At 44.5% G+C, this 468663-nt stretch overlaps 2 protein-coding genes across 2 annotated transcripts; one reads left to right on the top strand and one right to left on the bottom strand.

Moving 5' to 3' along the window:
- The first annotated feature begins 21671 nt into the window (after nucleotides 1-21671).
- Nucleotides 21672-80993, top strand: LOC134354614 (SH3KBP1-binding protein 1-like). Its single transcript, XM_063063621.1, has 18 exons — nucleotides 21672-21798; nucleotides 25752-25805; nucleotides 27236-27281; nucleotides 27830-27903; nucleotides 33025-33083; nucleotides 37966-38046; nucleotides 39493-39657; nucleotides 48064-48154; nucleotides 55488-55678; nucleotides 56892-57007; nucleotides 61153-61240; nucleotides 62338-62454; nucleotides 63913-64083; nucleotides 66640-66795; nucleotides 66953-67049; nucleotides 72082-72266; nucleotides 72705-72837; nucleotides 76514-80993. The coding sequence occupies exons 1-18, from the start codon at nucleotides 21743-21745 to the stop codon at nucleotides 77055-77057; spliced, it is 2424 nt and encodes an 807-aa protein (XP_062919691.1). The 5' UTR covers nucleotides 21672-21742; the 3' UTR covers nucleotides 77058-80993.
- Nucleotides 80994-95401: 14408 nt separating this feature from the next.
- On the bottom strand, nucleotides 95402-441833 carry LOC134354613 (latent-transforming growth factor beta-binding protein 4-like). The gene is made up of 40 exons (XM_063063620.1): nucleotides 441640-441833; nucleotides 413225-413295; nucleotides 283984-284239; nucleotides 274533-274696; nucleotides 249577-249798; nucleotides 228229-228485; nucleotides 221241-221343; nucleotides 217907-217957; nucleotides 216097-216219; nucleotides 212649-212813; nucleotides 211584-211745; nucleotides 211194-211274; nucleotides 198508-198639; nucleotides 196579-196704; nucleotides 195647-195766; nucleotides 190568-190693; nucleotides 187948-188073; nucleotides 186944-187063; nucleotides 184237-184362; nucleotides 183247-183366; nucleotides 181181-181306; nucleotides 179189-179314; nucleotides 178192-178311; nucleotides 176192-176317; nucleotides 175213-175332; nucleotides 171242-171367; nucleotides 170765-170890; nucleotides 168481-168603; nucleotides 154739-154867; nucleotides 146402-146527; nucleotides 142198-142323; nucleotides 130736-130879; nucleotides 117165-117329; nucleotides 110509-110586; nucleotides 108358-108486; nucleotides 107263-107406; nucleotides 106451-106603; nucleotides 103559-104011; nucleotides 99249-99398; nucleotides 95402-98767 (listed from the first exon to the last, which is right to left on the bottom strand). The coding sequence occupies exons 1-40, from the start codon at nucleotides 441831-441833 to the stop codon at nucleotides 98598-98600; spliced, it is 5805 nt and encodes a 1934-aa protein (XP_062919690.1). The 3' UTR covers nucleotides 95402-98597.
- Nucleotides 441834-468663: the final 26830 nt, after the last annotated feature.

Raw genomic sequence — 468663 nt, 5'->3', positions numbered from 1 at the left:
CCAGTCTGATGCTCTGCTGCTCCCATACCAGATAGAGATGCAGCTTGTCAGAACGCGCTCAATGGTGATCATGTAAAATTCAGATAGAGTGGAGGGGAGAACGAACCTCGTACACCTCAATTTTCTCAGGAAGTGGAGGTGTTGCTGTGTGTTCTTATTCAGGGAGGTGATATTGAGGAACCAGGTGAGGTCATCCATGATATCAGCTCCTAGGAACTTGGTGCACTTAACTCTACGGAGGAGAAAAGTACGCACAGAGGGGGATGGACCATCTGCACCTTCCTAAAGTCCACCATCATTTTCTTGGTCATCTCCACAGTTAGACAGGTGGTTATCCTCACACCAGTCCACCAACCTCTCCACTTCCTCTCTGTATTCCGACTCATCATCATTGTTCAAGAGGCCAACCACTGTTGTGTCAGCTGCAAACTTGGTGATACAGTTTGAGCAGAATCCTCTGACACAGTCATGCATCAGCAGTGTGAACAGCAGCGGCTTTGGTATACATCCTTGGGGAGCGCCTTTTTTTTCCATTACCACCTCTCCAGTATCATTTTCCAGTGCTCCAATGTCCACTGTTGCCTCTACTTTACTCTTTATAGCTCTGGAGGGGAAAACTAACCTGACATCCTGCTTTGTTTTTGGCAAGCTTACCTTCATATTTCACCTTTTCTCTCATTGCTTTTTTAGTTGGTTTGTAAAGCTTCCTAACCTTTCAGAGTCCTGCTAATTTTTGCTACATTGTATGCCTTTCCTTTTGTTTTTATGCTGTCTTTGACTTCCCTGATCAGTCATGGTTTCCTCACCCTCCCTTTAGAATACTACTACTTTGTGTGATGTATCTATCCTGTGCCTTATGAACTGTTGCACCCATTGCTGCTCGGCTGTCATCCCTGCTAGTATCCTATTCCAATTGACTTTGGCCAGCTTCTCTCCGATGCTTCTGTCATTCCCGTTACTCCATTGTGTTACCTGTCCACAGTATCGATTTCCGTGAGTGTCCCATGACTTTGTTACCTGTGAGCATCACATGATGACATATCCTGCTGGTATAAAAAGGGGGACCACTGATTTTTGGGAGTCACTTTGTTGGGGAGTCGCAGTTGGGGGTTACGCAATCGTAGAAAGAGAGTGAAGATTGCAGGCTTCAAACAAACCCAAAGGATTGGGGTTAACCAGTGGCATTTGGTGCATTTTGGGTGTGACTGACACTGGGTCTAATCCATACGTGGCACGCACTTTTGTTAACCCTTACATGGTTTGGCCACCGGCGAAAAGTCAGTTACTTTGAGAAAACTCACTTTTTGTAGTCTTTTTGGGAAAAGCACTTCTCGGCTCAACGGTCCGAACGCACTGCCCTCCACTCTCTCCACACTAATCCCAACCTCACCATCAAACCTGCTGACAAAGGTGGTGCCGTAGTTGTCTGGCGGATGGACCTCTACCTCACTGAGGCAAAACGGCAGCTCTCTGACACCTCCTCTTACTTACCACTGGAACAGGACCCCACCAAAAAACATCAAACCATTGTCTCCTGCACCATCACCGCCCTAATCAACTCTGGAGACCTTCCATCCTCAGCTGCTAGGCTCATTATTCCCACACCCTGTACCACTCGGTTTTACCTCCTCCCAAAGATACACAAGCCTAACTGTCCCGGTAGACCCATAGTTTCTGCCTGCTCCTGTCCCACCGAACTTGTATCTGCCTACCTGGACTCCATTTTGTCACCCATGGTTCAGTCCCTCCCCACCTACATCCGGGATACATCCTATGCCCTCCATCTCTTCAATAACTTCCAATTCCCCGGTCCCAACCGCTACATTTTAACTATGGATGTCCAATCCTTATACACCTCCATTCTCCATCAAGAAGGCCTCAAAGCCCTCTGCTACTTCCTAGATAATAGACCTCACCAGTTCCCCACCACCACTACCCTCCTCCGGTTGGCGGAACTGGTTCTCACACTTAATATCTTTTCTTTTGGCTCTTCCCACTTTCTTCAGACTAAGGGTGTAGCTATGGGAACTCGCATGGGCCCCAGCTATGCCTGCCTCTTTGTTGGTTATGTGGAACAGTCTGTGCACCAAACCTATTCTGGTACTGCTCCCCAACTTTTCCTTCGGTACATTGAGGACTACATTGGTGCTGCTTCCTGCACCCATGCTGAGCTCGTCAATTTCATCGACTTTACTTCAAACTTCCACCCAGCCCTCAAATTCACTTGGTCCATCTCGGACACTTCTCTCCCCTTTCTCGATGTCTCGGTCTCCATCTCTGGAGACAGACTGTCCACTGACATCTTCTACAAGCCCACTGACTCTCATAACTACCTCGACTATACCTCTTCCCACCCCGCCACATGCAAAAATGCCATTCGCTATTCCAAGTTCCTCCGTCTCCGCCGCATCTGCTCCCAGGATGAGGCTTTCAGTTCTACGACATCTCAAATGTCCTCTTTCTTTAAGGATCGTGGTTTCCCTTCTACCGTCATCAATGATGCCCTCACCCACATCTCCTCCATTTCCCACACTTCGGCCCTCATCCCATCCTCCCGCAACCACAACAGGGACAGAGTTCCCCTTGTCCTTACCTACCACCCCACCAGCCTCCGGATCCAGCACATTATCCTCCGCAACTTCCGCCACCTTCAACAGGACCCCACCACTATGCACATCTTTCCCTCTCCACCCCTCTCTGCTTTCTACAGGGATCGGTCCCTCCGTGACTCCCTTATCCACACGTCCATCCCCACTGATCCCTGTAAGCGTAAGTGCTACACCTGTCCCTACACCTCATCTCTTGCAACTATTCAGGGCCCTAAACAGTCCTTCCAGGTGAGACAACACTTCACTTGTGAGTCTGTTGGGGTCATCTATTGTATCCGGTGCTCCTGGTGCGGCCTCCTCTACATCGGTGAAACCCGACGCAGATTGGGGGACCGCTTCGTCGAGCACCTCCACTCCGTCCGCCACAACAGACAGGATCTCCCGGCAGCCACCCACTTCAACTCTGCTTCCCATTCCGATTCAGATATGTCCATACATGGCCTCCTCTACTGCCATGATGAGGCTAAACTCAGGTTGGAGGAGCAACACTTCATATACCGTCTAGGTAGTCTCCAGCCCCTTGGTATGAACATAGAATTCTCCAACTTCCGGTAATTCCCTACCCCTCCCTTCCTCTATCCCTATTTCACTCTACCCCCTCCCCCAGCTCCATCATGGTTCCACCTCCTCCTCCTACTACCCATTGTTTTCAGGGCTATGACGTCAATGCTTCCCCTCCCCCACCCCTTTGTCTTTCAAATTACTGGTCTTTCAACTGAAGCTACAAGCATTCTTCAAATCCTTCCCCATCTTTCATTCTTCAGTCCTGGTGAAGGGTTCCGGCCTGAAACATCGACTCATCATTTCTAACTGATGCTGCCTGATCTGCTGAGTTCATCCAGCATACTGAAAGTGTTGCTTTGATCACAGCATCTGCAGATTATTTTGTGTTTATGTATCAACGGTTTCTTTGTTTTTTCAAGAATCGCCTCATTGCTTCTTCGTGAAGTCTCTCCTCTCACTTATTTCATGAACCACTTAGACTTCTTTAAACTACTGCTTTAAGACTGTGCTTGAGTAAGATCTGTTAAGAATTGTCTCTAAGTTCGACCGTTTGATAGCTATAGATGCATAACACTGTTAACTTCCGTTTAAGTTAGTCATTTGTTTACTTTTCTATGTTTTTGAGTAGAGGTTAATAAATTTTATTGTTTATCTATAAAACCCCGACTTGATATCATATCTATTGCTGCTGGTACGTAACATAAAAATTGGGGGCTCGTCCAGATGTGAACAAATTTAGAGCTTATTGATTGTTTAATTATCGATCTGATTGGGGAAAGGGACATAACCGATTCCTTTTGTTTGATTGGTTTGTGTGTGGTGATCAGCAGCAATGGATGTTGGGGACTTTCTGGAATCACCAACCACTGCAGCATTAGAGAAAGCAAAAAAAGGCAAGGTGCTGGAAATTGCTAAAGAACTGAAGCTTACAGGGATAACGATGGCTATGACAAAGCCAGTGATTCAGAGGAAAATAGCTGAGCACTGTATAGTTACGAAAGTGTTTGATGAAGAGGTATCCTGTAAGTAAACTTGAGATGCAGCTACAACTAGAACAAATGAAGTTAGAGAGATTTAAAGTAGAAGTGGCAGAAAGGGAAAGAGATAAAGAGAGAGAAGCTGCAGAAAAACAAAAGCAATTTGAACTACCAATAGAGAAGTTAAGGCTCGAGAAGCAAGCTGGTTTGAGGAAACCAGTTGTACCATTTCTTGCTAGCCAGCAAGTTGAATTAGTTCCTCCATTTAATGAGGCAGAAGTTGATGAATACTTCCAGCATTTTGAAAAAGTTGCTCGGAGTTCACAGTGACCGAAAGATGGCTGGCTTGTCCTTTTACAAAGTGTAATTAAAGGTAAAGCACAACAGGTTTATATGGCCTTAACCGGAGAACAGGCAGCTGATTATGATACTGTGAAGATAGGTAGATAGATATACTTTATTAATCCCGAGGGAAATTTGGTAAAGCAGGTACTTAAAGCTTATGAATTGGTTCTGGAAGCTTATAGACAAAGATTTAGGAGTCTGAAGAAATCTGTGAACCAGACTTATGTGGAATTTGCCTATGACAAATCTGTGTGTTTTGAGCGATGGTGCACATCTGAAAATGTGAATGGAAGTTAAGACGACTTGAAAGAGTTGGTTTTATTGGAGGAATTTAAAAGATGTGTCCCTAATGACATAAAAGCATATTTGGATGAGAAGGACGCTGCCACGATGCAAGAGTCTGCTGAGCTTGCTCTAACCCACAAGGGTAAATTTACTCCAAGTAAAACTTTCCAAAAGAGTAGCAGGGATAGTCAGGGTAAGCCAGAAATTAAATCGGAAGCTAGTGATAAAGGTAAGGACGAATGGAAGCAAGTGAAGGAAAAACATTTTGGTCCTATTTGTCACTGTTGTAGGAAATCTGGTCATGTTATGCCTAACTGTTTCTGTCTGAAGAAGAATGAAAAGGAGGCAGTTCCAGATGCCTGTGTGCAACACTTCGGAACACCCATAAACCCGCAGGGTTTGGGACATTCAAAGGAGGGTCTGTCAAGGTCTGAGAGGTCTGACCGAGTTAGGAAAGGATTTGATCATTTTGTGTCAGAGGGATTTGTTTCCATGAATGAAGGGTCCACCCAAGTACCCGTAAAGAAAAACTTCCTTCAGGATACTGGGGCTTCTCAGTCACTTATGTTAGATAGTGTTCTAGAGTTTAGTGTTGAGACTGCCATTGGTGAGGTAAATCTTATACGAGGTATTGGGGGCCACCTTATGTCTGTACCTCTGCACAAAGTAGTTTTAAAGTCAGTGTTAGTTTCAGGACCTGTTAAAATAGGACTACGTCCCAGTTGACCGGTGGATGGTGTTTCTTTATTGTTAGGGAATGACTTAGCAGGTGGAAAAGTTGTTCCTGCAGTGCAGCTGACAACCAAGCCAATCACTGATGATCCAAAGATGGATTCTAACATGTATCCCTCCTGTACAGTAAGCTGAGCTATGGCCAAAAAGTCTGCCAAGGCAGATGGTTCTGTGCAGCATGGGTCTGCTACCCATGACAGTTCAAATCTGGATTCAGATTTTGATGATTTGTCGGTAACTTTTCTACCTTCATTGTTTGATCAAGATCTTTGTAGTAAGTCTGACCATAAAGACTTGTCTCTGTCTAGGAAGGAGATAATAGCAGAGCAGAGACCCTGAGATTGCCACCTTAAAAGGAAAAGCTCTCCCAGATAATGAGATTGAGAAGGTGCCAGTAGGGTATTTTTTCAAGAGTGGAGTGTTAATGAGGCAGTGGAGACCACCTGAGATTCCTGGAAGTGAGGATTGGGCAGTTGTTCACCAGGTAGTAGTCCCTAAAGACTATGGGAATAAGATTTTAACTTTGGCTCATAGTATGCCCTTGGGTGGCCATCTTGGTGTGAATAAAACTGTGAACAAGGTTTTTCAACACTACTCCTGGCCTGGGTTGAGGAAAGCTGTGGTGACATTTTGCTGAACTTGTCACACTTGTCAGGTTGTGGGTAAACCTAATCAAGTCACCCAAGTGCCCCATTGCAACCTATTCCTGCATTTGGTGAACCGTTTTCTAAAGTTATTGTGGATTGTCTTGGCCCATTGCCAAAAACTAAAGCTGGCCATCAATATTTGCTGACCATCATGTGTACAGCATCTAGGTTTCCAGAAGCAATATCTCTCAGGAATATAAAAGCTAAAACTGTGTCGAAGGCTCTCATAAAATTTTCTACTTTATTTGCATTGCCTAAAGAAATCCAGTCTGATCAAGGAAGTAATTTTATGTCTGGATTATTCCAGCAGGTAGTTTATAAACTGGGAGCCAAATAGATTACATCGCCTGCTTACCATCCAGAATCACAAGGGGTCTTGGAAATGTTCCATTCTACCCTCAAAACCAGATTAGGATGCTTTGTGTTGAAAGTGAGAAGGATTGGGATGAGGGAGTTCATTTGCTTTTGTTTGCAGTAAGTGAATCAGTGCAGGAGTCCCTAGACTTTAGCCCCTTGAACTTTTTTTGGGGCACAGAGTCCAAGGACCTTTGGCATTGTTAAAAGAACAGTGGTTAACAAAGAACTACATACTAATTTGCTAGATTATGTCTTAAAATTTAAGGAGAGGTTGCAAAAAGCTTGCAGTTTAGCAAGGGAAATTTTAAAATTTGCTCAGGAAAGAATGAAAACTTGGTATGACAAGGAAGCTAGAATGAGGTCATTCAAGCCGGGAGATAAGGTGTTGGTTCTTTCCCCTGTGCAAACGAACCCTTTGCAAGCTAAATTTCATGGTCCTTACGAGATTATACCTAAAGTTAATAATGTGGACTATGTGGTAAAAACCACAGATTGACAAAGGGCAACGCAGCTTTGTCATGTAAACATGATAAAACCATATTATGAAAAATGGTCCGCCGCTATGACTGTTGTTGTCAATAACAATGAGTCTGACCTCCGTGGGAACTTGGCAGTTGATCCATCTGAGGCTTATTTTAAACTGAACATTATTTCTGCCAGACTAACAAATTTGACAATTTTAGAAAATATTGATGAGAAATTGGCTCATCTACAGCCACAGCAGCGGCAGCAAATGAAACAGTTAATTATGAAATTTAGGGATTTATTTCCAGACGTTCCAAAAAGAACCACAGTAGCCTCACATGATGTAGATTTTGGAAACGCCAAACCCATAAAGCAACATCCATATCGAATGAATGTGGAAAAATGCATACTTGCTGAACAAGAAATTAAGTATATGTTAGAAAATGATATTATTAGACCTTCTACTTCGGATTGGAGTTCACCTTGTGTCATGATGCCAAAACCAGATGGTAGTATTCGGTTTTGTACTGATTACAGGAAGGTGAATGCTGTAACAAAAACTGATGCATATCCAATCCCTAGGGTAGATGATTGCGTGGACAAGGTTGGAAAAGCTAAGATTCTTACAAAGATTGATCTGTTAAAAGGGTATTGGTGTGTTCCATTGACAGATAAAAGTAAAGAAATTTCTGCATTTGTAATGCCATCTGGGTTATATGAACACAATGTTCTGCCATTTGGAATGAAGAATGCTTCAGGAACTTTCCAGGGAATGATTAATTCTGTAATTCAAGGGTTCTGTAATTCATATAGGTGCCTATATTGATGATTTAGTCACAGGGAATGAAACTTGTAGTGGAAAAGCTGTTTGAAAGGCTTTCAGAAGCCAACCTTATAGTTAACTTAGCTAAAAGTGAATTTGGCCATGCCACTGTGACCTATCTTGGTTACGTTGTGGGTCAACACAGGTTGGCTCCTGTTCAGGCAATTTTAGAGGTTCCCACTCCAACTGGTAAAAAGGCTCTCAGAAGATTCTTGGGAATGGTAGGATATTACCTCAAGTTCTGTAAGAACTTTGTTGATATTGTTCTCCCATTGACTAACCTCCTGAAGAAAGGTGAAAAGTTTGTTTGGACAGAACTTTGCCAGGAAGCATTTGATAAATTGAAAGCTGTCTTGTGTCACTAACCTGTACTCAGGTCACCTGATTTTTCCAAGCCATTTTCCTTAGCTGTGGATGCTAGTGACGAGGCTGAAGGAGCAGTGTTACTACAAAGGGATAATTATGATGATATTGACCATCCTGTGGCTTACTTTTCCAAGAAATTTAATGGGCATCAAAGAAATAATTCTACCATAGAGAAGGAATTATTATCCCTTATTTTGGCTCTGCAACATTTTGATGTGTATGTTGCCAAAACTCAGAAACCACTCGTGGTTTACACTGATCATAGTCCATTGGTATTTTTGAGTAAACTGAAAAACAAAAATAGAAGGTTGCTGAATTGGAGTTTAATTTTACAGGAATATGATCTCTTAATAACTCTCATTAAAGGTAAAGATAATGCAATTGCCGACTGTCTGTCCAGATTGGAAATTTTTAAAATTATTAATAGAGTGGAATCTTGATATTTGTACACACTCCTGCCATGTTATATTCGTTTGTAGGGTGCTGTATGATAACTGTATGTGTATTGGGCATTTTGTAGATTTTATTCATTTGTATATTTTGTAAATTGTAGTTAAAATTTTGCTCTTGATAGATCGGAATTTTCTTTTCTTGGGGTTACCTGCCCACAGTATCGATCCCCATGAGTGTCTCGTGATTCCCGTGAGTGTCCCATGACTTTGTTACCTGTGAGGGTCACATGATAGCATATCCCTCTGGTATAAAAAGGGGGACCACCAATTGTTGGAGAGTCACAGTCGGTGGTTACGCAATTGTAGAAGGAGAGAGAGTGAAGATTGCAGGCTTTGAACGAACCCAAAGGATTGGGGTTAATCAGCGACATTCGGTGAATTTCGGGTGTGACTGACACTGGGTCTAATCCATACGTGGCATGCGCTTTTGTTAACCCTTACATGGTTTGGGTGTTGTGTGGTGACCACTTTGACGAAGGTCAGCTACTTAGAGAAAACGCACTCTTTTTAGTCTTTTTGGAAAAGGTACTTCTCGGCTGGGATTGGCGTCAACGGTTTCTTCGTTTCTTCAAGAATGGCCTCGTCACTGCTTCATGAAGTCTCTCCTCTCACTTATTTCATGAACCACTTGGACTTCTTAAACTACCACTTTAAGACTGTGCTTGAGTAAGATCTGTTAAGAATTGTCTCTAAGTTCAACTGTTTGATAGCTATAGATGCATAACACTGTTAACTTCCGTGTGTTAGTTGTTTGTTTACTTTTCTATATTTTTGAGTTAGAGGTTAATAAATTTCATTGTTTATCTATAAAAACCCAACTTGATTTCATATCTATTGCTGCTGGTACGTAACAATTGTAACACTGATACATTGGAGAGGGTGCAGAAGCGATTCACCAGGATGCTACTGTGTAAGGAGAGGACAATGGGGTAGAGGGAGCAGGCGAGGGTCAATGGGGAAGGGGTGTCCAGTAGGTGCGAGGTTTGCAGTGCAAGTGACCATTGTGTTTTATGCGGAGACATTTGCTGTGTACACAGAGGTTGCAGTGTACACAGGACAAGGGGAAGTTTGGGTTGCAGAGTGTGTGGGGTTTGCACTGCCCGAGGGTCATGATGGTTTGTTGTGACTGTGGAGTGGTTGCAGTGTGCATGTGGGATTCTGTTGTATGAGGTGGGGGGGGGGGTTGCAGTGCCATGGCAGTTACGGTGCCTACAGGGGTTGTCATGCATGCGAAGTTTGTGGTGCTTGTGAGGATTGCAGTGAGTGTCTGGGGTTGTGGAACACACAGGGTTGTAGTGTATGTAGAGGGTTACAGAGCCCACAGGAATGACACTTTGTGCATGAGGGCATATGTATTGGGAGAGGGGGCATCGGTGGTGGAAGTGGAGGGAATCTCTCTGTCATGGAGGGTAACGGAGGGGTAAAGTGAGGGGAGGATGGGAGTTAGGAGTGGGGTAGAAGTAGGAAGGAGGGCTCCTTCACAAGGTCTTCGGGTGGGGGAGGGGGAGGAGTATTGGGAGGGTGGAGGGTGAGGAGAGAGGGAATAGGGGAGGAGGAGGGAGGAGTATGAAGCTGTGGGGCTGAAGTCCAATAACATGCCTGCTAATGAGGTCTCCAAGTTGGGATCCTTATATGAACCGATCAGTGGGGTTATTGAGTAGGAGATTTAGCACCGAGATGTGGATGGGACACGGACCGACCCAAGGAGCGTTGGTTTGATGCAGTTGTGATTTTCTGAGTTGGACTAATATTATGTACATGTCATTCACAGCTTCATCACTAACTTGTGCGATGAAAGCCTGTGTTTTCCTGCGCTCACTCACGTGCTATGGTTCCAGTTGTCTTGTCCCTCTGAGAGAAGAAAGAGAAAGTAAATTCACAAGTTTACAACTAGACAATGATGGGACCATTTACACTGACAGTCAGAGACTTACACCGCATAAGAACCCGTCCAAACCACCTTCACCAACCTGTCTACCTCTGTTGCTACTTTCAGAGAACTTGTACCCCTTGGTCTCTCTGTTCTACAACTCTCCCTGGGCCCTCTCATTCACTCTGTATGTTCTGCTCTGGTTTAACTTCCCAAAATCTATTACATTGTACTTGTCCAGTTAAGCTCCACCTGCCCAAAACATCAACTGTACTTTTCTCCGTAGTTGCTGCCTGGCCTGCTGAGTTCCTCCAGCATTTTGTGTGTGTTGCTTTGAGTCTCCAGCATCTGCAAATTTTCTCTTGTTTGTGCCATTCCTTAGCTGACTTTCCCAGCTGTTCTCCATCCCAGTGTAACCTTCGACAACCTTCACTTTCATCACACACCAATTTTGGTGTCATCCACAACCTCACTGATTGTTTAAACTCCAAACCATTAACACATTTGACCACCAACAGATTACTACTACAAGACCGTTCACACTTCTAGATTCGGATGGATTAGGACACTTCCTGAGTATTAAAGGCGGCAAATTATCTGGTCTGCAGTTGGACATTGGGCAGCATCTCCAGACAGGTCCAAGGGAGTGTGTATGACATCACTGAAGGACCTTTGTTAGCATCACCCTGGGAGCAGCTCCTTGGCAATGGCCCAGGATCAATAAAGACAGTGGGCCCCAAACAATAATAACATACCCAGAGTTGACCCCCAAATCCCAATGACTAATCTATCATCCCACCCCCCCCCCCCGAAGACAGCCCTCCTAAACATTGTATCTTGAAGGTATGGAAGGAATTGGTACATCGTCTCAATTGCTGGAGGTCCCTCTCTCAGGGAGTCTTTCTTTCCTTGTGCAGTTTCCTTCCCCTTCAGAAAACTTCACCTATTCTCCATGTCTGTCTCTCTGCTCTTCAGACTTTCGACATGTAAGATTTAATACGTGTCTACACCAGCCTCCAGATGAGGAAACCATCCTCCAGCCGCACTGACAGTGGTCGTTCTGCCTCTGGTCTCCAGGCAACCAAAGTTTACATCCTGTTGTGATGCTGCATCTCATTGTGATGTGAATGACTGGTGTCACAATGGCCTCAAGATGTCAGGGCTTGACCTATCCCTGAGTGGGCACACCTCAACATCTCCATATTTTGTAAAAACCTTTGTCATTGGATGTGTTGTCATGATGTTGAAAGGAATTAACTGGTTTTAATGACTCTGGGTCTATCATTACAGGAGGAAACCACCAGGTGGGAGTGTTGTCCACAGGGGAGCTGTGATTCTGGTAGATCACCGCCAGGGGATCTAACCCTAGCTATACTACTCATAATAATGTATGCCTCTATCAAATTTTTACTTCATTTAGAGATGCAGTGTGGAATAGGCCTTTCCAGCCCTTCAAACACTGCCCACAACCTCTGATTTAACCTAGACTAATCACGGGACAAATTACAATGACCAATTAATCGACTAACAGGTTCATCCGTGGACTGTGGGAGGAAGCTGGAGCACCCGGAGGAAATCCATGCATTCCAGGGGGAGGACGTACAAACTCCTTACAGATGGCATCAGAACTGAATTCTGAACTCTGACACCCCGAGCTGTAATTGCATCGAGATAATCACTATGTTACCGTGGCAACTCATCTCCCCTCATTCTCCTCCACTCGAGAGAATAAAGTCCTGGCGTATTCAACCTTTTCCTGTCACTCAGGTCCTCAAATTCTGGCAACGTCCTTGTCAATTGTCTCTGAAAATTTCAACCACACTTACATCTTTCCTGAAAGTGACCTGATCTGCACACAATACTCCAAATTAGGCCTCACCTACGTCTTATTCAACTTCAACATAACATCCCACCTCCTGTGCTCAATATTTTGAGTCAATGTGCCAAAGGTCAATGTGCCAAAAGCTCTCTTTACAACCCCATCTACAGTGATGTCACTTTCAAGGAAATATGGCTCTCTATTCCCAGATCCCTCTATTTTACTGCTCTCTTTAGGCACCATTCACTGTGTAAGTCCTACCCTGGTTTGTCCTCCCAAAGTGCAACACCTCACACTTGTCTGCATGACTTCCATCTGCCATTTTTGGCTCATTTTTCCATCTGCTCCAGATTCTGCTGCAAGCTTTGACAGCTTTCCTCACTGAATGTGACCACAATTTACATCCCACCATTGGTCGACTATAATCAAGCACTTGAGATACTGCATGATGCCATCTCCAAACATGAAACAGTCCATCGCGATACATTTCAAATCATAGTCGTGGACTTCAACCAGGGAATCCTGAGGCAATCCTTGTCAAATTGCCAGCAGCATATAACCTGTAACAGCAGAGGTCCCAACTCACAAGACCACTGTTACACGAAGATGAGCAATGCCTACTGCTCCATGCCCAGACAGCATTTTGGAAAATCGGATCACTTGGCTGTATCTCTTCTTCCTGTATACAGGCAGAGGCTGAAATGCACGGCTCCAGAGATAAGGACAACAAAGAGGTGGTTGCGGGTGGCAGAGGAGCGGCTACAGGATTGCTTCCAGCTGTGGACTGGGCCGTGTTCAAGGCTTCATCTGTGGCTCGGAATGAATCTGGGGGAAGTACGACCTGTTCAAAAAGGACAGGTTACACCTGAACCCAAAGGGGACCAATATCCTGGCGGGAAAGTTTAATAGAGCTGTTAGGGAGGGTTTAAACTAATTTGGCAGGAGGATGGGAACTGGAATGACAGAGCGGAGGAAGGGGAAAACAGAAATAAATCTAAGATAGTGAGCAGTAAAGATGTCAGGAAAGACAGGCAGGTGATGGGGCAAATTTGTAGCCATTGGGATGAGTTGCAGTGCAATAAAGTTGCAGTGAAATCAAAGTGAAAAGTATCAGATACTGGTCTTAAGGTGTTATACTTAAATTCCCGCAGCATAAGGAATAAGGTGGATGATCGTGTCGTACAGCTACAGATTGGCAGGTATGATATTGTGGCCATCACTGAGACATGGCTAAAGGATGCATGTCTCTGGGAGCTGAACGTCCAAGGATACATGGTGTATCGGAAGGATAGGAAGGTAGGCAGAGGGGGAGGCGTGGCTTTATTGGTAAGAAATGATATTAAATCATTAGAAAGAGGTGATATAGGATCGGAAGGTGCAGAATCTTTCTGGGTTGAACTAAGAAATAGCAGGGGTAAAAGGACCCTGATGGCAGTTATTTATAGGCCTCCAAACAGCTGCAGGGATGTGGACTACAAATTACAACAGGAAATAGAAAAGGCTTGTCAGAAGGGCAGCGTTATGATAATTGTGGGGGATTTTAACTTGCGAGTGGATTGGGAAAATCAGGTCGGCACTGGATCTCAAGAGAGAGAATTTGTAGAATGTCTGCGAGATGGCTTTTTAGAACAGCTTGTTGTTGAGCCCACGAGGGGATCAGCTGTGCTGGATTGGGTATTGTGTAATGAACCGGAGGTGATTAGAGAGATTGAGGTGAAGGAACCCTTAGGAAGCAGTGATCATAACATGATTGAATTCACTGTGAAATTTGAAAAAGAGAAGCCGAAATCTGATGTGTCGGTATTTCAGTGGAGTAAAGGAAATTACAGTGGCATGAGAGAGGAACTGGCCAAAGTTGACTGGAAAGGGACACTGGCGGGAAAGACGGCAGAGCAGCAGTGGCTGGAGTTTATGCGAGAAGTGAGGAAGGAGCAAGACAGGTATATTCCAAAAAAGAAGAAATTTTCGAGTGGGAAAAGGATGCAACCGTGGTTGACAAGAGAAGTCAAAGCCAAAGTTAAAGCAAAGGAGAGGGCATACAAGGGAAGCAAAAATTAGTGGGAAGACAGAGGATTGGGAAGTTTTTAAAACCTTACAAAATGAAACCAAGAAGGTCATTAAGAGGGAGAAGATTAACTATGAAAGGAAGCTAGCAAATAATATCAAAGAGGATACTAAAAGCTTTTTCAAGTATATAAAGAGTAAGAGACAGGTGAGAGTAGATATAGGACCGATAGAAAATAATGCTGGATAAATTGTAATGGGAGATAAGGAGATGGCAGAGGAACTGAACAAGTATTTTGCATCAGTCTTCACTGAGGAAGACATCAGCAATATACTGGACACTCTAGGGTGGCAGGGAAGAGAAGTGTGTGCAGTCACAATTACGATAGAGAAAGTACTCAGGAAGCTGAATAGTCTAAGGGTAGATAAATCTCCCGGACCAGATGGAATGCACCCGCGTGTTCTGAAGGAAGTAGCTGTGGAGATTGCGGAGGCAATAGCGATGATCTTTCAAACGTCGATAGATTCTGGCATGGTTCCGGAGGGTTGGAAGATTGCAAATGTCACTCCGCTATTTAAGAAGGGGGCAAGGAAGCAAAAAGGAAATTATAGACCTGTTAGCTTGACATCAGTGGTTGGGAAGTTGTTGGAGTCGATTGTCAAGGGTGAGGTTACAGAGTACCTGGAGGCATATGACAAGACAGGCAGAACTCAGCATGGATTCCTTAAAGGAAAATCCTGCCTGACAAACCTACTACAATTTTTTGAGGAAATTACCAGTAAAGAGACAAGGGAGATGCAGTGGATGTTGTATATTTGGATTTTCAGAAGGCCTTTGACAAGGTGCCACACATGAGGCTACTTAACAAAATAAGAGCCCATGGAATTAAGGGAAAGTTACATATGTGGATAGAGCGTTGGCTGATTGGCAGGAAACAGAGAGTGGGAATAAAGGGATCCTATTTTGGTTGACTGCTGGTTTCCAGTGGTGTTCCACAGGGGTCCGTGTTGGGGCCACTTCTTTTTACATTGTACATCAACGATTTGGATTATGGAATAGATGGCTTTGTAGCTAAGTTTGCTGATGATACGAAGATAGGTGGAGGGGCCGGTAGTGCTGAGGAAACGGAGAGTCTGCAGAGAGACTTGGATAGATTGGAAGAATGGGCAGAGAAGTGGCAAATGAAGTACAATGTTGGAAAGTGTATGGTTATGCACTTTGGCAGAAAAAATAAATGGGCAGACTATTATTTAAATGGGGAAAGAATTCAAAGTTCTGAGATGCAGCGGGACTTGGGAGCCCTCGTACAGGACACGCTTAAAGTTAACTTCCAGGTTGAGTCAGTAGTGAAGAAGGCGAATGCAATGTTGGCATTCATTTCTAGAGGAATAGAGTATAGGAGCAGGGATGTGATGTTGAGGCTCTATAAGGCGCTGGTGAGACCTCACTTGCAGTACTGTGGGCAGTTTTGGTCTCCTTATTTAAGAAAGGATGTACTGACGTTGGAGAGGGTACAGAGAAGATTCACTAGAATGATTCTGGGAATGAGAGGGTTAACATATGAGGAACGTTTGCCCGCTCTTGGACTGTATTCCTTGGAGTTTAGAAGAATGAGGGGAGATCTCATAGAAACGTTTCGAATGTTGAAAGGCATGGACAGAGTGGATGTGGCAAAGTTGTTTCCCATGATGGGGGAGTCTAGTACGAGAGGGCATGACTTAAGGATTGAAGGGCGCCCATTCAGAACAGAAATGCGAGGAAATTTTTTTAGTCAGAAGGTGGTGAATCTATGGAATTTGTTGCCACGGGCAGCAGTGGAGGCCAAGTCATTGGGTGTATTTAAGGCAGAGATTGATAGGTATCTGAGTAGCCAGGGCATCAAAGGTTATAGTGAGAAGGTGGGGGAGTGGGACTAAATGGGAGAATGGATCAGCTCATGATAAAATGGCGGAGCAGACTTGATGGGCCAAATGGCCGACTTCTGCTCCTTTGTCTTATGGTCTAATACACTACGGTTGTTACAGACTTTATATAAACAGTTGTAGACAAGCATGTCCCACAAAATCATTCAGAGTCTTCCCTAACCAGAAACCCTGGATGAACCATGAGATGCGCAATCTGCTGAGGGCCAAATCCACTCTGGCGACCAAGAAAGTTACCAAAGATTCATGTACAATCTCCAGAAAGTCATCATATGAGTGAAGTGGCAAGTCTGGACTAAACTTCAATTAATGAAGGCCATTCAACAGTTGTGGCCAAAGTGACATACAGTACTGTGCAAAGTCTTGGGTATTAAAAACAATTTTGTAAAGCCAAGCAACACACAGAAAATGCTGGACGAACTCAGCAGGCCAGGCAGCATCTATGGAAGAAAGTACAGTCGACATTTTGGGCTGAGACCCTTCTGCAGGTCTGGAGAAAGAAAGTGATGATTTAAAAGGTGGGGGAGGAAGAGAGAGAAACACAAGGTGATAGGTGAAACTGGGAGGGGGAGGGATGAAATAAAGAGCTGGGAAGTTGATCGGTGAAAGAGATGCAGATTGGAGAAAGGGGAGTTTGATAGGAGAGGACAGAAGGCCATGGAAGAAAGAAAAGTGGGGGGAGAGGAGCACCAGAGGGAGGCGATGGGTGGGCAAGGAGATAAGGTGAGAGAAAGTAAAGGGGATGGGGAATGGTGAAGGAGGAGAGGGGCCATTACCGGAAGTTCAAGAAATCGATGTTCATGCCATCAGGTTGGAGGCTACCCAGATGGAATACAGGTGCTATTCCTCTAACCTGAATGTGGCCTCATTGCAACAGTAGAGGAGGCCATGGATTGACATATCGGAATGGGAAGTGGAATTAAAATGGGTGGCCACTGGGAGATCCCACTTTTTCTTGCAGACGGAGCATTGGTGCTTGGTGAAGGAGTCTCCCAAACTACATCTGGTCTCAATTATACCAATGCCTAAGAAGAATTTGGAAACGTGCCTCAATGACTATAGTCAAGTACATCCACGGTGATGAAGTGCTTTGAGGGGTTGGTGATGAAACATATCAACTCCTGCCTGAGAAGCAACTTAAGCCCACTTCAGTTTACATACCTGCACAACAGGTCCGCAGCAAATGCCATTTCATTGGCCACACTGTCATTGGCTGAATCAGCATATAGGATGGAGCTTTAAACTAGAGGTATAGAAGAGTAGGAACCAAAGTGCTAGCACAGTCAATGAAAAGGTTGTAGAGACAGATGTTGTTAAGTCCCCAAACAAAGTTAGGAATCAAAAGGTTCAGCATGGTGCAAGTACTGTCCTGAGCTGTGTATACTTCAATGCAACCAGAATTGTAGGAAAGGCAGAAGAGCTCAGGTCATGGATCAACTCCTGGAATTATGATATTGCTGCTATTACTGAGACTTGGTTGCAAGAGGGGCAGGACTCAATATTCCTGACTTCTGTGTTTTAAACATGACAGAGTGGGAGGAATTAAAGGAGGAGGGGTGGTGTTACTTGTCAGAGAAAATGTTATGGCAGTGTTCAGTCTGGACAGACTGGAGAACTTGTCTAGTGAGGCTTTATGGGGGCAAATGGGAAAAAAGAAAGGTTAATGGGGCTATATTACAGACCACCCAACAGTCCTAGGGATTTAGTTGTAAGAAACATAAGGTTGTTACAGTAGGTGATTTTAACTTTCCACATATTGACTGGGACTCCCATACTGTAAAAGGACCAGATGGGAGAGGGTTTGTGAAATGTGTTAAGGAAAGTTCTTGATCAGTACGTGGAAGTTCCAATGAGAGAGGGAGATATTTGATCTATTAGTGAATGAGACAGGGCACGTGACAGAAGTGAGTGATCATAATGCCATTAGTTGCAAAGTAAATATGGAAGAAGATAGGTCTGGTCTGTGGGCTGAGACTCTAAATTGGAGAAAAGCCAGTTTTGATGATATCTGAAAGGACAGGGAAGTGTGGATTGGGACAGACTTATTTCCTGGCAAAGATGTACTTGATAAGTGGGAGGCCTTCAAAAGTGAAACACTGAGAGTAGAAAGCTTTTACGTGCCTGTCAGAATAAAATGTAAAGATAACAGGTTTAGTGAACTTTGGTTTTTGAGAGATATTGAGGCCCTTGTAAGAAAAAAAAATGAGGTGCATAGCAGGTATAGGCAAGTAGGAACAGATGAGATGCTTATAGAGTATAAGAAATGCAAGAGAACACTTAAGAAAGAAATCAGAAAAGCTAAACAAAGGCATGAGGTTCCCCTAGCAGACAAGGTAAAGGAGATTCTAAAGATGCGCTAAGAGCAAAAGGGTTGCAAGGGACAAAATTGATCCTCTGGAAGATCAAAGTGTAAATATCTGTGAGGAACCAAAAGCAATGGGGGAGATCTTAACTGGATGTTGTGCATCTTTATTTACTTGGGAGAAGGACATTGACTATCGAAGTGAGGCAAAGTAACAGCGAGGTCATGGACCCTATAGAGATTACAGGAGGTGTTTCTGTCTTGAGGCACCTTTGTGATGGGGGAGGTACCAAAGGATTGGAGGATGGCTAATATTGTTCTGCTTTTTAAAAAGGCTCGAAAAATAAAACAGGAAGTTATAGGCCAGTGAGTCTGACATGTGTGGTATGAGTGTTATTGGAAGGTGTTCTCAGGGATTGGCTATATGAGTATTTAGATGGACAGGGACTGATTAAAGATAGTCAGCATGGCTTTGTGTGTGTTAAGTCGAGTTTTTTTAAGAAAGCTACCAGGAAGGTTGATGAATGCAAGGCAGTGGATGTTGTCTACTTTAGCAAGGCCTTGCACAGGGACCTACATGGTAAAGAAGGTTCAGTTGCTCGGTGTTCAAGATGAGGTAGTAAATTAGATTAGATATTGGCTTTATGGGAGAAGCCAGAACCGTGGTAGCAGATGGTTGCATCTCTGATTTGGAGGCCTGTGACTAGTGGTGTGCCACAGGGATTGGTGATGGGCCCAATGTTGTTTGTCTCTTATACCGATGATCTGGATGATAATGTGGTTAGCTAGATCAACAAGTTTGCAGATGATACCAAGATTGGGGTGTAGTGGACAGCAAGGAAGACTTTTATGCCTTGCAGAGGGATTTGGACCAGCTGGAAAAATTGGGCTGAAACTGGCAGATGGAATTTAATACAGACAAGTGTGAGGTGTTGCATTTCAGTAGGACCAACCAGGGTAGTGTTACACAGTGAATGGCAGGGCACTGAGGAGTGTGGTAGAACAAAGGAATCTGAGAATACAGGTCCATAATTTATTGAAAGTGGTGTCACAGGTAGATAGGGTTGTAAAGAAAACTTTTGGTACATTGGCCTTCATAACTCAAAGTACTGAGTACAGGAGACGAGATGTTATGTTGACATTGGTGAGGCCTAATTTGGAGTATTGTGTGCAGTTTTGGTCACCTACCTACAAGAAAATTGTCATTAAGTTTGAAAGAGCGCATAGGAAATTTAAGTCTTGACTGGAGAACCTGATTTATAAGGAAAGGATTGAAGAGGCTAGGGCTTTATTCCTTGGAACATAGAAGATTGAAGATTGAAGATTGAGGATAGGGTAATGCAAGCTGGCTTTTTCCACTGAGGTTGGGTGGGATTACAACTAGAGGTCATGGCTTAAGGGTGAAAGGTGAAAAGTTTAAGGGACAGTTTCTCCACTAGTCTCATCCCGCAGAGACTAGTGGAGAAACTGTGGCTGCTTGGCCTTAGCACTGCCATGTGTCGCTGGATTCTGGATTTCTTGACAGAGAGACCACAGTCAGTCTGTGTTGGCAGGAACATCTCTGATTCCATCACACTGAGCACTGGATCCCCACAGGGCTGTGTGCTTAGCCCATTGCTGTTTACACTGCTAACACATGACTGTGCAGCCAGATTCAAGGAGAACCTGATCATTAAATTTGCTGATGATACCACAGTGGTGGGGCTCATCAGCAAAAATGATGAAACTATGTACAGGGAGGAGGTCAAACACCTAGAGAGCTGGTGCAGGGATAACAACTTGATGCTAAGTGTCACCAAAACCAAGGAGATGATCGTGGATTTCAGACGGTCTCAGCCTGAGCACACACCCCTCAGCATCAGCGGCTCCACAGTGGAGGGAGTGGAAAATATCAAGTTCCTTGGGGTGCAGATCTCGGACAATCTCACCTGGTCCAGGAACACCACTGGGATTGTGAAACGGGCCCAGCAGAGATTGCAGCTTCTGAGGAAGCTTAAACAAGCATCACTCCCCACTAACATCTTAACTACATTCTACAGAGGGGTGGTTGAGAGTGTGCTGACCTTTTGCATCACAACCTGGTACTCCAGCTGCAGTGCTGTTGACAAAAAAAGCCTTGCAGAGGGTGGTTAGGGGAGCAGAGAAGGTTATTGGGGTCTCCTTACCTTCTGTCCAAGACCTCTTTCAGAGTTGATGCCTCCAGAAGACATGGTACATCATTAAAGACCCCTCACACCCTCTCCATGACTGTTCGTTCTTCTGCCATCAGGCAAACATTACAGGAGCATCAAAACTAAAACCACAAGTCTACTAAACAGCTTCCTCCCACAGGCAGTCAGACTGCTAAATAGCTGCTCCACCTGACTCTACTTTGGACACTTTTAACTTGCACTGGACACTTATAACTGATTTAACCGACATGTGGCTGTTGTGTTTTACTATTTATTGTTATGTTTATTATTTAGTGTTGCGTTTGTTATGTTATGATTGCACTGGCCCTGAGGAACGCTGTCTCATTCTGCCCTGCAGAGCTGATGTATGGTTAGAATGACAATAAAGTTTTTTAAATCTTGAATACTTCTTCACTCAGAGGGTGGTGAGAGTGTGGAATGAGCTGCCAGCACAAGTGGTGCATGCAAGCTCGATTTCACAGTTTGAGTAGTTTGGATAGGTACATGGATGGTAGGGGAATGGGGGGGGGGGAACTAAGACAGTTTAAATAGTTTGGCATGGACAATATGGGCTGAAGGGCCTACTTCTGTTTTGTATTCTTCTGTGACTCTACCGAGAACATGAGATAGAGAATCTTTGAAAGTGAGTCCATTGGTTGTGAAAACAATTCAGTGATGGAGCAAATGAAGTTGAGTGAAGTTACTGCATGCTTCTCCATTAAATCCCATTTGATCCCCCTTCACAAACAAGAAAGAATTAGCAGATGCTGGAAATACCCCTCCCCCCATCCTTTACTTCATCAAGTATTTGGTAATCTCTCGCAAATGTCCATTTCTTGTCGGCCAACTTGAGCTCACTCTTTAAATATACACAGGTATTGCCCCTTTAAAACAAAGTGTCCTGGGAATAAGGAAATAGTTTGATCGGCCATTTGACTGCCCAATCAAGTAAAAGAAATCTGGAGGCCGCGTCATCATTAGGCCAATCAGACGGATGTGGGGGGTTGGCCATAATACACAGTCAAAAGTTGGCTGAGTTGTTTGAAGTAAACTTCCAGGAAGTTGCAGCGCTCGGGCTGCAAGCTGTGACTATGGTCAGCCCAGTCAGACCCGGAGAAATTATTCATCTGAATGTGGGAGGAAAGAGGTGGGTGATTAATTTTAACGCGCGTTTGTCACCGTGGAGAGTGTGGGACACTTTCAGTCTGCACCGCTTCCATTACAGTAACGCTGTTCAGCCTGCTCTAAATATTTATTGTTCAATGTCGTTACTTCCACCCGCAGCGTGTTCCTCCGATACCCTTTTTTATGTTCAGACAGTTAAACGGAGAAAACTTTTCTCTATCCCCGTTCACCTCCTTTGAGTGGATCAAAAGTGACCCTTTTGTTGGGTGGCGTTGTAGCCAACACGGGAAGCGCGGCGTTTTAGCTTGTACTCACCACCGACCATCTCACTGATTTTTATGGTATCGTGGCCAATTATTACCTACAAATGACGCTGTTGGAGTAATTGTGCTGACCAGAGAGAGCCTTGACATCCTTCCTATAACGGGGCGTCAAGAATACTCCCGATGTGGCCTAACCAACCTTTCTAAAGGTGAACACCAACTTCCTGACTTCTCGACAGAGCATAAGACCATAAGGCATAGGAGCGAAATCAGGCCATTCAGCCCTCCGAGCCTGCCCCTCCATGGTTGTCTTATTATCCCTCCCAACCCCATGCTTCTGCCGTCTTCCCATAACCTTTGTTGCCCCGACTGATCAGGAACCTATCAGCCTCTCACTTCCTCAGAGAGAACGGGCGGAACCGTAGCGTAATGAAAGATGACAGGGTGGGGTTCTGTCCGCCCTGATAGAACAGTTACTATTTGGATCGGAACTCTTTAAGCTGAGTAGTATTTTGCTGCAGGTGTGTACTGAATATTTCACAGAGTCGGGAAATGGGCCCTTCGGCCCATCGAGTCCTCACTGAGTATCCCTTTCAGAACGAGTCCCATTAACATCTAACGTACAGTACTGGAACAGTCCCCTCGGCCCACAGTGTTGTGTCGAACCAGCTAAAAAAAAACTCGTCTCTCCTACTTTCACATTATATATATCCCTCCATATTTTTGGATTTCATGTGCCTATCCAAACTCTGTTAAAAGCCTCTAATGTATTTGCCGCCACCGCTGTACCAGGCAGTGCATTCTAGGCATCCACCTCTCTCTGAATTAAAAAAAACTTGCCCCTTACCTCCCCTTGCTCTCGCCTTCCTTGCATGCCCTCTGGTATTAGAAAATTCAGCCTTTGGACTTTCTGTCCACTATACCTATGTCTCTGATAATCCTGTAAAGCTCTATCAGATCTCCCCTCAGAAGAGACAGGTGATGGCCTTATAGGTTTAAGGACCGTGTGAAAGCCATCCTCATGCATGCTGACATCGCAGCTCGAACAGAGAGTTCAGGACCAGGCTGGATGGCGGGCCTAGAATAGTCACCGTAGTATAGATCTGGTTGCTGTTTGTGAGGGGAGTAAATGGCCACACCGGTTGGTCCAACAATGACTGGACGGTTTACCAGCCTTCACTATCAACGCTTATGCCTTCTTAGAATTGGACTGCAAAGTCACCTCAGAACACACAATTGATGAGCTGCACAGACAAACATCATTGTCGGAAACGATGGACAACCAACACTCACTCACTCACAAACACACTCACACAAACACTCACACACACTCACTCTCACTCTCACACACAAACATACTCACACACAAACATACTCACATACTCACACACACACAAAATACACACAACACACACCACACTCTCAGAAACACACTCTCACAAACACTCACACACACAAACACACTCACACGCACATGTGTAAGAAAGGACGGAAGAAAGAAAAGGGGGAGGAGACCAGAGGGAGGTGGGCAAGGAGATGAGGTGAAAGAGGGAAAAGGTCGGGAGGGGGGGTGACATTACTGGAAGTTTGAGAAATCAATGCTCATGCCATCGGATTGGAGGCTACCCAAACAGAACAGAAAGTGTTGTTCCTCCAGCCTACGTGTGGCCTCATCACGACAGTAGAGGAGCCCATACATTGACGTATCAGCACGGGAGGTGGAATTAAAATGGGTGGTCACTGGGAGATCCTACTTTTTCTGGCGGATGAAGCGGTCTCCCAATCTATTTCGGGTCTCACCAATTATAGAGGAGGCCACACTGGGAGAATCATACACAATATATAACCCCAACAGACCCACTGATGAAATGTCGCCTCATCTGGAAGGACCGTTTGGGGCCCTGAATGGTGGGGAGGGAGGAGGTTTCGGGGTAGGTGTAGCATTTGTTCTGCTTTCAAGGATAGGTGCCAGAAGGGAGATCAGTAGGGAGGGATGACTGGACAAGAGAGTTGTGTCGGGAGCAATCCCTATGGAAATCAGAAAGTGGGGGAGAGGGAAAGATGTGCTTGGTGGTGGGATCCCGTTGCAGATGGTGGAAGTTGTGGAGAATTATGTGCTGGACACAGGCTGCTGGGGTGGTAGGTGAGGATAAGAGGAACCCTATCCCTGGTAGGGTGGCGGGAGGATGGAGTGAGAGCAGTTGTGCGTGAAAGGGCAGTATTGATGGAGGAGGAAGGCAAGCCCCTTTCTTTGAAGAAGGAGGACATCTCCTTCATTCTGGAATGAAAAGCCTCATCCTGAGAGTTGGACTCCAAGCCTGGTCCTGCTTGGTGAGTAGTCCCTGATGATAATTTCCTTATAACTCTTATCCTCCAGTCCTGGCAACGTCCTTGTAAATTTTCTCTGTACTCTAAAAATATATTGTCCTGCACTTCTCCCTGAAACTTTCCTCCAATCATATGTCTATTCTGGGAAAGAATGTTGTTGTGTACCTAATGTATACCTCTTCTAATGTTATAAATTTCACCAGGTCTCTGCTTGAAAGGTAATAATTTATTTGTTCCCCAACATCTCCTCAGAGCTAATACACTTTGCACCTTTTTAAAAATATTTCCTTTAATCCATAATCCTGATTATTTCAGTTTATTGTGCACTGTTGAAGTTATGAAAATCCAGCAAGAATCATCAGTTCCATTGAAACCACATGTCCTAGGTTTCCAGTACACAAACAGCTTCCAGCGACCATGACTGACATCTTGCAGGCAGCTTACAAAACTACTGGATGCTTGCCTTCTTCTGGATATACTTCTGAACTGTGATCGATTGCATCCTGTAATTTCCCTTTAAGAACTTTTTTTTGGCCGAGTGAACGATCTGAAGCTTCTGCGACCTCCGGGGATTCAATGTGAAATGGAACTATGGCTGTCACTGGGGACAGCTGCATCGATTCCCAATGGCAGAACAAAAACTCATGATCGGCTCCATTACTCCACGCTGATTGAAGCATCAAGCGAGACTAAAATCAACGAGGACGAGAGCAAAAAATGAATGGGTGTTTGGTACCGTCTGCCAACATCTGATTGATCTCCGGCTAGTTGCTGCTGGTGGAAGGTGCAGGAGCCTTGGTTCCCACGTCCGATTGCCCGGTGGCGCGTGGATGGGGACTCACTTCTGCTTGTAGTTCGATGCCTAATGGCCGCGATGCTGAATGTGGTTTACTGTTTGCACGGTTTGATCGCGGTGCTTCAGAGCAGAACTGGATCTGCAGCTGTGGCTACAGACATCGGCGCAGCGCTGACTCAGTGGCAGCGGCCATGGCCGTCGGCTCCTGGAACGGCTTCACTCACCTCGGTGGTTCCTGGCTGAGACTCACTTGGGGACCCTGCGGTTTGATGTTTAACGTTCTGCCTGCTACCTCGTTAGCTTTTTGTTTGTGTGATTTGTTTTTTTTACATGTTTGATCTTTGTTGTATGGAGTTTTTCTTTAAATGAGTTCCATTGTGTTTCTTTGTTTTGTGGCTGTTTGTAAGGAGATGAATCTCGAGGTTATTTATTGTATACATACTTTGATAATAAATGTACTTTGAATTAATAACCCAAAGCTTGATGGTAATCTTTTGCAGGGTCAGAGAATAAATGCAAATCCTTTGCTAGTCCAGGGTTGGATATAGTGACAGGTGACTGATTGCTGTATTTGAATATCCTCTATAGGTTCAGTTCCTCTCGACAAACCCTCACATGGATCCCAGACTCTTTCTTCTCAAGGTAAGTTGTACTTGCTGGTGCAGTCTGCAAACCATCATCTAGATTGGCATTTGGTTTAAAAATCAAAGCTTGATTCTCCCATTCATGATTTGTTCAACAAGATATCATGCAAATTTTGTGGATTACATGTTAGCATGGAAAAAGAATATCTTGAATAGTCATAGTAGTCAAATTGGTTTTCATTTCCCCCTGGGATCAATAAAGTATGACTATGACTACTATGACTATTCAAAATATTCTTTTTCCATGCTAACATGTAATCCACAAAGTTTACATGATATCTTGTTGAACAAATCATGAATGGGAGAATCAAGCTTTGATTTTTAAACCACCTGCCAGTCTGGATGAGTAGACAGGGTCATTTAGAAAGCTTTGGCACTTTGGCCGTCATGAATGAAAGTATTGAGTACAGGAGATGAGATGTTATGCTGAAATTGTGTAAGACATTGCGGAGGCCTAGGTTGCAGTATCGTATAGTTTTAGCCACTTACCAACAGGAAAGATGTAAGTAAGTTTGAAGAGAGAAATGTTGCTGGGACTGGAGGAACTGAGTTACAAGGAAAGACTGAATAGGTTAGAACTTTATTCCTTGGAACGTAGAAGATTAAGGGCAGATTTGATAGAGAAATACAAAATTATGAGGGATATTGGTAGGGTAAATGCAAGCAAGCTTTTTCCACTGAGATTAGTGTGGACTAACAATTAGAGGTCATGGATTAAGAGTGAAAGATGAAAAGTTTAAAGGGAACATGACGGGAAACTTCTTTGTTCGGAGGGTGGAGAGAGTGTGGAATGAGCTGCCAGTGCAAGTGGTGAATGTGTGCTTGATTTCAACAGTTAGTAGGTATGTGGATGGTCGGGGTATGGGAGGCTTTGGTCCCGGTTGAGATCATTGGGAGTAGACAGTTTAAATGGTTTGGCACGGACTGGATGGGCCTGTTTCTGTGCTGTACTTTGACTGTGAAAGGCAAGAAAAGCAGAGCAAAACAAAGAAGGTAATTTTCAGAGTGGCATTTGATCCTGTGACATGTCAACACTGACGGCCTTGAGGCCACGGTCCATATTCTGACAGACCAACGTGCTGTTGGGGTCAGGGACATGGGGTTAATGCACGGGTGCAAGTGGGCAGGGCAATGAAAGGGTCCTTGAATGGAAATTCAGAGATGGGGCAAAGTGTGGGAGTTTGCGTGAGATGCTCTTGCATGTGGCTTGGGGAATGTGGTGTTGGATGCGGTGAGTGTTGCTGGATTTTGTGTGGGGTGGAGCTTTTGAGTTGCACAGGGAAAGGGGTGGAGTGGGATTGATTCTGTGGATGTGTGATGGATGGGGGATTAGGGGTATGTGGATGAGGGGATGGTTGGATCTGAATGTTAAAGGGCAGGAGATTTTTCTCTGGCCATTGAATCGTTACTCAGATTTCTGCTTCACAGCCTCCTGAGTGGACGGATCTGCAGCATGAGGGATGAAACCGGAGCTGTAAGTAAAGCTGGCATCAGCATCAAACAGTATTGGAATAGGTTCACTGGTTTAGACAAAGGAAAGTGTAAATATTGCAACACACACACAAAATACTGCAGGAACTCAGCAGGTCAGGCAACACCTATGGAAATGAATAGACACTCATGTTTTGGGCCGAGACTGAGAAGGAATGGGGAAGATGTCAGATGAAAAGGTGTGGGGGAGGGTAAGGAGGCTAGCACTGGACACAATAGGTGACCACAGCAGATCTGGAAGTGAAGTGTTGGCTCATCTGGAAGGATTGTTTGGGGTCCTGAATGGAGGTGCGGGTGGTGGAGAATGGGCAGGTGTAGCACTCGGGCTGCTTGCAGGGATAAATGCCGGGAGGGAGATCAGTGGGGAGGGATGAATGGTCAAGGGAATTGTGGAGGGAGTGATCCTTGTGGAAAGCGGAGGTGGGGAGGAGTTCAACAAGTGTTTGTTGGTAGAATCCCTTTGGAGATGGTGGAAGTTGTGGAAGATGCTGATTAAATATTGACGTAGTTTCAATGTTTTTTTTGCTCTAGATTTTTATTGATCGTGATCCAACTATGTTTGGTACAGTGCTGAATTTTCTTCGTACCAGAGAGCTGGATGCCAGGTAATGCCCGTAATGACTGACAGCGAAGAGTTAAGTGGCGTGAGTCAGAGATAACGATTTGTAGCCTGAAAACGCTGTTGCAATCAGATTGTGCTGCTTGCTCGAAAGGAGGCGGGAAGGAGGCTTTGATGTTTCTATCATTCATTCTATGGGTTTTCTTGTTTCGCAGATATCTGCAAAGAGTAAGAATTTCAGGTTGTCTACTGTACACCTTCTCTCATATTTGAACCTAAGCATTTTACACTGTAGTTTTCCCTCTTGAGGTATTTGTTGAAAATAGATGGCACAGTAAGGTATGGTTGCAAACAAGCTGCTGTTCTATTAATAGTCGTTGCTCTCTGGTCACCATTACTGAAATTAACTTTTATTCTATAAGCATGGCCGTTTCCAAGCTGTTGAGGTGGGTGATTGGAGCTCATATTGAACTAAGCTTAGAGCACTCCATAATACCAACCATCATCATTACGTGCCATGTCGTATGAGGTGGGCGATCGTGGTTCCATGATCGTGATTCTTGGCAAATGTTTCTGAAGAACTGGTTTGCCATTGCCGCCTTCCGGGCAGTGTCTTTACAAGACAAGTGACCCTCTCCCCAGCCCCCATAACCATTATCAATACTCTTCAGAGATTGTCTGTCTGGCATCAGTGGTCACATAACCAGAACTTGTGATATACACTGGCTGCTCATATGACCATCCACCAGCTGCTCCCATGGGTTCACGTGACTCTGAACGGGGCGGGGGGGGGGTGTGGTGGGGGAGGCTAAGTAGGAGCTACACCTTGGCCAAGGGTGACCTGCAGGTTAGTGGAGGGAAAGAGTAGCTTACACCTCCTTTAGTAGAGACATATCTGCACCCCACCACCTGTATATTACTAATCATCCACTTCATATGGCAGGAAACTGATGGAGTAACTGACTTGGGTTTTAAATTCTGTTAAGTTAATCTTGACTAAAAGGATGGTTTCAGTAGAGACCTAAAGGTGATTCAAGGTCCACAAACACCAAACTCTTAATTTTCTATGTGAACTGTCCCACTGGTATTCGGTCTTAAGAGGTCAGGATGTCAAGGCCTTGTATACTGTACATCAGTGTTAAAGAGAAAACTGAATTCTTGCAACCATATTCTTCCAGGAGTGACAAGTACAGGACTTATTTTGTCTTATTTTGAGATCTGTATAATAGAATTTACACTATATGACCATAAATTGTAGGAGCAGATGCCATTGGGAAGAATAGATACTATATGAAGGATATATTTTCCATTATAGATATAACCTCCAGATTCTTGCCTTGTCCCAAAATCCCTTCATGCTCTGACTAATCAAGAATCTATTAACCTCTGCCTTAAATATACCCAATGACTTGGCCTCCACAGCTGCTTGTGGCAACGAATTCTGCAGATTCACCACACTCTGGCTAAAGAAATTCCACCTCGTCTCCGTTCTAAATGGATATCCTTCTATAATGAGTCTCTGGTCTTAGACTCTCCCACCATAGTAAACATCCACTCCACATCCTCTCTATTGAGGCCTTTCAACATTCAATAGGCTTCAATGAGGCTACCCCTCGTTCTTCTGAGTTCCAAAGAGTACAGGCCCAGAGCCATCAAACTCTCCTCATGTGACAGGCCTTTGAATCCTGGAATCATTTTCATGAACCTCCTTTTAACCCTCTCCAACGTCAGCACATCCTTTATTCTCCAAATACAATCACAGTGACTGTGTGTACTAAATACAGTAAGTGGTGTTGGGATCAGACAATATCCCAGTTTATAGTACTGAAGGACTGTGCTTCCAAACTAGGCAAGTGCTCTAGCAGAATTTCAACACTGGCATCTACCCAACAGTGTGCAAAGTTTCCTGGGGCTGTCCGTTCACAAAAAGGCAGGACCGATCCAACCAGCTAGTTGTTAGCCACACACTCACTCATCAGCAAAGTTCTTGGCAGTCGGTGTTGGTAGTGCTATCAACTGGTAGTACCTAAATTACTCACTGATGCCCAGTTTGGGGTTTTGTATCTGGATTGCTTGGCTCCAGACCTCGTTTCAGCCTTGGTCCAAACACAACTAGGGAGCTGAATTCCAGAGGTGCGATGCAAGTGACCATTTTGATGTCAAGCTGCCATTGGAAGGAGAAGGTGGCATAGGGTGTTGTTTCAGGCTGTCGGGGTCATTATTCCCAACCCATGACATTGCTGCAGGAACCCCAAGTCTCCAGAAGACCTAGGAGTAGAATTAGGCCATTTGGCCCATTGAGCCATGGCTGATTATTATCCCTCTCAACCCATTCTACTGCCTTCTCCCCTTTGAAGACCTGACTAATCAAGTACCTGATAACCTCCGTCTCCAATCAGCTTTAATCACCATATTGGTGACATGACCACCTCCACCTTTTCACCATGAGGTCTGAAGTGCGAATGGCTGTTTCTTTGACAGCTCCTCAACAGATGTAGCAATCTGTGCTGGGACATTGACGCAAAATTCATTCATGGAAAGTAACATTTAATGTCACAGCAGTGTCAGGTAACAATTCTCTCCAGCAAGACATTCCAATTACTTCCCCTTGATTTTCAGCTTCATTGCCTTCGTCTGCTCCAGGCTTTCTGGAGGCCCACATTGACCAGAAATTGCACTAGACCTGCTCACGGTCTGGGTATCCTGTACTGAATGTATTGCCTTATGACACCCAAAGTGTTTCCAGTATCTGTATTATACAAGACAACAGTATGAACTCATTCTTGCCTGCCAGCCCATGAACCTCCACATCCAACACATCATCCTCCAGATCCAACACATCATCTCCCACAACTTCCACCATCTCCAAAGGGATCCCCCCACTAAACATACCTCCCTCCCCCACTTTCCGCAGGAATCACTCCCTCCGTGATCCCCTTGTCCTTGCATCCCTCCTCACTAATCTCCCTGCAACTGGCCCAAGTGCTACACCTGCTGATACACTTCCTCCCTCCCCTCCATTCAGGGCCCCAAGCAGTCATTCCGGGTAAGGCAACACTTCACCTGTGAATCTATTGGGGTCATCTGTTGTGTCTGGTGCTCCCAGTGCAGCCTCCTCTACATTGGTGAAACCTGTGGTGAATTGGGGACTGCTTCGTCAAACACCTCTGCTCCATCCACCTCAAGCAGGACTTCCCGGTGGCCAAACGTTTCAATTCACGTTCCCATTCCCATTCCAATACGTCTCTCCGTGGCCTCCTCCACTGTTCTGATGAGGCCACCCTCAGTGGAGGAGCAGCACCTTGTATTCCGTCTGAGTAGCCTCCAATCAGATGACATAAATACTGGAACACACATCAAAGTTGCTGGTGTACGCAGCAGGCCAGGCAGCATCTCTAGGAAGAGGTTCAGTCGACGTTTCAGGCCGAGACCCTTCGTCAGGACTAACTGAAGGAAGGGTGAGTAAGGGATTTGAAAGTTGGAGGGGGAGGGGGAGATCCAAAATGATAGGAGAAGACAGGAGGGGGAGGGATGGAGCCAAGAGCTGGACAGGTGATAGGCAAAAGGGATATGAGAGGATCATGGGACAGGAGGCCCATCCTCTGGGTTTCCCCCCTCCTTATCTTTCTTCCCGGACCTCCTGTCCCATGATCCTCTCGTATCCCCTTTTGCCTATCACCTGTCCAGCTCTTGGCTCCATCCCTCCCCCTCCTGTCTTCTCCTATCATTTTGGATCTCCCCCTCCCCCTCCAACTTTCAAATCCCTTACTCACTCTTCCTTCAGTTAGTCTTGACGAAGGGTCTCGGCCTGAAACGTCGACTGCACCTCTTCCTACAGATGCTGCCTGGCCTGCTGCGTACACCAGCAACTTTGATGTGTGTTGGTTGAATTTCCAGCATCTGCAGAATTCCTGTTGTTTGCACATAAATACTGGATTTTTTTTTTCCCCTCCTCTTCTGGTTTAAAAAGAGAATCTCTCCTCCCCTCCTCTTCTATTCCCCATTCTTGCTTCTTACTACTTCTCACCTCCCCCTGGTGAACCTCCTCTTTCCCTTTTGCCTGTGGTTCACTCTCCTCTCCTGTCAGATTCCTTCTTCTCCAGCCCTTGGACCTTTCCCACTCATCTGGTTTCACCTATCACCTTTGAGCTAACCTCCTCTCCCCACCTTTTCATCTGACATCTTCCCCCTTCACTTTCAGTTTGGAGTATGGGCCTTGGTCTGAAACGCCAACTGTTCAGTCATCCCCTGACCTGCTGAGTTCCTCCAGCATTTTGTGTTGTGTTGCTCTGAAATGTGTGATAGTATATTCTCCACCTGCCTGGGTCTGCACAGTGCCGGTAGCTCTCAGGAAGCGGCCCATTTGATGACAGTGGTTGGAGCATGTTCTACCTTCATAATACCCTGCAGTTACATAGAAACATAGAAACATAGAAAATAGGTGCAGGAGTAGGCCATTCGGCCCTTCGAGCCTGCACCGCCATTTATTATGATCATGGCTGATCATCCAACTCAGAACCCCGCCCCAGCCTTCCCTCCATATCCCCTGACCCCCGTAGCCACAAGGGCCATATCTAACTCCCTCTTAAATATAGCCAATGAACTGGCCTCAACTGTTTCCTGTGGCAGAGAATTCCACAGATTCACCACTCTCTGCTCATGACGTTCTGATTGCACCTCCTAAACCCAGGAGCTCTACCACCCAGAAAGTAAATAAGAACACCACCACCTCCAGATTCCCCTCCAAGTTATCCACCATCCTGCTGTGAACATACAGCACCAGTCCTTGATTGTCCCTTGGTCTAAATTCTGGAAGTCCCCCTTCAGGAGGAATTCAGTACTTTCACAGAAAGAAAACAGTGTTTCACAAGTCTAACTCAACATCACCTTCCTGGGGGCATTCATGACTGTACATAAGTTGGTTTGCCAGCAATTCCCGAATTCAAGAGTATAACTCAGTCACCTTCCTGAGGGTGCTTAGACATGTACGTAAATGACCACTTTGCCAGCAATTCCCAAATCCTGAAAATAAATACGTGCTGGACCTTGTATGTGATGTCCACATCAAGCAAAGTAGAATTAAACCAATGCCACAATTATTAATTGTTACATTTATGTCTTTTGTTTAATAATCTGGAATTGAAGAATTGAATTTATTTGTTTGCAGAGATATCAATATTGGATTGCTTCGTCACGAGGCTGAATTCTATGGAATTTCACCACTAGGTGAGAAAAATATTATATCAATGTTTCTGAAAGTATAGGCAGAGTCCAAATCAAAAATGACCTTGGCATTCAGCCGGTACTGTGTGCCTTGGATCCAACTCAGAGTATGTCTGTGTTGGTTGGTGGTTCCCCCTTCAGTTCAGATGTAACCTTGTGTAGACTCATAAACACAAAATAATCTGCAGATGCTGGGATCAAAGCAACACTCACAACACGCTGGAGGAACTCAGCAGGTCGGGCAGCATCTGTGGAAACAATGAGTCGACGTTTTGGGCCGGAACCCTTCATCAGGACTGAAGAGGGAATGGGTAGAGGCCCTATAAAGAAGGTGGGGGGAGGGTGGGAAGGAGAAGGCTGGTAGGTACCAGGTGAAAAACCAGTAAGGGGAAAGATAAAGGGGTGGGGAAGCAGGGAGGTGATAGGCAGGAAAGGTGAATAAGGAATAGGGGAAAGCACAATGGGTGGTAGAAGGAGTCAGAACCATGAGGGAGGTGATAGCAGCTGGGGGAGGGGGCAGAGTGAAATAGGGTTAGGGGAAGGGAGGGGGAGGGAATTACCGGAAGTTGGAGAATTCTATGTTCATGCCAAGGGGCTGGAGACTACCCAGACGATATATGAGGTGTTGCTCCTCCAACCTGAGTTTAGCCTCATGGCAGTAGAGGAGGCCATGTATGGACATATCCAAATGGGAATGTGTAGCAGAGTTGAAGTGGGTGGCAACCGGGAGTTCCTGTCTGTTGTGGCGGACGGAGCAGAGGTGCTCGACGAAGTGGTCCCCCAATCTGTGTCAGGTTTCACCGATGTAGGGGAAGCTGCACCGGGAGCACCGGATGCAATAGATGACCCCAACAGACTCACAAGTGAAGTGTTGCCTCACCTGGAAGGACTGTTTGTGGCCCTGAATGGTGGCAAGAGAAGGGGTGTAGGGACAGGTGTAGCACTTGCACTTACAGGGGTAAGTGCCAGGTGGGAGATCTGTGGGGAGGGACGTGTGGACCAGGGAGTTGCGAAGGGACCGATCCCTCCAGAAAGCGGAGAGGGGTAGAGAGGGAAAGATGTGCTTAGTGGTGGGGTCCTGTTGAAGGTGGCGGAAGTTGCGGAGGATAATGTGCTGGATCCGGAGGCTGGTGGGGTGGTAGGTGAGGACAAGGGGAACTCTGTCCTTGTTGTGGTTGCGGGAGGATGGGGTGAGGGCTGAAGTGCGGGAAATGGAGGAGATGTGGGTGAGGGCATCATTGATGACGGCAGAAGGGAAACCACGATCCTTAAAGAAAGAGGACATTTGAGATGTCCTAGAACTGAAAGCCTCATCCTGGGAGCAGATGCGGCGGAGACGGAGGAACTGGGAATAGGGAATGGCATTTTTGCATGTTGCAGGGTGGGAAGAGGTATAGTCGAGGTAGTTATGAGAGTCAGTGGGCTTATAGAAGATGTCAGTGGACAGTCTGTCTCCAGAGATGGAGACTGAGAGATCGAGAAAGGGGAGAGAAGTGTCCGAGATGGACCAAGTGAATTTGAGGGCTGGGTGGAAGTTTGAAGTAAAGTCGATGAAATTGACGAGCTCAGCATGGGTGCAGGAAGCAGCACCAATGTAGTCGTGAATATAGAGAAAGAAAAGTTGGGGAGCTGTACCAGTATAGGTTTGGAACACAGACTGCTCCACATAACTAACGAAGAGGCAGGCATAGCTGGGGCCCATGCGAGTACCCATAGCTACACCCTTAGTCTGGAGAAAGTGGGAAGAGCCAGAAGAGAAGTTATTAAGTGCGAGTACCGGTTCCGCCAACCAGAGGAGGGTAGTGGTGGTGGGGAACTTGTGAGGTCTATTATCCAGAAAGTAGCAGAGTGCTTTGAGGCCTTCTTGATGGGGAATGGAAGAGTATAAGGATTGGACATCAATAGTAAAAATGAAGCGGTCGGGACCGGGGAACTGGAACCTCCACCCTTCCCCCACCTTCTTTATAGGGCCTCTGACCCTTCCCTCTTCAGTACTGACGAAGGGTTCCACTCTGAAATATTGACTGATCGTTTCCATGGATGCTGCCGAATCTGCTGAGCTCCTCCAGCTTGTTGTGAGTGTTGCCTGTGTAGACTTACTTGCTTTGCAAGAGAACCCAAAGCTCCGTAAATATGATGGCCTCCTTCTAGCACCTGCTCCTTAGTCTTGCTTTTTGTCTCACTAGCTCAAGGCACAGAATCAGAATCAGGTTTAATATCACCACCATATGTCATGAAATTTGCTGTCTTTGTGGCAAAATAATATATAATAATAGAAAACAATGTGAACATATAAAATTTAAGTAAGTAGTGCAAAAAATAGAAATAAAAAAGGAGTGAGGTGGTGTTCATGGGTTCAACGTCCATCAGATGGCAGGGGGGAAGAAGCTGTTCCTGAATCACTGAGTGTGTGCCTTAAGGCTTCTGTACCTCCTTCCTGATGGTTGCGATGAGAAGCGGGCAGTTTTGGGTGATGTGTGTCCTTAATGATGACACCACCTTTTTGTTTTGAGGCATCACTCCTTGAAGATGTCCTGGATAATGAATAAATTCTTCTCGGGCTTCCAGCCGGGTACAGATATCGATTATAACCGATGTTTCGATGACACACGCTGCCATCTTCATCAGGGATGAAGATCAGATGAAGCCCGAGAAGAGTTTGTCATATACGCCAGGAAAGTTGCAGAATGGAATTGATTGGCTGGTAGAGTGGTCAGAGCAATGGAAATTTAAGACATTGAAGCAGGCAGAATTAGGCCATTCGGCCCATCGGATCTGCTCCACCATTGGCTGATTTATTATCCCTCCCAACCTCAGTTTCCTGCCTTTTCCCCAGAATCTTCAACTCCCTGAATAATCAAAAATCTATCAACCTCTACCTTAATTATACCCAATGACTTGACCTGCACAACCATCTGTGGCAACGAATTCCACAAATTCACCACCATCTAGCTAAAGAAATTCCTCCTCATCTCTGTTCTAAATGGACATCCCTCAATTCTGAGACTGTGCCCTCTGGTTCAAGACTGTCCCACCATAAGAAACATCCTCTCCACATCCACTCTACCTCCGCCTTTCAGTGTTTGATCGGTTTCAATGGGATCCCCCCCTTCAATGATCCTAAACTCCAGTGAGTACATGCTCCAAGCCAACAAACTCTCCTCATGTGTTAACCCTTTAATTCCAGGGATCATTCTCACGGCACTCTTCTGGACTCTCTCCAATGCCAGAACATCTAGATAAGGGGCCCAAAACTGCTCGCATTACTCCAAGTGCAGTCTGACTAATGTCTTATAAAGCCCTAGAATTACGTCCTTGCTTTTATATTCTAATCCTCTCAAAATTAATGCTAACATTGCATTTGTCTTCCTCACCACCAACCTGCAAGTTAACCTTAGGGAACCCTGCTCACAAGACGCTTTGTACCTCATTTTTGAATTTTCTCCCCATTTAGAAAATAGCCCACATCTTTATTTCTTCTGGCCAAAGTGCACTTCCCTGCACTGTATTCCATCTGCCACTTCTTTGCCTATTTCCCCGATCAGTTTGAGTCCTTCTGCAGACACCTCAACACCCTCCACCTAACTTTGTATCATCCACACACTTGGCCACAGACCCATCAATTCCTTCATTCAAATCATTGACATAATAACGTTCTTAAAGAGTGGAGTAACCTTGACACTTTTCCAGTTCTCAGGAACCATTCCCGAATCTAGTGATTCTTAAAAGATCATTACTAATGCCTCCACAATCTGTTCAGCTACCTTTTTCAGAACCCTGGGGTGCAGTTCACCTGGTTCAGGTGACTTATCTGCCCTCGATTTCCCTTAATAATTACAAGCTGATGGACTTTAGGAGGCACATACGTAGTGGTGGGGCCCTCGAGGTCAAAGGGACCTTGGAGGAGTGGGAGTATGATGAGTAAACTTACAACTGGCGCTGAAATTGGCGATCTTGTTGACTGAGGATGAAAGGTTGGGTTACGGAGTACCACTGATAGTCTAGAAAGTTAAGCAGAGCGACGGTAAATCTAACTTGATTCTGACAAGTATGAGGTGATATTTTCTGAGAGGCCTAATACAAGTAGGACATAACCCATGAAAGGGATAGGGCCTGAGGGAGCAACAAGGGGGCATATACCATGAAAAGGATAGGGCCGGAGGGAGCAACAAGGGGACATATACCATGAAAAGGATAGGGCCTGAGGGAGCAACAAGGGGGCATATACCATGAAAAGGATAGGGCCTGAGGGAGCAACAAGGGGGCATATACCATGAAAAGGATAGGGCCTGAGGGAGCAACAAGGGGGCATATACCATGAAAAGGATAGGGCCTGAGGGAGCAACAAGGGGGCATATACCATGAAAAGGATGGGGCCGGAGGGAGCAACAAGGGGACATATACCATGAAAAGGATAGGGCCTGAGGGAGCAACAAGGGGGCATATACCATGAAAAGGATAGGGCCTGAGGGAGCAACAAGGGGGCATATACCATGAAAAGGATAGGGCCTGAGGGAGCAACAAGGGGGCATATACCATGAAAAGGATAGGGCCTGAGGGAGCAACAAGGGGGCATATACCATGAAAAGGATAGGGCCAGAGGGAGCATTGAAAAGGCATTGAGGCACGCAAGCCTCCAAAACCACAGCAAGGTTCTGGTCCTCTTGGAGGAAATTTCCCCCTTACATACTGTAAAATCTCTCACCATCCACATCTATGTTTCTTGCAAGTTAACAATCCTATTTTGTCTGTCTTTTTACAGTAATTTTATTTGTTCTGTTCTCAGTTTTGGTTTATTCCATATGTATACATTCAGTTCCCATACCAACCACACTCTCTCCTCTGCCCTGTGCCTGAATCTGACCTTCATTTCTCCTTCCTACAGTCCGTCGCCTGGAATTGTGTGCAGATTTGGAGCGCTCTTCCTGTGGAAGCGTCCTGTTTCATGGATATCTCCCACCTCCAGGTACGGCTGCTTGTCTTCACCCCTGCTTCATTAGTTTTCATAGGGTACTCCAGTAACTGTTTGACCGAACAAGTGAAGATCTGATCAACACAGAGAATGTCCAGGAATTTTAAAGAGTTAAAGACTGTTTTGGTTTCTTGATTTCAGAGGTTCTGGGATTGCCTGAGTTGAGGGCTCAGAGAACTTGGGAATTAGTTTTAGCATTCTTCTAGGTGGAAAGGGTGTGGAAATTGGACTTTCTTGATGGGAAGGATCTGGAAATCTCAATGTGAGTGCTCCAGTTTCTCAATTGGGGAGGTGGTTTGGTTGGGTAGTAGCTGTTACTTAGGAGACCTTAGTTTTCCGGAAGGGTAGGTCTTACACACTGAATGGGAGGGCACTGAGGAGTGCGGGAGGACAAAGGGAGCTGGGAATACAGGTTCACAATTCATTGAAAGTGCCTTACAGGTAAATGGGGTCATAAATAAACCTATTGGCAATTTGGCCTTCGTAAATCAAAGTATTGAGTACAGGAGATGGGATGTTATGTTGAAGTTGTGTCAGATGCTGGTGAGGCCTTACTTGGAGTAAAGTGTGCTGTTTTGGTCACCTACCTACAGGAAAGATGTAAATAAGGTTGGAAGAGTGGAGAAAATTTACAAGGATGTTGCTGGGACTAGAGGACCTGAGTTGTATGGAAAGATTGAATAAGTTAGGACTGTATTCTTCAGAACCTAGAAGACTGAGAGGAGATTTGATAAAAGTATGCAAAATTATGAAGGATATAGATAGGGTAAATGCAGGCAGGCTTTTTCCACTGAGGTTGGGTGGGACTACAACCAGAGGTCATGTGATAAGGGTGAAAGGTGAAAAGTTTAAGGAGAACAGGATGAGAAACTTCTTTGCTCACAGGGTGGTGAGAGCGTGGAGCGTGGAACGAGCTACCAGCACAAGTGGTGCATGTGAGTTTGATTTCAACATTTAAGAGAAGTTTGGAAAGGTATATGGATGGTAGGGATAATGGAGGGCTATAGACCCGGTGCCGGTCAATGGGAGCAGGCATTTTAAATGGTCCGGCACAGACTAAATTGGCCAAAGGGCCTGTTTCTGTACTGTACTTTTCTGTGACTCTAAAGGGTCTGATTCTGTACCATTATAACAAGGGAAGATGATCAATAAATACTCATGGCTCACATCAATACCATTCATTACAAATGTGTGGAGGAAGTGATTTGATACATTCTCTGACAAGGTTAAAACTGACTTGTGGAAAATACCTAGCAACAGCCTTATTTCCATTTCATTCCGGTTTTTGTTAAACCCTTGGACTCCTGGCTTCTCTGGCAGTTTTGTGTCATTGCCTTCCCAAAGTTGGGACCATTCTGGTTTCTCAAAGGGAGGGTTATGAAATTTCGGACCACTCTGGATCATGGCTTCTTGACTCACTAGCTTTGTCTCTCTCTGTAGTGATCCCAGCCATGAGAAGGAACCGGTACAGCCTGGCTAGCCCGCAGATAGTGGGGCCTCGGCTTGAGGGCACTGACCGAGTACCCGTGCGGAGGAGCAACACCATGCCACCCAATCTGGGCAACGCTGGCACTGTTGGGAAATTCCTGGAGCAGCGCGGAAGCGGTTTGTATGCAGCGTAAAGTCCCTGTGGGCTCGTGGTCAGAGTGACTGGTGCGTTCGCTCCCTTCCTTGGGCACTGCAGCACGTTGGTCAGCGAGTCGAGTTCTCGGTCCTCGAACTTGTAAACAGATGATGCTGTGTGTTGGCACTTCTAAGAGCTGTGACCATTATCTGACAAGGCATTTAGTGAAGAACAAAGGAGGCAGTCATATGGGAGTCAGGAAGTGTCAGGGCCTAGATTTTAATAGAATTGAGTGCAGTCTTAAAAGATATTTGAATAAAATACTTGAAATGCAAGGCAAGTTAGACTTCATCTATATGAGAACCATATGTTTTTCAGCATAAAAAGCCAGTTTAATCACATCCTGCTTATAGCATGGTAACCAGAGCTGGGCACACTATACCAAGTGAAGTTTCATTAGCTACTTGTATGGTTGCAACATGACCATAAGATAGAGGAGCAGAATTCGGTTATTTGGACCATCAAGTTTGCTGCACCACTTCACCACAGCTGATCCAATTTTCTCTCTCAGCCCCAGTCTCCTGCCTTCTCACCATATCCCTTCATGCCCTGACTAATCAAGAATCTATCAACCTCTGCCTTGAATATACCCAGTCACCTAGACTCCACATCACCTGTGGCGATGAATTCCATCATTTCACCACTCTCTAGCTAAAGAACTTCTTCCTCACCTCTGTTCCAAAAGGCTGCCTGTAAGATTGAAGCACTTTGATGAGTTTGGTGAGTGAGACAGAAAACTACAAAATTAAATATCGAACAAACAGATGCTTAGTTAAAATTACACGTGGAGCATACTTTCCAGAAGGTTCTATGCAGCGTGCGTCAGACAAAAGGGAGAGGAAAAGAAACTGCGGCTGCCGATGCCCCAACGGATTTGTTATACTTGCGTGATGCACCCTCAACTCCAGTAATGATTGTTCCAAAGTGGAATCGTTTGTTCAACTCTTTATTAGCAAATAGCAAACATACAATATTGAAGCGATGAAACTTGGGCATACCCAAGTGTAAGCTAAGCGTAATTGAGTGTTTTTGAGTGCTCAGCAAGAGATATGATATCTGCCAGACTCAGATACAAACTACCCTGAACATAGCATGAATACGGAACTTATTCCCTTTGCTTTTACCATGTCCCACTCATGTAACTAGTTACCATAATAAACCCCGCAATGCAGAATAGAGATAGATGCAGATAAATGACCTTCACCATCCAATCCACCCTGTGTTCTCATTTTCTGGGGAGACACAAGTCAAGCATCTGGATGACGTGGTCTTTCCATCAGAGTTGGCTCATGTCTCCCCAGACAGATCCTTTACTCCCAGTTGAAGGAAGGTTAGCAGTCCCCTAGTGGACAAAGGAAAGGCTTCAAAGATAACATCAAAATCAGCCTGAATAAGTTCAGCATGACATCTAAAAACTGGGAAGCCATTACACTCAACAGATACGCCTGGAGGAAATCTGTTCAAGAGGGAGCTGGGCTACCTGAGATCGATCTGTTGTGCCGCAGAGAACAAACGGCAAAAACAAACGGAGAGACTGAACAACCAAAACACCCAGGCACTAGCCACAACCACCACTTACTCTTGCCCGCACCACATCAGAATATGTGGATCCTCGATCCTGAGGACTCACCAATAGACCACCTCAGAGAACATCATACGCAAATCAAATGATCGCACTGACGAGCAGTGCTATGTACCTGTAGCCATGGGTTTCTTTGATCGACTGTTTACTATGCAAGTCCTCCATGGTTTAACTTGCCAAATGCAACCAGTCTGAGATAAATTCCACCTCTCATTGGCCCATTTCCCCAGTTTGTCACTATCCAGTACACCACCAATTTTGGGTTAATGCTTTCGTTTCGTTTCTGCAAGCTGAATAATTCCGGCTTTTTCTTCATGAATCTTGACTTCTTCCTCGGCAGAGGTGAAGGACTTGGCCGGTGGTGTCAGAGTAGTCCAGTTAAGTAGTTGTTGTGCACTTTGTTAGTGGTACACGTCATAGCCACTGTTGTGGTGGTGAGCATGAATTTACATTCCTGAATCTGTTAGAGAAGGATCACCCATGGTTATTTGAGACCAACGTTCCCTTTAATTTTATTTCTTACAGCTGTGAAGACCAACCATTGCTCTGAGCAGGAAATTTTTGCACGGCCTGAAAAGTGTGTGGCGCTGTAATATTTTAAATAATATGCATGCTATGAATTGTTCATTTTTGCACCTTGTGGCACATCGGCGGCATTTTTGCTGTTTCCTTAGCATTTGACTTTTTTACGAGACCGAGTTGTTACCTCGATGCTCAACCCAGCACGGATAGAAAGTGTGCAAGGAGCTGGCCAGGTTCAGACTCGGGACACTTCGCCTCGAAGTCTGGTGTTGATGTCACTCACCACCGGCCAGCTGATGAATACTTAGACTAAACATTGAAAAACCACCTACTTTTTAAAAATTAATTGAAGGGTATAATGAAAAACAGTATAACAAAGAAAATCTTTCGCGTTTCGTTAACTTTTTCTTGTCCTTCTTTATTACAAATCCATTGTCTGTAAACACTCTCCAGAATAATTTTGCATCCAGATGAAAGATTCATCTTAGTGGTCATTAGCTCATCCAAATGTTCCTTTTTTAGTCTGTTTCAGGATTTACGTTTGATTCAATTCATAAGACTGAATCCACGTTTGCAGTCAGCATCAGAAGCTTGATATGTCCCAACGATGTAAACAAGAATTGATAGTTACTCAAATTTTTTGTTTCTAAGTATGTAGTTCCAACATATCAGTGAGCGCCTTAGTTGAACTAGTCCTAACTTTCTCAAATGACAAATTTGCCATCACGGTATTGCTTTGTTATTTTTGAGGCAATAATAGCTGAGTTTTTTTTTGTCAGTCATACAACAATTGATAGCTTAGTCCCAGGCTGGGAGTGAGGCCTCTGCCCGGCTGTTCGTGCTCTCTACTGTTGGGTGCCATATTGACAACTAAGGGCTACAGTGATTATTTGATCTGTAAAACAAAGGGCAGTCAATGTGTGTTGTGAATAGACATAGACATAGAAAATAGGTGCAGGAGTAGGCCATTCGGCCCTTCGAGCCTGCACCGCCATTTATTATGATCATGGCTGATCATCCAACTCAGAACCCCGCCCCAGCCTTCCCTCCATACCCCCTGATCCCCGTAGCCACAAGGGCCATATCTAACTCCCTCTTAAATATAGCCAATGAACTGGCCTCAACTGTTTCCTGTGGCAGAGAATTCCACAGATTCACCACTCTCTGTGTGAAGAAGTTTTTCCTAATCTCGGTCCTGAAAGGCTTCCCCTTTATCCTCAAACTGTGGCCCCTTGTTCTGGACTTCCCCAACATCGGGAACAATCTTCCTGCATTTAGCCTGTCCAATCCCTTTAGGATTTTATACATTTCAATCAGATCCCCCCTCAATCTTCTAAATTCCAACGAGTACAAGCCCAGTTCATCCAGTCTTTCTTCATATGAAAGTCCTGCCATCCCAGGAATCAATCTGGTGAACCTTCTTTGTACTCCCTCTATGGCAAGGATGTCTTTCCTCAGATTAGGGGACCAAAACTGCACACAATACTCCAGGTGTGGTCTCACCAAGGCCTTGTACAACTGCAGTAGTACCTCCCTGCTCCTGTACTCGAATCCTCTCGCTATAAATGCCAGCATACCATTCGCCTTTTTCACCGCCTGCTGTACCTGCATGCCCACTTTCAATGACTGGTGTATAATGACACCCAGGTCTCGTTGCACCTCCCCTTTTCCTAATCGGCCACCATTCAGATAATAATCTGTTTTCCTATTTTTGCCACCAAAGTGGATAACTTCACATTTATCCACATTAAATTGCATCTGCCATGAATTTGCCCACTCACCCAACCTATCCAAGTCACTCTGCATCCTCTTAGCATCCTCCTCACAGCTAACACTGCCACCCAGCTTCGTGTCATCCGCAAACTTGGAGATGCTGCATTTAATTCCCTCATCCAAGTCATTAATATATATTGTAAACAACTGGGGTCCCAGCACTGAGCCTTGCGGTACCCCACTAGTCACCGCCTGCCATTCTGAAAAGGTCCCATTTATTCTCACTCTTTGCTTCCTGTCTGCTAACCAATTCTCCACCCACACCAATACCTTACCCCCAATACCGTGTGCTTTAAGTTTGCACACTAATCTCCTGTGTGGGACCTTGTTAAAAGCCTTTTGAAAATCCAAATATACCACATCCACTGGTTCACCCCTATCCACTCTACTAGTTACATCCTCAAAAAATTCTATGAGATTCGTCAGACATGATTTTCCTTTCACAAATCCATGCTGACTTTGTCCGATGATTTCACCGCTTTCCAAATGTGCTGTTATCACATCTTTGATAACTGACTCCAGCAGTTTCCCCACCACCGACGTTAGGCTAACCGGTCTATAATTCCCCGGTTTCTCTCTCCCTCCTTTTTTAAAAAGTGGGGTTACATTAACCACCCTCCAATCCTCAGGAACTAGTCCAGAATCTAACGAGTTTTGAAAAATTATCACTAATGCATCCACTATTTCTTGGGCTACTTCCTTAAGCACTTCTAGAATGCAGACCATCTGGCCCTGGGGATTTATCTGCCTTCAATCCCTTCAATTTACCCAATGCCACTTCCCTACTAACATGTATTTCGCTCAGTTCCTCCATCTCACTGGACCCTCTGTCCCCCTCTATTTCTGGAAGATTATTTATGTCCTCTTTAGTGAAGACAGAACCAAAGTAATTATTCAATTGGTCTGCCATGTCCTTGCTCCCCATAATCAATTCACCTGTTTCTGTCTGTAGGGGACCTACATTTGTCTTTACCAGTCTTTTCCTTTTTACATATCCATAAAAGCTTTTACAGTCAGTTTTTATGTTCCCTGCCAGTTTTCTCTCATAATCTTTTTTCCCCTTCTTAATTAAGCCCTTTGTCCTCCTCTGCTGAGCTCTGAATTTCTCCCAGTCCTCAGGTGAGCCACTTTCTCTGGCTAATTTGTATGCTTCTTCTTTGGAATTGATACTATCCCTAATTTCTCTTGTCAGCCACGGGTGCCCTACCTTCCTTGATTTATTCCTTTGCCAAACTGGGATGAACAATTGTTGTAGTTCATCCATGCAACCTTTAAATGCTTGCCATTGCATATCCACCGTCAATCCTTTAAGTGTCATTTGCCAGTCTATCTTAGCTAATTCACGTCTCATACCTTCAAAGTTACCCCTCTTTAAGTTCAGAACCTTTGTTTCTGAATTAACTATGTCACTCTCCATCTTAATGAAGAATTCCACCATATTATGGTCACTCTTACCCAAGGGGCCTCTCACGACAAGATTGCTAATTAACCCTTCCTCATTGCTCAAAACCCAGTCCAGAATAGCCTGCTCTCTAGTTGGGTCCTCGACATGTTGGTTGAAAAAACCATCCCGCATACATTCCAAGAAATCCTCTTCCTCAGCACCTTTACCAATTTGGTTCACCCAATCTACATGTAGATTGAAGTCACCCATATAACTGCTGTTCCTTTATTCCACACATTTCTAATTTCCTGTTTAATACCATCTCCGACCTCACTACTACTGTTAGGTGGCCTGTACACAACTCCCACCAGCGTCTTCTGCCCCTTAGTGTTACGCAGCTCTACCCATATCGATTCCACATCTTCCAGGCTTATGTCCTTCCTTTCTATTGCGTTAATCTCTTCTTTAACCAGCAACGCCACCCCACCTCCCCACCTCCCAATAGCAACACACATTAAAATTGCTGGTGAATGCAGCAGGCCAGGCAGCATCTCTAGGAAGAGGTACAGTCGACGCTTCAGGCTGAGACCCTTCGTCAGGACTAACTGAAGAAAGAGTTAGTAAGAGATTTGAAAGTGGGAGGTGGAGGGGGTGATCCAAAATGATAGGAGAAGACAGGAGGGGGAGGGATGGAGCCAAGAGCTGGACGGGTGATAGGCAAAAGGGATATGAGAGGATCATGGGACAGGAGGTCCGGGGAGAAAGACGGGGCGGGGGGAACCCAGAGGATGGGTAAGGGGTATAGTCAGAGGGACAGAGGGAGAAAAAGGAGAGTGAGAGAAAGAATGTGTGTATAAAAATAAATAACGGATGGGGTACGAGGGGGAGCTATGCCTGCCTTTTTGTTGGCTTTGTGGAACAATCTATGGTCCGTGCCTATTCTGGTATCTGTCCCCCACTTTTCCTTCGCTACATCGACGACTGCATTGGCGCTGCTTCCTGCACGCATGCTGAGCTCGTTGACTTTATTAACTTTGCCTCCAACTTTCACCCTGGTCCATTTCCGACACGGCCCTCCGCTTTCTAGATCTTTCTGTCTCTGTCTCTGGAGACAGCTTATCCACTGATGTCTACTATAAGCCTCTCACAGCTATCTGGACTATTCCTCTTCTCACCCTGTCTCTTGCAAAAATGCCATCCCCTTCTCGCAATTCCTCCGTCTCCGCCGCATCTGCTCTCAGGATGAGGCTTTTCATTCCAGGACGAGGGAGATGTCCTTTTTTAAAGAAAGGGGCTTCCCTTCCTCCACTATCAACTATCAAACGCATCTCCCCCATTTCACGCACATCTGCTCTCACTCCATCCTCCCGCCACCCCACTAGGAATAGGGTTCCCCTGGTCCTCACCTACCACCCCACCAGCCTCCGGGTCCAACATATTATTCTCCGTAACTTCCGCCACCTGCAACGGGATCCCACCACTAAGCACATCTTTCCCTCCCCCTGCTCTCTGTTTTCCGCAGGTATCACTCCCTACGCAACTCCCTTGTCCATTCGTCCCCCCCATCCCTCCCCACTGATCTCCCTCCTGGCACTTATCCGTGTAAGCGGAACAAGTGCTACACATGCCCTTACACTTCCTCCCTTACCACCATTCAGGGCCCCAAACAGTCCTTCCAGGTGAGGCATCACTTCACCTGTGAGTCGACTGGGGTGATATACTGCGTCCGGTGCTCCCGATGTGGCCTTTTATATATTGGTGAGACCCGACGCAGACTGGGAGACCGCTTTGCTGAACATCTACGCTCTGTCCACCAGAGAAAGCAGGATCTCCCAGTGGCCACACATTTTAATTCCACGTCCCATTCCCATTCTGACATGTCTATCCACGGCCTCCTCTACTGTAAAGATGAAGCTACACTCAGGTTGGAGGAACAACACCTTGGTAGCCTCCAACCTGATGGCATGAACATCGACTTCTCTAACTTCTGCTGATGCCCCACCTCCCCCTCGTACCCCATCTGTTATTTATTTTTATACACACATTCTTTCTCTCACTCTCCTTTTTCTCCCTCTATCCCTCTGAATATACCCCTTGCACATCCTCTGGTTCCCCCCCCCCTTTTCCTTCACCCTGGACCTCCTGTCCCATGATCCTCTCATATCCCCTTTGCCAATCACCTGTCCAGCTCTTGGCTCCATCCCTCCCCTTCCTGTCTTCTATCATTTTGGATCTCCCCCTCCCCCTCCCACTTTCAAATCTCTTACTAACTCTTCCTTCAGTTAGTCCTGACGAAGGGTCTCGGCCCGAAACGTCGATTGTACCTCTTCCTAGAGATGCTGCCTGGCCTGCTGCGTTCACCAGCAACTTTGATGTGTGTTGCTTGAATTTCCAGCATCTGCAGAATTCCTGTCATTATGTGTGTTGTGAATAGATGTTGTCTGGTGAGCATGCTGTCAGATGTTAGTAATTTTTCATTCTCCAGGTTCTTAGAAGTCCAAGACAAGTGAAAACTTGTTGCTTCAATGATCATTTATTTTAAAGTTTAAGCAAAGGAACAAAAACAGAGCACCTGGAACTGAAGCAGACAAAAGGAAAGATGATACAAAAAAGATGGTGCTTTTGGAAAAACTTGGCACTCTTATAGTTCAGATAAGACAAATTCCTTAGATAAGAGGAATCAGTCACAGCTTATCATGTGTTATCACTTAGCAAATTAAAAATTAAAAGGTGACAAACTATTATGTAACTGCTGTACCACATTTCTGCCAGTAGGTGGAGACAAAACCCCACACATCTTAAGCAATATGTGACTGCTAAAAATGCAAATTGTATCAGTTTAAAAAAACGGCAATTTCAGTCTTGCATTAATTCAACTAATATAATTGAAAGCATTAAAAACAATGGACTCCAACAATGCAATATTTCACTCAGGTAGTGAATGTTTAGACTTTTCTTCTAGAGGACCGTGGAGCTCAGTGGCTAATTGCATTCAAAGGGGGGCAGAAAAGTGGAGTTGAGGGTGAAATCTGACCACAGTCTTGTACTGGAGTGGATTAGAGTAGGATCAAAAGGCCGGATGTCCCACATTAGCTCCTGTTCATGTTCGTTTCTCATCTCTCTCAGGGTCACCGTCTCATCCTGGCATGGTGCGGATAGTGAGAGGGCATCACAACTGGATCGCGGTGGCCTATGCGCAGTTTGTGGTGTGTTACAGGTAGGTGTGGGTAAAATCCAAAGTTAATGTTGCTTCCCAAAGCTGTCTTGCCTCCTCAGTAGGGGAAAGATGTTTCTTGTACTCATTGAGAAACAATGCTGACTAGGTCCTTCCATCTCTTCGAACTGCACCTCCCAGCAGCCCCTGGTTTAATCCTAGCCTAATCACCGGACAATTTACAATGACCAATTAACCTACTAACCGGAACTTGCTTGGACTGCGGGAGGAAACCCCCGCGGTCAGGGGAGAACATGCAGACTCCTTACGGACAGTGACGGAAATTGAACACCGGTGGCTGGTGTTGTCAAGCGTTATGCTAACCACTACACTACCATGCCGCCCCAAATCTCTCTCAGAATAGGGGTGAATCTTTGGAACGGTCTTCCCAAGAGGCCCTGAGTATATTCATGACAGGCATGAGTTTTTTGTGGCATCAGAGAACATAGGTTAAATGCAGGGAAGTGGTGCAGAGGTTGCAGATCCACTGTGATCTTGTTGAAAATCAGCAACAACTCAAGGGGACAAATGGCCTTCTCCTGTTTCTGTATCTTATGGTTCCAGGATTGAAAGGCTTGTCACCTGAGGACCTTTTGATGGCTCTGGTCCTGTACTCACTGAAATTCAGAAGAATGAGGGATGACTTCATTGAAACCTATTGAATGTTGAGTGGATATGGAGAGGATATTTCCTATAGTGGTGGGGTTTAAGACCTGAAGAATAGAGGGGTGTCCTGTTAGAACGAAGATGAGTTCCTTTAGCCAGAGAGTGGTGAATCCATGGAAATCATTGCCATGGATGGCTGTGGAGGTCAAGTCATTGGGTATATTTAAGGCAGAGGTTGATAGATTCTTGATTAGTCAGGCCATGAAGGGATATGGGGAGAAGGCAGGAGATTGGGGATGAGAGGGAAACGGACCAGCTATGATGAAATGGCAGAGCAGACTCGATAAGCCAAATGGCCTAATTCTGCTCCTCCATATATAACTTATATTCCTTCCTTTGTGCTGAGGTCTGGCTCCAGGGACTGACCAGTTCTCATAGTCTGGTTTCTGAAAAATACCAGGACCCATTTTAGATCATTGATGGATATGAGGAAGTATATTGCAGAGGACCTGGCCTTAACCTCATCAACTCAAGTTTATTGTCATTTAAATATGTCCATGTATACTGTCAAGTGAGACGTTTCACCAGACCAGGGTATAAACCACAGTAGTACACATAAAACACAATAACTTAGGAAAGAGAAAATTAAATCTAGAAATGAATTATGCATAGATAAATTAAAGTGCATAAATTAAATATTATAGGGTCCAGTACAAGTTATTTAGAAACATTTCAAATGTGATGTGGCAGGGAGTTCAGAAGACTAATGGCCTGAGGGAAGAAACTGTTTCCCATCCTGACCGTTCTTGTTTTTATGCATCAGAGTCTCCTGTCTGATGGTAGGAATCAAAGAGGATGCTGGATGGATGGGTGGGATCCCTGATAATACTAAGGGCCTCCCAGGTGCTAGGGTCTAGGATATATCAGAGTAGCTGCAGAAGATTCTCGAGGGAAGGTGAGTAGCCAGAGGTCATGGTGCACATTCTACCCATGACATGGGTAGAAAGGAGGAAGAGGTCCTGTGCTGTGAGTGTAGAGAGTTAGTGACAAGGCTGATGAGCAGGACCCCCAAGGTAATAATCTCCGGATTACTCCCTGTACCTCATGCTGGTCAGGGCAGGAATAGGATGATAGTACAGATGAATGAGTGGCTGAGCAACTGGAACAGGCAGCGGGGTTTCAAGTTGTTGGATAATTGGAACCAGTTCTGGGGTAAGGGTGACCTGAACATGGGAACAGGTTGCACCTGAAATGGAGAGGAGCCAATATTATGGCCGAGAGGATCAATAGCGCTACTTGGGAGGGTTTAAACTAGTTTAGCAAGGAACTGGGAACCGGAGCACCGGGATGAAGAGAAAGGTAGATGTCAGGGCCAGTAAAAACAAGCTGGAGCAAAGAAATAGATATGATGGGACTGATACTTTGAAGTGAGTGTAATTTAATGCTAGGAGTATTATGAGTAAAGGTAATGAGCTTAGACCATGGATCAGTGCATGGGACTACGATGTTGTAGCCATGACAGGGACTTCGTTGAGAGAGGGATAGGAAATGGTGCTTAATATCCCAGGTTTCAATATTTTAGTAAAAAGTAGAGAGAGGTAAAAGTGGGGTTGTTGAACTGCTGGAAGCCTGTGACTCGTGGAGTGCTGCAGGGATCGGTGCTGGCTCTATTGTTGTTTGTCATCTATATCAGTGATCTGGATGATAACATGGTTAACTCGATCAGCACATTTGCGGATGACACCAAGATTTGGGGTGTGGTGGATAGTGAGGAAGGCTATCATGACTTGCAGAGGGTTCTGGACCAACTGGGAAAATGGGATGAAAAATGGCAGATGGAATTTAATGCAGACAAGTGCGAGGTTTTCCACTTTGGTAGGACCAACTCCTTTGCTATGAGTTATAGAGTGAGCAGTAGGGCATTGAGGATAGAATAGAATTTATTTAAATCTTACGTCCATCCCTCAAAGTGAGGGAGTGAAGATCTTTGCGTTATGACTCCGTTACAATGTACAGACGTGTGAATTTATAAGTCTAATGGTTTGTAGGAAGGAGTGTGGTAGAACAAAGGGATCTGGGAATACTGGTCGATAATTCATCGAAAGTAGCGTCACTGGTGGGGAGAGTCATAAAGTGAGCTTTTGGCATATTGGCCTTTATAAATCAAAGTACTGAGTTCTGGAGCTGGGATGTTATGTTGAATTTGTGCAGGACGTTGATGAGCCCTAATTTGGAGTATCATGTGCAGTTTTGGTCACTCACCTACAGAAAAGGTTGAAAGAGTACAGGGAAAATTTACAAGGATGTTGCCGGGTCTGGAGGACCTGAGTTATAAGGAAAGATTGAATAAGTTAGGTCTTTATTCTTTGGAACATAGAAGATTGAGGGGAGATTTGATAGAGGTATACAAAATTGAGGGGTATAGATGAGGTAAATGCAAGCAGGCTTTTTCCACTGAGCTTGAGTGGGACTACAGCCAGATCATGGGTTAAGAGTGAAAGATGAAAAGTTTAAGGGGAACATGAGGGGAACCTTCTTCACTCAGAGGGTGGTGAGTGTGTGGAGTGAACTGCCAGCACAAGTGGTGCATGTGAGCTCAATTTCAATGTTTTAAGAGAAGTTTGGATAGGTACATGGATGGTAATGGTATGAAGGCCTAAGGTCCTGGTGCAGGTAGATGGGAGTAAGCAGTGTAAATTGGTCAGCATGGACTAAATGGGCCGAAGGACCTTTTTCTGTGCTGTACTTCTCAATAACTCTACTAATCAGAGGCAACATTGCAGCTGCACTCAAAGGGGAGATGCTGGCGGACTCGTCCTCTGAGTCTATATGAGTAGCACTCAGGAATAGGAAGGGTGAAATCACTCTGATGGGAATGTACTGCAGAACTCCCAGTAGCCACCGGGACAGATATGCAGGCAGGGTAAGGAAAGGTGTAAAAACAGTAAGGTTGTTGTCGTGGGGAACCTCAACTTCTTATAATATAAACTGGAACCCTCTTAGTGCAAGGGGTTTAGATGGGGCAGAATTTGTTGGGTGCATCCAGGAGGGTTTTTTAAAAATCAATATGTAGATAGTCTAACAAGAGGAGGGGCTATACTGGATCTGGTGTTGGGTAACGTGCCTGGCTGGGTGAGCGAGCTTTCAGTGGGTGAGCAGTGACTGCCATTCCTTAAATTTTAAGACAGCTATAGTTAAGGGTAAATATGGATGTTATGGGCGAGTACTAAATTAGAGCAGGGTAAATTACGAGGGCATTAGGCAAGAACTAGAGAGAGTTAATTGGAAATAACTTTTTGGGCAAGTCCGCATCTAACATGTGGAGGGTGTTTAAAGGCCAACTGCAGAATTCAGGGCAGGTATGTTCCAGTCAGATCGAAGGACAGAGATGCAGGGTGAAATAACCTTGGATGTTGAGAGAGTCAAGAAGCAAAACAAAAAGTATGTAAAGCTTAGGAAGCTGCAATCCAATAGAGCACTGGACGATTATAAAGAAGCCGAGAAAAAACTCAAGGGGGGAAACTAGGAAAGCCAGGAGGGAGCATTAAAAGCTTTTGGTAAGTGCAAGAATCCAAGGCATTGTATACATAGATGAAGAGCAAGAGGACAACTAGGGAGAGGGGGAGAGGGTAAAACCACTCAACAATAAAGGTGGAAACATTTGTTTGGATGCGGAGGATGTGGGTGAGATCCTTAATGAGTAATGTATATCATAATTTATCAAGGAGAAGGATGTGGCAGTTAAGGAGATGAATGCTGATCATACTGATATGCTAGGGCATTTTGAGGTAAAAAAGGAGGTAGTGTTGAGTCTCTCAAAGAGTATTAGTGATGAGGTATTATCCAGGTTACTGAGAGGAGCAAGAGAAGAGATTGCTAGAGCCTTGATCAATATCTTCGTGTACTCTAGCCACAGATTGGGTCCCACAAAACTGGCAAGTAGCAAATGTTCTGTTATTCAAGAAAGGAACCAGGGATAATCCTGAAAACTATAGACCAGTGGATCTCAAGTCAGTGATGGGGAAGTTACTGGAGACAATTCTTAGGAATAGGATTTATGTGCATTTGGAAAACCAAAACTAATTAGAGAGAGCCAGCATGGCTTTGTGTTGGGCACGTTGCGTCTTACCAACTTGACTTTGACAGGGTTGATTGATGAAGGTAGAGCTGTAGTTGTCTATATGGATTTTAGATGAGCTCATAGGAGCCTCACCTTGAACGTTGAGATGCATGGGATCCATGGTGAACTGGCCATTTGGATTCAGAAGTGGTTTGCCCATAGAAGATGGAGGGTACCAGTCAAAGGGACTTACCTGAGCTGGAGGTCTGTGATTAGTGGTGTTCTGCAGGGATCTGTACTGGGACCGCTGCTGTTTCTGATGTATGTAAATGACCTGGATGAAAATGTAGATGGATGGTTGGCAAGTTTGCAGATGATGTTGATGGGCCAAATGGCCTAATTCTGCTCCTGTATCTTGATGTGAAGATTGGTGATGTTGTGGAGACCGGAGAAGACTGGCGAATATTACAATGGGATACAGATCAGTTGCAGATATGGGATGAGAAATGACAGATGGAGTTTAACCCGGACAGTTATGAAGTGTTACACCTTGATAGGTGAAAGGAAAGGGGACAGTTAAAAGTAAGGCCCTCAACAGTGTTGATGAGCAGAGGGATCGTGGGATCCAAGTTAATAGCTCCCTGAAGTGGTTAGAGACTAGAGGGCATGAGAGCTTGGACAAACCCGAGTTGTTTTCTCTGGAGCGGTGGAAGCCGTGGAAAGATCATACTGAGGTTTAAGATTATGAGAGGCATAGTTGGAGCAGACAGACAGTATCTTCTTCCCAGGGTTGAAATGCCTCATACCAGAGAGCATACATTTAAGGTGAGGGGGGGTAATTTCAAAGAAGTTATGAGGGGCAATATTTTTACACAGAGAGTTGTGGGATAGTAACTGTTCTTGAACTTGGTAGGGTGAGTTCTGAGGCTCATATTCCTTCTACCTGATGGCAGCAGCCAGGGAAGTGCATGATTTGGGTGGTGGGGATCTCTGACGATGGATGCTGTTTTCCTACAACAGTGTTTCATGTAGACGTGCTTGGGATGTACTGGGCCAAATCCACTTCTTTCTGTAGGATTTTATGTACCAGGTCATGACACAGTCTGTTAATACCCTCCATTACACATCTATAGAAGTTTAAAGCTGCTAACCTTCACCTCTGATCTTCCAATGAGGACTGGCTCATGGACCTCTGTTTTCCCTTTATTTTTGGAGATCTGATGAAGGTAGAATATAGAATGTGAATGAAATGCTAGGGAATATTGAGGAACAGAGGAACCTCCATCTCTGAAAGTGGCAGCACGTCTAGATAAGGTGGCGAAGCAGGCGAATGAGAATCTGGCCTTCGTTAGCCAAGGCATAGAATACAGGAGTGGTACAATTTAACGGAACATTGGTATGGCCACATCTGGAGTGTTCGGTGCCTTTCTACTTGTTCACATTATAGGAAGGATGTGAGGTGTTGCCCGGAACGTTTCAGTTATGAGGAGATAAGTGAATAGACTGTGTTTGATTTTGTAGCTATTGAACTGAAGAGCTGAGACATCATGCTGCAGCTGAACAGGTCCTTGGTTAGGCCAGACTTAGAATGCTGCATGCACTTTTATTCAGCACTCTTGTAGAAGGGTTATGGTAGTGCTCGAAAAAGTGCAGAAAGATGCACGAGGCTTTTAGCTGCAAGGAGAGATTGTTTCGGCTATGATTGTTCTCACTCTTCTGCACCCTCGCCAGCTGAACAATGATTTCCCACTAACATGGCGACCAAATCTCCAAGTGTGGTGTCACTAATGATTTATGTGACTGCAACATACTCTCCCTACTCATAAACATAATGTCCTGACTGATGAAAGACAGCATGCTACATGTCCTCTTCACCACCCTGAAACTTACATGGGCCACTTTCAGTGATCTGTGCACCTGTACTTCCAGGTCCCTCTGTTCCACAGCACTTACCAATGCACTGCCATTCACTGTAGAGGTTTTACCCTGGTTTGATTGTCCAAAATGCATCACCTCACACTTGTCTAAATTGAAAGCCATTTGCCGCCCCTCAACCTATTGCCCTAACTGGTAAAGTTCTCCTTGTAATTCATTGTAATTTGTTTCACTGCTAACAAGACCCTTAATTTAGTGTCGTCAGCAAACTTGCTAATGGTGCCGTGTACAGTATGGCCCGGGGGCCGCATTTTGGCTTGCTGAAGAGACCTGTCAAACTGTTTAAGGATGACGGAGTTTAATTATAAGCTCTAAGTAAGATAGACAGAAAAAAACAGAGTGATTCTCATTCTCGTTGGTGGTGGAGCCAAGCACTAGGGGACATGGAATAAATGTGATTGGCAGAAGAACTGAATCTGACTTTGGGAAAGTCGTTTTTTTTTAAACACGGTGAGTAATGACTATCTTGAAGGGACTGGTGAAGGAGGTTTAATCAAGTGGTTTGCTGGATAATTATCTGAAAGTGTATTCAGGGCTAATGAGAGAGGATACAGGAAGGGGATCAGCTGTATTATTCATACATAGAGCCAATCCATCCTTGTGGTATTGAGCTTTTTTAGACTGATTCTCTCAAAGTGGGAACGAATCTGCATTCTGTGTGAAGAAGCTTTTAGTTCCTCATGTGATACCGTCCCCTGGACATTTTGATCTTTTTCTGAACTTTCTCTTTCATAGATTGAAGGAATCGTCAGGCTGGCAGCAGGTTTTCTCCAGCCCACGTCTGGACTGGGTCATCGAGCACGTGGCTCTCAATGCCAAGGTGATGGGCGGATCCCTCGGCGATAATGACAAAATGGTTGCCGTGGCTTCCTGCAATGAGATTATCCTGTGGGCCATCCATGAGGGCGGCAGTGGCAGTGAGATTGGTAATGGAGATTTCAGTTCATGCTTCATGAGGGCCATGGATAAGGGGTTATCATTGTGTTAGTGGGGTCACTGACATCCCTGTCCTTACCCACTCTTTCCTGATGAATTGGATGAGGAGGGTCAGGTGACTGTAATATTTGGGAAGCAATAGGACATCTAATAATGGGAGCTAGATGTCATGGTAATTGATTGTCCATACATGATGGGCATCAGTGGGTGGGAGCTGGGTCATGTCTGATCTGAGAGATCAGGATCAAACAAAGGGGATATAAAATTCTTGCATCCTGCTCTGAACTCTATACGGAAGAAGGAAGAAGATGGCGCCAGCGAACAACGAGTGGCATCCTCCAGATGGGACACAAAACTACCATTTACTTTCGCATCTTCTTTTTCTGTCAAATGTGGTTTTGCTACCGTTGGAGCCTATGATCTACATTTTGATGGTGTGATTTTGGGCCAATTGAGCGATCTGGCCCTTTGCTATCTCAGGGTGCTCAGTGAGGCTTGTAACCTTGAGGTCAGGAAGCCTGGAGATGGGGTGCAGCCCATGATCCACTCGATGTCTTGCCGATTAAAGTGCCACGGAAGATTGAAATCATTGAGGTGAGTGTGCAGAAGATGAGAAGGTTTTCAGAGCCATCTACCAGCCTGTCGCTCGCTGCTGCCCGAGGAAGGTGTCGGTGTGCGACAGTCGCCCTCTCCTACTCCCAGGCCCTCGCCCTCGCTCGCTGTTCCTGAAGGAAGATCCCTGCATTCAGATGGTCTCTCTTTCCCCCTCGATGCTTTCGGAAGATGGTGCCGGAGTTCTGGGTCTTGGGCAAAGTTTAATTGACACTGTTTTTGGATTTGACTCTGTAGTTCACATTATGATGTGTTTCTGGTTTATGGTTGCTCCTTTTTTTTTAATTACTAATCTGGGCAATTTTGAATCAAGGTGGCCTGCAGTTAACGAACACTGAGCTGAACCGAATACGCCTGGACTCTTTTAATTTTGTGTTTAGTATTCTGTGTTTTTCACTGGTTTTTTATTGTCCTAAGCGCAATTATTTTTTGCATGTGGGGTGGCGGGGTTTGATAATTTTCTATGAATGGGTTCCATGATTTTTCTTTGTTTCATGGCTACTTATGGGAAGACGAATCTCAGGGTTGTATACTACATACATAGTTTGATAATAAATGTACTTTGAATCTTGAATCCTTCTGTCTCTGCAGGAACCTTTGCACTGGGACCTCCACTTGAAGGGTTATTCTTTGTGGGGAATCAGCTAATTGCAACAAGTCACACAGGGCGGGTTGGAGTGTGGAATGCAGTCACCAAACACTGGCAGGTAATGTATATTTATATATTAGAGGAAAGATAAAGCAGTGGCTGATTGGCAGGAGGGAAAGAATGGGGAATGAAGAGAGCCTTTTCAGGTTGGCTGCCAGTGACTAGTGGTGTTACACTATGTTTATGGTCTATGTTGGGACCAATTGTATTGCATTTTATGCCAATGATTTGCATGATGGAATTGATGGTTTTGTTGCAAAGTCTGCAGATGATATGAAGATAGGTGGAGGGGCAGGTAGTTCTGAAGAAGTATAAAGGCTACAGAAGGACTTCGATTAGGAGAATGGACAAAGAAGTGTCAGGTGGAATACAGTGTTAGGAAGTGTATGGTCATGCACTTTAGTGGAAGAAAATAAAAGGGTTGACTATTTTCTAAATGGACAGAAAATACAAAATACTGAGATGCAAAGGGACTTGGGAGTCCTTGTGCAGGATTCCTTAAAGGTTAATTTGCAGGTTGAGTCTGTGGTGAGGAAGGCAAATGCACTGTTAGCATTAATTTCAAGAGGACTAGAATGTAAAAGCAAAGATGTAATGTTGAGACTTTATAAAACACTGGTGAGGCCTCACTTAAGTATAGTGAACAGTTTTGGGCCTTATCCTTAGAAAGGATTTGCTGAAACTGGAAAGGGTTCAAGGCTGGTTCACGAAAATGAATCCAGGATTGAATTGAATTGAATATATTTTGTACATTATTCACATACATGAGGAGTAAAAATCTTTACGTTACGTCTCCATCTAAATGTGCAATGTGCAATCATAGTAATTTATAATAAATAGAACAGTCAATATAATATAGAATACACTCAAATCAGTGTGAGTTCATCAGCCTGATAGCCTGGTGGAAGAAGCTGTCCCAGAGCCTGTTGGCCCTGGCTTTTATGCTGCAGTACCGCTTCCTGGATGGCAGCAGCTAGAATAGTGACTTGGGTCCCCAATGATCCTACTGGCCCTTTTTACACACCTGTCCTTATAAATTTCCTGAATCATGGGAAGTTCACAACTGCAGATGCGCTGGGCTGTCTACACCACTCTCTGCAGAGTCCTGCGATTAAGGGAGGTACAGTTTCCATACCAGGCAGTGATGCAGCCAGTCAGGATGCTCTCAATTGTGCCCCTGTAGAAAGTTCTTAGGATTTGGGGGCCCATCCCAAACTTCCTCAACAGTCTGAGGTGAAAGTGGCGTTGTTGTGCCTTTTTCACCACACAGCTGGTATGTACAGACCACGTGAGGTCCTCAGTGATGTGCATGCCGAGGAACTTAAAGCTGTTCACCCTCTCAACCCCAGATCAATTGATGTCAATAGGGGTTAGCCTGTCTCCATTCCTCCTGTAATCAACAACCAGCTCCTTTGTTTTGCGACATTGAGGGAGAGGTTGTTTTCTTGACACCATTGTGTCAGAGAGATGACTTCTTCTCTTCATCAGTCCTGACGAAGGGTCTCGGCCTGAAACGTTGATGTACCCCTTCCTAGAGATGCTGCCTGGCCTGCTGCGTTCACCAGCAACTTTGATGTGTGTTGCTTGATTTTCCAGCATCTGCAGAATTCCTGTTGTTTGACTTCTTCCCTGTAGGCTACCTTGTTATTGTTTGAGATAAGGCCAATCAATGTCGTGTCGTCAGCAAATTTAATTAGCAGATTGGAGCTGTGGGTGACGATACAGTCATGGGTATACAGGGAGTAATGGCTTGTCATATGAAAAGCGTTTGATAGCTCTGGACTTATATTCACTAAAATTCAGAAAAATGAGGGGTGACCTTGTTTAAACCTATTGAATGTTGAAATGCCTTGATAGAGTGGATGTGGAGAGGATGGTTCCTATGGTGGGAGAGTCTAAGACAGCCTCAGAATAAAGTAGTGTCCTTTTAGAGCAGAGATGAGGAGGAATTTCTTTAGGCAGAGAGTGGTGAATCTGTGAAATTCTTTGCCACAGGCAGTTGTGGAGGCCAAGTCATCGGGTATATTTAAGGCAGAGGCTGATAAATTCTTGATTGGTCAGAGTATGGAGGGATATGGGAAGAAGGCAGGTGATCAGGGCTGAGAGAAAAATTGGATCAGCCATGATGAAATGGTGGAGTAGACTTGATGGGCCAAATGGCCTAATTTGCTCCAATATATGGCCTTGTATACGTTGGTAACTTGGGTTGAAGTGTCCGATGTTGCCATGTTCGCCATGTTTGGCCATTAGCTTGTAGATGTTTCGTCACCAGTTGAGGTGTGTGAGTGTGTGATGGGATCTGAAGTTTCATTCGTTATGGACTATGCCTTTAAAGAGAGAGAGAGACTGAGTACAGCATTACGAAAAGCAGCTGTCTTCTACTGCTAACTGCGTTGCTAGAGAGAGAGAGAGGGCAGAGCCATTCTTCGCTGGCAGCTTGTTTACATTTCTCTGCAGCATGTTTGGACTTTTACAAGGACACTCTCGTTTTCACAGTCAGAGTCTGAGGTGGCATTGGTCATGGAAGGACACCTGTGACGGGGGTGGGGGAGTCGCTGGTTAAAACTTTCAGTAGCCCACAAGGGGTGAGTTGAGTATCGATCCAGATTATTGATAAGTGACTCTCATAAGTTGCTGCATCTGGAAGCACTTGCAGAGAGGAGGGGAGAGAAAGGCTTGAAACAGAAGAAAGCTAGTGACAAAGGGGTCACTGTTTAGACTCTCTCCTAGTAGCCCGTAAGGGTAAGTTTGATTCCAGCGAATATGAATGTGTGATTGTCACATAGTTTGATCTATAGGAGTGGGTCTTCTGGTTAGGGAATATCACGTGTGTGTTAACCCTTGCCTGGGTGTGGTAGTTCACTGTGGCAAATCACTGTTGGAGTTACTTTGTATGTCGTGGGACTGGATAAGTGGCTATCACGTTGTGTGATTGGGGTAACCTTGTGGAGGCTACCGGTGTGTTTACCCTTGCCTGGCTGGTAGTTTTCCCTTGAAGTCGGTACCCTTTGTGATAAGCTACGTTTGGCTAACTTGAAAGTGGATTCAGAGCTGACAGCTGGAAGATTGACGACACCTGTTTATCTGGATTGCAAAACTTCTCTCTCACCTCAATTCCGTGGGTTGAACTGAACTTTCTTACGTACCATCGTAAGACTGAACTCTTGCCACCTGAGCTTGAATAAGTTTGGGAACTTTTATTTTTTTACACCTATATATGCATAACACTACTAACTCTTGGTTTACCTGGTTTAAGTTACTATATTACGTAGTTACTAATAAAATTGTGATAGTTAACAGCAAAACCAGACTCCAGGTGTGTTCTATTGCTGCTGATACTTTCACAGGGTTGCGTGTACGTAACAGATGACATCCGCAATGTGCAGTTGTTGGTGTTTCTGTCTGGGAGTGCTCGCATTTATATAGTGTCCCCCGCCCCCCCCCCCCCATTCGCTTGCCATGGTCAAAGAGCTGATTGTGGACTTCAGAAAGGGTAAGATGAGGGAACACACACCGATCCTTAGAGAGGAGGCAGAGGTGGAGAAAGTGAGCAGTTTCAAGTTCCTGGGTGTCAATGTCTCTGAGGATCTCAACATATTGATTCAACGATAAAGAAAGCAAGACAGTGGTTATATTTCATTAGGAGTTTGGGGAGATTTGGTTTGTCACCAAAACACTCAAACTTCTACAGATGTACTGTGGAGGGCATTCTAACTGGCTGCATCTCCATCTGGTATTGTGGGGGGGAGTAGTACTACACTGGATTGAAGTTGTAAAATTAATCGGCTCCATCATGGGTATCAGTCTCCGTAGCATCCAGGACACTTTCAAGGAGTGGTGCCTCAAAGGAAGGCTCCCATCATTAGGGAGCCCCATCACCCAGGACATGCCCTCTTCTCACTGTTACCATCAGGAAGGAGGTACAGGAGCCTGAAGGCCGCACTCAATGATTCAGGAACAGCTTCTTCCCCTCTGCCATCCGGTTTCTGAATGGGCAATGAACCCATGAGTACTACCTCACTACTTTTTTATTTCTGTTTTTGCACAACAAATTTAATTACTATATATATATAATTTTTTAAAAATTGGTTTTCAATATTTATCATGTATTGTATTGCATTGCACTGCTGCAACAAATACAACAAATTTCACAGCCTACTCTGGTGATGTTAAAGCTCATTCTGAATCATTTTTCTCCCACAGATTCAGGATGTGGTGCCAATAAACAGTTATGATACTGCTGGCTCCCTGCTAATCCTCGGCTGTAATAACGGATCGATATACTATATTGGTAGGTGTAACACAGGATGCGCCCTGAGTTATGACCCCGCGTACAGAAACAATTCTACTCAAGCTTTCTCAGAAATTAGTAGAAAATTTGTGAAGAAACTAACCATAAAAAAATCAAATTTGATGCAGTATATGCTCCATTAGTTTCATTCTGGGTGGTGTTAAGGTGAAGAAAAGATATTCCATGTAACGGAAGAACAATAGGAAATGTACCTAGAGTTATATGGTATGAGTAGCTCTCCAAAATGACAGTTCTCCAGCTGCCCGCTTCCCCTCCCCCACTGTTCCACGGCTCCCCGACCCCCCCCCCACTGTTCCACGGCTCCCTGACCCCCCCCCACTGTCCCACGGCTCCCCGACCCCCCCCCCACTGTCCCACGGCTCCCCGACCCCCCCCACTGTCCCACGGCTCCCCGACCGCCCCACTGTCCCCACAGCTCCTCGACCCCGCCCCCCACTGTCCCACGGCTCCCCGATCACCCCCCCAACTGTCCCACGGCTCCCCGACCCCCCTCAACTGTCCCAAGGCTCCCCAACCCCTCCCCGCAACTGTCCCACAGCTCCCCAACCCCCCCCCCACAGTCCTTTTAGCTGGCAACACAGTATTTTTCATCAGCCCAGCCCACCCCACCCCCAATGCTTTACATTCCCTGTTCTGATCTCCTGTGGTGCTGGGTGTTTCAGGATGTTGTGAGCCTGGGCTCCAAAGATTTCTCTCATTGTTAGCTTATTTTTACAGCACAAGTGTGGGATGGGTGAAATCAGGGGTGTTTGGGGTTGTGTGTCAGGTGGAGCAGCTTATCTGTACAGAAAGTTTGGAGAATGAGGCAGGATTCTTCCGTCAACTGCCCGTGTTTCCTGGAACAAATGGCATTTCTGGATAATTGTGATGAGGGTAAGGTTTGTCTAGTGAAATAGTCATATCCCTCATTGCCAGTGTTCTGATTGACTACCTGGTTGTAATGCGTTACCTTGCAAAACGACACAGAACCAATATTTTTAGCAGAGGAAATAGGAGACGCTAAGGTGAACTGGTGAAGCCTCTGTGGCGACTTTTTCTAATCTTTGGAATTCTGTTTATGTTGCTTGATTTTCCAGATGTCCAGAAGTTTCCTCTGCGGATTAAAGACAACGATTTGCTTGTTACAGAACTTTACTGTGATCCATCTGAAGATGCCATTACTGCACTGAGCGTCTATCTCACCCCAAAGACCAGTAAGTCCAGATCCGTGCTGCTGCTACTTAAAGTCATTAAAGTCCAGTTCAACTCCAATTTTAATTGGATCAAAGTACTTTTATGATCAAAGTATGTTTACATTACACAGCCTTGAGATTTGTCTACTTATAGGCAGCCACAAAACGAGAAACACAGAAGAACCTATTTTAAAAAAATCTGACAAACGCCCAATGTGCAGAGAGAAAAAAAGACCGCAAATCGTGCAAACAGTAAAAGTAAGCAAATAGCATTTAGAACGTTAAAGTGAGTCCATAGACATGTAGGCCGAAGCAGGCCCCCAGCCTCAGTCTCAGTTCAGCACAGGTGTGGTAATCGTCCTGGAGCCTTCAGCACCGCCCTAAACTAGCATTCTACTCCCGTTCTGATGAAGAGCCTCGGCCCAGAACATTGTCTGTTTATTCCTCTCCACAGCTACTGTCTGACCTGCTGAGTTCGTCCAGCATCTTTTGTGTGTTATTCAGCGAACTGGATCCTAATTACTGTAGTTTACTGCTACATTTCGTGTAGGCGTTCCTGGACTCTAGTTGCTCTTTTTTTCCTTTCTCGCTCTTTTTGAGCGGTTTGATCGGGGCGATTGATGCGGACTGGATCGCTTTGGCGAAGAGTGGTCTTGGTGCCTGCATTGGCCAGTGGAGCAGCGCCGAACTGAACGAAACTTAATACTATCGGTTTGATATTCTATCTGTTGTTTGCTAGCTTTTGCTGTCTGTGCAATTTTATCCTTTTTTTCACGGGTTAGATGTTTGAGGTTTTCCTTGAACTGGTTCCATGATGTTTATGTGATGGTGAGTCAGGTTCTGCGGGTCTTCGAGGCGGGGGCTCGGGCAAACGATAGGGCAGATTGTAACATCGAAACAGCGAGCTGTTGCTCTCCCCTCTCGCTGTGGGGCAGGGGTGATATCTCTCCCTCGCTAGTGAGAGAGAGGGCCTGTTTGAGATGTCAAAGTGTTGGGGTGGACAGTAGGTTTAGATGGTCTCGAGGGGGCTTTGCTATTGCTTGCATGGTGGGTGGGGGGGATAATTTTGCTGGAGCAAGCAGGGGGAGGGCTGATATTTTTTCTGCTGCTTGTGTGTGGGGTGACCGTGGGGTTCTAACATTTTCTGTCATTCATTCTTTGGGTTTTTATCTCTCTGTTTCATTGGTGTCTGTGAAGAGTAAGGAATTCAGGTTGTATACTGCATACATTCTCTGATATTCAATTGAACGGTTGTGATTTTGATAATAAAAGCACTTTGTCTTGCCTTAGGTAGTATCTGCTCCTTGGATCCAGCTTTTGCTTTTTTGATATCTCACTTTGAGGACTGATAGTTTCTGGTAGCAGCTCTGTAAAGTTCCACGGGACACTTTGCTGCTTCAAGTATTTGTTATGTAAATAATACTTCAGGTTATTTATACATTAGGGCTGAATGCCTCTTTGCTGTGGTCTCTGTGACAGGCGACAGTGGGAACTGGATTGAGATTGCGTACGGGACCAGCTCTGGCATGGTGCGAGTGATTGTTCAGCATCCCGAGACGGTGGGATCAGGACCTCAGCTCTTTCAGACATTCAGTGTCCACCGAAGCCCCATCACCAAGATTCGACTGTCCGAACGTAATCTCATTTCAGGTAGGGAGTTTGTCTCTCCTTGTTAGATCTTCTTCTCGTGCTTTGATTCCTGAATTGACGTATCATGGCAGTGTGGGTGCTTTGGGTTTGTATTGCTGTGAGTTTAGAAGAACTGAGGGTTACTTCATTCAGATAGACAAGATTTTAAGAACGTAAGTAAGATACAGGAGCAGAATTAGGCCATTTGGCCTATCAAGTCCGCTCTGCCATTTCATCATTGTTAATCCATTTTCCCTCTCAACCCCAATCTACTTTCTTCTCGCCATATCCCTTCATGCCCTGATCTAACAACCTCTTCCTTAAATATACATAGTGACTTGACCTCCATAACCATCTATGGCAACTGATTCCACAGATTCACCACTCTCTGGCTAAAGAAATTCCTCTTCATCTCTGTTCTAAATGGATATCCCTCGATTCTGGTCTTAGGCTCCCCCACTGTAGGAAACATCCTCTCCACATCCACTCTATCGAGGCCTTTCAACATTCAGTAGGTTTCAATGAGGTCACCCCTCATTCATAAGTACAAGCCCAGAACCATCGAACACTCTTCATATGACAAGCCATTCAATCCTGGAATCATTTTTGTGAACCTTCTTTGAACCTTCTCCAGTTTCAGCATATCCTTTCTAAGATAAGGGGCCCAAAACTGCTCACAATACTCCAAGTGAGGCCTCACCAGTGTTTTAGAAAGCCTCAATGTTATATCCTTGCTTTTATATTTTGAGTCTTCAGCAAACGAATGCTAACATTGCATTTGCCTTCCTCACCACTGACTCAACCTAAGCTCTTAAGGGGCTTCACAGGGTAGTTGTATTTAGTTAAGTTATATATTTAGTTATGTTAAGTAAGTAGTGCACAATTAGAAAGAAAAAAAGTAGTGTGGTAATGTTCATAGGTTCAATGTTCATTCAGAAATCAGATGGCAGAGTGGAAGAAGCTGTTCCTGAATCATTGAGTGTGTGCCTTCAGGTTCCTGTACCTCCTTCCTGATGGTAGCAATGACGACAAGGCATGACCTGGGTGATGGGGATCCTTAATGATGGACGCCGTCTTTTTGAAGCATCACCCCTTGAAGACAAAATAAGGAGCCAATCATTTAAAACTGAGATGTGTAAAGATTTCTCAAAGTGGTGGATCTTTGGAATTCTCTGTCCCTGAGTCTGGTGGAGGCCAGATCACTGGTGAAGATGGACAAATATGTGGAGGATGAAGGAATGGAGGGTTATGGTGAACTGGCACATGAAGAGAATAGTGGCACAAGTGGCCTACTGTTTTTGTGTACCATTTGGTTATTCTCATTTATTTTCGGAAACACATCATTGCAGCTTCCGTAGAGTGAGGGCTGGAAAAAGAGTGAGGCGATCCCAAGGTCCACGCAGCTGGTTGGACTTTAATCCTAAACTGGAGCAGTTGCCTGGTCTCTCAAGGTCCACTGTCCCTCATCTCCTTCTCTGCTGCCAGAGAAGGAATTAGCCCTGAGGAGCCTAGTGCCTGGCTGGGGTGGAAGAGAACTGATTGGTTTAACGTTCAGTGGTCATCTTTGACCATCTGCATGTGGTTCTTGCCTAGTTGAAAGGCATTGACAGAGTGTGTGTGTGGAGAGGATGTTTCTGATGGTGGGGGAGTCTTGGACCAATGCATTGTTCCAAGATGCACTGATGCTTGGGGAAGCATGTCAGCCTAAAAGCTCATCAAACTCGGCCTGATACACAAGGGTGCCTCGAGCAAGAAAGCACCCAGCCAGGTTTGTGGAGGGATATGTGAAGTGACCCAGGATTAGTAGTTATTGCTTTTCCTGTTGGATGAAGAAATCAATTTTCGAAGTTCAAAATAAATTTATTATCAAAGTACGTATATGTTACAAGGATATAAAGTTGAGGCTTTATGAAGCACTGGTGAGGCCTCATTTGGAATAATGTGAGCAGTTTTGGGCTCCATATCTAAGAGAAGGTGTGCTGACATCAGAGAGGGTTCAAAGGAGGTTCATGAAAATGATTCTGGGATTGAAAGGCTTGTCATTTGAGGGGGATTTGATGGCTCTAGGCCTGTACTCACTGGAATTCAGAAGAATGAGGGGGGATCTCATTGAAATCTATCAGTGGTTGAAAGGTCTTGATAGAGGGGATGTGGAGAGCATGTTTCCTATAGAGGGGAGTCTAAGGTCAGAGGACACAGCTTCGGAATAGAGGGGTGTCCATTTAGAATGGAGATGAGGAGGAATTTCTTTAGCCAGAGAGTGGTGAATCTGTGGAATTTGTTGCCACAGGCAGCTGTGTTGGCCAAGTCATTAGGTACATTTAAGGCAGAGGTTGATAGATTCTTGTTTAGTCAGGGCATGAAAGGATACGGGTAGAAGGTAGAAGATTGGAGCTGAGAGGGAGAATGGATCAGCCATTATGACATGGCAGAGTAGACTCGATGGGCCAAATGGCCTAATCCTGCTCCTGTATCTTATGGTCTAAATGCTGGAGCGGAAGCCTTACAGGAGTGGAGAGAGGGGGAATTCACCAAGCGAATTAGTAGAATCAGCTCCCAATTGTGTCTTTTACACAGTGTGTGCTGATAACAATCATGTCCGAACGTGGACTGTGACCAGGTTCCGGGGAATGATCTCCACCCAGCCAGGATCTACTCCACTTGCTTCCTTCAAAATACTCTCCCTGGAAGACTTGGATGGCCATGGAGGATGCTCGGCAGGACTGGACATTGGTGAGATCCCTGATGATGAATGGTGCATTCCATCCCTACCCCCTCACTTGTCCGTCCACCATCCATTTCCGTTCCGCCTCTTCCTCCACTCCATCCATCCTCACTCCCACTTCACTTCTGGTCCACTCCACTTCCTCTTGATTTTACTCTTTTCTAGGCCCATTTGGAGATCGGGATGAGGAGCAGGTTTTTATTCAGAAGGTTGTCCCAGACACCAATCAGCTCTTCGTGCGTTTGTCCTCAACTGGTAGGAGGTGAGTCCTGGATTGGCCAGTCATCCAGATTCAAGGTGTCTGGCTTTGTTTTGACTGTGTGCCTGTCCCCCACCCCACAGCATTTGGCATGACATATAAAACTTTGACAAGCTTCTATAGTTGTGTAGTGGAGAGTGTATTGACTGGTTGCATCACGGTCTGGTATGGAAACACCAAAGCCTTTGATTGGAAAATCCTACAAAAAGGTAGTGGATTTGACCCAGTACATCACAAGTAAACCCCTCCCAACCACTGAGCATATCTACATGAAACACTGTCGTAGGAAAGCAGCATCCATCATCAGAAACCCACCACACAGACTATGCTCTTTTCTCACTGCTGCCATCAGGTGGAAGGTACAAGAACCTCAAGGCTCTCACCACCAGGTTAAAGAACAGTTACTACCCCTCAACTATAAGGCTCTTGAACAAAAGGGGTAACCACACTCACATCCCCATCCATTGAGATGTTTCCCAAACCAATGATCTCACGCTAAGGACCCTGTATCTCATTATCTCATGTTCTCATTATTTATTGCTATTTATTTATCTTTGTATTTGCACGTTTTGTTGTCTTCTGCACTCTGGTTGATCTTTCATTGATCCTGTTATAGTTACTATTCTATAGATTATGCTGGAGGAAAGTGAATCTCGGGGTTGTATATGGTGACACACGTACTTTGAACTTCCTGAAACCTTCAGAAGTTTTGAAGTTGAATGAGAGGTGCTTAGATTTGGAATCTCCCAGGAAAGGCAGCTAATGATAGAAGGATTATATTTGGAGATGTGTTAGGGGGTGCTGAGAAGGTGAAAGGATAGGAAGCTTGTGAGAGAAGGAGCTGATATAGGCTGGAGGATGATTACAAAATGGAACTTGATGTGACAGGTACAAAAGAAACTGCGTTTTGGATGATTTGTGCGAGTTTGAATGAGTCGGGCCACCCAGCAGGATATTGAAATAGCCGAATCTGGAGATGAAGCGAGGTGTAAGCGTGGGTTTTAGTGACGATTGAGCTGAGGCAGAGTGGCACCGCACTTCAGGGGAGCTGATGGTAACAGGAGTTGGTGGGTTTGTGGATGATACGAAGATAAGTGAAAGGGCAGGTGGTGCTGAGGAAGGCCACAGAGGACTTGGATTAGGGGAATGGGCAAACAAATGGCAGATGGAATAGAGTTGGGAAGTGTAGTTTATGGTCATGCACTTTGGTAGAAGGATTGGAGAGAGAATTCAAAAATATGAGGTGCAAAGGTACTTGGGAGTCATTGTGCAGGATTTCCTCAAGGTTAATTTGCAGGTTGAGTCAGTGGTGGTGAAGGCAAATGCAATGTTAGCATTCATTTTGAGAAGATTAGAATATAAAAGCAAGGATCTAATGCTGAGGCTTTATGAGTCACTGGTGAGGCATCACTTGGAGAACTGTGAGCAGTTTTGGGCTCCTTATTTAAGAAAAGCAACACTCACAACACGCTGGAGGAACTCAGCAGGTCGGGCAGCATCCGTGGAAACGATCAGTCAACGTTTCGGGCCGGAACCCTTTGTCAGGACTGAAAAGGGAAGGGGCAGAGGCCCTATAAAGAAGGTGGGGGGAGCGTGGGGAGGAGAAGGCTGGTAGGTTCCAGGTGAAAAACCAGTAAGGGGAAAGATAAAGGGATGGGGGAGGGGGAGCAGGGAGGTGACAGGCAGGAAAGGTGAAGGAGGAACCTTTCTTCACTTTTCCTGCCTATCACCTCCCTGCTTCCCCTCCCCATACTGGTTTTTCACCTGGAACCTACCAGCCTTCTCCTTCCCACCCTCCCCGCACCTCTGCCCCTTCCCTCTTCAGTCCTGACGAAGGGTTCCGGCCCGAAACGTTGATTGATCGTTTCCATGGATGCTGCCCGACCTGCTGAGTTCCTCCAGCGTGTTGTGAGTGTCGTTTTGACCTCAGCACCTGCAGATTACTTTGCGTTTATTTAAGAAAAGGCTTGCTAACATTGAAGAGGGTTTAAAGGAGGTTCACAAAAATGATTCCAGGATTGAGAGACTTATCGCATGAGGAGCATTTGATGGTTCTGGGCTGATACTCACTGGAATTCAGAAAAATTAGTTGACGATCTCATTGAAACCTATCGAATGTTGAAGTACCTCAAAAGAGTGGATGTGGAGAGGATGCTTCATTTCTTATAGTGGGGGAGTCTCAGACCAGAGGACACAACCTCAGATAGAGGCACATCTATTTAAAACAGAGATGAGGAGGAATTTCTTCAGCCAGAGGGCAATGAATTTCTGGAATTTGTTTCCACAAATGGCTGTGGAGGCCAAGTCATTGAATGTACTTAAGGTGGAGATTGCTGGATTCGTGATTAGTCAGGGTGTGATGGGTTAGGGGAGAAAGCAGGAGATTGGGGCTGAGAGGGAAATGGATCAACCATGGAGAAATGGTGGAGCAGACTCAATGGGCTGAATAGCCTAATTTTGCTCCAGTGTCTTGTGATCCCAGTTTGATTGTGGGATGGTGGGATCATTGAAGCGTTGGATGTGTGAGGAATACTAGTGTTTGAGTGGATGAGTGACACCACCAATTGTTTTGGGTTAGATGAGAGAGATCCATTGCGTTTTGCTCTTGGTGTTGGCAAAAGAGCAGCTGACATTGGTCCAGGGCCTAGGACCTGGGTTCTGAAATGGTGCTGGATCTGGAGTTCAATTCATCTGACTGTCCTATTTTCCTTCTGTCATGTCATATTTCCATTGCCTCAACAGAGGGGAAGTGTCTGTCCTCCACTGAGCAACTTGCTGCATTCTGCCCCCAACTATAGACTCATCTTTACCATAGACCAGGGATTTGCGACCTGGGGTCCATGGACCCCTTGCTTCATGGTATTGGTCCATGGCACTAAACCCCTGTAAAACAGAAGACACTGGAAACACTTGGGTCAGACAGAATCTGTAGAAGCAGTTAACATTGCTGTTGGAGAATTCTTCATCAGAACAGACAATAAGGCTGATGGGTCTGTTTATTTTCTGATCCTTGGGGATCTTAGTCATAGGGTAATAGTCATGGAGAAGTACAGCACAGAAACAGGCCCTTCAGCCCATCTAGTCCAAGATGAAACCTTTGAAACTGCTTACTCCCATCGACCTGCACCACGACCATGGCCCTCCATATCCCTATTATCCGTGTACCTTTCCAAACTTCCCTTAAACGTTGAAATCAAGGTCGCGTGCACCACTTGCACTGGCAGCTCGTTCCACACTCTCACCGCTCTCTTGTGAAGAAGTTTCCCCTCATGTTCCTCTTAAACTTTTCACCTTTCACCTTTAACCCATGATGCCTGGCTGCAGTCCCACCCAATCCCAGTGGAAAAAGCTTGCTTGCATTTGCCCTAATTATACCCCTCATAACTTTGTATACCTCTATCAAATCTCCTGTCAATCTTCTACACTCCAAGGGATATAGTCCTGACTTACTCAATCTTTCCTTTTCATTCAGGTTCTCTAGTCCTGGCAAACATCCTTGTAAATGTTCTCTGTACTCTTTCAACCTTATTTACATCTTCCCTGTAGGTAGGTGACCAAAACTGCACACCAAATTAGTCCTCACCAATATCTTGTACAACTTCAACATAACATCCCATCTCCTGTACACAATAAATTGATGTATGAAGGCCAATCTGCCAAAAGCTTTCTTTACAACCCTATCTACCTGGGACTCTACTTTCAACAAATTGAGTACCTGTGTTTCCAGATCCCTTTGTTCTACCACACTCCTCAGTTCATTCTGTAAGACCTACCCTGGTTGGTCCTACTGAAGTGCAAAACATCGCACTTGTCTGCATTAAATTCCTTCTGCCATTTCTCAGCCCATTTTTCCAGCTGATGCAGATCCCTCTGCAAACCATGATAGCTTTCCTCACCGTTCACTAAACCCCCCCCCCCCCCCAGTCTTGGTGTCATCTACAAATTTGTTGATCCAGTTAACCACATTATCATCCAGATCATTGATATATGGATAGCAAACGACAAAGGGCCCAGCACTGTTCTCTGTGGCACACCACTAGTCACAGGCCTCTAGGGGTTAAGTACGTTCATTTGCCCAATCATTAAAATGTTCCCAAAACCAATTATCTCACTTTAAGGACCCTTTATCTCATTATCTCGGTTCTCGTGATTTATTGCTATTTATTTATATTTGTATTTGCACAGTTTGTTGTCTTCTGCACTCTGGTTGATCTTTCATTGCACCCACTCTAGTTACTATTCTATAGATTTGTTGAGTATCCCCACAAGAAAATAACTCTCAGGTTGACATAAATGTACTTTGATAGTAAATTTGACTTTGAACTTTGAAGTGTTGACTTTTTCAGTCCACTAAGTAGAGTACCAGATATAATTTCAACTATTGTATTGTAATTTGGCCCCAGCCTATCAGAGAAATTCCTTTCATTTTACCCATATCTTTCCTCGTCCAGTCTCTAACTTAAAACAAACTTATTTCCTCTCTTTCTCTTTCCCAATTTTAAGACCATAAGATATAGGAGCAGAATTAGGCCATTTGGCCCATCGAGTCTGCTCTGCCATTTCATCATTGCTGATCCATTTCCCTCTCAGCCCCAATCTCCTGTCTACTCCCAGTAACCTTTCATGCCCTGACTAATCAAGAATCTATCAATCTCTGCCTTAAATATACCCAATGACTTGGCCTTACATCCTCATGTGGCAACGAATTCCACAGATTCACCACTCTGTGTCTAAAGAAATTCCTCATCACATCCGTAGTATATGGACGTCCATTTATTTGAATGCTGTGTCCTCTCTGTTTACTGTTCTCTCCACACAGATGCTGGTTTCTTGTCAGTTATTTCCACCATTTTGTTTTTATGTTTGATTTTACTGAAAATGGGTATGGGCACAATTTTGGCGAACGTGTTTGTGGAATTGCAGCCTTTCTGACAAACAGAGAGGGATTCGGAAAGTCCTGGGGAGATTCGTGGGGAAAAAAATCCTTGCAATGTCATTCAATGGACAAGCCTTATACTTTCCCAACTTCCCACAGGGTCTGTGAGATCCGTTCAGTGGATGGACTTGGCATCACAGCTTTCACTGTCCACGAATGTGAGGGTTCGAGCCGCATCAGCTCACGGACCAGACGATACCTGTTCACGGGGCACTCCAATGGCAGCATTCAGATGTGGGACCTCACAACTGCAATAGAGGCCGTCGGCAAAGCAGCAAGTGCAGGTAAAGTGGCTCTCGGGAGGAGGAAGGGGGGTAAACGGGCAAAGCGGTTTGGTTTAAAGACCCTGGTTGCACACCTCTCCTCGCCTCACTCCCTGTGCTGCCTGAACTCGCCACCTCTTTCTTGTGTCCCCTCTTACTTTCTCAGTCCTGTTGTGCCCAGTCATCACGGTAGTGGCTGAGGTTGCACTGGTGCGGTGTGCCTTCTGTGCAGTACCATACAACACTAGGGTTGCAATGGTGTGACATGCATTTGTTCAGAGACATATGACACTGGGGTTGCATTGGTGTGACATGCATTTGTTCAGAGACATATGACACTGGGGTTGCATTGGTGTGGTGTGCCTTCTGTGCAGAGATGTATGACACTGGGTTTACAGTGTTAGTGTTGGCAGGATGTGCATGGGAGAACATTAAACTCTGAATTATTTCCCAACGCAGAGTCCGGGGGCCCCACGCAACAGGAGCTCCTGGAGCAACTTGAACAGTGTGACTTGACGCTGGCCCGAACTCCTGATGTCAGCCCTGCGCAGTCGGTCACCCAGCCCTCTACCCTCCACCTGTCGTCATCCAGGTAATTGGTCTAAACCTAAGTTCTAATCTGACACCAACTGTGCATGAATTGGTAGAGCTGATCTTCAGTAGTCACTTCAAAATGCTACTTCTGAAACTGTGAAAGATTACATGATCTGTTGTGAATGTAGAAGGTAAAATTAATTTTTTGGATCGTGGAAAAACTGACGATGTGATCGATTGTCCGAGGCTACAGTGGGATACAGATCAGCTAAAAATTTGAGAATCTGAATCAGGTTTAACATATCACCTCCAAACCTGGCAACGTCCTTATAAATTTTCTCCGTGCTGTGTTTATTTTTTTTCCAGAACAAAGGAGGCTTTATAATATATAAAATTATTTTAGGCATAGATGGGGTAGACAGTCCAAATGTTTTTCCCATGGTTAGGATATCAACAGCAAAGGTGAGGGGTAGGAAATTTATCTTTGGAATAAGTTTTTTTACACAGAGCATGGTTGAAAACTGAAACATCTTGCCAGAGGAGGTGGTGCAGGCAGAAGCAATCATTACATTGAAGAGGTCTTTAGACGAGCACTTGAATAGGCAAAGTATATGTGGACTTAGTGTACGCAAACATGATGTGCATAGATAGACCATAAATCATACGAGCAGAATTAGGCCTGTTGACCCATGGAGGCTGCTCTGCCATTTCATCATGGCTGATCCATTTTCCCTCTCAGCCCCAATCTCCTGCCAGAGCGTGGTGAGTGCGTGGAATGGGCTGCCGGCGATGGTAGTGGAGGTGGATACAATAGAGTCTTTTAAGAGACTCCTGGATAGGTACATGGAGCTTAGAAAAATAGAGGACTATGGGCAACCTTAGGTAATTTCTAAAGTAAGTACATGTTGGGCACAGCATTGTGGGCTGAAGGGCCTGTATTGTGGCTGTAGGTTTTCTATGTTTCTATAACAAAATATGTAAATAAGGTTGAAAGAATACAGAGAAAAATTTACAAGAATGTTGCCAGATCTGGAGGACCCGAGATATAAGGAAAGACCTTAAATAGGTTAGGACCTCAGTGGTTGGTAAGTTGATGGAGAAGATCCTGAGAGGCAGGATTTATGAGCATTTGGAAAGGTATAATGCGATTAGGAATAGTCAGAATGTCTTTGTCAAGGGCAGGTCGTGCCTTACGAGCCTGATCGAATTTTTTGAGGATGTGGCCAAACACATTGATGAAGGTAGAGCCATAGATGTAGTGTATATGGATTTTAGCAAGGCATTTGATAAGGTACCCTATGCAAGGCTTATTGAGAAAGTAAGGAGAGTGGGATCCAAGGGGACAGTGCTTTGTGGATCCAGAACTGGCTTGCCCACAGAAGGCAAAGAGTGGTTGTAGATGGGTCATATTCTGCATGGAGGTTGGTCACCAGTGGAGGGCCTCAGGGATCTGTTCTGGGACCCTTCCTCTTCGTGATTTTTATAAGTGACCTGGATGAGGAAGTGGAGGGATGGGTTAGTAAGTTTGCTGATGACGCAAAGATTGGAGGTGTTGTGGATAGTGTGGAGGGCTGTCAGAGATTACAGCGGGATATTGATAGGATGCAAAACTGGGCTGAGAAGTGGCAGATGGAGTTCAACCGAGATAAGTGTGAAGTGGTTCATTTTGGTAGGTCAAATATGGTGGCAGAATATAGTATTAATGGTAAAACACTTAGCAGTGTGGAGGATCAGAGGGACTTTGGGGTCCGAGACCATAGGATGCTCAAAGCAGCTGTGCAGGTTGACTCTGTGGTTAAGAAGGCGTACGGTGTATTGGCCTTCATCAATCATGGAATTGAATTTAGGAGCCGAGAGGTAATGTTGCAGCTATATAGGACCATGGTCAGACCCCACTTGGAGTACTGTGCTCAGTTCTGGTCGCCTCACTACAGGAAGGATAGAAAGGGTGCAGAGGAGATTTACAAGGATGTTACCTGGATTGGGGAGCATGCCTTATGAGAATAGGTTGAGTGAACTCAGCCTTCTCTCCTTGGAGCGACGGAGGATGAGAGGTGACCTGATAGAGGTGTATGAGATGATGAGAGACATTGATCGTGTGGGTAGTCAGAGGCTTTTTCCCAGGGCTGAAATGGTTGCCACAAGAGGACACAGGTTTAAGGTGCTGGGGAGTAGGTACAGAGGAGATGACAGGGGTAAGTTTTTTTACTCAGAGTGGTGAGTGCGGTGAATGGGCTGCTGGCAACGGTGGTGGAGGCGGATATGATAGGGATGAGAGACTTTCGGATAGGTACATGGAGCTTAGAAAACTAGAGGGCTATAGGTAAGCCTAGTAATTTCTATGGCAGGGACATGTTCAGCACAACTTTGTGGGTTGAAGGGCCTGTGTTGTGCTGTAAGTTTTCTATGTTTCTATGTTTCATTCCTTGGAATGTAGAATGAGAGGTGATTTGATAACGATATACAGAATTATGAGGGGTATAGATAGGGTAAATGTAAATGGGCTTTTTCTGCTGAGGTTGGGTGTGGCTACAACCAGATCATGGGTTAACAGTGAAAGGTGAAAAGTTGAAAGGGAACATGAGAGTGGTGAGAGTGTGGAACGAGCTGCCAGTGCAAATGATGCATGCAAGCTCAATTTCAACTTTTAAGAGAAGTTTGGATAGGTACGTGGATGGTAAGGGTATGGAGGGCTATGGTCCTGACGCATGTTGATGAGATACTGGTATGGTTGGGGCAAAGGGCCCATTTCTGTACCCTACCACTCTGAGTCTTTATAAGCTGCTTTTAAGGATAGCAAATTCACAAGGAAAGTGCAAAGGAGATGATGAAAACCATTGGATTGGTCTAGACCTGATGCTGGTTGGGATGCCTGTTCCTTTGAGCCGTGGAAGGCCACAACCCTGACACAGATGGACAGTCATACAGGACAATACATTGGACAATAAACCAACTGACACAGCCTTAGAGATAGAACATAGAACAGTTCGTTCGGCCTCAAAGTTGTATTGATCCGGCTAAAAAGTAAGTCTAAAAACCCCCAAAAACTAATCCCTCCTTACTACATCATGTCCATATCCCTCCATCTTCCTCATATTCATGTGTCCATCTAAATGTCTCTTAAATGCCTCTAATATATTTGCCTCTACCACTGTACAACGCAGTGCATTCCAGGCATCCACCACTCTCTGAGTAAAAAAAACTTTCCCCTCACATCCCCTTTGACCCTACTCCCTCTCACCTTCAATGTATGCACTCTGGTATTAGCCATTTCATCCCTGGAGAAAAAAAGAAACTCCCACAATCTTACAAATCTCCAGTCGGTCTTCCCTCAGCCTCTTCCACTCCAAAGAGAACAACCCAAGCTTGCACGTGTTATCTTGTGATAGCACTCGCCCCCTAAGCCAGGCAGCATCCTGGTAAACCTCTCTGCACCCTCTCCAACGCCTCAACATCCTTCCTATAGTGGGGCGACCATTATTGTTTGCAATATTCCAGACGTGGCCTAACCAGAGTTTATAAAGTTGCCTTGGCTTGACCTGAAGAGAGCTGATTTATTCTGAAGGAGCCACTGTTGCAGCACAGGTGACCTTGTGACTCCACCATGTTTTGTTGAATTTCAGCCAACGTTAGTGAGACTGTTTGCTGGTCGTGTTTTGTGCTCGCTTGATGTTTTCATGACAGATGAAGGCTTTTCCTGCAGATTATTTTTCCTTTTTTCTCTCTTGAAACAGCCAATTTCTGACGTCCGATGGGTTCCGGGAGAGGCTGCTGCGGAGTGGGACAGGAGGACCGCGAGTGGATAGTCCCAGCCTGACCAGACAGCGCGAGGGATCTCCCAGTTTGAATAGCCTGCAGTCGTCCATTGCTACTCGAACGTCACTGGAGAAAAGTGACCTCGTTAGCTCGGGAAATGCTCAAATGCTGAAACCTGTTGGTGAAGCGAGGCTACGGCGTTTTCAGCACCAGGCAGACAATTTGACCACATCTGAGGGTGAGAGCAAGTTGGGGCAGAGGGGCAGCTTTGTGGAGCGTTGCCAGGAGTTGGCACGTTCCAACGAATTTAGTGCTGTGGATCTGCGCCGGCTCAGCTGTGAGTCGGACAGAAGAACTTCGGTGATAAATAGAACCCTGTCTGAATCCAACTCAATACCGGGATCAAGACCCATGCAAGCCAGTCCCGCCGGACAGGAAGCCCAGCCAGTAGCAAATTCCCTCAGCTCACCTGCCGAATTACCAGCTGCCTCGAGACCCAGAATGAATGAGACTTCATTCTAACGCTGACTGCCTCGCAACATTTCATGTGAATCCAGACCGCCAGACTTTTCCAGCTGGGAGTTCCAAGGAAGGGTGTGGAAAGATTTTTGGGTTGGGTGATTTGAAGCAGGTACTGACCCCTGACCTTTGGATGAGTTGTTACTGATCTCCAAGTGTTTCTCTTTCAAATTGGAGATGAAATGAGCTGCAGGTCCGCATAAAATTCCAGTTGAACTGGCTGCCACGTGAGGGTGCTGCAGATCCACGGAAAATTCCAGTTGAACTGGCTCCTGCATCAGGGAGCTGCAGATCCACGGAAAATTCTGGTTGAACTGGCTCCCACATCAGGGAGCTGCAGATCCACAGAAAATAACTGCTGAACTGGCCCCACATCAGAGAGCTGTATGTCCATAGAAAATTCTGGTTGAATTCGCTCCCATGTCAGGGAACTGCGGGTACATAGAAAATTCTAGTTGAACGTGTCCTCACATCGGAGATCTATGGGTCTGGGGAAGTCCAGCTGAACAGGCCCCCACATCAGGGCTCTATGGGTCTGGGAGAGTCTGGTTAAACTGGCCCCCACATCAGGGATCTGTGGATCTGGGGAAGTCCAACTGAACTCGCCCCCACATCAGGAATCTGTGGGTCTGGGAGAGTGCGGATAAACTGGCCCCCACGTCAGTGATCTGTGGATCAAAGGAAGTCCAACTGAACTGGCCCCCAGATCGGGGATGTGTGGGTCTGGGGAAGTCCAACCGAACTGGCCCCCAGATCAGGGCTCTGCGGGTCTGGGAGAGTCCGGATGAACTGGCCTCCACATCAGGGATTTGTGGGTCTGGGGAAGTCCAACTGAACCGGCCCCCAGATCGGGGATGTGTGGGTTTGGGAGAGGCCGGATGAATTGGCCCCTACATCAGTGATCTGAGGATCCATGGAAAACTCCAGCTGGTTCTGGACCTGCTTGCAGTGACTTTGTGAGAGTCTGTGTTGCCAGTAATTTATATGGCTGAGAACTCCATCTGCTTTTGGTTAAAGTTCACATGAATCCAGGTCCAGAGTGCAACATGAGTTGCTTCATTTCTGTGTTACAATTTCTGGAGTAAACTCCACCTGCTTTTAATGTTACATTTCCATTTACATGTTGGTTCCTCAAGGATTAAAAGATAAGAATCGAGGTCCAACCCAAAGGTGCAACCCATGCATTGCTTCATTTCTGTGATGTGGTTCCTAGTGCTGATGTTCTTCGGTTTACTTCTTCTGTTACAAATGTTGATGCACATCTGGTGATGGCGATCTCTGTTACACTGGATCACATTTTATCTTGCTAACTTCGAATGTATATGCACTCTCCCTCCCCTCCTCTCTTGTGTAAAGTCCCGTGGACTCGGCTTGTTAGTACTGAATCAAAATTTGGTTTAATATGCCAGCATATGTCATGAAATGTGCTGTTTTTGCAGCAGCAGTGCAATGCAATACATCATGAGAGAAACTGTGAATTGTGAGCAGGGTATGTCCTGAGTGATGGGGGTCCTTGATGGATGCTGCCTTTTTGAGGCATTGCTCCTGGAAGATGTCCTGGATGCTGCGGAGGCTAGTGCCCATGATGGAACAGACTAAGTTTACAACTCTCTGTAGCTTCTTTTGATCTTGTGAAGTGCCCCCCCCCACCCCACCACGCCCATACAAGACTGTGATGTAGCCACTTTGAATGCTCTGCACGGTACACCTGTAGAAATTTGTCAGTGTATACGGTGTCATACCAAATCTCCTAAAACTCCTCATGAAATAAAGCTGTGCTTTCTTTGTAGCTGCATCAATATATTTGGTCCAGGATAGGTCCGCAGAGATTTGATACCCAGGAACTTCAAATTGATTGCTCTTTCCACTTCTGACCCCCCTGAGGCCTGATGTGTGTTGCAACTCATTGCTGAATACCACTGATACACCTCGCTCCTGCATGCCTTCTTGCCGTCTCATCACCATCTGAAATTCTGCCAACAATATTGGCATATGGTATGGATAGGGGGAAAAAAAAGTAGTTGGCAGAAAAAAACGCCTCATTTGTTTTGTGTTACTTTTTAAATGTAGCATATCTTCATTCTAGATTTAAGGCGAAACATCCCTTCCACCTTCACCCTAATTGAGAACCTTCAGGATCTTCAGTCATTATTTCCTACTCTTCTACTCTGGTCGCCCCACTATAGGAAGGATGTTGAGGCTTTTCAAAGGGTGAAGAAGAGGTTTACCAGGATGCTGCCTGGTTAGAAGGCAGTATAAGCTTGGGTTGTTCTTTCTAGAGCAGCAGAAGCTGGGGGAAGAGCTGATAGGTTATCAGATTACGAGAGGCATAGATAGAGTAGACAGGGAGTATTTTTTCCAACGATAGAAATGCAAGAAATTCAATGCAAGAAGTATCGTAGGAAAAGCGGATGAGCTCAGGGCATGAGTCAGCACCTGGAATTATGATATTGTGGCCATTAGTGAGACTTGGCTGCTGGAGGGGCAGAACTGGCAGCTCAGTATTCTGAGTTTCCATTGTTTCAGATGCGACAGAACAGGAGGGATTCAAGGTGGTGTTACTAGTCAGGGAAAATGTCACAGCAGTGTTCTGTCTGGACAGACTGGAGAACTCGACTAGTGATGCATTATGGGTGGAACTGAGAAATAAGAAAGGTATGACCATGTTACTGGGGCTATATTACAGACTGCCCATACCGAGCTTCCTCAACCATCTGAGGTGAAGGAGGTGCTATTGTGCCTTTTTCACCACACAGCTGGTGTGTACAGACCACGTGAGGTCCTCAGAGATGTGGATGCCGAGGAACTTAAAGCTGTTTACCCTCTCAACCCCAGGTCCACTGATGTCGATAGAGGTTAGCCCGCCTCCATTCCTCCTGTAATCCACAACTAGCTCCTTTGTTTTTACGACATTGAGGGAGAAGTTGTTTTCTTGACACCATTGCGTCAGAGAGATGATGTCTTCCCTGTAGGTCTCCTCGTTATTGTTTGAGATAAGGCCAATGTAGTGTCTTCGGCAAATTTAATTAGCAGATTAGAGCTATGGGTGGCGACACAGTCATGGGTATATAGGGAGTAAAGGAGGGGACTCAGTACACAGCTCTGAGGGGCTCCTGTTCTGAGAGTCAGAGGGGTGGAGGGAGCGCACTCTTACCACCTGCTGGCGATCTGGCAGGAAGTCCAGGATCCAGCTGTACAAGGCAAGGTCAAGGCCGAGGTTCTTGTAGAGTCTGGATGGAACTATTGTGTTGAATGCTGCACTGTAGTCCAAGAACAGAATTCTCACTTAAGCATCCTTCTTCTGCAAATGTGTAAGGACAGTATATAGAGCAGTGGCTATTGTGTCGTCTGTCGATCGGTTGTATTGGTAGGCAAATTGTAGAACATCCAGTTTACGTGGTAGCAAGCTGCAGATGTAATCCTTGACCAGCCTCTCAATGCATTTGCTTATTTTTGAGATGAGTGTGACAGGATGCCAGTCGTTCAGGCATGTTGCCTTGGTCTTTTTTGGTACAGGGACAATGGTGGATAACTTGAAGCAGGAGGGCACTCTACACTGGAAGAGGGAGAGATTAAAAACTGTCAGTAAACACACCTGCCAGTTGTGCTGTGCACATCCTGAGTACTCGTCCGGTCCCGCAGCCTTGCGACTGTCCACTCGTTGGAAACACCTGCGTGCTTCAGCCTCAGAGATGACCAGGTTGCAGGTTGTAGCGGTGGCTTTCCTCGGAGGCTCAGAGTTAGCGACATTGAACCGAGCATAAGAGTGATTGAGCTCAGCTGGGAGAGAGGCCGCAATGTTAGCGGCACCACAATGTTTGGGAGTAATTCAAATAGAGGTTGTTACATACAGGGATCATTAATGGTTTGTGAAGTTCTTGTAGAATCAACAAGGTGATTGATAATGATTTGCTTGATGAAATAAATCTCTAGGATTAGTTGGCAGTGGATTCCGAATCAGCAATTTTTTTTGTAAAACCATAAATGTCAATTAAGACACTGTGAAGTGTGTTCTTCAAGTTGGAATCAGATCAACATGAGGTAAGGGGCATCACACTAATTTGGTAATATCTTACCCATAAGTAGCATCCTTGAACCAAAGTCTTGGTGGCCTAATAAATTGATATAAGACAGTGCACACCTGTTATAAGGCAAAAAGAGACAATCCCTTACACACTTCCAATGGTAATCAGTACAGATGGTACTGACCATGATAATTCAAGTTAACTGGAGGCATAGGATTCTATGGAAAAAAAATACCTGAGTGATAAGCCTTAGTTATCAAATCCCTGTGATGAGTACAGTCCCCATATGAACTATCAACAACAATCAATTCCATTTTCCTCTTTTTGCTGATTGGCACAGTCGTAATCATTTAAGGTGCAATTGTTAAATTGAAAAAAAAATCAGGGTGATACTGTGGCTATCAATAATCCACCTGCGATGGATGAAGATGGACCCTGGACTGGAGAACAGAAGGAATAAGAGGGAGGTTGGCTTGGAAATGGGATATAAATCCTTACCAAACCCTGGAAAAGCACATTAATCCAGAATCGCAGAGTGACCCTAGGATCAACTATGGCAAGGAGAGCAGCTCAGGCTGAAACTCAGAGATAATGACCAGACACAGGTTGGACTAAAACTGGGTATGTTGAGTTGTTCTCCAATTTTGGCAATTTACTTGCAAACATTTTGTTACCATGCGAGGAGACATCATCAATGCACTGCTGATTGTCCACAAACTGATGATGCATGGTGACATAAATTGACGAGATCAGTAACTCAACTCAACCATCAACCACCCTAGCTACACACCTTCTGAATTACTGACCAGAAATGTTCTCGTGTTTTAATAGGAAGTGCACTGTGGAGGTTCGTTTGGTCTTTGCACATGTGAGTATGAATTAAGTTAAAATCTGACTTCCGCCAGCCATCTGTGAATTCAACATATTAGAATACTGATAGTAGTGGAGCCAGCAGCTGTGTTCAAGGGAGATATGGTAGGCACAATGAAGTACTGTTTGTAGATTTCTCATGGCATTCACTCTCGTGGTGGCAGGGCTTTGTGATCACTCTGCCCAGCCGGGGGAAGTAGTTAGCACCCTGTGAACACTACTCCGCCTCCCTCTTCATCACAGAGGAGATGAGTAAGCCTTGCAAACCCTCAAAGGTAAGATGATGAGTCTTAAGGGTGGTGAAGGACTCAATTTTAGTGGTCGTGTGAGAATGGGCAAGTGGAAGTTGTGGATAGTGTTTAGTTGTGAAACATTCGTAGCTGTGATCAATTCTGCCTTCCCTGTTGAAAACTGCAAGCCCCACTTTATCATTTGTGTCTGGTTATATGTAAACTATCCTGTTGTTATTCAAAATCTCTTCAGGATAATATGCAATTGTTATTCTGGTAAGATGGCACATATACAAGCAGCAGCCTCTCGGGGTGCAAACAGAAGTGCTTTTTACTTTGTAAAATCTATTTTATATACAAAGTAAGACTGTTCTTGACTCCAATAACTTCATGCGCAGTGTGTATTGCATCAGTGAGCTGCTTAGTGTTCAGAGTAGCCGGCTGGGTGTCGTACGAACCAGCCAGTGGTTCAGAGAAGGCGAGTCAGCCTGTCAGACCAGGAGAGTTGTATCGGGCTGTCGGGCCATGGCAGGTGAGTCACGCCAGCGGGCTGAGGGATTCAAGTTGGAACAAGGGGCCACAGGAGCAACCGGACTGGGTTCAGAGGAGCTGAGCTGAGTGCAGACCTGCTGTCTGATACTCAGAGGCACTGGGGTTGGTTACTTCATGTTGGCGCAAAAGTGCTCTGTGGTGAAACCATGAGCGACTGTCCTGGACATTTCTCTTGTTGGACATTGGCAGCCGCAGGCCTCCTTCCCTTGGTAGTGGGACAGGCAATGAGGCAGCAGCGAGGACTGGGCCTCAAGCTGCAGGTTCAGTTGGGGATGGCATAAAATCTCTTACTAGCTCTTTCTTCAGTTAGTCCTGACAAAGGGTCTCGGCCTGAAACGTGGACTGTACCTCTTCCGAGAGATGCTGCCTGGCCTGCTGCGTTCACCAGCAACTTTGATGTGTGTTGCTTAAAAGAACTGTTTATTGTCTTTAATCAACTTTGCCTTCAACTTCCATCCTGCCCTTAAATTTGTTTGGTTCATTTGTCATCAGTAGTGAGGAAGTTTTTGGAACGTAGTCTAAGGGACTGGATATACGAATAATTGGATAGATATGGACTGATTTGGGATAGACAGCGTTGCTTCATGCATGGTTGGTTGTGTCTAACTAATCTTATCACTTTATTCAACTTAATTACTGTTCTTCATCTATATCAACTATCTGGATGATAATGCAGTCAACTGGATCAGCAAATTTGCAAATGACACCAAGATTGAGGTGTAGTGGACAGTGAGGAGGACTTTAAGAACTTAAGAATGGGATCCAGACCAGCTGGAAAATTGTGAGAAAAATGGCAGATGCAATTAAGTGCGAGATGTTCTCTTGGATGATAGATAGGACACACAGAGAGGTAGTTACACCCAAAGTGCAGGACACAAGAAACTGGGTGACAGTCAGGAGGGGAAACAGGGTTAAGGAGCCAGTGCAGAGAACTCCTGTGGCTATCCCTCTCAACAATATCACTTAGGATATTGTTGGGGAGGGAGTCGACCTAAGAGAGGAAAGTCACAGTGGTCCGGTCACTGGCACTGAGTCTGGTTTTGTGACTCTGAAGGGAAGGGGGAGGAAGAGGCACCCTGTGGTGATAAGGGATTCAATAGGTAGGGGAATGGACAGGAGGTTCTGTGGATGAGGACGAGATTCCCAGGTGCCAGGATCCGGGATACCTTGGATTGACTCCTCAGCATTCTTATGTGGGAGAGTGATCAGCCAGAGGTCATGGTCCATGTAGGTACCAACAACATGGGTAAGACAAGTGGTGAGGTTCTGTATAGGGAGTTAGATGCCAAGTTAAAGAGCAGGACTGCCAGGTTTGTGATTTCAGGATTGTTAGTCGTAGTCATAGTCATACTTTATTGATCCCGGGGGAAATTGGTTTTTGTTACAGTTGCACCATAAATAATAGTAATAAAACCATAAATAGTTAAATAGTAATATGTAAATTATGCCAGGAAATAAGTCTAGGACCAGCCTATTGGCTCAGGGTGTCTGACCCTCCAAGGGAGGAGTTGTAAAGTTTGATGGCCACAGGCAGGAATGACTTCCTATGACGCTCTGTGTTGCTTCTCGGTGAGTCTCTGGCTGAGTGTACTCCTGTGCCCAACCAATACATTATGTAGTGGATGGGAGACATTGTCCAAGATGGCATGCAACTTGGACAGCATCCTCTTTTCAGACACCACCGTGAGAGAGTCCAGTTCCATCCCCACAACATCCCTGGCCTTACGAATGAGTTTGTTGATTCTGTTGGTGTCTGCTACCCTCAGCCTGCTACCCCAGCACACAACAGCAAACATGATAGCACTGGCCACCACAGACTCGTAGAACATCCTCAGCATCGTCCGGCAGATGTTAAAGGACCTCAGTCTCCTCAGGAAATGGAGACAGCTCTGACCCTTCTTGTAGACAGCCTCAGTGTTCTTTGACCAGTCCAGTTTATTGTCAATTCGTAACCCCAGGTATTTGTAATCCTCCACCATGTCCACACTGACCCCCTGGATGGAAACAGGGGTCACCGGTACCTTAGCTCTCCTCAGGTCTACCACCAGCTCCTAAGTCTCCTTAGTTACCCATGCCATGTGCTGGTGAAGCTGGAAATAGAAAGATTATACAGTTTAATACCTGGCTAAGAAGTTGGGGTAGGAAGGAGGGCATAAAATTTTTGAATCATTGACCTCTCTTCCAGGGAAGAGAGAACCTGTACGGAAGGGATGGCTTGAACCTGAACTAGAAGGGGACTAATATTCTAGTGGGAAGATTTATTAATACTGCACGGTGGGGTTTAAACTGGAATTGCAGGGGGATGGGAACCAGAGTGCCAGAACAGGTAGTGGGGAGGTTGTGGAGGCAGATGTTGGTTAGACCTCAGATAAAGTTAGGAATCATCAGGTTGAGCATGGTGTGACTAGTGCCCTGAGCTGCGTATATTTCAATGCAAGAAGTGTTGTAGAAAAGGCGGATGATAGTGCTGAAGATGAGGTACTGGCTTACAAACAAAGACAATGTGCAGTGAGGAGAGGATGTTGAAAGGGCAACATTGCAGTCAACAGGATGAGTCGTAACGTAAAAATCAGACAAAATCGAAAAGGGTCAATACAGGACTGAAGGCGTGCAGTATTGGAATAAGCGCAGTTGCAGATTGGCAGGTATGGTGTTGTAGGCATTACTGAATCATGGCTGAAAGAAGATAATTGCTGAGAACTTAATATCCACGGATATACATTATAAGGAAAGGACAGGCAGGAAGGCAGAGCGAATGGCGTTGCTCTGTTAGTTTAAAAAAATGGAATCAAATAATTTGAAAGAGGTGACATAGGATCTGACGGTGTATAATCATTACAGATAAACCTAAGGAGCTCCAAGGGTGTAGGGAATTGTATTCAGAACAAATACTTTCAGAAGGTTTTTGTCTAGGTACCCCACAAGAAGGTAATAATCAAATTACAGCAGGTAGGGATTCAGGGTAAGGTGTGCGAATGGGTGCAGAATTGGCTCAAAAACGGAAAACATCAAGTTATGGTAAGAGGATCATTTTCACACCTAGAAGATGTTAAAAGTGGGGTTCCACAGGGATCAGGGGCCACTGCTGTTTTTAATTTACATTAATGATTTGGATAAGCACATAACAAATAAACTAGTAAAGTTTGCCGATGTCACAATATTAGGGGACGAACTGAGAACAGTCAGGCAGCAGAATCTATACAGTTATATCTAAACAAAATCCAGATGTGAGCAGATAAATGGCAGATGAAATTTAATGTCAGTAAAAGTATTATATATAGGAAGTAGAAATATTAGATATAAGTATACAATGGGGGGGGGGACCTTAAGTTAGAAAGTGCACTGTATGAGAAGGATTTGGGCATCATAGTAGACCCATCACTATCAACAACTAGGCAATGCACAGAAGTGATTAGGAAGGTTAATAGAATGTTGGGCTATGTAATGCGCTCAGTGGAGTTCAAGTCAAGAGGCGTTCTCCTTAATCTGTAACATGAGCTTGTGAGGCCACACCTTGAGTGCTGTGTACAGTCTTGGTCTCCTTATTTTGTGAGAGATGTGAAGACACTGGAGGGAGTTCAGAGAAGGGTGACTAGACTTATTCCAGGTCTGCAGGGTATAAGCTATGAAGAAAGGATGAAAGAATTAAATCTTTTTACCTTAAGCAGATGTAGAATGAGAGGAGACATGACAGAATCCTTAAGGGTATAAGTAATGTGGATGCCAGCTGCTACTTCAAAATCAATCCATCAATGAGGACACAGGTGAAGACTGGTTAAAGGGAGATTTCAGACTAACATCAGGAAGCATTTCTTTACACAGTGAGTTGTGGACACGTGGAACAAACTACCCAGTTGTGTATTTGAGAGTAGTACCTTAGAGACTTTCAGACTGAAACTGAAGAGTTATTTCAGCACACTATATGAGTAGGAATTTCACAAACTTTGTTGAGCTGAATAGCCTATTCTTGTTAGAAAAACTCGAATGTTCCAATAGATCCCCAAACAGTAGTAAGGATGTGGTCATCAAATTACAATGAGAGATAGAAAATATATGCCAAAAGGGCAATGTAACAATAGTCATGGGGGATTTCAACATGCAGGTAGATTGGGAAAATCAGGTTGATGCTGGATTCCAAGGAGGGGAATTTCTAGAGTGCCTACAAGATGGCTTTTTAGAGCAGCTCCTAGTTGAGCCCACTAGGGTATCAGCTATTCTGGATTGGGTGTTGAGCAATGAACCAGAATTGATTAGAGAGTTTAGCTTAAAAAAATACCCTTTGGGACAAGAAATCATAATATGATCAAATTCACCCTGAAATTTGAGAAACATAGAAACATAGAAACATAGAAAATAGGTGCAGGAGTAGGCCATTCGGCCCTTCGAGCCTGCACCGCCATTTATTATGATCATGGCTGATCATCCAACTCAGAACCCAGCCTTCCCTCCATACCCCCTGACCCCTGTAGCCACAAGGGCCATATCTAACTTCCTTTTAAACATAGCTAATGAACTGGCCTCAACAGTTTGCTGTGGCAGAGAATTCCACAGATTCACCACTCTCTGTGTGAAGAAGTTTTTCCTAACCTCGGTCCTAAAAGGCTTCCCCTCTATCCTCAAACTGTGACCCCTCGTTCTAGACCTCCCCAACATCGGGAACAATCTTCCTGCATCTAGCCTGTCCAATCCCTTTAGGATCTTATACGTTTCAATCAGATCCCCCCTCAATCTTCTAAATTCCAACGAGTACAAGCCCAGTTCATCCAGTCTTTCTTCATATGAAAGACCTGCCATCCCACGAATCAATCTGGTGAACCTTCTTTGTACTCCCTCTATGGCAAAGATGTCTTTCCTCAGATTAGGGGACCAAAACTGCACACAATACTCCAGGTGTGGTCTCACCAAGGCCTTGTACAACTGCAGTAGTACCTCCCTGCTCCTGTACTCGAATCCTCTCGCTATAAATGCCAGCTAGAAGAAGAAGCTAGTCAGAATATATCAGTATTACAGTGGGGTAAAGGGAATTACAGAGGCATGAGAAGAGGTGGTCAAAATTGGTTGGAAAAGAACACTGGCAGGGATGATGGCAGAGCAGCCAAGGCTAGAATTTCTAGAAGAAATTGGGAAGGCACACAGCCAGCATAAAAGTCAAAGAGAGGGCATAGAATAGAGCAAAAGTTAGTGGAAAGTTAGAGGATTGGGAAGCTTTTAAAAACCAGTAGAAGCAACTGAAGAAGTCATTAAGGTAAAAATGGAATACAAAAGTAATCTAGCCAATAATATCAAAGAGGATATCAAAAATTTCTTCAGATACATGAAGTATAAAAGTGAGGTGACAGTGGATATTTTTATTGCTGGAAAATGATGCTGGAGAGCTAGTAATAGGGGACAAGGAAATCATGGACGAACTGAATAAGTAGTTTGCATTAGTCTTCACTGTGGAAGACACTAGCAGTGTGTTGGATGTTTAAGGTGTCAGTGGTCATGAAGTGTGTGAAATTACCATTACTAGAGAGAAGGTTCTTGGGAAACTGAAAGGTCTGAAGGTAGATAAGTCACCTGAACAAGATGCTGTACACCCCAAGGTTCTGAATGAGGTGGCTGAAGAGATCATGAAGGCATTAGTAATGATCTTTCAAAAATCACTAAATTCTGGAATGTTTCTGGAAGACTGGAATATTGCAAATGTCACTCCACTCTTTAAGAAGGGAGAAAGGCAGAAGACTGATGTCAGAGTCGATTATTAGGATGAAGTCTTAGGGTACTATGAGGCTCATTAAAAAAAATAGGCCGCAGTCTGCATGGTTTCCTCAGGGGAAAATATTATCAGACAACTTTTCTGGAATACTTTGGAACAAAATAACAAGCAAGATAGACAAAGGAGATTCGATTAACGTTGTGTATTTGGAGTTTCAGAAGGCCTTTGATGTCATGCTGCATGTCTCTGCTTAACAAGCTATGAGCCCATTGTATTACAGGAAAGATTCTAGCATGGATAAAGCAGTGGCTGATTAGCAGGAGGCAAAGGGTGGGAATAAAGGGAGCCTTTTCTGGCTGGCTGCCAGTGACTAGTGGTGTTCCACAGGAGTCTCTGTTGAGACTGATTTAAAAATAAATAAAAATATATGTTATGTGTTAATGATTTGGATGATGAAATTGGTGGCTTTGTTGCAAAGTTTGAAACAATATGAAGATGTGGAGAGGCAGGTAGTTTTTGAGGAGGTAGGCTACTGAGGACATGGACAGATTAGGAGAATGGGCAAAGAACTATTAGGTGGAATACAGTGTTGGGAGTAGTTTGGTCATGCACATTGGTAGAAGAAATGAAAGTGTTGACTATTTTCTAAATGGAGAGAAAATACAAAAAACTGAGGCACAAGGAGATCTTTGAGTCCTTGTGCAGGATTCTCTGAAGGTTAATTTGCAGGGTGAGTCTGTGGTTAGGAAGGCAAATGCGATGTTAGCATTCATTTAAAGAGGACTAGAATATAAAATTAAGGATGTAATGTTGAGACTTTATAAAGCACTGGTGAAAACTCTCTTGGAGTATTGTGAACAGTTTTGGGCCCCTTAGGAAGGATATGCTGAAACTGGAGAGGATTAAAAGAAGGTTCACAAAAATGATCCATGATTGAATGGCTTTTCACGTGAAGAGCATTTGATGGCTCTAGGCCTGTATTCACTAGATTTCAGAAGAATGAGGGGTGACCTCATTGAAACCTATTGAATGGTGAAAGGTCTTGATAGAGTGGATATGGAGAGGATGTTTCCTATGGTGGAAGAGACTAAGATCAGAGAACAGAGCCTCAGAATGGAGGGGCATCCTTTTAGAATGGAGATGAGGAGGAATTTCTTTAGCCAGAGAGTCATGAATCTGGAATTATTTGCCACAGGAAGCTGTGGAGGCCAAGTCATTTGATATATTTAAGGCAGCCGTTGATAGTTTCTTGATTGGTCAGGGCATGAATAGATATGGGGAGAAGGCAGGTGATTGAGGCTGAGAGAAAAATTAGATCAGCCATGATGAAATGGTGGATCAGACTAGATGGAATAAATAGTCTAATTCTGCTCCTATATCTTATGGTTGTGTGGTGTTAAACTTTGGGAGGAGAAATCATGCTAGATCTTACACAGTGTACGGTAGGGCAGTAGAAAAAAAGGATCTGGGAATGTAGGCCCATAATTGATTGAAAATTGCATCACAGGTAGATGGGGTCGTAAAGAAAGCTTTTGGCACATTGGTCTTCATAAATCAAAGTACTGAGTGCAGGAGATGAGATATAATATTGAAGTTATATAAGACATTGGTGAGGCCTAATTTCGAATATTGTGTGCAGTTTGGTCATCTCCTACAGGAAATGAGTCAATAAGTTTGAAAGAGTACAGAGAAAATTTACAAGGATGTTGCCGGGTCGGGTGGACCTGAGTTATATTGAAAGATCAAATAGGTTGGGACTTCATTCCTTGGAACATAGAAGATTGATGGGAGATTTGATAGAGGTATACAAAATTATGAGGGGGTATCAAGGGTAAATGCAAGCAGTCTTTTCTCAACGAGTTTGGTTGGGACTACAACTGGAAGTAATGGGTTAAAGGTGATAGGTGAAAAGTTTAAGAGGAACATGAGGGGAGACTTCTTCGCTCAAGGTCATGAGCTTGGAATAAGCTGCTAGCACAAGTGGTGCATGCAAGCTTGATTACAACACACAGTGCTCTGATACTGTTACACTAAGTGTGATGTTACTATTGTCACGTACCCCGTGACAGGTTAAAGAACCAGCAGAAGTGGAAAACACTTTGGAGTCCGGTATTGCTATTAACGAATATCATTTATTAGTAACTACACAATACAGTAATATAAATGCAGATATATCAAACAGGTTAGCAATGATTTTTTAATATATATGGAAACAGATAAACCAAGCTTCTTCAAGTCTAGGGGTAAATAGATAGTCTTACAATGATGAGTAACATTCAGTTCAGTTCATGGTATTGAGTTGAGTAGTGATGGAGAGAGAGAGAGAGGTTTAAGTCTTCAGGTGAGTTGATACCGTCAATCTTCCTGTTGTCCTCCGAAATCCTTTAGAAGTCACTGACAGTGACCACAACAAAGGGGACCATTCTTCTGTGGTGGAATTATCAACCCAGGCGAGGGTTGGGCACACGAATAACTCCCCACCAGTCACACCTTTTCCACACTGTGAGAGCCACTGATCGATTCTCCTGTTTGATCCTCCAAAACCCACCTTTTCTGTGGGCACAACAAAGCTCATTCAGTGTCCAAAACCATGTGTCTGTAGGTCTAACAGCTGACCTTCTATTTATCTCACCGTGCTGAACACCAGCTGTCCATCAAGCAGCTCCTCCTTTCTCTCTCTGTAAGAACTTGGAAGCTGCCAGTGTCCTTGCAAAGTGTAAACATGCTGCAGAGAAAGCACAACACCATCTTCAAGCAGTCTTTGCCTCTCTCTCTCTTAATAACAAGGTGTCTGGTGTTGAACAACTCTCTCTCTCTCTCTTTTCAAAAATACAGTTCATAGGGGTAATTTAGGACCTCATCACACTATGCATACTCTTTTAATGCAGCTCCTAAATAAGATCTATACTGTAGCCTTCGTAGCCCCCACCCAACCCTTCGAAGCCCCTGCCCAACCCTTTGACTTAATGTTCTTGTATTAGAGTTCTGATCATGGGTACAACACTGTTAGTGCAGCACTGGTGGTGGGATGAAGCAGTTTGTCAAACCAAAAATCTTGTCATTGGTAGCTGGCATTGGGAAAAGTTTAGTGGGGAAACTTTCAACATAATTCTCTCAACATAAACCTCTGGAGTAAAATCTTCAACTATACGAATCTTTGCTCCGTCATAAATTAGCTTATCCCTTTTCCTTGCATCCCGAAGAATAGCTTCTTTGGTTGTAAAATAATGCAGACATACTATAATAGGACAAGGTTTCATTTCGGCTGAAGGCTTGGGACGTCGAATTCGGTAAGCTCTGTCCAGTAGCGGACAGGCTTCAAAATCTCACTAAAAAGTGAATATAACGTATGTTCGAAAAGAACTTTAATGGCTCACCGGTTTCCGTATTTTCAGGCAAACCCAGTATGCGTAAATTCATCCTGCGACTTCTGCTTTCCAGATCGATCGTTTTCTTCTTAATTCTTGATAACTCCGAAGTAACCTCACTAATTTTCTTTTCCATAGAAGATAATTTCAATTCTTGTTCTTTAATAGTTTGACTCGTTGACTCTTGTTCTCTTTCAATTCTAGGAGTGCTCTGTTTAAGCATCTGATATTGATCTTCCAGATTCTTCAAAGATTCCTGAACAGCAAAAATAGTTTTTTCAAGCTTTTCATTAGTGTTTGTCAGCTTATCAATTTTGGTGTTTACCGTACCGCTCTTGGCATCTATAACTTCTATTACAGAGAGCATTCTTTCTGAAGTAGAGACTTCCCCTGATTTCTTTGTTTGTTCAGCTTCGGGAAGAGTTTTGCCACCTCTTAATTCAATTCGAGATCAGGTATCAGCCAACGTAATTGAGTCGTAAATCCTTCTGCAAAAGTAATAAATCTAATACACTTAATTTGATATTACTCTTACAACTTTTTTTCCAAAGTTTTAGATTTGATCAGAAAGTCTTTTTTTTTTGGTCGTATCCTCAGAATGGTCTGCCCAGTCCCGTTTTTCTCCTTTTTTTGTATAGTGTAGTGGGGTTTTTTCCTTCATTTAAAATTCAAAGTTTTTTCTTTCCTCTTCATGAACTGATAAGAGGAGAATTGCTGTTTTCTTTTTTATTATATATTATATACTAGCTTAACACTATGTATGATTTTGATAATGTCTATTTCAATCTGTTTGTATTGTTATTGATATTGATATATATATATTTGAGAGTAATTCTCCTCTTGTTTGTATTTATGTTCCTTTTAAATCAATAAAAAGATTAATAAAGAAAGAAAGACAACATAAAAAGAAGTGGTCCCAACACCATACCTTGCTGAACACCACTAGTCACTGGCAGCCAACCAGAAAAGGCCCCCTTTATTCATACTCTTTATCCCCTGCCAATCAGGCAATGCTCTAGCCATGGACTTAGCTACATCTACCTGCCTTTTCTCTGAAACCCTTATTTCCCCTGCCATGCAATAATCAGTATCTTCAATAATATATCTAATAAGCTAGCCTCTGCTGCTTCCTTCTGGCTTACAGGTGATCTTACTGCCAGATAGGATCCACCAATCCAGCCAAATTTGTACAGATTGATTGGAAGTCTGTTCACAGGGTTCTATCCCTTTTGTCTTGCACACTGAGTGTGGATTTGTATATCCAGTGGTTAAATTTTTAAACGTATGGCAGCAAGGCTCCACTTTAGTCTTAGTTGTAGGTTGAGGTAAACTATCATCCCCAATGACAGTGCAATGGATCTCTGTGCAGGGAATGTAGCATTAATCAATATTAAACACACATATTGTATTTATATTAGTAATGTGCATGGTATACTCCCAAAGGATTGTTACCTTAATGGAGAATGCCTGAGTGTGATTGTAATGTGGGGAGGCTGACGCACAGGCAGCCACCATATGGTCTTTGACAGATTGGGGTCAGGGTCCAGTGACATGGAGTGCAACTCAACTAGGGACCCTTCAGTGATGTGTCATCATCTTCCGCCAGCTCCACCGTTGACGTCTTGGTTGGATCACTCTTTGTCTGGAACCTCCCCCTTGACCTTACTGCGATGAGTGACCCTACCAGAAGCTTAACTCCAGAAGGCATTGTTCTCAGCATCTTGGAGTTTCACAAGCCTCTCCACCACGGCAAGGTGGCAATCCTTGGAGATGATTTATACTAATATGAAGCTAGTCAGATTTTCTATACTGCTAGGATTTGGCTGAAGCAAGTTCTCACAAGGGTGCTGGTGGGTTGGGTATTGTTCAGAGATAAAATGTTAAGTCAATCAGATTTCTCCCCAATAGTGTTTTGATCAATTGTGACAGCCCAGTTCAGACAAAGTCATTTACATCAACCAATTATTGTTAGGAGTTAAGATGTAGGACATGGTCCCTATCCCAAACTCGTTTCCCTGACAGCTAACTCCAACCCTTCACGAACAACTACCCAAAGTTGAACTGTGAACCAGAGTTGCAGGCAAGACCTCATAATTACTTCTAATTACCTGTTTTTCCTAGCTCTGTAACATTGCCTGGCCCTGTCCCTTGCCTCAACACTCCAGGCACAACTTTTCCCGCACTTCTCTTGTCAGCTCCCTCTACCCAGTTTCGGTAAATTCATGTTCCAGCCTGCATTCTGACTCACACCAGACTCCATTTCTATGTACTCCCTGACCTTAGTTGGTTCCAAGGATGAAGAAGATGACGCTAGCTAGGGTCTGCGTATAAACAGTCTGTCTCTCGCTCTCTCTCCTCCGCCCCCCCCCCACCCCCGTTGCTCGATGCTGCTGGAGGATAGTGCTAGAGTCTTGGGTCTTGAACAAGGTTTAATTGGTGCAGTTTGTAGATTGCATTCTGTAGTTTATGTTACGATGTGTTTCTGATTCCTGGTTGCTCCTTCCTTGTTGTTGTTTGTGCGATTTTGATCAGGGCAGACTGGTTCTGCGGCCTGAAGTCAACAAACACAACAGTGCTAGATTGAACTGAACTGAATATTCTCGGACTGTTTTGATGACTTTGTGGTCTGATGTTTTATATTCTGTGTTTTCGCTTTGTTCTGTTGATGTTTGTGCAATATTTTGTTATGAGGGTAGAAGGGGAGGTTTATGTTTTTTCTTTGAATAGGTTCCATGGTTGGTCTTTGTATCATGGCTGTCTGTAGGAAGACGAATCTCAGGGTTATATACTGCATATATATTTTGATAATGAATGTACTTTGAATCTTTGTGTAAGCAACACTTTAACTTTGAACTTCTCAGGCCTGTATTCTCAGGCTTAATCCCTCCTACCTCTGAAACCCCTTCCAGCATTGTGGAAAGCTGCATTCCTCTATTTCTGACTTTCAAATGCATTCTCATAGTGACTGTAGCTTTAGCTACTGATGCTGCAGTCCCTGGAAATCCCTCCCTCAGCTTCTCTGCTTTTTGCTCCAAGACAGTTAGCATGTGTTTTCATGTCTTCTCGTGGTCAAATGTCAGATTTTAAAGTTCCAAGTTCATTATCAAAGTATGTATACATTATACAAGCTTGAGATTCATCTCCTTGTAGGCAGCCACAGAACAAAGAAACCCAAAATGAACCTATTTTAAAAAAAAGATTTTCAAACACCCAATACACAGAGAGGAAGAAAAATTGAGCAACCAATAAAAGTAAGCAAATAGCATTCACAACTGAAGTTTTATGAAAGATGCGAAGCCAGGCATCATTGCAGTTGGAGCAGGCCGCTGCCTCAGTTCGGTGCTGAGCTGAATAAACGGCGCAGAGCGGCAAGCAGAACCAGCCCAGTTTTTAGTTGATAACATAGCAAAACACCTAGAATGTACAGGTCTAAATTTCTGTAAGAAATGGTTTAAAAACCACCTGTGACGCTATGGTGGCAAAAACTTCAAACTCTGTCTCAGATAAGAATTTACAATACAGCAATATTTAGGGCACATCTTAATTTGTCTTTTAATTTGAGATGATTAACAAAGTATAGAAAGACAGTACATCAGGCTAAAAAGATGCGCTCATTCTTTTTAAAGTTATACAAAAGATGCAGTATTTCGAGTGAAAGTACAATGATATTCATAGGTACTAGTTAAGGTGATAACATTTGGGAATATTCTGAGATTTCCATTGGTCCTGCTCTGTTCTAAATCTGAGATATTGAGGCAAGGTATGGCGGGGGGGGTGATGGGGCGGGTGGAGATGTGACACTGCCAAAGGAGGGGTAGGGGACAATGTGTAGCACCTACTTCCCCTCTCTCCCCCCCCCCCACTGATCAGGGTCACGTGAGGCCACGGGAGCAAGTGGTGGAATGTTGTTTGAGCAGCTGGTGCAGATCACAAGTCCTGGTGATGCGACCACTGATACCAGGCAATTTCTGGTGAGCATTATGATGGCTGGGGAGGCATGTCCAGAAGAAGGCAATGGCAAACAGCTTCAGTCGAAACAGTTGCCGAGAACAGTCACGTTTATGGAAAGACCATGAACGCCCACCTCATAGGACTCGGCACACGATGAACGAACAAATGAATGAACAGTGTGAAACATGGGCTTGCTCAATTGAGACTGCATGGATGATATTGCAGTAGTTACCAACACTGCAGCAATTTCATTCATGTTCCAGGGCAGCTTCTTCCCCTCTGCCATCAGATTTCTGAATGGACCCATCAACACTACCTCACTACTTTTTTATTTCTATTTTTGCACTACTTATTTTACTATTTTATATATGTGTTAAAATGCAATACGTAAGAGACAAAATGTGAATTACCATAAGTATATATATTCACTGTAATTCACGTTTTTGTCTGCATTATGTATTGCGATGTACTGCCACTGAAAAGACAACAAATCTCACGACACATGCTGGTGGGTGATATTAAACCCGACTCTGACTCTAATTCTAATTATTCTTTCTGGATATTTTGGGATTGCCCATTGGTAAACATTGCCTTTCACAGAATCTGATCCCAGTCTTTCGCTCTCTCTACAGACACATTGCAAGGAGATGGAGGTGTTCCTTCCAGGACTGTAACGGAAGAACTAAGCACAGAAGCAGCGATCTCAGAGAGTGAACTCTGGAAGAGATACCGTAGTGCCCGGGTGGGGAATATGGACGAACCGATGCCTCGTTATCAATCTGATGTTTGACTCTCCAGTATTACCTGAATGGATGGAAATCGAATTCACAGAGTTGGAAGCCACTTTATGGCCAAAGTGTTTAGGGCAGAACCAATGCACTGTTGATGAGGAGTGGGTAGTTGGTGGCAGGATGAATGCTCGCCAGTGCAGTCCCTCCCTCGCTCTGCTCTTTTAAGGCTAAAAGAAGAATTGATGGCTCTACACCCCTTCCCCGTTGGCTCTGAATTCTGGAGCTCCTTATCCAACAGCTTTATGGCAGAATCTTCACCAGAAGAACTGCACCACTTCAGGAAGGCAGGGCACGCCAGCTTCTCAAAGGAAATGAGGAATAGACAACAGTGCTGACTGCACCACGCGCTCTCTGAATCCCTGAAACTCACCTTTGAGAAACAGCCTGAAAACTCTTACAGAATTATGACAGGCTTTTTCCACTGAGGTTAGGTGGGACTACAACCAGAGGTCATGGGTTAAGGGTGAAAGGAGGAAAAGTTGAAGGGCAACATGAGGGGAAACTTTTTCACTCAGACGGTGGTGAGAGCGTGGAATGAGCTGTCACCATGAGTGGTGCATGTCAGCTCAATTTCAACGTTTAAGAGAAGCTTATCGATGGTAGGGATACGGAGGTGCAGGTCAATGGGAGTAGACAGTCTAAATCGTTCAGCATGGACTAGATGGGCTGAAGGACCTGTTTCTGTGCTGTACTCTCCTACAACTCTATGACCCTGGGTCCAGCACTATTGCAAGATAAACAATAGCCCCAATTCCTTCAAAGAAGTGACAAGCCACTTAAATGAGCCAAAGGAGGAACTTAATGGACCACTTACACTCTGACTGCGGAGACAGATTGTATGTTCCTTGTGGTGGAGTGGGTAACATCCATTTCAGATCAGAGTCCATAGCGATTGTAGCCCAAATTTCTGGCAAATCCCAGCTGAATTCCAGCTTTATTTACTACATCCCTTAGTGTTGCTTGCTGCCCAGTAACAGAGTTCAGGATTGCAAGATGTACAGTTGATACCCTGATTCAAAAGGGTCCTCTGATAATCCTGAAGAAGATGTAAGCTGCCCCACTGCTTGACTGGCTCATGTGAGCTATTGGCGATAGATCATCATACTTGCATTAGTTGCTTAGTCGATCAGCCTCAATGAGACAATGCAATCTCATTGTCTTGAGCAATGACAATAAAGTCCTATTCTGCGCCACGGCAGCGTAAAGGAGTTTCTCTGAGGGTGGAAGGAGGGATAGAAGCCTGAAAGATGGTAGTGAAATATATTACCCATTCAATAAATAGTCACCTCCAAGAGGACCACAACCTCGTCGTAGGGATTGGAGGCTTGTGTGCCTCAATGACCCAGAGAGCTCTGCTGGCTGCAGTCAGGGCTTGGTAGGGTCACCCATGCCAAATGGTCAAAGGGTAGAGGGCAGACTAAGAGTGGTCCAGCCCTCCAGCTCAGGGCTGACAACCCTGACTGATAAAACAAAACTCTTCTGGAGACAGCAATGAAGAATCCTTCAACATCTGAGTGCAACGATACTCCTGAGTCTCCACCCGGGACCTGCGTGACTGCCAGTGAAGACAGAGAGGAAGCTACTGACATGATGAACAATACCAGAGATAAAGGACTCTCATTGCTGCTCTAAATGCCAGCGGTGTAATGGTCAGTGAGCAAAATTAATAGTGAGTCATCTGTAGGTGGCTCAGCGAAACTGAGACAGCTATCAGCATGGACTCTGAGTACAATAGATTCAACAACAACATTGCATGATATTAATTCATTGTATGCAGACCAGATTGTTTTTAATGATACTGGACCGTTATATACAAGGAACAGTTGCTGCCAGCAGGTCAGGTTCTGATGGAATGCAGAGCTGCTGGATTGAAGACCAGTACAATCCCAGTTAAAAACTCGAAGTCCAAGTGCTCTCATATGATAAGTTGTGCTTCTCCCCGCCTCTCCCCAATATCAATTAAATAGCAGTGAAATAAATACCTCCCACCCTGATTATTCAACAATGCTCCACTCGTCTCTTAAACGTGGAACTGGTTGCTATTCTTAATCTTTGGTTTCACAAGCCTGCCCCCCTCATGCTCCCCTGCACGGTTGTGCAGTAATTGGGCTGGCGTGACAGCACGTAACCGCGTAAGCAGATGCATCGATACGAGCCGTCCGTGTTAACGCATTTGGCATTTCTGCAGAGAACTTTGGGATCTTCAACTTCGTCACACTCGTTTATATCTGAAACCAAAGGAAATGTGTTAGCGGCTGTGTTCAGCTCATCATTCTCACTAACTTCACAACCCACTTAGTTCCCACTCCTCAACAAATAGCTTGTCACACTCATTCCCCACAGACTCACACCCACGTGCACCCTCTCCCCTGCAGATCCATTAATGGACTCACCCCTCTGCACACTCATTTCCCCCCCCCCACATCCCCTGTGCACCCCAGACACACACACACACACACACAGACACACCTCTTGTAGCATCCACTCACAGCCAGCTCGCACACCGCAGGAGTACACTTGAGTTATCACACTCTGTGGACGTGCAGTTTTTCGATAAAATAAATCTCTGAGCTGGGTGTGTGAGAGGAGCCATTATCCTGGCCTGAAGCAGCTGTTGGGCCAACCTGCCTCACTGTGGCCTAAAGCCGAGCTTCCAAACCCCCAGCGCCTCCCTTCCCCCTGCACCAGCACCCCCTTCCAACTCCGTACCAATGCAAGTCATCTTGGTCATGTCGAGTCTGTAGCCGGCATCACAGTGACAGGTGAAGCCTTCAGGCACACGGACACACCTGCCATTCTCACAGCCGTTCAGAATTCCACATTCCTCCACCCGCAGGCTGTTGTATTGCTGGAACCGGGCTGGATCAAAGCGGCACAATGTCAGGTTCTGCGATTGCTGTGTATTTAATATTTCCGTTTTATTACGTCTTTGGACTGTGGGAGGAAACCGTCTCATCCTGGCAGGGTGAGGATAGTGCGAGGGCATCACAAATGGGCCGTGGCGGCTATGCGCAGTTTGTGGTGTGTTACAGGTAAGTGTGGGTAAAATCCAAAGTTAATGTCACTAATGGAGTTAATGGAGGAAAGATGTTACTTGTACTCATTGAGAAACAATGCTGAATAGGTCCTTTCATCCCTTCGAACTGCACCTCCCAGCAACCCCTGGTTCAATGCCAGTCTAATCACAGGACAATTTACAATGACCAATTGACCTACCAACCGGAGCATCTTTGGATTGTGGGAGGGCACTGGAGCACCTGGAGGAAACCTACTTGGTCATGGAGAGGATATACAAACTCCTTACAGACAGCATTGGGAACTGAATCTGGGTTGCTGGTACTGTACTGTGTTGTATTAACCACTACTCTACCATGGTGCATAATCCTGTCTATAGACTGGTTGACCAAATGTTCTTGTTCATTCAAATTATCGATCATGGGTTATATGTACAAATACGTGAATTCCATATGTCATCACGCTACCATGTGATACCTGTGCACCTTGCTTAAAATAAGCACGAAGTTAGACGTACATTTTGGACTCCTGTGCCTTCATTTGAATTAATTTAATGTTTTGAAGTTACAAAACATTACAGGGATTATAACAGGCACAGGGCTCTGACAATAGAGAGGGGGCAGAGGGGGACAGCAGGGAGAGAGGAAAAGGATGGAGGTGACAGGAGGAAGAATAAGGTGTCATGGGGTGGATGAGAGCATGCAGGGGATCTTTTTCGCCATTTCTGTCATACCCACCCTGTCACTTGTAAAAATGCCATTCCCTTCTCTCAGTTCCTCTGTCTCTGCTGCATCTGCTCTCAGGATGAGGCTTTTCATTCCAGAACTAAAGAGATGTCCTCCTTCTTCAAAGAAATGGGCTTCCCTTCCTCCACACCAACACTGCCCTCAACTGCATCTTCCATTTCACGCATGTCCGCTCGCACCCCATCCACTCATCACCCCTCCAAGGATAGGGTTCCTCTTGTCCTCGCCTATCGTGTCCAACACATTATTCTCCATAACTTCTGCCATCTCTGATGGGATCCCACCACCAAGCATATCTTTCCCTCCTCCCGAATTTCTGCTTTCCACAGGGATCGTTCCCTAAGCGCCTCCCTTGTCCATTTGCCCCTCCCCACTGATCTCCCTCCCGGTACTTATCTTTGCAAGCAGGACAAGTGCCACACCAACCCTTACACCTCCTCCTTCACTACTATTCAGGGCACCAAACAGCCATTCCAGGTGAGGCGACACTTCACCTGTCAGTCCGTTGGGGTCATCTACTGTATCCAGTGCTCCTGGTGTGGTTTCCTGTATATTGGTGAGACCCGACGAAGATTGGGAGTCTGCTTCACCAAGCACCTGTACTCTGTCTGTCAGAAAAGGCAGAATCTCCTGGTGGCCATCCATTTCAAATCTACTTCCATTGCCATTCTGACATGTCTGTTCATCGCCTCCTCTACTGTTGTGATGAGGCCACACTCAGGTTGGAGGAACAACACCCCATACTCTGTCTGGGTAGCCTCCTTCCTGATAGCATGAACATCGATTTCTTGAATTTCCAATAGTTGCTTCCCACTTTCACTATTCCCTATCCTTGTTTCCCTCTCTCACCTCATCTTCTATCACCAATCACCTCCCTCTGACGCTCCTCCCCCTACCCTTTCTTCCACGGCCTTCAGCCCTCTCCTATCAGATTCTCCCTTCTCCAGCCCTTTATCCCTTTCACCAATTGACTTCCCAGCTCTTTCCTTCTCCCCTCCCCTTCTCCCAGTTTCACACATCACCGACTACCTTGTACTTCTTCTACCCCTCCTCCACTTTCTTACTCTCACTTCTCATTTCCTTTTTTCAGTCCTGATAAAGATTCTTGGCCCAAAACGTCAACTGTTAACACTTTTTCATAGTTGCTACTTGGTCTGCTGAGTTCCTCCAGCATTTTGTATGTCGCTCTGCCTTAAATATACCCAATAACTTGGCCTCTGCAGCCGACTGTGGCAACAAATTCCACAGGTTCACCACTCTCTGGCTAAAGAAATTCCTCCTCATCTCCATTCTTAAAGGACACCCCTCTATTCCGTGTCCTCTGGTCTGAAATCACACCCCCCCATCTATAGGAAACATCCTCCACACATCCACTTTACTGAGGCCTTTCGACATTCGATATGTTTCAAAGAGATTCTCCCCCATTCTTCGAAATTCCAGTGAGTAGAGGCCCAGAACCATCAAACGTTCCTCAGGTGATAATCTTTTCATTTCCGGAATCATTGTCGTGAACCCTCTCCACTGTCCGCACACTTTTTCTTAGCTAAAGGGCTCAAAACTGTTCACAATACTCCAAGTGAGTCTTCACCAGCACTTTATAAAGTCTCAACATTACATCCTTGCATTTATATTCTAGTCCTCTGGAAAAGGAGAGCACAGAAGCACGCCTTTTGGCTCATCTAATCCATGTCGAACCAGTTAAGCCACCTACTCCCATTGACCTGCACTGGGACCATTGCCCTCTATACCCTTACCATCCACGTACATAGCGAAACATCTTAAATGCTGAAATCGAGCTTGCATGCATCACTGTGTCAGTAGATCATTCCAAACTCTCACCACCTTCTGAGCAGAGAAGCTTCCCTCATGTTCCCCTTCACCGTTTCACCTTTTACCCTTAACCCATGACCACTAGTTGTAGTCTCACTCAACTGTAGTGGAAGAAGCCTGCTTACATTTACCCCGTCTATACCCCTTGTAACTTTGTATACCTCTGTTAATCTTCTACATTCCAAGGAATAAAGTCCTAACCTATTCAATCTTTCCTTATAACTCAGGTCCTCCAGACCCGGCAACATCCTTATAAATTTACTCTGTACTCTTTCAACCTTATTTTCATCTTCTCTATAGGTAGGTGACCAAAACTGCACACCAAATTAGGCCTCACCAATGCCTTATACAGCTTCAACATATCATCCCATCTCCTGTACCCGATACTTTGGTTTATGAAGGCCAATGTATCAAAAGCTTTCTTTACAACCCTATCTCCTATGACACCGCTTCTAATAAACTATGTACCTGTATTCCCAGATCCCTGTGTTCTACCACACTCCTCAGTGCCCTACTGTTCACTGTGTAAGGCCTACCCTGGTTGGTCCTACTGAAGTGCAAAACATCACACTCGTCCACATTAAATTCCATCTGCCGTTCTTCAGCCCATATTTCCAGCTGGATAAGATTCCACTGCAAGCTATGATCATCTTCCTCGTTGTCCACTACACCCTCAATCTTAGTGTCATCTGTAAATTTGCTGATCCAGTTAACCATATTATCATCCAGATCGTTGATGTAGATGACAAACAAGAAAGGTCCCAACACCGATCCCTGCACCACACCACTAGTCACAGGCCTCCAGTCAGAGGCAACGATCTACTGTTACTCTCTGGCTTCTACCAAAAAGTCAATGCCTAATCCAATTTACTACCTCATCTTGAATACCGAGCGACTGAACCTTCTTGAGCACCGCCCCATGTGGGAACTTTGATAACCTCTTCTAAAAAAGAGAATATGGGGATGACGCAGGGAGAGGATGAGAAGGGAGCGAGAGGAATGGAGAGGACGAGAGAGGGACAGGGTCTGCAGTGACACGATTTCCCTCACTCTCATCTTCCCCATTGCTACTGATGAAATGTGTGTGCGTGGGAGGGAGAGAGACCAGGTCCGCAGTGACATGATAATACTCACTGTGATATTGCCCATTGTTACTGATGAGGTGAGGGTGGAGGGAGGAGAGGGAAAGGGCTGGGAGTGGAGGGAGGAGAGGGAAAGGGGTGGGAGTGGAGGGGGGAGAGAGGGAGGCAGAGAGACCAGGTCCGCAGTGACATGATAATACTCACTGTGATATTGCCCATTGTTACTGATGAGGTGAGGGTGGAGGGAGGAGAGGGAAAGGGCTGGGAGTGGAGGGAGGAGAGGGAAAGGGGTGGGAGTGGAGGGGAGGGAGAGAGACCAGGTCCGTAGTGACATGATAATACTCACTGTGATATTGCCCATTGTTACTGATGAGGTGAGGGTGGGGGTCTGGTGCAGCGTCTGGCTGACGATTCTGCTGCTCGGGCAAGCTGACCCGGGTGCTCCTGGTGCTGAAGCCTCGGCCGGTGTGCCTGGCTCGAGGCCGGTAGCGGGATCGAGAGGGCGAGCTCTGCTCACTGTGGCCTGGCCCCGAGCGCTGTCGGCGAGACTCGTAGAGCGTACGGCCACCCAGAGGGTCTGCAGCTGGGAACGGCTCGAACTCCGGGGGACTGGCCCCTCGTCCGTCACTGAGGGGAGATGGGCCAGCATCGTACTCTTGGGGATCGTAGGTCCGGAAGGTATCTGGAGGGAACTCGGGTTCAAACTGCGGACCATAGTTTTCATATTCCAACCCATAAGGGTAACCATCGTCTTCCTCAGTGGGTGAACTCAGGTAGCTGCACAACGCATTGTGATACTCTGCAGGAAAAAAGAGGGCTTCAATATCAAGTATTCCTCATTCTTCACTTCACCTCTCCCTTCTACCCCTTTGGCCTCAAAAAAATCATCCTTTGGCCATTGACCATCTCCCACAGGCACTGGACTGTCACTGGTGGAGAGGGCAGAGACCCAGATACAGTGCCCACCTCTGGTGCTGTTGTGTGGAGTTTGCACGCTCCCGTCTTCTCCCATGTCCCAAAGGCATGCTGTAAATCATCCCTAATGTGTTGGCGAGTGGTGGAATTGGCAATGCGTCGGTTGATGGGACTTACTACTGCCTGTTACACTGCTGGTGTTTAGGGCAGCAATGAAGTTCCTCCAACTCTGGTGATGTTCAGGGCTTCCTTCGTCATGTCAGTAGCTTCCTGTTGTCAGTCATACAAGTCCTGGGTGGAGACTCAGGAATATTGTCGTACTCAGATGTAGGATTCTTCATTGCTCTTTCTGTAACAGTTTTGTTGACCAGACAGGGTTGTTAGCCCTGAGCTGAACCCCCGAACCTAGAGGACCGGTGGACCACTCTTAGTCTGGCCTCTACCTGTTTGGCATGGGTGACTCTATCAAAAGCCAAAGCATAAAGCCCTGACCCCAGCCAACATCACTCTCCAGGTCACTGAGGCACGCAAGCCTCCAAATCTATGACAAGGTTTTGTGGTCCTCTTGGATGAGTGCATGGGACCATTGGGAGAATGTAAGTGATATTTCCATAGGATGAGTATAAATGCATCAAAGAACCATCGAGTCTTGGAGGTGTGCAGCACAGAAACAGGTCCTTCTGCCCATCTCCTCCATGCTAACTGTGATACCAGTCTGTACGAATTCCATTCACTCGCAATAGGCCTGTACGTTTATTACCAAAGAACGTATGCAGTATAGAACCTGGGATTCATCTTCCCCACAGGCAGCCACGGAACAAAGAAAACCATGGAACCTACTCAAAGAGAAAATATCAAATCCCGAACGTGCAAAAAAAAACCAACTCTCGCAAATGGTGAGAAAAAACGTGAGCAAGGAACACAGAATTCAAAAGTCTCAGTAACAAAGCCTTTGAAAGATTCCAGGTATACTCAGTTCAGTTCAATCGAGCACCAAGTCTCTCGCTATCCGTAGGCTACAGCGCTAGGCCACTCTGATCAAACTCCCACAAAACAGAAACAAAAAAACGAGTGACCAGAAACCAGAAACACATCATAACGTGAACTACAGAGTCCAATCCACAAAATGTGTCAATTAAACCTTGCCCAAGACCCATGGACTCTGGCACCATCCAGCGAGAAGGGGGAGGGAGAACATTTGTACATAGGCACCTTCCTCCGGGAGCAGCGAGTGAGAAGAGAGAGAGACCGGTCAAGTGCTTCCTCCGGGTGCAGCGAGTGAGAAGAGAGAGACCGGTCAAGTGCTTCCTCCGGGAGCAGCGAGTGAGGAGAGAGAGAGAGACCGGTCAAGTGCTTCCTCCGGGAGCAGCGAGTGAGGAGAGAGAGAGACCGGTCAAGCGCTTCCTCCGGGAGCAGCGAGTGAGGAGAGAGAGACTGGTTACATGCAGGTAGACGGCACAGAACATCCGCCCCTCTTCTGTTCTCATCCTCGTTGATTTCAATCTTCCTCAATGCTTTAGTCGGTGAGGTCAGCGAGAATGGAGCCGATCATGGGCTTGCGTCCCATCTCCAGGCTTCACGGCCTCCAGGCCGCACAAAACCTCACTGAACTCTGTAGGAGACAGCAAGGCACCAGTTTGCTCAATCAGCCCAAAGATGCACTAGCAAAATGTAGATCACAGGCTCCAACAGCAGGAGAACAGAAAGAAAAGGAGGGCGGAAATGAAGTGAAATCAGTAGTTTTGTGAACCAAGTTTGTCACCCTTCGTCGCATTGCTTGCTAATGCCAGCTTCTTCCTATTCAAGTATCTGTATTTTATCTGTCTTTACAACCTCCACTGGCAGCTCATCTATGTACCCACCATTCTCTACGTTGAAAGCTTACCATCAGGCTTATCCCTTCTCAACTTGCTAACTCCCCCTAATCAGTCTCGCCTTTCTAAGTGAGTAGATCTCCTGACCTTTGATATTCTTCCAATTAATTCCTCAGCTTTGATGTAAGACTCACTGCCTGTAAGAGAACAACATTCAGTCTTCTGGTACGTTTCCCAAAGCCGAAGTAGCTGCAAAAATCCCCAGCACAGCCAAAGCAATCTCCACTCTCGCTTTCTGAAATAGATTTAATCAGGGCCTAGGGATCCATCTACCTGAACTGTGACAATATCTTTAACATTTCCTACTCCCTTTACACAAACACATCTCAGAGAACACAGGACTACAAATGTTTTCTAAAGTATTGCTTCCTGTAGATATGGTAGTGTTGGAGTCAGTTTAGTGGTTGGTCAGGAACTGGAGATGGGTGGAGGTGAGAGGGTGACGTTACCTGTATTTCTGGTTGGGCACAGGGCACAGTCCATTCCCCATGCCTCACCATACTGACAGCAGCATTCCGTGTAGGTTGTAAGTCGCTCCAGAAAAGGCCTTTTACACAGGTAATTGCGACCTACCTCCTGCCAACAGAGAGCCATGTGGACATCTGTGAGGGGAGAGGAGTAGAGAGAGTGAGATGAGGGAAGGAAGAGGGGAGATGGGGGAAGGGAAGAGTGTTACAGGAGGAGGGAAGGAGAGTAGGACGAGAGACGAGATGGTGGAAATGCAGAGTTAAAAAGTGACAAAACCATGTTTGTTATCCACCTGTGACACCAGCTCATAGGCCTTAGCCCAGGATCAGACACCACCAGACGCTAAGGTGAATTCAAGGAACTCAGAACTTCATCCATAACCTGACTGAATCACTTTGCAACAGGAAATATGCCATGCAGTCTGTCAGATCAAATCTTACAAATGAATGCCATGGGAGGAGATTTTCCAGCCATTCTGAGATTATGGCACCAAAAAATTAACATAATTTCCCAAATATCTGTTTGTGGGCTTTCAACCTACAGCATTGCAAAAATTCATTCTGGTACCTTTAGGGGATCTCTGTCTCCAGGATTGAAAGGCTGGGATAGGGCCTGGACCAGGGCTGGGATACAGGTCAAGGGCCACATTGTGGGCTGATCAAGGGGCGGGATGGGAACCATACAAGAGCTGGTTCGAGGACTGGGCAAGGGCCGCTATGGGGACCGGACTAGGGCCGGGATGGGGACTGGACGAGAGAATTCCACTTGCCCTGGACAATACTCTGCCACTTACCAAACTGCTCGGTATCGTTGGAGGTGCATCTGCGAAGAGTGACATCAAGGATGAGGGGAGGCTGACACGAACAGTAATAGGAACCCACTGTGTTCACACAATCTCCATTGTCACAAACATCTGCGTCCTCACACTCATCGTTATCTGACAAGACAGAACAGATTAACTTTAAAGCCAATAATCCTGAATTCTGATCCCAACGTGGGTGAGTAAGAGGAGCTGTCGAGTCTGTGCCCAAACCACCTATGAATAGGCCATTCGGCCCTGGGGCCCTGCTTTTTGGGGACAGCAACCTGACAGAAGGGAAAAACCTACTGGGTGACAATAAGTTCCCTACAGTTCAGTGGACAAAAAAATCATTCTGAATTTGTGGCACACTAATTCTGGCCTAGGCAAACATATCTCCATCCCTCATTCTGAATTTGTGACACTCTAATTCTGGACTGGTGAACTTCCCTCCAACCCTCTCAGTATTTCATGAATGAATTTCTCATTCTCTGAAATTCAACAAAATAAAATACTTCAATTTCTCCTCAAAGGGTATCCCCATCATTTCAGGAGATGTTTGATGCAATATCAAATCACTCACCAGCTCCATTCAAGTGCATTGCAACCTGATATGGAAAGACCAATATCCAAGAGTGGAAAAGCCTACAAGAAGTAGTGGATACGGACCAGTCCATCGCAAGTAATGCCTTTCCTGCCATTGAGTGCATCTACAAGGATCTGCCCCCTAGAAAGCAGCATCCATCATCCAGGACCCCCACCATTCAGGTCATGAACTTGAGTCAGATTCACTGTGTAGATCCTTGTGTCAGTTTGTCTTCCCCAGTTTCACCCCATCTCTCACCACTTCTTACTCCTTTTCATCTCAGCCCATCTCTCCATCCATCTGCCGTTTTTGCCTCCATATTTCCAGTCTTTCCCCAGTTTCAAAATGTCAGCCTCATCTCTAACTCCATTCCTCCATCCCTTTCTCTCTGATCTTCTGTGTCTTGCTGTGGCCTGTACTTCAGTCAAACACCATTCGGAATGTTTGACATTGTTCCTTCCAGCTCCCCCTCCCACCCATTCCCTACGTCCACTGACACTCACCAATGCACTCGAGGAGGGTGGAATGATAATAGTATCCGAATGGACAATAACAGGAGTATCCTGGAATCGTGTTGACGCACACGCCATTCTTGCAGACTTCCGACCCAAACAGCGTACACTCATCGGCATCTGTGACCCAGAGAATCAAATTAAGCTCTTATCCAAAGATTTAAGGTTTGGATAATTTAAGCGCTGGGCCAGATTGAAAACGGCAGGGTGTTGGTGCTGTTACGCGAGGTTTATTCGTCTCTGTGCTGAACTGAGGCTGTGGCCTGAACCTCACAGGCTTCTGATCAGCTGCAGTAATGACTGGCTTTATGGCTACTAACTCAATTTCGTGAACTTCAGTTTAATGCTTATTTTTATTGTTTGCATTATTTGTTTTTTTTTCTTTGCACATTGAGTGTTTGACGGTCTTCTTTTGCTTTAATGGGTTCTTTGATTTCTTTGATTTGTGGCTGCCTGCTAGAAGACGGATCTCGAGGTTGTATAATGTATACGTAGTTTGATAATCAATGTACTTTGAACTTTGAAGAACCTGAGTTACTGTTCAGCCAGGGGAAGGAACATTCCCTTGTGTACTGTACTGAGTAATAGTTTATTCAGGGAAAGGGCCAAAGTTACTATTTAGCTAGGGTAAGGACCATTCCTTGGTGTCCTGTACTGAGTAATAGGTTAATAGGGACTTCTGCTAACATGGTGGCACATCTGGATGCAGCAGCCTCTCGGGGGCCAACCTAAGGTTTTTTTCTTTGTTAAATGTGTTTTTTATGATTGCAAGACAATACTGGACTCCAAGAACTGGGTACTAAAGGCCCATGCCATCAGTGAGCTGTTCGTTGATCTGAGTAGCTGGCTGCGGTGTCAAAGGAGCTGGCCGGCATGTTGGAGGGGCCAGAATGGGTTTGGAGAGGCTCTATTGGAGACAATGGAGCTGGTGCGCAAAGGCGGCATGCAGTGTAGACACAGTTGAATGTCCTGGATGTAGCTCTTGTGGCTGCAAGACCCTGTTGGACATTGTTAATGTAAGATACTGCAGGCCTGTCCGGTGAAATGACGGATGATGTGGGAGCTGCGTAGACTCGGTTGTAGTGAGGACTAGGCCTCAAGCTGGAGGCTTGCACACTGCTGCAGTCTGGGAGAGGAGATGCCAGAGGCGGTGCAGCGTGGCGTCTACGCTCGGCTAGGGATGGCCTCTCCTGTCAGTGTGGCCCTCCAGTGTTCGATCGGTGCAATGTCAGGCTGGACTGCCAGGAACTGTACCATCCATTTGTGGGACATGTCACTCAGAGTCTTGGGCTATATAAGTGTGTTTTTTTTTGCATGACTATGGTGTTTTTTTTTTGCTTGCTTATTTGAATGTGCTGTGTATGTTTTGCACCTTATATGGTTAAATGATAATTAAACTTGATTTGATTTTATTCGGGTAAAGAGTCAGCGTTACTGTTCAGCCTGGGTAAGGAAGTTTGTGTACTGTACTGAGTATTAGTTTATTCAGGGAAAAAGTTTCCCCCTGTGAACATACACACCACACTTCGGACTTTGGTGATTATGGACTAGCAGATTTCTGTACAGTTATATAATTAATACTACAACACACTTACAATTTACTTATTTAAACATATCTTGCAGTATTGTTCCTGTGAATCGTATGATTTGAAATGGAGTTCATGAAGCAAACCCCTGATGGATTAAAAGCCAAATGTGAGAACCAGGGCCCCAGTGGTGGGCGGGGAAGGTGACAATCATCACCTGGTGAGCTCGATGCTGAGCCATTTTGGAGTAGTTTTATTGCAGATTTTGCTATCTCTCTTCTTAAAGCATTTCCAATCCCTGGAGATGAGCGTGGTGTTGTCATCACCAAGTGTAGACAATGAGAGGGAGGCCTGGGCTCTCTCTGTGGATGTGTCTGGAGGGTGAAATCAAAGTTGCTCTCATCGATATTTCAATCGATGCAAAAGTGCATCTCACACTGACCGTGGGCACAGCAGCACTGTGCAGCCAGCAAGAGCAGGGACTACACTGAGTGATGGATGAGAAACTAATGCAGGGGATGAAAGTCAGAGCAGTTCAGCTTCCAAGAAGTTCAAAAAGATCCTTACATACTCTCTAAGACCCTCAGTCTCCAAGGCCCACTGGCAGTTTACTCACCTGTGTAACTCCTTTCACGTGTTGGGTGTGGAAGGGAAATAAACCCTCGCCCTTGAGGGCACAGAGACCGATATTCATCTGGAACAGAATCAATTCACAGATAAAGTTAATTAAATAAGGCCCCTGCATTCAAACGGCCTCTCTCTCCCTCCACGCCGTTACAGTCCTGGGTCTTAGGCAAGGTTTAGTCAATGTGGTTTAAAGATTGGACGCTGTGGGTCACTTTATGATGTGATCTGCTTTCTGATCCCTCCTTTTTATTGTTGCTGTTTTGTGCGACTTTGATTGGGGCGGTCTGCAGATAATAACACTGCTGGACTGAACTAGAACTGAGCTGAGCTGAATATGCCTGGACTCTTTCAATTTTGTGTTTTTTTTCCCTCGATGAAGGGTCTTGACCCAAAACATCAACTGTTCACACTTTTCCATTGATGCTGCCTGGCCTGCTGAGTTCCTCCAGGATTTTGTGTGTCCCCATAACTGAAATATTCCCACAACCAATTATCTCACTTTAAGGACTCTTTATCTCAGTATTTCATGTTCTTGTCATTTATTGCCATTTATTTATATTTCGTTTTGTGTCTTCCATTGATCCTGTTATAGTTACTATTCTGTAGATTGCTGAAAATGAAACTCAGGTTTGTATTATGATGACATACATGTACTTTGATAATAAAATTTACTTTGAACTTTGAATTTAGTTCTCTGATGTAGGAATCAGTGACAAGGCCAGATTTATTGCCTACCCCTACTTTCCTTAAAAGTTTGGGATGATTGACTGTCTTCAAAAGCTGGAGTCCTGCTGAAGGTAATCTCATGGTGGTTGTTGAGGAGAGGACCCTAGACATACACAACAGTCTCTAGAGTTTACAGAGAACGGTGTGAGAAGCAGAAAAAAAAATCCAGTGAGTGGCAGTTCTGTGGGTAAAAAACCCCTGGTTCATGAGAGAGGTCAGAGTGGCCACACTGGTTCAAGCTGAGAGGAAGCTGAAAGTAACTAAAATAACCACGCGTTACAACAGTGGTGTGCGGAAGGGCATCTCTGAAAGCACAACATGTCAAACTCCGAAGTGGATGGGCTACAGCAGCAGACTTGGTGCCTCAAGGAAGTGGCCTCCATCATTAGGGACCTTCACCATCTGGAACATGACTTCTCAATAATACATTCAACGAGGAGGTACAGCTCCTTCCTCTCCATCGTCCAATTTCTGAATGGACCATGAACCCATGAACACTACCTCACTATTCCTCCTTAGTACTATTTATTTATTAATTTTGGGTGGCGGGGTGGGGATGTGTCTCTACCAAAGGAGCTATAAGGCACTCCTTCCCTCCGCTAAGCCCCCCCTCCCCGATCAGGGTCACGTGGAGCCACTGGAGCAGGTGGCGGACGGTCGTATGAGCAGCTGGTACGTATCTCAAGTCCTGGTTATGCGAACACTGACACCAGGCAGACAATCTCGGAAGAGATTGGGTCACCAGTCTTGTAAAGACACTGCCCAGGAGAAGGTAATGGCAAACCGGTTCTGTAGAAGAATTTGCCAAGAACAATCATATTCATGGAAAGACTATGATTGCCTACGTCCTACGACATGGCACACTATGATGATGATGACGATTTATTTATTTATCCTTGCAGCTTATAGTATTTTTTAAGTCTTGCACTATTCCGCGGTAATAAAATAACAACTTTCCTGACATATGTCTATGATAATAAAGCTGACTCTGATTCGGAGAGAGTAGTTTCCTGGGCTGAAGGCCCATAACGAGTCGTGTGCCTCAGGGCTGGTATTAGGTCCTCTTGTTTGCAATCTATGTCAATGATTTGGATAAGAATGTGCAAGGTGTGGTGTGTAAGTCTGCAAATGAGATCAAAATCAGGTTTAATATCACCAGCATTTGACATGAAATTTGTTGTTATGTGGCAGCAGAACAATGCAATACATAATAATAGAGAAAAACTGTGAATTAGGGTGAGTGTATGTACTTAGATCTTTGAAACTGGAGCACCCGGAGGAAACCCACACGGTCATGGAGAGAACGTACAGACTCCTTACAGGCAGTGATGGGAAGAGAACCTGGCTCGCTGATACTGTAAAGTATTGTGCTAACTATTACACTACCATGCCACATATATTAAACTGAATAAGTAGTGCAAAAGAAGTAGTGATGTAGTGTTCATGGGTTCGATGCCCATTCAGAAATCTGATAGTGGATGGGTGAGGAAAAAGCTGTTCCGTAATCATTGAGTGTGGGCCTTTAGTAAATAGTTCCCTGTTTATTGCTGAGGATCTCTGTTGCTCTGGACAATACATCTACCAGGTATGGCACAGAGATCAGCACAGAGAAAACCAAGCCTTTGAGCAACAGTGAACAGCCAATGATGACAAAAATCACTGTCAGTGGACAAGGACTAGAGACTGTCAAATGGTTCAAGTATCTTGGTGCCATCATCAACCAGGAAGGATCAAAACCTAAAGTCTTTGCAAGGCCAGCTCGAGAAACAGCAACGCTGGCTAAACTAAAACCAAACTGGAGAGGCAATAACATCGCTCTCAGATCCAAGCTGAAACTCCTATATGCACTTGTGCTCTCTGTCTTCTTGTATGCATGTGAATCATGGACTTTGACAACAGAACTGCAAAAGAAGATCCAGGCAGTAGAAATGAGATGCTACAGAGGCTCCTTGGCATCTCCTATACAGACCATGTCTCAAACGACAAAGCATGAAGGACCATCACCCAGCACATGAGACACTACAAAGATCTACTGTCCACAGTAAAGAAGAGGAAGCTGAGATGGTATGGCCACATAACAAGTTCAAGTGGACCCTGCCGGCACTGTAAAGCCTTGTGCTAACTATGCTAGCTACCTCAAGATGGACCTGAGGAGCAACTTTGTTTATACAAAGGGAGGTATAACGTGTAGAATGAGCCGACCGAGCAAGTGTTTTGAGGAAGATACAAAATACACTTTTAAAGGACAGCTGAACGGGTACATGGATGGTAAAGGCTTCGAAGGTTATGGGCCAAACATTGGCGGATTGGGACAAGCTTGGTTAGCATAGACTAGATAGGCCAAATGGCCTTTTTCCGAGCTGTATTAGTCTATGACTTAAGGCTGTAAGGTTTTTGCTTCATTACACTTGGACTTCTTCCCTCAAATCATTATTGAATACTCCGACAACTAGACTGGGGCTGCTTTGTGAACTTGTATGGAAATCACAAATTTCACACATATTGCTGCCAATCTTTACCCTGCTCTGACTTTCAAATATCTCCTCTTCTTCCTTCTTCTCTCAGACAAAACAAGGATAATCTCTGGTGCTCACACTCCAGCCTGTCAGCACCCATATACAATGGCCACGTTTGCCACCAGACTATCTTCCCCTTCCCCCCTTTTCCACGGTCTTCAAATCTCCAAGCACCTTTTCCATTTCCATGGCCCACATTCTTTCTCATGGTGTTTTCCTACGTGATTGCAGAGATGTAACACCACTCTTCTACCTCAACTGTTCACACTATTCAGGGACTCAAACAGTCCTACCAAGTGAGTTGTCATTTCCTTTAGATATCTTCCAAATTAGTGCATTGTCATATCCTCTACACTGGAGAAGTTAAACATAGATGGTCCGGTGGTTTTGGAAAACATCTCTATTCAGTATGCAGGATTTCAGTTTAATCTTCATTGTAACTTCTGTTGTTTGCCCTTTCTAGTTTTTCCCTTCATTTGTACCTGCTGGAACTCAATGTAGCTGTGTACTTGCAAATTTCTACAGGAGGAGAATATTCTAACTGGCTGCATCACTGATTGGTACGTGGGGGGGGGGGCGCATGGCTCAGGATCAAAATAAGCTGCAGAGAGTTGTAAATTTAATCAGCTCCAACATGGGCACTAGCCGCCAGGTATCCAGGGCATCTTCAATGAGCAATGCCTTAAAAAAGGCAGTGTCCATCATTAAGGACCACCAATCATCCAGGACATGTCCTCTTCTCATTGTTGCCATCAGGAAGGAGGTACAGAAGCCTGAAGACATACAATCTATGATTCAGAAGCAGCTTTTTCCCCTCTGCCATCAGATTTCTGAATGGATATTGAACCCATGAACACTACCTCACTACTTTAAAAAATTGTCCTACTTATTTAATTGAACTATTTAATATACATATACTTATATAGAACATAGAAATCTACAACACATTACAGGCCCTGCGGCACACAATGTTGTACCGACCATGCAAACTACTCTAGAAACTGCATAGAATTTCCCTAGCGCATAGCCCTCTATTTTTCTAAGCTCCATGTACCTATCTAAGAGGATCTTAAAAGACCCTATTGTATCCGCTTCCACCACCGCTGCCGGCACTGCATTCCACGCACCCACCACCCTCTGTGTGAAAAACCTACCACTGACATCCCCTCAGTACCTCTTTCCAAGCACCTTAAAACTATGCCCCCTCGTGTCAGCCATTTCAGCCCTGGGAAAAAGCCTCTGGCTATCCACATGATCAATGCCCCTCTATCAGGTCACCTCTCATCCTCCATTGCTCCAAGGAGAAAAGGCCAATTTCACTCGACCTGTTCTCATAAGGTACACCGTCCAATCCAGGCAACATCCTTGTAAATCTCCTCTGCACTCTCTCTATAATATCCACATCCTTCCTGTAGTGAGGTGACCAGAATGGAACACAGTACTCCAAGTGGGGACTGACCAAGATCTTGTATAGCTGTAAGATTACGTCATGGCTCTTGAACTCAATCCCATGGTTGATGTACGCCAACACACCATATGCCTTCTTACCAACACTGTCAACCTGCGCAGCAGCTTTGAGTGTCCTACGGACACGAACCCCAAGATCTCTTAGATCCTCCACACTGCATTTGACCTACCAAATTGAATCACTTCACACTCGTCTGGGTTGAAGTCCATCTGCCACTTCTCAGCCCAGTTCTGCATTCTCTCGAGGTCCCACTGTAACCTCTGACAACCCTCCAGACTATCCACAACACCCCCAACCTTTGTGTCATCACCAAACCTACTCACCCACCCTTCTACTTCTTCACCCAGGTCACTTATAAAAATCACAAAGAGGAGGGGTCCTAGAACAGATTCCTGTGGAACACCACTGGGTCACCGCCTTCCATGCAGAATATGAACCATCTACAACTACCCTTTGCAAGCCAATTCTGGATCCACAAAGCAAAGTCTCCTTGGATCCCATGCCTCCTTACTTTTTGAAGGAGCCTTGTATGGGGAACCTTATCAAATGCCTTACTGAAATCCATATACACTACGTCCACTGCTCAACCTTCATCAATATGTTTTGTTACATCCTCAAAGAATTCAATCTGGCTCATAAGGCACAACCTGCCCTTGACAAAACCATGTTGACTATCCCTAATCAGATTATGTCTCTTGCTGCAATTCAGTTTTTTTCTCTATTATTATGTATTACATTGTACAGCTACAAATTTCACAACATATGCCGGTGATATTAAACCTGATTCAGATCCTGATTCAGTTCTATCATATCAATTTCATGTTCCACTCCTGATTTCTAAAATGATCTTCAGTCAACGCCTTCTGCCATTTCTAAAACTCTTCCTTTGATTTAATATTACCTTGAATTTCTCCTGTCGCTATGGGTGTTTGTGCTTGAAAACTATTTACCATTTGCTAAAACATGAGAAAATCTGCGGATGTTAGAAATGTCTCGGCCTGAAATGTTGACTGTTTACTCTTTTCCACAGATGCTGCCTGGCCTGCTGAGTTCCTCCAGCATTTCGTGTGTGTGTTGTTTACTATTTGCAAACACACCTGTGTATGCACTGCTGATAACTGTCTGGAGCATTTTGTTACGTCCCAAATGCACTGACTTCTTTCTGCAAGTCTCTTTATTATAACCAGGCACTGCTACTAAACAAATTGTTTTAATGATCCATTTTCCTTCCTGAGAATCTCTTCTTCCTCTTCCTAATAAAATAGCCAAGGGAGCTGTGGTCATTTCTGACTTTGTGACACTTATATTAGTGAAGAACAACCTTCCCCAGACCGGGTGATGGACAGATTGTCAAACCCCTTCCCATACAACTTACTGCATCTCACTTCCTCCACCCTTCCTCCATCCCCTCTCCTCACAACTCCAAATGCAGGACAACGCACACAAGCTCAGCAGGTCAGGCTGTACCTAAGGATATGAACAGACAGTCAAAACGCTCTGGGCCGAGGCCCTTCTCTGGGACTGCGGGGGCGGGGGGGGGGGTTGGTGTGGAGATGCCAGAATAAAAAGGTGGGGGGAGGAGAAGGAGGCAAGCAAGAAGGTGATTGATGAAGCCTGGTGGGTGGGAACAGTCAAGAGCTGGAGAAGGAGAATATGATAGGAAACTGGACAATAGGAGGAAAGCAAAGAGGAGGACACCCAGGGGAAGATGATAGACAGGTGAGAAGAGGTAAAATGTCAGAATGAGGTGGGAAAATTTGTCTTCCAGGAGGAGAAATCAATGTTCGTCCATCAGGTTGGAGGCTACACAGACAGAATACAAGGTGTTGCTCCTCCACGCTGAGGGTGGCTTCATCTTGGGACAAGAGGCGGCCATGTCCAACTCCATAAACCGGTTTATGCTGGAGACCTGTACTGAGTGTAACGGGCTCTTACCGGAGTCGTACACAGGACACTGGTAGATTCTGCAGTCTTTGCCCCATCCCTCTCCGACAGTACAGCAGCACTCTTGCCGTGAAACATTGCTTGCCAGGATATTCTGGCACAGCTGCACATCATTCAGGTTGTAGTAGCATTCATTCTCCTCCCTTGCAGGCGTCGCTGGAAGAAAGAAGATTGGTAAGCAATGGTGGCTCAGCCATCATCTTCATGGATCACAGACACTGGACATCTGCTTATTGACAGAAATCACAAGACAGAAACAGATTTGTCAGCCGTGACCAGTATAGGTTACCCTGCACTCTCCATACAATCAATTGCATTAACTTGTCCCATTAACCATCTTACATTTTAGAGGGGGTGGCCAAGTTTGCAGAAGTTTTGAACATAAGTGGAGAGCAAGTAGTTTTCAGGAAGCAGAGAGGCCACAGAAGGACTTGGGCAGATTGGGGGAATGCAATACAGTTTTGGGAAGAGTATGGTCAAGCACTTTGGTAGCAGAAATAAAAGTGTAGACTGTTTTCTAAATGGAGAAAAAAATTTTAAAAACTGAGGTGCAAAGGGACTTGGGAGTCCTTGTGCAAGATTCCTTAAAGGTTAATTTGCAGGTAGAGTCTGTGGTGAGGAAGGCAATTGTGATGTTAGCATTCATTTCAAGAGGACTAGAATATAAAAGCAAGGATGTAAAGTTGAGACATTATAAAGTACTGGCGAGTAGTGTGAACAGTTTTGGGCCCCCTATCTTAGAAAGAATGTGCTTAAACCAGAGAAGCTTCAAATGAGGTTCATGAAAATGATTCCACAATTGGATGGCTTGTCACATGAAGAGCATTTGATGGCTCTGGGCCTGTATTCACTAGAATTCAGAAGAATGAACGGTGACCTCATTGAAACCTATTATATGGTGAAAGGTCCTGGGAGAGTGGATGTGGAGAGGACGATTCTTGTGGTGGGAGAGTCTCAGACCAGAGGGGCATCCTTTAGAACTGAGTTGAGGAGGAATTTCTTTAGCCAGAGGGTGGAGAATCTGTGGAATTCTTTGCCACAGGCAGCCGTGGAGGCCAAGTCATTATGTAGATTTAAGGCAAAGATTGATAGATTCTTGATTGGTCGGCACAGGAAGGGATACGGGGAGAAGGCAGGAGATTGGGGCTGAGAGGGAAAATTGGATCAGCCATGATGAAATGGCGGAGCAGTCGATGGGCCAAATGGCCTAATTCTGCTCCTATATTTTATGGCCTAAAACTTAGTTTTTTTCTTCAGTTTATGCATAGATAGAAAGATGAACAAGATCTGCCATGATCTTGCCCATTCTCCTGATCTGTCTTAGTCCTTTTGTAGCATCTCTGCTTCCTCAAAACTACCTGCCCCGCATACATATCTTCACGTAACAATTCCATCATCCAAATCATTGCAATATAATGTAAAAAGAATCTGTCACAACACAGACCCCTGTGGAACACCACTAGTCACCAGCAACCAACCAGAAAAGGCTCCCTTTTTTCCCACTCTTTGCCTCCTGCCAATCAGCCATTGCTTTATCCATGCTAGAATCTTGCATATAATTCCATTGGCTCATAGCTTGTTAAGCAGCCTCGTGTGATATCTTATCAAAGGCCTTCTGAAAATCCAAGTACACAACATCAACCAATTCTCTTTTGTCTATCCTGCTTGTTATTTCTTCAGATTTCCAATAGGTATGTCAGGCAGATTTTCCCTTGAGGAAACCATGCTGACTATGGCCTATTTTATCATGTACTCTAAGACCTCCTCCTTAACAATCGATTCCAACATCTTCCTAACCACTGAGGTCAGAATATCTGGCCTATAGTTTCCTTTCTTCTGCTTCTCTTCCTTCTTGAAGAGTTGAGTGACATTTGCAATTTTCCAGTCTTCAGGAACCATTACAGAATCTAATGATTCTTAAAGGATCATATTTTAACGTCTCCTCAATTTCATCAGCCACCTCTTTCAGAACCCTGGGGTTTCACACCACCTGATTCAGGTGATTTATCTACCATCACACCTTTCAGTTTCACAAGAACCTTCTCTCTCAGGACTCACACCACCAGGTTCAGGAACAGTTACTACCCCTCAACCATCAGGCTCTTGAACAAAAGGGGATAACTTCACTCATTTAAGGACTCTTTTATCTTATTATTTCATGCTTGTTATTTATTGCTATTTATTTATATCTGCATTTTCAGTTTGTTTACAGCTTACAGTTCCTGATGTTTATAGTTTACAGTTATTGTTCTAGAGATTTGCAAAGTATGCCTACAGAAAAAAGAATCTCAAAATTATAAGGGGAGCAGGAAGGAGTTTAAGAATGAAATTAGGAAAGCCAAAAGGGGCCATAAAAAGGCCTTGGCGGACAGGATTAAGGAAAACCCCAAGGCATTCTACAAGTATGTGAAGAGCAAGAGGATAAGATACAAGAGAATAGGACCAATCAAGTGTGATAGTGGAAAAGTGTGTATGGAACTGGAGGAGATAGCAGAGGTACTTAACGAATACTTTGCTGCAGTATTCACTATGGAAAAGGATCTTGGTGATTGTAGGGATGACTTGCAGCAGACTGAAAAGCTTGAGCATTTAGATATTAAGGAAGAGGATATCCTCTTGACTGGACAGGATGTACCCCAGGCTACTGTGGGAAGTGAGGGAAGAGATTGCTGAGCCTCTGGCGATGATCTTTGCATCATCAATGAGGATGGGAGAGGTTCCGGAGGATTGGAGGGTTGTGGATGTTGTTCCCTTATTCAAGAAAGGGAGTAGAGATAGCTCAGGAAATTATAGGCCAGTGAGTCTTACTTCAGTGATTGGTAAGTTGATGGAGAAGATCCTGAGAGGCAGGAATTATGAGCATTTGGAGAGGCAAAATATGATTAGGAATAGTCAGCATGGCTTTGTCAAAGGCAGGTCGTGCCTTATGAGCCTGATTGAATTTTTTGAGGATGTGACTAAACACATTGATGAAGGTAGAGCCATAGATGTAGTGTATATGGATTTCAGCAAGGCATTTGATAAGGTACCCCATGCAAGGCTTATTGAGAAAGTTAGGAGGCATGGGATCCAAGGGGACATTTCTTTGTTGATCCTGAACTGGCTTGCAAACAGAAGGCAAAGTGTGGTTGTAGATGGGTCATATTCTGCATGGAGGTCGGTGACCAGTGGTGAGCCTCAGTGATCTGTTCTGGGACCTCTACTGTTCATGATTTTCATAAGTGGCCTGGATGAGGAAGTGGAGGGATGGGTTAGTAGGTTTGCTGATGTCACAAAGGTTGGGGGTGTTGTGGATAGTGTGGAGGGCTGTCAGAGGTTACAGCGGGACATTCATAGGATGCAAAACCGAGCTGAGAAGTGGCAGATGGAGTTCAACCCTGATAAGTGTGAGGTGGTTCATTTTGGTAGGTCAGATATGATGGCAGAATATAGTATTAATGGTAAGACTCTTGGCAGTGCAGAGGATCAGAGGGATCTTGGGGTCAGAGTCCATAGGACACTCAAAGCTGTACGCAGGTTGACTCTGTGATTAAGAAGACATATGGTGCATTGGCCTTCATCAATTGTGGGATTGAGTTTAAGAGCTGAGAGGTAATGTTGCAGCTATATAGGACCCTGGTCAGACCTCACTTGGTGTACTGTGCTCAATTCTGGTTGCCTCATTACAGGAAAGACGTGAAAACTATAGAAAGGGTGCAGAGGGAATTTACAAGGATGTTGCCTGGATTGGGGAGCATGCCTTATGAGAATAGGTTGAATGAACTCGGCTTTTTTCCCTTGGAGTGATGGAGGATGAGAGGTGATCTGATAGAGGTGTATAAGATGATGAGAGGCATTGATCGTGTGGATAGTCAGAGGCTTTTTCCCAGGAAGGCATAGTTTTAAGGTGCTTGGAAGTAGGTACAGAGGAGATGTCAGGGGTAAGTTTTTTATGCAGAGAGTGGTGAGTGTGTGGAGTGGGCTGCTGGCGGCGGTGGTGGAGGCAGAAACAATAGGGTCTTTTAAGAGACTCCTGGATAGATACATGGAGCTTAGAAAGATAGAGCGCTATGGGTAAGCCTAGGTCATTCTAAGGTAAGGACATGTTCAGCACAGCTTTGTGGGCTGAAGGGCCTGTATTGTGCTGTAGATTTTTCTATGTTTCTGTGATAGTATGTGGTGACATGTATGTACTCTGATACTAAATTTTACTTTGAACTTTACACACCTGTTTTTGAGGGGGATGGCCACAGAGATCCTCTGCACTGGCTCCTTAACCCCTTTCCCTTTCTGACACTCAACCAGTCTCATGTGTCCTGCGCCTTGGGTGTAACTACCTCTCTGCACGTCCTGTCTATCACCCCCTCAGCCTCCTGAATGATCTGGAGTTCGTTCATTTCCAGCTCCAGCTCCTTAATGTGGATTGTTAGAAGCTGCAGTTGGATGCACTTCTCACAGCTGTAGTCGTCCGAGAAACTGGAGGTGTCCCTGGCTTCCCACATCCCGCAAGAGGAGATTGCAATACCCTGCTGGCATCTCTACTGTCCTAACTTAGCAGATACAAAGAAGGGAAGGAAGAAAAAAACTTAACCCAGTGCTTTTCGATTTTTTTTCCTGCTTTCTCTGACTGAAGCCTCCCTTTGTTGAATCCTCAAGATCACCACACTGACTCTGTTTACTCAGACTATGGCCACTGCACTTGACCCTGCCTTCCTTTAATTTGCTCTTGCTAATCAATCCCAAATGGCGATTGGTTGCTAGTCAAAGCAAATTTTTTACCGCCGCGACTTACTGCTGCTTTTCTACTCGGGCCTCAGTTCACATCTATTCTCGGGATGAGGATTTCCATTCCAGAGCACCTGAGATGTCCTCCTCACCTGGTTTCACCTATCACCTGCCAGCTTGTTTGGCTTCCACACAACCCACAACCCCCTCTCCCACCTTCCTATTCTGGTTTCTTCCCCCTTCCTTTCCAGTACTGATGAAGGGTGTCGGACTGAATCATTGACTGTTCATTCCCCTCCTTTGGTCTGACTCGCTGAATTCTGTAAGGCCATAAGATATAGGAGCCAAATTAGACTATTTATCCCATTGAGTCTGCTCCACCATTTCATCATGGCTGATCCAATTTTCCTCTCAGCTCCACTTTCCTGCCCTTCATGCCTCAACCAGTCAAGAACCTATCAACCTCTGCCTTAAATATACATAAAGACTTGGCCTCCACAGCTGCCTGTAGCAAAGAATTCCACAGATTCACCACCCTCTGGCTAAAGAAATTCCTCCACATCTCCGTTCTAGAAGGACGTCCCTCTATTCTGAAGCTGTGTCTTCTGGTCTTAGACTCTCCCATCATAGGAAACATCCTCTCCACATCCACTCATTTGAGGCTTTTCACCATTCAATAGGTTTCAAAGAGGTCACCCCTCATTATTCTGAATTCTGGTGAATACAGACCCAGAGCCATCAAGTGCTTTTCATATGATAAACCATTCAGTTCTGGAATCATTTTTGTGAATTCCCCAGCATTCTGTATGTGTTGCTCTTATAAATCACCCATCATGAAATGGCAGAGCAGATTTGATTAGCCTAATGGCCTAATTTTGTTTCTATTTTATGGTCTAAAATCCATGTAGCAACATTCATAGCTCTATCAATTACTTTTGTCGTCTCCTTAAAAAACTCACTTTGGTAAGACAATAGAACAACATTAGCCATTACCCAGACCTCTCCAGTGGCTAGAGATGACACAAATATATTGTCAAGGCCATAGCAATTACATCATCTGCCTTTTTCAGAATTCTGGGATATATCCCATCGGGGTCTGAGGACTTATCCATCTTAATGATCTTTAAGAGAGGCAACACTACCTCCTTCTTTATCCCAAAATATCCTCACAAATTAGCACTTTCTATACTGACCTTCAAATCTCCCACATCCTTTTCCTTTGTAAATACTAATGTAAAGTACTCATTTGTGATCCTCAGCCTTCAACACCCCAAGTGATTCTACTCTCTCCCTAGTTATCTTCTTACTCTTGTTGTATAGAATGCTTTGGGATTCTATTTACTTCTACTGTTCAATTAATTTTCAGGGCCCTTCCTTACTCTTTTTAATACATGCTTGAGTATTTTTCTAGTTTATTTATAATCCTCAATGTTTGACTTTAGCTTCCTAAACTTTACCGAGTACAAAAGGCAACAGCAGGCCGGTACAGCGAGTGAGAGCTTTGACCGGTGGCCAATCCGGACACTGGAAGTTTTGAGAGGAAGGGACTTCAATCAGGTCCACTGTCTGAGTACAAAAGGCAACAGTGGGTCTGTACAGTGAGTAAGAGCTTTGACCACCAGCTAATTGGCTTTGCAAGTGATTACCAAGAGCAAATGAAAGGAAGGCGGGGGCAAGCCCATTGGCCATAGTGGACAGAGTCAAAGTGGTAATCTTGAGGCTTTAACTCTTCAAGGCTTCAGAGAAGAGAGGTTTCGCTCAGAGAAGGCAAGCAAATAAAAAGACAGTGGATATATACATCCTGAAGAGGAAGAAGTATTCTAAAGTCAAGATGACACAACCATGGCTAACAGAGAAGTCAAAGCCAACATAAAAGCCAAAGGGAGGGCATATAATACAGCAAAGATTAGTGGGAAGTTAGGGTATTGGGAAGCTTTTAAAAACCAACAGAAGGTAACTAAAAAGCCTTTAAGAAGGTAAAGATGGAATACGAAAGTAAGTTAGCCAATAACATTAAAGAGGATATTGGAGCACTGGAAAATGACAGTGGAGAGGTAGTAATGGCGGACAAAACAAGTAAGTATTTTGAGTCAGTCTTCACTGTGGAAGACACAAGCAGTATGGTGGAAGTTCCAAGTGTCAGGGGTCACCAAGTGTGTCAAGTTACCATTACTAGAGAGAAGGTTCTTGGGAAACTGAAAGGTCTGAAAGTAGATAAGTCACCTGAACAAGATGGTGTACATCCCAGGGTTCTAAAAGAGGTGGCTGAAGAGATTATGGTGTCATTAGTAATGAACTTTCAAGAATCACTAGAATGGTTCCAGAAGACCGGAAAATTGCAAACGCACTCCACTCTTCAAGAAGGGAGAGAGACAGAAGAAAGGAAACTGTAGGCAGTTAGTCTGACCTCAGTGATTGGAAAGATGCTGGAGTTGATTATTAAGGATGAGTTCTCAGGGTACTTGGAGGCACATGATAAAATAGGCCATAGTCAGCATGGCTTCCTCACAGGAAAATCTTGTCTGACAAATCTGTTGGAATTCTTTGTAAAAATAACAAGCAGGATAGCACAGAAGAATAGGTTATGTTGTGTGCTTGGATTTTCAGAAGGCCTTTGACGAGGTGACACACGTGAGGCTGCTTAGCAAGCTACGAGCCCATGGTATTGCAGGATGGATAAAGCAGTGGCTGACTGGCAGGAGTAAAGAGTGGGAATAAAGGGAGCCTTTTCTGGTTGGCTGCCAGTAACTAATGGTGTTCCACAGGGATCACAGGGACCAATTCTTTTTACATTACATGTCAATGATTTGGATGATGGTATTGATATTTTTGTTGCAAAGTTTGTAGATGATATAGAGACAGGTGAAGGAGCAGCAAGTTTTGAGGAAGTAGAGAGGTTACAGAAGGACTTAGACAGATTAGGAGAATAGGCAAAGAAGTGGCAGATGGAATACAGTGTCAGGAAGTGTATGGTTATGTACTTTGGTAGAAGAAATGAAACTATTTTCTAAATGGAGAGAAAATACAAAAACTGAGGTGCAAAGGGACTTGGGAGTGAGTTCCTGTGCAGAGTTCCCTAATATACATATTGAGTCTGTGGTGAAGGCGGCAAATGCACTGTCAGCAATCCTTTCAAGAGGACTAGAACATAAAAGCAAAGATGTAATGTTGAGACTTTATAAAGCACTAGTGAGGCCTCACTTGGAGTATTGTGGCAGATTGGGGCATCTTATCTTAGAAAGGATGTGCTGAAACAGGAGAGAGTTCAAAGGTGGTTCACGAAGATGTCTCCAGGATTGAATGGCTCTGGGCCTGTATTCACTTGAATTCAGAAGAATGATAGGTGACCTCATTGAAACCCATCGAATGGTGAAAGGCCTTGATAGAGTGGATGTGGAGGGGATGTTCCTATGGTGGGAGAGTCTAAGAATTGAGGATACAGTCTCAGAATAGAGGGTCGTCCTTTTAGAATGGAGATGTGGAGGAATTTCTTCAGCTAGAGAATGATCAATCTGTAAAACTCTTTGTCATAGGCAGCTATGGAGGCCAACTCTTTATGTATATTTAAGGCAGAAGTTGATAGATTCTTGATTGGTCAGGGCATGAAGGGAAGTGGAGAAGGCAGGAGAGTGGGGCTGAGAGGAAAATTCGATTAGCCATGATGAACTGGCATAGCAGACACGATGGACAAAATGGCCTAATTAGAAACATAGAAAACCTACAGCACAATTCAGGCTCACGATGCTGTACTGAACATGTACTTACTTTCGAAATTACCTAGGTTACTCATAGCCCTCTATTTTTCTACGCTCCATGTACCTATCCAGGAGTCTCTTAAAAGACCCTATTGTATCCACCTCCACCACTGACGCCAGCAGCCCATCCCACACACTCACCACACTCTGTGTTAAAAAAAATATCCCTGACATCTCCTCTTTACCTACTTCCAAGCACCTTAAAACTGTGCTCTCTAAACTAATTCTGCTCCTATATCTTATAGTCTTTGCTCTGAGGTGTGCAAGGTTGAAGAGCTTGCCGTCGGACCTAGTGTGTAGGTACACTCCGTCATCAGATGTCCTGAAAGCGTACAACAGTACGAGGGAGAAGAAGATCCCGAAGAGCATTGGGGCAGGACGTAATCCTGCTTCACTCTGCTTTGGATGGGGAAGGGCTCTGAGGATGATCTAACGAATTGTACTGTCCCCTGCATGCCGTCGTAGAAAGAGGCGATGAGATTCAGCAGCTTTGAAGGGCATCTGATCTTCTTCAGGAGTGCGAAGTGGCCTTTTCTGCTAACCAGGTCGAAAGCCTTGGTCAGATCGATGAAGGCAATATACAAAGGCTGTCTCTGTTCCCGGCTCTTCTCCTGTAGCTGTCTGAGTGAGAAGGTCATGTCGATGGTGAACCTCTCTGCTCTGAAGCCACACTGGGACTCAGGGTAGATGCGTTCTGCCAGTGTCTGCAGTTGCTTCAGAATCACTCAGGAAAATGTCCTGCCGATGGTGTTGAGCCGGAATATGCCTCTGTAATTGTTACAGTCGTTGCTGTCTCCCTTATTCTTCAACAATCTGATGATGTTTGCGTCTCGCATGTCTTGGGGAACTGATTCCTCCTGCCAGCACTGGCAGAGCAGCTCGTGAAGATGGCTTAGGAGCACTGGTTTCCCGCACTGGATCACTTCTGCAGGGATGCCATCTTTGCCTGGTGCCCTGCTGTGAGCATGCGAGTCGATGGCCTTGCTGAGTTCTTCCTCTTTTTGGGGTAGGTCCAGCTCTTTCATGACAGGTAGGGCAGGGATACTGGCAAGGGCTGACTCAGTGACCATGTTCTCAGTGGAGTACAGGTCCTGGTAGTGCCTGGCCCACCTCTCCATCTGCTTGGCACAGTCTTTGATGACTTCACCATCCTTGGACTTCAACGGAGCGACCTTGCTAGCGGTGGGCCCGAAGGCTTTCTTCACCCCCTCATACATGCCTTGCACGTTGGCACTGTTGGCACAGGTCTGGATGTTCTGGCACAGGTTCTGCCAGTAGTCAATTGCGCAGCGTCTAGTTGTCCTTTGAGCGTTGTTTCTTGCTATTCTCAGTGCAGTGAGATTCTTTTCTGATGAGTCTCTTTTGTAGTGGATCAGAGCTTCTCTCTTGGCATCAATGACAGGTTCCATCTCAGGCAGGTGAGGTTCAAACCAGTCTTGGTTTTTCCTCTCCTTCTTCCGAGGGATGACATGGCGGTGTTGTAGATGGTATCACGAATGAATTGCCACCTCTCCTCCATGGTTGTGGCTGTATTTGACCTGTTGCGGGAGATACTCTTCGCTGATGATGCTGCCCTGACATCACACACACAGTCTGGTCTCCAGAGGCTAGTCAGTTCCCTGGCACATGCTTGCCAAGAGTTTGGCCTCACCATCAGTCTGAAGAAGACAGAGATCATGGGCCAGGGCGTCAGCGAAGCCCCCAGCATCAGCATCGGTGACTGCACCCTGCAAGCGGTAGATGAATTCACCTCCCTAGGATCGACAGTCTCCAGCAACCTGTCCCTCGACCCAGAGCTCAACAGGCGAATAGGGGAAGCCGCCGCTGCTATGGCCAAGCTGTCAAAGAGAGTGTGGAAAAACAACAAGCTCACCACAGCCATCAGGATTGCAGTGTACAGAGCCTGCGTACTGAGTACCCTTCTCTATGGCAGCGAGAGTTGGACAACCTACACACGCCAAGAGCACCACCTGAACAGCTTCCACCTACGGTGCTTGTGTCGGATCATGGGTATTTCCTGGAAAGACCGCATGTCAAATACGGACGTCCTGGACCAGGCCAGCATGCCAAGCATGTATGTCCTTCTCACACAGTGACGACTGCGCTGGCTTGGCCATGTCCGCTACATGCAGGATGGCCGCATCCCCAAGGACATCCTATACGGAGAATTCGCTGCAGGATCCCAGCCCACAGGGCGCCCACTGCTGCGTTACAGGGACGTTTGTAAACGTGACCTGCAGTCTGCTGATATCAGGGTGGACACTTGGGAAGAGACGGCTGCAAATCGCCACACCCGGCGACAGGCTGTACGTACAGGCATTACCGATGCAGAGGAAAAACGAACTCGACTGTGGTCGGACAGAAGAGAGAGAAGGGAAGCTGTGGCAGTGACTACCCAGCCGCAGCCATCAGCCATCAGCCTTCGTGTGCAGCAACCGTGCCAAGGACTGCCGCGCAAGGATCGGCTTATTCAGCCACAGCCAACGCTGTTCCACACCCAATTGAGTCCTAAACCGGGCGCACCCATTGTCTACTTAGACTGACGGAGCTATTAATTAATTAATTAATTAATCTTATAGTCTTAGGGTCTTGTATGTTTCCTTTTACTTCTTGGCAAAATTCATCAGATTTCTCAACATCCAAGTTTACCTGACCTTGTCCTTCCTTCCGCCACCTGTACTCTGTGCAGCTGGTTTACGAACACCCTCTGCTTGTGGATTTGACTAAAAACAGCTGTCCTGGTCAACCCTCCCCTAGTTTCTGCCTAATATTTTGGAATTTGCATGCTCCAATTAGTCCAAGATCCTTATCTGGAGTTCTCTTAACATTTAAGGAGTTGAGGCCACTAGAACATAGAACAGGAACAAGCCCTTCGGCCCACAATATTGTGCTGAATCAGCTAAAAAGTAAGTTAAAAACACCCAACAACTAATCCCTCATACCTACACAATGTCCATATCCCTGCATCTTCCTCATATTCATGTGCCTATCTAAACATCTCTTAAAAGCCTCTAACGTATTTGCCTCTACCACCTTACCAGGCAGCACATTCCAGGCATCCACCACTCTCTGAGTAAAACACTTACTCTCGCATCCCCTTTGAACCCACCCCCCTCATCTTCAAAGGGGAAAAATACTCCCCATCTTCTCTACCTATGCCTCTCATAATCTTGTAAACCTCAATCAGATCTCTTCTCAGCCTCTGCTGTTCCAAAGAAAGCAACCCAAGGTTGTCTAGCTTCTCATGATAGCACATGCTTCTCAACCTGGCAACATCTGCACACCTCTTCTGCATGCCTTAACATCCCTCCTGTACCAGAACTATATGCAATATTCCAGATGTGGCCAAACCAATGTTCTATAAAGTTGCAATAATGTTGCCTATTCACTGTTCGCTAACTGCTTTTCTACTGACAGTTAGGTCACCTGTCCAGGCACCAACAAGGGAAGCAAGTGACAAGGCAGACAGAGTGGGAGCTGCATAACCTCAGCTGTAGCGAGGACTAGGCCTCAAGCCATGGGCTTGCCTGCTGCTGCAGTCCAGGTGAGGAGATGCCTGAGGCGGTGTAGCGTGGCGTCCGTGCTTGGTTGGGGGCTGGCCTCTCCCATTGGTGCTGTCTTCGGGTGTTCTATGACAGGCACATTTGCTGGAAACTGTACTATCAATTTCTGGGATATTTTGTTCTATGTCTTCGACTATATATATATTTGTATGAATAGGTCTTTTTTGCTTGCTTTTTGAATCTGCAGTGTATATTTTGCATCTTGAGGAACGCTGTTTCGCTCAGCTGCATCCATGTATGGCTGAATAGTAATTAAATTTGATTTGATTTGACATTTCCCAGCAATCAGATCCAGCATGGCCTCTCCTCTCATGAGACTATCTACATTCTGATTTTTCTTATTTAAGAAACACACCTGACAAAATTCTGTCCCATCTAAACCTAGGGAGGTCCCCATCTGCACAGGGGAAGTTGAAGTTATGTAATACAACAGGGGTTCCATCCTTTTTTATGCCGTGGACCAACACTTTTAAGTAAGGGTTTGGAAAGCCCTGCACTACAACAACCTAGTTTTTTTAATCTTTCCATAATCTCTCTGATATTTCCTGCATTTGTTCAGTGCTTTGATACTACAGCAGAACTTTCTAATTTTCCCAGTGCTCTGTTAGAAGCCCATACGATATAGGAGCAGAATTAGGCCACTTGACCCATCGAGTCTGCTCCACCATTTCAGTGGCTTATCTATTTCTCTCTCGGACCCAGTCTCCTGCCTTCTCTCCATATCCTTTCATGCCCTGACTAACTAAGATTCTATCAATCCCTGCCTTAAATGTATCCAATAACTTGGCCTCCACAGCCACCTGTACCAATGAGTTCCACAGATTCACTACAACTTCCTCCTCACTGTTCTAAAGGACGCCCCTCTATTCTGAAGCTCTCTTAGACTCCTCCACCAGAGAAAACATCCCCTCCACATGCACTCTATCAAGGCCTTTCAACATTCAACACACATCAAAGTTGCTGGTGAACGCAGCAGGCCAGGCAGCATCTCTAGGAAGAGGTGCAGTCGACGTTTCAGGCCGAGACCCTTCGTCAGGACTAACTGAAGGGATCCCTTACTCACTCTTCCTTCAGTCAGTCCTGACGAAGGGTCTCGGCCTGAAACGTCGACTGCACCTCTTCCTAGAGATGCTGCCTGGCCTGCTGCGTTCACCAGCAACTTTTATGTGTGTTGCTTGAATTTCCAGCATCTGCAGAATTCCTGTTGTTTGTTCCTTTCAACATTCAACAGGTTTTAATGAGGTCCCCCCTCATTCTTCTGAATTCCAGTGAGTACAGGCCCAGAGCCATCAAACGCTGCTCATATGATAAGCCTTTCGATCCCGGAATAATGTGAATCAATTATATCATCGGGAAATGCCTCTGTGCACAGAATGCTGCCTGAAATCCACAAACTAATGGCCGCTTTACTGTAACAATGCTCTTTGTCATTGAATAAATCTGACAGCACCTATCACCAAAGTGTGAAAGTGTGGCTGTGAAGAGCCTTGCAGGGGCTTAATACTGTCCAGGCCTTTAGCAGGTAGAGAGTGGAATGTACCGTGCGCAGCTCGACGATTGCATCGTCCTGTTATGGGGTCAAACTCTTCCTTCTCATCCAGGCAGATGCACAAGAATGAACCAGGGACATTTTCGCAAGATGCTGCACCACAAACACCTTGCATGATCTGACACTCGTTCACATCTGCAAAGAGAGAAAATGTGTTAATTGAAGTCAGAGCAGTAAACGTGGCTGCCACAATGAGCCCACTGCCATGATTGTTTCATGAAGAACTGCCTCCAACTCAACTCCAGATTCAAAGTATACTCATTATCGAAGTATGTATGCGGTATGCAACCCTGAGATTTGTCTTCCCCAAAGGCAGCCATGAAATAACCATGGAACCGTTCAAAAAAAAACATGAACCACCTCCATGCACAAAATAAATCAGATCTCACAAACAACAAAAAAAAGTGGAAAAAAGAACATAAAACACAAAAGCAGAAGAGTCCAGGTAATCAACAATCCTCAGGGTACGTGAATGATTATTGTGGGAAATAGAAGCACCGAGTGGGAGGTGGTGTTGCCTGGCTGGCTCACAAGAAACAGACATAAATGGGCAATTTTTGGTTGGGAAGAAGCAGTGAGTGGTATGCCATGGGCCTCAACTCTTTACAATTAAGTGACTTGGAGGAAGACACCAAAGCTGTGTTGCTAATTTCCCAAATACACAACCAAGGAGAGTACATTGCAGAGAGGATATATGAAGTGTCAAAAAGACGTAGAAAAGTTAACCAAATGGCCAAAGATCAGCAGATGACATGAAGGTTGGTGGTACTGTAGATAGTGTAGAAGGTTGCCATGGGTAACAATGGGACATTGATGAAATGCAGAGCTGTAAAGAGAAGTGGCAGACAGAATTCAATCTGGAAAGTTAGGCAGTGATAAACTTTGTGCGAGTTCAAACTTGAAGGCAGAGAACAAGGTTCACGGCACGATTCTTAGCAGTGTGGGGGAAAAGGGGGAACTTGGTGTCCAAGTCCACTGATTCCCTCAAAGTTGCCACACAAATTGATAGGGAGGTTAAGAGGCATTCGGTGTGTTATCCTTCATTAGTCAGGGGTTTGAATTCAGGAGCTCTGAGGTAATGTTGTAGCTCTATAAGACTCTGGTTCGACCACGCTTGGAGTATTGTGTTCAGTTCTGGTCACCTCATTATAGGAAGGATACTGAAGCTTTAGAGAGGCTGCAGAGGAGATGTACCAGGATGCTGCCTGGATTAGTGAGCGTGCATGATGAGGATCGGTTGAACGAGTTAGGGCTTTTCTCTTCAGAGTAAAGGAGGGCGAGAGACGACTTGTGAAATCAATAAGATGATTAGAAATACAGTCCTGGCCCGAAACTTACTGGATAAGTGAGAGACACAGAGAGAACTGGAGATCTTCGTACATGATTCACTAAAAGTTAATGGGCATGTACAACGCATAATTCAGAAAACTAACAGAACGTTATGGTTCATCACAATGAGAATTGATTACAAAAGTCACAAAGTTTTCCTTCTGTTATAAAAATCAGTTTATTCTTATCTAAGGAATTCCAGTTATCTGGATTATAAAAGGTGATGGACTTTCTAGAGGCTTCATCTTTTATTCCTTATTCTTTTTTGTCTTTGCATTCATTGCCGTTCATTTACTTCTTACCACTGTTTCTCAGCTCTTTATTGAGTTTGCTTAGTATTTGTATGTTTGTTTTTTTAGTTTAAAATAAATAATTGTAAGAATTAAGACTGCTTGTCATTCCTGACTCTCTGAGAACCCCAAGGATTGGAAAACAAACAAAGATCGAACAGTATGTATACTATCAGCAAGAGACAACAGTTAGTGGCACTTGGTTCCTTCATCATCATAACTGACAATTAGCGCAGGTTTGTTAGAGGGAAACCATACAGGAGATCGGTGTCTTCGCAAAGCTGAAGCCTGAGTGATTCAGAGGTTGTCTGGGAATGGAAGCAGAGAAGTGAGCAATGGTTGCCAGGCAGGAGCCCCTGGAGTTGGGGATTGGGATCTCTGCTCCTTTCGATACACACTAATAGTGGGGACTTGAGTGGAAGCGTCATTTCCTGGAGATCTAGAGTGTGAAAGAAGGAGGACGGCAGTGAGAGACTTCAGGGGGGCAGAGGAGGGAAGGTGGGTGTGTGAGGATGGAATTTAACAGTGATCCACTGCTGATACATTTTGTGGGAGGTTAAGTTAAAACTGCTGTACATTAACCAGACGATACAGGACATAGAAGAGACTGCAGATGCTGGGATCTGAAACAACTAATACAATTTTGTAAGGTAAAGGAACAGAGAGACATGGAAGGAAGGAAATTTAAACCTTTGAGGATCTCTGAGACACAACATATTGATGCAGCTACAAAGAAGGTATTGCAGTGGCTATATTTCATTTGGAGTTTGAGAAGATTTGGTATGTCACCAAAGACAAAACAAATTTCTACAGATGTACCCTGGAGAGCATTCTAACTGGCTGCATCACCGTCTGGTATGGGGGGAGGGTGGCTACTCCACAGGATTGAAATAAGCTGCAGAGAGTTGTGAACTTAGTCAGCTCCATTGTGGGCACTAGCCTCCGCCTCAAAAAGGAGGCATCCATTATTAAGGACCCCCATCACCCAGGACATATCCTCGTCTCATTGCTACCATCAAAAAAGAGATACAGAAGCCTGAAGGCACACACCCAATGATTCAGGAACAGCTTCTTCCCCTCTGTGACGAGAATACACATAAAATTAAGATGTTTGCTGGCCTGGGTTAGCATCAGTGGCATCAGCAAGTGGTCTGCCACCTTTCCTCAGGGGAAGGAGAGATAAGGAACAATGGAGCAGCGCCTGGAGATGTGTAATGAAGGGACGGGAGAGAGAGCTGTCTGGAGCGGCTCCCCCTTTGAACCCTGAACTGTTTGAAGTGATGGACAGGCGATACCCCAGCAGGGGGATAAAAAGGGACAGGTTCGCTAAGGCAGAACACACCCGACACCCGAGGTAACGAGACCCTGGAAGCGGTGCGCCTGTCACGAGTCGGTGTGAAGTACTGGACCTTAAACGCACAGGGTGGAAAGGTACGATCAGCGGGAACCCGGTGTGTGTCCGCCCTCGCTTGGGTGCCGGGTTCACTGCAGAGGATCGACCGCATCTGGAGGAGGGGTCACAGTCGGTGACATCAGGTGACATCACAAAGGACCTGCCCGAAAGCTGCTTGTGAGCAATATCGCCGGTCTGTGAGTGGAAGCCGTGTCTGAATGATCAGTCGTTCTCGTTCTCTCTCTCCTTCCCCCCACATTGTCCATCGCCATGGCAACGATTACTGTGAACTGAACTAAATTGGACTGAACTTTTGTGTCACTTTGAAATTTGGTCATTTACCCCTAGACAACGATAGAGCTTGATTGATGCTGTTATCTTAATTCTGTGCACATGTATGTTTATCATTGCTGAACTGTTGCATTTATTATCCTTTCGATTACTGTGTTGCTTGTTTCTTTAATAAAACTTTCTTAGTTCTAGTAATCCAGACTCCAACTGAGTGATCCATTTCTGCTGGTTTGGCAACCCAGTTACGGGGTACATAACATAAGTGGGGTTCTCGTCTGCGATTTTGAACACTAAATTTGGGACGGAGTAAATTGATTGGGTTAAAATTCCCGAAAGAAAGAAAAGACAAACAGCAGAAATGGAGGCTGAGGAATTTATAAAGGCGCCGACCTTGGAGGCATTAGAGGATGCCAGGAAGTCGGAATTGGTAGCTGTGGCCAAACGGTTGAATCTTGTTAAGGGGAAGTCGACAATGAGGAGAGAGGAGATACACAGAGCTATCATAGAGCACTATGTATCTAAGGGTGTGTTTCCCCAAGGCGAGCTGGGGGTGGTGTCTATTGAAAAACCTGCTGGAGACGCGGTACAGGTACAGCTTGAAAAACTGAGACTCGAGCACGAGTTCTGGGTACGGCAGTTAGAACACGAAGAGAAGCAGTTAGAAAGGCAGGAGAGAGAGTTAGAAAGGCGGGAGAAAGAGAAAGAGGTAGAAAGGCGAGAGAGAGAGACAGTTGGAGAGAGAAGAGAAAGAGAGAGAGAGACGGTTGGAGAGAGAGGAGAAAGAGAGGCAATGGGAGTGAGAAGAGAGAGGTAAACAGAGGGAAAGGGAATTTGAGCTGGAGAAGTTAAAGATAAGGGCCGAGCAGGGGCTCGTGCCGAACCAAGGTGGAGGGTTCCGGGCGACCCAGGAGGTTAGGCTGGTTCCCCCATTTGACGATACCGACGTGGATTGGTACCTTCTCCATTTCGAAAAAGTGGCTAAAGTCAGGAATGGCCGAGGGATAAGTGGGCTGTGTTACTTCAGAGTGTGCTGAAAGGGAAAGCCCAAGAAGCTTACTCCGCTTTGTCCGCAGAAGATGCCCAGAGGTATGAGGTGGTAAAAGAGGCCATCCTCAGGATTTATGAGTTGGTCCCGGAGGCATACCGGCAGAGGTTCCGGAATGCGAGGAAGCAGTGGGACCGCACGTATTTGGAGTCTGCTCGTGAGATGCAGACATATTGTGATTGTTGGTGCGCCTCAAAGGGGGTAGAGGGGGATTATGACAGACTGCTACAGCTGATCCTGATTGAGCAGTTTAAAGGTGTGTCCCTGAGGGTATGAGACCCTACCTCGATGAGAAAGAGGCAGCCACGTTAGCCGCAACTGCTAAGTTAGCGGATGAGTATGTGTTGACGCATAAAATGAAGGTTGCCTCGAGTAAAGGCTACCAGAAGGGTAGTCAGGACGGCGGGGAGAGTCCGCCGGAAAAGTCAGAAAGTAAGCCAGGGACTAGTGAAAAGGATAAGGTAGACCGGGAGCAGTCTGGCAGGAAGTCTCCTGGGGTCGTCTGTTATAATTGTGGGAAAGCCGGACACTTTGCGTCCAAAGAAGGAGACGGGAAAAGGAAAAACAGCGATTTTGAATGGCTGTATCGAGCTGTTAAGCGAACCGCTAGGGAAGGGCAGGTCTGCCAAGGTTCAGGAAGGGTGCGAGAGGTTTATCTCGGCCGGATTGGTGTCAGTGAAGGAAGGGTTAAAACCAGTTCCAGTGCGGATCTGGAGAGACATGGGAGCGTGTCAGTCACTAATACTGAAGAGTGTATTAGAGTTTAGCTCAGAGACCCAGACTGGGGAGGTAGAGGTCAAAGGTGTTGGGGAAGGGACAGAGTCAGTCCCTTTGCGCCAGATACACTTACAAAGCAACCTGGTCTCTGAACTAGTCACGATTGGGGTGAGGTCCGAATTACCGATGAAAGGCGTGGAAGTCTTGCTCGGTAATGACATCGCCAGGGGAATCGTGTTCCCAGTCGTGAGATTGACAGGTCAGCCTGCCAGCATTGAGGCCCCGCCCATGGACTCACAGGTTCATCACGGGACCGCGGTAGTGAATTTAGCTGAAACGTTTCTGCCAGCCTTGTACGAGAAGGGGGTAGAAAGTGAAAAGAAGGAGTGTAGTGAGACAAGAGGTAGTGAGGGAGCTGGGACAGACGTAGCAGTAGCCAGGAAAGAATTTGTGCAGACGCAGGAGTGAGACGAGGGGCTGATGGTTTTGGCAGAGACATAGAAACATAGAAACATAGAAAATAGGTGCAGGAGTAGGCCATTCGGCCCTTCGAGCCTGCACCGCCATTTATTATGATCATGGCTGATCATCCAACTCAGAACCCCGCCCCAGCCTTCTCTCCATACCCCCTGACCCCTGTAGCCACAAGGGCCATATCTAACTCCCTCTTAAACATAGCCAATGAACTGGCCTCAACAGTTTGCTGTGGCAGAGAATTCCACAGATTCACCACTCTCTGTGTGAAGAAGTTTTTCCTAATCTCTGTCCTAAAAGGCTTCCCTTCTATCCTCAAACTGTGACCCCTCGTTCTGGACTTCCCCAACATCGGGAACAATCTTCCTGCATCTAGCCTGTCCAATCCCTTTAGGATCTTATACGTTTCAATCAGATCCCCCCTCAATCTTCTAAATTCCAACGAGTACAAGCCCAGTTCATCCAGTCTTTCTTCATATGAAAGTCCTGCCATCCCAGGAATCAATCTGGTGAACCTTCTTTGTACTCCCTCTATGGCAAAGATGTCTTTCCTCAGATTAGGGGACCAAAACTGCACACAATACTCCAGGTGTGGTCTCACCAAGGCCTTGTACAACTGCAGTAGTACCTCCCTGCTCCTGTACTCGAATCCTCTCGCTATAAATGCCAGCATACCATTCGCCTTTTTCACCGCCTGCTGTACCTGCATGCCCACTTTCAATGACTGGTGTATAATGACACCCAGGTCTCGTTGCACCTCCCCTTTTCCTAATCGGCCACCATTCAGATAATAATCTGTTTTCCTATTTTTGCCACCAAAGTGGATAACTTCACATTTATCCACATTAAATTGCATCTGCCATGAGTTTGCCCACTCACCCAACCTATCCAAGTCACCCTGCATCCTCTTAGCATCCTCCTCACTGCTAACACTGCCACCCGGCTTCGTGTCATCCGCAAACTTGGAGATGCTGCATTTAATTCCCTCATCCAAGTCATTAATATATATTGTAAACAACTGGGGTCCCAGCACTGAGCCTTGCGGTACCCCACTAGTCACCGCCTGCCATTCTGAAAAGGTCCCGTTTATTCCCACTCTTTGCTTCCTGTCTGCTAACCAATTCTCCACCCACACCAATACCTTACCCCCAATACCATGTGCTTTAAGTTTGCATACTAATCTCCTGTGTGGGACCTTGTCAAAAGCCTTTTGAAAATCCAAATATACCACATCCACTGGTTCTCCCCTATCCACTCTACTAGTTACATCCTCAAAAAATTCTATGAGATTCGTCAGACATGATTTTCCTTTCACAAATCCATGCTGACTTTGTCCGATCATTTCACCGCTTTCCAAATGTGCTGTTATCACATCCTTGATAACTGACTCCAGCAGTTTCCCCACCACCGACGTTAGGCTAACCGGTCTATAATTCCCCGGTTTCTCTCTCCCTCCTTTTTTAAAAAGTGGGGTTACATTAGCCACCCTCCAATCCTCAGGAACTAGTCCAGAATCTAACGAGTTTTGAAAAATTATCACTAATGCATCCACTATTTCTTGGGCTACTTCCTTAAGCACTCTGGGATGCAGACCATCTGGCCCTGGGGATTTATCTGCCTTCAATCCCTTCAATTTACCTAACACCACATCCCTACTAACATGTATTTCACTCAGTTCCTCCATCTCATTGGACCCTCTGTCCCTTACTATTTCTGGAAGATTATTTATGTCCTCCTTAGTGAATGGGGAGATTTTCCAAAGAACCTTTGAAATACTACAATTATGACATTTTAAAGGAAGTATACAAATCTAAATATGATAACTGAAGAAGAGTCTCCTGATGGCTGTTACAGGGAAGTGCTTACTAGGGTCCTTTTCAACTGCCTGGCAAAGAGTTCTTCTCTGACAGATACTTAATTTGTTCCAGTGGAGGCAGAATATACAGGAATATCATAACACAACAACCCCAAAATGAAATAAGGGAGAAGCATTTGACCCTTTTAAATCCTTCATTCAGTTTATCCTTCTCAAAAGTGGCTGTCTGTAGAAATTTTGCACCACTTAATGTTTATTTCATTATAACATGCAAACCGTAGTGGGCCCTCTACAGAGCTAAACTTAATACACATTGGTGCCAAAGCTGCATTATTGCTCCAACAGATATTTCAATCTTTCTCATTGATTTGCTGCAACTTGTCTTTAACAAGCTTCTATTGGAATTGAGCTAATCTACAGGATTAATGGAAAACTATTCAACCTGCATCACCCTCTGAGAGTATGGTCCTTGATTCCAGACTCTATTCAAGGGAACAGCTGTTGTTGAGCTTGGAATGCCCCCAATGACTAATCTTTCACTTAGGTAACTTGTTAGCTAGAAGCAGATTTCATAAACTCTTGTGCCTCAGAACTGTCATTAGCAGTTGATATTTGTGCTGGAGACAGCTCTCTCTGACACAGCTTTAACAAGGGAACTAGTAGGCTATTGTGTGGAGGAGGAAGTGCTAAGGAAAAAAGGGAAATCAAGTACAGTACTGGCAGATGAGGAGTGGGGGGTGGTGCAAAAGAGTTATGGGGATGAGGTTTTTAACATGGCCCACGAGGTACCCCCCGGTGGACATTTTGCGGTGCTGGAGGAAACAGTTGGTGGAATCATGAAAGAGATTTACTGGCTGCCCAGGGGGGAAAATGTTATTGATCATGACCGACGCGAACTGAGACGGTCACCGGCTTTTGATATGCTAACAAACCTAGTCGGGGTTAGCGTGGAAATCAATGAAGCTAGGGGCCCCCTGATAAGAGAAAAAAAACATTTTGAAAAAATTAGTATGGGATCGATCAGATGGGAGAAGGCTATTGTTTTGGCCAGGTCTACTGATAAGGTCTCTCCCTTAATCCCCGAACAAAGCGAATCTTTAGCAGAAGTAATTAAACGACTCGCACCCGTGTGCTTGATTGTCCCAAGGCGATGCAAAAAACTGGGACGTTGGGTGATGTCTGTTACAATAGGCTAGCCTAGTAAACAACATTCATATATAATGAGTAATTCAGTGACTAAAGGGCTGACGAACACAGAGGTGTGTATTGGCAATTTAATACGGCTGTCTGAAGCCAGCTAGATCGTGAACCTTGAAGAAAATGAATTCGGCCACACGAGGGTCACTTACCTGGGAATTGTGGTGACACAGGGGCAGCTGGCAGCGATGCAAGCTACAGTGCAGGCTATCGCTGACCTCCCAACCCCGACAGACAAGAGGGCCCTCAGAAGGCTCTTGGAGAAGGTGGGGTACTGTAGGAAGTTTTGCAATAACTCTGCGGTCACTAACCCTCCCCCTCCTACTAAGCCCTTGCGAGAGAAAACTGAGTCGGAATGGGACGACCCTTGTTATTGTGGTCCGGGACAAAACCAAATGAGAGGTTACATTGATCGCAATTCATCAGTGTTTTTGGCCACTATGAAGTTTGCTGAGTTGGAGCCTGGTCTAAGGGATTATTGATAACACATATAAAAGGGACAGAAAATGTGATGACTGTCTGTCAAGGTGTTGACAACTTCAAATTCTCTGTATTAGCCAAATAGCAGATAAAGATGTATATTTGTGTGTGTATCAAATAATGTATTCATGTTTGTAATTTTTACCTCCCGGTAAAAATCCTTAAAGGGGGGAAGTGTGACGAGAATACACATAAAATTAAGATGTTTGCTGGCCTGGGTTAGCATCAGTGGCATCAGCAAGTGGTCTGCCACCTGTCCTCAGGGGAAGGAGAGATAAGGAACAATGGAGCAGCGTCTGGAGATGTGTAATGAAGGGACGGGAGAGAGAGCTGTCTAGAGCGGCTCCCCCTTTGAACCCTGAACTGTTTGAAGTGATGGACAGGCGATACCCCAGCAGGGGGATAAAAAGGGACAGGTTCGCTAAGGCAGGACACACACGACACCCGAGGTAACGAGACCCTGGAAGCGGTGCGCCTGTCATGAGTCGGTGGGAAGTACCGGACCTTAAACGCACAGGGTGGAATGGTACGATCAGCAGGAACCCGGTGTGTGTCCGCCCTCGCTTGGGTGCCGGGTTCACTGCAGAGGATCGACCGCATCTGGAGGAGGGGTCACAGTCGGTGACCTCAGGTGACATCACCAAGGACCCGCCCGGAAGCTGCTTGTGAGCCATATCGCCGGTCTGTGAGTGGAAGCCGTTCTGAATGATCAGTCGTTCTCGTTCTCTCTCTCTCCCTCCCCCCATGTTGTCCATCGCCATGGCAACGATTACTGTGAACTGAACTGAATTGGATTGAACTTTTGTGTCACTTTGAAATTTGGTCATTTACCCCTAGACAATGATAGAGCTTGATTGATGCTGTTATCTTAATTCTGTGCACATGTGTGTTTATCATTGCTGAACTGTTGCATGTATTATCCTTTCGATTACTGTGTTGCTTGTTTCTTTAATAAAATTTTCTTAGTTCTAGTAATCCAGACTCCAACTGAGTGATCCATTTCTGCTGGTTTGGCAACCCAGTTACGGGGTACGTAACACCCTCTGCCATCCGATTTCTGAATGGGCAATGAACCCATGAACACTGCCTCACTACTTGTTTATTTCTGTTTTTGTACTACCTATTTAACTATTTTATATATAAATATAATCTTCTGTAATTCATGTTTTTCTCTCTCTACTATCATGTATTGCATTGTACTGCTGCTGAAAAGATAACAAATTTCATGACATATGTTGGTGATATTAAATCTGCTTCTGAATTTGGCTGTACTAAGGCAGACAGGATCATGGGTTTTGATGTTTTGGCAAAGAGTAATGAAGCGAGAAAATGAAGTGAAATCTTTATAAATCACTGGGTCGTGTTCGTGATGAAGAAGCTCTTCACCCTCTGGAGCCCAGACATTTGGAAGATACTGCAGTCTGGAGATTTATGAGGGAGCAAGCAGGAAGAAGCAGGGACTTAGAGTGATTTGCAAGAGATGCTACAGGTCATGAAACGTGTAACGGATAGACGACTTGGAAAGGTCAGGTACGGGCTGAAAAGTGGCTGCGGGGTCCAGGATCAGAGTGTATCAATGAGTCAGAGCCCAGGCCTTACAGCGAGGATGAGTTAAGTGCAGAGGCAGATGGATTGAAAAGGAAGGGTGTCGGGACCAGAAGCAAGAGTGGGGCTGGTTCCGCTCAGTGCCCTGTGACCTTCACTTGGCTCTCCACTGCACTGAGCATGAAGCTGTCAGCCTGCTCGGCTGCTCGGGGCTCTGCGACATTGACTCCACCATGTTCTGGGCTGAGGCTGTGGGCCGGTTCTGGCTGCTCTGGGCTTTGTGTCTGAGGACTCACTTTTGTTCTGAATGCTGTTTGTTTACTTTTATTGTTGGCACAATTTGTTTTTCTCTCTCTGCTCATTGGGTGTTCAACGGTCTTTTTTTATATGGGTTCTTTTTGGTTTCTTTGTTTTGTGGCTGCCTGTAAGGCGACAAATCTAATACATACATACTTTGGTAATAAATGTACTTTGAACTTTGAAGCAAAGGGAGATAGAAGCATGTCTTGTTCCATGATGCATGAAAGAAATCAGGTTGAAAAATATTGAAAAAAATTGGAAAAATATTCAAAGGACAAAGATTTGCGGGCTGTGGGAAAAAAATGCAATGGCAAGACTACTTAGAGGGTTACTGAGTGCTACCATAGACAAGGACAGCTGAACAGCCTCATCGACGGCTGTCTGATTCTATAATTCAATGTGTGATGCCAATGGTTCCAGTTACTACTGAGATTCCCATTGCATTACGACACCAGGACCAGGACCACAGGAGTCACCCAGTGTTTCACCGGTGGTCACCACCTGGCACTGAGTGATCTCAACCAACGTGGTCGATCCTTGATAGATACTCTCAGTCCCTCCCACCGCGGGTCTTACCCACACACTGTGAGCCATCTGATGCCATCTGGTAACCCTGGTCACAGTGACACCGGAACGACGCTGCCACGTTCTGACAGTAGGCGTTGGGTCCACAGATGGTGGCATTGCTGCACTCATCTACATCTGTGGAGCAAGAAATCCACCGTTAGCACCGATCCTCCTTGTCACAGTGGACATTTCACCATCACAGTTAAACCTCCTCTCCTTATCACACTTCTTCTATCACGCTGTCAGGTTGTCGCTGTCACTCCATCACACCTTCACCACGGCTATCTCACACACCTAGCAATGGCAAACTCAGATGCCCCATCACACTCTCAGACAGACTCCCTGCGATGGGTTGATTCTTTCCTTGGCCAGTTCACCAACCAGTGACAAATGATTGCAATGAGTTCCTTCAGCTTCAGCCAGAGGTTGAAGGTGATTCTCAAAGTCTTGAATTACGCTGCATTGAGAGTCCATAAAGCAGGAGAAGATGTTCCAGCGAAATGAAGACATAGTCTCCTTGTTAACGTCCTTGTGTTCCAACGTTGTGCCCTTTTCGCTCTGTAAAAGTGCTCTTGGTTTAACAAACTGGGTAAGGACACAGATGGAGCTGAGGGCTGGGAACTGATCATCAGGCAGAGCTCTGTGACCAGGTTCAGAGAGATGAGGAGCGACTCACCGACGCACCCCTGGGCAGGGCTCAGCTGGAATCCCACTCCACACTCGGTGATGCGCTGGAAGGAGCTGGGGCTGTTCTTACAACAGTTGGAGCCACAGATCGTCGGGTATTCCACACACTCGTCAAAATCTGTTTCATAGAAACAGGTCAGCCACCGAGATTTGGTCAAGCAATGGAATGTTGAAAGAACTCAGCTGTGTTTACAGAGGCACAAAGGTTTATGTCACTGTTTCGGGAAGGGTGGGGGGTGGGGTGGGGGGACGGACCCATACATGACGACCTAGTCTGGCTTGAATCTGCCACAGATGTCTACATGTTTCTGGAGTGACAATGAACCACCCCCTCACTATCTTCTTGTTCCCTTTTTGCTCTACTCTTTTAGTTTTCTTAAGAGTGGGCTATTTCAAGTTCCTGGGTGTCAGCTTCTCTGAGGATCTATCCTGGTCTCAACATATTGATACAGTTACAAAGAAGGCACATCAGTGGCTATATTTCATCTGGAGTTTGAGGTGATTTGGTACGTCACTAAACTCTCGCAAATTTCTACAGATGCACCATGGAGAGCATCCTGACTGGTAGCATTGGTGTCCGGTATGGAAACTCCTCTGCACAGGTTCGGGAAAAAGCTGCAGAAAGTTGCAAATACAGCCAGCTCCGTCATGGGCACTAGCCTCCCCAGCATCTTCAAAAGGTGATGCCTCAGGAAGGTCACATCCATCATTAAGGACCCCCATTGCCCAGGACATGCCCTCTTCTCATTGTTACCATCAAAGGGGAAGGTATAGGAGCCTGAAGACCCACACTGGGCAGTTTCTACCCCTTGGCCATCGGATTTCTAAATGGACATGTAAGCATCCTTACTGTTTTCTTTCCTTTCTCTTCCACCAGTGCATTCTGGTTAATTGGGACACACATCCATTTTGGCCCAGCTAAGTGTCGTCCCCAGTTAGCTGAAGTTTCATGCAAATAGTTAAGAAGGTATTATAAAGTTAAACTACCATTTAACTGTGATGAATTATGTATTTAAATGAAATACAGAACAAATTAGAACACTACTAATTCTATGAAGCTTTGTATTAGTTTCTACTGCAGACACCTAGTGCAGAAAATGGACTGCCTTCATATAATGCTTTAGATGATAGTATCTTCCAAATCTTCATTTTCATTAGAACATTCAAGATAATTGTTGATACCTTCAATTTCTTCATTGTCCTAACTTGTTGAAGTAGCGAAACGTTTCATGTTCACTCTCAGTTGTTTCTGGCATCTCTAGGCCTGAATGCTTGAAACCGCGGTGAGCAAAACAGTTCAGAATTGTCTTACTGCTTATTTCTCACCAACTATCAGTGATGTTTTGAACACAAACACACACAACAGACGCTATTTAAAATCTGTTCACTCTGAGCATGGTGTAGCGACTAACGGTCATACTAGTTAGAAACTGTTCAGCAACTGTTTCCTGCAGATTAATGTCCCAAATAAATACAGGGAATCCCGGCTACTTTCTCAATTTGTTTTTGCTCTTTAAGAGCCTGTCTCAAATACGCGGCTGTCCCACTGAACCAATGGCCCAATTAACTGAAATTCAGATATATTTCTTATTGTAATTTATAGTTTTTTTATGTATTGTACTGTACTGCTGCTGCAAAAACAACAAATTTCATGACATAAATCAGTGATAATAAACCTGATTCGAATTCAGTTTTCAGAATTGCTAGTTTTCAGGTCAATACAGGTGAACAATCCTTCATCTACATTGGGTCCTGGTGAAGGAACCTGGCCATGTTGTGCCACAGGTGAACAATCGGACCTCTCATGAAAACAGCATTCAGGTGTGATAACAAGTCCAAGGTAACATTGATCATGCAATTCTTCTGCACATTGGATCCGAGTGAATACAGAGTCTTAACTAGTGTAGGGTCCTAATGAATGCAAGGTTCAGCTACACTTATTATCAATTTATGTGGTATACAACTCTGAGTTTCGTCTTCTCCAGACAGCAACAAAACAAAGAAAACCATGAAACCAGTTCAAAGAAAAACATTAACCCCACCCCCATGTGGAAAAATAACAAGGCGTGCAAACAGCCACAAGCACATCAACCCCACGCCCCATGCGTAAAAAAAACAAACTGCACAAAACGGAACAAGAAAAACAACCCCCTAACCCCACTGCTTCCGAGTACCATGTCCGAGTAAAGAAGTGTCCTAGGAAGTGTGAGGTGCGGGGTTAGTACAGAATGTTAATGAGATCAGGGTCCCGTCAGCGCAGGCTGCAGTGACGGTAGGGCCTGAATGGCTCAGGGATCTTAATAGGCAGTGACTCCATCTCAGAGCATGACAGAGAGGGTCAGGACAGAAACAGGCCCTTCAGTCACCCAGTATGTGCTGACTCTAAAACAACTATTCACATAAATCATACACTATTCCATTTCTATAGATGTGTAGTGCACCATGGCCTGGTATGGAAATACCAATGCTTTTGAACAGAAAAGCCTACAAAAAGTAATGAATTTGGCCCACCATATCACTGCTTATCCCTGGGATCGGGGTCACCTGAAGCCATGGCAGCAGGTGGTGGATGGTCGTGGATGGAAGACTTGCATATCACAAGTCTTGGGTGTATGACCATTATCACTGGCAGACAATCTCTGAAGAGCATTGATAATGGCTGAGGTCATCCGTCTTGTAAAAGCACTGCCCAGAAGAAAGCAAAGACAAACTACTTCTGTAGGAAAACTTGCCAAAAACAATCTAGGTAATGGGAAGATCACCCACGTCAAATGACATGGCACATAATGATGATGGTGAGCATATGAGGGGTATCTGATGTCTCTGGGCCTGTACTTGCTGGAGTTTAGAAGAATGATGAGGATCTTATTGAAATCTATGGAATATTGAAGGACTTAGATAGAGAAGACGTGGAGAGGATGTTTCTCAAATTGGGGGAGTCTACAAACAGAGGACACAGCCTCAGAATAGAGGGATGTCCCTTTAGAACAGAGCTGAGGAGAAATTTCTCTGGCCAAAGGGTGATGGAATTCACAGTGGAGGTTGAGAAGTTCTTGATTAGTAAGGGCATTAAAGGTTACAGGGAAAAGGCAGGAGAATGGGGTTGAGAGGAATAATAAATCAGCCATGATGGAAAGGTGGAGCACACTGGATGAACCAAATGGTCTTATGATCTCATGGAATGATGAAGGGAAGGGGTGGGAGATTGAGAGAGGGGAAAGAGTATGAGAAATAGGAGGGTGAAAGAGATCAATAGAGATGGGGACAGAGAGATACGGAAGGGATAGAGGGGGAGAGAGAGGACAGAAAAAGGTAGTAGGAAGTGAGTGACAGGCAGAAGACTGAGATATAGGGAGAATGGTGAGGGAGGGAAATATGGAGAGGGGTGGGAAGCATCAGAGATTCATAACATTTTTCGACACCAGGACCAGAACCATAGGTGTCACCCAGTGTTTCACTGGTGGTCACCGCCTGCCACACTCGAGTGACCTTGAGCATGGTAGTTCCCTCCCACCACGGGTCTTACCCACACACTGTGAGCCATCTGATGCCATCTGGTAACCCTGGTCACAGTGACACCGGAACGACGCTGCCACGTTCTGACAGTAGGCGTTGGGTCCACAGATGGTGGCATTGCTGCACTCATCTACGTCTGTGGAGCAAGAAATCCACCATTAGCACCGATCCTCCTTGTCACAGTGGACATTTCACCATCACAGTTAGACCTCCTCTCCTTGTCACAGAACCACACTTTCTCTACCACTTTCAGTTACCGTAACACACACTGACACATTCTCTCCATTGCACTTTCAGCCCTTGACCATCCCTCACAGAGTCATAGACCACTATAGCACTGAAACAGGCGCTTCTACCCATCTAGTCTAAGCCAATCCATTAAACTGCCTTCTCCCATCGTCCCGCACCCAGATCATAGCTCTTCATACCAAGTACATATCCAAAATATTGAAATCAAACTTGCTGGCAGCTTGTCCCACACTCTCGCCACCCTCTGAGTGAAGAAGTTTCCCCTCAAGTTCCCCTTAAACTTTTCACCTTTCACCCATAACCCAGGACATCTGGCTCTAGCCTCACCCAACCGCAATGGAAAAAACCTGCTTGCATTTGCCCTATCTATACCCCTCATATTTTGTATACCTCTATCAAATCTACCCTCAAATGTTTAAACTCTCGGAAATAATGTCCTAACATGTTCAATAGGTCCTCAAGTCCCAGCAACATCTTTGTAAATTTTCTCTGCACTCTTTCAATCTTATTTGAGAGGTGACCAAAACTGCACACAATACTCCAAATTAGGCCTCACCAACAGCTTGGTCCTCAAAAAGGGCAAAACTTCGCACTTGTCTTCATTACATTCCATCTGCCATTTTTCAGCCCATTCTTCCAGCTGGTCTAGATCCCGTTGCAAGCTCTGATAGTCTTCCTCATTGTCCATTGCACCACCAATCTTAGTGTCTTATGCAAATTTACTGATCCAGTTAACCTTGCTAAAATCCATGTAGATAACATCCACTGCCTCGCTTTCATTAACTTCCCTGGTAAGTTACATGAAAGACTCTATAAGATTATTTAGACATGACTTACCACGCACAAAACCATATTGACTATGACTAATCTGTCCCCCTCTATCCAAATACCTATATATCTGGTCACTTAGAACACCCTTCCAATAATGTTCCCACTATTGATGTCAGGCTCACCAGCCTATAACTTCCTAGCTTTCTTAACAGCAGAACAACGTTAGCTATCTTCCAACTCTCTGGCATCATGCCTGTGGTTAAGGTTGTTTTAATTATCCTTGCAATTTCCACACTAGCCTCACACAGGGTCTGAGGGAACACCTTGTCAGGCCCTGGGGATTTATTCACCCTAATTTGCCTCAAGACAGCAAATGCCTCCTCCTCTGTAATCTCTTATAGGGTCTATGACCTGCTGCTGCTTTTCTTCACATCTATAGACTCTGTATTCTTCTCCTCATTAAGTGCAGATGAAAAAAAATACATTTAAGATCTCCCGCATCTCTTTGATCTCCACGCGTAGATTACCAGACAACCAATTTTGCCCCATGCTAGGGCATCTTAGGATTCTCCTTCAACTTGTCTTCTGGAGAAACATTTTGCCTTATTTTAGCCCTCCTGATTCCCTTCTCAAGTGTTCTCTTGAATTTCTTATACTCAAGTACCTAATTTGTTCCTGCCTGCCTATACCTGCTATGTACCTCCTTTTTTCTTAACCAGGGCCACAATATCTCTTGGAAAAATAAGGCTCCCTGAACCTGTTATCCTCGCCTTTTATTCTGACAGTAACATACTCTGTACTCTCAAAATTTCATTGTTGAAGGCCTCCCATTTACCAAGTACACTTTTGCTAAAACCTACATATCCTAATCCACATTTGTCAGATCTATCTTGATACCATCAAAATTGACCTCCAATTTAGAATACTTTCCAATAATTACTTTGAAACTAAAGGTATTATGGTCCCTTTCACAAACCCCTGTCACCTGCCCTGTCTCATTTCCTCATACGAGTTAAAATTACCTATCACAACCTTATGTTTCTCGCAACCGTCTGCGATCTCTCTACAAACTTCTCCGAAACCCATAGACTGTTCGGTAGTCTATAATATAATCCCATTAACCTGGTCATATTCCTCAGTTCCACCCAAAAAGCTTCACTAGACGTGCTCTCCAGTCTGTCCACTGCCGTGCCACCTCCCTGACTAGTAACGTCATCGATCCTCTCTTAATCCCTCCCACTCTGTCGCAACTAAAACAATGGAGTCCGGGAACACTGAGCTGCCAGTCAGGACCCTCCTGCAAGCAGTTCTCATTAATGGCTACAATATCGTAATTCCACATGCTGATCCATGCCCTAAGCTCGTCTGCCTTTCCTCCGCCATGAGATACAGGAGTACAGTTAGACCATTTGGCCCATTGAGTCTGCTCCACCATTACATAATGGCTGATCCATTTCCCTCTCAGCCCCAATTTTCTGCCTTCTCCCCATAACCCTTCATACCCTGACCATTCAAGGACCTATCAACCTCAGCCTTAAATATACCCAATAACTTGGCCTCCACAACCGCCTGTGGCAACGAATTCCACAGATTCACCATTTTGGCGAAAGAAATTCCTTCTCAACTCCATTCTAAATGAATACCTCTCTATAGTGAGGCTGTGTCATCTGGTCTTAAACTCCCCCACCATAGGAAACATCCTCTCCACATCCACTCTACAGAGGTCTTTTAATGCTTGCTAGGTATCAATGAGATCCTCTCTCATTCTTCTGAATTCCAGTGAGTACAGGCCCAGAGCCATCAAATGCTCCTTTCAATCCCGGAATCATTTTCATGTCAGCACATCATTTCTTAGATAAAGGGCCCAAAACTGCTCATAATACTCCAAGTGTAGCATTACCAGTGCTTTTTAAAACCTCAACATTACATCCTTGTTTTTATATTCTAGTGCTCTTCAAATGAGTGCTAACATTGCATTTGCCTTCCTCACCACCAGTTCAACCTGCAAATTGAGGCGGAGCGGAGTGATAATGGTGCTAAACAGCGACTCCTTTGTTGCATCTTCAGAAACAGCTCTATTTCCATCTCTAATATCTTTATTTTTCCCTTTCAGGGTTCTTTTGAAGACCCGGACTTGGAGTTACATGCTGACTATGGTTCTTTGCGGGAATGGGACCCGCTCTCAGGGTTTCATAACTGACCGTTGTTCGGCACGCTAAAGGCTCAGCCTAAGAGTCTGGCTCAGATTTGGTAGCTTAGGATCTCGGGGCTCTGGAGACGGGAGGATCAATGGTCGGTGTCATGGCAGAAGATCCGTGTGTCGTCAGGGGAGTCGGACAATCTGCGGCTGTGTGCCCAGAGACTCGTGATCTTTGGGCACAGAGCTTGAAAAAAAGCAACATAATGGACTTTTAACACCATAAAGCAGCGAGTTTTTTGTTACGTCTCCCTGCTCGCTGTGAAAATGGAGACATAAGAACATAAGAAATAGGAGCAGGAGTAGGCCATCCGGCCTATTGAGCCTGCCCCGCCATTCAATAAGATCATGGCTGTTCTGTCCATTAACTCAGCTCTATCTACCTGCCTTTTCCCCATAACCCCTAGTATGTAAAAATCTATCTAACTGTATCTTAAATATATTTAGTGAAGAAGTATCAACTGCTTTCCTGGGCGGAGAATTCCACAGATTCACCACTCTCTGGGAAAAACAGTTTCTCCTCATCTCCATTCTAAATCTTCTCCCCTGAATCTTGAGGCAATGTCCCCGAGTTCTAGTCTCATCTACCAATGGAAACAACTTTCCTACTTCTATCTTATCTATCCCTTTTAAAATTTTGTATGTTTCTGTAAGATCCCATCTCATTCTTCTGAATTCCAGAGAGTATAGTCCCAGGTGACTCAATCTCTCCTCATAGGTTAACCCCTTTATTTCTGGAATCAACCTGGTGAACCTCTTCTGCACTGCCTCCAAAGCCAGTATAGTATCCTTCCTCAAGTATGGAGACCGGAACTGCATACAGTACTCCAGGTGCGGCCTCACCAGTACACTGTATAGTTGCAGCATGACCTCCCTGCTCTTGAATTCAATCCCGCTAGTAATGAAGGCCAACATTACATTTGCCTTCTTAATAACCTGTTGTACCTGCAAGCCAACTTTCTGCGATTCATGCACAAGCACTCCCAAGTCCCTCTGCACAACAGCATGCTGCAATCTTTCACCATTTAAATAATAATCTGCTCTTCTATTATTCCTTCCAACGTGAATAATCTCACATTTACCAACGTTGTATTCCATCTTCCAGACCTTGGCCCATTCACTTAACCTATCTATATCCCTCTGCAGACTCTCCACATCCTCTGTACAATTTGCTTTTCCACTCAGTTTAGTGGAGAGAGAGAGGGCCTGTGGTACTTCGAATACCAGGTGAAACATGAAGTCTTTGGGGTATCTGCAAGTCTGTGTCTTTGTTGTTGCTTTGCTCACACTTGGGTGCTCAGTGGCGGGTGTTGATTTTTTTTTTACTGGTGGGGGAGGAGGGATTGTTGCTTGCTACCGCTCACGCTTGGGAGGGGGGAGCTGGGGGAGGACTTTGGAGTTCTAACATTTAACGGTCGTTCATTCTTTGGGGCACTCCTCTGTTTTTGTGGATGGTTGTGAAGAAAAAGCATTTCAGGATGTATATTGTGTACATTCTGACATTAAATGTACCTTTGAAACCTTTGAAATTAACCTTTAGGGACTCCTACACAAGGACTCCCAAGTCCTTTTTTCACCTCAGATTTTTGAATTCTCTCTCCATTTAGAAAATGAACTATGCTCTTATTTCTTCTACCAAGACCATACACTTCCCGACACTTCTTGCATTGAGATATATGCAGCTCCGAACATTCGTCCCAACATGCTCAACCTTTTGATTCCTGACCTTGCATGTGGGTTTAACAACATTTTCGCCATAAGCACACCACTATCTGTTGTGACACTCTGGTTGCCGTCCACCTGCAACGCTAGGTTAAACATCCCCCTGCCCCCGTGTAACACTAGCAAATCTTCCCACTAGGATATTAGTCCCCCTCCAGTTCAGGTGCAAACCAGCCCTTCGCTTACCATGAGAGAATCACGCTCCCTACCACACTGTCCGTGTCATGAAGAGCCTCAGATCCTTAATGCTTCTCTTTTCAAATGGACACTGACACATTTTGGCTCCCACATGCAGAAATTGCATTCTCACCGTCACATCTGTCCTCCAGTGATTCCCACGTGGATGTCCGCAGCCTTTTACTGGAGCTCTTCTTGGTGAGGCTGTGAGTTCCCCACACTCATCCCTCCCAGCTGGGATTTCTCACTTCAGTCTCCTCAGGTTTGGTCTGTTGATTGATATCCCAGACTCTCATATGTTCCTGGGAACATTGGGAATAATTCCAACATAGATAGGAGCCTCTACTCCACCCACACTTTTAGATGTCCTGCAGTGAACGGGAGATGTGTGGTTGGAGAATCCGCTGTGTCTTAAGTCACAGTAAGGTGCAGGGGATGCTCAGTGCTGACAGATGCTCGACAGTTGTTCCATCAGTAAGTGTTAAACTTCAGGCCAAGTTCAGGAGGTGGGAGGCTTAGGGAGGGATGTCTGTGGTCCTGTCAGATGGATGTGGTTGATAGTATTCACAACTCGTGTGCACATTCACTATTGTTCACTTGGCTTTGTTCTCACTTTGGAGGAATATCTTTTTGGCATTGACTCTTCCATTTAGACCACGTCTGACAAGGCTTCTCTGGACTGTAGAGGAGGGTACTTGGGTTCCAGTGGTCTCTGGGAGTTCAGAGCGGACTTCTTCCAATCTAGAGGGGACATCAGTTTGATGTGTCTCTTGTCTGCTGCACTCAGTTTCCATAGCTGACCACTGCATTCCTGGTCCTCAACCTTGCCCATTTCTTTATGCTACTTCAGTAGAGCCTGAACATGGCTGAGACCAATCAGCTTACCAACCGGTACGTCTTTGGCGTGTGGGAGGAAACCAGAGCACGCAGAGGAAACTCCCATGGGAACGTACAATTCATGGGAATTGAACCTGGATCACCTGTACTGTAAAGTGTTGTGCTAACCACCACGCTAGCAGGCTGCCCTTCCTGGCTGTTTGAAATTAGCCCAACTGATATGGATATCTAAGGTGTGCTCCATGGTGAAGCCTAATGCAAACACTGAAAAAAATGTCATTTTTGTATTTCTCATTATCCACCAGCTTTATTCACTAGAGGCTCCATACTTACCTTAATTGTTTTCTTCCGTTTTATATATTCACTCCCTATTTTCAAATTGATCACAAGATCATAAGACATAGTAGGCCATTTGGCCCATTGTTTATGGTTAGCACGAGAGGGCACAGTTTTAAGGTGCTTGGAAGTAGGTGCAGAGGAGATGTCAAGGGTAAGGTTTTTTTACGCAGAGTGGTGAGTGCCTGGAACGGGCTGCCGGCGGTGGCGGTGGAGGTGGATACGATAGTGTCTCTTAAGAGATTCCCGGATAGGTACATGGAGCTTAGACATATAGAGAGCTATGGGTAAGCCCAGGTAATTTCTAAAGTAAGTACATGTCAGCACAGCATTGTGGGTCGAAGGGCCTGTACGTGCTGTAGGTTTTCTATGTTTCTTCTACGAGTCTGCTCCACCATTACATCATGGCTGATCCATTTCCCTTTCAGCCCTTCATGCCCTGACTAATCAACCTCTGCCTTAAATATACCCTCTGGACGTGACCTCCACAGTCACATGTGGCAACCAATTCCACAGATTCACCACTCTCTGGATAAAGAAATTTCTCCTCATCTCTGATCTAAAAAGATACCCTTCTATTCTGAGGCTGTGTCCTCTGATCCTAGACTCCCCCACCATAGGAAATATTTTTTCCACACCCACTCTACCAAGACCTTTCACCACTTGATTTGCTTCAATTAAGTCGCCTCTCATTCTTCTGAATTCTAGTGAATACAGGCCCAAAGCCAAAACATGCTCTTCATATGACAAGCCGTTTAATCCTGGAATCAATTTTGTGACCCTCCTTTGAACCCTCTCTGGCGTCAGTACATCCTTTCTAAGATAAGGGGCCCAAAACTGTTCTCAGTACTCCAAGCGAGGTCCCACCAGTGCCTTAACATTACATCCTTGCTCATATATTCTAGTCCTCTAGAAATGAATGCTAACATCACATTTGCCTTTCTCATCATTGACTTATCTTGCAAATTAACCTTTAGGGAATCCTGCACTAGGATTCCCAATTCCCTTTGCACATCTGATTTTTGAATTTTCTCTCCATTTACAAAATAGACTACCCTTTTATTTCTTCTACCAAAGTGCATGACCATACATTTCCCAGCACTGCATTCCATCTGTCACCACTTTTCTTACTTGTTACTGTGCCCTCCCCCCCAACTACCAGCATAAGTTTGGCAGAAGACAAGCTGTATTTTGGTTGACTGCAGATTTCTGTGGCGTTCATTGTCTCAGGGTCGAAACGATTTCTTTTGCCTGGCAGTATCCTACTGATATCGTAATGTGCTTGTTATCTTGGTATCTTGTATGTGATATGTGTGCTTTGTGCTGTGTGTGACTGTTGGTATTGTGTTTTGTACCTTGGCCCTGGAAGAATGCGGGTTCATTTGTCAGTAATCATGGGTATTCATGTATGGTTGAATGACAATTAAACTTGAATTGAATTGAATTCTTCATCTTCTTTGTTATCCACAGATCGTGCCCCTTTCTCATAGAATCCCTTTCTCGGTATCTGCTTTTGGAATATTTCCCAGTCCACCTTAGACATCTTCAACACATTATCATTGCCCCTATTTAAGTTGAAGACAGTAGTTTAGATCTTATGGTGTTTACTCTCCAACTGCATCAAGAATTCTATTATATTGTGGTTACTACCCTGAAAAGATGTTTGAAAACAAGACCTTTCCTCATTAGGTTTGACTCTATCCACAATAACCTAGCCCCAGGTAGGTTCATGAAGGGATATGGGGAGAAGGCAGGAGACTGGGGCTGAGAGGAAAATGGATCAGTCATGATGAAATAGTGGAGCAGACTCGATGGGACAAATAACCCAATTCTGCTCCTATATCTTATGGTCTTACTTACATGATTGTTGAAGATCCACAAACCAGCGAGGGACATTAGGACAGGGTCACAATAAAGGATAACAACCCAGCATGTCAACGATCCGTCTGCATCCACAGACTCAGCAACCCCATTCCTTAATCCCCAGCACTGAAGGTTGGGAACTGATCATCAGGCAGAGCTCTGTGACCAGGTTCAGAGAGATGAGGAGCGACTCACCGACACACTCCTGGGCAGGGCTCAGCTGGAATCCCACTCCACACTCGGTGATGCACTGGAAGGAGCCGGGGCTGTTCTTACAACGGTTGGAGCCACAGATCATCGGGTATTCCACACACTCGTCAAGATCTGTTTATCAGAACAGGGAACCCATGAGAATCAGTCTAGCTGGAACCTACCACAGTTTTCACAAATACCAGTACTGTTTTTCATCCTGTACAGGCTCCAGAATGGTCCTGACACTCTCAAAAGCTTCCCACTTGCTCTTCGCTCCTTTTCCTTCACCCAAATGACCTCTGATAGGTCATGGAGTCATAGAAAATTACAGTACAGAAACAGGCCCTTCAGCCCATCTAGTCCATGGCGAACCATTTAAACTGCCGACTCCCATCAACCTGCACCGGGACCATAGCCCTCCATACCCCTACAGTCCATATCCCAATCCAAATTTCTCTTAAACATTGAAATTGAGCTCGCATGCACCATGTGCTGGCAGCTCATTCCACACTCTCATCACCTTCTGAGTGAAAAAGTTTTCCTTCATGTTCCCCTTAAATTCTTCACCTTTCATCCTTAACCCATGAACTCTGGTTGTCATCCCACTCAGTGGAAAAAGCCTGCTTGCATTAACCATATCTATAAACCTCATAATTTTGTATACCTCTATCAAATCTCTTCTCAATCGTCTACGTAGCAATGAATAAAGTCCTAACTTATTCAATCTTACCATACAACTCAGTTCTGGCAACATCTTTGTAAATTTTCTCTGTACTCTCTCAACCTTATTTATGAGGGGTGATTGATAAGTTCATGGCCTAAAGTTCAAGAAGTCAATTTTAGAAAACCTAGCACATTTATTTTTCCTACATTTACACACTTAGTCCAGTGATCATGGAGCATACGGATCCCTTCTTTGTAGAAGTCAGCGTCTTGGACCTCCAGGAAGTGGTCCACAGCAGGAGTGATTGATAAGTTTGCGGCCTAAGGTAGAAGGACATGAGTTATTAACTTCAAACTTTCTGCATTTTCACTTAAAGAGTTGAACTGCAAGTGCATGTAACAAGAGCTGTAAAACTCATCACTTTAGGCCACGAACTTATCAAACACCCCTGCTGTGGACCACTTCTACAAAGAAGGGATCCGTGTGCTCCACGACCGCTGGACTAAGTGTGTACATGTAGGAGGGGACTATGTTGAAAAATAAATGTGCTAGGTTTTCTAAAATTGACTCCTTCTACCAGGCCACGAACTTATCAATCAGCCCTCGCACATCTTCCCTGTAGGTAGGTGACCAAAATTGCTCACAATATTCCAAATTAGGCCTCTCCACGTCTTAAAGAACTTCAACATAACATCCTCTCTCCTGTACTCAGTACTTCGATCTATGGAGTATGTTTCACATACTGGCAATAAGTGATTCTGATTCTCACGTTCAACTTCAGGATGCTCTTTGTCGACTCCAACTTAGCATTCAATCAATACAATCATCCCCTCAAAACTAATCAGTAAACTTCAATACCTCCTTGTGCAATGGGTTCCTCAATTTCAGGTAGGCAACAACATCCCCTCCACAATCTCCCTCAGCACAGGGGCACCACAAGTCTGTGTGCTTAGCCCCCTACTCTACTCACTTTACACTTGTGTCTGTGAGGCTACGCACAGCTTTATACTTTATACTTTATTGTCACCAAACAATTGGTACTAGAACGTACAATCATCACAGCGATATTTGATTCTGCGCTTCTTGCTCCCTGGATTACAAATCGATAGTAAATATTAAAAATATTAAAATAGTAAACATTAGTAAATATTAAAAATTTAAATTGTAAATCATAAATAGAAAATAGAAAAATGGAAAGTGAGGTACAAAACAACCGAGATGCAGGTCCGGATATCTGGAAGGTCCGGCCCAGATCCGGGTCAGGATCCGTTCAGCAGTCTTATCACAGTTGGAAAGAAGCTGTTCCCAAATCTGGCCGTATGAGTCTTCAAGCTCCTGAGCCTTCTCCCGGAGGGAAGAGGGACGAAAAGTGTGTTGGCTGGGTGGGTCATGTCCTTGATTATCCTGGCGGCACTGCTCCGACAGCGTGCGGTGTAAATGCCATATTTATGTTCTTTGACACCACTGTCGTTGGCCAAATCAGATGGTGATGAATCAGCTGATAGGACAGAGATTCAAAATCTGGCTGAGGGCTGCTACAACAACAACTTCCTTCTCAATGCCAGCGAGACCAAGGAACTGATTATTGACTTCAGGAGGAGGAAGCTAGAGGGAGGTTCACTGGAAGCAGAGGGTGGTGATCGAAGTATGTTCCTCAGAATGGAGACCAGTGACTGGTGGTGTTGCCACAGGGCCGATGTTGGATAGTTACATAAATGATTGAAAAGGATGCAATTGCATAAGGCTTGATTAGTAAACTTGTGGATGACACAAAATTAGGAGATGTTGAAAATGAAGAAGGTTATTGTACAATGTTTGACCAGTTCAGAAAGTGAGCTGAGGAGTGGCAAATGGAAATCAATACAGATAAATATGAAGTAACACATTTTGGAAAGACAAACCATTGTAGGACTTATATCAAGAATAAGAAGGAATTGGGGATTGCAGTGGAACAGGAGGACCTGGTACTTAGTCAGGTTCACTATACACCGTCAGGATAGAACTGTCAAATCTTTCAAAAGCAGAGGCGGAGGCCTATGCCTCATGATCAACTCCTCTTGGTGCACAAATGTGTCAGTGATGTCTCAAATCTGTTCACCAGACCTGGAATATCTTGAAATAAAGTGCTGTCCATTGTGCCTGCTGAGGGAGATTTCAATGATCATTTTGGTAGCAGTGTACATTCCACTTCAGGCCAATGTCAAACAAGCTCTCGGTGATCTGCACCACATGCATGAAACAGCACACCCTGACAGCATCACCATCATTTTGGTGGATTTTAATCAGGCCAGATTGAAAAAGTCACCTATTAATTATCATCAGCAAATCACTTGCAGTAGCAGCGGAAACAACCCACTAGACCACCATCAAGAGTGCTTACTGTGCTGTTCCACAGCCACATTTCAGAAAGTCTGATCACCTATGAAAACTTGCTGTGCCTTCCCAAACCAAAAGCCATGGATGAACCAGGAGGTTCGTTGTCTGCTGAGGTCTAAGTCTGTGGCATTTAAGTCTGGAGACCCAGGTTTGTACAGGAAAGCCAGAAATGACTTGCAGAGGGCTATTTCAAGAGCAAAAAAAACAACACCAAGCCAAATAAAGGCAGCAAGATTTTCGATGGCAGTCGTTGATTGGAGTACTGTGTAGTCGCAACAGGAGCATTCCTGAGCAAGTCTGACAAAGATCTTCAATGGAAAACCCAATCTCTATAAAACAGAGGTACCGCCTAGTGGAGCAATCATTGGAGTAGTCTAGAGTCGGAGTAGTAAGGCTTTGGCTCAACAGAGCTTCGGTGAGAACAGGCAGAGGCAAGGCAAGTAGGTAAGCTCGGTCCTTATTTCTTATTTAAATCTTGAAATCTTGAGAGAATGGGGGGAGGGGGGGCCGGTGTCTCTCTACAGAGCCAGTATTCTGTTCCGGGTGTCAGATGTGGGATTTCCAGGAGACTCCCAGCCTCCACGATGGCCATATCTGTCCCAATGCACTGAGATGCAGCTCCTTAGAGACCGTGTTAAGGAACTGGAGCTGCAGCTCGATGACGTTTGGCTTGTTAGGGAAAGAGAAGCAATGATAATCAGGAGCTACAGGGAGGAAGTCACCCCAAGGCTACAGGAGACAGATAAATGGGTGACTGTCAGGAGAGGGAAGGGAGAATGTCAGATAGTGGCAAGCACCCCGTGGCCATCCTCCTCAACAATAAGTACTCCATTTTGAGTACTATTGGAGGGGTGGGACCTACCTGGGGGAAGCAACAGTGGCCATACCTCTGGCACTGAATCTGTTCCTGGGGCTCAGAAGGGTAGGAAACTGAAGAGGATGGCAGCAGTAATAGGGGACTCTATAATCAGGGGGACAGGTAGGCGGTTCTGTGAACATGAAAAGGAAACATGGATGGTAGTTTGCCTCCCAGGTGTCAAGGTCCGAGATGCTTCTGGACATGTCCACAATAACCTGAAAAGGGAGGGTGAGCAGCCAGAAGTAGTGATATATATTGGTACCAATGACATTGAAAGAAAAAGGGAGGAGGTCCTGAAAAAACAATATCAGGAGTTAGGAAGGAGCTGAGAAACAGGACCTCAAATGGTAGTAATCTCGGGATTGCTGTCTGTGCCATGTGACGGTGAGGACAGGGATAGAATGAGGTGGCAGATAAATGCGTGGCTGATGAATTGGAGAGGGGTAGAGATTCCAATTTCTGGATAATTGGGACCTCTTCTGGGGCAGGTGGAACCTGTACAAAAGGTACAGGTTGCACTTGAATTCAAGGGGGACCAATATTCTTGCGGGCAGGTTTGCTAGAGCTGTTGGGAGTGGTTTAAACTAATATGGCAGGGGAATGGGAACCCGTATGATAGAGCTGCGGATGAGCCAGCAAGTTTACCAGTAGATGATGGGTGTAACATGAATGTAACGAAGGACAAGCCAATGATTGGATTCGAATGCAGGCAGAGCAAAGAGTTAAGTTGTACCAGAGAAGCAAAATTCAAAAGGGCGAAGAATGCAGGACTGAAAGTGCTGTATTTAACTACACATAGGATTCAGAATAAGGTGGACAAACTCATGGCACAATTAGAGAGTGGTCGGTATGACGTTGTGGGGCATCACTGAGTTGTGGCTAAAAGAAGGCCGTAGGGAGCTTAACATCAAAGGATATACTGTGTATTGAAAGGACAGGAAGGAAGGCATAGGCGGTGGTGAGGCTCTGTTGGTAAGAGTTGGAATTATATCCTTAGAAAGAGGCGACATAGCATCAGAGAATGTTCAATCTTTGTGGGTGGAGTTAAGAAATTGCAAGGGTAAAAAACCATTGTGGGAATCATATATATAGGCCCCCAAATAGTAGTCAAGATGTGGGGTTGAGATTGCAAAGGGACACTGAAAAGGCAAGTAATAAGGGTAATGACACAATTATAATGGGGGACTTCAATGTGCAAGGGAATTGGGAAAATCAGGTTGGTGTCGGATTGCACGAGAAAGCATTTATTGAATGCTTACAGATGGCTTTTTAGAGCAGCTTGTGCTTGAGCCTACTCAGGGAAAGGCCATCTTAGATTAGGTGTTGTGTAATAACCCAGATCTTATCAGGAGCTTAATGTAAAGGAACCATTAGGAGACAGTGATCTTGATATAATTGACTTCATACTGCAATTTGAGAAGGAAAAGCACAAGTCAAATGTATCAGTATCACAATGGAATAAAGTGGATTACAGAGGTATGAGAGAGGAGCTTACCCAGGTGGATTGGAGGAGGATACTGGTGGGGATGACAGCAGAGCAGAGCAGAGATGGCTGAAGTTTCTGGAAGTAGTTCATAAAGCACAGGACAGCTATGTCCCACAGAAGAAGTCCTCAAATGGCAGGGCTAGGCAACTATGGCTGACAAAGAAAGTTAAGGACTGCATAAAAGCCAAGGAAAGGGCATGTAAGATAGCAAAAGTGAGTAGAAAGTTGGATGATTGGGAAGCTTTTAAAATCCAACAAAAGGTAACTAAAAAAAGCTAGGGAAGAGACAAAATACATAGGCAGCCTAGCCAATAATATAAAGCAGGATACCAAAAGTTTTTTCAGTTATATAAAGAGTAAAAGGGAGGTGAGAGTTGATATTGAACCACTGGAAAATGATGCTGGTGAGGTAGTAACGGGAGAACAAACAAATGGCAGATGAACTTAATGAGTACTTTGCATCTGTCTTCACTGTGGAAGACACTAGCAGTGTGCCAGAGGTCCATGAGTATCAGGGAGCAGCAGCGAGTGCCATTGTTATTACAAAAGAAAAAGTGCTAGGCAAACTTAAAAGTCTTAAAATGAATAAGTCACCTGGGCCAGATGGACTACATCCCAGAGTCCTGAGAGAGGTTGCTGAAGAGATAACGGATGCATTGGTCATGATCTTTCAAGAGTCACTTGATTCTGGCATGGTCCCAGAGGACTGGGAGATTGTAAATGTCACTCCACTCTTTAAAAAGGGAGGAAGGCAAAAGAAAGGAAGTTATAGTCCAGTTAGTCTAACCTGAGTGGTTGGGAAAGTTTTGGGGTCTATTATTAAGGATGAGGTTTTGAGGTACTTGTAGACTAATGATAACATAAGTCAAAGTCAGCATGGTGTCTGTAAAGGGAAATCTTGCCTGACAAATCTGTTAAGAGTTCTTTGAGGAAATAACAAGTAGGGAGGATTAAGGAGATGTCATTTACTTGAATTTTCAGAAGGCATTTGATTAGGTGCCTCATGATGCTGTTTAACAAGATATAATCTTATGGCATGACAGGAAAGATACTGGCATGGATAGCAGAATGGCTGACAGGCAAGAGACAGCAAGTGGGAATAAAAGGGGCCTTTTCTTGGTTGGCTGCCGGTAACTAGTGGTGTTCCTCAGGGGTCGGTATTGGGATCACTGATTTTCAAATTGTTTGTCAGTGATTTAGATAATGGAATTGATGGCGTTGTGGCAAAGTTTGTGGATGATATGAAGATAGGTGGAGCGGTAGATAGTGCTGAGGAAGCAATGTGATTACAGCAGGACTTAGACAAATTGGAAGAATGGGCAAAAATATGGCAGATGGAATACAATGTTGGGAAATGTATGATAATGCATTTTTGGTAATAGGAACAATAGTGCAGACCATTTCCAAATGGGGAGAAGGTTCAAACATCAGAGGTGCAGAGGGACTTAGGAGTCCTTGTGCAAGACTCCCAGAAGGTTAATTTATAGATTGAGTCTGTGGTAAAGAAGGCAAATGCAATGTTGGCATTTATTTCAAGGGGAATGTAATCTTTTATAAGACACTAGTCAGGCCGCATTTGGAGTATTGTCAACAGATTTGGGCCCTGTATCTCAGAAAGGATGTGTTGTCATTGGAGAGAGTCCAGAGGAGTTTCACGAAGATGATTCCGGGAATGAAGGGGTTAACATATGAAGAGCATTTGGCAGCTTTGGGCTTGTACTCACTGGAATTTAGAAGAATGCATGGGGATCTCATTGAAACCGCTCCCTATGCGACTCCCTTGTCCATTCGTCCCCCCCCCCCATCCCTCCCTACTGATTTCCCTCCTGGCACTTATCCTTGTAAGTGGAACAAGTGCTACACATGCCCTTACACTTCCTCCCTTACCACCATTCAGGGCCCCAGACAGTCCTTCCAGGTGAGGCGACACTTCACCTGTGAGTCGACTGAGGTGATATACTGCGTCCGGTGCTCCTGATGTGGCCTATATATTGGTGAGACCCGACGCAGACTGGGAGACCGCTTTGCTGAACATCTACGCTCTGTCTGCCAGAGAAAGCAGGATCTCCCAGTGGCCACACATTTTAATTCCACATCCCATTCCCATTCTGACATGTCTATCCACGGCCTCCTCTACTGTAAAGATGAAGCCACACTCAGGTTGGAGGAACAACACCTTATATTCCATCTGGGTAGCCTCCAACCTGATGCATGAACATCGACTTCTCTAACTTCCACTAGTGCCCCACCTCCCCCTCGTACCCCATCTGTTATTTATTTTTATACACACATTCTTTCTCTCACTCTCCTTTTTCTCCCTCTGTCCCTCTGACTATACCCCCTGCCCATCCTCTGGGCTCCCCCCCCCCGGTCTTTCTACCCGGGCCTCCTGTCCCATGATCCTCTCATATCCCCTTTGCCAATCACCTGTCCAGCTCTTGGCTCCATCCCTCCCCCTCCTGTCTTCTCCTATCATTTTGGATATCCCCCTCCCCCTCCCACTTTCAAATCTCTTACTAATTTCCTTCAGTTAGTCCTGACGAAGGGTCTCGGCCTGAAACGTCGACTGTACCTCTTCCTAGAGATGCTGCCTGGCCTGCTGCGTTCACCAGCAACTTTGAAGTGTGTTGCTTAAATGTTCAAAGGACTTGTGATGGGATCCTGAATTACCCCATGAACTGTGCTCGTTTACCCCTGTTAACTGTGCTTTTGAAAAGAGAGAGAGAGAGTTCTTTAACACCAATAGCTTGTTTTTAAAAGAGAGAGAGAGACGAAGACTGCTCACAGGTTGTTTATACTTTCCTCAAGGATACTTCCTGCTGGCATTTCTTACACAGAGAGAGGAAGGAGGAGTTATTTGAATGACAGCTGGTATTCAGTACGGTGAGATAAATAGGAGGTCAGATGATATAGACACTAGACACATGTTTTGGACACTGAATGAGCTTTGTTGTGCCCGCAGAAAAAGTGGGTTTTTGGAGGATCGGTCGCTCTTACAGTGAAAAGGAAAGGGGTTGACCGGTGGGGAGTTGTCCATGTGTCTACCCTCGCCTGGGTGATAGCTCCACCACAGAAAACTGGTCCCCTTTGTTGTGGTCACAGTCGGTGACTTTAAAAGGATTTCGAAGGACAACGAGAAATCGATGGCGTCAGCTCACTTGAAGACTCAAATCTTTCTCTCTTTCTCTCTCTCTCTCCATCACTACTCAACTCAATACCACGAACTGTACTGAACTGAACTGAACTTTACTCATCATCGTAAGACTGTATCTTTTTACCCCTAGACTTAAAGAAGCTTGGTTTTTCATACATATATTTCCACACTTACTGATATACTTACTTATATATATAATCATTGCTAACCTGTTTGATTTATCTACATTTATATTACCATATTGTGTAGTTACTAATAAATATTATTAGTTAATAACAATACTGGACTCCAAAGTGTTTTCCATCTCTGCTGGTTCTTTATTCCTGTCACGGGGTAGGGTGGGTATGGAGAGGATGTTTTAAATGGTGGGGGTATCCAGACCTAGAGGGCACGGCCTCAATATTGAGGAACGACCCTTGAGAACAGAGGTAAGGAAGAATTTATCTAGCCAGAGAGTAGTAAATCTGTGGAATGCTCTGCCACAGACTGCAGTGGAGGCCAAGTCCATGGGTATATTTAAAGTGAAAGTTGATCGTTTCCTGATCGGTCAGGGCATCAAAGGATATGGTGAGAAAGCAGGTGTATGGGGTTGACTGGGATCCAGGATCAGCCATGATGGAATGGTGGAGCAGACTCGGGCTGAATGGCCCACTTCTGCTCCTATGTTTTATGATTGGAGGTGACATTGAATGCATGACAATTCTGGGAGGGTTTGCAAGACATTACTTCCTACAAAGCAAAATCCAATCGCATGAATAGCAGCGATGCTTCACTACCAGATGAACTCAATGCCTTCTACATCCGCTTTGAAAGGGAGAACATAACTAAATCTGTGAAGATCCCTGCTGCACCTGATGACCCTGTGATCTCTGTCTCGAAGGCCGATGTCAGGCTGTCTTTAAAGAGGGTGAACCCTTGCAAAGCAGCAATCCCTGATGAAGTACCTGGTAAGGGTTACATGCATATACTTGCTGTTATTGATTGGTTTATTTATTTTTTCCTTTCTACGTGATCATGTATTGCATTTTACTGCTGCTGTTAAGTTAACAAATTTCACAACACATGCTGGTGATAATAAACCTGATTCTGATGTGGTGATTTGTCTCCACTTACTGGCAGAAGGTGGTATAGCAGTTACATATATCTTCATTCACGTGTTTTAATTGTGTACACTCTTAATTGGTTTATCTCTATGTAAGGAATTTCTGTCATCTTGAGTATAAAGGTGATAGATTTTTTTTCAAAAGCGCCATCTTTTTATATCAACATACATCAAAGTTGCTGGTGAACGCAGCAGGCCAAGCAGCATCTATAGGAAGAGGCGCAGTCGACATTTCTGACTTCCTGACGAAGGGTCTCGGCCTGAAACGTCGACTGCGCCTCTTCCTATAGATGCTGCTTGGCCTGCTGCGTTCACCAGCAACTTTGATGTATGTTGCTTGAATTTCCAGCATCTGCAGAATTCCTGTTGTTTGCGTTTATCTTTTTATATCAAATATCTTTAATATCTGAAATCTCACTTGTCTTTGTCTATACCTTTTTTTAAACTTTAAGATAAATGATCATGAAGAATCAATGAATCAAAGTCTGTCACTCATTCCTCAACTCCTAAAAGAATCCAGGGATCGAAAATTACCGAGAACTGACAGGGCACAGCCTCAGAATAGATGGATGCTCCTTTAGAACAGAGATGAGAGTGGTGAATCTGTGGAATTTGTTGCCACAGGCAGCTGTGGAGGCCAAATCATTGGGTATATTTAAAGTGGAGGTTGATAAGTTCTTGATTAGTAAGAGCATCAATGCTTATGGGAAGAAGGCAGGGTTGAGAGGAATAATAAATCAGCCATATTGGAATGGTGGAGCAGATGTAATGGGTTTCATGCACTAATTCTGCTCCTGTGTCTTATGGTATAAAGTGCACAAAAGATTTACGAGGGTTTTGCACAGACTTGAGACAGTTATAGGGAGAGATTGGCCTTTACTGCTTGAAATATTGAAGAATCAGGGGCAACTTTATAGAAACATTTAAAATTATGAGAGGCACATATAAGGTGAATGGAGACAGTCTTTTCCCCAGGGTAGGGACAATCAAAGCTACAGGGCATAGGTTCAGAGATGGGAAAGATTTAAAAGGGTCCCGTGGGGCAATTTTTCCACCCCGAGTGTGGCGAGTCTAGGACACGAGCTGCCAAATGGAGTGGTTCAGGCAAGTGAAATGGCGTCATTTAAGAAACATAAACATGAGAAAATCTGCAGAAACTGGAAATCCAGAATAATGCACAAAAAATGCTGGGGGAACTCAGCAGGTCAGTCAGCATCAATGGAGATAAATAAACAGTCAAAGTTTCAAACCAAGACGATTCTTCAGGACTGAGAAGGAAGGGGAAGACTCCAGAATAAGAAGGTGGGGGGGGGGAGGGGAAAGAGGAAAGCTAGAATGTGATAGGTGAAGCCAGGAGGGTAGGAAAGGTAAAGAACTGGAGAAGAAGGGATCTGATAGGACAGGAGAGTGGACAATAGGAAAAAGGGAAGGAGAAGGGGACCTGGGGGAACTGATAGGTAGAGGTAAGAGGCCAGAGTGGGGAAAGGGGGGAACAGAAAACATTTTTTTTACCGGAAGGAGAAATTGTTATTCATGCCATCAGGTTGGAGGCTACTCAGGTGAAATTTAAAGGTATTGCTCCTCCACCCTGAGGGTGGCCTCATCGTGGCTCAAGAGGAGGCCATAGACTGACACATCGGAGAGGGAATGGGAATTAAAAGTCTTGGCCACCTGCAAGCTCTGCTTGTGACGGATGGACAGAGGAGCTCGACGAAGTAGTCCCCCAACTTATGACAAGTCTCACCAACGTAGAAGAGGGCGCAGTGGGAGCACTGGAAGCTGGACGCCAGACATAGCACTGTGGGTGTACTATGTTGGTGCTGTAATGTATGGAAAACCTGCGAACTTCCCCCAGCACATCCCCTAGGTTCATTGCTTGTTAACGCAAATGATACATCACACGGTATGTTTCATTGTACACATGGTAAATAAATCCAAATCTGAATCTGATCTGAACTACTTGAATAGGTCCATGGAGGGGGAGGGCTGAGAGCTGGGGTTCCTGTGGTAAACCATATATATGTTGTAACTGGGTTACCTGTCTGGACACGCCCCTCTGCTGACTGCCCCTGTGGCTCCTCCCACAGACCCCTGAATAGAGGACATTTCGCCAGTGCTCCTCCTCCTCCTCAGTCCAGGGGCAGACGCTCAGCATGGAGGTCACATTTTACTGCGAATAAAAGCCTTTCAGTATTTACCCTGCTTCCAGTCTTTTGGAGTTAAGTGATGGTGCATGTGTTCCCAACCTTTTTTATGCCATGGACCAATACCATTAAGCAAGAGGTTCATGGACTCCAGGTTGGGAACCCCTGATTTATAGAGATGATTTATATGGTGACTACAGGGTGTATAGAGGAGAGATATACCAGCTAATTGAGTGGTGTCACAGTAACAGGCTTGAACTGAATGGCAGTAAGGCCAAAGAGCTGATTGTGGACTTCAGAAAGGATAAGGCGAGGGAACATGAATCAATCCTCATAGAGGGATCAGAAGTGGAGAGAGTGAACGGTTTCAAGGTCCTGGGTGTCAATATCTCTGCGGATCTAACCTGGTCCCATCATATTGATGCAGCTATAAAGAAAGCAAGATAATGTCTATATTTCATTAGGAGTTTGAGGAGATTTGGTTTGTCACCAAAAGCACTCAATACCTCTATAATGCACCATGGAGAGCATTCTGACTGGCTGTATCACCGGCTGGTATGGTGGTGGGTGCTACTCCAGAGAGTTGTAAAATTTGCCAGCTCCATCATGGGCACTGGCCTCCGCAGCATCCAGGACATCTTCAAGGAACGATGCCTCAGAAAAGCAGCTTCCATCATTAAGGACCCCCACCACCCAGGACATGCCTTCTTACTATCATTAATGTCAAGAAGGAGGTATAGACGCCCGAAGGCACACACTCAGTGATTCAGGAACGGCTTTTTCCCCTCTGATTCCTAAATGGACATTGAATGCATGAACACTACCTCACTACTTGTTTTTATTTCTATTTTTGCATTACGTATTTAACTATTTAATATACATATATATACTTACTATAATTCAGCTTTTCTTTTTACATGTATTACATTGTGCTGCTGCCACAAAGTGAACAAATTTCACGACACATTAAACCTGATTCTGATATGAGCCACACACTGGCAGATGGGACTAGCTGAAGTGGGAATCTCGGTTGCTATGAAGCTGTTGGTCTGACGAGCCATTTCCATGCTGTAAGACTCTGAGTGGATCTGGACAGCGTGTCATAGGGTTATGGCCCTACAGCACGTTAACAGACACTTTGGCCCACTAAATTATGCGCCCGCTACAGGAGACCCACTTGATCAGAATCGGGTTTAATATCACTGGCATATGTCGTGAAATCTGCTGTCTTGCGGTGGCAGTACAGTGCACCTTCTGATCACTGTCCCATCAATTCCCCGCGCCCCCCACCCAGAAGCAGGTATCCAGTTATACCTACTTCTGACATGGACAGAGGTTTCCTGCTGCCCACTGTTTCGAAACCTCACTGCGTTCTGTTAACCTCAATGATGACTTTTCGTCCTCTGCTCCAGGGGAAGCGAGCCTGATCTGTCCTTGTATCTAAAATGCTCCAACCTAGGGTTAGGGTTGGGATCCAAGTGCCTTTATTGGGATCTTCCTCCTCCTTACACCCACTTTAAAGTTTAGAATTATAAATGAGCCAAGGTGGGTGGGGTTATTACTTATGCTTGGAGCTGCAAGGTGTCTTATTGTAGGGAATGGGCGCTATGATTTGTGGGATGTCGGCCAAAGTTTCTGGGGATGTGGAGGGAAGAGTTAGGAATAGAAGTAGGGGTGGGGGATGGGGATCTTATTGGGATCCATCCATCAATGCTCCATCCCAGGGTTTAGGGTTACCCGCTTGGGACAATTTGCAACAGCCAGTTAAACAACTAATGAGCATGTCTTTATGAAGCTGGATCACAGGTAAGAGAACTGCAAAAACTTACAAACTCCATTCACAGCACAGGGGGTGGGCAGGGGGTGGGTGGTGGGGAACAGCATCGAACTAAGTCACTGGAGCTATGATCAGTTCCAAGACAGAAACCAGTGACAGCGGAGAAGATGTCCAACATCCTACCTAGACACTGAGATCGATCCGCATCGACTCGGAATCCAGGTTCACATGAGCACTCAAATGAGCCGACAGTGTTGGTGCAGTGTCCTTTGCCACAGCGGCCAGCGGTACTACACTCGTCAACATCTGGGAAAGATGGGAGTGACAGACAGAATTTAAAGTCAGCATGGAGCCACTACATCGACATTGACCAGTGGGCACACGTCCCTATTAATTCCACCCAACAGCACTTGGCCTCTTAGGTCCAGATGATACACGTGCTCGTCTCTCGTTCATTATGTGTCGTGTTGTATGATGTGGGCCATCATGGTGACCGTGATTGTTCTTGATAAATTTTTCTACCAAAGCCATTTGTCTCTGCCTTCATCTGGGCAGTGCCTTCACAAGAAAGGTGATCCCAGTCAGTATCAATACTCTTCAGAGATTGTCTGCCTGACGTCAGTGGTCACATAACCAGGACTTGTGATGTGCACCAGGGGCTCATACGACCATCCACACCTGCTCCCATGGCTTCACGTGACCCTGATTGGGTGGGGGGGGTGTTGCTAAGCAGGTGTGACACCTTGCCCAAGGGTGACCTGCAGGGTAGCGGAGGGAAAGAGCACCTTAGGAGACGTATCTCCACCCGTGGGGAATAAGGAGAAGCAGGAATAAGAGATGCAGAAAGTGACAGGGAGATAGAGGGGAACACAGAGAGTAGAGAATGAATGGGGAAATGGAAGGTAGGTCGAGGTAGTGAACGAGTGCAGAGAGACAAAAGGGTATTAATTCAGATGTCAAAATGATTGAATGCTGAAGAGCAAGATGCATAAAAGAAAAATGTCAGAATGTGGGAGTGTGTGACGAAGAGAAAGGGAGACTGGAAGAAATTAACATTGAGGAAAAGAGAGAGAGACAATGTGTCTGCTAAATTCGCTTTATCATGAATACTTACACTCAGACATGTAATATGAAGAGTGTTTGATGGCTTCGGGCCTCTACTCACTGGAATTCAGGAGAATGAGGGATGACCTCATTGAAATCTATTGAATGGTGAAAGGCCTTGATAGAGTGGATGTGGAGAGGATGTTTCCTATGGTGGGAGAGACTAAGACCAGAGGACACAATGTCAGAATAGAGGGACGTTCTTTTACAATGGAGATGAGGAGGAATTTCTTTAGCCAGAGTTGTGTGGAATTTGTTGCCATAGGTAGCTGTGCAAGCCAAGTCACTGAGTACATTTAAGGCAGAGGTTGATAAATTCCTGATTGGTCGGGGCATGAAGGGATACAGGAAGAAGGTGCAGGAGATTGGGGCTGAGAGGAAAATGGATCAGCCGTGATGAAATGGTGGAGCAGATTTGATGGGCCAAATGGCCTAATTCTGCTCCTATCTCTTATGGTCTTAGGATCTCATTTACAATAAAACATATTATACAGACGTAGTCTCTCTCTCTTCCCTTTCTTTGAAGTGGGAAATAATTGGTAAGCTTCAGATAAAATTGCAGGTAAAGATTGGACAGCTGAGGAAATGCAGAGCAAAGCTGGAAATCTAATGCAGGTTGCTGGGGCTGGGGAAGAGGTATTCAGCAGTGTGATCACGGTCTGCCTGAAACACCAATGCCTTTGAATGGAAAATCCTTCAAAAGGTCATGAATTCAGCCCAGCACATCATGAGTAAAGCCCTCTCAACCATCGAGCACGTCTACATGAAACACTGTTGTAGGAAAGCAACATCCATTGTCAAAGATCCCCACCACCCAGGACGTGCTCTTTTCTCACTGCTGTCATCAGATAGAAGGTTCAACAACCTCAGGACTCACACGACCAGGCTCAGGTACATTTACTACGCCTCAGCCATCAGGCTCTTGAATAGAGGGGGATAACTACACTCACTTGCTCACCCACTGAGATATTCCCACAACCAATGATCTCACTTTAAGGACTCTTTATCTCATTATCTCATGTTCTCATTATTTATTACTATTTATTTATATTTGCATTTGCACAGTTTGCTGTCTTCTGCACTCTGGTTGATCTTTCATTGATCCTGTTATGGTTACTATTCGATAGATTTGCTGAGTATGCCCACAAGAAAATGAATCTCAGGGTTGTATATGGAGACATATATGCACTTTGATAATAACATTTACCTTAAACTTTGCTTGGAGAGAGGCACAGGGAGGAAGGAGAGATGGGAAGGGATATGGTGGAGTTTTCAGAAGGAAGAGAGAACTGGAAGTGAGAAAGGAAGAGGGAAATTCAAATCACATTGACGTATCACTGATGTGTAATCGAGGAAACCTCACCTAAGCAAGTGGAGAGGTCAGGAGAGGTGGTGAATCCCTCAGCACAGAGACAGGTGTAGGATCCTGCACTGTTCAGACACTCTCCATATGGGGCGCAATAATCTCCTTCAAAACATTCATTGATATCTGAAAAGACAAGAATAAATGTCACATGAGCATTTGAAAATCTTCTCCCCATGCCCAAGGCCAATTTCCAAGTTTAGCCAAAAAGGAAGACATTGCTGCAGAAACAGGAAATGGTCCAGACTGATAGTTCTGGGTCGAGCACTGGGGCACAAATGCAGGACACTAGCGCTGGACATAATAACTGGATACAAATGCATGGCACAAACACAGGACAACATTCCCAGAGTTGTGTGTTCCAGCCAGGAAAGGCCAAACTTTTCAGCACTCTGGAAAAGACTGATTTGTATACAAGTGAACTATGAGAACCAGTGGGTGAGCCTGTTGCACTGTGGGTAGAGCCGATGGTCAGACCTGCACACTGGTTGCCATCAGCACGGAGCCGGTATCCAGGGTTACATCTGCACCGATAGGAGCCTTCAGTGTTGATGCACATTCCAGCCTCTCCACAGGCTGCACCTCTTGCACACTCATCAATGTCTGGAAAAACAAGGGGAAATATGTCACCCAGTACAGCAAAACCACTACAACATAGCCCATTATCCAGTGCTCCAAATCCCGCAACTCAGCTTGATATCTGCACTATCTATCCACTCTCTTAATATTCAAAAAATTATCTACCTCTTTATTGAATATACATTGAACCTCTTGGGTAGAGAATTCCAAAGATTCACCACCTACTGAGTGAGAGATTTCTTCTCATCTAAATCCTCTGAACATTCTTCAGCTACCACATTAAAAATGTGTCTTTAAACAGATTATAAACTTAGGAGATTCTGCAGATGCTGGAAATCCAGACCATTAAGTTTTGTAACTTCAAAACATTGAACTAATTCAAAGGGTGACACGGGAATCCAAAATGCGGATCTAACTTTGAGTTTTACTTTTAGTGAGGCGCACATGTATCATGTGGTGACATGATGATGATTCACACATTTTTACATGTAACCCGCAATGAATTATTAAAACAAACAAGAATGCTTAATCAAAATATATATACGAGGGCTGATTGATATGTTTGTAGCTAGGGTAGAAGGAGATGAGTTATTAACTTTAAAATTTCTGCATAATCACTCAAAGAGTTGAACTGCACGTGCATGTAACGAGAGCTGTATAACTCATCTTCTTCTACCTTAGGCCACGAACTTATCAATCACCCCTGCTGTGGACCATTTTCTGGAGGTCCAAGACGCCGACTTCTACAAAGAAGGGATCCGTATGCTCCACGACTGCTGGACTAAGTGTGTACATGTAGGAGGGGACAATGTTTAAAAATAAATGTGCTAGGTTTTCTAAAATGGACTCTTCTATCTTAGGCCACAAACTTATCAATCACCCCTGATGCGTTATTAACTGATGAGTTATTAACTTCAAAACTTTCTGCATAATCACTCAAAGAGTTGAACTGCATGTGCATGTAAAGAGAGCTGTATATATCATCTCCTTCTACTTTAGGCCACACATATACACACACACACACACACACACACACACACACACACACACACACACAAGATTACTCAAGTATTGCTGAAGTAATAAATGAACAGCACAGAGTAACACACTCAAAACGCTGGAGGAACCCAGCAGGTCAGGCAGCATCTATGGAAAAGAATAATTAGTCGATGTTTTGGGAGGAGACCCTTCATGAGAACTAGGAAGGAAGGGGGAAGACGCCAGTATTTCTCCCGTAGATGATCTCTTTAATGAGATTCTTATTTTGAACTTATTGACATTGCTTACCATGCGATGGATAGTTAAAAAAAGATTTCCTCCACACGCCTTGTTTGGCGTGTCGGGCGGCAACCTTGCTGTTTCTTTAGCGTTTGTTTGTTTTAACGAGGCCAAGTTGCAAGCTCGGTGCTCAACCCAGCACGGATGAAAAATGTGTTGGAGCCAGCCACATTTGAACCCGGGACCTCTTGTCAGAAGTCCGGGGGCAGATACCACAACACCACTGGCGCAGACGAATGGATAGTTAGCGGATTCCAAATTAACCATACCTATATTAGCACAGAATTTATATACTTCCTTTATGTACGGAAAGCAAATAAAATCCATTTTTTCTCTCAATGTGGATTGTTCTTGGACTTACTTGCAATGGAATTCTACAATGAAAGAGTTCAGAGCAGAGGTTCCCAACTGGCGTCCATGAATACTTTGGTCCATGGCATAAAAAAGGTTGGGAGCCCCTGGTATAGATTTACTCTTATCTACTCTACACTATCACTACCATAAAGGGTGTGGCAACATGGTTAGATGGAGATTTACCCTGCAGTTAATTTATACTGTTCCTGCTATGTGAAGTTCAATGAGATATTAGTATATGCTGTATATCTAACTCATGTTGTCCCTCTTGTGACAGTATGTGACAAAGGGAGATTTACTCCATCATTAATCCAGCTTCTGAACCACTTGAAGGGATTGTGAAGAAAAATATTTAATCCCTGACTCATTTTGTTCCTCGTGATGGGAGAGTGTAGAGGGAGATTTCCTCTCTGTCTGCTCTGTGCTATCCCTGTCATGGGAGTGTTTGATGGGTCAGCACAGAGGAGGTTTATTTTAGAGCAAGTCTGTGTTGTCCCTGCCAAGCAAATGTCTAATGGGATAGTGTAGAAGGAGATTCACTCTATATCGAATCTGCATTGTCTGTGTTGGAAGTTTTTGATGAGACATCAAAGCAGTGAGCTGCTGGTCACCCATTCTCATTTGATGCAGAAGATTCAAAGATTCAAAGTACATTTATTATCAAAGAATGTATAAATGATACAACCTTGGGATTTGTTTGCTTACAGGCAGTCGCAAAGCAAGGAACCTGAAAGAAGGCTATTAAAAAAAGACCAACCCCCTCAGAGAAAGAGAGAGAAAAAAATCATGTAAATGATAGAAGGGAGCACCAACAAGAGCATTCTGAACCAAAATGATCCAAATCCCCGGAACAGCCTAGAGTAGGTCCAAAGCCTTGGTATTCAGTTATTCAGTTCATCATATTAGCGGGAAAGTTTGCAGGCACAAAGCACAGCAGTTGGGGCCAGTCTCAGAGTCTTAGTGTCATGAAGAAAGGGATGCCCAGTCTATCCAGGCTGGTGTTTACATTGTCTAAAGAGCGGATCGCACCTCACATTAGGACCCAGGCTCTGCTGCATCGAACTGCTCCAGGCCTGGAACTCACTGCTGAAGAAGCCGTTCTTGACCTCCCCAAATCAGCTCAATGCCCAGAGCAATCCAACCTTTCCAGACACTCGGCACCCAGTCTTTCCACAGTGGATCGCACCTCACATTAGCACTTGGGTTCTACTGTGACAAATCACTTCGGGCCTAGAAAATACCACCCAGCTCATTCACTTCAGGCCAAGATTTCACTGCTAAAGAAGCTGTTCTTAACCTCTCCAACTCTGCTCGGCACTTAAAGTGATCCATCCTCACCCACCTCTTGACTATCTGCCTTTCCAGTCTATGTGGCAGGCATTTAAATCATCCAAAGGCAGATTGTATTAGGACCCAGGCTTCGCTGCGCAAATTGCTCCAGGCCTAGCACATGCCGCCCAGCAATTTGCTTTGTGCCCAGATGACACTGCCGAAAAATCCATTCTCAACCTCTCCAAATCAGCTTGGTGTCTACAGCAAGCCACCCTTGCACCCAAGTTAGTTGGAAGGGCATCGGAACTCCACAACCTCGACTTCTCCTCTCCGAATTGTTCACTCCAACCGGCATGGCTCCAGCTCCGCTGCATCGATTTTGCAGCATACCAGCAAGGCCCATTTCTCGAATCCACCACCTTTAATTGCTTCTTCACTGCTTGCAGTGATATTTTACCAGAATTTATTTCAAAGAAGTGTTAGCAGTAATGGTTTAATCGAATTAGTAATGTTTTTAAGTGATTTCTCTCCCACTTGCTAGAAAGAGAGAGGGAGTCTGTCTGGTCTGTCTGAGATACTGAAGCGTTGGGACAGACCGAAGTTTTAGATGGACTCTTGACCAAGATCCCTTTAGGGACATTGCTATTCCTTGCATGGTGCAGGGAGGGTGGGTCGATGCTTTTGCTGGAGCAAGCAGGGGAGGGGAAGAGTTGACGCCACTACTGCTACTTCTGTGTGTGAGGAGGAATGGGGGGTGGTTTGGGGTTCTGATGTTCTCTGTCATTCATTCTTTGGGGAGTTTTCTCTTTTGTGGATGTCTGCAAAGAGTAAGAATTTCAGGTCGTATACATTCTATGATATTAAATTCAAATATTGACAGTTAGAGGAAGCTTTTCGTTCTATTTGATGACTCCCACGTGCACAAGGCTCAAAGTTCTACAGGTTAGAGGCGCTAACTGTTTTACCTGTACACTTTCGATCCCGGATCTGGTATCCTGTGGGGCAGGGGAGGCAGTGGAAAGATCCAATGGAATTCACACACTCAGAGTTTGGACAAGTGAGCTCGTCCAAGCACTCATCAATATCTGAAAGAAAGCAGAATCCATGGAGTGTTAGGCGATCACTGTCCTTGGATGACTGATAATTCCCTCACCTCTGCTCTTGGTTTTAACCTTTAATTTCATGGTGACCATCTTCTCCCTCTTTAACTCCAACAATTCTGCCGCAGCTCCCAGCACATTCCAATTAATTCTGTCATTACACCCTGTCTTCAACTTAAAATTAATACTCTTTATCTGTCCTGTCACCTTACAGACTCTATGAAACTTCCTCCACAGGTTTGCTCCCACGTTCCCTGTGTTCCTCTGGATGTGAGAAGAGCTGGGAATATGGGGGCAGATGCCTGTTTCCTCATTTGTAAGGGGTCAGAGTGGTGTACATGTGGGTCAGATGTTAGATAGATACTGGGCCCCACTGTTCTGGCTAGAGTGACAACAATTGCCTGGAGACTCGGTTAAGACCAAAAGACGATAAGGTACAGGAACAGATTTAAGCTATTTCATCATGGCTGATTCATTTTCCCTCTCAGCTGCAATATTCTGCCTTCTTTCCATATCCCTTCATGCCCTGACTAATTACAAATCTAAACATTGGCCTTAAATATACCCAATGATTTGGCCTCCTCAACTGCTTGTGACAATGTATTACACAGATTTACCATTCTCTGGTTTAAAAAATTCCTCCTGATCTCCATTCTAAGTAGATGTCCCTCTCTTCTGAGGCTGAGCTTTCTGACTTTAGATTCCACCATCACAGGAAACAGCCTCTCCACATCCACTCTGTGGAGACATTTCAACATTCAAATAGATTCTCCCATCCCACCCTCAGTCCATCCCCACCCATCCCATCGAGAGAGGCCGAGGTGTAAGAAACTGCTGACATTACCAGTACAATCTGTGCCTTGAGAATTGGCCACAAATCCTCTGGAGCACACACAACGGTAACTGCCAACCACGTTCTCGCATCGACCATTGGGGCAGGGTGAAGGCCTTTGTCCACATTCATCCATATCTGTGGAAAACACAAAACTCTCCAATCTTGGGAACATTAGATACCTGACCCAAGTCTGATTGCAACTGCACTCTGACATTGGTTATGAACCCATATTAAACTGCTCTTTAGGCAGTTGGTCATTGTGGCTCATCTGATGGTATGCACATTGTAGTTACTCCAAAGAAGCTACTAGATGGCAATAATCCTCTTCATCTTAACTCAGTAACATTCCCCCAGCAATTTGTTGTATCCTTTGTTTGGTGGCATGACAGACGACAGGGGAGCAGCGCAATCTCGGTTTTAGCGACGACTAAGCCTCATGGCGAAGTGGTTGAGGCGTTGGACTAGTGATCTGAAGGTCGTGAGTTCAAGCTGCAGCTGAGGAGAGAATTGCATTTGGAGACAGCGTGTTGTGTCCTTGAGCAAGGTACTTAACCACACATTGCTCCTGCACGTTTATAGCCCAGCGGCTGCGGTTGGTGCAGTATGGACAAGACAAGACAACTGTGGGGTTCCCTGCTGCTGCAGTCCAGGAGAGGAGACACTGGAGGTGGTGTAGTGAGTCCTTGCTTGGTTGGGGGCTGCCCTCCAGTTGGTGGTCTTGAAGCACATAATAGTGCATAAATCCCTGGGCATGACCAGTATGATGGGTTGGTGGTAAGAGGCAGAGGGTGAGGGTGACGGTTGGTTTACAGATTGGAGACCTGTGACCAACAAAGTACAGCAGGATTTGGTGCTGGGTTCATGGTGTCTCATTGTATAAATTAACAATTTGGTTGAGATTGCAGATAACCTGATTAGTATGTTTGTAGATGACACCAAACTGGTGTCACCCAGCGCATGCTCTCTTCTTACTGCTGTCATCAGGAAGAAAGTACAGGAGCCTCAGGACTTACACCACCAGGTTCAGGAACAGAAACTACCCCTCAACCATCAGGCTCTTAAACCAGAGGTGATAACTTCACTAGCCCTGTCATTGAAATGTTCCCGCAGGCAATGGACTCACTTTTGAACACGCTTCATCTCATGTTGCCGATATTTATTGCTTATTTATTTATTATTATTGTTTCTTCTTTTTGTATTTGCACAGTTTGTTGTTTTCTGCACACTGGTTGAACACCCTAGTTGGGGGGTTTTTCACTGAGTCCCTTGTAGTTATTATTCCATAGATTTCTTGAGTATGCCCACTACAAAATGATTCTCAGGGTGACATATATGAGGTTTGATAATAAAATTTACTTTGAACTTCCAAAGAGTATGGAGCAAGATTTTCTCTGTACCTACTCGACAATATCACTACCAAAGTGGGTGTAACAAAACAGTTTAGATGGAGATTTGCACCACAACTAATCTACACTGTTCCTGCTGTGGGATGTTCAATGGAACATGAAGACATACTCTATACCCAACTCACGTTGTCCCTGTGATAGTAGATGACAAAGGGAGATTTATTCCATAATTCATCTGGCTTCTGGACCACTTGAAATGATAGTGAAGAAAAATATTTAATCCCTAACTCATGTTGTCCCTACAGTGATGGGAGATTGCAGAGAGAGCTTTCCTCTCTGTCTACTCTGTGCTAGGTCAGAAAGTTCGAGGTCACTTTGGGGGACTCTGAATTGGGGGTTCAGAGAGGAGGATCTTGGAGCAAGTGGGGGAGGGGAGAGGGGGCTTTGGAGTTCTAAAGTTTTCTGTCATTCATTCTTTGGGTTTTCTTTCTGTTTTGGGGATGTCTGTGAAGAGTTCTGATTCAGATTGTATGCATTGTCCGCCATTAAATTGAACCATTGACAGTTAGAGAAAGCTTTTCTCTGTATTTGCTGAGTAGGTTTGATGATTCCCATGTGCACAAGACTCTAAATGCTACAGGTTAGAGGCACTAACTGTTTTACCTGTACACTTTCCATCCCGGATCTGGTATCCTGTGGAGCAGGGGAGGCAGTGATAAGATCCAATGGAATTCACACACTCAGAGTTTGGACAAGTGAGCTCATTCAAGCACTCATCAATATCTGAAAGAAAGCAGAATCCATGGAGTGTTAGGAGATCACTGTCCCTGGATGGCTGATAATTCCCTCACCTCTGCTCTTGGTTTTAAACTTTAATTTCATGGTGACCATCTTCTCCCTCTTTAACTCCAACAATTCTGTCCCAGCTCCATGCACATTCTAATTAATTCTGCCATTACAGCCTGTCTTCAATTTAAAACTAAACCTCTTTATCTGTCCTGTCACCTTACAGACTCCATGAATCTTTCTCCATGGGGTCTGCTCCCACATTCCGTGTGATTAATTTGGATGGAGGAGGAGCAGCTGGGAACATGGGAGCAGATGGCTGTTCACTCATTTGTAGAGGGTCAGGGTGATGAACCTGTGGGTCAGATGTTGGATAGATACTGGGGCGGTGTACTGGCTAGAATGACTACAATTGCCTGGAGACTCAGCTAAGACCATAAGACCATATGATATAGGAGCAGAATTAGGCCATTTAGCCCATCGAGTCCGATCTGCCATTTTCTTGTGGCTGATCCATTTTTTCTTCTCAGCCCCAGTCTCCTGCTTTCTATCAGTATCTCTTCATGCCCTGACTAATCACAATTCTATCAACTTCTGCCTTGAATATATCGAATGACTTGGCCTCCACAGCCACTTGTGGCAACTAATTCTACAGACTTAACTCTCTCTGGCTAAAGAAATTCCTCTTCATCTCTGTTATAAATAGATGTCCCTCTATTCTGAGGCTTAGATTCCACCATCATAGGAAACATCCTCTCCACATCCACCCTGTCGAGGCCTTTCAACATTCAAATGGATTCCCCCATCCCACCCTCAATCCATCCCCACCCATCCCATCGAGAGAGACCGAGGTGTAAGAAACTGCTGACATTACCAATGCAATCTGTGCCTTGAGAATTAGCCACAAATCCTCTGGAGCACACACAACGGTAACTGCCAACCACGTTCTCGCATCGACCATTGGGGCAGGGTGAAGGCCTTTGTTCACATTCATCCATATCTGTGGAAAACACAAAACTCTCCAATCCTGGGAACATTAGATACCCGACCCAAGTCTGATTGCAACTGCACTCTGACATTGGTTATGAACCCACATTAAACTTCTCTTTAGGCAGATGGACATTGTGGCTCATCTGATGGTACACATATTGCAGTTAATCCAGAGTAGTTAGTGAGTGGCAAGAATTCCCTTCATCTCAACTCAGTAACATCTCCCCCAGCAATCTGTTATATCATTTGTTTGGTGGCACGACAGACGGCGTGGGAGTTGTGTGGCCTTGATTGTAGTGAGGACTAGGCCACAGATCTGTAGAATTAGTTGCCACAGGTGACTGTAGCGGCCAAGTAATTGGGTAAATTAAGGCAGATGTTGATAGATTCTTGATTAGTCAGGGAACGATGAGATACAGGGACAAGTCAGGAGATTAGGGCTGCTGCAGTCCAGGGGAGGAGACACTGGAAGTGGTGTAGCATTGCGTTCATGCACAGTTGGGGACTGCCCTCCCATTAGTGGTTTTGAAGCAGATAATAGTGGATTAATCCCTAGGGCATGACCAGGTGTATTCTAGGTCATTTTCGTAGGGAAGGAAGAAAACTGCTGGGGTCATGGTAGTGAATTCTGTATCTTCATTTGCCACAGGTGAGTTACTGGAAGATTGCTGATGTCGGGACTGTATTTAAGAAGGGCTACATGGACCAGTCAAGGAAGCACAGGCCAGTGAACACTGAACCCACTGGAGGATAAGTTTCTGTAAGGAATTCTGAGGGCTAGTTGCATTTGGAAAGGCAAGGACCGATCATGGATAGTCAGCATGGTTAATGGGAGATCATGCTTCAGAAGTCTGATAGATTTTCATGAGGAAGTGACCAACATGTTGTACTTGAGCAGTGTGGTGGATGTTGTCTACATAGACTTTAGCAAGGCCTTTTACAAGGTCCTGTCTGTAGGCTGGTGAAGAAGGTTAGAATACAAGGTGAGTTAGAAAATTGGGTACAAAATGGGTTTAGTGTTAGGAGGCAGAGGGTGAGCATGAGAATTGGTTTACAGATTGGAGACCTGTGACCAACAATGTACAGCAGGGACTGGTGCTGGGTTGATGCTGGCTCATTATATAAATTAACAATTTGGTTGAGATTGTAGGTGAGCTGATTACTATGTTTGTAGATAACACCAAACTGGTGTCATCCAGTACATGAAGTTACTGGAACCTCAGGACTTACACCACCAGGTTCAGGAACAGTTACCATCAGGCTCTTAAACCAGAAGTGATAACTTCACTGAACTTCACTAGCCCTGTCATTGAAATGTTCCTGCAGGCAATGTACTCACTTTCTAGCACGCTTCATCTCATGTTTTCGATATTTAGTGCTTATTTATTTATTATTATTGTTTTTTTCTTTCTGTAATTGCACAGTTTGTTGTCTTTTGCACACTGGTTGAACACCCTAGTTGGGTGGTTTTCATTGATTCCCTTGTAGTTTTATTATGGCTGATCCATTTTTTCCTCTCAGCCCCAGTCTTCTACCTTCTGTCCGTATCCCTTCATGCCCTGACTGATTACAAAGCTAAAGATCTGCCTTAAGTATATCCAACGATTTGGCCTCCTCAGCTGCTTGTGACAACGTATTCCACAGATTTACCATTCTCTAGCTTACAGAATTCCTCTTCATCTCCATTCTAAGTGGATGTCCCTCTATTCTGAGGCTGTGCCCTCTGACTTTAGAATCCACTACCATAGGAAATATCCTCTCCACATGCATTTTACAGAAGCCTTCAACATTCAAATAGATTCCTCCATCCCACCCTCAATCCATCCCCACCCATCCCATCAAGAGAGGCCGAGGCATAAGATGCAGTCAGCATTACCAATACAATCTGTGTCTTGAGAATTGGCCACAAATCCTCTGGAGCACACACAACGGTAACTGCCAACCACGTTCTCGCATCGACCATTGGGACAGGGTGAAGGTCTTTGTCCACATTCATCCATATCTGTGGAAAACACAAAACTCTCCAATCCTGGGAACATTAGATACCTGACCCAAGTCTGATTGCAACTGCACTCTGACATTGGTTATGAACCCATATTAAACTGCTCTTTAGGCAGTTGGTCATTGTGGCTCATCTGATGGTATGCACATTGTAGTTAGTTCAAATTAGTTAGTGGGTGGCATGAACTCCCTTCATCTCAACTCAGTAACATCTCCCCCAGAAATATATTATATCACTTGTTTGGTGGCATGACAGACAGCGGGGGAGTTGTGTAGCCTTGGCTGTAGTGAGGACTAGGCCACAGATCTGTAGAATTTGTTTCCACAGGTGACTGTGGAGGTCAAGTCATTGGGTATATTTAAGGCAGATGTTGATAGATTCTTGATTAGTCAGGGAATGATGAGATACAGGGAGAAGTCAGGAGATTGGGGCTGCTGCAGTCCAGGAGAGGAGACACTGGAGGTGGTGTAGCATTGCAGCCATGCTCGGTTGGGGGTTTTGAAGCAGATAATAGTTGCATTCTAGGTTATTTTGGTAGGGAAGGAAGAAAACTATTGGGATTATGGTAGTGATTTCTGTACCTTCATTAGCCACGGGTGAGGTCCTGGAAGATTGCTGATGTTGTGACTTTATTTAAGAAAGTCTACATGGACCAGCCAAGGAAGCACATGCCAGTGAACAGAAACTTCACTGGAGGGAAAGTTACTGTAAGGGATTCTGAGGGCTAAGAGCTAGCTGCATTTGGAAAGGCAAGGACCAATTAGGGATAGTCAGCAGGGTTCATGGGAGATCACGCTTTAGAAGTTTGATAGGTTTTTCATGAGGAAGTGACCAACAGGATTGACTTGAGCAGTGTGTTGGATGTTGTCTACATAGACTTTAGCAAGGCCTTTTATAAGGCCCTATATGATAGCAAAGCCTTTTATAAGGCTGCGGAGGAAGTTTAGAATACAAGGTGAGTTAGAAAATTGGATACAAAAGGGATCTGGTGGTACGAGGCAGAGGGGTGACTGTGAGAGTTGCTTTACAGACTGGAGACCTGTGACCAACAATGTACAGCAGGGACTGGTTCTTGGTTCATGGTGGCTCATTATATAAATTAATAATTTGGTTGCGATTGTACGTGACCTGATTAGTATGCTTGTAGATGACACCAAACTGATGTCACCAAGTACATGCTCTCTTCTTACTGCTATCATCAGGAAGATGTTACAGATGCCTCAGGACTTACACAACCAGGTTTAGGAACAGTTACTACTCCTCAACCATCAGGCTCTTAAACCAGAGGTGATACCTTCACTCATCTTCACTTGCCCTATCATTGAAATGTTCCCGCAGGCAATGAACTCACTTTCGAATATGCTTCATCTCATGTTCTTGATATTATGTGTTTATTTATTCCTGCTGTGGGATGTTCAATGGAACATGAAGACATACTCTATATCCAACTCACATTGTCCCTGTGATAGTTGATGACAAAGGGAGATTTATTCCATAATTCATCTGGCTTCTGGACCACTTGAAACGATAGTGAAGAGAAAGATTTAATCCCTAACTCATGTTGTCCCTACAGTGATGGGAGAGTGAAGAGAGAGCTTTCCTCTCTGTCTATTCTGTGCTAGGTCACAAAGTTTGAGGTCACCTTGGGGGACTCTGAATTGGGGGTTCAGAGAGGAGGATCAATGTTGTTGTTGGAACAAGTGGGGGAGGGGAGAGGGGGCTTTGGAGTTCCAATGTTTTCTGTCATTCATTCTTTGGGTTTATTTCTGTTTCGTGGATGCCTGTGACGAGTACTGATTCAGATTGTATGCATTGTCCGACATTAAATTGAACCATTGACAGTTAGAGGAAGCTTTTCTCTGTATTTGCTGAGTAGGTTTGATGATTCCCATGTGCACAAGACTCTAAATGCTACAGGTTAGAGACGCTAACAGTTTTACCTGTACACTTTCCATCCCGGATCTGGTATCCTGTGGAGCAGGGGAGGCAGTGGAAAGATCCAATGGAATTCACACACTCAGAGTTTGGACAAGTGAGCTCATTCAAGCACTCATCAATATCTGAAAGAAAGCAGAATCCATGGAGTGTTAGGCGATCACTGTCCCTGGATGGCTGATAATTCCCTCACCTCTGCTCTTGGTCCTTTACTTTCATGGTGACCATCTCCTCCATTTTCAACTCCAACAATTCTGTCCCAGCTCCCAGCACATTCTATTTAATTCTGCCATTACAGCCTGTTTTCAATTTAAAGTTAAACCTCTTTATCTGCCCTGTCACCTTGCAGACTCCATGAATCTTTCTCCATGGGGCCTGCTCCCACAATCCCTCTCATTCTTTGTATGGAGGAGGAGCTGGGAACATGGGGGAAGGTGGCAGTTTACCCATTTGTAAAGGGTCAGGGTGATGAACCTGTGGGTCAGATGCTGTATAGATACTGGGGTGGTGTACTGGCTGGAGTGACTGCAATTGGGAGACTCAGTTAAGACCATAAGATATAGGAGCAGAATTAGGCCATTTAGCCCATCCAGTCTGCTCCGCCATTTTATTACAGCTGATCCATTTTTTCTTCTCAGTCCCAATCTCCTGCCTTCTGTCCATATCTCTTCATGCTTAACTAATCACAATTCTATCTATGTCTGCCTTAAATATATCCAATGATTTGGCCTCCATAGCCACCTGTGGCAACTAATTCTACAGATTTACCTCTCTCTGGCTAAAGTAATTCTTCTTCATCTCTGTTATAAATGGATGTCCCTCTATTCTGAGGCTGTGCTCTCTGGTTTTAGATTCCACCATCACAGGAAACATCCTCTCCACATCCACTCTGTCGAGGCCTTTCAACATTCAAATGGATTCCTCCATCCCACCCTCAGTCCATCCCCACCCATCCCATCGAGAGATGCCGAGGTGTAAGAAACCACTGACATTACCAATACAATCTGTGCCTTCAGAATTAGCCACAAATCCTCTGGAGCACACACAACGGTAACTGCCAACCACGTTCTCGCATCGACCATTGGGGCAGGGTGAAGGTCTTTGTCCACATTCATCCATATCTGTGGAAAACACAAAACTCTCCAATCCTGGGAACATTAGATACCTGACCCAAGTCTGATTACAACTGCACTCTGACATTGGTTATGAATCCACACTAATCTACTCTTTAGGCAGTTGGACATTGTGGCTCACCTGATGGTACACATATTGCAGTTAATCTACAGTAGGTAGTGGATGGCATGAATTCCTTTCATCTCAACTCAGTAACATCTCCCCGAGCAATCTGTTATATCATTTGTTTGGTGGCACGACAGATGGCGGGGGAGTTGTGTAGCCTTGGCTGTAGTGAGGACTAGGCCACAGATCTGTAGAATTTGTTTCCACAGGTGACAGTGGAGGCCAAGTCATTGGGTATATTTAAGGCAGATGTTGATAGATTCTTGATTAGTCAGGGGATGATGAGATACAGGGAGAAGTCAGGAGATTAGGGCTGCTGCAGTCCAGGGAAGGAGACACTGGAGGTGGTGTAGCGTTGCGTCCATGCACGGTTGGGGGCTGTCCTCCCATTGGTGGTTTTGAAGCAGATAATAGTGGATAAATCCCTAGGGCATGACCAGGTGTATTCTAGGTCATTTTGGTAGGAAAGAATGAAAACTACTGGGATCGCAGTAGTGATTTCTGTATCTTCTTTAGCCACAGGTGAGGTACTGGAAGATTGCTGATGTTGTGACCGTATTTAAGAAGGTCTACATGAACTAGTCAAGGAAGCACAGCCCAGTGAACACTGAACTCACTGGAGGGCAAGTTACTGGAATGGATTTTGAGGACTAGGAGCTAGTTGCATTTGTAAATGCAAGGACTGATTAGGGATAGTCAGCATGGTTCATGGGAGATCATGGTTCAGAAGTTTGATAGATTTTTCATGAGGAAGTAACCAACAGGATTGACTTGAGCAGCGTGGTGGATGTTGTCTACATGGAGTTCAGCAAGGCCTTTTACAAGGTCCTGTATGATAGGCTGGTGAAGAAGATTATAATACAAGGTGAGTTAGAAAATTGGATCCAAATAGGGTTTGGTGGTAGGAGGCAGAGATTGAGGGTGAGGGCGAGTGTGAGAGCTGGTTTACAGATTGGAGACCTGTGACCAACAATGTACAACAGGGATTGGTGCTGGGTTGATGGTGGCTCATTATATAAATTAACAATTTGGTTGAGATTGTAGGTGAGCTGATTAGTATGTTTGTAGATGACATCAAACTGGTGTCACCCAGTACATGCTCTCTTCTTACTGCTGTCATCAGAAAGAAGTTACTGGAACCTCAGGACTTACACCACCAGGTTCGGGAACAGAAACTACCCCTCAACCATCAGTCTCTTAAACTAGAGGTGATAACTTCACTCAGCTGCACTAGCCCTGTCATTGAAATGTTCCCGAAGGCAATGGACTCATTTTCGAACATGCTTCATCTCATGTTTTCGATATTTAGTGCTTATTCATTTACTATTATTGTTTCTTCTTTTTGTATTTGCACAGTTTGTTGTTTTCTGCACACTGGTTGAACACCCTAGTTGGGGGGTTTTTCACTGAGTCCCTTGTAGTTATTATTCCATAGATTTCTTGAGTATGCCAACTACAAAATCATTCTCACGGTTATCTATGGTGGCATATACGTCTGTGGTTTGATAGTAAAATTTACTTTGAACTTCGAAACAGCATAGAGAAAGATTTACTCTGTACCTACTGTACACTATCACCACCATAGAGGGTGTGACAAAGCAGTTTAGATGGAGATTTGCCCCACAACTAATCTACACTGTTCCTGCTGTGGGATATTAAATGGAACATGAAGACATACTCTATACCCAACTCACGTTGTCGCTCTGTGACAGTATATGACAAGGGGAGATTTATTCCTAATTAATCTGGCTTCTCGACCACTTGAAATGATAGTGAAGGAAAATATTTAATCCCTAACTCATTTTGTCCCTCCTGTGATGGGAGAGTGCAGAGGGAGCTTTTCTCTCTGTCTGCTCTGTGCTATCCCTGTCATGGGAACGTTTGATGGGTCAGCGCAGTGGAGGTTCATTTTAGATCTAGTCTGTGTTGACCGTGCTGTGGGAATGTCTAATGGGATAGTGTAGAAGGAGATTCACTCCATATCTAATCTGCATTGTCTGTCTTGGAAGTTTTTGATGAGACATCAAAACTGAGCTGCTGGTCTCCCTCACTCATTTGTTTCAGGAGCGATTTCTCTTTAACCCCGCTTGAGAGAGAGCCTATCTGAGATACTGAAGGAATGGGAAGGACTGTCGTTTTTGATGGACTTTACCTTAAAGTCACTTTGGGGGACTTTGAATTGGGTGGTTCAGGGCGCAGGGTCAATGTTTTTGCTGGAGCAAGTGGGGGAGGGGGAGAGGGGGCTTTGGAGTTCTAATGTTTTCTGTCATTCATTCTTTGAGTTTATTTCTGTTTCGTGGATGCCTGTGACGAGTACTGATTCAGATTGTATGCATTGTCTGACATTAAATTGAACCATTGACAGTTAGAGGAAGCTTCTCTCTCTATTTGCTGAGTAGGTTTGATGACTCCCACGTGCACAAGGCTCAAAGTTCTACTGGTTAGAGACGCTAACTGTTTTACCTGTACACTTTCGATCCCGGATCTGGTATCCTGTGCGGCAGGGGAGACAATGGAAAGATCCAATGGAATTCACACACTCAGAGTTTGGACAAGTGAGCTCATTCAAGCACTCATCAATATCTGAAAGAAAGCAGAATCCATGGAGAGTTAGGCGATCACTGTCCCTGGATGGCTGATAATTCCCTCACCCCTGCTCTTGCTTTTAACCTTCATTTTCATGGTGACCATCTCCTCCCTCTTTAACTCTAACAATTCTGTCCCAGCTCCCAGCACATTCCAATTAATTCTGTCATTACACCCATTTTTCAATTTAAAATTAAACCTCTTTATCCGTCCTGTCACCTTACAGACTCCATGAATCTTTCTCCATGGGGTCTGCTCCCACATTCCATGTGATTAATTTGGATGGAGGAGGAGCTGGGAACATGGGAGCAGATGGCTGTTCACTCATTTGTAAAGGGTCAGGGTGATGAACCTGTGGGTCAGATGTTGAATAGATACTAGTGCGGTGTACTGGCTAGAATGACAATTGCCTGGAAACTCAGTTAAGACCATAAGACCATATGATATAGGAGCAGAATTAGGCCATTTAGCCCATCAAGTCTGATCTGCCATTTTATTGTGGCTGATCCATATTTCCTTCTCAGCCCCAATCTCCTGCCTTCTGTCTGTATCGCTTCATGCCCTGACTAATCATGATTCTATCAAGGTCTGCCTTAAATATATGCAATGACTTGGCCTCCACAGCCACTTGTGGCAACTAATTCTACAGATTTACCTCTCTCTGGCTAAAGAAATTCCTCTACATCTCTGTTATAAATAGATGTCCTTCTATTCTGAGGCTGTGCTCTCTGGTCTTAGATTCCACCCTCACAGGAACATCCTCTCCACATCCACTCTGTCGAGGTCTTTCAACATTCAAATGGATTCCTCCATCCCACCCTCAATCCATCCCCACCCATCCCATCGAGAGAGGCCGAGGCGTAAGAAACTGCTGACATTACCAATACAATCTGTGCCTTGAGAATTAGCCACAAATCCTCTGGAGCACACACAACGGTAACTGCCAATTACGTTCTCGCATCGACCATTGGGGCAGGGTGGAGGCCTTTGTCCACATTCATCCATATCTGTGGAAAACACAAAACTCTCCAATCCTGGGAACATTAGATACCTGACCCAAGTCTGATTGCAACTGCACTCTGACATTGGTTATGAACCCACATTAAACTTCTCTTTAGGTAGTTGGACGTTGTGGTTCCTCTGATGGTACACATATTGCAGTTAATCTAAAGTAGTTAGTGGGTGGTATGAATTCCCTTCATCTCAACTCAGTAGCATCTCCCCCAGCAATCTGTTATATAATTTGTTTGGTGGCATGACAGACAGCGGGGGAGTTGTGTAGCCTTGGTTGTAGGGAGGACTAGGCCACAGATCTGTAGAATTTGTTTCCACAGGTGACTGTGGAGGTCAAGTCATTGGGTATATTTAAGGCAGATGTTGATAGATTCTTGATTAGTCAGGGAACGATGAGATACAGGGACAAGTCAGGAGATTAGGGCTGCTGCAGTCCAGGGCAGGAGACACTGGAAGTGGTGTAGCATTGCGTTCATGCACAGTTGGGGACTGCCCTCCCATTAGTGGTTTTGAAGCAGATAATAGTGGATTAATCCCTAGGGCATGACCAGGTGTATTCTAGGTTATTTTGGTAGGGAAGGAAGAAAACTGCTGGGGTCATGGTAGTGAATTCTGTATCTTCATTTGCCACAGGTGAGTTACTGGAAGATTGCTGATGTCGGGACTGTATTTAAAAAGGGCTACATGGACCAGTCAAGGAAGCACAGGCCAGTGAACACTGAACCCACTGGAGGATAAGTTTCTGTAAGGGATTCTGAGGGCTAGCTGCATTTGGAAAGGCAAGGACCGATCATGGATAGTCAGCATGGTTAATGGGAGATCATGCTTCAGAAGTCTGATAGATTTTCATGAGGAAGTGACCAACATGTTGTACTTGAGCAGTGTGGTGGATGTTGTCTACATAGACTTTAGCAAGGCCTTTTACGAGGTCCTGTCTGTAGGCTGGTGAAGAAGGTTAGAATACAAGACGCGTTAGAAAATTGGATTCAAATGGGGTTTTGTCGTAACAGGCAGAGCTTGAGGGTGAGGGTTGGTTTGCAGATTGGAGACCCGTGACCAACAATGTACAACGATTGGAGCTGGGTTGATGGTGGCTCATTATATAAATTAACAATTTGGTTGAGATTGTAGGTGAGCTGATTAGTACGTTTGTAGATGACACCAAACTGGTGCCACCCAGTGCATGCTCTCTTCTTACTACTGTCATCAGGAAGGTGGTACAGGAGCCTCAGGACTTACACAACCAGGTTCAGGAACAGTTACTACCCCTTAACCATCAGGCTCTTAAACCAGAGGTGATAACTTCACTCAACTTCACTAGCCCTGTCATTGAAATGTTCCTGAAGGCAATGGACTCACTTTCTAGCACACTTCATCTCATGTTTTCAATATTTAGTGCTTATCTATTATTATTATTTCTTCTTTTTGTATTTGCAGTTTGTTGTCTACTGCACACTGGTTGAACACCCTAGTTGGGTGGTTTTCATTGATTCCCTTGTAGTTTTATAATGGCTGATCCATTTTTTCCTCTCAGACCCAATCTCCTACCTTCGATCCATATCCCTTCATGCCCTGACTGATTACAAAGCGAAAGATCTGCCTTAAATATATCCAATGATTTGGCCTCCTCAGCTGCTTGTGACAACGTATTCCACAGATTTACCATTCTCTGGATTACAGAATTCCTCTTCATCTCCATTCTAAGTGGATATCCCTCTGTTCTGAGGCTGTGCCCTCTGACTTTAGACTCCACTACCATAATACAGAACTTTTGCTTCTTAGGAAGTTGGGTGACATCAGACGTCAGGTGCGACTTGGACATCAAAAGAAGAATAGGGATGGCAAAAGACATCTTTACAAGAATGAAGTGTATACTGACCAATACTAAACTAGGCATGACAACCCGCCTCAGAGTACTGAAATGTTACATTTATCCAGTTATGTTATATGGCTCAGAATGTTGGACAATATCTAGTAACATGAGGAAACGAATTATAGCAGCAGAGATGTGGTTTTTGAGGAGGGTGCAAAGAATATCATGGATGAAATGAATATCTAACAAGGATTTCATGAACAGAGTAAACACAAAAAGAGAAATAATGTATGAGATCATGAAAATGCAACGTAACTTCACTGGACTTGTGATTAGGAAAGAGGAGTTGGAATGCACAGTAATTATGGGAAAGATTGAAGGAAAGAAAGCAAGAGGAAGACAAAGACAAATTATGATGGAGATAGCAGCCAGAGAATTGGAAGTGAATACCAGTGAATTGATCCACTTGACCCGAAACAGGAGTGTGTGGGCCATGGCAGTCAAAGCTCAAACTGGGCACGGCATCAGATGATGATGATGATCATAGGAAACATCCTCTCCACATCCACTCTACAGAAGCCTTCAACATTCAAATGGATTCCCCATCCCACCCTCAGTCCATCCCTACCCATTCCATCGAGAGAGGCCGAGGCGTAAGACGCAGCCAACATTACCAATACAATCTGTGCCTTGAGAATTGGCCACAAATCCTCTGGAGCACACACAACGGTAACTGCCAACCACATTCTCACATCGACCATTGGGGCAGGGTGAAGGCCTTTGTCCACATTCATCCATGTCTGTGGAAAAAACAAAACACAACACATAATCCCATAATCCTGGGAATATTAGATACCTCACCCAAGTCTGATTGCATCTGCACTCTGACATTGGTTATGAATCAACACTAAACCACTCTTCAGGCAGTTGGACATTAGACCATAAAATACAGGAGGCCATTCAGCCCACCAATTCTGCTCCGCCATTCAATCATGGGCTGTTCCAATTCTTTCAGTCATCCCCACTTCCCTGCCTTCTTCCCATACCCTTTGTCGTCCTGGCTAATCAAGAACCTATCTATCTCTGCCTTAAATGCACCCAATGACTTGGTCTCCACAGCCGATTGTAGCAACAAAGTCCATGGATTTACCACCTTCTGACTAAAGTAATTTCTCCGCACCTCTGTTTTCAAAGGGTATCCTTCAATCCTGAAATTGTGTCCTCTTATCCTAGACTCCCCTACCATGGGAAATAATTTTGCCATATCTAGTCTGTTCAGGCTTTTTAACATTTGGAATGTTTCTGTGAGATCACCCCTCATTCTCCTGAACTTCAGGGAATATAGCCCAAGAGCTGCCACACATTCCTTATACAGTAACCCTTTTATTCCTGGAATCTTCTCTGAACCCTCTCCAATGTCATTATATCATTTCTAAAATAAAGAGCCTAAACCTGCACACAATACTCCAAGTGTGGTCTCACGAGTGCCTCAACTACACATTCCTGCTCTTATATTCTATACTTCTAGAAATGAATGCCAACATTTCATTTGCCTTCTTCACTACCAACTCAACCTGGAGGTTAACCTTTCGGGTATCTTGCACAAGTTCTCCCAAGTCCCTTTGCATCTCAGCATTTTGAATTCTCTCCCCATCTAAATAATAGTCTGCCTATTTATTTCTTCCACCATACACTTTCCAACATTGTATTTTATTTGCCACCTCTTTGCCCATTTCCCTAAACTATTTAAGTCTCTCTGCAGACTCTCTGTTTCCTCTACACCACCTGCACCTCCACCTATCTTTGTATCATCAGTATGGCTCATCAGATGGTACCCACATTGTGTTACTCCAAAGCAGCTACTAGATGGCATGAATTCCCTTCATCTCAACTCAGTAACAACTCCCTCAGCAATTCGTTATATCACTTGTTTGAACTGAATTGAATTGACTTTATTACTTACATCCTTCATATACATGAGGAGTAAAAATCTTTACATTTTGTCTCTGTCTAAATGTGCAATGTGCAATTTATAATAACTTGCAATAAATGGTATGTACAACAGGACAATCAATATATCATAGAAATATAATTGTATCAGTGTGAATTAATCAATCTGATGGCCTGGTGGACAAAGCTGTTCTAGAGCCTGTTGGTCCTGGATTTTATGCTGCAGTACCGTTTCCCGGATGGTAGCAGCTGCAATAGATTGTTGCTGGGATAGTTTAGGTCACCAATGATCCTTCGGGTCCATTTTACACACCTGTATTTGTAAACGTCCTGAATATTGGGAAGTTCACATCTATAGACGCGCTGGGCTGTCCGCACCACTCTCTGCAGAGTCCTGTGATTAAGAGAGGTACAGTTCCCATACCAGGCAGTGATGCAGCCAGTCAGGATGCTCTCAGTTGTGCCCCTATAGAAATTTCTTAGGATTTGGGGCCCATACTAAACCTCTTCATCCGTCTGAGGTGAAAGAGGCACTGCTGTGCTTTTTTCACCACACAGCTGGTACGTACAGACCACATGAGATCTTCGGTGCTGTATATGCCAAGGAACTTAAAGCTGTTCATCTTCTCAACCCCAGATCCATTGAGGTTAATATCTCTATTCCCGTCTCTATTCCTTCTGTAGTCCACAACCAGATCCTTTGTTTTTTGCGACATTGAGGGAGAGGTTGTTTCCTTGACACCACTGTGTCAGGGTGATGACTGTTGGCTGCCTCGTTATTATTTGAGATTAGGCCAATCAATGTAGTATCCTCAGCAAATTTAATCAGCAGATTGGAGCTGTGGATGGCAACACAGTCGTAAGTATATAGAGAGTAAAGGAGGGGTCTTAGGACACAGCCCTGAGGGGCACCTGTGTTGAGGGTCAGAGGGGCAGAGGTGAGGGAGCCCACTCTTACCACCTGCCGGCGATCTGACAGGAAGTCCAGGATCCAGCTGCACAAGGCAGGGTGAAGGCCGAGGTCTCTGAGCTTCTTGTCAAGTCTGGAGGAAATTATTGTGTTGAATATTGAACTGTAGTCCAAGAACAGCATTCTCACAGAAGTATCCTTCTTCTCCAGATGTGTAAGGATGGTATGTAGAGCTGTGGCTATTGTGCCATCTGTTGATCGGTTGTGTCGGTAGGCAAATCGTAGGGGGTCCAGTGTGGGTGGCAGCATGCTACAGATGTAGTACTTGACCAGCCTCTCATAGCATTTGGTTATTATTGAGGTTAGTGCAACAGGACACCAGTCATTCAGACATGTTACTTTGGTATTTTTTGGTACAGGGACAATGGTGGATGTTTTGAAGCAGGAGGGCACTCTACACTGGGAGAGGGAGAAATTAAAAATGTCTGTAAACACACCTGCCAGTTGCGCCACACACATCCCGAGTACCCGCCCTGGGATGCCGACCGGTCCTGCAGCCTTGCAACTGTCCACTCATTGGAAACACCTGCGTCCTTCAGCCTCAGAGATGACCAAGGAGCAGGTCGTTTCGTGGTTCTCCTGGGGACTCAGTGATGGCAACATCGAACCGAGAGTAAAGAAGATTTAGCTCACTGAGAGAGAGGTAGTGAACTTGGAAAACACCACTGTGTTTAGCTTTGAAGTCTGTGATGATGTGCAGACCTTACCATAAACTGTGTGTGTTGTCGGTGGAGAGTTGTGTCTGGATCTTGTCCCTGTAATGTCATTTCGCCGCCTTGATGATCGTAGCTGCACTTCTTGAGTTCCTGTTGGTCACATGCAATGTAAGCTCTGTGCTGTGCAGTAAGTGCAGCTCGCATGCAATTGTTGATCCAGGGTTTCTGGTTTTCATAGACCCTGACAATGTCCTCGATGCACTTGTGGATGAAGCTCGTGACCCTTTGCGTGAACTTGGAGACATCCTCATCATGAACAATTTGGAGGGACGAGAGACGGCAGGGGAATGTATGGCCTTGGTTGCGTTGAGGACCAGGCCTCAAGCCGAGGGTTGACCGCTTCTGCAGTCCAGGAGAGGTAACACTGGAGGTGGTGTAGCGTTGCATCCTTGCTTGATTGGGGGCCGCCCTCCAGCTGTTGGTCTTGTAACACATAATGGTAGATAAATCCCTCAGGCATGACCAGATATATTTTAGGGCTGTTTGAGAGCGAAGGAAGGAGATTACTGGGGTTGTGGTAGCGCTTTCTGTATCTTCATTAGCCACAGGTGAGGTACTGGAAGACTGCTGACGTTGTGACTGTATTTAAGAAGGTCTACGCTCACCAGTCAAGGAAGCATGGGCCAGTGAACACTGAACTCACTGGAGGGAAAGTTACTGTAAGGAATCGGAGGGCTAAGAGCTAGTTGCATTTGGAAAGGTAAGGACTGATTAGGGATAGTCAGCATGGCTCATGGGAGATCACACTTCAGAAGTTCAATAGATTTTTCATGAGAAACTGACGAACAGGATTGACTAGAGACTGTGGTGGATGTTGTCTACATAGACTTTAGCAAGGCCTTTTATAAGGCCCTATATGATAGCAAAGCCTTTTATAAGGCTGTGGAGGAAGTTTAGAATACAAGGTGAGTTAGAAAATTGGAAACAAAATGGTTTTGGAGGTAGGAGGCAGAGGGTGAGTGTGAGAGCTGGTTTACAGATAGGAGACCTGTGACCAACAATGTACAACAGGGATTGGAGCTGGGTTGATGGTGGCTCATTATATAGATTAACAATTTGGTTGAGATTGTAGGTGAGCTGATTAGTATGTTTGTAGATGACACCAAACTGGTGTCACCCAGTACATGCTCTCTTCTTACTGCTGACAGCAGGAAGAAGATACAGGATGAACTCCACCAGGTTCTGGAACAGTTACTACACCTCAACCATCAGGCTCTTAAACCAGAGGTGATAACTTCACTCAACTTCACTTGCCCTGTCATTGAAAAGTTTACAGCACCAATGGAGTCAGTATCAAGGACTCTTCATCTCATGTTCTGGATGTTTATTGTTTGTTTATTTCTTCTTTTTGCATTTGCACAGTTTGTTGTCTCCTGTACTCTGGTTAAATGCTGTAGTTGGGCAGTCTTTCATTGATTCTATATTGGTTTGTTGAGCATGCCCACAAGGAAATGAATCTCAGAGTGGTATACGGTGACATACTTTTTGTTCGATAATAAAATTTACTTTGACCTTTGAACTTCGAAACAGTATAGAGGAAGATTTTTTCTGTACTTACTATACAATATCACTACCATAGAGGGTGTGACAAAACAGTTTAGAAGGAGATTTACCCTGCAACTAATCTACACTGTTCCTGCTGTGGGATGTTCAATGGAACATTAAGATGTATTCTATATCCAACTCATGTTGTCCCTCTGTGACATTATGTGACAAAGGGAGATTTATTTCATCATTAATCCAGCTTCTGAACCATTGGAAAAAGATTTAATGTCTAATTCATTTTGCCCCTCCAATGATGGCAGAGTGTAGAGGGAGCTTTCCTCTCCATCTAATCAGTGCTATCCCTGTCATGGGTGTGTTTTGTGAGCAACACCAAGGAGGTTTCCTTTATGTCTCGCCTACATTGTCTCTACAGTGGGAATGTCTAATGGGATATTGTAGAAGGAGATTCACTCTATATCTAATTTGCACTGTCTGTTTTGGAGGTGTTTGGTGTGACAGTTACAGGGAGATTTTCTCTGTATTTGCTGAGTATGTTTGATGATTCTAAGAGCTGTCTCTCCTGTGCACACAGTGCTCTCGGTACTATAGTTTAGAGACACTAACAGTTTTACCTGTACACTTTCCATCCCGGATCTGGTATCCTGTGGAGCAGGGGAGGCAGTGGAAAGATCCAATGGAATTCACACACTCAGAGTTTGGACAAGTGAGCTCATTCAAGCACTCATCAATATCTGAAAGAAGGCAGAATCCATGGAGTGTTAGGAGATCACTGTCCTGGGATGGCTGATAATTCCCTCACCTCTGCTCTTGGTTTTAACCTTTAATTTCACGGTGACCATCTCCTCCCTCCTTAACTCCAACAATTCTGTCCCAGCTCCCGGCACATTCTAATTATTTAATTCTCTCATTACACCCAGTCTTCGATTTAAAGTTAAACCTCTTTGTCCATCCTGTCACCTAACAGACTCCATAAATCCCTCCACAGAGTCTGCTTCCACTTTCCTTGTGGTCCTCTGGATGTGGGAAGAGTTGGGAACATGGGGGGATGATGCCTGTTTCCCCATTTGTATAGGGTCAGGGAGATGCACCTGTGGATCAGATGGTGGATAGATATTGGGTCCTACTGTTTGGGCCCGAGTGACAACAATTGCCTGGAGTTTCAGTTAAAACCATAAGACCATAAGATAAAGGAGCCATTTCATCATGGCTGATCCATTTTCCCTCTCAGCCCCAATCTCCTGCCTTCTTCCCATATCCCTTCGTGTCATGACTAATCAAGAATCAGCTGCCTGTGGCTACAAATTCCAGAGATTTACCACCATCTGTCTAAAGAAATGCCTCCTCATCTATGACCTAAATGGAAGTCCCTCTATTCTGAGGCTGTGCCCTATGGCAGTAGACTCCCCTACCATAGGAAACACCCTCTCCACATCCACTCAATCGAAGGGTTTCAACATTCAAATGGAATGCCCCATCCCACCCTCAATCCATCCCCACCCATCCCATCGAGAGAGGCCGAGGTGTAAGAAACTGCTGACATTACCAATACAATCTGTGCCTTGAGAATTGGCCACAAATCCTCTGGAGCACACACAACGGTAACTGCCAACCACATTCTCGCATCGACCATTGGGGCAGGGTGAAGGCCTTTGTCCACATTCATCCATGTCTGTGAAAAACACAAAACTCTCCAATCCAGGAACATTAGATACCTGACACAAGTCTGATTGCAACTGCACTCTGACATTGGTTATGAACCAACACTAAACTACTCTTCAGGCAGTTAGTCATTGTGGCTCATCTCTTGGTACCCACATTGTAGTTAATCCAAAGTAGCTACTAGGTGGCATGAATTCCCTTCACCTCAACTCAGTAACATCTCCCTCAGCAATCTGTAACATCCCGTGTTTGGTGGAGTGACAGGTGGACAGGGAGCTGTGTGCCCTCAGTGGTAATGATGACTGGGCCTCAAGCTGCGGGCTTGCCTGCTGCTGCAGTCCGGGAAAGGACACACCAGAGGCAGTGTAGCATGGCGCCTACGCTTGGTTGGGGCTGCCCTCTAGTTTTTGATCAGTGAAATTGCATGCGTGTGTTATCTTTGGACTGCTGAGAACTGAACCATCAATTTGCGGGACATGTCATTTAGGGATTTGGGGCTAAATATATTTTATTTTGTGTGACTCTGTGCTTGCTCATTATCTTTCTTATTGTATGTTCAGCATCTAGGCCCCAGAGGAACACTGTTTCATTTCTCTGTATTCATCTATGGTTGATTTAAACTTGGATTAGATTTAATTTGATATTGATCCCACACCCATCCTCTCTTCTCTCTGTCAATCTGATCCCAACTTAACCTACTTTGTCCTCAATGCTACTGCACGGTATATCCGCTCAGGCAGACACTTCGCCACAGTGGATGAATTTCAAAGGGAGGCTGTTAGAATCGAGAGATTATTTCTCATTATATTGAGCAAACAGTGGATTAAAGCCCTCTTGAGCTTCCCTGGAAGTACACTAATAAGGAAATTAGAAGAATATATAAGATATCACTGCAGATAAGGTAAAGAAAAACACTAATAGATTTCATTTGTGGGAGGATAACTAATAACAGTCTTTTTACATGAGCACGGCAGTCTAATACTAGAGAGTGTAGGTTTAAAAGGGTAAGGACTCAAAAGTGTAGTAGAGGCATCCACACTTCCACTGTTTTAAAATCACTTGGACAGGTACATGGATAGCCAAGGTCCAGAGCAGAAAATTCCAGCCCTTTTTAAGCTATGGACCCATACCATGACCTGAGGGATATGTGGACCACAGATTGGGAACCCTTGGTTTTTAGGGTTATGGGTCAAACGCAGGCAATGGGAACTAGTTGTGGATTCAGCCCAGTACATCGCGGGCAAAGCTCTCCCACCCATTGAGCACATCTACATGGAACGCTGAGTAGGAAAGCAGGATCCATCATCAGAGACCCTCACCACCCAGGCCATGCTCTTTTCTCCCTGCTGCCATCAGTAGAAGATACAAGAGCCTCAGGACTCGTACCACTAGGTTCAAAAACAGTTACTACTCCAAAACCTTAAATAAAGTGGGAAAATTCCAGTCACTTGCCCCATCATTGAAATGGTCCCACAACCAATAATTTCACTTTAAGGACTCTTTATCTCATTATCTCACGCTCTCATTATTTATTACTATTTATTGATATTTGCATTTGCACAGTTTGTTGTTCTGCACTCTGGTTGATCTTTCAATGATCCTGTTACAGTTACTATTCCATAGAATTGCTGTGTATACCCACAGGAAAATAAATCTCAGTGTTGTATATGGTGATATATATGTACTTTGACAATAAAGTTTACTTTGAACTTTGGAGAGCCTGATCCCTAGCTATGTACCACATGAAACTATAAATGTCCTTCTCACCCCCAAACAGTCCCGGCAACATTGCACGCAGCAGTCACTTACTCACCGATACAGCGCGATCGCTCAGCATTCAGCCGGAAGCCCGTGTTGCACACACACGTGTACCCCTGCTGTCGCATCATGCAGCGTCCTGGACCACACACCTGCGGGACTCGGAGGCAGATGTGAAGCTGAGGAGCTATGGGTGGAGAGTGAGATCTCAAGAGTTAGTGAGATTGTACAAAAGGGGAAGAGACTGAGAGGGGGAGATGGGGTGGGGGAGAGAGAAGGTGACGAGAGGGGAAGTGGAGAGAAGAGGAGAGGGGGAGTGAAGGAGGGGAAGAGGAGAAAGGAAAGAGTGGGGGAAAGAGGAGGGGAGAGTGGGAGAAAAGAGAGGGAGAATTGGGGAGAGGGAAAGAGTATAAGTGGAGCAGAGTGATTGGGAGTGAGGGGGAGAGACCATAAGATCACAAGACATCAGAACAGAATTAGGCCATCCAACCCATTGAGTCTGATCCGCCATTCCATCGTGGCAGATCCTGAATCCCACTCAACCCTATACACCTGCCTTCTCAGGGAACGATCATCTTTCACCTTGAGTATACGCATGGACTTGGCCTCTTCCGCAGTCTGTGGCAGAGCATTCCACAGATTCACTACTCTCAGGCAAAAAAAAATCCCCCTTACCTCTGTTCTAAAGGGTCTGTCCTCAATTTTGTGGTTGTGCCCTCTAGTTTTAGATACACCTACCCCCCTCAATATGAAACATCCTCTCCACATCCACCCAATCCAACCCTTTCAACATCTGGTGGGTTTCAATGAGATACCTACGCATTCTTCTAAATTCCAGTGAGTATAGGCCCAAAGCTGCCAAACGCCCCTCTTCATTCCCAGAATCATCCTCGTGAACCTCCTCTGGACACCCTAATGACAACATATCCTTTCTGAGATGTGGGGCCCAAAATTGTTGACAATACTCCAAGTGCAGCCTGACTGGTGTCTTTTAAAGGCTCAGTTTTATTTCGTTGCTCTTATATTCTATTCCCCTTGAAATAAATGCCAACATTGCATTTGACTTCTTGTCCACAGATTCAACCTGTAAATTAACCTTCTGGGAGTCTTGCACGAGGACTCCCAAGTCCCTCTGCATCTCTGATGTTTGAACCTTCTCCCCATTTAGATAATAGTCCACACTATTGTTCCTTTTACCAAAATGTATTATCATACATTTTCCAACACTGTATTCCATCTACCACTTTTTTGCCCATCCTTCCAATTTGTCTAAGTTCCGCTACAATCGCATTGCTTCCTCAGCACTACCCACCCCTCCACCTATCTTCGTAGAGAGGGAGAGGAGAAGAAGTGGGGAGGAGGGGGAGAGGAGAGGGTTGGTGGGAAGAAGAGAGGAGGAGTGGGGGAGAGGGGAGGGGAAGAGGTGAGGGGGAGAGTGGGGGAGAGGGATGGGGGAGATTGGGGAAGAGAGGGAGAAGTGGAGATTGGGGAGGGGAGATTGAGGAGAGGGAGAAGGAGAGAGTCGGGGAGAGGGGGAAGGGGAGATTGAGGAGAGGGAGAGGATGGGGGAGAGGATGGGGGAGAGGGAGAAGGGGAGAGTGGGGGAGAGGGAAAGGATAGGGGAGGAGAGAGAAGATGGGAAGAGTAAGGGAGAGGGGAGAGGAGAAGAGATGAGACGGAGAAGGGAAGCGTGGTGGAGGGAGAGGACAAGGGGTGAGAGGAGATGGGGAGAGGGGAGGGGGAGAAGGTGGGAGGTGGGGAAAGTGGGGTAGATGGGGAGAGGGGGAGAAGGAGAGTGGAGATGAAAGGGGGAAAGTAGTGAAGACAATGGGAGAGGAGATGAGGAGAGTGGGGTAGAAGGGGAGGGGAGAAGGGAAAAGTGGGGAAGAGGGAGGGGAGAGTGGGAGAAAAGGGGAGAGGATGAGAGGAGGACAGTTGAGGGAGAGGAGAAAGTGTGGGAGGGGAGGGGAGAGAAGAGGGGAGAGTGGGGGAGGTAGAAAGAGAGGGGGAGGGAGAGAGTAGGGGAGGGAGAGTGGGGGAGGGAGAGAGTAGGGGAGGGAGAGTGGGGAGAGGGAGAGAGTGTGGGAGAGAGAGTGGGGAGAGGGAGAGGGTGGGGAGGGAGAGTGGGGGAGGGAGAGTGGGGAGAGGGAGAGACTGGGGGAGGTGGAAAGAGAGTGGGGAGGGAGAGAGAGGGGGAGGTTGGGGGGAGAGTGTGGGAGGGAGAGTGGGGAGAGAGAGAGGGTGAGGAGGGAGAGTGGGGGAGGGAGAGTGTGGGGGAGGGAGAGAGTTGGGGAGGGAGAGAGTGGGGGAGGGAGAGAGTGGGGAGAGGGAGAGTGGGGAGAGGGAGAGTGGGGGAGGGAGAGAGTGGGGAGGGAGAGTGGAGCAGGGAGAGAGGGAGAGTGTGGGGGAGGGAGAGTGGGGAGAGGGAGAGTGTGGGGGAGGGAGAGAGTGGGGAGAGGGAGAGTGTGGGGAGAGGGAGAGTGGGGGAGGGAGAGAGTGGGGGAGGGAGAGTGGGGAGAGGGAGAGTGGGGAGAGGGAGAGAGTGGGGGAGGGAGAGTGGGAGAGGGAGAGAGTGGGGGAGGGAGAGAGTGGGAGAGGGAGAGTGGGGGAGGGAGAAGGGGAGGGGGAAGGGGAGGGGGAAGGGGAGTGGGAGGGGAGAAGTTGAGAGGAGAGGGTGAGAGGAGAGTCGGAGAATAGGGGACAGAGGGTTTTTGAGAGTGAAGAGGAGAGTGTAATGATTGGGGAAAGAAGCGGAGAGGAGAGATGGGATGATGAGTAGAGGAAAGAGGAAGAATGGGGGGTAGGGGAGGGGAGTGATTTGGGGTGGAGGGGTAAGGGAGAGGGGAGAGATTAAAAAGAAGACAATGAGAAAAACAGAAATGCATAGAGAGAGAAAACAGAAACTAAAACAGCGAGGAGAAAGGGATTGACAGCAGGAGGTGAATTATAAGGAGGGAGATGGGAACATAAAGAGCAATGAGAAATGAGGGAGTGCTGATAGAGAGGAAAGGATATTCAGACAGAGAATAAAAAAAAGCTTACAGTAAAAGAGAAATTTGCAGATGCTCAAAAAGAACAGTTATATTCAAAGTACAGAACAGTTAATCTTCTCAATTTGCAGTGTAAAAGATAAATACTTTCTGATGTTTCAGGGATCATATATACATTTTAAGACCTCAAGACATATATGCAGAATTAGGTCATTCAGCCCATTGAGTCTGATCTGCCATTTCATCACAGCTGATCCATTTCCCTCTCAGTTCCATTCTCCTGTCATAAGAAAAGATGTAAATAATGTGGAAAAAGTACAGAGAAAATTTACAAGGATCTTGCCGGGTCTGGAGAACCTGAGTTATAAAGAAGGTCTGTATTTATTCCTTAGAACATAGAAGATGGAGGGGAGATTTGTTGGAGGTATACAAAATTATTATGATGGGTATAGGTAGTGTAAATGTAAGCAGGCTTTTTCCACCGAGGTTGGGTGGGACTACAACCAGATGTCAAGCGTTAAGGGTGAAAGGTGAAAAGTTAAGGGGGAACATGAGGGGAAACTTCTTCACTCAGAGGGTGGTGAGAGTGTGGAATGAGCTGCCAGTGCAACTGATGTATGTGAGCTCAATTTGAACATTTAAGAGAAATTTGGATAGGTGCATGGATGGTAGGGATATGATCCCAGTGTAGGTCACTGGAAGTAGGCAGTTTAAATGGTTTTGGCATGGAGTAGGTGGGCCAGATGGCCAGTTTCTGTGTTGTATTTTTCTGTGACTGTGACTTTAAGACCATAAGACATAGATATTTCGAGAAAGATCTGGGCCAGGCCATGAACTAAAACTGTGACTGATGCTGAGCAGGTGAGGCAGCATCTGTAGACGAGTTTTTCACCATAACTGTCTGAATTCAAACATGGTTTAAGCTGTGGAGGAGGTAGAGGAGGACTGGTATCAGCTGAGAAAGAAAGTGAATGCTTGTAAATCACAGCTGCTCAGTCTGGAGGAGCTGCATGTTAGGAGGAGAAAGAAAGGAATTGCTGTAACTTAGATGCAGAACACCAGAGTTTTTGGAAATCTGCAATACAACACTGGAAATAGTGAAATTCTGGGAATACCCAAAAGATCAAGGAGCATCTGTAGAGAAAGAAAAACAATTTCAAGTCCAAAGTAAATGGCCTTACTCCATAAATGTCTGTGAAGAACTCGAAGGGTTAAAAATCAAGCCATGCAGTAGGTTAATTTCTGTTTCACGTATGGGCTCCACAGCCAAATTCCACCTACAGGACGGCTCTGTACGGTGAAATACTTCCAAAGGCTCTTCTGCTGATGGGGAGGATGGTGTAGGGGGGGTCATGGAGCAAGGAGGGTCGGAGCTCCAGCTGAAGTGAAGGACATCAGCACCCTGTGTTGATGCATGGACAGCGGTTGTCTGTTGTGGGGATGGGGGGGGAGGCAATGAAATGAAAAGTGGGGCTGGCTGGGAGAAAAAGGGGTAAGAGGTGAACTCAAAAGGGTGCTACCAGCGGGAGAAAGCCTGTGCTAAGACCCTAAGACCATAACATATAGGAGCAGAATTAGGCCATCAAGTCTGCTCCACCGTTTCATCACGGTTGATCCATTTCCCTCTCAGCCCCAGTCTCCTGCCTTCTTCCTGTATCCCTTCATGCCCTGACTAATCAAGAATCTATCAACCTCCGACTGAAATATACCCAATGACTTGGCCTCCAAAGCCGCCTGTGGCAGCGAATTCCACAGATTCACTACTCTCTGGCTAAGAAAATTCCTCTGCATCTCCATTCTAAATGGACGTCCCTCTATTCTGAAGCTGTGTCCTCTAGTCTTAGACTCTCCCACTAGAGGAAACATTCTCTCCACATCCACTCTATTGAGACCCTTCAATGTTCAATAGGTTGCTAAAAAAAAAGAGCTTTGACCAGCGACTGATCTGGACATGGGAAGGAGGTGTTTTCACTCAGGTCTAATGCCTGAATAGAAAAGCCTGCAGCTGGTCACTACAGCAAAAAAGAGCTTTGAATAGCAACCAATCTGCATTTGTGATTGATTAACAAGAGCAAATTAAAGAAAGGCAGCGATAAGCACAGTAGTCATTGTCGCAGTGGCTGCCAGCTGACTGGACAGAGTCAGTGTGGTGATCTTGAGGCTTCAGCAAGGAGACACTTCAGTTAGAGAAAGAAATGCTCAAGATTTTTTTTCTCCTTCCCTTCAGTCCTAGCTGAGCAGAAGTAGAGATGCCAGGCAGGATAGTTGAACGCTCCTCTTGCAGGATGTGGGAAGGCAGGGAGACCTCCAGTGTCCCTAATGACTACAACTATGAGAAATGCATCCAGCTGCAGCTTCTAACAATCTGCGTTAACGAGTTGAAGCTAGAACTGGGTGAGCTTCAGATCATCTGTGACGCTGAGGAGGTGATAGATAGGACATACAGAGAGGTAGTTACACCCAAGGAGCAGGACACAGGAGACTGGGTGACAGTCAGGAAAGGGAAAGGGGTTAAGGAGCCAGTGCAGAGTACCCCTGTGGCCATCCCCCTCAACCACAGGGATATCAGTTTGGATACTGTTGTGGTGTAGGGGAGGGGTCGACTTAACCACACGCAGTGATGAAAGAGGATTTGTTGGTTAGGGGAATGGACAGAAGGTTCTGTGGGAGAGAACGAGATTCCCAGATTGTATGGAGCCTCCAAGGTGCCAGGGTCTGGGATATCTCTGATAGAGTCCTCTGCCTTCTTAAGTGGGAAGGTGAACAGCCAGAAATCATGGTTCATGTAGGTACCAATGACATGGGTAGGACAAGTGATGAGGTTCTGTTTAGGGAGTTCAGGGAGTTAGGTGTTAGGTTAAAGGACAGGACCTCCAGGGTTGTAATCTCAGGATTGTTACCCGTGCCACGTGTTAGTGAGGCCAGAACTAGGAAGGTTATACAGTTTAATACATAGCTAAGGAGTTGGTATAGGAGGAAGGGCATAAGACTTTTGGATCATTGGGTTCTCTTCCAGGGAAGCTGGACCTATACAGAAGGGTTAGTTTGCACCTGAACTGGAGGGGGACTAATATCCCAGCAGGAAGGTTTGTTTATGCTGCACAGTGGGGTTTAAACTATAGAAAGGGTGCAGAGGAGATTTACAAGGATGTTGCCTGGATTGGGGAGCATGCCTTATGAGAATAGGTTGAGTGAACTCGGCCTTTGATGAGAAATGATCTGATAGAGGTGTATAAGATGATGAGAGGCATTGATCATGTGGATAGTCAGAGGCTTTTTCCCAGGGCTGAAATGGCTAACACGAGAGGGCACAGTTTTAAGGTGCTCGGAAGCAGGTACAGAGGAGATATCAGGGGTAAGTTTTTTTACACTGAGTGGTGAGTGTATGGAATGGGCTGCCGATGATGGTGGTGGAAGTGGATATGATAGGATCTTTTAAGAGACTCCTGGATAGGTACAGGGAGCTTAGAAAAATGGAGGGCTATGGGTAACCCTAGGTAACTTCTAAAGTAAGTACATGTTCGCACGGCATTGTGGGCCAAAGGGCCTGTGTTGTGCTGTAGATTTTTTTTATGTTTCTATGTTTTCTATGTTTAAACTAGAGTTATATTTGAATGCGCACAGTATACGGAATAAGGTAGATGGACTTGTTGCACGGTTGCAGATTGGCAGGTATGATGTTGAAGGAATCATGGCTGAGAGAAGATTATAGTTGGGATCTTAATGTCCAAGGAAGGTCAGACAACAAGTCAGAGGGGGTGGCATTGCTCTGTTGGTAAAAAAAATGAAAGGGTGACAGAAGGACAAATGGTGTTGAATTATTGTGCACAGAGTTAAGGAACTGCAAGCATATAGGACCCTGAGGGGAGTTTTAAACAGACCCCCAAAACAGTGGTAAAGATGTGGTCTACAAATTTCAAAGGGAGATCGAAAATGCATGCCAAAAGGGCAATGTTACAACAGTCATGAGGAATTTCAATATGCAGGTAGATTGGGAAAATCAGGTTGGTGCTGGAATCCAGGAGGGAGAATTTTAGACTGCGTGTGATATGGCTTTTCAGAGCAGCTCATGGTTGACCCCACTAGGGGATAAGCTATTCTGGATTGGGTGCTGTGCAATGAACTGGAATTGATTAGAGAGTTTAGGGTAAAAAGAACCCAAAGGGACAAGTGATCGTAACATGATTGAATTCACCCTGAAATTTAGGAAGGAGAAGCTAAAGTCAGGAGTAAAAGGAATTAGAGGCATGAGAGAGGAATTGCCAGAATCAATTGGAAAAGAACATTGGCAGGGATAGCGACAGAGCAGCAAAGGCTGGAATTTCTGGAAGCAATTCAGAAGGCACTGGATATATACATCCCCAAAGAGGAAAAGTATTCTAAAGGCAAGGTGACACAACTATGGCTAACAAGAGAAATCAAAGCCAACATAAAAGCCAAAGAGAGGGCATATAATAGAGCAAAATTAGTGGAAAGTTAGAGGAATGGAAAGCTTTTAAAAACCAGCAGAAAACAACTAAAAAGTTCATTAAGAAAGTAAAGATGGAGTTATGAGAGTAGGCCAGTCAATAATATTAAAGAGGATACCAAAAGTTTCTTCAGATACAACAAGTGTAAAAGAGAGGTGAGAGTGGATATCGGACTTTTGGAAAACGATGCTGGAGAGGTAGTAATGGGGGACAAGGAAATAGAAGACAAACTGAACAATTATTTTGCATCAGTCTTCACTGTGGAAGACACTAGCAGTATGGTGGAAGTTCCAGGTGTCAGGGGTCATGAAGTGTGTGAATTTACTTTTACTAGAGAGAAAGTTCATGTGAAACTGAAAGGTCTGAGAGTAGATAAGTCATCTGGACCAGATGGACTAAACTCCAGGGTTCTGAAAGAGGCCTGCAGAAATCATAAATAGATTAGGAAAGATGTTTAAAGAATTATTAGATTCTGAAATGGTTCAGCAGAACTGGAAAATTGCATGTGTCACTCTTCAAGAAGGGAGAAAGGCTGAAGAAAGGAATTATAGGCCAGTTAGTCTGACCACAGTGATTGGGAATTTGTTGGAGTTGATTATTAAATATGGGGTCTCAGGTTACTTGCAAGTATATGATAAAATAAGCTGTAGTCATCATGGTTTCCTCAAAGGAAAATCTCACTGAATCAATTTCTTGGAATTCTTTTGAAAAAATAACAAGCAGGATTGACAGAGGAGAATCAGTTGATGTTGTGTACTTGGATTTTCAGAAGGCCTTTGACAAGATGCCACACATGAGCCTGCTTAACAAGCTACGAGCCCATGGTATTACAGGAAAGCTTCCAGCATGGATAAAGCAGTGACTGATTGGCAGAAGGCAAATGGCGGGAATAAAGGGAGCCTTTTCTGGTTGGCTGCTGGTGACTAGTGGTGTTCCACAGGGGTCTGAGTTGGGACGATTCTTTTTATGTTAAATGTCAATGATTTGGATGATGGAACTGATGGCTTTGTTGCAAAGTTTGTAGATGATACGAAGATAGGTAGGAGGGGCAAGTCGTTTTGAGGAAGTAGAGGCTACAGAAGCATCTAGACGGATTAGGAGAATGGGCAAAGAAATGGCAGATGGAGTACAGTGTCGGGAAGTGTATGGTTACACACCTTAGTAGAAAAATGAAAAGGTAGATTATTTTCTAAATGGGGGGGAAATACAGAAAACTGAGGTGCAAAGGGACTTGGGAGTCCTTATGCAGGATTCCCTAAAGGTTAATTTTCAGGTTGAGACTATGGTGAGGAAGGCAAACGTAATATTAGAATTCATTTCAAAAGGCTAGAGTATCAAAGCAAAGATGGTAGTGTCGAGACTTTATAAAGCACTGTTGAGGCCTCACTTGGAGTACTGTGAGCAGTTTTGGGCTCCATATCTCAGAAAACATGTGCTGAAACTGGAGAAAGTTCAAAGGAGGTTCAACAGAAATGATTCTGGCATTGAATAGCTTGTCATATAGGGAGTATTTGACGGCTCTGGGCCTGTATTCATGAGAATTCAGAAGAATGAGGGGTGATATCATTGAAACCTATCAAATGGTGAAAGGCAAGCATGAGAAATCTGCAGATGCTGGAATTTCAAGCAACACACATAAAAGTTGCTGGTGAACGCAGCAGGCCTTGATAGAGTGGATGTGGAGGATGTTTCCTATGGTGGGTAAGTCTAAGACCAGAGGACACAGCCTCAGAATAGAGGGGTGTCCTTTTCGAACGGGGATTAGGAAGAATTTCTTTAGCCAGAGAGTGGTGTATCTGTGGAATTCTTAGCCACAGGCAGCAGGGGAGGCCAAGTCATTGGGTATATTTATGGCAGATGTTGACAGATTCTTGATTGCTCACTGTATGAGGGGAAACGGGAAGAAGGCAGGAGACTGGGGCTGAGAGGAAAATTGGATCAGCCATGATGAAATGGTGGAGCAGACTCAATGGGCCATATTGCACAATTCTGCTCCTATATCTTAGGAGCAGAATTGTGCAATATGGCCCATTGAGTCTGCTCCACCATTCTTCTGAGTTCCAGGGAGTAGAGGCCCAGAGCCATCAAACACTCCACTTATGACAAGCCTTTCAATCCCAGAATCATTTTTATGAACCTCCTTTAAACCCTTCCGAGTGGCAGCACATCCTTTCTTAGCTGATCTCCACATGGACAGGTGGGTTAGGTTAATCCCCTTTAAACTGAACTAGGCCTTACATCATTTCATCATTGCCACAGCTCAGGCAGACCTGCTGCTCACATCGAATGGAGGTTCAAATGAATTTTAACCATCTGACCACAATGTGGATATAATCAGATTTTAAATTAAACGTAGTACTACACAGAAACATTTCCAGATGTGCCGACACTGGGCAACTACTGAACAGCTCCAGAAATTGAGGTCATCCAAGAAGTTCAAAAGCAAAATTCTTCAAGTGTTTGACAGTCCAGGATGTTCCACTTGACGAGGGAAAATAGAGCCAAAAGGAGAGTTTCAGATTAGGAGATGAGACAGTAAGAGGCGGAGTCATGATGGCTCTAATTTGCGACTCCTTCGTGTTCATCTACGAAAACTGTTTAATTTCTACCATTGATGTCCCTCCTTTTCCTTTTCAGTGTGGATGGGGTTTGTTGTAGATGCTGACCTGGAGTTACAGTCAGACTTCGGTTCTTTGTGGTGGTGGGATCCGATCCTGGAGGCTCATGGCCAGCCATTTTTTGATATACCAAGGATGCGGACTAGAAGATGAGCGGGCCTTCGGCGTACCGAGGTTTCATGGCCCTGTGGACAGGCTGATTCTAAGCCAATGCTGCGGAGTGAAGTGCTGTGGGGGAGAACGGAACACCGGGAGCAGTGGTTCAGCTGCCGGAGGCTCTGTACTCAATGAATTGTGCGCTCTCTCTCTCTCTCTCTCTCTCATTGGTTTGTGAGAGATTGCGGCCGATTCTCGGATCACAGGACTCGGGTGGGGGGGGGCCGCGGGACAAACTTTTCACACCATAAAATCAGCGAGTTGCTTTGTTGTGTCTTCCCTCTCAGTGTGAAAGGGGACACCTTTTTCTCTCTCTCCCTAATAAAGGGAAAGAGTCTGTGGTGTGCTGAATTTTCAGGTAAACAACTAATTTTTGTTGTACTGCAGATCATGGTCTCTATTGGGGGCTTTGATATTGCTTGCCTAGTGGGTTGAGGGTGCTGATGAATTTTTTGCGGAAGAGGGTGGGATGGGGGAGGGTCGCTGCTTTGCTACCGCTTGTGCGTGGGAGAGACGGAGCGGGGGGCCTTTAGGGCTCTAACGTTTTAACCATCGTTCATTCTTTGGGACATTCTCCTGTTTTTGTGGCTGTCTGGGAAGAAAAGGAATTTCAGAATATAGATTGCATACATTCTCTGATATGAAGTGGAACTATAAGATAAAGGAACAGAATTAGGCCACTTGGCCCATCGAGTCTGCTCTGCCATTTCATCACGGCCGATCCATTTTCCTCTGAGCCCCATTCTCTCCTTATCCCTTCAGGCCCTGACTAATCAAGAACCTATCAACCTCTGTCTTAAGTATACTCAATGACCTGGCCTCCAACACAGCCTATGGCAACAAATTCCACAGATTCACCACTCTCTGGCTGAAGAAATTCCCCCTCATCTCCATTTTAAAGCTGGTTAAGAGTGAGAGGAGGAGAAATTTCCTCAGCTAGAGGGTGGTGAACTCTACCCAGAATGTCTCCGTCATTGTGTTAATTTTAGATTAGATTAGATTCAACTTTATTGTCATTGTGCCGAGTACAGATACAAAGCCAATGAAATGCAGTTAGCATCTAACCAGAAATGCAAAGAATAGTGTTACTTACAAAATAACTGTGAATAAAAGGTAAGTGCTACAGCACACAAATATAGAAGTACTGAGACAGTACAATATGGGTGCAATACTGCTTAGTGCTGTGATGTGAGGTTTAGCAGGTTCACAGCCTCAGGAAGGAAGCTCTTCCTGTGCCTGCTGGTGCGGGAGCGGAGGCTCCTGTAGCACCTACCAGATGGGAGGAGAGTAAAAAGTCCATGGTTAGGGTGAGATGCATCCTTGATAATGCTTTTTGCCCTGCCCAGACAGCATTTATGGTAGATGTTCTCAGTGGTGGGCTACTGGGTGCCGATAATCCGCTGGGCAGTTTTCACCACATGCTGGAGTGCTTTGCGGTCCGATACGGGACAATTGCCATACCACACTGAGATGCAGTTGGTGAGTATGCTCTCAGTGGTACAGTGGTAAAAGTCCGTCAGTATCCTGGGACAGAGGTGAGCTTTCTTTTTTTTCTCTGCAGGAAATAAAGGTGCTGTTGCGAATGCAGAAACAAATCAACAGATTTCTAAAAATTAAGCGACGCAGAGGTTAAGGGGTCGGTGGAGGTACATGCTAGCATAGATGGTCGGCTATGATCTCCGTGTATGGTGGAGTAGACTCAAGGACAGAATGGCCTGTTCCAGTTCCTATCTCTACCTTCGGTTACGTGTGCCACAGGACTCACACCACCAGGTTCAAGAACAGATACCACCTCTCAACCATCAGGCTCTTGAACAAAAGGGGATAACTACACTCACTTGCCCCATCATTGAAATGCTCCCAATTATCTCAATTTCAAGGACTCTTTATCTCATTATCTCATGTTCTCATTATTTATCGTTATTTACTGATATTTGCATTTGCACAGTTTGTTGTCTTCTGCACTCTGGTTGATCTTTCATTGATCCAGTTATTGCTACCATACTATAGATTTGCTGAGTATGTCTACAAGAAAATGAATCTCAGGGTTGTATATTGGGATGTATATGAAATTGATAATAAATTTTTTTATGGTCTTATGGAACAGGGATAACAGAGGACACTGCCAACAGTTGCTAATAACTTGGTCAACAGCAATCTCTGCCATTTGGTGTTTCTGTGGCTTCAGTGATCAGGGGTTCCCATTGACCCCTACGATTAACTGAGGGATCAATGGACCCCAGGTTGGGAACCCCTGGTCTAGGTCCTGATTCGGTGAGAAGCTTCAGTCTATCGAGGTATTACAAAAGAGCCTTGCAGGTAAACAAAGGTGTTTGGCCCTTGCTGGCCATTCAAGTGCATCAAGGACTGCCGGAGACTGAGGCTAGGATGCTTCTCCTAACAGAAGGTTAGATCCTTATTGTACTGATTATGATGCTTGATTGCAAGAATTCCCTGTGCTTTCAAACCAGATCATTTCATGAGATTTTTGGCTATGAATTCACGCACCTGGGGTTGTTCTCCGAGGCAGGGCCGTGGTGGTAGTTGTAGGCGAACTGGTGACATTTGTCATCTCTCTCAACCTGGGAGCTTTACCAGCAATGGCGAGAAAATGAGAAAGATTACTACTGCCCTTTTCTGGGTTCTAATGACCTGTTTACTACCTTGAATCAGCATTGTGACAGATCCCCAACACTGATCTCCCACCCAACCCTGAAACGCTGCCCGCAATTCACCCTCCAACCATCCCCCAGGCTCTTGAACCTCAACATCTCATCATTGCCTGAACATCCCAAAGACTTTTCCCTTCCCTGCAGCCCTACAATGCCCTAGCCCACCCACTGCCACACCATTCTGCACAGCCCTGCCTTTTCTTCAACATGCCCACTACAAGCGTACCCACAGTGTGTCTGCCACGAGGTGCCAGGGTGGTGGTTTGCCGCACCAGATTCACCCGCTCTCTGTTCTGGTTACGCTCTTCGTTCACCCGGTTGATGTATCGGAGGTCTGACCTGGTGTAGTGGTAGCCAGGTCCAGCAGGGCAGACTTCCCGGAATGCACCTGCAGAGGCAAAGGTGGAGATACAGCACCCTTCAATTATGTAGCTCCTGCAGTTCCCCCACCCCCCCGTCCTTACCACTCCCTCTGCTTTCCTCTGTTCGATCTCCCCTTCCTTCTCTTCCTCCTGTCCACACCACTCACTCACTTTCACGTATCTCCTCTTTCCCCCCTTCCGAAACGCGATGCGTTCCTGCTCACCTCCCTCCCTCCACCCCGACACTTCCACTGCTTCTCCTTCTCTCCCAGACTTGCACGTTCTTTTCCCTAACCCTCTCCACCTCTCTTTCCCCTCGACATAAATACTCTCCGTCTGTCCACTCGACAACTGAGGGACAGCTTTCTTTCCCTCTGCCAAGTGATTTCCGAATGGACACTGAACCCATGAACACTACCTCACTACTTTTTTTTTATTTCTAATTTTGCACTACTTATTTAGTTTAACTATTTTTTATATATATATATATACACCTACTGTAATTGACATTTTTTCTATCATTATGCATTTCATACTTCATACTTTATACCTTATTGTCGCCAGACAATTGATACTAGAACTTACAATCATCACAGTGATATTTGATTCTGCGCTTCTTGCTCCCTGGATTACAAATCGATAGTAAATATTAAAAATTTAAATTATAAATCATAAATAGAAAATAGAGAAATGGAAAGTAAGATAATGCAAAAAAACCGAGATGCAGGTCCGGATATTTGGAGGATTGTACTGCTGGCGTAAAGACAACAAATTTCACGACATACACCGGTGATATTAAACCTGCTTCTGATTCTGATTTCTCATCACTCATCCCCTTTCCCCATCGCTTCTCTCACCTGTACTCTCTGCCACTCTTTCCCTCTCTTCCTTTTCTCTCCTGCACCTGGGTCCCCCACCCTCCAGCTTACCTGTGCCCAGAGAAGGACACCTCTGGCAGTTGGGACCCCAAGCTTTCCCCACACGACTGCAGCAGCAGATCTGTTTGGTGATGTTCTGGACAACAGGCAGGGAACAGAACCCACTCCTCCAAATGCGGTAACAGGGTCCTCGGGTCAGTGAGATAACCTGCTGTGCTGGAACATTGAGATCCCAGTGAGCCATTCAGTAAATGCAAGCAGTACTCACAAAATCACACTTAAAAATCTCCCACATTTTACTATGCAACACCTACTGCAAGTAACAACGTGCTGGAGTAACTCAGCAGGTTGAACTCAGCTGGTTTAAGATGGTGCTGGTGAATCTCAGCCACTTCTGGCTGGTGGCCAACGATCTAAGGAAAACAGCTAAATACTTCGTTAATCACTCTTTTTCTGGCGAGCGACCATTGCAAGCAATAGTCTGTAACTTCCCTTTGGACTTGAAGGCAATCCAATGTGGCAGGACAGAGGCAAAGCGAGGCAGTTGCCAAGAGCGAGGAAGACCTGTAGGTCAATCAATTTAAGTTCTGGGTCGAATTGAGACGGTAGATTCCAGGCCCCAGAGTATATCGAAGAGATTGAACCCGATATTTGGATGAGGATTTAAACGCTGGGCCAGATGGAAAAGGTCAGGGTGTTGGGGTTGGAGGTGAGGGACAGGCCACTTCAGCTTGCTGCTCCACAAGGATTACCCTGCTCTGTACTGAACTATGGGTCTCGGACTTGAAATTTCCCAGGGTAGCCCCCTCTCCCATCCGGAGGGATCGAGGATCTATTCACCCTTACCACAGGGAGAGGGCAGTAGAACCTGTGTTAGACCATAAGACATAGGAGCAGAATGAGGCCATTCCATCGTGGCTAGTTAATATCATGCTCAACCCCAATCTCCTGCCTCCTCCCCATAACCTTTCACGCCATGACTCATCAATTACCTGTCTACCTCAGCTTTAAATATACCCAATGACTTGGCATCCACAGGTATCTGTGGCAACGAATTATACAGATCCACCACCCTAAATGGATGTTCCTCTATTCTGCTATACCCTCTCGTCTTAGAATCCCCCACCAAAGGAAACATCCTCTCCACATCCACTCTATTTAACCCTTCCAATATTTAATAGGTTTCATTGAGAATCCTCCTCATTTTTCTAAATTCCATCGAATATAGGCCCAGTACCACCAAACACCCTTCATACAATAACCTCTTCATTCTTAGAATCATTCTCATGAACCTCCTCTAAACCCTCTCCAATGCCAGCACATCATTTCTTAGATAAGGGGCCCAAAACTGCTCACAATACTTCACGTGAGGCCTCACCAGTGCTTTATAAATTCTCAGTGTTATATCCTTGCTTTTATATTCTAGTCCTCTTCAAATGAATGTAAACATTGCATTTGCCTTCCTCACCACAGACTCAACCTGCAAAGTAATCTTTAGGGAATCCTGCACAAGGACTCCCAAGTCCCTTTGCATCTCATAAACACAAAATAATCTGTGGATGCTGGGGTCAAAGCAACACTCACAACACGCTGGAGGAACTCAGCAGGTCGGGCAGCATCCGTGGAAAAGATCGGTTGACGTTTCGGGCTGAAACCCTTCGTCAGGACTGTAGAGGGAAGGGGCAGAGGCCCTATAAAGAAGGTGGGGGGGGGTGGGAAGGAGAAGGCTGGTAGGTTCCAGGTGAAAAACCAGTAAGGGGAAAGATAAAGTGGTGGGGGAGGGGAGGCAGGGAGGTGATAGGCAGGAAACGTGAAGAAGTAATAGGGGAAAACACAATGGGTAGTAGAAGGAGGCGGAACCATGAGGGAGGTGATAGGCAGCTGGGGGAGGGGGCAGAGTGACATAGGGATAGGGGAAGGGAGGGGGAGGGAATTACTGGAAGTTGGGGGGAGAATTCTATGTTCATACCAAGGGGCTGGAGACTACCTAGACGGTATATGAGGTATTGCTCCTCCAACCTGAGTTTAGCCTCATCATGGCAGTAGAGGAGGCCATGTATGGACATATCTGAATGGGAGTGGGAAGCAGAGTTGAAGTGGGTGGCAACCGGGAGATCCTGTCTGTTGTGGCGGACGGAGCGGAGGTGCTCAATGAAGCGGTCCCCCAATCTGCGTCGGGTTTCACCGATGTAGAGGAGGCTGCACCAGGAGCACCGGATGCAATAGATGACCCCAACAGACTCACAAGTGAAGTGTTGCCTCACCTGGAAGGACTGTTTGGGGCCCTGAATGGAGGCAAGAGAGGAGGTGTAGGGACAGGTGTAGCACTTGCGCTTACAGGGATAAGTGCTAGGTGGGAGATCCGTGGGGAGGGACGTGTGGACCAGGGAGTCGCGGAGGGACCGATCCCTGCGGAAAGCGGAGGGGGGCTGGAGAGGGAAAGATGTGCTTAGTGGTGGGGTCCTGTTGAAGGTGGCGGAAGTCGCATGGGACAGTCAGGCTTGCGGCTCTTGGGGAGGAGGTAAAACCCAGCGGTACGGGGTGTGGGAATTATGAGTTTAGTGGCTGAGGATGTGCATCCCTTTGCATCACAGAGTTCTGAATTTTCTCTCCATTTAGAAAATAATGTAGGCCTTTATTCCTTCTACCAAAGTGCATGACCACACACTTCCCTTCACTATATTCCATCTGCCACTTATTTTCCCATTCTCCCAATCTGCCCAAGTCCTTCTATAGCCTCTCTGCTTCCTCAATACTGCCTGCCCCTCCATTTATCTTTGTATCATCCCCAGACTCGGCCACGAACCATTAATTCCATCATTTAAGTCATGGACATAAAACCTAAAAGGAATCATCCCAATACAGACTCTGTGAAACAACTCTAGTCACTGATAGCCAACCAGAAAAGGCTCCCTTTATTCTCACTCTTTGCTTCCTGCCAATTAGCCACTACTTTATCCATGCTGGAATCTTTTGTAATATCATGGGCTTATAGCTTGTTAAGTAGCCTCGTGTGCAGCACATTGTCAAAAGCCTTCTGAAAATCCAGGTCCACAACATCCACTGGCTCTCCTTTGCTTATCCTGCCCGCTATTTCTTCAAAGAATTCCCAAAAATTTGTCAGGCAAGACTTGCCCTGAAGGAAACCAAATTTAACTTAGCCGATTTTATCAGGTCTGCTACAGGACCAAAGGGAGGGGACTGTAGAACCTACATAGTCTGACACACAGGATCATGGGGTTAGTTAGTGTGGTGATATTTAAAATAGTGTTCTCCACTGAGTATACTCGTCTAAATATTCTCCTTCTGGGCGCTCATGAGTTTCATCTGTCATAGATGAATCTATGGGTACAGCTTGCCAGGAGGAGAGTGGTGGAAGGTATTTAGCAGCTCTACAAGGAAGTCTTTACAACTGTGTGCAAGGTTATGGATGTGCTGGAGTTGCCCATGCTTCCTGGAGAAAGCTGTGTGAACTCGTCCTGTCAGTTTGATCACTTACAGATGCATCGGCTCTTGGAAGTATCTTGGACGTAGCCAGGGTTGCAGACGCAGCTGTAACTGCCTCTCATGTTCATGCACTTGCCGTTCTGACAGATTCTTGGCCAGCTGCACTCATTGATGTCTGCAAGAAGCAGGACAAAAGATTTAGGCTCTGCAGACTGGGGGCGGGGTGGCGGGGTGGTGGGGGTGGGCAGCACAGGGTTAAAAGCATACTTCTACTTTCATGTTTTACGAGAACTACAATAACCATGGTTGGGATTTCTGAACAATTATTTTGTACTTACATTTTATGCCCAGATCATTTTCAGAAGAAGAGGAAAGATCCTTAAGGAAGAGCCTGGATTTGCCATCTGTTTTAACCATCTACGCTATAATCCTCACTTGTTTGTTGTTACCGGAACGGTCCTTTCCAGTAGCAGCATTATCATGTAGTACATGCGCTCAGAGAACAGCGGCAGGATTATTCTACACACTTCCCTTGGGATTACTGCCCATCATGAACCCGAAACTACCCTCTCTAGTGGGGGAGGAGGAGATGGTACCAGAAAAGGTCAGGATGGAGTTGTGATAAAGAGCAGGTTACAGAAGATGGGGCCACTGTCTAACTTGGTAGGAGAGGTGGGAGTTGTTGCCCATGACTACCTAATGTAACACTCTGATTGGAATTGGCAGTAGGATCACATCTTCAGAAAGACTTGTGCCGAAGAACGGCCAAATATGGGAGGAAACGGGAAGGTTTTGTTGGATGAAGTAATGAGTTATGGCCTTTGTGGCTAGACTCTACCTCTCCCGTCTGATATTTCAGTTTGGCTCCGAATGGCTCTTATAAGTATAACATGGCAAGTGTGGAATTTTGTCCATAAATAACAGGATACAAATTAGTTGGGAGGAATGTGCAGAATGCACAGGACGTGTAGAAAATGACATAAATCAGTGAAGGCAAATACCTGCTCTCCTTGCACTTGTCACTGAGAACGAGGGAATGGGATTTTCCAAATACCACTATTAATCTATGAGCCCAGATGCTGCTGGACTTTCTCCAGTGGCCTTACTACTGTAGGTGCTTCTATCCTCCCGACTTTTACAAAGACTCATTTACCCTGCAAACTGCATTGTACCAGTAGGATTCCAGTTCCTGCTGTATCGGCCAGTTAATGAAACCATGACTTATTCTCTCTTGCCAAACTCTGCCTACCCATCGAAACGCCGCTGTTGATTTGGGAAGTGTTGGACAGCAGTGATACCCGCAGCAAGTCAGGGCAAAGAAAACCGCATCCAATCAAACTGCTCCTCCTGCCCGCACCCAGACTGTGAGCGCTTACAATATCCCCACCGCTGCTGTAATGAGTTTGCACATTTTCCTCGTGACAGCCTGGGCTTCCTCCTGGTGCTCTGGTTTCCTCCTACTATCCAAAAATGTACCTGTTGGTAGTTTAATTGGTCATTGCAAATTGTCCCATGATTAAGCTAGGATTAAATTGGGGGAATGCTCAGCAGTGTGGTTCGAAGGGGTGGAAGGGTCTATTCCACACTGTATTGCAATGAATATTCACATATAAGGTTTATCACACAGTGTATGTCCTGCCCAGGGCACTAATGGGCAGATGGATCAACACTCACGACAGAGACTAGCAGGTGTCCCACCACATCCCCGCATGAAATCATTTCTCATGAGGTGTGGCTTTGACATGGGGTTTTCCTTGGTTGCTGACGTTACTGCCACCCAGCACCATACCGTAATGGGTTACCCAGGGCATTAAGTGGCAGAGGAACAGGCTCCAGAACCTCTGGTATGCTGACTACATTACCTTGACATTCACCGTCAGCTGCTTTCCGAAATCCTTGCGGGCAGTCATTTTCTGCAGAATAAAGGACCAGATTATTAATGAACAAAGAGGAAACATTGAATTTATTAATGACCGAACCCAAGACACAATGAAGCCTCAATCTAAGGCCCAAAGCCATTGGCCTTGGTGCGGCGGCGGGGGAGGGGGTGGTGGCCACAGGGTGACTTTTTGTCCCTGGATATCTCAGTGCTGCAGAAGTCTGGTTACAGAGCTCAGGACCACAGTAACTGAAGTTCAAGAGGCTACGTCCTGAGGTGGCTGCTTCCAAACAACAAAGCCTTTGACAAGGTTCCGCATGGGAGGCTGCTCAAGTTGCTCGGCATTCAAGATGAGGTAGTAAATTAGATTAGACTTTGGCCTTATGGGAGAAACCAGAGAGTAGTGGTCGATGGTTTCCCCTCTGACTGGAGGCCTGTGACTAGTGGTGTGCTGCAGGGATGAGTGCTGGGTCTATTCTTGTTTGTCATCTATATCAATGATCTGAAAACTGGATCAACAAATTTGCACATGACATCAAAATTGGGGGTGCAGTGGACAACGCAGAAGGCTATCAAAGCTTGCAGCAGGATCTGGACCAGCTGGGAAAATGGGCTGAGAAAGGACAGATGTAGATGTGTGAGGTGTTGCACTTTGGGATGACAAACCAGGGTAGGACTTATACAGTGAGCCATAGGGCACTGAGGGGACAGGTCTGGGAATACCATTCCATTATTCATTGCAACTAATGTCATAAGTAGATGGTGTCATAAAGAGAGCTTTAGCCCTTCATAAATCAAAATATTGAGTACAGGAGATGGGATGTTATGTTGAAGTTGTATAAAATGTTGGTGAGGCCTAATTTGGAGTGTTGTGTACAGTTCTGGTCACCTAGCTACAGGAAAAATATCAATCAGATTGAAAGAGTGCAGAGAAAATTTACGAGGATGTTGCCAGGTCTGGAAGACCTGAGTTATAGGGAACAGTTGAATAGGTTAGGACTTTATTTCTTGGAACGTAGAAATTGAGGGGAGATTTGATGGAGGTATACAAAATTATGACGGACATAGATAGGGTAAATGCAAGCTGGCTTTTTCCACTGAGGTTGGGTGAGATTAGCAATAGAGGTTATGAGTTAAGGATAAAAGGTGAAATGTTTAAGGGGAACATAAGGGGAAACTTCTTCACTCAGAGGGTGACAAGAGTGTGAAATGAGCTGCCAGCGGAAGTGGTAGATGTGGTTCTATTTTAACATTTAAGAGAAATTTGGAAAGGTACACGGATAGGAGGGGTAGAGGGCTCTGATACAGGTGCAGGTCAATGGGACTAGGCAGACTAATAGTTCAGCACAGACTAGATAGGCGAAGGGTCTGTTTCTGTGATGTAGTGTTCCGTGACTCTATGACTCTACATAATCCTCTAGGGTCAATAACTTCACTTTTGGAACTGTTCACAACAAACTGGTCAGAGCAAGAGGGAAGTGGAGGATGTGATGAGAGACACAGAGGCTGGAAGAATGGGAGATGGTTTAATGTCAATGGTGAGAAGGAGGGAGAGGGTGAGCATAGGGTGTGAGAGATTAGGACAGAGGATTGATATAGAGGTGAGAAATTGGAGTGGGTAGGTAAGAGAGGCCATGAAGGGTGGGAAGGGTAAGTGAATGATGGAGGGGAGGTGAGGATTTCATTGAAACATTTTCCAGAGAGCCACTGCCATGTAGAAATCAGAGTATTGCCCTGGACTCTCTAATTTCTCTGGTCTCTGTTGAATAGGTGGGACCCTGTAACAAGTTCCATGGAAGTATCAATCTGCTCATGATCGACACACCTCACATACTGTATGAGAACTATGAATTTTTGAACGAATGATCTCTACGGATTACAGGTCAAATAGCTGTGGTCCTTCATCCTTGGGTACGACGTCCTTGAACATTTGCATGCTGTACTGGAGGTCAGAATTCTTTCTTTCTTTTTCAATATTTTTATTAAGTTCTACATAGAAGAATACAGAGTACACAAAGATATATATTATAAATCAAAAAAAGATAAAATAATACCAAATATATTTGAGTCACACTTGCAATCTCTTTACCCTATATTCATGTAAATTAAATTAAATCGTAATATTGAAATGTGATCATTTTATTATATAAAAAAAATCTAAACCCACTACCAAGATTGAAGCTGTTTGGTAAAGAAAGAAAAAAGGGAAAAAAGTCCTGATCATATAGTGAAATATGTTATTAGCCAACATCTGTACTTTAACAGCAAATTCTTAAACCTCCATTTTTGGGGACTCCGCTTTTCAAGCCAAGCTTCAGTGCTTTGGGGAGAGGAGAAATGAGATAAACGTTCATTCATGAGAAGAACAGTTGGATACTTAGGCCTCTTCTAGTCCACGTGTCCTTCAACCAGGTCAAGATCAGCTGTGCATTTATGTGCTATCCTTTGTTCATCATGTAATACCGATGACCAAACTCTTTATGGCAACAAGCTACTTCAGCAGGCAGGACCTTCCTATGCCACCTGTCTCCCCCGTCCCAAACCCGTGGAAGATACTAGCAGAAAGTTAGAAATTCAGGAGTGTCAGGGAGCAGAAGTGAGTGCTGTTGCTGTTACTAAGGAGAAGGTGCTTGGTAAGCTGGAAGGTCTGAGTGTAGATAAGTCACCTGGATCAGATGGACTACACCCCAGGGTTCTAAAGGAGATAGCTGAAAAGATTGTAGAAGCGTTAGTGCATTATCGGTGACCTTTCAACAATCTGGTGCTGGAGTGACTCTAGAGGACTGGAAAATTGCAAATGTCACTCCACTCTTTAAGAAGGGTGGGCAGAAAAAGGAAGAAAATTATAGGCCGGGTAACCTGACTGCAGTGATTGGTAAGGCATTGGACTCAATATTAAGAATGAGGTTTCCGGGTACTGGGAGGCACATGATTAAATAGGCCACAGTAGGCATGATTTTCTAAAGGGGAATGCTTCCCTGACAGATGTATTGGAATTCCATGAGGAAATAACAGGCAGGATGGACAAAGGAGAGTCTGTGGATGTTGTTTGCTTGGATTTTCAGATGGTCTTTGACAAGATGCTTCAGGTGAGATTGCTAAACAAAATGAAAGTCCCTGGAATGACAGGAAATAAACTAGCATGGATAGAAGATTGGATGACCGGCAGTGGCTCTACTTGTAGCTGCACCACTGCGCTGCCAACACAGTGTTGGGAAAGACACACAGAAATTACAAATATCTTGAGTATGAGGAAGATACGTGAGCTCACACAGTTTCGAAGATAACTTACACGGAAGTTGGAGATCCATGCTTACCTGGAGACACCGGGCACTCGCTACACTCGGTCACTCCCCAGCCCACTCCTCCTCCTCGGCAGCAGTGCTCCAGTGTCCGCAGCCCAGTCAGAGGGGAGGTGCACTGACATCAGAGGGAAAGAAAACATCATTATGGGGCCAGCTACATCTTCCAGGGTGCTGTACTCAGCAATTCAATTACTCACCATTTCTTTATAGAAAAGGAGGAGATTGAAAGTCTGGTCGAACGGTGTCACAACAACAACCTCTCACTCACGCAAAGGGCTGATTATTGACCACAGGAGGAAGAAGTCAGAGGTCCATGAGCCAGTCCTCATTAGGGGTTTGGAGGTAGAGAGGGCCGGTAACTTTAACTTCCCTGGCAGTACCACATCAGAAGGTGTGCTCTGGGCCCGGCATGTATGTGCCATCACAAAGGCGGCACGAACAGTTATGACTCTACAGCCACCGAACTCCTGAAGCAGGGTGGATACCTCTACTCACCTCTCTGCTGAAATGGTTCCACAACGTATGGACTCGTGCTCAAGGACTCGACATTTCATGTCTCAGTATTATTTATTCATTTTATTATTATTTGCACAATTTATTCTATCTTGCATATTGGTTGTTGTTAGTTTTTCATAATTCTATCATATTTCTTTATTTTTCCTGTAAATGCCTGAAACAAAATGAATCTCAAGGTACTATATGCAGACATATCAGACCATAAGAACATAAAATACAGCAGCAGAATTAGGCCATTTGGCCCGTCGAGTCTGTTCCACCATTTCATCACGGCTGATCCATTTCCTTCTCAGCCCCAATCTCCTGCCTTCTCCCCAGTTCTCTTCATGCCCTGATTAATCAAGAATTTATCAACCTCTTCCTTAAATATACTCAATGGTTTGGCCTCCGCAGCCAACTGTGGCAACAAGTTCCACAGATTCATGACTCTTTGATTAAAGGAATTCATCTTCTCCATTCTAAATGGACCTCCCTCTATGCTGAGGCTGTGTTCTTTGGTCTTGGACTCTCTCACCGTAAGAAGCATCCTCTCCAAATCCACTCTATCAAGGCCTTTCAACATTTGATAAGTTTCAGTGAGATCCCCCTCATTCTTCAGAATTCCGGCAAGTACAAGCCCAGAGCCATCAAACACTCCTCATATTTTAAGTCTTTTAATGCCAGAACCAATTTTGTGAAACTCCTTTAAACACTCTCCAGTGTCAACACATGTTTTCTTCAATAAAAGCCAAAAACTGTTCACAATACTTCAAGTGAAGCATCACTGGTGCCTTATTAAGCCTCAACATCTCATCCTTGTAACATATACATATTTAGGTAATAAATTTATTTTGAAATTTGAAGTTTAAGCACTATGAGGATTAAAACTGATCTCCTCATCCAACAGGAAATGCAATAACTACTAATTCTGGGTTGTTTCACATATCCCTCCACAAACCTGGCTGGGTAGTTTCACGCTCGAGGCACCCTTGCGTATCAGGCCGAGTTTGATGAGCTTTTGGGCTGACGTGCTTCCCCGAACATCACTGCATTTTGGATCAATGCAATGGATATCGGACCAGGGCCTCCTAGAGCGACCAGTGGGAAAACATGGAGTTCCCAGTGCGTTACTGGACAGGAACCTCAAATTACAACAGCTTTCCTCCTTCGCTGCCCCATCCCAGCACTGCACTTCCGTCAACACCAAATCTCCATGTTGCATCACTTCTTTTGAGGGCCCAAGCTTAAGCTCCACCTCTCTAACCACCACCACCTCCACAATCCATCCAAACCAGTTTCCACTCCAGTCATCTGTATGCCCCTGTCGGTATCCTCATCTCCAATCACATCCCACTGCACAGCTAAAGTGAACCTATTGCTCTGAGCTGACATGCCCAGAAGCTCACCTTCTCTCTTCAGAAGCTCCAATCATTACACCCATTTATAATTGCTACAGACAGTCGCTATTTCCACTGGGGAATGTTGGCCAGAACACAAGATTATCTTAATGCTTTCCTCAGCCTGAAGACACACACAATGGTTCAGGAACAGCTTCTTTCCCTCTGCCATCCCATTTGTTTTTTTCATTATTTATTGAGACACTGTGAAGAACAGGCCCTTCCGGTCTTTGAGCCACACCACCCAGCAATCCCTCGATTTAATCCTAGCCTAATCACGATGACCAATTAGCCTACCAACCAGTACGTCACCCGGCAATCCCTCGATTTAATCCTAGCCTAATCTTGATGACCAATTAGCCTACCAACCAGTATGTCTTTGGACTGTGGGAGGAAACTGGAGCACCTGGAGGAAACCCATGAGGTCACGGTGAGAATGTACAAACGCCTTACAGGCAGCAGGGGGGTGGGGAATGGAACGTAGGTCGCTGGTACTGTGTGTTGTGCGAACCATTACACTACTGTACTGCCCTGAAAGGACACTGAACCCTCACTACTTTTCAATTTTGATTTTAGCATTACTTATTTAATATATATACTTAACGTAACACAGTTTTTTCTCTATTATTAAAAGACCATAAGATATAGGAGCAGAATTAGGCCATTTAGCCCAGTGAGTCTGCTCCGCCATTTCATCATGGTTGATCCATTTTCATCTCAGACCCGAACACTTGCCATCTTCCCATATCTCTTCATGCCTTGACCAATCAAGAATCTATCAACCTTTGCCTTAAATATACACAGCTGCCTGTGGCACAGAATTCCACAGATTCTCCGCTCGCTGGCGGAAGAAATTCCTCCTCATCTCCACTCTAAAAAGATGACCTTCCATTCTGAGGCTGTGTCCTCTGGTCTTATACTCTCCCACCAGAGGAACATCCTCTCCACATCCACTCTATCAAGACCTTTCACCATTTGATAGATTTCAATGAGGTCACCCTTTATTCTTCTGAATTCCAGTGAATACAGGCCCAGAGCCATCAAACACTCTTCATATGACAAGCCATTCAATCCTGGAATCATTTTTGTGAACATCCTTTGAACCTTTTCCAGTTTTAGCACATCCTTTCTAAGATAAGGGGCCCAAATGAAGTGAGGCCTCGCCAGTGCTTTAAAAAGTTTCAACATTACATCCTTGCTTTTATAACCTAGTCCTCTTGAAATGAATGCTGACATTGCCATTGCCTTTCTCACTACAGTCTCAACCTACAAATTAACCTTTAGGGATTTCTGCACAAGAACTCCCAAGCCCTTTGCACCTAGGTTTTTTGTATTTCTCTCCTTTTAGAAAATAATCACCCCTTATATTTTTTCCACCAAAGTGCATAACCATACAGTTCCTGACACTGTATGCTATCTACCACTTCCTCGCCCATTCTCCTAATCTGTTTAAGTCCTTCTGTAGCCTTTCTGCTGCCACAAAATTATCCGCCCCTCCACCTCTCTACATAATGTCTGCAAACTTTGCAACGAAGTTGCCTCCCGCCAATCAGTCACCGCTTTATCCATGCTGGAATCTTTCCTGTAATACAATAGGCTTGTAAAGCAGTCTCATGGGTGGCACCTTGTCAAAGGCCTTCTGAAAATCCAAGTACCCAATATCAACTGATTCTCCGTTGTCTACCCTGCTTGTTACTTCTTCAAAGAATTCCAACTGATTCGTCAGGCAAGATTTTCCCTTGAGGAAACCATGCTGACTACAGCCTATTTTATCATGTGCCTCCAAGTACCCTGAGATCTCATCCTTCACAATCGACTCCAACATCTTCCCTACCCCTGAGGTCAGACTAACTGGCCTATAGTTTCCTTTCTTCTGCCTCGCTTCTTGAAGAGTGGAGTGATATTTGTAATTTTCCAGTCTTCCAGAACCATTTCAGAATCTAGTGATTCTTCAAAGATCATCACTAATGCCTCTACAATCTCTTCAGCCACCGCTTTCAGAACCCTGTGGTGCAGTCCATTTGGTCCAGGTGACTTGTCGACCTTCAGACCTTTCAGTTTCCAAAGAACCTTCTCTTTAGTTATGGTAACTTCATGATATCCGACAGCTGGAACTTCCACCATACGGCTAGTGTCATCCACAGTGAAGACTGATGCAAAATGCTTATTCAGTTCATCTGCCATTTCCTTGCCCCCCATTACTACCTCCCCAGAATCATTTTCCAGTGGTCCGATATCCACTCTCACCTCTATTTTACACTTCATGTATCTAAAGAAACTTTTGATATCCTTTTTAATGTTACTGGCTAGCTAACTTTTGTATTCCATCTTTAGCTTCTTTAAGACTTCTGTTGGTTTTTAAATAGCTTCCCAATCCTCTAATTGCCCGCTTTTCTTTTTGCTCTATTATGCCCTCTCTTTGGCTTTTATATTGGCTTTGACTTCTCTTGTTAGCCATGGTTGTGTCATCTTGCCTTTCTCTTTGGGATGTATATACCTTATTCTATGGCTCCTGAATTGCGTCCAGAAATTCCAGCCCTTGCTACTCTGCTGTCACCCCTGCCAGTGTTCTTTTCCAATCAATTTTGGCCAGCTCCTCTCTCATGCCTCTGTAATTCTCTTTACTCCACTGTAATACTGATACATCTGACTTTAGCTTCTCATGTATTGCATTGTGCTGCTGCTGCAAAGACAACAAATTTCACAACCTGTGCCAGTGATAATAACTTGATTCTGATTCTGAGAATCCTAGCAGTCGAATTTACATTCATGTGAACGGGTATGCAGGAGCTCATCTGAAAAACCTTTTCAATGCCGCTGTTCCTGTCCTGTACATGTTCCACTTTCCAATCACAAGCCTGTTTCCAGCAGGCGTGGGACCAACAATTTGTGGCTACTAACGTGTTGTGAATTTATTGGTGTCACAGCTCAGTGGCTAATGCCTTTAGCACTCCCATTACAGTTTACCTGGCATTCAGTATCTGTTAGAGAAGACGGAGGACGCAGAGGGCGCATTGTCGATTTACAAATTTCCGATAGAAGCAAGACCCAGCCTTCAAAATGCTGCCTTTGTATTAACAGATTTTTAAAAAAACACATCGACCAGCTGTGTATCAAATTAGAAAAAATGCATGATATAGAATAGTAGTTAGCGCAACGCTTTACAGTACAAGTAACCCCAGTTCACTCCCTGCCACTGTCTGTAAGGAATTTGTATGTTCTCCCCGTGACCGCGTGGGTTTCCTCTTGTTGCTCTGGTTTCCTCCCACAGTCCAAAGACATACAGGTTGGTAGGTTAGTGGTCATTGTAAACTCTCCCGTGATTAGGCTAGGGTTAAATCAGGGTTTGCTAGGCGTATGACTCAAAGGACTGCTGTATCTCAATAAAATGAAATAAAATAGAAATGAAAACCAAACTAAAAATACTGTGATTGCTGAAAAAACACATAACATGGAACATCGAGCATTACAGTACAGCATATGCAAAGATTAAACTAATCCTTTCCTCCACATAGTCCTCTATTTTTCGATCATCCATATGCCTATCTAAGAGTTTCTTAAATGCCCCTGCCACCACACCTGGCAGGACGTTTCATGCAACCACCACACTCTGTGTAAAAAAAATTACCTCTGACATTCTCCCCTACACTTATCTCCATTCATCTTCAAGTTTTGCCTTCTCATATTAGCCATTTCCATCCTGGAAAAATGCTTCTGGCTGTCCACTTGATACATGCCTCTTACCCTCTTGAACACCTCTATCAAGTTACTCCTCATTATTTAGAGAGGGCAAATTTAATCTGTTCTGGAATGGTAGGGGAAAATGTAACAACCCATGTGAAGACAACTGAATTAGAATTTGGTTGTTAATTGGATTCCAGTGAATTCATGGAGTCATAGAAAAGTATGGCACAGAAACAGGCCCTTTGACCCATCTAGTCTGTGCTGAGCCATTTAAACTGCCTATTCCCATAGACCTGCACTGGGACCATGGCTCCCCATACCCCTACCATCCATGTGCCTATCCAAATTCTCTTAAATGTTGAAATCAAGCTCTCATGCACCACTTGCTCTGGCAGCTTGTTCCACACGCTGACCACCCTCTGAGTGAAGAAGCTTCACCTCATGTTCCCCTTAAACTTTTCACTTTTCACTCTTAGCCAATGACCTCTGGTGGTGGTCCTTCCAAACCTCAGTGGGAGAAAAGTCTGTTTATGTTTACCCTATCTATACACTTAATCTCTTGAAATAAACATCAAAACTCCAAGCCATGACATAGTGATGGGATTAGGAGAATGGAGATGAATGTATGGGAAAGAGGAGTGCAATGTGAAACGGTCACTGATCAGGAAAACAGTAGTGGCATTAGAACCACTGGACATGTTACATTTCAAATCTTTGACACAATTGAAATACAAATGCTTACTGTCTCAAATATGGGAGACAAATATGGGAGGTCACAGATAGTTGTCGCTCCAAAAAGTCATCTTTCATATATTACCATTGCATCATAAATATTAAACTCACCATATACTACACTTTTTGCTTTCTTTTATTGTTTGCATGACTTGATTTTTTTTCTCTGCATATTGGATGTTTGATGGTCTTCTTTTGTTTTAATGGTTTCTATTGTTTCTTTTTGTTTTGTAAGGAGATGAATCTCAAAGTTGTATAAAGTATATGTATATTGATAATAAATGTAGTTTGAACTTTGATTTGAATTTAGTAAGACAGAGTGGACAACCAGGGTGGAAATGGCCAATATCTGAGGACATCCGTTTAAGGGGAGTGGAGTGAAGCTAAGGAGATGTCAGAGGTAGGTCTTTTATTTTTACACAGAGGGAGGTGCATGCCTGGAATGGATTTCCAAGGCTGGTGCGAGAGGCTGACATAATGTGTCCAATGGAAAAGTGGTCATGAGGTCTAGAATTATGTAGCACCAAACTGGGCCCATTGACCCACAATTGACATTTCTCCCCGTCCACATTAGTTTTACTTACTTGGGTCATTTCCATCTATACTTCCCCTGCTTATGTAATTAAAATGACTGTTCCACTATCTCCTCTGGCTAACATGAGAAAGGTTGTTTGTAAAATCATTTTTCCTACCTGTCCATTTGTTATCTCGGTGAAGCAGTAGCCGAACGGGTAGTCAGCACCAGACTGCGGAATGACCGTGAGAGATCCCAGCTGATCTTCCATTGCCTGATCACGCAGTGCCCTCTGATGGGTTCCCTGTTCGATGGGTTGCAGAGCAGAACTGCTGTTCCTTCCTCCATTTACCCGTGAGACCTGGTGGACCTTCACAGACACTTCAGGAGGGTGGTCAACTTGTAGGTTAACAACTGATGGTATCTGTTGATCTGCTGGCATCAGCACAATGTTTGCAATAAGAATTCATTGTCCACTGAGATAATGGAAATAGCTACATATGTCCAATGGGAGAATAGAGCTGCGTGTATCTGTACAATGGGAGAACAGAACTGGGTGTACCTGTCCAATGGGAGAATAGAGCTGGGTGTATCTGTACAATGGAAGAACAGAACTGGGTGTACCTGTCCAATGGGAGAATAGAGCTGGGTGCATCTGTACAATGGGAGCATGGAACTGGGTGTATCCATCCAATGGGAGAACGGAACTGGGTGTATCTGCCCAATGGGAGAATGGAACTGGGTATGTCTGTCCAATGGGAGAAGGGAACTGGGTATATCTTTCCGATGGGAGAACGGAACTGGGTGTGTCTGTCCAATGGGAGAATGGAACTGGGTATATCTCTCCAGTAGGAGACTGGAACTGGGTATATCTGTCCAATGGGAGAATGGAACTAGGTGTATCTGTCCAATGGGAGAATGGAACTGGGTGTATCTGTCCAATGGGAGCATGGAACTGGGTGTATCCATCCAATGGGAGAACGGAACTGGGTGTATCTGTCCAATGGGAGAACGGAACTGGGTGTATCTGCCCAATGGGAGAATGGAACTGGGTATGTCTGTCCAATGGGAGAAGGGAACTGGGTATATCTTTCCGATGGGAGAACGGAACTGGGTGTGTCTGTCCAATGGGAGAATGGAACTGGGTACATTTGTCCAATAGGAGAATGCGGTTGGGTATATCTCTCCAGTAGGAGAATGGAATTTTCAGATCACTGTTCAATTGGTAATAAATTGCAAATCAAGTGTCAAATCAGAAAATGGATGGATCCTTGTCCAATGGAAGAGTGGGTCACTGAGTCTAGAGTTACGCAGAACCAAATTGGGGCTTTGACCCAAATGCCCGAACTGATATTGTTCCCCTTCTGCATTAGTTTCATTTACTTGCATTTGTATCTTCTCCACCTATACCATCCCCAATTATATAATTGAAAATATCTCTTATCTGCTTCCACCAGTTCTTCTGGTGGTGCATACCAGGTATCAACCACTTTGGTAAAAACTTAACCCTCAGATCCTCTTTAAAACTCCTTGCTCTAACCCTAAATCTATTTTGATTCCTCTACCTTGGGAAAAACCTTGATTATCTAAGCCTTTCAGAATTTTATATCTGTGCAATGGGAAATAAAGTTCACTCTTCAGCTCGTTCACTCCAAGGAACACAACCCCAGCCAATCCGATCTCTGCCGACAGTAGAACCCCTGCACTTCAGGCAACATTCTGTTGGATCTCTAATCAGTCACACTGAGGACCACAGAGTTTACTTGTGGGGTTGAGGATCTTTGTCCAAATAAGAGGGTAGCATTGGAGATCATAATCCAATGGGATTTAAAGCAAATGAATTGTTTGATCCTTGCAAGAGAACCTTCTGACATTCTCTACCCAGGACTTGACCTTCAAGGGGTCCACAGTCACATAGATAAATTAAAAACAAGCTAGGAGGGTTGATGTAGGAAGGATTGAGAAAGTGGGTAAAGCATAAAGGTGTGGAGGAAAGAATGTTGATTAAATTAATATACACTGTAAAACAGCGGTCCCCAACCACCGGGCCGCAGAGCATGCGCCACCGGGCCGCGAGGAAGCGATATGATTTGGTCAGCTGCACCTTTCCTCATTCCCTGTCACGGCCACTGATCAGCCATTACGCACGCGAGGTCATGACCCGCGCGTCATCCGTGTCAGGGCGGGAAGGCGATCAACTCCTTGAGCTTGCAAATGACAACGGGCTGAAAAGTATGTTTGACAGAACATCTCTGCCGGCATTCCGGATCAAAGTCAAGGCTAAATATCCTGAGATAGCCACGGAAGCACTGAAAGCGTTGCTTTCATTTCCAACATTTTTCTGCAATGAATGCAACGAAAACTAAATTGCGGAATAGACTGGACATGAGGAACCCCCTTCGAGTATCGCTGTCTCCCATCACTCCTCGATGGGACCGTCTTGTTGCAGGAAAACAAGCCCAGGGCTCCCACTGATTCAGCGATATTGGTGTGTTGCAATGATTTTATATATTCATACTGGGAAAATATGTGCTGTGTGTTTAATATCCAAATATTACTTAAAATGTTATGATGCTATTGACTTATAAGTGACTTATATAACCATGTAACAATTACGGCACAGAAACAGGCGATCTCGGCCCTTCTAGTCCGTGCCGAACGCTACTCTCACCTAGTCCCACCAACCTGCACTCAGCCCATAACCCTCCATTCCTTTCCTGTCCATATACCTATCCAATTTTTCTTTAAATGATCATATCGAACCTGACTCTGCCACTTCTACTGGAAGTTCGTTCAACACTTCAAGCTGTGTGTTTAATATTAAATTCGTTAGATAAACCCTTTTAGAAACAAAATTGAGTGTATTACCCACTTATCACCTATATTCCGGTAGTGATTAATACCCACCCCCACGAACAGAATCGCCAAAAAGAATTTGCTTTGGGGGGGGGGGGGGGAAATCGGCAGGTCACGACGCGCATGCGCATTGGTGCCAGCGCAAGGCTTCATGGTCATTGTAGTCTTGGGTAAACGCATTTGACTGCTACTCTTGTTCGTTGGCAACCCTACCGCGCCCCCCACCCCCCCCCCGGTCGGCCGGTCCGCAAGAATATTGTCAATATTAAACCGGTCCGCAGTGCAGAAAAGGTTGGGGACCCCTGCTGTAAAATGTATAGGAAGTTACCGAGGCCATGGCGAGGAAGTGATGAATATGGGTCAGTCATATTCAAGTGACCTCCACTTGGATTTATGAAATATGACATAATAAATCATTTTATTTTTCAGAGGGCCATAAAACTGAGACTAATTTCCTCAGATGATGGAAGAGGCAGAGTCTTGGAACATTAAGGTAATGGTAGATACGTTTTTGCAGGTACGACAGGAATATTGAACTGAGGACACAATCAGATGAGCTATGGTCTTAATTAGTGAAGAAGCAGAATCAGTGTGGCCTATCGTGTGAATGTTCATAAATCTTCCAACATTAAAACTTGCCCAAACACTATAAAGGATAGTGACTGGCAACTATGAATCTTTTTTCAGAATATCTTGTGATACGTGCGCACCTCGCTTAAACTCGAAGTTAGTTTTGGATGACTTTGAGTTAGTTTAATGTTTTGAAGTCACATAGCACAACAACAAGTTCAATAAATTTACCTATCTATTATTCTATGTACTTATTTATTCAGTCATTTATCTATCTATCTATTCATTTACTTGTTTATTTATTATTTATTGGTTGATTGATTGAGATACTGTGCAGAATAGGCCCTTCCAGCCCTTTGAACCATACCGCCCAGCAATCCTCTTGATTTAATCTTTGCCTAATAATGGGACAATTTACAATGACCAATTAACCTACCAACTGGCACGTCTTTGGACTGTGGAAGGAAACCGGAGCACTCGAAGGAAACACACGCGGTCACAGGGAGAACGTACAAACTCCCTTATGGGCAGCGCGGAAATTGAACCTGCATTTACCCTATCTATATGTCTCACAATTTTGTGTACCTCTATCAAATCTCCTCTCAATCTTCTACATTCCAAGGAATAAAGTCCCAACTTATTCAATCTTTCCTTATAACTCAGCCATTCCATGACCTTCTGTTCTCTCCTATCAGATTTCCCTTCTCCAGCCCTGTATCTCTTTCACCAATCTACTTTCCAGCTCTTTACTTTACCCTTCCCCTCCCTCCCGGTTTCACCTATCACCCTCTATTTCTTCCTCCGCTCCCCGCACCTTCTTACTTTGACTCCTCATTTTTTTTTGCTCCGGTCCTGATGTAGGATTTTGACCTGAAGTAACTCTTTTCCATAAATGCTGCCTGGCTAAGTTCCTTCAGCATTCTGTGTGTGTTGCTTGGATGTCCAGCATCTGCAGACTTTCTCTAGTTTGTGATTAGTAATTTAAAATCAATTTCTCTGAGTAATAACTCTGTAGCTCATCGTATTGACGAAATGAATGAAGTAATTGAGTATTAACTATGCACAGAATTACAAAACACAGAATTTGGGATACAATTGGATAAGTCAACTGTGTGAGACAACGAAGCACTGCTAATGGCATATGTACGGTTCAAAAGTTAAGAACAACTATCAGTGAAGAATCAATCTACGTCGAGCTCAAAATGTATATTGAGGATAAAAGTATTCCAATTAGGAACATAACAGGTCACTGTACTGGTTTAGTGGCATTTATGAAAACAGAAATTCCAAGTCTGTTTGCAATCCATTGCGTAATTCACCCATCAGCCAAAACCCTCAGCTAGCAGCTTTGTTCAAGCATGACTCTTGTAATATGTGCTATCAACAAAATTAAAGCTCATACATTAAATAGCAGGATATTTCGCCAGCTATGCCAAGGTAACAGTGAAGAGCTTGAATACTTGCTTCTTCACAGTGAAATGCATTGTCTGTTAAAAGGCTGCTGCTTAAAACGTTTCTTTGATCTTTTTGACACTGGTTGAAATTTAGCTCAAAGTCAACTAGAGCTTGGGAAACAAGATTGAACTTCTACGTGGAGATGTGGCATACCTAGCCAATCTGAATGACAAAATGAACATTCTAAATATGACAGTGCATGGTGAGAATTTCAATTTAATCCAGGCAAAAAGTACAGTGTTCACTTTTATTGGAAAATTGGAAATATACAAGCAAAATATTGGGAGACGAATGTTCTCACAGTTTCCCTGCATGGAAAGTATGGCACTCTCTTTCACTGATGATGATTTGCAAGAGTACTGCATATACCTGCTGTCATTGAAGAAGGGTTTTCAGAATCTAGAAATTCCAGAATGGGTAATTGACCCATTTCTTTGCAAGATGGAAGAACAGGAAAAGAGCTTTGCAGGAAGAAATTATCGAAATTTAGAATGATGAACAAGCAAAAATGCTTTTCAAAAATGTCGGCTTTTGTGGTGTGTGGCTACACAGTCATACAAAGTTCCCTGGTCTTTGAAAAAGAACCAATCTGCACTTCATTGCATTTCTATCCTCTTACCTTGTTGAAAGAGGCTAGTGCAATGAATCACATACTCACAAAAAACAGAAACTGCTTGGACATTTTTACACATGGGGACTTAAGGCTTTTGCTGTCACAACTTGAATCGGATATTTGAATTCTCGCTAAAAACCATCAAGCTCAAGGATCACATTGATATCGAAGCTGCTGTATAGCACACAGGTACTGTGTAAGCTAGGCTTAAAGACAAATAAAAATTTAAAGCAGAATCATTTTTCTTGTGTAAACATATGGTAGACATGATTTTTCACTATGGGGACGCCAAAAAGTATATTGTGCCTAAGAAGGGCGTTGGCAAGTATGAAGGTGCTTTAGGAGGGGCGTCGTACGTATGAAGGTACTTTGGGGGGGGCGTTAGGCTATAAGAGATTGGGAACACTGAGTTTGCAAAACGTAGTTTGATTTAGGAGTCTATAAATAGCAGGATTCTCAGAGCAGCTTTGTTAGACTTCCTTATAAAACACAAAGCTATTCTTTTCATCTGTTCAAGTTTTCACAGATGTGACCTCGAAGCACAGTTTTAAAAGTGCCCAACAAAGGCAAAATAAGAAAAGGAAAGCAGAATGTAAAGTAATCTAAAAGCACAATAAAAACAGACCGTTCTATAGACTTGTTAAAAGTAAGAGATTAGCTGAAGTGTTTTCACAACCAATGGACTCACTTTCAAGGAGTCTTCATCTCATGTTCTTATTATTTATTGCTATTTACTTATATTTGCATTTGCAGAGTTTGGAGTCTTCTGCACTCGGGCTGAACGCTGTAGTTGGGTGGTCTTTCATTGATCCTGGTATAGTTACTATTCTATAGTTATAAGGAAAGATTGAATAGGTTAGGAATTTATTTTTTATTTTTTTTTACTGAGATATAGTGTAGATCCAGCAATCCCCTGTTAATTCTAGCCTAATCACGGGATATAACCATATATAACCATATGACAATTACAGCACGGAAACAGGCCATCTCGGCCATTCTAGTCTGTGCCAAACTCTTACTCTCACCTAGTCCCACTGATCTGCACTCACCCCATAACTCTCCATTCCTTTCCTGTCCATATACTTGTCCAATTTAACTTTAAACAGCAACATCGAACCTGCCTCAACCACTTCTGCTGGAAGCTCGTTCCACACAGCTACCACTCTCTGAGTAAAGAAGTTTCCCCTCATGTCACCCCTAAACTTTTGCCCTTTAACTCTCAACTCATGTCCTCTTGTTTGAATCTCACCCACTCTCAATGGAAAAAGCCTATCCACGTCAACTCTATCTATCCCCTTCATAATTTTAAATCAAGTCCCCCTCAACCTTCTACATTTCCAAAGAATAAAGACCCAACTTGTTCAACCTTTTTCTGTAACTTAGGTGATGAAACCCAGGTAACATTCCAGTAAATCTTCTCTGTACTCTCTCTATTTTGTTGACATCTTTCCTATAATTCGGTGACCAAAACTGTACACAATCCTTCAAGTTTGGCCTCACCAATGCCTTGTACAATTTCAACATTACATCCCTACTCCTATACTCAATGCTCTGATTTATAAAGGCCAGCATACCAAAAACTTTCTTCACCACCCTATCCACATGAGATTCCACCTTCAGGGAAATATGCACCATTATTCCTAGATCCCTCTGTTCTACTGCATTCTTCAGTGCCCTACCACTTACCATGTATGTCCTATTTTGATTAGTCCTACCAAAATGTAACACCTCACATTTATCAGCATTAAACTCCATCTGCCATCTTTCAGCCCACTCTTCTAACTGGCCTAAATCTCTCTGCAAGCTTTGAAGACCTGCTTCATTAGCCACAATTCAACCTATCTTAGTATCATCTGCATACTTACTCATCCAATTTACCACCCCATCATCCAGATCATTAATATATATGACAAATAACATTGGACCCCGTACAGATCTCTGAGGCACTCCACTAGTCACCAGCCTCCAATCTGACAAACAGTTATCCACCACTACTCTCTGGCATCTCCCATCCAGCCACTGCTGAATCCATTTTACTACTGCAATATTAATACCTAACGATTGAACCTTCCTAACCAACCTTCCATGTGGGACCTTGTCAAAGGCTTTACTTAAGTCCATATAGACAACATCCACTGGTTTACCCTCGTCAACTTTTCTAGTAACCTCTTCAAAAAATTCAATAAGATTTGTCAAACATGACCTTCCACACACAAATCCATGTTGATTGTTCCTAATCAGACCCTATCTATCCTGATAATTATAAATACCATCCCTAAGAATACTTTACATCAATTTACCCACCACTGATGTCAAACTCACAGGCCGATAATTGCTAGGTTTACTCTTAGAACCCTTTTTAAACAATGGAACAGCATAAGCAATACGCCAATCCTCCGGCACCATGCCTGTTTCTAATGACATTTGAAATATTTCTGTCAGAGCCCCTGCTATTTCCACAAACTTCCCTCAAGGTCTGAGGGAATATCCTGTCAGGACCTGGAGACTTATCCACTTTTATATTCCTTAAAAGCTCCAGTAATTCCTCTTCTTTAATCATTGTAGTTTCCATAACTTCCCTACCTGTTTCTCTTATCTTACCCAATTCAATATCCTTCTCCTTAGTGAATACCAAAGAAAAGAAATTGTTCAGAATCTCCCCCATCTCTTTTGGCTCCACTCATAGCTGTCCACTCTGCTTCTCCAAAGGACCAATTTTAACCCTCACTATCCTTTTGCTATTCATATAACGGCAGAAACCCTTGGGATTTATTTTCACCTTACTTGCCAAAGCAACCTCATATCTTCTTTTAGCTTTTCTAATTTCTTTCTTAAGATTCTTTTTACATTCTTTATATTCCTCAAGCACCACATATTCTCCATGCTGCCTATATTTATTGTAGAATTCTCTCTTTCTCCGAACCAAGTTTCCAATATCCCTTGAAAACCATGGCTCTCTCAAACTTTTAACCTTTTCTTTCATCCAAACAGGAACATAAAGATTCCGTACTCTCAAAATTTCACCTTTAAATGACCTTCATTTCTCTATTACATTCTTCCCATAAAACAAATTGTCCCAATCCACTCCTTCTAAATCCTTTCGCATCTCCTCAAAGTTAGCCTTTCTCCAATCAAAAATTTCAACCCTGGGTCCAGACCTATCCTTCTCCATAATTATATTGAAACTAATAGCATTGAGATCACTGGACCTGAAGTGCTCCCCAGCACAAACCTCCATTACATGACCTATCTCATTCCCTAACAGGAGATCCAACACTGCCCCTTCTCTGATTGGTACCTCTATGTATTGCTGCAAAAAACTATCCTGCAAACATTTTACAAACTCCAAACCATCCAGCACTTTTACAGTATGGGCTTCCCAATCTATGTGTGGAAAATTAAAATCTCCCACAATCATAACCTTGTGCTTACTACAAATATCTGCTATCTTCTTAGAAATTTGCTCCTCCAATTCTCGCTCCCCATTTGGTGGTCTATAATACACCCCCATAAGAGTTACTGCATCTTTCCCATTCCTCCATACCACCCAAATAGCTTCCCTAGACGGGCCCTCTAATCTATCCTGCCAGAGCACCGCTGTAATATTTTCTCTGACAAGCAATGCAACACCTCCCCCTCTTGTCCCTCCCATTCTATCACACCTGAAGCAATTAAATCCAGGAATATTTAGTTGCCAATCACACCCCTCCTATAACCATGATAACAACGACCAATTAACATACCAACTGGTACATCTTTGGACTGTGGGAGGAAACCAGAACGCCGGAGGAAACCCAATCAGTCATGAGGAGAATGTAAAAACTTTTTGCGCACCCTGGTCATGACAAATTAGAGGGATCATTGTCTACCACCTAGGGCATGCTCTCTTCTTGCTGCTGCCGTCAGGAAGAAAGTACAAGAGCCTCAGGACTCTCACTACAAGATCCAGGAATAGTTACTACCCCTCAGCCATCAGGCTCCTACAGAGGGGATAATTTCAGTCAACTTCACTCGCCCATTGCTGAACTGTTCCCACAGCCAATGGGCTCACTACAAGGACTCTTCATCTCATGTTCTTCATATTTATGACTTATTTATTTATTTTTGTAATTTCTTTCTTTTTGCATTTGTACAGTCTGTTGTCTTCTGCACTCTGGTTGTACACCCTAGTTAGGTAGTCTTGCATTAATTCTGTTATGGTTGTTGTTCTATAGATTTGTTGAGCATCCCTCAAGAAAATGAATTTCAGGATTATATATGGTGACATTTATATATAGTTTGATAATAATGGAAACATATGACAGGTGGAAGTGGAATCAAGGTTGTCGCTTGCAGAATGTAAACTGAGCAAGAAAAACAGGGAAAACAAGAAGGGACCATGAAATATCCCTGGCATATAAGATTAATAAGAATCCCAAAATATATTATATCAGGGAAGAGGTAGTGGCCAGAAGAAAAATGGGGCTGCTTAGGGACCTCTCACTGCTATTGTCCACCACTAGCTATACCTTCTCCTCTCCAACACATTTCACTTTCCTTAGGGACACCTCTCTCCGTGACTCCCTGGTCCGCACATCCCTCCCTGACACCTGGCACTTTCCCCTCCACCTGTCCCTCGACCTCCTCCATCACCACCACGCAGAAGCTGAAGAAGCTCTTCCTGATAAGGCCAAGATTCACATGCACCTCCTTTAATCTCATCTATTGCATTTTGTGCTGCTGATAGGTTCTCATCTACGCTGGCGAAATGAGGTGACTGGTTTGCTGAGCTTCTGATGTCTGACTGCAATGGTCATCCTGTTTCTTTCAAGTCCCACATTGACAACCATCTCCATTGACAGGGTACGGTCCAGAACACTGAATTTTCCAATTTCTGATAATCTCATTCTATTGTTTCTCAACTCTCCTCGATCCTCCTCCAGTCCTCCAATTTGTTGTCCCCTTTCTTATACACCCTCTCCAACCCCCTTACACTTTTTCATACCACTCCTGGTTCCGCCAATGACTGACATATTTCTGCTTCCAAAAATGGTTCTGGTTCCATCTACTTTTTAACCTCTCTGATATAGCTTCCATTATCATCTTGCCTGTCAGATTCCACCACTGGTAGTTCCTGCTTATCACCCACTAGCTCTCTCCACCTTCACCCTTCTCTCTCCTGACCCAGCTCACACCAATCTCTGTATCCTAACTCCACCACACACCCTCCCCTACCTGATTGCACCAATCACCTACTAGCCCCTATCTCACTACTCCCCCTCCTCCTTATCCTCTTTATACTGACTCATTCCTTCTCCACTTGTGGTCCTGACCCACCGAGCTTTTGCATCATGGCAAGCCATGCCAACACCCATGAAAACACCCATGCCTTTGAACAGAAAATCCTACAAAAGTTAGTGAATTTGGCCCAGTACATCACAGGTAAAGCTCTCCCAACCATTGAGCACATCTACATGAAACACTGGCATAGGTAAGCAACACACATTATTAGGGACCCCCACCACCCAGGCCATGCTCTCTTCTCGCTGCTGCCACCAGGTAGAAGGTACAAAAGCCTCAGGACTCACATCTCCAGGTTCATGAATAGTTACTACCCCTCAACCATCAGGCTCTTGAACAACGGGGGATAATTACACTCACTTACCCATCATTGAGATGTTCCCACAACCAATGATCTCACTTTAAGGACTCTTTATCTCATTATCTCATGTTCTCCATATTTATTGCTATTTATTTATATTTGCATTTGCACAGTTTGTTTTCTGTACCCCGGTTGATGTTTCCTTGATCCTGTTGTAGTCACTATTCCATAGATTTGCTGAGTATCCCCCAGGAAAATGAATTTCAGGGTTGTATATGGTGACATATATGTGCTTTGATAATTAATTTACTTTGAAATTTGAAATTGTTTCTTTTCTCTGATTCTTTGATCCTGTGAGTTCCCAAAAAAGAAGCAATGCAGGTGGACAGGATGGTGAAAGCAGCGTATGACATGCTGGCCTTCATATGGCAGAACTTAGCAAAGTTGGGACGGTATGGTACGCCACGGTAGCGCAGTGGTTCGTGCAACACGATCACAGCTCAGGCGCCCTGGAGTTCAGAGTTCAATTCCGGCACCGTTCTGTAAGAATACTCTGTACAACCTCCCCGTGGAATGTGTGGGTTTTCTCCAGGTCCTCCTGTTTCCTGCCACAGTCCAAAGACACACTGGGTAGGTTAACTGGTCATTGTAAATTGTCCCATGATTAGGTTAGGGTTAATTGGGTTTGTCAAGGGTTGTTGGGGCAGCGCGGCTCAAAGGGCTACTCTGTGCTGTATTGCTAAATAAAAAAATTACAGTGTCTATAAAAAGTATTCCCTTGGAAGTTTTCATATTTTGTTTTACAATTTAGTGTGGAGGGCTGTCAGAGGTTACAGCAGGACATTGATAGGATGCAAAACTGGGCTGAGATGTGGCAGATGGAGTTCAACCCAGATAAGTGTGAGGTGGTTCATTTTGGTAGGTCAGATATGATGGCAGAATATAGTATTAATGGTAAGACTCTTGACAGTGTGGAGGATCGGAGGGATCTTGGGGTCCGAGTCCATAGGACATTCAAACTCCTACGCAGGTTGACTCTGTGGTTAAGAAGGCATATAGTACATTTTTCTTCATCAATCATGGGATTGAGTTTAAGAGCTGAGAGGTAATGCTGCAGCTATATAGGACCCAGGACTACTTGGAGTACTGTGCTCAGTTCTGGTCACCTCACTACAGGAAGGATGTGGAAACTATAGAAAGTGTGTAGAGGAGATTTACAAGGATGTTGCCTGGATTGGGCAGAATGCCTTATGAGAATAGGCTGAGTGAACTAGGCCTTTTCTCCTTGGAGTGACGGAGGATGAGAGGTGACCTGATAGAGGTGTATAAGATAACGAGAAGCATTGATCATGTGGCTAATCAGAGGCTTTTTCCCAGGGCTGAAATGGCTAATACGAAAGGGCACAGTTTTAAGGTGCTTGGAAGGAGGTACAGAGGGGATCTCAGGGGGAAGTTTTTTTATGCAGAGAGTGGTGTACATGGAATGGGCTGCTGGTGATGGTGGTGGAGGCGGATATGATAGGGTATTTTAAGAGACTTCTGGACAGGTACATGGAGCTTAGAAAAATAGAGGGCTATGGGTAACCCTAGGTAATTTCTAAAGTAAGTACATGTTCAGCAAAGCATTGTGGGCCAAAAGGCCTGTATTGTGCTGTAGGTCTTCTATGTTTCTATGTTAACATTGAATCACAGTGGATTTAATTTGTTTTTTTTTTACACTGAGCAACAGGAAAAGACTCATGTCAAAGTGAAAACAGATCTCTACAAAATGATCTAAATTAATTACAAATATAAAATACAAAATAATGATTGCATAAGTATTCACCGTCTTCAAGTCAGTATTTAGTAGATGAACCTTTGGCAGCAATTACAGCCTTGAGTCTGTGTGGATAGGTCTCTATCAGCTTTGCACATCTGGACACTGCAACTTTTCCCCATTCTTCTTTACAAAACTGCTCAAGCTCTGTCAAATTTCATGGGGATCATGAGGGAACAGCCCTTTTCAAGCCCAGTCACAAATTCTCAGTTGGATTGAGGTCTGGACTCTGACTTGGCCACTCCAGGACATTAACTTTGTTGTTTTTAAGCCATTCCTGTGTAGCTTTGGCTTTATGCTTGGGGCATTGTCTTGCTGGAAAACAGATCTTCTCCTAAGTCGCCTGCAACAGGTTTTCCTCCCGGATTTCCCTGAATTTTGCCGCATTAAATTTTACCCTCTACCTTCGCAAGCCTTCCAGGGCCTGCTGCAGTGAAGCATCCCCACAGCATGACGCAGCCATCACCATGCTTCACAGTAGGGATGGTGTGCTTCTGATGATATGCGATGTTTGGCTTATGCAGAGAGCATACAGAGAGGCTTTGAGGAAAGAGAAGCAGAATAAACGGTGTAAAGACAGTAAGGTAGAAGGGCTGAAATGTGTGTACCTCAATGCAGGAAGCATCAGGAACAAAGGTGATGAACTGAGAGCTTGGATACATACATGGAATTATGATGTAGCGGCCATTACAGAGAATGCACCAGGGCAGGAATGGATTCTCAATATTCCTGGATTTCAGTGCTTTAAAAGGGATAGAGAGGGTGGAAAAAGGGGAGGAGGGGTGGCATTACTGGTCAGGGATACTATTACAGCTACAGAAAGGGTGGGTAATGTAGCAGGATCCTCTTTTGAGTCAATATGGGTGGAAGTCAGGAACAGGAAGGGAGCAGTTACTCAACTGGGGGTATTCTATAGGCCCCCTGGTAGCAGCAGAGATACAGAGGAGCAGATTGGGAGGCAGATTTTGGAAAGGTGCAAAAATAACAGGGTTGTTATCATGGGTGGCTTTAACTTCCCTAATATTGATTGGCACCTGATTAGTTCCAAGGGTTTAGACGGGGCAGAATTTGTTAAGTGTGTCCAGGATGGATTCCTGTCACAGTATGTGGACAGGCCGACCAGGGGGAATGCCATACTAGATCTAGTACTAGGTAATGAACCGGGTCAGGTCACAGATCTCTCAGTGGGTGAGCATCTGGGGGACAGTGACCACTGCTCCCTGGCCTTTAGCATTATCATGGAAAAGGATAGAATCAGAGAGGACAGGAAAATTTTTAATTGGAGAAAGGCAAATTATGAGGCTATAAGGCTAGAACTTGCGGGTGTGAATTGGGATGATGTTTTTTCAGGGAAATGTACTATGGACATGTGGTCGATGTTTAGAGATCTCTTGCGGGATGTAAGGGATAAATTTGTCCCGGTGAAGAAGATAAAGAATGGTAGAGTGAAGGAACCATAGGTGACAAGTGAGGTAGAAAATCTAGTCAGGAGGAAGAAGGCAGCATACATGAGGTTTAGGAAGCAAGGATCAGATGGGTCTATTGAGGAATATAGGGAAGCAAGAAAGGAGCTTAAGAAGGGGCTGAGAAGAGCAAGAAGGGGGCATGAGAAGGCCTTGGCAAGTAGGGTAAAGGAAAACCCCAAGGCATTCTTCAATTATGTGAAGAAAAAAAGGATGACAGGAGTGAAGGTAGGACCGATTAGAGATAAAGGTGGGAAGATGTGCTTGGAGGCTGTGGAAGTGAGCGAGGCCCTCAATGAATACTTCTGTTCGGTATTCACCAATGAGAGGGAACTTGATGATGGTGAGGACAATATGAGTGAGGTTGATGTTCTGGAGCATGCTGATATTAAGGGAGAGGAGGTGTTGGAGTTGTTAAAATACATTAGGACAGATAAGTCCCCGGGGCCTGACGGAATATTCCCCAGGCTGCTCCACGAGGCGAGGGAAGAGATTGCTGAGCCTCTGGCTAGGATCTTTATGTCCTCGTTGTCCATGGGAATGGTACCGGAGGATTGGAGGGAGGCGAATGTTGTTCCCTTGTTCAAAAAAGGTAGTAGGGATGGTCCGGGTAATTATAGACCAGTGAGCCTTACGTCTGTGGTGGGAAAGCTGTTGGAAAAGATTCTTAGAGATAGGATCTATAGGCATTTAGAGAATCATGGTCTGATCAGGGACAGTCAGCATGGCTTTGTGAAGGGCAGATTGTGTCTCACAAGCCTGGTAGAGTTCTTTGAGGAGGTGACCAGGCATATAGATGAGGGTAGTGCAGTGGATGTGATCTATATGGATTTTAGTAAGGCATTTGACAAGGTTCCACACGGTAGGCTTATTCAGAAAGTCAGAAGGCATGGGATCCAGGGAAGTTTGGCCAGGTGGATTCAGAATTGGCTTGCCTGCAGAAGGCAGAGGGTGGTGGTGGAGGGAGTACAATCAGATTGGAGGATTGTGACTAGTGGTGTCCCACAAGGATCTGTTCTGGGACTTCTACTGTTCGTGATTTTTATTAACGACCTGGATGTGGGGGTAGAAGGATGGGTTGGCAAGTTTGCAGACGACACAAAGGTTGGTGGTGTTGTAGATAGTGTAGAGGATTGTCAAAGATTGCAGAGAGACATTGATAGGATGCAGAAGTGGGCTGAGAAGTGGCAGATGGAGTTCAACCCGGAGAAGTGTGAGGTGGTACACTTTGGAAGGACAAACTCCGAGGCAGAGTACAAAGTAAATGGCAGGATACTTGGTAGTGTGGAGGAGCAGAGGGATCTCGGGGTACATGTCCACAGATCCCTGAAAGTTGCCTCACAGGTGGATAGGGTAGCTAAGAAAGCTTATGGGGGTGTTAGCTTTCATAAGTCGAGGGATAGAGTTTAAGAGTCGCGATGTAATGATGCAGCTCTATAAAACTCTGGTTAGGCCACACTTGGAGTATTGTGTCCAGTTCTGGTCACCTCACTATAGGAAGGATGTGGAAGTATTGGAAAGGGTACAGAGGAGATTTACCATGATGCTGCCTGTTTTAGAAAGTATGCATTATGATCAGAGATTAAGGGAGCTAGGGCTTTACTCTTTGGAGAGAAGGAGGATGAGAGGAGACATGATAGAGGTGTACAAGATAATAAGAGGAATAGATAGAGTGGATAGCCAGCGCCTCTTCCCCAGGGCACCACTGCTCAACACAAGAGGACATGGCTTTAAGGTAAGGTGTGGGAAGTTCAAGGGGGATATTAGAGGAAGGTTTTTTACTCAAAGAGTGGTTGGTGCGTGGAATGCACTGCCTGAGTCAGTGGTGGAGGCAGATACACTAGTGAAGTTTAAGAGACGACTAGACAGGTATATGGAGGAATCTAAGGTGGGGGCTTATATGGGAGGCAGGGTTTGAGGGTCGGCACAACATTGTGAGCCGAAGGGCCTGTACTGTGCTGTACTATTCTATATCTATATCTATAACGTTTAGTCTGATAGCCAAAAAGCTCAATTTTGATTTCATCAGACCATAGAACTCCCTTCTCGCTGACTCAGATTCTCCCACATGCCTTCTGGCAAACTCTAGCCGAGATTTTATGTGAGTCTTTTCCAACAGTGACTTTCTCTTTCCTACTTTCCCATGAAACTGTGACTGGTGAAGCACCGGGCAACAGTTGTTGTATGCACCGTCTCTCCCATTTCAGTCACTGAAGCTTGTAACTCCTCCAGCCTTGTCATAGGTCTCTTGGTGGCCTCCCTCACTAGTCCCCTTCTTGCATGGTCACTTAGGTTTTGAGGACTGCCTGCTCTAGGCAGATTTACGGCTGTGTCATTTTATTTCCATTTCTTAATGATTGACTTAACTGTACTCAAGGGGATATTCAGTGACCTGGAAATTTTCTTGTATCCTTCTTCTGACTTGTGCTTTTCACGGACTTGTTTGGAGTGTTCTTTTGGCTTCATGGTGTTGCTTTTGCCAAGATACTGACTCACCAGCAGTTGGACTTTCCAGATAGAGATGTATTTTTACTTAGAGGAGCTTAGAAAAATAAAAGGCTATGGGTAACCTTAGGTAATTTCTAAGTAAGTACATGTTTGGCACAACATCGTAGGCCAAAGGGCCTGTATTGTGCTGTAGATTTTCTATGTTATTATGTTTTTACTACAATCAATTGAAACCCCTTGACTTCACAAGGTGATCATTTAACTAATTATATGACTTTTGAAAGCAATTGGCTGCACCAGTGATTATTTGATGTGTCATATTAAAGGGGATGAACACTTATGTAATCAATTATTTTGTGTTTTATATTTGTAATTAATTTAGATCACCTTGTAGAGATCTGTTTTCACTTTGACATGATAGAGTCTTTTTCTGTTGGTCAGTGTCAAAAAATCCCAAATTAAATACACTGTGATTCAATGTTGTAAAGTAACAAAACATGAAAACTTTTGAGGGGGGAGACAAGTTTTTATAGGCACTGTAAATAAACCTTATAAAACATATACTGGAGATTTGTGTGGAATTCTGGTCATCACTTTATAGGAAGGATTACTATTTTTGAGAATTATGAAGTATTTCCTTAGCTATCTGTCTCTGCTAATTTACAATTGTTCTCATTAATCTAATTTTCTCATCCATTTTAAGACTTTGTGATAACTTTTTAAGCTTAAAATACTCAGGCTTCTCATTCTCAAACAGAATGCCACACTTCCCCCAGGATCTTAACCTATGAGACCAAGCCTATCTTCTTTCCACCTGTTGTAATTTAAAATAGCACGTCTAAAATTCACATTCCTTCTGGTTGTACAATGTACTTTTCTAGTAAACTGCTCCAAATACACATGATCTCATTCCCATGACTACATTTGGCAATTTGCTTTGGTAAAAGTTGCCCACAATTATTACAGTACTTTTCTTACAAACATTCATTATTTTAAAACATAAGACCAGAAGATCTGTGAGCAGAATTAGGCCATCATGTTTTCTCCACCATTACATCATGGCTGATCCATTTTCCTCTCAGCACCAATGTCCTACCTTCACCCTTTATCCGTTCATGCCCTGACCAATCAAGAATCTATCAACCTCTGTCTTAAATATACAAATGAATTGGCCTCCACAGCTACTTGTGGCAACAAATTCCACAGATTCACCACTCTCTGGCGAAAGAAATTACTCTTAATCTCCATTCTAAAAGGATGCCCCTCTATTCTGAGGCTGTGTCCTCTGGTCATAGACTCTCCCACCATAGGAAACATCCTCTCCACATCCACTCTATCGAGGCTTTTCAGCATTCGATAGGTTTCAATGAGGTCACCCCCCATTCTTCTGAATTCCAGTGAATACATGCTAAGAGCCATCAAATGCTCCTCAAACGACAAGTCCTTCAATCCCAGAATCATTTTCGTGAACCCTCTCCAATGTCAGCACATACTGTCTTAGATAAGGGGCCCAAAAGTGCTCACAACACTGCAAGTGAAGCCTCAACATTACACCATTGCTTTTACATTCTAGTCCTCTCAAAATGAATGCTACCATTTCATGCTGTCTTCCTCACCACCGATTCAATCTGCAAATTAACCTTTAGGGAATCCTGCATGAGGACTCTCAAGTCCCTTTGAACCTCAGTTTTTGTATTTTCTCTCCATTTAGAAAATAGTCAACCCTCTCATTTCTTCTGCCGAAGTGCATGACCATACACTTCCCGACACTGTATTCCATCTGCCACTTCTTTATCCAGGAACAAGGGGAAGCATCTGTATTTACTTGTGAGAACAACACAGACTATAGAACCGAGGCAAAAGAGTAGTTAAGTCATGTGGAGGAGGAGGAGGTTGTTGATGTCTTTGAGGCACATTTGGGTGGATAAATCCCCAGAGCCTGACAGTGTTTCCTTGGATCTTTTGAGGGAGTGCTCGTGAAGAAGAAGCACAGAGATCCTGGCAGAGATATTTACAATACTCTTAGCCATGGGGGAGGTGCTAGACGACTGGAGGATAGCTACAGTGGTTCTGTTCAAGAAAGGCTCTAAGGATATTGTAGCTCGTGAACCTGAAGTCTGTCATGAGTAAATTTTCAACGGTATTCAAGGGACAGAATATAAAACTTTTCGGACAGACAGGGTCTGATACAGACTAGTCAACATGGCTTTGTGCATGAGGTGAAGTTTAAACAATCTTATAGACATTTTCAAGGATGTTACCAAGAAGGTCTTTGAAGAAAAGACAATGGATATTGTCAACATAGACTTTAGCAAGGCATTTTTGCAAAGTCCTGCATGAAAGCCTAGTTCAGAAGGTTTAGTCACTTGGCATCTGATATGAAGTAGTCAACTGGATCCAACGTTGGCCTAGTGGGGAAAGCAGAGAATGGTAGTAAAGTGGTGTCACTCTGACATGGAGCCTGTAACTAGTGTTGTGCCACCGAGTTCAGTGCTGGATCTATTGTTTTTTGTCATCTACATTAATGACCTCGATGATAACGTACCATGACGAGGCACAGAAATATCATGGTCATCCACTGTAACCAGGGAAGATCCCAGTTTGTGACGCGTGATCGTACCACTGGACCCGGACTTCTGAGATCGCGAGAGTAGAACTGTCCCAGTGCAACGACTTTGCCACTTTAAAAACTCTCTTGCACGTTTCCTGTCATCATTGGACACGAAGGACAACTACCAATCAAACCATTATATAGATGGTACACATCACAGCCACCATGCATCCTGGCAGAAGGAATGTATGTTTGTCCAAGATGATGTTGAGAACTATTGAGTTGCTGACAGGCTTCTTGTAGATGGGCGAAAGGCTTGAGAAGATCAGATTAAATTATGAGGACACGCAGTCCTCTTTTATTGTTATTTAGTAATGCATACATTAAGAAATGATACAATGTTCCTCCAGAATGATATCACAGAAACACAAGACAAACCAAGACTGAAAAACTAACAAAAACCACATAATTATAACATATAGTTACAACAGTGCAAAGCAATACCATAATTTGATAAAGAACAGACCATGGGCACGGTAAAAAAAAAAGTCTCAAAGTCTCTCGAAAGTCCCATCACCTCACGCAGACGGTAGAAGGAAGAAAAACTCTCCCTGCCATGAGCTTCCAGCGCAGCAAACTTGCCGATGCAGCACCCTGGAAGCACCCAATTACAGCCAACTCTTTGAGTCCGTCCGAAAACTTCGAGACTCCGACCAGCCCTCCGACACCAAGCACCGAGCATCATCTCTGCCGAGCGCAAAGCCGAGGATTTGGGGCCTTCCCCTCCGGAGATCCTTGATCGCACAGTAGCAGCAGCAGTGAAGCAGGAATTTCAGAAGTTTCTCCAGATGTTCCTCCAGATGTTCCTCCGTGCTTCTCACGTCTGTCTTCATCAAATCAGGATTGTGCATGGTACCTACTTACAAATACGATAGCATTTTGGAGCGGCCGCGCATGCTGCATCACGCCGCCATCTTCTCCTCCTCACTTTGACCTGTTCTTGCAGCCAGAGTATTTATGAAACTGAGCAGCTGGAAAGGTTACTGGAGGTAGGTGGGAATGTGGTGTGAAGTTACGATCTGTACACCCATCATCCTATTGAATACAGAGCAGGCACAGAGGAGCCAAGTGATCTAACCCTGCTCTGAATTCGTATGTTCTGGTTGATGGGGGCTCTCAGGATGTTAATAGTGGGGGATTCTGTGATGTCAAGGGCACATTGGTGGGACACGAGCGATGCCTGACATGTCTGTAAAAGGAAGATGAAGGAGCACACACTAGTCCTCGTACAGTGATAGAAGTGAAGAGATTAGCAATTTCAAGTTCCTGGGTGTCAATATCTCTGAGGATCTAATGTGGACCCAACATATTGACCCAGCTACAAAGAAGGTACAACAGCAGCTATATTTCATTAGAAGTTTGAGGAGATTTGGTACGTCACCAAAATCACTTGCAAATTTCTACAGAGGTACTGTGGAGAGCATTTTAACTGGCTGCATCATCAGCTGGTATGGGGATTGGGTGGGGGGGGGCTACTACTGCACAGCATCAAAATAAGCTGCAGAGAGTTGTAAAATTAGTCAGCTCTGTCATGGGCACTAGACTCCATAGTATCCAGAACATCTTCAAGGAGCGATGCCTCAAAAAGGTGGCACCTATCATTAAGGACCCCCACCACTCAGGTCATGGCCTCTTCTCATTGCTACCTTCAGGAAGTATGTACAGGAGCCTGAAGGCACACGCTCAATGATTCAGAAACAGCTTCTTCCCCTCTGCCACCTGATTTCTGAATGGACATTGAACCCATGAACACTCCCTCACTACATTTTTATTTCTATTTTTGCACTACTTATTTAATTTAACTATTAACTATTTTATACATATATACACACTATAATTCACATTTATTCTATTATTCTGTATTGCAATATAATGCTACTGCAAAGACAACAAATTTCATGACATATTCCAGTGAAATTAAACCTGATTCTTATTCTGACGGTGTGCCTGTTATGTTAATCATTTGACATCTGTACTCTGTTCACTTATACAGCAATGGTGCAGCAGTCACGAATAAATCTCAAGCTCATTTTCCCATTATTGTTTTGTTGAAGTGGACATGTGTTTCAAAATGTTGGTGTAATAATAATTATCAGATAGAAACCCTCCTTACTTGAGTATCGGAGCCGTTGGTTGGAGAGTGGCAGGGTGTATGTGCTTCGTATCCGAGGTTTGGATATTGTGACTGGCTCCTCAGTTGGGAAACTGATCGGAACTTGGCTGCTGCGGGATGAAGCGGGAATCTGGCAGGCTCTTCCCGTGAAGCCAGGTGTGCAACGACACCGATCCCTTCCCACACATACTCCTCCATTCTGGCATCGAAATGTACAGAGAACTGGGGAAAGAAAGAAATTACATCAGAGGCAAGTGAGGATTCTGTCCTGAGAACAGCTTTATCACATACTTTCCTGTCGTCATTCCTGCTTTTCCAGAAATTCCAAACCTAGATACAATAGCAGAGGAACTGACCTTATTCAAGTGCAGTCTCAGAGCATAGCAACCGAAGAAGGCTATTTAATCTGACTCTTCCAATGCTCCGTGACATCTGGGGACCAGCTAACCGTCTACCTGACCTGGCCCTTCTCCCTTAAGATTTGTAATAAAAAATGTCAGGTTCAACTTAATAGTCCAACAGGAACCATCTGCCATTTGTGGAAAGGAATTTCAAACTTTCCAACTGTTTACATGTAGACGTGTTACCCAAATACACCACTGCACAACCTGGTTATAAATTTGTAGTCTGCTCTCAGGAATAGAATCTGCAACCTTCATAAATCAAAGTATTGACTACAGGAGAAACAAGTGGGATTAAAGTCAGGTTAACGTCAATAGGTGTCTGATGTCAATACAGAGTCAGTGAGTAATTTATGATTTTCTTGTGAATTATCTGATGCTATGCATCTGAATCGGTAGGGTTTTCACTGCACCTGTGCACACATATACATCTGTATAGGACAATGTTTGTTATATGTGCTGTGTGTGACTGTTGGTACTGTGTGTGTTTCACCTTGGCCCTGGAGAAACGCTGCTTCGTTTGGCTGTATTCATGGGTATACATGTGTGGTTGAATGACCATTAAACCTGAATTATTGAACTACTGAAGAAACTCAACTTTGATCTTGACTTTACGAATTGGTTCTCAGGGCACGTACAGCATGAAAAACGAACAAGACCTTACTTCCGGCTGTTTGATCAAAGATCTTGATTGGTCACCGTGCCCTGATATCTTGGTCTGCAATTTACCGTTCAATTCATAATGAGGTTTGTTGAAACTCTTTTGTCCATACTATCCGAGGCATCTTCAAGGAGCAGTGCATCAGAAAGGTAGTGTACATCATTAAGGACCTCCATCACCCAGGACATGCCCTCTTCTCACTGCTACCATCAGGAAGGAGGTACAGGAGCCTGAACACACACACTCTGCGATTCAGGAACAGCTTCTTCCCCTCTGCCATCAGATTTCTGAATGGACGTTGAACCCATGAACACTACCTCACTTTCTGTTTCTTCACTACTTATTTTAACTATTTTTCAGGCAGATAGGGCTCGTCAGCCATGGCTGTCTGCTTATCTAGGAGAAGGAAGACTCTGATCTCAAACCTCTGCTACCTTGTGGCTGTACCCACTCATGGGGAAGGCTTCTGGAGTAAAACCTGAGGGAAAAAATTGGAGCTGGGGTCCCTAAAGCAGTCCTACATTGAGTTCAACACTGACTGGCAACTCCTGCGATGCTGCTGGTGTCAAACAGTATTGGTGTCTGCCGTTCCTTTGGGTTCAGCTGTGTGAAGAGTGAGAGCTTGTTGCATGGACAACAGCCTGCTCTCCATATTGTACTGCCCTGGCTTGTGTACCGACAGCTAGGACGTAACATCTATTGTCGACCCCGACCAGTGGAGGCCCCAACCATCAGAACAAGTCAAAACCTGGACGGTTACCGAGAATAATTTTAGCGATAGGAAATTATAAGTGAGATAGCAAGATTAAAAGGCGATTAGTCAAAGTTTCCTGAATGACAAAAAAAGTCCTTCAGGGAACAATGGTCTGATTCTGTGCTGTAGAGAGGGTGGGAACTGCTTGACCATCAGCATGGATGGGGCCACAATATACTAGGTCTGAACACTTTCGCAATACGTGTCGTAGACTTCAGAACATGCAGTTTATTGGGTGAGGGTTGCAAGGTTGCCTTTTTCGGATGCCTACTGACGTTTGAATGTGGAGAAATGTAATTTGGGAAGAATGCGTTAAATTATTATTAATTACAGGAAGTTGAATCAGCACCGCATACTACAAGCAGACCTTCTAAACGCAAGAAAATATTCATGTATAACCCTTGCACAACCACAAATCTTTAGACTTAAGAATAAACTGTTGAGTGAAAAATACCTTAGAGGACTCTTAGACTAATTTTAAAATGCTTTCTGATTATCTTAAAATAACTTGCAGTTGTGAAGTGCCAGAATCCTCCTGCTAAAGGATGGAAACAGGAAGTAGTGGGAATGGCAGATCAGGCGTCGTCTACAGAGAAAGAACCATAGTGAACATTTTAGATTGGTGACATTCCAGAATGGAGCTTTATCCGAGGAAAGCAGCATCCATCATCAGAGATCCTCACCACCCAGGCCATGCTCTCTTCTCACTGCTCCCATCAGGAAAAAGGTACAGGGGCCTCAGGACAAGCACCACCCCAAGTTGTTACCCCTCTACCATCAGGTCCTTTAACCAAAGCGGATAAATTCACTCGGCCTTTCACTAAACAGCTCCCATAACTTATGGACACGCTTTCAAGGACTCTTCATCTCATGTTCTCGATATTTAGTGTTATTCCTTTATTATTATTATTTCTTTCTTATTGCACTGTTTGTTGTCTTCTGCACACTGTTTGAATGTCCTAGTTGGTGCATTTCAATGAATCTATTATGATTATTATTATTTTATTGTGGATTTATTGAGTATGCCCACAGGAAAATGAATTTCAAGGTTGTGTATGGTGACATATATGTACTTTGATAATAAATTTACTTGGAACTTTGGTTAGAAGTAAGAACACAAGTATCAGAAAAAGAAACGTGTGACAGGGTGGAGACCAAGACGATGACCAGGGGTGGCTTTGTTAACTGATACAGGGTGGAGATCAAGAGAATGAATGACCGAGGGGTAGCTGTGTGAACTGTGACAGGGTGGTGTTCAAGAGAATGACTCAAGGGAGCTGTGTGAACTGAGGGAGGGTGGAGACCAAGGCAATGACCAGGAGTGGCTGTGTGAACTGACACAGGGTGGAGACCAAGAGAATGAATGACCCAGGGGAGCTGTGTGAACTGTGACAGAGTGAAGACCAAGAGACTGAATCATCAGGGGTGGCTGTGTGATCTGAGGCAGGGTGGAGGCGAAGACAGTGAATGGCCCAGGGTCGCTGTGTGAACTGACGTAGAGTGGAGACGAAGAGAACGACCAGGGGTGGCTGTGCTAACTGTGATAGGATGCATACCACGAGACTGAATGGCTGTGGATATTAGTGGACTCTCGCTTGAAGTGGTCGAACTTTATTCTTGGTCCTGTGCCTTGAATGCCTGTTATTGTCATTCAGCCAGAGTCATTTCCAGCATTCAATCTCTCCTTGGTTCCTATCATGAGCCTTTCCTCTTTGTCCTTTCCACCCCTTCCTGCTTTCCCAGCATTCACCTATGTCTGGCTTAGATGAGACCCAAAGCATTAACTCTGCTCTCTCTGCAGATACTCCCTGCCCTGTGAGTATTTACGACACGTTCCGCTTTGATTTCAGGAAAATACTTGTTAACAGTTTAATGATGTTTTTGCATATTAAATACATAACTGACCTACCTCGACCTGTACAATACTAACATAATGTCCTGAGTCTCACCGTTGATCAGTATTAGATTCTAATGGTGCTTCAGATCAATCTCATCCCACGACAATTTCCCTGTTGCATCAAGTCCCTTAACTTAATAGAATATAAGACTGGATTAGAATATAAAAGTAAGGATGTAATGCTGAGGATTTATGAGACACTGGTGAGGCCTCACTTGGAGTATTGTGAACAGTTTTGAGCCTCTCATTTAAGAAAGGATACACTGACATTGGAGAGGGTTCAAAAGAAGTTCATGAAAATGATTCCTGGATTGAAAGGTTTGTCATACGAGGAGCGTTTGATGGTTCTGGGCTTCTACTCTCAGGAATTTAGAGGAATGAGAAGTGACCTCATTGAAACCTTTCAAATGTTGAAAGGCGTTGATAGAGGTGATGTAGAAAGGATGTTTCCTACGATGGGGGAGTCTAAGACCAGAGGACACTGCCTTAGACCTGAGGGGCATCCTTTTAGAACATAAATCAGGAGGAATTTCTTTAGCCAGAGTGGTGAACCTGTGGAATTTGCTGCCACAGGCGGCTGTGGAGGCCACTTCCCTGGGGATATTTAAGGCAGAGGTTGACAGGTTCTTGATTAGTCATGACATGGATGGATATGGGGAGAAGGCAAGAAACTGGGGCTGAGAGGACAACTGGATCAGTCATAATGAAATGCCAGAGCAAATCTGATGGGCCAAATGGCCTAATTCTGTTCCTATATCTTAAGGTTGTTATAACTGAGGGTGGTGATGGGGATAAACTCCCGCTTGCTATTAAATGCTCCCAGTGGTATGCACCACAAATAGCCTCGGACAACGAAGTCCAGCTCCTGGCCTCCACATGTGACTTAGCTACTAAGCCCAGCAAAACTGCTTCTACTGACAGGAGAAGGGGCAAAGGCGGGTTACAGGCACCTTAAAACCAGTCACCTCGGGCAGATGGGGCTTGTCAGCCATGATTGGCAGCTCATCTAGGAGAAAGAAAACTTTGACCTCAAACATCCGCTGCCTTGTGGCTGTGCCCACTCATGGGGAAGGCTTCGGAAGTAAGCGTCTGAGGGAAAAATCTGGAGCTGGAGTTACCAAGGCAGTGCTATGTGGAGTTCAACGCTGACTGGCAACTCCTACGGCACTGATGGTGCCAACCTATTTCAGTCTCTGCCATTCCTTTGAGTTCATCAGCTGTACGTAGATGGCGAGCTTGCTACATGGGCAACAGATTTCCCACCATATTGTACTGCCCTGGCTTGCATATCTGGACAGCTAGGACACAACATGGTCGACACTAGAAATCCTGCTCCATCAGAGTGCGTAGCTGGTTTCCTGATTTGCTGATATGGATGGGAAGCTTGCAGGGTATGTGTTTCATGGCAGGGGGTGTTTTGGCATTACATGATCTTGCTGGATACGGAGCAGGCAAGAGGAGTTGAGCTTGAAGTCAGGAGCAGAAGGGCAGTGACTTGGCCACCACTGCTGACCCGCCAACTGGAGAGTGTAGTGGTTAAGTGTTGAAACATTTTATGAAGGTTGGGAACCTCCCAACAACATCTGCTCCTGGCCAAAGGCTATGGTTTCCTCATCAGGTAACTGTGGAGAGCACCCATCAAAAATTGAAAGCAGAGAAAAACAGAACACAGCCTTTGATGATGAATTACTGGACTCTGCAATTGTATAAAACTGATTTGTTTTGAGCTGTATGATTGAAGCTACTTGTTGATGAGGTAGCATACAGATGTGGACGTTCCCTTGCAGGTAATAAACGTACTTATAATTTGATCTACTCTGTATTTGTTGTGCTCTGTTACTGTACATTTAGAAGGCTTAGTTGAATGGTGCACAACACATGCTGAAGGGATTGGATATTTAGAATGGTGAATGAGGTACCAGTCGTGGAGATGACTTCATCCTCGATGGGCTGAGCTTCTCACATGTTCTTAGAAATATGCTCACCAGCCAAACAGAGAACATTTTGTTCTATCTGGGACAATCGGGACACATATAACAGAGAAACCTCTTTCTCCAGTGGTTAGTGGAATTGTTTCACATCATATACGCCAATGATTCTGATCCTGAGTTTTGGAGGCTTGATTACTGAATATTTTCAAGACAGAGATGGCAAAGTGGGAGGAGCTAAAGATGGTGCCAGAGGTTATTGTGGGCCTAGGTGACCTCTTCCAGTTTGTCCATGGAGCAGCTTGCTTTCTTTTCTCTTTTCATGTCTCTTTTTTTCAGGTTGGCTGGGATCCTGTCAGAGTTAGTGATCTACAGCAGTGCTTGAACTATGGTTCTTTATGGTTTCAGGCTCTCGGACTCGTTGAGCAACTTGGCATTTTGATATCTCCACGTGCACCTTGGAAGACATGCGCCTCTGTGGAAGACCTGATTCCTTGCTGAGGATATCTCCCTCTCCCTCTCCCCCTCCCTCTCCCCCTCCCTCTCCCCCTCCCTCTCCCCCTCCCTCTCCCCCTCCCTCTCCCCCTCCCTCTCCCCCTCCCCCTCCCTCTCCCCCTCCCCCTCCCCCTCCCCCCCTCTCCCTCCCCCCCTCTCCCTCCCCCTAGAGAGAGAGAGTCTGCCAGTCCTTGAGTTGGGGGACTTGGGAGAATGTTGCAGTACATTGTAAAATCGAAACAGTGAACTGTTAGTCTCCCCTCTCATTGTTACCGGAGTGATATCCCTCTCTCACGAGTGAGAGAGAGGCTGTCTGAGATGTCGAAGTGTTGGGATGGACAGTGGTTTTTGACAGACTCCAGATCTGCATGGTGAGTAGTGGGGGAGGGATGATGCTTTTGCTGGATCAAGTGGGGGGGGGGGTTGATGTTTTTGCTGTTGCTTGTGTGTGGGAGGGGGAAGGGTGCTTTGAGGGTTCTAATGTTTTTCTGTCATTTTTTTTTCTATTTCATGGATGTCTGTGAAGAGTAAGGATTTCAGGTTGTATATTGTATATATTCTCTGATATTAAATTGAACTGTTTGAACCATTGATAGTACTTTAGACATGAAGGGAATAGAGGGATAAAGCTTGGTGTAGGACAGTGTTGCTGAGGTGAAAGTTCGGCTATAATCTTTTGGGTGGTAATGATGGCAAAAGAGGCCTGCACTGCATTCATCTTCTCTGGTGCACAGGTATTGTGCAGGAAGAATGTAGAATGCTGGCTGAGACGTACCATTCTGTGCTTTCAAATATCGCCAGATTAGGTCCCCCGTGCAAGTCAGATGGGGAGTCTGGTTTATTCGCATTGCTCCTACATAGGTTAAGGATGCTATCCAACAGCCCTTTTAGAGGAAAGGTTGAATCTGGAGTCACAGTTGGACAGGCTGAAGGGTGATACAGTTCCTTCCTTATTGAGGATCCAGACAGGGGGGTTCATTGTTTCAGCCAAACATGCAGCAGAATCACACTGGCGGTAGAGAGGTGCAGTCAAAGTTCAAAGGAAACTTTATTATCAGAGTACATACATATCTCCACATACAACCCTGAGATTCATTTTCTTGTGGGTATACTCAGCAAATCTATAGAACAGTAACTGTAAAGTTCAACCAGAGTGCAGAAAACAAACTGTGCAAATGCAAATATAAATAAACAGCAATAAGCAATGAGAACATGAGGTAATGAAATAATGAGTCCTTAAAGTGAGATCATTGGTTTTGGGAACATCTCAATGGATGGGCAAGTGAGTGTAATTATCCCCTTTTATTCAAGAGCCTGATGGTTGAGGGGTAGTAACTGTTCTTGAACATGGTGGTGTATCCTGTCGCTCTAGTATCTTGTACCTGATGGCAGAAGCAAGGAGAAAGCAGGGCCTGGGAGGTGAGGATCTCTGATGATGGATGCTGCGTTCCTAGGACAGTGTTTCATGTAGATATGGGAGGGCTTTAGCTGTGATAGACGGGGCCGAATCCACCACCTTTTGTAGGGTTTTCCATTCAAAGGGATTGCTGTTTCCATACCAGCCGTAATGCAGCTAGTCAATGCAGTCTCTGCCACACACCTATTGACATTTGTCAAAGTTTTATATGCTATGCCAATATCTCAGTGCTCCTCCATCGCAGTAATCATTTCAATTTGACAAAGCAAAAACACTTAATAAAACCATTAAAAGGACATAATCTCGCACATGCACAGTGTTAACCCTAAGCTCCCTACAGAAGATGATACCACAGCCAGTGTAACACTGGAATCAGTGATGTGGATCTGACATACAGCAGTATCACTGCACAGCAACTACCCTGTGACTCGCTGTCGGCCAGGGAAGAAACACGCCCGCCGTCAACAACGGGAGCCAACATGGAGGCTCCAGCAGCTAACCCTTCCTTCCCTCTCACCAAGTTGTACATTTTCCTAAAAACAATGTCAACAGGAGGCCAAACAAATCAAGTCAGCACAGCTGGGGACGAGAGTGCGCCACGCACCTCCTGCTGGCAACACCGACGGCCAAAATGAGATGTACACAGTCCCAGTCTACTCGTGCTCAATGCGAGAAGTTGAAAAGTATAACTTGCACTTCTCACAGGAACAAAACACTGATTATTTCAGCAGCTTGGTAAACGCTGAGCTCACTGTCATCTTGTGTTTCAATGAGCGTACGTGTCGGCTATTGACTCCCACCCCCCCCACCCTTGCTCTGACCTTTCACGAGCTTGAGTAAGTTTTAAATTACAGCTCCGTTTAAAAGTGAGAATGGGGTAGACAGGATTAGAATGAGAGAGAGAGAGAAAAAAAAATCCTCCTTCCACCAAAACCACAGTGGAAGAATTTCTGACTCTCATCTGCAAAATAAATCAAATTTCAGAGTTGCATCTGCTTGGCCACATGGAGTAAATTACATGGTGGAGCCTGCTGAACTCAGGAAAGCTTTGCAAAGCTCCCTCTCCCCACTCCTGCTTCAGACGGCCTGCAGTTACTCACATGCTCGGAATCCAGCTGTGGCTCTGTCCGCAGGGCTACTGTCACTGTAGACTGTGGTGACGTTACCCTTCTCGCAGCGCTTCTCGCATTGTCCAGCCTCGCACTTCTGCTGACAGACGGTGGGGGTAAAGAGAATCTTGATCTTCCGCACCTCAGTGATCTGATTAACCGCAAGCGGCATGAGCAGAGCGCTCCACCACAGCGCACACAGCCTGAAATCCATCGGAGTCCCCGAAGGTTCAGGCCCCCAACCAGCTGAGGGAGGAAACCGAAGCTGAAGCTAATGCGAAGAATATCTTAGAATCTCCACAGAGTTTGTGATCCTTCGTATGGGAGTTTAATTAAATACAGCATAGTGAGTATAATCTGGGCAGGAGTCCAAGCAGGCACTTCATGAGGGGTAACAGACATTTCAGCCTGAGAGTTAACCCAGTAAAGGTCTGTCCAAATTGCTCCGTACAACATCAGACTTCACTACAGCTATGCACTGACAGGACACATGCGGTGGAAAATTAAAATCACCCTTTATTAGGAAAATAAATTGGGTTTTACAAAGTGAGACTGAAGTCAGATTTAGTCAGTAAGAGTGAGCCTCAAATCTAAAAACATTACATAGAACTGTGTGCACAGTGGTTGGAAGGAATGGGGGAGGGGGAGGGAGAGAGGGGGAAGGAATGGGGGAGGGGGAGGGAGAGAGGGGGGAGGAATGGAGGGAAGAGAGAGGGGAAGAGAAAGGGAAGGGGAAGCATGAAAGAATCTGCAGATGCTGGAAATCTAGAGCAACACACACACAATGCTGGAGGAAGTCAAAGGGTCAGGCAGCATCTTTGGAGATGAGTAAACAGTTAACGTTTCGGGCTGAGACCCTTCTTCAGGAGTGGAAAGAAGGGGGAAGATGCCAAAATAAAAAGTTTGGGGGGAGGCGAAGGAGGCTAGCTGGAAGGTGATAGGTGAAGCCAGGTGGATGGGAAAGGTCAAGAGCTGGAAAGGGAAGGATCTGATAGGAGAGTGGACAAAAGGAGAAAGGGAAGGAGGAGGGAACCCAAGGGAGGTAATTGGCAGGTAAAAAGAGGTAATTGATCAGAGGGAATGGGGGTGGGGGAGTTTGTTTTCTGGAAGGAGAAATCGATATTCATGCCTTTTGGTTGGAGGCTACCCCAATGGAACATCAGGTGGTACTTCTCCACTCTGGGGGTGGTCTCATAGTGGCACACGAGAAGGGCATGGGCCGACATGTCGGAATAGTAATGGGAATTGGAATTTAAATATTTGGCCACTGGAAATTCCTGCTTGAGGTGCTCAACAAAGAACCCCCCCAATTTATGATGGGTTTCACCAATGTAGCAGAGGCCACGTCGTGAACACCGGACACAACAGACAACCCCAGCAGGTGAAGAAAGGAAAGCGGAAGAGAGAAGACCACAAGATCATAAGACCATAAGATATAGGAGCAGAATTAGGCCATTTGGCCCATCGAGTCTGCTCCGTCATTTCAACATGGCTGATCCAATTTTCCTCTCAGCTCTATCCTCCTGCCTTCACCCTGTATCCCTTCATGCCCTGACCAATCAAGAACCTATCAACCTCTGCCTTAAATATACATAAAGACTTGGCCTACACAGCTGCCTGTAGCAAATAATTTCACTGATTCACCACTCTCTGGCTAAAGAAATTTCTCCTCATCTCCATTCTAAACGGATGCCTGTCTATTCCAAGGCTGTGTCCTCTGGTCTTGGACTCTCCCACCTCAGGAATCATCCTCTCCACATCCACTCTTATCAAGGCCTTTCACGATCTGATAGGTTTCATTGAGGTCATACCTTGTTCTTTCAAAATGGTTAATGTTGTGTATTTGGATTTTCAGAAGGCCTTTGACAAGGTGCCACACACGAGGCTGCTTTACAAGCTACGAGCCCATGTATTCCAGGAAAGATTCGAGCATGGATAAAACAGTGTCTGATTGGCTGCAGGGAAAGAGTGGGAATAAAGGGAGCCTTTTCTGGTTGGTTGCTGGTGACTAGTGGTGTTCCACAGGGGTACATGTTGGGAACAATTCTTTTTACATTATATGCTCAGTGATTTCGATAATGGAATCGATGGCTTTGTTAGCTTTTAAAAGCTTCCCAATCCTCTAACTTCTCACTAATTTTTATTCTATTATATGCTCTTTCTTTGGCTTTTATGTTGGCTTTGCTGCCTCTTGTTAACTATGGTTGTGTCATCTTTCCCTCAGAATACTTCTTCCTGGTTGGGATGTATGTATCCTGTGCTTTCCGAATTGCTTCCAGAAATTCCAGTCATTGCTGCTCTACCTTCATCACTGCCAGTGTTCTTTTCCAATTAATTCTGGCCATTTCCTCTTTCATGTCTCTGTAATTCCCTTTACTCCACTGTAATAGTGATATATCTGACTTCAGCTTTCAAATTTTGCGTGATTTCGATCAAATTATGATCACATGGGTTCTTTTAACTTAAGCTCTTTAATCAATTCTGTTTCATTGCACAACACCCAATCCAGAATCCCTGAGTGGACTCAACCACGAGTTGCTCTAAAAAGCCATCTCGTAGGCACTCCATAAATTCCCCTTCCTGTAATCCAGAATTTAGCTGATTTTGCCTAACCTACCTGCATATTAAAGTCCCCCATGACTGTTGTAACATTGCCCTTTCGGCATGCATTTTCTATCTCCTGTGGTAATTTGTGGGCCACATCCTTAATACTGTTTGGGGGTTTATCTAAAACTATCATCAGGTTCTTTTCACCCTTGCAGTTCCTTAGCTCTATCCACAATGATTCAACACCTTCCAACCCCCTGTCACCTCTTTCTAATGACTTGATTTCATTTTTTACCAACAGAGAAACACTGCCCCCTCTGTCTTCCTGTCCTTTCAATACAACGTGTATTCTTGGATGTTATCCTCCCAGCCATAATCTTCTTTTAGTGATGCCTACAACATCATACCTGCCAGTCTGCGACTGTGTTGCAAGTTCATCGACCTTATCCCATATACTGTACACATTCAGATACACCTTCAGACCTGTATTCATACTTCTCAATTTTGTCTGTCTTTTATGCTGCAAGTCATCCTGTTGACTGCAATTTTGTCCTTTCAACAGCCTCTCTTCACCACACATTGCCTCTGTTTGTAAACCAGTTACCTCATCTTCAGCACCATCATCCCCCTTTCCTACGATACTTTTGCATTGAAATAAATGCAGCTCAGGGCACTAGTTACACTATGCTCAACTTTATGATTTTTAACTTTGTCTGAGGTCTTACTTGCTTCCACAACTAATTGTTCTGGTACTCTGGTTCCCATCACCCTGCAACTCTAGTTTGAACCCCACAATACAACCCCACAATATAACAGTAACAAAACCCCGCTAGGATATTCATACCCCTTTAGTCCAGATGCAAATTCTCCCTCTGTACAGGTCCCACCTTCCCTGGAAGAGAGCCCAATGATCCAAAAATCTTATGCCCTCCCTCCAGCACAAACTCTTTAGCCACATATTCAACAGCATAATCTTCCTAGGTCTGGCCTCACTATCATGTGGCACGGGTAGCAATCCTGAGATCGCAACCCTGGAGGTCTTACCCTTTAACTTAGCTCCTAATTCCCTGAACCCCCTATGCAGAACCTCTTCACTTGTCCTACCCAGGCCATGGATCATGGCCTCTGGCTGTTCACCTTCCCACTTAGGAATGCTGAGGACTTGATCCGAGATATCCCAGACCTTGACACCCAAGAGGCAACATACCATCTGGGAATCTCATTCTCGCCCACAGAACCTCCTGTCCATTCCCCCAATTAATGAATCCCCTATTTTCACAGTGTGCCTCTTCTCCCCACTTCCCTTCTGAGTCACAGAGGAAAACTCAGTGCCAGGGACCAGACCACTGTTACTTCCCTCTGTAAGGTAATCACCCCAACAATATCCAATGTGATATGCCTGTTGTTGAAGGGATGGCCACAGGGGTACTCTGCACTGGCTCCTTAACCCCTTTCCCCTTCCTAACTGTCACCCAGTTTCCTGTGTCCTGCACCTTGGGTGTTACCACCTCTCTACATGTCCTATCTATCATCCCCTTATCCTCCAGAATGATCCAGAGTTCATCCATTTCCAGCTCCAACTCCTAACACGGATTGGTAGAAGCTGCAGCTGGATGCAAGGACACTGGAGGGCTCCCTGCCTTCCCACATCCTGCGAGAGGAGCCAGGCATCTCTAATGTCCTAGCTGAAGAGATATAAAGAAGGGAAGGAGAAATAAAAATTAGCCTCGTGCTTTTCGTTTCTTTTGCTATCTCTGACCGAACCCTCGAGATCACCACTCTGATTCTGTCCACTGCACTTGCCTCTGGCTTCCTTTAGTTTGTCCTCGCTAATCAATCTCAAATGCCGATTGGTCTCTGGTCAAAACTCTTTTTCACTATTGCCTTTTGTACTCGGGCAATGGACTTGATTGAAGTCCCCTCCTCTCAAAACTTCTGATATCTGGATTGGCTGCTGATCAAAGCTCTTTTTCAGAAGAGGAAAGAGCGAGGGAAAGAGAAATAGAGAATAAAAGAGAGGAATAAGGGGGGGGGAGGAAAGAAAGAATGGGAGAAGAAAACAAAGTGCAGTCTTTTAGTTGTATGGCACAGAAACCAGCCCTTGGCTACCGCATCCACATCCCACGGTGCCTTGTTCTTCAAGCACCTGTCCAGGTTTCTTGTAGATGTCATTACTGTTCCTGCATCTATCTCCTTCTCAAGCAGCACATTCCAAATACCAACTGAACGTTCCATGAACATTTACCCCCCCCCCACACTCACCCATCCGCTTTAACCCTCCTCCCTCCCACCATAAACCTATGCCCTCTACTTTTAGGCACACCACCATGGGTGGCGGAGTGGAGATGCATCTCTACCAAAGGAAGTGCAGGGTGCTCCATCCCTCCACTAGCCCTGCAGGTCACCTTGGGAAAGGTGTAGCACCTGCTTAGCCCCTCCCGATCAGGGTCACGTGAAGCCACTGGAGCAGGTGGTGGATGGTGGTATGAGCAGCCGGTGCAGATCACAAGTCCTGGTTATGCAACCACTGATGTCAGGCAGACAGTCTCTGAGGAGTACTGATAATGGCTGGGGTCACCCGTGTGGTAAAGACACTGCCCAGAAGAAGGCAATGGCAAACCACTTCTGTAGAAAAATTTGCCAAGAACAACCGTGGTCATCGTAGACCATGATCGCCCACGTCATATGACATGACGTGACACATAATGATGATGAATGTGGGAAATAGGCTTGGGCTAGCTACTTTATCTGTGTCTCTCACGGTTATGTATACTATCTCACATCTCAGCCTTCTTTTCCTCTTGGATAAACAGACCCGTTCCCCTTGGGTTATTCAATATCATTGATGCAGATGAGTGAAAGCAAGGGGAGAGAAGGAGATGGAGACAAAGAAATCTAAAGCAACACACTAAATGCTTGAGGAACACAGCAGGTCAGACAGCATCTATGGAGGTGAATAAACATCAAGGTTTCAGGCCGAGACCGTTCTTCAGGACTGAAGAAAGAAGGGGGAAGACACCAGAATAAAAAGGTGGGAGGAGGAGAAGGAGGATAGCTAGAAGGTGATAGGTTAAGCCAGGTGGGTCGGAAAGATAAAGGCTATGAAGGAAGGAATCTGGTGGGAGAAGAGGGTGGATCACAGAAGAAAGGGAAGGAGAGGGAGACCTGGGAGGAGAGATAGGCAGGTGAAATGAGTTAAAAAGTCAGAGTGGGGAAGAGAGGGAGGGGATTTTTTTTTACCAGAAAGAGAAATCAATGTTAATGCCATCAGGTTGGAGGCTACCCAGATGGAATATAATGTGTTGCTCCTCTACCCTGAGAGTGGCCTCATCATGGCACAAGAGGAGGCCATGGGCTGACATGTCGGAATGAGAATGGAATCAGAATTAAAATGTTTGGCCATTGGGAAATCCCACTTGTGGTAGGACTCTCTGAGCTTCCTTTCTCATGCCTATCACCTCCCCCGACGCCCCTCCTATTTCCCTTTCTCCCATGGCCCACTCTCCTCTCCTACTGGATTCCCTCTTCTCCAGCCACCTTTCCCAGCCAGCTGGCTTCACCCATCACCTTCCACTTTGGCCAGCTTCTCCCTCTTGCCTCTGTAATTCCCTTTACTCTACTGTAGTGTGATACTTCTCACTTTATCTTCTCCTTCTCAAACTGCAGTGTGAATTCTATCATATTATGATCACTGTCTCCTAAGGATTCCTTTACCGTAAGCTCCTTAACCCATCTGGGTAGCCTCCAACCTGATGGCATGAATTTCAATTTCTCCTTTCAGTAAAACGAGTTTCCTTGCCCCTCCCTTCCTCCTCTATTCTCTACTCTGGCCTCTTATCTCTTCTCAACTGCCTCTCACTTCCCCCTGGGTCCTCTCCTCCTTCCCTTTCTCCTGTGATCTCTCTCCTCTTGTATCAGATTCCTTCCTCGCCAGCCTTTTACCTTTCCCACCCACCCGACTTCATCCATCACCTTCTAGCTACCCTCCTTCCCCTTCCCCCACCTTTTTATTCCGGCAAGTTCCCCCTTCCATTTTAGTCCCGACGAAGGGTCTCTGCCCGAAATGTCATTTCCTGACCTGCTGAGTTCCTCCAGCATTTCATGTGTGTTGCCAAGAAAAAAAATCCAGTTATTTTACCATGAGAATGCCATTGCTTGATCTCCTACTATCAATTCCTTGGTGAAAAATGGACGATACCAGCCATACAATACTGTGGCCACAAGAGCAAGTCAGAGGCTGAGTTTTCTGCAGTGATGACTCACCTCCTGGCACCCCAAAGCTTTTCCACCATCTATAACTCACAAGTTAGGAATTTGATGGATCACCGACTTGGACAAGGGCAGCTCTGTTGGAAATGCTTCCTCCATTCAAAGTCAAAACTGAGTTTACTAACAGATACACAAGTGCATGTACGCACAGGTGCAGTGCAAAACCTACTTGCAGCAGCATCACAGGCGGAATTCACAAGGAAAGCACAATCTTTACAACAAATAACACAATTGTAACAAGAAAATCAAAATCTATTTCAGTGAAAAGCAGCGTTGCTACACTCCCGTGAATTGGGTTGTGGGGTTGGTTCAAGGATCAAATGGTTGAAGGGAAGTAGCTGGTCGTGAACCTGCTGATGTGGGACTTGATGCTTCTGTACCTCCTGCCGGATGGTAGCGACAAGAAAATTGCCTGGACTGAATGGTGAGGATCTTTGAAGCTCCCAGTCTGTCCGCACATCAGCTCCTGATCTTTTCTTCGTTAATGAAGACAAGAGGGTGGAGGTGTGATTTTCTGACTAGGGGAGAATGAGCAGTTCTGTTCCACAGGAGCCTCTGCTCAAGTCTGTTATTTCTCTGAAATATATATATATATATCAGAATCAGGTTTATTATCACCGGCATATGTTGTGAAATTTGTTAACTTAGCAGCAGCAGTTCAATGCAATACATAACCTAGAATAATAATAATAAATAAGTTATAGTATATGTATATTGAATAGATTAAATATCGTGCAAACACAGAAATAATATATATTAAAAAGGTGAGGTAGTGTTCATGGGTTCAATGTCCATTTGGGAATCGAATGGCAGAGGGGAAGAAGCTGTTCCTGAATTAATTTAGATGAAAACGTAGGTGGACATAAGCAAGTTTGCAGATGAGAAAAAGAAAATTGACAGAATTGTAGGTAGTGAGGAATTTTGCGGAAGAGTACAGCAGGGTATGATCGATTGTGAACATGTTTGGAGAAATGGCAGTATTTAATCTGGATACATGTGAGGTATTACACTTTGTGAGAGAAAATGCCAGAAAATGTCAGAAAAAGATTTCAAGAGGACGAGAATATAAAAGCAAGGATGTAATGCTGAGGCTTTATAAAGCACTGGTGAGGCCTCATCAGGACTATTGTGAGCAGTTTTAGGCCCCTTATCTAAGAAAGGATATGCTGACATTGGAGAGGGGGCAAAGGAGGTTCACGAAAAGTGATTCTGGAATTGAAAGGCTTGTCATATGAAGAGTGTTTGATGGCTCTTAGCCTGTAGTCACTGGAATTCAGAAGAATGAGGGGTGACCTCCTTGTATCCTATTGAATGTAGATAGAGTGGATGTGAAGAGGATGTTTCCTATACTGGGGGAGTCTAAGACCATGGACGCAGCCTCAGAATAGAGGGGTGTCTTTTTAGAATGGAGATGAGAAGGGATTTCTTTAGCTAGAGAGTGGTGATTCTGTGGAATTCGTTGCCACAGGCTGCTATGGTGATTAAGTCATTGGGTATATTTAAGGCAGAGGTTGATAGATTCTTGATTGGTCAGGGCATGAAGGGATACGGGGAGATGGCTGAGAGGGAAATGGATCAGCCATGATGAAATGGTGGAGCAGACACGATTGGCTAAATGGCCTAATTCTGCTCTTATATCTTATGGTCTTATGGTTACAGACTATCGAAGTCATTTGTTGCATGTAAATCTGGGAGTTTTTAAAGAATTAAGCCATACTGCATGCGTTGTAAATATCTGTTTTTCACGGACTAGAGTAGCACCGAAATCTTGTTGTCTTGAACAATGACAACAAAGCTCTATTCTGTCAGCTCAACCCTCAGCCCCCAGCATTACAGAGGAAACAGTCCAAGTGTGTCAAACCTCAAGTGAAACTAATACACTCCACTCCAAGTATTATCCTGGTGAATCCCTTCTGTGCTCTCTCCAAAACCTTCACATATTTTCTATACTCGGGTAACTAGGACAACATCATATATTCCAAATGTGGATTAACCAAAGTTTTAAGGAGCTCCAACATGATTCAGCAACTTTTATACTCAATGCCTAAAAGGATGAGGGCAACTATGCTGTTTACCTTCTTTATAATCACATCTACTTTGATTGCCATTTTCAGGGAACTATGGACTTGCACCTCAAGGTCACTCAATACCTCAGTGCTCCTCAGGGAGCTGCTATTGAATGATTCCTCTATTCTGAGGCTGTGTCCTCTGGTCTTAGACTTCCCCACCATAGGAAACATCCTCTCCATATTCACTCTATCGAGGCCTTTCAACTTTCGACGGGTTTCAATGAGGTCACTCCCGATTCTTCTGAATTCCAGTGAGAGCTGGTCTAGAGCCATCAAACTCTGTTCACGTGACAAACCTTTCAATCCCGGAATCATTTCTGTGAAACCTCTCCAATTTCAGCACGTCCTTTCTTAGACAAGGGGCCCAAGGCTACTCACAATACTCCAAGTGAGGGCTCACCAGTGCTTTATAAAGTTTCAACATTCTGTGCTTTTATCTTCTAGTCCTCTCGAAATGAATGCCAGCATTGCATTTGCTTTCCTCACCACCAACTCAACCTGCAAATCTCTTCAGCTAAAGAGTGGTGAATCTGTGGAATTCATTGCCACCGGTGGCTGTGGAGGTCATGTCATTGGGTGTATTTAAGGCAGAGGTTGATAGGTTCTTCATTAGTGAGGGCATGAAGGGATATGGGATAAGGTGCAGGAGATTGGGGCTGAGAGGGGAAATGGATCAGCCATGATGAAATGGCAGAGCGGACTTGATGGGCCAAATGGCCTAATTCTGCTCCTGTATCTTACGGAAGTTATTCAGACACATGAAGCAAGGTGAATGGAGGAATATAGACCCTGTGCAGGCAAATTTGATAAGCATCCTAGCTGAGTATGTTGGGGGAAATTGGGAGAGGTACAAAGGGTATTGGACAGCAAGTATTGAACTGCAGGATGAATAAACGGGGAGGAAGGGATTGTCCGGAAAGGCAAAACGGAAATGGAGACTTGGGAATGGAGGCTGTTACGGGGATGTAGATGTTACGGAAGGCTGAATGATACAGATTTCTTGCAGGAGGGAATTCTGATGGTCAGTGCTAGGCTCCAGTTTGAGCACAACTGTTCACATTAGGAAGGGTGGCTGCAAGCCAGCTGCTAAGAGGATGGATTACGTCTCCGTTGGCAAAGATCGAAGCAGCTATTTTAGTTGGCTGGGCTCCGCAGAATGTGAAGGCATTTAAACCCAGAGATTCCTGCTGGAGTTTGCCTGTGTAATATCAGCCATGGAACTGTACAAGCAGTTGCTGACACTGACACTGAGGCTTGCACTTGTGAACTCACAATGAGGCAGGTTCCTACTGACCCTCGTTCCATTTTTTTCCACAAAACTACAAAAGTCTATTCATACAAAAATACTCAAAATACAAACATCAAGTATTTACAAAGCAGTGGATAAGTCCAAATTAAAATATGATTATTACTGTCTATAAAACAGTCCCACCGCTCCCAGAAATCCCCTACTGTACCCATTATGACCGCATGCTCCCTCTTCAAGGGCATCCGGGCAGGAATGTATCCCCGGTAGAGGGGCAGGTGATTGGCACAGCCCTCGACTGTCCACCACTCGGACTCATGAATGGTCAGCTTGGCCAACACTCCCATAGACTGACCCTTACTCACTCAGAATCAGAATCAGGTTTATTATCGCTGACCAGTGTCGTGAAATTTGTTAGCTTAGCAGCAGTTCAATACAATACATAATATAGAAGAAAAAAAAGGTAAAAATAAATAAATAAATCAATCAATTACAGTATATGTAGACTGAATAGATTAAAAATCACACAAAAACAGAAATAATATATATTAAAAAAGTGAGATAGTGTTTATGGGTTCAATGGCCATTTAGGATTCAAATGGCAGAGGGGAAGAAGCGGTTCCTGAATAACTGAGTGTGTGCCTTCAGGCTTCTGTACCTCCTGCCTGATGGTAACAGTGAGAAAAGGACATGTCCTGGGTGCTGGAGGCCCTTAATAATGGACGCTGCCTTTCTGAGACACCGCTCCCTGAAGATGTCCTGGGTACTTTGTAGGCTGATACCCAAGATGGAGCCATCTTTATTTACGACCCTCTGCAACTTCTTTCAGTCCTGTGTAGTAGCCCACCCCCACCCCCCACCGCAATACCAGAGAGAGAGGAGCCTGTCAGAATGCTCTCCACGGTACATCTAAATCCTGGGCTTTAGTCAAACCATTTTGAGACCTGTGGATGATCAGGATTACTGTTCCATTTTAATATGCACAAGCAACAAAACTGCACCGCTCAAAATTTAGTTCAAATATTCCCTTGACTATTATTTTAAAAATATTGACCGTCATTCAGTATATTTACTGCACCTCAGTATGAATGTCATTGCCAAACAATGACAGTGATGTAATAGTATCAGCGACAGAAAGCTTTCAAAGCATCAGTAAGACCAAAGAACTGATTGTGGACTATTATTTTAAAAATATTGACCGTCATTCAGTATATTTACTGCACCTCAGTATGAATGTCATTGCCAAACAATGACGGTGATGTAATAGTATCAGCGACAGAAAGCTTTCAAAGCATCAGTAAGACCAAAGAACTGATTGTGGACTTCAGAAAGGGTAGGCCGGGGGAACACACACCAGTCCTCAGAGAGGGATCAGAAATGGAAAGAGTGAGCGATTTCAGCTTCCTGGGTGTCAATGTCTCTGAGGATCTATCCTGAGCCCAGCAGCCACAAAGAACGCATGGCAGCGGCTATACCTCATTAAGGGCTTGAAGAGATTTGATATGTCATCAAAGACACTCACATATTTCTACAAATGTACCATGGAAAGTATTGCCGTCTGGTATGGTGGGGGGGTGGGGGAGCTACTGCACAGGATCAAAGTAAGCTGCAGAGAGTTGTAAACTTAGTCAGCTCCATCATGGGCACTACTTCTGTAGTATCCGGGACATCTTCAAGTAGCGGTGTCTCGATAGGTGGTATCCATCACTAAGGACCCCTATCACCCGGGACATTTGTTATCATCAGGGGGGAGGTACAGGAGCCTGAACACACACACTCAGCAATTCAGGAACAGCTTCTTCCCCTCTGACATCCAGTTTCTGAATGGACATTGGACACTACCTCACTACTTTATTTCTATTTTTTGCACTATTGATTTAATTTAACTATTATATATGTATATTTACTGTAATTCACAGTTTTTTCTTTATTATCATGTGTTGCATTGTACCATTGCTGCGAAATTGACAGATTTCATGACCTATCAACATCTGCCGGTGATTTTAAACCTGATTCTGATTGAAGCTTTGAAGAATCTCCTTCTGGGACAGCAAAGGTTATCTACAGAACAAAATTCCATCACACATTCCCAGGGCAATGGCAGTGTGGGTTAGAGAAAGAGTAATGTTCCCTCTAATCTTCCCGACCAAATTGTCCCAGTATAAGGACAGTGATAGAAGAAAGCTACGTCTACACCATCTCCTCCTGCTCTCCCAGGACACGGACAGCTCTGGGTCATGGGCCGGAGTTCCTGCCATAGTCATGCGATGCCGATGGACCTAGAGCAGTGAGGTCTCCAGGGCCGAGAGCAAATGCAGAGAGAGAGAGAGAGAGAGAGAGAGAGAGAGCGCTAATATTTTCCATCCCTGCTGGCTGGGAAATACAGGCAGCTACAGCAACAACTGGAAGCTACTTTGTGAGGCGAGTGTCCATGACAGGTAATGACCTCCCCACCATTAAGCATATAGAACATAGAACAGTACAATACAGAAACTGTTCTATATAATTCACAAATGCTGGCATTGAGTTGTATTCACTTTAAGAGACTGTCTTGACATAATAACGTCAGTATAAGGCGACAGCTTTTGGTTTGTTCGCAACAGAAGTAAGGGGCTGCGGCTTTTGTTGAGCACATGAAACAACTCTTGTATGTTTTATTCACAAAATCCTATTTTGGTCACCTCAATGCTCTTGGACGATTCCAAAGCTACTTAACAACAAGTCAACTAATACAGTCAGAGTTTTGGGAGCAGCTCACTACATCTCGGTTAAATATACGTTTTTTATTATTTTTTTTTCTTTCTATATTGTCATGTATTGCATCGTACTACTGCTGCTGCTAAGTTGACAGGTTTCACAACGTATGCCGGTGATAATAAATCCGATTCTGATTTTCACAGGCGGAAGCCCAGTTCGCACTGCAAGTTATCACCACAGACAACACCAAATTTGACTATGTTGTAGCATTGCTAAGTAGTTTCAGTGCAGCCTGAGTGGCGAGTCTACTAGAAGACAGGACTGCACATGATAAGCATGTCACTCTGAAATCTCACCTGTTGCAGACTTTTGGACTGTCTGAGTCCGAGCATACCAAGCCGTTGCTCTCCTTATCCGGCCTGGGTGATGTTAGGCCTTCAGAACTAATGGACCACGTGCTGTCTCTCTTGGGCAATCGCCACCCTTGTTTTATTTTTAAAGACCTCTTTATGCAGCAAATGCCTGATCAAGTTTGCACAGCCCTTGTTAATGCACCTGTGAAGCTTGCTAAAATGCCAACACGTTGGAGGTCTATGAACACCGTGGGTTCCAGTCGCCAGGGTCATCTACTGTTCATTATGGACACCCTTTCAGGGCGACATTTCCTGTGTGACACGGGTGCTCAATCGAGTGTGCTGCCAGCATCACCTATTGACTATAAGACGAGATCCATGGATCCTTGCAGGGGGCTGCCAATAGACTTATGGGACATGATGCGTGACGCTCTGCCTCATTGGACAATGCTACACTTGGGACTTTGTCTTGCTAGACTTCTGCTTGGCACAGATTTCCTGCGCACCAAAGGGCTGTTAGATCTTAAGAACTGCTGGCCTGTGGATGCAAAAGACTTTGGGTCGTTACCCTGTGCCCACAGTAATTCCCCTTGATGACCCTGTCTAGCACGTGCACCAACACGTGAATTCACTTGTCTGCTGGGAAAATTCCCAAACTTCATCAAGCCCACATTTTCCACTACAGTCACAAAGCATGGGATCAAGCACCACATTTCCACACCCAGTTCAATGGTCCACGCCCGTGCACGTGGCCTGAATTCAGAAAAGCTGGCCAGCGTGAAGGCTGAGTTTGATTACACAGAATTGCTTGGCATTGTAAGCCCGTGGGCTTCGCCCATCCACGTGGTTCCTTAGCCCGATGGTGGTTGCTGTCCATGTGGTAATTACCGCTACCTTAACAAGGCCACCACGCTGATTGCTACCCAGTTACACATATTCAAGACTGTTTGGCACGTTTAGTTGGAAAGATAATTTTTTTCTACAGTGGACTTAGCCAGGGGCTACCATCAGGTCCTCTGTGTGTTGACAATGTTCCCAAAACACTGTTGCAACTCTTATTTGGCCTATTTGAGTTTCTGTGCATGCCATTTGGCCTGAAAATGCAGCAAAGATTTTCCAGCGACTAATGGACTCTGTTAAAAGACTTAGATTTTCTTTTTGTTCACCTGGACGACATACTTGTCACTAGCACATCCAAAACCAAACACTTATCACATCTCTGCACATTTTTCAAGTGCTTAAGCCAACATGGGCTGATTACTAACCCCGCTAAACACCAGTATGGGTTGTCTGCTATTGACTGTCTGTCACTGTATCTCTGCAGAAGGTGCAACACCCCTGCTAAGAAAAGTCCCTACTGTTACGGACTTTACAGTGCCCCGTACTACCAAAGCACTGCAAGAGTTTTTAGGTATGGTGAAATTCTATTACAGTTTTGTTCCAACAGCTGCTGAACTTATGTGCCCCTTGTATAGTGCCCTTAAAGGCAGTGCACCTAATCGCATGCTGGAGTGGTCAGCAGACATAACTAGAGCATTTGACAACAGCAAACGAGCTCTTTCAAATGTGACCCTACTGGAATACCTGCTCTCCAATGCACCTATAGATATCACTACCAATGCCTCAGACTATCCTGTGGATGCTGTGCATGAAGGAGGCCTTCTTCAACCAGCAGCTCCGCTTCCCCAACAGGAAATACATGCTGTTTGACTGCGAGCTTCTTGGTCTCTATCCGCCATTTTGGTTTTCTGCTGGAGTGTCGGAATTTACACTGTTTGTTGACCAGAAACCCCTCGTGGATGCGATGGCCAAAGTGTCAGACTCTTGGTGTGTGTGGCAGCAATGCTACCTGGCTTACATTTTGGAATTCACGGTTGACATATGGAACATTGAAGGGAAGGATAATGCTGTGGCTGACTGTCCCTCACAGCCTGCATTCAATCCTGTACACAATGGGATTGACTACACGGGCGTAGCAGTCGGCCAAGCTACCGATGATTCCAGGCTTACAGAACAACAGTCACGGGCCTGCGGTTGGCTGACTGAGTTCTGTGCTGTCAAAGTCAATCCTATGGCCACTGCAAATGCAATGTTCTGCTACTGCTGATTTCTCTGGTAACCCAAACAGATACACCTCCTGTGCTCCTTGATGTGAGTTCCCACCGTGTGCCCCGTCTGGCCGATACACACCTCTCCGTGTTCACAGGGAGTCCTGGAAACACCAGCCGTCCTGAGTTACCTTTGACCTGCATAAGCTGTGATTCACACTTCCTTATAGGTTTGTGGATAGTATTAATCCGGTATTTCTTCAGGATCCTGCCGATCTTTCCAGAAACTGTGGAAAAATAGGGAAGACAGATGGTAGCGACGGATACATCCTCATTGTTAGGTTTCCTGGTTTTACTGTAGGCCCTTTTAAAGACCTGACTGATTTCCTTCACCTTGTAGCCTTTCTGTAGGAATCCCATGTGTAATTGCCTTCTTTCCTTGGGGAGACTATCCAGGTCTGAAATAGTTTTCACATGGTCATTCAAAATAGAAAGAACCACTCCATATTGGGAGGTGTGATGGTGGCTGTTATTATTGAAGTATAAATCCATGTGAGTGGGTTTCCGATGGAAGCCATGTCCGGTTTCCATTGTACTAGAATGATAAAAGAACAGGAGGCAACTGTTCTTCTCCACCTCCATCGTAATTTAAAGGCACTACCACCTGTCTTCCTTATATTTCCACGGCTTCTGGAAGGATTGCCAGGATCCTGAAGAAATACTGGATTAATACCATCCACGGTTTCACTGGACCTTAAAAACTGCTCTGAGGGCCTCCCTGCCAGACAAGTGTCGGATTTTGTGAATAAAGCAAGCGAGAGTCGTTTTATGTGCTTAACAAAAGCCACAGCCCTTTACTTCCATTACCAACAAACTAAAAGCAGTTGCCTTAAGCTGACAACATTATGTCAGCCACTGTAATGATGACATTCAGACTCCTCCACTACTGTCCTTACAATGGCAGCTCAGGCTGATCACTGGACAGATCCTGGTAGTTCAGTCACCCACAGATCCTGAAGCTGTGCTTCAAAGAGTTCGATTTACAAAGACTTTCCTCACTGTTACCTTTCAGCTTAGATTGTTTGACAGCAGAATGTCCGTGCCCGGCCATCTTCGGGATTGCCTTGTTGCCCAGGCGCTCGGCGATGTGCATCGGTGAGTGACTCTTGGCAGCCACAGGGAGCTTGCTGGAGAGTTTCCGCAGTAATATGGCCTGGGAGTGCTTCACTCTGCAAAGGTACAGGAACAGCAATTCAATCACAAACTAGGAACAAGGAGCAATGCCTTGGTCTCGAGATTAACACACAACATTAGACCATAAGATATAGCAGCAGAATTAGGCCATTCAGCCCATCAAGTCTGCTCCGCCATCTCATCATGGCTGATCCACTTCCCTCTCAACCCCATTCTCCTGACTGCTCCCCGTAAGCTTTCAAGAACCTATCAACTTCTGCCTTAGATGAAACCAATGATGGGATCCACAGCTGCCTGTGGCACGAATTCCACAGATTCATCACTCTCTGGCTAAAGAAATTCCTCCTCATCACTGTTCTATATGGATGTCCATCTTTTCTGAGGCCGTGCCCTCTGATCCGAGACTCCCCCACTGTAGGAAACATCCTCTCCTCATCCACTCTATTTAGGCCTTTCAATATTCAGTAGTTTTCAATGAGATCCCCCCAAATTCTTCCAAACTTAGTGAGTACAGGCCCAGAGCCATCAGATGCTCCTCAGACATTAACCCTTTCATTCCTGGAATCAGTCTTGTGAACCTTCCCTCCAATGTGAGCCCACCTTTTCATAGCTAATGGATCTAAAACTGCTCATAATACTCCAACTGTGGTCTGACTAATGCCTTATAAAGCCTCAGCATTACATCTTTGATTTTATATTCTAGTCCTCTTGAAATGAATGGTAACATTGCACTTGCCTTCCTCATCACTGACTCAACCTGCAAATTAACCTTTAGGGAATCCTGCACAAGGACTTCCAAGTCCCTTTGCACCTCTGGTTTTTGAATTTTCTTCCTGTTTAGAAAATAGTCTGCACCTTTATTGCTTCTACCAAAGTGCATAGCTGTACACTTCCTGACACAGTATTCCAGCTGACACTTCTCCTAATCTGTATGTCCTTTTGCAAATGCCCTGCTTCCTCAATGCTACCTGCCCATCTATGCTGATCTTTGTATCATCTGTAAACTTGGCCACCAAGCCATCAATTCTGTCATCCAGAAAAATGACATGATTGTGACATGACTGTGGTAAGATCACATGATAATGACATGGGTCAAATAACGCTGAAAACAGGAACCAGAGGCAGAAAATGGCCCTGCCTTCCTTAGCCAGCGCTGTCATTTAATAAGATAAGTCAGGGCAGCGGCTAGGAGAGTGAGGAAACTTGTTGTGACCATAAGACATAGGAGCAGAATTAGGCCACCTGGCCTATCGAGTCTGCTCCACCATTCAAACATGGCTGATCCTTTTCTCTATCTCCTCCACAACCCCAGTTCCCAGCCTTCTCCCTGTAACCTTTGATGCCATGTCCAATCAAGAACCTATCAATCTCAGCCTTAAATACACCCAATGACCTGGCTTCCATACCTGCATGTGGTAACAAATTCCACAAATGCATCACCCTTTGGCTAAAGAAATTTCTCCGCATCTCTGTTTTGAAAGGGCACCCCTCTATCCTGAGGCTGTGCCCTCTTGTCCTAGACTCTCCCACCATGGGAAACATCCTTTCCACATCTACTCTGTCTAGGCCTTTCAACATTCAAAAGGTTTCAATGAGATCCCCCCTCATCCTTCTGAATTCCAGTGAGTGCAAACCCAGAGCCATCAAACCTTCCTCGTATGATAACCCTTTCCTTCCTGGAATCATCCTTGTGAACCTCCTGTGGACCCTCTCCAATGCCAGCACACCTTTTCTAAGCTGAGGGCCCCAAAACTGTTCACAATACTCAAGGTGAGGCCTCACCAGTGCCTTATAAAGCTTCAGCATCACATCCTTGCTTTTGTATTCTAAACCTCTTGAATGAATGCTAACATGGCATTTGCCATCCTCACCACCAACTCAACCTGCAAGTTAACCTTTAGGGTGTTCTGCACAAGGACTCCCAAGTCCCTCTGCATCTCAGATTCCTGGATTTTCTCCCTGTTGAGAAAATAGTCCACACATTTATTTCTACTACCAAAGTGCACGATTATGCATTTTCCAACGCTGTATTTAATTTGCCACTTTCTTGCCCATTCTCCTAATCTGTGTAAGTCACCAAAGACACTTGCAAATTTCAGCTCTATCGTGGGTACTAGCCTCCTTAGGACATCTTCAAGAAGTGACGCCTCAAAAAGGCGGCATCGATTATTAAAGTCCCCCATGACCCAGGTCAGGCCATGTTCTTATTGCTACCATCAGGGAGGAGGTACAGAAGCCTGAAGGCACACATTCAATGATTCAGGAACAGCTTCTTCCCCTCTGCCATCTGGTTTCTGAATGGACATTGAACCCATGAACACTACCTCACTACCTTTTTCCCTTTTTGCAATACTTATATAATTTAGCTTTATATACACATTTTTTACTATAAGCACAATTTTTATTACCATGTATTGCATTGTACTGATGCCCTATAACAACAAATTTGACGACATATGCCGGTGATATTAAACCTGATTCTGACGCTGAGATTATATTCTCGACTCCACATTGCCATCAAGCATAGCAACCTTTCTCCCCTTGCCTGCGCATCATCATTCTCTTCTACGTTAAAGTACTCATGGACTCTGCTCTGACTACTCCTTGGACGGCAAAGCTCCACAGGTTCACAATGATCAGGAAGACACCTCCGTGTACAATGGATAGTGACTTCTTTTTGAATAGAGTATCACAGCTCGAGACGCTGTAGCAGAGCAAATCCTCTCACATCCGCTCTGTCCGGATCTTATAACATTGAACAGTGCAGTACAGGAACAAGCTCTTTGACCTGTAGCATACGTGCCAAACATCACTGGCACAGTGGCATGGTGGTTAGCACAACGCTTTACAGTACCAGTAACCTGAGTTCAATTCCCGCTGCTGTTTGTAAGGAGTTTGTGCGTTCGTCCTGTGACTGCATGGGTTTCCTCTGGGTGCTCCAGTTTTCTCCCACAGTCCAAAAACGTACCAGTTAATTGGTTAATTGGTCATTGTAAATTGTCCTATGATTAGGCTTGGATTCAGTCAGGGGATTGCTGGGCAGAGCAGCTCAAAGAATTGGAAGGGCCTACTTTGTGCTACATCAATAAATAAATAATAAAGAATGCTAATTTAAAAAGCATGTCTAATTACACATGTTGAATTCCTTCCTCTCCAGCCCTTGACCTTTCCCACCCACCTGGCTTCACCTTTCACCTTCCAGTTAGCCTCTTCCCCTCCCCGCACCTTTTTATTCTGGCATCTTCTCACTCCTGAAGAAGGGTCTCAGTCTGAAACGTTGACTGTTTATCCATTTCCATAGATGCTGCCTGACCTTAGTTCCTCCAACATTTCGTGTGTATTGACATGGTCCATATCTTCCATTCCTTGCCTGTCTAAATGGCTCTTAAATACCACTGTATTATATATGCTTCTACCACGAACCCTGGAAGCCCATTCCAGAAACCTGCCACACCTTACCTCTCTTACCTTCGACCCTGGGTAAAGGAATCTGTCTGTCCTATCTTTGCCCCTCATAACCTGATAAACTTCTACCAATATGAATTCAGCCTCTAATGCTCTTGCTGATCCTCTCCAATCCAGCCCACATCCTGTTCTGCATTCCCCACCCTTTCTGAAATGAGGCAAACAGAACTGCACACATTATTTCAAATATGGCCTCACCAAACTTTTATACAGTTACAACATGACTTCCTGACTTTTCTGGTTAACAAGGGCCTCCAACAGTCTGGGTCGACCATGGGTGCTGCATCCTAGCTGACTAGATACATAAGCCCCAGCAAGCTGTTGCCCATGTAACAAGATCCCTTCTCCACGCTTCAGATGAATGATGGCTCTCAGTAGTGACTCCTTCAACTTCATCTGTGGGAGCAGCTTCATTTCTACCTTTGATGTCTGTTTTTTGCTTTTCAGTGTGGATGGGATTCTGTTGAAGACTCTGACCCAGAGTTACACTCAGACTTCGGTTCTTTGTGGTGGTGAGACCGGCTCCCGGGGGCTCGCGACTGGCCATTTTTCGAAAACCTAAGGACGCAGCTTAAAAGACGAGCGTGCCTTCAGGGTTCCGAGGTTCTGCGTCCCTGTGGACAGGCTGACGCTAAGCCGGTGCCAACTACTGAAGCATTGCAGGAGAAAGCGGTACATTGGGAAGAGAGGATCAGCTGTCAGAGGCTCTGCACTCGGTGAATCGCGCGCTCTCTCTCATCGGTAGGTGAGAGATTGTTGCCATTTCTCCGGTCGAAGAACTCGGGTAAGAAAAAGCAGTGCGACAGACTTTTAACCATAAATCAGTGAGTTGTTTTGTTATGTCTCCCCTCTCGCTGTCTAAGGGGAGACCTCTTTTTCTATTTTTTTATTGGACACGCTAAAGGCAGGAAACATGTTCCCGATGTTGGGGGAGTCCAGAACCAGAGGCCACAGTTTAAGAATAAAGGGTAGACAATTTAGAACGGAGTTGAGGGAAAATCTTTTTCACACAGAGGGTTGTGGTTCTGTGGAATGCTCTGCCTCAGAAGGCAGTGGAGGCCAATTCTCTGGATTCTTTCAAGAAAGAGATAGAGCTCTTAAAGATAGCGAAGTGAAGGGATATGGGGAGAAGCCAGGAAAAGGGTACTGATTGTGGATGATCAGCCATGATCACAGTGAATGGTGGTGATGGCAAGAAGGGCTGAATGGCCTACTCCTGAACCTATTGTCTATTTATTAGGGAGAGAGAGAGACAGACAGACTCTGAGGCCGAGGCCGTGGCCTGTGGTCTCAAATTGTCGGGTGAACGACTAGTTTTTGTTGTACTGCAGATCATGATCTTTATTAGGGGCTTTACTATTGCTTGCTTTGTGGGTGGAGGGTGCTAATGCTTTTTTGCAGAAGGGGGTGGGGGAGGGGCGTTGCTTCGCTGCTGCTTGTGTGTGGGAGGGTTGGAGGCGGGGCTTTGGGGTTGTAACATTTTAACTGTCACTCATTCTTTGGGGCACTCAAAGAATTTTTGTGGATACCTGTGAAAAACAGGAGCTTCAGGATGGATATTGCAGATATTTCTCTGATATTGAATGGAACTCTTGAGCTATTAAATTACTGAACCCAAAGGAACGGCAGAGACTGACGTCACTTTGGCATCAGCAGTGTCGCAGGAGTTGGCAGTCAGCATTTAACTCAATGTTGGACTGCCTTAGGGACTCCAGCTCCAGACTTTTCCATAGGGGCTTACTCCCAAAGCCTTCCCTATGGAATATATCCACAAGACAGCAAAGGTTTGAGATCAGAATTCTCCTTCTCCCAAATGAGCTGACAATCGTGGCTGAGAAGCTCCATCTGTCCGAAGGGTTTTCTACTCAGCACCCTAACCAATTAATGCAATATGCTATATGCCATCTTTGCAACCTTCAGAGAGCTATAGACTTGCAACTGAAGATCCCTCTGCACATCTGTTCTCAAAGGACCTGCATTTTACTGAATGCATTCCTTTCAAATTTAACTTTCCAAAATACAATCCTCACATTTGCCTTTTCCCTGCCCATATTTTGGACTTTCTTCCTTGAAACATAGGAGATTGAGAGGAGATTTGATAGAGGTATACAAAATTATGCCAGCTGACTTTTTGCACTGAGGTTGGGTGGAACTACAACCAGAGGTCGTAGGTTAAGAGTGAAAGGTGAGAAGTTTAAGGGGAACATGAGGGAAACATTTTCTCTCAGAGGGTGGTGAAAGTGTGGAACGAGCTGCCAGCACGTGGTGCATGCGAGCACGGTTTCAGCATTTAAGAGAAGTTTGGATAAGTACATGGATGGTAGGAGTACGGAGGGCTATGGTCCTGGTGCAGGTTGATGGGAGTAGGAGATTTACATGGTTTGCCATGAACTAGATGGGCCAAAAGGAAAGGCCCAAGGTTTGATCGATACGAGTGGTATTGGAAAGGTTGGATACGGGCCAAATCAAGCGAAGGAACCCAAGCCCATGGGCGAGGTCTGAACATTTGAAATGGCCTGGGTGTTGGAGTCAAAGGTGTGAGACGGGCCAGTTCGGCTATCTGCTCCATGGGGTTCACTCGCCCCTGTGCTGGACTGAGGCTGTGTCCTGCAACGAGTGAACATCTGGATCAGCTGCACTGATGCCCGGCTTTGTGAACTTCAGTTCCAAACGCTGTTTCCTTGCTTTTATTGTTTGCACGATTTGTTTTATTCCTCTCTCTTTGCACACTGGGTGTTCGATGGTCTTCTTTCGTTTCTTTTGGGTTTCTTTGTTTTGTGGCTGTCTGTAAGGAGATGAATCTCAGGTCGTATAATGTATACATACTTTGAACTTTGAAATACTGGATTGATCTGAGGCCCTGAGGTTGGTTTGGCTCAGCAAGTGGAAGAAAACAAAGATAAGATGCACATTTTTTAACCATCCATTTCAACACTGAGCTTTAAAAGTAAACCCAGAAAAATATTGCTTTAAAAATTAAAGTTGACTTTGCTGACTTCAAATGCTATAAGTTAATGTGGCTCAATATGAAGTATGTTTAAATACTGGCTAATCACAGGTTTCAAAGCCATCAGGTTACAAAGACAGGGGATAAGTTACTGAAGCCTCATAATCCAAAAGTGAGAGTTCAAATCACACTATGGTAACTAAAGAATTCTGGAAACTCAATATCTTGCTTTCAAGTATCTTCTGTGTCATTAACTGTGTGAAAAACCACGTTGTTGTAAAAATTCACTGGTTCAGTGATATTCTTCCTGGAAAGAAATCTATCTTGAGTAAGCCTGGCTGTGTAGGAGACCAGACCTGCTCGTAACAGGCTGGAAAACCACAAGATTGGACACCAGCCTGGCCTGTGTAAGAGACCAGACCTGTTCTGGATAAGGGCTGGTAAACCACAAGATTGGTCACCAGCCTGGCCCATATAGGAGTCCAGACCTGCTCTGTAACAGGCTGGAAAACCACAACTTTGGACACCAGCCCAGCCTGTGTAAGAGTCCAAACCTGCTCTATATCAGGGCTGGAAAACCTTGCTGTTGGAGCACCACCCTGGTCTGTATAACAGACCAGACCTGCTCTGCAACAGGGCTGGAAAACCACTACATTAGATACCAGCCTGGCCTGTGTAAGAGACCAGACACGTGCTGTAACAGGGATGGAAAAGCACACCATTGGACACCCAGCACTGAATTCACAACTCACAGATCTTCCACAGATTGTCTCCTGTGCTGGGACCCAATAACATTGAATTCACAACTCACAGACCTTCCCCCCGAGCATCTCCTGTCCTAGGATACCAGAACACTGAAATCACAACTCACAGAGCTTCCACAGATTGTCTCCTGTGCTGGGACTCAATAGCACTGAATTCACAACTCACAGACCTTCCCCCAGATTATCCCATCCCAAGATACCAGAACACTAAATTCACAGTTCACTGAACTTCCCCTCGATCATCTCCTGTCCTAGGATACCAGAGCACTAAATTCACAACTCACAGACCTTCCCCCAGATCATATAGAACATACATAGAATAGTACAGCACAGTACAGGCCCTTCGGCTCACAATGTTGTGCCGACCCTCAAACCCTGCCTCCCGTATAACCCCCCATCTTAAATTCCTCCATATACCTGTCTAGTAGTCTCTTAAACTTCACTAGTGTATCTGCCTCCACCACTGACTCAGGCAGTGCATTCCACGCACCAACCACTCTCTGAGTAAAATACCTTCCTCTAATATCCCCCTTGAACTTCCCACCCCCTTACCTTAAAGCCATGTCCTCTTGTATTGAGCAGTGGTGCCCTGGGGAAGAGGCCCTGGCTATCCACTCTACCTATTCCTCTTATTATCTTGTACACCTTTATCATGTCTCCTCTCATTCTCCTTCTCTCCAAAGAGTAAAGCCCTAGCTCCCTTAATCTCTGATCATAATCTCTAAACCAGGCAGCATCCTGGTAAATCTCCTCTGTACCCTTTCCAATGCTTCCATATCCTTCCTATAGTGAGGCAACCAGAACTGAACACAGTACTTCAAGTGTGGCCTAACCAGAGTTTTATAGAGCTGCATCATTACATCGCGTCCCGTCCCAGGATACCAGAACACGGAATTCACAACTCACAGACCTTCCCCCCAATCACCTCCTGTTCTAGGATACCAGAGCACTAAATTCACAACTCACAGACCTTCCCCCAGATCATCCCGTCCCAGGATACCAGAACATGGAATTCCCATCTCACAGATCTTCTCCAGATCGCTTCCTGTACCAGGACCCAATAGCATGGAATTCACAACTCACAGTCCCTCCCCAGTTCGTCTCCTGCAGCAGGACCCAAAGGCACTGAATTCAGAACTCGCAGACCCTTCCCCCAGATCATCTCCTATGCCAGGATCCCAAAGCACTGAATTCACTCCTCACAGATCTTCTGCCAGATCTTATCGTGTGCCAGTACCCCAAGCACTGAGTTCACAAATCAGAGCCCAATAACGGCGGTGTCATCAGCAAATTTGTATATGGCATTGTAGCTGCACTCGGCCTCTCAGTGAGAGGCGTAAAGCAAGTAGAACAGGGGGCTAAGTACACAGCCTTGTAGTGTGTCTGTATTGAGGGAGACTGGAGGAGATCTTGTTTCCAATTTGACCTGACTGGGGTCTGCAAGTGAGAAAATCGAGGAGCCAGTTGCAAAAGGAGGTACTGAGGCCAAGGTCTTCGAGCTGTGATGAATTTTGAGCAGATGCTAGTATTGAATGCTGAGCTATAGTCAGTGGCGAGCATCCTGATGAATTCGTCGTCATTGTCTCGTTGTTGCAGAGCTGAGAGAAGGTCCAGTGAAATAGCATCTGCTGTTGACCTGTTGTAACCTCAACTCCTGGGCTGCACATCCCAGGCTCCCACCATCTCTGTGTAAAAAAAAAACTGACCCTACCTATGTCCTTTAATCTCCCTCCTCCCACCAACTAAAGCTCTCTTCTCCAGTATTTGACATCTCTGCCCTGGGAAAAGGATTCTCCACTGATGCCTCTTGTAATTTTATAAAGCTCTGATACTGCAGATCTTTGCTAACACACACCAAATGCTCGAGGAACTCAACAGGTCAGGCAGTATCTATGGAAATAAATAAGCAATTACCTTTGGGCTGAGACCCTTCATCAGGACTTCTAAGCCTCTGACGTTCTAGGGATTACAACCTAAACTTGTCCAACCTCTCCTTACAGCCAAGAGTGCAAGGGATGTTGCATTGTCACTAGGATCATCAGCTGCCACTCTGCATTGCATTGTGAACCCACTGTCCCTACAAGGTACAATGTCCAGCGTGCTTCAGGCACGGCTCCCCCTTAGTTCCAGCAGCCCCGGTACTCACGATAGTGGCTGCCGTCGAACTGTGGCTTTCTTCCGGCTAACGTAACGGGAGATGACTGCTTTTCTTCCCCCTCGCCCTCTTTCTCCCTTCATACTGCTGCTGGTGGACACGATTTCCAGAGGCCGAACTGTGATGTTCGACCGGTGCTGCAGGGATACCTCAGTCTCACAGCGTCTGCCCTCAAAGCCGGGCTTGCAGGCGCAGGTCTGCGGCCGCTGACAAAACCCACCGTTACGGCAGCGTGGGATGCAGAGTGCTGTAACGAAGCAGGCAGCAACAGTTGGAGATTAAAGAGATTAGTTTCATTTGTCATAAATACATTGAAACATATACAATGAAACGCATTGTTTGTGTCAGTTCGAGGATGCGCTGGGAGGGGGCAGCCTGCAAGCTTTGCCATCTTTCTGACGTCAACATAGTTATGCCCACAACCTATTAACTCTAACTCGTACATCTCTGGAATATGGGAGCACCCAGAGGAAATCTACGCAGTCGCCAGGAGAACGTACAAACTGCTTACAGACAGTGATGGGTCAGCAGCATCTCGCAAGTATAAACTCCAGCCGACCCTTCCCCTCAGTCTGAGGAGAAGGGTAACTGCCACATTCTGCCCATGAACCACGTGGGACAGTATGCACTGACATCTGAGATTTCTGAAATTTCAAAGGTATGAGATGCAAAGAGACTTGGGAGACCTCATGCAGGATTCCCTAAAGGTCAATTTGCAGGTTGAGTCTATGGTGAGGAACGCCAATATGATGTTAGCGATCATTTCAAGAGGATTAGAATAAACAGTAAAAGCAAGGAGGTAATATTGAGGCTTTATAAAACACTGGTGAGGCCTCACTTGGAACATTGTGAGCAGTTTGGGGTCCCTCTCCTTAGAAAGGAAGTGCTGACAATGGAGAGGGTCCAAAGGAGGTTCACGAGAATGATTCTGGGATTGAACGGCTTCTCATCTGAGGAGCGTTTGATGGCTCTGGGCCTGTACTCATTGGAATTCAGAAGAATAAGAGGTGACCTCATTGAAACCTATTGAATGTTGAAAGGCCTCAATAGAGTGGATGTGTGGAGGTTGTTTCCTCTGGTGGCGGGGTCTAAGACCAGAGAGCATAGCCTCAGAATAGAAGGGCATCCTTTTAGAATGGAAATGAGGAGGAATTTCTTTACAAACAGGAGAAAATCCTGCTGAAAGGTCTCGACCCGAAACATCATCTATTCTTTTCCAATGGAAGCTGCCTGGCCTGCTGAGTTCCTCCAGCATTTTGTGTGTGTTGCCAGGGATTTCTTTAGCCAGCGAGTGGTGAGTCTGTGGAATTCATTGCCACAGGTGGCTGTGGAGGCCAAGTCATTAGGTATATTTAAGCAGAGGTTGATAGGGCATGAAGGGATACGGGGAGAAGGCAGGAGATGGAGCAGAGAGGAAAATTGGACCAGCCATGATGGAATGGTGGGGCAGACTCAATGGGCCAAATGGTTTCCTGTATGTCACCAAGAGGTATCACAGAGGAGCCATGAAAGTCACACAACTTCATCCTATGGCAGTGAGCCACGGCCACAAAATGGAGGGAGGAATTTGCGAAAGTTGCCATTACTGGGACAACAGTACTGTAAAATCAAAACCTCTAAATATTGGAGATGGAAACTCAGACAGAAAGCTCTGAAAATCCTCATCAGATTGGGACACAGAACTGACGGTCATCGACCTGAGATGATGACAGTTTCACTTCCCACAGAAGCAGCCTGACAGGGTGAAGTTTTCCAACATTTGGTATTTATTTCTTAGTACTGACTGACAAATTGTTGGAACCGTAAGAAAGTCCCCAGACCCTGATGGATTCCATCTGGGGGTTCTGAAAGTGACAGAGAGATAGTTGTGTTTGTTACAGCTTTCCAAAATTCCCTAGATTCTGGGAAGGTTCCAGATGACTCAAAATGTTATTTGTATTCAGATGATCTATGAATATGATTCATCGAATGAACTATGAGGAGTAAACCAGTCAGTGCACTTGGTTGGTAAATAAGATTGTGGCTAATCCTTTACTTCAGCATACTGTTCCTGATCTAATCATTAACCCAACTCCCATCTAACTACAGGAACATTTCAGCCCCTTGCAACACACTCAGCAGGCCAGGCAGCATCGATGGAAAAGAGTAAACAGTCAACGTTTCAGGCCAAGACCCTTCTTCAGGACTGGAAAGCAAAGGGGAAGGTGGCAGGAAGTGCCCTCCCCCAGAGTGGTCACACCTGCTACTGTGGCAGGCGTATGGGACAGTGTGTATAGAGAGTACCGCCAATCAAGGGCCCCACTACTCCAAGGGAAAGCCTAATAAATTGGCCTCTGTTTCTTCTTGCATTTTGTCTCTGAAGGGTTGGGGAGATGATTTGTTTTCACAATAAGTGTGGGTGAACTTGAGTGTTGCCAACCCCAGCTCTTCTGGCTGGAGGAGGTGTCTCAGTAGATTCAATAGGTACATTTAATATCGGAAAAATGTATACAATATATATCCTTATATTCTTTTTTTCACAAATATCCACAAATCCACAAAAGCAGAGGAGTGCCCCAAAGAATGAAGGACAGTTAAAAGTTAGAATCCCAAAGCACCCCCCCCCAGCTCCCCCTCTCACGCACAAGCAGCAGCAAAGCAAAACACTCCCCCCCCACACCCCCACCAGCAAAAAAGCATCGGCGCCCTCCACCGAGTACGCCAGCGCGCAGTAAACCATCAATAAAGACACAGACTTGCAGTACCCCAAAGACCCGGTAATTCGACCACAGGCTCCCTCTCTCTCTAATAAGGGGAAAAAGGGTGTCCCCAATTCACAGTGAGAGGGGAGACATAACAAACACCTCACTGATTTATGATGTTAAAAGTCTGTTGCATCGCTTTTTCCGAGGTCTGCGCCCAGAGAATCGGCCCCAGAAAGGCTCAGGTCTCTGGACACACAACCCCCGGCAGCTAACCCGCTGCTCCCGATGTTCTGTGTTCTCCCGCGATGCCTCAGAGGCACCAGCCTTGAATCAGCACTTCCCCAGAGCCGCGAAAATCCGGCATCCCGAAGGCACGCTAGTCTTTCTGACTGCGTCCTTGGGATATCAAAAAGTGGCTGGTCACGAGGCCCTGAGAGTGGGTCCCATTCCCGCAAGGAACTGGTCAGAGTGCAACTCCAAGTCAGGGTCTTCCAATGAACCTTGAAAAGGGAAAGAAGAGATATTAAAGGTAGAAATAGAGCTGTTTCCAAAGATGCAAGCAAAGAAATCGCCGTTTAGCGCCATCTTGACTTTGCTCCGCTCTCTGGGTCTTTACCCATGCTAGCGAGAATTACTCCACTCTGTATAGCCGAAGGTGTGTGACGGTCCTGGGCCAGTCACTGGGGCGTGAAGGGACATTCACTGTGTGTGTGTGAGGTCCATGGGGAATTAACCAGCCACATCCTGGGTCTCTCAGCCTCCCCTGAAAGGGCCCAGAAATAGCCTCCAGTTTCTGTAATGGCATTCCTGTCTCCGCCACCGGCCGTCAGCTCGACAGGATGCCTCACACGGCTGCTGTTGCAGATGCGTCCACTCCAGGGTCTCCGATTCAGTGTTTTTCTCAGCAATCAACTCAAAAAAACAACCTCCGGCTTACGATGGCCCTGCTGAATCGCAGCAATTTCTGGCTGGTGGTCGAGCAAACAGAGGAAACAAATAAATACTTTGTAATCACTCTTTTTCTGCCAAATGAGCATCGCAAACAGTCGCCTGCAACTTCCCTTTGGACTTGGAGGTAATTGGATGTGGCAGAACCGAGGCAGTGGGCCTGTTGTCGAGAGCAAGGAAGACCCAAGGTTCAATTGATTTAAGTGCTGGGCCGAATCAGAAAGGTCCGTTACTGATTAGCAGGGTCCAGGCCCCAAAAGTGTACTGAAATTACTGATCCCGACGTACGGGCGACAATTTAAACGCCGGAGCAGACTGAAAAGGTCATGGTGTCGAGACCAGAGACAAGGGATGGGCCAGTTCAGCTTGCTGCTTCACTCTGAGCCAAGCTAAAGGTCCATGGACTACAGCTCTCAATGCTATTTGCTTGCGTTTATTGCTTCCACAAATTGTCTTTTTTTCTGCACACTGGATGTTTGATGGTCTTTTTTTTAATGGATTCTTTTGGGTTTCTTTGTTTCATGGCTTCTTGTAAGAAGATAAATCTCAAGGTTGTATAATGTATGCATAAATGTACTTTTTTTTAGATTATGAAGACACGTAGTCCTCTTTTATTGTCATTTAGTAATGCATGCATTAAGAAATGATACATTATTTCCTCTGGTGTGATATCACAAAACACAGGACAGACCAAGACTGAAAAAACTGACAAAACCACATTATTATAACATATAATTACAAACAGTGTAATAATACCATAACTTGATGAAGAAGTCCATGAGCACAGTAAAGTTCAAAGTTTCTCAAATGTCCCACATCTCACGCAGACAGGAGAAGGAAGAAAAACTCTCCCTGCCATGCCGACCACAATCCGACTCTGAGTCATCCGAAAACTTTGAGCTCTGATCAGCTCTCCGACACTGAGTACCGAGCGCTATCTCTGTCCGGACGATTCGACCTCCTTCTAGGTCACCAACAGCAGGCAAAGCTGGGGATTTTGTGACCTACCCTCCGAAAGATTCCCGACCACACAGTAACGACAGCAGCGGCCGAGCGTTTCAGAAATTTCTCCAGATGTTCCTCTGTGCTTTCACGTCCATTCTCCATCAAATCAGAATTGTCCATGGCCCCTATTTAACAGATACGATATCATTTTTCACCGGAGGGCTGCGCACACGCAGGCGCGCCGCCATCTTCTCCTCCCACTTTGAAAACCATCCCTGCTTTGTGAAATGTAGCACAGGACACCATAGAAGCCTGTCTAATGTACTGTCCCTACCTTAGGAATGTAATAGAGCAGGGGGTTCCAAACTGGGTCCATGGACACCTTGGTTAATGGAAGGGGTCTGTAGCATAGATAAGGTTGAGAACCCTTGGTATTAGAGAAAGCTTCACTCCATACCTAACCTGTCATGAAAAACTAGTTTCTAATTTTGTTTTACTTTATCCAGTAAGAAATGTAAATTCAAACAATCTACCCAATAACTTTCAATGGTATTCACTATAGAAGATACCCCAGGATATATTGGAGAAAATTTGGCCCCAGCTGCCTTGAAACATTACAGCAGGAGATGTCTTTGATGTGTTGGTTTGGGGAAGGAATTTCAGATCCCAGGAATGGCCTCTGACATTCCTGTGTACACTGCCACCCACAGGGCAAACACAGGCTGACACAGGGGAGTAAATCAGAGAAATACATCAATTACTCGGTCCCAAAACAACGTCGGGGAAGAAGGTGATGGGCTGCAGGTCCTGTTCCTGCATCTGGACTGTGCCAGGACACAAAACTCTGCCATTGTGTGGCTGGTTAAGCAGACTCTGACTGGAATTTGTCAGTGAGACCAAAGAATTGATTGTGGACTTCAGGAAGGGAGCACACACCAGTCCTCATAGAGGGATCAGAAATGGAAAAAGTTCCTGTTTGTCAGTATCATTGAGGATCTATCCTGGGCCCAATATATTGATTCAGCTACAAAGAAGGCACGTCAGTGGCTATTTTTCATTAGGAGATTGAGGAGATTTGGTATATCACCAAAGACGCTCACAAATTTCTACAGGTGTACCATGAAGAACATTCTCACTGGCTGCTTCAACATCTGGTATGGTGGGGACAGGGGTGCATTGCACAGGATTGAAATAAGTTGCAGAGACTTGTTAACTTACTCAGCTCCATCACGGGCACTAGCCTCTGTATTATCTAGGACATTTTCAAGGAGCAGTGCCTCAGAAAGTTGGCATCCATCATTAAGCATCCCCACCACCTAGGATATGCCTTGTTCCCACTGTTACCATCAGGGAGGGGATACAGAAGCCTGAAGGTGCACACTCAATTATTCAGGAACAGCTTCCTCCCCTCCGACATCCAATTTCTGAATGGACATTGAACACGATCTCACTATGTTTTTAACTTTTTTATTTTTGCAATACTTATTTAATTTAACTATTTAATATATATACTTAATGTAATTCACAGTATTTTATCTATTATTATGTATTGAATTGTACTGCTGCTCCAAAAACAACACATTTCACAACCTATGTCGGTGATATTAAACCTGATTCTGATTTGTGTGATATGCCCACTCTAAAGGCTTGGGAAAGGAAAGGAGCTGGCAAGATGCAGATTAACTATAACCTGTGATATACTGATCATATTGTTCTGGTCTTTGTGCTAAACTGTATGAGGTCGTTTCAGTCACTGCCATGAGTAGTTCTACCCCTGGAATTTTTTCATTAACCTCACTTGAAAATTCATCTGATTCAAGTCTGACTCTCTCAGAAGTTTGTCTTTTCCTGTTGGACACCTTGTTGGGCTGTAAAATAGACCAGGTGTTGCTACACCAACGCCATCAATCATTGTGCTTACTGCAACACACTGCTGGCTCGCTCTCTGCTGGGATGGGTTCACCTTAAGTTCTGATGAAGCCCTGCCGTCAGCCGATTGTAACTGAAGCTGACAGCAACAGTGCAATAGGGAGCCACACTACGTGGCTCTACAGATGAGGACAGATAGGCCAAGGGCCAGGATCTGCGGCAGTAGTTGGAGCCCTGGGTTATTAGGACTCAGTACAGGGGCTACAGTGAGCAGTTCAGCAGATGAGTGAGGAACATCGTGCAGCCGTTCTGCACCTGCAGGTTCCTGTCAGCATTCAGTGTCTGGTCAGAAGTGACCATCGATATGAAGTGGAAACATCAGACACTGCAACCTTACTGGTACAGAACAGCTCAAGCGTTTCGTCTGGAAAATGTAGATATCCGATCTCTCTCTCTTGCTGTCTTCAAAGAACCTGCTCCCTCCAGGGAATGAGGCATATACACACTTCCTGGTGATTCAGCAGGGATCAAGGTTCAAGATTCAAAGTTCAAGGTACATTAATTAACAATGTATAAATGCAGAATACAACTCTGAGAATTGTCTTCTCCAGACAACCACAAAACAAAGAAACACTATATAACCAGATCAAAGTAAAGCATTAATACCACTGCCCCACCCCCCCACGCAAACAAAATGCGCAGATGGACTGAAACCAGTGCCAACAATAAGCAAGCTTAGACAATCAGTCTCCATTATGTCACAGGGACAATTGAGTATGGCCAGAACGACAGGTACGTTCATGTCCTAAAGACGTCTAAAAACATCCAGGCATTGTCTCCGCACAACATCCTAGATTCCATCAGGGTTAGTGACTCCAACTAACTTCAACCTCTCTTTCTTTTGAACCTGGCTGATTGGACTTGTGGGCTAATCCGACAAAGGATCAAAGCTATGTTGAGGAGGGAGCCCACAGACAGGATCATATAGTAATTGTGTGCCTACGATCAGAGCAGGTGGAGAATTAGAAATGAGAGCTCAGACTGGTGTTCCTTGCTCAACTCCATTTACACTGAAGAGCTGCAGTTGGAAATGCCATTCAGAATGTTGGGAATAGAACAATACTGGGAGCATGATTAATGCACAAGATGATTCATAATGACACCTAATCCAACATTCCCAGGAAGGGGATTTATTTACTCAGATACAGCGTGGAGCAGACTCTTCCAGCCCTTCGAGGTACACCGCCCTGCAAACCCCCCATTTAATCCCAGCCTAATCACGGGACAATTCACAATAACCAATTAACCCTCCTCCCACTGTCTTTGGACAGTGGGAGGAAACCAGAGCACCTGGAGGAAACCCACACGGTCACAGGGAGAACTTACAAACTCTGTGCTGCCTTCAGGGCTTCCAGTTGATCTTCTTGATTCAGTCACCGGTATGAACCCCCAGATTAACTGACAATGGGACCCGAAGTCTGCAGTCATCAATTCACCGGCCCTTGTGCCTCCTGCTCGCACGGATCTGTGATCCAGGGACAGCCCGGTGTCCACAGAAGTCCCTCATCACCCACCCACATCACTGGCCTGGACTCTGGCCTACCACGAACTCCTTCACATCCCTGTCGCTAAGCCCCAACCTGACCCCTAACTCCCCTCTCTCTGTCACATCTATAGGGGTGGAGGTGAGAGATGGGCTAGCTCGGCTCGCTGCTCAATGGGGTCTGCGTGTCTCTGTGCTGGCCTGAGGCTGTGACCAGAACCTAGTGAACACAAGAGCACAAAGGGAACTAGGCTGCTATCGTCACAGTCATCAGTACCTGCAGACCAGTGCACACAATCATCATATAGTGGCTACAAGGACATCAACAATCCCTCTATGGTTCAACACGAGTTGATAGGGTGCTTAACAAGGCGTCTGGTGTGTTGACCTTCATTAGCTGGGGGATTGAACTCAAGAGCTGCGAGATAATGTTGCAGCTCTATAAAACCCTGGTTAGACCACACTTGAAGTATTGTGTTCAGTTCTGGTCGCCTCACTATAGGAAGGATGTGGAAGCTTTAGAGAGCCTGCAGAGGAGATTGACCAGGATGCTGCCTGGATTTATTTTTTGTTAATTAGAGATACACCACAGTAACAGGCTCTTCTGACCCAATGAGCCTGTGCAGCCCAAGTACACCCATGGGACCTATTGATTACTAACCTGTACATATTTGGAGTGGGGTGGGGGAGGCCGGAACTCCTGGAGGAAATCCACACGGACCGCGTCAGAGTTGAACCGTGCTTGCTGTGCTGTGATAATGTTACGTTAACTGCTACACTATCGTGCCATTTCCGAGAGCATAGTCTATTGAGAAAAGGTTGAGTCAGCTGGGGCTTTCCTTTCTGGAACGAAGAGGTGACGTGACAGAATGTACAAGATGATAAGAGGCATAGATCAAGTTGACTGCCAGTGATGTTTCCTGGGGTGGAATTGGCTAATACAAGAGGGCATAATTATAAGGTGATTGGAGGATGTATGAAGAAGATGTCAGAGGTAGATTTTAAAGGGTAGAGAGTAAAAGGACACGGAACATGCTTTTTGGGGTGGTGGTAGAGACAGATGCATTAGGGACATTTAGCAGCCTCTTAGATAGGCGCATGGATACACAAGGTGGAGGGTTATGCGGGAAGGAAGGGGTAGATTGATCTCAGAGTAGGTTAAAGTGATAGCACAGCATGGTGGGCTGAAGGACCTGTACTGTGCGGGCACTGTTCTGTGTTCTGCGAAGTGTCAGGGTGACCACACGGGTCTGCAACAGATGATCATGAGTTACAGGGAGGGGCTGGCCAGGCTGGGAGAGAGCTCAAACATAGGAGACTGAGAGCCTACCACACTGGCTCCGTGTTGATAAGGGAACTTCTGTAAACTAGGTGATGGTGTTGTTCAATGTGGCATCATTTATTTCCAGGTACATTGCGAAACAGGCCCCTCCAGCCCAATGAGCCACGCCACCCAGCAACCCACCTATCTCAACATCATTACATGCAACAGTGCAGAAATGGACCCTATTTGTGATTGGTCAAGGCCTGTAGGGATACAGAGAGAAGGCAGGAGATTGGGGCTGAGAGGGAAAATGGATCGGCCATGATGAAATGCCAGAGCAGACTCGATAGGGCAAATGGCCTAATTCTGCTCCAAATCTTATCTGGATCAGCTGCATTGATGCCCGGCTTTGTGAACTTCAGTTCAGAGTGCTGTTGTCTTGCTTTTATCGTTTGCACAATTTGTTTTCTTCTTCTCTCTCTGCACACTGGGTGTTTGATGGTCTTCTTTAATTTCTATTGGATTCTTTCGGGTTTCTTTGTTTTATGGCTGCCTGTAAGGAGATGAATCTCAAGGTTGTATAATTTATATATACTTTGATAATAAATGTACTTTGAGATTTGAACTTTAAAAATAACACAAAGCCTGAACCATGACCTTGACGGAGAGCAAAGTTCAGTGCCAGCTTGCCTAGAAGTTAAGATAGGAAGGCTCGCTCTTCCTAATGTGCATGTGTACTTAACACCACACACAGAGTGGGGCCGGGTGAAATCTGTACAAAGTTTTCAGTTGTTAATTAAAATTAACCTTTCTTTTTACTGCTCTGGGCATTAGATTTACCATAGTGCTCTGTTTGTCGCAGACTCTCCAAGGTTCAATGCAAGATTCATACTTTCCGGTCTTGGCGCAGCACAGAAGCGTCACGGTTCACACAATAATTTGCAGTACCAGGAACCCCGGTTCAGTTCCCACCGCTGCCTGTAAAGAGTTTGTATCTTCTCCCCGTGGCTGCATGGGTTTCCTCCAGGTGCTCCAGTTTCCCCCCACAGTCCAAAGGCATACGGGTTGGTAGGTTAATTGGTCATTGTAAATTGCCTCAGGATTAGAATAGGATTAAATCGGGGTATTGCCAGGCAGTGCAGCTGAAGGGCTGGAAGAGAGATAGAGAGAGATGTAGAGAAATAGAAATAGAGAGAGAAAGAGTTATAGAGAAATAAAAAGAGAGAGAAAAAAAGGCAAAGATGAAGATCAATGGACAAGGCCTGGGGTTAACGACAGTCCATGTGTGAGGGAAAGTGAGTAGGGGACAGGGATTATTTTGCTGTTGTTGTGTTCTGTGTTGCTCTGCTGAGCATTGTGAGCAAGCTACACTGGCACCAGAATGTGTGGTGACACTTGCGGGCTGCGCTCAGCACATTGTTAGTTGTGTTGGCTGTTAATGCAAATGACACATTCCACTGTATGTGATAAACAAGTGAATCTCAATCTGAATCCCATGCTTGTGATCCCTGAGGTGAGTACAGAGATTTCTCCTCAGGGGATCATCAGCAATAATGTACATGTTGTTGTCCAGCATCAGAAGAGAAGAGGAACACTGATGTTGTCCACCAACTAATTTATATGTTGGTTCGAATCAAATTTATTATCACTGAAATATCCTATGAAATTTATTGTTCTGAAGCAGCAGTACAGTGCAATACTTATAAATCACTATGAGTCACAATAAGAAATAAATGAAAAATAAATAAATAATGAAAAAAAGCCAAATAGTTTATGGACACAAAATATTCTGCAGATGCTGGGGTCAAAGCAACACGCACAAAACGCTGGAGGAATTCAGCAGGTCGGGTAGCATCCATGGAAACGAACAGTCAACATTTACGGAAGTGTTCAGAGATCTGATGGTGCAGGGGAAGAAGCTATTCAGAAAAAGTTGAGTTGGTTCATGACACCTGTGTTATTATGTGTGTACATCATAAAGAATTTCATTGCCCAGTATGCAATTCACCTGGAATGGGAAGTGACATTGGTGAACAGGAGACACGCGCATGCACACACGTACTGTACGCTCTTGCTGGGCTGAAGGTCTTCAGTAAGATATGGTCAAGCTGAAGCCATTCTGTAAATTGGTAAGTAATATATGTTCTAGCGTTTGAAAACCCAAGCAAGGTTGTCTTTGTTAAAGAAGAAACATAACATTGTGGCAGGAGTCGGCATGAGGTCTAAATGTGAAGCCTAGTTGAATACCGCGAGCAAGTAAGAATGAGTCTCTAGGTTCTGACGAAGAGGAGAGAGGCTGCCTGCGAGAGAGGATACTGTCTCGAAGTTCAACAAGGGATTCAGTGAGAGAAGCACGGACAAACTCTTATGGATAATCTAAGCAGTTTTCTGGCAAACTAACTGATAATTGGAAATGCTTCAAACAGCAGTTCAATATATATTTAGCAGCAACAGAGGTGCAGAGGAAAAACTGAAAGCATCTATCTTTGTACACGTAATTGGTGAAGATGCTTTGGACATCTACAGGAGCTTTCAAATTGATGACACTGACTTTAAATTGGACACTCTGATGACAAAATTTGAGGAGTATTTTGTCCCATAAAAATATCACACTTGAGAGATACAAGTTCTTTTCCTGTGAACAGAAACAAAGTGTTAGCTTTGACTAATACTTAGCTGAGCTTCACACACTGAGTAAGTCCTATGAGTTTGCAGATTTGAGGTACTCACAAGTTAAAGACAGAATAGTCTGCAAAATCTCAGATAATGGACTCAGAGAATGTGAAAAAGATTTGACGCTGGAAAAGGCAGTATCGGGCAGCAGAGACCACACAAGCACAAGCTAAGGAGCTGCACAGAGTGGAAACAACAGTGCATGCTGTGAAAACAGAGGGCCAGAGCATAAGGTATTTCCTAAAGCAACAACATAGCAAAGAGATAGGCTCAATCTGTAAGTGCAGCAAACGTGGCACGTCTCAAAGATGTGTCCTGCTTATGGGAAGTCCCGCAATAATTGTGGAGAGAAAAATCATTTTGCCAAGTGCTATGAAGCTGGGGCTACCAAGAGGAAGGTGCACACTGTTGCTGAGGAAATTGAGGAAGCTTTTGTAGATTCTCTGCAGACTGCTGGTGCTGGTAAAACTGAATGAATTGTTCCAGTGACCCTGATTAAGACAGTAATTCCATTCAAGCTTGACACCAGAGCCCAGGTAAATCTGTTATCCATGGATGATATTTCAAATCTCCAAACTTATGGGACTCTCAAAGTAAAGATCAAGATTTACTCAGTGAAATTAAAAGTGACGGGCTATACTGCAGAGAATTTTCCAATAAAAGGAGGCTGTATAGTGACCTTCAAGCACAAAGGACAGCACCAAAAGGCACAGCTACTGGTTGTAGATAAGAGAGTTGCCAATATTAGGTCTGACTGCATGCAAAAGGCTTCTGGTAGAAAGAGTTTTCATTGTGGCTTCACAGACCAAAGACGACCAGGCAACACTCAAAAAAGAGAACGCAGATGTTTTTGAGGGGCTCGGATGCTTGCCTGAGATGCTTGCCTGAGATAACTTGAGAAACTCATAACAGTATCCTTGAGAGGTACAGAGAAGTTATGCAAGAAAAGCACAAGAACTTCAACTTCCATAGACATCCATACCAACTACCCCAGCATGACAGTCAGGATGCCAGTGCTGAACAGAGAGATCATGATGAGTGGTCACCAGTCTTGTTTCCACATCATGCAGCTTTGGTTCGAAATCTGTCTCTCATTGACTTGCAGTTAAAGACTGGAGATCAGAAATATCTCCAAAATTCTCTCCAAAGTTGAAGAGGAAAAATAAAAAGGAAGATGGGGAGAATGCGCAATCCCCAAGGTTAGAACAAATGCACTAGTTCAACATAAACCAACAGGAGGAGTTGCGATCTCAGATACACAGCCAACAGAATGAGCCCTCTGAATTCAGACAGACTCAGTTGGAACTTGTGCAGAGACACACTGATCACGTGTATGTAGTCCAGGGCTCCATTGTGAGGCAAGTGAGGTGAATTATGGTCACACAGCAAGAACAAAAACAGAGATGGAACAGATAGGATTTTGCAAAAGTATGTGAAAGAAATTAACACGTAGATCAGAGTTCTCAAATGGACATTGGTATTAATGCAACAAGTGAAAGCAAGATATCTGTGGAAACAAAAAGCAGTTCAAAAGGGATCATTAAGCCACGCCAGAGACAGATTGAGAGTGGTTGGGTGAATCAGGGACTGTATTTGCTCATTACAATTTAAGTTAATGTAAATATCTTTGTTGGAAAATATTATTGTGTCTTACAGGTTTATGAGGACATACTATTGTGTTTGTTTTCTTTAATTGAGGAAGATGTGTTATTATGGGTGTACATACTAAAGAACTTCAGTTCCCAGTGGACATTGCAGGTGGTTCACCTGGAACAGGAAGTCACATTGGTGAATGGGACACCCATGCTCTTGGTGGGGCGAAGGTGAAGGTCCCGAGTAAAATGTGGTTGAACAGAAGCTATCCTGTAAATCTGTAAATCAAATATCTTCCAGCATTTGAAAACGCACACAAGTTTGCCTTTGTTAAATAAAAAATATAACAACAACAAAGAATTTTGTGGCTTCAAATGACAGAGGTAACAACACATCAGGGAACTAGAAGGCAAGGCCAACACAGGAGTTCACCACAGGACTCTACCCAGTGATAAAGGGGAGAAATCAGTTCACCATGAAGGGTGATAGGCCAGAGCATGCCCTGACAGTAATTCATATTTCTATTAGATTACATTCTGCATTATAGAGCTGCAATGAAGTGCTGCATGCCAGTGACTACATAATTAGACATTTGAGCAGATTTCGGATGTCACCAAAAATCTTACCAAATTTCTACAGATATGCAGAGTGGTTCCTTAATGTTGTCATAGCCAGGGGTGATAGTAGCGATTAATGTTGGCAAAACCAATGGTGCTAGTGGGCATTAATGTTGTCATAGCCAATGGTGATATTGAGGACAAATGTTGCCAAAGCCAAAGGTGATAGTGGGGATTAACGTTGTCATAGCGGGGGTGATAGTGGGGATAAATGTTGTCATAGCCAGGGGTGATAGTGGGGATTAATGTTGTCACAGCCAGGGGTGATAGTGGGGATTAATGTTCTCATAGCGGGGGTGATAGTGAGGGTTAATATTGTCATAGCCAATGGTGATAATAGGGATTAATGTTGTCATAGCCAGGGTGATAGTGGGGATTAATGTTGTTACAGCCGGGGTGATAGTGGGGATTAATGTTGTCAAAGCAGGAGTGATAGTGGGAATGAATGTTATCATAGCCAGGTGTGGTAGTGGGGATTGATGTTGCCAGAGCCAATGGCGAAAGTGGGGATTAATGTTGTCATAGCCAATGGCGAAAGTGGGAATTAATGTTGTCATAGCCAGGGGTGATTAAGGGATTAATGTTGTCATAGCCAGGGTTGATAGTGGGGATTAATGTTCTCATGGTCAGGGGTGATAGTAGGGATTACTGTTGTCATAGCCAATGGTGATAGTGGGGATTAATGTTGTTATAGCCAGAGGATAGTGGGGATAAATGTTGCCATAGCCAGGGCTGATTGTGGGGATTAATGTTCTCATGGCCAGGGTTGATAGTGAGAATTAATGTTGTCATAGCCAGGGGTGATAGTGGGGATTAATGTTGTCATAGCAGGAGTGACAGTGGGGATTAATGTTGTCATAACCAGGGGTGACGGTAGGGATTAATGTTGTCATAGCCAATGGTAATAGTGGGGAATAATGTTGTCATACCCAGGGGTGATAGTGGGGATTAATGTTTGTCATTACCAGGGGTGATAGTGGGGATTAATGTTGTCATAGCAGGGTAGATAGTGGGGATTAATGTTGCCATAGCAGGGGTGATGGTGGGGATTAATCAAGTCATAGCCAGTGCTGATAGTGAGGATTAATGTTGTCATAGCGAATGGTGATAGTGGGGATTAAAGTTGTCATACCCAGGGGTGATAGTGAGGATTAATGTCTGTCATTACCAGGAGTGATAATGGGGATTAATATTGTCATAGCCAGGGGTGATTGTGTGGATTAATTTGTCATTGCCAGGGGTGATAATGGGGATTAATGTTGTCATAGCAGGGGTGACAGTGTCAATGAATGTTGCCATAGCCCGGGCTGATTGTGGTGATTAATGTTCTCAAGGCCAGGGGTGATAGTGAGAATTAATGTTATAATAGCCAGGGGTGATAGTGGGGATTAATGTTGTCATAGCCAGGGGTGATAGTGGGGATTAATGATGTTATTACCAGGGGTGATAGTGGGGATTAATCTTGTCATAGCCAATGCTGATAGTTGGGATTAATGTTGTCATAGCGAATGGTGATAGTGGGGATTAAAGTTGTCATACCCAGGGAAGATAGTGGGGATTTATGTCTGTCATTACCAGGGGTGATAATGGGGATTAATGTTGCCATAGCAGGGGTGATGGTGGGGATTAATCTTGCCATAGCCAATGCTGATAGTGAGGATTAATGTTGTCATAGCGAATGGTGATAGTGGGGATTAAAGTTGTCATACCCAGGGAAGATAGTGGGGATTTATGTCTGTCATTACCAGGGGTGATAATGGGGATTAATGTTGCCATAGCAGGGGTGATGGTGGGGATTAATCTTGCCATAGCCAATGCTGATAGTGAGGATTAATGTTGTCATAGCGAATGGTGATAGTGGGGATTAATGTTTTCATAGCCAGGGGTGACGGTAGGGATTAATGTTGTCATTGCCAGGGGTGATGGTGGGGATTAATGTTGTCATAGCCAATGTTGATAGTGAGGATTAATATCATAGTCCGGGGTGATAGTGGGGATTAATGTTGTCATTGCCAGTGGTGATGGTAGGGATTAATGTTGTGATAGCCAGGGTGATAGTGGGGATTAACGGTCTCATAGCCAGGGGTGATAGTGGGGATTAATATTATCATAGCAGGGGTGATTGTGGGGATTAATGTTGTGATTGCCAGGGGTGATGGTGGGGATTACTCTTGTCATAGCCAATGCTAATAGTGACGATTAATGTTGTCATAGCGAATGGTGATAGTGGGGATTAATGTTGTCATGGCCAGGGGTGCTAGTGGCGATTACTTTTGTCATAGCCAATGGTGATAGTTGGGATTAATGTTGTCATAACCAGGGGTGGTAGTGGGGATTAATGTTGTCATAGCAGGTGTGACAGTGGGGATAAATGTTGTCATAGCCAGGGGTGACGATAGGGATTAATGTTGTCATAGCCAATGGTGATAGTGAGGATTAATGTTGTCATAGCCAGGAGTGATAGTGGGGATTAATTTTGCCATAGCCAGGGTTATAGTGGGAATTACTGTTGTCATAGCGAATGGTGATAATGGGCATTAATGTTGTCATAGCCAGGAGTGATTGTGGGGATTAATGTTGTAATAGCAAGGGTGATAGTGGGGATTAATGTTGTCAAAACCAATGGTGATAGTGAGGATTAATGTCATAGCCAGGGGTGATAGTGGGGTTTAATATTGTCATAGACTGGGGTGATAATGCAGTTTAAAGTTGTCATAGCAAGGGTGATAGTTGGGATTAACGTTGTTATAGCCAGGGGTGAAGTTGGGGATTAATGTTGTCAAAGCCAGGGGTGATGGTGTGTATTAATATTGTCAGAGCCAGCGGTGATAGTGGGGATTAATGTTGTTATAGCCAGAGGTGATAGTGGTGATTAATGTTGTCATAGCAGGGGTGAAGTTGGGGTTTAATCTTGTCATAGCAATTGCTGATAGTGAGGATTAATGTTGTCATCGCGAATGGTGATGCTGGGGATTAAAGTTGTCATAGCCAGGGGTGATAGTGGGGATTAATGTTGTCATTGCCAGGGCTGAGAGTGGGGAGTAATGTTGTCATAGCGCGGGTGATAGTCAGGATTAATGCTGTCATAGCCTATGGTGATAGTTGGGATTAATGTTGTCATAGCAGGGGTGATAGTGGGGATTACTGTTGTAATTGCCAGGGGTGATGGTGGGGATCATTGTCGTCATTGCCAATGGTTATGGTGATGATTAATGTTGTCATAGCCAAGGATGATAGTGGGGTTTAACATTGTCAAAGCAGGGGTGATATTGGGGATTAATGTGGTCACAGCCAATGGTGACAGTGGGCATTAATGTTGCCTTAGCCAGGGTGATACTGGGGATCGCTGTTGTCATAGCCAATGGTGATAATAGGGATTAATGTTGTCATAGCCAGGTGTGATAGTGGGGATTAATGTTGTCACAGCCAGGGGTCATACTGGGGATTACTGTTCTCATAGCAGGCGTGAAAGTGTGGATTAATGTTTGTCATAGCCAGTGGTGATAGTGTGGATTAATGTTGTCATAGCCAGGGGTGATAGTGGGTATTAATGTTGCCATAGCCAGGTTGATACTGGGGATTACTGTTGTCATAGCGAGGGGTGATTGAGGGATTAATGTTGTCATAGTCAGTGATGATACTGAGTATTAATATTGTCATAGCGAATGGTGATAGTGGGGATTAGTTTTGTCATAGCCAGGGGTGATTGTGGGGATTAATGTTGTCATAGCCATGGGATAGTGGGAATAAATGTTGCCACAGCCAGGTCTGAAGGTGGGGAGTAATGTTCTCATGCCCTGGGGTGATAGAGAGCATTAATGTTCTCATAGCCAGGGGTGATAGTGGGGATTAATGTTGTCATAGCAGGGGTGACACTGGGGATTAATGTTGTCATACGCAGAGTTGATGCTGGGGATTAATGTTGTAATAGCAGGGGTGATAGTGGGGATTAATGTTGTCATAACCAATGGTGATAGTGAGGATTAAGTTCATAGCCAGGGGTGATAGTGGGGTTTAATGTTGTCATAGCCAGGGGTGATATTGGGGATTAATGTCATAGCAGGGGTGACACTGGGGATTAATGTTGTCATAGCCTATGGTGATAGTGGGGATTAATGTTGTCATATCCAGGGGTGATAGTGGGGGTTAATATTGTCAAAGCAGGGATGATATGGGGGATTAATGTGGTCACAGCCAATGGTGACAGTGGGGATTAATGTTGTCATATCCAGGGGTCACAGTGGGCATTAATGTTGTCATAACCAAGGGTGAGAGTGGGGTTTAATATTGTCAAAGCAGGGGTGATATAGGGGTTTAATGTGGTCACAGCCAATGGTGACAGTGGGGATTAATGCATTCATAGCCAGGGGTGACAGTGGGCATTAATATTGCAATAGCCAGGGTGATAGTGGGGAATACTATTGTCATAGCCAATGGTGAAAGTGGGGATTAATTTTGTCATAGCCAGGGGTGATAGTGGGGATTAATGTTGTCATTGCAGGGGTGATATTGGGGATTAATGTTGTCATAGCCAGGGGTGATAGTGGGGATTAATATTGTCATAGCCTATGGTGATAGTGGGGATTAATGTTGTCATGGACACGGGTCATATGAGTATTAATGTCATAGCCAAAGGTGAAAGTGATGATTAACATTGACATATCCAGGGGTGAGAGTGGGGATTAACGTTGTCATACCAGGGGTGATGGTGGGGATTAATGTTGTCATAGCCAATGGTGATAGTAGGGATTAATGTTGTCATAGCAGGATTGAGAGTGGTGTTTAATGTTGTCATAGCAGGGGTGATAGTGCGGATTAACGTTGTCACAGCCAGCGGTGATAGTGGGGATTAATGTTTTCATGGCCAGTGGTGACAGTGGGGATTAATGTTGTTATAGCCAGGGGATATAGTGGGGATTAATGTTGTCATAGCCAATATCGACAGTGGGGATTAATGTTGTCACAGCAGGATTGAGAGTCGTGTTTATTGTTATCATAGCGGGGGTGATGGTGGGGATTAATGTTGTCATAGCCGACGGTGATAACGGGGATTAATGCTGTTATAGCCAGGGTGATAGTGGGGATTAATGTTGTCATATCCAAGGGAGATGGTGGGGTTTAATATTGTCAATTGAGGGGTGATATAGGGGATTAATGTGGTCACAGCCAATGGTGACAGTGGGGATTAATGTTGTCATAGCCAGGGATGACAGTGGGCATTACTGTTGTCATAGCCAGGCTGATAGTGGGGATTACTGTTGTCATAGCCAATGGTGAAAGTGGGGATTAATGTTGTCATAGCAGGGGTGATATTGGGGATTAATATTGACATAGCCAGCAGTGATAGTGGGATTAATATTGTCATAGCCAGGGGTGATGGTGGGGATTAATGTTGTAATAGAAGGGGTGATAGTGGGGATTAATGTTGTAATAGCAGGGATGATAGTGGGGATTAACGTTGTCATAGCAGTGTGATAATGGGGATTAATGTTGTCACAGCTGTTGGTGATAGTGAGGATTAATGTCATAGGCAAGGGTGATAGTGGCGATTAATATTGTCATAGCCAGGGGTGATGGTGGGGATTAATGATGTAATAGAAGGGGTGATAGTGGGGATTAATGTTGTCATAGCAGGCGTGATAATGGGGATTAATGTTCTCATAGATATTGGTGATAGTGAGGATTAATGTCATAGCCAAGGGTGATAGTGGGGATTAATGTTGTCATAGCCTATGGTGATAGTGGGGATTAATGTTGTCATAGCCAGGGGCGATGCTGTGCATTGAAGTTGTCATAGCCAGGGGTGATTGTGGGGTTTAAAGTTGTCATAGCCAGGCATGATAGAGGGGATTAATGTTGCCATAGTCATGGGATAGTGGGGATAAATTTTGCCATAGGCAGGTCTGATAGTGGGGATTAATGTTCTCATACCCAGGGGTGATAGTGGGGAATAATGTTGTCATAGCCTGGGGTGATGGTGGGGATTAATGTTGTCATAGCCTGGGGTGATGGTGGGGATTAATGTTGTCATAGCAGGGGTGATAGTGAGGATAAATGTTGTCATAGCCAATGGTGATAGTGAGGATTAATGTTATAGCCAGGGGTGATGGTAGGGATTAATGTTTTCATAGCCAATGGTGATAGTGGTGATTAATGTTGTCATTGCTAGGGGTGATGGTGCGGATTAATTTGTCATAGCCAGGGGTGATGGTGGGGATTAATGTTGTAATAGCAGGGGTGATAGTGAGGATTAATGTTGTCATAGCCAGGGGTGATAGTGGGGATTAATTTTGCCATAGCCAGGGTGATAGTGGGAATTACTGTTGTCATAGCGAATGGTGATAATGGGTATTAATGTTGTCATAGCCAGGAGTGATTGTGGAGATTAATGTTGTCGTAGCCTGGTCTGATAGTGGGGATTAATGTTCTCATGCCTAGGGGTGATAGAGAGCGTTAATGTTGTCATAGCCAGTGGTGATATTGGGGATTAATGTTGTAATAGCAGGGGTGATAGTGGGGATTAATGTTGGCAAAACCAATGGTGATAGTGAGGATTAATGTCATAGCCAGGGGTGATAGTGGGGTTTAATATTGTCATAGACTGGGGTGATAATGCAGTTTAAAGTTGTCATAGCAATTGCTGATAGTGAGGATTAATGTTGTCATCGCGAATGGTGATGGTGGGGATTAAAGTTGTCATAGCCAGGGGTGATAGTGGGGATTAATGTGGTCATTGCCAGGGGTGAGAGTGGGGAGTATTGTTGTCATAGCGCGGGTGATAGTCAGGATTAATGCTGTCATAGCCTATGGTGATAGTGGGGATTAACGTTGTCGTAGCAGGGGTGATAGTGGGGTTTAATGTTGTCACAGCCAGGGGTCATACTGGGGACTACTGTTCTCATAGCAGGGGTGATAGTGGGGATTACTGTTGTCATTGCCAGGGGTGATGGTGGGAATCATTGTCGTCATTGCCAAAGATTTATGGTGATGATTAATGTTCTCATAGCCAAGGATGATGGTGGGGTTTAACATTGTCAAAGCAGGGGTGATATTGGGGATTAATGTGGTCACAGCCAATGGTGCCAGTGGGGATTAATGTTGTCATAGCCAGGGGTGACAGTGGGCATTAATGTTGCCTTAGCCAGGGTGATACTGAGGATCGCTGTTGTCATAGCCAATGGTGATAATAGGGATTAATGTTGTCATAGCCAGGTGTGATAGTGGGGATTAATGTTGTCACAGCCGGGGGTCATACTGGGGATTACTGTTCTCATAGCAGGCGTGATAGTGTGGATTAATGTTTGTCATAGCCAGTGGTGATAGTGTGGATTAATGTTATCATAGATATGGGTGATAGTGGGGATTAATGTTGTGATAGCCAATGGTGATAGTGGGGATTAATGTTGTCATAGACAGGGGTGATAGTGTGCATTAATGTTGTCATCCTAAGGGGTGATTGTGGGGATTAATGTCGCCATAGCCAGGTTGATACTGGGGATTACTGTTGTCATAGCGAGGGGTGATTGAGGGATTAATGTTGTCATAGTCAGTGATGATACTGAGTATTAATATTGTCATAGCGAATGGTGATAGTGGGGATTAGTTTTGTCATAGCCAGGGGTGATTGTGGGGATTAATGTTGTCATACCCATGGGATAGTGGGGATAAATGTTGCCACAGCCAGGTCTGAAGATGGGGAGTAATGTTCTCATGCCCTGGGGTGATAGAGAGCATTAATGTTCTCATAGCCAGGGGTGATAGTGGGGATTAATGTTGTCATAGCAGGGGTGACACTGGGGATTAATGTTGTCATACCCAGAGTTGATGCTGGGGATTAATGCTGTCATAGCAGGGGTGATAGTGGGGATTAATGTTGTCATAACCAATGGTGATAGTGAGGATTAAGTTCGTAGCCAGGGATGATAGTGGGGTTTAATGTTGTCATAGACTGGGTTTATAGTGGAGATTAATAGTGTCATAGCAGGGGTGATAGTGGGGATTAATGTTGTCATAGCAGGGGTGATGGTGGGGATTAATCTTGTCATAGCCAATGCTGATAGTCAGGATTAATGTTGTCATAGCGAATGGTGATAGTGGAGATTAAAGTTGTCATACCCAGGGGTGATGATAGGGATTACTTTTGTCATAGCCAATGGTGATAGTGGGGATTAATGTTGTCATAACCAGGGGTGGAAGAGGGGATTAATGTTGTCATAGCAGGGGTGACAGTGGGGATTAATGTGGTCATAGCCAGGGGTGACGGTATGGATTAATGTTGTAATAGCCAATGGTGATAGTGGGGATTAATGTTGTCATAACCAGGGGTGATAGTGGGGCTTAATGTTGTCATTGCCAGGAGTGATAGTGGGGATTAATGTTGTCATAGCAGGGTTGATAGTGGTGTTTAATGTTGTCATAGCAGGGGTGATATTGGGGATTACTGTGGTCACAACCAATGGTGATGGTGGGGATTAATGTTGTCATAGCCAGGGGTGATCGTGGGGATTAATGTTGTAATAGCAGGGGTGATAGTGGGGATTAACATTGTCATAGCAGGCGTGATAATGGGGATTAATGTTGTCACAGCTATTGGTGATAGTGAGGATTAATGTGATAGGCAATGGTGATAGTGGCAATTTATGTTGTCATAGCCAGGGGTGATGGTGGGGATTAATTTTTTAATAGCAGGGGTGATAGTGGGGATTAATGTTGTCATAGCAGGCGTGATAATGGGGATTAATGTTCTCATAGCTATTGGTGATAGTGAGGATTAATGTCATAGCCAAGGGTGATAGTGGGGATTAATGTTGTCATAGCCAGGGGTGATAGTGGGGATTAACGATCTCATAGCCAGGGGTGATAGTGGGGGTTAATATTGTCAAAGCAGAAATGATATAGGGGATTAATGTGGTCACAGCCAATGGTGACAGTGGGGATTAATGTTGTCATATCCAGGGGTGACAGTGGGCATTAATGATGTAATAGCCAAGGGTGATAGTGGCGTTTAATATTGTCAAAGCAGGGGTGTTATAGGGGATTAATGTGGTCACAGCCAACGGTGACAGTGGGGATTAATGTTGTCACAGCAGGATTGAGAGTGGTGTTTAATGTTGTCATAGCGGGGGTGATGGTGGGGATTAATGTTGTCATAGCCGATGGTGATAGTGGGGATTAATGTTGTCATAGCCAAGGGTGAGAGTGGGGTTTAATATTGTCAAAGCAGGGGTGATATAGGGGATTAATGTGGTCACAGCCAATGGTGACAGTGGGGATTAATGTATTCATAGCCAGGGGTGACAGTGGGCATTAATGTTGCAATAGCCAGGGTGATAGTGGGGATTACTATTGTCATAGCCAATGGTGAAAGTGGGGATTAATGTTGTCATAGCCAGGGGTGATAGTGGGGATTAATGTTGTCATAGCAGGGCTGATAGTGGGGATTAATATTGCAATAGCCAGGTGTGGTAGTGGGGATTAATGTTGTCATTGCAGGGGTGATATTGGGGATTAATGTTGTCATAGCCAGGGGTGATAGTGGGGATTAATGTTGTCATAGCCTATGGTGATAGTGGGGATTAATGTTGTCATAGCAGGGCTGATGGTGGGGATTAATATTGCAATAGCCAGGCGTGATACTGGGGATTAATGTTGTCATAGCCAATGGTGATAGTGGGGATTAATATTGTCATGGACAGGGGTCATATGAGTATTAATGTCATAGCCAAAGGTGAAAGTGATGATTAACGTTGACATATCCAGGGGTGAGAGTGGGGATTAATGTTGTTATAGCCGGGGAGATAGTGGTGTTTAATGTTGTCATAGCGGGGGTGATGGTGGGGATTAATGTTGTCATAGCCGATGGTGATAACGGGGAATAATGCTGTCATAGCCAGGGTGATAGTGGGGATTAATGTTGTCATAGCCAAGGGAGATAGTGGGGTTTAATATTGTCAATGCAGGGGTGATATAGGGGATTAATGTGGTGACAGCCAATGGTGACAGTGGGATTAAGTTTGTCATAGCCAGGGCTGATGGTGGGGATTAATATTGTCATAGCTGGGGTGATAGTGATGATTAATGTTGTTATAGCCAATGGTGATAGTGGGTATTAATGATGTCATAGCCAGTGGTGATGGTGGAGAGTAATGTTGTAATAACAGGAGTGATAGTGGGGATTAACGTTGTCATAGCAGTGGTGATGGTGGGGAATAACGTTGCCATAGCCAATGGTGATAGTGGAGATTATTGTTTTCATAGCCAGCGGGCATAATGAGGATTAGTGTTGTCAAACCCTGGGGTGATAGGGCGGATTAATGCTATTATAGTCAGGGTGATAGTTGGGATTAATGTTGTCATAACCAGTGGTGATAGTGCGGTTTAATGTTGTTATAGCTAGGGGTGATAGTGGGGATTAATGTTGTCATCGCCAAAGGTGATAGTGGGTATTAATGTTGTCATATCCAGTGGTGATGGTGGGGATTAATGTTGTTATAGCCAACAGTGATAGTGGGAATTAATGTTGTCACAGCCAGGAGTGAGAGTGGGTATTAATGTTGTCATAGCCAGGGGTGACAGTGGGCATTAATGTTGCCATAACCAGGGTGATAGTGGGGATTAATGTTGTAATAGCAGGGGTGATAGTGGGGATTAACGTTGTCATAGCAGGCGCGATAATGGGGATTACTTTTGTCATAGCTATTGGTGATAGTGAGTATTAATGTTATAGGCAAGGGTGATAGTGGGGATTAATGTTGTCATAGCGGGGTTGATGGTGGGGATTAATGTTGTCATAGCCAAAGGTGATTGTGGGGTTTAATATTGTCAAAGCAGGGATGATTTAGGGGATTAATGTGGTCACAGCCAACGGTGATAGTGGGGATTAATGTGGTCACAGCCTATGGTGACAGTGGTGTTCAATGTTGTCATAGCAGGATTGAGAGTGGTGTTTAATGTTGTAATAGCGGATGGTGATAGTCACAGCCAGGAGTGATAGTGGGCATTAATGTTGTCATAGCCAGGGGTGACAGTGGGCATTAATGTTGCCATAGCCAGGGTGATATTGGGGATTAATATTGTCATAGCCAATGGTGATAGTGGGTATTAATGATGTCATAGCCAGTGGGGATGGTGGAGAGTAATGTTGTAATAACAGTAGTGAGGTGAGGATTAATGTTGTCATAGCATGTATGATAGTGGGTATTAGCGTTGTCATAGCAGGGGTGATGGTGGGGAATAACGTTACCATAGCCAATGGCGATAGTGGGGATTACTGTTGTCATAGCCAGCGGGCATAATGGGGATTAGTGTTGTCAAACCCAGGGGTGATAGTGGGGATTAATGTTGTTATAACCAGTGGTGATAGTGCGGTTTAATGTTGTCATAGCTAGGGATGATAGTGGGGATTAATGTTGTCATCGCCAAAGGTGATAGTGGGTATTAATGTTGTCTTATCCAGTGGTGATGGTGGGGATTACTGTTGTCATAGCCAATGGTGAAAGTGGGGATTAATGTTTTCGTAGCCAGGTGTGATAGTGGGGATTAATGTTGTAATAGCAGGGGTGATAATGGGGATTAATGTTGTCATAGCTATTGGTGACAGTGAGGATTAATGTCATAGGCAAGGGAGATAGTGGGGATTAATGTTGTCATAGCCAGGGGTGATGGTGGGGATTAATGTTGTCATAGCAGGGGTGATAGTGAGGATTAAAGTAGTCATCGCGAATGGTGATAGTAGGGATTAATGTTGTCATAGCCAGTAGTGATAGTGGGGATTAATGTTGTCGTAGCCAATGGTGATTGCAGGGATTAATGTTGTCGTAGCCAGGGGCGATAGTGGGGATTAATGTTGTCATAGCCAATGGTGAAAGTGGGAATGAATGTTGTAATAGCAGGGGTGACAGTGGGGATTAACCTTGTCATAGCCAAAGGTGATACTGGGGTTTAATGTTGTCATAGCCAGGGGTGATAATGGTGATTAATGCTGTCATAGCCAATGTTGATAGTGGGAATTTATGTTGTCATAGCCAGGGGTGATGGTGGTGATTAATGTTCTCATTGCCAGGGGTGATAGTGGGGATTAATGTTGTTATAGCCAGGGGTGATGGTGGGGATTAATATTGTCATAGCAGGGGTGATAGTGATGATTAATTTTGTCATAGCCAATGGTGATAGTGGGTATTAATGATGTCATAGCCAGTGGTGATGGTGGAGAGTAATGTTGTAATAACAGGAGTGATAGTGGGGATTAACGTTGTTATAGCATGGATGATAGTGGGTATTAACGTTGTTATAGCAGGGGTGATGGTGGGGAATAACGTTGCCATAGCTAATGGTGATAGTGGGGATTATTGTTGTCATAGCCAGCGGGCATAATGGGGATTAGTGTTGTCAAACCCAGGGGAGATAGTTGGGATTAATGTTGTCCTAGCAGTGGTGATATTGGGGATTAATGCTGTCATAGCCAATGGTGATAGTGAGAATTAATGTTGTCATAACCAGTGGTGATAGTGCGGTTTAATGTTGTCATAGCTAGGGGTGATAGTGGGGATTAATGTTGTCATCGCCAAAGGTGATAGTGGGTATTAATGTTGTCATAGCCAACATTGATAGTGGGGATTAAAGTTGTCATCGCCAAAGGTGATGGTGGGGATTAATGTTGTTATAGCCAACAGTGATAGTGGGGATTACTGTTGTCACAGCCAGGAGTGATAGTGGGCATTAATGTTGTCATAGCCAGGGGTGACAGTGGGCATTAATGTTGCCATAGCCAGGGTGATAGTGGGGTTTACTGTTGTGATAGCCAATGGTGAAAGTGGGGATTTATGTTGTGATAGCCAGGGGTGAAAGTGGGGATTAATGTTGTCATAGCCAATGGTGAAAGTGGGGATTAATGTTGTCATAGACAGGGGAGATAGTGGGGATTAATGTTGTCATAGCCAGGGCTGATAGTGGGGATTAATATTGTCATTGCCAGGGGTGATAGTGGGGATTACTGTTGTCATAGCCAATAGTGAAAGTGGGGATTAATGTTGTCATAGCCAATGGTGAAATTGAGGATTAATATTGTCATACCGAATGGTGATAGTGGGATTAATGTTGTCATAGCCAGGGGTAATAGTGGGGATTAATGTTGTCATGGTCACGATTGATAGTGGGGATTAATGTTGTCATATTAGGGGTGACAGTGGGGATTAATATTGTCATAGCCAGGGGTGATAGTGTTGATTAATGTTGTCATAGCCAATGGTGATAGTGAGTATTAATGATGTCATTGCCTGTGGTGATAGTGGGGATTAATGTTGTCATAGCCGATGGTGATTGTGGGGATTAATGCTGTCATAGCCAGTGGTGATAGTGGGGATTAATGTTGTCATAGATATGGGTGATAGTGGGGATTAATGTTGTGATAGCCAATGGTGATATTGGGGATTAATGTTGTCATAGACAGGGGTGATAGTGTGGATTAATGTTGTCATAGCCAGGGGTGATTGTGGGGATTAATGTTGTCATAGCCAGGGGTGATAGTGGGATTAATATTGTCATTGCCAATGGTGAAAGTGGGGATTAATGTTGACATAGCCAGAGGTGATAATGGGCAGTAATGTTGCCATAGCCAGGGTGATAGTGGACATTACAGTTGTCATAGCCAGGGGTGATAGTGGGGATTAATATTCTCATAGCCAGGAATGATAGTGACAATTAATGTTGACGTAGCCAGGAGTGTTAGTGGGGATTAATGTTATCATAGCAAATGGTGATAGTGGAGATTAATGTTGTCATAGCCAGTGGTGATAGTGGGGATTAATGTTGGCATATCAGGGGTCAGAGTGAGGATTAATGTTGTCATAGCCAGTGGTGATAGGGGGGATTAATGTTGTCATAGATATGGGTGATAGTGGGGATTAATGTTGTGATAGCCAATGGTGATAGTGGGGATTAATGTTGTCATAGACAGGGGTGATAGTGTGGATTAATGTTGTCATCCCAAGGGGTGATGGTGGGGATGACTGTTGTGATAGCCAATAGTGATAGTTGGGATTAATGTTGTCAATGCAGGGGTGATATTGGGGATTAATGTTGTCATAGCCAGGCGTGATAGTGGGGATTAATGTTGTTATAGCCTATGGTGATAGTGGGGATTAATGTTGTCATAGCAGGGCTGATAGTGGGGATTAATATTGCAATAGCCAGGCGTGATAGTGGGGATTAATGTTGTCATAGCCAATGGTGATAGTGGGGATTAATATTGTCATGGACAGGGGTCATATGAGTATTAATGTCATAGCCAAAAGTGATAGTGGTGATTAATGTTGACATATCGAATGGGTGAGAGTGGGGATTAATGTTGTCATAGCCAATGGTGAAAGTGGGGATTAATGTTGTCGTAGCCAGGCGTGATAGTGGGGATTAATGTTGTAATAGCAGGGGTGATAGTGGGGATTAACGTTGTCATAGCAGGCGTGATAATGGGGATTAATGTTGTCATAGCTATTGGTGATAGTGAGGATTAAAGTCATAGGCAAGGGTGATAGTGGGGATTAATGGTGTCATAGCCAGGGGTGATGGTGGGGATTAATGTTGTCATAGCCAGGGGTGATAGTGAGGAGTAATGTAGTCATCGCGAATGGTGATAGTAGGGATTACAGTTGTCAGAGCCAGTAGTGATAGTGGGCATTAACGTTGTCGTAGCCAATGGTGATTGTAGGGATTAATGTTGTCGTCGCCAGGGGTGATGGTGGGTATTAATGTTGCCATAGCTAATGGTGAAAGTGGGAATGAATGTTGTAATAGCAGGGGTGACAGTGGGGATTAACCTTGTCATAGCCAAAGGTGATAGTGGGGTTTAATGTTGTCAAAGCCGAGATGATATAGTGGATTAATGTGGTCACACCCAATGGTGACAGTGGGGATTAATGTTGTAATAACGGGATTGATAGTGGTGTTTAATGTTGTCATAGCTGGGGTGATGGTGGGGATTAATGTTGTCATAGCCAGGGTTAATAGTGGGGATTAATGTTATCATAGCAGGGGTGATATTGGGGATTAATGTTGTCATAGCTAGCAGTGATAGTGGAAATTAATGTTGTCATAGACAGGGGTGATAGTGGGGAATAATGTTGTCATATCCCGGGGTGATGGTGGGGATTAATGTTGTCATAGCATAGGGGATAGTGAGGTTTAATGTAGTCATCGCCAATGGTGATAGTAGGGATTAATGTTGTCGTAGCCAGCGGTGATAGTGGGGATTAATGTTGCCATAGCTAATGGTGAAAGTGGGAATGAATGTTGTAATAGGAGGGGTGACAGTGGGGATTAACCTTGTCATAGCCAAAAGTGATAGTGGGGTTTAATGTTGTCATAGCAGGGGTGATATTGGGGATTAATGTTGTCATAGCCAGGGGTGATAGTGGGGATTAATGTTGTCATAGCCAGGGGTGATAATGGTTATTAATGTTGTCATAGCCAATGGTGATAGTGGGAATTTATGTTGTCATAGCCAGGGGTGATGGTGGGGATTAATGATCCCATTGCCAGGGGTGATAGTAGGGATTAATGTTGTCATAGCAGGGGTGATAGTGATGATTAATATTGTCATAGCCAATGGTGATAGTGGGTATTAATGATGTCATAGCCAGTGGTGATGGTGGAGAGTAATGTTGTAATAACAGGAGTGATAGTGGGGATTAACGTTGTCATAGCCGGAACGTTGCCATAGCTAATGGTGATAGTGGGGATTATTGTTGTCATAGCCAGCGGGCATAATGGGGATTAGTGTTGTCAAACCCAGGGGTGATAGTTAGGATTAATGTTGTCCTAGCAGTGGTGATGTTGGGGATTAATGCTGTCATAGCCAATGGTGATAGTGGGGATTAATGTTGTCATAACCAGTGGTGATAGTGCGGTTTAATGTTGTCATAGCTAGGGATGATAGTGGGGATTAATGTTGTCATAGCCAGGAGTGATAGTGGGCATTAATGTTGCCATAGCCAGGGTGATAGTGGGGTTTACTGTTGTGATAGCCAATGGTGATATTGGGGATTAATGTTGTCATAGACAGGGGTGATAGTGTGGATTAATATTGTCATAGCCAATGGTGATAGTGGGTATTAATGATGTCATAGCCAGTGGTGATGGTGGAGAATAATGTTTTAATAACAGGAGTGATAGTGGGGATTAACGTTGTCATAGCCGGGGTGATGGTGGGCAATAACGTTGCCATAGCTAATGGTGATAGTGGGGATTATTGTTGTCATAGCCAGCGGGCATAATGGGGATTAGTGTTGTCAAACCCAGGGGTGATAGTGGGGATTAATGCTGTCATAGCCAGGGTGATAGTTGGGATTAATGTTGTCCTAGCAGTGGTGATATTGGGGATTAATGCTGTCATAGCCAATGGTGATAGTGGGGATTAATGTTGTCATAACCAGTGGTGATAGTGCGGTTTAATGTTGTCATAGCTAGGGGTGATAGTGGGGATTAATGTTGTCATCGCCAAAGGTGATAGTGGGTATTAATGTTGTCATACCCAACATTGATAGTGGGGATTAATGTTGTCATAGCCAGGGGTGACAGTGGGGATTAATGTTGTCATAGTCAGCGGTGATAGTGGGGATTAATGTTGTCATAGACTGGGGTGATAGTGGGGATTAATGTTGTCATTGCCAGGGGTGATAGTGGGGATTACTGTTGTCATAGCCAATGGTGAAAGTGGGGATTAATGTTGTCATAGCCAATGGTGAAATTGAGGATTAATATTGTCATACCGAATGGTGATAGTGGGATTAATGTTGTCATAGCCAGGGGTAATAGTGGGGATTAATGTTGTCATGGCCAGGAGTGATAGTGGGGATTAATGTTGTCATAGCCAGGAGTGATAGTGGGCATTAATGTTGCCATAGCCAGGGTGATAGTGGGGTTTACTGTTGTGATAGCCAATGGTGATATTGGGGATTAATGTTGTCATAGACAGGGGTGATAGTGTGGATTAATGTTGTCATCCCAAGGGGTGATGGTGGGGATTACTGTTGTGATAGCCAATAGTGATAGTTGGGATTAATGTTGTCAATGCAGGGGTGATATTGGGGATTAATGTTGTCATAGCCAGGGGTGATTGTGGGGATTAATGTTGTCATAGCTGTGGTGAGAGTGGAGATTAATGTTGTTATAGCAGGGGTGATATTGGGGGTTAATGTTGTCATAGCCAGTGGTGATAGTGGGGATTAATGTTGTCATAGCCAGGGGTGATAGTGGGCATTAATGTTGCCATAGCCAGGGTGATAGTGGGGTTTACTGTTGTGATAGCCAATGGTGAAAGTGGGGATTAATGTTGTGATAGCCAATGGTGATATTGGGGATTAATGTTATCATAGCAGGGGTGATATTGGGGATTAATGTTGTCATAGCTAGCAGTGATAGTGGGGATTAATGTTGTCATTGCCAATGGTGATAGTGGGGAATAATGTTGTCATATCCCAGGGTGATGGTGGGGATTAATGTTGTCATAGCAGGAGTGATAGTGGGGTTCAATGTTGTCATAGCCAGGGTTGATAGTGGGGATTAATGTTGTGATAGCCAGGGGTGATGGTGGGGATTAATGTTCTCATTGCCAGGGGTGATAGTGGGGATTAATGTTGTCATAGCCAGGGTTGATAGTGGGGATTAATATTGTCATAGCAGGAGTGATAGTGATGATTAATTTTGTCATAGCCAATGGTGATAGTGGTAATTAATGTTGTCATAGCCAGGGGTGATGGTGGGGATTAATGTTGTCATAGCAGGGGTGATAGTGAGGAGTAATGTAGTCATCGCGAATGGTGATAGTAGGGATTACTGTTGTCAGAGCCAGTAGTGATAGTGGGCATTAACGTTGTCGTAGCCAATGGTGATTTTAGGGATTAATGTTGTCGTCGCCAGGGGTGATGGTGGGTATTAATGTTGCCATAGCCAATGGTGAAAGTGGGAATGAATGTTGTAATAGCAGGGGTGACAGTGGGGATTAAACTTGTCATAGCCAAAGGTGATAGTGGGGTTTAATGTTGTCAAAGCCGAGATGATATAGTGGATTAATGTGGTCACACCCAATGGTGACAGTGGGGATTAATGTTGTAATAGCAGGATTGATAGTGGTGTTTAATGTTGTCATAGCTGGGGTGATGGTGGGGATTAATGTTGTCATAGCCAGGGTTAATAGTGGGGATTAATGTTATCATAGCAGGGGTGATATTGGAGATTAATGTTGTCATAGCTAGCAGTGATAGTGGAAATTAATGTTGTCATAGACAGGGGTGATAGTGGGGAATAATGTTGTCATATCCCGGGGTGATGGTGGGGATTAATGTTGTCATAGCATAGGGGATAGTGAGGATTAATGTAGTCATCGCCAATAGTGATAGTAGGGATTAATGTTGTTGTTGTTGCCAGCGGTGATAGTGGGGATTAATGTTGCCATAGCTAATGGTGAAAGTGGGAATGAATGTTGTAATAGGAGGGGTGACAGTGGGGATTAACCTTGTCGTAGCCAAAGGTGATAGTGGGGTTTAATGTTGTCAAAGCAGAGATGATATAGGGGATTAATGTGGTCACAGCCAATGGTGACAGTGGGAATTAATGTTGTCATAGCAGGGGTGATATTGGGGATTAATGTTGTCATAGCCAGGGGTGATAGTGGGGATTAATGTTGTCATAGCCAGGGGTGATAATGGTTATTAATGTTGTCATAGCCAATGGTGATAGTGGGAATTTATGTTGTCATAGCCAGGGGTGATGGTGGGGATTAATGTTCCCATTGCCAGGGGTGATAGTAGGGATTAATGTTGTCATAGCAGGGGTGATAGTGATGATTAATATTGTCATAGCCAATGGTGATAGTGGGTATTAATGATGTCATAGCCAGTGGTGATGGTGGAGAGTAATGTTGTAATAACAGGAGTGATAGTGGGGATTAACGTTGTCATAGACAGGGGTGATTGTGGGTATTACTGTTGTCATAGCCAAAGGTGATAGTGGGGATTAATGTTGTCATAGACAGGGGTGATTGTGGGGAATAATGTTGTCATATCCCGGGGTGATGGTGGGGATTAAGTTGTCATAGCAGGGGTGATAATGGTGATTAATGTTGTCATAGCCAATGGTGATAGTGGGAATTAATGTTGTCATAACCAGGCGTGATAGTGCGGTTAATGTTGTCATAGCTAGGGGTGATAGTGGGGATTAATGTTGTCATCGCCAAAGGTGATAATAGATATTAATGTTGTCATAGCCAGGGTTAATAGTGGGGATTAATGTTATCATAGCAGGGGTGATATTGGGAATTAATGTTGTCATAGCTAGCAGTGATAGTGGGGTTCAATGTTGTCATAGCCAGGGGTGATGGTGGGGATTAATGTTCTCATTGCCAGGGGTGATAGTGGGGATTAATGTTGTCATAGCCAGGGTTGATAGTGGGGATTAATATTGTCATAGCAGGGGTGATAGTGATGATTAATTTTGTCATAGCCAATGGTGATAGTGGGAATTAATGTTGTCATAGCCAGGGGTGATGGTGGGGATTAATGTTCTCATTGCCAGGGGTGAGAGTGGGGATTAATGTTGTTATAGCCAATGGTGATAGTGGGTATTAATGATGTCATAGCCAGTGGTGATGGTGGAGAGCAATGTTCTTATAACAGGAGTTATGGTGGGTATTAACTTTGTCATAGCAGGGGTGATGGTGGGGAATAACGTTGCCATAGCTAATGGTGATAGTGGGGATTATTGTTGTCATAGCCAGCGGGCATAATGGAGATTAGTGTTGTCAAACCCAGGGGTGATAGTTGGGATTAATGTTGTCCTAGCAGTGGTGATATTGGGGATTAATGCTGTCATAGCCAATGGTGATAGTGGGGATTAATGTCATAACCAGTGGTGATAGTGCGGTTTAATGTTGTCATAGCTAGGGATGATAGTGGGGATTAATGTTGTCATAGCCAGGAGTGATAGTGGGCATTAATGTTGCCATAGCCAGGGTGATAGTGGGGTTTACTGTTGTGATAACCAATGGTGAAAGTGGGGATTAATGTTGTGATAGCCAATGGTGATATTGGGGATTAATGTTGTCATAGACAGGGGTGATAGTGTGGATTAATGTTGTCATCCCAAGGGGTGATGGTGGGGATTACTGTTGTGATAGCCAATAGTGATAGTTGGGATTAATGTTGTCAATGCAGGGGTGATATTGGGGATTAATGTTGTCATAGCCAGGGGTGATTGTGTGGATTAATGTTGTCATAGCTGTTGTGAGAGTGGAGATTAATGTTGTTATAGCAGGGGTGATATTGGGGGTTAATGTTGTCATAGCCAGTGGTGATAGTGGGGATTAATGTTGTCAATGCAGGGGTGATAGTGGGGATTAATGTTATCATAGCAGGGGAGATATTGGGGATTAATGTTGTCATAGCTAGCAGTGATAGTGGGGATTAATTTTGTCATAGACAGTGGTGATAGTGGGGATTAATGTTGACAATGCAGGGGTGATAGTGGGGATTAATGTTATCATAGCAGGGGTGATATTGGGGATTAATGTTGTCATATCCCAGGGTGATGGTGGGGATTAATGTTGTCATAACCAGGCGTGATAGTGCGGTTAATGTTGTCATAGCTAGGGGTGATAGTGGGGATTAATGTTGTCATTGCCAATGGTGATAGTGGGGATTAATGTTGTCATAGACAGGGGTGATAGTGGGGAATAATGTTGTCATATCCCAGGGTGATGGTGGGGATTAATGTTGTCATAACCAGGCGTGATAGTGCGGTTAATGTTGTCATAGCTAGGGGTGATAGTGGGGATTAATGTTGTCATCGCCAAAGGTGATAATAGGTATTAATGTTGTCATAGCCAGGGTTAATAGTGGGGATTAATGTTATCATAGCAGGGGTGATATTGGGAATTAATGTTGTCATAGCTAGCAGTGATAGTGGGGATTAATGTTGTCATTGCCAATGGTGATAGTGGGGATTAATGTTGTCATAGACAGGGGTGATAGTGGGGAATAATGTTGTCATATCCCAGGGTGATGGTGGGGATTAATGTTGTCATAACCAGGCGTGATAGTGCGGTTAATGTTGTCATAGCTAGGGGTGATAGTGGGGATTAATGTTGTCATCGCCAAAGGTGATAATAGGTATTAATGTTGTCATAGCCAGGGTTAATAGTGGGGATTAATGTTATCATAGCAGGGGTGATATTGGGAATTAATGTTGTCATAGCTAGCAGTGATAGTGGGGTTCAATGTTGTCATAGCCAGGGGTGATGGTGGGGATTAATGTTCTCATTGCCAGGGGTGATAGTGGGGATTAATGTTGTCATAGCCAGGGTTGATAGTGGGGATTAATATTGTCATAGCAGGGGTGATAGTGATGATTAATTTTGTCATAGCCAATGGTGATAGTGGGAATTAATGTTGTCATAGCCAGGGGTGATGGTGGGGATTAATGTTCTCATTGCCAGGGGTGAGAGTGGGGATTAATGTTGTCATAGCCAGGGTTGATAGTGGGGATTAATATTGTCATAGCAGGGGTGATAGTGATGATTAATTTTGTTATAGCCAATGGTGATAGTGGGTATTAATGATGTCATAGCCAGTGGTGATGGTGGAGAGCAATGTTCTTATAACAGGAGTTATAGTGGGTATTAACGTTGTCATAGCAGGGGTGATGGTGGGGAATAACGTTGCCATAGCTAATGGTGATGGTGGGGATTATTGTTGTCATAGTCAGCGGGCATAATGGGGATTAGTGTTGTCAAACCCAGGGTTGATATTGGGGATTAATGCTGTCATAGCAGGGGTGATAGTGAGGATTAATGTAGTCATCGCGAATGGTGATAGTAGGGATTAATGTTGTCATAGCCAGTAGTGATAGTGGGGATTAACGTTGTCGTAGCCAATGCTGATTGTAGGGATTAATGTTGTCGTACCCAGGGCTGATAGTGGGGATTAATGTTGCCATAGCCAATGGTGAAAGTGGGAATGAATGTTGTAATAGCAGGGGTGACAGTGGGGATTAACCTTGTCATAGCCAAAGGTGTTAGTGGGGTTTAATGTTGTCAAAGCCGAGATGATATAGTGGATTAATGTGGTCACAGCCAATGGTGACAGTGGGGATTAATGTTGTCATAGCGGGATTGATAGTGGTGTTTAATGTTGTCATAGCTGGGGTGATCGTGGGGATTAATGTTGTCATAGCCGATGGTGAAAGTGGGGATTAATGTTGTCATAGCCAATGGTGATAGTGGGGATTAATGTTGTCATAGACAGGGGTGATTGTGGGTATTACTGTTGTCATAGCCAAAGGTGATAGTGGGGATTAATGTTGTCATAGACAGGGGTGATTGTGGGGAATAATGTTGTCATATCCCGGGGTGATGGTGGGGATTAATGTTGTCATAGCAGGGGTGATAATGGTGATTAATGTTGTCATAGCCAATGGTGATAGTGGGAATTAATGTTGTCATAACCAGGCGTGATAGTGCGGTTAATGTTGTCATAGCTACGGGTGATAGTGGGGATTAATGTTGTCATCGCCAAAGGTGATAATAGGTATTAATGTTGTCATAGCCAGGGTTAATAGTGGGGATTAATGTTATCATAGCAGGGGTGATATTGGGAATTAATGTTGTCATAGCTAGCAGTGATAGTGGGGTTCAATGTTGTCATAGCCAGGGGTGATGGTGGGGATTAATGTTCTCATTGCCAGGGGTGATAGTGGGGATTAATGTTGTCATAGCCAGGGTTGATAGTGGGGATTAATATTGTCATAGCAGGGGTGATAGTGATGATTAATTTTGTCATAGCCAATGGTGATAGTGGGAATTAATGTTGTCATAGCCAGGGGTGATGGTGGGGATTAATGTTCTCATTGCCAGGGGTGAGAGTGGGGATTAATGTTGTTATAGCCAATGGTGGTAGTGGGTATTAATGATGTCATAGCCAGTGGTGATGGTGGAGAGCAATGTTCTTATAACAGGAGTTATGTTGGGTATTAACTTTGTCATAGCAGTGGTGATGGTGGGGAATAACGTTGCCATAGCTAATGGTGATGGTGGGGATTATTGTTGTCATAGTCAGCGGGCATAATGGGGATTAGTGTTGTCAAACCCAGGGGTGATAGTGGGGATTAATAATGTCATAGCCAGGGTGATAGTGGGGATTAATGTTATCATAGCAGGGGTGATATTGTGGATTAATGTTGTCATAGCCAGGGGTGATAGTGGTGACTAATGTTATCATAGCAGGGGTGATATTGTGGATTAATTTTGTCATAGACAGGGGTGATAGTGGGGATTAATGTTGTCATCGCCAAAGGTGATACTAGGTATTAATGTTGTCATAGCCAGTGGTGATGGTGGGGATTAATGTTGTCACAGCCAGGCGTGATAGTGGGGATTAACGTTGTCATAGCAGGCGTGATAATGGGGATTAATGTTGTCATAGCTATTGGTGATAGTGAGGATTAAAGTCATAGGCAAGGGTGATAGTGGGGATTAATGTTGTCATACAGGGGTGATAGTGAGGATTAATGTAGTCATCGCGAATGGTGATAGTAGGGATTAATGTTGTCATAGCCAGTAGTGATAGTGGGGATTAACGTTGTCGTAGCCAATGGTGATTGTAGGGATTAATGTTGTCGTACCCAGGGCTGATAGTGGGGATTAATGTTGCCATAGCCAATGGTGAAAGTGGGAATGAATGTTGTAATAGCAGATGTGACAGTGGGGATTAACCTTGTCATAGCCAAAGGTGTTAGTGGGGTTTAATGTTGTCAAAGCCGAGATGATATAGTGGATTAATGTGGTCACAGCCAATGGTGACAGTGGGGATTAATGTTGTCATAGCGGGATTGATAGTGGTGTTTAATGTTGTCATAGCTGGGGTGATGGTGGGGATTAATGTTGTGATAGCCGATGGTGATAGTGGGGATTAATATTGTCATAGCCAGGGTTAATAGTGGGGATTAATGTTATCATAGCAGGGGTGATATTGGGGATTAATGTTGTCATAGCTAGCAGTGATAGTGGGGATTAATGTTGTCATTGCCAATGGTGATAGTGGGGATTAATGTTGTCACAGACAGGGGTGATTGTGGGGAATAATGTTGTCATATCCCGGGGTGATGGTGGGGATTAATGTTGTCATAGCAGGGGGGATAGTGAGGATTAATGTTGTCATAGCAGGGGTGATAATGGTGATTAATGTTGTCATAGCCAATGGTGATAGTGGGAAATAATGTTGTCATAACCAGGCGTGATAGTGCGGTTAATGTTGTCATAGCTACGGGTGATAGTTGGGATTAATGTTGTCATCGCCAAAGGCGATAGTGGGGATTAATGTTGTCATCGCCAAAGGTGATACTAGGTATTAATGTTGTCATAGCCAGTGGTGATGGTGGGGATTAATGTTGTCACAGCCAGGCGTGATAGTGGGGATTAACGTTGTCATAGCAGGCGTGATAATGGGGATTAATGTTGTCATAGCTATTGGTGATAGTGAGGATTAAAGTCATAGGCAAGGGTGATAGTGGGGATTAATGTTGTCATAGCCAGGGGTGATGGTGGGGATTAATGTTGTCATACAGGGGTGATAGTGAGGATTAATGTAGTCATCGCGAATGGTGATAGTAGGGATTAATGTTGTCATAGCCAGTAGTGATAGTGGGGATTAATGTTGTCGTAGCCAATGGTGATTGTAGGGATTAATGTTGTCGTACCCAGGGCTGATAGTGGGAATTAATGTTGCCATAGCCAATGGTGAAAGTGGGAATGAATGTTGTAATAGCAGGGGTGACAGTGGGGAGTAACCTTGTCATAGCCAAAGGTGTTAGTGGGGTTTAATGTTGTCAAAGCCGAGATGATATAGTGGATTAATGTGGTCACAGCCAATGGTGACAGTGGGGATTAATGTTGTCATAGCGGGATTGATAGTGGTGTTTAATGTTGTCATAGCTGGGGTGATGGTGGGGATTAATGTTGTGATAGCCGATGGTGATAGTGGGGATTAATGTTGTCATAGCCAGGGGTGATATTGGGGATTAATGTTGTCATAGCTAGCAGTGATAGTGGGGATTAATGTTGTCATTGCCAATGGTGATAGTGGGGATTAATGTTGTCATAGACAGGGGTGATTGTGGGGAATAACGTTGTCATATACCGGGGTGATGGTGGGGATTAATGTTGTCATAGCAGGGGGGATAGTGAGGATTAATGTTGTCATAGCAGGGGTGATAATGGTGATTAATGTTGTCATAGCCAATGGTGATAGTGGGAATTAATGTTGTCATAACCAGGCGTGATAGTGCGGTTAATGTTGTCAGAGCTACGGGTGATAGTGGGGATTAATGTTGTCATCGCCAAAGGTGATAGTGGGGATTAATATTGTCATAGCCGGGGGTGATGGTGGGGATTAATGTTGTCACAGCCAGGGGTGATGGTGGGGAGTAATGTTGTCACAGCCAGGCGTGATAGTGGGGATTAACGTTGTCATAGCAGGCGTGATAATGGGGAGTAATGTTGTCATAGCTATTGGTGATAGTGAGGATTAAAGTCATAGGCAAGGGTGATAGTGGGGATTAATGTTGTCATAGCCAGGGGTGATGGTGGGGATTAATGTTGTCATACAGGGGTGATAGTGAGGATTAATGTAGTCATCGCGAATGGTGATAGTAGGGATTAATGTTGTCATAGCCAGGGGTGATGGTGGGGATTAATGTTGTCATAGCAGGGGGGATAGTGAGGATTAATGTTGTCATAGCAGGTGTGATAATGGTGATTAATGTTGTCATAGCCAATGGTGATAGTGGGAAATAATGTTGTCATAACCAGGCGTGATAGTGCGGTTAATGTTGTCATAGCTACGGGTGATAGTTGGGATTAATGTTGTCATCGCCAAAGGCGATAGTGGGGATTAATGTTGTCATCGCCAAAGGTGATACTAGGTATTAATGTTGTCATAGCCAGTGGTGATGGTGGGGATTAATGTTGTCACAGCCAGGCGTGATAGTGGGGATTAACGTTGTCATAGCAGGCGTGATAATGGGGATTAATGTTGTCATAGCTATTGGTGATAGTGAGGATTAAAGTCATAGGCAAGGGTGATAGTGGGGATTAATGTTGTCATAGCCAGGGGTGATGGTGGGGATTAATGTTGTCATACAGGGGTGATAGTGAGGATTAATGTAGTCATCGCGAATGGTGATAGTAGGGATTAATGTTGTCATAGCCAGTAGTGATAGTGGGGATTAATGTTGTCGTAGCCAATGGTGATTGTAGGGATTAATGTTGTCGTACCCAGGGCTGATAGTGGGAATTAATGTTGCCATAGCCAATGGTGAAAGTGGGAATGAATGTTGTAATAGCAGGGGTGACAGTGGGGATTAACCTTGTCATAGCCAAAGGTGTTAGTGGGGTTTAATGTTGTCAAAGCCGAGATGATATAGTGGATTAATGTGGTCACAGCCAATGGTGACAGTGGGGATTAATGTTGTCATAGCGGGATTGATAGTGGTGTTTAATGTTGTCATAGCTGGGGTGATGGTGGGGATTAATGTTGTGATAGCCGATGGTGATAGTGGGGATTAATGTTGTCATAGCCAGGGGTGATATTGGGGATTAATGTTGTCATAGCTAGCAGTGATAGTGGGGATTAATGTTGTCATTGCCAATGGTGATAGTGGGGATTAATGTTGTCATAGACAGGGGTGATTGTGGGGAATAACGTTGTCATATACCGGGGTGATGGTGGGGATTAATGTTGTCATAGCAGGGGGGATAGTGAGGATTAATGTTGTCATAGCAGGGGTGATAATGGTGATTAATGTTGTCATAGCCAATGGTGATAGTGGGAATTAATGTTGTCATAACCAGGCGTGATAGTGCGGTTAATGTTGTCAGAGCTACGGGTGATAGTGGGGATTAATGTTGTCATCGCCAAAGGTGATAGTGGGGATTAATATTGTCATAGCCGGGGGTGATGGTGGGGATTAATGTTGTCACAGCCAGGGGTGATGGTGGGGAGTAATGTTGTCACAGCCAGGCGTGATAGTGGGGATTAACGTTGTCATAGCAGGCGTGATAATGGGGAGTAATGTTGTCATAGCTATTGGTGATAGTGAGGATTAAAGTCATAGGCAAGGGTGATAGTGGGGATTAATGTTGTCATAGCCAGGGGTGATGGTGGGGATTAATGTTGTCATACAGGGGTGATAGTGAGGATTAATGTAGTCATCGCGAATGGTGATAGTAGGGATTAATGTTGTCATAGCCAGTAGTGACAGTGGGGATTAACGTTGTCGTAGCTAACGGTGATTGTAGGGATTAATGTTGTCGTAGCCAGGGCTGATAGTGGGGATTAATGTTGCCATAGCCAATGGTGAAAGTGGGAATGAATGTTGTAATAGCATGGGTGACAGTGGGGATTAACCTTGTCATAGCCAAAGGTGATAGTGGGGTTTAATGTTGTCAAAGCCGAGATGATATAGTGGATTAATGTGGTCACAGCCAATGGTGACAGTGGGGATTAATGTTGTCATAGCGGGATTGATAGTGGTGTTTAATGTTGTCATAGCTGGGGTGATGGTGGGGATTAATGTTGTCATAGCCGATGGTGATAGTGGGAATTAATGTTGTCATAGCCAGGGTTAATAGTGGGGATTAATGTTATCATAGCAGGGGTGAAAGTGGGAATTAATGTTGTCATAGCCAGGTGTGATAGTGAGAATTATTGTTGTAATAGCAAAGGGAGATAGTGGGGATTAAAGTTGTCATAGCCATGGGTGACGGTAGGGATTAATGTTGTCATAGCCCATGGTGAGAGTGGGGATTAATGTTATCATAGCCAGGGGTGACGGCGAGGATTGAAGTTCTCTTAGCCAGGGGTGGTAGTGAGGATTAATGTTGTCACAGCCAATGGTGATAGTAGGGATTAATGTTGTCATAGCCAGGGGTGATGGTGGGGATTAATGTTGTAATAGCAGGCGTGATAGTGGGGATTAATGTTGTCATAGCAGGCGTGATAATGGGGATTAATGTTGTCATTGCCAAGGGTGATAGTGGGGATTAATGTTGTCATTGCAGGGGTGATAGTGGGGATTATAGTTGTCATAGCGGGGGTGATGGTGGGGATTAATGTTGTCATTGCAGGGGTGATAGTGGGGATTATAGTTGTCATAGCGGGGGTGATGGTGGGGATTAATGTTGTCATAGCAAATGGTGATAGTGGAGATTAATGTTGTCATAGCCAGGGGTGTTAGTGGGGATTAATGTTGTCATAGCAAATGGTGATAGTGGAGATTAATGTTGTCATAGCCAGGGGTGATAATGGGGATTAATGTTGTCATAGATATGGGTGATAGTGGGGATTAATGTTGTGATAGCCAATGGTGATAGTGGGGATTAATGTTGTCATAGACAGGGGTGATAGTGGGGATTAATGTTGTCATTGCAGAGGTGATAGTGGGGATTTTAGTTGTGATAGCGGGGGTGATGGTGGGGATTAATGTTGTCATAGCCAAAGCTGATAGTGAGGATTAATGTTGTCATAGCCAGGGGTGATTGTGGGGATTAATGTTGTCAAAGGTGTGGTGAGAGTGGAGATTAATGTTGTTATAGCAGGGGTGATATTGGGGGTTAATGTTGTCATAGCCAGGGGTGATGGTGGGGATTAATGTTGTCATACAGGGGTGATAGTGAGGATTAATGTAGTCATCGCGAATGGTGATAGTAGGGATTAATGTTGTCATAGCCAGTAGTGATAGTGGGGATTAACGTTGTCGTAGCCAATGGTGATTGTAGGGATTAATGTTGTCGTACCCAGGGCTGATAGTGGGGATTAATGTTGCCATAGCCAATGGTGAAAGTGGGAATGAATGTTGTAATAGCAGATGTGACAGTGGGGATTAACCTTGTCATAGCCAAAGGTGTTAGTGGGGTTTAATGTTGTCAAAGCCGAGATGATATAGTGGATTAATGTGGTCACAGCCAATGGTGACAGTGGGGATTAATGTTGTCATAGCGGGATTGATAGTGGTGTTTAATGTTGTCATAGCTGGGGTGATGGTGGGGATTAATGTGATAACCGATGGTGATAGTGGGGATTAATGTTGTCATAGCCAGGGGTGATAGTGGAGATTAATGTTGTCACAGCAGGGGTGATAGTGGGGAATAATGTTGTCATAGACAGGGGTGATACTGGGGATTAATGTTGCCATAGCCGGGGTGATAGTGGGGATTACTGTTGTTATAGCCAATGGTGAAAGTGGGGATTATTGTTGTCATAGCCAAGGGTGATAGTGGGGATTAATGTTGTCATAACAGGAGTGATAGTGGTGATTAATGTTGTCATAGCCAATCGTGATAGTCAGGATTAATGCCATAGCCAGGGATGGTAGTGGGGATTAACGGTGTCATAGCCAGGGGTGATAGTGGGGATGAATATTGTCATAGCAGGGGTGATACTGGGGATTAATATTGTCATAGCAGGGTTGATAGTGGGGATTAATGTAGTCATAGCCAGGGGTGATAGTGGGGATTAAAGTTGTCATAACAGGAGTGATAGTGGTGATTAATGTTGTCATAGCCAATCGTGATAGTCAGGATTAATGCCATAGCCAGGGATGGTAGTGGGGATTAACGGTGTCATAGCCAGGGGTGATAGTGGGGATGAATATTGTCATAGCAGGGGTGATACTGGGGATGAATATTGTCATAGCAGGGGTGATACTGGGGATTAATATTGTCATAGCCAGGGGTGATAGTGGGGATTAAAGTTGTCATTCCCAGGGGTGATAGTGGGGATTAATGTTGTCATAGCCAGGGGTGATAGTGAGGATTAATGTTGTCATAGCCAGTGGTGATATTGGGGATTAATTTTCAAATAGCCAAGGGTGATAGTGGGGATGAATGTTGTCATAGCCAGGTGTGATGTTGGGGATTGATGTTGTCTTAGCCAGGGGTAATAGTGGGGATTAATGTTGTCATAGCCAATGGTGATAGTGAGGATAAATTTTGTCATATCCAGGGGTGATTGTGGGGGATTAATGTTGTCATAGCAGTGGTGATTGTGGGGATTAACGTTGTCATAGCAGGGGTGATATTGCGGATTAATGTTGTCATAGCCAGTGGTGATAATGGGAATTAATTTTGTCAAAGTCAGGGTGATAGTGGGGATTAATGTTGTCAAAGCGAAGTGTGATAGTGGGGTTTAATGTTGTCATCGCACGGGTGATATTGGAGATTAATGTGGTCACAGCAATGATGAGAGTGGGGATTAATGTTGTCATAGCAACAGGTGATGATGGGGAGTAATATTGTCATAGCCAGGCGTGGTAGTGCGGATTAATGTTCTCATCGCAGGGGTGATCGTGGGATGATTGTTGTTATAGCCAATGGTGAAAATGTAGATTATTGTTGTCATAGCCACTGGTGATAGTGGGGAATAATGTTGTTTTAGCAGGGGTGATAGTGGGGATTAATATTGTCATAGCAGGGGTGATAGGGGTGATTATTGTTGTTATAGCCAATGGTGTTAGCGGGGATTAATGTTGTCATTGTCAGGGGTGATGGTAGGGATTAATGTTGTCCTAGCCAGGAGTGATAGTGAAGATTAATGTTGTCATAGCCAATGTTGATAGCGGGGATTAATGTTGTCATTGCCAGGGGTTATAGTGCGGATTAATGTTTTCATAGCAGGGGTGATAGTGATCATTAATGTTGGCATAGACATTGGTGATCGTGGGGATTAATGTTGTATAGCCAGGGTGATAGTGGGGATCAATGTTGTCATAACCAAGGGTGATAGTGGGGTTTATGTCATACGCGGGGTGATATTGGGGATTAATGTGGTCACAGCCAATGGTGACAATGGGTATTCATGTTGTCATAGCAACCGGTGATGGTGGGGATTAATATTGTCATAGAAAGGCGTTATAGTGCGGGGAAATGTTGTCATCGCAGGGGTGATCGTGGGATTATTGTTGTCATAGCCACTGGTGATAGTGAGGATTAATGTTGTCATAGCCAATGGTGATAGCGGGGATTAATGTTGTCATAGTCAATGGTGATACTGGGGATTAATATTGTCATAGCAGGGGTGATAGTGCGGATTAATGTTGTCATAGCAGTGGTGATATTGGGGATTAATGTTGTTTTAGCCAGGGGTAATAGTGGGGATTAATGTTGTCATAGCCAATGGTGATAGTGAGGATAAATTTTGTCATATACAGGGGTGATTGTGGGAATTAATGTTGTCATAGCAGTGGTGATTGTGGGGATTAATATTGTCATAGCAGGGGTGATATTGCGGATTAATGTTGTCATAGCCAGTGGTGATAGTGGGGATTAATGTTGTCAAAGCCAGGATATTAGTGGGGATAAATGTGGTCATAGCCAAGTGTGATAGTGGGGTTTAATGCTGTCATAGCAGGGGTGGTATTGGGGATTAATGTGGTCACAGCCAATGGTGACAGTAGGGATTAATGTTGTCATAGCAGTGGGTGATGGTGGGGATTAATATTGTCATAGCCAGGCGTGATAGTGCGGATTAATGCTGTCATAGCAGGGGTAATCGTGGGATTAATGCTCTCACAGCCAATTTTGATAGTGGGGATTAATGTTGACATAGAGGTGATAGTGGGGATTAACGTTGCCATAGCCAGGGTGATAGTGGGGATTACTGTTGTCATAGCCAATGGTGAAAATGGGGATTATTGTTGTCATAGCCACTGGTGATAGTGTGGATTAATATTGTCATAGCAGGGGCGATAGTGGGGATTAATGTTGTCATAGCCAGGGGTGATAGTGGGGATTAATGTTGTCATAGCAGGGGTGATGGTGGAGATTAGTATTGTCAGAGGCAAGGGTGATGGTGGGTTTTTATGATGTCATATCAGTGGTGATATTGGGGATTAATGTGGTCATAGACAATGGTTATAGTGCAGATAAATTTTGTCATACCCAGGTGTAATGTTGGGGATTAATATTGTCACAGCCAGGCGTGATAGTGGGGATTGATGTTGTCATAGCCAATGGTGATAGTGAGGATGAATGTTGTCGTAGCTAGTGGTGATAATGAGGATTAATTTTCAAATATCCAAGGGTGATAGTGCGAATTAATGTTGTCATAGCCAGGTGTGATGGTGGGGATTAATGTTGTCATAGTAACCGGTGATGGTGGGGATTAATATTGTCATAGCCAGGTGTTATAGTGCGGGGAAATGTTGTTATCGCAGGGGTGATCGTGGGATTATTGTTGTCATAACCAATGGTGAAAATGGGGATTATTGTTGTCCTAGCCACTGGTGATAGTGGGGATTAATGTTGTCATATTCAGGGGTGATAGTGGGGATTAATATTGTCATAGCCAATGGTGATATTGAGGATTAATGTTGTCATTGCCCGGGGTGATAGTGGGGATTAATGTGCTCACAGCCAATGGTGACTGTGGGGATTAATGTTTTCATAGCAGCGGGTAATGGTGGGGATTAATATTGTCACAGCCAGGGGTGATAGTGGGGATTGATGTTGTCATAGCCAGTCGTGACAGTGGGGATTAATATTGTTATAGCCCGGTGTGATAGTGGGGATTAATGTTGTTATAGACAAGTGTGAGAGTGGGGTTTTATGTTGTCATAGCAGGGTTGATATTGGGGATTAATGTGGTCATAGCCAATATTGATAGTGGGGAATAATGTTGTCATACCCAGGGGTGATGGTGGGGATTAATAATGTCATAGCCAATGGTGATCGTGAGGATGAATGTTGTCAAAGCAGGGGAGATAGTGGGGATTAATGTTATCATAGCCTGGGGTGATAGTGGGGACTAATGTAGTCACAGCCAATGATGATAGTGGGGATTAATGTTGTCATAGCCAGGTGTGATGTTGGGGATTAATGTTGTTTTAGCCAGGGGTAATATTGGGGATTAATGTTGTCATAGCCAATGGTGATAGTGAGGATAAATGTTGTCATAGCCAGGGGTGATTGTGGGGATTAATGTTGTCATAGCAGGGGTGATCGTGGGATTAATGCTCTCACAGCCAATTTTGATAGTGGGGATTAATGTTGACATAGTCAGAGGTGATAGTGGGGATTAACGTTGCCATAGCCAGGGTGATAGTGGGGATTACTGTTGTCATAGCCAATGGTGAAAATGGGGATTATTGTTGTCATAGCCACTGGTGATAGTGTGGATTAATATTGTCATAGCAGGGGCGATAGTGGGGATTAATGTTGTCATAGCCAGGGGTGATAGTGGGGATTAATGTTGTCATAGCAGGGGTGATGGTGGAGATTAGTATTGTCAGAGGCAAGGGTGATGGTGGGTTTTTATGATGTCATATCAGTGGTGATATTGGGGATTAATGTGGTCATAGACAATGGTTATAGTGCAGATAAATTTTGTCATACCCAGGTGTAATGTTGGGGATTAATATTGTCACAGCCAGGGGTGATAGTGGGGATTAATGTTGTCATAGCCACAGGTGATAGTGGGGATTAATGTAGTCACAGCAGGGGTGATGGTGTGGACTAATGTTGTCATAGCCAATGGTGATAGTGAGGATTAATGTTGTCATAGTCAGTGGTGATATTGGGTATTAATTTTGTCATAGCCAGGGGTGAAATTGGGGATTAATGTGGTCCCAGCCAATGGTGACAGTGGGGATTAATGTTGTCATATCAACTGGTTATAGTGGGGATAGATATTGTCATAGCCAGGCGTGATAGTGCAAATTAATGTTCTCATCGCAGGGGTGATCGTGGGATTAATGTTGTCATAGCCAATGGTGAAAATGGGGATTAATATTGTCACAGCCAGGGGTGATAGTAGGGATTAATGTTGTCATAGCCACTGGTGATAGTGGGGATTAATGTAGTCACAGCAGGGGTGATGGTGTGGACTAATGTTGTCATAGCCAATGGTGATAGTGAGGATTAATGTTGTCATAGTCAGTGGTGATATTGGGTATTAATTTTGTCATAGCCAGGGGTGAAATTGGGGATTAATGTGGTCCCAGCCAATGGTGACAGTGGGGATTAATGTTGTCATATCAACTGGTTATAGTGGGGATAGATATTGTCATAGCCAGGCGTGATAGTGCGAATTAATGTTCTCATCGCAGGGGTGATCGTGGGATTAATGTTGTCATAGCCAATGGTGAAAATGGGGATTAATGTTGTCATAGCCAGGGGTGATAGTGGAGATTAATGTTGTCACAGCAGGGGTGATAGTGGGGAATAATGTTGTCATAGACAGGGGTGATACTGGGGATTAATGTTGCCATAGCCAGGGTGATAGTGGGGATTACTGTTGTTATAGCCAATGGTGAAAGTGGGGATTATTGTTGTCATAGCCAAGGGTGATAGTGGGGATTAATGTTGTCATAACAGGAGTGATAGTGGTGATTAATGTTGTCATAGCCAATCGTGATAGTCAGGATTAATGCCATAGCCAGGGATGGTAGTGGGGATTAACGGTGTCATAGCCAGGGGTGATAGTGGGGATGAATATTGTCATAGCAGGGGTGATACTGGGGATTAATATTGTCATAGCAGGGTTGATAGTGGGGATTAATGTAGTCATAGCAGGGGTGATGGTGGGGATTAATGTTGTCATAGCCAATGTTGATAGCGGGGATTAATGTTGTCATAGCCAGGGGTGATAGTGGGAATTAATGTTGTCATAGCCACAGGTGATAGTGGGGATTAATGTAGTCACAGCAGGGGTGATGGTGTGGACTAATGTTGTCATAGCCAATGGTGATAGTGAGGATTAATGTTGTCATAGTCAGTGGTGATATTGGGTATTAATGTTGTCATAGCCAGGGGTGAAATTGGGGATTAATGTGGTCCCAGCCAATGGTGACAGTGGGGATTAATGTTGTCATATCAACTGGTTATAGTGGGGATATATATTGTCATAGCCAGGCGTGATAGGCGAATTAATGTTCTCATCGCAGGGGTGATCGTGGGATTAATGTTGTCATAGCCAATGGTGAAAATGGGGATTAATGTTGTCATAGCCAGGGGTGATAGTGGGGATTAATGTTGTCATAGCCAATCGTGATAGTCAGGATTAATGCCATAGCCAGGTATGGTAGTGGGGATTAACGGTGTCATAGCCAGGGGTGATAGTGGGGATGAATATTGTCATAGCAGGGGTGATACTGGGGATTAATATTGTCATAGCAGGGTTGATAGTGGGGCTTAATGTAGTCATAGCAGGGGTGATGGTGGGGATTAATGTTGTCATAGCCAATGGTAATAGTGAGGATTAATGTTGTCAAAGCCAGGCGTGATATTGGGGATTAATGTTGTCATAGCCAGGGGTGATAGTGGGGATTAATGTTGTCATAGCAGGGGTGAAATTGTGGATTAATGTTGTCATAGCCAGGGGTGATACTGGGGATTAATATTGTCATAGCAGGGTTGATATTGGGGATTAATGTTGTCATAGCCAGGGGTGATAGTGGGGATTAATGTTGTCATAGCCACAGGTGATAGTGGGGATTAATGTAGTCACAGCAGGGGTGATGGTGTGGACTAATGTTGTCATAGCCAATGGTGATAGTGAGGATTAATGTTGTCATAGTCAATGGTGATATTGGGTATTAATGTTTTCATAGCCAGGGGTGAAATTGGGGATTAATGTGGTCCCAGCCAATGGTGACAGTGGGGATTAATGTTGTCATATCAACTGGTTATAGTGGGGATATATATTGTCATAGCCAGGCGTGATAGGCGAATTAATGTTCTCATCGCAGGGGTGATCGTGGGATTAATGTTGTCATAGCCAATGGTGAAAATGGGGATTAATGTTGTCATAGCCAGGGGTGATAGTGGGGATTAATGTTGTCATAGCAGGGGTGATAGTGGGGAATAATGTTATCATAGACAGGGGTGGTACTGGGGATTAATGTTGCCATAGCCAGGGTGATAGTGGGGATTACTGTTGTTATAGCCAATGGTGAAAGTGGGCATTATTGTTGTCATAGCCAAGGGTGATAGTGGGGATTAATGTTGTCATAACAGGAGTGATAGTGGTGATTAATGTTGTCATAGCCAATCGTGATAGTCAGGATTAATGCCATAGCCAGGGATGGTAGTGGGGATTAACGGTGTCATAGCCAGGGGTGATAGTGGGGATGAATATTGTCATAGCAGGGTTGATAGTGGGGCTTAATGTAGTCATAGCAGGGGTGATGGTGGGGATTAATGTTGTCATAGCCAATGGTAATAGTGAGGATTAATGTTGTCAAAGCCAGGCGTGATATTGGGGATTAATGTTGTCATAGCCAGGGGTGATAGTGGGGATTAATGTTGTCATAGCAGGGGTGAAATTGTGGATTAATGTTGTCATAGCCAGTGGTGATAATGTGAATTAATTTTGTCAAAGTAAGGGTGATAGTGGGTATTAATGTTGTCAAAGCGAAGTGTGATAGTGGGGTTTAATGTTGTCATCGCACGGGTGATATTGGAGATTAATGTGGTCACAGCAATGATGAGAGTGGGGATTAATGTTGTCATAGCAACAGGTGATGATGGGGAGTAATATTGTCATAGCCAGGCGTGGTAGTGCGGATTAATGTTCTCATCGCAGGGGTGATCGTGGGATGATTGTTGTTATAGCCAATGGTGAAAATGTAGATTATTGTTGTCATAGCCACTGGTGATAGTGGGGAATAATGTTGTTTTAGCAGGGGTGATAGTGGGGATTAATATTGTCATAGCAGGGGTGATAGGGGTGATTATTGTTGTCATAGCCAATGGTGTTAGCGGGGATTAATGTTGTCATTGTCAGGGGTGATGGTAGGGATTAATGTTGTCCTAGCCAGGAGTGATAGTGAAGATTAATGTTGTCATAGCCAATGTTGATAGCGGGGATTAATGTTGTCATTGCCAGGGGTTATAGTGCGGATTAATGTTTTCATAGCAGGGGTGATAGTGATCATTAATGTTGGCATAGACATTGGTGATCGTGGGGATTAATGTTGTATAGCCAGGGTGATAGTGGGGATCAATGTTGTCATAACCAAGGGTGATAGTGGGTTTTATGTCATACGCGGGGTGATATTGGGGATTAATGTGGTCACAGCCAATGGTGACAATGGGTATTCATGTTGTCATAGCAACCGGTGATGGTGGGGATTAATATTGTCATAGCCAGGTGTTATAGTGCGGGGAAATGTTGTCATCGCAGGGGTGATCGTGGGATTATTGTTGTCATAGCCAATGGTGAAAAATGGGGATTATTGTTGTCATAGCCACTGGTGATAGTGGGGATTAATGTTGTCATAGCAGGGGTGATAGTGGGGATTAATATTGTCATAGCTGGTGTTATAGTGGGGATTAATGTTGTCATAGCCAGGGGTGATAGTGAGGATTAATGTTGTCATAGCTAATGGTGATAGTGGGGATTAATGTTGTCATAGCCAGGGGTGATAGTGGGGATTAATGTTGTCATAGCCAGGGGTGATCGCGGGGATTAATGTTGTCATAGTCAATTGTGATCGTGGGGATTAATGTTGTCATAGTCATTGGTGATACTGGGGATTAATATTGTCATAGCAAGGGTGATAGTGGGGATTAATGTTGTCATAGCAGTGGTGATATTGGGGATTAATGTTGTTTTAGCCAGGGGTAATAGTGGGGATTAATGTTGTCATAGCCAATGGTGATAGTGAGGATAAATTTTGTCATATACAGGGGTGATTGTGGGAATTAATGTTGTCATAGCAGTGGTGATTGTGGGGATTAATGTTGTCATAGCAGGGGTGATATTGCGGATTAATGTTGTCATAGCCAGTGGTGATAGTGGGGATTAATGTTGTCAAAGCCAGGATAATAGTGGGGATTAATGTGGTCATAGCCAAGTGTGATAGTGGGGTTTAATGCTGTCATAGCAGGGGTGGTATTGGGGATTAATGTGGTCACAGCCAATGGTGACAGTAGGGATTAATGTTGTCATAGCAGTGGGTGATGGTGGGGATTAATATTGTCATAGCCAGGCGTGATAGTGCGGATTAATGTTGTCATAGCAGGGGTGATCGTGGGATTAATGCTCTCACAGCCAATTTTGATAGTGGGGATTAATGGTGACATAGTCAGAGGTGATAGTGGGGATTAACGTTGCCATAGCCAGGGTGATAGTGGGGATTACTGTTGTCATAGCCAATGGTGAAAATGGGGATTATTGTTGTCATAGCCACTGGTGATAGTGTGGATTAATATTGTCATAGCAGGGGCAATAGTGGGGATTAATGTTGTCATAGCCAGGGGTGATAGTGGGGATTAATGTTGTCATAGCAGGGGTGATGGTGGAGATTAGTATTGTCAGAGGCAAGGGTGATGGTGGGTTTTTATGATGTCATATCAGTGGTGATATTGGGGATTAATGTGGTCATAGACAATGGTTATAGTGCAGATAAATTTTGTCATACCCAGGTGTAATGTTGGGGATTAATATTGTCACAGCCAGGGGTGATAGTAGGGATTGATGTTGTCATAGCCAATGGTGATAGTGAGGATGAATGTTGTCATAGCTAGTGGTGATAATGAGGATTAATTTTCAAATATCCAAGGGTGATAGTGGGAATTAATGTTGTCATAGCCAGGTGTGATGGTGGGGATTAATGTTGTCATAGTAACCAGTGATGGTGGGGATTAATATTGTCATAGCCAGGTGTTATAGTGCGGGGAAATGTTGTTATCGCAGGGGTGATCGTGGGATTATTGTTGTCATAACCAATGGTGAAAATGGGGATTATTGTTGTCCTAGCCACTGGTGATAGTGGGGATTAATGTTGTCATTGCCCGGGGTGATAGTGGGGATTAATGTGCTCACAGCCAATGGTGACTGTGGGGATTAATGTTTTCATAGCAGCGGGTAATGGTGGGGATTAATATTGTCACAGCCAGGGGTGATAGTGGGGATTGATGTTGTCATAGCCAGTCGTGACAGTGGGGATTAATATTGTTATAGCCCGGTGTGATAGTGGGGATTAATGTTGTCATAGACAAGTGTGACAGTGGGGTTTTATGTTGTCATAGCAGGGTTGATATTGGGGATTAATGTGGTCATAGCCAATATTGATAGTGGGGAATAATGTTGTCATACCCAGGGGTGATGGTGAGGATTAATAATGTCATAGCCAATGGTGATCGTGAGGATGAATGTTGTCAAAGCAGGGGAGATAGTGGGGATTAATGTTATCATAGCCTGGGGTGATAGTGGGGACTAATGTAGTCATAGCCAATGATGATAGTGGGGATTAATGTTGTCATAGCCAGGTGTGATGTTGGGGATTAATGTTGTTTTAGCCAGGGGTAATAGTGGGGATTAATGTTGTCATAGCCAATGGTGATAGTGAGGATAAATGTTGTCATAGCCAGGAGAGATAGTGGGGATTAATGTTGTCATTGCCAATGGTGACAGTGGGGATTAATGTTGTGATAGCAGCGGGTGATGGTGGGGATTTATATTGTCATAGCCAGGCGTGATAGTGCGGATTAATGTTGTCATAGCAGGGGTGATCGTGGGATTAATGCTCTCACAGCCAATTTTGATAGTGGGGATTAATGTTGACATAGTCAGAGGTGATAGTGGGGATTAACGTTGCCATAGCCAGGGTGATAGTGGGGATTACTGTTGTCATAGCCAATGGTGAAAATGGGGATTATTGTTGTCATAGCCACTGGTGATAGTGTGGATTAATATTGTCATAGCAGGGGCAATAGTGGGGATTAATGTTGTCATAGCCAGGGGTGATAGTGGGGATTAATGTTGTCATAGCAGGGGTGATGGTGGAGATTAGTATTGTCAGAGGCAAGGGTGATGGTGGGTTTTTATGATGTCATATCAGTGGTGATATTGGGGATTAATGTGGTCATAGACAATGGTTATAGTGCAGATAAATTTTGTCATACCCAGGTGTAATGTTGGGGATTAATATTGTCACAGCCAGGCGTGATAGTGGGGATTGATGTTGTCATAGCCAATGGTGATAGTGAGGATGAATGTTGTCGTAGCTAGTGGTGATAATGAGGATTAATTTTCAAATATCCAAGGGTGATAGTGCGAATTAATGTTGTCATAGCCAGGTGTGATGGTGGGGATTAATGTTGTCATAGTAACCGGTGATGGTGGGGATTAATATTGTCATAGCCAGGTGTTATAGTGCGGGGAAATGTTGTTATCGCAGGGGTGATCGTGGGATTATTGTTGTCATAACCAATGGTGAAAATGGGGATTATTGTTGTCCTAGCCACTGGTGATAGTGGGGATTAATGTTGTCATTGCCCAGGGTGATAGTGGGGATTAATGTGCTCATAGCCAATGGTGACTGTGGGGATTAATGTTTTCATAGCAGCGGGTAATGGTGGGGATTAATATTGTCACAGCCAGGGGTGATAGTGGGGATTGATGTTGTCATAGCCAGTCGTGACAGTGGGGATTAATATTGTTATAGCCCGGTGTGATAGTGGGGATTAATGTTGTCATAGACAAGTGTGACAGTGGGGTTTTATGTTGTCATAGCAGGGTTGATATTGGGGATTAATGTGGTCATAGCCAATATTGATAGTGGGGAATAATGTTGTCATACCCAGGGGTGATGGTGGGGATTAATAATGTCATAGCCAATGGTGATCGTGAGTATGAATGTTGTCAAAGCAGGGGAGATAGTGGGGATTAATGTTATCATAGCCTGGGGTGATAGTGGGGACTAATGTAGTCATAGCCAATGATGATAGTGGGGATTAATGTTGTCATAGCCAGGTGTGATGTTGGGGATTAATGTTGTTTTAGCCAGGGGTAATAGTGGGGATTAATGTTGTCATAGCCAATGGTGATAGTGAGGATAAATGTTGTCATAGCCAGGGGTGATTGTGGGGATTAATGTTGTCATAGCCAATGGTGACAGTGGGGATTAATGTTGTGATAGCAGCGGGTGATGGTGGGGATTTATATTGTCATAGCCAGGCGTGATAGTGCGGATTAATGTTCTCATCGCAGGGGCGATCGTGGGATTAATGCTATCATATCCAATTTTGATAGTGGGGATTAATGTTGACATAGCCAGAGGTGACAGTGGGGATTAACATTGCCATAGTCAGGGTGATAGTGGGGATTACTGTTGTCATAGCCAGGGGTGATTGTGGGGATTAATGTTCTCATAGCCAAGAGTGATAGTGGGGTTTAATGTTGTCATGGCAGGGGTGATTTTGGGATTAATGTTGTCATAGCCAATGGTGATAGTTGGGATTAATGTTGACATAGCCAGAGGTGATAGTGGGGATTAACGTTGCCATACCCAGGGTGATAGTGGGGATTGCTGTTGTCATAGCCAATGGTGAAAATGGGGATTAATGTTGTCATAGCCAGGGGTGATTGTGGGGATTAATGTTGTCATAGCAGTGGTGATGGTGGAGATTAGTATTTTCATAGGCAAGGGTGATAGTGGGTTTTTATGATGTCATATCAGGGCTGATATTGGGGATTAATGTGGTTCTAGACAATGGTTATAGTGCGAGTAAATGTTGCAATACACAGGTGTAATGTTGGGGATTAATATTGTCACAGCCAGGGGTGATAGTGGGGATTGATGTTGTCATAGCCAATGGTGATAGTGAGGATTGATGTTGTGATAGCAGCAGGTGATGGTGGGGTTTTATATTGTCATAGCCAGGCGTGATAGTGCGGATTAATGTTCTCATCGCAGGGGTGATCGTGGGATTAATGCTCTCATATCCAATTTTGATAGTGGGAATTAATATTGACATAGCAGCGGTGATAGTGGGGATTAATGTTGTCATAGCCAGGGGTGATAGTGGGGATTAATGTTGTCATAGCAGGGGTTATGGTGGAGATTAGTATTGTCATAGGCAAGGGTGATAGTGGCTTTTTATGATGTCATATCAGGGGTGATATTGGGGATTAATGTGGTCATAGCCAGGTGTGATGGTGGGGATTAATATTGTCATAGCCAGGCGTTATAGTGCGGGGAAATGTTGTCATCGCAGGGGTGATCGTGGGATTATTGTTGTCATAGCCAATGGTGAAAATGGGGATTATCGTTGTCATAGCCACTGGTGATAGTGGAGATTAATGTTGTCATAGCAGGGGTGATAGTAGGGGTTAATATTGTCATAGCAGGGGTTATTGTGGGGATTAATGTTGTTATAGCCAATGGTGATAGCGGGGATTAATGTTGTCATTGCCAGGGGTGATAGTGGGGATTAATGTTGTCATAGCCAGGTGTGATAGTGGGGATGAATTCTGTGATATCCAGGGGTGTTGGTGGGGATTAATGTTGTCATAGCCAATGGTGATAGTGAGGATTAATGGTGTCATTGCCAGAGTGATAATGGGAATTAATGTTGCCATTGCAGGCGTGATAGTGGGTATGAATGTTGTCATAGCAGGCGTGATATTGGGGATTAATGTTGTCATAGCCAGTGGTGATAGTGGGGATTAATGTTGTTATAGCCCAGTGTGATAGTGGGGATTAATGTTGTCATAGACAAGTGTGATAGTGGGGTTTCATGTTGTCATAGCAGGGGTGATATTGGGGATTAATGTGGTCATAGCCAATGGTGATAGTGGGGAATAATATTGTCGTACCCAGGGGTGATGGTGGGGATTAATATTGTCATAGCCAATGGTGATCGTGAGGATGAATGTTGTCAAAGCAGGGGTGAGAGTGGGGATTAATGTTGTTTTACCAGGAGTGGTAGTGGGGATTAAAATTGTCATAGCAGGGGTGATAGTGGGGATTAATGTTATCATAGCCTGGGGTGATAGTGGGGACTAATGTAGTCATAGCCAATGCTGATCGTGGGGAATAATGTTGTCATAGCCAGGGGTGATGGTGGGGATTAATGTTGTCATAGCCAGTGGTGATAGTGGGGGTTAATGTTGTCATAGCCAGGTGTGATGGTCGGGACTAATGTTGGCATCGTAAAGTGTGATAGAGGGGTTTCATGTTGACATAGCAGGGGTGATATTAGGGATTAGTGTTATCATAGCCAATGGTGATAGTGGGGAGTAATGTTGTCATAGCCAGGGGTGATAGCGGGATGAATGTTATCATAGCCACAGGTGATAGTGGGAATTAATGTTGTCATAGCAGGGGTGATAGTGGGGAGTAATGTTGTCATAGCCAATTGTGATAGTGGAGATTAATGTTGTCAAAGCCAGGGGTGATAGTGGGGATTAATGTTGTCATAGCCACAGGCGATGGTGGGTATGAATGTTGTCATAGCCAATGGTGATAGTGGGATTAATGTTGTCATAGACAGGGGTGATAGTGGGGATTAATGTTGTGATAGCCAAGGCTGATAGTGCAGTTTAATGTTGTCATAGCTAGGGGTGATAATGGGGATTAATGTTGTCACAGCCTGTGGTGATGGTGGGGAATAATGTTGTCATAGCAAACAGTGACAGTGTGGATTAATGTTGTAATAGCCAGGGGTGATAGTGGGGATTAATATTGTCATATCAGGGGTGATAGTGCAGATTAATGTTGTCACAGCCAGCGGTGATATTGGGGATAAATGTTGTCATAGCCACAGGCGATGGTGGGTATGAATGTTGTCATAGCCAATGGTGATAGTGGGGATTAATGTCGTCATAACCAGGGGGGATAGTGGGGATTAATGTTGTGATAGCCAGGGCTGACAGTGCGGTTTAATATTGTCATAGCTAGGGGTGATAGTGGGGATTAATGTCGTCACAGCCTGTGGTGATGGTGGGGATTAATGTTGTCATAGCCAGGGGTGATAGTGAGGACTAATGGTGTCATTGCCAGAGTGATAATGGGGGTTAATGTTGTCATTGCAGGCGTGAGAGTGGAATTAATGTTGTCATTGCAGGCGTGATAGTGGGTATGAATGTTGTCATAGCATGCGTGATATTGGGGATTAATGTTGTCATAGCCAGTGGTGATAGTGGGGATTAATGTTGTTATAGCCCAGTGTGATAGTGGGGATTAATGTTGTCATAGACAAGTGTGATAGTGGGGTTTCATGTTGTCATAGCAGAGGTGATATTGGGGATTAATGTGGTCATAGCCAATGGTGATATTGGGGAATAATGTTGTCATACCCAGGGGTGATGGTGGGGATTAATATTGTCATAGCCAATGGTGATCGTGAGGATGAATGTTGTCAAAGCAGGGGTGAGAGTGGGGATTAATGTTGTTCTACCGGGAGTGGTAGTGGGGATTAAAATTGTCATAGCAGGGGTGATAGTGGGGATTAATGTTATCATAGCCTGGGGTGATAGTGGGGACTAATGTAGTCATAGCCAATGCTGATCGTGGGGAATAATGTTGTCATAGCCAGGGGTGATGGTGGGGATTAAAGTTGTCATAGCCAGGGGTGATATTGGGGATTAATGTTGTCATCGCTAATGGTGATAGTGGGGATCAATGTTGTCATATCCAGGGGGAAATTGCAGTTTAATGTTTTCATAGCTTGGGGTGATAGTGGGGATTAATGTTGTCACAGCCTGTGGTGATGGTGGGGATAAATGTTGTCATAGCCAACATTGATAGGGTGGATTAATGTTCTCATAGCTAGGGGTGATAGTGGGGATTAATATTGTCATATCAGGGGTGATAGTGGGGATTAATGTTGCCATAGACAGGGTGATAGTGGGGATTACTGTTGTTATAGCCAATGGTGAAAGTGGGGATTATTGTTTTCATAGCCAAGTGTGATAGTGGGGATTAATGTTGTCATAGCAGGGATGATATTGGGGATTAATGTTGTCATACCCAGGGGTGATGGTGGGGATTAATATTGTCATAGCCAATGGTGATCGTGAGGATGAATGTTGTCAAAGCAGGGGAGATAGTGGGGATTAATGTTGTCATAGCCTGGGGTGATAGTGGGGACTAATGTAGTCATAGCCAAAGCTGATAGTGGGGAATAATGTTGTCATAGCCAGGGGTGATGGTGGGGATTAATGTTGTCATAGCCAGTGATGATAGTGGGGATTAATGTTGTCATAGCCAGGTGTGATGGTCGGGATTAATGTTGGCATCGCAAAGTGTGATAGAGGGGTTTCATGTTGACATAGCAAGCGTGATATTAGAGATTAGTGTTGTCATAGCCAATGGTGATGGTGGGGATTAATGTTGTCATAGCCAGTGGTAATAGCGGGATGAATGTTATCATAGCCACAGGTGATAGTGGGAATTAATGTTGTCATAGCAGGGTGATAGTGGGGAGTAATGTTGTCAAAGCCAATTTTGATAGTGGGGATTAATGTTGTCAAAGCCAGGGGTGATATTGGGGATTAATGTGGTCACAGCCAATGGTGACAGTGGGGATTAATGTTGTCATAGCAACCGGTGATGGTGGAGATTAATATTGTCCTAGACAGGCGTGATAGTGGGGATTAATGTTCTCATCGCAGGGGTGATCGTGGGATTACTGTTGTCATAGCCAATGGTGAAAATGGGGATTAATATTGCCATAGCCAGGGGTGATACTGGGGATTAATGTTGTCATATCAGGGGTGATAATGGGGATTAATATTGTCATAGCAGGGGTGATAGTGGGGATTAATGTTGTCATAGCCTGGGGTGATAGTGGGGATTAATATTGTCATAGCCAATGGTGATCGTGCGGATTAATGTTGTCACAGCCAGCGGTGATATTGGGGATTAATTTTCAAATAGTCAAGGGTGATAGTGGGGATTAATGTTGTCATAGCAGGGGTGATCATGGGAATTAATGTTGTCATAGCCAAGTGTGATGGTGGGGATTAATGTTGTCATTGCCAGTGGTGATAGTGGGGTTTAATGTTGTCATAGCAGGGGTAATTTTGGGATTAATGTTGTCATAGCCAATGGTGATAGTGGGGATTAATGTTGACATAGCCAGAGGTGATAGCGGGGATTAACATTGCCATAGCCAGGGTGATAGTGGGGATTACAGTTGTCATAGCCAATGGAGAAAATGGGGATTAATGTTGTCATAGCCACTGGTGATAGTGGGGAATAATGTTGTCATAGCAGCAGTGATCGTGGGGATTAATGTTGTCATAGTCAGGGGTGATAGTGGGGATTAATGTTGTCATAGCAGGAGTGATAGTGAGCATTAATATTGTCATAGCCAGTGGTGATACTGGGGATTAACGTTGTCGTAGCCAATGGTGATAGTAGGGTATAATGTTGCCATAGCCAGGGGTGATGGTGGAGATTAATATTGTCATAGGCAAGTGTGATAGTGGGGTTTTATGATGTCATATCAGGGGTGATATTGGGGATGAATGTGGTCATAGACCATGGTTATATTACGGATAAATGTTGTCATACCCAGGTGTAATGGTGGGGATTAATATTGACACAGCCAGGGGTGCTAGTGGGGTTTAATGTTGTCATAGCCAATGCTGATAGTCGGGATTCATGTTGTCATAGCCAATGGTGATAGTGGGGATTAATGTTGTCATTCCCAGGAAAGATATAGTGCGGATTAATATTGTCATAGCCAGGGGTCATAGTAGGGATTATTGTTGTCATAGCTGTGGTGATAGTGGGGATTAATATTGTGATAGCCAGGGGTGATAGTGGAGATTAATATTGTCATAGCCAGGGGTGATGGTGGGGATTAATGTTGTAATAGCCAGGTGTGATGGTGGGGATTAATGTTGTCATAGCCAGTGATGATAGTGGGGATTAATATTGTCATAGCATGGGTGATAGTGAGCATTAATGTTGTCACTGCCAATGGTAATCGTGCGGTTTAATGTTGTCATAGCCAGTGGTGATAATGGGGATTAATATTGTCATAGCAGGGGTGATAGTGCGGATTAATGTTGTCACAACCAGCGGTGATATTGGGGATTAATTTTCAAATAGCCAGGGGTGATAGTGGGCATTAATGTTGTCATGGCAGTGGTGATCATGGGGATTAATGTTGTCATCGCAGGGGTGATCTTGTGGATTAATATTGTCATAGCCAGTGGTGATAGTGGGGATTAATGTTGTCAAAGTCATGGTGATAGCGGGATTAATGTTGTCATAGGCACAGGTGATAGAGGGGAGTAATGTTGTCATATCAGGGGTGAGATTGCAGATTAATGTTCTCATAGCAGGGGTGATAGTGAGTATTAATGTTGTCATAGCAGTGGTAATAGTGGGGATTACTGTTGTCACAGACAGGTGTGATATTGGGGTTTAATGTGGTCACAGCCAATGGTGACAGTGGGGATTAATGTTGTCATAGCACCGGTGATGGTGGAGATTAATATTGTCCTAGACAGGCGTGATAGTGCGGATTAATGATCTCATCGCAGGAGTGATCATGGCATTAATGTTGTCATAGCCAATGGTGAAAATGGGGATTAATGTTGTCATAGCCAGGGGTGATAGTGGGGATTAATGTTGTCATTATCAGGGGTGATCGTGCTGAATAATGTTGTCATAGCCACTGGTGATATGGGGATTAATATTGTCATAGCCAGGGGTGATAGTGGGGACTAATGTTGTCACTGCCAATGGTGATCGTGCGGATTAATGTTGTCACTGCCAGCGGTGATATTGGGGATTAATTTTCAAATAGCCAAGGGTGATACTGGGGATTAATGTTGTCATAGCAGGGGTGATCATGGGAATTAATGTTGTCATAGCCAAGTGTGATGGTGGGGATTAATGTTGTCATTGCCAGTGGTGATAGTGGGGTTTAATGTTGTCATAGCAGGGGTGATTTTGGGATTAATGTTGTCATAGCCAATGGTGATAGTGGGGATTAATGTTGACATAGCCAGAGGTGATAGTGGGGATTAACGTTGCCATAGCCAGGGTGATAGTGGGGATTACAGTTGTCATAGCCAATGGAGAAAATGGGGATTAATGTTGTCATAGCCACTGGTGATAGTGGGGAATAATGTTGTCATAGCAGCAGTGATCGTGGGGATTAATGTTGTCATAGTCAGGGGTGATAGTGGGGATTAATGTTGTCATAGCAGGAGTGATAGTGAGCATTAATATTGTCATAGCCAGTGGTGATACTGGGGATTAACGTTGTCGTAGCCAATGGTGATAGTAGGGTATAATGTTGCCATAGCCAGGGGTGATGGTGGAGATTAATATTGTCATAGGCAAGTGTGATAGTGGGGTTTCATGATGTCATATCAGTGGTGATATTGGGGATGAATGTGGTCATAGACCATGGTTATATTACGGATAAATGTTGTCATACCCAGGTGTAATGGTGGGGATTAATATTGACACAGCCAGGGGTGCTAGTGGGGTTTAATGTTGTCATAGCCAATGCTGATAGTCGGGATTCATGTTGTCATAGCCAATGGTGATAGTGGGGATTAATGTTGTCATTCCCAGGAAAGATATAGTGCGGAGTAATATTGTCATAGCCAGGGGTCATAGTAGGGATTATTGTTGTCATAGCTGTGGTGATAGTGGGGATTAATATTGTGATAGCCAGGGGTGATAGTGGAGACTAGTGTTGTCATAGCCAGGGGTGATGGTGGGGATTAATGTTGTAATAGCCAGGTGTGATGGTGGGGATTAATGTTGTCATAGCCAGTGATGATAGTGGGGATTAATATTGTCATAGCATGGGTGATAGTGAGCATTAATGTTGTCACTGCCAATGGTAATCGTGCGGTTTAATGTTGTCATAGCCAGTGGTGATAATGGGGATTAATATTGTCATAGCAGGGGTGATAGTGCGGATTAATGTTGTCACAACCAGCGGTGATATTGGGGATTAATTTTCAAATAGCCAGGGGTGATAGTGGGCATTAATGTTGTCATGGCCGTGGTGATCATGGGGATTAATGTTGTCATCGCAGGGGTGATCTTGTGGATTAATATTGTCATAGCCAGTGGTGATAGTGGGGATTAATGTTGTCAAAGTCATGGTGATAGCGGGATTAATGTTGTCATAGGCACAGGTGATAGAGGGGAGTAATGTTGTCATATCAGGGGTGAGATTGCAGATTAATGTTCTCATAGCAGGGGTGATAGTGAGGATTAATGTCATAGCAGTGGTGATAGTGGGGATTACTGTTGTCACAGACAGGTGTGATATTGGGGATTAATGTGGTCACAGCCAATGGTGACAGTGGGGATTAATGTTGTCATAGCACCGGTGATGGTGGAGATTAATATTGTCCTAGACAGGCGTGATAGTGCGGATTAATGATCTCATCGCAGGAGTGATCATGGCATTAATGTTGTCATAGCCAATGGTGAAAATGGGGATTAATGTTGTCATAGCCAGGGGTGATAGTGGGGATTAATGTTGTCATTATCAGGGGTGATCGTGCTGAATAATGTTGTCATAGCCACTGGTGATATGGGGAATAATATTGTCATAGCCAGGGGTGATAGTGGGGACTAATGTTGTCACTGCCAATGGTGATCGTGCGGATTAATGTTGTCACTGCCAGCGGTGATATTGGGGATTAATTTTCAAATAGCCAAGGGTGATAGTGGGGATTACTGTTGTCATAGACAGATGTGATATTGGGGATTAATGTGGTCACAGCCAATGGTGACAGTGGGGATTAATGTTGTCATAGCAACCGGCGATGGTGGAGATTAATATTGTCCTAGACAGGCGTGATAGTGCGGATTAATGTTCTCATCGCAGGGGTGATCGTGGGATTAATGTTGTCATAGCCAATGGTGAAAATGGGGATTAATGTTGCCATAGCCAGGGGTGATACTGGGGATTAACATTGTCATAGCATAGGTGATAGTGGGGACAAATGTTCTCATCACAGGAGTGATCATGGCATTAATGTTGTCATAGCCAGTGGTGAAAATGGGGATTAATGTTGTCAAAGCCATGGGTGATAGTGGGGAGTAATGTTGTCATATCAGGGGTGATAGTGCGGAATAATGTTGTCATAGCCAGGGGTGATAGTGGGGATTAATGTTGTCATAGCAGGGGTGATAATGGGGATTAATGTTGTCATAGCCAATGGTGATAGTGAGGATTAATGCCATAGCCAGGGGTGGTAGTGGATATTAATGTTGTCATAGCCAGGTGTGATGGTGGGGATTAATGTTGTTTTAGCCAGGGGTGATAGTGGGGATTAATGTTGTCGTAGCCAATGGTGATAGTGGGGATTACTGTTGTCATCCCCATGAGTGATAGTGGGGATTAATGTTGTCATAGCCTGGGGTGATCATGGGGATTAAAATTGTCATAGCCAGGGGTGATAATGGGGATTAATGTTGTCACTGCCAATGGTGATCGTGCGGATTAATGTTGTCACAGCCAGCGGTGATGCTGGGGATTAATTTTCAAATAGCCAAGGGTGATAGTGGGGATTAATGTTGTCATAGCAGAGATGATAATGGAGATTAATGTTGTCATAGCAGAGGTGATAATGGAGATTAATGTTGTCATAGCCAATGGTGATAGTGAGGATTAATGCCATAGCCAGGGGTGGTAGAGGGTATTAATGTTGTCATAGCCAGGGGTGGTAGTGGGTGTTAATGTTGTCATAGCCAGGTGTGATGGTGGGGATTAATGTTGTTTTAGCCAGGGGTGATAGTGGGGATTAATGTTGTCGTAGCCAATGGTGATAGTGGGGATTAATGTTGTCATAGACAGGGGTGATAGTGCGGAATAATGTTGTCATAGCGAAGGGTGATAGTAGGGATTAATGTTGTCATCCCCATGAGTGATAGTGGGGATTACTGTTGTCATAGCCAATGGTGATAGTGAGGATTAATGTTGTCATAGCCAGGGGTGATTGTTGGGATTAATGTTGTCATAGCAGTGGTGATCGTGGGGAATAATGTTGTCATCGCAGGGGTGATAGTGAGGATTAATGTTGTCATAGCCAGTGGTGATAGTGGGTATTAATGTTGTCAAAGCCAGGGTAATAGTGGGGATTAATGTTGTCATTGCCAGTGGTGATAGTGGGGTTTAATGATGTCAAAGCCAGGGTGATAGTGGAGATTAATGTTCTCATAGCCAAGAGTGATAGTGGGGTTTAATGTTGTGATAGCAGGGGTGATTTTGGGATTAATGTTGTCATAGCCAATGGTGATAGTGGGGATTAATGTTGACATAGCCAGAGGTGATAGTGGGGATTAACGTTGCCATAGCCAGGGTGATAGTGGGGATTACAGTTGTCATAGCCAATGGTGAAAATGGGGATTAATGTTGTCATAGCCACTGGTGATAGTGGGGAATAATGTTGTCATAGCAGCAGTGATCGTGGGGATTAATGTGGTCATAGTCAGGGGTGATAGTGGGGATTAATGTTGTCATAGCAGGGGTGATAGTGAGCATTAATGTTGTCATAGCCAGTGGTGATACTGGCGATTAACGTTGTCGTAGCCAATGGTGATGGTTGGGTATAATGTTGTCATAGCCAGGGGTGATGGTGGAGATTAGGATTGTCATAGGCAAGTGTGATAGTGGGGTTTTATGATGTCATATCAGGGGTGATATTGGGAATGAATGTGGTTATAGATCGTGGTTATAGATCGTGGTTATATTACGGATAAATGTTGTCATACCCAGGTGTAATAGTGGGGATTAATATTGACACAGCCAGGGGTGCTGGTAGGGTTTAATGTTGTCATTGCCAATGCTGATAGTCGGGATTCATGTCGTCATAGCCAATGGTGATAGTGGGGATTAATGTTGTCATTCCCAGGAGAGATATAGTGCGGATTAATATTGTCATAACCAGGGGTCATAGTGGGGATTATTGTTGTCATAGCCAGGTGTGATAGTAAGCATTAATGCTGTCATAGCCAGGTGTGATGGTGGGGATTAATGTTGTCATAGCCAGTGATGATAGTGGGGATTAATGTTGTCATAGCAGGGGTGATAGTGAGCATTAATGTTGTCACTGCCAATGGTAATCGTGCGGTTTAATGTTGTCATAGCCAGTGGTGATAATGGGGATTAATATTGTCATAGCAGGGGTGATAGTGCGGATTAATGTTGTCACAACCAGTGGTGATATTGGGGATTAATTTTCAAATAGCCAAGGGTGATAGTGGGGATTAATGTTGTCATCGCAGGGGTGATCTTGTGGATTAATATTGTCATAGCCAGTGGTGATAGTGGGGATTAATGTTGTCAAAGTCAGGGTGATATCCGGATTAATGTTGTCATAGGCACAGGTGATAGAGGGGAGTAATGTTGTCATATCAGGGGTGAGATTGCAGATTAATGTTCTCATAGCAGGGGTGATATTGCGGATTAATGTTGTCACAACCAGTGGTGATATTGGGGATTAATTTTCAAATAGCCAAGGGTGATAGTGTGGGATTAATGTTGTCATGGCAGTGGTGATCAGGGGATTAATGTTGTCATCGCAGGGGTGATCTTGTGGATTAATATTGTCATAGCCAGTGGTGATAGTGGGGATTAATGTTGTCAAAGTCAGTGTGATATCCGGATTAATGTTGTCATAGGCACAGGTGATAGAGGGGAGTAATGTTGTCATATCAGGGGTGAGATTGCAGATTAATGTTCTCACAGCAGGGGTGATAGTGAGGATTAATGTTGTCATAGCAGTGGTGATAGTGGGGATTGATGTTGTCATAGCAGTGGTCATTTTGGGGATTAATGTTGTCATGGCAGGGGTGATAGTGGGGATTAATGTTTTCAACGCCAGGGGTGATAGTGGGGATTAATGTTGTCATAGCCAGGGGTGATAGAGCAGTTTAATGTTGTCATAGCTTGGCGTGATGGTGAGGATTAATGTTATCATCGCCAATGGTCACAGTGGGGATTAATGTTGTCATAGCAGGGGTGATAGTGGGGATTAATGTTCTCATGGCCAATGGTGATAGTCGGGATTCATGTTGTCATAGCCAGGGATGATAGTGGGTATTGATGTTGTCATAGCCAATGGTGATAGTAGGGATTAATGTTTTTATACCAGGGGTGATAGTGGGGTTTAATGTTGTCATAACCATAGTGATAGTGGGAATTAATGTTGTCATAGCAGGGATGATAGTGGGGTTAATGTTGTCATAGCCAGGGTGATGGTAGGGATTAATGTTGTCATACCCAGGGGTGATAGTGGGGATTAATGTTGTCATAGCCAGGGGTGATAGTGGGGACGAGTGTTGTCATTGTCAATTGTGATACTTAGGATTAATGTTGTCATAGCAGGGGTATTAATTAAAATTAATTTTGTTATAGCATGGGTGATAGAGGGGATTAATGTTGTCATAGCAGTGGTGATAGTGGGGATTAATGTTTTCATAGCCAGGGGTGATAGTCCCATTTAATTTTGTCATAGCTAGACGTGATTGAGGGGTTTAATGTCGTCATAGCCAATGGTGATAGAGGGATAAATGTTGTCATAGCAGGGGTGATAATGGGGAGTAATGTTGTCATAACAGGGGTCGTAGTGGTGATTAATGTTGTCATAGCCATGGGTAATAGTGGGGATTGATGTTGTCATAGCAGTGGTGATAGTGGGGATTAACGATGTCATGGCAGGGGTGATAGTAGAGTTTAATGTTGTCATAGCCAATGGTGATGGTGGGGATTAATGTTGTCATAACCAGGGGTGATAGTGGGGTTTAATGTTGTCATAGGAGGGGTTATAGTGGGGATTAATGTTGTCATAACAGGGGTCACAGTGGGGATTAATGTTGTCATAGCAGGGGTGATAGTGGGGATTAATGTTGTCATGGCCAATGGTGATAGTGGGGATTCATGTTGTCATAGCAGGGATGATAGTGGGTATTGATGTTGTCATAGCCAATGGTGATAGTAGGGATTAATGTTTTCATAGCAGGTGTGATAGTGGGGTTTAATATTGTCATAACAATGGTGATAGTGGGGATTAATGTTGTCATAGCAGGGATGATAGTGGGGTTAATGTTGTCATAGCCAGGGGTGATGGTGGGGATTAATGTTGTCATACCTAGGGGTGATTGTGGGTTTAATGTTGTCATAGTAGGGGTTATAGTGGGGATTAATGTTGTGACTTCCAGGGGTGACAGTGGGAACGAGTGTTGTCATTGTCAATTGTGATATTTAGGATTAATGTTATCATAGCAGGGGTATTAATGGGGATTAATGTTGTCATAACAGTGGTCATAGTGAGGATTAATGTTGTCATAGCCATCGGTGATAGTGGGGATTGATGTTGTCATAGCAGTGGTCATATTGGGGATTAATGTTGTCATGGCAGGAGTGATAGTGGGGATTAATGTTGTCATGGCCAGGGGTGATAGAGCGGTTTAATGTTGTCATAGCTAGGCGTGATAGTGGGGATTAATGTTATCATCGCCAATGGTCACAGTGGGGATTAATGTTGTCATAGCAGGGGTGATAGTGGGGATTAACGTTCTCATGGCCAACGGTGATAGTTGGGATTCATGTTGTCATAGCCAGGGATGATAGTGGGTTTTGATGTTGTCATAGCCAATGGTGATAGTAGGGATTAATGTTTTTATAGCGGGGGTGATAGTGGGGATTAATGTTGTCATAGCCAGGTGTGATAGTGGGAATTAATGTTATCATCGCCAATGGTCACAGTGGGGATTAATGTTGTCATAGCAGGGGTGAGAGTGGGGATTAATGTTGTCATAGCCAGGGGTGATAGAGGGGTTAAATGTCGTCATAGCTCGGCGTGATAGTGGGGATTAATGTTATCATCGCCAATGGTCACAGTGGGGATTAATGTTGTCATAGTATGGGTGATATTGGGGATTAATGTTGTCATGGCCAATGGTGATAGTGGGGATTCATGTAGTCATAGCCAGGGATGATAGTGGGTATTGATGTTGTCATAGCCAATGGTGATAGTAGGGATTAATGTTTTCATAGCAGGTGTGATAGTGGGGTTTAATATTGTCATAACAATGGTGATAGTGGGGATTAATGTTGTCATAGCAGGGATGATAGTGGGGTTAATGTTGTCATAGCCAGGGGTGATGGTGGGGATTAATGTTGTCATACCTAGGGGTGATTGTGGGTTTAATGTTGTCATAGGAGGGGTGATAGTGGGGATTAGTGTTGTGACATCCAGGGGTGACAGTGGGGACGAGTGTTGTCATTGTCAATTGTGATACTTAGGATTAATGTTGTCATAGCAGGGGTATTAATGGGGATTAATGTTGTCATAACAGTGGTCATAGTGAGGATTAATGTTGTCATAGCCATCGGTGATAGTGGGGATTGATGTTGTCATAGCAGTAGTCATATTGGGGATTAATGTTGCATGGCAGGAGTGATAGTGGGGATTAATGTTGTCATGGCCAGGGGTGATAGAGCGGTTTAATGTTGTCATAGCTAGGCGTGATAGTGGGGATTAATGTTATCATCGCCAATGGTCACAGTGGGGATTAATGTTGTCATAGCAGGGGTGATAGTGGGGACGAGTGTTGTCATTGTCAATTGTGATACTTAGGATTAATGTTGTCATTAGCAGGGGTATTAATTAAAATTAATTTTGTTATAGCATGGGTGATAGAGGGGATTAATGTTGTCATAGCAGTGGTGATAGTGGGGATTAATGTTTTCATAGCCAGGGGTGATAGTCCCATTTAATTTTGTCATAGCTAGACTTGATTGAGGGGTTTAATGTCGTCATAGCCAATGGTGATAGAGGGATAAATGTTGTCATAGCAGGGGTGATAATGGGGAGTAATGTTGTCATAACAGGGGTCGTAGTGGTGATTAATGTTGTCATAGCCATGGGTACTAGTGGGGATTGATGTTGTCATAGCAGTGGTGATAGTGGGGATTCATGTTGTCATAGCCAGGGATGATAGTGGGGATTGATGTTGTCATAGCCAATGGTGGTAGAGGGATAAATGTTGTCATAGCAGGGGTGATAGTGGGGATTAATGTTGTCATAACAGGGGTCACAGTGGGGATTAATGTTGTCATAGCAGGGGTGATAGTGGGGATTAATGTTGTCATGGCCAATGGTGATAGTAGGGATTCATGTTGTCATAGCCAGGGATGATAGTGGGTATTGATGTTGTCATAGCCAATGGTGATAGTAGGGATTAATGTTTTCATAGCAGGTGTGATAGTGGGGTTTAATATTGTCATAACAATGGTGATAGTGGGGATTAATGTTGTCATAGCAGGGATGATACTGGGGTTAATGTTGTCATAGCCAGGGGTGATGGTGGGGATTAATGTTGTCATACCCAGGGGTGATTGTGGGTTTAATGTCATAGGAGGGGTTATAGTGGGGATTAATGTTGTGACATCCAGGGGTGATAGTGGGGACGAGTGTTGTCATTGTCAATTGTGATACTTAGGATTAATGTTGTCATAGCAGGGGTGTTAATGGGGATTAATGTTGTCATAGCCATGGGTGATAGTGGGGATTGATGTTGTCATAGCAGTGGTCATATTGGGGATTAATGTTGTCATGGCAGGGGTGATGGTGGGGATTAATGTTGTCATGGCCAGGGGTGATAGAGCGGTTTAATGTTGTCATAGTTAGGCGTGATAGTGGGGATTAATGTTATCATCGCCAATGGTCAGAGTGGGGATTAATGTTGTCATAGCAGGGGTGATAGTAGGGATTAATGTTCTCATGGCCAATGGTGATAGTCGGGATTCATGTTGTCATAGCCAGGGATGATAGTGGGTATTGATGTTGTCATAGCCAATGGTGATAGTAGGGATTAATGTTTTTATAGCAGGAGTGATAGTGGGGTTTAATGTTGTCATAACAATAGAGATAGTGGGGATTAATGTTGTCATAGCAGGGATGATAGTGGGGTTAATGTTGTCATAGCCAGAGTGATGGTAGGGATTAATGTTGTCATACCCAGGGGTGATAGTGGGGTCGAGTGTTGTCATTGTCAATTGTGATACTTAGGATTAATGTTGTCATAGCAGGGGTATTAATTAAAATTAATTTTGTTATAGCATGGGTGATAGAGTGGATTAATGTTGTCATAGCAGTGGTGATAGTGGGGATTAATGTTTTCATAGCCAGGGGTGATAGTCCCGTATAATTTTGTCATAGCTGGACGTAATTGAGGGGTTTAATGTCGTCATAGCCAATGACGATAGAGGGATAAATGTTGTCATAGCAGGGGTGATAATGGGGAGTAATGTTGTCATAACAGGGGTCGTAGTGGTGATTTGTGTTGTCATAGCCATGGGTTAGAGTGGGGATTGATGTTGTCATAGCAGTGGTGATAGTGGGGATTGACGTTGTCATGGCAGGGGTGATAGTAGAGTTTAATGTTGTCATAGCCAATGGTGATAGTGGGGATTAATGATGTCATAACCAGGGGTGACAGTTGGGATTAATGTTGTCATAGCCATGGGTGATAGTTGGGATTGATGTTGTCATAGCGGTGGTCATATTGGGGATTAATGTTGTCATGGCAGGGGTGATAGTGGGGATTAATGTTTTCATAGCCAGGGGTGATAGTGGGGATTAATGTTGTCATAGCAGGGGTGATAGTGGGGTTTAATGTTGACATAACAATGGTGATAGTGGGGATTAATGTTGTCATAGCAGGGATGATCGTGGGGATTAATGTTGTCATAGCCAGGGGTGATGGTGGGGATTAATGTTGTCATACCCAAGGGTAATATTGGTGATTAATGTTGTTATAGGAGGGGTGATAGTGGGGATTAATGTTGTTATAGCCAGGGGTGATGTTGGAGTTTAGTATTGTCATAGGCAAGTGTGATAGTGGGGTTTTATGATGTCATATCAGGGGTGATGTTGGGGATGAATGTGGTCATAGACCATGGTTATATTACGGATAAATGTTGTCATACCCAGGTGTAATGGTGGGGATTAATATTGACACAGCCAGGGGTGCTAGTGGGGTTTAATGTTGTCATGGCCAATGCTGATAGTCGGGATTCATGTTGTCATAGCCAATGGTGATAGTGGGGATTAATGTTGTCATTCCCAGGAGAGATATAGTGCGGATCAATATTGTCATAGCCAGGGGTCATAGTGGGGATTATTGTTGTCATAGCAGTCGTGATAGTAAGGATTAATGCTGTCATAGCCAGGTGTGATGGTGGGGATTAATGTTGTCATAGCCAGTGGTGATAGTGGGGATTAATGTTGTCATAGCATGGGTGATAGTGAGCATTAATGTTGTCACTGCCAATGGTAGTCGTGCAGATTAATGTTGTCATAGCCAGTGGTGATAATGGGGATTAATATTGTCATAGCAGGGGTGATAGTGCGGATTAATGTTGTCACAACCAGTGGTGATATTGGGGATTAATTTTCAAATAGCCAAGGGTGATAGTGGGGATTAATGTTGTCACAGCAGGAGTGATAATGGGGATTAATGCTGTTTTAGCCAGGGGTGATAGTGGGGATTAATGTTGTCGTAGCCAATGGTGATAGTGAGGATTAATGTTGCCATAGCCAGGGGTGATTGTGGGGATTAATGTTGTCATCGCAGGGGTGATATTGTGGATTAATATTGTCATAGACAGTGGTGATAGTGGGGATTAATGTTGTCATAACCACAGGTGATAGAGGGGAGTAATGTTGTGATATCGGGGTGAGATTGCAGATTAATGTTCTCATAGCAGGGGTGATAGTGAGGATTAATGTTGTCATAGCAGTGGTGATAGTGGGGATTAATGTTGTCATAGACAGGTGTGATAGTGGGGATTAATGTTGTCATCCCCATGGGTGATAGTGGGGATTACTGTTGTCATAGCAACTGGTGATGGTGGACATTAATATTGTCCTAGACAGGCGTGATAGTGCGGATTAATGTTCTCATCACAGGGGTGATCGTGGGATTAATGTTGTCATAGCCAATGGTGAAAATGGGGATTAATGTTGTCATAGCCAGGGGTGATAGTGGGAATTAATGTTGTCATATCAGGGGTGATAGTGCGGAATAATGTTGTCATAGCCAGGGGTGATATTGGGGATTAATGTTGTCATATCAGGGGTGATAGTGCTGAATAATGTTGTCATAGCCAATGGTGATAGTGGGTATTAATATTGTCATAGCCAGGGGTGATAGTGCGGAATAATGTTGTCATAGCCAGGGGTGACAGTGTGGATTAATGTTGTCATCCCCATGAGTGATAGTGGGGATTACTGTTGTCATAGCCAATGGTGATAGTGGGGATTAATGTTGTCATAGCCTGGGGTGATAGTGGGGATTAACGTTCTCATGGCCAATGGTGATAATCGGGATTCATGTTGTCATAGCCAGGGATGATAGTGGGTATTGATGTTGTCATAGCCAATGGTGATAGTAGGGATTAATCTTTTATAGCAGGGGTGATAGTGGGGTTTAATGTTCTCATAGCCAATGGTGATAGTGAAGATTAATGCCATAGCCAGTGGTGGTAGTGGGTATTAATGTTGTCATCGCCAGGGGTGGTAGTGGGTATTAATGTTGTCGTAGCCAATGGTGATTGTGGGGATTAATGTTGTCATAGACAGGGGTGATAGTGGGGATTAATGTTGTCAAAGTCAGGGTGATAGCCGGATTAATGTTGTCATAACCACAGGTGATAGAGGGGAGTAATGTTGTTATATCAGGGGTGAGATTGCAGATTAATGTTCTCATAGCAGGGGTGATAGTGAGGATTAACATTGTCACAGCATAGGTGATATGGGGACTCATGTTCTCATCACAGGAGTGATCATGGCATTAATGTTGTCATAGCCAATGGTGAAAATGGGGATTAATGTTGTCATAGCCAGGGGTGATATGGGGATTAATGTTGTCATATCAGGGCTGACAGTGCGGAATAATGTTGTCATAGCCGGGGTGATGGTGGGGATTAATGTTGTCACTGCCAATGGTGATCGTGTGGATTAATGTTGTCACAGCCAGCGGTGATATTAGGGATTAATTTTCAAATAGCCAGGGGTGATAGCGGGGATTAATGTTGTCATAGCAGGGGTGATAATGGGGATTAATTTTGTCATAGCCAATGGTGATAGTGGGTATTAATGTTGTCATAGCCAGGGGTGGTAGTGGGTATTAATGTTGTTTTAGCCAGGGGTGATAGTGGGGATTAATGTTGTCGTAGCCAATGGTGATAGTGGGGATTAATGTTGTCATAGACAGGGTTGATAGTGCGGAATAATGTTGTCATAGCCAGGGGTGATAGTGGGGATTAATGTTGTCATCCCCATGAGTGATAGTGGGGATTACTGTTGTCATAGCCAATGGTGATAGTCGGGATTCATGTTGTCATAGCCAGGGATGATAGTGGGTATTGATGTTGTCATAGCCAATGGTGATAGAGGGATAAATGTTGTCATAGCAGGGTGATAGTGGGGATTAATGTTGTCATAACAGGGGTCACAGTGGGGATTAATGTTGTCATAGCAGGGGTGATATTGGGGATTAATGTTGTCATAGCAGGGGTGATAGTGGGGATTAATGTTGTCATGGCCAATGGTGATAGTGGGGATTCATGTTGTCATAGCCAGGGATGATAGTGGGTATTGATGTTGTCATAGCCAATGGTGATAGTAGGGATTAATGTTTTCATAGCAGGTGTGATAGTGGGGTTTAATATTGTCATAACAATGGTGATAGTGGGGATTAATGTTGTCATAGCAGGGATGATAGTGGGGTTAATGTTGTCATAGCCAGGGGTTATAGTGGGGATTAATGCTGTGACATCCAGGGGTGATAGTGGGGACGAGTGTTGTCATTGTCAATTGTGATACTTAGGATTAATGTTGTCATAGCAGGGGTATTAATGGGGATTAATGTTGTTATAGCCATCGGTGATAGTGGGGATTGATGTTGTCATAGCCAAAGGTGATAGCAGGGATTAATGTTTTTATAGCAGGAGTGATAGTGGGGTTTAATGTTGTCATAACAGTAGTGATAGTGGTGATTAATGTTGTCATAGCCATGGGTGATAGTGGGGATTGGTGTTGTCATATCAGTGGTGATAGTGGGTATTAACGTTGTCATGGCAGGGGTGATAGTAGAGTTTAATGTTGTCATAGCCAATGGTGATATTGGGGATTAATGATGTCATAACCAGGGGTGATAGTTGGGATTAATGTTGTCATAGTCATGGGTGATAGTGGGGATTGATGTTGTCATAGCAGTGGTCATATTGGGGATTAATGTTGTCATGGCAGGGGTGATAGTGGGGATTAATGTTTTCATAGCCAGGGGTGGTAGTGGGGATTAATGTTGTCATAGCCAGGGGTGATAGAGTGGTTTAATGTTGTCACAGCTCGGCGTGATAGTGGGGATTAATGTTTTCATAGCAGGGGTGATAGTGCTGTTTAATGTTGTCATAACAATGGTGATAGTGGGGATTAATGTTGTCATAGCAGGGATGATAGTGGGGATTAATGTTGTCATAGCCAGGGGTGATGGTGGGGATTAATGTTGTCATACCCAGGGGTTATAGTGGTGATTAATGTTGTCATAGGAGGGGTGATAGTGGGGATTAATGTTGTCACAGCCAGGGGTGATAGTGGGGACGAGTGTTGTCATTGTCAATTGTGATACTTAGGATTAATGTTGTCATAGCAGGGGTATTAATGGGGATTAATTTTGTCATAGCATGGGTAATAGAGGGGATTAATGTTGTCATAGTGGTGGTGATAGTGGGGATTAATGTTTTCATAGTCGGGGTGATAGTCCTGTTTAATTTTGTCATAGCTTGATGTGGTTGTGGGGTTTAATGTTGTCATAGCCAATGGTGATAGAGGGATAAATGTTGTCATAACAGGGGTCGTAGTGGTGATTAATGTTGTCGTAGCCATGGGTGATAGTGGGGATTGATGTTGTCATAACAGGGGTGATAGTGGGGATTAATGTTGTCATGGCAGTGGTGATAGTGGGGATTAATGTTTTCATAGCCAGAGGTGATGGTGGGGACTAATGTTGTCATAGCCAGGGGTGATAGAGCGGTTTAATGTTGTCATAGCTGGACGTGATTGTGGGATTTAATGTTGTCATCACCAATGGTGATCGTGGGGATTAATGTTTTCACAGGTGGGGTGATAGTGGGGATTAATGTTGTCACCGCCAGGGCTGGTAGTGGGGATGAGTGTTTTCATTGCCAATTGTGATAGTGAGGATTAATGTTGTTATAGCCAATGGTGATAGTGGGGATTGATGTTGTCATAGCCAATGGTGCTGGAGGGATAAATGTTGTCATTGCAGGGGTGATAGTGGGGATTAATGTTGTCATAACAGGGGTCGTAGTGGGGATTAATGTTCTCATAGCCGGGGTGATAGTGGGGATTAATGTTGTCATAGCCAATGGTGATAGTAGGAATTAATGTTGTCATAGCCAGGGGTGATAGTGGGGATTAATGTTGTCATTGCCAATTGTGACAGTGGGGATTAATGTCGTCATAGCCAGGTGTGATAGTGGGGATTAATGTTGTTATAGCCAATGGTGATAGTGGGGTTTAATGTTGTCATCGTAGGGATGATAGTGGGGATTAATGTTGTCATAGCCAGGGTGATGGTGGGGATTAATGTTGTCATACCCAGGGGTTATTGTGGTGATTAATGTTGTCATCGTAGGGATGATAGTGGGGTTAATGTTGTCATAGCCAGGCGTGATGTTGGGGATTAATGTAGTCATACCCAGGGGTGATAGTGGGGATTAATGTTGTCATAGGAGGGGTGATAGTGGGGATTAATGTTGTCACAGCCAGGGGTGATGGTGGGGACGAGTGTTGTCATTGTCAATTGTGATATTTAGGATTAATGTTGTCATAGCAGTGGTGATAGTGGGGATTAATGTTTTCATAGCCAGGGGTGATAGGGGGGACTAATGTTGTCATAGCCAGTGGTGATAGAGCGGTTTAATGTTGTCATAGCTCGATGTGATTGTGGGGTTTAATGTTGTCATCACCAATGGTGATCGTGGGGATTAATGTTGTCACAGGAGGGGTGATAGTGAGGATTAATGTTGTCATAGCAGGGGTATTAATGGGGATTAATGTTGTCATAGCCGGGGTGATAGTAGAATTTAATCTTGTCATAGCCAATGGTGATAGTGGGGATTAATGTTGTCATAGCGAGGGTTGATATTGGTCATTAATGTTGTCATAGCCAGGGATTATAGTGGGGATTAATGATGTCATACCCAGGGGTGATAGTGGGGATTAATGTTGTTACAGCCAATGGTGATAGTGGGGATTGATGTTGTCATAGCCAATCGTGCTAGAGGGCTAAATGTTGTCATAGCAGGGGTTATAGTGGGGATTAATGTTTTCATAACAGTAGTCGTAGTGGGGATTAATGTTCTCATAGCTAGGGGTGATAGTGGGGACTGATGTTGTCATAGCAGGGGTATTAATGGGGATTAATGTTGTCATAGCCGGGGTGATAGTAGAATTTAATCTTGTCATAGCCAATGGTGATAGTGGGAATATAGCGGTGGTCATATTGGGGATTAATGTTGTCATGGCAGGGGTGATAGTGGGGATTAATGTTTTCATAGCCAGGGGTGGTAGTGGGGATTAATGTTGTCATAGCCAGGGGTGATAGAGCGGTTTAATGCTGTCACAGCTCGGCGTGATAGTGGGGATTAATGTTTTCATAGCAGGGGTGATAGTGGGGTTTAATGTTGTCATAACAATGGTGATAGTGGGGATTAATGTTGTCATAGCAGGGATGATAGTGGGGATTAATGTTGTCATAGCCAGGGGTGATGGTGGGGATTAATGTTGTCATACCCAGGGGTTATAGTGGTGATTAATGTTGTCATAGGAGGGTTGATAGTGGGGATTAATGTTGTCACAGCCAGGGGTGATGGTGGGGATTAATGTTGTCATACCCAGGGGTTATAGTGGTGATTAATGTTGTCATAGGAGGGGTGATAGTGGGGATTAATGTTGTCACAGCCAGGGGTGATAGTGGGGACGAGTGTTGTCATTGTCAATTGTGATACTTAGGATTAATGTTGTCATAACAGGGGTCGTAGTGGTGATTAATGTTGTCGTAGCCATGGGTGATAGTGGGGATTGATGTTGTCATAACAGGGGTGATAGTGGGGATTAATGTTGTCATGGCAGGGGTGATACTGGGGATTGATGTTGTCATAGCAGTGGTGATAGTGGGGATTAATGTTTTCATAGCCAGAGGTGATGGTGGGGACTAATGTTGTCATAGCCAGGGGTGATAGAGCGGTTTAATGTTGTCAAAACTGGACGTGATTGTGGGATTTAATGTTGTCATCACCAATGGTGATCGTGGGGATTAATGTTTTCACAGGTGGGGTGATAGTGGGGATTAATGTTGTCACCGCCAGGGCTGGTAGTGGGGATGAGTGTTTTCATTGCCAATTGTGATAGTGAGGATTAATGTTGTCATAGCGAGGGTTGATATTGGTCATTAATGTTGTCATAGCCAGGGATGATAGTGGGGATTAATGATGTCATACCCAGGGGTGATAGTGGGGATTAATGTTGTCATAACAGGGGTCGTAGTGGGGATTAATGTTCTCATAGCCGGGGTGATAGTGGGGATTGATGTTGTCATAGCCAATGGTGATAGTGGGGATTAATGTTCTCATAGCCAATGGTGATAGTAGGGATTAATGTTGTCATAGCCAGGGGTGATAGTGGGGATTAATGTTGTCATTGCCAATTGTGACAGTGGGGATTAATGTCATCATAGCCAGGTGTGATAGTGGGGATTAATGTTGTTATAGCCAATGGTGATAGTCGGGATTCATGTTGTCATTGCCAGGGATGATAGTGGGTATTGATGTTGTCATAGCCAATGGTGATAGTAGGGATTAATGTTTTCATAGCAGGGGTGATAGTGGGGTTTAATGTTGTCATCGTAGGGATGATAGTGGGGATTAATGTTGTCATAGCCAGGGTGATGGTGGGGATTAATGTTGTAATACCCAGGGGTTATAGTGGTGATTAATGTTGTCATAGGAGGGGGTGATAGTGGGGATTAATGTTGTCACAGCCAGGGGTGATAGTGGGGATTAATGTTGTCATAGCAGTGGTGATAGTGGGGATTAATGTTGTCACAGCAGGGGCGATATCGTGGATTAATGCTGTCATAGCAGTGGTGATAGTGGGGATTAATGTTTTCATAGCCAGGGGTGATAGGGGGGACTAATGTTGTCATAGCCAGTGGTGATAGAGCGGTTTAATGCTGTCATAGCTCGACGTGATTGTGGGGTTTAATGTTGTCATCACCAATGGTGATCGTGGGGATTAATGTTGTCACAGGAGGGGTGATAGTGAGGATTAATGTTGTCATAGCAGGGGTATTAATGGGGATTAATGTTGTCATAGCCGGGGTGATAGTAGAATTTAATCTTGTCATAGCCAATGGTGATAGTGGGGATTAATGTTGTCATAGCGAGGGTTGATATTGGTCATTAATGTTGTCATAGCCAGGGATTATAGTGGGGATTAATGATGTCATACCCAGGGGTGATAGTGGGGATTAATGTTGTTACAGCCAATGGTGATAGTGGGGATTGATGTTGTCATAGCCAATCGTGCTAGAGGGATAAATGTTGTCATAGCAGGGGTTATATTGGGGATTAATGTTTTCATAACAGTGGTCGTAGTGGTGATTAATGTTGTCGTAGCCATGGGTGATAGTGGGGATTGATGTTGTCATAACAGGGGTGATAGTGGGGATTAATGTTGTCATGGCAGGGGTGATACTGGGGATTGATGTTGTCATAGCAGTGGTGATAGTGGGGATTAATGTTTTCATAGCCAGAGGTGATGGTGGGGACTAATGTTGTCATAGCCAGGGGTGATAGAGCGGTTTAATGTTGTCATAGCTGGACGTGATTGTGGGATTTAATGTTGTCATCACCAATGGTGATCGTGGGGATTAATGTTTTCACAGGTGGGGTGATAGTGGGGATTAATGTTGTCACCGCCAGGGCTGGTAGTGGGGATGAGTGTTTTCATTGCCAATTGTGATAGTGAGGATTAATGTTGTCATAGCGAGGGTTGATATTGGTCATTAATGTTGTCATAGCCAGGGATGATAGTGGGGATTAATGATGTCATACCCAGGGGTGATAGTGGGGATTAATGTTGTCATAACAGGGGTCGTAGTGGGGATTAATGTTCTCATAGCCGGGGTGATAGTGGGGATTGATGTTGTCATAGCCAATGGTGATAGTGGGGATTAATGTTCTCATAGCCAATGGTGATAGTAGGGATTAATGTTGTCATAGCCAGGGGTGATAGTGGGGATTAATGTTGTCATTGCCAATTGTGACAGTGGGGATTAATGTCATCATAGCCAGGTGTGATAGTGGGGATTAATGTTGTTATAGCCAATGGTGATAGTCGGGATTCATGTTGTCATTGCCAGGGATGATAGTGGGTATTGATGTTGTCATAGCCAATGGTGATAGTAGGGATTAATGTTTTCATAGCAGGGGTGATAGTGGGGTTTAATGTTGTCATCGTAGGGATGATAGTGGGGATTAATGTTGTCATACCCAGGGGTTATAGTGGTGATTAATGTTGTCATAGGAGGGGTGATAGTGGGGATTAATGTTGTCACAGCCAGGGGTGATGGTGGGGACGAGTGTTGTCATTGTCAATTGTGATATTTAGGATTAATGTTGTCATAGCAGTGGTGATAGTGGGGATTAATGTTGTCACAGCAGGGGCGATATCGTGGATTAATGCTGTCATAGCAGTGGTGATAGTGGGGATTAATGTTGTCATTGCCAGGGATGATAGTGGGTATTGATGTTGTCATAGCCAGGGGTGATAGTGGGGACTAATGTTGTCATAGCCAGTGGTGATAGAGCGGTTTAATGTTGTCATGGCTAGACGTGATTGTGGGGTTTAATGTTGTCATCACCAATGGTGATCGTGGGGATTAATGTTGTCACAGGAGGGGTGATAGTGAGGATTAATGTTGTCATAGCAGGGGTATTAATGGGGATTAATGTTGTCATAGCCGGGGTGATAGAAGAATTTAATCTTGTCATAGCCAATGGTGATAGTGGGGATTAATGTTGTCATAGCGAGGGTTGATATTGGTCATTAATGTTGTCATAGCCAGGGATTATAGTGGGGATTAATGATGTCATACCCAGGGGTGATAGTGGGGATTAATGTTGTTACAGCCAATGGTGATAGTGGGGATTGATGTTGTCATAGCCAATCGTGCTAGAGGGATAAATGTTGTCATAGCAGGGGTTATAGTGGGGATTAATGTTTTCATAACAGTGGTCGTAGTGGGGATTAATGTTCTCATAGCTAGGGGTGATAGTGGGGACTGATGTTGTCATAGCAGTGGTGATAGTGGGGATTAATGTTGTCATAGCAGGGGTGATATTGGGGATTAATGTTATCATCGCCAATGGTCACAATGGGGATTAATGTTGTCATAGCAGGGGTGATATTGGGGATTAATGTTGTCATTGCCAATGGTGATAGTAGGGATTAATGTTGTCATAAGCAGGGGTGATCGTGGGGATTAATGTTGTCGTGGCCAATGGTCATAGTGGGGATTCATGTTGTCATAGCCAGGGGTGATGGTGGGGATTAATGTTGTCATACCCAGGGGTGATGGTGGGGATTAATGTTGTCATACCCAGGGGTGATAGTGGGGATTAATGTTGTGACATCCAGGGGTGATAATGGGGACGAGTGTTGTCATTGTCAATTGTGATACTTGGGATTAATGTTGTCATAGCAGGGATATTAATGGGGATTACTTTTGTCATAGCATGGCTGATAGTAGGGAGTTAAGTTTTCATAGCAGGGGTGAGAGTGGGGATTAATGTTGTCATAGCAGGGGTGATAGTGGGGATTAATGTTGTTTTAGCCAAGTGTGATAGTACAGTTTAATGTTGTCATAGCTGGAGGTGATAGTGGGGATTAATGTTGTCGTAGGCAGTAGTGATAGTCGGAATTAATGTTGTCATAGCAGTTGTGATATTGGGGATTTATGTTGTCACAGCCAATAGTGATAGTGGGGATTAATGTTTTCATAGCCACGGATGATAGTGCAGTTTAATTTTGTCATAGTTTGACGTGATTGTGCAGATTAATGTTGTCATTGCCAATTGTGATACTGAAGATTAATGTTGTTATAGCAGGTGTATTAATGGGGATTAATTTTGTCATAGCATGGGTGATAGTGGGGATTAATGTTGTTACAGCGAGGGGTGATAGTGGGGATTAATGTTGTCACAGCAGTGGTGATATCGGGGATTAATGTTGTCACAGCAGTGGTGATAGTGGGGATTAATGTTTTCATAGCCAGGGGTGATAGTGCCGTTCAATTTTGTCATAGCTAGACGTGATTGTGGGGTTTAATGTTGTCATCACCAATGGTGATCGTGGGGATTAATGTTGTCACAGGAGGGGTGATAGTGGGGATTACTGTTGTCACCGCCAGGGGTGGTAGTGGGGATGAGTGTTGTCATTGCCAATTGTGATAGTGAGGATTAATGTTGTCATAGCTGGGGTATTAATGGGGATTAATGTTGCAATGGCCGGGGTGATAGTAGAGTTTAATCTTGTCATAGCCAATGGCGATAGTGGGGATTAATGTTGTCATAGCCAATGGCGATAGTGGGGATTAATGTTGTCATAGCGAGGGTTGATATTGGTTATTAATGTTGTCATATCCAGGGATGATAGTGGGGATTTATGATGTTATACCCAGGGGTGATAGTGGGGATTAATGTTGTTATAGCCAATGGTGATAGTGGGGATTGATGTTGTCATAGCCAATGGTGCTGGAGGGATAAATGTTGTCATAGCAGGGGTGATAGTGGGGATTAATGTTGCCATAACAGGGGTCGTAGTGGGGATTAATGTTCTCATAGCCAGGGGTGATAGTGGGGATTGATGTTGTCATAGCAGTGGTGATAGTGGGGATTAATGTTGTCATAGCAGGGGTGATATTGGGGATTAATGTTATTATCGCCAATGGTCACAATGGGGATTAATGTTGTCATAGCAGGGGTGATATTGGGGATTAATGTTGTCATAGCCAATGGTGATAGTGGGGATTAATGTTCTCATGGCCAATGGTGATAGTAGGGATTAATGTTGTCATAAGCAGGGGTGTTAGTGGGGATTAATGTTGTCATTGCCAATTGTTACAGTGGGGATTAATGTCGTCATAGCCTGGTGTGATAGTGGGGATTAATGTTGTTATAGCCAATGGTGATAGTCGGGATTCATGTTGTTATAGCCAGGGATGATAGTGGGTATTGATGTTGTCATAGCCAATGGTGATAGTAGGGATTAATGTTTTCATAGCAGGGATGATAGTGGGGTTTAATGTTGTCATAACTGGCAAATGACACTTAAAGGATTGACGGTGGATATGCAATGGCAAGCATTTAAAGGTTGCATGGATGAACTACAACAATTGTTCATCCCAGTTTGGCAAAAGAATAAATCAAGGAAGGTAGTGCACCCGTGGCTGACAAGAGAAATTAGGGATAGTATCAATTCCAAAGAAATAGCACACAAATTAGCCAGAGAAAGTGGCTCACCTGAGGACTGGGAGAAATTCAGAGTTCAGCAGAGGAGGACAAAGGGCTTAATTAGGAAGGGGAAAAAAGATTATGAGAGAAAACTGGCGGGGAACATAAAAACGGACTGCAAAAGCTTTTATAGATATGTAAAAAGGAAAAGACTGGTAAAGACAAATGTAGGTCCCCTGCAGACAGAAACAGGTGAATTGATTATGGGGAGCAAGGACATGGCAGACCAATTGAATAATTACTTTGGTTCTGTCTTCACTAAGGAGGACATAAATAATCTTCCAGAAATAGTAAGGGACAGAGGGTCCAGTGAGATGGAGGAACTGAGTGAAATACATGTTAGTAGGGAAGTGGTGTTAGGTAAATTGAAGGGATTGAAGGCAGATAAATCCCCAGGGCCAGATGGTCTGCATCCTAGAGTGCTTAAGGAAGTAGCCCAAGAAATAGTGGATGCATTAGTGATAATTTTTCAAAACTCGTTAGATTCTGGACTAGTTCCTGAGGATTGGAGGGTGGCTGTTGTAACCCCACTTTTTAAAAAAGGAGGGAGAGAGAAACCGGAGAATTATAGACCGGTTAGCCTAACGTCGGTGGTGGGGAAACTGCTGGAGTCAGTTATCAAGGATGTGATAACAGCACATTTGGAAAGCGGTAAAATGATCGGACAAAGTCAGCATGGATTTGTGAAAGGAAAATCATGTCTGACGAATCTCATAGAATTTTTTGAGGATGTAACTAGTAGAGTGGATAGGGGAGAACCAGTGGATGTGGTATATTTGGATTTTCAAAAGGCTTTTGACAAGCTCCCACACAGGAGATTAGTGTGCAAACTTAAAGCACACGGTATTGGGGGTAAGGCATTGGTGTGGGTGGAGAATTGGTTAGCAGACAGGAAGCAAAGAGTGGGAATTAACGGGACCTTTTCAGAATGGCAGGCGGTGACTAGTGGGGTACCGCAAGGCTCAGTGCTGGGACCCCAGTTGTTTACAATATATATTAATGACTTGGATGAGGGAATTAAATGCAGCATCTCCAAGTTTGCGGATGACACGAAGCTGGGTGGCAGTGCTAGCAGTGAGGAGGATGCGAAGAGGATGCAGGGTGACTTGGATAGGTTGGGTGAGTGGGCAAACTCATGGCAGATGCAATTTAATGTGGATAAATGTGAAGTTATCCACTTTGGTGGCAAAAACAGGAAAACAGATTATTATCTGAATGGTGGCCGATTAGGAAAAGGGGAGGTGCAACGAGACCTGGGTGTCATTATACACCAGTCATTGAAAGTGGGCATGCAGGTACAGCAGGCGGTGAAAAAGGCAAATGGTATGCTGGCATTTATAGCGAGAGGATTCGAGTACAGGAGCAGGGAGGTACTACTGCAGTTGTACAAGGCCTTGGTGAGACCACACCTGGAGTATTGTGTGCAGTTTTGGTCCCCTAATCTGAGGAAAGACATCTTTGCCATAGAGGGAGTACAAAGAAGGTTCACCAGATTGATTCCTGGGATGGCAGGACTTTCATATGAAGAAAGACTGGATGAACTGTGCTTGTACTCGTTGGAATTTAGAAGATTGAGGGGGGATCTGATTGAAACGTATAAGATCCTAAAGGGATTGGACAGGCTAGATGCAGGAAGATTGTTCCCGATGTTGGGGAAGTCCAGAACGAGGGGTCACAGTTTGAGGATAGAGGGGAAGCCTTTTAGGACCGAGATTAGGAAAAACTTCTTCACACAGAGAGTGGTGAATCTGTGGAATTCTCTGCCACAGGAAACTGTTGAGGCCAGTTCTTTGGCTATGTTTAAGAGGGAGTTAGATATGGCCCTTGTGGTTACAGGGGTCAGGGGGTATGGAAGGAAGGCTGGGGCGGGGTTCTGAGTTGGATGATCAGTCATGATCATAATAAATTGCGGTACAACTCGAAGGGCCGAATGGCCTACTCCTGCACCTATTTTCTATGTTTCTATGTTTCTATAACAATGGTGATAGTGGGGATTAATGTTGTCATAGCCAGGGGTGATGGTGGGGATTAATGTTGTCATACCCAGGGGTTATAGTGGTGATTAATGTTGTCATAGCAGGGGTGATAGTGGGGATTAATGTTGTCATAACAGGGGTCGTAGTGGTGATTAATGTTGTCATAGCCATGGGTGATAGTGGGGATTGATGTTGTCATAACAAAGGTGATAGTGGGGATTAATGTTGTCATGGCAGGGGTGATACTGGGGATTGATGTTGTCATAGCAGTGGTGATAGTGGGGATTAATGTTTTCATAGCCAGGGGTGATAGTGGGGACTAATGTTGACATAGCCAGGGGTGATAGAGCGGTTTAATGTTGTCATAGCTAGACGTGATTGTGGGGTTTAATGTTGTCATCACCAACGGTGATCGTGGGGATTAATGTTGTCACAGGAGGGGTGATAGTGGGGATTAATGTTGTCATAGCAGGGGTATTAATGGGGATTAATGTTGTCATAGCCGGGGTGATAGTAGAGTTTAATCTTGTCATAGCCAATGGTGATAGTGGGGATGAATGTTGTCATAGCAGGGGTGATAGTGGGGATTAATGTTGTTATAGCCAATGGTGATAGTGGGGATTGATGTTGTCATAGCCAATGGTGCTAGAGGGATAAATGTTGTCATAGCAGGGGTGATAGTGGGGATTAATGTTGTCATTGCCAATTGTGACAGTGGGGATTAATGTCGTCATAGCCAGGTGTGATAGTGGGGATTTATGTTGTTATAGCCAATGGTGATAGTCGGGATTCATGTTGTCATTGCCAGGGATGATAGTGGGTATTGATATTGTCATAGCCAATGGTGATAGTAGGGATTAATGTTTTCATAGCAGGGGTGATAGTGGGGTTTAATGTTGTCATAGTAGGGATGATAGTGGGGATTAATGTTGTCATAGCCAGGGTGATGGTGGGGATTAATGTTGTCATACCCAGGGGTTATAGTGGTGATTAATGTTGTCACAGCCAGGGGTGATCGTAGGGACGAGTGTTGTCCTTGTCAATTGTGATACTTAGAATTAATGTTGTCATAGCAGGGGTATTAATGGGGATTAATTTTGTCACAGCATGGGTGATAGAGGGGATTAATGTTGTCATAGCAGTGGTGATAGTGGAGATTAATGTTGTCACAGCAGGGGTGATATCGGGGATTAATGTTTTCATAGCCCGGGGTGATAGTCCCGTTTAATTTTGTCATAGCTAGTCGTGATTGTGGGGTTTAATGTTGTCATAGCAAATGGTGGTAGAGAGATAAACGTTGTCATAGGAGGGGTGATAACGGGGATTAATGTTGTCATAACAGGGGTCGTAGTGGCGATTAATGTTGTCATAGCCATGGGTGATAGTGGGGATTAATGTTGTTATAGCCAATGGTGATAGTAGGGATTAATGTTTTTATAGCAGGGCTGATAGTGGGGTTTAATGTTGTCATAACAATGCTGATAGTGGGGATTAATGTTGTCATAGCGAGGGTTGATATTGGTCATTAATGTTGTCATAGCCAGGGATGATAGTGGGGATTAATGATGTCATACCCAGGGGTGATAGTGGGGATTAATGTTGTAATAGGAGGGGTGATAGTGGGGATTAATGTTGTTATAGCCAATGGTGATAGTGGGGATTAATGTTGTCATAACAGGGGTCGTAGTGGGGATTAATGTTCTCATAGCCAGGGGAGATAGTGGGGATTAATGTTTTCAAAACAGGGGTCGTAGTGGGGATTAATGTTCTCATAGCCAGGGGTGATAGTGGGGATTGATGTTGTCATAGCCAGGGGTGATAGTGGGGATTGATGTTGTCATAACAGTGGTGATATTGGGGATTAATGTTATCATCGCCTCTGGTCACAGTGGTGATTAATGTTGTCATAGCAGGGGTGATATTGGGGATTAATGTTGTCATGGCCAATGGTGATAGTGGGGATTCATGTAGTCATAGCCAGGGATGATGGTGGGTATTGATGTTGTCATAGCCAATGGTGATAGTAGGGATTAGTGTTTTCATAGCAGGGGTGATAGTGGGGTTTAATGTTGTCATAACAATGCTGATAGTGGGGATTACTGTTGTTATAGCAGGGATGTTAGTGGGTAGTAATGTTGTCATAGCCAGGGGTGATGGTGGGAATTAATGTTGTCATAGGAGGGGTGATAGTGGGGATTAATGTTGTCACAGCCATGGGTGATCGTGGGGACGAGTGTTGTCATTGTCAATTGTGATACTTAGGATTAATGTTGTCATAGCAGGGGTATTAATGGGGATTAATTTTGTCATAGCATGGGTGATAGAGGGGATGAATGTTGTCATAGCCAGGGGTGATAGTGGGGATTAATGTTGTCATAGCCAATGGTGGTAGAGGGATGAATGTTGTCATAGCAGGGGTGATAGTGGGGATTGATGTTGTCATCACCATTGGTCACAGTGGGATTAATGTTGTCAGAGCCATGGGTGATATTGGGGATTAATGTTATCATCGCCAATGGTCACAGTGGTGATTAATGTTGTCATAGCAGGGGTGATAGTGGGGATTAATGTCGTCATAGCCAAGTGTGATAGTGGGGATTAATGTTATCATTGCCAATGGTTAAAGTGGGGATTAATGTTGTCAAAGCCAGGGGTGATCGTAGGGACGAGTGTTGTCCTTGTCAATTGTGATATTTAGGATTAATGTTGTCATAGCAGGGGTATTAATGGGGATTAATTTTGTCATAGCATCGGTGATAGAGGGGATTAATGTTGTCATAGCAGTGGTGATAGTGGGGATTAATGTTGTCACAGCAGGGGTGATAGCTTGGATTAATGCTGTCATAGCGAATGGTGATAGTGGGGATTAATGTTTTCATAGCCGGGGTGATAGTCCCGTTTAATTTTGTCATAGCTGGACGTGATTGTGGGGTTTAATGTCGTCATAGCCAATGGTGATAGAGGGATAAATGTTGTCATAGCAGGGGTGATAATGGGGATTAATGTTGTCATAACAGGGGTCGTAGTGGGGATTAATGTTGTCATAGCCATGGGTGATAGTGGGGATTGATGTTGTCATAGCAGTGGTGATAGTGGGGATTAATGTTATCATCGCCTCTGGTCAAAGTGGGGATTAATGTTGTCATAGCAGGGGTGATATTGGGGATTAATGTTGTCATGGCCAATGGTGTTAGTGGGGATTATTGTTCTCATGGCCAATGGTGATAGTCTGGATTCATGTAGTCATAGCCAGGGATGATAGTGGGTATTGATGTTGTCATAGCCAATGGTGATAGTAGGGATTAGTGTTTTCATAGCAGGGGTGATAGTGGGGTTTAATGTTGTCATAACAATGCTGATAGTGGGGATTAATGTTGTTATAGCAGGGATGTTAGTGGGTATTAATGTTGTCATAGCCAGGGGTGATGGTGGGGATTAATGTTGTCATACCCAGGGGTGATAGTGGGGATTAATGTTGTCATAGGAGGGGTGATGGTGGGGATTAATGTTGTCACAGCCAGGGGTGATCGTGGGGATGAGTGTTGTTATTGTCAATTGTGATACTTAGGATTAATGTTGTCATAGCAGGGCTATTAATGGGGATTAATTTTGTCATAGTATGGGTGATAGTGGGGATGAATGTTGTCATAGCCAGGGGTGATAGAGCGGTTTAATGTTGTCATAGCAGGGGTGATAATGGGGATTAATGTTATCATTGCCAATGGTTAAAGTGGGGATTAATGTTGTCAAAGCCAGGGGTGATCGTAGGGACGAGTGTTGTCCTTGTCAATTGTGATATTTAGGATTAATGTTGTCATAGCAGGGGTATTAATGGGGATTAATTTTGTCATAGCATCGGTGATAGAGGGGATTAATGTTGTCATAGCAGTGGTGATAGTGGGGATTAATGTTGTCACAGCAGGGGTGATAGCTTGGATTAATGCTGTCATAGCGAATGGTGATAGTGGGGATTAATGTTTTCATAGCCGGGGTGATAGTCCCGTTTAATTTTGTCATAGCTGGACGTGATTGTGGGGTTTAATGTCGTCATAGCCAATGGTGATAGAGGGATAAATGTTGTCATAGCAGGGGTGATAATGGGGATTAATGTTGTCATAACAGGGGTCGTAGTGGGGATTAATGTTGTCATAGCCATGGGTGATAGTGGGGATTGATGTTGTCATAGCAGTGGTGATAGTGGGGATTAATGTTATCATCGCCTCTGGTCAAAGTGGGGATTAATGTTGTCATAGCAGGGGTGATATTGGGGATTAATGTTGTCATGGCCAATGGTGTTAGTGGGGATTATTGTTCTCATGGCCAATGGTGATAGTCTGGATTCATGTAGTCATAGCCAGGGATGATAGTGGGTATTGATGTTGTCATAGCCAATGGTGATAGTAGGGATTAGTGTTTTCATAGCAGGGGTGATAGTGGGGTTTAATGTTGTCATAACAATGCTGATAGTGGGGATTAATGTTGTTATAGCAGGGATGTTAGTGGGTATTAATGTTGTCATAGCCAGGGGTGATGGTGGGGATTAATGTTGTCATACCCAGGGGTGATAGTGGGGATTAATGTTGTCATAGGAGGGGTGATGGTGGGGATTAATGTTGTCACAGCCAGGGGTGATCGTGGGGATGAGTGTTGTTATTGTCAATTGTGATACTTAGGATTAATGTTGTCATAGCAGGGCTATTAATGGGGATTAATTTTGTCATAGTATGGGTGATAGTGGGGATGAATGTTGTCATAGCCAGGGGTGATAGAGCGGTTTAATGTTGTCATAGCAGGGGTGATAATGGGGATTAATGTTATCATCACCATTGGTCACAGTGGGATTAATGTTGTCAGAGCCATGGGTGATAGTGGGGATTGATGTTGTCATAGCAGTGGTGATAGTGGGGATCAATGTTGTCATGGCAGGGGTGATAGTAGAGTTTAATCTTGTCATAGCCAACAGTGATGGTGGGGATTAATGATGTCATACCCAGGGGTGATAATGGGGATTAATGTTGTCGTAACAGGGGTCGTAGTGGGGATTAATGTTGTCATAGCCATGGGTGATAGTGGGGATTGATGTTGTCATAGCAGTAGTGATAGTGGGGATTAATGTTATCATCGCCTCTCGTCAAAGTGGGGATTAATGTTGTCATAGCAGGGGTGATATTGGGGATTAATGTTGTCATGGCCAATGGTGTTAGTGGGGATTAATGTTCTCATGGCCAATGGTGATAGTCTGGATTCATGTAGTCATAGCCAGGGATGATAGTGGGTATTGATGTTGTCATAGCCAATGGTGATAGTAGGGATTAGTGTTTTCATAGCAGGGGTGATAGTGGGGTTTAATGTTGTCATAACAATGCTGATAGTGGGGATTAATGTTGTTATAGCAGGGATGTTAGTGGGTATTAATGTTGTCATAGCCAGGGGTGATGGTGGGGATTAATGTTGTCATACCCAGGGGTGATAGTGGGGATTAATGTTGTCATAGGAGGGGTGATAGTGGGGATTAATGTTGTTATAGCCAATGGTGATAGTGGGGATTGATGTTATCATCGCCAATGGTCACAGTGGTGATTAATGTTGTCATAGCAGGGGTGATATTGGGGATTAATGTTGTCATAGCCAATGTTGATAGTGGGGATTAATGTCGTCATAGCCAAGTGTGATAGTGGGGATTAATGTTATCATTGCCAATGGTTAAAGTGGGGATTAATGTTGTCAAAGCCAGGGGTGATCGTAGGGACGAGTGTTGTCCTTGTCAATTGTGATATTTAGGATTAATGTTGTCATAGCAGGGGTATTAATGGGGATTAATTTTGTCATAGCATCGGTGATAGAGGGGATTAATGTTGTCATAGCAGTGGTGATAGTGGGGATTAATGTTGTCACAGCAAGGGTGATAGCTTGGATTAATGCTGTCATAGCGAATGGTGATAGTGGGGATTAATGTTTTCATAGCCGGGGTGATAGTCCCGTTTAATTTTGTCATAGCTGGACGTGATTGTGGGGTTTAATGTCGTCATAGCCAATGGCGATAGAGGGATAAATGTTGTCATAGCAGGGGTGATAATGGGGATTAATGTTGTCATACCAGGGGTCGTAGTGGGGATTAATGTTGTCATAGCCATGGGTGATAGTGGGGATTGATGTTGTCATAGCAGTGGTGATAGTGGGGATTAATGTTATCATCGCCTCTGGTCAAAGTGGGGATTAATGTTGTCATAGCAGGGGTGATATTGGGGATTAATGTTGTCATGGCCAATGGTGTTAGTGGGGATTATTGTTCTCATGGCCAATGGTGATAGTCTGGATTCATGCAGTCATAGCCAGGGATGATAGTGGGTATTGATGTTGTCATAGCCAATGGTGATAGTAGGGATTAGTGTTTTCATAGCAGGGGTGATAGTGGGGTTTAATGTTGTCAGTACAATGCTGATAGTGGGGATTAATGTTGTTATAGCAGGGATGTTAGTGGGGTTAATGTTGTCATAGCCAGGGGTGATGGTGGGGATTAATGTTGTCATACCCAGGGGTGATAGTGGGGATAATGTTGTCATAGGAGGGGTGATAGTGGGGATTAATGTTGTCACAGCCAGGGGTGATCATAGGGACGAGTGTTGTCCTTGTCAATTGTGATACTTAGGATTAATGTTGTCATAGCAGGGGTATTAATGGGGATTAATTTTGTCATAGCATCGGTGATAGAGGGGATTAATGTTGTCATAGCAGTGGTGATAGTGGGGATTAATGTTGTCACAGCAGGGGTGATATCTTGGATTAATGCTGTCATAGCGAATGGTGATAGTGGGGATTAATGTTTTCATAGCCGGGGTGATAGTCCCGTTTAATTTTGTCATAGCTGGACGTGATTGTGGGGTTTAATGTCGTCATAGCCAATGGTGATAGAGGGATAAATGTTGTCATAGCAGGGGTGATAATGGGGATTAATGTTGTCATAACAGGGGTCGTAGTGGGGATTAATGTTGTCATAGCCATGGGTGATAGTGGGGATTGATGTTGTCATAGCAGTGGTGATAGTGGGGATTAATGTTGACATGGCTGGGTTGATAGTGGGGATTAATGTTTTCATAGCCAGGGGTGATAGTGGGGATTAATGTTGTCATAGCCAGGGGTGATAGAGCGGTTTAATGTTGTCATAGCTAGGCGTGATAGTGGGAATTAATGTTATCATCGCCATTGGTCACAGTGGGATTAATGTTGTCATAGCCATGGGTGATAGTGGGGATTGATGTTGTCATAGCAGTGGTGATAGTGGGGATTAATGTAGTCATGGCAGGGGTGATAGTAGAGTTTAATCTTGTCATAGCCAATAGTGATAGTGGGGATTAATGATGTCATACCCAGGCGTGATAGTGGGGATTAATGTTGTCATAGCAGTGGTGATAGTGGGGATTAATGTAGTCATGGCAGGGGTGATAGTAGAGTTTAATCTTGTCATAGCCAATAGTGATAGTGGGGATTAATGATGTCATACCCAGGCGTGATAGTGGGGATTAATGTTGTCATAGCAGTGGTGATAGTGGGGATTAATGTAGTCATGGCAGGGGTGATAGTAGAGTTTAATCTTGTCATAGCCAATAGTGATAGTGGGGATTAATGATGTCATAACCAGGGGTGATAGTGGGGTTTAATGTTGTCATAGGAGGGGTGATATTGGGGATTAATGTTGTTATAGCCAATGGTGATAGTGGGGATTGATGTTGTCATAGCCAATGGTGGTAGAGGGATAAATGTTGTCATAGCAGGGGTGAGAGTGGGGATTAATGTTGTCATAGCCAGGGGTGATAGAGGGGTTAAATGTCGTCATAGCTCGGCGTGATAGTGGGGATTAATGTTATCATCGCCAATGGTCACAGTGGGGATTAATGTTGTCATAGTATGGGTGATATTGGGGATTAATGTTGTCATGGCAAATGGTGATAGTGGAGATTAATGTTCTCATGGCCAATGGTGATAGTTGAGATTCATGTTGTCATAGCCAGGGATGATAGTAGGTATTGATGTTGTCATAGCCAATGGTGATAGTAGGGATTAATGTTTTTATAGCAGGGCGGATAGTGGAGTTTAATGTTGTCATAACAATGCTGATAGTGGGGATTAATGTTGTCATAGCAGGGATGATAGTGGGGTCGAATGTTGTCATTGTCAATTGTGATACTTAGGATTAATGTTGTCATAGCAGGAGTATTAATGGGGATTAATTTTGTCATAGCATGGGTGATAGAGGGGATTAATGTTGCCATAGCAGTGTTGATAGTGGGGATTAGTGTTTTCATATCCAGGGGTGATAGTCCTGTTTAATTTTGTCATAGCAAGACGTGATTGTGGGGTATAATGTCGTCATAGCCAATGGTGATAAAGGGATAAATGTTGTCATAGCAGGGGTGATAGTGGGGGTTGATGTTGTCATAGCAGTGGTGATAGTAGAGTTTAATGTTGTCATAGCCAATGGTGATAGTGGTGATTAATGATGTTATACCCAGGGGTGATAGTGGGGATTAATGTTGTCATAGGAGTGGTGATAGTGGGGATTAATGTTGTTATAGCCATTGGTGATAGTGGGGATTGATGTTGTCATAGCCAGTGCTGGTAGAGGGATAAAAGTTGTCATAGCAGGCGTGAGAGTGGGGATTAATGTTGTCATAACAGGGGTCGTAGTGGGGATTAATGTTCTCATAGCCAGGGGTGATCGTGGGTATTAATGTTGTCATAGCCAGGGGTGATAGCGGGGATTAATGTCGTCATAGCCAGGTGTGATAGTGGGAATTAATGTTATCATTGCCAATGGTCAAAGTGGGGATTAATGTTGTTTTAGCAGGGGTGATATTGGGGATTAATGTTGTCATGGCCAATGGTGTTAGTGGGGATTAATGTTCTCATGGCCAATGGTGATAGTCTGGATTCATGTAGTCATAGCCAGGGATGATAGTGGGTATTGATGTTGTCATAGCCAATGGTGATAGTAGGGATAATGTTTTTATACCAGGGGTGATAATGGGGTTTAATGTTGTCATAACTATAGTGATAGTGGGGATTAATGTTGTCATAGCAGGGGTGATATTGGGGATTAATGTTGTCATAGCCAATGTTGATAGTGGGGATTAATGTTCTCATGGCCAATGGTGATAGTAGGGATTAATGTTGTCATAACCAGGGGTGATCGAGGGTATTAATGTTGTCATAGCCAGGGGTGATAGTGGGGATTAATGTCGTCATAGCCAGGTGTGATAGTGGGAATTAATGTTATCATTGCCAATGGTCAAAGTGGGGATTAATGTTGTCATAGCAGGGGTGATATTGGGGATTAATGTTGTCATGGCCAATGGTGTTAGTGGGGATTAATGTTCTCATGGCCAATGGTGATAGTCTGGATTCATGTAGTCATAGCCAGGGATGATAGTGGGTATTGATGTTGTCATAGCCAATGGTGATAGTAGGGATAATGTTTTTATACCAGGGGTGATAGTGGGGTTTAATGTTGTCATAACTATAGTGATAGTGGGGATTAATGTTGTCATAGCAGGGGTGATATTGGGGATTAATGTTGCCATAGCCAATGTTGATAGTGGGGATTAATGTTCTCATGGCCAATGGTGATAGTAGGGATTAATGTTGTCATAACCAGGGGTGATCGTGGGTATTAATGTCGTCATAGCCAGGTGTGATAGTGGGAATTAATGTTGTCATAGCAGGGGTGATATTGGGGATTAATGTTGTCATGGCCAATGGTGTTAGTGGGGATTAATGTTCTCATGGCCAATGGTGATAGTCTGGATTCATGTAGTCATGGCCAGGGATGATAGTGGGTATTGATGTTGTCATAGCCAATGGTGATAGTAGCGATTAGTGTTTCTATAGCAGTGGTGATAGTGGGGATTAATGATGTCATACCCAGGGGTGATAATGGGGATTAATGTTGTTATAGCCAATGGTGATAGTGGGGATTGATGTTGTCATAGCCAATGCTGGTAGAGGGATAAAAGTTGTCATAGCAGGCGTGAGAGTGGGGATTAATGTTGTCATAACAGGGGTCGTAGTGGGGATTAATGTTCTCATAGCCAGGGGTGATAGTGGGGATTGATGTTGTCATAGCAGTGGTGATAGTGGGGTTTAATGTTGTCATAACAATGGTGATAGTGGGGATTAATGTTTTCATACCCAGGGGTGATAGTGGGGATTAATGTTGTCACAGCCAGGGGTGATCGTGGGGACGAGTGTTGTCATTGTCAATTGTGATATTTAGGATTAATGTTGTCATAGCCAGGGGTGATAGAGCGGTTTAATGTTGTCATAGCTAGGTGTGATAGTGGGGATTAATGTTATCATCGCCATTGGTCACAGTGGGGATTAATGTTGTGATAGCCATGGGTGACAGTGGGGATTGATGTTGTCATAGCAGTGGTGATAGTGGGGATTAATGTTGTCATGGCAGGGGTGATAGTAGAGTTTAATCTTCTCATATCCAATGGTGATAGTGGGGATTAATGATTGCATACCCAGGGGTGAGAGTGGGGATTAATGTTGTCATAGTAGGGGTGATATTGGGGATTAATGTTGTCATAGCAGTGGTGATAGTGGGGATTAATGTCGTCATGGCAGGGGTGATAGCAGAGTTTAATCTTGTCATAGCCAATAGTGATAGTGGGAATTAATGTTATCATTGCCAATGGACAAAGTGGGGATTAATGTTGTCATAGCAGGGGGGATATTGTGGATTAATGTTGTCATGGCCAATGGTGTTAGTGGGGATTAATGTTCTCATGGCCAATGGTGATAGTCTGGATTCATGTAGTCATAGCCAGGGATGATAGTGGGTATTGATGTTGTCATACCCAATGGTGATAGTAGGGATTAGTGTTTTCATAGCAGTGGTGATAGTGGGGATTAATGATGTCATACCCAGGGGTGATCGTGGGGATTAATGTTGTTATAGCCAATGGTGATAGTGGGGGTTCATGTTGTCATAGCCAATGCTGGTAGAGGGATAAAAGTTGTCATAGCAGGGGTGAGAGTGGGGATTAATGTTGTCATAGCAGGGGTTGTAGTGGGGATTAATGTTCTCATAGCCAGGGGTGATAGTGGGGATTGATGTTGTCATAGCAGTGGTGATAGTGGGGATTAATGTTGTCATAGCAGGGGTGATATTGGGGATTAATGTTATCATAGCCAATGGTGATAGTGGGTATTAATGTTCTCATGGCCAATGGTGATAGTCTGGATTCATGTTGTCATAGCCAGGGATAATAGTGGGTGTTGATGTTGTCATAGCCAATGGTGATAGTAGGGATTAATGTTTTCATAGCAGGGGTGATAGTGGGGTTTAATGTTGTCATAACAATGGTGATAGTGGGGATTAATGTTGTCATAGCAGGGATGATAGTGGGGTTAATGTTGTCATAGCCAGGGGTGCTGGTGGGGATTAATGTTTTCATACCCAGGGGTGATAGTGGGGATTAATGTTGTCACAGCCAGGGGTGATCGTGGGGACGAGTTTTGTCATTGTCAATTGTGATACTTAGGATTAATGTTGTCATAGCCAGGGGTGATAGAGCAGTTTAATGTAGTCATAGCTAGGTGTGATAGTGGGGATTAATGTTATCATCGCCATTGGTCACAGTGGGGATTAATGTTCTCATAGCCAGGGGTGATCGTGGGGACGAGTGTTGTCATAGCAGTGGTGATAGTGGGGATTAATGTTGTCATGGCAGGGGTGATAGTAGAGTTTAATCGTCTCATATCCAATGGTGATAGTGGGGATTAATGATTGCATACCCAGGGGTGAGAGTGGGGATTAATGTTGTCATAGTAGGGGTGATATTGGGGATTAATGTTGTCATAGCAGTGGTGATAGTGGGGATTAATGTCGTCATGGCAGGGGTGATAGTAGAGTTTAATCTTGTCATAGCCAATAGTGATAGTGGGGATAAATGATGTCATATCCAGGGGTGATAGTGGGGATTAATGTTGTTATAGCCAATGGTGATAGTGGGGATTGATGTTGTCATAGCCAATGGTGGTGGAGGGATAAATGTTGTCATAGCAGGGGTGAGAGTGGGGATTAATGTTCTCATCGCCAGTGGTGATAGTGGGGATTGATGTTGTGATAGCAGTGGTGATAGTGGGGATTAATGTTGTCATAGTAGGGGTGATATTGGGGCTTAATGTTATCATCGCCAAGGGTCCCAGTGGGGATTAATGTTGTCATAGCAGGGGTGATATTGGGGATTAATGTTGTCATAGCCAATGGTGATAGTGGGGATTAATGTTCTCATGGCCAATGGTGATAGTAGGGATTTATGTTGTCATAACCAGGGTGATTGTGGGTATTAATGTTGTCATAGCCAGGGGTGATAGTGGGGATTAATGTCGTCATAGCCAGGTGTGATAGTGGGGATTAATGTTATCATTGCCAATGGTCAAAGTGGGGATTAATGTTGTCATAGCAGGGGTGATATTGGGGATTAATGTTGTGTTGGCCAATGGTGATAGTGGGGATTGGGTGTTGTCAAAGCAGTTGTGATAGTGGGGATTAATGTTGTCATAGCCAGGGGTGATAGTGGGGTTTAATATTGTCATAACAATGGTGATAGTGGGGATTAATGTTGTCATAGCAGTGGTGATAGTGGGGATTAATGTTGACATGGCAGGGGTGATAGTGGGGATTAATGTTGTCATAGCCAGGGGTGATAGTGGGGATTAATGTTTTCATAGGAGGGGTGATAGTGGGGATTAATGTTGTCACAGCCAGGGGTGATCGTGGGGACGAGTGTTGTCATTGTCAGTTGTGATACTTAGGATTAATGTTGTCATAGCAGGGGTATTAATGGGGATTAATTTTGTCATAGCATGGGTGATAGAGGGGTTTAATGTTCTCATAGCAGGGGTGATAATGGGGATTAATGTTATCATCGCCATTGGTCACAGTGGGATTAATGTTGTCAGAGCCATGGGTGATAGTGGGGATTGATGTTGTCATAGCAGTGGTGATAGTGGGGATTAATGTTGTCATGGCAGGGGTGATACTAGAGTTTAATCTTGTCATAGCCAACAGTAATGGTGGGGATTAATGATGTCATACCCAGGGATAATAGTGGGTGTTGATGTTGTCATAGCCAATGGTGATAGTAGGGATTAATGTTTTCATAGCAGGGGTGATAGTGGGGTTTAATGTTGTCATAACAATGGTGATAGTGGGGATTAATGTTGTCATAGCAGGGATGATAGTGGGGTTAATGTTGTCATAGCCAGGGGTGCTGGTGGGGATTAATGTTTTCATACCCAGGGGTGATAGTGGGGATTAATGTTGTCACAGCCAGGGGTGATCGTGGGGACGAGTTTTGTCATTGTCAATTGTGATACTTAGGATTAATGTTGTCATAGCCAGGGGTGATAGAGCAGTTTAATGTAGTCATAGCTAGGTGTGATAGTGGGGATTAATGTTATCATCGCCATTGGTCACAGTGGGGATTAATGTTCTCATAGCCAGGGGTGATCGTGGGGACGAGTGTTGTCATAGCAGTGGTGATAGTGGGGATTAATGTTGTCATGGCAGGGGTGATAGTAGAGTTTAATCGTCTCATATCCAATGGTGATAGTGGGGATTAATGATTGCATACCCAGGGGTGAGAGTGGGGATTAATGTTGTCATAGTAGGGGTGATATTGGGGATTAATGTTGTCATAGCAGTGGTGATAGTGGGGATTAATGTCGTCATGGCAGGGGTGATAGTAGAGTTTAATCTTGTCATAGCCAATAGTGATAGTGGGGATAAATGATGTCATATCCAGGGGTGATAGTGGGGATTAATGTTGTTATAGCCAATGGTGATAGTGGGGATTGATGTTGTCATAGCCAATGGTGGTGGAGGGATAAATGTTGTCATAGCAGGGGTGAGAGTGGGGATTAATGTTCTCATCGCCAGTGGTGATAGTGGGGATTGATGTTGTGATAGCAGTGGTGATAGTGGGGATTAATGTTGTCATAGTAGGGGTGATATTGGGGCTTAATGTTATCATCGCCAAGGGTCCCAGTGGGGATTAATGTTGTCATAGCAGGGGTGATATTGGGGATTAATGTTGTCATAGCCAATGGTGATAGTGGGGATTAATGTTCTCATGGCCAATGGTGATAGTAGGGATTTATGTTGTCATAACCAGGGTGATTGTGGGTATTAATGTTGTCATAGCCAGGGGTGATAGTGGGGATTAATGTCGTCATAGCCAGGTGTGATAGTGGGGATTAATGTTATCATTGCCAATGGTCAAAGTGGGGATTAATGTTGTCATAGCAGGGGTGATATTGGGGATTAATGTTGTGTTGGCCAATGGTGATAGTGGGGATTGGGTGTTGTCAAAGCAGTTGTGATAGTGGGGATTAATGTTGTCATAGCCAGGGGTGATAGTGGGGTTTAATATTGTCATAACAATGGTGATAGTGGGGATTAATGTTGTCATAGCAGTGGTGATAGTGGGGATTAATGTTGACATGGCAGGGGTGATAGTGGGGATTAATGTTGTCATAGCCAGGGGTGATAGTGGGGATTAATGTTTTCATAGGAGGGGTGATAGTGGGGATTAATGTTGTCACAGCCAGGGGTGATCGTGGGGACGAGTGTTGTCATTGTCAGTTGTGATACTTAGGATTAATGTTGTCATAGCAGGGGTATTAATGGGGATTAATTTTGTCATAGCATGGGTGATAGAGGGGTTTAATGTTCTCATAGCAGGGGTGATAATGGGGATTAATGTTATCATCGCCATTGGTCACAGTGGGATTAATGTTGTCAGAGCCATGGGTGATAGTGGGGATTGATGTTGTCATAGCAGTGGTGATAGTGGGGATTAATGTTGTCATGGCAGGGGTGATACTAGAGTTTAATCTTGTCATAGCCAACAGTGATGGTGGGGATTAATGATGTCATACCCAGGGGTGATAGTGGGGATTAATGTTGTTATAGCCAATGGTGATAGTGGGGATTGATGTTGTCATAGCCAATGCTGGTAGAGGGATAATAGTTGTCATAGCAGGCGTGAGAGTGGGGATTAATGTTGTCAAAACAGGGGTCGTAGTGGGGATTAATGTTCTCATAGCCAGGGGTGATAGTGGGGATTGATGTTGTCATAGCAGTGGTGATAGTGGGGATTGATGTTGTCATGGCAGGGGTGATAGTAGAGTTTAATCTTCTCATATCCAATGGTGATAGTGGGGATTAATGATTGCATACCCAGGGGTGAGAGTGGGAATTAATGTTGTCATAGGAGGGGTGAAAGTGGGGATTAATGTCGTCATAGCCAGGTCTGATAGTGGGGATTAATGTTATCATTGCCAATGGTCAAAGTAGGGATTAATGTTGTCATAGTAGGGGTGATATTGGGGATTAATGTTATCATCGCCAATGGTCACAGTGGTGATTAATGTTGTCATAGCAGGGGTGATATTGGGGATTAATGTTGTCATAGCCAATGGTGATAGTGGGGATTGATGTTGTCAAAGCAGTGGTGATAGTGGGGATTAATGTTGTCATAGCCAGGGGTGATAGTGGGGATTAATGTTATCATCGCCATTGGTCACAGTGGCATTCATGTTGTCTTAGCCATGGGTGATAGTGGGGAGTGATTTTGTAATAGCAGTGGAGACAGTGGGGATTAATGTTGCCATGGCAGGGGTGATAGTAGAGTTTAATCTTGTCATAACGAATAGTGATAGTGGGGATGAACGATGTCATACCCAGGGGTGATAGTGGGGATTAATGTTGTCATAGGAGGGGTGATAGTGGGGATTACTGTTGTTATAGCCAATGGTGATAGTGGGGATTGATGTTGTCATAGCCAATGCTGGTAGAGAGATAAATATTGTCATAGCAGGGGTGAGAGTGGGGATTAATGTTGTCATAACAGGGGTCGTAGTGGGGATTAATGTTCTCATAGCCAGGGGTGATAGTGGGGATTGATGTTGTCATAGCAGTGGTGATAGTGGGGATTAATGTTGTCATAGCAGGGGTGATAGTGGGGATTAATGTTATCATAGCCAATGGTGATAGTGGGCATTAATGTTCTCATGGCCAATGGTGATAGTTGGGATTAATGTTGTCATAACCAGGGGTGATCATGGGATTAATGTTGTCATAGCCAGGGATGATAGTAGAGTTTAATCTTCTCATAGCCAATGGTGATAGTTTGGATTAATGATGTCATACCCAGGGGTGATAGTGGGGATTGCTGTTGTCATAGCCAATGGTGGTAGAGGGATAAATGTTGTCATAGTAGGGGTGATATTGGGGATTAATGTTATCATCGCCAATGGTCCCAGTGGGGATTAATGTTGTCATAGCAAGGGTGATATTGGGGATTAATGTTGTCATAGCCAATGGTGATAGTGGGGATTAATGTTCTCATGGCCAATGGTCAAAGTGGGGATTAATGTTGTCATAGCAGGGGTGATAGTGGGGATTAATGTTGTCACAGCCAGGGGTGATCGTGGGGACGAGTGTTGTCATTGTCAATTGTGATACTTAGGATTAATGTTGTCATAGCAGGGGTATTAATGGGGATTAATTTTGTCATAGCATGGGTGATAGAGGGGATTAATGTTGTCATAGCCAGGGGTGATAGAGCGGTTTAATGTTGTCATAGCAGGGGTGATAATGGGGATTAATGTTATCATCGCCAATGGTCCCAGTGGGGATTAATGTTGTCATAGCAGGGTGATATTGGGGATTAATGTTGTCATAGCCAATGGTGATAGTGGGGATTAATGTTCTCATGGCCAATGGTAATAGTAGGGATTAATGTTGTCATAGCCAGGTGTGATAGTGGGGATTAATGTTATCATTGCCAATGGTCAAAGTGGGGATTAATGTTGTCATATCAGGGGTGATAGTGGGGATTAATGTTGTCACAGCAGGGGTGATATCAGGGATTAATGCTGTCATAGCCAATGGTGATAGTGGGGATTAATGTTCTCATGGCCAATGGTAATAGTAGGGATTAATGTTGTCATAGCCAGGTGTGATAGTGGGGATTAATGTTATCATTGCCAATGGTCAAAGTGGGGATTAATGTTGTCATAGCAGGGGTGATAGTGGGGATTAATGTTGTCACAGCAGGGGTGATATCAGGGATTAATGCTGTCATAGCGAATAGTGATAGTGGGGATTAATGTTTTCATAGCCGGAGTGATAGTCCCGTTTAATTTTGTCATAGCTGGACGTTATTGTGGGGTTTAATGTCGTCATAGCCAATGGTGATAGAGGGATAAATGTTTGTCATAGCAGGGGTGATAATGGGGATTAATGTTGTCATAACAGGAGTCGTAGTGGGGATTAATGTTGTCATAGCCATGGGTGATAGAGCGGTTTAATGTTGTCATAGCTCGGCGTGATAGTGGGGATTAATGTTATCATCGCCATTGGTCACAGTGGGGATTAATGTTGTCATAGCCAGGGGTGATAGTGGGGATTAATGTTGTCATGGCAGTGGTGATAGTGGGGATTAATGTTGACATGGCAGGGGTGATAGTGGGGATTAATGGTGTCATAGCGAGGGGTGATAGAGCGGTTTAATGTTGTCATAGCTAGGCGTGATAGTGGGGATTAATGTCACAGGAGGGGTGATAGTGGTGTTTAATGTTGTCATAACAATGGTGATAGTGGGGATTAATGGTGTCATAGCGAGGGGTGATAGTGGTGTTTAATGTTGTCATAACAATGGTGATAGTGGGGATTAATGTTGTCATAGCAGCAATGATAGTGGGGTTAATGTTGTCATAGCCAGGCGTGATGGTGGGGATTAATGTTGTCATACCCAGGGGTGATAGTGGGGATTAATGTTGTCACAGCCAGGGGTGATCGTGGGGACGAGTGTTGTCACTGTCAATTGTGATATTTAGGATTAATGTTCTCATAGCAGGGGTATTAATGGGGATTAATGTTGTCATAGCATGGGTGATAGAGGGGATTAATGTTGTCATAGCAGTGGTGATAGTGAGGATTAATGTTGTCACAGCAGGGGTGATAGTGGTGATTAATGTTGTTATAGCCAATGGTGATAGTGGGGATTGTTGTTGTCATAGCCAATGGTGGTAGAGGGATAAAAATTGTTATAGCAGGGGTGAGAGTGGGGATTAATGATATCATAACAGGGGTCGTAGTGGGGATTAATGTTCTCATAGCCAGGGGTGATTGTGGGGATTGATGTTGTCATAGCAGTGGTGATAGTGGGGATTAATGTTGTCATAGCAGCGGTGATATTGGGGATTAATGTTATCATCGCCAATGGTCACAGTGGGGATTAATGTTGTCATAGCAGGGGTGATATTGGGGATTAATGTTGTCATAGCCAATGGTGATAGTAGGGATTAATGTTTTCATAGCAGGGGTGATACTAGGGTTTAATGTTGTCATAACAATGGTGATAGTGGGGATTAATGTTGTCATACCCAGGGGTGATAGTGGGGATAATGTTTTCATAGGAGGGGTGATAGTGGGGATTAATGTTGTCACAGCCAGGGGTGATCGTAGGGATGAGTGTTGTCCTTGTCAGTTGTGACACTTAGGATTAATGTTGTCATAGCAGGGGTATTAATGGGGAATAATTTTGTCATAGCATCGGTGATAGAGGGGATTAATGTTGTCATAGCAGTCGTGATAGTGGGGATTAATGTTGTCACAGCAGGGGTGATATCGGGGATTAATGCTGTCATAGCGAATGGTGATAGTGGGGAATAATGTTTTCATAGCCGGAGTGATAGTCCTGTTTAATTTTGTCATAGCTAGACGTGATTGTGGGGTTTAATGTCGTCATAGCCAATGGTGATAGAGGAATAAATGTTGTCATAGCAGGGGTGATAATGGGGATTAATGTTGTCATAGCCATGGGTGATAGTGGGGATTGATGTTGTCATAGCCAGGGGTGATAGAGCGGTTTAATGTTGTCATAGCTAGGCGTGATAGTGGGGATTAATGTTATCATCGCCATTGGTCATCGTGGGATTAATGTTGTCATAGCCAGGGGTGATATTGGGAATTAATGTTGTCATAGCCAATGGTGATAGTGGGGATTGTTGTTGTCATAGCCAATGGTGGTAGAGGGATAAATGTTGTCATAGCAGGGGTGAGAGTGGGCATTAATGTTATCATAACAGGGGTCGTAGTGGGGATTAATGTTATCATCGCCAATGGTCACAGTGGGGATTAATGTTGTCATAGCAGGGGTGATATTGGGGATTAATATTGTCATAGCCAATGCTGATAGTGGGGATTAATGTTCTCATGGCCAATGGTGATAGTCTGGATTCATGTTGGCATAGCCAGGGATGATAGTGGGTATTGATGTTGTCATAGCCAATGGTGATAGTAGGGATTAATGTTTTCATAGCAGGGGTGATAGTAGGGTTTAATGTTGTCATAACAATGGTGATAGTGGGGATTAATGTTGTCATACCCAGGGGTGATAGTGGGGATTAATGTTGTCACAGCCAGGGGTGATAGTGGGGACGAGTGTTGTCCTTGTCAATTGTGATACTTAGGATTAATGTTGTCATAGCAGGGGTATTAATGGGGATTAATTTTGTCATAGCATGGGTGATAGAGGGGATTAATGTTGTCATAGCAGTGGTGATAGTAGGGATTAATGTTGTCACAGCAGGGGTGATATCTTGGATTAATGCTGTCATAGCGAATGGTGATAGTGGGGATTAATGTTTTCATAGCCGGAGTGATAGTCCCGTTTAATTTTCTCATAGCTGGACGTGATTGTGGGGTTTAATGTCGAAATAGCCAATGGTGATAGAGGGATAAATGTTGTCATAACAGGGATCGTAGTGGGGATTAATGTTGTCATAGCCATGGGTGATAGTGGGGATTGATGTTGTCATAGCAGTGGTGATAGTGGGGATTAATGTTGACATGGCAGGGGTGATAGTGGGGATTAATGTTGTCATAGCCAAGGGTGATAGAGCGGTTTAATGTTGTCATAGCAGGGGTGATAATGGGGATTAATGTTATCATCACCATTGGTCACAGTGGGATTAATGTTGTCAGAGCCATAGGTGATAGTGGGGATTGATGTTGTCATATCAGTGGTGATAGTGGGGATTAATGTTGTCATGGCAGGGGTGATAGTAGAGTTTAATCTTCTCATAGCCAATGGTGGTAGAGGGATAAATGTTGTCATAGTAGGGGTGATATTGGGGATGAATGTTATCATCACCAATGGTCCCAGTGGGGATTAATGTTGTCATAGCAGGGGTGATATTGGGGATTAATGTTGTCATAGCCAGGTGTGATAGTGGGGATTAATGTTATCATTGCCAATGGTCAAAGTGGGGATTAATGTTGTCATAGCAGGGGTGATAATGGGGATTAATGTTGTCATAACAGGAGTCGTAGTGGGGATTAATGTTGTCATAGCCATGGGTGATAGAGCGGTTTAATGTTGTCATAGCTAGGCGTGATAGTGGGGATTAATGTTATCATCGCCATTGGTCACCGTGGGATTAATGTTGTCATAGCCAGGGGTGATAGTGGGGATTGTTGTTGTCATAGCCAATGGTGGTAGAGGGATAAATGTTGTCATAGCAGGGGTGAGAGTGGGGATTAATATTATCTTAACAGGGTTTGTAGTGGGGATTAATGTTCTCATAGCCAGGGGTGATAGTGGGGATTGATGTTGTCATAGCAGTTGTGATAGTGGGGATTAATGTTGTCATAGCAGCGGTGATATTGGGGATTAATGTTATCATCGCCAATGGTCACAGTTGGGATTAATGTTGTCATAGCAGGGGTGATATTGGGGATTAATGTTGTCATAGCCAATGCTGATAGTGGGGATTAATGTTCTCATGGCCAATGGTGATAGTCTGGATTCATGTTGGCATAGCCAGGGATGATAGTGGGTATTGATGTTGTCATAGCCAATGGTGATAGTAGGGATTAATGTTTTCATAGCAGGGGTGATAGTAGGGTTTAATGTTGTCATAACAATGCTGATAGTGGGGATTAATGTTGTCATAGCCAGGGGTGATAGTGGGAATTAATATTGTCATTGCCAATGGTGACAGTGGGGATTAATGTCCTCATAGCCAGGGGTGATAGTGGGGATTAATGTTGTTATAGCCAATGGTGATAGTCGGGATTCATGTTGTCATAGCCGGGGATGATGGTGGGTATTGATGTTGTCATAGCCAATAGTGATAGTAGGGATTTATGGTTTCATAGCAGGGGTGATAGTGAGGATTAATGTTGTCATAGCCAGGGGTGATAGTGGGGATTAAAATTTTCATACCGGGGGTGATACTGGGGATTGATGTTGTCATAGACCAATGGTAATATTGGGGATTAATGTTGAAATAGCCAGGGATGATAGTGAGGATTAATGTTGTCATAGCCAATAGTGATAGTGGGAATTAATGTTGTCATAGCCAGGGGTGACAGTGGGGATTAAAATTTGCATAGCGGGGGTGATACTGGGGATTGATGTTGTCATAGACCAATGGTAATATTGGGGATTAATTTTGAAATAGCCAGGGATGATAGTGAGGATTAATGTTGTCATAGCCAATAGTGATAGTGGGAATTAATGTTGTCATAGCCAGGGGTGATAGTGGGGATTAAAATTTGCATAGCGGGGGTGATACTGGGGATTGATGTTGTCATAGACCAATGGTAATATTGGGGATTAATGTTGAAATAGCCAGGGATGATAGTGAGGATTAATGTTGTCATCGCGAGGGGTGATATTGGTGATTAATGTTGTCATAGCCAGGGATGATATTGGCGATTAATGTTGTCATAGCAGGGGTTTGAGTGGGGATTAATGTTGTAATAGTAGGGGTGGTAGTGGGGATTAAAATTGTTATAGCCAGGGTGATAGTGCGGATTGATGTTGTCATAGCCAATGATGATAGTGAGGATTAAAGTTGTTTTAGCAAGTGTGATAATGGGGATTAATGTTGTGATAGCAGGCGTGAGAGTGGGGATTAATGTTGTCATCGCCAATGGTGATAGTGGAGATTAATGTTGTCATAGCCAGGGGTAATGGTGGGGATTAATGTTGTCATACCCAGGGGTGATAGTGGGGATTAATGTTGTCATAGGAGGGGTGATAGTGGGGATTAATTTTGTCACAGCCAGGGCTGATAGTGGGGACGAGTGTTGTCGTTGTCAATTCTGATACTTAGGATTAATGTTGTCATAGCAGGGGTATCAATGGGGATTAATGTTGTCATAGCAGTGGTGATAATGGGGTTTAATGTTGTCACAGCTGGGGTGATATCGGGGATTAATGTTGTCATAGCCAATGGTGATAGTGGGGATTAATGTTTTTATAGCTCGGGGTGATAGTCCCGTTTAATTTTGTCATAGCTGGACGTGATTGTGGGGTTTAATGTTGTCATAGACAATGGTGATAGAGGGATAAATGTTGTCATAGCAGGGGTGATAATGGGGATTAATGTTGTCATAACATGGGTCGTAGTGGGGATTAATGTTGTCATAGCCATGGTTGATAGTGGGGATTGATGTTGTCATAGCAGTGGTGATAGTGGGGATTAATGTTGTCATTGGAGGGGTGATAGTGGGGATTAATGTTGTTATAGCCAATGGTGATAGTCTGGATTCATGTTGTCACAGCCAGGGATGATAATGGGTATTGATGTTGTCATAGGAAATGGTTATAGTAGGGATTAATGTTTTCATAGCAGGGGTGATAGTGGGGATTAATGTTGTCATAGCCAGGGGTGATAGTGGGAATTAATATTGTCATTGCCAATGGTGACAGTGGGGATTAATGTCCTCATAGCCAGGGGTGATAGTGGGGATTAATGTTGTTATAGCCAATGGTGATAGTCGGGATTCATGTTGTCATAGCCGGGGATGATGGTGGGTATCGATGTTGTCATAGCCAATGGTGATAGTAGGGATTTATGGTTTCATAGCAGGGGTGATAGAGAGGATTAATGTTGTCATAGCCAGGGATGATAGTGAGGATTAATGTTGTCATAGCCAATAGTGATAGTGGGAATTAATGTTGTCATAGCCAGGGGTGACAGTGGGGATTAAAATTTGCATAGCGGGGGTGATACTGGGGATTGATGTTGTCATAGACCAATGGTAATATTGGGGATTAATGTTCAAATAGCCAGGGATGATAGTGAGGATTAATGTTGTCATCGCGAGGGGTGATATTGGTGATTAATGTTGTCATAGCCAGGGATGATATTGGCGATTAATGTTGTCATAGCAGGTGTTTGAGTGGGGATTAATGTTGTAATAGTAGTGGTGGTAGTGGGGATTAAAATTGTTATAGCCAGGGTGATAGTGCGGATTGATGTTGTCATAGCCAATGATGATAGTGAGGATTAAAGTTGTTTTAGCAAGTGTGATAATGGGGATTAATGTTGTGATAGCAGGCGTGAGAGTGGGGATTAATGTTGTCATCGCCAATGGTGATAGTGGAGATTAATGTTGTTATAGCCAGGGGTAATGGTGGGGATTAATGTTGTCATACCCAGGGGTGATAGTGGGGATTAATGTTGTCATAGGAGGGGTGATAGTGGGGATTAATTTTGTCACAGCCAGGGCTGATAGTGGGGACGAGTGTTGTCGTTGTCAATTCTGATACTTAGGATTAATGTTGTCATAGCAGGGGTATCAATGGGGATTAATTTTTTTCATAGCATGGGTGATAGAGGGGATTAATGTTGTCATAGCAGTGGTGATAATGGGGATTAATGTTGTCACAGCTGGGGTGATATCGGGGATTAATGTTGTCATAGCCAATGGTGATAGTGGGGATTAATGTTTTCATAGCTCGGGGTGATAGTCCCGTTTAAATTTGTCATAGCTGGACGTGATTGTGGGGTTTAATGTTGTCATAGCCAATGGTGATAGAGGGATAAATGTTGTCATAGCAGGGGTGATAATGGGGATTAATGTTGTCATAACATGGGTCGTAGTGGGGATTAATGTTGTCATAGCCATGGTTGATAGTGGGGATTGATGTTGTCATGGCAGGGGTGATACTGGGGATTAATGTTGTCATAGTAGGGATGATATCGGTGATTAATGTTGTCATAGCCAATGGTGATAGTGGGGATTAATGTTTTCATAGCCAGGGGTGATAGAGCGGTTTAATGTTGTCATAGCAGGGGTGATATTGGGGATCAATGCTGTCATAGCCAATGGTGATATTGGGGATTAATTTTGTTATAGCCAGGGGTGATAGTGTCATTGCCAATGATGACAGTGGGGATTAATGTCCTCATAGCCAGTTGTGATAGTGGGGATTAATGTTGTTATAGCCAATGGTGATAGTCGGGATTCATTTTGTCACAGCCAGGGATGATAGTGGGTATTGATGTTGTCATAGCAAATGGTTATAGTAGGGATTAATGTTTTCATAGCAGGGGTGATGGTGGGGATTAATGTTGTCATAGCCAGGGGTGATAGTGGGGATTAATATTGTCATTGCCAATGGTGACAGTGGGGATTAATGTCGTCATAGCCAGGGGTGATAGTGGGGATTAATGTTGTTAGAGCCAATGGTGATAGTCGGGATTCATTTTGTCATAGCCGGGGATGATGGTGGGTATTGATGTTGTCATAGCCAATGGTGATAGTAGGGATTTATGTTTTCATAGCAGGGGTGATAGTGGGCATTAATGTTGTCATAGCCAATAGTGATGGTGGGAATTAATGTTGTCATAGCCAGGGGTGATAGTGGGGATTAAAATTTGCATAGCGGGGGTGATACTGGGGATTGATGTTGTCATAGACCAATGGTAATATTGGGTATTAATGTTGAAATAGCCAGGGATGATAGTGAGGATTAATGTTGTCATCGCGAGGGTTGATATTGGTGATTAATGTTGTCATGGCCAGGGATGATATTGGCGATTAGTGTTGTCATAGCCAATGGTGAAAGTGGGGATTAATGTTCTCATAGCAGAGGTTATAGTGGGGATTGAAGTTGTCACAGCCAATGGTGATAGTAAGGAATAATGTTGTCATAGCAGGGGTTTGAGTGGGGATTAATGTTGTAATAGTAGGGGTGGTAGTGGGGATTAAAATTGTCATAGCCAGGGTGATAGTGCGGATTGATGTTGTCATAGCCAATGGTGATTGTGAGGATTAAAGTTGTTTTAGTAAGTGTGATAATGGGGATTAATGTTGTCATAGCAGGCGTGAGAATGGGGATTAATGTTGTCATCGCCAATGGTGATAGCGGAGATTAATGTTGTCATAGCCAGGGGTGATAGTGGGGATTAATGTTGTCATAGCCAGGGGTGATAGTGGGGATTAATTTTGTTATAGCCAATGGTGATAGTGGGGATTGAAGTTGTCATAACCAATGGTGGTAGAGGGATAAATGTTGTCATAGCAGGGGTGAGAGTGGGGATTAATGTTGTCATAACAGGGGTCGTAGTGGGGATTAATGTTCTCATAGCCAGGGATGATAGTGGGGATTGATGTTGTCATAGCAGTGGTGATAGTGGGGTTAATGTTGTCATAACCAGGGGTGATAGTGGGGATTAATGTTGTCATAGCAGGGATGTTAGTGGGTATTAATGTTGTCATAGCCAGGGGTGATAGTGGGGATTAATGTTGTCATAGGAGGGGTGATAGTGGGGATTAATGTTGTCACAGCCAGGGATGATAGTGGGGACGAGTGTCGTCATTGTCAATTGTGATACTTAGGATTAATGTTGTCATAGCAGGGGTATTAATGGGGATTAATTTTGTCATAGCATGGGTGATAGAGGGGATTAATGTTGTCATAGCAGTGGTGATAGTGGGGATTAATGTTGTCACAGCAGGGGTGATATCGGGGATTAATGTTGTCATAGCCAATGGTGATAGTGGGGATTAATGTTTTCATAGCCCGGGGTGATAGTGGGGATTAATGTTGTCATGGCAGGGGTGATGTTGGGGATTAATGTTTTCATAGCCAGGGGTGATAGTGGGAATTAATGTTGTCATAGCCAGGGGTGATAGAGCGGTTTAATGTTGTCATAGCTAGGCGTGATAGTGGGGATTAATGTTGTCATCGCCATTGGTCACAGTGGGGATTAATGTTGTCATAGCAGGGGTGATAGTGGGGATTAATGTTGTCCTTGCAGGGGTGATAGTAGAGTTTAATCTTGTCATAGACAATATTGATAGTGGGGATTAATGATGTCATACCCAGGGGTGATAGTGGGGATTAATTTTGTTATAGCCAATGGTGATAGTGGGGATTGAAGTTGTCATAACCAATGGTGGTAGAGGGATAAATGTTGTCATAGCAGGGGTGAGAGTGGGGATTAATGTTGTCATAACAGGGGTCGTAGTGGGGATTAATGTTCTCATAGCCAGGGATGATAGTGGGGATTGATGTTGTCATAGCAGTGGTGATAGTGGGGTTAATGTTGTCATAACCAGGGGTGATAGTGGGGATTAATGTTGTCATAGCAGGGATGTTAGTGGGTATTAATGTTGTCATAGCCAGGGGTGATAGTGGGGATTAATGTTGTCATAGGAGGGGTGATAGTGGGGATTAATGTTGTCACAGCCAGGGATGATAGTGGGGACGAGTGTCGTCATTGTCAATTGTGATACTTAGGATTAATGTTGTCATAGCAGGGGTATTAATGGGGATTAATTTTGTCATAGCATGGGTGATAGAGGGGATTAATGTTGTCATAGCAGTGGTGATAGTGGGGATTAATGTTGTCACAGCAGGGGTGATATCGGGGATTAATGTTGTCATAGCCAATGGTGATAGTGGGGATTAATGTTTTCATAGCCCGGGATGATAGTCCCGTTTATTTTTGTCATAGCCAGACGTGATTGTGGGGTTTAATGTTGTCATAGCCAATGGTGATAGAGGGATAAATGTTGTCATAGCAGGGGTGATAATGGGGATTAATGTTGTCACAGCCAGGGATGATAGTGGGTATTGATGTTGTCATAGCAAATGGTTATAGTAGGGATTAATGTTTTCATAGCAGGGGTGATAGTGGGGATTAATGTTCTCATGGCCAATGGTGATAGCAGGGATCAATGTTGTCATAACCAGGGGTGGTCGTGGGGATTAATGTTGTCATAGCCAGGGATGATAGTGGGTATTGATGTTGTCATAGCCAATGGTGATAGTAGGGATTAATGTTTTCATAGCAGGGGTGATAGTGGGGTTTAATGTTGTCATAACAATGGTGATAGTAGGGATTAATGTTTTCATAGCAGGGATGAAAGTGGGGATTAATGTTGTCATACCCAGGGGTGATAGTGGGGACGAGTGTCGTCATTGTCAATTGTGATACTTAGGATTAATGTTGTCATAGCAGGGGTATTAATGGGGATTAATTTTGTCATAGCATGGGTGATAGAGGGGATTAATGTTGTCATAGCAGTGGTGATAGTGGGGATTAATGTTGTCACAGCAGGGGTGATATCGGGGATTAATGTTGTCATAGCCAATGGTGATAGTGGGGATTAATGTTTTCATAGCCCAGGGTGATAGTCCCGTTTATTTTTGTCATAGCCAGACGTGATTGTGGGTTTTAATGTTGTCATAGCCAATGGTGATAGAGGGATAAATGTTGTCATAGCAGGGGTGATAATGGGGATTAATGTTGTCATAACAGGGGTCGTAGTGGGGATTAATGTTGTCATAGCCATGGTTGATAGCGGGGATTAATGTTGTTATAGCCAATGGTGATAGTCGGGATTCATGTTGTCTCAGCCAGGGATGATAGTGGGGACGAGTGTCGTCATTGTCAATTGTGATACTTAGGATTAATGTTGTCATAGCAGGGGTATTAATGGGGATTAATTTTGTCATAGCATGGGTGATAGAGGGGATTAATGTTGTCATAGCAGTGGTGATAGTGGGGATTAATGTTGTCACAGCAGGGGTGATATCGGGGATTAATGTTGTCATAGCCAATGGTGATAGTGGGGATTAATGTTTTCATAGCCCAGGGTGATAGTCCCGTTTATTTTTGTCATAGCCAGACGTGATTGTGGGGTTTAATGTTGTCATAGCCAATGGTGATAGAGGGATAAATGTTGTCATAGCAGGGGTGATAATGGGGATTAATGTTGTCATAACAGGGGTCGTAGTGGGGATTAATGTTGTCATAGCCATGGTTGATAGCGGGGATTAATGTTGTTATAGCCAATGGTGATAGTCGGGATTCATGTTGTCTCAGCCAGGGATGATAGTGGGTATTGATGTTGTCATAGCAAATGGTTATAGTAGGGATTAATGTTTTCATAGCAGGGGTGATAGTGGGGATTAATGTTCTCATGGCCAATGGTGATAGCAGGGATCAATGTTGTCATAACCAGGGGTGGTCGTGGGGATTAATGTTGTCATAGCCAGGGATGATAGTGGGTATTGATGTTGTCATAGCCAATGGTGATAGTAGGGATTAATGTTTTCATAGCAGGGGTGATAGTGGGGTTTAATGTTGTCATAACAATGGTGATAGTAGGGATTAATGTTTTCATAGCAGGGATGAAAGTGGGGATTAATGTTGTCATACCCAGGGGTGATAGTGGGGATTAATGTTGTCATACCCAGGGGTGATAGTGGGGATTAATGTTGTCATAGGAGGGGTGATAGTGGGGATTAATGTTGTCACAGCCAGGGATGATAGTGGGGACGAGTGTTGTCATTGTCAATTGTGATACTTAGGATTAATGTTGTCATAGCAGGGGTATTAATGGGGATTAATTTTGTCATAGCATGGGTGATAGTGGGGATTAATGTTGTCACAGCAGGGGTGATATCAGGGATTAATGTTGTCATAGCCAATGGTGATAGTGGGGATTAATGTTTTCATAACCCGGGGTGATAGTCCTGTTTATTTTTGTCATAGCCAGACGTGATTGTGGGGTTTAATGTTGTCATAGCCAATGGTGATAGAGGGATAAATGTTGTCATAGCAGGGGTGATAATGGGGATTAATGTTGTCATAACAGGGTTCGTAGTGGGGATTAATGTTGTCATAGCCATGGTTGATAGCGGGGATTAATGTTGTCATAGCCAATAGTGATAGTGGGAATTAATGTTGTCATAGCCAGGGGTGATAGTGGGGATTAAAATTTTCATAGCGGGGGTGATACTGGGGATTGATGTTGTCATAGACCAATGGTAATATTGGGTATTAATGTTGAAATAGCCAGGGATGATAGTGAGGATTAATGTTGTCATCGCGAGGGTTGATATTGGTGATTAATGTTGTCATAGCCAATGGTGAAAGTGGGGATTAATGTTGTCATAGCAGAGGTGATAGTGGGGATTGATGTTGTCACAGCCAATGGTGATAGTGAGGATTAATATTGTCATAGCAGGGGTTTGAGTGGGGATTAATGTTGTAATAGTAGGGGTGGTAGTGGGGATTAAAATTGTCATAGCCAATGGTGATAGTGAGGATTAAAGTTGTTTTAGCAAGTGTGATAATGGGGATTAATGTTGTCATAGCAGGCGTGAGAGTGGGGATTAATGTTGTCATTGCCAATGGTGATAGTGAGGATTGATGTTGTCATAACAGGGGTCATATTGGGGATTAATGTTGTCATAGCCATGTGTGATAGTGGGGATTGATGTTGTCATAGCAGTGGTGATAGTGGGGATTAATGTTGTCATGGCAGGGGTGATGTTGGGGATTAATGTTTTCATAGCCAGGGGTGATAGTGGGAATTAATGTTGTCATAGCCAGGGGTGATAGAGCGGTTTAATGTTGTCATAGCTAGGCGTGATAGTGGGGATTAATGTTGTCATCGCCATTGGTCACAGTGGGGATTAATGTTGTCATAGCAGTGGTGATAGTGGGGATTAATGTTGTCCTTGCAGGGGTGATAGTAGAGTTTAATCTTGTCATAGCCAATAGTGATAGTGGGGATTAATTTTGTTATAGCCAATGGTGATAGTGGGGATTGATGTTGTCATAGCAGGGGTGAAAGTGGGGATTAATGTTGTCATAAAAGGGGTCGTAGTGGGGATTAATGTTGTCATAACAATGGTGATAGTGGGGATTAATGTTGTCATAGCAGGGCTGATAGTGGGGTTAATGTTGTCATAGCCAGGGGTGATGGTTGGGATTAATTTTGTCATACCCAGGGGTGATAGTGGGGATTAATGTTGTCATTGGAGGGGTGATATTGGGGATTAATGTTGTCACAGCCAGGAGTGATCGTGGGGACGAGTGTTGTCATTGTCAATTGTGATATTTAGGATTAATGTTATCATTACAGGGATATTAATGGGGATTAATTTTTTCATAGCATGGGTGATAGAGGGGATTAATGTTGTCATGGCAGTGGTGATAGTGGGGATTAATGTTGTCACAGCAGGGGTGATATCGGGGATTAATGCTGTCGTAGCCAATGGTGATAGTGGGGATTAATGTTTTCATAGCCAGGGGTGATAGTCCCATTTAATTTATTCATAGCTAGACGTGATTGTGGGGTTTAATGTCGTCATAGCCAATGGTGATAGAGGGATAAATGTTGTCATAGCAGGGGTGATAATGGGGATTAATGTTGTCATAACAGGGTTCGTAGTGGGGATTAATGTTGTCATAGCCATGGTTGATAGCGGGGATTAATGTTGTCATAGCCAATAGTGATAGTGGGAATTAATGTTGTCATAGCCAGGGGTGATAGTGGGGATTAAAATTTTCATAGCGGGGGTGATACTGGGGATTGATGTTGTCATAGACCAATGGTAATATTGGGTATTAATGTTGAAATAGCCAGGGATGATAGTGAGGATTAATGTTGTCATCGCGAGGGTTGATATTGGTGATTAATGTTGTCATAGCCAATGGTGAAAGTGGGGATTAATGTTGTCATAGCAGAGGTGATAGTGGGGATTGATGTTGTCACAGCCAATGGTGATAGTGAGGATTAATATTGTCATAGCAGGGGTTTGAGTGGGGATTAATGTTGTAATAGTAGGGGTGGTAGTGGGGATTAAAATTGTCATAGCCAATGGTGATAGTGAGGATTAAAGTTGTTTTAGCAAGTGTGATAATGGGGATTAATGTTGTCATAGCAGGCGTGAGAGTGGGGATTAATGTTGTCATTGCCAATGGTGATAGTGAGGATTGATGTTGTCATAACAGGGGTCATATTGGGGATTAATGTTGTCATAGCCATGTGTGATAGTGGGGATTGATGTTGTCATAGCAGTGGTGATAGTGGGGATTAATGTTGTCATGGCAGGGGTGATGTTGGGGATTAATGTTTTCATAGCCAGGGGTGATAGTGGGAATTAATGTTGTCATAGCCAGGGGTGATAGAGCGGTTTAATGTTGTCATAGCTAGGCGTGATAGTGGGGATTAATGTTGTCATCGCCATTGGTCACAGTGGGGATTAATGTTGTCATAGCAGTGGTGATAGTGGGGATTAATGTTGTCCTTGCAGGGGTGATAGTAGAGTTTAATCTTGTCATAGCCAATAGTGATAGTGGGGATTAATTTTGTTATAGCCAATGGTGATAGTGGGGATTGATGTTGTCATAGCAGGGGTGAAAGTGGGGATTAATGTTGTCATAAAAGGGGTCGTAGTGGGGATTAATGTTGTCATAACAATGGTGATAGTGGGGATTAATGTTGTCATAGCAGGGCTGATAGTGGGGTTAATGTTGTCATAGCCAGGGGTGATGGTTGGGATTAATTTTGTCATACCCAGGGGTGATAGTGGGGATTAATGTTGTCATTGGAGGGGTGATATTGGGGATTAATGTTGTCACAGCCAGGAGTGATCGTGGGGACGAGTGTTGTCATTGTCAATTGTGATATTTAGGATTAATGTTATCATTACAGGGATATTAATGGGGATTAATTTTTTCATAGCATGGGTGATAGAGGGGATTAATGTTGTCATGGCAGTGGTGATAGTGGGGATTAATGTTGTCACAGCAGGGGTGATATCGGGGATTAATGCTGTCGTAGCCAATGGTGATAGTGGGGATTAATGTTTTCATAGCCAGGGGTGATAGTCCCATTTAATTTATTCATAGCTAGACGTGATTGTGGGGTTTAATGTCGTCATAGCCAATGGTGATAGAGGGATAAATGTTGTCATAGCAGGGGTGATAATGGGGATTAATGTTGTCATAACAGGGTTCGTAGTGGGGATTAATGTTGTCATAGCCATGGGCGATAGTGGGGATTGATGTTGTCATAGCAGTGGTGATAGTGGGGATTAATGTTGTCATGGCAGGGGTGATAGTGGGGATTAATGTTTTCATAGCCAGGGGTGATAGTGGGGATTAATGTTGTTATAGCCAGGGGTGAAAGTGCGGTTTAATGTTGTCATAGCTAGGTGTGATAGTGGGGATTAATGTTATCATATCCATAGGTAATAGTGGGGATTAATGTTGTCATAGGAGGGGTGATAGTGGGGATTAATTTTGTCTTGGCGAATGGTGATAGTGGGGATTAATGTTTTCATAGCAGGGGTGATAGTGGGGTTTAATGTTGTCATAGCCAGGGGTGATGCTGGGGATTAATGTTGTCATACCCATAGGTGATAGTGGGGATTAATGTTTTCATAGCCCGGGGTGATAGTCCCGTTTAATTTTGTCATAGCTAGACGTGATTGTGGGGTTTAATGTTGTCATAGCCAATGGTGATAGTGGGGATTAATGTTGTCATAGCCAGGGGTGATAATGGGGTTTAATGTTGTTTTTGCCAGGCGTGATAGTGGGGATTAAAATTTGCATAGCGGGGGTGATACTGGGGATTGATGTTGTCATAGACCAATGGTAATATTGGGGATTAATGTTGAAATAGCCAGGGATGATAGTGAGGATTAATGTTGTCATCGCGAGGGTTGATATTGGTGATTAATGTTGTCATAGCCAGGGATGATATTGGCGATTAGTGTTGTCATAGCCAATGGTGAAAGTGGGGATTAATGTTGTCATAGCAGAGGTGATAGTGGGGATTGATGTTGTCACAGCCAATGGTGATAGTAAGGATTAATGTTGTCATAGCAGGGGTTTGACTGGGGATTAATGTTGTAATAGTAGGGGTGGTAGTGGGGATTAAAATTGTCACAGCCAGGGTGATAGTGCGGATTGATGTTGTCATAGCCAATGGTGATAGTGAGGATTAAAGTTGTTTTAGCAAGTGTGATAATGGGGATTAATGTTGTCATAGCAGGCGTGAGAGTGGGGATTAATGTTGTCATCGCCAATGGTGATAGTGGAGATTAATGTTGTCATAGCCAGGGGTGATAGTGGGGATTAATGTTGTTCTAGCCAGGGGTGATCGTGGGGATTAATGTTGTCATCGCCAATGGTGATAGTGGAGATTAATGTTGTCATAGCCAGGGGTGATAGTGGGGATTAATGTTGTCATAGCCAGGGGTGATCGTGGGGATTAATGTTGTTCTAGCCAGGGGTGATCGTGGGGATTAATGTTGTCATCGCCAATGGTGATAGTGGAGATTAATGTTGTCATAGCCAGGGGTGATAGTGGGGATTAATGTTGTTCTAGCCAGGGGTGATCGTGGGGATTAATGTTGTCATCGCCAATGGTGATAGTGGAGATTAATGTTGTCATAGCCAGGGGTGATAGTGGGGATTAATATTTTCATAGCAGGGGTGATAGTGGGGATTAATGTTGTTCTAGCCAGGGGTGATCGTGGGGATTAATGTTGTCATCGCCAATGGTGATAGTGGAGATTAATGTTGTCATAGCCAGGGGTGATAGTGGGGATTAATATTTTCATAGCAGGGGTGATACTGGGGATTAATATTGTCATAGACTACTGGTAATTGTGGGGATGAATGCTGAAATAGCCAGGGGTGATTGTGTTGATTAATGTTTTCATAGACCAATGTTGATAGTGGGGATTAATGTCGAAACAGCCAGGGATGATAGTGGGGATTATTGTTGTCATAGCCAGGCGTTTCTTTGGGGATTAATGTTGTCACAGCAGTGGTGATAGTGGGGATTAATATTGTCATAGCAGGTGTGATATTGGGATTAATGTTGTCATCGCCAGTGGTGCTAGTCAGGATTCATGTTGTCATAGTCAGGGGTGATAGTGGGGATGAATGTGGTCATAGCGAGGGGTGATAATGGGTATTGTTGTTGTCATAGCCAATGCTGATAGTAAGGATTAATGTTTTTATAGCAGGGGTGATAGTGGGGTTTAATGTTGTCATAACAATGGTGATAGTGGGGATTAATGTTGTCATAGCAGGGATGATAGTGGGGATTAATGTTGTCATAGCCAGGGGTGATGGTTGGGATTAATGTTGTCATACCCAGGGGTGATAGTGGGGATTAATGTTGTCATAGCAGGGGGGATAGTGGGGATTAATTTTGTCACAGCCAGGGGTGATAGTGGGGACGAGTGTTGTCATTGTCAATTGTGATATTTAGGATTAATGTTGTCATAGCAGGGGTATTAATGGGGTTTAATTTTGTCATAGCATGGGTGATAGAGGGGATTAATGTTGTCATAGCAGTGGTGATAGTGGGGATTAATGTTGTCACAGCAGGGGTGATATCGGGGATTAATGTTGTCATAGCCAATGGTGATAGTGGGGATTAATGTTTTCATAGCCAGGGGTGATAGTCCCGTTTAATTTTGTCATAGCTGGACGTGATTGTGGAGTTTAATATTGTCATAGCCAATGGTGATAGAGGAATAAATGTTGTCATAGCAGGGGTGATAATGGGGATTAATGTTGTCATAACAGGGGTCATAGTGGGGATTAATGTTTTCATAACCATGGTTGATAGTGGTGATTGATGTTGTCATAGCCAGGGGTGATGGTCCCGTTTAATTTTGTCATAGCTAGTCGTGATTCTGGGGTTTAATGTCGTCATAGCCAGTGGTGATAGAGGGATAAATGTTGTCATAGCAGGGGTGATAATGGGGATTAATGTTGTCATAACAGGGGTCGTAGTGGGGATTAATGTTGTCATAGCCATGGGTGATAGTGGGGATTGATGTTCTCATAACAATGGTGATAAAGGGGATTAATGTTGTCATAGCAGGCGTGAGAGTGGGGATTAATGTTGTCATTGCCAATGGTGATAGTGAGGATTAATTTTGACATAGCAGGCATGATAATGAGTATTAATGTTGTCATAGTCAGGGGTGATAGTGGGGATTAATTTTGTCATTGCTAGGGGTGATCGTGAGGATTCATGTTATCATAGCCAACAGTGATAGAGAGAATCAATGTTGTCATAGCAAGTGATTATAGTGGGGATTAATATTTTCATAGCAAGGGTGATACTGGGGATTAATATTGTCATAGACCACTGGCAATTGTGGGGATGAATGCTGAAATAGCCAGGGGTGATTGTGTTGATTAATGTTGTCATAGACCAATGGTGATAGTGGGGATTAATGTCGAAACAGCCAGGGATGATAGTGGGGATTATTGTTGTCATAGCCAGGGGTTTTTTTGTGGATTAATGTTGTCACAGCAGTGGTGATAGTGGGGAATAATGTTGTCATAGCAAGTGTGATATTGGGGATTAATGTTGTCACAGCCAATGGTGATAGTGGGGTTTAATATTGTCATAGCCAAGGGTGATAGTGGGTATTAATGTTGTCATCGCCAGTGGTGATAGTCGGGATTCATGTTGTCATAGCCAGGGGTGATAGTGGGGATTAACGTTGTTATAGCCAGGGGTGATAGTGGGGATTAGTGTTGTCATTGCCAATTGTGATACTGAGGATTAATGTTGTCATAGCAGGGATATTAATGGGGATTAATTTTGTCATAGCATGGGTGATAGTCGGGATTCATTTTGTCATAGCCAGGGGTGATAGTGGGGATTAATGTTGTAACAGCAGGGGTGATAGTGGGGATTAATGATGTCATAGCAGTTGTGATATTGGGGATTAATGTTGTCATAACCAATAGTTATAGTGGGGATTAATGTTTTCATAGCCAGGGGTGATAGTGCGGTTTAATTTTGTCATATTTAGACGTTATAGTGGGGATTAATGTTGTCATAGCCAGGGGTGATGGTGGGGATTAATGTTGTCATAGCCAGGGGTGATAGTGGGGATTAGTGTTGTCATTGCCAATTGTGATACTGAGGATTAATGTTGTCATAGCTGGGGTATTAATGGGGATTAATTTTGTCATAGCATGGGTGATAGTGGGGATTAATGTTGTTACAGCGAGGGGTGATAGTGGGGTTTAATGTTGTCACAGCAGGGGTGATATCGGGGATTAATGTTGTTATAGCCAATGGTGATAGTGGGGAGTAATGTTTTGATAGCCAGGGGTGATAGTGCCGTTTAATGTTGTCATAGCTAGACGTGATAGTGGGGTTTAATGTTGTCATCACCAATGGTGAGAGTGGGGATTAATGTTGTCACAGGAGGGGTGATAGTGGGGATTAATGTTGTCAGCGCCAGGGGTGGTGGTGGGGATGAGTGTTGTCATTGCCAATTGTGATAGTGAGGATTAATTTTGTCATAGCAGGGGTATTAATGGGGATTAATGTTGTCATAGCCGGGGTGATAGTAGAGTTTAATTTTGTCATAGCCAATGGTGATAGTAGGGATTAATGTTGTCATAACCAGGGGTGATATTGGGGATTAATGTTGTCATTGCCAATGGTGACAGTGGGGATTAATGTCATCATAGCCAGGGGTGATCGTGGTGATTAATGTTGTTATACCCAATGGTTATTGTCGGGTTTCATGTTGTCATAGCCAGGGATGATAGTGGGTATTGATGTTGTCACAGCCAATGGTGATAGTAGGGATTAATGTTTTCATCGCAGGGGTGATAGTGGGGTTTAATGTTGTCATAACAATGGTGATAGTGGGGATTAATGTTGTCATAGCAGGGATGATAGTGGGGATTAATGTTGTCTTAGCCAGGGGTGATAGTCCAGTTTAATGTTGTCATAGCTATGGGTGATATTAGGGATTAATGTTGTCATAGCCAATAGTGATAGTGGGAACTATTGTTGTCATAAACAGGGGTGAGAGTGTGGATTAAAATTTTCATAGCAGGGGTGATACTGGGGATTAATGTTGTCATAGACCAATGGTAATAGTGGGGATTAATGTTGAAATAGCCAGGGGTGATAGTGAGGATTAATATTGTCTTCGCGAGGGTTGATATTGGTGATTAATTTTGTCATAGGCAGGGATGATATTGGCGATAAGTGTTGTCATAGCCAATGGTGATAGTGGGAATTAATGTTGTCATAGCAGAGGTGATAGTGGGGATTGATGTTGTCACAGCCAATGGTGATAGTGAGGATTAATATTGTCATAGCAGGGGTTTGAGTGGGGATTAATGTTGTAATAGTAGGGGTGGTAGTGGGGATTAAAATTGTCATACCCAGGGTGATAGTGCAGTTTATGTTGTCATACCCAATGGTGATAGTAAGGATTAAAGTTGTTTTAGCAGGGGTTTGAGTGGGGATTAATGTTGTCATAGTCAGGGGTGATAGTGGGGATTCATGTTGTCATCGCCATTGGTGGTAGTGGGGATTAATGTTGTCATAGCCAGGGGTGATAGTGGGGATTCATGTTGTCTTCGCCAATGGTGGTAGTGGGGTTTAATGTTGTCATAGCTAGTGGTGATTTTGGGGATTTATATTGTCATAGCCAATAGTGATAGTGGGAATAATGTTGTCATAGCCAGGGGTGATAGTGGGGATTAATGTTGCCATAGCAGGGGTGATATTGGGGATTAATGTTGTCATAGCTAGGGTTGATAATGGGGATTAACGTTGTCATACCTAGGGGTGTTAGTGGGGATTAATGTTGTCATAGCAGGGGTGATAATGGGAATTAATGTTGTCATAGCCAGGGTGACAGTGGGGATTAATGTTGTCATTGCCAATGGTGATACTGTGGATTAATGTTGTCATAGCCAGTGGTGATAGTGGGGATTAATGTTGTCATAGCCAATTTGGCCCATCAAGTCTGCTGCTCCATTCCATCATGGTTGTATCATTCTCCTGCCTTCTCCGCATATCCTTTCACAAGACTAATCACAAACCTATCAACCTCCACCTTAAGTGCATCCAGTGACTGGTCCTTCACTGCCAACTGGCAACGAACCCTACAGATGCACTACTCTCTGGCTAATGGAATAGAGACGTGGGAAAATGGGAGGAGGGGTGGTATTGCTGGTCAGGGATACTATTACAGCTACAGAAAGCGTAGGTAATGTAGCAGGATCCTCTTTTGAGTCAGTATGGGTGTTAGTCAGGAACAGGAAGAGCCGTCGAAGCGCAGTTACTCTATTGGGAGTATTCTTTAGGCCCCCTGGTAGCTGTATAGATACCGAGGAGCAGATTGGGAGGCAGATTTTGGAAAGGTGCAAAAATAACAGAGTTGTTATCATGCGTGACTTTATCTTCCGTAATATTGATTGGCACCTGATTAGTTCCAATGGTTTAGACAGGGCAGAGTTTGTTAAGTGTGTCCAGGACGGATTCCTGTCACAGTATGTGGACATGCCGACTAGGGGGATTGCCATACTAGATCTAGTACTAGGTAATGAACCGGGTCAGGTCACAGATCTCTCGGTGGGTGAGCATCTGGGGGACAGTGACCACCGCTCCCTGGCCTTTAGCATTATCATGGAAAAGGATAGGATCAGAGAGGACTGGAAAATTTTTAATTGGGGAAGGGCAAATTATGAGGCTATGAGGCTAGAACTTGCAGGTGTGAATTGGGATGATGTTTTTGCAGGGAAAAGTACTATGGACATGTGGTCGATGTTTAGAGATCTTTGCAGGATGTTAGGGATAAATTTGTCCTGGTGAGGAAGATAAAGAATGGTAGGGGGAAGGAACCATGGGTGACAAGTGAGGTGGAAAATCTAGTCAGGTGGAAGACGGCAGCATACATGAGTTTTAGGAAGCAAGGATCAGATGGGTCTATTAAGGAATATAGGGAAGCAAGAATGGAGCTTAAGAAGGGGCTGAGAAGAGCAAGAAGGGCGCATGAGAAGGCCTTGGCGAGCAGGGTAAAGGAAAACCCCAAGACATTCTTCAATTATGTGAAGAACAAAAGGATGACAGGAGTGAAGGTAGGACCAATTAGAGATAAAGGTGGGAAGATGTGCCTGGAAGCTGTGGAAGTGAGCGAAGTCCTCAATGAATACTTCTCTTCAATATTCACCAATGAGAGGGATCTTGATGACGGTGAGGACAATATGAGTGAGGTTGATGTTCTGGAGCATGTTGATATTGAGGGAGAGGAGGTGTTGGAGTTGTTAAAATACATTAGGACGGGTAAGTCCCCAGGGCCTGACGAGGCGAGGGAAGAGATTGCTGAGCCTCTGGCTAGGATCTTTATGTCCTCATTTTCCACGGGAATGGTACTGGAGGATTGGATGGAGGCAAATGTTGTCCTCTTGTTCAAAAAATGTAGTAGGGATATTCCGGGTAATTATAGACCAGTGAGCCTTACGTCTGTTGTGGGAACAATGCTGGAAAAGATTCTTACAGATAGGATCTGTGGGCATTTAGAGAAACATGGTCTGATCAGGGACCATCAGGATGGCTTTGTGAAGGGCAAATCGTGTCTAACAAGCCTGATAGAGTTCTTTGAGGAGGTGACCAGGCATATAGATGAGAGTAGTGTAGTGGATGTGATCTACATGGATTTTAGTAAGGATGCATGGGATCCAGGGAGGTATGGCCGGGTGGATCCAGAATTGGCTTGCCTGCAGAAGGCAGAGGGTTGTGGTGGAGGGAATACATTCAGATTGGAGGGTTGTGACTAGTGGTGTCCCACAAGGATCGGTTCTGGGACTTCTACTTTTCGTGATTTTTATTAACAACCTGGATGTGGGGGTAGAAGCGTAGCTTGGCAAGTTTGCAGATGACACAAAAGTTGGTGGTGTTGTAGATAGTGTAGAGGATTGTTGAAGGTTGCAGAGAGACATTGATAGGATGCAGAAGTGGGCTGAGAAGTGGCAGATGGAGTTCAACCCAGAGAAGTGTGAGGTGGTACACTTTGGAAGGACAAACTCCAAGGCAGAGTCCAAAGTAAATGGCAGGACACTTGGTAGTGTGGAGGAGCAGAGGGATCTCGGGTTACTTGGCCATAGATCCCTGAAAGTTGCCTCATAGGTAGATAAGGTTGTTAAGAAAGCTTATGGGGTGTTAGCTTTCATAAGTCGAGGGATAGAGTTTAAGAGTCGTGAGGTAATGATGCAGCTCTATAAAACTCTGGTTAGGCCACACTTGGAGTACTGTGTCCAGTTCTGGTCCCCTCACTGTAGGAAGGATGTGGAAGCATTGGAAAGGGTACAGAGGAGATTTACCAGGATGCTGACTGGTTTAGAGAGTATGGATTATGATCAGTGATTAAGGGAGCTAGGGCTTTACTCTTTGGAGAGAAGGAGGATGGGAGGAGACATGATAGAGGTACATAAGATATTCAGAGGAATAGATAGAGTGGACAGCCAATGCCTCTTCCCCAGGGCACCATTGCTCAACACAAGAGGACAAGGCTTTAAGGTAAGGGGTGGGAAGTTCAAGGGGGATATTAGAGGAAGGTTTTTTACTCAGAGAATGGTTGGTGCGTGGAATGCACTGCCTGAGTCAATGGTGGAGGCAGATACACTAGTGAAGTTTAAGAGAATAGTAGACAGGTATTTAAAGTGGGAGGTTATATGGGAGGCAGGGTTTGAGGGTTGGCACAACATTGTGGGCCAAATGGCCTGTAATGTGCTGTACTATTCTATGTTCTATGTTCCTTCTCACCTCTGTTCTAAATGGACGCCCCTTTATTCTGAGGCTGTGTCCTCTGGTCCTAGACTCCCCCACAATAAGAACAATTCTCTCCACATCCACTCTATTGAGGCTTTCCAAGATTTGATAGGTTTCAATGAGGTCACCCCTCATTGTTCTGAACTCCAGTGAATACAGGCCCAGAGTCATCAAATGCTCCTAATGTGACAAGCCTTTCAACTCTGGAATTTTTTTCATGAATCCTGTTTGCACCCTCTCAAATGCCAAGCTATTTCTAACCTGTAATACATTTGATGTATTTCACTATCCTGCTGCCACAAAACAACACGTTTAATGACAGACATCACTGCCAGTAAACCTGATTCTGATTCAAAGATTTAATGTTACTTCAGTATTACCAGGGGCAAAGCTGTAAGGCTGGAGCGGAAAATTCTGAATGTCTCGATGTGGCTGTGAATCGGAAACTCAAACCATGTGCAGATTGACAATTATGATCGTTAGGTGGTGCAGAATCAGCGAGAGGTTATTGCACAGACAGAGGGTGATGGGACCTGACTGTTAAAACAATTGTACTCATTCCACTCCCTACCTTCTCCCCTGTGAACAATGTGAATAATCCATCTCGACTCCCCACCATCCCCTCCTGGCCAGTGCATTCCAAATCCCACTCACGCTCTGCACTGAAAATATTTTCCCATGTAACCATCTGGTTCCACTGCTGGTCACTTTGATTCTGTGATTCTCAACTCTTCCAACGAGACACCTCATTATTTTGATCACCTGGCAAACTCCTCTGCAATCTCAGAGAAATCAACGAGGACAAGAGCAGAGGGCAACTGGGTGTTCAATGCCCTCTACCTGCGTTTGACCGGTCTCTCTGACCCTTTTGCTCGATGCTGTTGGAGGAAGGCGTCTGCGTTTGACCCATCTGTCTGATCCCTTTGCTTGATGCTGTCAGGGGAAGGTGTCTGCGTTTGATCGGTCTGTCTGACCCTTTCGCTCGATGCTGTCGGAGGAAGGTGTCTGCGTTTAACCGGTATCTCTGATCCCTTCGCTCGATGCTGTCAGGGGAAGGTGTCTGCGTTTGACCGGTCTGTCTGACCCTTTCGCTCGATGCTGTCGGAGGAAGGTGTCTGAGTTTGACTGGTCTCTCACTCCCTCTTGCTCGCTGCTCCTGGGGGAAGGGTCCTGTATTTGACCGGTCTCTCCCTCTCACCCGTTGCTGTCTGAGGATGGTGTTGCAGTCTTGGGTAAGGTTCAATGAATACAGTTTGTGGATTAGGCTCCACAGTCATGTTATATGTGTCTCTGGTTTATGATAACTTCTTCTATTGTTGCTGTTTTATGCGATTTTGATCAGGACAGACTGGCTCTGCGGTCTGCAGTCAAAGAATGACAGAGCGCTAGATTGAACTGAACTGAACATTGCTGGGCTGTTTCAATGATGGTTTGATGCTCTGCATTCTATGTTTTTTGTTTGCATTTTTGTTGTTTGTGTGATTTGTTCTCTGTATTGTGCGTTGGGGATTTGATGTTTTTCTTTGAGCGGACTCCAGGGTGTTTCTTTGTTTCGTGGCTGTCTGTGGGAAGATGAATCTCAGGGTTGTATATTGCATACATACTTTGATAATAAACGTATTTTGATTCATGGAATCTTTTTCAATCTGTAGTCTCGCCACCCAACTGATATCCCTCATTGCTGGAACCATTACAAAAAAAATCCCTTCTTCTTTCAGTTGAAGTGTGGAATCCACAACTGGGCACAAAACTCCATTGATTACTACATTCACAAGTCATGACTGAGAACTGAGCAACTGAAATGTTTGAATATTATGAAAGACTTCAACAGGGTGAATGTAGAGAAGGTTTTTCTTTTCTGGGGAGATTGGAACAGGAGCCATAAATTTCAAACAATACCATATGAGTAATCTTGGAAGTTCAGGACGCTATGTGAATTTGTTCCCTTTGGGAGTTGTTGATGGGAACAGCAGAGATGTGTTCAAGGGGAAGCTGCACAAACACGCAAGGCAGAAAGGATGAGAGCAAACTGCTGATAGAGGATGAAGCAGGAAGGGAACTGGTGTAGAACACAGAAATGAAGGAGAGAGTCTGAATGTCTAAACAGGTGTTGTTATTTTGGAAGACCTGTTCTGGGCCCAGCACGTGTGCAATTGCAAAGAAAGCACGGTATTCCATCTACTTCCTTAGGAGTTAGTAGACATTTGCATAACATCTACAACTTTGACAAACTTCCATAGATGTAGTGGAGAGGGTTTTGACTGGTTGCATCACAGCCTGGTATGGAAACACCAATGCCTTTGAATGGAAAATCCTTCAAAAAGTAATGGATACAGCCCAGTCCATCATGTGTATAGCTCTCCCAACCATTGAGCATGTCTACATGTAATGATATCGCAGGAAAGCATCATCCATTATCAGGGACCTCCATTACCCTGGTCACGCTTTCTTCTTGCTGTTGCCATTGGGAAGAAGGTACAGGAGCCTCAGGACCCATACCACCAGGTTCAGGAGCAATTATTGCCCCTCAACCATCAGGCTCTTGAACCAAATGGGATAATTTCACTAAACTTCACCTGCCCCATTATTGAAATGTTCCAACAACCAATGAACTCACTTTCAAGGACTCTTCATCTCATGTTCCTGACATTCATTGCTTATTAATTAATTATTATTATTTCATACTTTTGTATTTACACAATCTGTTGTCTTTTGCATTCTGATTGAATGCCGTAATTGAGCAGTCTTTCATTGATTCTGTTATGGTTCGTATTCTATATATTTGCTGAATCCCACAGTTGTACATGGTGGCATATACTGTATGTACTTGGATAATAAATTTACATTGAACTTTGGACGGCCTGAGCAGCCTACCGGACTGGTTGCAGTGCATTGATCCTACCCCAGCCAACACTCAACACTTCAAAGGGTACTTACGTTTCATGCACCTTCCGGCCTGCGGTCCGGATGCCCATCCTCTGCAGCACGAAGCACCACACACCTTCATCCTGTCAAAACATACAAGCACAGTATCAGAAACCCAGAGCAAACTAGAGCCTCGAAAGGGGTCAGGGGTGTGTGGGGAAGGGGGGAGGGGGAAGGAAGGGGAAAGACAGAAAGAGAGATAAAACAGAGAAAAAGATATTGCGTTCAAAAGAAAGAGGGGTTTGTGAGAAGAGGGAGGAGAAGGGAGGGAAAGGAGGGGGAGGGGAGGAGCGAGAGAGAAGGGGAGGGGAGATAGGGAGATGGGGAGAAAGAGCGGTGTGGAAGGTGGAAGAGGGAGGGGGAGGAGCAGGAAGGAGAGGCGGAGGGGAAAGATAGGGAAGGAAGGGACAGAGAGGTGTCGAGGGAGAGGACAGGCAGGTGTAGGGGAGAGGCAGGGCAGATGGAGGCAGCGGAGCAAAGGGAAATGGCACATGGGATGCCGCAGAGATGAATGTGAAGCACTGACCAATTGCTAAAAATCTTGATCAGGCTACCTTGCTAGTGTTCCTCACACAGGGAGTGCTTGTAAACAACTGGACAGAGACCCAGCTTATTTATTTCTTTATTATTGTGATATGGTGTTCAACAGGCTCTTCTGGCCCTTCGAGCTGCGTCACGCAGCAATCCTCTGATTCAATCCTAGCCCAATCAGAGGACAATTTACAATGACCAACTGATACGTCCTTGGACTGTGCAAGGACACTGGAGCCTCTGGAGGAACCCCACATGGTCATAGGCAGAAAGTACAAACTCCACTACGGAAAACGGCCAGAATTGAATCTGGTCACTGGTACTATAAAATGTTATGCTCTGAGCATATAGACCAGGTTTAATGTCACTTCTCCACAGTTCACAGACAGAAAATAGACATCCACAAAATGAAATATAGCACCATAAATTATGCAAACCATGAGAAACACAGAGCCAGACTATGCACAATTGAATAATGAACTCCCAAGCATTGAAACTAAGGGAGCACGCGACAGAAACCACAGTCCCACCGAATGTTGGCACACAGAATAAGGATACCTATCAGGCTGCTTGACCCTGTGAACCTCCCAGGTCATGCTCTATTTTCACTGCTGCCACCTGAGAAGGTGGTCTAAGAGCCTCAGGACTCACACCACCAGGATTAGGAACGGTAATTATCCCTCAAACATCAAGGTCTTAAACCAAAGGGGATAATTTCACTTGCCGCATCATTGAAAAGTTTCCACCATCAGTTAACTTACTGTCAAGGACTCTTCATCTCATGTTTTTGATATTTATTAGTCATTTATTATTATTAGTTCTTTCCTTTTGTATTTGCACAATTTGTTGTCTTCTGCACTCTGGTTGAACGCCAAAGCTGGGCGATCTTTCATTGATTCTATTAAAGTTATTAGTCTATGATGGATTTATTAATATTGCCTGCAAGAAAGTGAATATCAGAGTTATATATGGTGACATATATGTACTTCGATAATAAATTTACTTTGAACTTTGGCTTCCATGGACCAGGACAATGCAGGCCGAATTGTTACTGCCTGGACTTACAGACCAAGATAATGTAGGCCGAATTGTTACTGCCTGGACAATACAGACCAAGATAGTGTAGGCTGAATTGTTACTGCCTGGACTATACAGACCAAGATAATGTAGGCCGAATTGTTACTGCCTGGACTATACAGACCAGGACAATGTAGGCCGAATTGTTACTGCCTGGACTATACAGACCAAGATAATGTAGGCTGAATTGTTACTGCCTGGACTATACAGACCAAGATAATGTAGGCCGAATTGTTACTGCCTGGACTATACAGACCAAGATAATGTAGGCCGAATTGTTACTGCCTGGACTATACAGACTAGGACAATGCAGCCCAGAATTGTTACTGCCTGGACTATACAGACTAGGACAATGTAGGCCGAATTGTTACTGCCTGGACTATACAGACCAGGACAATGCAAGCCGAATTGTTACTGCCTGGACTATACAGACCATGACAATGCAAGCCGAATTGTTACTGCCTGGACTATACAGACTAGGACAATGCAGCCCAGAATTGTTACTGCCTGGACTATACAGACCAGGACAATGTAGGCTGAATTGTTACTGCCTGGACTATACAGACCATGATAATGCAGCCCTGAATTATTACTGCCTGGACTATACAGACCAGGACAATGTAGGCTGAATTGTTACTGCCTGGACTATACAGACCATGATAATGCAGCCCTGAATTATTACTGCCTGGACTATACAGACCATGACAATGCAAGCCGAATTGTTACTGCCTGGACTATACAGACCAAGATAATGTAGGCCGAATTGTTACTGCCTGGACTATACAGACCAGGACAATGTAGGCTGAATTGTTACTGCCTGGACTATACAGACCAAGATAATGTAGGCCGAATTGTTACTGCCTGGACTATACAGACCAGGACAATGTAGGCCGAATTGTTACTGCCTGGACTATACAGACCAAGATAATGTAGGCTGAGTTGTTACTGCCTGGACTATACAGACCAAGATAATGTAGGCTGAATTGTTACTGCCTGGACTATACAGACCAAGATAATGTAGGCCGAATTGTTACTGCCTGGACTATACAGACCAAGATAATGTAGGCCGAATTGTTACTGCCTGGACTATACAGACTAGGACAATGCAGCCCAGAATTGTTACTGCCTGGACTATACAGTCTAGGACAATGTAGGCCGAATTGTTACTGCCTGGACTATACAGACCATGACAATGCAAGCCGAATTGTTACTGCCTGGACTATACAGACTAGGACAATGCAGCCCAGAATTGTTACTGCCTGGACTATACAGACTAGGACAATGTAGGCTGAATTGTTACTGCCTGGACTATACAGACCATGATAATGCAGCCCTGAATTATTACTGCCTGGACTATACAGACCAGGACAATGTAGGCTGAATTGTTACTGCCTGGACTATACAGACCATGACAATTCAAGCCGAATTGTTACTGCCTGGACTATACAGACCAGGACAATGTAGGCTGAATTGTTACTGCCTGGACTATACAGACCAAGATAATGTAGGCCGAATTGTTACTGCCTGGACTATACAGACCATGACAATGCAAGCCGAATTGTTACTGCCTGGACTATACAGACCAAGATAATGTAGGCCGAATTGTTACTGCCTGGACTATACAGACCAGGACAATGTAGGCTGAATTGTTACTGCCTGGACTATACAGACCAAGATAATGTAGGCCGAATTGTTACTGCCTGGACTATACAGACTAGGACAATGCAGCCCAGAATTGTTACTGCCTGGACTATACAGACTAGGACAATGTAGGCCGAATTGTTACTGCCTGGACTATACAGACCATGACAATGCAAGCCGAATTGTTACTGCCTGGACTATACAGACTAGGACAATGCAGCCCAGAATTGTTACTGCCTGGACTATACAAACCATGACAATGCAAGCCGAATTGTTACTGCCTGGACTATACAGACCAGGACAATGTAGGCTGAATTGTTACTGCCTGGACTATACAGACCATGATAATGCAGCCCTGAATTATTACTGCCTGGACTATACAGACCAGGACAATGTAGGCTGAATTGTTACTGCCTGGACTATACAGACCATGACAATTCAAGCCGAATTGTTACTGCCTGGACTATACAGACCAAGATAATGTAGGCCGAATTGTTACTGCCTGGACTATACAGACCAGGATAATGTAGGCTGAATTATTACTGCCTGGACTATACAGACCAAGATAATGTAGGCCGAATTGTTACTGCCTGGACTATACAGACCAGGACAATGTAGGCCGAATTGTTACTGCCTGGACTATACAGACCAGGACAATGTAGGCCGAATTGTTACTGCCTGGACTATACAGACCAGGACAATGTAGGCTGAATTGTTACTGCCTGGACTATACAGACCAAGATAATGTAGGCCGAATTGTTACTGCCTGGACTATACAGACCATGACAATGCAAGCCGAATTGTTACTGCCTGGACTATACAGACCAAGATAATGTAGGCTGAATTGTTACTGCCTGGACTATACAGACCAAGATAATGTAGGCCAAATTGTTACTGCCTGGACTATACAGACCATGACAATGCAAGCCGAATTGTTACTGCCTGGACTATACAGACCAGGACAATGTAGGCTGAATTGTTACTGCCTGGACTATACAGACCATGATAATGCAGCCCTGAATTGTTACTGCCTGGACTATACAGACCAGGACAATGTAGGCTGAATTGTTACTGCCTGGATTATACAGACTAGGACAATGTAGGCTGAATGGTTACTGCCTGGAGTATACAGACCAGGATAATGCAGGCTGAATTGTTAATGCCTGGACTATACAGACTAGGACAATGTAGGCCGAATTGTTACTGCCTGGACTATACAGACCAGGACAATGTAGGCCGAATTGTTACTGCCTGGACTATACAGACTAGGACAATGCAGCCCAGAATTGTTACTGCCTGGAGTAAACAGACCAGGATAATGCAGGCTGAATTGTTAATGCCTGGACTATAGAGACTAGGACAATGTAGGCCGAATTGTTACTGCCTGGACTATACAGACCAGGACAATGTAGGCCAAATTGTTACTGCCTGGACTATACAGACCAGGATAATGCAGGCTGAATTGTTACTGCCTGGAGTATTCAGACCAGGACAATCCAGTTACTAATTGTTACTGCCTGGATTATACAGACCCACGACAAGTCAGTCCCAAATTGTTACTGCCTGTATTATACAGACCAGGGCAATACTGTCCCTAACAGTTACTGCCCAGTTTACACAGACCAGGACAATGCATCCCTGAAGTTTCACTGCCGTGATTATATAGTCAAGGACAATGCAGCCCTGAATTGTTACTGCCTGGATTAGACAGACCATGAAAATACTGGCCCGAATTGTTACTGCCCTGTTGACACAGACAAGGACAATATAGTCTCAAATTGTTACTGCCCCAATTATGCAGACTAGGACAATGTAGTCCCGAATTTTTACTGCGTGGACTACACAGACCTAGACAAGACAGTCTTGAATTGCTAATGCTTGGATCATTCAACCCAGCACAATGCAGCCTCAAATTGTTACAGATCAGGATAATGCAGTCACGAATTGTTAATGTCCAGATTACACAGACAATATAAAGCAGTCCCGAATTGTTACATTCCCAGATTATGCACCTTGGACAATGCAGCCCCTAATTGTTACTGCTTGGATTATACAGTCCAGGAAAACACAGTCTCAAATTGTATACAGACAAGGGCAATGCAGTCTGGAATTGTTACTGCCTGTATTATGCAGACAAGAACAAATCAGCCCCAAATTGGTACTGACTGGATTATATAGAGCAGAGTACTGCAGCCCTGCGTTGGTTCTAACAGGATTGTACTGGCCAGGACAATGCGGTCCCGAATTGTTACTGACCTGATTATACAGACCAGGACAATGCAGCACCAAATCAGTTCTGCCTGGATTATACAGACAAGGACAGTGCAGTCTCAATTTGTTACTGCCTGAATTGATGACACAGACAGGACAATTCAGACTCGAATTGTTATTGCCCCTATTATACAGACCTGGACAGTGCAGCCCCGAATGATCATTGCAGGTATTGCACAGACCTAGATAAGGCAGCCCCAAATTGTTATTGTGGGGACTACATTGACCAGGACACTATAGACGCGATTTGTTACTACCAGAATTATACGGACCAGGACAATGCAGTCCGAAAATTTTACTGCCCCAATTATACAGACCAGCACAATGCAATCTCAAATTGCTGCTGCCTGGGTTATACAGGCCATGAAAATGCAGCCCTGAATTATTACTGCTTGGATTGTACAGAGCAGGGCTTTGAAGCCTCGCATTGTTGCTGCCCAGACTACACAATCCAGGACGAACTGTTACTTACTGGTTTATACAGATCGGGACAATGCAGCCCCAAATGGTTATTGCTGGTATTATGCAGACCAGGACATTTCTGTCCCAAACTGTTTCTGCCCCCGATTATACAGACCAGGACAATGCAACCCCAAATTGTTATCACTATGACGATACAGCCCAGGATAATTCAGTGCCAAATTGTTATTTGTCAGGGCGCTGGAGCAGGGACCCAATCGCAGATCAAGTACTGAGCACACTGTGATATTTCCTGAGTAACAAATCCAGAGGGGCAACAAAGCCGGCGTCAAAGTTCAGGTGGAGATCAAAAAATCCAGAGAAATCCAAAAATCAGAATTAGGAAACAGGCAGAGTCAAAAACCAGAACAACCAAGATAAGCAGGTGAAATGAGGGTCAGCAAATAGGCAGGTTCGATACTCAGAAGGACAGAGTTTATATATGAATGCTGGAAAGGCTGAGAAAAACTCACTGGCACAATCTGACAAAACACAGGACTGAAATACACCGAGCAATAAGCAGGGAGGCAGATGATAGGTGGAGCACAATGAGACACAGGTGGCAGCAAAACAGGTAATAATGAGAAACAGGTGAGAGATGGAGTACTCAGTAATACAGGGGCTGGAGTAGAGCAGGGACAGGGACAGGAGCACATGGGCATGAAAACAAACAAGAGCACATGGCAATACAAAAACACAGAATGATGGCGGGGGGAAACACACAAAAAGACAGAGTTCAACTCAAGGTACTGACAGTTATTACTGGTTTATACAGAATAGGATAATGCAGCCATAAATTGTTACTGATGGGATTATACAGACCAGTACAACGCAGCCCAGTAGTGTGATTGTCCAGATTATACAGACGTTACAATGCAGTTCTGAATTGTTACTGCCTGGTTTATATAGGACAATACAGCCCTGAATGCTTATTGCTGGTATTATACAGACCTAGATAAGGCAAACCTGAATTGTTACTGCCAAGCTTATTTAGACCAGGACAATACAGACACAATTTGCAACTGCCTTGATTATAGAGACCTGAACAATGCAGTCCCAAATTGTTACTGCCCCGATTATACAGGTGAGGAAAATGGTGTTCCGAATTGTGACTGTCCAGATTGTACAGACCAGGACAATGCAGTCCCGAATTGTGACTGTCCAGATTGTACAGACCAGGACAATTCATCCCTGAATTGTTACCGCCATGATGATACAGACCAGACAATTCAGACACGAATTGTTATTACCTTGATTATACACACCAGGACAATGCAGTCCTGAATTGTTTCTGTCAGGATTATACAGACTTGGACAATGATACATGAATTGTTACTGCCATGATGATACAGACCAGGATAACTCAGACCAAATTGTTACTGCCTGGTTTATGTGGACCAGGACAAAGCAGCTCCGGATTATTACTGACCAATTATAAAAACCAGGACAATATAGTCTTGAATTGTTACTGCTGAACTATACAGCCCAGGACAATTTAGCACCAAATTGTAACTGCCTGGTTTATACAGACCAGAATGCAGCCAAAAATGGTTATCGCTCAGATTAAACAGACCAGGGCAATGCAGCCCTTACTACCCAGGGTTGAACAGACTAGGAGGACAATATAGCAACAAATGGTTACTGCCCCAATTATAAAGTCCAGGACAATGCAGCACCGAATTGTTACTGCTTGGTTTATACAGACTGGGCAATGCAGTCACTAATTGTTATTGTCCCGATATATACAGACCAGGACTAGTTACTGACTAGTTGATACGGAACAGACAATGCAGTCCCAAATAACTACTACCTGGATTATGCAGTCCAAGAAAATGCAGTCCTGGATTGCTACTACGTGGATTGTACAGACCAGGATAATGCAGCCCTGAATTGTTACTGAGCAGATTATACAGGTGAGGAAAATGCAGTCCCAAACTTTACTACCTGAACTATGCAGAGCAGGACAATTCAGCCCTGAATTGTTACTGCCAAGTTTATTCGGACCTGGAAAATGCAGCACTGAATTGTTACTATGTGAATTGTAAAGAACTGGAGGACAACGCAGCACTGAATTGTTTCTGCCCTGATTATACATGCCCTGACAATGTAGCCCTGAATAGTTACTGACTAGTTGATACAATAGACAATAGGTGAAGGCCATTCAGTCCTTCGAGCCAGCACCACCACTCACTGTGATCATGGCTGATCATCCACAATCAGTACCCTGTTCCTGCCTTCTCCCCATATCCCTTGACTTTGCTATCTTTAAGGGCTCTATCTAACTCTTTCTTGAAAGAATCCAGAGAATTGGCCTCTACTGCCTTCTTTGGCAGAGCATTCCACAGATCCACAACCCCCCTGTGTGAAAAAGTTTTTCCTCAACTCCATTCTAAATGCTCTACCCCTTATTCTTAAACTGTGGCCTCTGATTCTGGACTGGTACAGTGCAATCCCGAATTGTTACTGCCTGGATTATGCAGGCCAAGATGATGCAGTCCCAGATTGTTACTCCGCGGATTGTACAGACCAGGACAATGCAGTCTCGAATTTTTACTGACTGGATTATATACAGCAGAGCAATTCAGACCAGAATTGATATTGCCTGGATTATACAGCCCAGGACAATGCAGCCCAGAATTTTTACTGCCCTGATTATACAGGTGAGGAAAATGCAGTCCTGAATTTTTACTGGCCTGATTATACACACCCTGACAATACAGCCCCAGGTTGATACTGACTAGTTGATACAGATCAGGACAATGCAGTCCTAAATTGCTACTTCCAGGATTATGCAGATCAAGGTAATGGAGTCTGGGATTGTTACTGTGCATATTGTATAGCCCCGAATTGTTACTGCCCAGCTAAAACAGACCAGGAAAACGTACTCTTGAATTGTTACTGCCTGGAGTACACAGATTGGGATAATGCAGCTCTGAATTGTTACTGCACACCTTATTCAGAACAGGATAATGTAGCCTTGAGTTTTTATACCCTGGATTGTACAGAGTTGGGGGAAAATGTTTCCCTTATTGTTACTGTCCTGATTATACAGAGTTGGACAATGCAGCCCCGAATTGTTATTGCCCAGCTAAAACAGAACAGGACAACACACTCTTGAATTGTTACTGCCTGGAGTACACAGACCATGGAAACGCAGTCCCAAATTGCTACTGCCCAATTATACAGACCAATGCAATGCCATCCCGAATTGTTACAGGCTTGATTATGAAGACCAATACAATGTAATCCTGAATTGTTACTACCCCGATTATATAGGCAAGGAAAATTGCTGCCCTGAAATGCTACTATCAGGATCCTGCAGACCAGGACAATGAAATCCAAAAAATTTACTGCACCAATTATACACGGAGAAGGACAATGTGGCCATGAATTGTTACTGCCAATCTTATGTAGACATGGACAATGCAATCTTGAATTGTTACTGCCCTGATTGAACAGAACAAGGCAATGCAGTCCCTAATTGTTACAGCTTGTATTACATAGACCTGGACAAATTAGTCTCAAATTTTTGCTGCCCTGATTATACAGTCCAGGACAATGCAGTACCGAATTCTTACAGCTCCAATTATGCAGACTAGAACAATGCAGTCCCAAATTGTTACTGCCTGGATTATAAAATCAGAACAATGCAGCCCTGAATTCTTACTGCCTGTATTACATCCACCAGGATAATGCAGCACCAAATTATTACTGCCTGGTTTATACAGAACTGGAGAGTGCAGTCCTGAATTGTTACTGCTTGGCCAATGCAGACCCACATTGCTATGACCGGGGTTGTACACTCCAGGACAATGCAGCTCTGAATTGTTATTCCTGGATTTATACTGATCATGACAACATATCCTTGAATTGTTGCTGACAGGATTATATGGACCAAAACAATGCAGCATGGAATTGCTACTCGTTGGCTGATATAAACCAGGTCAATGCAATTCCATATTGTTACTGCCCGGATTTTACGGACCAGGGAAATACAGCCTCGTATTGTTTCTGTGCAGATTATACAGACCAGTACAATGCAGTGCTGAATAGCTATTGCCTGGATTATACACATCAGCACAATACAGCCTGAATTGATACTGCCTGGATTATGCAGACCAAGAGAATGGAGCCCTTGATTGTTTCTGGTTGGATTACAAAAACCAGGAAAATGCAGTCCCGAACTGTGACTGCCCTCATTAAACAGACCAAGACAATGCAGTTGGCTATTATTTCTGCCTGGATTATACAGACCAGGACAACACTGTCTCAAATTGTTGCCTCTGGATTATACAGACCATGAGATTACAGCACTGAATCATTGCTGCTGGGTTGATACAGACCAGTGCAATGCAGTTCTGAATTGTTACTGCCCTGCTGACATGCCAGGACAATATAGTCTGAAATTGGTACATTCCCGGTTATGTAGACCATGACAATCCAGCGCCGAATTAAAACTGCCTGATTTATACAGACCTGGAGAATGCAGCCCTAAATTGTTACTGCCTGGATTGCTGGATTATGCAGACCAAGTCAATGCAGACACATATTGTTACGACCAGGACAATGCAGTTCCGAATTGTTACTGCCTGGATTATACAGATTAGGACAACATATCCTCGAATGGTTGCTGTCTGAATTATATGGGCCAGGACAATACTGCCCAGATTATACTGACCAGTACAATGTAATCCCGAATAAACTACTGCTAGGATTACAACAACAAGGCAATGCAGACCCGAATTGTTTATGTCCGAATTATGCAGAGCAGGACAATGCAGTCCCTAATTATTAGTGTCTGGATTATGCAGAATAAGACAATTTAATCATGGGTTGTTTCTGCATGGATTAAAGAGTCCAGTACAATGCACCCCCACCGTGTTACTACCCTGATTACACAGGGCGAGGAAAATGCTGCCTTGAAGTGCTCCTATCAGGATTTTGAAGATCAGGACAATGAACCCCCAAAATTTTACTGCCCCAATTATACAGACAAGGAGGACAATGCAGCTGCGAATTGCTACTGCCAATCTTATATGGACCCAGACGATGCAATCTCGAATTGTTACTGCCTGGATTATACAGATCAGAGCAATGTAGCCCTGAAATTTTACTGCTTGGATTATACACACTAGGACAATGCAGTCCCAAATTGTTACTGCCCAGATTATACTAACCAGGACAACACAGTCCTGATTTGTTACTGCTTGGGCTATGCAGACCAGGACAACACAGTCCTGATTTGTTATTGCCTGTGTTATGCAGACCAGGACAATGCAACTGGGAATTGTTACTGCCTGGTTGATACAGACCAGGAAAATAGAGTCCCGAATTCTTACTTCCTGGTTTATACAGATCAGGACAACATATCCTCAAATTGTTGCTGGCTGGATTATATGGACCAGGACAATGTAGTCCTGAATAGCTACTGCTGGGGTTACACAGATGAAGACAATGCAGCCCTGTATTGTTACAGCCTGTATTATACAGACCAGGAAAATGTAGTCCATAATTGTTACAGCCTGGATTACACAGACCACAACAATGCAGATTCAAATTGATACTGCCAGGATCGCACAGACCAGGAAAATGCATTCCCAAATTGTTACTGCCCTGATTATACAGACTAGGACATTGCAGCCCCTAATTGTTACTGTCTGGATTATGCAGAGCCAGACAATTCAGTCATGGATTGTTTCTTTATAGTTTATAACGGACCAGTACAATGCAGTCCCGAATTGTAACAGCCAAACTTATGTAGACCAGAACAATGATATCTTGAAATGTTACTGCCTGTATTTTACAGACCAGGATAACATGGTCTCGAATTATTGATACCTGGATTATACAGACCAGGACAATGCAGTCCCGAATTGTTAACACCATGATGATACAGACCAGGACTATGAGGTTCCACATTATTAACGCCATGATGATACAGACCAGGACAATGCGGTTCTGCATTGTTAACGCCATGATGATACAGACCAGGACAATGCGACCCCGCATTGTTTTAGCCCCAATTATGCAGAGCATGACACTGCAGTCCTGAATTATTAACGCTATGATGATACACACCAGGAAAATTCAGACCCAAATTTTTATCATCCAGATTACACTACCCAGTATAATACAGTCCTGCATTTTTACCATCCTTATTATGCAGACTGGGACAGTGCAAATCCTAATTGCTACTGCCTGGATTATGCAGACCAAGACAAGACAGTCGCAGATTGATTCTGCGTGGATTTGAGAGACCAATACAATGCACCCTGAATTGTAACAGGCGAGGAAAATGCTGCCCTGAATTGTTACCACCAAGGGTGGAACAGAGTAGGACAATGCAACCTCAAATTTTTACTATCCCAATTATACAGACCGGGGGTCATCACAGCACCAAATTGTTTCTGTCCCAGTTATAGGGATCATGAAAGTGCAGTCCCGAGTTGTTGCTGCCCCGGTTATACAGACCAGGGCAATGCAGTGCCCAATTGTTACTGCCCTGACTATGCTGAATAGGAAATGCAGCTCGTAATTCTTACTGCCTGGATTATGCAGACCAAGACAAGGCAGTCACGGGTTGTTTCAGCGTGGAATTAACAGCCTAGTACAATTCATCCCAAATTGTTACTGCCCCATTATACAGGCAAGGAAAATGCTGTTGAAGTGTTTCTACCAGGATCGTACAGACCCAGACAATGCAACCCCGAATTTTTACTGCCCCAATTACACAGACCAGGAGGACAATATAGCCCCAAATTGTCACTGCCAATCACATGTAGACTTGGACAATGCAGTCTTGAATAATTGCTGCCCCGATTAAACTGACCAAGACAATGCAGTCCAGAATTGTTACTGCTGTATTATAAAGACCTGGACAACACAGTCTCGAGTTGTTGCTGCCCCAATTATACAGACCTGGACACTGTAACCCTGAGTAGTTACTGCCAGGTTATACAGACCAGGACAATTCAGTCCCCACTTGTTACTGCCACGATTATACAGACCAGGAGAATGCAGTCTCCAAAATTTACTGCCCCGATTACACAGACCAGGACAATGCAGTTGCACGATGTACCTACCTCGATTATACCGACCTGGAGGAGATGCATCTCTGAATTTTTGCTGCCCGTGTTATACATACAAGCACAATGCAGCACCAAATCATTACTGCCTGGATTATACAACCATGAGAATGCAGCCCTGAGTAATCACTGTCTCATTGATACAGACCAGGACAATGCAGCCACAGATTCTGCTTGTGTGGATTTAACAGACCAATAGAATATAGTCCTGGATTGTTACTACCCTGATTATACAGGTGGGGGAAAATGCTGCCCCAAATTGTTACTACCAGGATTCTGGAGACCAGGACAATGTAACCCCAAATTTTTCTGCCTCAATAATACAGACCAGGAGGACAATATAGCCCCGAACTGCCCATCTTATGTAGACCTGAACAATACAGCCTCAAATTTTTGCTGCCCTGACTAAACAGACCAAGACAATACATGCCCTGATTGTTACTGCCTGCATTATACAGCCTTGGACAACACAGTCTCGAATTGTTGCTGCTCCAATTATACAGACTTTGACAATGCAGCCTCAAATTGTTATGACCAAGGTTATGTAGACCAGGACAATGGAGTCTCGAATTGTTACGGCCTGGATTATACAGATCAGGACAATGCAGTCCTGACTTGTTACTGTCAAGATTATACAGAGCAGGATAATGCAGTCCCAAAAATTTACTGCCCCAATTCGCGGACTAGAACAATGCAGCCCTATGTTGCTACTGCCCCGATTGAACTGACTGGGGTAGAATGCAACCCCAAATTGTTACTGCCCGGATTATATAGACCAGAACGATGCAGCTGCTAATTGCTACCACCCTGTTGATACTGACCAGGACAATGCAATTGTTACTGCCTGGATTATGCAGACCAAGAGAATATAGTCCAGAATTGTTGCTACCTGGATTATGAAAATCAGCACAATTCAGCCTCCAATTGTTACTGACCTGTTGATACAGACCAGGAAAATGCAGTCCTGAATTGTTAATGCCCAAATTATAGTGACCTGGAGTAGAATGCAGCTCCTAATTGTTACTGCCTGGATTATGCAGACCAAGACAATGCAATCACGGATTGTGTCTGTATGGATTTAACAGACCAGTACAATGCAGTACAAATTGTTACTACCCCAATTATACAGGCAAGGAAAATGCCACCGTGATATGTTACTACGAGAATTGTACAGACCAGGACAATGCAACTCCGATTTTTTTCCACCCCAATTATACACCGGGAGGACAATTTAGACCCAAATGTTTACTGTGGATCGCATGTAGATCTGGATAATGCAGTGTCAAATTATTGCTGCCCCGATTAAACAGACTAAGACAATGCATGCCGAAGTTGTTACTGCCATTATTATACAGACTTGAACAACGCAGTCCCAATTTGTTGCTGTCTGGATTATACAGACCATGGCATTGTAGCCCTGAATTGTTATTACTCTAATTATGCAGACCAAGAGGAGAATGCAACCTCGAATTGTTACTGCCCAGATAATACAGACCAGGACAATGCAGCGCCAAATAGGTACTGCCCTGTTGACACACATCAGGACAATGCAGTCTGAAATTCTTACTGCTGGATAATACAGACCAGATCAATGCACTTCTGAATTATTTCAGCCCCAATTATAAAGACCAGGACACTGCCATCCCAAATTATTAACGCCATGATGATACAGACTGGGACAACACAGACTCAAATTGTTAATACCTGGAGTATATTGACCAGGAAAATGCAGCACCGAATTATTACTGCTCGGATTGTACAGAGTAGGACAATGCAGCACCAAATTGTTACTCCCCTGATTATACAGACCAGGATAATGCAGTGCCGTATTGTTACTGTCTGGTTTATAGACTTGGACAATACAGCCCCGAATTGTTACTGCCAAGCTTATGCAGACCAGGCCAATGCAGTCCCGAATTGTCACTGCCTCTATTATACAAACAAGGACCAAAAGACCGTAAGAACTTAAGACATAGAAGCAGAATTAGGCCATTCAGCCCATCGTGTCTGCTCCTCCATTCCATCATGGCTGATCCAAGATCCCACTCAACCCCTTGCACCTGCTTTCTCACCATTACCTTTCATGCCCTGACCAATCAGGAAACTATCAATTCTTGCTTTAAATATACCCAAGGACTTGGCCTCCATAGTTGTCTGTGGCAGAGCATGCCACAAATCCACTATTCTCTCGTTAAAGAAATTCCTTCTTAGCTCTGTTCTAAAGGATCATCCGTCAATTCTGAGGCTGTGCTCTCTAGTTCTGGACACCCCCCCACCATTGAAAACAACCTCTTCATCTCCACCTTATCTCCAGTGAATACAGGCCTAAAGCTCCTAATATGTTAAACCCTTCATTCCTGGAATCATCCTCTTGAACCTCCTCTGGACTCTCTCCAATGACAAACACATCCTTTCTGAGATATGCGGCCCAAAACTGTCGACAGTACTCCAAGTGTAGCCGGGTTAGTGTCTTGTAAAGCCTCAGCATTATTTCCTTGCTTTTATTTTCTAACGAATCAAGTGATTCTTGAAAGATCATGACCAATATATCCGTTATCTTTTCAGCAACCTCTCGCAGGACTCTCGGATGAGGTTCATCTGGTCCAGGTGACTTATCCACTTTAAGACCTTTCAGTATGCCTAGCATGTTTTCCTTTGTAATAACAATTGCACTCACTCCTGCTCCCTGACTCTCACGGACCTCTGGCACACTGCTAATGTCTTCCACAGTGAAGACTGAATAAAAATACTTATTAAATTCATCAACCATTTCTTTGTCCCCCATTACTGCCTCACCAGCATTATTTTCCGGAGGTCCAATATCAACTCTTACCTTACTTTCACTCTTCATATAACTGAAAAAAACGTTTAGTATCCTGCTTTATATTATTGGCTAGTTTGCTCTCCTGTTTCATCTTCTCCCTTCTTATAGTTTTTTAATGGATTTTTGTTGGATTTTAAAAACTTCCCAATCATCCAACTTCCCAGTCACTTTTGCTACATTATATGCCCTTTCTTTGGCTTTTATGCAGTCCTTAACTTCCCCTTTCAGCCACGGTTGCCTGCCCCTAAAATTTGAGAATTTCATCGTCTGTGGGATATATCTATCCTGCACCTTGTGAACTTTTCCCAGAAACTTCAGTCATCTCTGCTCAGCAGTCATTCCCTTCAGTGTCCCCCTCTAATCCGTCTGGACAAGCTCCTCTCTCATGCCTCTGTAATTCCCTTTATTCCGTTGTGATAATAATGCATCTGACTTATGCTTCTCCCTTTCAAATTGCAATATGAAATCAATCATATTATGATCACTGTTTCCTAAGGGTTCCTTTACCTTAAGCTCCCTAATAAAATCTGGATTATTACTCAACACCCAATATAAGATAGCCTTTCCACCAGAGGGCTCAAGCCCAACCTGCTCTAAAAAGCCATCTTGTAGGCATTCAATAAATTCCCTCTCTTGCGATCCAACACCAATGTGATTTTTCCCTTGAATATTGAAGTCCCCCATTACAATTGTGTCATTACTCTTATTACATGCCTTTTCCAGCTCCCTTTGCAACTTTGACTAATATTTGGAGGGTTGTATGATTCCCATAATGGTTTTTATAATCCTTACAGTTTCTTAACTCCACCCACAAAGATTAAACATTCTCCGATCCTATATAACCTCTTTCTAAACATGTAATTCCATCTCTTACCAACACCACTACCTATGCCTTCCTGCCTGTTCTTTTGATGCAAAGTATACCATTTGATATTAAGCTCTCAACTTTGACCTTCTTTCAACTATGACTCAGTGATGCCCGTGTCATATTGACTAATTTCTAATTGCACCATGATTCCATCCACGTTATTCCCAATACTACATGCATTTAAATACAATTCCTTCAGTCCTGCATTCTTCGCCTTTTGAATTTTGACCCTGTGGTACCATTTAACTCTTTGCTCTGTCTGTATTTGTACCCAATCAATGGCTTCTCTTTCCTTACATTCATGTTACACCCATCATCTACTTGTAAACCTGCTGGCACATCTATAGCTCTATCGTACTGGTTCCCACCCCCTATCATATTAGTTTAAAACACTCCCAACAGCTTTAGTAAACTTGCCCGCAAGGATATTGGTCCCACTCGGATTCAAGTGCAACCCGTCCCTTTTGTACAGGTCCCACCTGCCCCAGAAGAGACCCCAATTATCCAGAAATCTGAATCCTTGTCTCCTGCTCCAATTCTTCAGCCATATATTTATCTGCCAGCTCATTCCATTCCCATCCTCACTGTCACATGGCACAGGCAGCAATTCCGAGATTACTACCCTTGAGGTCCTGCTTCTCAACTTCCTTCCTAACTCCTTCTTTTCTGTTTTCAGGACCTCCTCCCTTTTTCTAACTAACTCATTCAGGCTGCTCACTCTCCTTCTTCAGGATATTGTGGATGCATTCAGAAACATCACAGACACTGTACCTGGGAGACAAACTACCATCTGTGTTTCTTTTTGGCGTCCACAGAATTGCTCAACTGTCTCCCTAACTATAGAGTCCCCTATTACTGCTGCCATTCTGTTCAGTTCCCTACCCTTCTGAGCCACAGGGTGAGACTCAGTCCCAGAGGCATGACCACTGTTGCTTCCCTCAGGTAGGTCATTCCCCCCAACAGGACTCAAAATGGAGCAGTTGCTGTTGAGGGGCTGGCCACAGGGTGCTCTCCACTGTCTTGACATTTTCCCTTCTTTTTCTTGACAGTCTTCTGTAGCCTTGGGATGACTGCCTCTCTGTGCTTCCTGTCTATCACCTTGTCACTTTCCCTAACAAGCCGAAGGTCATTGAGGTGCAGCTCCAGTTCCCTAACGCGATCTCTAAGGAGCTGCAACTCGATTCACCTGGTGCAGATGCAGCCATTGGGGAGGCTGCAAGTCTCCTGAAAATCCCACATCTGACACCCACAGCAGAAAACTAGCACTGCAACATATGACCTATACTTTCAAGAGTTAAATAAGAATAACAAAATAAACTTACTTACATGCCTTGCCGAAACCTGTTGAGTCAAAGCCTTACCACTCTGACTCAGACTGCTCCCACAATGACCGGTCTGCTAGACGGAACCTCTCTTTTATGGAGACAGGATTTCTCAAGCTCTGCTCAGGACCTGTGCAGGATCACTTCAATTGCATCTCCAACACTGTCCAACACAGGCTCAAATTGTTGATGCTTGAATGATAAAGACCAGGACAATGCAGTCCCGAAATGTCTCTGCTAGATTATACAGACCAGGACAATACAGACTGGAATTTTTACTGACTGGTTGATACAGACAAGGACAATGCAGTCCTGAATTATTACATCTTGGATGAGGAAGACCAGGACCATGCGGCCTCCAATTGTTACTGCCTGGACTATACAGGCCAAGACAATGTAGGGCCGAATTGTTACTGTCAGGATTATACAGACCAGGAAAATGCAGTCCCAAATTATTAGTATCTGGTTACTGTAGACCACAACAATGCAGACCCGAAGTGTTAATGTCCAGATCTATAGGCATCCGTTAGTCTCATTAGACTATGGATTTGCCCTTGGAAGGTTTCCAGGGCGCAGGCCTGGGCAAGGTTGTATGGAAGACCAGCAGTTGCCCATGCTGCAATTCTCCCCTCTCCACGCCACCGATGTTGTCCAAAGGAAGGGCATTAGGACCCACAGAGCTTGGCACTGGTGTCGTTGCAGAGCAATGTGTGGTTACATGCCTTGCTCAAGGACACACACGTTGCCTCAGCCGAGGTTCGAACTAGTGACCTTCAAATCACTAGACGAATGCCTTAACCACTTGGCCACGTGCCAACACAGATTGCACAGACCAGTACAATGCAGTTCAGAATTGTTACTGCCTGGATTATGCAGACCAGGACAACATAGCCTTGATCTGTTACTACAAGGGTGATACAGACCAGAACAATGCAGTCCAGAATTTTTATTGCCCCAATTAAACATCCTAGGAAAACAATACAATACAAAATAAATACAGAATAGCAATGGTGAAAGAAGCTTTCTAAAAAATGAAGAAATATTAACAGACAGAAAGATGAGCACGTAGACTAAAAACAGAATATTGCAGTGCTACATTTATTCTACCCTGACTTATGGAAGTGAATGTTGGACCATTTCTCCAGCAATGGAAAAGAGACTAGAAGCAGCTGAGTTATAGTTCTACAGAAGAATGTTAAAAATATCATGGACCACACACACATCAAATGAAGAAGTTCTCAGAAGAGCCCAAGCAGTTCGATCACTCATACCAACAATAAGAGAAAGACAACTCAGATTCCTAGGACACATCATGTGGAAAGATAAACTAGAAAAACTCATACTCTCCGGAAAGATTGAGGGGAGCAAACCTAGAGGAAGACCTCAGCTTATGTACATCAATAACATAGTCAGGTGGCTACACATCGAGGAAATGGAAGTCATCCAAAAAATGAAGGATAGGTCTATATGGAAAACCATGGTCACCAAAGTCCGCATCGGATATGGTACCTAGACAGAGAGACAGGAAAACAATGCAGCCCTGAATTGTTTCTGGCCGGAATATACAGACCACAACAATGCAGCAGCAAATTGTTACTGTCTGGTTTATACAGACCTGGACAATGCAGTCCCAAATTGTTGCAGACCAGGCCGATGCAGTCCCGAATTATTACGGCCTGGATTATACAGATCAGGAGAAACCATTCTCTAACTGTTACTGCCTGGATTATATGGACCAGGACAATACAGCCCCGAATTATTACTGTCCAGATTATACAGACTAGTACAATGCAGTCCCCAAATTGTTACTGCCCGGATTATACAGACTAGAACAATGCAGCCCTGAATGCTTACTGCCTGGATATGCACAGACCAGGACAATGCAGCCTCGAATTTTTACTGCCAGAATTATACAGACCAGGAGGACAATGCAGCCCTGAAATATTTCTGCCCGGAATATACAGACCACTATAATGCAGCTGTGAGTTATTTCTGCTAGCTTTACGGAGGCCTGGATAATAGAGCCTGGAATTTTTACTGCCCATCTTATACAGACCAGAACAATACAATTTCAAATTGTTACTACCTGGCAGACATAGATCAGTACAATGCACTCCTGAATTATTACTGCCCCGATTATGCAGACAAGGACAATGCAGTCCTGAATTTTCACTGTCTCGATTAAACAGACCAGGAGGATGCAGTCTCAAATTGTTGCTGTCTGGATTATACAGACATGAACAATGCAGCCCTGAATTGTTACTACCTAGATTAGGAAGGCCAGAACAATGTTGTCTCAAATCGTTGCTGCTTGGATTATACAGACCAGGAGAATGCAGGGCCAAATTTTTACTGCAGAAATTATACAGGCCAATGCAATGCAGTCTTGAATTGTTACTGTCTGGACGACACAGACCGGGACTACGCACACCCGAATTGTTACTGACAGGTTAATACTTCCCAGGACAATTCAGTCCCGAATTATTAATGTCCGGTTTATACAGATCAGTACAATATTATCCCGAGTTGCTACTGCCTGGATTATACAGAGCAGTACAATGCAGCAGCAAATTGCTCCTGCCAGGTTTATGTAGCTTGGACAATGCAGCCCCAAATTAATACTGTCCAGATTATACAGACCCGAACAATATAGTCCCAAATTCTTACCGTCCTGACTTTATAGATCAGAACAAAGCAGCCAAGAACTGTTGCTGCTAGTTTATACAGACCTTGACAATGCAGTCCCAACTTATTACTGCCCGGATTATACAGACCAAGGCAATGCAATTCCCAGTTATTACTGTACCAATTACGCAGACCAGGACAAAGCAGTACCGAATTGTTACTGACCGGATTATACAGACCAGGAGAATTCAGCCACAAATTGTCTCTGCCTGGGTTATGCAGACCAAGACAATACTGTGTAGAATTGTTGCTGCCAGGATCGTTTCGAACTATTCAGCCACGACTTGTTACTGTCTTGTTGCTACAGACCAGGAGAATGCAGTCCCGAATTGTTACTGTATGGATTATGCAAACCCAGACAATACTTTTGCTGATTGTTACTGCCTTGTTGCTACAGACCAGGAGAATACAGTCTCGAATTGTTACTGTATGGATTACGCAGACCCAGACAATGTAACCCTAGTTGTTACTGTCCGTGTTGTAAAGACCAGGGCAATGCAGCCCCGAATTGTTACTGCCTCAATGAGACAGGTTAGGACAATTCAGCCCTGAATTATTGCAGCTTGGATTATTCAGACCGAGGAAATGCTGTCTTGAATTGTTGCTACCTGGATTATACAGACCAGGACAAAACAGCCAGGAATTGTTACTGCCTGGTTGATACAGACCAGGACAATACAGTTCTGGTTTGTTACTGCCTGAATTATACAGGCTAATACAATGTAGCTCAGAATTGTTACGACCTGGAAGATGAAGACCAGGAGCATGCAGCCCCAAATTATTATAGTCCAGATTATGCAGACCAGAACAATATAGTTCCTAAATGTTACTAAACAACAGGAATTCTGCAGATGCTTTAAAGAAAGGGGCTTCCCTTCCTCCACTATCAACTCTGCTCTTAAACGCATCTCCTCCATTTCACATACATCTGCTCTCACTCCATCCTCCCACCACCCCACTAGGAATAGGGTTCCCCTGGTCCTCACCTACCACCCCACCAGCCTCCGGGTCCAACATATTATTCTCCGTAACTTCCGCCACCTCCAACGGGATCCCACCACTAAGCACATCTTTCCCTCCCCCCCTCTCTCTGCATTCCGCAGGGATCGCTCCCTACACAACTCCCTTGTCCATTCGTCCCCCCCATCCCTCCCCACTGATCTCCCTCCTGGCACTTATCCGTGTAAGCGGAACAAGTGCTACACATGTCCTTACACTTCCTCCCTTACCACCATTCAGGGCCCCAAACAGTCCTTCCAGGTGAGGCATCACTTCACCTGTGAGTCGACTGGGGTGATATACTGCATCCGGTGCTCCCGATGTGGCCTTTTATATATTGGTGAGACCCGACGCAGACTGGGAGACCGCTTTGCTGAACATCTACGCTCTGTCCGCCAGAGAAAGCAGGATCTCCCAGTGGCCACACATTTTAATTCCACATCCCATTCCCATTCTGACATGTCTATCCACGGCCTCCTCTACTGTAAAGATGAGGCCACACTCAGGTTGGAGGAACAACACCTTATATTCCGTCTGGGTAGCCTCCAACCTGATGGCATGAACATTGACTTCTCTAACTTCCGCTAGGCCCCACCTCCCCCTCGTACCCCAGCTGTTACTCATTTTTATGCACACATTCTTTCTCTCACTCTCCTTTTTCTCCCTCTGTCCCTCTGAATATACCTCTTGCCCATCCTCTGGGTCGCCCCCCCCCCGTCTTTCTCCCTAGGCCTCCTGTCCCATGATCCTCTCGTATCCCCTTTTGCCTATCACCTGTCCAGCTCTCGGCTCTATCCCTCCCCCTCCTGTCTTCTCCTATCATTTTGCATCTCCCCCTCCCCCTCCAGCTTTCAAATCCCTTACTCACTCTTCCTTCAGTTAGTCCTGACGAAGGGTCTCGGCCTGAAACGTCGACTGCGCCTCTTCCTATAGATGCTGCTTGGCCTGCTGCGTTCACCAGCAACTTTGATGTATGTTTCCTAAATGTTACTGTTAGATTATACAGAACAGTACAATGGAGCCCCGAATTGTTACTGCCCGGATTATACAGACCAGAAAAACGCAGGCCCAAATTGCTACTGCCAAGAATATAGAGACCAGTACAATGCAAACTCGAATTGTTATTGCTTCAATTATGTATTCCAAGACAACGCAGTCTTAGATTGTTACTGCCTAATATTGTATAGACCAGGACAATGGAGTCCTGAACTGGTACTTCCCGGATTATACAGACCAGTACAATGCCGTCCTGAATTGTTACTGTCCAGATGATACAGACCAGGACAATGCACACCTGTATTGTTACTGACGAGTTGATAGAGACCAAGACAATTCACTCTCAATTATTATAGGCTGGATTATAACAGATCAGTACAATGTTGCCCTGAATTGTTACTGCCTGCATTATGCAAACCCGAATTATTACTGTCCAGATTATATAGGCCAGTACAATGTAGTCCCGAATTGTTACTGACCAGATTTTGAAGACCAGGACAATGTAACCAAAAATTATTGTTGCTTGGATTGTACAGACCAGGACAATGCAGCAGCAAATTGTTGCTATCAGATTCATAGAGACCTCAGGAGAATGCAGTTTCAAATTGTTACTGCCTGGATGATACAGATCAGGACAAAGCAGTCCTGAATTGTTACCTCTCCAATTATACAGACCAGGGCAATGCTGTCCTGAATTGTTACGTCCCGGATTTTCCAGACCAGGATTATTCAGACCCAAGTTGTTACTGCCTTGATTACACAGCAGTACAATGCAGTACCCAATTGTTACTGCCCAGATTATACAGGTGAGGTAAATGCTACTAGGTTTGTTACTTCCTGGATTATACAAAACTGGACAAAGCAGCCTAGACTTGTTACTGCCTGGAGTATTCAGACCAGTACAATATAGTCCCAAATTGTTACTACCCAATTACTCAGACCAGGCCAATACAGTTCCAAATTGTTACTGCAAGGATTACAGAGACCAGGACAAAACAGTTTCTAATTGATACGGCCTGGATTATACAGACCAGAACAATGCAGCCCCAAATTGTTACTGACTATCCAATTGTTTCAGGCTGCATTATACAGCATAGGACAATACAGCAGTGAAATGTTACTGCCTGGAATATGCAGACCAAAACAATGCAGTCCCGAATTGTTACTGCCCAGATTAGACAGACCAATGCAATGTAGTCTCGAATATTTACAGCTTAGATTATCTGGAGCAGAACACTGCAGTCTGAATTGTTACTGCCCCGATTGTGCTGAGCAGGAGGATGCAGTCCTGGATTATACAGCTCAAGACAACACATTCTTGAATTGTTGCAGGTCCTTCCAGGTGAGGCGACACTTCACCTGTGAGTCGGCTGGGGTGATATACTGCATCCGGTGCTCCCGATGTGGCCTTCTACATATTGGCGAGACTCAACGCAGACTGGGAGATCGTTTCGCTGAACGCCTACGCTCTGTCCGCCAGAGAAAGCAGGATCTCCCAGTGGCCACATATTTTAATTCAACGTCCCATTCCCATTCTGATATGTCTATCCACGGCCTCCTCTACTGTAAAGATGAAGCCACACTCAGGTTGGAGGAACAACACCTTACCATCTGGGTAGCCTCCAACCTGATGGCATGAACATTGACTTCTCTAACTTCCGCTAATGCCCCACCTCCCCCTCGTACCCCATCCGTTATTTATTTTTATACACACATTCTCTCTCACTCTCCTTTTTCTCCCTCTGTCCCTCTGACTATACCCCTTGCCCATCCTCTGGGTTTCCCCCCCCCTTGTCTTTCTCCCCAGACCTCCTGTCCCATGATCCTCTCACATCCCTTTTGCCAATCACCTGTCCAGCTCTTGGCTCCATCCCTCCCCTTCCTGTCTTCTGCTATCATTTTGGATCTCCCCCTCCCCCTCCCACTTTCAAATCTCTTACTAGCTCTTCTTTCAGTTAGTACTGACAAAGGGTCTCGGCCCGAAACGTCGACTGTACCTCTTCCTAGAGATGCTGCCTGGCCTGCTGCGTTCACCAGCAACTTTGATGTGTGTTGCTTGAATTGTTGCTTTCTGGATTACATGGAGGAGAACAATGCAGCACAGAATTGTTACTGTCCAGGTTATACAGACCAGAACAATGCAGTTCCTAATTGTTATTGCTATATTATAGACAACAGCACAAGGACGCCCCTATTTGTCACTGTCTCAGTTATGCATGAGGGAATTAAATGCAGCATCTCCAAGTTTGCGGATGACACGAAGCTGGGTGGCAGTGTTAGCAGTGAGGAGGATGCTAAGAGGATGCAGGGTGACTTGGATAGGTTGGGTGAGTGGGCAAACTCATGGCAGATGCAATTTAATGTGGATAAATGTGAAGTTATCCACTTTGGTGGCAAAAATAGGAAAACAGATTATTATCTGAATGGTGGCCGATTAGGAAAAGGGGAGGTGCAACGAGACCTGGGTGTCATTATACACCAGTCATTGAAAGTGGGCATGCAGGTACAGCAGGCGGTGAAAAAGGCGAATGGTATGCTGGCATTTATAGCGAGAGGATTCGAGTACAGGAGCAGGGAGGTACTACTGCAGTTGTACAAGGCCTTGGTGAGACCACACCTGGAGTATTGTGTGCAGTTTTGGTCCCCTAATCTGAGGAAAGACATCTTTGCCATAGAGGGAGTACAAAGAAGGTTCACCAGATTGATTCCTGGGATGGCAGGTCTTTCATATGAAGAAAGACTGGATGAACTGGGCTTGTACTCGTTGGAATTTAGAAGATTGAGGGGGGATCTGATTGAAACGTATAAGATCCTAAAGGGATTGGACAGGCTAGATGCGGGAAGATTGTTCCCGATGTTGGGGAGGTCTAGAACGAGGGGTCACAGTTTGAGGATAGAGGGGAAGCCTTTTAGGACCGAGGTTAGGAAAAACTTCTTCACACAGAGAGTGGTGAATCTGTGGAATTCTCTGCCACAGCAAACTGTTGAGGCCAGTTCATTAGCTATGTTTAAAAGGAAGTTAGATATGGCCCTTGTGGCTACAGGGGTCAGGGGGTATGGAGGGAAGGCTGGGTTCTGAGTTGGATGATCAGCCATGATCATAATAAATGGCGGTGCAGGCTCGAAGGGCCGAATGGCCTACTCCTGCACCTATTTTCTATGTTTCTATGTTTCTATAATAAAGGTCAGAACAATGCAGTCCTGAATTGCTCATGCCCCAGTTATACAGATCAGGGCAATGCAGGTCCAAATCGTTATTGTCTCAATTATGTCGATCAAGAAAATACAGTTCCAGATTGATACTGACCAGATTCTACTGACCAGGACAATACAGCCGCGAATTGTTTTTCCTTGTGTTATGCAGATCAAGGCAATGCTGTGTCGAATTGTTGTGGCCTGGAAACTACAGACCAGAACAATTCAGCAACGAATTGTTGCTGCCTTGTTGATACAGACCAGGACAATGCAGTCCAGAATAGTTACTGCCCGGATTTTACAGACCAATTCAACGTAGTCTCAAATATTTACTGCTGAGATTATACCAGGACGATGCATTGCCTGGATTATGCAGAACAGGAGCCCTGAACTGCTACTCTCTAGATTATACAGACCAGTACAATGCAGTCCTGAATTGTTACTGCCTGGATTATACAGACCAAAACAATGCAATCACTGATTGTTACTGCCCAGATTATACAGTCCAGGAAAATGCAGTCCCAAATTGTTAATGTACAGGATACAGTCCTGTTGAAGGGTCTCAGTCTGAAACGTTGACTGTACTCTTTTCCACAGATGCTGCCTGGCCTGCTGAGTTCCTCCAGCATTTTCTGTGTGCTACTTGGATTTGCAACATCTGCAGATTTTCTCATTTGTGAACAGATTATTATGGCCCGGATTATACAGACCAAGACAATTAATCCCTGAACTGTTACTGTCCAGATTATACAGACCAGGACACAGCAGCCCCAAAAATTTACTTCCTGGATTATACAGACAGGGACAACCCAATTCTGAATTGTTACTGCCCGTACTGTACAGTCAAGGACAATGCAGCCCCATATTGTTACTGCTGGATTATACAGTTCAGGACAAAGCAAACCCCAAATTGTTACTGACCAGATTATAGAGACTAGTTCAAAGGTTCAATTTAATGTCAGAGAAATGTATACAATATACATCTGGAAATGCTTTTTCTTCGCAAAACATCCACGAAAACAGAGAAGTGCCCCAAAGAATGAATGACAGTTAATCATGAGAACCCCAAGTACCCCCCCCCCAGCTCCCCTCTCCCCCCCACCGGCAAAACAAAATGCTCACCAGCTACCGAGCACAAACGTGAGCTAAACAATAGCAAAGGCACAGACCTTGCAGTTATCCCGAAGACTACTGCAATTCATCCAGCATTTGGCAACCCACAGGTTCTCTCTCTCCCTAATAAGACCTGAGTGCAGACCTGAATTGTTACTGTCTAGATTATACAGACCTCGATAATGTAGCTCTGAATTGATACTACCTGGTTCATACAGACCAGGACAATGCAGTTCCTAATTGTTACATTCTGGATTATAGAGACCAGGACATTGGAGTTCCTAAATGTTACGGTCCGGATTATATAGACTAGGACAATGCTGCCCCGATTTGATACTGGCCAGATCATAACGACAAGACAACACAGGCCCGAACTGTTATTGCCCTAATTATACTTACCAGTATAACACAGTCCCAATTTGTTACTCCCAGATTAAAGAAACCAGGACAATACAGATCTGAATTGTTAATGCCCGATATATACAGACCAGGAAAATGTACTCCAAATTGCTACTGCTCAGATTATAGAGACCACGAAAATGCTGCACGGAATCATTGCTGCCCGGATTATACATTCTGGACAATGCAGCCTCGAATTGTAATTTCCTGGATTAGACAGACCAGGGCACTGCAGCCTCCAATTCTTTCTGCTTGCATTATAAGAACCAGACAATGCAGGCCAAATTGTATACAGACCCGGAGGACAATCGTCTCCTTAATAGTTCCTGCCCAGATGATACAGACCAGGACAACCAGTTCCAAATTGTTACTGCACAGATTATACAAACCAGGACAACGCAGTCCCTATAGTTACTGTATTCTCCTGGATGGTGATTACTGATTCACCCTCATCTAGTATTCCCGAAACCACACACCGAGAACTGAGGGATAGGAGAGGAATTGTGGGTTTAAATCTCACAGTTTTTCCACCAGGCGTAAGGTTTTGCTGAAATTACTGTTTTAAAGAAAATCGTGAAAGAGCGGTTTAAAGTCGTCCTGTCGATGTAAAGAGCTAAAAGCCAAATCTCAAAATAACATTTTAACTACAATGCAGGAATTCTGCGATTCATGTCCAGATGTGAAATCTTTCCATAGATTGCATTCCAAGTACTGTCACGATAAAGAAAACCAACCTTCCAAACAACACGATTAAAAAAAACTTATTTAAATAAGAATATTGAACTGAGTATTGGTAAATTGTGCTTAACAACCAACTAACAGTTTTAAATTGTAGACAGGGAACAAATGGCACTTAGGACCCACACATAAATTACAGATAGACGGATGGACCGCGCCGGCAAGATTGCACAGACAAACAGGTTACTGTCAGACAGATGCGCAGACTGTCCTAATCCGCTCACCTCGCCGCCCGTACCAGCCCTCTTCCCGGAGCAGATCGGGGGGTTCCGGGGACTCCGGGCTTCGCCTGCCGGGGAAGGAGCGCGAGGATCAGGCAGCAGCCCAGAGCCACAACCTCTGAGCAACGGATCTGCCGCATCTTCTCCGGAGAGATACAGCGAGCAGAACCGAGCCCTGACCTCCGATCCGCAGACATTCACCCCCGGCTCCGGCCGGGATCGCACTCCCTTCACTGTGTCTGTGTGTCTATCTGTCCCGCAGTCCCCTCTCTGTGACCGTGTGTCTGTCTGTCCCGCACTCCCCTCTCTGTGTCTGTGTGTCTGTCTGTCCCGCACTTCCCACTCTGTATCTGTATGTCTGTTTGTCCCGCACTCCCCTCTCTGTCTGTCTGTCTGTCCGTCCCGACTTCTCCCGCCCCCCGCCCACTTCATCTCCCGCACTTTTCCTTTGATTCTTTTTTTTTGTGAATGAATGAGCCTCCTTTTGCGAAATTAAACTTCTGACCAATCAGCTGAATCCTGACGTAAGGCTCTGACTCCACTCCAATCAGAGGACAAGAATGGTGAAGCGTTGGAGAGAGGGGGAAGAGATGGAGAGATGTGGGGCAATGGGTTAGAGGGAGAAGGGGAGGAGAAAGAGGTGGGGAGAGGGGGAGGAGAAAGGGGGAGAGGGGGAAGGAGAGAAGGGGTGGGGAGAGGGGGAAGGAGAGAGGGTGTGGAGAGGGGAAGGAGAGAAGGGGTGTGGAGAGGGGGAAGGAGAAAGGGGGTGTGGAGAGGGGAGGAGAAAGGGGGAGAGGGGGAAGGAGAGAAGGGGTGGAGAGAGGGGAAGCAGAGAAGCGGTGGGGAGAGGGGGTGGAGAGGGAGGAGAGAGGGGGTGTGGAGAGGGGGAAGGAGAGAAGGGGTGTGGAGAGGGGAAGCAGAGAAGCGGTGGGGAGGGGGAAGGAGAGAGGGGGTGTGGAGAGGGAGAAGGAGAGGGGAAGGAGAGAAGGGGCGGGGAGAGGGGGAAGGAGAGGGGGTGTGGAGAGAGGGAGGAGAAAGGGAGAGAGGGGGTGTGGAGAGGGGGAAGGAGAGAGGGGGTGTGGAGAGGGGGAAGGAGAGGGGGTGTGGAGAGGAGAAGGAGAGAAGGGGTGGGGAGAGGGGGAAGGAGAGAGGGGGTGTGGAGAGGGGGAAGGAGAAAGGGGGAGAGGGAAGGAGAGGGGTATGGAGAGGGGGAAGGAGAAAGGGGTGTGGAGAAGGGGAAGGAGAGCGGGGGTGTGGAGAGGGGGTGTGGAGATGGGGAAGGGGGAGAGGGGGAAGGAGAGAGGGGGGTGTGGAGAGGGGGAGGAGAAAGGGGAGAGGGGGAAGGAGAGAGGGGGTGTGGAGGGGAGGAGAAAGGGGGTGTGGAGAGGGGGTGTGGAGAGGGAGAGGGGGAAGGAGAGAGGGGGTGTGGAGAGGGGGAGGAGAAAGGGGAGAGGGGGTGTGGAGGGGGGAGGAGAAAGGGAGAGAGGGGGTGTGGAGAGGGGGAAGGAGAGAGGGGGTGTGGAGAGGGGGAGGAGAAAGGTAGAGAGGGGGTGTGGAGAAGGGGAGGAGAAAGGAGGAGAGGGGGAAGGAGAAAGGAGGAGAGGGGGAAGGAGAAAGGGGGTAGGGAGGGGCTGTGGAGAGGGAGGGAGGGGAAAGGAGGAAGAAGGAGGAAGAGCTTGAGAGAGAGCAGAGACAGAAGGGGGAGGGAGAGAGAAACATAGGGAGAGAATGAAGGAGAGAGACAGAGAGAGAGGGGAGGGAAGGTGCAGAGGAAGAGAAAGGTGATTGGGGAAGAGAGTGAAAGAACAGGATATGGGGATCAATTGAGCTAAGAGTGTGTTTGAGAGAGAGAGTGTATACAATAACGGCTGGAGGCATGGAGAAAGAGGAAGAAATGAGAGGCAGATCAGAGAGAAATACCATCTAACTGAAGGGATGCCATCTCCCTGGCCCGACAGTCATCTCTGGGTCATCTGAATAACAAAAACAATCATATAAGTCTTGTATTTATTGAATACATCTCCACCTTAAATTCCATAATTCCAAACAAACCCATCTCCAAATTCATTCAGCAACTCCCACTTCCTGACTAACAAACTGCACTCAGAAAGGAAAGGCAGGTACACCTCACCTCTGATTATTCTCAATACCAGTGCTCCACGAGGCTGTCTCCCCAAACCTGTATCTCAATGTACACTCACGACTACATGGTCAACACCAGTACTCCTTGAGGCTGTGTACTCAAATTTTTGTCTCCATGTAAACTCATGACTGTGAGGCCAGGTTCTGCTCGAACTCCACTTACAAGGATGGTGTACAAATGTCCACTATAATACCCTGCAAGAATCACTATATTTTGGAATGGTTCTGGAGGAATGGAAAATTGCAAAAGAAGGGAGGGAGGCTGAAGAAATGAAATTATAGGCCAGTTAGTCTGACCTCAGTGGTTGGGAAACTGTTAGATTTGATTGCTAAGGATGAGGTTTCAGGGTACTTGGAGGCACATGATAAAATAGGCCAAAGTCACCATGTTTTCCATAAGGGAAAATCTTGCCTGGCAATTCTGCTGGGATTCTTTAAAGAAATAGCAAACAGGATAGACAAAGGAAAATCAATGGATGTTGTGTACCTGGATTTTGAAAAGTCTTTTGACAAGGTGCCACACATGAGATTGCTTAACAAGTTATGAGCCCATGGTATTACAGGAAAGAATCTAGGATGGATAAAGCAGTGGCTGATTGGCAGGAGGCAAAGAGTGGGAATGAAGGGAACTTTTTCTGGTTGGCTGCCGGTGACTAGGGGTCTGTGTTGGGACCACTTCTTTTCCTGTTAATGGCTTTGTGGCAAAGTTTGTGGACGATATGAAGATAGGTGGAGGGGTAGGTAGTCCTGAGGAAGTAAAGAAGCTACAGGAGGACAGACAGATTAGGAGAATGGGCAAAGAGGCAGGAGTATGGGGAAGTGTATGGTCATGCTCTTTGATAGAAGAAATAAAAGGGTAGGCTATTTTTGAAATGGAGGAAAAAAATAAAAATCTAAGGTGCAAAGGGACTTGGAGGTCCTTGTGCAGGATTCACTGAAGATTAATTTGCAGGTTGAGTGGATGGTGAGGAAGGCAAATGCAATGTTATCATTCATTTCAAGAGGTGTAGAACCTAAAAGCAAGAGTGTAATGGTGAGGCTTTATAAGGCATTGGTGAGGGCTCATTTGGAGTATTGTGAGTAGTTTTGGACCCCTTATTGAAGAAATGATGTGCTGACATTGGAGAGAGTTCAAAGGAGATTCACAAACATGATTCTGGGATTGAAACACCTATCATATGAGGAGAGTTTGATGGCTTTGTGCCTGTATTCACTGGAATTCAGAAGAATGAAGGGTGACCTCATCAAATGGTGAAAGGAGTGGATGTGGAGAGGATGTTTCCTATGGTGGGAGAGTCTAGGACAGAGGACACAGCCTCAGAATAGAGGGACATCCTTTTAGAACAAAGATGAAGAGGAATTTCTTTAGCCAGATGGTGGTAAATCTGTAGAGTTGCCACAGGCACCTGTGGAGGCTGTCATTGGGTATATTTAAGGCCAAGGTTGATACATTCTTGATTAGTCAGGACATGAAGGGATACGTGAGAAGACAGGAGATTGGGGCTAGGAATGAAATGGCAGAGCAGACTCGATGGGCCAAATGGCCTAACTCTGCTCCTATATCTTCTATGGTAATATTCTGCTCCTATATATTCTATGGTAATATTCTCAGTCACTGAACCTTAAAGTCCTTGAGCATAGAATTCCAAATATTCAGTGTCTATTGGGTGAAGAAAGCTTTTCTCCTCATGCATGTTCTGAATAGTCAATTCCTTAACTGAAACTATTAACCCGGCTTCCTGACACCATAACCCAACAAAACATTATCTCCACATCTACTCTTTCAAAACCCTGAAGAATTTGTGGGATTTAATGACGTTACCCCTCCAAGAGGACCACAACTTTGTCATGGCTTGGAGGCATGTGTGATAGCTGGATTCAGGGCTTTATGTTTTTTCTCTTGGTAGGGTCACTCATGACAAAAAGGTCAAAGAGTAGGAGGCAGACTAAGAGTGGTCCACTGGACCTCCAGGTTCAGGGGGTCAGCTCAGGGCTAGCATTCCTGACGGGGCAAAAAACATAGTTACAGAATCAGCAATGAAGAATCCTTCTACATCTGAGTACATCAGTATTCCTGTCTCCACCTGGGATTTGCATGACTGACAGCAGTGAAAACTGAGCTAGTGACGCGATGAAAGAAGCCCTGAACATCGTCAGAGATGGAGGATCTGCATTGCTGTCCTAAACGCCAGCTGTGTAACGGTCAGAGAGACTTTAATGATGTCATCTCATTCTTTTAAACTCTTGACTTTGAAGAGACAGGTCTGCTTAATCATTCGTCATGACACAAATCCACCACCCTGAGAATCAATCTGGTGAATGTTCAACACATTTTCTTGACTGAATATATCCTTCCCTCAGTGTGGAACGGATCTGTACGCAATATTCCAGATGTATTCTCACTATTTAATGGATTCTCCCTATTTAAATGGTTATATCTCCAAGACCTCCCTGTTCTTGTACTCAAATTGACTTGCGATGAAGATCAAAATACCACTTGCTTCTTAAATCCTTGTCGTTCTGGAGAACAACAGGATTCGTTATTCTCCATGAACAATGTCCTTCTGAATGGAAACATCTGTGTTAGTCTTTAAAAAATACTTCTTTTACTTCAATAAAACTTAAGCTTGTCCCATTTGTTCACAGATAAGAGAAAGAGTGTGAGTGTCAGAATCTAAAGAGAGGACAGAGAATTCGAAGAAGAGAGACAATGAGAAAGAAAGAATGACCGGGAGAAGGTAGAGGGAAAGAAAAGGCACAGAGTATGTGAACCAGTGGGACAACTGAGATGGGAGTGAGAGGAGAGAAGGTTGAGACAGGGAGAGGCAGCAAGGTGCACCTCATGTAGGGCTGAATTTCCCCAGTGCAGCACCCCCCCGTACTGTCTTTCAAACGTGAGGAGTTTCCTCACTACTGCCACTCCAATAATATAGCTCAGAGTTTCTCTAGTTTGATGTGACAGTGAGTGCATCTCCCTGTCCTTTCTCAACTCTGCAGGACCTTCTGCAGCCTCTCAGTACTGCCTCTCTGAAAGAGTAGTACAGTCTGTGACAGTGAGTGCATCTCTCTGTCCTTTCTCAACTCTGCAGGACCTTCTGCAGCCTCTCAATACTGCCTCCCTGAAAGAGTAGTACAGTTTGTGTACTACTCTCTGCTCTCTCAGTGCTTCTTCTCCAGCCCTTGACCTTTCCCACCCACCTGACTTCACCTATCACCTTCCAGCTAGCCTCCTTCCCCTTCCCCCACCTTTTTATTTTGGTGTCTTGCCCCTTCCATTTCAGTCCTGAAGAAGCGTCTCGGGCTGAAACATTGTTTATTTATTCATTTCCATAGATGCTGCCTGACCTGCTGAGTTCCTCCAGCTTTAATGTCTAACTGCTTATTTTAACTGGGAAAATTCTTGAGGACTAATTGATGACCAAGAATCCTTCCTCCAGTGTGGCATCAATATTGGCAGTGGATGATTAGTTGTCCAGGATTGTAGGGGACAATTGTTCAGCCATGCAGGTGCTCTTGACAGCTGAGACCTGAGTGAAAGAATCAATATCTCACAAACTTGCACACTCCCCCTCTTTTGTCAACCTCTTTGTTCATGTGTGTGATCCACAGCAAGAAACGACTTCATGACCACAATTCTTTTGTTTTCCACTGATCGAATCGTCACGTGGAAGGGACAGTGTGGGGGAGGGCAGGGACCGATACTAGTATGAACCTCACATTCAGTCCAAACTTTGCTTTGCACTGGACTAGTCTGAGGGGAGCAGATTCCATTCCCAAAGCCCTAACTGAAATTAAAAGTTAACACAGAGCATATCAAATGAGAGTTGGGGTCTGCAGACGAGCTACATGGCCAACAGTGTTTCAGAGAGCTCAAATGACATTTGTAAAGTCGGGCATACCAAGAGCAAAGATTCTCCAAACTTGTAATTTCCATTTGACATTAATTCTGAGATGCAGATACTACCAATCTAGAAATATGCAATTCAGACAATATTAATGTATGAATTTGCATCTTAACACAGTCAATGTATTGCGCAATAAAGATCAACGTACCAATTGCTGTCAGTCATTTGCTATAATTGTACTGTATATAGGCCTTTAAAGTTCAAAGTAATCTTTATTCTCAAAGTACAAACATGTCACCATATACAACCCTGAGATTCATTTACTTGTGAGTATACTCAACCAATCTATAGAATAGTAACTATAACAGGATCAATGAAAGATCAACCAGAGTGCAGAAGACAAATGCAAATATTATTAAATAGTAATAAATGATGAGAACATGAGATAAAGAGACAAAGAGCCCTTGAAAGTCAGAACATTGGTTGTGGGAACATTTAAATGATGGGGCAAGTGAAGTTGAATGAAGTTATCCCCTTTTATTCAAGATCCTGATAGTTGAGGGGTAGTAACTGTCCTTGGACCTGGTGGTTCAAGTCCTGAGGCTATTGTACCTTCTACCTGGTGATGGATGCTGCTTTCCTATGACAATGATTCATTTAGATGTGCTCTGTGGTTGAGAGGGCTTTATCCATGATGGACTGGGCCATGTCCATTACTTCTTGTACGATTTTCTGTACAAAGGCATTGGAATATGATGCAGCCAGTTAATATACTCTCCGCTGCACATCTAGGGAAGTTTGTCAAAGTTTTAGATGTCATGCTAAATCTCCACAAACTCATAAGGAAGTAGAGGTGCTGCTGTGCTTTCTTTGCAATTGCAATTACATGCTAGGCCCAGGACAGGTCCTCTGAAATACTCACACCCTAACCCTCTCCAGTTCTAATCCTCTGATGAGGTCTTGCTCATGGACCTCTGGTTTCCATCTCCTAAAGTCTATAACACTTGTCAACAGGGACAAAGGGGGCACAGGATAATGCAGATGCTGGAACAAACAGGAAGACAGAGGAACTCAGCAACTTGCACCACCAGCATCACATCATACATCAGTGCCATGGTTTTCTCCACCAACACAACTTGCATCAGTGCCGTGGTCTCCAACACTACCACAACTTGTATCAGTGTTGTTGTCCTGGTCTCCATCACCACCTCATCTTGTATTCGTGCCCTGATCTCCAACACCACCATATTTTGTAGGAGTGCCTTGGCCTTCATCCTACTTAGGTGTTGTTTTCTCCACTTTTCCTACTTCTCTTCAGCTTAAAAGCACATTTTATTTCTAATTCTCCCATTTTTAAATCATATTTCCAGCACTGGAAAATTTTTACCTTTCCCTCTCAGTTTCACCGCTTCCCGGTTTGTGGCTTGACCTTGGACATTACATGTGTAGTTTGCACTGTGACTGACTGGCTTTCCAATTCCCTCCCTAATATTTGGATCAGCATGTTAATTGGCCGTTGCAGTGTGTAGGTGATGGTGGGAATCTATGAAGGGTTGATGGGTATATGTGGAGAATAGGTTTGGGGAAAATTTAGTGGGAAGCAGGTTGTGAAAAGTGAAGAGTCAGGCACTGAGCAGCCAATCTGTGTGTGAGCATACACAAGAATAAACAACAGGAAAAGACTGCGCACCGCATTTCAGGCAGGAGGCTAAGAGATGGGAACTGTATTCTGGTGAATGCTCCAGTTCCCTATATTGTCAGCTGCTTAGACAAACAGATCACAGGACGTCCCAAGGACCGTTTGTTCCAATGGCCGTTCATCTGATTTCTCAATGAATGGCTATTGATCATTACAGCAAAGAGCAAGCTCATTTCACCCACAGGGATGAGGCATAGCTTCTCTGAAAGGTCTTTTCTCCTCTCGACTGATCCCATTATCTTTCACCCTTTTTCACTGTATAATTATCTATTTTCCCTTAATTACTTCGATTTAAAAAAAAAGTTTATTCTAAATTATATAATTGCATTTTCAATTGCAATTGTACCTTTCTTTAATTATTTTACTGGGCAATTTAATTTCATGAAAGCTTTTGAGTGGCAGGACTAGGATGCAGTCCCACCGTGAACGATTGCAACCCCAGTGCTGTTCACACTTGCTCACTCACTTACAATGCGTCTAGACTACATTAGGCCAGCGTCTTCCAATGGTTAACAACTCGCCATTTACGGGGAGTTTGAACAACAGGAGATTTGAGTAAAGAGCTGAGGCCAAAGTTCAAACACTGTGGGGTCAATGCAATCCACCCAGAACTGTGGAGGCTTTTCTTCCGAGTATCACAGAGCTGCGTGAAGCTCTGCCCCGCTCCGGTGCGCTAAGAGGCTTTCTGAAAGCTCCCTTCTTGTGTAAATAAAAGTGGGGCTGCTTACCCACGATAACTGCATGACAGGCCCTGTGTAGAATGGAATCCCTATTAAGTATGTGCGTTCACGAATGTGGCTTATTGAATGCAGAGGGTCTGCGGTGTTGTCACGACGTGCAGGTTGGGGGCTGGGGGAGTGTTGGGGAGGAAGAGGCTTTCGCTTTTGTTGAGGAAGCCGAGTGGTTACCATAGCAACAGCATCCCGATCCACAGTCCAAGGAATGTGGTAATATGGATGAATGAGTGTTCATGAACACAAAGCTGTGCGCCCGGCAATTATAGAGCTTGGGGAAAAGTTATGAATGCTGAACTGAAAAAGAAACAAGGACAATAACAGAAACAGTTGAGATAAAAATCAGGAAGATTCAAGTTTTTGTCCAGGATTTAAGTTTCATAATTCAGCTCGACAGTGATACAGTACACAACTCAGTAATTCAGACAGCATTTATACTTGCTGCCGGTTACACCGCTGGTGTTTGGGGCAGCAATGAAGGACCTCTATCTCTGGTGGTGTTCAGGGCTTCCTTCATCATGTCAGTAGCTCCCTTTTGGTTTTCACTACTGCCGGTCATGTAAGTCCCGGGTGGAGACTCAGGAGTACCATCACACTCAGATGTGGAAGGATTCTTCATTGCTTTTTCCGTAACATTTCTGTTTTACCAGCCAGGGTTCCTAGCCCTGAGCTGAAACCCCAAACTTGGAGGACCACTCTTAGTCTGGCCTCTACCCTTTGACCTGTTCGGCATGGGTGACCCTACCAAGAGCCAAAGTATAAAGCCCTGACTGCAGCCAGCATAGCTCTCCGGTCACTGAGGCACACGAGCCTCCAAACCACGACAAGGTTGTGGCCCTCTTGGAGGTCAGACCGCATCCGTGGAAATGAATAAACAGTCGGTATTTCGGGCTGCGACCCTTCTTCAGGACTGGAAAGGAAGGGTGAAGGCAGAGGTTGATAGATTCTTGATTGGTCAGGGTATGAAGGGATGCGGGGAGAAGGCAGGAGACTGGGGCTGAGAAGGAAATGGATCAGTCATGATGGAATGGCAGAGCAGACTTGATGGGCCAAATGGCCTGATTGTGCTCCTATAACTTATGGTCTAAAATGCCAGAATATGAAGGTGGGGCGAGGGGAATGAGGATAAGCTTGAAGGTGACGGTGAAGCCAGATGGGTGGGGAAGGGGAGGGGATGAAGTGAAAGGCTGAGAGGTGGAGGGGGTAAAGGTCTGAAGAAGAAGGAATCAGATCGGAGAGGAGAGTGGATTATTGGAGAAAGGGAAGGAAGAGAAAGGAGACAGAGGTGACAGGCAGGTGAGGAGAAGAGATATGAGGCCAGAATGGGGAAATGAAGAAGGGGGAAGGGGAAAAATGATGACTGGAGATAAAATTACTGAGAGTGATGCAGTCATCAACACTAGGAGAAAATCTCCAGGACCCGCTGATGTATGATTAAGTTACAGAGTGGAGGAGGTAGACGGTGAGGGGAGGGTGTTACATGGCATCGCAATCCATACGCAGGTGTTCGAGCGAGTTGAGGCAGGAACACAAAGAAGCCAGGCATCTTTACACGTGATCCTCGACTGCATCAGATCAATTTTGTCCTAACTCCACTACCAGTCTTTTTTTTCCCATTTCTCAAAGGTTTTTAACAGAAATCTACCAGACTCAGATTTAAAACTTAAAAATTGACCTAACATCAACTGTAATTTACAGAAGACGTCCCCACACTTCCACCACCTTCGGTTTCCCAGTTTCAGTCAGAAAGAAGAGAAAATCTGCAGATGCTGGAAATCTGAGCAACACACACAAAATGTTAAGGAACTCAGCAGGCCTGGCAGCATCTATGGAAATAAGTAAACAGTCGACATTTCGGGCTGAGACCCTTCATCAGTTTGTGTAATCTTTTCCATTGATGCTACCTGGCCCACTGAGTTCCTCAGCATTTTGTGTGTGTTGCTTCAGTCAGAAACGCTGGGTACTGATTCTACGATATTGTCTCTGGGACCCGAGGACACCACCCACTGAATTATTTTTCCTCTGTCACCACATCAGTCACTTCTGTTACCCTGTAATCTTTGAACAAGTTGAACCTCAGCCTTTTAAATATCATGAAGCACAATCCTTCTCTTTGTAAACTTTCCTCAAAACTTAACCCTTGCAATCCTGGGTTTATCCTGATGAATCCACAATGCATAACCTGTGTATTCCTCCTTAGCTGTGGAGGCCAGAACTGCTTCCAGAGGTCCGATGGCTTGGATTAGGGTTTTGTACTCCAGGGCAGAACATCTGTTTCCCTGCAGACTATTTGTCATGTTTCCTTGAAACTCTGTAACTGTGGGCTGTTTTAGCTCTGGCGTGCAGGAACACTCTGTCTACGCCAGCTGGGAGCAGTCCCAACACCCAGTACAGCCTCACCATCCAGGACAATGCTCTCATCATTGGAAGGCAATTACCAGAAGCAGAGACCATTGCAACTCCCATGACTGGTCAGTGATCCAAAGTCAAAGTACATTTATTATCAAAGCATGTACACTATATACAATCTTGAGATTTGTCTCCTCACACGCAGCCACAAAGCAAAGAAGTCCAAAAGAGCCCATTTGAAAAGAGACCGTCAAACATTCAATGTGCAGAAAGGAAAACAAGTTGTGCTAACAATAAAAGGGAGCCAACAACTACAGTTCATGAAAATGAGCCCACAGCCAGGAAGCCGGTCATCAACGAGGCCGATTCAGGAGCCCGTTAGTTGCAGACCACAGCCTTGCTTCAGCGCAGAGCCCAGTAGACCTTGCGGAACAGCGAGCTGAACTGGCCCGGCCCTGATATAGAAACATAGAAAATAGGTGCAGGAGTAGGCCATTCGGCCTTCGAGCCTGCACCGCCATTTATTATGATCATGGCTGATCATCCAACTCAGAACCCTGCCCCAGCCTTCCCTCCATACCCCCTGATCCCCGTAGCCACAAGGGCCATATCTAACTCCCTCTTAAATATAGCCAATGAACTGGCCTCAACTGTTTCCTGTGGCAGAGAATTCCACAGATTCACCACTCTCTGTGTGAAGAAGTTTTTCCTAATCTCGGTCCTAAAAGGCTCCCACTTTATCCTCAAACTGTGACCCCTCGCTCTGGACTTCCCCAACATCGGGAACAATCTTCCTGCATCTAGCCTGTCCAATCCCTTTAGGATTTTATACGTTTCAATCAGGTCCCCCCTCAATCTTCTAAATTCCAACGAGTACAAGCCCAGTTCATCCAGTCTTTCTTCATATGAAAGTCCTGCCATCCCAGGAATCAATCTGGTGAACCTTCTTTGTACTCCCTCTATGGCAAGGATGTCTTTCCTCAGATTAGGGGACCAAAACTGCACACAATACTCCAGGTGTGGTCTCACCAAGGCCTTGTACAACTGCAGTAGTACCTCCCTGCTCCTGTACTCGAATCCTCTCGCTATAAATGCCAGCATACCATTCGCCTTTTTCACCGCCTGCTGTACCTGCATGCCCACTTTCAATGACTGGTGTATAATGACACCCAGGTCTCGTTGCACCTCCCCTTTTCCTAATTGGCCACCATTCAGATAATAATCTGTTTTCCTGTTTTTGCCACCAAAGTGGATAACTTCACATTTATCCACATTAAATTGCATCTGCCATGAATTTGCCCACTCACCCAACCTATCCAAGTCACTCTGCATCCTCCTCACAGCTAACACTGCCACCCAGCTTCGTGTCATCCGCTAACTTGGAGATGCTGCATTTAATTCCCTCATCCAAGTCATTAATATATATTGTAAACAACTGGGGTCCCAGCATTGAGCCTTGCGGTACCCCACTAGTCACCGCCTGCCATTCTGAAAAGGTCCCGTTTATTCCCACTCTTTGCTTCCTGTCTGCTAACCAATTCTCTAACACATCAATACCTTACCCCCAATACCGTGTGCTTTAAGTTTGCACACTAATCTCCTGTGTGGGACCTTGTCAAAAGCCTTTTGAAAATCCAAATATACCACATCCACTGGTTCTCCCCTATCCACTCTACTAGTTACATCCTCAAAAAGTTCTATGCGATTCGTCAGACATGATTTTCCTTTCACAAATCCATGCTGACTTTGTCCGATGATTTCCCCGCTTTCCAAATGTGCTGTTATCACATCTTTGATAACTGACTCCAGCAGTTTCCCCACCACTGACGTTAGGCTAACCGGTCTATAATTCCCCAGTTTCTCTCTCCCTCCTTTTTTAAAAAGTGGGGTTACATTAGCCACCCTCCAATCCTCAGGAACTAGTCCAGAATCTAACGAGTTTTGAAAAATTATCACTAATGCATCCACTATTTCTTGGGCTACTTCCTTAAGCACTCTGGGATGCAGACCATCTGGCCCTGGGGATTTATCTGCCTTCAATCCCTTCAAATTACCTAACACCACTTCCCTACTAACATGTATTTCGCTCAGTTCCTCCATCTCACTGGACCCTCTGTCCCCTACTATTTCTGGAAGATTATTTATGTCCTCCTTAGTGAAGACAGAACCAAAGTAATTATTCAATTGGTCTGCCATGTCCTTGCTCCCCATAATCAATTCACCTGTTTCTGTCTGTAGGGGACCTACATTTGTCTTTACCAGTCTTTTCCTTTTTACATATCTATAAAAGCTTTTACAGTCAGTTTTTATGTTCCCTGCCAGTTTTCTCTCATAATCTTTTTTCCCCTTCCTAATTAAGCCCTTTGTCCTCCTCTGCTGAACTCTGAATTTCTCCCAGTCCTCAGGTGAGCCACTTTTTCTGGCTAATTTTCTGGGACACTGCCCCCTGACCTTTCCAATCTGGCCTGGCACTTAAGTGAGAAGATAACGCAGATTTATTTTATCTCCATGTCACTGGGCTGCACTAACACATCTAAAAGCCTATAGACTTTGTCTTCAACTACTCTCTGGATGAAGGATTTTTGATTCACAGAGTCATGCAGTGTGCGAACAGGCCCTACGGCCTAACGGACCTTGCTGACCAAATTGGTCATCCAATCTAGTCCCATTCATTTGAGTTTGATCCATATCCCCATAAACCCCTTGCTTAATGGTATTGGTCCATGGCATAAAAAAGATTGGGATCCCCTGTGCTAAACCCTTCCTATGTATGTACTTGTCCAAGTGATTTTTTAAATGTTGTTAATATATCTTCTTCAACCACTTCCTCTGGCAGATCATCTCACAACCTACCACCCTCGATGAAAAAAAATGTTGCAGCTCAGGTTCCTATTAAATAACTTTAAAATGTCCATTGACTTGGAGGCATTTATTTAAGGCACAGGTTGATAGATCCTTGATTAGTCAGGGCATGAAGGGAAATGGAGAGAAAGCAGGAGATGAGGTCTAAGAGGGAAAATGGATCAGCCATCATGAAATGGCAGAGCAGACTCGATAGGCCAAATGCCCTAACTATGCTCCAATATCTTATGGTCTTATATCTTTCCTCTCTCACATTACACCAATACTTTCTAGTTCTTGACTTCCAAATAATGGGAAATAGACCTAGTATATTCACTCTACCTTTGCCCCTCACAATCTTAAACACCTCTGTAAGACCGTCTCAGTCTCCTACTCTCAAAGGGACAAATTCTTAGCCTTTCTAACCCCTCCCTCGAGTTCTAGCAACCTCCTCTTAAGTTTTTTTCTGCACTCTTTCCATTTGAATAACATTTTGGTCAGCATGGATTAACTGGGACGTAGGGCCTGTTTGTATGACGTGCAACTCTATGAATCTAAAATTCTTCATCCAGACGATAGGTGGAGTAAGCTAAGGCTTTTCTCTTTGGAGTGAAGGAGGGTGAGAGGTGCATAAAATGATAAAAGGCATAGATCAAATGGATTGACAGAGTCTTTTTCCCAGCATGGAAATGGCTAATACAAGGGAGCACAATTCATAACTTTAAGGTGATTGGAGGAAACTATAGGGGGGATGTCAGAGGTAAGTTTTTTGCATACTGATTGATGAGTGTGTGGAACGCCCTGCTAGGAGTGGTGACAGAAGCACTCTGGAGTTGTGGACACAGCTCAGCACATCAGAAAAACCAGCCTTCCCTCCAGGGCCTCTGTCTAGACTTCTCGCTGCCTTAGTAAAATATCTAACATCGTCAAGGTACTTATCCCTGAAAATTGCCAAAGTGCTACACCTGCCCATTCACCTCCATCCCAGGCCCCAAACAGTGCTTCCAAGTGAGGCAACACATCACCCGTGTTGTCTGTTCTATCCAGTGCTTCGCTACACTGATTAGACTCATCGTAAATTGGGGGACCACTTCATCGAACACCTCTGCTATGTCTGCCAAAAGTGAAACTTCCCAGTCACCAAACATTCTAATTCTGATTCTTACTTAATTACCTCATGTTCTTGTTATATATTCCTATTTATCTGTATTTGCATTTGCAGAGTTTGTTGTCTTCTGCATTCTGGTTGATCTTTCATTGATCATGTTTTTATTTTATACTACTATTTTATAAATTTGTTAAGTATGCCCACAAGAAAATGAATCTCAGGGTTGGATCTGGTGACTTAAGTACTTTGATAATAAAGTTTACATTAAATTTTGAAAACGCATTATCCGGCTTGTCAGGGATTCCCAGCCTCGGGTCCACAGACCCCCTCAGTTAGTGGTAAGGCTCCATGGCATGAAAAAGGTTGGGTACCTCTGTTTTATCCGTTGTTATAAAACGATTGAACAGTCCCCAATACAATAATATGGACACTTGACTATATTGTCATGGTTTTGCATTTTATTCCGAACTCTGTTATTGTGCTGCCCTTTACTACATCAATGCATCATTGTCATTAAATGATCTGTATCGGGGGGGGGGGGGGGTATGCACCTGCTTTTCACTCAATCTTGGTACATGTGACAAGTCATTAATTTGAAGCCCACAAGATAAAACACCATGAACAAACCACCTAACTGAAATGCACTGCTGGGTAACTGGCAATAAATGCTATGTGCACCTATGTAATGTCACACAGAGTCATACAGAAGTACAGCACAAACACAGGCCTCTCAGCCCATCTAGTCCATGCAAACCACTTAAACTGTCTACTCCCATCAACCTGCACTGGGACCATAAACCCCCCACGGCTCTATTATCCACGTACATAGAAACATAGAAACATAGAAAATAGGTGCAGGAGTAGGCCATTCGGCCCTTCGAGCCTGCACCGCCATTTATTATGATCATGGCTGATCATCCAACTCAGAACCCAGCCTTCCCTCCATACCCCCTGACCCCTGTAGCCACAAGGGCCATATCTAACTTCCTTTTAAACATAGCTAATGAACTGGCCTCAACAGTTTGCTGTGGCAGAGAATTCCACAGATTCACCACTCTCTGTGTGAAGAAGTTTTTCCTAACCTCGGTCCTAAAAGGCTTCCCCTCTATCCTCAAACTGTGACCCCTCGTTCTAGACCTCCCCAACATCGGGAACAATCTTCCCGCATCTAGCCTGTCCAATCCCTTTAGGATCTTATACGTTTCAATCAGATCCCCCCTCAATCTTCTAAATTCCAACGAGTACAAGCCCAGTTCATCCAGTCTTTCTTCATATGAAAGACCTGCCATCCCAGGAATCAATCTGGTGAACCTTCTTAAACTTCTCTTAAAGGCTGAAATCGAGCTCGCATACTCCTCTTGCGCTGGCAGATCACTCTACACTCTCACAACCCTCCGAGTGAAGAAGTTTCCCTTCATGTTCCCCTTAAACTTTTCACCTTTCATCCTTAAATCATAATCTGGTTGTGGTCCCACCCAACCTCAGTGGAAGAAGCCTGCTTGCATTTACCTTATCTACACCCCTCATAATTTCGTATACCTCTATATCAAATCTCCTTTCAATCTTCTACTTTCTGAGGAATACAGTCCTATTTAATCTTCCCTTATAACTCAGGTTCTCCAGACAGACAACATCCTTGTAAATTTTCTCTGTACTCTTTCAATCTTATTTACATCTTTCTTGTAGGTAGGTGACCACAAATGCACACAATACTCCAAATTAAGCCTCATCAATGTCTTTTACAACTTCATCATGCTATCCAATCTCCTGTTCTTTAATTTATGAAAGCTAATGTGCTGAAAGCTTTCTTTATGACCTTATCTGTCAGTGATGCCACTTTCAATGAATTATAGAAACATAGAAACATAGAAAATAGGTGCAGGAGTAGGCCATTCGGCCCTTCGAGCCTGCACCGCCATTTATTATGATCATGGCTGATCATCCAACTCAGAACCCAGCCTTCCCTCCATACCCCCTGACCCCTGTAGCCACAAGGGCCATATCTAACTTCCTTTTAAACATAGCTAATGAACTGGCCTCAACAGTTTGCTGTGGCAGAGAATTCCACAGATTCACCACTCTCTGTGTGAAGAAGTTTTTCCTAACCTCGGTCCTAAAAGGCTTCCCCTCTATCCTCAAACTGTGACCCCTCGTTCTAGACCTCCCCAACATCGGGAACAATCTTCCTGCATCTAGCCTGTCCAATCCCTTTAGGATCTTATACGTTTCAATCAGATCCCCCCTCAATCTTCTAAATTCCAACGAGTACAAGCCCAGTTCATCCAGTCTTTCTTCATATGAAAGACCTGCCATCCCAGGAATCAATCTGGTGAACCTTCTTTGTACTCCCTCTATGGCAAAGATGTCTTTCCTCAGATTAGGGGACCAAAACTGCACACAATACTCCAGGTGTGGTCTCACCAAGGCCTTGTACAACTGCAGTAGTACCTCCCTGCTCCTGTACTCGAATCCTCTCGCTATAAATGCCAGCATACCGTTCGCCTTTTTCACCGCCTGCTGTACCTGCATGCCCACTTTCAATGACTGGTGTATAATGACACCCAGGTCTCGTTGCACCTCCCCTTTTCCTAATCGGCCACCATTCAGATAATAATCTGTTTTCCTATTTTTGCCACCAAAGTGGATAACTTCACATTTATCCACATTAAATTGCATCTGCCATGAGTTTGCCCACTCACCCAACCTATCCAAGTCACCCTGCATCCTCTTAGCATCCACCTCTAATGAACCTCTAATCCCAGATCCCTTTGTTCCAATGGACTCCTCAGTGCCTTACCATTCACTGTGTGACACCTACCCTGTTGGTCTTACTGAAGTGCCACACCTCACACTTGTTTGTTTTACATTCCACTTGTCTTATGGATCACACTGAGGGAGTGCTTTACTGTGGGAGGGGGCAGATTTAATGGAACGCTGCACTGCACTTAAAAACCACAGTAATTTATCAATGGCAGACCACAGGGTGCATACCACATCTACGAGCATCGGTTGTACAGAACCCCTGGTCTTTATGCAGCATGCTGTGTGCCTCTCTGGTTAATGTTGTCATATTTGTAAGTAGGATGCCATTCACAATTGTGATTTGATGGAGACAGATGTGAGAGGCACAGAGGAACATCTGGAGAAACTTCTGAAATGCCCAGTTCGCTGCCGCTACTACTGTGCGATCGAGAATCTCCGACGGGGAAGGCCCCAAATCCTTGGCTTTGCCTGTTGCTGGCGGCCGGGGCTGGGGTCGAAGCGCTCGGCAGAGATGGTGCTCGATGCTCGGTGTCAGAGGGCTGGTCAGAGGCTCGAAGTTTTCGGATGACTCAGAGTCGGACTGTGGTCGGGTGCTTCCAGGATGCTGCATCGGCAAGTTTGCGGCGCTGGAAGCTTATGGCAGGGAGAGTTTTCTTCCTTCTCCCGTCTGTGTGAGATGATGGGACTTTCAAGAGACTTTGAGACTCATTTTTTACCGTGCCCATGGTCTGTTCTTCCTCAAATTACGGTATTGCTTGCACTGTTGTAACTATATGTTATAATTATGTAGTTTTTGTCCGTTTTTCAGTCTTGGTCTGTCTGTGATATCACACTGGAGGAACATTGTATCACTTCTTAATGCATGCATTACTAAATGACAATAAAAGAGGACTGTGTGTCCTCATAATCTAATCTAATCTAATATGTATCCCTAGGGCTCCAAACAAAGACAGAGACAGAAACATTGTGGCCGGTGACCATACACCTGCTGGAGAGGAAAGCTGTAGCAGAGAGGTAGCTGATTCCAGAGGGTATGAACTTGGCATCTGAAAATGGAGCAATGGAATATTGTAGATGATCCAGATAGTAGTGGTATGCTGGAGGCTTGACAGTGTCACGGGGCAGTGGTGAGTGAAGTTGACATTACTAGGGAGAAGGTTCTTGGGAAACTGAAAGGTGTGAAGGTAGATAAGTCACCTGGACCAGATGGTGTACACACAAAGGTTCTGAAAGAGGTGGCTGAAGAGATTGTGGAGGCATTAGTAATGATTTTTCAAATGGCACTAGTTGCTGGCATGGTTCTGGAGGACTGGAAAATTGAAAAATGTCATCCACTCTTCAAGAAGGAAGAGAGGCAGAAGAAAGGAAATTACTTTGACCTCAGTGGTTGGGAAGATGTTGGAGTCCATTGTTATGGATGTGGTTTTGGGGTACTTGGAGGCACATGATTAAAATAGGCTGAAGCCAGCATGGTTTCCTTAAGGGAAAATCTTGCCTGGCGAATCTATTTGAATTCTTTGAAGAAAAAGCAAGCAGGATAGGCAAAGGAATATCGTTGGATGTTGTGTACTTGGGTTATCTGAGGGTCTTTGACGAGGTGCCAAACATGAGACTGCTTAACAAGTTAAGAGCCCATGGCATTTCAGGAAAGATACTTGCACAGAGAGCTGATTGGCAGAAGGCAAGGAGTTGGAATAGAGAGAGTTGTTTTGGGTTGGCTGCCAGTGTTCCGCAGAGGCCAATGTTGGGACCACTTCTTCTGTTATAGGTTAATGGTCTGGACGATGGAATGGATAGCTTTATGGCAAAGTTTACAGACATTACAAAGACAGGTGGAGGGGCAGGTAGAGTTGAGGAAGCAGAGAGACTGCAGAAGGACTTAAGCCGTATTAGAAGAACGGGCAAAGAAGTGGCAGATAGAATACAGTATCGGGAAGTGTATGGTCACGCACTTCAGTTGAAGAAAAGAAAGGGTTGACTATTTCCTGAAATACAAAAAAATGGAGACACAAATGAACGGAGTCCTTGTGCAGAATTCCCAAAGTTAGTTTGTAGGTTGAGTCTGTGGTGAGGAAGGCACTTGCAATATTAGCATTTGTTTCATGAGGACTAGAGTATAAAAACAAGGATGTAATGTTGAGACTGGCGAGGCCTCACTTGGAGTATTGTGAGCAGTTTGGGGTCCTCGTCTAAGAAAGGAAGTGGAGAGGGTTCAAAGGATGTTCACAAAAATGATTCTGGGATTGAAAGGATTATCAGAGGAGCAGCGTATGATGGCTCTGGGCCTGTTCTGGCTGGAATTCAGAAGAGGGGTTCTCATTGAAACCCAGCGAATATTGAAAGGTCTCAATAGAGTGGATATGGAAGAGGAGGTTTCCTGTAGTGGCCGAGTCTAATACTAGAGGACACAGCCTCCAAATACTTATTAAAATACAGCATGGAACTGGCCCTTCAAGCAGCACCACCCAGCAATCCCCCGACTGAATCCTGACCAAATCACGGGATAATTTACAATAACCAATTAACCTATCAACTGGTTAGTCTTTGGAATGTGGGAGGAAACCGGAGCATCTGGAGGAAACTCATGTAGTCACAGGGAGAAGGTACAAAGTCCTTACACGTCTTGTATATCGTGTTTACAATCGTAAGACACTGCTGGTTATCCATAACACCAAGTACTGCAGGTCGACCCCACGAGCGAGTTGCTGGATAGCGGTGGAGCTGGACTTGTTACGCACCCAGGAAAGAAGGCTGAGCGGGTGATGGTCTTGGACGTTCTTTTTCTTGCAAGACCTCGTTGAATATTGGTAATGTGGAATACTGCAAGGCTGGCTCGCAGGTTCATTGGGAGAACTGGGTGGCCTCCGTGGCAGCGCAGACCAGGGCCTCATGCTGCGGAGTCAGTTGTTGACGCCGGCCAGGGCAGGAGACGCCAGAGACAGTGTGGTGCGATATCCACACTGGGTTGGGGACCGACCCCTCCCGTCGGTTCTGCCCCCCCCCCCCACTGTTCACTCAGTGGAATATAAGCTGGGTTGCATTCGTCCATGACCGCGCATTCTTTTTCAGCGTGTGATGAATGGACTGCTGCGGGCTTGTTCTTACTGACAAACCTCCCACGCACCATCAGTCTACAGAACATGGCACAGGGGCTCTGTGTATGTTATTTTTTCTGTGACCGTATGGGGTGTATGTTGTGTCAAGGGAGAAGTATCACCTCTGGTGAAGGGCCTTCTCGTGTCCACTCTGGGGCAGCTCGCTCACCTTTTGTCCGCACTGGACAGTCGGCTCTCACCTGCGGCTCCAAGTAGCTGTCTGCTTGTGACAGCGGCCACATCCCGGCACACTGTTTCGACAGGCGGGCTAAACCAGGTGAGGGTAGCCGGTGGGCCTCACATCCCAGAGAGGTAGGAACATGCCTGGCCCAGCACGCGACGTCAGCTCTGGCGGACTGGACAGATATCTACATTGAGATCCAATGGCCAGAAATGTGGTTCTGTTTCGTGGAGAGCGAAGGTCATGACAAGGCACCGAAGACGTCATAGTTATCCATTACAACCAAGGAAGACCCCAGTTTGTGACACAATCGCACCACTGGACACGGACTTTCGACGTCGAGAGAGTGGAACTGCCCTAGTGCAAAGGCGTTTCCACTTTAAAAAATCTCTCCCGCGCAGATTTCCTGTCATTGTCGGACATGACGGACCACCACTAATGTTTACTGTTATATGTGAAATATGTGCCTTGTTCTGTGTGTGACTGTTGGTACTGTATTCTGCATCTTGGCCCTGGAGTAATGTTATTTAGTTTGGTTGTATCCATGGATATTCACATACGGTTGAGAGATGATTAAATTTGAACTTGAACCAGAAAACATTTGGCAGGAAAAGAGGACTGAGATTGGGGATAGAATTGGTGACAGGGACCGAAGACACTTCATTCTTTCCAGCTTGAAGACTTTCCTGCTCGTAGTCTTGAACATCTGATAAAACTGGACAACAAACATCTTGCTTCCTGAATACTTTTGGGTGTATTTTATTGATTATGAGCTGCTGATCATGAAAATCACCGCGATATTTCTCGATCACCAATCACTTTTTTTTTGTAATTGGATATATTTGTTGTTTCAATTCATAATTCAAGTCAGTTTAAATGTTGCCCACAATGTAAGATGAAACGTTTTCTGTCTGGTCCAGGCATGCCTGTGCATGCTTAGGCAGGGCAGATGCTGCATGGCAGGATGGGTTTTCAAGCACTTACTCCAACGAACAGCGGGAGGCTCCTTTGCTTGACATTTCAGGGCTTGTGAAGCCTACCAAGCCAGGAGTGAAGTTCAATCTGTCAGAACCCAAACTGGCAGAAGTCGAATGGTTCATCAGAAAGACAAGGTCAGGCTCAGTGCCAGAACCTAATGGAGTGCCGTACAAGGTGTTCAAGAAGTGTGAAGAGCTGAGGAAATACTTGTAGAGATTGTTATCGGTGGTGTGGAGACAAGGTGTTGTTCCTTTGTCATAGAGTGAGACTGAAGGAGTATACATCCCAAAGGAAGAGAATTCTACTACATTGGCAACCCGCTGGAGGAACTCAGCAGGTCGGGCAGCATCCGTGGAAACGTCAACCGATCTTTTCCACGGATGCTGCCCAACCTGCTGAGTTCCTCCAGCGTGTTGTGAGTGTTGCTTCGACCCCAGCATCTGCAGATTATTTTGTGTTCTACTACGTTGAATCAGTTCCGACCAGTTTCACTCCTGAATGTAGAGGGGAAGATTACTTTTGGCATTCTGGCAGAGAGAATATCTTCATTTGTGATAGAGAATGGACTGGTAAATGGTCTGTGCAGAAGGCAGGAATACCAGGCTTCCCAGGATGCCTTGAACATTCTAGTATGATATGGCATACCATCCAGGAATCAAAAGGTTGAGAAGAAATCTGGCTGTAGTTTGGCTTGATCTGGCAAATGTGTATGGATCTGTCCCCCCACGCTCTGATTGAGTTTGCCATGGAATTCCTATGGATTCCTGCTAAGGTGAGGAACTTTGTTATGCAGTATTACTATATTACGTTAGATTCTGGACTAGTTCCTGAGGATTGGAGGGTGGCTAATGTAACCCCACTTTTTAAAAAAGGAGGGAGAGAGAAACCGGGGAATTATAGACCAGTTAGCCTAACGTCGGTGGTGGGGAAACTGCTGGAGTCAGTTATCAAGGATGTGATAACAGCACATTTGGAAAGCGGTGAAATGATCAGACAAAGTCAGCATGGATTTGTGAAAGGAAAATCATGTCTGACGAATCTCATAGAATTTTTTGAGGATGTAACCAGTAGAGTGGATAGGGGAGAACCAGTGGATGTGGTATATTTGGATTTTCAAAAGGCTTTTGACAAGGTCCCACACAGGAGATTAGTGTGCAAACTTAAAGCACACGGTACTGGGGGTAAGGTATTGGTGTGGGTGGAGAATTGGTTAGCAGACAGGAAGCAAAGAGTGGGAATAAACGGGACCTTTTCAGAATGGCAGGCGGTGACTAGTGGGGTACCGCAAGGCTCAGTGCTGGGACCCAGTTGTTTACAATATATATTAATGACTTGGATGAGGGAATTAAATGCTGCATCTCCAAGTTTGCGGATGACACGAAGCTGGGTGGCAGTGTTAGCTGTGAGGAGGATGCTAAGAGGATGCAGGGTGACTTGGATAGGTTGGGTGAGTGGGCAAATTCATGGCAGATGCAATTTAATGTGGATAAATGTGAAGTTATCCACTTTGGTGGCAAAAATAGGAAAACAGATTATTATCTGAATGGTGGCCGATTAGGAAAAGGGGAGGTGCAACGAGACCTGGGTGTCATTATACACCAGTCATTGAAAGTGGGCATGCAGGTACAGCAGGCGGTGAAAAAGGCGAATGTTATGCTGGCATTTATAGCGAGAGGATTCGAGTACAGGAGCAGGGAGGTACTACTGCAGTTGTACAAGGCCTTGGTGAGACCACACCTGGAGTATTGTGTGCAGTTTTGGTCCCCTAATCTGAGGAAAGATTATTTGTGATAGCAAAATGTTTCGCCAATGTTGCAACGGGCGCGATACTTTATGTTTGTAGCGAGTTTATGTTTAAATCTCAAAGACAGCACGATTCCTCTTATTAAGAAAGCGCATGAGCTCCAATTTGGGTATAAAATTGGTGACCAAGACAAAGCCTGGGCTCCTCACATTCGTTGCATATCCATTTAGACCTCTTCCCTGCAAATCTTGGCGCTGTCAGTGCCGAGCACAGTGAAAGGTTTCACCTGGACATTGCGGTCATGGAGAAACGGTATCAGGGCGACTGAAATCCATCAATGCTGGCTGAGACGCCTCACACACTGAGTACAAATAAAATCATCAATAAAACACTTTAGCTTCGCTGAACTATTGCAAAGCATCAGCACTGTTATGCATTTAAACACATTATATTCAATAAAAGTTCATTACTTGTTTCTCCAAATTCCTACGTGATACAAGTAGTCTGAAGTTATATTTGCGTTCAACTTCATTTGGTCTATCACATCCAAAAAAATTCTGAGGAAGCAGCTCAGAATTTCCGGTGCAATCTGTCACACTGTCAGAGGGGCTTTACCCTGAGAGCACTAGGCTGTCGGAAATGCAGAACTGAAGAATTAACGGTGTTCAAGGGGCAGTACTGAGGAATTGCTTCACTGTCCGAGGCAACCACTAGGGGAGGGCTTTGATGTCTCCTAAAGGCGAGAATTTTGCCAGTTTCTTCGGCATTTTTTTTGGCACCGTAACGCAGGTGCGCCACCTGCTGACTCATACCCTTATTGCATGAACATCGTGGGGATTAAATACTCTTGCACTCAAACTAAATCCATCCACGTTATCGGCATAAACTGGAACCTTCAGTGAGGAGGGAAGGTTGAGGAAGTGATCTGAGAGTAAAGGAAGATGAAGGTTATGAGAGCAGAATGGTTATGTTATTGGACCACCATACCCACTGGCGACTAAAAACTGAAATAGAAAAAAATGTGCGCATTTTTAAAAAGCTAGTTTTAAAAGTGGCATCAGAAATAAATAGGGCCGTAAAGGAAGCTTTTGGCACATTGGCCTTCATCAAAGTATTGAGTACAGGAGATGGGATGTTATGCTGAAGTTGTACAAGATATTGGCGAGGCCTAATTTGGAGATTTCTGTGCAGTTTTGATCACCTACCTACAGGAAAGATGTAAGTAAGGTTGAAAGAGTACAGAGAAAATTTACAAGGATGTTGCCAGGTCTGGAGGACCTGAGCTGTAAGCAAAAATTGAATAGGTAAGGGCCTTATTCCTTGGAATGTAGAAAATTGAGAGGAAATTTGATAGAGATATACGAAATTATGAGGGATATAGTTAGGGTAAATGCAAGCAGGCTTTTTCCACTGAGGTTGGGTGGGACTACAACCAGGGATCATGGGTTAAGGTGCAAAGTTTAAAGGGAACACGAGGGGAAACTTCTTCACTCAGAGGGTTGTGAGAGTGTGGAATGAGCTTCCAGCACAAGTGATGCATACAAGCTCGATTTCAATGTTTAAGATTTTGGAAAGGTATGTGGATGGAAGGGGTATGGAGGGCTTATGGTCCTGGTACAGGTCACTGCGAGTAGGCAGTTTAAATGGTTCACACAGACTAGTTCAAGGTAGAGCAGTAGATGTAGTGTATATGGATTTCAGCAAGGCATTTGATAAGGTTCTCCATGCAAGGCTCCTTCAGAAAGTAAGGAGGCATGTGTTAGTGCGTGACCAAGTGGTTAAGACATGGGTCTAGTGATCGGAAGGTCGCTAGTTCGACCCTCAGCTGAGGCAGCATGTTGTGTCCTTGAGCAAGGCACTTAACCACACATTGCTCTGTGACGACACCAGTGCCAAGCTGTATCGGCCCTAGTGCCCTTCCCTTGGACAACATTGGTGGCGTGGAGAGGGGAGACTTGCAGCATGGGCAACTGCTGGTCTTCCATACAACCTTGCCCAGGCCTGCACCCTGGAAACCTTCCAAGGCGCAAATCCATGGTCTCACGAGACCAACGGATGCCTATATGGGATCCAAGGAGACCTTGCTTTGTGGATTCAGAATTGGCTTGTCCACAGAAGGCAAAGGGTGGTTGTAGATGTTTCGTATTCTCAATGGAGGTCAGTGACCATTTGTGTTCTGCAGGGATGTTCTGGGACCCCTCCTCTTTGTGATTTTTATAAATAATCTGGATGAAGTAGTAGAAGGGTGGGTTAGTAAGATGACACAAAGGTTGGGGGTGTTGTGGATAGTCTGGAGGGTTGTCAGAGGTTACAGCACAACATCGATAGGATGCAGAACTGGGCTGAGAAGTGGCAGTTGGACTTCAACCCAGATAATTGTGAAGTGGTTCAGTTTGGTAGGTTCAATTTGAAGACAATATAATATAAATGGTAAGACTCTTGGCAGTGTGGAGGATCTGAGAAATCTTGGGGTCTGTGTTGATAGGACACCCAAAGCTGCTGTGCAGGTTGACAGTGTTGTTAAGAAGGCGTATGGTGTGTTAGCATTCATCAACCATGGGATTGAGTTCAAGAGCTGTGAGGTACTGTTAAAGTTATATTAGACCTTAGTTAGACCCCACTTGGAGTACTGTGTTCAGTTCTGGTCAGCCCACTACAGGACAGATGTGGATACTATAGAGAGAGAGTGCAGAGGAGATTTACAAGGATGTTGCCTGGTTTGGAGGGTGTACCTTATGAGAATAGGTTGACTGTACTTGGCCTTTTCTCCTTGGAGCGACAGAGGATGAGAGTTGACCTGATAGAGATGCATAAGACGATGAGGGGCATTGCTCATGTGGATAGAACACGTGGGGCCATAGTTTTAAGATGACTGGAATAGGTAGAGAGGGGATGTTGGGGTAAGTTTTTCCACACAGAGTGGTGGGTGTGTGGAATGCACTGCCAGCAACGGTGGCAGAGGCAGATACAATAGGATCTTTTAAGAGACTCTTATATAGGTACAAAGTGTACATGGAGCTCAGAAAAATAGAGGGCTATATGCTAGGGAAATTCTAGACAACCTCCAGAATAGGTTACATGGTCAGCACAACATTGTGGGCTGAAGGGCCTGTAATATTATGTAAATTTATATGTTCTAGAGGTACTGAAGGGCCTGTTTATGTGCTGTACTTTTCTATGATTCTATGACTAGTCACTGTAAGCACAAACTAATTCTTGTCAAAAATCATCTGGAGCTCTGCTCTGTCCTTGCTTGTCTACTTCACGTTCACCAGCATGGCTGACTCATCAGCAGCAAAAAGCTGGGCTAGGATGAGTTAGGGAGATTGCTGGGTGGCATGGCTCGAGGGCCGGATGGTGTTGCAACTCAATAAATATTAATAAAAGAAAAGATAAACTGCGGAGGGGGAGGTTGGGAGAGTGGAGTGGAGACATATTCGAAACAAAGTCAGAGTGAGGTCGAAGTGGGGTGGAGATAAGTCGGAGTGGAGGAAAGACAGATTCGGAGCCCATCCACCTGAACCGAGAGCGAGGTTTGATCGATCTAA

The sequence above is a fragment of the Mobula hypostoma genome, chromosome 12, assembly GCF_963921235.1.
Source record: "Mobula hypostoma chromosome 12, sMobHyp1.1, whole genome shotgun sequence".
Classification (NCBI taxonomy): domain Eukaryota; kingdom Metazoa; phylum Chordata; class Chondrichthyes; order Myliobatiformes; family Myliobatidae; genus Mobula; species Mobula hypostoma.
The sequence above is the reverse complement of the archived record's forward strand: the minus strand, read 5'-3'. Positions and strand labels throughout refer to the sequence as shown.

Excerpts from the sequence above, each read along its gene's own strand:
- LOC134354613 (XM_063063620.1), bottom strand. The coding sequence starts at position 441,833 with ATGTCTGCGGATCGGAGGTCAGGGCTCGGTTCTGCTCGCTGTATCTCT. Across the intron at positions 198,640-211,193 it reads GCCTCGGAGAACAACCCCAG|CTCCTCAGCTTCACATCTGC; the intron begins GTGCGTGAATTC and ends CTCCACCCATAG. Across the intron at positions 183,367-184,236 it reads TGAAGGCACAGATTGTATTG|ATATTGATGAGTGCTTGAAT; the intron begins GTAATGTCAGTG and ends GCTTTCTTTCAG.
- LOC134354614 (XM_063063621.1), top strand. The coding sequence starts at position 21,743 with ATGGTCAGCCCAGTCAGACCCGGAGAAATTATTCATCTGAATGTGGGA. Across the intron at positions 33,084-37,965 it reads CTATGGAATTTCACCACTAG|TCCGTCGCCTGGAATTGTGT; the intron begins GTGAGAAAAATA and ends TCCTTCCTACAG. Across the intron at positions 48,155-55,487 it reads CAGTTTGTGGTGTGTTACAG|ATTGAAGGAATCGTCAGGCT; the intron begins GTAGGTGTGGGT and ends TCTCTTTCATAG.